The 466,619-nt window shown below is 41.9% G+C and overlaps 7 protein-coding genes across 23 annotated transcripts; 4 read left to right on the top strand and 3 right to left on the bottom strand.

The window, feature by feature from the left end:
* Positions 1–3,901: 3,901 nt before the first annotated feature.
* PASK (PAS domain containing serine/threonine kinase) lies at positions 3,902–70,020 on the bottom strand. Of its 5 annotated transcripts, none has more exons than XM_061636672.1 (19): positions 69,622–70,020; positions 53,746–53,940; positions 52,792–53,027; positions 48,570–48,734; positions 46,401–46,541; positions 44,814–44,948; positions 43,949–44,260; positions 43,414–43,588; positions 41,557–41,725; positions 41,017–41,430; positions 25,844–27,021; positions 24,913–25,094; positions 19,203–19,370; positions 14,160–14,285; positions 13,546–13,680; positions 11,282–11,481; positions 10,759–10,892; positions 8,996–9,142; positions 3,902–6,026 (listed from the first exon to the last, which is right to left on the bottom strand). In XM_061636672.1, exons 2-19 carry the CDS (start codon positions 53,900–53,902, stop codon positions 5,815–5,817), a joined length of 4,386 nt encoding a protein of 1,461 aa, XP_061492656.1. In that variant the 5' UTR covers positions 53,903–53,940; positions 69,622–70,020; the 3' UTR covers positions 3,902–5,814. The 5 variants fall into 5 exon arrangements, with proteins under 5 accessions (XP_061492656.1, XP_061492657.1, XP_061492655.1 ...); XM_061636673.1 differs by lacking the exon at positions 69,622–70,020 and adding an exon at positions 69,000–69,063; XM_061636671.1 differs by lacking the exon at positions 69,622–70,020 and adding an exon at positions 68,743–68,991.
* Positions 70,021–70,507: 487 nt separating this feature from the next.
* PPP1R7 (protein phosphatase 1 regulatory subunit 7) lies at positions 70,508–99,613 on the top strand. 3 transcript variants are annotated; one of them, XM_061636679.1, is made up of 10 exons: positions 70,508–70,610; positions 79,259–79,381; positions 86,066–86,121; positions 89,669–89,734; positions 90,593–90,723; positions 92,717–92,879; positions 94,656–94,772; positions 96,155–96,259; positions 97,522–97,608; positions 99,209–99,613. In XM_061636679.1, the coding sequence occupies exons 3-10, from the start codon at positions 86,089–86,091 to the stop codon at positions 99,383–99,385; spliced, it is 879 nt and encodes a 292-aa protein (XP_061492663.1). In that variant the 5' UTR covers positions 70,508–70,610; positions 79,259–79,381; positions 86,066–86,088; the 3' UTR covers positions 99,386–99,613. The 3 variants fall into 3 exon arrangements, with proteins under 3 accessions (XP_061492663.1, XP_061492662.1, XP_061492660.1); XM_061636678.1 differs by lacking the exon at positions 70,508–70,610 and adding an exon at positions 75,672–75,773; XM_061636676.1 differs by lacking the exon at positions 70,508–70,610 and adding an exon at positions 75,809–75,915 and having other exon boundaries at positions 79,259–79,366.
* A 9,420-nt stretch (positions 99,614–109,033) lies between these two features.
* Positions 109,034–159,958, top strand: ANO7 (anoctamin 7). Its single transcript, XM_061636665.1, has 23 exons — positions 109,034–109,285; positions 113,606–113,681; positions 116,923–117,083; positions 118,466–118,573; positions 119,431–119,570; positions 122,597–122,654; positions 124,422–124,532; positions 127,422–127,587; positions 133,390–133,480; positions 134,017–134,113; positions 134,693–134,836; positions 134,916–135,053; positions 140,052–140,150; positions 140,244–140,346; positions 141,875–141,986; positions 149,064–149,118; positions 149,870–149,967; positions 151,123–151,262; positions 151,840–152,045; positions 154,577–154,719; positions 155,583–155,673; positions 157,056–157,175; positions 158,820–159,958. Exons 1-23 carry the CDS (start codon positions 109,034–109,036, stop codon positions 158,877–158,879), a joined length of 2,769 nt encoding a protein of 922 aa, XP_061492649.1. The 3' UTR covers positions 158,880–159,958.
* HDLBP (high density lipoprotein binding protein) lies at positions 159,837–229,550 on the bottom strand. Of its 4 annotated transcripts, none has more exons than XM_061636663.1 (28): positions 229,468–229,550; positions 199,498–199,562; positions 195,913–196,025; positions 193,950–194,104; positions 193,195–193,410; positions 189,334–189,540; positions 186,767–186,982; positions 186,053–186,259; positions 185,064–185,171; positions 181,018–181,122; positions 180,420–180,498; positions 179,752–179,891; positions 179,385–179,489; positions 178,397–178,510; positions 176,590–176,676; positions 176,329–176,460; positions 174,484–174,702; positions 170,958–171,179; positions 170,618–170,836; positions 169,136–169,274; positions 168,390–168,544; positions 167,831–167,935; positions 167,184–167,318; positions 165,930–166,073; positions 165,514–165,699; positions 164,597–164,713; positions 164,234–164,362; positions 159,837–161,911 (listed from the first exon to the last, which is right to left on the bottom strand). In XM_061636663.1, the coding sequence occupies exons 3-28, from the start codon at positions 195,986–195,988 to the stop codon at positions 161,825–161,827; spliced, it is 3,804 nt and encodes a 1,267-aa protein (XP_061492647.1). In that variant the 5' UTR covers positions 195,989–196,025; positions 199,498–199,562; positions 229,468–229,550; the 3' UTR covers positions 159,837–161,824. The 4 variants fall into 4 exon arrangements, with proteins under 4 accessions (XP_061492647.1, XP_061492645.1, XP_061492646.1 ...); XM_061636661.1 differs by lacking the exon at positions 229,468–229,550 and adding an exon at positions 215,797–215,904; XM_061636662.1 differs by lacking the exon at positions 229,468–229,550 and adding an exon at positions 215,797–215,902 and having other exon boundaries at positions 199,498–199,565.
* An 81-nt stretch (positions 229,551–229,631) lies between these two features.
* On the top strand, positions 229,632–270,911 carry SEPTIN2 (septin 2). 4 transcript variants are annotated; one of them, XM_061636669.1, is made up of 14 exons: positions 229,632–229,841; positions 231,622–231,736; positions 235,653–235,680; positions 238,377–238,500; positions 240,817–240,903; positions 242,471–242,594; positions 244,292–244,426; positions 245,044–245,161; positions 246,833–246,934; positions 252,841–252,986; positions 254,091–254,174; positions 258,043–258,100; positions 260,466–260,578; positions 263,347–270,911. In XM_061636669.1, the coding sequence occupies exons 3-13, from the start codon at positions 235,672–235,674 to the stop codon at positions 260,568–260,570; spliced, it is 1,092 nt and encodes a 363-aa protein (XP_061492653.1). In that variant the 5' UTR covers positions 229,632–229,841; positions 231,622–231,736; positions 235,653–235,671; the 3' UTR covers positions 260,571–260,578; positions 263,347–270,911. The 4 variants fall into 4 exon arrangements, with proteins under 4 accessions (XP_061492653.1, XP_061492652.1, XP_061492654.1 ...); XM_061636668.1 differs by lacking the exon at positions 231,622–231,736; XM_061636670.1 differs by lacking the exons at positions 229,632–229,841; positions 231,622–231,736 and adding an exon at positions 229,872–230,079.
* A 35,532-nt stretch (positions 270,912–306,443) lies between these two features.
* On the top strand, positions 306,444–431,679 carry FARP2 (FERM, ARH/RhoGEF and pleckstrin domain protein 2). 3 transcript variants are annotated; one of them, XM_061636655.1, is made up of 27 exons: positions 306,447–306,829; positions 316,173–316,405; positions 345,963–346,067; positions 353,403–353,445; positions 362,685–362,763; positions 364,290–364,387; positions 365,978–366,092; positions 371,171–371,318; positions 372,463–372,558; positions 383,915–384,078; positions 384,245–384,313; positions 385,735–385,792; positions 388,218–388,470; positions 404,494–404,657; positions 406,591–406,680; positions 408,185–408,318; positions 409,566–409,647; positions 411,709–411,946; positions 418,140–418,270; positions 418,483–418,551; positions 422,406–422,495; positions 423,109–423,191; positions 423,755–423,873; positions 424,551–424,714; positions 427,649–427,756; positions 429,022–429,173; positions 430,019–431,679. In XM_061636655.1, the coding sequence occupies exons 2-27, from the start codon at positions 316,202–316,204 to the stop codon at positions 430,107–430,109; spliced, it is 3,147 nt and encodes a 1,048-aa protein (XP_061492639.1). In that variant the 5' UTR covers positions 306,447–306,829; positions 316,173–316,201; the 3' UTR covers positions 430,110–431,679. The 3 variants fall into 3 exon arrangements, with proteins under 3 accessions (XP_061492641.1, XP_061492639.1, XP_061492640.1); XM_061636656.1 differs by lacking the exon at positions 306,447–306,829 and adding an exon at positions 306,960–307,113; XM_061636657.1 differs by lacking the exons at positions 429,022–429,173; positions 430,019–431,679 and adding an exon at positions 426,136–426,248 and having other exon boundaries at positions 306,444–306,829; positions 427,649–427,686.
* Positions 431,680–432,591: 912 nt separating this feature from the next.
* STK25 (serine/threonine kinase 25) lies at positions 432,592–465,834 on the bottom strand. 3 transcript variants are annotated; one of them, XM_061636658.1, is made up of 12 exons: positions 465,670–465,830; positions 464,565–464,675; positions 453,910–454,140; positions 450,027–450,083; positions 449,479–449,587; positions 446,863–447,020; positions 441,056–441,241; positions 440,660–440,805; positions 439,964–440,078; positions 438,915–438,986; positions 435,200–435,336; positions 432,592–434,248 (listed from the first exon to the last, which is right to left on the bottom strand). In XM_061636658.1, exons 2-12 carry the CDS (start codon positions 464,592–464,594, stop codon positions 434,209–434,211), a joined length of 1,281 nt encoding a protein of 426 aa, XP_061492642.1. In that variant the 5' UTR covers positions 464,595–464,675; positions 465,670–465,830; the 3' UTR covers positions 432,592–434,208. The 3 variants fall into 3 exon arrangements, with proteins under 3 accessions (XP_061492642.1, XP_061492643.1, XP_061492644.1); XM_061636659.1 differs by lacking the exon at positions 465,670–465,830 and adding an exon at positions 465,422–465,520; XM_061636660.1 differs by lacking the exon at positions 441,056–441,241 and having other exon boundaries at positions 465,670–465,834.
* Between the last annotated feature and the right edge of the window lie 785 nt (positions 465,835–466,619).

The raw sequence follows: 466,619 nt of genomic DNA, 5'->3' as shown, positions 1-466,619 counted from the left end.
ATCTAGTGCTTATGTGCTTTGTTCTTTTCGTGTGACTCTCCGCCTGTGCCAAATGTATACAGGCTTGGTTATCCTCAAACAATACATATGGTTTGGATGCAGCCACAGCTATGTCCTTAAATAGCAATTCATACCAAAGCAAGTCTATACAAGCACTGGAGAGGCTGATGTATTCGGCCTCTGTACTCGAGATAGCAACCATTGTTTGCTTTCTACTATGCCAGTCTATTAGTGCCCCGTTATATATTATTGCTGTGCCAGAAATCGACTTTCGGGTTGTGCTATCTGCTGCATGGTCTGCGTCTGCGTAGCAGACTAAACCTCCCTCTCGTGCGGTCGAAAGGAACAGTCGGTGACTTGCTGTACCTTTTAAATACCTCAACACTCTTTTTAACCCATTCCAGTCCCGTAATGTGGGGTGTTCCACTGTTCTGCTAAGTATGTGTACGGCTGTACATATATCTGGTCTGGTTACCTTGGCGATATACAACATCTTTTCCAATAATACATCGATATTGCTGGGGATTTGCATATGCATCATCACATTGTTCACTCTGGAAACCCACGACCATTGGGGTCTTCACTGGGTTACATTCCTGCATACCGTGATCTGCTAACAGCTGTAATATTTTCTGTTCTTGGTGCATTGATACGCTACCATCCTTGTGCCTGCATATCTCTGTACCTAAATAGTGCGCCACATGTCCTAGACATTTGATGTCAACATGGTTAGCCAGCTGTTCTGCGAATAAATCATCCTCTCCTATTGTCTCACATACATGTAGAATATCATCTACAAAAAACAGACAATATGCTATTTTACTTTTCTGTTCATTTATGTAAAGACATGGGTCTGCAGCACTTTTTTTTAAAACCCATGGATTCTAGTACTGTAGTCAGCTTTTCATACCAGCATTTTGCACTTTGTTTTAAACCATATATAGATCTTTGCAGCTTGCACACGCGCTTCGTGCCGTCTTCAAACCCTGGTGGCTGTACCATATATATATCCTCTCTTAATTCACCATAAAGGAAGGCTGTATTAACATCGTAATGAAACACGTTCATATTACCCATGGCTGCCACTTTGAGAATCAGCCGGATGGTTTCATGACGTATGACCGGTGCAAACACTGTCATAGTCTTCCCCCATATGTTGGTGGAACCCCTTTGCCACCAGTCTTGCCCTATACCTTTGCACTTCGCCTTTACTATCTAGTTTTATTTTATAAATCCACCTGCACCCAATTGCTCTTTTGTCAGGTGGTAGCGTTGCCAGAGTCCACGTTTTGTTACTCCTCATTGCTTCCATTTCTTCCCCCATGGCTTTTAGCCGCATGTTATTTTCTGTGCTTGACAATTCATGTATTTCATGATATGTAGCGGGTTCTACCTGTTCAGACCTGGCTACATTTACCTGGAACCTAACAGGTGGGATTCCGAGGTTCCTTCTTTGGGACCTCCGGGGTTGTATGGATTCCGTTTGCGAAGTAGCTTGTGCAATATCAGAGCCTTTGTCTTGTTTGACTACAGGCTGGCCCTTCTCTGTGGAAGCAAGGGAATCTTCAAGATCCCATGTCTTACTAGTGCTTATACTGCTACTAATGATCACATGTTGCCTCGTAGGAAGCCATACACGATGTGCTGAGGGTATGCCTGCGTATCCAAGAAAAAACCCTTTTTCTGCTCTTTGGACTAACTTTCCTACTCTACGCGCTTTGGGTACATGTGCCCAACATACAGCACCAAAAGGTTGCAAAAAATGCAAAAAGTTGAACTGCCTCAGACTTGACGGGCATGACCCAGTACAGTAAAGCTGACCGCTTCCAATGAGAGAGAGCGATCAATGTAGCGGCCACTTTAGTTTAGGAAGTAGTTGCTTGTTCTCCCCAACTCTTAAAGGACAGTTCACAGCTGACACCTTCTAAAGCGATATCCTTAAAAAGGTTTGAGCACTTATAAAAAAATGTAATGCACGCCTGGCCAACTCAAAATAATATTCACTAATAGGCCAAAAAAACCCTTACGCTTTAAGAACGTACCTGTAGCCAAGATATATTTCTATCAAACTTTAAACAGGAGGGAAATTGGGCAGCTATAGTGAACGCACCAGGGGATCAAGAGACCTGACGTCCTCTGAAATAGTTTTGTGGTGTGTGTGTATACAGTATAGTGGTTTACCATTGCCTTCCTCTAAGCCTACAGCACCCGGTATTCCCAGGCTGTCTCCCATCCAAGTACTAACCAGGCCACATCCACAACAGACCTTTATTTCACTTTAAACAGCCATAGCTTCCCCCAAAGAATCCTGGGAAGTGTAGTTTGTGAAGGGTGCTGAGAGATGCTGTTCCCCTCACAGAGCTGGAGCTCTGTCAGGGGAGTAAGCATCTCCTAACTCTCAACCAGAGCTTGGAAAAGTTACTTTTTTGAACTACAACTCCCATCAGCCCCAGCCAGCATGGCCATTGGATTGGGCTGATGGGAGTTGTAGTTCAAAAAAGTAACTTTTCCAGGCTCTGCTCTCAACACCCTTCACAAACTACACTTCCCAGGATTTTTTGGGGGGGGGAAATCCATGACAAAGTGAAATAAAGGTCTGGCATGGGTGTGGCCACCTGATTAGCCAAACCAAACAGCTGTGAGTCTGGCTTTTAGAACACAGTTGGTTCTTACTGAGCATGCCCAATGCTATAATAGATGCCAATGTTAAATTTCTTAAATTAAAACTGAGCCATGCATTTTTTTTAACTTAAACTGCAGAAGATGAAGGTCAGAGTATGTGGGAAGGTAAGTAATAGGATTACAGGTACTCTGTGAACATGGCTGATGTTTAATTAATTTCAACAAATTATGAGACCACTGACAGATAAAAATTCAACATGGGTCCTTTCCCCCCCGTTTTACACTTTGAACTCTTGATTCAAGTGTTTTGTGTATCACCAGAAAACTTAAGAGGGATTGTTAAGCAAGCGTTTCTGAATTCAGGACTGGAAGTTTTGTAAGGTTTTGTTTTGAAATGTGCTTATGGAAAGCAGCAGAATGGCATGGGGGTATTTTCAATTTAACATTGTGGAATGCGAAAAATCCATGCTGGCTATAGTATAAAGACACTCTTGTGGCTGTGTAATACGTATGCCCATCAAGGAACTGGGATTTGACCTCCACCCTTGTTTCCAAAAAATGTTCGCTTGGAGATAAAATGGCAGAAATTGCTGCCATGCAGTGTCTGAAGCAATCTTTATCACCCAATTTGAAGAGCAATAGGAATAGGAACAAAGGCTGTTAGTGATAGTAGAGGCAATCTAATAAATCGATTAGCTGTAAGGAAGGTTTGAATTGTTTCAAAGTTAGTGGGAGTTTTATGGGTGGGGCACATCCATCCATGAAACTCCCAGTAACATTAAAGATACTTTTCACATGAAAAGAATGAGCTACTTCTTTTTACATGCAGAATTGATAAACTCCCAACTATGGACCTGTCTAAATGGAAACCCTGATGGAGTCTGCCGGTGTGTAATGAAGGAGACTACCTTCCCAGCTCCTCATGCAAGCTATCCCCTTCCATTGAGGGCTGCCAATTGTTTAATAATGGCAATAACAAAATGACCTCCTCTCCAATTACATTGCTGTAATGAAGAAGGTGGGGGGCTGGGGGAGAACTAGGAATTTTAGTATGGAAAGGCCGTACACTCAGTTCAGTTCTAGTGTTCAAGGGTTTTCTGTTGTTTCAGGGATTGGGGGAAGGAGGCAGGGCAGCAGGAAGAGAAGAACACACACACACACACATATTGACAGGAGGAATCAAAGTATTATAAAGGTCTGTTCTCTTCCTGTTGGAGAGGGACATTAGATTGTTATGCCAAGTATGCAGAGCAAAAAGGGAACAAGACTGGACCATTGCTGTTAATGACAAGAGCCTTTAGTAAACACACACAAAATACATACTAACATTCTGTTCACTTTGTCAAAGTGATTCAGCACAATTAAGATGGAAATTCTTAGCATTCAATAAGATACTTTATATTCTAAAGTTGTATGTTTTAAGAAACAGCCTACAGTAAAATTTGACACATCACTTGCTAGATTGTTTAAAGATACCTCACAATCACACTGTCAAAATTGTTTTGCTCCAAGGTGACAGCATTCAGTAAGGTTTTCTTGGGTTACTCTTTAATTGCATCAGTTTTCTAGAACACATCTCTTTAGTGTTTGGGACACTTAGTAGAGTTTGCCCAGAAAACACTGCCCTCCAGGAACAAGTACCAAGATACAGCTATGAGTATGTATCTTTTAGGGGCAGAATATAATACTCTGTTAGAGGTACCTACACAACATCCATTATACACACACACACACACACACGCACGCACACACACACAGAGCTAACATGACTTTTAAGTACTTCTCTACTATACAGACTGATTTGATAAATTCCTTCAAGATGAAGGAAATGAAGGCTAACATGGGAAGTGTGCTCCACAGAATCAACTTCTAAGCTGGAGTCCACTAAAATTAAAAGCAGTAAGGCCTATTCTGTAAAAAATAATTTGAATATAGTTATATTATTGAAGTACCTAGTTCTGGGTGCATTAGGGCCAAATACAACTTATACCAACTCTTTTCAAGAGTGTTCAATTCTCAGGTCATCCAGAAATGGAGCTAGGACAGAGAAATAATCTTGAGTTGTGCTAGAGTACAGCTCACTTGAAAAAAACAATGAACTGTTCCAAAAAGAGTTCAAAAGAGATCTATAAAATGCAGGTTGCTGTTTTGTTCTTAGAATATATAAAATATCTAATACTTCCAAGAAAATTAACATTTTGCAAATCATCTGCAGACTGTATGTAAAATTTCTTTTTTTTAAAAAAGAGGATGTACTAAGCCTACTGAATATGAACTATCCAATGCCTGATTCTTTAAGCAGAGTCAGGATATTTAGGTAATTAAAATCACAGTCAGAAATAGGGTTCTTTTCTGGACAAAGAGGAAGACTCTAATTTTGAATGCAGTAACTGAATAAAACATTAGAAAAGTTTATTTTCTCTTGATGGGCAAGGAGTATTTGAACTCCCATTTATGTCTACCAGCTACAAAACGTCAGCACTAATATGTGGTCCTCAGAAGCAGGGTCATCCAAGAAACCAAGAACTGAGTGTTATATTAATTCACATTATCAGTCATCTCAAGCAGAATGCATGCCCAAATGACACCGCTTGTGGCCTCCCTCCCCTAAACTCCAAAGATGTCTAGAGTGTAGGACACCTACATTTAAGAGTTTAGCACTCTAAGCCACTTTTGAAATAAAGGTTCTGTTGTGATTAACTTAATAGAGGATGGGCCAACTCCCATGAATGTACTGGCTATGCATGGCAGAGAAGTGGGATTGTGGTTACCTGTCTGCCCCACCCTTTACTGTGAGCCTCTGCTGTCTCTTCTCCAGGACTGCCTAATCTCCAAGTGTAGGTATTACTTACATAATGCCTGCACACATACAAAATCCAGTGGATAGGCTTGAATCACATGGTAGATTCCCAGATTCTATGCAGCATATTTGTCATGCTATTCGAGTCTATGAGCACTTTTTGCATATAGGCATTGTGAAAAAGAGATGCCCACATATATATGTCGAAGGAGCCAGCAGGTGTGACAGGTGCTCACAGTGGGCAGTGAACTGCTGCTGTGACTCCATTATTCTGCCTCAAAACATAGCCAGTAAGTTTGTCAGAATTTCATGTCCTCATGGCATCTTTTTAAGCACTTAAGTATAAGGAGATATTATTCAACAAGAGAGAAATGTCCAGCGTACAATTTTCACTACTCCTGACAACAGAGAGAGGTTGATGGGTCTTGCGCCGCAGAGGTTGATGGCTCTTGGTCCGTTGCACTGGTAGTTCTTGTCAGCTGGGGATCCATCAGCTCATAATTACTGGCATCATCACTAAAGCTCTGCTCACTGTCCAGACTTGGAACGGCCCAGATGGCACCATGACTACAGCCTATAGAATGACTTTTGAAATTGTTGCTTCCTGAGGCGTTAAAAAAAGATATAAATATATTAAATATGAATGAACATTAAGACTGGTATTCAACTAAACAGTGCCAATGCAAGGATTAGCCCTAGTGCAGCAGGACTCCCCCCCCTAAATTTATTCTGGGGTTTTCCCCAACCTCTGGAGCAGATTTAAGGGGAGGAGAGGGAGGTAAGTCCTGTTGCACTAATGCTAATCTTTGCGCAAGTCCTATTATTTAGTTGAATACTGCCCTAAGCCACAAATATTGTTGAACAGCCATTACATACTGTTACTGAAGCGCTTGGACCAGCTGGCACTTTGTACATGCCCCAGAACTACTTGATTCCCTTGCTCTACAGGTGAATGTGCAATGAGTACAGGACTCTGCAAACACAACAGAGGAAGCAAACACTGGCTTTAGGGTATCCTCCCTAAGACAATATCTATAGGGTTGACAGGAGTGTAAGCTCTGGATGTATATTAATCCCCAATTATCCACCGAGATAATTTGACACTGCTAACATATGCATTAAAGATCAAAGGCCCTCCTCCGGGTGCCTACTCCAAGGGAAGCTTGGAGGGTGGCAACAAGGGAGAGGGCCTTCTCAGCGGTGGCCCCAAATTATGGAATGATCTCCCTGACGAGGTGCGCCTGGCACCAACACTGTTATCTTTTCGGCGCCAGGTCAAGATCTTCCTCTTCTCCCAGGCATTTTAGCATGTGTTTTAAATTGTTTTTATACTGTTTTAAATTTTAAAATTGTGTTTTACATTGTTTTTAAAATATGTGTTTTAAATTGTATATTTGTTTTAATGTTTTTGATTGCTGTAAACCACCCAGAGAGCTTTGGCTATGGGGCGGTATACAAGTGCAATGAATGAATGAATGAATGAATTAAATAAATAAATAAAGCCTCCATTTGGTCCTTGATTAGCCCTACAAGACAGAAGCCTACTTCTGACTGGGAATGTCCAACTGGTAATCTAATTGATAGCTATCTGCATTTATTAACAGTTAATTGGTCACCTCTGCTTTCCATGTAGGACATCCTTGAAACAGGATGCTCAGGTGACAATTGGCTCAGGGAAGTCTCAAAACCACCCAATCAGTATGAGGCAGGAAGCTTATACTACTGTACCTGCTGTGACTCAGTATACATACTTATTGTTCTGTAATGGCTATTTGGTTTAGTTTCATCTTCAGTTTAATAATCTTTTGTCTCAAATGTCCCCTCCCCTCAAAATGTCCTGTATTTCACTATGTGCATACAAAACCCTATTTTGTCGCACAGTTCAGTCTTTTCTGCCCTGGCTGTTACAAAGGAACAACTTTCTCCAGCCTTAGCTAGACCCCTGCTTGCCTCATCTTTCTCATCTCCTTGCCTCCTGTCAGTGTTTCTTATTTTCTTTGAGTTAGCTAGAGTCCCTCAAAGGGAACATGAGCCTTGTGTTCTCCCGTAGGAAAAGCCTTTCTATTTTTGAACCATTATTAGGAAGGTTCTCAGGAACCAAGGTTGCTGACTTGTAAATTGCACAAGAGCAACATATAAAGGTGTAACTACCTTTGGCCATCCCATCATAGCCTTTTTCTTGGATGTTCATCAGTAGCCAAAACCTTGCTATCTAGGACTTAAGGGTAACATAAGATCAGGCTAGTGGCTCATCTAGTCCAGCATCCTGTTCTCACAGTGGCCATCCAGATGCCTAAGGGAAGCTCACAAGCAGGATCTGAGCATAACAGAACTCCCCCACACACACAGTTTCCAGCAACTGGTATTTAGAAACATAGTCCTTCCAACTGTGGAGGTAGAACATATCCCTCGGGGTTAGTATCCACTGAGGGCCTTATCCTCCATGAATTTGTCTAATCCTCTTTTAAAGCCAAAATGTCTGCCTAGCTGCTGCTAAAACCCTAGTATACAGCTACAAACTCAGACCCTCAGGTCACAGTGAAACTCTAGGAGCCAATTCCTCCTCTTCTCCTCTCACTGGAACAGTGTATTATTTATCTTCCTTCAATCTCATCCATTTCCTAAATCTTGCTATTCTTCTGCCCTCCAGTCATCCAAGCCCAAGTCATTTGCATTCAAGCTCTCCTCTTGTGGGTCTAGGCCTCCATCATAACCTTGCTGGATTCCTAGCAACCATCCATTCCTTATATGACAACTATTAGACTTTCCGTTTCTGTTTGCTTCTCTGTTATAGAAACAGATGAAGTAGAAGAAACATGAGTAGCCTGCGTATAATCTGGAAATAACTAACCAACTTATTCTGCAACACAGCATTTGGTTCTTCTAGCAGCCAATGTTCCAGCCATTTTTTCTGTTAAAACCTAAAGTAGGACAGTTGTTTGCTAATTCCTCAATAGTGGCAATAACCACTATGGCATACAATAATCCCCAAAGTTCACCAATACTGCACCTCCATGTGTACATGTGTAACTTGCGGGTACACACACACAGGGACATGAGCAGGCTTGGTAATGATATTTCAAGCAGCAGTGGCTCCAAATTAAGGCTGCAGTCCTATACAAGCACATCTGGGAGTAAGCCCCATTGAACTCAATAGAGCTGAGTAGACACATACAGGATTGTAATACAAAATTGTAATTCTGACTATACTTATCTAGGAGTAAGCCCATTGAACACAATGAATTTTATTGATCAGTAAGCATACACACAGCAGCCACACAGATGTTCAAATAATCAAACCCGGTGCCCAGGGTCCTTGAACCAACTGCACTGAATGGGAAATTATTCCATTATAGCTGGAGTAGGGAACCTTTGGCCCTCCAGATGTTGCTGAACTACAACTCCCATCATCCCAGGCCACTGTCCATGCTTGCTAGGGCTAATGGCAGTTGTGTGGGCAATAACTGGAGAGCCAAAGGTTCCCCACACTTGCTTTATAGTGTTCACTATAGGCCTTGCTCATTTGGAAATTCAATACAAATTTGGAAATACTTATACAACCCTGCCTCCTACCTGGCTTGGCAGAGGCATACACTTTCTCCCATGTGTAATTAGTGATGTTCACGGGTTGCGTCACCCAAGGATCCTCCACTATCATTTCTAGAGTTGTGCGATCCTCTGGAAAAGGCTGCAAGAGCCCAGTCAGCAGATTCATCAGGTCTGAAGACAACATGGAGGAGAAATAACATCAGTAGCTTCTATATTGGTCTTCAGCTTGCCAGTCAATTGTGCTAGTTACATTAAGCACAGCTAATGCAAGTTCTATAATTTGAGCAAATTGAAACGAAGCATCCACTCCACACAGTTTAGAAATATTGTACCTCTCCGCCCCCCAGCTTCTTCCTTACTTAGAGTTATGTTCAACATAGTGCTAAGGTGAACATTCCATCCATGGGCTGCTGTTGGGAGGAAGGGCGGGATATAAATCAAATAATAATAATAATCAACGCAAGGATTTCTCATCGCACGACGGAATGTTCTTCCTCTCCTCTCTGGGGATGGTGCAGAGTGCACGGGGGGGGGGAGAGGAGAAGTCCTGCTGCAGTAGTAATCCTTGCGCTTGCACTATTATTTAGTTGAATACCACCCTTAATTAGTTTCTTCTCTCTTTGCTTGGCTATGAAATAGAGCCAAGCTTTAGTCCTGGTTGACAAATACAACCCTAAAAAGGTAAATGTGTCCCCGCACTTATAGCGCGAGTCGTTTCCGACTCTTAGGGTGACATCTTGCGACGTTTACTAGGCAGACCGTATATATGGGGTGGGATTGCCAGTTCCTTCCCCAGCCTTTCTTTACCCCCCAGCATATGCCGGGTACTCGTTTTACCGACCACGGATGGATGGAAGGCTGAGTGGACCTTGACCCCTTTTATCGGAGATTGTACCCTAGATGGTGCAAAATAGACCTATACAAATGTAATGCCCAAGTGGCCACCTAGTTCAAAAACAAGTCCTTCAGGGCTATTCTCCTGAAATACAAAAAAGTGGTTTAAGATGCTGACAGTCATTATTTAGCCCACAAATCACATGAGAATAACCCAAGAACTGTTGAATTCCACTATCTCCCTGGCATGCCGTATGTGTATAAGAAAAGTCCAATGGCTGTTTTTCCTAGGGAAAAGTAGCTTCTGGATGGGAATCTGGGACTGAGAGGGGGGGCAGGGAGAAGAGAGTGAGTTAAGTCCCCTCTCTTCTAGAGGAATCTAGCAATATGGAAGTCTTGATTAACGTTTAAGACACATGGATACCCACTGCAGCCCAGAAATGCTTCTTCTCATATTTTTAAAATAATTATTGTATTGCCCAACAACAGTTAAGCTGCTATTTATGTCACACCAATCACCACAGATCAAAGCATATGGACATAAACTGGCAAATAGCACCTGTTTGCCATCTCACCTCTGACAAGGCCCCAAGATGATGCCTAAAGTCACAAACTAACCCGCCATCTTTTCAGGTTCACTGGAGGCCTGAGATCTGGGGTATGAAAGATTTACTCTCCTATCATCTCTAGAGCATTCAAACAGAGCAAGGAATTATTTCAGGATTTACTAGACATTCAGTAATGTGCTTCCATAGTCTCATTCTCATTGTGATATCAGACCAGTCAGGAGGCATCAGAAAGGGAAACCACACATAACTTTTTTGGGACACGTAGAATGTGTGCCCCTCCACCAAGAAACCCAATGCAATTGACTTGCGTAGAAAAGCTAGCACAGGTTCTATTTCCCTTCCCCTCAGTTTGTAACTCCTTTAATATATTAGTGAAATACCCACTATCAGACACACTGTAAGGAGGTCTTAGTACAGCATCCATGGTTTCTTCCAGCTCACAAAAAGGATTTTCTCCAAAGACTATGGTATAAAGAGTTATACCAAGTGACCACATCTCCAGTTCTGGTCCCAAGTACCTAGAAAGCAATGCACAGTTCAAGTCTATAATGTTCACACATTATAATAAAGCAAAAGGGGAATACAATCAAAATAAAATATAATTAGCTATCATGAGATCCAGGCACAAAATTAAACCAAAAACAATTTCTTACCAACACCCAAGACACCTTTCCACCCCCACCCTCAGATCTGGTTGAAGGAATGGCCTATGTGTCTCTCTGCCGATGGACAGGGAGACCTACTGAAGCAAAACAAGAGCAAGGAGGATAAAACCACGCTGATGATCACTAAAGAGATACTATCTTTTTCTTGCTTCATTCTTAGGTTTGTTCTACAGGCCCTCCCATCAACCCAATCAAGGTACTGCTAGTAAGGTCTACAGGTTTTCCTTCAAACTCATACATACGGATTTCCTGAGAGCACTTCTGGTGAGCAGTACTCAATTGTCCCACAAAAGGTATAGAACAGCTTGTTAGGTTCCAGGTATGCGGCTGAGCCAAAGTCTATTAGCTTGATAGTGAATTCTTCAGCAATTATGATGTTCTCATCTTTGATATCTCTGTGAAGGATATTCCTACAGCGCAGATAGTTCACGGCAGACACCAGCTAACAGACAGACAAGACCAGGGGTCAGAATAGGCACTACTGCAAATAATATTAACTGTAGCCTAGAAATTTTATTTCTGCTTTTTGCTCTGAAAAGACATTAAGCTACTAAAAAGAGGATATACAAAATTGTTTTAGTACTGCAGTCCTTTTTTTTTTTTTTTTAGCAATTGGGCACAATATTTATTACATAGTTTTATCCCATCAGAGATCAGAATGGCTTACATCATTCCCCCATTTTATCCTGACAACAATCCTTTGAAGTTGGGCTGATTAAGAAGTGATGGTGTATATCAAAGAGAAAGTGATGCATTCAAGTCCCTCGGAAATAAAATGAGGTTCAGGCATATCAAGTTTTTCTGGATTATGATCAGTGTCATTAGCCTTTGTCAAGAAGCCAACAGTCAGTCTCTGTTTTCAATTAGGCATGAATTCCCTTCTAAAGAATTCTGTGGTGCAAACTGAATGCAAGTCAGTTTCGTGAGCAGTGGCATTTGTATATTATGAGAAGCACTATTTCCAAAACTTGAGTAAAAATAATAGCCCATCAAAGCGTAAGGTTTTGGCTACTAGCATGTTCATATAAACATTTCTATGAAGAAAAAGTGAGTGCTAAAGTATGTCCCTATTTATCTAGCACCATTAAATCTTTTTTTAAAAAAAATCTCATTTGCCAAAGAGATCTCATTATTTATTTAAATTTATTTTCCAGTTTTTCTGTCATGTGACTCTTGCAGCAGTTTATTCTCCAAACAAGGTTCTGTGACAATGGTCATACTCCCATCTGTTTATTCACCAACATTCTTAATTCAGTGAAAAGTAAAGCCTGCAAATGCAGGCCTCCCTACATTTCATTCTGCCTGCAGGCAAAGAAATACTCACAGAGAGCAATTACCACCTCTGCTTTTAGCCTGGAAGCCCTTAGGAATAAAGTAGGTGGGAACTGGGGCAGACAATTTTCTAAGCTCAGAAGCTCACAAAGGAATCAGTTCCCTGCCCCAGAGACAGGGTTACTGGCTCCTAGGTAAAGTGGCTGAAGAGGGCAGAGACAGAGGGCAGCTACGGAAACCATTCTTTCATGCAGCATTCGCAAGACAGCTGGAAGGGGGGAAATGTGTCTTCTCCTTCCCGAGGCTTCTGAGCTCCTAATTAGATAAATCTCTTGCTCTCAAAGCCATCTTCTCACTCAGTCTCTCCATCTGCTTTACCAATACAACACCTAGCTCCTTGTCTGTCTGCCCGCACCATTATAAATTGCTCAAGTGTGAGTGTCATAGAAATAAGTTCCTTCCTAAATGCTGCCACTTCTTCCATCATTCATTCTATAATGCTGTAATTTAATATATCACCTCAAGAACACCTGATTCCAACAAAAAATATTTGTCTTATATATTCAGTCGATCAAGCTATTACAGTAAAAAGATATGGGAGAAACTATTCTTTCCCCCCAAAGCTTAATGTGCACTGCAAGTAAATAAAAACAGATGGCCATCTAAAGTATGATGAAGTAGCATTCATGCTATAGTTTTTTCCTCTAATAAGGCTATGAGGCTGTCATCAGAGCTGACTAAACAGTCATCTAGGCAGCTGCAATATAAAGGACAACACAGCAGCACAGGCTGGTTCACTGCTTGCCAGAGTTACTTCCTTTGCATTCCTGTAAACCAGCGGTGGGAAACCTGGGGTCCTCCAGATGTGCAGCATCCTCAGCCAGCATGGCCAATGGTCAGGGACAATGGGAACTAGAGTCCAGTAACATCTGGAGGGTTTCCAATCCCGTATTAAACATTATCAAGTGTCACCAAACAAGGAGACTAAAGGTCAAAATGGATGTAACATTCACACAATTACCAAAAGCAACATCTGCAGAGGTCCCCAATCCAGGCTAGGATTGTGATGTGGGGAGAAGGAAGAGTTAGTTCTTCGCCCTTCCCATAATCTCAGTCCAGATTACTGTACAACCCTAGCTGCCATTTGCATCAGGACAGCTTTTCCCACCATCTTATGAACTAACAGCTTGCAGATCCATATCTTTCTGCACATTTCAGTTCAACCAAATCTCACCTGTCTGAATATGTAACTTGCTAAAGCCTCATCCAGATCAGGCTGGTTATCAATGAATGTGAAGAGATCCAGGCCTGACCCATGCTTCTCCATCACTAGCTGAAAAAACTGCCGATTCTCAAAGACATCTAGCACCTGGTGACAAAGAGAACCACTTGACTTCACAAACTTTATATCCTACTCCCCATAAATAAGAAATGATCCAAATATATTATAGGCCTTAGAGAATTATATTCAGGTTTATTTTAATCTTACATTATAGGAAAACTAATGTATATTGCATCCCTTAATATTCCACTGACGCAAAGGCTAATAACATAATGCAAATTAGGAATAAGCAATAAAAAACCAAAGAGAATTTCAACATACAAGGTTTTCCAAAGGAATATTAACTAGACACCTTGTACAGGATAACTAACTAAGCCACGTGGGCCTTATTGTATGGACACATAATTTACATATGACAAATAGCTGTCTTCTAGTTATACTTTCCTGTACAAACACACACAAAAAAGTTTGTGCCACAACATCCAAACATAAAAGGAATCTGCTTTATGAATTTAGCAGAAAGTACACCTTAATAGCTATGCATTTACATACTGGATGCACTGTACCTTAATAATATTGGGGTGCTGAAGCTTCCTCAGAATTGTAATCTCTTGAGTAACTCTCCCCAGCTCAGGATCATCTACCCAGCAGTAGTCCAATACCCTCCCCTTCCAAATGAATTTCACTACAGCCTGTGAGTAAAGCAAAGCAAATGGATACAAATATGAAATAGGTAACAACTGGGTCTGATAAAGGGGGTGGGGGAGAAGTAAGCTACAATCAACAAACATAGATTGCTATTAACCTCTCAGCAGTGGATTTTAAAATATGGTATGCTTACAAAGAAATCCTACTGGAGGGGGGAGGGGGAAGAGAGAGATTCCATAGCAGAGCTACTGTCACTTTGAAAGCCTTGCTAGTTCATTGCAGCCAGGTGAGAGGTTGGGATGGCATTTTCTATTTTTTGTTTGCTGCTTGTCTTTTTTCATTCCAATTACAGTCAATGAGAGGAAATTAACTATGCCACCTCCAGGGCTGGCACAGCTGAGGACTGCTTATGCATGTTTGTCAGGAGACTTGGGATCCTGCAGAACTTCTGCTCCCCAAAGATGTCCAGGTTTCTCCCCTGCCGTCGGGACATCTTTACCTGCTGAGCATTCCAGGGGGGGGGGGAGCAGCATGAGTACTGTGCCACCAGTGGGCTTCCTTTTCTGCCAGCACAGCATCACTTGCACCACAACCAGCCCTTCACCAGGTTTAGGATTGTACCCTTGAACTTCATATTTCAAAGCTCAAATACATGTGTACTTTCTTTTGTGATTTTGTTTAAATATTATGGGGCTAAATAAACAGTTTTGATCTCTTTTACATGCTGAAGGATTGCTCTATGCATTTCTTCCTCCTCTTCACAGTTTAGTAGCCTAAATTAGAAAAGTTTTGGCAAAGGGGGGGGTAGCGTTAAAACTATATCAATACCCATTTTACAGGTTTTAGGTTTCTACTTCGCAATTTCGCTAAATCAGAACATCACGGATTAAACTAATGCACATCTTGATCCTATGAGCTATTACACAAACACAGCTGCTTATAGGATTTTGTATAAGAGTCCCAGCATAGGATAGATTTCATGAAACACCCTAGACCAAACAGTGGTGTAGCAGCTGCCAATGTCCATGCTTTCTCTTCAGCCTAAATGTAGTCAGTGTGCATCAGCACACACAATAGATACATATTTTGTAGTCAGTTTTTTTCAGCAAATACAGGAAGGGTGAGCAGTTATGCTCCATTTCCTGTGCATATGAAGTTACTGGAAATGCTTATGAAGTTCTGTCCATCTTAATTTCTCTAATAGCTTTGGGTTTCCAAATTGCCTGATCTTGTTTTGCAATTGGCATCAGCTGCATAGATTGTTACATGTGCAGTTTGCTGCAGATTTCACTTTGTTTTTGGTCTTGATCTTACTGGTTAACAATGCACATGAGTGCATTGATTCAATAACAAGACTAGAGATGTGAAGGCCCAGAAAAAAAATTCAGGGAGGGAAATGGTTTTTTCCATTTTTCCAAAGCCTTTTATTTTGTTTTGTTTTCCCCCCAAAACATTGGAAAAACTGAAATTTTTTGATTATAATTTTCTTTTAGAATGATGAACAAAATGTCTCAGACAAGATGTTCATATATTTACTCCTCAAAAATGATTTCAGAAACCAAGTAACAGGAGAACTTTTAAGTAAGAATATATATAGTAAGATCATTACAATTCCTGTACACTGAGGACAAGCAAGTCTTGAGTTGTACACTGAGAGTACAACTCCCAAATGCATGATCAAGATGCATTTCTGCATCTAGGAGGCACTGCCATTGACAAAAGAGAAGGATTCAGTGCCTTCTTTGCTTGTGGACTTCCTCTAGCTGGCATAGTTGGTGGATCTGTTTCTGTCCCCTTGACTAGGCCTCAAAGGACTGGGAGAAGTTCTGAGCAACAGAAAAAGCAAAAACTGATAGTAGAGAAAATGAGATTGATTGAATTTCATGTAGTATTCACTGAGTCTTGGTAACAAAGTGACTTTCAACCTCTAAAGGGTGCTAAAAAAAGTACTGCATATTTTTCTATTTCCCTCCCAAATCCTCTTTTTTTCCAGAAAAAAAAAGGGGGGGATCCCCTCCGGCTTCAATATTTTCAGAAATTTTACGTCTCTAAAATAACATAAATCATTACATCAAGAGTCATTCATTCATTCCTTTCTTCCTTGGATGACATTTAAGAGCATAGAGCTCACAAGGAAACTTATAGAAAAACCACGCATCATATTTCAGTTAAAATAACAATTTAAAACAACTCACAGATTAGGAACACATCCATATAAAACTAAATAAAAACAATTTATATTTTTTCAATTTATGCAGCTATATACATTCTCTAAGAGAAACCAACTCAAAATGTGAATTTTCAAGACTCCACTTAAAGCTTGTACTGATAGGATAATAAGCATAACACTTGAGAGGGAATTTCCTAACTGGGGCCACCAACAAGAAAGTCCTGTCACTTTTGCCCACCAATCTGATCGATCTTGCCTAAGAGCAAAGCCTCTGCAGTGGATCTTAGCTCCAGCAGAGCTCTTCAGAATTGTCCGGGTGCTATTACACTCAGGCCCCAGGGACATGGTAGAACCATCTGAGGCCCGCTGTAATGAATTTGCTAGGCACTTCCAGCATAAAATCTTTAGCATCCGCCAGGACTTAGACTCCAGTGTTATAGCAGGTGAATCAAGTGGGGTATCCAGAGCACAGCCTTGTCCCGATTTCTTGGATGAGTTTCAGTTGGTGCAGCTTGAGGACGCTGACAAGGTGCTTGGACATGTTCATGCAACCGCTTCTGTGCTGGATCCTTGCCCTTCTTGGCTAATGAAAGCTAGCAGGGATGGAACAGCTGGCTGGGCCAGGAAAGTGATCAATGCCTCTCTGCAAGAGGGGGTGGTCCCTGGCTGCCTGAAAGAGGCAGTAGTGAGACCACTCCTGAAGAGGCCCTCCCTGGACCCAGAAAATCTTAATAACTATAGGCCGGTAGCAAATGTTCCATTCCTGGGCAAGGTCCTGGAATGAGTGGTTGCAGGCCAGCTCCAGACGCTCTTGGATGAGACCAATTATCTGGATCCATTTCAGTCGGGTTTCAGGCCTGGTTTTGGCACAGAAACAGCCTTGGTCGCCCTGTATGATGACCTTTGTCGGGAGAGAGACAGGGGCAGTGTGACTGAGTTGATTCTCCTTGATCTCTCAGCGGCTTTCGATACCATCAACCATGGTATCCTTCTGGGGAGACTAGCTGAGTTGGGAGTGTGAGGTACTGCATTGTGGTGGTTCCACTCCTACTTGGCAGGTCGCCTCCAGAAGGTGGTGCTTGGGGAACATTGCTCGGCACCCTGGACTCCCCAGTATGGGGTTCCGCAGGGTTCAGTTCTGTCCCCCATGCTGTTCAACATCTACATGAAACCATTGGGTGCGGTCATCCAGAGCTTTGGAGTGCGTTGCCATCAGTATGCTGATGACACGCAGCTCTAGTTCTCCTTTTCATCTTCTTCAGGTGAGGCTGTCAATGTGCTGAACAGGTGCCTGGCTGCGACAATGGACTGGATGAGGGCTAATAAACTGAGACTCAATCCAGACAAGACTGAGATGCTGTTAGTGGGTGGTTCTTCTGACCAGATGGTGGATGTCCAACCTGTTCTGGATGGGGTTGCACTCCCCCTGAAGTAGCAGGTTCGTAGCTTGGGGGTTCTCCTAGAACCATCTCTGTCACTTGAGGCTCAGGTAGCCTCGGTGGCATGGAGTGCCTTCTACCAACTTCGGTTGGTGGCCCAACTACGTCCCTATCTGGACAGGGATAACCTGGCTTCAGTTGTCTGTGCTCTGGTAACCTCCAAATTAGATTACTGCAATGCACTCTACGTGGGGCTGCCTTTGAAGATGGTTCGGAAATTGCAGCTTGTGCAAAATGCAGCGGCCAGATTGGTAACAGGGATCAGATGGTCCGAACATATAAAACCAATTCTGGCCCACTTGCATTGGCTGCCTGTATGTTTCCGAGCTTGATTCAAGGTGCTGGTTTTGACCTATAAAGCCTTACACGGCTTAGGACCACAATAACTGATGGAACGCCTCTCCCAATACGAACCCACCTGTACACTACGTTCAAGATCAAAGGCCCTCCTCCGGATGCCTACTCCGAGGGAAGCTTGGAGGGTGGCAACAAGGGAGAGGTCCTTCTCAGTGGTGGCCCCCAAATTATGGTACAATTTTGCTGACGAGGTGCACCTGGTGCCAACACTGTTATCTTTTTGGCACCAGGTCAAGACTTTCCTCTTCTCCCAGGCATTTTAGCATGTGTTTTTAAATTGTTTTTATATTGTTTTGAATTTTAAAACTGTGTTTTAAATTGTTTTTAAAATATGTTTTTAAATTGTGTATTTGTTTTAATGTTTTTGATTGCTGTAAACCGCCCAGAGAGCTTCGCCTATGGGGCGGTATACAAGTGCAATAAATAAATAAATAAATATAGGCAGGATTGTACTCTATACGTGAAGGTAATATTTGGGGGCTGTGTTTTAACCAATGTGTGGATATGCTCACAAACATTTATAACTAGCAAGGAAAAAAAAAACACGAACTAAAACTACAACAAGGGCCAGTTTGGCTGACACTTCTAAAATGCCGTTTATATCAGTGCTGGGAAAAAGTACATCCACCCAGAGTTTAAAATGTTAACAAGTTATCAAGAACATAATCTCTTAACAGCAAACAGAAGAACTGAAGAAAAGCCCTGCTGATTCAGACTAAAGGCCTATCTAGTTCTCACAGTAACCAACTAGGTATCTTAACCAGACGCCACCAGTAGGGCATGAGTAAAATAGCAGAATATACCAATCACTGACAAAAAAGATAATGTGAAGCAGCTTACTTTGATAGGAACATAAAATAGTACACATCAGTAATTATGTATCTGAACTTTGACATGAAGAAACATGAAGGTTTTCGGAAACTACAAATAAGCATTTTATAGGTCTATCAATAAAAAGTTCTGCTAACACTTTGGAACTAGTTTTAATCTTTTACCTCCTGGCGATCATTTTTGCACCTGGCTGTCCAAACAAATCCAAAAGCTCCTCTGCCAATGAGTGTCAGTGTATCATACTTCTTTCCATAGTCTCCTTCAGAAGCATTCAGTCTTTCTAATTCTTCAGCTCTTCGTGAATTCTCAAACAAGGGTGTTGCTTTGATCAACTGCGGCAGAAAGGAACAGACAGACAGAACAAAATCTGAGTTATTTAATGTATGCCTAATCTAAAGAGGCAGAAAAACAAGGGAAGACACTTGGTAGATATTATAAGAGGAAGATATAATAGCTTGAAGGCGTCCCACGTTAGGTGTGGGTAGCCTAAGCAAGTCACAGATGAACAATAGTTCTGTCTGTGGACTATTTACAGATTTGCAGCCACTAGCAATTTTAGAATACATTCAAAATAATTCTTACAAAGCCCACTTAATCCAACAGAATGCTTGTTAGAACCTGGGGGGGGGGACCCTCTCAGTAATCTAATTCCCTGTACTGGACAACCTTTCTACAATCCTACTAAACATGCCAGTCCCAGCAACTTCGCAGTACTGGTCAAACCTCTTAGGCAGGCCTCACCACATCTTCCTTTGGTCAGGAAGACAGTTGGCTGATTACCTAGAATAGCCAACAAATAACTGGAATGTTCTGCATGCAGGGAAATCATTGGAGTAGGGGGCATTTCTTTTCCTTCCCCAGCTAGGATTATAGTGTTTGTGTATATAAAGGAACAAAGAGACAGAGAGAGGGAGAGGGAAACAGCAAACCTTGACCTCTGGACAGCACCTTTGGGGTATCTCGCTGAGTAATCTGATGTAGAGTAGTGTATTCGTTGCTTGGTAACAATGCTAGGCTGTCTGCTTCCACCTATTTTCACCTTATATACTTGCAAATGACCACAAATATTACAGAAATGCCTTAAGTCTCCCATGATCTCTCCTTTCAAAGGTAAGCACTGCCCTTGAAACTCCTCACTACACAGGAAAGTGGGGAGTGCATAGTGACATTTCTTGGAGCAAAGTACTTTCTAAAAGAGAAAGCACTTTGAGCAAAACAGATCCTCCTCATGTGCTCTAGGGCAGTTTAAGCTAAAAGGGTCTACATTTGCCCCTGCCAACATTAGTAAGGGTAAAGTGACCTCCGCTTCTCTTCAGGGTCACTCATTCCACAATGAAAAAAATCCCATAGTGTACAAAATGGAAATGTAATCATGTATAGTGTGAAAATTGTTCTTCCCTAGGACACTGGTGAGCATGTCTGCACCAGCAGCCCTATTCCTCACTATGGATGAATGCTCAAGTAAATAAAGACCTCAATTTTCAATCAGCTGGAATTCCTCTCCTATTTCCAACAAGCTCTTACTCAGAGACTCGGTTAGTACAAGAGTGCTAGCACCGAAGGAACTATATGAAATTGAATATAGAAATAATTTGCAAATTAAGAAATTAGACAATAAGAAAAAATCTAGTACAAAAATATGGGAAAACAGGTTCCCATCAGATTAATAAACAAATAGAAATGAAGCGTAAAGAATTAGACCTACTGGAAGTTAATAAAACCATGGTTAACATTCTATACACCAAACAAAGGTTTCATGAGTTTGGTAGCAGAGGCTCATGGTTACTAGCAAACAGAATTAAACAAAAACACAAAAAACATACTATAACTACAATACAAAAGAAAGATGGTTGAATAACATGTGCTCCAATGGAAAGTAGGTAGACATTTGCTACTTTTTAAAAAAACCTATACCAAAATACTGTGGATCCAGAAAATATTGAGACATTTAAGATACAGATAAAAGAGCACTAATGAAAAATATTAGTAGAGGAAACTGAACCAGTAATTAAATCCTTTAAAACAAATAAAACACTAGGACCAGGTGGTTTGACCAATGAATTTTACAAATGATATAGATCAATCTTGATTCCACAATTATCAAACTTTTTAGGGTATACTTCAAGGTGACCCTTTCCCACAGTCGTGGACTCAATCTAAAATTGTAGTCCTTTTACAACCTCATCATGATCCCCGACTGACAGATTCCTATAGACCCATAGCACAACTTAATACAGATTATAAAATATTTACTTCAATTATAGCCAATTGATTAAAACATATAATTCCAAAATTAATTCGTTCTGATCAATCTGGTTTTGTGCCATACATAGACAAATTGCTGACCCCATAAGAATTTTAAATCTTATTATTGTAAAATTAATCTATTGCCCCTAGCCTTTTTATCTTTAGATATTTTTAAAGCATTTGTATACATTGGCTTTCTTTAATATCAGTAACACAAAAAATGAATTTTGGTAATGAATTTATAGCACTTTTTAAAAAAAATTATTCCCCAACAATAGCATCTGTAAAAATTAATGGGATTGACTCAGCTTTGTATTGACATATGCCGTGGCACCAAACAATGATGCATTGTCACCTCTCCTATTCCTCTTAGCAATAGAACCATTAGCACAACATTTGAGAAACAATAAAATAAAAAGGAATTGAAACTGGGAATGAAAAGCATTTGGTTAGTATGTACGCAGATGATACAGCCCTACTTATTACAAACTCAGTAGAAGCTACACCTCATATCAAAAATATACTGGAAACTTTGGCAAATGTCTCTGGGCTTCAGGTGAAGCTTAAAAAATCTGAAGCATTTTGTTTCTATATTCCCCCCGCAATTCTCATCTCCCCTGGGGGTTAGTTTATGCCCAAGGCAGTTGGGATATTTAGATATACAGATACATAGAAATATGAATAAACTGTTTTTGGCTTATTATAAGCCCTTGTGGTATAACATAAAGGCAGATATGAACAGGTAGACCAAATTAAAACTTTCTCTACCTGCTTGAATAGCCACAGTAAAAATGAACGTTTTACCTAAATTAACATTTCTTTTTCATGCACTCCCAGTATATATGTAGCTGAAAAACAACTCAAAATTTGGCAAAAGGTATTAAATCATTTTATTTTTGAGAAAACATCTCCTAGAATTAAAAAAACATTATTTTGAAAATCCAATAAAGGGGGATGGGGAGTCCCACACATAAATTTTATTATGATGCCAATCAGTTATACCACCCACTGCAACTGATAATAGGTGACGAATAAAAAAAAATTGATTCAATCAGAAAACACCAAAATACAAGGTGTTCCGCTGGAAATATGGCTCCTTAGACTAAAAGCATATAAAACAATAAGGCAAGTCAACAAAACCCATTTACAACTGCTTTGCTTACGATCTGGGGACAATGGTCACGACGACTCGTATCTAACCTTCTCCTTTAGCCCCTTTATTCTTTCACAAGGACTTTTTCAATAAAAATAGATATTTATCATGGCTACAGTGGCAGGAACAAGGATTATTTCATTTAAGAGATTTTTACCCAAATAAAGTTTTAATAAGAGAAAGAAACTTTAAACAAATAGTAGGCCAATCAGGATTTCAATGGCATTTTTGGAGACAAATTCATTATTTTCTTTCCCACCCAAAAATCAAAGCACAAGCAATATCAAACCTATCATCTTTCAAAAATATAATTTTGGCAGCACAAAATGGAGACTATATAACCTACTTTCAGATATGGGGTCAGAACAGCTAATAGGACTCAAACATCAAAGGGAAGGAGATTGGTTGACAGAACTAGATGAGAGAGACTGGGAACAATTATGGAATAACTGTTTGATACCCACTTCCTCCCATCAAGTTCGGGAGGTAATGTTAAAAATTGCCCATCGCTGGTATGCTACTCCAGTATACCTATCAAGGGTGAACCACACCCTCTCCCCTAAATGGATGTGGTTCAATTGGTACGTACCACCATATGTGGTGGACATCTGAAAAAGTTAAAACCTTTTGGAATGCCATTTTCAAAGAAATTAATCAAATAACATCACTCAAACACCACAACTTGCTATTTTAATCTATTTATTGATTCCAATAAGAACTTACAATGTAAGAACTTGGTAAGTCAACTACTTATGGCAGCGCATCTTACAATTACCAAGCACTGGAAAGACCTAAAGGGTGGTTCAATAAAATATTGGTTGCAGAAAGTATGGCATATAGGGCTCATGGAAAAATTAACATCTAAGCTCCAAATAGCAAGGGAAGAGTTGAAGAAAGAAACCTTTGTGGACTCTTGGTACCCTTTCATAATGTATGTAAGCCAAACAACACACGGATGGACCCCACCAATAAAATGTGGCTAGTTGGAATGCCTAAACCATAAAATACTTTAAATTAGATAAGGTTTCATATACCTATTTATTTTCTAGTGTTGTTAACATATTAAATACTACAATAAAATACTTAAGTGTACATAAAATGTACCATTGCCTGGGACGGGGGAGGGATATAGTTTAGGAGGATACAGTACATATAAGATAGTGTAGTAAGTTCTATTTTTTACGTGTAGATTGTATTTTGATTGATGTGTTAAAGATTTGTAATATTCTAAAATTTAATAAAAAGTATTAATAGTTATTTAATATATATATAAAATAAAGATTGCTGGTACCAGCATACAAAGCCCTTACAACTTGGGACCAGGATATCTAAAATATCATCTCACTCCATATGTGCCCAACTGATCATTGCGCTCTGAAGGAGGTAGCCACTTGCATATACCATCCGATCAGGAGGCCTGTTCTGCAAGATGTAGGAATCAGGCTTCAAGTGTGGTGGCATCTACTCTTTGGAACTTCTTCCCATTACATATCAGACAGAACTATCTCTATTATCTTTTCTGTGACTATTGAAGACCTTTCTTTTTCATCAAGCTTTCTAAATGGAGATTTTTTTATCCCAGTCAGTATTTGTATTGGATTTGAAATAGTTTTAATTGTTTTTAATATATGAAATTCTTTTATATATGTTTTATTGAGAATGTTTTTAATTGCCCTTATTCTTTATTGCTTCATAGGAAGGAACGTGTTAAATAAATAAAAGTTTTGGCTAGAAACAGCCACTACTGCATATATTTTCCAGTCAAAAGTACCATCTGCCTGCCAAGAAGTACCTGGGCAGAAGATTTAGGAAATGGGATTGCTCCTGTGTCTTAGGATGTAGCCAAACTATTACATTTCATTTCATTTTTAACCTTCATTAACCCAGCACTAATCTTGGCACCCTCTTTTTTAAAAAAAACAACTTAGCTGACTATTCTTTTTTCTAAGCAAAATTGAATTTGTGAAATTGCACCGGGCACCCATGGTTTGCAAAATGACAAGAAGATAGCAACAGGGAGAAGTCGGCTTAAAGACCGTATTTGGAGTTGAAGTAGCTCAAATTAGTTTCTGCCAGAAGAAACTGACTCATGAAACTAAACAAGGTATGTATAGGAATGTGTGTGTGTGGATATGATCATGCAACTTATCTCTTTTTAAAAAGGGAGGGAAGGAGCACAGTAGTTGTAAAAAAGGACAGCATTAAAATTCCTTATGTAAATTGTGCAAAACACTGAGCCTTTTGAGAGATATAAATGTTACATTAAAGAAAAATCAGGAAATGGAGTATAAAGAGTGACAGATAATAGATCACATCCTATCCACATATGAATATCAGCAACAGGCTGTTTGTGTAAAAACAACAAACCCACTGATGCCAACCTGCCAGGTTGGCTGTGCTTTTATCTGCCCACTGTTTTTATTTCATCCTCAAAAGCTATTGTTTAAAATAGGCAGAAGATCCAATATACTTACTTCTGCCAAGCTAAGTACAGAAACATCACCTAGGGTTTGGGAGGAACTGGCCAAACTGGAAAGCAACAATTGTGTTTTTGCTGCTGCTTGTTTTCGGCTCTGAAAGAGATCTCTCATAACCCAAATACAGAAGAGAGCAGCAGGGTTGTGCAGTTCCACACGTTTTACTTCAAACAATATACCTGCAAAAATATAAAAGCTCATCAATAAGGCACTCTGATACCCTAAATAGATGCAGAATGAGATTCTGAAATCCACAAATATTTTTCTCTGGAAGGTTGCTCTGTAAACAGCTAAAAACTTTGACATGTAAATTCCTAAACATGACCAACATGTCATACTAAGAGCGAATTGAACAAATGAAAACTGAAAGATAAAATTTCATCACTGGATCTGTTCCAACACAACACTCAACATCTTAAGTGGCAACTTGATGAAAACCACACACACACATAGTATAATTCTAAAGTAACCCATGTAGGAATCCCATAGCTCAACCTTCAAAACATCCTGCTCTTCACTTTAGAGAGACTGTCAAGCACTCTGCCAGCTGACCGGCCGGTCTGAAGTATAAATACTTAACCATAAAGTTGCGTGTGGAAAATTAAGGCAAAGGTCAACGAGTTTTGCCTAAACCTTTTGGCACACCAAAAGATCTGTCTTCTAATTTCACTGCCAACCAAGTATACCTTGAATTCAAGATGTTAGTAAAATCAAATTGTTTTGCTGTTCTGTGTATTTGCATTCTGAGCCTGGATGGACAATGCATTAAACCATAAGTGGCCTCTTAACTTTGTGTCAACAATTTTACCTCATCATTCCTTGCCCACTTTGCTCACAGTGAGCACCTGCTTCCTGTAACCTTTTCAAGCAGTTATGCCCAATTAAAAATACTAATGGAAGAAGTAATGCATTACTACTACCAACTTACCTAGTCGGGAACCATCTCTGTGGTAGCAGTTACCCGAATAGCTGCCCTCCAGGATCTCATTGTTCAAAGTAATTGCTGGGGACAATACAGCTTCTTGTTTCACAGGAGTTGATGTTACCTGTGCCACGTTCTGCTGCGTGAATGGCATGAATTCTTCCTGGGACTGTACATCACTGTGTGGTGAATATCTTTCTAGATGATTCCCCATTTTCTCTGCAGTACTTTCACCCTCTGAAGTACAGCATGCAGAGAAATCTGCATCAGCATACCCCGAATGCTCAGTAGACAGTAAGCTCTTCCGATGGCCTACCGGAGAATTACCATACTGCAGGGACTCTACTTGATCGCTTGCAGACCTATTATTTGCCTGGTGAAGATCTTCCTCACTTAACAAGGAAAGCTTTCTTGGTCTAGAGGCAGTAGAGGAGTCTGAATTCGCCTCTCCACTAATCCTCAGAGACAGGTCTGTCAGGCTACAGCAAACAGAATCCACCCCATCACCTGGCTTCTTATTAACCACAATTGCCAATGCAGGGGCATCACAACCTATTAATGATCCTGCTGGAACAGGAGGGCTGCTGCTTCTTTCATCAGACAGGAAAACTAATGAATCTTTTGCTGAATTTTCTAGTGAAATATTTTCAAAGCTGAAGTTTTTTGTGCTACCTGTCAAATTTGCTGGTGGCAGTTGATCTATCACTCCATGGGCTTGTTTGGAACTAGATGCTATTCTGCGCATTGACTCATCCATTGTGGGAGTCCCAAATGACATATGCACGGCATCACTTGTCACCCTTGCCTCAAGTCCTAAATCATCTTCTAATAGACATGTAACAGAAGTCACATCACCCATGACAAAACTCTCTCTTTCTGAAGATGTAATGGCAGATTGGCACTTCATGACTTCACATAGTGAACCAGAACTGTGTAAATCCAAAAGGTCATCATCTTTATGTACTAGATCAGATGTGCACTTTGCAAGATTCTTATCTCGCAGTTTATTTCTCTCTTCTAATATGCATGATTCTGAATGAAACCGTTCTGGAGAATATACTTTGTACTGCAGATAGTTATTAAGTTTTGTAGCCTCTGTCACAGTGCAGCCTCCATCATATGAACTCTTGGAAGGCAACACTTCATTATGGGCCAACACATCACTGCTAGGTGTATAGTCACTTCTGTGAAATAAAACAAGTTACTAGTTAGGTGATACTGAACAAAAGGCCATATTACCCGTTATGTACTCCCCGCCCCCAATGCCATGATGTAAGATCAGGAGATGGCACCATTTCTTCAGGTTCTTCAAGATCACTTTAATCACCAGGATGAACAAAACTGAGATGCCTGTACCTACAAGTGTTAAAACACCTACTGCCTCCCCCATCACCAGATCCATATCAAAGCTCCTTTAAGAAGGGCTGTTGGAACATTTTTATTCCATCAAGACTTCATGCCTTAATATTTTGAGAGAATGCATACTGTCTTCCTATTATGATGTATTTTACTAGTTTTAGTGGGTTTTTTATACTTTTTGGAGGGGGTGATTGAAAGGAGGAATATAAAATTTAAATAAAATTAAGCAGCCCATCTTTCTCAGTGTGCACAGAATGTGACAAGCACTAAGATTTCAACTGAGGACCTCAACCTAGAGAAGAACACATAATCAGTCTTGGTAGGATTATTTTAAGAATGTCATCCAAAATGTTTATTTCCAAGTAAATACTCAGGCAGCTATTTATCTTTTTATCCCATTCTTCAACCAAAAAAGGATTCCAGATACCATAGATCACACCTCAGGCTTACAGTCTAAAAGATAGGGCATACACACAAAAAGGGATCAGAAAGGAAAAGAAAATCCAAGCACTATTTATTAGTTACATAATCCTTGTAATGACCAGCTGGCATAAAAATAATTCAAGGAGGAGCCAAAAGTTTCTGGCCTTTCAGTAGAACTGATAGAGAAGCTCTATAGTCCCAACTCTCTTCCTCTCCTGCAGCATGATGAATGGCTGCTGACAACAGTTGAGGAAGGAGCCTGATAGAGCTGGTCTTTCAGCAGACTGAAGGGACTCTGCAGTCCCAGGAACACTACTTGATGACTCACACATGATTAATGTATCAAGTTATCTCCACTGAAAACTATTGTTTGAGAAGACAGTAGGAGACTAGAAAGCATGCTGTGGCGTTGATTTGCAACAGCTGTTTCTCACATACAAGTCATTACTTGATGTTGCATTAATTGAGTACTGAATATCCATATGGGAACTGACTCCCACCTGGAAGCAATTCCTATTGAAATAAGCGAGATGCAGCACCTTACAAATATATTTATCTGTAAGTCAGAGTGCAACTGTGACCCTAAACATGTAAAAAAAACCCACAGACTCCTAAGCATGCATATGATTTCAGCTTTAAAATAAAGTCAAATTCCATTGCCACTCAAATCAGTCACTCCCCGCTTATTTTACAGATTATACCATTGGTATTATACTATTGGACCAACTCTGCCATGAAGCTCACTAGATGACCCTAGTACAATCACTCTTTCAACCTAACTCACAGGGTTGGTGGGAGGATAAAATGTGTGAGTGAGTGTGAGAGAGAGAATGGACCATTGGTCTCACCTGAAGGGTGATTTTCATAGCAGGACTGCCATCAAGCGGGTTATAGCTCCACCTATCGTCCGAAGGCAAGAATGTTTTGAAGTCAAGACTAGGGGCGTCAGGCCCCTCCCACTCTCCAGTTCATTCGCAGCAAGTCCAAAGAGAGATATCTAAAAATGCAGGAAAAAAGGCCAACGGGCCTACCAGCAAGAACATAACACAATAGCAATATTCATAATAATATGACTCTAACATAGCGATATAACAGTAATAGCAGTCTCGACTTCACTAGTAAATCAAAATATAATAGCGTAACAGGAATATATGAAAAATCCCAAAAAATATCTAGGTATCCTCCAACTGGGAGGGTCATGATGGCAGTCCTCCTATGAAAATCACCCTTCAGGTGAGACCAATGGTCCATTTTCCATAGGAGGACTGCCATCAAGCGGGATGTACCAAAGCAGCCCATAACAGGGAGGGGCCACTGTGACGCCCTTCCCTGGCTCTCCCTGTCAGGTTCCTACCTGCTCGTCGTTACTGCCTGTCACTAGGCACCACCAGGGACTCCACCAGTCCGGACTGTCCTTTTTTATGGTTTCTCTCCCCGCTCTAGCACAGATCTCAACAGATCCCCCTGCTAGGCAGCACCACCAGTCACGTCCTATAACCAGTATTCCCAGAGACTCTGCCTGAGTCTCTCTATCAGGTTACCTCTGTGACTGAGTGCTTAAGCTGTCCCCAATCCCTTTGATCTTTATATATAAAGCATACAATCCTGGTTTGCTCTGAATACTTGCGGTGTTATATTCTTCCCTTCACCGCTGCCACCAATTGTTACAGTTTCCCTTCAGCCTTGGTAAGCACCTTGCCCTCCCTTCTGGTCTGTATAACTCCAGCCAAGGATCAGGCCTTCGGTAAACCAAATATAGTTTTTATTAAATAACAGAGATAACAAGATTACTTTATAAAGGCACATAAGCATATGGTTTCATCTATTTCTGGTACTTGTCTTAGTATTAATCCGAACTCCACACTCTCCTCACATCCACCAACTCTCCACACAATCTCCTCTCAAAAACCCACCAAAACAACCCACTCACGTCCTTCCAGATTTAACTGTCATCCTTCCATTTATACTCTCAGCCATTCTAAACACTCAGCCAATCATCCAGCATTCTACTGCCCATTTACTCCCCCCTCCTCTTTCATTCCACTTACCATGTATCTCCTATACAAACAGCACTTACCATATATACATTAATACAGGAACATCACAACCACCCACATTCTAATCATCATTAAGAACCTGTTGCAACACTTGTCTACCAAAAGAGGCATCGGCAGAGGCGTAATGATCTATTTTGTAATGCCTTATAAACGAGTGTGGGGTAGACCAAACAGCAGCTCTGCAAATATCAGCAACAGGAGCGCTGGTAGCAAAAGCAGCCGTAGTGGCCGCTGACCTAGTGGAATGAGCTGTTATACTAGCTGGAACTGGAAGCTTAAGGGACTCATAAGCTAAGGTAATACATGCACGCAACCAGCGGGATAAGGTGGAATTAGCTACTTTATGCCCCATAGAACGTGGATGAAAGGACACAAACAAAGACTCAGTTCGTCGTATATCCTGGGTCCTAGACAGGTAGGTCTTGAGAGCCCTCCGAACATTCAATGAATGCCAAGCCTTCTCTAGAGGATGGGTAGGATTCGGACAAAATGAAGGAAGAACAATGTCCTGGTTGCAATGGAAAACTGAATTGACCTTGGGACGGAAGGAAGGATCAGTCTTCAGCACAACAGAGTCCTTGTGAAAGACACAGAGATGGCAGGCAGAAGACAATGCGCTCAGTTCCGAAACTCGTCTCGCAGAGGTGATCGCAATCAGGAACAGGACCTTGAATGACAACAGACGTAAAGGCACAGTCCTAAGGGGCTCGAACGGAGGGCGTTGTAAAGCCTGTAGGACCTTCAACAAACTCCATGAGGGAAAACGGTGGAATACAGCCGGTGAGCGTAGCGCGGTTCCCCTCAGAAAACGTTTGATGAATGGGTGCGAGGCAATAGGAGCACCAGTGGAGGACACTGAGAGAATGGACGACAGAGTGGACGCATGTCTACGTAAGGTGTTGGGTCTAAGTCCCATCAGGAGGCCCCTATGAAGGAATTGCAGCACCTGTTGTATCGTGGCCTGGGAAGGATCGAGGTGCTGGGACTGACACCACCTGGAGAATGCCACCCAAGTATGTTGATATATACGGGTGGAGGATGGTCTTCTCGAGGCCAACATAATGTCAATAACAGCATCAGACAGGCCAGCAGACCTTAAATGTCCCCGTTCAAAAGCCACGCTGTTAGTTTGAGCCAATTGGGATCCTGATGCAATATCGGGCCCTGGGATAAGAGGTCTGGCCTGACTGGGCGCGTCCAAGGGTCCGTCACTGACATGGCAAGGAGATCCGAGAACCATGGTCGACGGGGCCAATATGGAGCTATCAGAACCAGTTTGGCCCTCTCGCGTCGCGCCTTCCTCAAGGTTCTGGCTAACAGTGGTATTGGAGGGAAGGCGTACAATAGGCCATCCGGCCACGGTAGCGACAGGGCATCCACCGCTTCCGCTGTCGTGTCCAGGTATCGAGCGAAGTACCTGGGTAGCTGGCAATTGCGACTGGAGGCAAATAGATCGACTGAGAAGACGCCGAACCGACACTGGAGAAGATGAAAAATGGTCGGATGAAGTTTCCATTATCCCGGAAAGACCTGTCGTCTGCTGAGCCAGTCTGCTGTCACATTCCAAATTCCTCTGAGATGTTCTGCTTTTAAGGATTGCAGATGTTGCTCTGTCCACTCGAATATGAGGGAAGCTAGGTTCTGCAGAGGACGGGACCTGGTCCCCCTTGTCTGTTTAAATGAGATTTGGCACACGTGTTGTCCGTTCAAATGAGAACATGGTCCAAGTGGAACAGAGACTGAAAATGGAACAGAGCTAAGTGGACAGCCTTCAGTTCCAGCCAATTAATGCTCTGAGTCTGCTCTGCTGTGGTCCAAACCCCTTGAACGAACTGGGAGTTGCAGTGGGCTCCCCAGCCGAGGAGACTGGCATCTGTGGTGATAACAGTCCTGCGGGGTTCTCTGAACAGAGCGCCCTGGGTGAGATGTTGGACCCTCGTCCACCAGCGGAATGAAAGACGCAGTGCGGGGCTCAAGGGAATTGCTCGATGATTTGACCTGGCAATGTCCTGCCGAAACGGCAACAAGGCCCACTGGAGTTGGCGAGTATGACCTCGAGCCCCTGGCACAATATGGATGTGGCAGAATGTACAGACCCAAACAGGCTCAGTACACAGCCACGGATGGGGCAGAATGCACCAGCTCAGATGGCTAAGTACACGGCCACGGATGGGGCAGAATGTACAGATTCAACAGCGTTGGTACACGGCCACGGATGGGGCAGAATGTACAGTATCAACAGCCTTGGTACACGGTCACGGATGGGGCAGAATGTACAGTTCAAACAGCCTTTGTACAGTATGAACAGCCTTGGTACACGGCCACAGATGGGGCAGAATGTACAGTATCAACAGCCTTGGTACACGGCCACGGATGGGGCAGAATGTACAGGTTCAAATAGTTTCAGTAGTCAGCATCAGTAGTGGATTGAGTAGAGGAACCTGTGTAGGATTATAGGTATCCTATCTTGCAGCACACACACAAAAAAGTAGATCTCGTTGTGGGAGCTGACTTGCAGCCTTTGGCTCTGTTATCCACAGCCCTTGTCAGTTAGACCCCTTTTCAGTATAGAACAGGCTAAACAGAAAGAGCGGGAAAAGAGGGACTAACAAAATGGCGCCTGTTAAAAGAGCGGGAAAAAATTCAATCAAAAAGGGCATAGGGACGAAGAAGAAGCAATGGCGGACACTGAGGAGCACCAGCAAGCTGAAATGGGGCTGGCCAGAAAAAAGTATGTGCAACAGAACGGCCTCAAAAACGGCCGCAAATACGCTCTACAGCCGCGGGGCTGAGAGACGCAATCGCGGCTTAAAAGGCCATATAAAAATTCTCCACCAAGGAGGCCGAACGGCCAGCGAAATCCCAGCAGCCGCTGGAACCGTCGCAGAGGGGAGAAGCCGCAGCTGCAGGCTCCTGAAGACCGTTGCGGCGAGATTTTTTTTTTAATGCCGCGGAATGAGTTGGGGGAGGCAGAGCAGCCCAACTAATAAGAGCCGCTGAGAGGAAAAGAGAGAGCCGCAGCCGCAGGCTCCTGGAGGGGAAAATTTAAAGGAACCGCCGCGAAGTCAAATGCCGCGGCAGGAGACAGGAAGGCAGCAACCCAACAGACAAAGGGACGTTGAAAACAAAAGGAGCCGCAGCAGCAGGCTCCTGGGGTAGGCGGCAAGCCGTAAAGGCACAAAAAAAGCAGCGACACAGACCAGGAAGCTGCAGCCGCAAGCTCCTGGTTTAAGGCTGCGTCCACTGCCTGAGGAAGGGAGAACCGCAGCCTATTTCCTATTGAAATCAGCGAGATGCAGCACCTTACAAATATATTTATCTGTAAGTCACAGAGTGCAACTGTGACCCTAAACATGTAAAAAAACCCCACAGACTCCTAAGCATGCGTATGATTTCAGCTTTAAAATAAAGTCAAATTCCATTGCCACTCAAATCAGTCACTCCCCGCTTATTTTACAGATTATACCATTGGTATTATACTATTGGACCAACTCTGCCATGAAGCTCACTAGATGACCCTAGTACAATCACTGTTTCAACTTAACTCACAGGGTTGGTGGGAGCATAAAATGTGTGAGCGTGAGAGAGAGAACAAACCCACATGCACTACCTTGAGCTCCTTGGAGGAAAAGTGGGATATAATATACAAACATCTGGCCTCACAGCTACCTTATACAATAAGAAAAGACTGGCATTTGTTCTGGCTGTAACTTAAGTATTTATTTCTGTAGAACAGACCTGGGACAAATTATCTCCCCTCCCAAGAACCCTCAAAATTTGTTATTAAAAATTATAATTGACTGCTCCTTTGAGTGATGCCATGATGCCAAAAGCTTTTCTGTGGCCTCCCCAGAGCTTGGAAGTAACTAGTTACAAGTGACAAATTACTTGTAATTCATTACTTTTTTGAGTAACAAGTGGGTAATTCCTTTACATTTTGATTGTAATAGAACTAGGAGTAATTTTACTAGTTTTGTGGAGTAATTGTAACGTTTCCAGCATTACTTCTGGGCATTACTTGGGGAGCAGGGGAAGTCTTCTGCTCCTCTGATTTGTGGATGAAAATCATGTGCCTCAAACTGGGCTTCTGTGCAGTGTCGTTCTTTCCTCATGCTCTGTGGATGGGTAGGAGGTGACGAGGGAGGAGGCGGAGAGTGAGACGGGGTGGAGTGGAGAAAACAATTACCGTATATTCCGGCGTATAAGGTGACTTTTTAACCCTGGAAAATCTTCTCCAAAGTCGGGGGTCGTCTTATACGCCGGGTGTCGTCTTATTAGGGTTGCCATATTGCCCGGATAGCTGGGTTTTACCCGGATTCTAAGCATGCCACCCGGCGCCCGGCTAGCCCCTTAGGTGGCCCGGATTCTCAGCTTTTATTTTAAAAAAAAATTAAGTTTCTAGGTGGTGCGGTTCTCGAGATATATATAAAAATGTCAGGCACCCCCCCCCCGTTAAATCTTTTTTTAAACTACTGTATAGCACTTCGTAGCTTTAACCCCGCCCGTTCAGGATTTCAGCCAATCAGTGACGTGTTTGTTTGGTGGCAGTGTCTGCAAAACTTCATTGCGAGGCCAGAAAATGGTGTTTTCTCCTCCTGTTTATCTGAAAATCTCATAAATTGGATAGGTATATACATTTCAGTTTTTCGCCCTGCAGGAGTCAGATCCTGGGCAGTGTTTTGAAAACCTTCCCAATAGTTGCTTTTGGGGGTAAAAACAGTGCTAATCCCATATGTCCAGAGTAAATCCCATTGAATTCAGTAGGAATTACTTTTGAGTAGACATGATTATGAATGTGCTGAAAATCAATGGGACTTTGGAGTGAATGTAAAAAAGAATTGTGTTTGTGTTCTCTTTCTGCCCCCCCCCCCAGTCCTATTTTAAAGCAAGTAGGCAGGGCTTACTTAGGTATTGCAGTTTTTATTCTGTAGGAAACTAATACTGATTTTTAAAAAACTAATACTGATTTTTCTGCAATGACCAATTGGTTTGACAATAAACTATTATATGGGTTGTATGTATTTATACATCTGCAGTGTGTGCGTGTGTGTATGGAGTCTTTCCAACACCCCTGTGAGGTACGGTTGGAAACCAAGGCAGCTCACAACAAGAAATAAAGCCATTTAAAATCCAATAACCATAAAAACAAGTATAAACAGTTGCAAAACAGTGTAAAGTGGCATGATTCGGAATTTTGGGTTGTGTGAATGAAGTTGCTTATCACTTGAGGTTGCAGTTCTGTCCCTGTTTGAGTAAGCCCCATTGGATACGCTGGGACTTGCTTCTGAATAAATAAATTTAGGATTGCACTATAAATATCTTTACAGTTTGTGTAAATAATAAATATATTTGATAGTTATGCTTATATAAATATTTCTTCATTTATCATATTTTTGGTTTTTGGTTAGGAATCCTGACTGGTTGTGAGATGCTTAGTTTTTTGCCTTATAGGAATCTTGTTGTGGTTGGTATGGTATTACATTTAGGAAAGTGTTACTGCCTTCTGTATTTTTTTTTCCTATTTGCATTTCACTTATCTTTAACCTCACTCCGTTACAGCCATAGAAGCAACAGCAGCATATGCAAGATAACTAACTCCCATTAGTGATAAGAACAAGAATTTATAATTATTATTTCAATTAAAACAAGAGGCTTATCAATACTTTGAAGAGGACCAGATATTTATTTTCTTTCTGAGCCCAGGACTGGGTCTTTCATGATGCCCGGGGTGTGTGGGGGGGGGGAGCAGGAGAGTAGTCGATAAGACAGACATCCTGGCATTGGTAATCGAATTAGCAAGGTATGTGTGGGGTTGTTGTACACTTCCAGGCTCAGTTTCATTTTGAGTATGGAGGTGGAACCTGTGTAGATGTGGTTATCAAAGGGAGAAGAAATTTTGAGTTAAGCAAAGCTCTGCTTTTATAAAACCGAAGAAACATACAGTACTTTGAATGTCTGAGTGCCTGCACCAGTGGAATACTGGAGGAACTTGTAAAACTTGCTGCAACAGTATTTAGAACTGAGCATGTGGTGTGAAAGACTCCTTTTCCTAACATTTTGGCTTGTTTTTCTCTGATTGTGTATTTTAATTGTTTTTACTATATTTGTAAGCTGTGCTGAGCTCTGTTTTTAACAGCAAAAGGGCAGGATATAAATTCTCTGAATCAATCAATAAATACTCCATAGTGTTGGAAACTAGAGTCTAGGCATTTAATGTTGCTTTTAAAAAAAAGATTTCTCACATCTTTCCCCAGTTTTTGGTGGTAATTCCTAGGCACAAAAACAAAACAACTGGACAATCCAAATATTAATATTTATAAGTTTATAAGTGACAGTTTTCCTGCTAAGTACCTGCATGTCATAAGCAGGGGTAGTCTTATACGGCGAGTATATCCCAAACTCTATATTTTAACTGGAAAAGTTGGGGGTCGTCTTATACGCCCAGTCGTCTTATACGCCGGAATATACGGTATTAAAAACATGGATAGTGGTGGTGAAGAATGGAGCCGGAGGTCAAGAACATGGATAAAGGAGGAGAAGGAGGCATCAGCAGAATGGAGATAAAGAACTGTGGAGGTGAAAGATGACAAAGCGTGTGTCTGTGTGAATACTGTGTTTGCACTTGACACACAAAGTGGCCTCCACCACCCTCTCTGGCTACTGTGCTGCATTTGCAGTATTTTAACTTTTTTGCATCTCAGGGGAAAATGTTTGCTTGAGTGAGTGTCCCTGAATTGGTGGCAGGGCAGGGTCTGGGTGGTGGTGAAGTGAGAGAGATTATGCTGGCTGGCTGAGGGGGGGGGTTGCACTTGGTTTGACGTGCAAAGATCTGAGTAGTGGCCTCAGCCTCCCTCCCCACCTCCCTTACCAGTGGAGAGACCACCATTGCTATCTTATGAATAAAAATAATTATTCTACTACCTCTGTATGTGTTTGTTTATTTTTAATGTTGTTTTAGGCTACTTAGATGTGCAGCAGCCAAGGCCAGCACCTTGCAGGCGTTTTTTTTAAGTAACTGAAATGTAATTGTAGTGACTACTGTGGAGGAAAAGTAAAGTAATCAGTTACTTTCAGTTTACTTTTGTACTGACTGCTCCCATAGATAAAAACCCATTATCAAAGAGTTTTTGTGGCCCTTCAAAAAGTTGTCGTTTAAAAAAAACCACCCTTCTTTAAAAAAATTTGGAGACACCCACTTTTGCACTTTGGCCACACTTTCGACATGCAACCCCAGAGGGTTGACCATAGATTACTGCAGCCCCTGGCTCCAGAAAGGTTAGCCATTCCTTCTATATTATACAGGCATGAGAGTGGCTGTATACTATAGCCAGGGTGGGTTTTTCACATTCCGCAATGTTAAATTGAAAATACCCCCCATGCCATTCTGATGCTTCCCATAAGCTCATTTGAAAACAAAACCTTATAAAACTTAGTCCTGAACTCAGAAATGCTTGCTTAACAACCCTCTCAATGTTCATGGCGATACACAAAACAGAGAGAATAGAGAGTTCAAAGTCTAAAAAGAGAAAAAAACACCTTTTGGACTTTTTTCTCTGAGTTCTCATAATCTGTTGAAATTCATTAAAAATCAGCCATATTCACAGAGTACCTGTAATCCTAATACTGACCTTGCCCCATACTCTGACCTTCATCTTCTGCAGTTTAAAAGTTTTAAAAAATGATAACATGGGGCATGCTCAGTAAGAACCAACTGTCAGAATTCTAAACACCAGACTCAAGGGGCCACATCAGACTTTGATTTCACTTGAGACAGTCATGGCTTCCCTCAGAGAATCCTGGGAAGTGTAGTTTGTGAAGGGTGCTGAGAGGAAACTCCTGTTCCACTGAGAGAGCTCCTGTGGCCAGACTGGTTTAACAGTCAGCCACTCTGATTGAAGGTCTGTGAGGGGAACAGGGCGTCTCCTAGCAACTCTCAGCACCCTTCACTAACTACATTTCCCAGGATTCTTTGAGAGAAGCCATGACAGTCCAAAGTGAAATAAAGGCCTGGTGTAGATGTGGCCAGGGACAGCTTTGGTTTAAATATGGGTGGGAGGCTACATGTGCCTGCTGTAGAATAACAAGGTGGGGGAAAGGCTGAAAAAGAATGATACTGTTCACAATGTTTTCCTTTTGGAATCTTCTGCCCACTGCTCACCCACCCAATCTCCTCCGCCTCCCCTCCCCTCTCCTCCCCCAGGTCAGTGTTCAACAACGACCTGGGAGACCAGGATTGGAATCCCCACACAGCCATGAAGGTGACTGGGTGACCTTGGGCCAGTCACTGCCTCTCAGCCTCAGAAGGAGGGCAATGGTGAAACCACCTCTGAATTCCATTTACCATGAAAACTCTATTTAAAAGGTTGCCATAGGTGGGGATCGACTTGAAGCAGTCCATTTCCATTTTCAAACATGATTGCATAGAAATAAATCCCATTGAACTCAAAAAGTATGCAAATGATCAAACCCTTCCTCCCTTCTCCTCCCTCCTGCCCCTTCCCTCCCTCTTCCTTTGCCCCTCCCTCCCCATCCCCATCCCCTTCCAATCCCCTCCTTCCCCTTCCCTTTTCCCATCCTCTTCCTCCTCCCCGTGGTCAGTTTTACCTATCTTAAGCATGATTGCACGGAAGTAAATCCCATTGAACTCTATAAGCATGCAAATAATCAAACCTGCCCTCCCCTCCCCCTCACTTTGCCCCCTTCCAATATGCTCCTTCCCCTTCCCACTCCTCCTCCCCCGTGGTCAGTTTTTCCTATCATAGGACTGCATAGGAGTAAATCCCACTGAACTCAATAAGCATGCAGATTATCAGACCCACTTTTCCCTCTCCCTTCCTCCTCCCCTCCCCTCTTCCTTCTTCCTCCTCCCCTGCCCACTCTAGCCCTCCCTCCCTCCCCCCCCAGTCAGTTTTACCTATCCTAAGCATGATTGCACGGGAATAAATTGCACTGAATTCAATAAACATGCAAATGATCAAACCTGTCTTCCACCCCTCCCCCTCCTGCCTGCTCCCCTCCCAGTCCTCCCCTCTGCGTTTCCTCCTCTCCCTCCTCTGTGGTCAGTTTCACCTATCCTAAGCATGATTGCAGGGGAGTAAATCCCATTGAACTCAATAAACATGCAAATGATCAATCCATTCTCAGCAAACTTGCACAGGATCCTATTTCTTACCTCCCAGATTAAAAAGCAGGGAAATTCACTAATAGGCAAAAAACCTTGCGGTTTAAGAACGTGCCTATAGCCCACAGCTATTTCTATCAAACTTTAAAAACAGGGAAATTGGGCAGCTATAGTGAATGCGGAGACCTGACCTCCTCTTTGAGATTTGTACTGCCCTACAAATTGGTCAAAATGCAAACACAATTTGGGTTGGTCTTTCACAGTCCAATCCACTTCCTGTGTAGCTTGGAAGAATTTGGTAACATGTGCCTCTGAGCATATAGTGAGTGGTGGCAACTATTATGCTCGATAGTGTTTTCCCTGTGCTGTTGGACCAGTGAGATACCATAGGAGGCATTTGGTTCCTCAGGCACCTGTAAGGATCCTGGTTCTGTCTCTACAGGCCCTCGTGCTATGGCAGTTGTTCAGTGGACACTTGTCTGTCCACTTCAGGTAGATTGGTCTCCCAATTTCCAGCTGCAGAGTCCTCAACCTGGTCCGGTTCCACAGCTGGAGACCCTGCAGCCTCCAGCTCTATGTCTTCATTGCTGCTGGGTACAGGACATTAATGACATTAATAAAGGGATTGCGAAGAGCTCCAAAAAGATCTCTCCAAACTGAGTGAATGGGCGGAAAAATGGCAAATGCAATTCAATATAAACAAGTGTAAAATTATGCATATTGGAGCAAAAAATCTTAATTTCACATATACGCTCATGGGGTCTGAACTGGCGGTGACCGACCAGGAGAGAGACCTCGGGGTTGTAGTGGACAGCACGATGAAAATGTCGACCCAGTGTGCGGCAGCTGTGAAAAAGGCAAATTCCATGCTAGCAATAATTAGGAAAGGTATTGAAAATAAAACAGCCGATATCATAATGCCGTTGTATAAATCTATGGTGCGGCCGCATTTGGAATACTGTGTACAGTTCTGGTCGCCTCATCTCAAAAAGGATATTATAGAGTTGGAAAAGGTTCAGAAGAGGGCAACCAGAATGATCAAGGGGATGGAGCGACTCCCTTACGAGGAAAGGTTGCAGCATTTGGGGCTTTTTAGTTTAGAGAAAAGGCGGGTAAGAGGAGACATGATAGAAGTGTATAAAATTATGCATGGCATTGAGAAAGTGGATAGAGAAAAGTTCTTCTCCCTCTCTAATACTAGAACTCGTGGACATTCAAAGAAGCTGAATGTTGGAAGATTCAGGACAGACAAAAGGAAGTACTTCTTTACTCAGCGCATAATTAAACTATGGAATTTGCTCCCACAAGATGCAGTAATGGCCACCAGCTTGGATGGCTTTAAAAGAAGATTAGACAAATTCATGGAGGACAGGGCTATCAATGGCTACTAGCCATGATGGCTGTGCTCTGCCACCCTAGTCAGAGGCAGCATGCTTCTGAAAACCAGTTGCCGGAAGCCTCAGGAGGGGAGAGTGTTCTTGCACTCAGGTCCTGCTTGCGGGCTTCCCCCAGGCACCTGGTTGGCCACTGTGAGAACAGGATGCTGGACTAGATGGGCCACTGGCCTGATCCAGCAGGCTCTTCTTATGTTCTTAATGAGATCTAGCAAAGAATTGAAGTGTAGGAGCTAATTATACATCAAGTGCAAATAAGTTATGGAATTCTCTCCCCTCAGAGGATTTTTCACTGTACAGTTTTCAGTGAATGCTGAAGACGCACCACTTTAACCTGGCCTTTTGACACCCAAGATGTGTGCTTTCAGGACCCATCCTATTCCTGTCACTGTAATTGCTTTTGTTGAATTTTAAACTATTATAACCCACTATGGGACCTACTGGTGAAAGCGAAGAAGAAGAAGAATACACATTAGAGGCCCGATGCCATTATTTTTCCAAAACACAGCCTGACACACATGCATTAGAAAACCTTGTGTGAGGAAATGGGTGGAAAGGAGGCAATCTGTAGTAGGAAAACAGTCATGGGGAAAGGTCAAGAGCCTCCTCTCTATCCTCTTGGCTCATTTCCTTCCAAAGCAGTTTTTCTTAGTGCAAATATTTTCACATAACATGTAGTTAGGCCCTCAAAATAAGTTTTTAGCTCTGGATGCCCAACTTATCAGAGGTTTTTCACAGCTGCCCAATTCTGATTATCAGTGACAGCTAGATGTCCAATATACTTTTGTAGCCGTCAAAGCCTCTGCTCATGCATACAACACCTACCCATTCAATGGTGTAGATGACTCTGGAAGAGACGACACAAAAGAAGGCAGGCTACCCCCTCTGTCCAGCTGGGTTTCCTTCCTAGTGTGGAACTCTGATCCATCACTCCTTGATGTAGTGGCAGACTGACACTTCATTATTTCAGGTGGTGAACCAGAGTCACGTATATCCAAAGGATCATCATCTTCCCCAATGAGGTCAGATGCATATCTGGCAGGATTCCTGCCTTGCAGTTTATTTCTGTCTTCTAATATGCATGGTTCTGAATGAAACTGTTTTGGAGAACACACTTCATATTGCTGGCAATTAGTAGATTTTGTCATTTCTGTCTCAGCACAGGCTCCATCATGTGGACTCTCAGGAGGCAGCACATCACGATGGGCTAACACATTGCTGCTAGGTGTATCGTCTTTGCTGTGAAAGAGAACAGTTACTGATTAGTTGAATGAGGCAGCATCTTACCCAATAGGTTTCCCACCCTGTGACACAACATCAGTGGCAGCTGGGTGCCTAATGTACTTTTATAAATGTCAAACCAACCCTTTCAGTGATGTGGCTACTTCTGGGGGAAATGACAGAACAGAGTACAAACTATTCCCACTCTCTGGCCGGGTTTCCTTCCTAGTATAGTGCTCTACTCCATCACTCCTTGTTAATTCGTGTTGCTCTTGCAGCAAAGAGACATCTCCTGCAAGGAATGGGATAGTGCCTGGAACAAAGAAACAAAACAGTGGTATGCAGCAATCTTTTCAGCACTGAAAAGACCCTAAGGGTCAGTGCTCATGTTAAACATTTGTAATGACTAAAGGGCTCCCACCTGGGAGACCAGGGTTCGAATCCCCACATAGCCATGAAGTCACTGGGTGACCTTGGGCCAGTCACTGCCTCTCAGCCTCATGAAAACCCTATTCATAGGGTTGCCATAAGTCGGAATTGACCTGAAGGCAGTACATTTACATTTTAAATGGCTCCCCACAACATTTTTTCTGCTAAATACGCAAAGTTAAGAGAAATGTAAATATTATAAATTGAGTAAGTATGTCTTGTTACAGTTATATATCGATATTGCAACATCTCTGGTATCCCTTCTCTGGTATAGCACCTGAGATGTGGAACTCCCTCCCTGGAGAGATTAGATTGTCCATTAATTACTTTTTGTGTCAGCTCAAGATGTACCTGCTTTCTCAGGCCTATCGTACTGGTTGAGAGGCTGCTGGACTGTTTATAATTTCTGGGTTTTGTTATTTTAATGTTTCTGGGTTTTTAAAAAATATTTGGCTTATATTGTTGTTTTATGGTCTTTATATAGGTATGTATTTTACATTTTGTAATGTACCGCCCTGGGCACCTTCAGGTTTAAGAGCAAAATATAAATGTAATAAATACTAATAGTACGAAAATACCTCTCCTGATAAGCTAAAGTTATGATCTGAAGTTTAACACAAGCCATCCTAAGGCAATACGGGCAGTTGCTACGGGACGGATCAGAACATTACTTACTGTGAACAGCCTTTCTAGGGGGTGTGCAGGAGTCAGCAATTCAACAACGGTTAACACTCTATCTCCACTCAGGACAGGCAGGACCAACAGAAAAGAAACCCTGCCTTTAAGTCCACAGATTCTGTGGCTCCATTTCCTTCCCATAAAGTGCCATCAGACACATTTCTTTTTCTTTTTTTCCCCAGAAGACTAGCACAGCTTTCATATTATATTAATAATGAACGTATGTATTCAGTTTTGTTACAAAAGTTAGTCTTGAGACTACATTTTTAGAAGCTTTTTTATTATAATACGGCATAAGGTTTAACTAACGATTCCCTAATTAGACAAAAGGTTTTGAATGCACACATTGTATTTAAAAACTCATCCACCCCAAAAAAAGATGGATGAAAAAAGTCTAGGAGTTTTTTTCTCAGAGACACTGTAGCTATGTGGGGTGGAGTGGAAAAGCTATTTTTATACTTATTTACAAGCAGCTAAAAGTCCAGGAAAGGCAGAACCTGTGTGCAGAGGCCCCAACATTTATGACAACTCTAGATGTTGACAGAAAACGTGTCCATAGTGGTCCGCATTTCCATGTTACCATCATGATGCCAATGAAGAACAGTTTCAGGAAGGGCAGGATACAAATGAAATAAATAAATAATAAATCAAGCCAAATCATTGTGGTATAACAATATCAAGGTAATACATTAAATAAATAATAATAAATAAATTACCATCCTTTTATTGTTCCACATGGGCATCCCAGAGAAAAGTGAAAACAAAAACCAAAGTTTCTATCAAAAGGAGAAAAGCGTGACTATGACTTTCCATCATAAAGTCAAATCCATTCCACAACCCATTAAAAATATGTAGCTTTTTGTTGTGCTTCTCTGCCCACTCCAATAAATTTACCTTCACTACCTTCCACTATACCAAAGCCATCTACCTCGATTGCTTTAAAGTCACCGGAGGAGCTCACATTTTCTGTCTCCACATCATAACTTTCTTTAGATTGTGGTAGTTGCAAAGAAGAGTCATCCACTCTATCCATGTACTTGTAAAAACCAGGAATCAAGAATGTGATGTTCTGAAATACAAAATGAAACATTATAAAACCATCTCTTTACCCTCATTCCCAGTATTATTTATGATTGAATAAAAAGATCATGTAGAAGAGTAATTTATGTCCAATATGCACACAAGCCACTGTTGTAGTTTGCGGCTAAAGCCTTGAAAGTGAGCTTCTCTGATCCTTGACAGATGTAAGGTAATTTCTGACAACTTAGTTAAAATGCACCAATTTCTATGTGACGCCCCTGCTGAATGACTGCTCTAACTCCTCAGCAATGAGAAGTGGAGTGGATATTCTTTTCTAGTAAAACAAAACAGTAATAGTCATGACTACACACAGATCTTTCTCTAGAGAAAAAACAATAAAAAGTGTTACCTTCCCTAGCAGCTCCTTTTTCTCATAACCAAAGAGCATTAGAGAAAATGTGTTATTGATTCCATAAATTGTACCATCCGCCTGAACAGTTATCAATCCACTGATGGTGGTGAACACCCAGATGGAAGCACAGAAAGAACAATCTACAGGCAAGGATGTTGTACCATCTTCTAAAATTTCGGCATCAACTACTGGTGTCAGGTTATTTAGTGCTGGGATGTCTTCAACAGGTAAATTCCGTTTCAGTTTCAGGCTGAGAGGAAATGTTGTCCCTTCCCTTGCTCGGCCAACAGATCTCTGAATCTTGATATTCTGAAATAAAAGGCCCCTGGTCACATAACAGTGCAAATCTAAGCAAATAAAATGCTCGGTGACAATGGCCAGGAAATCCATTAGATAAACTTTGACTAAAGCTTCAAATTACTATCATGGAGTTATGAAAAAGAATCAGCCTAAGCAGAAAAGTATACAGTATTCTTGTGATGAGGGGACTAACAGATGGACAACAAAGTGGATCCTGCAAGCCCTTATGGTTGCAAAGAGACTTTAAAGTTGAAATGATGAAAACCCACCATCTATTACTCAGTGATCTGAAGATCTTACTGCCCTTTCCATATTTGAATGTATATCTTATAATCAACTATCTTATTTGGGTACCTCTTTGGACTTATGGATGCCTTATATTAATGTATATGTTTAAATTAGGGTTGATGAATTATTCTTATGTTTTTTGATGGATTATTCTTATTAACAGTAGCGGACGTTGCCCTCCCTTTTTTTCTTCTGTTATATTTGCAATTTTTAAAATATATATAATCCAAATGCCATTTAAGAGAATAGCTGTATGTAATTCACATAATTGTACCTTTGGTATTTTCTTGCCAGGTTCAGGAATCTGAATAGATGGGATCATATCTGTTATGTACTGTCCAACCACATCTTCTGATGATGAATAGCCATAGAGATGAGCAAAAAGGGGGTCACAGGAAGTAATCTCTCCCTTAATATGAGAGTTCCGCAGAATTAGGCTCGTGTTAAAACTACAGGTACTATTCCAAAACAGCAATTCTTGAGAGTATTAAAAGGTAAAATGACTAAAATATATACAAAGGGTAAAACAGTACTGGACCACTTATTCAGCAGACGTGGCTTAACGAAATGCCACTTTAAGATGAATGATGAATTTCCCCAGAGATGCCTTATCCCTCAAAGTCTAGTTAATTTACATACATGTATTTTATTTAAAATACTTATACAATGGTTACAATAGGGCTCCAAGGTGACCAACAATGCAACACAATAAATATTATTATATTATAATTTTTAAAATAATTCACTTTCATCAGCACCTCACAAAGCCTAGCAATCCCTTCATACCAACAAAAGCTCCATAGGTATCTCAGGGAGCAACAAGAGGCCAGCTCCCTGGTATGACAATTATAACTGCTATAAAATCATTTATCTAAACAATTCCAGTTCCCAGTATGTTGTTTTAAGACATCAGTGGGGATCCTCCAGCTCACAGGCCTAACTAGGCCTGGCAGGGATCTTAATTTGACTCATGAGGCCATTTCCCCCAAACCATGTCCACCTGCTGTACCCCTGACATATCTGACATCAGATAAGGGGCAGGTAAAGACAAGGCAGCAAAAAAAATTGGGTGCTTAAAGTGCCCTCCTAATTGTTCGAGAGACAGGGTTCACTTAGAGTGCCAATCAGCTGGTTGGTCTGCCAGCACACCCCACTGGGATTGGCTTCACTAGGGAGTTCTCCATCAGAAATTCTCTAGTGCAGAGGATTGCTCTCACCACCTATCAACTCATTGCTGCTGAGAGCGTGCCTTCAAAGGGACTTGCTATCACCACAAATCAGTTGATCAGTGACAGCGAGCCCCATTGAAGTTTTTCATTTGCAGGCACGATGTGAATTCAAACCATGGACCTTAAAAGTTGTCCTCTGATATCTTAACGACTTAAGGCAACTGACAAGTGGGTAATCCTACCCATCTATCAAAGTTTGCCCATGGGGGTGGGGGGGAGAAGTAAGGTTTAGCCCACCAGCCAGATCCAGTTTGCCACTCGTTTTAAGCAAAAAGCTGTTCAAGGGAAACAGTTCATATAATCACCAGCAGAAAACAACTAATCAACATGCATGTTTTTTTTTAATTTGACAAAGTTGATTGGTATATTGCTTAATGCATGTATTGACAACCAAAATTGTTTAGCTAGTTCCTGGTACACCCGTAACTGTACTTTCTGCTTAGCTTAAATTACAACAGGGGTAAGGAACCATTGGATCTCTCCGAATGTTGCTGAACTACAACTCTCATCAGACCTAGCGAGCGTGGCCAATTGACAGGGATGATGGGAGTTATAGTTCAACAATAATTGGTGGGCCTAAGGTTCCCACTCCTGAATTACAGCATCATTTCTTCAACTAACTGGAAACTCACTTTGCTTGTGAAGAAAACAGAGGCAGAAAATCTTTCCACAGGCTCCATAACAACTACACAATACTGACTGCAATGGGTTTTCATTCTTTTCATCCATATAGAGACTGGCATCTTTTCATTATTATGGGAAATAACATCTACCTGTTGATAAAATACATGGTTAAATTTCTAATCTGTAGATCTCAGAATTTGATCAGTCAAGTGACTGACTTTCAGTGCTAATTTCTATCTAATCCTTTTGTGTTTCATTCATGGAATTCTGCAGCATGAGAAGTTATCACACTCCTTAAGAATATGTATTCAGATACATGAATGAATGGTTCTGATCATGGATTTGCATTAATCTCCATCATATCAAGACTACTTCAGCAACGTTTATCCAAGTATTTAAATCCCCAGATCAGAATCACAATCATGCCAAATTCCATTTAGGTGTCAAATACATACGGATGATTCTCAGACACATTATATTAAAGGTATCACATATAATGATAAAAATGATGCATAAATGCAAGGTTGAATGTTCAGACTGCTTTATAAATACACACATTATCTCAGGAATTATTACTGCCACCCTGAAAAGGTAGTTTTGTAAGTTAGATCAGTTATCATTATCTTCCCCGTTATTGCAGGTATGAAGCTGAGGATGAAAGAACAATTGCTTGCCAAACACCACTCAGTGACTTCATGGCAAAAGGTGAAATTTTATTTTCTTGCCTCATGTTTTTAGCCATATTACATTATACCAGCTTTCTAGAGAATGCATTACATTAGGCACCCTAAAAATAAAATTCTCACCATTTCAAATTTGTTGGAAGAAAAAAGGCTTATTAAAAAAGTGTGAATTTTTAAAACAGAAGAGTGCCAAAATATTAAAAATTGGTAATAATCTGCAATCCTCAGTACACTTACGCAGGAGTCAGACTGAATTCAGATGTGTTTGCTTCTCAATAAATATACATAGGGCTGCACTGCATTATATGGCATAATATAGAGCAGAGATTCCCAAATTAACCAATAAGTCTTATGGGTCTCTGTGTGTGGTAAAATTATGCCTCCCAAAACATACAGCACTCATCACAACTGAGGCACTTTATGCATCTGGCAAAAAGGGCTCTATTTAGTCTGTGAAAGCTTACACAACAAAATGGGTTCATCTTTAAGATGCTTCGTTGTTTTGTTAAAAGCAAAGACAAGCAATTTGCACCCTAGTTTCATGGTTAAGTATATCAAAGCAAAAAGCAGCAGTGTACATGACATGAAGCTTGCTTTAAGGTTCCATGGAGAAGAGCCAATTTTTGAATAGCTTCATAGCTGTGCCTTTAACAGTTCAGTCTGCTAAAGGCCACCTAGTGAATTTATTTCCATGCTGTGAAAAGCTTCGTACACGGATTTCTGCAGATCAAGCTGCTATTAAATGCACAACAGCAAGCTAGGCCACTTTTATTTACTCTGTTGACAACTTTAGTCACCAGAAAGACATCCCTAGTTAAGAAGTTAACTCCTGCTATGGATATCTGGGAGACGGTGCCCCACTGAGATGTAGATCTGCCAATCCCTAATGCACAACATACAATGCTATCCAAATTGCACTAAGTGGAGGGTTAAGGAAAGCTGGCATTCCAGGTCCAAACAAGGCTGCAAAAAAGACAAGAACTCCATTTCTCCAGCTACTCATGCTCCAACTACATTTATTTGAGAACAAAAATGCACAAAACCCAAATCTAAAACTACTACGCTAAAAGCCTTGGTGAGCACGCAGCCAGTCCATTTATCACAAATGAAAACTTCAATTCCTGAATTTGTCTGTCTGTGCTCTGACTGTAATACCCAACTTACACACGTGCAAAATAAACACATGCAGATCCATTTTGCCATGGCTAAAAATAGTAAACTATAGTATAATATATTTACTATATGGGTTATGCAAGCGTGTAAGCAAACAAACATGCTTTACTTCTGAAATTATAACTTTAAGTGTTAAAAAACCAAGCACATTTTAAAATACTTCCTCATTGAATTAGAGCAACAGCAGCTTTATGTTTACATGTCGGACTCCTATAAGTGCTCATTCAGGCCCTTTCATGGCTATTAACACCTACATGAGGAGGAGTATAAAATTCAGAAATAGTAATACATATATTGCTGCTAGTATTCTGTCTTACACACCACAGTTCCAGGAACTACTGCTTCATATTCTTCAGCATGTTCCTCCTTTAGTGCTTCCATAATATCCCAATTCGATTTTGAAATCATCTGAGATAATTTCTGGCCAATCACTTCCTGAGTACTGTAACCAAGAAGCCTGCAGGCTTTGTCATTTACAACTAGAATCTAAAACAGAAAAACAAGAAAAGTAACTCAAGTTTCTATAGTTGGCAAGGAGAACAAAGTATGCAGTGTCCTGTCCATTTCAATGGGCAGTGAGATCTTACATTCACATTCTGTACAGAAGTGTTCTTATGCATTTTCACTCAAATATAACTCACAAGGTTGAATGGGGCAACCTTAACTTTATCCAGATAGTGGCCAAAGTGTATTACCAGAATAAAGCCTGCTAATTACTGTTCCACCATTTACCCTGTAAAAGTGATAGCCTTCTTTTCAGCCTGCTCTGTGTATTGCTTAAACAGTTTATCTTATAAATATCCCATTAACAGAGTATTATAGCTTTGTTTACTAACATGCCTTCAATAGATGCCTCAAGCTAAAACACCAACAAATCAAATAACCAGTAAACTACAATATTATGGGTTCTCAAATACAGGCAATAATCTCTAGTTAAAGAGCCAATTAAGTAATTGTTCTTTTAACAATAAAAGTGGCATACCAAATACAGTCATTACCAAGTCACATCCAGACCCATTTTGGTCTACACTTTTACAGACATAGCCTGCTGCAGCTGCTGTCAATGAAAGAGCTTGTTTGTAGCTCCAGCCACACACAACAGTGTAAAAGCTGAAAGAGAAATTATCAGCGTGGATCCCATTCCATTGTCAAGACGACTTGGGGTAGACACACTTTTCCAAAGTTAAGAATGAGCATAGGCAGTCCAAACTTATTCTATAGCTATGCTTCTCCAGGAAGGTCTGTTTGCTGTTTGGTCCCATGTTTGCGATGAGGAAATCTGTTCACACGTACCGGCATAGGGAAATTGTTCTTTAGATGCACACAGGCATGCCGTTTTACTTGGGGTGAAGGCTTGGTTTAAAGGAGTTATTTGGGTTCTAAAGCTGTGTCTGGAGGGTGTTCTGGAGGGAGGCATCTGGGGGGAGATGGTCTATCAGGCATCTTTGGGGAAATATTTTGGCTGCAGAAGGTATCAATGCTAGATTATGCAGGAAGTATTGTGGAATTTCATGATTGAATTCTATGTTTTAGCATTTTCTGGATTTGTGGCATTTGCAAGTATAGCGGGGAGTGTATATGCTGTTTGCCCTCTGGGCTGTGTCCGATAATTAGTCTTGTGTTTTCAATTATCACTCATATTTTTGGAGCACAATCTTGTATGGATACAAAGCAAAGTTCCATCCCTGACACACTGGAGAGGACACCATCTAAAGCCGCACAAAGACATGCGTTAAAATCAGAAACTGCTGTTCTGTTTTCCTTCTGCAGCTTGAGCCAGCTTCTCCCTCCCATCTTTGCAATCCATTTCACAAATGAAGTGGCTAGCAAATTCAACATTGACTCAGGAATCTGTCTTGTCTCTCTTCTGTCTGCCTTTCCCCCCCTTAATTTTTTTACAGCACAGCATGAATGTTCATTCATTTGAATACTAGTCTGGTGCATTATCATTAATATTTTTAAAGTATTAAAAAGCTATAATCAGCTTTTTACACGTAGAAAATTGCTCTTGGAAGGAAAGGAACTTGTCAAACAATCTGCATTCTGAATGTCTGGCTGCCCTGCCCGATTGCCCCCATGGAATCAGACTAGGGACCACCAACTTGGTTATTGCTGAAGGCTTTAATCCAGAACTTGGCACATGACTGGTACATGGATCAGACCACAGGTCTCTACAAGGCACTGCTAGGAATGGCTCCTTACACAAATATGTTGTCACAACATCTGACACACACACCCCGAAACCCCCTTATGATGGGACGGGGAGGGCACTCTACTTGCATGGGAACTGTCTCCCAGATCAGGACAAGGCAAGCAAGCAGGCACTCCTACAGGTAGATTGGTGAGCAGGCTTGGTTTGTTCATGTCCACACAGGTGACAGCGCTTCCTTGGCTATGGAGAAGCCTCGGCCAGTTCATCCCCATCCTCTACCTCCAACCGCTCCTCCTGCTCTGAGGGTCAACTGCAGGAGGTGGTAGCGGGATCAGATCAGGGTGCTGGAGACCCTCTGGAGGTGAAGAAAGGGGACAGACTACTATTGACTCTTCTACCTGTGGCAGCCAGCACCTCAGGGGAGGGGCTGTTGGATGCCAGATCACTAGGCTCCTCCTCAACTTTGAAGGTCATTCAGTTCAACCCGTTGGGCCCCTCCCTTGGATCCCAGTCCTCCCCTTCTTTAGACCAGCTCTGCCAAGAGTTTTCCACAGGATTCATGTCACTGGCTGGCTTCTGATGCAAACAAAAATATATAAAACTCCCACCACAAAGTCAATCCTGAAGGGAAGACTGTACATCTGCACAAACTGCAGGCAATGCAATTTCCCAGTGATTGTTCAAGTTACATGCATCTGCATTAGGGATGAGTGAGAATTGCAATTCAGTTCATAATTTCAAGCTGAATTTATCAAATTTGCGCTTTTTTTAAAAATGTGAGAACCGAAACATTGTCATCTTTCAAAACTCGCAGTTATTTGAATTTCGCAATGCAGTTTGCCAACAAAACAATGTTTTTAAAATGCACATATTAGTGGAAAGTGTGCATAAAATGAATATATAACATGCAAAAATGTATTACATGATGAGAAATGGCTTGCAAAAATGTATACATTAGGCAGAACTCCCTACAAAAATGTTTTTATTAGAAATTCACACTAAAATACTGGAGAATGTTCATGAAGATTTAAAAAAACACAGATTGCTGCAGAAATGTGAATTGAATTTAAGATTGGAAAAATGAGAAACTGAGAGAACTGAAATGGAGAGATCTTTCCATCCCTAATCTTCATGCAGCCTAGTACTACCATTCCTGTGTTTCTCCCAAACTGTGCTCTGCCTCTGACCACTTGAGATCTGTCCAAAACCTTGCTGCATCTATATAAGTTGCACAGCTGCAGCTAGATCATCTAGCTTCATTACAATGATGTAGGGCCAGGACTCCTAATTACACTTGCACAATGTGAAGATGAACAATACTGTACAAGTTTAAACTAGCTTAACCTTTCCTTGACATTAGGCAGGATTGCAATTTAACAGCCTAATCCTTCTAATCATAACTGGGAAATCTCATGGATTTATCTCCTAGTACACATGTACGACTGGCAAGTTACAATCAAATTCTAAGCATGTTTACTGAGAAAAAACCTTACTTGGGGCTTTCAGTCATTCAAAAATGATTGCATTCAGAAGGTGAAATGCTAGGTTTCAACCTCATTTATCAGTCATATTTCTTAGAAGCTCTTTCTGTTCAAAAGCAATCAGCTACTTAAAAACTATTGGTGTTAAGCAGTATATACACTGATGGTCAAAAAATAATAATCAAGGTATGACAAAAAGCAAAAAAGTTAAGCACAAAATAATCCCAAATATATTACAAAGAAGTATTTTATAAGGAAACTGAGTTATATAGAATTTGATTCCAATAAAGGATAAGTGGAAAGGCTACAGCTCAGTGGCAAGCACATGCCTTACATGGAAGATGTCCCAGGTTCAATCCTTGGCATCTCCGTGTACAGCTGGAAACGACTCTAGTGTGAATCCTAGGAAAGCCACTTCTAATAAATGAAGAAAATACTGAGGTAGATAGACCAATGCTTTGACTCAATATAAGGAAGCTTCCTGTGTTCCGATATTCAGGATTCCATTGTTAATCTAACTGATATCAATGGATGCATGCAGTGTTGACAATTTTTATCAAGTTATACCATAGGTTTTTTTACACATCACTAAATAGAGTATTTCATACTAATAAAAACAAAACATGTACACATAGGTCTTTAGGGAAATGGAGACAAATGTTTTCTGCATCTGAACAGTACAATTATCTTAAATAAGTACTGGACTAGACTATAAAATGATATTAGTTTGATGTTTGATCTTTTCTCACACAATCTAACCCAACCAAAGACTACTCTTTGTACGATACAAATTAATGATTGCAATATATGGTGCAACTACAACAGGATTCCATGCCTAGTGGCCCTCTAAATACGCATTCATAGTGTGCAGTTGGGAGTAAGTTAACACTGTGCAAAAGTTAATTAGTACCTCAGTTGTTCTGACATCCACAGTGAGAACAGCTTTGTTTGGGTTGCGCACAGCAGTTGCCAGGGCCTGGATGGATTCTCCCAAAGCCAGGGCATTTGAGAGAGAACAAGAAGAGTTACTGCATATTGAACAAGAAAGGGAAGTAGTTTCCAAATGAGTCCAAGAGTTATGAAGTTTGCTAGCACAAATGTTCTGGGCAGCTAATGAAGATAAGCAATAGGAATTCCATCCATTTTCTGAGAAGAAAACAAAGAGCTCTATAAATATCTGAACTGTAATTTAAATATTTGTGAGATTTCAGGACAACCGCTTATAAATAGTTAAAAACAAATACAGTTACAGTTAATAAAAAAGGGAAAAGTTACAATTATTAAAGTTACATGAATGGACTAAGCACTTCCTGTTTAAGCATAGACTAACTAGAAAAGATCAAAAAGAAAATTGCGCTTATTAACCTAAAGAGACAAAAATAGGCCTGCACTCATTCTTTAGAGTACTTCCTCAAAAAGCACAGGCCATCTGTAATGGATATCAACGATTACATGCAGAGATTCCATCTGTAGCAGAGAAAAAAGCTATAATGGAAGATGTCAAAAATCTAGCCAGCAAGGCTCGGCATATAACAAAAGATCACAAAGACATTCACAATTCAAAGATTATTATTATTACTGTTATTACTATTACTAAATTTATTACCTACCCTTCACCAGTAGGTCCCAGGGCAGGTCACAACAATATAAAATACATTGTTAAAAACAGTTTAAAACAAAATTATACTCCCTTCCCTTTTTCCAATACTCCTCTTTAGCGCCTATTCCATTCCTTTAGTTTTTCTTTCTCCAAGCTCTTTTTCAAAAACACAAGCATGGCAACATGCTGAAAAAGTTGAAAACTACACCACTGTCTTTGACTAACAAATTTATTTTGTATCATCTCAACCTGCCAAGTAATCACCTGACAAAAATGTTTTCTTCCTGCAGAGCCTGGAAAGGCCACTCTTCCTTTTCTTGTTTGTCCAGGGAAAGGACTTGCTTAGTTCTTCAGAGACTCCAGGAAGAGTCAAGGTTACTGAAGAGCCCACAACGACCTCTTTGGATCCTGCCATGATCATGCTTGGACTAGAGTACTTCCTCCTAGGAAATCCAGCCTCTGTAATGGAATCAGAAGTTGATTTCACAATCTAAGATCGAACATTTCATTCAGTCTGGCTCAGTAAGACTCTATGTTGGTAAGAAAAACACAGGGCAAGAACAGCTAGGGGGGTTAGCAAAAAGATGTTTGGTGACCAGGAGACCTTCTTAGAGCCACACTGACACCATACATTTATTCCACTTTAAACAGTCTTTGCTTCCCCCAAACAATCCTGGGAAGAGTAGTTTGTGAAGGGTGCTGAGAGGTGTTCAGAGACTCCAATTCCCCTCATGGAGCAATGATTGCCGTCTGGTGTAGTGGTTAAAGTGTTGGACTACGACCTGGGAGACCAGGGTTTGAATCTCCACACAACCATGAAGCTCACTGGGTGACTTTGGGCCAGTCACTGCCTCTCAGCCTCAGAGGAAGGCAACGGTAAACCTCCTCTGAATACGCTTACCATGAAAAACCCTATTCATAGGGTTGCCATAAGTCTAGGGTTGCCATATTCCAGTTCCACAAATCCGGGCAGGTTAATTTGCATATTATGTAAAGTATTTGCATATTATGCAAATATTTGCATATTAATACTTGGATTGTCCAGTTCTTTTGTTTTTGTGCCTAGGAATTACCACCAAAAACTGGGGAAAGATGTGAGAAATCTTTTTTTTAAAAGCAACGTTTTTAGCCTTAAATGCCTAGACTCTAGTTTCCAACACTATGGAGTATTTATTGATTGATTAAGAGAATTTATATCCTGCCCTTTTGCTGTTAAAAACAGAGCTCAGCATAGCTTACAAATATAATAAAAACAATAAAAATACACAATCAATATAAAAACATAATAAAAACACAAAATAGCAACAAACAAAGTAAGTCAGGGCAGCAGTACGGTTAACCATATACGATATATTTCAAAGATGTGGCGGGTGGAGAAAAACAAGAAGCCAAAATGTTAGGAAAAGGAGTCTTTCACACCACACGCTCAGTTGTAAATACTGTTGCAGCAAGCTTTACAAGTTCCTCCTGTATTCCACTGGTGCAGGCACTCAGACATTCAAAGTATCTGTATGTTTCTTAGGTTTTATAAAAGCAGAGCTTTGCTTAACTCAAAATTTCTTCTCCCTTTGATCAACCACATCTACACAGGTTCCACCTCCATACTCAAAATGAAACTGGGCCTGGAAGTGTGCAACAACCCCACACATACCTTGCTAATTAGATTACCAATGCCAGGATGTCTGTCTTATGGACTACTCTCCTGCTCCCCCCCCCCGGGCATCATGAAAGACCCAGTCCTGGGCTCAGAAAGAAAATAAATATCTGGTCCTCTTCAAAGTACTCATAAGCCTCTTGTTTTAATTGAAATAATAATTATAAATTCTTGTTCTTATCACTAATGGGAGTTAATTATCTTGCATATGCTGCTGTTGCTTCTATGGCTGTAACGGAGTGAGGTTAAAGATAAGTGAAATGCAAATAGGAAAAAAACAACACAAAAGGCAGTAACACTTTCCTAAGTGTAATACCATACCAACCACAACAAGATTCCTATGAGTAAGGCAGAAAACTAAGCATCTCACAACCAAAAATATGATAAATGAAGAAATATTTATATAAAAGCATGACTATCAAATATATTTATTATTTACACAAACTGTAAAGATATTTATAGTGGAATCCTAGGTTTATTTATTCAGAAGCAAGTCCCAGCGTATTCAGTGGGGCTTACTCAAACAGGGACAGAAATGCAACTTCAAGTGATAAGCAACTTCATTCACACAACCCAAAATTCCGAATCATGCCACTTTACGCTGTTTTGCAACTGTTTATAGTTGTTTTTATGGTTATTGGATTTTAAATGGCTTTATTTCTTGTTGTGAGCTGCCTTGGTTTCCAACCCTACCTCACAGGGGTGTCGGAAAGATTCCATACACGCACACGCACACGCAGACACTGCAGATGTACAAATACATACAGCCCATATAATAGTTTATTGTCAAACCAGTTGGTCATTGCAGAAAAATCAGTATTAGTTTTTAAAAAATCAGTATTACTTTCCTACAGAATAAAAACTGTAATATCTAAGTAAGCCCTGCCTACTTGCTTTAAAATAGGACTGGAGGGCACAAACACAATTCTTTTCTACATTCACTCCAAAGTCCCATTGATTTTCAGCACATTCATAACCATGTCTACTCAAAAGTAAGTCCTATTGAATTCAATGGGATTTACTCTGGGCATATGGGATTAGCATTGTTTTTACAAAAAGCAAGCATTGGGAAAGTTTTCAAAACACTGCCCAAGATCTGACTCCTGCACACAAGAGGAAAAAAAACTGAAATGTATATACTTACCCAATTTATGAGATTTTCAGATAAACAGGGGGTGAAACCACCATTTTGTTTTCTAGACACTGCCTAAGGTCAATGAAACTGAAACACAATCCCTGATTGGCTGCAATCCTGAACGGGCGGGGTTAAAGCTACGAAGTGCTATACAGTACTGTTTAAAGAAAGATTTAACAGTCGGGGGGGCGGCTGACGTTTTTATGTATATCTCGTGAACCAGACCACCTAGAAACTTAATTTTTTTTTTTAATTAAAGCTGAGAATCCGGGCCACGTAAGGGGCTAGCTGGGTGCCGGGTGGCATGCATAGAATCCGGGTAAAACCCGGCTAACCGGGCAATATGGCAACCCTACATAAGTCGGAATCGACTGGAAGACAGTCCATTTCCATTTCCCTCTGCCCAGAGAACTCTGGGAATTGTAGCTTTTTGAGGGGAATAAGGGTCTTCTGACAACTCTCAGCACCCTTCACAAACTACACATCACAGGCTTCCTTGGAGGAAGCCATCTAAAGTGGAATAAATGTATGATGTGAATGTGGCCTAGTGTCGTGAAGTGGTTAGAGTGTTGGACTACAACCTGGGAGACCAGGGTTCAAATCCCCACACAGCCATGAAGCTCACTGGGTGACCTTGGGCCAGTCACTGCCTCTCAGTCTCAGAGGAAGGCAATGGTAAACCGCCTCTGAATATCGCTTACCATGAAAGCCCTATTATTGTTGTTATGTGCCTTCAAGTCGATTACGACTTATGGTGACCCTATGAATCAGCAACCTCCAAGAGCATCTGTCATGAACCACCCTGTTCAGATCTTATAAGTTCAAGTCTGTGGCTTCCTTTATGGAATCAATCCATCTCTTGTTTGGCCTTCCCCTTGTTCTACTCCCTTCTGTTTTTCCCAGCATTATCTTTTCTAATGACTCATGTTTTCTCATTATGCGTCCAAAGTATGAAACCTCAGTTTCATCATTTTAGCTTCTAGTGATAGTATTCAGAGGGTCGCTATAAGTCGGAATCAACTTGAAGGCAGTCCATTCCCACAAGGATAAACAGGATGTGGAAAGGATGGATCGGAACTGAGGCACTGCAACACGGGACAGAGCTAGGGAAGAAGCCAGGAGAAACGGAGATGCCATTAATTTTTTAACAAAAATTAAAGTGGGGATGCAAAGTGAGCGTGTAAGCAAACAGCAGCCTAATTTTTTTTAAACTCAAGGCGAGTTAAGCAGCAGAGCGAAAAGAGGGTAAGTAGCTCCCATTTATTCCATTATTTAATTGAAGTAAAACAGCTCAGAGCAATAAGTAATAAGGGCAACCCAAGGTCACCCTGAGCTAGGAGCCAAATCCTGAAAGAACCTATATCTTAGGAGACAGATCCTAGGAGAAGGAAGCCCATAGAAAGCTAGTTTTCAACACCACCCTAGCAGGAAAGCTTCAGGGGACACTGTAATCAAGGCTAAATTCCAGTCGGAGAGAAGGGGAAAAGGAAACTCCACCGACACATACAGGGAGAGAGGCAGCTCAGTCCTTGCTAAAACGGGCAGCTTCAGCCTTCCTGAAACACAACCACAAGCTCTGTTTCCCTAGGTTAAAGAAAGGTCAGGCTGTTCTAGGTGGGAAAACAACAAATACAAAAGACTTGCCTGGAAGGCGCAGCCCCTTGATTAGATTAAAAGCAGCCAAAAGCTTAAACAGCCCCGCCCCTCAGGAAGGAAGGAAGGAAGCCTGAGAGAATACTAAAGAGTTAAGCCCCAGCTGATAGCCATCAGCCTCAAGTAACACATCATTGGCTGGCAGCAGTAGCTGGGAGGAACCAGCCACACATATAAAGTCAGAGCACCCTAGCGAGGGAGCCTGCTCTACGAGCTAGAGGGAGCCCCAGCTGACGAAGCATCAAGGCGAGTTAAGCAGCAGAGCGAGTTCGGCAGCAGGGCGAGGCGGCCAGGGCCCCCCACTCTGCCCGTCTGTTCCCTGACCTCAACTAAACCGCAGTCTCCAACCCACTGACGTAATAAACCTTAAACAAAACTATGCAGGTAAGAAGCCAGCAGGGGTGTGGGGGCTTTCCAGTGTTTTGCACCGCCTGCAGCATGTACGACTATCTGCCTGTTGGACAGAAGTCGTGGGTGTGCTCTCGGTGCAATGAGCTCCTGGCTCTCCGGGAACGACTTCATTTCCTTGAGGCCAAGGTGGCGGACCTGGAAAAGCTGAGAGAGGCAGAGAGGTGTGTGGAGGAGGCCTTCAGAGACGTTATAGCTGTGTCCCACTCCAACGATGATAGCTCTCCTGCTATCATGGAGAACGATGGTCTCGGGGAAGGACAGCATCCAGCTGAGGAAGAGGGAAACGATCCCTTAGAAGGGACCCATTCCTTGGGGGATGAGCAGCTATCCTCTCGTGCCGAGGATATATCTCCAGGGGGTGGAGGGATCCTTGTAGTGGGTGATTCGATCATTAGGAACATAGACAGTGGGGTGTGTGATGGGCGTGTAGACCGCAAGGTGTTTTGCCTGCCTGGTGCGAAGGTTGCGGATATCGCCTGTCGTTTAGATAGTTTGGTAGACAGTGCTGGGAAGGAGTCAGTGGTCGTGGTGCACGTTGGCACCAACGACATGGGGAAATGCAGCCGTGAGGTCCTGGAAGCAAAATTTAGGTTGCTAGGTAGGATGCTGAAAGCCAGGACCTCCAAGGTGGCTTTCTCTGAAATGCTACCGGTTCCACGCGCAGGACCAGCCAGACAGGCCCAGCTTCGCAGTCTCAATGCGTGGATGAGACGATGGTGTCGGGTGGAAGGGTTCGGATTTGTTAGGCACTGGGGAACATTTTGGGACAAGCCGGGCCTGTACAAAAGGGACGGGCTCCACTTGAACCAGAATGGAACCAGACTGCTGGCACTTAAAATTAAAAAGGTAGCAGAGCAGCTTTTAAACTGACTGAGGGGGGAAACCCGACAGGAGCTGAGAAAGGTCCGGTTCGGAATAAACCTCCCCCCTGGGATAAAAACCAAAGAAATGATGAAATTTTAAAAGGGGTAGGCCTAGAAGTAGGCATTGTGAGAGCAGGGGCACAGGATATAAATTCAGAAGAGCAAAATTACCACAGGCCTAACCACAAGTGCCAAAGACACTTGAAGAGAGACACTGCTTACAAGTGCCTGTACGCTAATGCTAGGAGCCTCCGAACCAAGATGGGAGAACTGGAGTGCTTGGTCTTAGAGGAGAGCATTGATATACTGAGCATAACCGAGACCTGGTGGAATGGAGAAAACCAGTGGGATACGTTTATCCCTGGATATAAACTATATCGGAAGGACAGGGAAGGACGTATTGGTGGCGGAGTTGCTCTATACGTGAAAGAAGGCATTGAATCCAGCAAGCTCGAAACCCCAAAAGAGGCAGACTCCTCCACAGAATCGTTGTGGGTGGTGATACCGTGCCCCAGGAGGGACTTAATACTGGGAACGATCTATCGTCCCCCTGATCAAAATGCTCAGGGAGACCTTGAGATGAGATATGAAATTGAGGAAGCATCCAAACTAGAAAAGGTGGTAGTAATGGGTGACTTCAACTACCCAGACATAGACTGGCTGCATATGTGTTCCAGTCATGACAAAGAAGCAAAGTTTCTAGATATTCTAAATGACTATTCCCTAGACCAGTTGGTCATGGAACCGACCAGAGGGACGGCAACCCTGGACTTAATCCTCAGTGGGGACCGGGACCTGGTGCGAGATGTAAGTGTTGTTGAACCGATTGGGAGCAGTGACCACAGTGCTATTAAATTAAACATACATGTAACTGGCCAATTGCCAAGAAAATCCAACACGGTCACATTTGACTTCAAAAGAGGAAACTTCACAAAAATGAGGGGATTGGTAAAAAGAAAGCTGAAAAACAAAGTCCAGAGGGTCACATCACTCGAAAATGCTTGGAAGTTGTTTAAAAACACTGTATTAGAAGCTCAACTGGAGTGCATACTGCAGATCAGAAAAGGTACCGCCAGGGCCAAGAAGATGCCAGCATGGTTAACAAGCAAAGTCAAGGAAGCTCTTAGAGGCAAAAAGTCTTCCTTCAGAAAATGGAAGTCTTGTCCGAATGAAGAAAATAAAAAAGAACACAAACTCTGGCAAAAGAAATGCAAGAAGACAATAAGGGATGCTAAAAAGAATTTGAGGAGCACATTGCTAAGAACATAAAAACCAACAACAAAAAATTCTATAAATACATTCAAAGCAGGAGACCATCTAGGGAGACAATTGGACCCTTGGATGATAAGGGAGTCAAAGGTGTACTAAAGAACAATAAGGAGATTGCAGAGAAGCTAAATGAATTCTTTGCATCTGTCTTCACAGTGGAAGATATAGGGCAGATCCCTGAACCTGAACTAACATTTGCAGGAAGGGATTCTGAGGAACTGAGACAAATAGTGGTAACGAGAGAGGAAGTTCTAGGCTTAATGGACAATATAAAAACTGACAAATCACCGGGCCCGGATGGCATCCACCCGAGAGTTCTCAAAGAACTCAAAGGTGAAATTGCTGATCTGCTAACTAAAATATGTAACTTGTCCCTCGGGTCCTCCTCCGTGCCTGAGGACTGGAAAGTGGCAAATGTAACGCCAATCTTCAAAAAGGGATCCAGAGGGGATCCTGGAAATTACAGGCCAGTTAGCTTAACTTCTGTCCCTGGAAAACTGGTAGAAAGTATTATTAAAGCTAGATTAACTAAGCACATAGAAGAGCAAGCCTTGCTGAAGCAGAGCCAGCATGGCTTCTGCAAGGGAAAGTCCTGTCTCAGTAACCTACTAGAATTCTTTGAGAGTGTCAACAAGCATATAGATAGAGGTGATCCAGTGGACATAGTGTACTTAGACTTTCAAAAAGCGTTTGACAAGGTACCTCACCAAAGGCTTCTGAGGAAGCTTAGCAGTCATGGAATAAGAGGAGAGGTCCTCTTGTGGATAAGGAATTGGTTAAGAAGCAGAAAGCAGAGAGTAGGAATCAACGGACAGTTCTCCCAATGGAGGGCTGTAGAAAGTGGAGTCCCTCAAGGATCGGTATTGGGACCTGTACTTTTCAACTTGTTCATTAATGACCTAGAATTAGGAGTGAGCAGTGAAGTGGCCAAGTTTGCTGACGACACTAAATTGTTCAGGGTTGTTAAAACAAAAAGGGATTGCGAAGAGCTCCAAAAAGACCTCTCCAAACTGAGTGAATGGGTGGAAAAATGGCAAATGCAATTCAATATAAACAAGTGTAAAATTATGCATATTGGAGCAAAAAATCTTAATTTCACATATACGCTCATGGGGTCTGAACTGGCGGTGACCGACCAGGAGAGAGACCTCGGGGTTGTAGTGGACAGCACGATGAAAATGTCGACCCAGTGTGCGGCAGCTGTGAAAAAGGCAAATTCCATGCTAGCAATAATTAGGAAAGGTATTGAAAATAAAACAGCCGATATCATAATGCCGTTGTATAAATCTATGGTGCGGCCGCATTTGGAATACTGTGTACAGTTCTGGTCGCCTCATCTCAAAAAGGATATTATAGAGTTGGAAAAGGTTCAGAGGAGGGCAACCAGAATGATCAAGGGGATGGAGCGACTCCCTTACGAGGAAAGGTTGCAGCATTTGGGGCTTTTTCGTTTAGAGAAAAGGCGGGTCAGAGGAGACATGATAGAAGTGTATAAAATTATGCATGGCATTGAGAAAGTGGATAGAGAAAAGTTCTTCTCCCTCTCTCATAATACTAGAACTCGTGGACATTCAAAGAAGCTGAATGTTGGAAGATTCAGGACAGACAAAAGGAAGTACTTCTTTACTCAGCGCATAGTTAAACTATGGAATTTGCTCCCACAAGATGCAGTAATGGCCACCAGCTTGGATGGCTTTAAAAGAAGATTAGACAAATTCATGGAGGACAGGGCTATCAATGGCTACTAGCCATGATGGCTGTGCTCTGCCACCCTAGTCAGAGGCAGCATGCTTCTGAAAACCAGTTGCCGGAAGCCTCAGGAGGGGAGAGTGTTCTTGCACTCGGGTCCTGCTTGCGGGCTTGCCCCAGGCGAGACTTCCGGTCAGCCATCTAAAATGACGGGTGAGTTTTTTGGCAGCTCCTACCAACAAAGCCCCAGTTAATTGAATTCTAACTAAATTGCATTGCCTGAAGCTATATTTTTATCAGCTATTTGACCTTGAGCCAGTATAAACATCATAATTTGCCGAGTAAAGCTGACCGGCAGCTTACCAAGGCTTTTTGGAAGATTGAAAGTTCCACCGGAGGCTTATCAAGACTGGAGAAAGATAGTATTCATTATACTCTCCTAAATAATTACAACGTACTGAAGGACTAAATAACCATAAACTAAGAAACTAATCTGTCATATTTGGCCACACTTTTACAAATTATATCTCAAATATTTTATGCTCTGAATTTAGACGAAGAAAGAAGTCTGCGGCTGACAGAGTTGTTAAAGGGGTATTTACCCTTTTTAAATCCCATGTAACAGTCCCTGTGTTAGTAACTCTTTACGAAATCTTATTTAACAAAGACGCTGAAGGAACTAAGTAACCTACAACCGTTATTACAAGTTGCAACTTTCCATACTAATTCAGAACTTTGTAAAAATGGTCTATACCAGGAAAAATTATAAAGAACTAGGGCTCACGCCGAGCGAGGTCCCTACATGTCCCCCTGTTAGACCAAAACAATCCAAAATTACCAATTACTATCAGCATGAGAAAAAGTCTGATCAAATGGAATATAATCAGACTACTAAAGTTACTGATGATGATGGAATTAATTTCGATGTAAATGAATGGAATATAAATAAGCTCCCTGTGGAGGGATTGCCAATGCCACAGGAGCTTCAACCCAATTTAGCACAAGAACTGGCTGGTGTAATGGGTGAAGATGCCTTATTCCAATTACTCTATCCTGACAATGATCTAGAACTTTCATCTTTAAGCAATCACAGCTCGATGCCACCTCTTGAAACTTCATCCTGTTATCTTAAGGATAGTAGCTGGCAGAAGAAATTGAGGCCCTCCCAGGAAGATTTAAAGGATCTAAGCTTTTTAAGCACTCGATCGATCAAGATAAACGACAACTGGTGCCAAGCGATGACGCAGTCCATGAACCAAATCTCCAAGTTTGTGGCAGAGTCCAATTCCTTATTAACAACCCTTACAACCCTCATTCTCAACCTAGTGGGGCAACTCAACCCAGACCAAAAAAATAAACAATATACTTCTACCCAAATACCTCCGTGTGAAAAACAACAGATACAAGTTGAATCCCATCCACCTATGGCCAAATCGAAGTGTACTAAAAAATCAACTTCTAAGCAAAAGCAAAAGAGCAAAAATTATAAAACTGTGTGATCTCATAAGAGAAGCCATATGAACTTTGGCAAATTATTTAGGCTGTTGGAACCCCCCAAAAGTACATCAAATAAGAGCAAGAGAAAAAGGAAAAGAAAACCAAAGAAACGCAAATTGAAAGTAACTACCTGTGCAAATTTGGAACAAATTACTGTACCAATGACTATTTCTGCTCAGACTCATCAAGAGTTAGACCAAAACTCTGAAGAGACAACCAATACTTGCCTTATTCACGATAACAATCGATATTGGTCTTCAATAGCAGAGGGGGATAACAAACATTGTATCTCCCCCAAGACCAAACCTAATACATGGAATTTGATCTTAAATCAAAATAAATTGGCCATATTAAATTATCCCAAACCCAGAGGATGGATCCCTCAACAAGAGAGAAGACGCCATCTATTAAAGACCTTATTTAAATCAACATCGGGTTTTTTATACAGTATGGACATAGCTAACATTGATTATTTATACTACAACCATATCAACGCTACAGCTATAATAACCTTCTATGAGTCTGAGAAAGCGAAACTCCTTCTCGCCTATACAGCATCTTTAGTGGCTCAGAACCTCATAGTCAAGAGGGTTTTTGACAACGCAGTGGAGCCATGGAATTTATTGACCTACCATAACAGTCTCTCGAATTCTATCTTTCCCTTAAAACTGGGGCCCCTGAAGGAACCTGAAGGTGTCGTTCAACATTCAAGACTTCGTCCTCCAGGTGACTTGAAACCTCTCCCTGTAACATCGAAGGAACCACGTGATACCCAAGTCTCCCCTAATGAGGCAACCGCTCCTGGAAGACAATTCCTACGTGAAGAGCTTATCCTGCTTGAAACTTATACTAAGCTTTCGGAGAAGGATCAAGAGAAAATTGAAGATAAAATAGCCATGCTGGGTGCTGCTCTAAAAGATTTAAGAGCGAAAAATGAGAAGGAGCTAAGAACTCTACCTAGTGCCTCCGGGGCGATGAAAGGTGTTTCATCTGGGATACCTATTAGATCCCCTATTTCGAGTAACACCGAGAATCAAACAAATGAAATAATTCCGCCGCCCAAACCTCATAGCACGACTCTCCAACAACCTCTCTGTATTAAACCGCTAGATCATGGTCCTGTGCAACTTAGAACTTTGACCTCCTCACAAGTTTCTAAATCCAATACAAATCTGGAGCAACCCTCACCTGGAAATATTTGACAAAGAACGAATACACCCATTACCATCCTGAAGCTCCTTTCATGGAATATTGCGGGATGGAGAAATATTAACACTGACCCTGCATGTATTTCCTTTCTTAAACAATATCACACTTTATTTCTGTAAGAAACCTGGATGACGGCTGACTTCGGACTGGATGGCTTTTCGGCCTATCAACTGTTGGCGATTCATAGCACGAAAGTTGGCCGTCCTAAGGGAGGAATTTCTTTATTCATCTCAACAGCACTGCAGGTCCGTATTACAGCAGTGGATCCATTGTCTGATTTGGCATCAGCAGTAGTTATAAAATCGTTGTATCGTTCCCTACTTTTGGTTAATGTTTATCTGCCCCCCTCGAAAGATAAAACAAATGCAGCTGCTAAGATTGCTAACTTAGAAAAGTATCTACTAAATTTAATTCTACTCTATCCTGAGGCGATGTTAGTTGTATTAGGGGACTTCAATGCTAGAATGGGCCCCTCAGATGAGGCCCTTTTTGCCAAATTTCATCAAGTCCCCCCTCTATAGAAAATTTAATCGATTTCCCCATTAGACAATCTAAAGATCTAGGCATAACCCATGCAGGTTTCTGCCTTATAAATATTATTAGATTGAATCTAATTCTACTTAATGGGAGAACCAATGGCGATACAGAAGGAGAATTTACCTTCCTTTCAACTAGAGGTGCCTCAGGGATTGTTTCCCAAGAACTATACCATTCAATCAGCTCTTTTAAATGCACCGAAAGACCAGAAAGTGATCACTCGCCGATTGCGTTGGACATTGTCTGGGACTCTTCTTTACATATTACCCCCCAGACTTTTGATAATACAGCTTACGAATTTCATCCTAAAAGGGTAAAGTGGATACCTATCCTTGAGAAGGACCTTAATGCCAGACTTTCTGCCCCGGATATCCTTGAATTAAAACACCAGATAATTACATCTTCTAATCCCTTAACTTCTTACCAATATTTTCAACAGCTACTAACTATGCTACATTCATTATTATTAACCACTTCAAAAACTAAGAGACACGGAAAAACTCTTAACTCTAAATCATGGTTTGACAAGGAATGCGTAGAAGGGAAAAAGTCATTAATAATTAAATTTAAGACCTATAAGCTGACTCGCAACCCAGATACGCTCCAAGCATATTGTAAGGAGAAGAAATTATATAAACATTTGTTAAAACAAAAAAAGATAACAAGCCTTCACGAAATTTGGCACCGCCTCTCAAACGCGTCACGATTGAAGAATTCTAAACTGTTCTGGGAAATCATTGCAAATAATTGGCCAAAACCTTATTTTAGTATGGGCTGCTATGTGCAACCGAGAGCCTGGGAGGAACATTTCCTTAAGCTATTTGGACAGGAGGTAAATTCTGTAGCCCCTAAAGATCTACCAACTGATATCCCCGAATGGGATCCGGTTGGCCCCAATGAAATCATTGAACTTATAGCCAAATTGAAATCTAATAAGGCTCCGACAGTATCCCAGCTGAAGTGTTCAAATCGAATGTTCAATGGTGGGCCCCTTTATTGGCGACATTATTTTCACACATTGACCATTCAATGCTAATACCTAGAGATTGGGGAACAGCTATAATTATCCCAATTCATAAAAAGGGCCCGCTTAATGATCCTGCCAACTTTAGACCCATCAGTTTACTGAATATTGTCAGTAAACTTTACTCTGCACACCTTTATCAGAAATTGAGTGCTTGGGTCGAATTAAACGATATCTTAGCCCCTGAACAAGCAGGCTTCCGTGCGGGTCGTTCAACCCTGGACCACACATTAATCCTCCAACATTTCGTGAATAAATACAAGGGTAGAAATGGAAATTCTTTGTATACTGCATTCATTGATTTAAAAACAGCTTTCGATACCATCTCGAGGGAAAGACTGGCATAAACTTGCTAGCCTTAATATTGACATCCGTTTATTGACGCTAATTCGGGGCCTTTACGACAATACTTACTTGCGTGTTCGTTGCAACCATATGGATCAGTTGAGCAATCCCATTCCTACCTATAAGAGGGTAAAACAGGGTTGCATCTTGGCCCCTTTATTGTTTAATATCTACATTAATTCTGTCGTCCATCAGATGTATCCGATTGTTTCACACTCCCCTAAATTGGCAGAAATCTCAAGACCTATTCTGCTATATGCCGATGACATTCTGCTTATGTCTAGAACTTCGGTAGGATTGAGACGCTTGTTGGCTGGGGTGGCTACTTTCTGTTCTGCTGAATCTTTAACGATCAACCATGGGAAAACTAAGATAATGATATTTACTAACAAAAGAGTTAACCATGCTTGGAGAATCAATGGCTACTCCATTGACCAGGTTAAAGCATTCAAATATTTAGGAATGACTTTTCAGTCCAGCGGCTCATGGTCTCTACACATGAAGTCTGCCATTCTAAACGCAAAAAGAACCACGAAAGCATTATTATCTTTTTACTATACTAATGGGGGACAGCTCCCTATACCAGCTATCAATATCTTTAGAGTTAAAATAATACCTCAATTACTGTATGGTTCTCAAGTCACAACCTCTACAAACTTTGAACAATTGGAAGCTGTTCAAAATTCTTTTCTCAGATCAATATTTGCAGTTCCTACCTGTGTCCCTAGCTTCATTCTGCGAACGGAAGCGGGACTATCGTCACTAGAAGCCCGAATCTGGTGTTTGAGAATTAGTACTTGGCTTAAACTGCTATTCAACCCCATAGGACTTACATCCTATATCCTGCAGGACCATTTCCCCTCATCATGGCAATCGATGATTATAAAAAAGATAACAGCCTTGGGATATTCTGTTCCTGCTATTTTAGCCATGGGCTTTGTAAAAGCCAAAGAACAAATTCTCCAGACAGTCAAAGATGTGGATCTCCAACAGCATTTTGCTTTGATTAGAAAACAGATATTTAACACCAATCCCCAACAACCAATGTCGTATCTTTCTAATTTATCCATACCTAAATATCGGAAGGCATTTGTGTGGGCAAGGTTAAATTGCCTACCAAATGCGGTATTGATAGGCAGATATAATAAACACCCTATAGTGAACGAACATGCCCTTGCAATGCTGGAGAGGTTGAATCACTAATCCATGTCTTCTTGTACTGTCCTTTATATCATGACTCTAGACACCGTCTGATTAAGCCTCTAATTACTTCCTTCCCAGGAAGAAGTGAGGACTTTTATGTCAAATATCTCCTTGCTGACCATTCTGTTCATATTACGCAATCAGTAGCAAAATTCTGTACTACAAGTATTTCCATTAGGAGAAATTTAACCATGTCCATTTAAGTGGAAAGAAATCTGAATGTCCTCTCTCTGTACCTAACGTTATTAAAATTAAATACCTCTGACCCTCATCTAAATGGCTAATGCATAAGGTAACTAAATTTGTGATGTATTACTTTTATATTAAGTCTTTCTCTTCCATTTTATTGACACAAATGTTTTAACTTTTCTATGTATGTATGTTTTATACCTGTTTTATTGGTCTATGACCGTAATAAATATATCCATCCATCCATCCTTCCCCCAGGCACCTGGTTGGCCACTGTGAGAACAGGATGCTGGACTAGATGGGCCACTGGCCTGATCCAGCAGGCTCTTCTTATGTTCTTAAAAGGGGGAATAGAATATTAGTATTTAGGGAAACAGCAGTCAAGTACAGAACAAAAGACACTAGTTTTGCCACCCTGATTCGCAGTTTCCTTTCTTGGCTGAGAACCAGCTAGGAACGAGCAACGGGCCAAGACGTAAGGGGCAGTGGCAGAGGGAGGGTACTGACGCTAGCGAAGGGTTAACATCGCAGCTATTACTCTTCTAACCCGACAGCAAACAACCCCCGAGTGATGGATAGTTACCTTCTGTTGCTGCAAAAAGCCAACACGCCCTGGTGAGGATGTAGTCGTTAATTAATAACAACAAGCGGTTCCCAGAGTTTATTAGTGGGGGTAAATTATGGTTACCCAACCAAAATGGAAGCGCCGTACATGCTCAGAAATACCCTTTCTATTAAGTCCTATGTACCGGAGCTAGTCCCTGATCCTGAAGAGATGCTCCAGAACCGAGCCGTAGTGGTACTTTCCTTTCCGCTCATCCAAATTTCTCCACCCCTTACCAGATCTCAGACCCAACTGTCAGCCCGCCCGCTGGTTTCCACTGATCGACCCGAGTAGGCTGAGAACGGCATCGAGACCCAAAGAAGCAACTGGTAACTGACAATTCAGCAATCCAATCAATTTCGAAGCGGGGTGGAGCCACTCCCAACGCTCGAAGACAAAAAAATCCCGCGCAAACGGTTGCTAGGGACGCGCCAATCCCGTTCGACAGAGCAAGAGGGGTGGTGGGGGAGAGAAATCCGGAAAGCCAAATACTTGTCCTATGTGATTAATCTTCAAAGCGGGAGGGAAGGAGAGATATGGCGAGTGTCTGTTTCATCCATTCCCCAATGGATATTTAAGGAGATATATTTAGGCCGAGTATATACTTTACATTGAAAGCACACACACCCTCCCAAGAATCCTGGAAACTGTGATTTAATAAGGGTGCTAGGAACTGTAGCTCTATGAGGTATAAACTCTTTGCACGTTTGTAGTCCTCGTGTAGATTGTGGTTGCTTTCAGGGTTTAAAATGTTGAGAATAGTTCCTGCCTCCCATCGCTGTGAAACAGGCAATGGTGTGCTTTAGGGCCAAGCTAATACATCCCCTTCCCATACTGTACGCGGCTTCTGCTACTCACCCCTTGCTCTCCTTTTCCTTCTCTCCCCGCGCCGCCGCCGCTGCCCTTTTACTGCTCGTTATCTTCGGCCCGAATGTTCTTTTTCGGCCTTTTTGTCTTCCGGGTGTGCTGGATGCCAGTAGTCCCAACCACTCACGCTTATCCTACATCCTCCTCCTCAGTATGGTGCCGCCGCCGCCGCGTTTCGCCCTCTTCATTGTCTGTGCAACGCCAACAAGTATAAAGTCTGGGCTTGCAAAACTTCATCGGGCACCTGTTATGTTCTGCTTAACTCGGACGGATCAAACTGGAGGCAGCCTTCTCACACTGAAAGTGTTTTTGTTCAAGTGTAAATCGTCTGGTGTGAACCAGCTTAGCTTTCTCTGTGCAACAAGAGTCCGATCATGCCCCGCCCGACTGCCCGAGGTCCCAGCCTTCCTATCGCGCCACTGGTTTTCTTGCAGCTGCTGTCCGTGGAGGACAGAGCTCAAAAAGCTGCATGTGGCCACATGAATGCTGCTTACACAGCACATTGAAAAGAACATTTTCCTCCCCAAAGAATCCTGGGGACTGTATTTTGTTAAGGCAGCTGGAAATGGTAGCTCTGAGGGTAGGGATGGGTAGATTATAGTTCCCGGGATTTAGTTTGGGGGAAGCCATATCCTTTCAATGTAGTCTGTGAAGTGCCAGCATGTGAATGAGGTTGCTTGCTTTTCAGCAGAGCTTGGAAAAGTTACTTTTTTGAACTACAACTCCCATCAGCCCCAGCCAGCATGGCCACTGGATTGGGCTGATGGGAGTTGTAGTTCAAAAAAGTAACTGTTCGAAGCTCTGCTTTTCAGTTCTTGCCGCCTCTGACTTCTGCCTTGGTGTGCACCACTTGATTCCCTAGCTCCTTCATAGCAAAGTGGGAGGACGTGCCAGATCAGTTGCAGTGAGTGTTGGTTAAAACTGTTGCCTGCGGCAGCTACCCATTACCTATTTCATCAACTGCAGCCTGAAGAACTGAGGTACGTGCCTCTCCAGTAGTGTTGTTATCTTGCATATAATTAAAATTAAAAGTAAATTTTAAGGCTCATTGCTATAAAAAAAATCATTTCCACGAATCTGGATTGTTTTCTTTTTCTGCTCTTTGCCCCCTCTCTCACATTTCCTGCTCTTTTTAATGGGCGGGGACTGGAAAGATGTGGTCAAACAGGAAATAAATCATATAATTGCTATGGGGTTAAATATTTTTCACTTGAAAAATGGAAATGGACTTCCTTCAAGTCAATCCTGATTTATGGTGACCCTATGAATAGGGTTTTCATGGTAAGCGGTATTCAGGTGGTTTACCATTGCCTTCCTCTGAGGCTGAGAGGCAGTGACTGGCCCAAGGTCATCCTGTGAACTTCATGGCTAGGTGGGGATTTGAACCCTGGCCTCGCAGGTCGTAGTCAAACTCTCAAACCACTATGCCACACTGGCTCTCATTTTTTTCACTTAATTATGTATAAATAATAATAACCTAATAATTCACTTGTAGACTCTCAGGGGGGGAGGACTGATGATAGACACATTCTTTTAAAAATGAACAATATTTTCTTTTCAAAGGCAGCAATATTAAAAGGTTTGCTGAAGTGCATGGACAATGCAGTTAAAATTGTGAATTTTATATAGATATAGCCACTGAATTCTAGAATATTCCCTGGAGTTTGTGACAGTGGGAAGCAAACCCAAGCAACTACTCCTATATTTAGGTTTGTGTTGGCTCTCTTGTTGATGAACTCCTCACCTGGCTGACCTTCACCAAAACATTTTGCTGTTCTTTAATGACCAGTAAACAAAATATGTTGCTTAGCTCACTTGTGAAACTGTGATTGGCTACACCAACTTATCTTGCAGACACCTCCTGGGCTTCTGCTGGGAGGAAAGGTGGGATATAAATCAAATAATAAATAAATAAGCAAACTCTTCTTTTATTGAAACTCGAGGGTGGGGTATCTGTCCAAACAGCACAATCTTATGCATGTTTAGTCCCCAAGGTGTGAGCCAGAGGAAGGGAAGGAAACCAAAGTTGCCATGTAGTGAGGGGAGCCGAGACTGACCCCCAACAGCAGAGTAGGTGAGAGAATCACCAAAGAAGGGCTCAACCTGGTATGCACAATACCTCAGATAAAGGAAGAGGTCATTGAATGGGCGTGTCTGACTAACCCATGTGGTAGTCAGGAAGAGAGAATCAATGTGTCAAATGATTCATAATGTTCAATTCATTGTATGCAAGGAGATTTATTTCCTGGTAAGTGTGTTTAGGATTGTAGTCAAATAAATTAATCAAACAAACATTCCCATTATACATTTGCAAATACAAGGTTGAAGAGTGTAAAGGTAATGGTCCTTGGATATCTTCAATTTACTTTGTCTCAAATATATTTGCAAGTGCTGCTCTATCATACACTGTTTACACTGCTATGGTTTCAAATGTTTGATTTATTTTTATTGTCTTAATTTTTTGTAACCCTGTCTTGTAAACTAAACTAAATAATTATAGCTTCCAGTTAACTTCTGACTTTGCAAACAAGAAGTTATGATATTATGAGAGCCAGTCAAATGATAAAGCCATCATTTTCATTGCAAAATCCATAGGTGATCATATTCATAATAGCAAACAGCACTCTAGATATAGATCTGATTTGATAACCATTCCCACTTGAAAATGTTGTTATGCTCAGTCACTTCCCATCTAATAATTTTTGAAACTTGAATTAGAATTTGTGCATCTTTATTGTAATTTTGTCTACAACCTTGCCTCATTGTATTGCCGTTTTCTTGTAGATCAATATGTCATCTCTTCTTGAAGTTTTCATCTTCATTGGTGGCAAAAGAATCTGCTCATGTAGCCAGAGGCTAAACTCTATTTGTCTTTACTGGTGTTCCCTGGTGGTTGTCTGATCTGTGCTTTTTATATTTCAGTACAATTAACTTTTTTGTGCCACTTAGCTTTTCTTCAGGAATTTCCCTGCCCCCCCTCTTTTCACTGCGATTTTCCTTCAAACTCTTGCAAATCGACAAGAGTAGCACACCAGCATATTTGAATTATCTGAGATGGTTGGCCAAGGTAGCATAATCTGCATTGAAATGGACTGCCTTCAAGTTGATTCCGACTTATGGCGACCCTATGAATAGGGTTTTCATGGTACTCTGAGGCTGAGAGGCAGTGACTGGCCCAAGGTCACCCAGTGAGCTTCATGGCAGTGTGGTGATTCAAACCCTGGTCTCCCAGGTCGTAGTCCAACACCTTAACCGCTACGCCACACTGGCTCTATAATCTGCATTACCTGATGTTTTATTAGTGTTATATGCAAGGTAGCGCAAATCATCTATTGGATCTTGACACAGGATATAGAATTACCAGACTCAGAGAGGTCATTAGAAATGGGCCCTGGGAGCCCATGCCCAAATAATTTGCAACTTGCCCCAGGACTCAGAGCATCTCATACTGCAGAGGTGGGGAAGAGTTGATGTGCTAAGCGGCAGTACAGGGACATGACTGACTGCAGGAGGATGCAGAGCATCACACATCAGTTGTATGGTGGCAGATGATCTTTATTGAGAGCAGGACACAGGGAGTGTGACTGTTCTTGATCCCTTTTGATACCATTGACCATGGTATCATCCTGGACCACTCTGTGAGATGGGCACTGGAGGCACTGGACCGCAGGGGTACTGGTCTTATTTGCAGGGTTGAGTCCTGAGAGCAGCACTGGGAGAAGCTCATCAGCCCCATGGTGTTTATGCTATGGTGTACCACGCAGGGCACCATTTTATCACCAGTGCTTATTAAAGTATATATGAAGCTGTTGGGAGCACTCAGAAGTTTTGGAGCAAGATGTCATCAGTTGATGACATTCAGCTCTTCTTCTCTATTATATCTTAGATGAGGCTGTGCAAGCCCTAGACCAATGCCTGGATGCAATGAGGGGTTGGATGAAGGCCAATAAACTGAGCTTGAATCCCAGTAAGACAATGGCATGTCAGGGAGATAGGCAAATTGCCTGTTCTGGATGGAGTCATATTTGCTCTGAGGGAGCAAGTTTGCAACCTGGGGTGCTTTTGGATCCATCTTTATCACTAGAGGCTCAAGTGATCTTGGTAACTGAGAGCTCCTTCTATAAACTTTGTCTGGTAAGACAGCTGCAGCCATTTCTGGATCTGTGATTCAGGTTGCAACTTGCCCCAGGACTCTGAGCATCTCATACTGCAGAGGTGGGAACCACAGATTAGACTACCGCCATTTCCCTTGTGTTTGATCCAGAAACTGAAACTAGTGCAGAATGTATTGGCCTGGCTGCTGATGGGGGCTTTGCATCAACAGTATATAACACCTCTGCATAAGAATCTGTGCTGGCTGTTAAATTCAAGGCCTTGCTGTTAGTATATAAAGGCTTGACCAGTATATAAAGCCTGAACGTGAGGGACAATCTTGCCCCATATATACCTGCCTGATCTTTATGTTCATCAGGAGAAGCACTAATAAAGGTGCCACATGATGTTCGCCTTGCTTCTACAAGAAATAGGGTGTTTCGTGTGTCTGCAGCTAGGTTATGGAACTCCTTGCTTATTAAGCAAGCACTAGTGGTGCTTTGTTTCAAATGCCTGCTTAAAACTCTTCTGTTTACATGGATCTGTTCTGATGTATATATAGCTCAACCATCAGTTATTGTGTATCACTGTCCAGATGTTAAATACTTTAATGCTGTTGTATGGATGTGTTATGTTCATACTTTGTTTATTATGCAATAAATAAGCCTATTTAAAAAATCACTAATGTTCTACCCTCTGGAAACCATTTTCAGTCCAATGGGCAGTATGTTACTAATGTCAGTGAAAAGAACACCAGTATTGAAACTTTATACTCATTATCCATACACTTCTGATCAATTAGAAAAAAAATTATAATTACTACACTAGAGAAAGGGGTTAATCTGCCAATCACCTATAGCACACAGGAATAGGGAGAAAGGCTTAGCGACAAACTTAAGAACAAAAGAACAACAGCCAACAGCCCATCTAGTCTAGCATCCTGTTCTTATAGTGGCCAACCAGATGCCTATAGGGAGTCTGAAAGCAAGACACTTTCCCCACTTGTGATTCTCAGGAACTGGCATTCAGAGGCACGCTGCCTCTAACATAGCTATTTTGAGCCCTTAGTTGCCCTTGATAGCCTCTATGGATTTGTCCTCCATGAATTTGTCAAATCTTTTAAAGCCATCCAAGTTGGTGGCCACCACTATTTATGTGGGATGGCTTTTAAAGGATTAGACAACTTCATGGAGGATTAAGTATCTCAACATGGACGTTTGGATGTCATACCTAAAGAATCTCAATATTCAAAGGCAATATGGTACTGAATTCCAGTTGCCAGAAGCCAACAACAAGGAACGGCTACTGTCTTGACTGCATTTATACCTTTCTGCCAACACACTCAAGGCAGTTTAGTTTTAAAATAATAAAACAAGTGGAACAAACTATTGAACAACAGAGATCTAGATGCCTTCCTGTGGACTTCTTGAAAGCAGAATGTTGACATGCATATAATTCTTTGATCCAGCGGGGCTTTTCTTGTGTATGTTTATCCATAATTATATGCATTTGATATTTTGGCAAGCATCTACATGCGTGTGGGGGACAGCACGACATGACAATGCAAGCTAAAGAAAAACAGATGAGCCCATAGACTGCACACTTAGATCACCCACCAAAACCCAATTATCTGGCACAGGAAGAACAAGCAGTATCTTTCCTCCAAAGCACTCCAACGATAGGCGAATGGCAGATAACATGTTAGCTCTTATTTTTTCCACCACCCTGTTTTATTTCTTCTAATGCTTTCATTCTTTTCTCTCTCTTTTTGGTAAACCAGACTTTTGAATTGGAGACAGCTAAGGCTTTCCATTCCATATCCAGGGGCGACAATGACAATGCGCCTGTGGCGTTGCTACAACTGACCAGCAAGCATTGCTGGAGACGTCCACAAACCGCCCAGCTCTTCTGAGATTGTTCTGTCTGTATTTCTCTGGCTAGCGGCCGAGGTTCCTAAGGGGAACTACATTTCCCAGGAGACCACGGGGCTAAGCGCAGGCGCAAGAACTCCCCTGGGAACATCTGCGGCGAAGATGGCTCTATGATTGGATGTAAGCAGTTCCAATGGTGTTATTCATTGGCTGTTGCGGTGCTGCGTCCGATGCCGGAAGGGGGAGGGGGCGCAAAGCGTTATGGCGACGACGGCGGCAGCTGAGACGGAGAGTGGGGAGGGCGTGCAGGAGATGATGGAGGGTGAGAGGCCGGATGGTAGCGCGCGGTGTCCGAATCTGGGTTAGGGCTCGGCCAGGCTTGTTACAGCCATTGTGGGACGGTTGTGGTTCAGAAGCTGAGGGCGTTGGCATTATGTGGGAGGTGGGCGCTGTGGAGGAGGGTCTGGATGTATTGGCGAGTAATCTACCTATGAGGTGGTGGGTGTAGGGGGGGCGCAGGAGGAAGCGCAGCGTATGAATTATGGATGACTGGGATGCGGTGGGGGACAGGGTGCATCCCAAGCAAAGGGGGAGGGCAGATGTAGAACCTCCTTGAATCCATCTGCCCAATGCGCGTTCGCTCAGTTTTCCTTCCTGCAGGTTGCTGGCTCTCATCTCTTCCCCCACCCTCAATTTTTCAAAGGACGCTTCGGTGCCTGGCTTCTGTTGTCTTAGCATGACACACAGAAAGAAGCAATATTGCCATCCTTATCTGTGGGATTGTGATGTTTTGGAATGAGATGTCATTTTAATTAATTTAATTAAGGGATATCTTTTGGAAGAAGAGACATCTAATTGCCCTTCCTTTTGGCAATTAAAGTGGCACCATTAAATGATCACTGGAATCCGTGTTGTTGGCAGTTTAAGCTGCTAAATGTAAATGTACTGCCTTCAAGTCGATTCCGACTTATGGCGATATAGGGTTTTCATGGTAAGCGGTATTCAGAGGTGGTTTACCATTGCCTTCCTCTGAGGCTGAGAGTCACTGACTGCCCTCAGGTCATCCAGTGAGCTTTATGGCTGTGTGTGGATTTGAACCCTGGTCTCCCAGGTCATAGTCCAATGCTCTAACCACTACACCACACTGGCTACTGCTCCTGATTCATAAAACTGCATTCTCTCTCTCTCTCTCTCTCTCTCTCTCTCTCTCTCTCTCTCTCTCTCTCTCTCTCTCTCACACACACACACACACACACACACACACAACACACACACACAACACACACACACACACCCCTACCTTTTGTTTTCCTTGGTATCCACTTAGTTGCTTCTCATATTGAAAAGAGTACAGTGAGTGGCTTTTAGTGATGATAGCATAGGAATAGTAATTTGTATGACTCAATTGAACTGTAAACAGTAATATCTCACTGCTTTTTGTGGGGACAGAAAGAAGCGTTTGGAGAAATGTGCTCTTGGCTCATCTATGGCGATGGGTTTTATTTGTACCATTGAGGAGAAATTTCTGACTTTGTTAGTATTTAAGAATGACAGGTCATGAATTATGGAAAAATATGCTTGGCCTTTTAATCCTAGAGGTCAGTAGTCACTTGATGGTGTGAGGCCAAGGATACAAGGTATCATAGGTGCACCATCAAATAGTGCCATGGAGCACTGGCTACGCATGGAGAACCTGCTGTTGATCCTCTCTGCATTCTGTTGTGGAATGAGAGCAATAGTCATGCTGCACATAATGTGGTCTGCAGTTCCTTGTGGGTACAAATAGTATAAATACTGTGCTTTGATTGTGTTGCAGATGTTACCTTGGTAATTGCCACTTGCAGCTTCATTTCAATCCCAGGCAATGTGAAGAAAGATATCAGATAAAATTTGTGTTGGGTTTTTTTGCTGAAGTAAAACTATCCCCTAGCATCCTAATACTTTTTCCAGACATTGCTAATTGCTTCACATTCACATACACTATTTCCGCAATCCTTACAGCAGATCTATAAGGTAGATAATAATTATCACCATATTATTTGTGGAGAGTTAAGACTGAGAATAGTGTGCCTAAAAAAAGTGGGGGGAGGATACCCATTAAATTTGTGACTGGGGCTAAACTGAGATTTCAGTCAAGGGCATCCTATTTGATGCTCTAATCTGGGGTGGGCAAGGTTCAGGCTTGGTAGATCTACCATGGTGGGGTTTTTTTTTTACTTGAGCCCCAAAATCTGCCAACAAGAGCCAGGTGCAAAAGACATAGAATGAAAGAACAGGGTGCCTCTGAGCACATTTTGAGCCTAGGAATTTGTTTTCAGTACCAGAACTGAAGTGAGCTCACAGTTCTTTCACATGAAAAGGCCACTCCTGTTATCTATCTTTATTTCAGCAGCCCAGTTTAGGAAGGAAATTTATTTTATTGTTGCTGTGGTTAAACAATTGTAACTTAGAAACCCTTCCTGATCTACTGCAAATCAACTTGAGATGTACTAGTAGATTTCAGGCTGCCTTCTTCCCACCCCTAGTACTAGCTCCTTGATATAGAATAAATATAGAAATTTTAAAAATGAGTCATTTTGTCACACAACCTGGTCCCTAAACTGAGGGATTTAAAATACATTACATGAAGGTTGATGTACATCTGTTGGGTCTTTCTGATGTTGAGTGCATATGGCAAATTAGGTGTGTGTGCAGTTGTTGCACATGGTGATCTGCATGTGATTTGTACTCTTTTCTCACACATTTCTTGTGCAGGAAATCACAGTCCTGAAGTCTTTAGGTCTGTGTCCTGAGGTTTCTATGCCATGCATTAGTGAAGTAATTCTAATTTCTCCAGCCAGATTGCAGGTATAAAAATGTACCTGAATTGTTGTAGGGTACTCTTTCCTTGTCACTGAGTTGCCACAAATCGGCCCTCGGGCATCTGGTGATAGAGTTTCTTTCAGGAAGGTTTAAGACCAAGAATCCGTGTTTGGGCCAGTTTGTAGCAATTTATAAAAACAAAGCTCGGGTAAGCTAAATATACTATGTAATTCTATGCCTCCCTTGCCCCCAACGTGGGTCATAGAGACTAGTTACAAGACATGTATTACTTTTAGCTTGGCCTCGGTGCAGATGCAAGTTAGCTAGTAGCTTGGTAATCTCCAACTCGTTCTATTGTTCTTTGGATCCTGTCCTTACACTAATAATCTGTGGATGATTACCTGGGAGTGAATCCTGTTGAACTCAAGAAGACTTCTAACACATTTTAGTGTAAGATAATCAACTTTTGTGAACAAGAGTCCCCTTCATCAGATGTGTGTAGCCAACAGAAGTTTATGTGCCATAATAGAATACCAGCAAGTACTTCTCTGGAAACAGTTGAGGGGGGGGGGGCTTTCTTCTAAGTAAGCATGAACAGAATTAGGTTGCCCTCTTTCTTTGCAAATTAGACTTTCTAATACAGGGGTGGGTTACTTGTGCCCCTCCCGCTGTTGTACTACAAATCCCATCATCCCTAACCTTTGGCCATGCAGGTGGGGCTGATGGGAGTTGGAGTACAACAACAGCGAGAGGGCCACAGGTTCCCTACACTTCCTCTAATGCCAATAGCAGTTTGTCTCATTGTGTGCTCCCATCCTTTTTCTTTCAGAAACAAACTTAATTGCAGTGTGTTTCTCTCTCAGTTGACAGGAGGATTGAGTCTGAAGAGTCAGGAGATGATGAAGGGAAGAAGCAAGTGGTTCGCATAGTAACAGATCTCAGCCAACAGAGTTTGAAGGATGAACAGAATGGTGAGAATTCGACAGGTAAACTGTTATTCAGAGAGGGATATCACATGCTGGCATACAATTGAAGACACAGCATAACCTATTTGTCCAAAATTTTTGGAGATGAGTTAAAGCAGGGGCAGCTAATATGGTCCTCTCTAGATATTGTTGGATTCCCATCGTACCTAACCAGGGCCATGCTGGCTGGGCCTAATGGGTGTTTGAGTCCAACAACATCTGGAGGGCACAGATTAGCCACCCCTGATTAAAGTGTTCTATACCATCAGGCTTTGAGGTCTCATTTTTATGCTGCACTAGATTCTACTCCCTCCCCAATATTAGCAAAGCATTTGTATGTTTTGGATTTATAACTATTGACTGCATTGTTTTTAGTTCCAGAAAGTGTTCTTCTTTAGTTCCTGGATATTTTGAGAACTTAATGCATTTTCTAATGGGTATAAATTAATTAAAATGTTCTAGGCAATTGTAGGATGTAAAACCATTTAGCTTCTGTGAGCAAGATTTTTTTTGTTTCTGTCTTTCTCACTTCATATAGTATCTTCATGAGTCTCTTTGCAATGTGAGGCGGCTAATTCTAGTTCCTTACCTAACATGACTCTCCGTGGTGCAGAATAGTAAGCGGCGGTAACGCAGCCGAAGCTCTGCTCACGGCCGGAGTTCGATTCCTATGGAAGGAGGAAGTCAAATCTCCAGTAAAAGGGGTCGAGGTCCACTCAGCCTTGCATCCATCCATGGTCAGTAAAATGAGTACCCGGCATATGCTGGGGGGTAAAGAAAGGCCAGGGAAGGAACTGGCAATCCCACCCCATATATACGGTCTGCCTAGTAAACGTCACAAGACGTCACCCTAAGAGTCGGAAACGACTTGCACTATAAGTGCGGGGACACCTTTACCTTTACCTAACAGAGGGTGTACAGGGTTGAAAAGAGCTGAATACAGAGGAACCGCCGTGATTGAAGGTGAAATTCAAGCTTATGACCTCTGATGGTTCTCTTCAGTTGTGTGTGTGTGTGTGTGTGTGTGTGTGTGTACATTTACAGGGATACATGTTTTAGCATGTGTCTTTTAGAAGCAAACAGCACTGTTTGGGTGTTCTAGTGTTAAATGAACAGCAATTAAGTGTCCCTTCATTTTAATTTTTTTTAACATGTTATAAATGAGAGTTGCAATTGCAATGCAAAAGAAAAGATGTTTATGGTGAACATGAAAAAAATAACTTTTTCTTGTCTTTAGGTCACTGTATTATTTTTACTGTGAAATCTTATATTGGCCAGCAGTCATTTTTGATAAAATTCTTACTTTGTACTAAAATTGCTCATATCTGACATGACTTGAGGGCTCTACTTTAATGCAGGGTTGGAGTTCAAGCTGTTGGAGAGTCTGTCTTAGTTGTCTTACTCATCCAAGCAGTGTAGGTGCTTAGGACTCTGTGCGCTGCTCCTTGCAAGTTGGACTCATAAAATGTTTCCGGATTTTCTGCTGGCATTCTCTTTTAGCTTAGGAAGTCCAAGAATAAACTGCTCAGGGGTAAGAATCTGCTCCTTTTTTCAGTCAAGTGTAATTTGGGGCAAAATCAGATTGGAGCATTTATTACCAGTCAGTTGTTATCTAAGACAGGAATGGCATCATCCCTACTTGCAGCAGCTTCTGAAGGATATTTGGGTGGGCTGCAGATACAAGTTAGGAACAAAAGAAACTAAACCCACAGTGGTCTTTCTGAGTCCAAAGCACAAGACTGGTTTAAGAATATCTATATGCTGTATGTTCCATGTGTATATGAGCACATGTGTGATCCACTGTTGAAGGGATCACCAACCTACCGATGCCATGGCTTTTGCAGACACCAGGTTGGTGGCCCCTGTGTATTTTTTTATTTTTTTAATGGTAGGTATTTCCTTCACCTGTAGAGGGGCTTTTCTGAATGGGGGGGTTTGCTCAAGTATGCTCTGTGTGTGATTGAGAGAGATACGCTTGAGCGGGGGGGATATGTATGTGTGGTCTGTGTGGGAGGGAGGTATGCAGCAATGTGTGGTATGCATGGTCTGAAAAAGGGAGAGAGATACTTGGGCAGAGAGATGTATGTGTTGAGAGAGACAGGGAACGGTCTATGTGTGGTCTGTGTGAGAGAGGGAGAGATACATGTGTGGCTGTATATATGTGAAGTGGGGGGGTAGCGTGGCCACCTTGTATATTTTTGCTGGTGCTGGGGAATGCTCTCTGTTGTTATTAGACAGCAACACATTGTGGGCGAGTGGCAAATCATATTGCATGATCTCCACAATCAGGACCAGCAGGACATAGCTGCCTTCTCACAGTAACCATGAAGTTGGGGGGATGTTGAGCAGCAAAGACTGTATTCTCTAATTTTGTGTTACGTCATGCCCCCATGACAGATTCAAAAAAAGGTTGGCGACCCCTGAACTATTGCATGGGAAGCAAAATATTATTGTCCCATCGCAAGGAAGTTGCTGCGATGTCCTGTGCCTTCTTGCCAAATTCCACTATCATTTTTCCTAGTTAGGATATATGTGCATATCCACAGAGATAAAGTGGTTATTCTATATGACTATACAGTTTTCAGTATGCATTTTCCTGCAGTGGCCTCATGTAATACCAAATTATAGTTACCCATCTTCAGTTTTTTTACGACGCTGGATCGGTTGGGCTCCACTACTTAAGAAGTCCAGGTATGCAATATTGCAATGGTCTCCAAAGTTTTTTTCCCCCGTGGACCACTTGAAAATTGCAGAGGGTCTTGGTGGACTACTTAATGATTTTTCTGCCTGTTGTAGCAATTGTACTGTGCTGTGCTAGGTGCTGTATGAATTTTTTTACAGATGTGCTGCAGACTACTTGAATGACTCTTGTAGACCTCTGTTTGGAAGGCAATATTGGTTTCCAACATATTGCATATGAAACATCTATTGTTCCTGGGACATATTTCAGATGGCTTATCTTGGGTGGGGAACCTTTGCCCTTCCAGTGGTTGCTGAACTACATCTCCCATCAACCCCAGCTAGTATGGCCAATAATCAAGGCTGATGGAAGTTGTAGTCCTGTAACATCTGGAGGGCCAAAGGATCCCCGCTTCTGGCTTATGTGTCGTGTGAGTTGTGAAACAGGTGAGCAAAAGTCTTCATGTCAATGCTATGGCAGATACAACAATTACATATTCGAGGTAGAATTATGTTGATGGTGTTGATCTGGTGCTCTGCAGATGTTGGACTCCGTTTCCCATCAGTCCTGCCGGCATGTCCAGTAGTCAGGGATGATGGGAATTGTAGTCTTAACAACATCTGAAGGGCATCTGAAGAGGGCTACATTAAGCACTGCTCTGGATGCACCATTAGGCTTATTGGAGCAGACTCCTAATTGGGATGCGAAGCCCTGTGAGTCGGATTCAGTTTCAGAACTTATGTAACTTTGTATGTATGTTCAGGATTCTTTGAAAGAAAAATAATTTCCAGACCTTAATCTGCCACTTTGAGGCACTCTATCTTCTCAAGCCTCTTTCAAACTGCATGACCATTCTCTGGAAGGAGAGCAAGCACTCTCCGTTTGGGCATAATGGGAGCACTTGTCTGGCTGCAACTCTGGCAGGAGCTTCATGAACAATTTGCTTTGCCAGAATGGATGAGACTGGGAGTAATGGAGACAAACTGGAACAAGCTCTAATATTGTGTTCTTAATGTTGAGGTAGCCTACTATTACACAGAGAACTAGTTCTGTATTAATTGTCAAGATCTCTCTTGGTTTTCTAATCCTGGCCAGAGGGTTTATAATCTGGCATGTACACTTCACACAGCTGCCGGCTTCTTTGAGCACAGTTTATTTGGGCTGAAGATTTGCAGCCTGTGTTTCATCTCCTACACGTGCAATTTTGGCATTCTGACAATTTTGGGCCTCCGTAATTGTACTTTGCCTATGTGCCTGCAGTGCTCACAGAGGGAATTCTCTTCTAGCCTCTTCCATGTGGTAGGAAAATTGACAACTGACTTCCCAACAGATTGTGACAATAGTTTTGATCATGAATGTATGCTAAATTCATAATTAGCGAGGTGGGTGTGTGGCTCCTTTGTACGTCTTCCCAATACTAACTGGATGGTGAAATGCTCACAGTGAATATCTCCTCTGCTGGCTTCTAGTTGGTATTCCATCCTGTTCACCCCTAAAATACCAGAAGACTTGCTTTTGTCAGATATCAGAAGATCGATAGCTTGGGCAAATGAAACTTCTGATCATTTGAATGGTTATTTAATTGGACCATTATCTGTATTTATATGTGAATGGACTATATTATCAGCAGTCAAATGCTTATCAAGTTGTGGGATTGTGTGTGTGGAATCTGGGGGCATAAAAGTTGTCTACAGCCTCTTTCATGATTGTTCTGCCTGTTGTAGCAATTGTAATACACTGTGGAATATAATGTATGATTTTTGCTGGATCAAGATTAAACTTCTTAATTCTAGCCTCCCATTAACTTTGTTGCTAATCCTCTCTTCTGCTTTCAAGTGCCTCCTTCCCCCATCACTTCCAGTCTGTCCCACTAACCTTTTCGGGAGGATCGCGGGGTTCTAAAAACAATGGAGCAGATGCTGTGCCTGTTGTTCATAACTGCTGTGCCCACTGCTCATCCAAGACCTGCCAAGGACCACCTGAATGAAGCTCGCAGGCCACAGTTTGGGAACCTCTGAGACAGAGCAAGGGAGAACAGGCACAGTTGTTTATGAGAGCAGGAGAATTGCTCAAGAGGAGGACAATACATTGTTTAGTGGACATCAGCAAATCCTGAGACTGGAATATGTGGCTTCTATAGCCCTCCTCAGTTGTTCTCTGTCCACAACTTTACCATTGCGTGAGGAAGAAATGGGATGAGCCTGTTAGCCCTGCCCCCTCCATCACCTCATCTGCCACATGTTGGGAAACTACCATGTGCAGTAGGGAGCCTACTCTACTTGTGTGGGCTTCCTGCACAGTTTAGAACCCAGAATTTCCAGGGTTCAAAATTGCTTGGGGAGCCCACACAAATACAGCAGGCTCCCCATTACAGATGTTCGCCCTCCAGTACATGGAAGCTGCTGAAGCTGGGGGTTCAACAGAGGGGACGAGGACCAATGGGCTTGTCCCTGTTCTCCCAAAGCAAAAACAGACCACAAAATCAAGAAAAGCACCACTGGCAGTTGAGAGAGAGAGACTCCAGGTGCTTGGATAAAGATTTATTTGAGGCCCAATACATTTTGGAAACATCCATCTTTGAGGACATGTTTTGTGTAGCAATTTCCATCAGGTACATGAACCATAGTAGCAACTCCTGTTTACTATAGTGGTTCATGCACTTGATGCAAATTGCAATACATCTGCAGGTCCTTTTATTCCCCTTGTTCTTGCTCTCCTCCTCACTGTGTGAAGTTTGAACGCCTGAAGAGAGCTTTTATGTTGCTCAGCCCTGGGTGAAGGACAGAATCCACCCACCTGCCAAATGGAAAATATGTATGAATTATTCAGTGCAAATCTCTGAGGTCCACCTCCACTCACGCATGCAGAGTGAGAACTGTATTTCGGAACAATGTTCCGTTGTTTTTTATACATTTCAAAGCAGTTTCTTCAAACGGCTGGCTCCCAGCATATTCTAATTAAAAAGTGAGATCTAGCAGTTTGCTTTGCAAGTGTATCTGGCTGCCTTTCATTTCTCCCTGTGTCATAACACTAAAAGCCATGGGCATCCAATGAAGCTAAATGTTGGAACATTCAGGACAGACAAAAGAAAGTATTTCTTCACACAGCGCTTAGTTAAACTATGGAATTCACTCCCAGAGGTGGCAGTGATGGCCACCAACTTGGATGCCTTTAAAAGAGGATTAGACAAATATATAGAGGATAAAGCTATCAACGGCTACTACCCATGATGACTATGCTCTCCCTCCACGGTATGCTTCTGAATACCAATTTCTGGAAGCCTCAGGAGGAGAAAGTGCTCTTGCACTCACATCCTGCTTGTGGCTTCCCATAGGCATCTGGTTGGCCACTCTGAGAACAGATGCTGCACTAGATGGACCGTTGACCTGATCCAGCAGAGCTCTTCTTGTGTTCTTAGGACGAATGGGTGTCATTCTTTAGGTGGCTAGACAAACACGTCAGTGTGTTGCCTCCAGATAAACCTTATGCTTTTTGTTTCGTCCATTCCAACAACTTTGCCATGTTACCCAAAGGGAATCGTCTGTTTCTCCTCTGTGTAAGACTGAAAAGATTGGCAGTAGTGCATGAATAATGTAACATTTCTGGTCACTATTACATTGTGCTGTTAGCAATTTGTCAGCCATAGCTTGCCTCCTTTAGCCGCTGAAGCACAAGGTCTGTTAATGTAACGTTGCTGATGTACATTTTTTCAAGAGTGTATCAGTATTGTATGGACTCGGTATGGGCTCCTACTGGGAGGAAGGGTGGGATATAAATCAAATAATTAATTAATCAATATTGCCTTTTTATACTGTATATCACACTATAGCCGCTTCATGTTGGCAACATGACCACTAGCTTAGAAGGACTAATACAAGGTTTGCATAGCAGCAGCAAAGTCTGAACACAGTAGATGCTCCCCCTCTCCTTAAGGCATGCTTTCTCCAGTGGGAGAGCTGACATTGCAGACTTGCTTTCAGATGATGAGCAGCATGGGCTTATGCAGTGTGCTTGTTCTGTTGCAGCTGAAGCAGAGACACCCGTGGATATGGAGACGATTAGCCTGGATCCAGAAGCAGAGGTAATATCAGTTTTGCTTACCTTTATAACAATAAATGGGAAGAACCCACAGATGAAAACTCTAGGTCTCTGAATCCTGGGTGCAGGGCTGTGGAGTCGGAGTCGGGAGCAATTTTGAGTGGAGTTGGAGTCGGGAGCAATTTTGGGTGGAGTCGGAGTCGGTAGAAATGTACCGACTCTGACTTCCAAATAAATTTTGATTGACTAGAAGCAATTTTGGGTGGCGTCGGAGTCGGACAGTAGAAAAATAGAGGAGTCAGGGTCGGACAGTAGAGAAATAGAGGAGTCGGAGTCGAAGGTTTGGCATACCGACTCCACAGCCCTGCCTGGGTGATCAAGCATTTGTTCCCAAGAGTTATCAGGATTTCTTAAAAAGATGTATAATGGTTCTGTATTGAGATCTAAGGAATTGTGTGGGAAATACTTGGTATAGAAGAACTGGATCACAACAGCAGAGAAATTGGGGAAAGAGAGTGTGAAAGGCAGCAATGCACTTTGCTGATAGAAAGTTGATACCAGATGTAGCTGTCTGCCTTTCTCCTTTTTGCCTTTGAAGATCTGCACCGTCAAACTGTTTCAAAATCAGTTGGTGTGGTGGAAAACCTTTGATTAGACAGCCAGTCAAAGAAGTCCACTTCAGGAGTCTCCTTACAGAAGACCACGAAGAGGGGCTATATTTCCTGCTCTGCATGGCTCCTTCTGAAAAATGGAAAGGCAAGCGCACACACTGGCTGTTCATCTTTAAAAGTGTGTAGTTGCAGAGCTACTGTGCAGCTTGCTACAATTCACACTCTCGCCACAGGATTTTCAAATCCGGCTAAGGTAGCAATGTGATAGGAAGGGGGGTGGGCAGAGCTTGCAGAAGTATATTTATTTATTTACTAGATTTATATAAGCAACGGCACTCAAAGCCAAACTTCGGAAACAGGGAATGATATGTATGAGCCTTACATGTATCCCTGAAAAGTTTTACATGCGTGAATTAAATGATCAAAACCCATGGAAATCTGTGCTAAGGTTGCAGTGACTCCCCCAGTGCTAAAGGTTTATTCAAGTGATCAGTGCAGGCTTCAATAGCATGTTAGCCTTTGTAGGATAATCCTGCAAATCTTAATGCAGCACAGTAACCATTTCCTCCCATAATAGGTATTTATTGTGGCTTCCCTCCACTCTGCCAACAAGAACAACAAAAGTACTGGTTGCTTTATTGGATGACTTGTTTCCATGGATGACATGTGTAAGGAGAGGTGTCATCTCTCAGCCTGTGTAGAGGGCACTTGCACTGGACTTGAAGAAGACCAGCCTCAAATGAATGTTTGAGAAGCCCCTTGAGCAGTGCATCTTAGGCAACAAGTCTAGCAGAAATGTCAAGGCAAAATCTGAAGGTTGTTGGGCATTACCAAGATTCTGGAAATAATATGTCAGACAACACTTGAAATTGGTACAATCCCATTAACTGAAGAAAGATTTTTATTTTCTCAACAACTCTGTGAATCCATATAGGCATACATAATTGGAACAGGAGAGTTGCTGTGGAACTGCACTCATGATATGGTCTTCAAACATACAAACTTCTCCGGAGGATTAGAAAGTTAGTTCTATGAGATCACACTATGTACCGAGCTAATTGGCTTCCCTCTGTGATTGAATGAAAGTTGATTGTGGCTTTTTACATTATGCAAATGTACACATGGCATTTTAAAAATGAGAAGGACGAGCAGGCAACCTGCCTGAAGGATCCATGGGGAGGGGTCAAGCCTGACATCTGGACTGACATTGAAACCACTGTGCATGCATCTGTCTTTTAATAGTGAAGTTGGGCACAAGCTGGGCTTGCCCCACAGGAGAAAAAAGAGTCCAGGTTTTTAAAGGCATATCTATATATCCTGTGTTCCTGTGATGGAAAAAAAAGTGATACCTCCAGTGCAGGTGCCCACTCATTAGGAAAGACTCATAGGTCCTGCACAGTAAATGGGCTTCATGTGCTGATTTCTTTCTCTAAACAGAAGGCCTCTTGGCTTTGGTCATAGGTCAACTTTTCTGCACTCATAGTGCCAGTGTAATCCATTCTTGCAATCTACATACTACATAAAGTGCCTTGCAAAAGTAATGAGACCCCTGACCAATGCTCTCATATTACTGATTACAAATGGTACATTGTAATTTTGTTCTGTATGATATTTAATTTTGAAACACTGAAACTCAAAATCAATTATTGTAAGGTGACATTGGTTTTATATTGGGAAATGTTTGTAAGAAACATAAAAAAACTGAAATATGTTGCTTGCATAAGTATTCAACCCCTGTGCTGTGGAAACTCCCAATTTACACAGATAAAAGAAACTGCCCTATCAAGGACACAGTTACCTTACCATTGGCCTCCACCTGTGAACCATTAAAGTTGCTGTCACATTGTCAGGATAAAACCCCCACTGTTGAAGGATCATTGGTCAGGCTGTGGATCTGAAGGAAAATGAAGACCAAAAAGCATTCTACAGAAGTGAGAGATCATGTAATACAAATGCATAGATTAGGAAAAGGGTACAAAATAATATCCCAAGTGTTTGGATATCCCAGTGAGCACAGAAGGAAGCTATTACTCAAAAAGTACAATCTGAAAGCATGTCTAGAGATTGCCAGAAAGCATGAGAGTGCCCTAGCTGTGATATGGGAAAAGGTTTTGTGGTAAGATGAAACCAAGATACAGCTTTTTGGCCAAAACTCAAAGCGCTATGTGTGGTGCAAACCTAACACTGCCCATGCCTCAAGACATCCCTACAGTGAAGTATGGTGGTGGCAGCATCATGCTGTGGGGATGCTTCTTATCAGCAGGGACTGGGCATCTTGTTAAAATTGAAGGAAGAATGGATGGAGCAAAATATAGGGAAATGCTGCAAGAGAACCTGCTTCAGTCCACTAAAAAACTGAAGCTTGAGAGGAAATTCACTTTTCAGCAGGACAGTGATCCCAAGCACAAGACCAAATCAACACTGGAGCAGCTCAAGAACAAAAAAGTGAATGACCTACAGTGACCCAGTCAAAGTCCTGATCTCAGTCCCATTGAGAATCTGTGGCACTCTTTGAAAATTGTGGTCCACAAGCAACATCCAACCAACCTGAATGACCTGGAGCGAATCTGCCAAGAAGAATGGGCCAAAATCCCTCCGACACTGTGTGCAAAGGTGGTACATACCTACCCAAAAGACTTAAAGCTGTTGTTGCAGTGAAAGGTGGCTCTACCAAATATTAATGTGTGGGTTTGAATACTTATGCAAGCAACGTGTTTCAGTTTTTTATGTTTCTTGCAAACATTTCCCACCATGAACCAATGTCGCCTTACAATAATTGATTTTGAATTTCAGTGTTTCAAAATAAAATATAAAGAACAAAATTACAATGTACCATTTGTAATTCAGTAATATGAGAGCATTGGTCAGGGGTCTGATTACTTTTGCAAGGCACTGTGCTTCTGAACTACCTTCATACAGGTAGTTGAAATAAACCTTTGCATGACTGCTGAGACACTCTTGGCTTTTTTTGCCTTTCAGGATGTTGATCTGAATCACTTCCGAATTGGCAAGATTGAAGGGTTTGAGGTGCTCAAGAAAGTAAAGGTGAGACTCTTAAGAAGCCCTCTCTGGTTGAGCATATATAGCTGTACCACTGCTGCCTGAGTGAGTGTGCATGGTAGCCAAACCACTTTGCTATGTTTCTCTTGCTACGGGGATGCAGCATCGTGCTGCAGTGGCTTCCTTTGTGGCAGAGAGAGGCAGAGGGCACCCAGAAGGACACTAATAACATTCTGCAGTGGGCCACACTACGTATAAAGGGCTCTCCCAACCTCTTTTTTTAAAAAAACAAACTTGAAAGTAGCCTTGGAGAGAATTAGCTTAGCCTTGTAGTGGTGGGAGAGGGCATGTTCAGCACTTCCACACTTCCACAGCATCTTCTCCAATTGAAACTGACAGAGAGAGAGCTACTAACAGATTCCCTGTGGGAAAAGATGGGCACAATAAAGGTACTTGTCATCCTTCCTGAGCGGGGCTAATAGCAACTTCAGGGGCCCATTTTACACAGGAAAGTGGCATGGGAGGAAGCATTGTTGCTCTGAACTCAGTCAAGGGCCCCTATAGCTGCTTTTAAGTTTTAAAAAGAACATGAAGAGATGCAAAAATGTTTGTTACTTGTCGTTAGTTTTGGTCCTCTGTCTCCATAGGTGAGCAGTGCAGCCATGTCATTTTGGAAAGTCATTTTGGATGCTGAAGGAACTGCCTTCTGGTGGGTGGGGAGGGAACTCTTAGGAAAGGTTCTGGGAGCAGGAGGACGACAAATAATTGGAGCCAAGGGTAACATCCACCCACCCAGAACTATTTTCAAAACTGTTATATGTGTGGCATTAAGTGCATCTGTTAGAAGTGAGACTTGTGTATCATCGTTTTCACATTTCTGTTGAACTTCTCTCCACCCATTAGACTCTTTGTCTCCGTCAAAATTTGATTAAGCGCATTGAGAGTCTAGAACAGTTGCAGAGTCTCAGAGAACTGGATCTCTATGACAATCAGATTCGAAAGATTGAGAACTTGGAGGCCCTGACAGAACTTGAGTGAGTACCTAAGTTGCACAGGGCTTTAAAAGTAAGTACCAGCACTCTGGATTATGCTTAGAAATGGACTGGAAGCCAGGGAAGTTCTTTCAATACTGATAAGAGATGTTCCCATATCTCTTTCTCTTTCAGAATTCCTGTCATTATTGTAGTGCATTGGTTTGCTTTTTCTTAAATTATAAAATAGCTCTTACTATAATTTGGTTACCACTGTGCAAAACAGGGTAGTTCATGACAGATGCTATTGGAGGTCACTGATTCATAGGGTTTGCCATAAGTCACAATTGAAGGTACGTAACAACAACCATGATTTGACTTGATAACTGAATCGAGTCAGTCAGGTGTACTTTACCTTCTTCCTGTGTTTTGCAAGGGTGCTTCAGTGGATGTTGTGTCAGACTGTCTAAACAGATTGTGTTCAAATCCCAACTCCATCACAAACCTCCTTGAAACACTAGTTTTCCTTAAGTGACACTAATAGCTACTTTTGCATTCAGTCAAAATCTTTGTCTTTACCCTTTCCAATTGTTTTTACTGAAGTCCAGTTTTGGGTTCCACACCCTACATATGCAACCCTTTTCTCATCCAACGAGCAGTGACCTACCACTCCATCTGCAGAAGATTCATTCCAGCCAATATGTACAAAGTTCACTTTGATTTCCCAACTCTGCTGAGTAGTCAACATGTATTGCTTCACACACATCTTTAGGATCAGGCTGTATCTTGGTATGCTCTACAAGAGACATGTGCAGCGATTTCTGTATTGCCCAGTGGATTCCAGGAAGTTCCCCAGACCAAACGTGTGTCAGAATCTCGGTAACTCAGTTACAATAGGCCTTCACTGGAATTCTCTCCAGCCTGCATCCCTACTCTCATGCATCATCTTCTGTATCAGAGTCCTTAACGGTAATCTTATATCGGGTCCCGATAACAAAAGTTCTCTGGACGGTTTGCAGTGGCACTGGAACAATAAACTATAAAGCAAACAATAAAATCAATACTATAAAAAACTCAACAACTGACTTTTGAAAGCTGTTTATAAGAGGGGTTTGGTTGTTTCCAAACTTTTGAAATGCATGTTTCTGCTTCTACAATCTAAGGACTAGTTCAAATACATCTACCTTGTTCCAACTAAAACCATGGTCTACCAGGCCATGCTATGCATCTTGTGATAAACTTCCTGATGCCCACTCCAGTGACTGTTTACTCAGAGGTAAATCCCACTGTGTTCAGTGGGGCTTACTCCCAGGAATGTGTACTTGGGATTGCTGCCTAAATCAGAGGCTGAAAACAGGCTCTTCTTGTGTTTTATGACATAATTGCAATATGGCAAGAGGTCCCAGTTTGTGTTAAAGCCTCCTGAGTCATTGATGGAGTTTCTTTGCTAGTACAGTTTTCTCAGTAGTCATACTGTAACCTTAGCAGGCTATCAGAATTTTAATATAGTTCATCTCTTTTTAAATGAACGGTGCTGTTCTGTACATGTCTGCTCTGATGTAAGTCCCACTGAGTGCAATGAGGCTACTCCCAAGTAATTAGGCATAGAACTGCATCCTAATTATTCTCTGTGTGTGTGCATGTAGTATGTTGGAATGCAGGGGTGGGGAACCTATGGCCCTCCATATGTTGCTGGGCTTCAAATCCCTTCATGGCCGACCATTGGCCATGCTGGTTGGAGATGATGGGAGTTGGAGTTCAACCATTTCTGGTGGGCCACAGGTTCTCCACCACTGGTGTAGTGAATGCAGTAATAGACTTAGACCAGGGAGACCCAGGTTCAAATCTCCATTGGGCCTGATGCTCACTGAGTAATCTTGGACCAGTTCCATACTCTCTCAGCCTAGCCAACTTCTCATAGCTGTCATGAGGATAAAATATGAAATAACTGCACATATGGCACCATGAGCTCCTTGGAGCAAGATTGGGATACAATGTGATGGAAGATGCCTAAGCCTTGCTTAGTTTTAAGGTGTTTTCCTTTGTTTCCTGTTAGGGTCCTGGATATTTCGTTTAACATTCTACGGCACATTGAAGGGCTGGATCAACTCACTCAGTTAAAAAAACTCTTCCTGGTCAACAATAAAATCAGTAAAATTGAGAACCTAAGCAACTTACAGCAATTACAAATGTTAGAGCTGGGATCTAATCGAATCAGGGTAGGTATCGGATAGTCGGTGAGGATCCTTTCTGGGCGCAACTGAGAAACCAGTCAAACAGGAAGGGGGAGAAGTACTGACCTTCAGGCTACAAATCTGCTGCTGCTGACTGCAACAGTGACATTCAAAGGGGATGCAAAGGAGCACTGAGAGAAAAATGTGTCCAACGTGGCTTTCAAACCCTTTCCTTCGCTACTTCCCTGATTTCTGGGGGAAATGTGTTACTCCACCTTCTGAGAATGACGTAAGAAAACCATTTTCAAACAAAAGAGGGAAATGCATCACAGTTGATTGTGACTAGCATGTGGTTCTTCCAAGCACTTCACAGAGGTTCATCTTCAGTTTATTACATAAGAAGGCTCAAATTTTTAAAAGTACTGGAGGAAAGAAGCCTTGTAACTCTGTACACTGCTGAATTCATAGATCTGAAGGTGGAACAAAGCCAAGTTGTAGATTTAGCAAGGTTAGATAGTCCTTTAAGAAATGGTGATCTCCAGACAAAAAAAAAATAAAGCAAGATAATGAAAATAGGGTAAGCTGATAACCAACAAAAAATGTGATGTTGAGTGGAACTAGTTACCTAAAAGCTCACACAATGAAATAAGATGTTAGAAAAATTCCTGAGAGAATAGTATTTGTACCTGTACTATCCAGCATCAGTGAAATAATATCAGAATTTATATTGAGTAGTCAGCATGCTATCTTTCAGCCCCTTTGTGTGATTGCCTGTTTTGAAAAATACTCTTGAGCCTTAGATAATAATTTCTCTTTTAATGACAGTGCCCACCCTGTCTCCACCCCAAATATTCTGCCAAACAATATCTCATTATTCCAGCTCTGCATGGATTTCCTACGTGCTTAATAATTTACAAGGTACATCCTGTTCAGGGCTACTGCCAGGCGTGACTAAGCCCTTGGGCACCAGTCTGCCCCAGGCGTGTGGCTCCTGCCTGTTCCACCTACCTCTCTCCTGTGTTTTGCTACTGCGTGCACTGTGCACGCAGGAGTGCCATCAACCAAGATGGCAGCGGAGGCTTCTCTAAGGGGCTGATGCCCCTGCCGCCATCTTGGTTGATGGCACACATACACGGTACACTACATGCACGCACATGCCTGCCATCAACCAAGATGGCGGTAGGGGCATCAGCCCCTTAAAGAAGCCTCTGCTGCCATCTTGGTTGATGGCAGTCCTGCATGCACAGCAGCAGGACACAGGAGAGGTAGGTGGAGTGAGTGAATGGGCAGGTGGCCTGGAAGTTCCGTCCCTGTGATCCGTGGCAGGAGAGCGCTACTCTCCCACCCTAATGAGGTGCCCCTCTGGGGCGCCGGGGCCCTTGGTCAGGGCCCAACCTGGCCACCCTTTAGCATCGGCCCTGATCCTGTTAATGAGATTCAGCACACCACTTGTTCTGAATGAGCTGCCCTAGTGATTCTACCTTCATAAGGAGTTTCTTTTCAAAGCTACTTCGGGAGTAAGAATGACAAAGAAGACTTGAAATTGAGAGTTTCTGTTTTCCAGTGCTTCCCATGCTGTGTATCCTATTTAGATTCAGCTTGTTTGGGCAGTGCAAAGTAGAAATAGTCTGACATATAGCATGGGACTTCTGATCTGAATAATCATGAGCATCTTCAGTACACAAGTTCGTGGTAAAGGAGTGGGTGAGGCAACTTTGATTAGCTGGCTGTGCTACAGTCTTGATACTGGTGAATGTGTTGCAAGAAGTTCGCTTATCAGCATCAAGGATTGTAATGCTATTTGCTATGCTCATTTTGCAGGCAATTCAGAATATTGATACTTTGACTAACCTGGACAGCCTGTTTCTGGGAAAGAACAAAATCACCAAGCTTCAGAACCTGGATGCATTGACAAACTTGACAGTGCTTAGTATACAGGTACCAGCCCTGGACTTCCCTTATTTATCATGTCTGCTATCCCCCATCATATAGACTTTGCAGCAATCGCCATTTAGACCTTTTGAAACTAGAATTACAAATACACTGGAAACTTATGTGAATGAAAGGAGGCAATTATAGTTCAGATTAATATTCTGTGATCTTCTTTCCCCTCCCATCCCCATTACCATAGCTATTGATGTGTAGTAGAGGGTGTTCCAATAATCAGGTGTTGCGTTTCTACACTATAATCAAAATAAAATGTAAATGTACTGCCTTCAAGTCGATTCCGACTTATGGCGACCCTATGAATAGGGTTTTCATGAGGCTAAGAGGCAGTGACTGGCCCAAGGTCACCCAGCGAGCTTCATGGCTATGGGGGGATTCGAACCCTGGACTCCCAGGTCGTAGTCCAACTCCTTAGCCACTACACCACACTGGCTGTATAATCAAAATTCTAGTCGAAAATAAGAACCCTCTAAGTTATAAAGGCAATTTGAAAATTCTACTTCATAAATTGCAAAAATTTTACATAACATGTTTTGCTTCAACACAAACCTTCCAGTAAGTACTGCTTAACTATCACATCTTTTCTACTAAGTCACAGTATAAGGAAACTCGTGTCTGATATTTCATAAAACTGACCAGGGAAGACCTGTACAGGTTTAATTTTGTGCCACAAATGTACGAAATGATGCACTACTGTTTTAAAAAATGGCTTTTTTGTTCTTTGTCTGTTACATAGTTTTTACAAAAGGATATTGCTACAGAAATTATTCATATGCCTGTTAAATCAAGTGTTAAATGCCTGTCAAGTATCTATTTAGTGCAGGGGCGTGGAGCCTGTGCCCCTCCGCCTATTCCCCTAATCCATAATCATTGGCCATGCCACTTGCAGCTCCTGGAGGTTGGGAGTCCAGCAGCATCTGGGGGCCCATGCCTGATTTAGAGTTTGAAATGGAATACATGCCATCAAATACATTTTAATGCTTTCTTGCTATAAATATGCTTCTTGGTTTTGGAAGCTATTTAATTAGGTGATTGTATTTAGGATTGTTCATTTCCATTATCCAAAGGGCACCTTCACTTTTAAAACAAGCAAGCAAAAAACTTGGTGCCACTTCACATGCTCCTTTTGAACAGCATAGATGCAGACCAGAGTTGTGCCACTATATGAAAGATTAATGAAAACCTCAAGTCTGCTGTAATGTACCTAAGCCGAAGTGTCTTATGTGCCTTCCCAACATGATATTGTGCAGCTGTTTGGTGTCTGTCAGAGTGATTTTCTCAGGGTAAAATGTATTATGCAAATGTAGTTTGTTCAGCAGAGAGGTATGTAAAGCTGTTACCTGATTCTATCACTTTTCTCATGACCTCTCTAGAGCAATCGATTGACCAAGATTGAAGGGCTGCAGAATCTGGTGAACCTGCGGGAGCTGTACCTCAGCCACAATGGCATAGAAGTCATTGAAGGGCTGGAAAACAATGTGAGCTTCTATTTCTTTGTATCTCTTTATTCGACGCTACTCATGTAAGTGGCATTTGACAAAGAATTGAGCAGACAGCTTCCTACCCCAAGAGGCTTATCATCTTGAAACAGATGCAAGGGAGACAACAGCGAAAGTGAACAGAAATGGAGGTGATATTAAATAGGGAAATAATATGCATTTACTTTAGGTATGCATATGTAGGCTTACAGTAGGGAATTGAGACTAGAAGGTTGTCCCAGAGTCTTCATGGGAAAAGGTGAATTTTGAAGGAAGGATCTGCAAGAAGTAAGAGGTGTCATTCTGAGAGGCAGTTCAGGGATAACGTGCAGCAAGGAAGAGAGTGCAGTGTCATTTGAGGGAGCAGGAGACCTTTGCCCTATTGAGGGTGGTGGTGTTAGATGAGCGAAGGCCACAGGCAGGGATGTGTCTGGATGTAAGTGTGGAGATAAAATGGGGGGGAGACCATGGGGGGTTTGAAGGGAAGAATGAGAAGCTTATGCAGGATCCAGTAGTGGGGAAGAAACTTGCATAAAGATTTAAGGAAGGGTCTTAATTTAGTCAGTTACAAGAAAGGTGAGTAATTTTGGCAACAGTACAGATGCTCTTGGAGGTCACTGATTCATAGGGTCGCCATAAGTCATAATCGACTTGAAAGCACATAACAACAACAACACTGGAATAGAGGTGAGTCGACCAATGTAAGACAAGACCAGAGAGAATGATAACCAGCATATGAAATTGAGTTTTTGCCGGGGAGGGCAGACAAAAGGACTATATTTTTCTGTTGGAGAGGGAGAAGCAGAGCTTTTAGCCATGCTTGGCCATATAAAGCAATATTGAGGGAATTCCAGGTAGTATTTGGGGAGACAAGTTGTGCTTTCGTATCAGTGGTTGCACCTCTCCAGAGAATAGGGTGTATGACCTTTAATCTTGTTGTTTTGTCCAAAACTGACCTTGCGGTTAAGTTAGTTGCCAGTTAGTTCAATAAATTTGCCCGGCCTCTCTGTTCAAATGCCAAAAGTCATTTCTGTGCTAGGGAGGACAGCTGGCAGTACCGTACGTATGGTTGCTGAACACCAGATATTTTGCTATGTACCACATCCCTTAAATTCTTTTAATGCAGGTGTGGGAAACCTAAGCTATCCAGATGTTGTAGTTCAGTAACATCTGGAGGGCCATAGGTTCTCCACACCTGCACTAATTGCTTGGTCTAAGGATGCAGAGTGAAAATCTTTACATTTTCTTTATGCTTATTTTAGAATAAATTGACAATGCTGGACATTGCGGCCAACAGGATCAAAAAGATTGAAAATATCACCCATCTAACAGAGCTCCAAGAATTTTGGGTAAGTCTGAGACTAAAGGGGAGAGAGAATTGCTTGTGGATTAGTAGAATGGCAAATTAAGACCCTGACCTAGTAGATCTGAACTAGTAGCTGCCGATGGGCAAGATAGTTTCCAACTCTCTGGACAAAACTTTAAATCCAAGTTGTCCTTTGAAGTGGTCAGAAATTGGGAATTCAGAAAATGCACATTTGGAAAAACTCAGTCTACCAGGTGCTTTTCAGTCCAGTCAAGGAGGGGGAAGAATGCATACTCTCATCCCATCCTTGCTACTGGGTGGGCCTTAGGACTCCTCCTTAGATTATGGTAACAATGTGGAAGCAGTTGCTTCCTGTGGATTCCTCCTGTGGTATCAGACTAACAGGAGAAGCCCCAGCCCATACAGGAAAAGTCCATGCTGCGGTCCCTAACCATCCCAGCATTTTTCTTCCAGAGAACTGTGGTAGTGTTGGTGTGGTTAGGTGCCACAGTCTGGGCTCCCCCCACCTGGCCCAGGGTTTCTGGCATCATCTTGCTGGTGCAGTAAGGAGCTGCCGTAGGGTGGCTTGCATGCAGCCTATATAACCTAAAAACAGGGTATTTGTTTTCATAAAGTGACAAACAGTGCAATTGACTAGTTATTTCCTGGGGCCTTCATTTTGTGCAAGCCTGACATATAAATGTCAAGAAATTGCCTTTGGAAAGGAAAACTTCAAAACTGTCTGGGTCAGCACATAGGAAGCTCCCTTATGCCAAGTTAGGCAATTGATCCATCTAGCTCAATATTGTTCACACTGACTGGCAGCAGCTCTCCAGGGTTTCACACAGGGGAAATTCCCAGGCCTGTAGAGTTGCCGGGGATTGAACCTAGGACCTTCTGCATGCAGAGCAGATGCTCTGCTACTGAGGTATGGCCCATCCCCATTAACTAACGCTGAACTGAAACCTCAGGTGTGATATCCTCCTTGCTCCTTTTGAGGCTTCCTAATTTCTCCACTCCTTGTCTCTACATTACTTTTTTATGCTGGCTTATAAGATAAGTTGACTTCCCAAATGGGTATTACTTTTGAAATGCACTCATCCATACTGAATCTCCTGTTCTGTCATGTCAGCATTATGAGGTTCTGGCAAATACTGGCTCATTCTGAGAAACAGTTCATTCTCACTAGCTCACATCCTATGTAGCATGAGAAGCATGAATAAGCTCTCATTATTAAGTTAAAAGCTAATGCACACAACCCTATTTTCTCATGGAAGAGTTGGTGCTAAAACAGAGCTCATTTTATGCTGCTGATAGGTCCTAAGCCAGGAATGTGGGATCTGTGGCCCTCCAGATGTTGTTGCACTATAACTCCCATCATCCCTGACTATTGGCCATATTTGCTGGCGATGATGGGAGTTGGAGTCCAACTGCATCTGGAGGGCCACAGGTCTCCCTTCCCTGTCCTAAACCTATGGGATATCAGGAAGGCTGAACAACATTTTCACTCTCATTCTCTTATGTCTTACAGTGGAATGAGCATGAATTAAATGCCACCAGGCTGGCAGCTATGGATAATTACATATCCATATCTCAAAAATTGCTGACAGTTCTCTTTTATGCGTGTTCCCTCCTCCCCGCAGATGAACGATAACCTCATTGAGTGTTGGAGTGACCTGGATGAGCTGAAAGGAGCCAAGAACTTGGAAACAGTCTACCTAGAGCGAAACCCGCTGCAGAAAGATCCCCAGTACCGACGCAAAATCATGCTGGCCCTTCCATCTGTCCGGCAGATTGATGCCACCTTTGTCCGGTTCTGAACCATCTCCAATCCATCCCCCTTGCCTTCCTTCCTTCCTTCCTTCCTGCCAGAGTGTCACAGCTGGGATTTTTATCCACACTGCACCCTCAGTCTTCAGCCCTCTGACACTTACAGAGCAAACCGCTAACCAAGAGCACTGAATTCAGACCTTGCATATAATGCACACTCTTGTTGTTTTTTGAATATTATTATTATTATTATTATTAAATCTTGAATGTGTGAGGTCTCCTGTTTGTGACAGTGTTTGTTCCTGTTAGGCAATCTAGCACCGAGTCCAGAGGTGCACTCTTAAACCTGAGCATCTTCTGTTTGTAAAGCATCAGGTACCTCTGGTCTTTAAGATTTGCAAGCCCACCCATTGGTCCTCTAAGCTTTTTCATAGTCAGTGACACCTAGTAATAGTAGCCTCTGAAACAACTGTTCTGAGTTGTGGCATCAGAGGTATTTTATACATCAAAATAAGCCCACAGAATGGGAATGGGGAGAGACTTGCACAGCAGAAAGTCTTCTTTAATTCTATACCTTTTCTTAAACTGGGGGGGGGACTATTCATCATTACTTGTCCAATGAACATAGAGGCATCTAGATGTAAGCCAGTCTGAACTGCCTAGTTTAGCAGCTTCCATCAGTCTGCACTATTCCACAGTGTATGAGCTGGGCTATTACACCTGTCAATATTTGCACTGGAAATGATAGTTAATCACATCCTGGTTCTTCGCACTGAAGAAGCATGGCTATGTTCCATATGCTTCTGTTTACCATCCTAGCCATCTGATCTGCATGCAAACTTATTCTGGGATGCTGTTTAGCAATATGTGTTAACATGTTGTGTACTTCGTGCTGATTCATAAATGCACCCTGCATTCTGTAAAACATGGTAGAATAAGCTGCACCGCTTGTGGGTGAAATTCTTCTTGGGACAATATGTAGGGGGTGAGAGAAGAATTAGCAGTCCTTTTGATGATTGAACTAAGACTAATATTGCCAGCTTGTTTTTTTATTTACTGTATTCATTACAATTATTTACAGTCCCCCTTTTAGGATATAAATTCTACCAAGGCAACTTACAAGTAACATTAAATTACATACTTTAAAAACACAAAGGACAATATTAACATATTAAAACACATCAAGATCTTTCCGAGAGGGCAATAGATCACCCTGTGGAAGCAAGACTGGGGGTGCCTTCATCTCTCCCATAGGATCATTCCCGCAGGAAAGTTGCTGGCAGATTGTCCTAGGGGATGGAAATTTGGGGAGAGGGGAAGGGATGAGTAGGGTGGGATGGCGCACACAACTTTATAACAAAGTTGTTTAGGTAGGCAGAAAATTATTTATTTATTTATTACATTTGTATACTGCCCCATAGCCAAAGCTCTCTGGGCAGTTTACAGCAATATGCTATATTATAGGCTGGTTATAGGAGTAACTGACAAAATGTATGCATGAATTAGAAACCAGCGTTAGTTTGCATGGAGGCTATTGGCCATAAATATAACTATACCTCTTGAATTTGCTGGCAGTGGAGGTGAATGGTCTTCTATTTTTACCAAACATCCTGGAAGGCATTGCATTGTAAAGTTACATTGCAACAACTCTGAAAGGGGCCCCAGCAAATAGTTAGAAGATACTGTTTTTTAAAAACATTTTGGCACAAGGAAATAATGGCAGCATATAGTGAGTGTCATAGCTGAACAGAGATTTAAACCAGGGTTTCCTTGGTCCAAGTCCCATACTATTTTCAGTATACCACATGGTCAAATTTCTACAACAAAGGCTCTTACCATATATGGAGTGAGAAATGCCAGATGTCCAAGCTGGATTTAGAAAGGGAAGAGGCACTAGAGATCATATCACAAACATACGTTGGATAATGAAACGGACCAAGAAAGTTCAGAAGAAAATCACCCTGTGCTTTATAGATTACACCAAAGCCTTTGACTGTGTAGATCATGAAGAACTATGCAATGCTTTAGAAGAAATGGGGGTGCCACAGCATCTGGTTGTCCTGATGTGCAACCTATACTCTGGACAAGAGGCTACTGTAAGGACAGAATATGGAGAAAGCGTTTGGTTCCCCATCGGAAAGGGTGTGAGACGGGTGTATTTTATCACCCTATTTATTTAATCTGTACGCAGAACATATCATACGGAAAGCGGAATTGGACCAAGATGAAGGAGGTGTGAAAATTGGAGGGAGAAAATCAATAATTTAAGATATGCAGACGATACCATACTCTTAGCAGAAACCAGTAATGATTTGAAATGAATGCTGATGAAAGTTAAAGAGGAAAGCACAAAAGCAGGACTACAGGTGAACATCAAAAAGAATAAAGTAATGACAACAGAAGATTTATGAAACTTTAAAGTTGACAGTGAGGACATTGAACTTGTCAAGGATTATCAATACCTCGGCACAGTCATTAACCAAAATGGAGACAATAGTCAAGAAATCAGAAGAAGGCTAGGACTGGGGAGGGCAGCTAAGAGAACTAGAAAAGGTCCTCAAATGCAAAGATGTATCACTGAACACTAAAGTCAGGATAATTCAGACCATGGTGTTCCCCATCTCTATGTATGGATGTGAAAGTTGGACAGTGAAAAAAGCGGATAAGAGAAAAATCCTCTCATTTGAAATGTGGGTGTCGGGAGAGCTTTGCGGATACCATGGACAGCGCAAAAGAAAATAAGTGAGTGTCAGAACAAATTAAACCAGAACTATCCCTAGAAGCTAAAATGATGAAACAGGTTATCATACTTTGGACACATCATGAGAAGAAATGATTCACTAGAAAAAACAATAATGCTGGGAAAAACAGCAGGGAGTAGAAAAAGAGGAAGACCAAACGAGATGGATTAATTCCATAAAGGAAGCTAAAGACCTGAACTTACAAGATCTGAACGGGGTGGCTCATGACAGCTGCTACTGGAGGTCACTGATTCATAGGGTCACCTTAAGTCATAATGGACTTGAAGGCACATAACAAACATGGCTTGCATGGAGAGTGCCAGTGTTTTCTTTAGGAAAACAATTCACTGATCAAGCTGAACAGAGTTATTGATCATGCTTACTGGCCTTGAGTGAAAACGTTTCACTCCTGTCCACCTGGCCCTAATGGGCATTGCAGTATTTATTGATCAGCTACCTAACTGAAGTTGAGAGTTTTCACCACAGGTTGGAGTGGATGGACATAGTGATCTCCAATTTGTTCTCTCTGTTGCATCCCTGCACCAGCGTACACTAGTCACCTTATGCTGAAAAGAAGGGACAAGAAAACTGGAGAAAAACTAGTGGGAAAAAACAGTATTAAGAAGAAATAAGGGAGGGTATCCTAACGACAACTTTCAAATCTATTTTGAAAATCAAAGGGTGGTTCAGTTGACACAGTGAGAAAGAATTACAGAAATGTAGGTTTTTAGGTTAGACATGGAAAAAAATTGAGACCGCACTGTGACCTGTGCCTTAAACATGCAGTTCCATGTAGACTTGTGGAATGCCTATCCTGTAAAAGTAAACACTCCAACTTTCCCAGCCATGTCCTGCCTGAATCTTGTTTTTAAACAACCTGGAAAACCAGGGTTCGAATCCCCACACAGCCACGAAGCTCACTGGGTGACCTTGGGCCAGTCACTGCCTCTCAGCCTCAGAGGAAGGCAATGGTAAACCACCTCTGAATACCACTTACCATAAAAACCCTATTTGTAGGGTCACTATAAGTCAGGATTGACTTGAAGGCAGCCCATGGACTTCAGAGCCCCGTGGTGCTTTTCTAGTTAAAATCTACTGCAATACCTTTCACTTAAACAGGTTGGTATAGAAGGTTTTCCAGTTGTCTGAATGATGAGCTTTGAACTTGGTTTGTTGGTTTTAGTGCTGATGAATAACCCTAATGCCAGGCTTTCCTTCGATCTTCAATTATGATCTCATAGATGATGGTGTCAGAACTCTCAAGTCAGCAGCAGAAGGTGAGGTTTTAACAATTTTTTGTAGGACAGATAACTGTCTTGGTCAGCTTTCCCCAACCTGGAGCCCCTCTGGAAGTTTTGGACTACAACTCCCATCAGACCTGGCTGATGGAGGATAAGGCTATCAATTACTATTAGTCAAAATAGCTGTGTTCTACATCTTGTATCCAAAATGGTATGCCTCTGAATACCACTCACTAGGGAATGACACCAGGAGAGGGCTATTTCACTCATGTCCTGCTTGTGGCTTTCTCATAGATAACTGGTTGACCACTGGGAGATAGGATGCTGGACTAGAGAGGCCTTTGGTCTGATCTAGCATGGCGCCTCTTAGGGGAAGGGGAAGGCATCCAATAGATCCAGAGAATAATCAGTAGTTCCTCCTCTCTCTGCCCCCATTTCTTCGCAATGGTCAAAGCTGGGAGGAGGCGGAGAAGCTCACTTGAACTTCTAAGGTTATTCTCTTCATATATGCCTTTTTCTTTATATATGTGCCTTAAGGAAAGCTTTGATAAAATGTGGCTGCTTACGTTCATGCACAGATCTACAAATCCACACCCTCTTATCAAACAAAGGCAAGTTACTAAACAGGAACAGTCTTGGGAACCTGCTTACAAGTTTCAGATTCCTCCACCTTATGCATACACCCCACATATTTACCAAAGCAGGAATCTCCTGGAGCAGATGGTGAAGATCGTTGGAGTAGAAGAGCAGAGCAGTGACATTTTGTAGCTTTTGAGAGTGAAGAGAAGAAAGACACAGGGAAGCGGAGGAGAATAACAGTACGTTTAGCATCCTTTGTTATTTCCTCAGAATTTCTGTGCAATGGAGCTGCTATCTGAGAACTACTCAACAGGCTGGGAGAGAGTATGGATGCAATAACCTCAGCACCTTCATCAGGTAATTTAAAAGCAAGCCCTTCTGCATATAAATTGGAATAGGACAATGTAAAGTTGTGTGTGTGTAGGGGTGTTTGGCATCATACAACATTTACAGATCGTTGAACTTTGATTGCCTCCCCTTACTCCCGCCTCCACTTTCAAAGTTTCTACACCGCCCTTCCACATCACTCCAGCTGAACTGGAAACCACCAAGTCGAACTCCTGGCTGGATTCCTTGCCTTATATAGCTATTTTTGGCACTATTGAATTGGACTCCATCCACACAGCAGCACTCTGCGATCAAGGCCTCAGTGTGCTGCAAGTGGCAAGTAGGTGCTGCTGGACAGCAAGTGTCTACAACACAGGAGATGCATCTAACAAATGGTTCCTCTCCATCCACTAAAATGAATAGTCAATGTGGTACCTTCCAGATGTTGCTCGACCACAACTCCCATCATCCCTGACCATTCGTAATTGTGGCCTGGGGCTGATGGGAAATGTAGTCCAACTTCATCTGGAGGGCACCACATTGGTTATGCCTGCTATAGGGAGAGCTTCTTGAAGACACGCATAATTGTGGGCTCAGAATAGAGGGGAGGAAAACATTAAAAGCAGAAGCAGCAGGGGCCAACTTCTGTGAAGATAGACCCTGGTTTGGGCCACGAACTGTAGAGGAGAACTTAAAACTCCCTCAGCTAATCTCCCTAGGGTGGAGGAAGAAATCCTTCCAGAATCCAAATCACAAGTCAATCCAATCCTGAATGTGTGGCCACCACCGCTGTTATACTGATCAGTAAGTCCATCCAGTGTCTTAGCTGTGAAACAGCAAGCTCTTTTATATATGCACTATGGTAGTATGTTGCTTTATTTCTTTCTCAGGTCCCCTTGGTTTTAGGTTGGGGGCATTGCTGAGAGGGGGAACGACCTGCTGTAAAATATCTTCCCCCATTTCTCTGGATTGCATCTGTACTGCAAACTTTTTATCAGTTTTATACTGGTTTAACTGTCGTCGTTCCCTCTCCCCTCTGCAAAATAAAAGATGGGAATTGTAGTCTAGTGTGAATTCTGTTCCAAACCACACCCTTCCCTTACAGAAATAGGATTCAGAGAGTTCCACAGGAAGGAGGATGACTATTGGGAATGTAGGAAGCTGCCCTATACTGAGTCAAACCATTGGTCCATCTAGCTCAGGATTGTCTGCACGGACTGGCATAGCGTAGCAGCAAATTCAGAAGTGCAGGATCCCTTCATGATAGCCACAGACATGCCCCCTTCTAAGATTATACAACCTTCTAAAATTACAGAATAAACTAGCCAAGCTTGAATACTGCTTTCTGTTTCTCTATCACTATCACCAGTTGATTGTCCTTTCTCACTGTCAGAGATATTGGTTGCATTACTGAATTAATAGTTTCCACATATATCTCCCGCTGCTACCAAACTGCTTGATGATGTAGATGGGATGCTATCATCAGGATTCACTCTCTCTACAGCATTCTCACTCTCCACAATTTGTCTTGGCTTTTTGAAGTAGGAACTAATAAAGGCTGGCTTGCGGTTGACACTCATTGGGACTCTTCTCAGCGGCTAACACCCTCCCCTTTCATACTGATTGGCTCATAGGATATTGGAGACATAGAGACCCTGCTGGAACCTGGCCCCCCAAAAAGACCCCCCAGGAGCCCAGATGACCGCTCGCCTGCTGACTGGCAGCAGCTTTCCAGGGTTTCAGATGGAGTTTTTCCCAGCTGTACCTGGAGATGCTGGGGATTGAACCTGGAACCTTCTTCATATAAAGCAGATGCTCTTCCCTTGCTCACACCATCTGATGTCTACATCAAATATATGCTTTCTGTCTCTAGTTGCTAGGCAGCGCAATCTTATGTCTACCCTGAAGAAAATCCTACTGAGTTCTGTAGGACTTAACTCTGTGTATAGCAGGGCCTGTTGCCCTCCAGATGCTGTTGGACAACAACTCCCATAGTCCCTGACAATGCTGGTCGGGGGTGATGAAGTCCAGAAGCATCTGGAGGACTACAGGTTCCCCACCCCTCGTGTATAGGATTGTAGTCCTATCCTGTAGTGCTCCAGAGAAGTGAGAAGAAATATTTATTTTATTTATATGGAGTATTTATAAATGGCTAAACATTACCAAATACTATAGCGTTGTACAACAGGTAAAAACAGTTATCCAAAGAGAAATTGGATGCTACCCATCAGTTAATCCTCTATGTTAAAATAGTTTGTTATCAGTTGTGAAGGTGTAAACGTTGGTGTGGGGGTTCCATCATTATGGACCCTACTATAGGAGGTTTTCCAAATGGTTGAAGAACATTCGTTCAGGTTTGTCGTCAATTCACCCAAGAGGCCTGCTCTTAAGAACTTCAGAATGTGGCATTTCTTTAAAAAAAATATTTTTGGAGACAAACATTTTGCTTCTAATTTCTTCCTCCAGTAAACACGGAAATTTAATATTTGAAGTAATGGAGCCAATTGCCACGACTAGCAGAGTATACTTTTCCTGGCTCATTTCTGGTCAGACAGGTTTATTCTGCTAATTCACCATAGTTACCTAGCCCCAACTGTGCTGCCAAATGGTGAATTCAGGAAGCTGTCTCTATGGATGAAGTTTGCTTTTGTTTCCTTAGTTTCTAATTCAGGCTCTCAATTTGAATTTCAAAGCCACAGTGTAAAAGAGCTGGAAACATAAAAATATGGATGCTTTTTAAAAAGTGTCCTAGCATACACCCTACATTTTGTTTATGTAGGAATAGGCTGGCAAAATGTTGCTGCTGTAGATCACTTACTGGATATGCATCAGGGCAGTTCAGGAAGGCAGTTGCTCCAGCAATTGTACACAACTAGTAAAGGTCCTGAATTCTTGTCCCCCTTTACATCTAGCCACCCTATTGTGCTGCCATGTTACAAAATGAAATAGCTTTCTTCAAAGGAAGAGAGTTCTGTTGTTGGGTTTGTTGTTACTTATTTTAAGGACTTTTGCCAGTTTTGGGCAAAGGTGGTTGTTCTTCCATGCTCTTAGTTGCTAGTATGTTTTATAGTAGTGGGGATCAATGGAGGGATTGGAAAGTGCCATGCATTGTGGATTGTAGTTGACAGGTATGCATATTACTGGCAAAAGTCCCGGAGAACACTGGCAACTGGGAATGTTTTTCTAGAACAAGCTCACTTTGTAGTTTTAGATCTTTGCAAAGTAACTGCAAACATATTGAATTTAGGTTTCTTCGAGTTTTTGTTTGGAGGGGCCATTTTAACCCCACCATTATATAAGAAAATATAGGTGGGGACTTTGTAGCATGACTTCCCCCTCCTTCGAAGAATCTTGGGGGAACTGTAGCTTGGTGAGGATATAAAGGATACTTCCCCGCATTAGACTTCCCTAGGGATAGGGGATGACTATTAAAATCAATTTGGAGACAGCGTAGATACAAGTGGCCCCTGCAACAAAATTTTGCAGGGCATTCCTACGTCTCCTAAGTGGGGAAGGGGCAATGAATGGACACCCCTTCTCCCCGTCCCCACAGACAGGGAAAACAACACCATGGAAATGGTTAGGCCTTTAGGTTTACTTTGCTGCAAAAGCCTTAGAGATATTTCAAAAATATTTCAAAGCGCCAGATATTTCAAAGGTGCAGTTTCTCCCTCTATTGTGCGGCTACTAGGGTAGAGGAAATGGCACCTATCCAGTGATATCCTGCTTCAGAGTTCATAAAGCAAGCTGTCAGATTAATTTGCAATTTATGGTTCAATCATGGTCGCAGCTGTGCTTTTTCTGTGGTCAATATGTCAAGTTATTAGTCTAATTATTTATTTAGCTCATGCACCTTTACATGTTAACATTAAGTTGCCAAAATATCCTACGTTTGGCATTTTCCCAATACATGCGTTGCTCCTGGAATTTACAAAAATGACATGGCTGGGATCCTAAGAGGAGGTTAACATAAGGAAATTAATGGAAAGGTTTCATGTCCCTTTCCCCCCTCCCCCCCTGCAGCCACCTGTGCCCCTTTAAAAGCCTCTCTGGACAGTTGTGGAACTCTCTGAATAATGTGGGGTGATATGTGGGGGGCTATTGGGGTGGGGAGGGGTTAGGAAACTCCTTCTATTAACTTCCTTAAGGCAACTTCCCTTAGGATCCAAGTCTGTGTGTTTAAACTGTGCTCATATTATGATGCGAGTGTCAGTGACTGCATTCAAGGGTTAAAGTACCATCTGGGAAAAGCCCTCAAACAAGTGTTGAACCTACTCCACAATATTTGAAAGTCAAATCCATATGTAGCTCCACTGTTTGCCTACCAAAAGGAAATTTCACTTTTGAGTGTCAGCAAGCTGCTTTAGTACTTCTGGTGTGCTGTCGGCTATTCTGGCAGTAACTGCACTGGGCCATTTCTAGCTAAGAAAATTACAATCCTAAAAAGTGATGCTTTAAGCAAGTGGGTGGGTATCTCAAGCTAATTCTGACAACACCGGCTGTTTTCAGATGCAGCTCAAGGAAGCTATGCCTTCAGGCTTTCCTTGCAGAACAGGCCTCAAATTGTGACTACTCGTGCTTGCAATACACTCTCCTCACTTTTCTTGTATGACTTTACAGGGATGTTCTGCTGCCTTCATAAGCAGTGGGACTGGTTAGACAGGGAGCAGATTGCCAGCAGTAGTCATTGTGTTCGAGTTGCCCATCCAAGGGGAGGGAGGTGGCTCACACATTGCTTGGACTTCTCAGCACTTTTCTGCAAATTCTGTTGTGGCTGACTTCCTCCTAGATGGTGGCATGAAAAATAAAGATGCAACGGAGAAAGACCAAAGAAGATGACAACTTGATCACAGATGAGCAGAATGTTAAGGAGGCCGGTTATGGGAGCTTAAAGAAGAACTCGGAGGAGAAAACAAAGGAGTACATTTATGAAACTGTTGCTCTGGGCTCTGAGAAGATAATAAAATTGTCCAGTTATGAAAGTCTAGCTGATGATTTAGAGCAGAATGTGGAGGATGCCAAAGGTGGGAGGCTACCCATGAGCTCTCTTGAGGTTCCGCAGGTAAGCAAAAATCACTTTTTTTTCTAGGGTTGAGGAAGAACTGGCTATCAGATAGGGATGGGTGAGAATTTCAATTCCGCATTTCAAGCTGAATCTATCAAATTTGCACTTTTTGAAACAATATGAGAACTGAAACACAGCCATCCTTCGAAATTTGCATTCATTAGAGTTTTGAGATGCAGTTCGCCAACTAAACAATATTTATGAAAATGCATGTATTAGGGGAAAGTGTGCATAAAATGAATACATCAGTGAAAATAACATGCAAAAAGGCATGAAATGATGAGAAATGGCATGCAAAAATGTGTATCTTTGTCAAAACTGCCTGCAAAAACGTGTTTATTTGGAGAAATTCACCATAAAATGGTGGAGAATTTTCATGAGGATTAAAAAAAAAATTGCAGATCACTGTAGAAATGTAGAGAACTGAATTCAACATTGGAAAAATGAGAAACTGAGAGAACTGAAACAGACAGATCTTTCCATACCTACCTCAGGCCCAGAACCAAAACCTGCTCTCCAGGCTTCTCTGTCTGGCCCTCAAGATTCTGCATGGGGCACACACCCCTCTTCAGCTACACCTCTTCTTCCCAGGTCATGCCCTTCACTGGTCCTACTTTGCACCCTCGAGAGCTTGTACCTGGCAGAAATGTGCCCTTGAACTCTGATAATCCCTCTTGGATGACTGGACAGAGGATAGAAAGGTGTGTAGGAGTGGGTGTAAAAACTAGTCCACTGTACAAAGGTGAAATTTACATTTACATCCTCTTCTGACTTTCAGGCACCTGCTTGAAGACTTTTCTATGCTGACAGGCCTATGCAGTTGTTTTAATGTTTTCTTGAGTCACTAGCCGTTTTAATGATTGATCTGTGCTGCTTTTTAATGGGTTCATGGTTTTATATTGCCATGCACCACTTTGATATTTTGTGGGAGGGTGGTATATACTTTTATAATTAAAAAGAATGTGTGGCTCCACTTACTTTTGCCTTCAGCCCCACCCACCACTAGGAAGTGATCCTCCACTGGAGGGTTGCACAGAAGGGAATGTGGACCTTGGGCTCAAAAAGGTTCCCTACCTGTGCTTTAGGAAGATAAGTGTACTGGTTTCAGACAATAACAATCTGGTGTATGCGAGCTTAACAATGGAAAGTACTTCTTCAGGTAGCGCATACTTAAACTATGGAATTCACTCTCACGGGCAGCAATGATGGCCACCAAGCTAGATGGCTTTGAAAGAGGTTTAGAGAAATTCATAGAGGACGGCACCATCAGTAGCTACCAGCTGCGGTGGCTATTCTCTCTGTTTTCACTATTGGAGTCAATATGCCTCTGAATACCAGTTGCTGGAGACCGCAGGAGGGGAGAGAGCTCTCGCACCCAAGGTCCTGCTTGCACCCTTCCCACAGACATCTGGTTGGCCACTGTGAGAACAGGATGCTGCACCAGAGGGGCCACTGGCCTGATCCAGCAGCTTCTTCTTATGACAGTGGGTGCCATTTATTTGTGCTTTTATTATTTCTAAACAGCCTCTACTGGCCTTGCAGACAGAAAGGCAGAATAGAAATCTTTTTAAAAGTAGTCATTGCTTTGGACATTTGTCTCCAGCCTTTTGCCATTTTCACTGTTTTGTCCCTGTAGCAGCTGGAGAATTGCAGTGTGGTACTATGATGGGTGAACTCTTTTGTTAGAAAGAGAGGGAGAAAGCTTGCACAGTGCAATAGCAAAGAGTGGGCAACCAGCTGCTACAACTTTATTTCCAGGACTAGGCTATAGTATTGTCAGGACTGGCCCTGACATTTTGCTGCCTGAGGTGAAGGACAAGATGGCCCCCTCACCCCCACCATTCTATGTGCTGAAGCCAACCAGACTGGCAGGTTAACACTGACAGTGGGATAGTGTTTGCCACCTCACCTAAAAATAACATTTTAGATAGGTGGGCAGAGCAGGTAGTGTACACAGCTTTGTCCCCCACACTTCACCACCAGCACCCATCTCTGCCCACCCCCCAGCATCTGCCACCTGAGGCAGCCACATCATCCGGCCTAATAGCACCTCTTCACCCTAGTTTTTGACACTTGAAAAATACACACACACACTGGGCTGCCGTCCCTGCTCACTTCTTTTGCTAATGCCGCCTACACCCCACCCTACAGCACCCCCAAGGCCTCCCCCCAGCCTCTCTGCCAGGCCCCCCTAGCCGTCTCTCCATCCCCTCTGCCATGCCACCCCCTCACCACTCCCACCCCAACCCCACCACACACAGGTCACTGAAGCCCCCTCCCCCTCCCCGGGTTACCGAAGCTTTCCTCCCACCCCCACTTATCTTATGACCTTGCTACTGCTGCTCACTCACGCCACCCGTCCTCTAGGCCCTGCCCACTAGCCCCCCGCCACACCTTGTCATTGATGCTGCCTCCTCCTCCTCACTGTGCCACCACAGCCTCGCCTTACCCTCCTCATCTGTAAGTTTCATGCTACCTGTGAATGCTTCAGCACAGGCATGCACCTGTTCATGGGTAGCATGATGCTTACAAAAATATCATATAGTAAGATATTTAGGGCCCTCTCTAGCTGTGAGTATAATTTGTTTTAAACTATCTTTAATAATGTATTTTATATTGTTGTGACCTGCCCTGGGACCTACGAAGGGTGGGTGGTGTAGTAGTAGCAGTAATAATAATAATAATGAATAATGGTAGGGTCAAACCTAAGAGTTGTCTCTCTATTAATCACACAGAAACACAGCTTTATTCAACACGCACCATTCAGAGTTTCTAATGTACATTTTATCATGGCAAAGCTAATGTGTACAAATAGTGATCAACTGCAGCTTTATATCTGGGATTATTATTTATATTTCAGTAGTACACAAATGCTTCACAAAATCTCTTATCTTCCTACAGCTACAACCTGCACTTTTACACAAATTGCTTGTGTGTGTATTTCCTGATGTGCATTTCCTGGGAAAGGTTCATGTCTTTAAAGCAGAAGGAACATTTTTTAGCCTGAAGGCCCTATTACCTTGTCGGCAACCTTCTGGAGGCTGCATACTAGTGGTGGGCAGGGCCAGAGGCAAAAAGTGGTTAGGCAACAGATGTAACTCTTACCTTTGTACAGTAGGCTACATTCCAGCCACACAAAAACCAGTAGTTCTTCCTGACTACACACACCTCTCTCTCTCTCTCCCCCCCCTCCATATAGGTAAGCCTGCAGGCAGCATTATCACAGGTCAAGGTACTTAAAGAGGGTGCAGAGCAGGGCTGGTGAGAGGTGTTGCCTGAGAAGGAGAAGACACCTGAAGAAAGTCCAAGGTCCAGATAGGAAGACATAGAGCGACCACATTTGGTCTCCAGGTCTAAGGTTGCCCATCCCTGCTTTAAAGTGACAAGCACATCTTCCATAGAGCATCAGTCTATACTCCATTGTGGGGAGGAGGTGAGCAGGGGTTTGGAGGAAGCTATCTTGGCCCCTACATTTGAGCTCTGGTTTGACATTCAGTCCCTCTTTCCAGAGAACTCTGGAAACTGTAGCTCTGTGAGAATAGGAGTCTCCTAACAATTCTCAGCACGCTTCACAAACTATACTTCCCAGGATTCTTTGAGGGATCCATGACTGTTTAAAGTAGAATAACAGTGGAATAAATGTATGGTGTGAATGTGGTCTTTTCAGTTATGGGGCCCTCTTTGTGAGTATGTTATTAGTTGTCAAGGGCTGATTAGAGCAACTGATCACATTCACATAAGCCAAGAACCTTGTCTTAATGAACCATACTGTACTGCATGCAGCCCAATTACTCCTGCTGTGTGTGAGTGAATAAACAGCCCATGAGGGGGATAGTTTAGGTTTATGTCCACATCCAGGGTTGTGGTTTGTTTCTCTCTAGCAAACCAGGATTCATAAGCAAATGATAAACCTTGGTTTAAGACTGGCTAGCGATTCTGGCTTGTTAGAGAGAACTAACTATGATTCCGGAGTTCAAATGTAACACTAAGCTATTCCCTTCCCAGTTTGTTCCCTCCATGCAAGCGGATAAAGAAGAGAAGGACTTATCAGTCTGTATGCACCAGCATGAAGCCAATGCACAGTATGGTTTATTAAGTCAAGGTTCTTAGTTTAGCATTACAGATGAACACAGCCATTCTGAGAGATACAACAGAGACAGAGCAGCAAATTCCCCCTTGATGTATTCTGGAGGGAGAAGACAAGATAGTCTGACTAGTTAAGATGCTAGTCTAGTCTTCTTTTGCCAGTCACAGCTGCTAGGGTGAGTAATATGAGCCTATCTAACTTTACATGCATTACTAACATTTTGTTTTCAGTGGAATAAACAGCCATCACCAGGCCTTATTGTGAGGAGCACTGCAAACTTCTTCAGTGATGAGACAGCCAGGATAGGTAAGAGGACATAGTTCATCACCGAATGAACAAGCTGGGGTAAGGGTTTCTGAGATTAGTAGGACTTTCCTTTTGAAAAGATATTGTTGAAGAGATACTGCTTCCATTCCTTTCCATTACCCTGACAGCTCAGCACTTGCCTTATGGATATTGAGCAAACCTGCAAGTCTTACGCATGTCCTGACTTTTGCAGAATTTAACATTTATGTTCAGGTTTTGGGTTTTTTTCTTCACCAAATCATGAAAAAAGGAAAAGTTCAGTAATTACTTGTTGTTGTTATGTGCCTTCAAGTCGGTTATGACTTATGGCGACCCTATGAATCAGCCACCTCCAGTAGCATCTGTCATGAACCACCCTGTTCAGATCTTGTAAGTTCAGGTCTGTGGCTTCCTTTATGGAATCAGTCCATCTCTTGTTTGGTCTTCCTCTTTTTCTACTCCCTTCTGTTTATCCCAGCATTATTGTCTTTTCTAATGAATCCTGTCTTCTCATTATGTGTCCAAAGTATGATAACATCTGTTTCGTCATTTTAGCTTCTAGTGATAGCTCTGGTTTAATTTGTTCTAACACTCAATTTTTTGTCATTTTTGCAGTCCATGGTGTGTGCAAACTCTCCTCCAACACCACATTTCAAAATTAGTTGATTTTGCTCGTGGGATTCTTAACAATTTCTTAATCCATAGATTCTCTTTTGCAAAGCCCCCATTGCCCTAGCTAGTTTAAAAATCCCCCACTCAGCCAGGCCCCCAAACCAAAGGTGAGTTGTTTGGGGGAGGGAATAGCTATATGAGATGACATTTTCAGGAGAGAATCAGCTTGGTAGGGAAGGGGTTAAAACATACCTCCCTTTTAAGGTTGCCAGGTCAGAAGCATCCCAAAACCTGAGATTTTAGGGCCGGGCCCGAGTGATGTCATGGGGCGGGCCCGAGTGATGTCATTAAGCATGATACATTAAGCATCAACCACAGTTGCTTGGAGCATACAATTAAAAAAAAATCTGACTGGAAATTAAGCTAGACATCTTAGCTAAAAGATGGAGCCTGGGTAGGGAACATTTAATCTAGCCTACTTGCTTTCAGCAAGAAGGGTTTAAGTGCCTTCAGGCCAGGCCAATCACCAGAAGGTTACTCAAGGAAGAAAGGAGCCTAGTATTGTGAAGATGTTAGATGGGAGCGTTCAGGAGTAAAGATGGATGCCCCTGAAGGCTGCAATTCTAAACACATGTACTAAGGGACTAAGCCCCCATAGAACTCAACAGGACTTACTTCTGAGTAGATATAGTTTGGATTGTGCTGTTGGTAAAACTTGACTAGGGATCCTGTGCAAGGACATCCATATCCAAGCAGGGTTGACAACCCCCTGCCTGGAATGCCCTGCCCTTATCTTTTAATGTGGCTGTTCCAAACTTCTTTACATATTTGACCCTTCACTTCAGAAAGAGGTCTGAGAAATGAGTAATAAGAGTAAGAAGATTCTCTACCCTTTCTGTCTGCATAGATGCCCTCATCCTTCCCCTGCACCCAGCAGAAGCTCTGGGTTGGATGGGATGCACTGGCATCTCGTAGAGGACACCCCCCCCCCTTTCCTGGGGTATATGATTTGTCCTGGTCCACAGCAGATTTTGGGGTGGGCACCCCCAGTTACTTATTTTTTCCTGTATGTTTTGGTCTGCTTTGATTTTGCATAGATGCTCTCATCCTTCCCCTGCGCCCAGCAGAAGCTCTGGGCCAGGCGGGACGCAGTGGCATCTCGTAGAGGACACCCTCCCCTTTCCTGGGGTATATGATTTGTCCTGTCCCAGAGCAGAGTTTGGGGTGGGCACCACCGGTTACTTATTTTTTATGATTTTATGACATTATGTATTTATGATAATATCAGAAGCCTGATGATTTTGATTGCATAAATGTATTGTTATTCTTGACTGGGAGAGTCCCCCGATCACAGTGATATATCATACAGGATACCCCAACATATATATTGCGGTTCAGAGACATGTTAAGTTTGGTTTGAAGTTGCTGTAGTTGTCAACTCTTCTTTTTTAGTGTTTTGAACTTTCAAGCAAATAAGGAACTGGGAACTAGGAACCAACTTCAGCGTCGTATCAGTTACATAGATTAAACAGTCGTGGGGGGCGGTTGACGTTTTTGTGTATATCTCGGGAACCAGACCACCTAGAAACTTTTTTTTTTAAATTGAAGCTGAGAGTCTGGAGATTAAGGGGTGCTAGCCGGAGAGCTGGAGGGCCCCCCAAAACCAGAGACTCCAGCTGAAAAATGGAGACCTGGTAACTCTACTCCCTTTATCCAACCCACAGATCCTCTGTAGTAATTGACCTCCCCCCCTTTCCTGTTTTCTCCTAGAGCTGTGATCACAAAAATGCAAGATATTTAGACTAGCCCTGTGTCTGCAGCTGAAAATGCCCATGAATCTTCGACGATTGTTTCTATAATGGGGCTATAATGGGACTAGAACCTTGCTCTGTTTGGTATTCATAGGTTATTTCAGAATCTCAACATTTAATGAGAGCAACTATATACTTCCTGTGTGAAGAGAGCTTCAGCTATGGGGCAGTATACAAGTACAATAAATAAATAAATAAATAAATAAATAAATAAATAAAGAGGAGGTTAGAAGAATGTCTACTGTCCCTCCCCAACACCAACACCCAATACACTCAAGTGACTTGATAGGATTTATGATGACTGTATTCAGGCAGAATCCAAATATACTACAGCTGGTGTGAAATAGTTGTAGTTTATATTGCAGTACATTTTTGGAAGCAGTGACCTGACTGCTTGGTTTCTTTTCCATTTGTCCTTGTGTGGAAAACTAATTTTCCTGGGCATTTTATGTGTTCCAATTGGGAAAAGGTGCAGGAAGTGCCCTGTACATGAGGCTGTGTACATGCATTTAAAGCACATTCCCCCCCCCACTAAGAATCCTGGGAGCTGTAGTCAAAGGGGTCCTGGGAATGGTAACTCTATGAGGGGTAAATGACCGTTCCCAGGATTCTTGGTGGGTGGTGCTTTAAATGTGTGGTGTGTTTGCAGCCTGAGCTCCTGGTCAGTTTTTTTAGCACCCTACAGTCTTTTTGGATTCCCCTTTGTCTGCTCCATGCCGTTCTCCATTCTTATGATTGAACAGATGTTTTTGATGACTAACTTGCCTTCCTACTTGGTTTACTGCTGAGAAGAATGCTAAAGTAACATTTGCCCTCTGTGTGTGTGCACTTGATCTCAGACTTTATCCTTGCATGGGAATCGGATTGCCAGAGTTTGGAAGGACAAAGTGATGAAGGTGAGAATTCAAAGCGAAGGCAAAAGAGATTGCTTGAAATGCACAAGCTGTGGCGAGAGAGGTTTCTGAACAGACTCCAGATGGCAGGGATCAGGATGGAAAAGGTAATCCAACTGTTTGGTTCTAGTATTTGTTTGGTTGTTATTTAAGACACTTCTTGCTTTAGCTTTTCCTTGTATGCCAGCCTTGGGCTTACAGGTGTCACCTTCCTCAGTAGGAGAGAAAGATGAAGTTATAATGAACCTGCCCTCCAATTCTTGGATCCTTTTGAAGTTTCACTGCTCAAAATTGTACCTAATGGGGAGGGGGCAAAACAAATTCAACTGCACATATCCTCAGGAGGCTCCACTCTGGTCCTCCCCACCAATCAAGTCCTGCTGCTCAAAACTGTGGATGTTTTTGGTGACTCACAAGGCTAAAAATTAAGGCACTGCAACAGGGTGGTTGGATGGGTGGCAACACACGATATCTCAGCAAATAAGAGTACCCAAACCCACATTTTATGAAAATATTTATGCCCTAACTTTTGTTGTAGTCCAAACCAACAGGCAGGCATCATTGTACCAACGCAATGCTGTAACTTCACACTTTTTTCCCCAGGGCATTGCCAGCACCCATGTGTCTCCCAGTAATGTGGACCTGGCTACACGTTTATGGGGCCAGAACTAGTATATTTACTCTGAGGAATGGTTGGCACCTGGTTGGCCACTGTGAGAACAGGATGCTGGACTAGATGGGCCACTGGCCTGATCCAGCAGGCTCTTCTTATGTTCTTATGTTCTTAGGAGAGAAAAAGCTGAGATGAATTTCAACACAGTATAACTCTCTAAAACAACTGATGCATAAATGAGGCCAATAACAGCAGAAGCGTCATACAGATAGGGATGGGGGAGAAATTCAATTTGGTTCACATTTAAAGCTGAATTTATAAAATTTGCACTTTCTGAAACAATATGAGAACTGAAGAACGGCCATCCTTCAAAATTTGCACTTACCTGAATTTTGTGATGCACTTCTCCAACCAAAAATGTTTACAAAAATGCATATATTAGGGGAAAGTGTGCATAAAAATGAGGAGAGTGAAAATAACATACAAACATGTATTAAGTTAGGATACATTGCTTGCAAAAATGTGTACATTAGTCAAAACTCTGCACACAAATGTGTTTAGCAGGAGAAATGATATTGAAATGAATTTCCATGAGAATTTTTTTTAACGGCAAACTGCTGAAGAACTGAATTTAAGACTGGATAAATGAGAAACCAAGAGAACCAAAATTATAAGATCTTTCCATCCCTACATGCAGAGGAACTGCCACGTGGTCTAGTGTGACCATGAGGACATATCTGTCCTCAACGGCAGGAGATTGCTGTGAGTGCCTCAGTAAAAGTACTATTGTCTTGCCTCTGGGAGTTTCTCAGTTTCTGCTAGGGAATTCCGTGCAACTGGATTGATCCTAATGCTTTCCATCTCCTTTCTTTCTAGCATGTAGCCCAGAATGCAAAGAAGCTAGTGCACTTTATACTGCTAAGTGCTCCTTGGAGTGTGCTCTGTTATTATGCTGAAGATCTCAGGCTGAGGGTTCCCATGCAGGTGAGAATGTTATGGTGCCTATGGGGTCACACTTTGCTCTCTGTTTAGGTTATACACTTACCCTATGCAAACAGTGGGCAGTGTGACAAAAATGTTCCTGGATTGTGTCATATTAGACCACCCCTCTTCAACCAGTGTGCCTCCAGATGTTGTTGGACCACAACTCCCATCTTTCCTGACCATTGGCAATGCTGGCTGAGGCTGGTGGGAGTTGTGGTTCAACAACATCTGGAGGCACACTGGTTGAAAAAGGCTGTATTAGACTGTAGGTGGTAGTGGAAAAGGGTGCATATTTAATTGCTACTCCTCCCTCTCTCTCCTTTTCTCCCCATCATCCATGGAGGAGATAAAGTAACTGTACTCAGGTGCTGATGCACATGGGGAGAAAATGAATGAATTATCCCATTACAGTCCAACTGTATTTATTTATATGAGAAATTGCCCTGTCTTTTATAGCTATCTATGCTTCTCTTCTTGGCCTTAACAGTTAATGCAGGGGTTGCCAACATGGCACCATTAGGTGCACATGTGCCTACAGTGGCCTTCCCTGGTGCCCACAGGGTCCTCTCCTCCCCCCCAAACAAATTGGGCATGAAAGAAGTGCTCTGTTGTAGTCAATAGAATAGGTTGTGGGGATGAAGATGGGGGGTGCCCATAATGGTTTATCCAGTTTGCAAATGGGTCTAAAATGGTTGATGCCTCCTACCTTAACCGATCGACAGGTTTTGCCACCTTTTGCTTGATCTTTTGTGCATTATTCTCTTTCTTTCCTCACTTGTATGCAGATTGTTAACAGTGTTGTTCCCCCACCCCACCAGCACTTGCTTAGCATATAGCTCTGTTGCTTATTCCCCCAGGCGGTGCCCAATCAGGCTGTAACTAACTGGTCTCAACGGATTCTGATGAAACTGGGCATCCCCAATATGCTCTATGATGAGGTTCCTGACATTCCCTTGGATTATTACACATGTCATTTTAAGGCAAATAAATTACCCTGGTAAGATTTTGGAATTCATTTCTTCTCCTTTGAGCTACATTCCAAATTGGTGCAGATATTTAGCCATATATAAAGATCCCTATTCTGCTTTTTTTTTGCTGCTTTCATTTTCTGCTATCTGCTGCTTTTGTTTTTTATTTGTAATATGTCATGGCTTTTATTGATGCTTCCCCTGTGGTACTGCTTTTTATTGTGTGATAGATATTTTTTTGAAAGATGTCTCAAGGGCTTTTTAAGTGGAAAAACTGGGTAAAATTTCCAGAAATATAACTATATGCAAACTTTAAGGCTGCAGTCCTATACCTACTTATCTAGAAATAAGCACCAAAGAATTCAGTTGGTCTTACTTCTGAGTAGGCATGGTTAAGATTGCAGGTTTTTTATAGAAAAAAATACTACACAAATCATATATCAGGGTCAAATGAACCCCAATAAACCCATACAAATAAAATACCTGATGGAAGTTATTAAGCATTACTACATTTGCAAGTTTAAAATGCCTTTACTGAGAACTTTCCTTTTCCAGTAAGACAATATAGTTATAGATAAGTATTATTTATTCATCCATTTATTACAAATACTGATATCTTGCCTTTCAGGATGCAAATCCTTCCAAGGCTGCTTACAAGAAAATATATATATACATATTAAAAAGACACAACAAACAATAAACATATAAAAAGTAATCAGGATTAGTCAGGCCAGTTGGTGATAGAATGGCTCTGTAGGGTAGGGTGAGGGAAGACCAGCTGAAGCAGGCCTCAATGTTTTCTTCACCTCTTTCTAAAATATTATGTATATTGATGTGTTTTAATGCTTGTTTTATATTGCTTAGAGTCTCATGGCATGAGGCAACTGATAAATATATAAATAAGTTATTGGGGCCAACAGTACCCCACAATGATAAGCATGGAACTCAATACAAAAACTGTGAGAGTCTGTCTCCACAGGTTTTTAACACGCACCATATATTACCAATACCTTTCCTTTTTTCTTGGTGTTGGCAATGGTAAGTGCACCAGTTTGGAGGCTTCCACTCTTGAGATCCCAGATGAGCTGGATATAGGTCTAGACCTTTGATCAATGTTATTTTTATTCATTAAATTTATATCCTGCCCTGCCTGCCAGAAGGAGCCTAAGGTGACAAACAAAAACATTAAAAACCACTCTAAAACATCTTAAAAACAAGACTTTAAAACATTTTAAAACAAAGCATCTTTAAAAACATATTAAAACAAAACATCTTTTTTTAAAAAAAGCTTTAAAAAATCTAAAAAAGCAATTCCAATACAGATGCAGACAGGGATTAGGTCTCTACTTAAAAGGCTTGTTGAAAGAGGAAGGTCTTCAAAAGTAGGTGCCAAAAGGATTACAGGCATGGTGCCTGCCTAATATTTAAGGGGAGGGAATTCCAAAGGGTAGGTGCCACTACACGAAAGGGCTGCTTCCTATGTTGTGCGGAACGGATCTCCTGATAAGATGATATCTGCAGGAGGCCCTCACCTGCTGCAGAATGCAGTGTGACTGGATATAAAGGGGTAAGAATTTTTCAGGTATCCTGATCCCAAGCTGCATAGGCCATGCTCTGGGGCCATTCTCCCCATCCCACCCCATCCCACAACCAGTGGTATCCATCCTCTTCCTCATTACTAGGGTTTCACAACTGCAGTGTTATAACTGACCTTCCTTGCAAGAAAGCTCATACAGTTATAAACATGTAAAGCATCTGTTCAGGAAAATCTGTCTCTTGCAAATTTGGATTACCATTTTGACTGGCTGTCAGATGCTGCTGTGCTTCCTGCTTAATGTTTTCCTAGGTCTTAGCAGCATTATGCTGAAAAAGCAAGGTGTCTTAAAATATTCCATAGTGCAAAAAAAAACCCAACCCCCCCACAACTCTATTTTCTTCTTACTATAGTCCAAATTAGAGTGTGTTGCATCTAGCACCCCATGCTGTTGTGCTATATTTCTGAATCCAGAACTACAATTATGTTAAAGTAGTAGTTCTCATTTGGTAAAGTCACTTGTGAAATTACAGCGGTCACATCTGGGTCAACTGCCAAACCCATCAGCTATCATTCACCCCAGTTACTATAGTTTCACTCTACCTGAAGGTATAGTAACTGTAAATATTGCAAGGAAGATTGGTTCATGGGTTCCCACTAGAATAATAGTGGTGCCCGTTACCCTTTCAACAGGCTCCAGATTTCACTTGAGAAGTCCAGAATTTCCCCAGTACGATGCTTCTTCCTGCCTTCAAGGAGGCAGAGCTCCCCTTGGCTATGCTAGTGAGGGATAGACAAACCTTCGGCTTCTGGCATTTTGTTTTTTGTTTTTTTACTAGGTCTACCAACCAGAGCAGAGAGCTGAAGCTCAGGAGTTTGTTTTGAGTACCAGAACTGAACAGAACTAACTGTCCTTTTATACAAAAATCTAATCTTGGTTGCCCCAAGCTTTCTTTATCTCAGCAGTACAATGTGGGATGGGATGGGGGAGTCATTTTGTTGCTGCTATGCAGGGGATGCTGGTTCCTTTGGGTGAAAGGGGCACTGCCCTCAGCCAGCCCCCACCAGCCTGCCTTCTTATTTACAACCAGCCCCGGGGAGGGGGTGGCACAACCTGTCAGCTTCCTCTTCCTTTTTCTCAGCAGGGAAGAGGATGGGGGACAAAACTAAAATGAGCTGGCTCTCCTTCCCATTGGCTCTGGCTCCACCTAGTGTTTGAGCTCCCTGTCTTCCACCCCACCAGTCCCAATGGATACCAGCCACCACTGCTGCTAAGGTTAAACAATTGGAAATGAGAAATCCTTGCCAATCTACCGCAAATCATCCAGAGACCTACCATGAGATCCAGATCCATCTTCTGCCCAGCCCAATATTCATAGTGAATGGGTGTGGGAGAGTCGTGTCTAAGAGAAATCACTAGCGAAGGCAGCCTGGAAAGCCTTCCCTCTCCTTATGTCACAAGCTCTAGGTTTCATTTCTAGTAGGTTCTCAGTAAAAAAAATACATTTTTTTCTTCCCAAGGTTTCTTGGGAGTGATCGCCATGAGACTTTCTTCAGCAGTACACAACGGCACAGAATAGTAAGTCACAAGCACACAGGGAGAGGTGACTGCAAGCCTGGAAGTGGTATGCAGTGGGAGTCTGGGAGGTTTGCTCACTGCTTCAAAACTCTTGATGGGTTTTGCCATCCGCCTAACGTAGTGCCTGAAGGAACACAGGGGCATAAGGCTTGATGGACCTCATCATATGGTGAATATGTGGGTGGGCATAGCTCTATTGCTATTAGAAGAAAGATAAAGAAGATTGGTTTCTTGTGTGTTTTGCGGCTGAAAGTGGTGGTGGTAGGGAGTGTCCTCTTAGACATTGCGTACTACAGTGATCTATAAAGTTTCCCCAAGACTGAGCTCGAGAAGGAAGGACACTTGTTAGCTAAACATAGTGTTGCATGCACCCCAATCTCTGAGAAGTGAGAGACTTGCAGAAGTTCCTGTGCTTACCCAGGGTTTGGTTCCCTTGGAATGAAGGTCAGCAGAGACTGTGATGTCATTATGGTTTATTTACACATATATGCAACCTGAGTATAAGGTGGAGGGGTTCTCAGCATTGTCCAACAGACCTTGCTTCCCCATCAGGCTTCCAGGGAGCCCCCCCCAGAGCCATACCTTGGGATTCGGCTCAAAGAGAGCAGGCTTCTCTGTCTTTCTCATCCCCATGGAGACTCTCTTAAAATCTACATCCTCCCCCAGCCAGGTGAGAGCAGCAAAGGGATACCCTCGTTCCTATGGCAACATATTGCTCTCCTGGCAGAGTTCCTATAGCATCCTTTGGCATGTAGATCAGCCCATCAAGCAAACAAAGTTTGACTAGTTCGGTAGACGTCTTCCATTTCAGATCCCAACATCCAGATACAGGATTACGAGCTTGAAGGGGACCCATAGACACATCCATCCCACCCACCCCTAATCTTACAACAATAGTTATAACTCCTCTTACTTGCTTCACAGGCAGGGTCATGTAAACTGATAAAAGCTTCCAGTAGAATAGATCCACCCAGTTCCAGTCCTGTCTCCTTCACAGCAAGAGTCTCTGCCTCTTTGTTGTGCCTATTAATGAGATGTAGAGATATTAGCACTGCTAATACTTTCCCCAAATTAAACCTCGTAAAACAGGGGCTACTTTGTGGCAGTGTTCCTTTGTGCTATGGATGATTTTATTAGAACAAACATTTCACTCTGTCCTCCATCCTGGCCTGTGTTATGGCCCTCCTTATTCAGTTTCTATTTTTGTTTTTTGAAAAACGTTGTTAAGAAACAAATTAAATTGTACAACATAAGAAGCAAATTAAAATAAAACAGAGAAACAACTTGTGTGTGTCTTTACACATAGATGCAAATATATCTCATAGAAAACAATAAAGAGAAGTTGAAATGGATCTCAATCTTACTCAGTTTTTATCTGGGATTTTCTTCTTTCATTTTTGTAGTCTACCTAGATGGACGTTGCCACTTTTTCTCTCCTTGAAGAACCCCTGGCCTATTTTGCCATTTTATTAGTCTCAAGATTCCCTTTCTTACTTCTTCACTGAGGATAGGCCATAGAGGGCATGGGTTTGTTTGTGATAGTTTGGCATTATTTTAAAAAAGGAAAAGAATTAAAAATTAAAATTAAATAACAGCCAGACTGGGTAGCCAATTGGAGTATTGCACTTTTATGGGGAAATTAGGACAGTTAATAAGAATGACAGTGGAGGGGTGCTATTTCAGACTTGCCTATTTATATGTGGGAGATGGCTGCTAACAATGGAAGTCAGAAGAACAGCTCTCTAACTTCTCTGTGCTTCCCTTCAGCTGTATGAGATCCTGGCTACCACGTCCTATGGAAACCCCAAAGCAGGGCAGGTTGGAATAGAAAGGCTGCTGAGTGAGGAAGTCTTCACAGCTGCATTCCCACTGCACGATGTAAGTTGGCAAGCGCTCTTCCCATTCAACTTTTCCCCTGGGTTAGTTAGTCCATAGTAACACTGAAATAGTTGCCAGAGAGATTTGAACGTATGAACAGGCGGTATTTAGCAGACATGCTGCAAGTTCACATGTGCGTGTGTACATGCACAGCTGCTCTATACTGAAATTATTCATCCATCTAGCACAGGGCTGAACAGAGGTCTTTGCATCCCCTGCTGACCTGTCCCTTTAGCTGGGGATGGCAGGGATTGAACCTGGGTCTTTCTGTATGCTACAGACTCTGTCACTGAAATTTGTGGAAATGTGTGTCTCCAAGGCATCACAAAATTAGTCACTCCCAACTTGTGTACAATCTTCCTGAAATAGCAGAATACAAGATGCGCTAATTATGCATGTAGATAACAGGATCTACCTCTTAAGTGGCTATAGAATAGGAGCTGCATACTGTGAGCTCTGTCCTTCCTTGCTGCAGATGGCTGCTTGTGTTGGCTCAAAAGCAGTGCCTACATACTACCATGGGGGGCAAGAAATCAAATCCACTCTTTTAAATCTTCATTTTTTTATGTCTAGACCAGAGATGTTTGGCTCGAGGCGGGGGGCGAAATGGGGTCCTCCAGGCTTCTGTAACTGGCCCTCGGGACTCTCCCCAGGCCACTCACCACTCCTCAGCCAACCCCCTTCTCGCCAGTCCTACTTCATACACACCTTGAGTGTTTTTGCCTGGCATGCTCCTTAAACTTGATAATGCCTCTTAGATGCCTGGATGGCAGATAAAGAGGGGAGTGTGCCTAGAGACCAGCCTATTAAACAAAAGGAAAATTACTTTGGATGGTTCACCCACTTTTGCCTCTGGGCCCACCCACCCCTGGCATGTGGCCCTTGGTCTGAAGAAAAGGTCTAGACCAGCCTTTCCCAACTAGTGGGCCACCACATGTTGCTGGACCACAACTCCCATCAGACTTAGCCAGCATTGGCAATGATCAGGAAAGATGGGGATTGTGGTCCAACAACATCTGGTGGCCCACTAGTTGGGAAAGGCTGGTCTAGACCAAATAGGTGTGCATCAATGTGCCTGGCGGAGCTGCAAATCCAAGTCTGCAGGCATGAGATCTCTTTCACAATTGATTTGAAATGAAAAGGGGATTCAGAGATGGTTGAGAGAGCATATGGGCTCACTCATATAAATGTTTTTAGGAGCGATCCTGCAGATTTTCCTGTTAGCACTACCTTGATCCTGCAGGTTACATAGCAGCTGTTCAAACTTAACTGGGGAAAGGGGGCTCACAGAGTGAGCAGGCCCTCCTTTTCAAGGGAGAGATGCATGAAGCTCTCCCTACACAGTGTTTGTCGGTCTCTATATTTAGGTAGGGAGGGGAGAGATGACTTGCCTCATTCCAGTTGTATACCAACATGACCATCTTTTGGATGGACAGCAAAAGCCCATCTGCATTGATGCTCAGTACTAAGGATCAATACGCTAAGGTTTTTCTTCTTTATAACTCTATAATAATTTCACAAACAGGGTTGAGAACTTAATTAGATTGAAAGCTAGGTTTCTTCTGGTGTCTGTCTTCTTGGCATAGCTGTCACCTATATAAAAACGGAAAGTGAAACTAAAATAAACTAACTTTTGCCCCTAGACAAACCTCAGAAATACTGAAGTTAGGCAACATGACCAAATGCAAACAAATATATATATCAAAATATACTAGATCCTTTCTTTATAGACTTAAAAAACCAGCCCTGTTTGTCTTGCATTTTCCTTTGATCTATCTGCATTTGGAATGAGATCAAGATTCACAGGACTCACCGAGCTTTCAAAATTTGAGTTATGGCCTACTTTGGCAGTTAAATAGCTATTTGCTTTATTTTTTTTTTAAAAGCAGATTTGATGTAGCACATTTTGATTGAGAACCCCGATTTTACAGTTTGTGCACAATTTTGACTGTACTGTAGATAGGGATGGGGGAGAAATTTGGTTCAGTTCACATTTTAGAGTGAAGTTACCCAATTTGCTGTTTCCAAAACAATACATGAACCCAAATGCAGCTGTCCTATAAAAAATTACAATTTTGCAATACAGTTCTCTAACTAAATGTGTATATTAGGAGAAAGTATGCATAAAAATACATTTATTAGTGAAAATCATACAAAAATGCATTATATTAGGGAAAATGTCTTATAAAGTGTGTAAAAATAAATGTACACTAAAATGCTGACAGACTTCCATGAAGACATTTTTAAAAAACCGCAAACTGATGCAGAAATCTGGCAAACTGAATTTAAGATTGGACAGATAAGAAACAGAAAAACCAAAATTGACAGATTCATCCATTCCTAGCTGTAGAGCATCGGACTGGATTTATGCAAGCAGAATCCCCTCCTTTCAGTCATCATCCAAATATCTACTTGATTGTGCAGAAGACAAACAATATACTTGTTTGTCTCAAGAAAGGGTTGGAGCATCTGCCTTGCATGCAGAAGGTCCCAGATTCAATCCCTGGCATCTCCAGGTAGGGCTGGGAGAGATTTGCTGCCTGAAACCCTGGAGAGCTGCTGCTGCCAGTCAGTGTAGACAAACCTGAGCAAATGGACCAATGGTCTGACTCTGTATAAGGCAGCTTCCTGTGTACTGATAGTTTTCGTTTTGGATTCTGTGGATATGAATCTGAATATTTAGTAACCCATTTTCTCTGTTATGAATGAGGAAGTATTTTTATTATACATTTTAACATTGATCTATTCATGAAGGCTACAATAAAGTATTCTATTTTTGAAAGGTATGCCCAAGTCTTAAAAGGGAACTTCCGCATGTTAATATAAAATGCAGCACGTTTTAAACAAATTAGTGCTTGATGCAGATAATAACACTCTTTTTGCCAAAAGGGTCCCTACAAGTTGCCATTGGAGGAGAATCCCCCCATTCAGCTGAATCAGAGGCAGATTCTTTTCCGTTACTGGGCCCGGTGGAGTAAGTGGAAGAAGTACCAGCCTTTGGATCACATCCGCAGGTACTTTGGGGAGAAGACTGCTCTCTACTTTGCCTGGCTTGGTGAGTACAAGGCCTCTTGTGTACGTTCCCCTAGCATCTTGTTCTAGTACCCAATGGAACTCTGAGTCCATATTCTGAAATGAATCCCTTCTCCTACTTGCTCTATAGGCTTGGCCATGTCAGTCAGGGCAGAGTAGTCTACAGATTGACAAAAATGTGCATTAGCAAACCAGGTAAATCTGGACTGGAGCATATCAACACTACAGGTTTTAACTTGTTTTGCAGTCATTCCTGGGAATTCTGTTTCTGTGGAGAGGTAGATTTGGAATCTCTAACAACAGAGTTTCCAGGAGCTTCCTGAACTACAATTCTCAGTATTCTTCGGGGAGGGAGCCATGACTTATATTGGTATAAAACCAATATAAGGTTTTGGTGTAGAATGAGGCCTTAGAAAAGTGATTTGTCTAAGCCTTTTTTGCTGTATGCAACTCAGAAAGATTGCATGGCAAGGAAAGAGATCGGTGATTCTTTACAGTACTCATGTGTGGTAAAAACCCCTCTACCCCAATTCTGAAAATTTTCTTTTATTTTTTGTACTCCGTCTTCAGTAGATAAGTTGTGGGTTAAAAGGCAGATTTGCAGTGTACATATAAAACATTCCAGAATTGTAATGCTGTTCAAAGCACCTTTTTTCTCCACTTGCTCTCATTATATGCCCTTTTCTATCAAACGTCTGTATAGCAGAAGCGGAATAAAAAAACCCTGGCAGAACTGTTTGACTTAAGAGTGAATGTATGGCTGTGGAAGGGCCATAGCTCACCGGCAGAGTACTGGGCATGTTGAACATCCTGGTTTCAATCCCATGCATCTCCCAATTAAGTGATTTCAGGTGGTAGGCTCTCTCTGAAGCCTTGAGGAAACTGCTGCCAGTCAGAGTAAACAGGATTGATCTAGATTAGGGACAGGCGAATCTGTCAATTTCAGTTTCTCACTTTTCCAATCCTAAATTAATGTAATGGTATGTGTGAGATTTATGGTTTGAAGCTTTATTTTAATTACAGGTAAACCTTTGCCCAGGTGAACGCAAGGGTTTATGTAGAAAAACTGGTATAAAGAAAATATCTGTGCCTAAATAAAATATGTTCCAGTTAGCACTGCTGCTGCCACTAAGACAGCTGCTGCTTGCTTGCGTGCTTGGGAGTTTTCCTACTGAGATGTGGAATAGCCCTGCTGCTGGTGAAGGGAAAAGGCACTACTTTTTTTCATAAATACGCTTGAGCCTCAATTTTAGTAAAGCATGATGATGTTAGTAAAACACGGTGAATAATATATTAATCCAGCCCTTACTATCTGTCAATTGAAATGTTTAATGCTAGTGTTCGTATTGCTGAAGACTTAGGATATGTTGGCACTGCAGGCATACACCATTCAAATTTTGTACATCGCCCAGAGTGACTGGTTAGCCAGCCAGATGGGCGACTAAGAAATCCAATAAATAAATAAATAAATAAATAAATAAATTCAGTTCTCCATATTTCTGCATCAGTTTGTGGAGTTTTTAAAAAAGGGTTGTCATAAAGATTTGTCAGCGTTATGGTGTGAATTTCTCTCTGCACACATTTTTGTATGTAATTTTACCTAATTACACAGTGACAAGAGTGGCTGTATACTACCGTCAGTATGGATTTTTTGCATTCCGCAATGTTAAATTGAAAATATCCTCCCATGCCATTCTGATGCTTCCCATAAGCTCATTTCAAAACAAAACCTTACAAAACTTATAGATCTGAACTCAGAAACTCTTGCTTAACAAACCTCTAAATTTTCATGGTGATACACAAAACAGTTAGAGAGAATCAAGAGTTCAAAGTGTAAAAAGAGAGAAAAAACAGGCCCCTTTTGGACTTTTTTCCATCAGAGTTCTCATAATCTGTTGAAATTAATTAAAAATCAGCATGTTCACAGCGTACCTGTAATCCTATTACTGACCTTGTCCCGTACTCTGACCTTCAACTTCTACAGTTTAAAAGTTAAAAAAAAATGCCTGGCTGATTTTTAATTAATTTAAGAAATGTTGGCTTGAACTCAATGATAATGTTGGGCATGCTCAGCAAGAACCAACTGTCAGTGTTCTAAAAGCTGGACTCACAGCTGCTGGGTTTGCCTAATCAGGGGGCCACACCCACACCAGACTTTAATTTCATGTGAGACAGTCATGGCTTCCCCCAGAGAATCCTGGGAAGTGTAGTTTGTGAAGGGTGCTGACAGGAGACTCCTGTTCTGCTGACAGAGCTCCAGTGGCCAGAGTGGTTTAACAGTCAGCCACTCTGACTGAAGCTCTGTAAGTGGAACAGACCATCTCCTAGCAACTCTCAGCACTTTTCACTAACTACACTTCCCAGGATTCTTTAGGAGAAGCCATGACTGCCTAAAGTGAAATAACAGTCTGGTGTAGATGTGGCCAGTGACAGCTTTGGTTTAAATTTGGGTGGGAGGCTACATGTGCCTGTTGCAGAATAAAAAAGGGGGGGGAACCCTGAAAAAGAATGATACTGTTCACAAAGTTTTCCTTTTGGAGAGGAAAGGGGCTTTCCCTCTGCCCAGTGCCTACCCACCCAATCTCCTCCCCTACCCCCCCAATCTCCTCCCCTACCCCCTACCCCAGCATGATTGCACAGGAGTAAATCCCACTGAACTCAAAAAGCATGCAAATGATCAAACCTGCCCTCCCCTTCTCCTCTCTCCTCTCCCCTCCCTCTTGCCCCTTCCTTCTCCCTTCCTTCACCCCTCCCCCATCCCCTTCCAATCCCCTCCTTCCCCTCCCCTCCTCCTCCTTCCCCTTCCCTCTGCCCTCCCCTATGGTCAGTTTTACCTATCCTAGGACTACAACCTGGGAGACCAGGGTTCAAATCCCCACACAGCCATGTAGCTCATTGGGTGACCTTGGGCCAGTCACTCCCTCTCAGCCTCAGAGGAAGGCAGTGGTAAACCCCTTCTGAATACTGCTTACCATGAAAAACCCTATTCATAGGGTGGCATCACTAGGCGGGTGCAGGGGGTGCGGACTGCACCGGGTGACACCATCTGAGGGGGTGACACCCAGAGCCGCCCTGCCCCTAGGCACCGGGAAGCAGGGCAGTTGCAGGAACTCAGGGAAGCAGCAGCAGCAACAACGAGGGGCGCGCCAGAGAGAGGGAGAGAGAGAGAGAGATAAGCGACCCCCAGCCAATAAGCCGCGAGGGCCTGCCCCCAGAGGAGAGGCAGTCTGCGGGGCCAATCAGCTGCACCCTCCCATTTTACCTTTGGCCTCCCTTCCCTCCCCCTTTAAACTTTAAAAAGCAGGGGAATTGGGCAGCTATAGTGAATGCACTAGGGAAGCAGGAGACCTGACCTCATCTCTGAAATATTGTACTGCCCTACAAAATGCAAACACAATTTGTTTGCAATACAGTCCAATTCCTGTGTAGCTTGGAAGAATTTGGTAACATGTGCCTCTGAGAATATGGTGAATGGTGGCAACACCTGCCATCTCCAAAGATGGAGAATTACATTTTCATATGTTTGTTGGTGTCCTTCTTACTTTGCTCCTTTTTTCTGTTACTACTGTCTCTACAGAGAATCTAACCTAGAAAATTATATTTTTCTCATGATTCATCCTAGAAATCTGTGTCAAATTTATTTTTATTAATTTCAAAGCCTTTTTATTGGTCAGTGTCATATGATGGTGAAGATAGACTTTTGTGTTTCAGACTGGGGGTTATGCTCTATTTCTATTTTGGGCGTATTAACAGTTGAATCTGAAACTGCAGTTTGATGTAAAATCAGACTGATTACAATATGTTGCTACTTAAGCTATGACTCTAGCTGTTGGAAAAAACAAAGTTGGCCTGCCCAAGATGCATGTTTCCAGCCTGCTATACTTAAACTACTCCATTTAAGGAAAGGTGGGCATGGTCCATTAAAAACATAGAACATATCTAGAATTTTGCTAGAATATATTTCACCTCCCACTGTTTTATCTTGTGCAAACTGAGACACTCCTCATGTCCATTGGAAACTATTCTGTAGAACAGTCAGTGCCATTATTCCACAATTGATTTTGGACCTTTTTTTGAGTGTTGCAAAGTGTTGCTGTACTTCACATATTCACAGAAACAGAAGCAAAAGAGAATGATTTACTACAGGAAACTTCACTAAAATTGCAAAGTAAATCAAATATTTAAAGTGACTATCTGAACGATATCATCTTTTAATATAGTTGCTTCCTCCCTGCTAAAACAAGATCAGCACAGCACATGTCTTGTTTGTGTTCTTTGGGCTGACTGCAGGTGTTGCCACCACTCTCCATATGCTCAGAGGCACATGTTACCAAATTCTTCCAAACTACACAGGAAGTGGATTGGACTGTGAAAGACCAACCAAAATTGTGTTTGCATTTTGACAGATTTGTAGGGCAGTACAATATCTCAGAGAGGAGGTCAGGTCTTCTGCTGCCCTGGTGCATTCACTATAGCTGTCTAATTTCCCTGTTTTTTAAAGTTTGATAGAAATATCTGTTGGCTATAGGTACATTCTTAAACCGTAAGGTTTTTTGCTTATTAGTGAATATACATATATTTTGCAAGCAATTTTCTCCACTGTAATGCATCTATGTATGTTGTTTTCACTAATATATGCATTTTAAAGTACACTTTTCGCCAATACATGCATTTTTGTACAAATTATTCGATTGGAGAACTGCACTGCAAAATTTGGAGAAGTGTGAATTTCAGAGGATAGCTGTATTTTGGTTTGTGTGTTGTTTTGGGAAGTGCCAAGTAGGTAGATTTGCATTAAATGTGAACCAAATCAAACTTCTTTCCCATCCCTAATCTTGATAGACCAACGGTCTGACAATATATACTGGCTTCATATGTTCAGTGCTATGTTCAGTATTCTATTTGTGATACATTTTAATGTTGTTGAAGGCTGAATCTTGCCTGTTGAAGATGTTGCACATGACCAGCTCACTAGGGCCCTGGGTTAACACATGTATTTTTTCCCCTATGTTCCTGTAGCCACAATGTATCTCTTCACGCAATGACTGTGTGAATATATGGTGTTCCTATGTTTTCCTTTCCTCAGTCATTGGAAATCAAGTGTGAATGCCACATTTAAAGGCTCCCCATTGGACTTCATACAGGTCTCATACAGATCATATGGCTCATTAGTGGGGGGCATCAAGGAAAGGGGTAATCTTCTGCCATGTATGACCTACATGGACACAGTCTGTATTTTAATTGAAGGAGAGAGTTTACAACAGTATATATAGCATTACAGTTGGTTGAACCTTTGAGAAATCTTCCTTGCTAGTTATGCATACAGGCCCTCAAAAGGTATTCTCTCAATTTAGCATCCTGTTGACTTGCGAGAATGCAAAATTCTTTTGGCATGGTCCTCTTTGTTGTGGGGGAGAATTACTACCTTTGGAGGCCGGTTTCCAGCAACAGGGATTAGCCAGTGACATTTCAAGGTAGATTTTCTAACCTGTTGGGTTAGGTTCCAGGTAGGATGCTATGAAAACATGATGAGCATGTGATGGATACTATTTCCCTCAATATTACAATGTATACATTCTTGGAGCCATCCTGTGTTGTAGGAACTTTGCCCATTAACTTACTCATAGTCATAGCATCCTGTTACACATTGTTCACTTTCCTGGAAATACAAGCAATTTCCATAAGATGGCTCCTTTCCACAAAATGAATGAAGTTTGGTCCAGGCTTTTTGTGGCAAGCAAGCTGAGGATGGGCAACAGCTAGAGGTGAGTCGGTGGGGCTCTGCTTCTGCAGTCCTAATATGCTTTTACTTCTCTTCCTTTAGGTTTCTACACTGGGTGGCTTTTCCCAGCAGCTTTAGTGGGGACGCTAGTCTTCATAATAGGCATCTTTGTGATGTTTGATGACATCCCTACGTAAGTTCCGACTTCCCGCAACACCATGGACAAGCCATATGGCTTTGTAACCCCTGACTTTTCCACAGTCCTTGAGTAGAGCATGGCTTTTCAGGCTTTCCCATCAGCCAACATGGAATACCTGACTGATCAGATGTCTGCTGTTTAGATTCACAAAGCTCACTGGAAATAGCATTCCTTGGAGATACAGACAGAATGTGACTGGTGGCTTTGCTGCTCAGCAGATGTCGGTGCAGCCAGTGTTGAGTAGCACCTAATGCAGTCACGTTTATCCTTGCAAGCAGTGGCAGCTGGTGGCTCCATGTCAGTGGGGCAGTGGAACCTGGTTCAGGTTTTAGCCCGAACTTTTAAAGAGCTGAACCTTGAAAGTTCAGATTAAATCCTGGACTAGATTTCACTGCCCCACTGACATGGAGCTACTAGCCACCACTGCTTGCAAGAGTTCAGAAGAGAAGCTAAGAGTCAATAATGATAATGTGGTGGTTTAATTGTTTTCTTTTCCCCACTTTTATTTCTGCTCCCCATATGAACTACAGGCAGGAGATCTGTACCAGTGGTGGTACATACCAAATGTGCCCACTCTGCAAAGTTTGCCCTTATTGGAACCTCTCCACCGTATGCCCAATGTTTCAGGTACAGTTCATAGCTCTGATTCAAGCGTAACTTAGAATGTGGCAAGGAATTTAATTCCTTTTTATTGAAGTCGTAATAATGTTAGAGTGGGAGTACAATGTATGTTCGCAGATTAAAGTGCCCCACAGAAAAAAATATCAGATGTATTGTGATCCATTCATTTTCTACAGTGGGTGGAGTAGGTGCAGCCTCTCACTTGCTCCAGTAAGGAGGAGATATGCAAAACAGACTTTACATCCTCCTCTGGGAGCATAACCCTCCCAGGTTCAGGACATAATGTAGCTAAAGGGGATGGGAGACCCAAAACCAAAGAATCACCTAGCTAAAATTTATTGAACCGTAACAACACAGATCTTTAAAACCCCTAAAAATACAGAGGAAGAAGACAAGAGAGAAGCCATCCCCAGGATGTAAATTATTCTAACTATAAGCCCAGAGTTCTTTCCTTCCAGCCATTCTTAGTGAGAATACCACCTCACAGCAAGAACTCTAAAGCCTGTGCTCGTTGCCCCTCAATCCCAGCCTAAAGTCTGTTGCAGCTTGCTCCTCTCTCTCTCTCTCTTTCTTTTTTCTTTTCAGGCTGGTCGTCTCTTTGATCACGGTGGGACTGTCTTCTTCAGTATCTTCATGTCTTTATGGGCAGTCACGTTCCTTGAATACTGGAAGCGCATGAACGCTACCCTGACACACCGCTGGGACTGTTCAGACTTTGAAGATATTGAGGTACTGGCTTTGGGGGACCTCTAATACCACTAAAACCCAACACTGACACACAGTACACTTCAGGTTTCCTCTGTTGCAGGAACGTCCGCGGCCCCAATTCACTGCCATGGCGCCCATGACAACCATAAATCCAATCACTGGCGAGGAGGAGCCCTATTTCCCTAAGCGGAATCGTTTCAATAGAATCATCGCTGGATCAATGGTCATCATCATGATGGTGAGGGAGCTCCTGTTTGGGGACAGAGGTGTCAAATAGGCCATTTGAGGCATAACAGCTCCTTGTGGCTGTGCCCATTTAGGCCCCATCTGCAGAATACATTTAAAGCAGTATTATACCATTTAAACAGTCATAGCTTTCCTCAAAGAATCCTGAGAACTGTTAAGGGTGCTGAGAGTAGTTAGGGGGAGCTCTGTTCCCCTCACAGAACTATAATTCCCAGAGTTCCTTGGGAAAAATGATTAATTCTCAACCCACTCTGGGAATTGTAGCTCTGCAAGGGTAACAGGGGGCTCTTAACATCTCTCAGCATCCTTAACAAACCTCATTTCCCAGGATTCTTTGAGGAAGCCACGACTGTTTAAAGTGGTAGCATACTGTTTTAAATGCATAGTGCAGATGGGGCCTAAATGGGGTTGCCAGGTCTCTGGTTTTTGCCTGGAGACTCCAGATTTTTGGGGTCCTCTCTGGGTGTCTGAGTGAGTCACCTTAATCTCCAGACTCTCTGCTTTCATTTAAAAAAAAAGTTTCTATGTGGTCTGGTTCAAGAGATATACACCAAAATGTCAGCCCCCGCCCAACTTCTGTTAAATGAGCTCATAGGTGGCTGCTGTAACCCCTCCCTTTCAGGTTTGTAGCCAATAAGTGAAGTCAGGGTTGTGATTGACAAGGCAGTAGCTAGACCCCATCGCAAGGCCAGAAAACTGTTGTTTTTTCCTGCTTATCTGAAAATCTCATAAACTGAGTAAGTATATAATGTAACTTTCAGTCTTTTTCTCTCTTGTGTGCAGGAGTCAACCAAGTTTAAATTTTCCTGGGTTGTTGAAGCATGCAGTGTTTTGAAAACCTTCCTTTAATCCAATACTCTCTTTTCTGGGAGTAAAGCTGCCATGCTAATCCCACATACCCGGAGTAAAACCCATTGAATTCAATAGGACTTACTTTTGAGTAGACATGGTTAGGATTGTGCTGTAAATTAATGGGACTTTTGAGTGAACATAGCAAAGAATTGTGTTTGTGTTCTAAATCTTTCTCCAATCCTATTTTTAAAGCAGTTAGGCAGGGCTTACTTAAGTACCACTGCTTTTATTATGAGGAAACGAATACTGATTTTATTTTATTTTTTATGTTCTGCAATGGCCAACTGGTTTTGACAATAAACTATTATATGGGATCTATGTATTTTTACATCTTTAGTGTGTGTGTATATATGGAGTCTTTCCAACAAACCTGTGAGGTAGGATTGCCGTCTGGAAATCAAGGCAGCTCACAATAAGAAATAAATCCTTTTAAAACCAATAACCATGAAAACAGGTATAAACAGTTGCAAAACAGCTTAAAGTGGCATGATTCTGAATTTGGGGTTGGGTGAGTGTTCCTTATCACTTGAGGTTGCAGTTCTGTGCATGCTTCCCTGTTTGAGTAAGCTCCATCAAATACATTGGGACTTGCTTCTGAGTAAACAAGCACAGGATTGCACTATAAATATGTTTACAGCTTGTGTAAATAATAAACATCTTTGACAGTCATGCTTATATAAATATTTGTTCATACTATGTCCCGATAAGTATCTGATTTCAAATTATGGTTGTACATGATTATTTCCTCTACATTTTAAGTGTGCCCTTCTTCCTGTGGGTGGTCATGGTTCCACTCTGTTGTTTTCATCCTGAGGGGTAGATTAGGCTGCGAGATGATGTGCAGCCCATGGTCACCCAGTAAACTTTATAGTTTGTTTCCATTTTTTAAAAATAATTAAAATTATTTACATGCAGGCAAAGTTTATGAAGTAGATCCATACAATACGGTTAAAGCACATCTAACTTGAATTTAAAGTACATGATTTTCCCTAAGGAATCCTGGGAAATGTAATTTCCCCCTCACAGTTATAGTTCCCACCACCCTTAACAAACTACAGTTCCCATGATTCTGTGGCGTGATTCATGTGCTTCAAATGTGTGTTGAATGTGCTTTAAATGAATGGTGTGGATCTGCCCTAGGTATGATGTGCATTCATTAGTGAATTGAAAATAACAATTTAAAAATATACTTTTTGAAACAGTGGAAGGGTTGTAGCTCAGTGGTAGGGCATATGCTTTGCATGCAAAGGTCCAAAATTCAGTTTCTGGAAAAGACTATTGCCTGGAATCTTGGAGAGCCAATGCTAGTCCATGTCATCAGTACTGAGCTAGATAGTACCAAATGGCCTGAGTCAGTATAAGGCAGATTCCTTTGTTCTGAAAAATGGAAAGAGACCCAAGGGCCACAGTGACTCTAAAATATGAACTCTATTTACAACATTTATACATTTATTGTAAAAAAATCTCAAAGCAGTTTACAGAAGGAATTAAAACAATAAAATTATTGCAAAAACAGTTTAAAAACATTCAAAATAATAAAACCAACAATGAGTTAAAAACAGATAAAAAACACAATAGTTTCTACATGCCTAAGCTTGCCTAAACCAAAATGTTTTTAGCAGGTGCTGAAAAGAGTAGAATGAAGGTGTCTGCCTACTGTCAATAGGCAGGGAGTTCCAAAACGTAGATGCTGCCACACTAAAAGACTGATTTCTTACAAGAGCAGAACAAGTACTTTGTAGTATCCGTATCATGGAAAGCACACCTTGAACTTGGCCTGGTAGCAAATCAGCAACCAGTGCAAATTTCAGAGCAGAGGTATTATGTGCTGATAGGGTCTCACTCATGTCAGCAATCGTGCTGCAGCATTTTGCACTAACTGCAGCCCCTAGGTCAGGTTGTGCTGCATGGGGATTTCTATGACCTTGGCTGACTGGCTGCCAGGATTATTTTAGTTTTGGTTTTTGGTTAGGAATCCTGACTGATTGTGGGATGCTGAGTTACTCATATCATGTTGTGGTTGGTATGGTATTGCATTTAGGAAAATCATCACTGTTTTTTGTTTTTCTTTTTCTATTTGCATTTCATTTATCTTTAACCTCACTCCCTTACATCCATAGAAGCAACAACAGTGGTTTCATGCACTCAGTTCAACCCCCTTAAACCCACTGATGATGCACCTTGTTGGTTGCATGATGGTTTTGTTTCTTGCCCAGTAGTGGTAAAAGAGAATTCACATACTGGGAAGTGTGGCTGCAATTGTTGTCCCCAAGCTGGTGCCTGTGAAGGTAGACCAAACCATGTGTGTTTTCTCTCTGTCAGTTATTATTCACTGGAGTTGGGTTGTGGGTCACAGTGAGTTTATAGCAGCCCACAGGGGAGACAAAAAAGAGCAGAGAATCTTCTTGCTTTTACTCATTTCTCAGACCTCTTTCTGAAGTGAAGGGTCAAATCTGTAAAGAAATTTGGAACAGCCATGTTAAAAGGTAGGGGCAGGGCATTGCAAGCAGGGGGTTGCCAACCCTGCTTGGATATGGGTATCTTTGCAGAGGATCCCTAGCCAAGCTTTACCAACAGCACAATCCAAATAATATCTACACAGAAGTAAGTCCTATTGAGTTCTATGGGGCTTAGTCCATTAGTAAGTGTGTTTAGAATTGCAGCTTTCAGGGGCATCCATCTTTACTCCTGAGTGCTCCCATCTAACATCTCCACAACACTAGGCTGTTTTCTTCCTGCAACAGTCTTCTGGTGACTGGCCTGGCCTGAGGGCACTTAAAACTCTTCTTGCTAGCAGCAAGTAGGCTAGATTAAATGTTCCCTACCAAGGCTCCATCTTTTAGCTAAGATTTCTATCTTAATTTCCAACCAGATAAATGTTTTTGTTTGAATTGTATGCACCACGCAACTGTGATTGACTCAGTCTGATGGGAGTTTGTTGTTATGTGCCTTCAAGTCCATTATGACCTATGGCGACCCTATGAATCAGCGACCTCCAATAGCATCTGTTGTTAACCACCCTGTTCACATCTTGTAAGTTCAGGTCTTTGGCTTCCTTTATGGAATCAATCCATCTCTTGTTTGGCCTTCCTCTTTTTCTGCTCCCTTCTGTTTTTGCCAGCATTATTGTCTCTTCTAGTGAATCATGTCTTCTCCTTATGTGTGGTGGTTCCCCATCCCTGCTATAGATATTGTTGACACCCACTGCCATCAGTTCCAGCAGCGAGACCAATGGTCAGGAATTATGACAGTTGTAGTCCAACAATATTTGGAGGGGCACAGGTTCCCTATTCCTGGCGTGTAAGAGTATTGGAAGATGCAGAAAAAGCAATATATGTTACCTTTGTTTACATTCTCTCTCTCTCTCTCTCTCTCTCTCTCTCTCCCTCCCTCCCTCCCTCCCTCCCTCCCTCTCTCTCCCTCTCTCTCCCTCTCCCTCTCTCTCCCTCTCCCTCTCTCTCCCTCTCCCTCTCTCTCTCCCTCCCTCTCTCTCTCTCTCTCTCTCTCTCTCTCTCTGTGCTACTATTATTGCTTTTGGCTTCTTGTCCTGATTTAAAAGGATGTCATGGTTCTATGTCTGCTGTGACTTCTGTATTCAAATGACTCTTCAATGACAGTCCTCTGTCTCACTAAAAGTGAAGCTGTGTCCTCTTCCTCCTCAGGCAATGAGGATAACTACAGCTAGAAACGAGATGTTATGTTTGGTTAACTCCTCCTAGAGTGGTGCTTTCCATGCAGAGGATCCAGGTTATTTCCCAGTGGCTCCCTTTTAAAAGGGTATTGTATAGAGGGACTTTGAAAGACTCATGCTTTAGACTTCCGAGAGCTGCTGTCAATCAGAGTAGACAGCACTGTGCCAGGTGGGCAAACAAACTGACTCAGTATAAGGCAACTGTGATGATCAGAATCTATTGTAGATTCTGATATCTGAGTTTCAGATTATGTAGGATTGTGCTATGCAGTGGCCACAGTTCACTTTATAGTAGGATAATCTGAATCCTCCTCATTCAGGATAAAACCAAATGAGCAGATGTGAAGTGGTAGCTGGATTAGCATAGTCACTATGAGTATGAGGTGGGAAAACGCAGGTTCAAATCTTGCTTCATGTGCTCACAAAAGCAAGTCACTATTTCTACAGATTGCTGTGGTGGTGATGTTCCTGATTTCCATCATCCTTTACCGAGCCATCATTGCCGTAGTCGTATCCCGGTCTGGGAACTTCCTTATCGTGGCTTCGGTAAGACAACCTCTTTGACTCCCTACCACTCTGACTTTGATGTGGCATTTCTATTTGGGCTTCATGTTCTCTCCTGTTGCCTCTCTTACTTAGGCTTCTCGTATTGCTAGCCTCACAGGCTCGGTGGTGAACCTCATCTTCATCCTCATCCTATCAAAAATTTACATTGCACTGGCACATTTTCTTACGAAGTGGGGTAAGTGGGCAGTATTCGGAAGCACTGAAGCAGGTTCTCAGCTCCAGCTTCTTGAAGCCAGGACATAAAACCAGTGCCTTAATTGTGGGGGTGGGATAGGGGCCTTTAATTAAATCCACAAGCTCTATCTCCTAATTTAAATCAAATTATACCCTGCTGTAGCCTTCTAAAAGCACTAGCCAAAGAAGGACGACGCAAATAGAAAGCAGGCCAGGTTCCCTTTCATCCCTGGATTTGAGAATTACATTAAAGATTTGGTATTAAATGCAAGTAGTGTTCTCCCAGCGGCTTTAAGACAAAAAAAAAAGTTTGATTTCTCCCCACAGTCTTGACCCCCAGGATTCTAAATATACAGCTATGAGAGCCTTGACAAAAGTTCCCTCTCTGTCCATGTCTTAAGATCCTTTATAGAAGCCCTGCTCCAAGTACCTTCTTTAGCAGAGGTAAAGGAAAGGGTCTTTTCTGCAGTGGCACCCAGACCCTGGAATACCCTCCCCAAAGAGATATATCTGACACTTCAGTCTTTACTGTCTTCTCAGGAACTGGTTAAGACCTTTGCCATGCATTTTGTATGGCATTTTGCCTTACTCTGCTCTTCAGTTTTATTTTTTATGTCTGCCTCTTATTTTTCCTGTATATTACCATGCTTCTTTGTTGGGTTCTCGATTGCAGGAGCAGCTGCTCAGTAGTAGGCATCCCACTGCAGACATCTTTACCCAGTGCATGGGCATCTGGGGAGGAGTTTAAGTTAGGCCAGAAGGCACAGCCCCACTCTCCTTCCATGCATTACTGCTACATGTGTAAGGTTTAGGCAAATAGGGTTTAAATCAGAATTTAAATCCATTCTGAGATATATTTTTTTTGTCTACCTCAATGACAGTGTTCAATTAAACTAAAAGTACTTTTAACTAGGGATGGGGGAGAAATTTGATTCAGTTTGCATTTAAAAGCAAATCTACCAAATTTGCACTTTCTGAAACAGTACACTAACTTAAATGCAGCCATCCTTTGGAATTCACACTTTTCCAAATGTTGCAATGCAGTTCTCCAACCAATGTTTACAAAAATGTAAATATTAGAGAAAAGGGTGCATAGAAATGAATGTATTAGTAAAAATAACATTCAAAATGCATTATATTAATGGAAATTCCTTGCAAAAATGTGTACATTAGCCAAAACTGCATACAAAATTGTGTGTGTTAGGAGAAATTCACACTAAAATGCTGATGACTTTTCATGAGGATTTGGAAAAAAATTGCAAGTTGCTGCAGATGCGTGAAGAACTGGATTTAAGGTTGGAAAAATAAAGAACAGAGAGAACCCAAACTGACAGATCCATCCTTCCATCGCTACTTATAATCCATAGCACACTTCAGAAGTCTGTGACATGGGGGTGGAGTGGAGTTTGAGTCATCCAGCACCTTTGTTCAGATAAACAATTAAGGATGCTCTTCTTACCACTGAGCATTACCACTGGTGGAGGATGTCCACCATTCTCATGGTATTTATTTATGTTTCTTTGCCATAGAGATGCACCGCACCCAGACCATGTTTGAAGACGCCTTCACTTTTAAGGTGTTTGTCTTTGAGTTCATCAATTTCTACTCCTCTCCCATCTACATTGCCTTCTTTAAGGGCAGGTAAGCTGTTTTTGGGATGGGCAACTTCTATTAAGTGGAAGCAGCTTTCCTTTGTGACATAGACATACTTGAAAGGCTGATATGTACTCCTGAAATATTTATTTATTTATTTATTACATTTATATACCGCTCCATAGTTGAAGCTCTCTGGGCGGTTTACATACAACTTATGGCAACCATATGAATCAGTGACCTCCAATAGCATCTGTTATACAGGAATACCCGATTTACATACCTTCGTTTAACGGACCCTCGTGATTACGGACAAGCTCCATACTCCACCATATCCCACTTAACATATGCTCGCTTCGCAATTATGGACACTGACGGATCGCCCGAACTTGCATTCCATGTGCCACGTGCGTTACAAAGCGTTGTCTCCCATAGAGATCAGAGCGATCTGAGCAACTCCTGATCTAGCAATCAGAGCTATCTGAGAGACTCCTGACCTGAAGGTTCTCATTTAAGTACAGTACTCTTTACAGTACATTTAAGTTCTTTACTACTGTACTTAACAGCGATCGGAGCTCTGCCTGCCCTGGCCTAGGTTGGTGGCGGCAGTGTGTGTGTGTGTGTGTGGGGGGCACCTCATGCTCTTTACAGTACTGTAGATCCCCTGATTTCATTTTATACCTCTCCATTGTCCCATTTTATACCTCTCCATTGTCCCCCATTGTCCCATTGTCCAATCTTCCTTTCCTGCTTTAATTGATTGTGATAAAAAAAATAAAAATAAAAAAATTCTTTAGATCAGTTTCCAACTACAAACGTTTTCTTAAAATAAGGCCTACTGTGTTTATTTTAGTTATAAATGCGTTATTTACATCAGTTATGCCCGTATATGCCGATTGCAGTGCAGTACATGCATCGATAAGTGGAAAAAAAGTAGTGCTTCAATTTAAGTACATTTTCACTTTACGTACACGCTCCGGTCCCATTGCGTATGTTAATGCGGGGTATTCCTGTAAACCACCCTGTTCAGATCTTCTAAGTTCAGGTCTGTGGCTTCCTTTATGGAATCAATCCATCTCTTGTTTGGTCTTCTTCTTTTTCTACTCCCTTCTGTCTTCCCCAGAATTATTGTCTTTTCTAGTGAATCATTATATGTCCAAAGTATGATAACCTCAGCTTCATCATTTTAAGTTCCTGGCTTGTTCACTTGTGCAAAAGGAGTAGCAAAATGGCTGCATAGAGGTGCCTGAAGCTTGTGTGTATCTCAGATTATTAAGCTGAGATTTGATCGTCGGGTTAATACTGTTTTATAAAAGCTGAAAACCCAATAAAAGCAACACCAGTTACACAGAAATATTAAAGTTTGCTTACTTAATTCTCTGTTCCCCTTCCCATTCTTTACTTCTTGCTTTTCACCTTAGTACCTCCCATTCATTCCCCTGTAAGTGCCCCAGTCCTTCCTATCAATAGGTCTTCAGAAATTCAAACACTGAATCATCACAAAATGAGCAAATTAAAACTATACTGAGTGCAGATTACCTAGGTTTGCTTAGGGTAGTATTTGTCAATTTTAAGGCATTTTTCTTTTGGGCTTCGACACCAAAAGATAAGGAAAAACATGCAAGACTGAAGTTGGCTCCCTGTTCCTTGTCCCCGTTCCTCATTCCCTATTTGATTCAAAGCTGCAGAGGCAGTCTGAATTAAGCACTCCAAAATAATTCACAGGCATTCCAAATATGTCTATGCTATTTGGCAAACTGTATCCAACACACTGCCCTAACAGCTCATTTGAGCACAAAATGAGCTCAAGTGGGCTGCCCCCCTAGAAAGAGAATACATGACAATGCAAAAATTCCATCAAATACAGAACTGGCTTCTGGTCCCCAAAGTAAGACACTGCAGAGCTTCATTGTGCCCACTGGCACCACTACCAAGGAATGTTATGTGCATACATTCATGTCCACAAAAGAAAATGAGGTATGCCTGGGCGTGCAAAGAGCTCTGTGTGAACTCAGGAGCTACTTGACTGGAGCCATTATGTAGCAAGTTCTTCTTCCACAAAGGTAAGCATTCTAGAAACTGCTGCTGTCTTGAGTCAAACAGCGAAGCTTTAAAAAACCACGTGCAAACCCACTGAAGGGATGGGAAACAAAGTACATTTTTATAATTCTATGACTGCCATATACGAATAAATGGAACCCTTCAGCTTCCGTTTTAGTGCCCTTCACTAGGGCCTGCTTTGCATTTCCTACGTAATGAATCTTTTTTGGTTTCTCCGTTTCTAATCTTGGAGTGTCTCATTACGGATCTCAAGACTTCAGCAAAATAGAGGACAGGAGAACTTTCATGAGTGTGGGAAGCATATGGGCATACAACTGTCTGCACAAACATAGAAAATGTGAACCATTGCTGAATTAGGAGGAGATTCCCACCTCTTGGTCAGCAGTGTTTGGCTGTACTATACTTTCTCACGTGGCCTTTTTGCTGTAGCATGAACCTTTGATGCTATCAGTCTGCATTGGAAATAAAAAGCTCTGTGCTGCTGATGAAACATGGCTTGATCATTGTCCAGGTTAGTGTTCTTAACCTTGGGTCTTCAGGTGTTTGTTTAGAAAATGCTTAACCAATATAAATACATATAAGTGGTGTACATAGATGTTGGACTCCAGCTCCCAACATCTCCAGCTAGCTTAGCCAATGGGCAGGGGTGATGGGGGTTATAGCGCAGCAATATCTGGGGACCCAAGGTTGAAGCACACTGATCTAGGCCACATAGAAAGAGGGTGGAGCCCAATAAGGTGAGGGCTTCTATGCATTTCTTTGCAGGTGACCTTGCTCCACCACTCCTATCCTCATCACTAGTTACGTTCAGTGGAAAATAAAGCCTGCTTCTAATCTGGCTAGCAGTTTCAGATTAAATAACATCCCAGAAGAATATAAAGATCAAATAAGAAACAGATTTGAGGCTTTAAACCTAGTTGACAATGAACCAGAAGAACTATGGATTGAAGTCAGAGACACTATAAGGGAAGAATGGAAAAAGAATACCTCTAGTTAAAAAGAGAGAAAAACCTCAATGGACGACTGAAGAAACTCTTAAAATGGTTAAAGATAAAAGGAAAGCAAAAGCAAAAGGAGATAGAAAATCGGTCAAAACCCTAAATGCAATAATATAGTGACTAGTAAGTAGGGACAAAGAACTATTATGATAGTTATTGTGTAGAAATAGAAGAGAACAACAAAAAAGGTAGAACAAGAGCCCTATTCCAAAAGATTAGAGAAATTACAGGGAAATTTAAACCAACAGTAGGAATGTTGAATAATCAACAGGAGAACACACTGACTGACCAAGATAAAATAAAAGGAAGATGGAAGCAATACACTGAAGAACTGTATAAAAGAGATACAAGGATGACAGATTCATTCATGGATGAACTGTATGATGAAGAACCAGAAATTTTAGAATGTGTGGTGAAAGCTGCTCTTAAAATACTTGAAAGAAACAAATCACCAGGAACAGGTGGCATACCAATGGAGTTGCTACAAGTTACTGAGACTGAATCTGTCCAAATTTTGACAAAAATTTGTCAACAAATATGGAATATAAAACAATGGCCCACAGCCTGGAAGTGTTCGATATACATCCCAATTCCAAAGAAAGGAGATCCCAGGGAATGCAGTAAGTATTGAACTATTGCCTTAATATCCCATGCAAGTAAAGTAATGCTCAAGATCCTACAACAAAGGCTCTTACCATATATGGAGCGAAAAATGCCAGAGGAAGAGGCACAAGAGATCATATAGCAAACATATGTTGGATAATGGAACAGACCAAGGAATTTCAGAAGAAAATCACCCTGTGCTTTATAGATTACAGCAAAGCCTTTGATTGTCTAGATCATGGAAAAACTATGGAATGCTTTAAAAGAAATGGGGGTGCCACAGCATTTGATTGTCCTGATGAGCAACCTATACTCTGGACAAGAGGCTACTGTAAGGACAGAATGTGGAGAAACCAATTGGTTCCCAGTTGAAAAGGGTGTGAGACCTTTCACCTATATGCAGAACATATCATACGGAAAGCAGGATTGGACCAAGATGAAGGAGGTGTGAAAACTGGAGGGAGAAATATCAATAATTTAAGATATGCAGACGATACCATACTACTAGCAGAAACCAGTAATGATTTGAAACGAATCCTGATGAAAGTTAAAGAGGAAAGCACAAAAGCAGGACTACAGCTGAACGTCAAGACTAAAGTAATGACAACAGAAGATTTATGTAACTTTAAAGTTGACAATGAGGACATTGAACTTGTCAAGGATTATCAATTCCTCGGCACAATCATTAACCAATATGGAGACAATAGTCAAGAAATTAGAAGAAGGCTAGGACTGGTGAAGGCAGCTATGAGAGAACTAGAAAAGGTCCTCAAATGCAAAGATGTATCACTGAACACTCATCATCATCATCATCTTTATTGTTACGATCATAGACCAGAACAATCACTGAACACTAAGTCAGGATCATTCAGACCATGGTATTCCCGATCTCTATGTATGGATGTGAAAGCCGGATAGTGAAAAAAGTAGATAAGAGAAAAATCAACTAATTTGAAATGAGGTGTTAGAGAAGAGCTTTGCAGGTACCATGGACTGCAAAAAAGACAAATAATTGGGTGTTAGAACAAATTAAACCAGAACTATCAGTAGAAGTTAAAATGATTTAACTGAGGTTATCATACTTTGGACGCATCATGAGAAGACATGATTCACTAGAAAAGACAGTAATGCTGGGAGAAGCAGAAGGGAGTAGAAAAAGAGGAAGGCTAAACAAGAGATGGATTGATTCCATAAAGGAAGCCACAGACCTGAACTTACAAGATCTGAACAGGGTGGTTTATGACATGCTATTGGAGGTCGCTGATTCATAGGGTCGCCATAAGTCGAAATCGACTTGAAGGCACATAACAACAAAGGACACACTCAACAGTATTTCTACCTGCAATTAGCGATGTTAGAGTGATTGAGGAAAAAGTGAACTCCTGTGGCCATCTACTTCCCAGAAGCAGTACAGTAGGGCCCCACTAGGGTTGCCAGGTCCATGGCCTGAGACTGATCCTGTATCTTTAGGAGAAGAGAAAGTCAGCCAAGTGCAGGTGTTCTTGCAACTCTGTAATGGGAAAAATCACAAGGTGGAATTCTCCCTCCCCCCTCCACAACTTTTAAAGATACAGAAGACCTCTTGGTTGCCAGGCCCGGCCTCCAAGAGGTCTTCTGTATCTTTAAAAGTTGTGCAGGGGGAAGGGAGAATTCCACCTTGTGGTTTTACCCATTACAGCATTGCAAGAACACCTGCACTTGGCTGACTTTCTCTTCTCCTAAAGATACAGGATCAGTCTCAGGCCAAGAACCTGGCAACCGTAGGCCCCACTCATATGGCAGGTTACGTTCCAGACCCCCGCCTAAAAGTGAAACCCACCAAAAAGCGGAACTCCTTCAATAAAGTGGCACCTGACGCTTCAAAAACGCAGTGACAGCAGAACAAGTGCCGTATGAGTGGGGCCTTACTCTAATTTTAGACGCCATATTAGCAGAACGCCGAAAAGCTGGCCGCCGAAAAGCAGGGCCCTTCTGTATAGCAATGTACATCCTAGGTAAATGGAAATGGACTGCTTTCAAGTTGATCCTGACTTATGGCAACCCTATAAATAGGGTTTTCATGGTAAGCAGTATTCAGAGGGGTTCCCATTGCCTCCCTCTGAGGCTAGTCCTCCCCAGCTGGCTAGGGCCTGCTCAGCTTGCCACAGCTGCACCAGCCAGCCCCTTCCTTGTCCGCAACTGCCAGCTGGGGGGCAACTGGGCTGTTTGGGACTGTGCAGCTTGCCCATGGCTGCACAGGTGGCAGGGCACGTAACCTCTGAGCCACTCACTGTGGGGGTGATCTTTAGTTGGCCCTTGACACCCAGGACACATGAGCGGGGATTTAAACTCACAGACTCTGGACTCCCTGCCAGTCTCTCCTCCCCACTGTGCTAGGTGAGGAGTATTAAAAGTCTAACTGGATATATATGAACTGTGCTTGCATGTGCCAAATGTTAGCTTGTAATGCTTGCAGTGATCTTGGTATATTGAACGCTAAAAAGCTGTGGACCTCAGTGACTGCTGGGTGCAATAGGCACAGCTGGTAGATTGCAGACTTTGGAATAGGTTCTGCCTTTAGGGCTAACTAAATAGTGTGTATAAATAGCAAAACTCCAGTGGCCTTAAAAAAAAAAGAAGCTAATTCAGGATGTAGTGCTTTGAAGTAGAGAAGCCCTGGGTCTGCCTGCCTGTCTACCTGTGAGGGTGTGAGCTGATAGGCAGGAGAAAGGTTAAGCAAACCTGAAGGCTTATCTGCTTCAAATTGCCCCTTCCCAAAGTGGCTTATCTTTAAATGACAAGGCCCTCCTAGTTGTACTGCAACCTCTAGAGATCTGTTTGGTGCCAACCAGAGGGAAGGCCTTCTTGGCAGTGGGGCTTACTCATTGAATTAAGGCAGGTGCTGACACTGACAGCATTTCGGGGTCTGCCACAAAATTATTATCTCATTTGCTTGACAATTGATGCCAGTTGATTGCAGTAACATAAATCTGTTTTGGCCTAAGGTTGGCTTCTTTGTTGTTCGCTCCGTAAGTTTTAATGTAATTTTAATGTATTTTTGCAATTGCAATTACAACCTTGTAATTGTTACATAAAAGGTAGCAGAGAAATAGTTCAAATAAAAATAAAGGGACCATTGGGACTTGTTATGTACTTTATATGTGTATGTACCATTTTGTTAAGCCTTGGAGAGATGTAGGAGAGAGTTTTTTCCCCTTCCCTGCAGTGTCTGGTTTTACCTCCTTGAAGCACCTGAAGCCATTGGTGTTCAGCATTCTTTCTACAGTCCTCTTTTCTATGACATTTGGAGGTTGGATGATTCTGCCACGCATAGCAGGGGGTGTTGGTTGGTTACAGTAGATAGCATTCTGGTTGCCACCAGCTTGTTTCTGTGGCATCTCTTTATGCAGAGAGTAGGATGTTTATACCATCAGTGCTCTTGCAGCTGACTGCTTTGGCCTTTTCCTTTCTTCTTCACCTTCAGATTTGTAGGTTATCCAGGACACTACAGCAAATTGCTGGGCATCCGCAATGAGGATGTGAGTATCTCAAAGATAGAAGGATAGGGGATGGGATCTTGAAATAAGAGCTGAATAGGGGTCTTCCAGAATAGCAGGCACCCTTAGTAGCCCATAAGGGACCTGGCTGAAGAATTAAGCTATGTATGATAAATGCACCAATAAATAAAATAAAATAAGCAAGGCACTCTCTTTGCTAAGGAAATGTTTCTTTATAGAGGAGTGTTCTGTCATGTAAGTTCTCATCTGCAGTGACACAGTCCAGAGACAGGTTTACTACTTCATCTGCTGCTGCTGGTGAGAACTAGGCCTTTGTTCCCTACTCCTACAGGAAACTCCACACCATGCATTTGGGTCTCACGGCAGACTATACCTACATTAAAGATTTCCATCAGAGGAAAATATTGGGGAGGAATAGATGGAATCTGGTTAAGAGCACTGGCCATTGAATGCATGGAGTTAGAAGAGGAATTGTTTGGCTTTTGAGAAACGTCAGCCTCAAGCTCAGTGCTGGAAACAAGTACAGCCTCCCCTCTTTATCTGGCTTCTGCCTTTGGAATGGCTGACCCTATTTCCTGCCTATAGAAAACCTAGATTTCAGGGGAAATGGTTCCAGTTTTCTGTGTGAAATAACATTCCATAATGTGAGTCTTCATTTGCAGTCTCCCACAATATGGCATGACCTTTGGGTCTGAGGTTTGAGTGACTTACTTGTGTCTCTGCTGCATACGACATACATCATCCTTCTAAAGCCTCTCTCTGTTTTGTCCAGTGTGGTCCAGGTGGCTGCCTCATTGAACTTGCCCAAGAACTGCTAGTCATCATGGTGGGAAAGCAAATAATTAATAATGTGCAGGAGATCCTCATCCCGTGAGTCTTTGTGATCTTGTGCTTTGCTGCAGTGATGTAAATCTTCCTCAGTACATGGAACCATCTCTGGGATATTATGGTTCTATGCAATGATTTAGTTACATATAAAGAGTTTGTGAAGGAGGTCATCTTTGATTTTGTTATGCAAATAACAGGAAATAGTCCAAGATACCTATAGATCTGGCGTCAGAAGGGAATAGTAGCATTAATATTTCATAGCTCCAGGGTCTTAGTTCCCAAAATGTTCTTCTCAGAGTGTCCAGCCCCCAGATATGAGGTGGAGAAATGAATTGAGGGCAGGGAAGATGTAAAACAAACACAAAGGGATGGGAGCATAGGAAGGATTTTCACTGGAGGATAACACACCTACAGGCCAAACTTCTTGAAGTGTAGGAGATCTGTGAATAGCATCTCTTAAAAAAAAAAAGTTAATATCAGGTGCATTGCTTAGGGGGTGGTCATTTATGTCATGTTTGATCTCAATGCATTGTACAAAGGTTCCCTAGCAGTCTCTCATCCAAGCATTGAGCAGACTCAGAGCTGTTTAGCTTCATCAAGATTGCTACATCAGTACCCTCAGGTTGCCTTGGGTCAAACTTCCCTCCCAATCCCACTTTGTGTCAGGGCTAGCCTGCGGCAGACTCAATACTACAATGGGACAATTAGAGTCCTGTTGCAGAGCCATCATTTCGAGGATGCACCAGGCGTGATACTGTTGCCATCTCACAATAAAAGAGTACATAGAAACCACCAAGACAAAATGTAGGTGGAAGAGGAAGCCAAAACAAGTGTCTGTCTTCACAGAAACAGGCCCCTGCTGCTTCTACCCTTAATGTTTTCCTTCCCTCTATTCTCTGTCTACAATCATATATACAGGAGTAACCAATGTGGTGCCTTCCAGATGTTGTTAGACTGCAGCCCTCATCAGCCCCAGCCAGCATGGCCAATGGTCAGGGCTGATGGGAGTTGTTGTCCGGCAACATCTGGAGGGCACTACTGTGGTTAACTCTATTATACAGGTTCAGTTGTGGAGCTAGATAAAAACCATGTCTTTGCCTGGATACAGCCAAGCATCCACTAACTGATCAAGCCTCACTGAACGAAAAAAGGTGGAAACCTGGACGCTGTAATAACCATGTCCTCTACTCTCCACAGGAAGTTGAAATCATGGTGGCATAAGCGAGAGTGTCTCTCTAACAGAAATGAGGGCCAGGAAAGATGCATGAAGCAGCTCTGGGAAAGTGATTATCAACTGCTGCCCTATGATGGGCTCTTTGATGAATACCTGGAAATGGGTACGAGACATTTCAGGAAGGAAAGAGATGAGTAACTGAGAACAATTTGCTGGAAGTCTGTTTGGTGCATTACAGCAGTAAAAAAAGCAGAAAAAAGAGTGATTATCAAAGAAAGCTTCAGTGTTCTATTTGGGTGATTAAACGGTTGCGACATGTGGAAGTTACCACAAAGTGTTGAAAGCCTTTTCTCTTAAATCAGGGTGGTGAACATTCAGCCCATGGGCCAAGCTTAGTGTGAGGCTGTTTGGGGGAAGCCACGTCCACCCACCCTACAGCTGATGTCATATACGATATCAGGTGTAGGGCAGGGTTTCAAAGGCTCCTGACCGTTCCTTTGCTGGAGCAAGGTGTGTTCCCGACTGCTGATGGGCGGTAGGAATGTGCCTTGCTCGAGGAGCGGGGAAGCACTTTCCATTCAATGGAAACTCCTTCTTCCTCCCAGCGCTGCTCTTTGAAGCTGCCACCCACTGCTCCTTTCCACCTCCGGCATCTTGTGTGGGCCCACCTGTGTGATCTCCTGCGTGGGATTTCTCTACGATTGCCTTCCCTTAAGATGTAACCTTTCTTCCTCCTTCAGTCCTGCAGTTTGGCTTCATTACCATCTTTGTGGCTGCCTGCCCCTTGGCACCTCTCTTTGCCTTGCTTAACAACTGGGTGGAAATTCGCTTGGATGCCCAGAAGTTTGTTTGTGAATATAGGCGGCCGGTTGCTGAGCGAGCCCAAGGCATTGGCATCTGGTTTCCTATCCTGGAGGTCATCACACACCTGGCAGTCATTAGCAATGTGAGTAGTACTGGGGCAAAGGGTAAGGAATTGAGCACAACTTTCCAATGAAGCTGCTGGATTGCTTGTAGACCCTTACTAGAACCTCTGTTCCATCACATAGACTTTGTAGCTAGATCATGCAGTTTTTGCCTCTGAGGATGCTTATATTGTGTTTTAAATTGTGTTTGGAAGATGTGTTTTAAATTTGTATATTTGTTTTTAATGTTTTTAGTTACTGTAAACCGCCCAGAGAGCTTTGGCTACGGGGCGGTGTATAAATACAATAAATAAATAAATAAAATATAGTCTGTATGCTAACTCACTTTGAGGCTTTCTTTTCTAAGGTATGTTTGGGTTTAGGATGAATTCATGGGTGGTTAAAACAAACTAGTTCCATTTGAATGGACAGTGATTCATCTAAGAACAAGTTCTCGAATTGCTGCATAATTTGGGGTGAGGTGTCATCAGTATGCTGATGATACCCAGCTCTGTTTCTCTGTAACATCTGAATTAGGAGAGGCCATGCAAGCCTAGAATGGTATCTGGAAGTGTGGTGGGCTGGATGAGGGCCAATAAACTGACACTGAACCTTGGCACGATGGAGGTGCTATGGGTGAATCGTTCCCGAGTCCAGATAATTGGTCAATTTCCTACTTTAGATGGGGTTGTATTCCCTTCAAGGAGCAGATTCATAATCCAGGGGCACTCCTGGTTCCACCTCTGTTGCTAGAGGCCCAGGTGACTTCAGTGGCTGGGAGTGCCTTTTACCAGTTTCGGTTGGGTAAGACAGCCTCAGCCATTTTTGGATCGGGATAGCCTGATCGCTGTTGTCTATGCACTGCTAACCTCCAGATTAGATTACTGCAATGCATTCTCTATGGGGCTGCCCTAGAAGCTACAGCTAGTGCAAAATGTGGAAGCTCGACTGGTCATTGCAGCAGAATATTGATATCATATTACACCACACTGAAAGAATTGCATTGGTTGCCAATTAGCTACCGGGCTAGGTTTTAGGGGCTGATAACAGTGTACAAAGTCTTATACAGCTTGGGACCAGGATACCTGAAAGATTGTCTCATGCCCTGCATGCCCAACCAATCACTGCATTCTGTAGGAGAGGGCATCCTGCAGATACAATCCCATCGCATCAAAAGGTCTGTTCTCCACTATGCAGGAATCAGACCTTTGGTGTGCCAGCACCTACCCTTCAGAACTGCTTTCTGTTACATATCAGACAGATACCTTCTCTATTGTCCTTTTGGTGCCTGTTGAAGATGTTCCTCTTTCAGCAGGCCTTCTGTGTTTGCCTGTATTATGTTGTAAATTGCTTTGGGATACCTCATAAACAATTATCAGTAGAGAGTTGGCTGAAGTAACTGCTCACTCATTGTTACTTGCATGGGGAAAGGTTGAAGCCCCTTTTATTTCCCTTCCGCCTACTGAAGACTCATCTCTTCACTCTGGCTTTTGACACTTGAGAGAGAGATTTTTAGGACCCTCTCTAGTTGTGAATGTCATTTGTTTTAAAACTGTTTTTAATAATCTATTTATATTGTTGTGGCCCACCCTGGGACTTACTGGTGAAGAATGGGTAATAAATTTAGTCGTCATCATCATCATCATCATCATCATCTAATTGTTGTATTTATTTTTAATAATTATTATTCCAAAGTGACTTGCAATAAAATCAAAATACAATAAAAGTTTGAAAAGCATAACTAATCAGGATCTTTCCCCTAGGCTAATTGATGCCAGTTGAACTTCTCTTAGTTGGGAGGGGTACAGTCCAGCTAGAGTAGGTGTCTGGTGTTATCTTGGCCAGTCGGCCTCACACTCCTGTTCTTTCTGCAGAGCAGTTGGCCCTGAGGTAATGAAGGGGACAATCCAGCAGAAACAGGCTGTGATGCTGCCTTTGCCTCTCTCTCTCCACTGTATTTATTGCTCACTGAAGAGTGTGAAGAAGCTGTAATTCAGTAGTACAGCATGTGCTTTGTATACAAAATGCCCCAGGTTCAATCTCTGGCATTGCCAGGTGGACTAGGAAACCCTGGGGGGAGGGTCTCTGCTAGTAAGTGAAGGCCAGGAATGGAAAATCTGTGGCCCGCCAGATGTTACTGGATTAAAAGTCCCATCATTTTTGAACATCGGCCATGCTGGCTGGGGCTGATGGGAGTTGCAGTTCATCAAAATATGGAGGGCAGAAGATTCCCCACGCATGGTGTGGGCCAGCCTTTCCCAACCATTGGGTCCCCAGATGTTGCTGGACTACAATTCTTATAATTCCTAACTATTGGTCATGCTGGCAGAGGCTGATGGGAGTGGAAGTCCAACAACATCTGGGGATCCAAAGGTTGGGAAAGGCTGGTGTAGGCAATACAGGGTTAGATTGACCGTATAAGACAGCTTCGTGTGTTCCTATGACTTTTATAGAAACAATATGCATACCATGTCAAGAGTTGAAATAAGACAGCAAGGGGAGTATGTGAGTGTGGCTTAACAACTGGAACAGAAACAGTTCTATTGATAATTTTGCTCCTACCTTCTTCCAGGCCTTCCTGATTGCCTTCACCTCTGACTTCCTCCCTCGGCTATATTACCAGTACACGCGCTCCAGCAATCTACAGGGCTACATTGACTTCACCCTGGCCTATGCCCCTAAATCTTTTGTCCTGGAGCACAATGTCACATGCAGGTAGGATTACCCCACTCTTTGTTTTGTCCACATCAGTTGTGAGACATGTTGGACAGTCTCCATTGCTTCAAATATTAATCACTGAGGGCAGGGTCTCCAAAAATACCTTGCCTGTTTGGAGACAAAGTATGTTCCCTCAGAACAGTAGACAAAGTGGGAATTTGGGTTTTGGGGAGGGAAGGATCTTGGTTTACTGCACATGGAATGACACACCAAATACTGAATGTATCTGTCTTAATATCTACATCTGGTATGGTGACCAACACGTATGAGCAAAGTGGTTTAATGTATCATTTGAGACTCACCAAGAAACATTAGCCAAAGACAGTGATATGTTTACTCCAGTAAGTCTCAGTATATTCAGTGGGAAATACAGGAAGTTGCCTTACACAGAGTTAGACCATTGGTCTACTTAGCTCAGTATTGTTTACATTGACTGGCAGCATCTCTCTGGGGCTTCAGACTGGGGACATTCCCAGTCCTATCTAGAGATCCCAGGAGCTGAACCTGGGATCTTTTGCATGCTGGGCAGATGCTCTACCACTGAGCTGCAGACCTTCCTCTTGGCTTGCTCCCAGAAAAGCATGCAAAGGGTTGCAGCCTTGAAAATTAGTATCTTTGTCTTTTTCTTGCCTTGCTCATAACCAAGTGGACAGCAGACATTATATTAACCCATAGAATGGCAACCAGAACCTAACTGCGACAGATCTGCTAGTTCAGTTCAAGGGAATTTAGTGGCACCTTACAGAAATGCATGCAGCAATGAACACTTAATTTTTCCTGGAAATGTGTGGAGCAGTACTATGCTGACCACTTCAGGGCTATGTCGCATACCTCTTAAACTTGTAGCTCTATCTCCACAGGTACCGAGCATACCGAGAACAAAGTGGCAGGTATTCACTAGCCTATTGGAATCTACTGGCAATCCGTCTCGGCTTCATAATTGTATTTGAGGTATGCCCCCTCCTGCAAGTGTCCTCAGGATGCTACTCTACAAACAGTTGTATCCTAGCTCCTATTACAGTGCTTACTATATTTGGTAGTCCTACTGCTATACCACATGGTTGGGTTGGGGATGTTTTTGGTGTGAAAAGGTGTTGGGAGAGATGAAATGTTTCCTGGAGGATCCCCCAAAACATACCTTTTGCACAGGCTCTGTTGCTGTTACTGTTTGTTATGAAGAGCCCAACTTTCTAGATTAAGTGACATTGTATGTAGTCAATCACATTTGGCTAGGATCTGGGAGACCAGGGCTCAAATCCCCACTTGGCCATGAAGCTCATTGGGTGACCTTGGGCCAATCAGGTTTCTTAGCCTAACCTACCTCATAGGGTTGTTGTGAGGATAAATTAGGAAGGGGGAGTACACCGCCTTGCACTCTTCAGAGAACAGATGGGATATAAATGTAATAAATAAATAATCCCCTCATTCTGAATTAGCTTCAGACATTAGTATGTAGACAAATCTTTTGTTGTTACTATGAAGTCGGGCTGTTAAAAGAAAAGGCAGCCGGTTGTGGTTGCAAAGAGGTCATTTTGCAACACGACTACCAGGAACGTACAGATATCTGTGTGTGTGCAGGTGCACATACCATGAGATGGCATTGATGGGGCTAATGCTTCTGCAGAATTTAGCAGCACTTGCAGAACTGGTTCAGACAAATAAGTACTGGATGAGGTCATTGCTACATTAAGGTCAAGGTTCTGCTGACAGTCTGACAGTGCCACCAGCACGTGCCTTGGTCTGTAAAGAATTTCCAAATGCTACTTCTAATGCATTTCCAGTTAGAGCTGCAGTAGTAAATGGTTTCATTCTGCAACTACCAATGCACCTTCTCAGTTGCTAGTGGAAATTCTGTCCCAGCTTATTTAAGGGGAAATGGAATTCATATAGCTCAACATTCTATATTCTATGGGTAGTTTGCTCTGTGCTTATCTGTAAGTAGTACAATGTAACCTTTTTGTCTTTGAGCTTTGACTATTACATGTAAAAGTGTCACATTTCAGGCCATCCTAGTAAGCAGCAGAATCTTAAACTACACGTGTACCAATTCCTGCTTCCTGGGACACAAGGAGTCCCCTGCTATCTTTGGTAAAACATCCCTGAATTGGTGAGAGAGGCCCAACCATCTTTCTACTAGATATTAAGTATAATTGGAAGTGGGCAAGGGGGAGAGAATAGAAACATTAAGGTCATACATACAACAGGTTTCCTCGTTCCTGTTTACTTCCTGACCTTTGGGTCATATCACTGCTGCATGGACCTGACATGCCTACTCCCATGCACAGCAAAGTGAGCCGCTGGTCACCTGCAACTTCTTTTCACCTTTTTCCCAGCACGTGGTCTTCTTCATTGCACGCATGATAGATATGATGGTGCCTGATATCCCAGAAGTGGTGGAGATAAAAGTGAAGAGAGAACAGTACCTAGCTAAACAAGCTCTGGCTGAGAACAAGGTAAATCTTTAGTTTTTTTTGAAATTATTTTGAATTGGTATCCTGCTTTTTTCTTCCAAAGATGACCCCAACCATATCCTACACTGGTCACACTGTTCCTTATGCTGCATATCCTCCTTCATAAGGCTAGGTGAAGCAGCAAGCTTTACTTGCAGTCAAGAGATGTAGGAACACAAGTTCAGTAGTCTGAATTTTCCTCTCCCCGCCCCACTCAGTAAATAGCCTTGAAGCTTGTGAATGGAAAATCATGCTCCGTTCTTTGTTGTATGACTATCCTACCATTGGCTTTAGCATGGAATCCTAAGTCACTGTACCTACCCTGTGAATTGTGGAAGACAATGGAGAGAACAAGAGGGTTCAGATGTACACATGGAGCTCTACCCTGCCTACACTTTCCCCCTTAAATGGCCTTCTTTTACCGTGATGCTGTATTATAGTAATTATTAATATTAACAGCATAGTAATTTTCTTGTAATAGATTATTAATGACTACTATCAATTGCAGAGGGTGCACCTTAGTTTTGGAAGCTGCTGTCCTGGACTCCTACTGGGAGAAAGGGCTGATATAAATAAATAAAAAATAAATGTGAACAACTGGCAATTTTAGGTGAAGAGGTTTTAGACTGGCCCTTTTTTGGTATAGAGGAAGTGGGATTAATTTCTGGAAAATCTTTGAAATGATAACTGAAATTTTCCTCTGGTGAGATGTGTCGAACACATTCGCCCCCGTTTCCACATTTTGCAAAAGACGCAATCATTAAACAATTTGTGCAATAAAGCAGCATGCATAATCTGCCTGGCTTGCTATAATCAATTTGTTTTCTGTTCACAGAATTGGGATGTATTTGTTAGTACTCCAAATTTCAAATAGTGATCAGTTGACTGAAGTTTAACTTAATTGCAGTAACTTCAAGTTAAGGGCATACTTTTTTCTTTAACGTTGCTGTTTACAGTTTTGTATTGTAAATTACCATGGCATCTTTTCCCTTATTAACTACATGATGAACGGAAAATTATAATGCTGCCCCCATAAACACTAACCTATATGTTAACCCCACTGTTCACATTTTCTGTTTGTGACCTTGCCAGCTATTAATTTTTACAAACTGGAATGCATCTTTTAGGGGAGGGTATCGTATTGTTCATAGTATGTCATTTGACAGCAAAATTATTCTCATTTTGTTGGCCCTGTGATGACATACATTTGATGGGTAAGCTTCTGTTATCTTCCATGGCTTACTGTACCAACAGTCTATGGACAACTATATAGTTTTTTCTTCCTAATTTGGTGTAATAAGTCTGGCTGCAGCCAGCATAAAGACTCTGAAAACAACACACAGGTGACATCCAAACACTTCTAAGACAGTATTAGTTTGGGACATACTTTCTTGAAGCAGTTTTGGTGCCAATGTGTTACAGTTGAGTGAGTTTTGTTTAAATTTTAAGTTTCAATTACTCTTCTATATCTCAAGTGCAGCTGTATAGAAATTTGGGTAGTAAGCAAATTTAAATGTAAGCTGGTTGAAAGGAAGGTGATCAACTGAATTCTAGTCAGTATACAACTGTCACATATCAAAGTGCCATAAATGATGAAAGCCTTACTCTTCTCTAAGCGTCTAATCTTTAACCACTTCTCTATGACAGGCCCTCATTGAAGTGATAGACGTAAGAAAGCCAACTCCTCTGGTAGAGAAGGCACCATGACAGGAGGCTCAAGACCCTGAAGAAATGCTGTGTTTGGTCCATTAAACCTTCTGGAAGAGCAAATGTCATGGGAAGGGAAAAAGCAGTCTGTCAGAACTTCTACAATATGGCACTTGAAAAACTGACACTACAGCAGTGCTTGGACCCTTAAAAAGGGCCTCTGGAATTTCATCTACCCAGCTGCTTCAAGGACTTTGTGGAGGGTGAAGAATAAAGTGTTATACTGGTGAAGTACAAGACATACATTGACAATGGACAGCCCACTTCCCAGTTCTGCAATCATTCTCATAGTTGATGAGCTTGATCTGCTTTTCCCCGCACTCTATAAAAAAGTGACTTCCAGAGAGAGTGCTGAAGTCAAGCAATGAACATAGATAAATTCCATGTTCCAGTCTTGTTTAGGGGGAGGAATGGCCACCTTTTAACTTAGCTACAAAAAATTTCCCAGAGGTAGAAGCTGCAAAATTTGAATGCCTTAAAGAAGTCATGAGCTGCTCCCTTACCCCTTGTACTCTGAAGATGAGCTAAGGGCATATTATGGGAGAGTAGCTCTGTACTCTGCTTAACATGCAATGGTCATCTTAAAATATATTACTGCCTGAAAGGAAGACAGTTTGAGAGAGCTTGTTCCCAGCTACACATGCTGCTAGTTTTTCTTTTTCCCCCACAAAAGCAGTTCAGGACTGTAATTATCTTCATCCATTTGGATCTGCTTTAGCATTGTGACATATGCTAAATACTTGTGCTCTTAATCATGACTAAATAGTACCCCGCTGACCTGTCCAAAATTCAGTATGAACGGCTGAAGACTAAGTTCTTTTACTACTGTTTGGCAGAAGCTAGAAAGGTTAGGAGTTAACAGCTGTTCAATAGTTCATTAGAAAGGCAGGTAGGTATCCTGAATTAGTGGCCCACTTTTTAAAAAACTATACAAAAAAAATAAATGCAACCACTCAAAGCTGTTTCAGGTTTTATTTTTTAGAATTTATAAAATTCCAGTGTCATCCATAGTCATGAGCCTTTATACATGTTTTGCATATAATCTCCAAATTCCAAAGTTAAGGCCAAGGGATCATTGCCATGGAAACATAATATGGAAGACATTAAGAGGACATGGAGCACACCTCCACAGAGCATCTGCTGCAGACTACATGGGACAGAAGGGGTGGGGAGTACTCTCAACAGTTTGAACAAATGGCAGGATTGGGGGCCATGCTCAATGGCAGTTCAAGCCTAAAACATGTGCAAGTGATGTGACTGACATTCAGACACCAGGTACCACTGGCAAGACATTAAAACACTACTACCCTGTTTGCCTCTGCTCAGATGGTAATAGGGCTTGTCCTGCCCCATGTGGAATTAGCATAAGAGAAAATATTGTTGCTCCTTCAGTTTGGCTTACTGAAAGAAAGAGGCTTTCCTTCCTGTTAGGCTAGTGGTCTAGAAAGACGAGAGCTTTGCAGACCTTTTCCCAGTAGGTATTATGGGGGTGTAAGTGATCCTGGGGTTTGGATCTTAGCTAATGGCTCAGAAAAGCTCTTAGGAGGGGAGGGGAGGTGGTAGGCAGAGAGCAGCGTTGGCACCAGAACAGATATATACCATGTAATGGCTGGAAGAGCAGCTTTACATACAAGCAGCCTTGTATCAGGTTACGGCAGCAGCTAGAATGCAGCAACTACTGGCGTGTGAGGACAAAAGGACAGAACATTTGCTGCCAGACTACTGAAGGCTTTTGCTGAATGTAGTCCACGAGAGGCTTAATTTGAGACTGAAGGCAATCAGCTACTTCAATTTAAGTGAGAGCCACTCCTTACCTGCCTCCCTCCAAGGCCTAACCTTCGTCACAAAGACAAGAGCCCAAATTATGTGACCTGGGTTAAGACCATTGTTGTTGGAGGGGAAATTTGAAGCCATGCAGCCTGGCTGAAGCTGCTCATACAGGAACAGTAATGATAACAGGAAGCAAAAGGGGCTTGACTGAAGAAGCAGGCCACTGTCATACTGGCTTGAGGTAGAAAGAAGGCAATAGTAAAAAGCAAAAAAGACACTCTTAACCCTGGTATTTAAGTGCCATCACTATCAAGCCTGGGGGCAAAAAGGGCAACGTACTCCACCGCCTTCTAGGGCATGCTACCATGGCACTTTTGGTTGAACCAAGTTCCGTTAGACCCAATAATACTGTCAGTTTTCTGGCTCCACTTGGCCATACTACTGCTGGGAAGGGACAACAAAAAAAGGGGAAACAATGGTGATGAGCTGCAATTCAATACTCACACCAACAAAAGGAGAGTTTTGGTACACTCAGCGCTGCAGACCAGCACAGGAAAGGTCACAGCCTTGTTAGTGCTTTCTGGGGCTTTAACGCCAGGCTGGACCTCCTTCTCCACCCATCTATTCTAGCCAATTTCCTCTCACAGCAGTATTAGATGGGTGCCTGTTTGTTTGTTTGGCAGTTGAAAGGGGAAGCTGATTGCACTCTATAAAGGTAAGGCCTTGGAAAAACAGAGCAGGAGGGGAAAGAGCAAATATTTTGGCTTTGTAGAAAGTCAAGGAAATGTGTTTCCTGAGGTTGAGAGACAGGAAGTAGATTCCTAGCTGCAGTAAGGAGATCTCCTAATGGAGGCTAGAGTGCTTTGTAAGATGTACCAGGGAGGTTTGGTTACTACACCATGGCCCATGTAAAAGTGAGTGAAAGATGAAAGAAAAAAATGTATTTTAGGGTGGAATCAACATGAAAAGTTTCTTCCAGGGCAAGGAGAAAGGAAAGAGTCAAACCGAAGCATAGTGAGGCCTAAGCAGAGGGACAACAGAGAACCTCAAAAGGGGTAGCACTCTAGTTTCATTAAGAGACCCCAATGGGCAATCTGCATTGAATCCAGCCACTAGGTCACAATTCAGAAAGGAAACAATGTGGCAGGTGGCTGGACAAGATCGCTGCTTCCATGTTATCGCTTGGGACCCCAAGGTAGAGTTTTGGGGGCCACCTGAGCTCCAAAACTTGGGAAATCTTCAGAACTGCTCATATCAGGGGCCTGCAGGGAAACAAAAGAAAAAGGCACAATTAGTACAAGTGCACTAAACATCATCAATAACTGTATAGGAAGAGGAATGTAACTTCTCTAGAAATCAATCCACTACCAGCCCTGAAAATGCAACAACGACAAACTTTTGGGGAAGTGGCTCACTGACTGTGTTGCTACTACAGATGGAATGGGATTAAGCAGAGACGTTCCTCCACTGAACAATTCCAGCAGAAAGCTCTGAACAAGGCATTCCAAGGACACTGCTGAGCCAGCCAGGACTCTTGCTGGATCCTGACTGGCCTAATTGCTATAATGTGACAGCATTGGACTTGATCGTCTTTCCACCACAGCTGCCCTGCCTGTGGGGGGGGGGTTGGGTTGCAACTTAAATCAGTATTGTGTGCCCCACTTAAAGCATTTTATACCCTGCTCTTTATCTGAAAAGGCTCGCAGAGCAGCTTACAATAATCAGTAGTAAGACTGTCTTCAGGCTTACAATTCAAAGACTTGACACATAAAGGAAAAAGGGATGCGGAGGAGGGGGGGAAAAGCAAGTTCAGGCACCAGGCCTTAAAGTTAGTTCTTATAAATGACCAGCTGGAATGGAAACTGTTTAGGTAGCCTAACAGAATGACTGCTGCTAGGTCACGGCTGAGGGACGGCGAAAACAACTAGTGTCTCAGGAGGGAGGATAGAATAGCCTGCTTCTCTTCTCTCCCTTTGCTCTACAAATTGAATGTGAACACCTCTAAGGCCAGGGATCAGACTAGAATCCATAGTTCTACAACAGTAACAGGCAAATGCAAGCTTATGGATCTAGCAATAATTCACCCCAGTCTCCCCAACAGTTCCTGGTGCTCATAAATGGAGGGAGGAGAAATTGGCTAGGGAGAGTATATCTGGCCTTTTGTCTCATGTAGTAGTGCAAAAACTCAAGTTACAAGGGGACACCTGTTGAAGAGAGGGGTAGGGGAAGAGAGAGAAAAAGGACAACAAATACAGGATAACTGTTCTTCCAGAGGTGCACAAGTGTAATGTTTCTCAGGGGACAGGTGTGTAACACAGTCCTACAGTCAATCATGCACTCACGGTGAACCTGTACTGGCTCTCACACAAGAAATGAAATCTACATTATGATAAGGGAAGTGGTATAAGTGGTTGTTAAAACAAAAAGGGATTGCGAAGAGCACCAAAAAGATCTCTCCAAACTGAGTGAATGGGCGGAAAAATGGCAAATGCAATTCAATATAAACAAGTGTAAAATTATGCATATTGGAGCAAAAAATCTTAATTTCACATATACGCTCATGGGGTCTGAACTGGCAGTGACCGACCAGGAGAGAGACCTCGGGGTTGTGGTGGACAGCACGATGAAAATGTCGACCCAGTGTGCGGCAGCTGTGAAAAAGGCAAATTCCATGCTAGCAATAATTAGGAAAGGTATTGAAAATAAAACAGCCGATATCATAATGCCGTTGTATAAATCTATGGTGCGGCCGCATTTGGAATACTGTGTACAGTTCTGGTCGCCTCATCTCAGAAAGGATATTATAGAGTTGGAAAAGGTTCAGAAGAGGGCAACCAGAATGATCAAGGGGATGGAGCGACTCCCTTACGAGGAAAGGTTGCAGCATTTGGGGCTTTTTAGTTTAGAGAAAAGGCGGGTCAGAGGAGACATGATAGAAGTGTATAAAATTATGCATGGCATTGAGAAAGTGGATAGAGAAAAGTTCTTCTCCCTCTCTCATAATACTAGAACTCGTGGACATTCAAAGAAGCTGAATGTTGGAAGATTCAGGACAGACAAAAGGAAGTACTTCTTTACTCAGCGCATAGTTAAACTATGGAATTTGCTCCCACAAGATGCAGTAATGGCCACCAGCTTGGATGGCTTTAAAAGAAGATTAGACAAATTCATGGAGGACAGGGCTATCAATGGCTACTAGCCATGATGGCTGTGCTCTGCCACCCTAGTCAGAGGCAGCATGCTTCTGAAAACCAGTTGCCGGAAGCCTCAGGAGGGGAGAGTGTTCTTGCACTCAGGTCCTGCTTGCGGGCTTCCCCAAGGCACCTGGTTGGCCACTGTGAGAACAGGATGCTGGACTAGATGGGCCACTGGCCTGATCCAGCAGGCTCTTCTTATGTTCTTATTCTCTCACACCACCATGCCATTCTGCGTCTTTCTTACTTCTGTGTTTACTCAGCTTTCACATAGGATCGATTCTTAAGTTCATAAGTGGAGGGTTGATCCCTCAGGGCCTATTTCAGCCCAGCAGAAGCCCCACCCATACTTATAGTACAAAGGGTCACTAATCAAGAAGCAGCATCTACCTTCTCAGTGTTTCCTGGTGTCCAAGGGGCATCTCTCACCACAAATCCCTTTGATGCAGCCTTAGCTTCTTCATGACCAGGTGGTTTCATGTAGACTTGCATTGCCTCATTGTCTACTACATCAGCCAGCTGCAACACCATTCAAACAAGTGCAGTCCAAGTTAACAGACACATAATGCAGTACAAATGGTTGCTTGTTCCCTCCCTCCACCTCATGCAATAGGAGCAATAGTTTCTTTATGATACCCATATGTAGCATACACAAAAGACTCAAGGTGAGGAGCTGAAGGCCCACAGACCAGCTCTCTCATCTCTGTAAGTACTAAGCCAGGGAAAACTGGCTTTAAAAACGTTGACGCTCACATATTCCTCCTCCAGGTTCAGGATATGATCAATGGCTTCCTCCACATTATCAGGGAGTCCAGTCACAGTCACACAGTTTGGATCAGCAGCTCCACTCTGGGGGAAACGGATGTCCACCTGGAATGACAAAGTCCCTGCATGCTATATACTCAATGGCTAAAAGAAGCAGAGCGATACCAGAATATAGGGAGCCCTGGCTGAATTTGTTTGTGTTCCTATATAACAGGGAGGGGGGCTTATAGGTCAACAACATCTTGAGAGCTAAACTCCCATCAATCCGAGACACCACAGCCAATGCTCAAGGCTGATGGGGTTGCAGGTCATCAGGATTGGGGGGGGGAGGGCACAGGTTCCCCATCCGTGCCATATAGATGAAGTACTATTCACGCTTTCAGCTGCACAAGTCAACAATTAACCCTCCCTATTTTCTGTGCAGCGATCAAGTGGAAACCCTGTCCTGTGGTGGGTGATTCAGCTGAATCAGATATTTAGTATTTTTACATTTATATCCTGCCTTTCTTTCATTAAAGAACCCAAGGCAGCATACTTGTGGTTCCCAGATGGTCTCCCATCCAGGCACTGACCAGACCCAGACCTACTTAGCTTCAGCCATGTGGCAGCCTCATGTGCCTTCAGACCATACCAAGGGCCTCCTCCAGGCTCCATTTTATCTGAGCTGCTGCTAGGCATTCAAACACCATCTACAGGTACTCCTCAAAAGCAAGGGTGGAAGGACAGCACGCTTCCCTTCCTTTTAAAATCATAGGTGTGCAGTCAGTCAATTATCTCGCTCCTCTTTGCACAACCAACCTAGTGCCAGGGTTCTGGCCTGCAAACATTACACACAGCAAAATGAACATCTTGGTTGCCGCTGACAACAACATCTACTTACCCAACCCCACGTGCACTTAACTTACCTTGAACTCATCCATGATCTTGCGGATGGCTTTCCCACGTGCTCCAATAATGCGGGCATGAACACGATGGTCCAGAGTGATGTCCTCAGACACCATCTGCTCCAGTTCACCAACAATCTTCATGATGGCATCTCGGGCAGATTCAGTATTCTTCTCATAGCCAGTGATGGTGATCTGATCCTGGGACTGAGGGAGACATTTGGATAGTTAGAAGCAGGACCCTCAAGCCAGCAACATACAGCACAGGCCTCTATGACAAGCAATGGCCAATAGCCTGACAAGGCAGCTGAAGAGGCAGCAATGGTATTTGAGCAAGCGGTGCTAATTTGAGTTCTCCTCAAAGAAAATTCCCCTCCATCCTGTGGCCGAGGGTAAACATCCTCGCCCTGCCCCCTCTCACACAGAGAATTCCTCACCTGAGACTCATCATCCTTGTCTGGAAATTGTATGATCACATCATGCTCTGTGCGGATTTGAGTGATCACGGCCCCTTTCCTTCCAATGATTTTAGGGTGGTATCTGGGGTCCACAGAAACGGTCAACTTAAAGTTTCGTAAGGCCTAGAACAACCAAGAGGGATATTTTTAAGGATCTGCATAGCTGCTGCACCTAATTAAGCTAATTATCTTTAGCCAATTTGGAAAATACGAAATTTAGCTATATAAGAGGGGAGCCCTCAGATGATAGTCAAAAGTATGTGAACTTTAAACTTCCATCACCTACCCAGCAGGTACCATCACGCAATTTGGCTTCTTCCGATTAGAGTCCTTTCTAAGATAGTCTCCAGCTTTGGTAACAAAAGGATTATGTGCCTCTTCTGTTCCAACCAGCACTCAAGACAACCACGGCTTACAAAACTGGTTCCATTACTCTTTTGCCCCAGCCTGCCTCTGTTTAACTTGAGATACCAACCCATAGCAAAGTTCCATCATAATTAAGTCTGCAAGAACTCCATTCACTACAATCATTTTTAAAAAATAATGAAAAATGTTGATGGGTTTTCCTTTTTAGAAAATGTCTTGGAACATCGGACTTGAATAAAAAATGTGCACACTGCATTGTAAACACTAATGAAAAGTGTTATTTCACTAACTCAAAGAGCATCTCTATCTCCTCCTGTCTTTCCCATACTGGAGAACAGTTTTTTGCCTCAACCTTTTCCTGGGATGTGAAACAAACTCCTTTGATTTAAATCTTATTGCTCCTAATTCTCTTAATGCAAGATGCTCCAAATTATTAAATTCCCCACCCACTTCTTTTTCCTTCATACCATCTCTTCAAACTTACACCAAACCTTTCCTTGCAGCCAGACCCAAATGTTTGTGCGTCAGAAATTTCATTTTGATCCAGTGTCTGGTATTTCAATCTAGGGTGCAATTTCATGTTCTGCCAGTAAAGACAGTGCTAAGACAACAAGGACAACATAGCAAGGAATACTTACCTGTCTAGAGCTACACCCACCCACACCCCTAACTCTCCAACATCAGGCATTAACACACTGTCTGCAGTGACTCATCCTGCTTAAGGCTGCTACCAAGATCCCAGAGCCAATTCCTAGAGCAGCATCCTTAATTAAAGTTATGTTTTATTCTTGATTTTTTTGTTGCTCCAATAAGGCAAGGCAGCTTGGAGAAACTGACAAAGCAAAGTGGCTCCAGCACATCACATACCCTATCTTCTTGCTCAGCTTGCAGCTCCTTCACCCTCTCAAGAAGTCTGGACTTGGCACGGTCAAGGTTAGCAGCAAGCCCACTTATAGAGATGATATCAGACTGAAGCTCTGGGGCAGGGACTTGGATGTTTACCTAAAATAAAATAAAATAAAATAATGGCAGTTATCATTATGTTAAGACTGGGCATCTGCTGTATGAAGATAAACTTTACAGCCACCCACAACCTTCACAATCATTACTTCAAAGTGGAATCTCATGTACTTAAGATAGTTTCCACCACCACCACCACCCATCCCAAAAAAACCCTTAATGTATCATTGCTGGGTTTAGATAGATTACTTTAGTTCTCCACAGAACAAAATGAAGACCACAATGAACTACAGGAATGGCACTATTGTGCATCTTAGATGGATGTATAAGCACATGGAAGGAAATTCATGTTTGAACTCTTCAATGATCTTGCAGAGAGTTTCAACATTAGGAAAACTAGTAAGAATAGCATTCTTATTTTGGTTCCCATATAATACATAAACTGGAAATATAGTAGCAAATTTGATTTTCCTAGGAGAAGAGAAAATATCAAATGCAATTTAATCAGTTCTCCAAAACTCGAAGGCAAGAGAAGCAACTGTCCGCCTGCTCACCTCAAACTCATCCATCATTTTCCGGATTCCAACACCCTTCTGACCAATGATGAAACGATGAAGGTCAAAAGGAACTTCCACTTCAATGGTAACTGGAACCAGAGCCTGAAGAGGAAATGTTGGAAGTTACACCAGCTATACAGCTTATAAACAAAAGAATTAATATGCAAACAAGTCCTGGTTTCGCTCAATCTAGAATCCACCAAGTAAATTCTCAACCTAGCAACACAGGAAACTATCAACCAAAAACCCTAGGGAAAATATACTGGCAAGATACTAAGTGCAGATGCTGAAAATGCACCACAGCTCATCATCTCAAAGAGGTCACCGTTTTACCACACCCACTCAGCCTGACATCCTGCTTTTCCAGTGGTCATTACTTAACACAGCCAATGAAGCTGTGTCCCTAGAGCCATATACAAGTAAGACCTCCGTATGATCAAAAGATCACTGGATCGTTTTACAGCATCTAGTAAGCAAAACTAGCAGGCTTTCATTTTTCAGGACATGGCAGACCCCCTAGGATTCCTACAGATAAGTCAGCAGCAAACTAACACACCTGCAGGGCCTCTTTTGCAGCCTCGCATTTCTCTCGACGACCGGAGATTATAATAGTGTCACATTTCTTTGGAGAGCCAGGATCTGTTTCTTTGCCCTCTTTCCCTTCGCTGCTCTCTTTGCCATTCTCCTGTGCTGCCAATTCTGCAGAGGGAGCTATGATGACAGAAGTAAGAACAGTGACTACATTTTCAATAGGCTAGCCTAAAGTTGCCAGCTATCATGTAACTTGCTGTCCACACATTACCCAAAAGTATGGATTGTTCACACTGTAAAATTCCAGCCTAGGGCAGACCATAGAAAAACCGTATGTCTGAAGTGCCACCTATCATTATTCTCCATTAAAAATGCAACAGACAACTTCCACGCTAAGGCAAAGCCTCTTTGCTTTCCCCATATTGATGTCTGGATGACTGATTTATACCTCATTTATGAGCAGTTGATTATATCTGAGAACTACAAAAAACTATCCTCAAATAGTCATGAACAAATTCTGTAAGTATGTTGCCCTTAAGAAAAGTCTGTAGTAAATGAAGGCTATATTTAGCCCACTCCCAAGGTTCACGCATCTGGGTTTAAAGAAATCATATTGCTAAAAAAAAACCCTATGAAGAATAGTCACTTCCCTTCTCAAGCAGTGTTACAGAATTCATAGCTCTAAAAGCACCTCAGCAAATATGGGGCACTTTCATTTTGCTCCAAGGGTTCCTGCTCTTACTGGCAGGATTCTGAGATCTCATCTCATACCCACGTTCTCCTCCCGGTCTGGGAATTTGATCTGAACGCCATGGTCACGGGTGATCTGTTGGATCCTGGAACCTTTGGGGCCCATAATGGAGCGGTGATACTTCTGAGGAATTGTGCATTCTATTGTCACCTGTGCTTCCTACAAGTATGAGAGAAACATTTGTTTATATTTTCAATTCCACTTTTCAGACAGATAATGACTGTCTCCCAAAGTAGCTCACATCAATAAAAAAAACAGTGAGAGAAAAAGAGATCAGTGAAGGGGGGGCAGCCACAAGGATTGCAAACTAAAAAGACAAGACACACAAAAAAGGAGAGTGAGAGGTGGGGGGAGGCATAGGTGGGGGGAGGCATCAGTTTTTCCAAGGCCAGAATGAACTATGTGTGGGCATTTATATTCAGTTTGGGCCAGGCTAATCTCCCGTTGGTTTTCGCTTGAATTTACATATATGATCACAAAAATAGTATTTATCTCCTGAAAATATAATTGGAGAAGCAGCTGGATCTGTTGGAATATCCATTTATTCTGCCTGACAAGCACATTGTGTTTTGGAATAAAAACCTGTGCAGTCCAGTACATACAAGAAAGTGCATTAAACCCCACCCCTCCTTCTACATGCTTTAAAGCAGTGTTCTTCAACCTTAAGTCCCCAGATGTTATTAGACTACAATTCCCATCATCCCTGGCCATAGGCCAAACTGGCTGGGGATGATGGGAGTTGTAGTTCAACAACATCTGGGGATCCAAGGTTGAAAAACACTGCTTTAAAGGGAGCAGTCGTGAAGTTTCCCTAGGAAAGTTCAATACAATTTTCAACAAGGTGAGACAACATCAAACTTAAAGAGGTGTTTGTTTTTTAAACAAAACTACTTGGTTTCCAAGACCTGTAATTACATACACAGAACAGCACTGGGAGTGAATCATCAGGCTATGAAAATCAAAAGCCACAGGAGGAGCCTGAACCTCAATTCAATCTTAGAAAAAATACATACTTCTCCAATTTGAGAAGGTGGTGAGGGAAGCTTAATCATAAGGACACCACTCTCCATCCCTTCTGGTCATTCTCAACAAGACATACAAAATTAAGGGTTACCCTTCTGGCAATAACAATAACATTAATAATGACAACAATAATTACAAATTAAGGCTATAATGTGTGCAATAATGGAAGAAAGGCAGACTACTAGGACATAAAGGCCACGATTGCTTGAAATCAACCCACGCAGAACAGGCTCTTGCACTCCATGGTCAGACTGTTCTAGCAAGCGCTTTCTTGTTTTGCTGTAATTACACAGCTATAATTAGAAATTAAGAATTCCTACCTAAAGCTCAGAATCTAAGAAATACACAAAGAGGCTTATTTCTCAGGCTTTTGAGACTTTATAATTGGATACTCCCTGTGTTTTTAATAGATACTAGACAAGAAAAAACAAACAAACAGAGACCATGGAGAAGAGAGCCCATCTAAAATGGACACCCACCAAGTCATCAATGATCTCCAAGATGCGTTTCTTTGCTGCTTCAACACAGTCTTTTGCTCCTTTAAGGGTGACCTTGTCACTTTGTGTGCCAGGGCGTGGAAAGCTGACCATCACACCTCCGTATTCCTCTGCAATGGTCCGTAATACCTGCCCCTTCCGGATGACAAAGTGCCGGTGATGCTTGGGGTCCACGGTCATGGAATCTTCAACTACATTGTCCTGAAACACACAAGGCATTATTACTGATTGGACTTTTCCAGAGCAATGACATCCATTAAACCTACGTCAATGTCAAAAGGCTACTCCTATACAACAAGTAAGTAAAAGATCCTTTCCTCACCAGGTTCTTGATGAGCACCTCCAGTTCCTTCTGGGCCTCTTTGACAGCTTCCTCTGTTCCCATGATAGTAATCAGTTCCTGATCTTTGTCCTCAGAGGTGGGGAAGATAATCCGAGCACCAGTATTATCACGCACCTTGCGAATGTTACCACCTCCTTTGCCAATCAGAAACTTGTGATACTCTGGTTTGGCACGCAAGTCTACAGTGTAACTCTTTGTTTGCTAAAGAGAAGGAATAAATAGAAATAAATACAGCAGGATCTTTAAATTCTTATTGTTTTTACTAGAGGAAACTAAAGTAAAGGTAAAGGTGTCCCCGCACTTGTAGTGCAAGTCGTTTCCGACTCTTAGGGTGATGTCTTGCGACATTTACTAGGCAGACCGTATATATGGGGTGGGATTGCCAGTTCCTTCCCCGGCCTTTCTTTACCCCCCAGCGTATGCCAGGTACTCATTTCACCAACCACGGATGGATGGAAGGCTGAGTGGACCTCGAGCCCTTTTACCGGAGATTCGACTTCCTCCTTCCGTTGGAATCGAACTCCGGCCGTGAGCAGAGCTTTCGGCTGCGTTACCGCCGCTTACCACTCTGCGCCACGGAGGATCAAGGAGGAAACTACCATAACGCTTATGCAAATACATTTTTTGTGGAGATTAACAGCTTTGAGATCCAGATGTTCAGAATAAATCAGGTCAAAAGCCGTTTTTAGGGCATTCAAGGTAAGAGTAAGCAATGCTCACACATAAAAAGCAGAACTGTGTATATGTTTCTTGTTAAACATTCTACTCCAGCAAAAATGAATTTATCTGCAGAAATCATGCTAAATTAAATAAGTTTGCCTATATCTATTTTGCTTGTCACAGGGAGGGACACTTTGGTTCTGTAGCAATCTCTCTATGTAAGTGCACCTGTGCTCACATTAGAAGGGATCGTGTCTTAAATATATGTGCAATGAATAAAGGTAGAATAATGAAACCTATGAAGCTGCCTGATTCAGACTCAGACCATCAGACTACCTAGCTCAGTATAATTTACAATGAGTGGCAGTGGCTCTCCAGGGTTTCAGAAAAGAGCCTTTCCCTGCCCTACTTGGAGATGCCAAGGATCGAAGCTGGGACCTTTTGCATGCAAAGCAAGCACTCTACTACCGAAGTACAACACTTCCTCCAAAAGGATGGTATGGAGGAGAGCATGATGGACTTGGATCACTCTCTGCTTATCCATGGCACTCATTCTGACCTTGGTCAAGGTACTTTCTCTCAACCTGACCACCCCTCAGATTTCCTGCCTTGAACTCCATAGAGGAATGAACAAAGAGACAGAAATGTAATAAAATAAAAGTGACATGTTTTAGTCTGCTAGAAGCTAAATGCCAGGAAAGTATATCATTAGCATGGCAAAGCAAGCGCTTTGAGATCTTGTACTGCATCTGAATTTGCCTCCAGTGGAGAGCAGGCTCTCAGGACTACATGGACAAATGGACCACACAGTACAGCTAGAAAGAGGAACCAAACCACAGCTTGCTGTTAAGTAACTTGACAGGGCCAAATTTCCCACCATTAAAAGCAGTGTAGTCAGATCCTCCCATTCTCTAGATTTAGGACAAGCTGTTTTTAAAACAGCTTCTAAGAACCTGAACATAAAAGGGTGTTTATTTGGTCAGTAAACAGACAGAGTCAGTTCTGAGTAACTCAGGATAAAGCTTAGGCCTGTCAGGTTCCAGGAAGTTACTGTGAAGACTCCAAGAGAAGCCAAAATTCCAAATAAATGGCATATTCTTTCAGATATAGATGAAACTCCAATGGAAGTAAGGAGCAAGCTCAAGGTGCTTCCCTTTCAAGTTTAAATATAATTAGCTGCCAGTTATTAAAACATCGATCCCTGTCCTAGGGGAACCAACAACAATGGCATTATGATGGGTTGATGCACAAGGTAGAGCAGCCATTATGAACCAAGATAGATGAAACTTTTGCTCAATTTGTGTCCATTCTGGGTGAAGTTACACCCCCATCCAAACTGATGTCCAGTAGCCTCCTTCCTTTCAACTTTGAGTTTGCATGTAGCTACCATGACAAGGGGAGAGTGCTCTTGATCCTGCTTGTGGGTTTCCTTGGGCATCTGGCTGGCGACTGTGTGAACAGGATGCTAGATTACACAGGCCACTGGCTTGATCCAACAGGCTCATATTATGTTCTTATGTAGATGTGAAAAAGAACCCCTGAGCATTAACCAAATTACTTTTGGTTCCTTTATATGCTCCATGCTGGTTACTGCTGCCAGTGCTTTAAACATTTTTGTTGTGTCCTCTGATCTACTGTTATTGGCATTTTTGTTGATGGTATAGTCATTTCTGAAACATGTTTTATTCTATTTATTGTGATTAGTTAGCTGATGAAAGACAGAAAAAAACCATTCTAATGAAACATTAAAATATTTATAACTCACCCGTCTATTAACAGTTTCCATGGTGTACAGTTTTAAAACTCCCAATAAAACCTAACGAGCCACAGTTATCAGAGCAACAGAGACAGAGGCAGGGAGAAGGAAGAGAAAGTAACCATAATAGCCTAAGCCTTCTGGAAGACAGAAGCCTTGGCCTGATATGAAAAATATCATATAAAAATGGAAACAAGCTTCCTGCAGGGGGAGTCCCACTGCTTTGGTCCCACTGCAGAGAAGGGCCTGTTTACTGCCAACCAATATACTTCAAGTGATAGGGGCATAAAAAGCAGAACCTCAAGAGGTAAATATTATGAACAGCTTCGCAAGGAAGAAGATACACTCTGGACACATTTGGAATTTTCAAAATGCATTGTGGGAACCACCACAAAATTGCTGCCAATCCCCAAAAATGGCTGCTATGAAAGGCATTCCCAGTCACAATTCATTGGGAGTGCCTGTTGATTGCTCGAGTAGGGTGTCTTGTGTTTTCCTTGGGTGCCAAGAGGGAGGGAGGCAGACAGGCCTTCGGTCCAAATGCCTTCCTCCTTTCCTATCACTCACTCTGTTTTCTTCTCAGATACAGGTAACAACCTGGAAAACTATAGCGGTGAGACAGGAAGAGGGAATGAGACATTCCCTCCACTTTCGCTTTGCAGTTTTTCCAGGTAGAAATAAGCTTGGGGAGGGGGGAGGTTAACCCCTGGTGACAGGGGCATGAGGGAGGAAGAGAAAGAATAAAGAGGAGGGCAGAGACTTTATGGGTGCCAGGGAAGATTTCCACACCACTGGGCACACCAATTTTAAGATATTATGGTCCCAGACCACAAAATAAACTGCATGCCGTATGATCCCAGGTGACTGACAGATAAGCACAGCTGAAGAAAACCGGCCTTACAGGCCAAATTAAGAACCCTGGTCAAGATCAAGCCACATTCCACCATAGTTAATACATATCAACTCCTTCCTCGCTAGTAATAGGTATACCATGACGCTTTCTACTTACACCCCAATAAAAAAAAAATGCTCTGGACACAAATTCAAAGCTATTCATAGCCTCTATTTTTCCACATTCACGTGTCTCACCTTCTCTTCCGCCAGTTGCAGAAGCTGTTTCTTGGCCTTTTCAACATCTTGGGCAGGACCTCTTATGGTGACTGTATCACTGCCTGAGCCTTCCGTGGGGAAGTGGATGTGAACCCCACCGCACTCCTCCATGATGGAGCGGATGAAACGACCTTTGGCACCAATGAGTGAATTGTGTAGCTTGGAAGGGATGGAGACCTCCATTTCTGCAATGTTAGCCTGGGGGGCAGTGGGAGGGAGAGGGGGAAAGGGAAAGAGAGAGGGAGAGGAAGAGGGAGGGAGAGAGAGGAAGAGGGAGGGAGAGAGAGAGAAGCGCTTAAGCTTTTATCTTCTCCCTTCATATGGAGAAATTGTAGGTCAATGCAAAGAGCTCCCTCTCCCCAACCATGAGCTCAGGAAGTCCCCCATTAATTCTCATTCAAAACTAAGACTGACAGAGGGGATCTGGGACTCCTGCCAAGAACCAGTGGGATGTGTCAGCAAATAACAGCCATAGACTGCATCAGGCAGCACTATCCCTATAAAAGCCCACCTACTGGCTTCAAGGCAGAGTTCTAGTGGATTGTTCTCCTTACAGTAAAAGGAATAACAGTAATTGTTCAGAGAGATAATTTGATCTGAAATTTAACAGGAAGGTTAAAAAATCCCACCCTTGCATCTCTGTTTTTGTTCTTGGAGACCTTTGGGTAACAAGCAATCAATAATAATAACAGCTTTTATTATTATTATTATGGGCCTCCAATTCATTGCCTAATAAATACTCAAAATGGTCTGTTTGGGTTTCTCTTTTCTCAGCTGTTTGTGAAAGTGGCAGAAGGGTGGGGAGAGAAAATAACTGATGCATCGAACAACACATCCTTAAGACACATACCTAAAAAATCGGCCACAAAATTTTCCCTGTTAGAGAAATGCCTCCACTTTTACATGCCAACGATGAGAGAATTCATTTTGCTTCAGAGGCTTTTATTTAAAGTTAAATGATTTCTTATCCAATAGAAGGGGGAAAGTAGACAATGTCTCATACTGATAAAGCAGGGATGGGGAACTTGTGGTCCTCCAGACATCTTTGGACTACAGGTCCCACCATCCCTGACCATTGGGTCATGCTGGATGGGGCTTGTAGTCAAACAAAAAACATCAGGAGGGCCACAGGTTTCTCATCCTTGTGATAAAGCAACATGTTTCAGATACACGTTGCTGTCTTCAGCATAGAGCTTAGAGGGGTTATTGAAACACGTTTGTTTTATGGTCAGTCAACAAGGGATTCTAAGGTAAATGTTGTTTAGCTTTTTAAAAAAATATAGCACACACTGTATTAGATGAAACAAAATTCCTTGAGAGAAAGCTTCCACAGAAACTAAAATGTTATGATTCAAGGACTTAAACGCAGCTCTACATCAATAGTTGACAGAAGTCTCCCACAAAGCCATTGCCACAAAATCTCTTGCAAATAAACAGAACTGCTACCTTTTCAAACAGGCTTTTTGGGAGTTTACTCACCAACTATGGAATTCCTTCCCACTTGAGGGTTATCTGAACGTAAGTGTAAACATCTTCTCAATGTAGCATATGACCTTTTGATTACATGGCTCTTGCCAACTGTGATTTAGCAGTTGCAGCTGAAGGGCAACAGAGAATTTCTGGATGGCAATTCACATGGAATCTTTGGGGAGCGGTGCCACAGAAAGCCAAAAGTGACACCATCACACTCCCATAAAACCAAAAAACTGAATCAAACTGCGTTTTTTTAAAAAAGAAAAACACTTACTGAAACTGGTAATGTCCATTACACTGGATTCTAGGTGAAACACCTAAAAATGAACTCAGAAGGGCTGTTTCTCTTACCAACTCTTTTTGGATGGAGAGAATCCGATTGCGAGCAGCTTCACAGTTTGCTCTTTTCCCAGTGATGACAATAGTCTCCGAATTGCTGTTCTCCGCTGGGAGATCAATCTTGGTGTTGCACTCTTCACGGATCTACAACAAGTACACAAAAGTTAAAGAAACAAGAATGGCTGCCTCCTGGGCCAAACATCTGTAACAAGAGGTGGCAATAATGCTCTGGAAGAGTGAAAAACAGTGGTAAAAAGAATCAAGTAAATCCACCTTTTTGATATTTGCTCCTCCTTTCCCAATAATGTTCTTGTGGAATTGCTTGAAGATGGGAACAGAAATAGAATAGCTGTTTTCAACCTTACAAGAAAGAAAGAAAGAAAAAGAATGAATGAATGGAATGAACCGTGGATACAAAGTCATATCAGCAAAAGGAACTTCACCTATGGTTTATTCATTTCTCTCAACTACCACAATTAACCCCTCTACAATATCAACTGGGCACAGTTCTGGCACTGCCCGTACCAAAGAGGACATAATTGAATTGGAAGAAGTGCAGAGAAGTGCAAGCCATCAGGTGCTGGAACATCGTCTTACAAGAGAAGTCTGAAGCGTTTGGGCCTTTTTAGTTTAGAGGAGGAGGAGGAGATGATGAAGAAAGAATTACGGGAGGACATGTTCAATAGCTGTTCTGTGGCTTATAAAGTTAACTGGGATTCAGACTGAGAGCCAGTGTGAGGTAGTGGTTATAGAATGTTGGACTACAACCTGGGAGACCAGAATTCAAATCGCCACTCAGCCATGAAGCTCACTGGATGACACTGGGCCAGTCAGCATCTCACAGCCTAACCTACATCACAGAGTTGTTGTGAGGATAAAATCAATCATATGTGCTGCCTTGAGCTCCTTGGGAGAAAATCATGATATAAAAACAGAAAATGACTAAATAAACAAAGTTTACATGATGTAGAGAATGCCGGTAGAGAGAAAAAGTTCTCTTTCTCATAAACATAGAACTTGGGGTCACACAGAGATTTGACTAGCATTAGATTCAGGATGGATAACAGAAAGCTCTTCACACAATGCATAATAAATGTAAGGAATTTACTGCTACAAGATTTGGGGATGGTCACTAACTTAAAATATGATTAGACCAGGTGTGGAGAATCTGTGAACCTCTGATGTTGCTGGACTACAACCCCCATCATCCTTAACCATTGGCCATGCTGGCTGGGGCTGAAGGGACTTGCAGTCAAACAACATCTGGAGGGCCACAGTCCCCAGCCTCTGAATTAGACAAATTCCTGGAGGCTAGGTCTATCAATTGATATTAGCTATTATAGCTAAATGGAACCTTCAGGTTCAGTAACATTTTGTCTCTGAATACCAGTTGCTGGGCTGGAGTGGAGTGCAAAACCAGGTGTTTTTGCTATTGCTTCATATCCTAACTCCTAGGCTTCCTGGAATTATCTAGTTGGCCTCTGTGAGAAACAGGATGCTGGATCAGGTGTCTTCTTCATCTGATCCAGCAGGGCTCTACTAATGTTCTCATCTTTACCCAGAGTACTTCCAATAAAGAAAATTTCCTGTAAGTGACCAAAGAGCAGAAATCCTTCTTTATATTTAGTGCAGGGCTGGGGAACCTTTTCCAGTTGGTGCGCTGGATCCTCACCTTCTCCAATTCCCACAGGCCATTTTGATAAGTGGGCTAGATCCACCTGTCAATCAATCAGGACATCTGGTGAAGTGTTTTCCTTTGGTTGTGTGGTCTGAAATCAAATCACACAGGCAAAGGCACAGGAGTCAGCAGGCGTCACCAATCAGCTGATTGGTGGTGCTTGTAAACCTCTCTTTTGGCAGGGAGTGGTGTTTTTTCCTGTCCCACATCCAGTGTAGGGCAGGTGGGTGTGGCTTGGGAAAAACGGCCTTGTGAGCAAAATTAACATCTCTGGTGGGTCTAAATGAGGCTTACAGGTAGAAGATTCCCCAGTCCTGAATTAGTGAAATGCTTAGGGCTAATGAAGCCCCTGCACTTGCAAACCAAAGGGTGAACACCAAAGACAAAGAAATGGCATCCTACCAGATCTGCCACCATCTTCTGCATGTACTTTGTGCATTTTTCCACCTCATTCTTGGGTCCTCTAAGTTGGACAATGTCACTCTTGTGTGATGGATCTGGGAAGTTGATAATAACCTGCAAGAAGTATTAATCCAAGGCAATGTTAAATAGGTTGCTGAGTCTCAGAAGGCTATTTCTACACTGTGGAATCCACAGCTCGTGGAGTTTTCCGCTGTGCTCCAAGACAAGGCCCTATACTGATATATTACTATATGACACCATCTTGTTAGGGGTGGATTAGCACAGTGCAACATGGTGGGGTGGGGAACAGAATGAAAGAGAAAAAGAAAACGAACACACAGCACCCTAACAGTTTGACTAAGACTCACACCTTTTTTTTGTCTAAAACAGCATCTCCAAAAAGTCGCTAGAGGGTATTTCTTAGGGGTGCGCACAGAAAAAAAAATGTTTCAGAACTTGCTTCGGTGATTTAGATATGAAGCTGCTTCACTTTGGTTCATTTTGGGCAAGACCCAGCTTGCTTTGAACCCAAGACACAGCCTAACACATTTGCGACAGCCTTACAAATTCATTGCAACATGCTCGACTACGATTTTGTCTTTGTAACCAAATCCAAGTGACAGTACATAATCCACCCATTGTTGTATCTTGACCTTATTTACAAGGCAGCAGCAGCAGCAAATGACAGAGGGATTTCCTTGGATTTTAACCATCAGTTATGGCCAACCATCTGTAAGCACGAAGAATGCTCTAATCCAAATTATAATATTTTTAGGCTGTACCAAGAGGGGATGATCCCACTAACTGGAAGCCTAGTTTTTTTAAAAATGAAGAAATCTTGGGCAAAGTGAGTGGACGGGGGCATCTGAATGGCTGTAGGATGTGAACCATCAGTAAATTGGATAGGAAGCCACTAGCAGCCCCATTTAAGAGCAGTACAGTCAATACAATATAAAAATATTGTGTGTGTTTTAAAGCCTTTTGTTACCTCTGGAAATTTATCCCGGGTATCCCGAATCCGTTCACCCTTCTGCCCAATGATAGTTCTGTGGAATTTCTGGTCAATGATCAGGTCCTTAGTACGTTCATTTTCCTGAAAAAATATGGGAGAAAAGTCTCTATGATGTATGCTACAGGTTGAAAGGTACGCTGTTCTTTATTCACTCTCACTCAATAGGCAGCAGCTTACTAACCAGTCAAATGTTTGGCATCCCACAAACATCACCACAACAAAGTGTCATCCAGGTAAAAAGAGAACAGGAGAGTTTCCCTGGCACGTGGGAAAGTTTAGCAGGAAGCCTTGCTAATGGTTAACCCTTGTCTGCCTGGATGCAGTCCAGTTCTCCACGGCTCACCATACGTGACGCGAGTTCCAGCAGCTCTCTCTTGGCCTCTTGAACTCCCTGAGGATCTCCTTCAATTCTGATGAGGTTGCTCTTCTCATTGTCTGGAGGGATTCGCACAGACACTTTGTACTGATCCTTAATCCTGTTGACTGGGAACAAAAAGATTCTGCTAAGAACACTAATCCATTGCACATTTTCTACAATCAAGACTTCAGAGTTTCAGAACAATCCTCTACAATCAGAGTTCAGAACAAGAGACTTTTTCCTTTAATGATTACTTGTGCTTTAGGCAACACTAACCTATTCACAAAGAAGTGGGATTTTAATGTTTAGTCAACATGAAGTTTCAAAAGAAAGACATACAAATACCTATAGGAAACTGAGTACAATATAATCATCAAGATTTGGGGGGGGAGTGATGTCTCCAGAGATTACTTTCTGACTCCCACACACATGCCCCACACTCTCTACATCTAACCATTCTAACTAAGAATAAGAAAGTTTCTCAATAAGGAGCTCTCATCTTTGCAGAGAATACATGATTAGTTCTCCAGAACACTTCAATTCTAGAGACCCTCAGAGACTCTAGGCACCTTATCTCTAACGAGAACAAAGGGGGAGACAACAATAATGTATATTACACACGTGCTGAGCCACCAAACATGCATTTAACTCACTGTTGGCTCCACTCTTTCCAATGAGATGCCTGTGGAATTTATGGTCGATATTGATTTCTGCATAATCCATCCGGTTGATCTGCAAAGAGTGTCCATAGTTAGCCAAAATCAGGAGCAAACACATACTCCTCTAGACAAGGAACGAAGAACAAAAACAGGACAGCAAGATCAGCCATGACACAATAGATAACTAGCCACTATTACATCCAGATGTTCAGTTGAGCTAAGTAGCTCAAGTCTGAACAAAAAGCACACAGCTTGGGGACATACCGCTGTTTCACCATCACTTTACCCAGAATGTCTTTCTAACACAGCTCTTTGTTCACTTCCACTGAAAAAAATTAACAGCCCTCTTTTGTCTCCAGGATTGCAGTCCTAAGCACACATACCAGATGTAAGCTCCACTGAGCTCACTGAATGCGCTTTGCTACAAAACATAACTTGCATATTTATTCTAAATAGAAGGCAGCAATATTAGGCTTGACAGTTTAGAGTAATGACTGACAAGACAGAGCTATGCTGCACTTGCAGTTTTCGACATCATCTTCCATTTGATAAAATGACTATACAAGTCAGAAACTGTGGCTTGTCAACTCACCAGGTCCTTGACCATGCTCTCAATTTGGTCTTGAGCCATGTTGACATCCTCAGTGGGTCCCTCCAGAGTGATTTTATCTTCTCCTTCAGTGAATTCTATGTGAACCTTTCAATAAGGAAGACAATTCAGCATCAGCATGAAACTATTAAAGAGGGATCGATGTAATGGCAGGGGAATGTATGTGGCTTTCTCTTGCAAGCAGAGTTGTTACAAAGCACCACTGGTATTTACATTTTCTAAAGACAGGAGTGAGGAGTCAGATCTAGGCAATTGCTTGATGGTTGAAAACCTCTACAGAAGCCCTGCTCTGGTTAACTATAGCTTCAGATGCGAGATAGATGGCTAGCAGAACAGAGTTTTCTTTGTGGTAGCACCCCATCTACAGAATGCCATCCCTAGCCCTACTCAACAAGCATCTACTTGACTAAAACTTAAGTATTAGTTGAAAATTATATGCGAACTTTGAGCAGCATTTAACATAGAGGCTTTTAATTTGCTGTGTTTTAGCTGCCATATTTGGTCTTATTTGTGGTGAAATGGTTTCATTGGTGGAGAGACGGCTTGAGTGCAGATGGAGGCGAACTCCTAGTGCAGTGGTTCCCAATCTTTATGAGCACGGGACCCCCTTTATAAGCTGAAAATGTTTTGTGACCCCCTCCCCCCAGGGAGGGAGGCTGGCTGCCAGGAAGGAAGGGGGAAAGCAGCCTTTCTTTGCAGGCTTGCTTCTTTTTGCTTCACAAAAAGCCCTCTCCTCTCATTCTAAGTAAGGCTGTTGCCAGTAGCGGCAGTGCAAGGAGATGGGAATCAGTGATAGTAATCCCCTCTTCTTCCTGGTAGCCCCACCCTCAGCCTCCTTTGGCATCTGCCATGTATTTTATAGGCAGATGCCTGCCCTTAGTGCGCCTGAAAGACGCTCTGGCGCTTCAGCAACAGGACTCCCCTCTTGTTTGGAACAAGGGGGAGGTGTCAGCGGCAGTGGAAAGCAGACAGTGTTGAGGGAGTGAAGACTTTTTTAAAAAAATTAATAAATAATTCATTTCTTTACTGTTCACGGCCCCCTCTGGATTACTTTGCGGCCCCCCTGGGGGTCCTAGCCCCCAGGTTGGGAACCACTGTCCTAGTGGATGCAATTATAAACTGGTAAGTGCCTATGGTAAGCTGTATTTAGGGGCAGTGAGGGCAGCAAAAAAACAATATTTTGCTGCCACTATCAAATCATCACTCTGCCGCCCAGCGGAGCTCTTCAGAATTGTCTGGGAGCTATTACACTCAGTCCCCAGGGACATGGTAGAACCATCTGAGCCCCGCTGTAATAAATTTGCTAGGCACTTCCAGGATAAAATCTTTAGCATCTGCTAGGACTTAGACTCCAGTGTTATAGCAGGTGAATCAAGCAAGGTGTCCAGAGCACAGCCTTGTCCCAATTTCTTGGATGAGTTTCAGTTGGTACAGCTTGAGGACGTTGACAAGGTGCTTGGACAGGTTCATGCAACCACTTCTGTGCTGGATCCTTGCCTTTCTTGGCTAATAAAAGCTAGCAGGGATGGAACAGCTGGCTGGGCCAGGGAAGTGATTAATGCCTCTCTGCGAGAGGGGGTGGTCCCTGGCTGCCCGAAAGAGGCAGTAGTGAGACCACTCCTGAAGAGACCCTCCCTGGACCCAGAAAATCTTAATAACTATAGGCTGGTAGCAAATGTTCCATTCCTGGGCAAGGTCCTGGAATGAGTGGTGGCAGGCCAGCTCCAGACGCTCTTGGATGAGACAGATTCTCTGGATCCATTTCAGTCGGGTTTCAGGCATGGTTCTGGCACAGAAACAGCCTTGGTCGCCCTGTATGATGACCTTTGTCGGAAGAGATACAGGGGGAGTGTGACTCTGTTGACTCTCCTTGATCTCTCAGCGGCTTTCGATACCATCGACCACGGTAACCTTCTGGGGAGACTAGCTGAGTTGGGAGTGGGAGGTACTGCACTGCAGTGGTTCTGCTCCTACTTGGCAGGTCGCCTCCAGAAGGTGGTGCTTGGGGAGCATTGCTCGGCACCCTGGACTCTCCAGTATGGGGTTCCGCAGGGGTCAGTTGTCCCCCATGGTGTTCAACATCTACATGAAACAGTTGGGTGCGGTCATCCGGAGCTTTGGAGTGCGTTGCCATCAGCATGCTGATGACACGCAACTCTATTTCTCCTTTTCATCTTCATCAGGTGAGGGTGTCAATGTGCTGAACCGGTGCCTGGCTGTGACAATGGACTGGATGAGGGCTAATAAACTGAGGCTCAATCCAGACAAGACTGAGATGCTGCTAGTGGGTGGTTCTTCTGACCGGATGGTGGATGTCCAACCTGTTCTGGATGGGGTTGCACTCCCCCTGAAGGAGCAGGTTCATAGTTTGGGGGTTCTCCTAGAACCATCTCTGTCACTTGAGGCTCAGGTAGCCTCGGTGGCATGGAGTGCCTTCTACCAACTTCGGTTGGTGGCCCAACTACGTCCCTATCTGGACAGGGATAACCTGGCTTCAGTCGTCCATGCTCTGGTAACCTCCAAATTAGATTACTGCAATGCACTCTACGTGGGGCTGCCTTTGAAGACGGTTCAGAAACTGCAGCTTGTGCAAAATGCAGCAGCCAGATTGGTAACAGGGACCAGACGGTCTGAACATATAAAACCGATTCTGGCCCGCTTGCATTGGCTGCCTCCATGTTTTCGAGCTCGATTCAAGGTGCTGGTTTTGACCTATAAAGCCTTACATGGCTTAGGACCACAATACCTGATGGAACACTTCTTCCGATACGAACCACCCATACACTACAGTTAAGATCAAAGGCCCTCCTCCGGGTGCCTACTCCATGGGAAGCTCGGAGGGTGGCAACAAGGGAGAGGGCCTTCTCAGTGGTGGCCCCCAAATTATGGAATGATCCGTGTGATGAGGTGTGCCTGGCACCAACACTGTTATCATTTTGGCGCCAGGCCAAGACTTTCCTCTTCTCCCAGGCATTTTAGCATGTGTTTTAAATTGTTTTTATATTATTTTGAATTTTAAAATATGTGTTTTAAATTGTTTTTAAAGTATGTGTTTTAAATTGTATATTTGTTTTAATGTTTTTGATTGCTGTAAACCGCCCAGAGAGCTTTGGCTATGGGGTGGTATACAAGTGCAATGAACAAACAAATAAACAAACAAACAAACGTTTTTGATTTTTAAAATAAACAAAAAACCATCACCACAAACTGAAGTGCCTTCAAAAATCTGCCCGTATCTAAAATGCGAGATGGTAACAAGCAGGGCTGTGGAGTCGGTACGCCAAACCTTTGACTCTGACTCCTCTATTTTTCTACTCTCTGACTCCGACTCCACCCAAAATTGCTTCCAACTCCACAGCCCTGAAAAGGGCTGTAAATGTCTTTTTAAATTGGAAGCTCTCATAGGAGCATTTTTATTGCTGCCTGAATATGCGCTGATCTTGGCATCACAGCATTTGTCTTCATCTGGGTCCTGTGTCAAACACTGACACACAAAATGTTTTCCATCTTCAGTTATGGTGAAATGCTCAACTACAGCTGACTTCATGGGAAGCTTCTTTGACATTTTGAATTTATATTTTTAAAAACTTGTCAATCAAAATTTATTTTGAAGCCGGAGCCGGAACATTCCTACCAACACCGACTCCACCCAAAATTGCTTCCGACTCCGACTGCACGACTCTGACTCCATAGCCCTGGTGACAACAGGATCATGTTTTTCATTTTGTGTCTTGCGGCCAACTTACTCTCTCTCAGCAGGAACAGAAGTTCCTTGGAATCTCTGACATGTATCAGAACACCCTGAAGGTGTTTGTAAAAAGCCACAAACAATTCCTTCAAGATTTCTATTCAACTTCTCTGTTCCTTCTAGGGGAACCTAGATGAGGCTCTTTGTAAACTACATCCCTCAAATCACAAGCCCACTTACAGATACAAGGAATTTATATGCATACACATTTTGAGCCACTGCATGCCAGCAACTCCTCAAATCCAATGTTATCTGAGAATGAATTTTCAGGAGCTCATACCTTTGGCATTTGTTGGGTGATTTTGGCCAGGTTTTGCCCTTTCTTGCCAATGATGAAACGATGAAGCCAAGAGGGGGCAGAGACAGAGGAGACTGTGAAACTGTTGGCCTAAAAAGGACAGTGTTGGTATGAAGAGGTACAAAATTTGATTAGCAATATACATTACCCCAAACCACACAGACATGGACTACTCTAGCTCCCATCCCAATCTAATAGCCTTGCTGCAGAATTCTCAAGCCAGCTATCAGATAAGAAGTTGCAGCCTTCAGCAAGAGACAATAGTATAATATTATTGTATCATTGATTACAGCAACCTATTATAAATATTTTATGCAGGAATTTGTGAAAGTTTATACTGCACATGGGCTGCCTGAGGCCCACATCTGACTTCCATGAGGCCCACAGGCCCACTCTCCACCTGAACCCCTCATCTCTGGTCCCAAGCTATGGTCTGAAGGCACAGGAGGCCAGCACCCTGCTGAAGCTAAGCAGGGTCAGGTCTAGTCAGTGCCTGGATGGGAGACCACCTGGGAACCATATGTAAGCCGCCTTGGGTTTCCATCATGAAAAGAAAGGTGGGGTATACATGTAATAAATAAAATAAATAATAATAATAATCTATGCTGCCCAGCTAATGAGCCCTACCAGTAACTGAGAACCACTTCAATGGCAGCACTTCTCAGCTGTTCCTAGCACTAACTACCTGGGTAAGCAGGGAGTAGGCCATCCCTGCAGGGAAAAAGGGGGAAATGCCTTGAGTGTGAGGGAGGAAATCCATGTCCTGCTTATGCCCACCACCACTGGCCTCATCCACTGACCACCACTGCATGCAGCAAAAAGGTTGCCCGGCATGGTTTATATTTTAGCTGAATGCGCTGTATGAGTTCTGGGCCATTGTGTTCGAGCAACTTAGCAATCCTAACAAATTTATGAACAACTATTTAAATTTTAAAAAGGGAAGCACCACAAAGGCCTAGCTGAGTTGCTACCTTGGCATAGACTTCAGTCAGTGCCTGCCCAAGCTTTTCAGGTTCGCCACGCAGTATTACAGTCTCCGAGCTGCTGTCAGTGGGTGGGATCTCGACCGAGACTCCAGTTTTCTCCATGATCTCCTGCAGGGAATTCCCCTTGGGGCCGATGACATACTTGTGCTGGGACTTTTTCACCTCCACAGCAATGGTGGTAGTCTTCTTCTTCTGTGGAGAGAAAGGAGCTAGGGCATCAATCACAAGGGCTAGGGAAAAAGAAAGGGGTTGGGTTGGGGGAAGTGATCAGACATGGAAAAATTCTAGGAGCAGGGATGGGACAGACAGGCACGCATAGGAAACTCTGATCTGTGCGTGCTCTACAAAAGCTATATCATCTTGATTAGTTAGCTAATCAAATCATCAGTGGGTCTATGCTTGTGTTTAAGTGCCAGTGTCAGGTCTCATGAACTGATGATCCTGTAGGTAGGATGTTCAAGGTAAGCGTCTGTCACAAGCTGCAAAGATGCTAAAAGAGTGAGAACTCTCTCAGGTTTCTCTTCACATCTGCAGAAGAGAAGAAAAAACTAGACAGGGAGGAACACCCCACAAGTCAGAGGAAAAAGATAAACAAACATATCTACAAAGGGGATGAGGAGAACACCTCACAGGGCTCAGGGCTGTTTTGCAGCTGGCCTGTACAATGTGGCACTGCACAGAGACCATAAAGACCCATACCTTCTCCTCGTAGATCTTCTTAACACGAGCAACTGCTTGGGCCAGCTGCTCCTTTTCTCCAGTGAAGACTATCTCTGTTCTATTAATGCTGGGAGGTGGGATGTTTATGCGTGTCCCTGTCTCCTGCATGATCTCGCTCACCAGCTTGTTGAAAGGGCCAGCAATGAAAGGATGATATACCTTCTCCAGCTCAAGCCTTTCTACTGCACGCTTATCCTGGGGAATAAAGCAATATGCACATATATCATTTTTCATATAGCAATGCCCAAGACAGCAAGAAAAAAAAGTGTTCCAAGCAGCTATTTCCAAGGGATATTGAGTCAACAGGAATTTTACTGAAATTCCTATACTCTTAGCGTGAAGCTCTTCAGACGGATAGTCAATATCCCTCCAGCTTTTGCACATCAAAATTCTGAAATATTATTCCTTCCCTCCCCTCCCCAAAAGAGGCATCTTGTATAACATGACTGGACTGCAGATATGTGGCCTGTTAAACCAGAGGCTGGATAAGCAGGGTTGTTAGAAGCTGTATACCCTGGACCAGTTTGATATTTCCAGCAAGCAAGTAGAGGCTCATAGCAAGAAGAAGCCTATAGCAAGATATTATAGTCTTAAGTTAATCAATAGAGATTCAATATGTATTTGTTAGCTAGAGGTTTGTATTCCCCATTTCAGGCCCCTGCATTCATAAACACCTGAAAGCCTAAGATGGTTAAGGGCATGATGACCTGCTCAGTATGATGCTGGGAATGTACCTTGTTAGTAAGAGAGGCATCAAAGGGGCCCCATTTGGCATATATTCAAGGATAAGGTGTTTCATAGTCAGCTTAAGATTCTTAAAGGTGGGCAATAAATTAAGGAACGGCTAATGAGCAATGGCTTGACAGTATAGCCAGGTGGAATGAGTCAAAGTACGGTCAATGATGATAGTTGCTTGTTAAAAGAGATATATGGCCAACATATAGCTTGCCAAAGAGTGCCAGGGAGTTTTCCTATAGTTTTTAGCAATTAATTGGCTTTTGAAGGTTAGTGCTATACTGTAATGTTTGATGTATGAAAAATATTACATTTGTATGTAACCATGCCAATATTGTATGTAATCATGCTTGTATGTCACGTGCTAGCTCCAATATTATAAAAGTGTTGCGTGTGCCCAATGGGGTGCTCAGTCTGACACGAGCTACTGCAGAGCTGTGTGGCTGTTCCACTTTTATTGGGCTACTTGGCTGAATGCTGTAAGTTACTCAATAAATTTTAACTCTTTGTAAGCAAACCTCTTGTCTGCATCTCATCTCTGGTAACCCAAAACAACCTGGAGGTACACAGAAGCGCTGAGGAGTGTGGGGTAAAAAGACAACCTTGAAGACAAAGGGAATTCAGGACAAGAGTACAGAAGCATTAGGAAAGCATGGCAGGAGGGAACAGAATAGTACATGATATAGTCCCCAGAGATTGGTGCAGCAGTGTTTATGCTCAATAGTCCAATATGGAAATGGAATAGGGAATTTGGTTTGCTTTAGGACATTCTGTAGACCACACTGCATCAGGAAAAACAACTGAAATAACCATAAAGGCTTCATCGGAACAATTTAAGATTAGGAGGTAAAGGATGAACTCTCTATTCCAGACAACCCGATTCAAGAGCAACCTGTTCCCCATAAACCCTCCAATTGTCTGACGGGCCTCATGCTTTGGGGCAGCTATACATAATGATGACTGTTGTAGGAAACATGGGTATGTTTTACCTGCATTTCCTGGAGTAGTCATCAAAAGGTGGTGCTACCTACAGTTTAACCCGCAAACTACTGGAGACAGGCAGCTTCTCAGCGTGACTGGACTGCAGCCAAAGGGGAAGCAGGACGATTGGACGGGATCCCTACACCAGCTCCAGAGCAGCACAGTGATCAGGCCCAGAGCGAGCCCAACGCTGGCCAGCAATGGCTGAAACCAGATTAGGATCCAGAGGATCCCAGGGTGACTCAGCTCTACCCCCACTTTTGGAACATCCCATTTTGAGGCTTTCTGCTGTGCTCTGCTGGCAGGGATACTGCCTACAAAGGGGGATGTCAGCACTGACAGAAGACCAACTCAGCTGCTGAGTTCAAACACCCCATAGCCCAACGTAAGGGGGGGGTTGGATTGCTCTGCCTAGTTCTATGTAACTTTGTATGCAAACCATCTAGGTGTCCTGATCCTCGACTTGTTAACTCAGAAGTCCAACTGATGTTAATAGAGTATATTTTCAGATATAAGTTTAGAATTATAGACTTTAACTGAGTGGAAGAGCAGAAGAGCAGTGCCTACAGTACTGTTCTTTAACTGCATAATCCAACAATATCTGGGGACCCAACTCGCATCAATCCCAGCCAATGGCCAAGGATGACGGGAGTTGCAGTCCAACAACATCTGAGGACCCAAGGTTGAAGAACAGTGACCTACAGTGTCTTATTTGCTCAATATAGTTGCTCATACTATAATTGGGGAGTGCTGTTCTAGCCACATAACACTCTTCAGAGGCCAACATTAATGTTCCCCAGAGGCAATAAAGGTGAAAAGTGCTTGTTTACCTGCTCAGCAGAGATCAGCAGGATCTCATGTCGAGCCTTCTCAATCCCTTCCTTGGTGCCAGTGATCTTGATCTGGTTGCTGGGGTCATCCGGGCGAGGGATCTGAATCTTGGTGGCAGTTTTGAGCTCAAGGTCCTGCAGCTTATCTCCATTTTTGCCAATGACAAAGCGGTGATGCTCCTTGGGAATAGCCACCGTTGCTGAAGCCTGCGGCAGAGATTGAGAAGTAGGATGAAACAGAAAGCCAGTTCCATAACATAGATGTATCTTTATCACCTTAAACCAGGGATGGAAAAACCTGTGGCCCCCTGCTGAATTTTATGCAGATGGGACAGAGACTGAGAAGGATGGAGAAGGGAAAGAGGAAATAGATGGCGTGGCTCTCACAAGAACTATCTGCCCCTCTCCTGGAAGCCCATTGGGCGAGGAAGAAGAGGTGAGAGAGAAAGGGGTAGGTCTGCCCATTTTTTTATATGATCACACCCACCAGCAGCACCCAACAAATTACCACCCTGCCCCCTGGGAATGACACTTTGCCTTGACACATACAGAAAGTTTCCCATCCCTGCCCTAAAAGCTGACCCATCCAACAGAGGACAGTGCTGTTATGCCTTTAAAGCCATCGCAGAGGAGAGAATTTCAACAGATGCATCTTCTCCCACCATATAATGGAGCAGCAATGGAAAAAATTGTATGTGCCAAAATTCACCACTGTATCCACCTATCAAAAATAGGAGAAGTATTCAGAATAGGAGAAATATCAGAAGTATTCAGCAGAATCAAATAGAGAATTTTCTGAACTGCACTACTTGAGGTTTCAGATGGCATAACTGCATGAATGATTGCTCCTCCATGTTAAAACAAAAGTCCCTGCCTAGTTCTCCCAGGCACACATTCTGTTCACTCAGGTTTTATTAGATTCAGCCTAGCCTTCTTCCTCCTCAACACAGTATTTCATTCAGGGATGTTATATGGGGTGGGCTAAAGGGGGAAGGAAGCACTCAACCATGCAAACTCCCAACTTCATATAAATTTTTGAATTATTAAAAAACCACCTTCCAACTTCAGTGAGAAGTGAAACAGCTCAGAAGAAGCTCTACCACTTGAACTAGACTAATCATATGGTCTCTAGACTAATATTATACAGTAGGGCCCTGCTTCCCGGTGCTCCACTTCCCGGCGTTCCGCTAATGCAGTGGCTTTCCTCCCCTCTTTAAAAGCCGCTTTTGTGGCATTTTTGCGCGATGCGCCCCATTAAAATCAAAGGGGTTCCACCTTACAGCAATTTCCACTTTACAGCGGGGGTCCGTAATGGAACCCGCCGTATAAGCGGGGCCCTACTGCAACACAGATTAACCAAAATTATTTTGAACAAACCCTTAAAGCTATTTGCTACATCCTTTCTGAACTTATTAAATTTCATACAGAGTGGCCTATTAATTAATTCAACACTCTCTTGATGGAGGGGATAATGAGTTTTCCCGCTAGAGGGGCTTATAGGATGAATCAAGATGCTATAAAGCTCTAATCAAGTCCCACCTCAGAAACATCTTTACACTTGTCACAAATACAGAGGCTCTGGCTTCTTCTGACATAGAGTTTCCTAACTGTTATCTGCAACCTCAATTCAGGTGGTTTGCAGAGAGGTTACAGAACAGTTGAGAATATATATACGTGTCCATTTCCTGCCAATGGATATAAGCAGCCAGTTTGACAAGGGCTGGATAACCAAACAGGCCAACATGATCTTGGCCTACGGCCCATGATTTTCAGAGTTCAGCACTGCTGCAATCTATTAATTTTCCCCTAAAATGTATCAGTTAAATGATAAATTTAAGTGGCCTTTCTCAGCATCCAGCACATTAGAAAGGCAAGACTATGGTTATTAAAATACAAGTTATGTGCTTTGACTTCTAGAAAAAAATATTTATTAATTGGTCCATGGAGAATCCCAAAATTTTCAAGAACGCTTCACAGGAAAAAAATATTGTGTTGCTTCAGGCCACCACTCCTTGTCTCTTTTACAGCATTTGTCTATGAGAACACATGCCTGTCTGGCCTTCTCAAAGGGAAGCCAGACAAGTGACGCTATCCATCTGGATTTTCCAGTAGGCTCTCTTCTGCAACTTGCACTTTGCAGTAAATTCCCCCTGGTTATGATTTTGACACCTGGGTGAAGCACTGAAAATAAACCTATACATTAGGACAGGATTTTGTTTCAGGTTAAGAACATTTTCACAAGAGCGCGTTAAGAAAAATCTGATAAAGAGTTCTTGTCTTCAGACTATAAGCTAATACAATTAACCAGTGAGGATGTGGCAGAAGAATTGCAGTATGTTTCAAACATCTTGCATTGTACCTGTCCATTACTCTAAGAATTCCTGATTGAGAAGAATAGTAACAGGAGCTAAACTGCTGAGCAACAGTCTGCTCTCTTTTTCCCTCCAACCCTTTCCTTTTTCCCCAGCTATCATCCTGAAGAAAGCTCCCCCCTGCTCTGCATCGTAATTAGACTCTGTTGAAAACTCTCTTGGCCCTAAAGATAGTTTTCCCCCACCCCAAGCCTAACTGCTGGGGGGAATAGGAGGAGAGACCATGGGCTAGATCCATGGGTGCCACAGACCAGGCCAGCAGTTCTCCATCCTAGAGGTGGGGAACCTCTGGCACATGGGCCTAATTAGGCCAGCCAGGCCTCACCATTTGCCCCACGAGGTAGTTTTGGCCAAGCCACGCCCAACTGCCCTACATCTGATGTCATATATAGTGTCAGGTACGGGACAGGTAAAGGTGGGGCTTGGGCAAAAGAGGCTTTGCAAAGCCTCTTGTGCAGAGCTTCCCATGCACTGACTATCACTCAGCGCTTGGAAAGTGCTGTGTATTTTTTTTGCATGCACGGCTTGATTTCAAACTGTGTGGGCAAAAAACAGGTCACCTGACATCAGATGATTTGACAGGTCAGCAGCTTCACCCACCCATCAAACTCGGCACACAAGTGTACAGAGATAAGTGGGCCAGAACCAGTTCCCTACCCCTGCTTTAACCAGTTACTAATTCATAAGACAACCCATCCTCTAATCCCATAATTGCTATGTTCTCTCAGACACCTTTGAAGTGGAACTTCATACACTTAACAAAAGCTTTTGACACTGTCTATATGATCACCCCTATCTACATCCTTATCAACATCCCACTTAGAATAAATGCAGACCATTCTAACCAAGTTCACAGAATTGTCTGGGATCTAGTCCAAGCCTGTCTTGATATTGGATTATCTGCAAAACCCCAGCACAAAATGATATGGGGAACTCAGTCTACCTTCTCTCTTGCCAAGTGAGGAAAATGACTGGATGCATCTCTGCGTATCGCTCATGCTTGCCTCTCTTAATGTGGCTGTAGCAACATGTCATTCCCAGCAGCATCTCTGCTCTACTGTTGCCAAGGAAGCTGGAAGCCATCCCAGTTTCAATATATTTCCCTCCCTCTGGGAGTGCTGCACTTTTGGAGGAAAAACCTTTGGGGAGTACATAATGTCACCCTTCACTATAAAAAGTGAGCCTATAAACATTGAGTCCTAAAATAGCCAGCCATGGATGCATCACCTATAACCATCATCAGGTTCGTGCTTTCGGAAGGACATTATTTGCTTACGATTCATGTCCAGCAAAGCATATGGGGAGGCCATGGTAAATTAAACTGTAATTAGTTTTTGAAGCTCAGTTTGATATATCTGGCATAATTTCAGCCTACCTGTTGTACACTTAAGATGCAGTGCAAAGGTGAGTTAGTCCACCTTTGACTTTATGAACTCCACACCTTGAGGAAGATCCTACAAGGAGAGGAGAGAAGAACTGAGTCACTCACCTGTGTCTGAAGCCGAGCTACGATCTCCTTCCGAGCCTTCATCACTGCTTCTAGCTTGCCAGAGACCATGATTGAGAGTCCCTGATCCTTTGCGAGAGAAAGCTCCAGGTGAGCCCCCGTCTTCTGCATGATCTCTAAGCAGATTTTGGCCTGCTCCCCTTCCCCAAACTGGTTCATGTCCTTGTATTTCCGCTCTTCCAATGGCACATGGAACACCTGCTCAAATAAAACAATGCTTTGTTCAACCTGGAACAATGGTAAACTTACCCCCCTTTAGCTGTGGAGCAGAGACAATTCTATTATAATAAGACACTTAAGCACTCAACTGGTCAATGCATACCGGACACAACTTCCATGGTGCGATTAAGGGAGCCCTTAGATTTAATCACAAAAAGATATTTAGCTTCTCCGGTTGGAAGTTCCTGTCAGAGGTCAGCTACTCTGAACACACTTCTAGTTTAGCATAGGATTAATGCTATAGTATTTCAGGCTTATGATGTTGCTAGTTGAATGAGGTCAGTACATGATGCCTCAGTCTACATCCACAGAATTCTCCAAAAACTGAGAGGTCAAGCATATGCTGCAATGCTCCAAAGAAGGTTTAGGATAGCTCTGATCCATTTCGTTATCTTTCTTACAGTGCTTCCTTCCATGCAAGAACACACTGGGGGGTTATGGAAAACATCTGCCTTCAATACTTATAGTGGAAAAACAAGTGTTGGGTAGAAGAGAAGGGAAATCCTCTTCGTACTGACCTGAGTGATGACAGAAGCCTTGATTGGTCGGATTTTGCTCCAAGCACCAGCAGGTTCCTGGGCTGGCTCCAAACATGCTGCTTTCTCAGGGAGAGGAGGGAAGGCATCCTTGTAAGTTGGAGGGTCATTCTCTTCTTCAGCATTTAAAGCTGCAACTAGAGTTGAGCAAGCAAAGAAACAAAGAAGGATTTTATGCAAAGATAGTCCTCACCAGAGTACCCTCAGCACCTTCTTCCTTATTGTAGCCAACAGAATTACAGGGTGCAGGTCTGACATAAAGAACAAGCAGATTATCAGTTCAGTTACCTCTAATGTCAGAATGACCCCACCTGAGACTTAATTACAAACTATTTATTGACACTGGCTGCTGTGTAGCAGACCTCTAACTACTTGCTGAATTGGCAGATTATTTTCTTACTGAGAAACAGAAGACCAGCAGCTAATTGATTTTCCTTTGCTTGTTTCGTTAATGTTTTATTGGGAAGTAGGGCATATGGAACACCTCCACTTTTGCTTGCAATCTGACCCACCAGTACTGCTAGACTGCACCATAAACTTCAAAGTTAAACTGGGCTCCTGGGAGGAAGGGCAAGATATGAATGAATGAATGAATGAATGAATGGAAGGAAGGAAGGAAGGAAGGAAGGAAGGAAGGAAGAGTCCTTGGCAATCTAATGCAACTCATTTATGCGGCTTTCACATGTTTTCATCCAGCCTCTATCTAGAACCATTGAGACTTGAGACTCCCTAGATAAACTGCCCTGCTACTGGATCACACTTAGCAAATTCCATTTACTATTCAATTTACATCTGCCCATAACTTATATCTTGTGGCAAAATGATAGGATTTTATTCTCTGGATTGTGTGGAAGAATGATTAAACACAGTAAAAAGTGTATGCAGTGGAAGCTGCTGCCCATATATTGTACGTTGCCCAACCCTGTACTATGAAGGGCAGAGAACAACAAATATTTAATCATTTATGATAAGACTGCAGATATAGAAAAACAGAATTAAGAAAGACCCAAAGATTATGTAGCTTATTCCTTTGTCATGATCTTCTACCCATTAACCTAGCCCTACATTAACTCACGTGATCAAGAGTATATAAATATGCCAAAGGGAGAAAGGATGAATAAAGAGGGTGCAGTACACAGAGATGTGTGTTAAAGAATAGCTTGGCAAAATTAAAAAAGCTAGAAGAGGGATTCTGTAGATCAGACAATTTGTATTCTGAACCTCCCTTACCCTTGTATTTTGTGTTAACCCTATGCCACGTGAGTATCAGTTTTACTATCCCATTCAAGCACTGGAGGACAAGCCCTCAGAAAAACTGGCTTGGACTTCCTCCTACAACAGGAGCCGGGAACCTTTTTCAGCCTGCTAACCTCACTCCTTCCTGGTCAAACCTCCAGGGACTGCATGCCAACAAGGGGCCTGGCCAAGAAAATTAGGTGTGGCCACATGCGTATACAACATCCACTCAGCATGTGCGCACACACTTAACTCTTCCCTCCACCCCACCCCTGCCAGCAATTAGGCTTGAAAAAAGCTAGAATGCTTTCCCTCCCCAGCTGAACTCTCAAAGATCCACCTACTACAATTAGGCTTTAAAAAAGCCTTGTTAGAAAACTTTTCCAAGTCTAATAGGGGTGCAAGGAGCATTTCCAGATATAGGTCAACCATTCCCTGTCCAGCTGCAATCCTTCCTCAAAAAACAGCCTCTGTGCTTTTTATGGCTCCAAGAGAAGGCTTCTTTCAAGCTTAATTGTAGCAGGAGAGAGGAGTGTGGCAAGAATGCTGCTGGCTGGGTGGAGACGCTTCTGGGTTGCATCTAGCCCACAGGCTGGTGGTTCCCCAGCAAAGCAATATTTGAGTATTAAAGTAGCAGCAGCAAAAGATACCCCTTTTGTGCAGAAGATATCCAAAGAGATTTTACAGTAGCCCTGTCTGGCAATCTTACCTTTCACTTGCTGCTGAGCAAGGCCACTGCGATGTTCAGCAAAACTCTCCTGAGTCAAAACTGCCACGGAGCTCATGGTCGATTTCCCACCCACACACAATCCGGGTATGCCACTTGTAGTGAGAAAGAAGAAAGACAGTCATGATAGTTGCTAGTATAGTGCATTTAAAAAAGAAACAAAAATAGAGAAGAAAAAGAAGTGGCACAATTTATCACTTGGCTGGCACAAGTTGCAACTGTCCCTAGTTGAGCAGTCAAGTGGGAGCACCTCTGCCTAGCCACAACTTTTTTTCCCCAGGACTGCAAACTGTGTTACTCTTCCCAGCCAGCCTGGAAAAATACCACTCTACTGCTCTCACTGTTGCACATTATTACTTCAACACGTCCTTCAGGGCCAGGAAAGGTGGCTGTAAAAGCATGAAGGCGCTTAGGCAGCAATCCAAACCCAAGTTCTGCCAGGATGAGCAGAATTTGAAATAGACAGATCTCTGCCTCAGCTAGCTGAAGTCCCTCATCCCCACTCAGCCAGAGATATGATGGCGCAAGTCCACCATCCTGGCTCAGCCAACTCCCCAAAAGGGACGTTCTGGGGCAGGGGTGTGTGACGGGGCAGGGCAGAGGGAGACTTACCACTATCCCAAATTCTATACAGCTCGGTAGCATGACCTAGCAACCCAGAGGAACTTACACTGGCAAAAAGAGTGGTCTAAGTCAAACGCTATTTTACAGGCTTCTTTTCCCTATGCCAGGCTTGGGCTGGCTCAGCCAGCAGCAGCCCCGCTCCTTAACCGAGTTTGGAATAGGGGTACGTTACACTGGAGTAAATTATGCCAGTGTATTAAACTGGCTTAGTATAATTTTGATTGCTCTGTTATTCTCCCCCTAGACCCAACAGCAAAGGGCCATCACTACCTCCTTAATGAGCCTTAATGGCCAACGACAGAAAGCTACCCTAATATTTGCAACAGGCTCTATATTAAAAGCTATTGCTGGAGTTTTTAACATTACAAAATATAAAATGAAAGTATGTTATCTAGGGAAATTGTTGACTAAATCAGTGGTCTTTTGCTATATCTGCCATAAAGTGTGCTATTATGGCTGTAACTCTAGTCCTGTTCATATGCAACCTCAGCATGTAGCATGTATTTTAACATGCAGTAGCGCAAACAAGTGAACATGGACCTTATATGTTCCCCCCAATACACAGAACTATGACCAGGACTCCAAACTTTCAGGGACTTATGTGCATAAGCCTTTCTTCACATGCAGGTGTTTTTTTTGGGGGGGGGGGAGGGCACAGAATGTAGGATCTAGTTGTGGGAATGAGTCTTTCAGCCAAAGACTCATACCCACAACTAGATCCTACATGCCAGGTTGTGTGCAAAACCAGCCCTATTCATTGGCTTACAGACTTGGGTTCTGCCACAAAGATACAGCCTCTACCATGGACACTTTAATGATCAACATTATGTGAACCAATAATTTGACTTAATAGCCACCTCAGCCATGAAATGCGATACTATTAATTTAATATATTTATATCCTGCCTTTGAGAAAGATCTTCCTTCCAAGATGGCTCACAAAAGTTAATAATACACACACCAGAGGTGGGGAACTTTTGCAGCCCCAAGGTCACATTCCCTCATGGGCAACCTCCAGAGCCTACATGCCAACAGTGGGTGGGGGCCAGTAACGTAGTGGCAAATTCAGAAGAGCAGGGTCCATTCGTGATAGTCACAGCCACACCCCCTTCCCCTTTTTTCCTTTTGCTGCTGGGTTGAGAATGAGATCCTTGTTAATGCCTTCTCCCACAACAACAGACATCCCTAGGAGCCAATCAGCATGAAAGGGGAGAATGTTAGCTACTGAAAAGATTCTTCTCAGTGGCTGACTCACCTTCTTTCACTCTGGCTCCAGTCAGCAGGAAAGGACAAGGAAGCATGTTGGAAGACTCTTCTCAGTGTCTAACACATTCTCATTTCAGCTCCTAGGATGCTGGAACCCTGCTCCCCAAAAGGTAAAGGGTCTAATACCCCCCAAGACCCTGGACGACTACACCCCTGGTGGGGATAGAGGCAAAAGTGAGCAGAGCAATGGATTTGACTCTTGTACAGTAGGATACTTTCTAACCACAGACAATAAAGTCAGAGGTTTTTATAAACACACATCTCTCTATCCAGGCAAGAAAGAAGTGGCACCACAGTGCAAGGACACATTCTACCCAGGCAAAGCATGGCCAAAAAGGGGTATTGCCTGAGAAGAGTGACAAGAACCAAATAAAGAAGCTTGGAGGGTTGCACTGGAGTCTAGGGCCTGAGGTTCCCCACTCCTGATATATTATTGTGTATATATTACAATTTTTAAAAAAGGAAAAAAGATCCTTCTATCTGCAAGCCAGCCAATAATCACTTCCTGTTTCTGACAAGAGGAAGTAAAGCATACCTGGAGATGGGGACACATACCCACAACCATTTTGGTTAATAGGCATGTATAAAGTTCTCCAGCACTACTTTGAACCAGTTAGACAAAATTAGCCTTCAACTAACCCAGAAAACAGGTTAATTGTGTACCATATGAAAGGTACTTACTTTTTAACCCTGATGTCATAATTAATCTTATAATTAAGAATTAGGAAATAAATTGTGAGAAAGGAAACATAATCCCCTTTCACTTTCTCTACACTTCTGAGAGGAAGAGGGGAATATACATTTAATAATAATAAAAAATGAAATGGACTGCCTTCAAGTCTATCCCAACTTATGGCGACCCTATGAATAGGGTTTTCATGGTAAGCGGTATTCAGAGGTGGTTTACCATTGCCTCCCTCTGAGGCTAGTCCTCCCCAGCTGGCTAGGACCTGCTCAGCTTGCCACAGCTGCACAAGCCAGCCCCTTCCTTGTCCGCAACTGCAGCTGGGGGGCAACTGGACTCCTTGGAAATATGCTGCTTGCCCACAGCTGCACAGGTGGCAGGGCACGTAACCCCTGAGCCACTCACCTTGGCACCCAGGAGACACGAGTGGGGATTTGAACTCCCAGCCAGGCTCTTCTCCCCACTGTGCTATACCAGCCTTCCTAATAATAAAATGAACCTCTTTTCTGCTCCCCTTAATTATCTTCTTTCTGAGCTAATCCAGGTATTTTAAGAGTCTACACAGAATTTCTCCCCTTTATCATTCTACCACTTTCTCTTCTACTTTTAACTTTGGGGATTGTTTTTAGAAGGGGACTAGAATATACAAAGTATGAGCTAGCAAGAAGGAATATTCTGTTTTCCTTCTTACCAGAACGTGAGGAATAATTCACAATTCTTAAAAGATAAAGAAGCAGCTGAAATCTACATTCAGTGTTGGGAGGGACCTTAGCCAACTATGTGGACTATAGTCCTTTTAAAAATACCAGATTTGAAACAAACAAACAAACACACGAAAAATCACTCTTTGGTCAGGTAACTGGGAGAATATTTTATGTAAGATTTGTGAAGTCCACAAATGATTGATGGTCACTACAAAACCAAGTGTGCAAAAGGACCATGGACTAGAAGTCCAACATACAAGCTTTTTACCACACAGTTCTGTAAACTTACCAGCTAAATGGTCAGTAGCCAGAAAGTCCGTCCTGTGAGCTGCCTGTTTGTCAGCCTGCCAGCTTCTGCTTTTGGGAATGAAAGAAAAAAGTTACTCTGCTCTAAGAGTACTAAAATTCAATTATCAAAGTACTGTTTCACTGGCCAGAAGTCACTCGGGAGGCTTGAATCAGGATCAGAATTAGTATTTAAAAAACAGTAATTTGTAACCTGTGTTTCAACAAGTTCCTCCCCACAAAATCAAAATACAGGGGGAAAACCTCCAAGTAAACATTAATTTAAAATCAACACATAAAATAGGAAACATCCTAGTTCATCTACAAAGTCCATCTAAATGGGTCAATAGTGTAGAATCAGAGCTTTCCTTTTTTGCCACCGCAGTTCAGTCAGCTGAAGAGGCAAACCTCAGTTTAGTAAAAAAAAAAAAAAAGGATTGTCTTCTCTGCTTTCAGAAAAAGCTCCAGCTGTGGGCAGACTCCCAATCTACTCTCCCACATATAATGTCTCCGGAAAGCAGCCAAAATTTGGAGAAACAGGCTTGCTATTTACAAGGTATTATACAAATGCAAGACAACATATAATGAATCTAATACCATCAGTCCTTAATATTTTGTTTCTGAACAAATCAAACTTTGTGCTTGTGTTTTGGATGCACTACTACAGCAAAGAGTTCCGCATCATCTCATCAATACCAACTGCAAACAGAAACCACGAACTTCAGATATCCTATGGACTTTAGCTTGGCTGCTTGTCCATTCTCTAACACAAAACTACACTAAGAAATTTTAGGCTAAGAAACAGTATATTAATAGCAGATGTAAGAAATGCGTTTGAAATTTCAAGGCTGTAGAAGCATCTCCAACTGTGTGACACACAGTCAGAGAAACTCACAGATTAAAAACATGCAAAGAAAACTGACATCAGTCAGAAGATAGGAATGCAGTTTAGTGGAGTCTGGGTGAATCAGGCACTTTCTTACAATCAGAGGCTGAGGAAAAGCACAGAGCTTTATTAAGTCAGCCCTGCCTGGCAATTCTAGGCTCAGGAGCACATGAGCACATGAGCGCGCGCACACGCGCACGCGCACACACACACACACACACACACACAATGCCCAACTTGTGCACATATGTATTTGCTTGGCATTTTGAAAACTATGTGCACCCAGCTTGATCAGAGATCTTTGAAAACAAATGAGTAATCTATAGATTCTCAACATCCTGACTGCAGTTCAGTGAGAGTTAGACATTTAATTGCAAATACCTGTGCCACTGGGAAAAACCCACTCAAACCAGTTTAAAAAACAGCAACAAGGGAAAGAGACAGCATTTAAGGGTAGAGCAAACATTTACTTTGAACATTTATTGGAGCAAGTGGCATCGCTGCAAATTCAGCTTGAAAGAGGCTAGACTCCACAGCATCCAGGTATTTCCTTACTTTTTAAACTAAATTTGGAATCAACAATTGTCATCACCTAAGAAGTGTATACTTAGCACTCCAGAAGAAAAGGATATGACCCAGAAGGAAAAGGGTTGAGGGTTTAATCCAAATCCATACATTCCGGCTGGGCCAACATGCTTGCCACTCAGAGGACCCACAGCACTAACACAGAGCATGGACAGGATCAGGTATGAGTGGTTCTATGAAACACATCTGGGCCTGGTATTGGTAAATAAAACTGAATAAATTTTAAATAGTAATCAAGTAGGCATATACTTTATCATGCTAATTCGCTTAATATGAACAAAATTAAAGTATACAGTGTTTTTTGCATAATTCAATTTCAGTTCAATTCAATTTATTGTACTAGCCAAAGGCCATGACATATACATTAAAAACATACAGAGGTATGTAAAAGTATACAGAGTCTTAAACTGAGCTCGCTGATGGTAACTCTGAAATTCTTTTATATTATTGGTTGCAACAACAATTTGTTCTCTGTATACTTTTACATACCTCTGTATGTTTTTGTTTTTTGCATAAAAGTGAAGCCAGGATAGACTAAAAGAGTATGTGCTCTCCAACTGCCAACAATGAATATTCATGTCACTATTCAAGACCTGTCACTGCCTTAGACAAGGTTTGGTAGGAAACCAGTGTGGCTTCTGCACTGTCGTGGAATAAAAAAGTCCTTCTGTCAGCACTTGTGGCCTGCTCAGATCTGCAGAACAAACAATCTGTCCTACAAGTCCGAGTGGGATAACATAGTCAGGAAGTTGTTAACTATGCTTTCCATCTATTATCATCAAAGCCCTTAGAGCTGCAGGAAAAAGAAACTGGCACTTCAGGCTTAACCATGACAGTCCTGCCCAACCCTGTCAGATTCAAGACATGGACTCACTGGTGCGTTGGTCTCCATTATGTTAAATGCAAAATTTACGCTTAGAGCATTTCATAGATCAGCTTTCAGACTACACAAGACTCTGCACTATACAAGATGTGACTAGGCATGGCTTTGCGGCAACAACTCGACATGCTCCCTGAGATCCCTTAAGTAGGCCTGAGGCGGGCTCTCTAGTGTGAGAACTGTCTCCTCCAGTGGGCAAGCAAACTGGCACTCCTTTTCAAGGGCTGAGGAGATGGCTCAGTTTGTTTGCGCCTGCTCATCTGCCTGCATGTCCTTGATGATGGGATGGAGACAGCTTAGCCAAGTCTTCTCCAGACTCCTCCTCTGGGGTTTCATCTCCAACCTCTCCCCTCCTGGAAGCTGTGATGGAGGAGGCTTGGGAGAGTGGATGGGGTCAGGAGGTGCGGTAGGAGAATTGCCTCAGCCGGCTCAAACTTTTCAGTGGCAAAAGGTGCCTCTGGGGCAGGGCTGTTGCTGGCCAGACTGCTGAAGCCCTCCCTGGTCTCAGCTCTCTCCCTCTGCAGACCGTTAGTACCCTCCCCCTCCTCGCTTTGCCATGAGTTCTCGGTAGGGCCCATGATAATGACCATCATGCTCAGCAAGCTGCAAAACAGGAACAGTGGTGCAGTGCTCTCCTTACTATTACAGTCACCAGCACAGAGGTATGATCTATTATGTATGTTCCACCAATTCTGGCCAATTCTCAAGGTAGCAGGTTTTTCTAGCCTCAACACTTTTTCTGGCTGCAGCACCTTTTCTTAGAACGTCCTGCTAGCAGGGTATGAGTTTTGTTACCTAACTTTGCTCAGGAAGGCCAAGCTCAAGTTGAGACGTTTGGGTGCTGTAATCTGATTTTAATGCTCACCTGGCAGGAATGGGACCTTGCAGCACAGCAGCTGGTTTCATCATGCCTCCAGAAGCTGCACAGATTTGCATGGCAGAGACTCGAGAAAACGTTAATGATGGGGGGGGAATAAATATCCCCAGCAGTTAATGAAGGTGCCATCATTCACAAGGAAATTTATTATTTTATTTATTACATTTATATACCACCTTTCCCTCAAAGGAGCTCAAGGTGGTGTACGTGGTTCTCCTCTCCCCATTTTATCCTCACAACAACCCTGTGAGGTAGATTAGGCTGAGAGACACGACTGGCCCAAAGTCATACAGTGAGCTTCACCGCTGAACGGCAATTCAAACTCTGGTCTCCTAGGTCATGGTCCAACACTAACCATTATACCACACTGGCTCTCACTGGAGTATTTCATGCTAGATCAAAAGTGGACAATGCTAGCAGACTATGTTTCTAGTTTACTAACATTTTCTCAAGCAATAAATCCAAGGAAACACTTATTAGGTCAGCACATCAAGGTTTAACATGCAAGTGCTTCCAATAAGACAAGAACAGAGACCAGCCAGTTGGTCTTGGACAAAAAAACCTGCTTCTCATACTCCACACTCAAGCTTAGACTGGGCTGGGCAAAAGCTATGCAGTAGTCCTACTCTTTTAGACCTCAAAATGCTCCAAAAGAATGATACTATAACTGAAAATGGAAATATGACTGGGCTCTGATGGAAGCTTCATTGTACCTCTCCATTTCAGACATTAAATATCACTGAATATTTGCTGAAATGCAAAACAAATCTCTGAAGAATTGCCTGATGATATAGGCAAACATTCATCTTTATAAGCAAAAATGAGATGGAAAAAGGAAAGAAAGCCCAATTAGTGAGATTCCCTACCAATCATGAAATAAATTAATAATCAGGTTGTTCACTAGTAAGGGCAAATTTTAAAAGACGCATGTACTAAAGGTACTATGATGCATTCAAATTATAGATACAAATTATGGGGGGTGTGTGTATTTCATGAGTATCCAGACTATATAACTTCCTTCACAATACAGGAATACGTATGTAGCTAGGTTTAAAAAAACCCAGCTATTCAGCATCAAGAGAAAGTACTCCAGCTTAAAAGTTTGCTACTGCTCCCACTACCACCACCAGTCCTGGACTATGTCAAGGGGTAGGAAGAAGAGTACATAGCACTTGGTGGACAGTGAACCACACTCGGCAGGAAGAAAATGGCTAACAGGAAAGCAGAGAGCAATAGCTATAACACAGGCACTATGATGACAGGAAACTAGTTTTCTGCCAGAATTTTTTTTTAAAAAGGATTAGAAACTCAAGATGTAAGGAGGAGAAAGAAGTTCATGACTCTATACCCAGACAGTTGGTCAAAGTGAAGAAGCAGCACTTTGAACGTTTACTGAGTGAGAAATGCTATGATCTCAAATGCTGCTGTATGTTGTAGAAAACAGACAAAGCACTGCTCCAGCAGAGTTTAATAAAATATTATTAGGCAAGGTGAAGAATGGCAAGAGAGGATGACAGATCACTGGAGTGAAATAGCTGCAAATATTACCTGGGAATGTCAGAATTTTGGAACAGCTGGGGATAGTCCTGATGTCAGTTTTTGCTACTCATGTATAAAAAGCATAGGGAAACTGAGATAATGAACAAAGGCACAAATGTTAAAGCAGGGAAAAAAGACAATTTGCAAAGCTCTTGGAAGCTGAACATCTATGTGTGTCAGACTTATGCTTGACAATTCCAGTCCTCTTTATCTATTATCTCCTTGCTTCCTTGCCTACATCTTAAAGACATGAACGGGGAAAGTAATGTTATTTTCAAACAAAAACAAGAAGGGGAAACCATGACGTGCTAAGTCTGTCTGAAGCATCTTAAGAAAACGTTAGAGAATTAGTTAAGAAACAAACGATCTGGCTTAATTGAGGGCCAGTCATCACCTATTTCATGTATGATCTGCCAGGAATTGAAAACATGGCACTCCTGGCTGGGAGCAGGAAAGAGAGCAGTAATGGAATATTTGCGTGTCTGAAAAAGCAGACAGTTGGCTTCCTGAGAAGTAACATTTGGAATGGCTGGCCAGTTTATACAAGTCCTGGTGCCACAATGAAAATATAATACTGTACCGGCTCACGTATATATTCTAATCAAACTACTAATAAATCTGCATTAACATAAAGGATGTCAGTCCACAATTAGTGAAAATATTGGTCTTCAGTTATGTTACTTCCTGTGGTACACTGCCAAATACAGATGAGTGTTTAAGACTGTGTTTAAGATTACGTTCACTTCATTGATCAATTTGTTATTAAGATTTTACCAAAGAAAACCTCTGCTCTCAAAAGTATGGAAGTACTGCCAAAAAAGCAAAGTTTTACATGGTGGATTTATTTACATTAAAGTGACATGAAAGACCATTTTCAATTAATCCACTGAAAATCCTGCATGTCGTTATGAAATTCGTGTATAACAAGCCGGCATTCTCATGGGTTACTATAAAAATAAAGAAAGACGTATTGGTTTGCACATAAACAGAGCCTTTATACACAACCTAGGAGCATAATTCAAAACCTTTTGTGCATATGTCCAACAGACACTGCAGAATTACCTCTGCATACAAATGCAAGAATAATAATTTGCTTTAAGGCTAAGGCTGCAATGCTATAAACACTTATTTGGAAACAGTCCCAGTGAATAAAGTGAAGTTCCGAGAGGAACTTCTGAGTAAAGAGTCAAAAGACTGCACTGTATTTTCCATAAGCAAGAGATTAAAAGTTACTGGGCAACAGTCTTTCACAATTAGATGAAAAAATAAGGGTCCATGCTATTTGTTTAGTAGAATAAATATGCATAATTTAAAACTGAACTTGCCACGCTCAAATAGTTAGAGGACACAAAACAGGAGTAGAAAATCAACCATATTAAGATAGCAAATTAATCTGTCCCCACAATCAGAGATGTAAAATTTCCAGAAATTTTGAAGCCATGGGAAAAAACTGTAAAAACAGAAAGTACAGACATATTTGGAAAAATTAAAAAATGCAATATTAGCACTTTTTACAGATTGAAAATCACTTCAGGAACATAAAATGTAATTATGTACAAGTTGGTTTGGCATAAAATTATCACATTTGGTATATTAAAAGTACATTTTATTCAAACAATTATTACAAATTGAATTTACTTTTTTTTGTAACAAATGGATCTACAAGATCCTGAACTGTAAGGAACACCTGAACCGTAAGGAAACTCTTTCGTTCTGCCAGTTTATTAGGAGCAGGCAAAAAACAAATTTAAAAAATGGAAGAAACCATCAACATTAATAATAAAGAAAATTATGTATGTCTCGGCTAGTCCTTCACAGTGTCAAGCGGACATAAAGCATCCATTCCTATAGAAAGAACTAAGAAAGGGGGGGGGACCAAGATTCAATGAAACATTTTATTCATCATGCTAAAATAAACCATCCCATAATTCATTTTTTCTTCATTTTCTCCAATTTTATCAGGAAAAAACAAAACAAAAAAGGCTTTGGAAAAAACCCGTTTCCCCCCTAATTTTTTAGGGTTTTTTCCGGGCCTTCACATCTCTACCCACAATTGATGTTATTGAACCTGTTCCTGAATGAAGATTCGTAATTACAAAATAAGAAATTAATTATTGTTTTTGGCAACACAACGCACCATAGTTTGATTTTGGAAGGATCTGATAGGTCCTAGTATAGAGTACTGATATTGTATGATATGGGATATAGCATTGTTGGGAAAGCTGATAAATTAAAGATGGCTCGAGACATAAGGAAGAGAGAGAACTTCACAGCTGTCTGGTTTGATTTTATTAGATTCATTAGAGAACAGGATGGGGACCCAATAATGTCTACAACATACTCCCAGATATGGAATAGTTGAACAAAGCGTCAATAATGATTTGTAAAACATTCCCTGGAATGATCCAGTGAAAGCAAATAGGAAAATATTAGAATTTAATAAATAAATATGTAATTGATTTAAAGTACAGTAAAAATGGAAGGCCCAATTTAACACTCAAATGTATGCAAGTGTGGAAATATGAAAATGTAATGTTGAAATTTGATAATTTATTTATTTTAATCTAATATTTCTGTTGTTTTTATGAGTTTATTATATTTAAAGAAATTAATTTTTAAAATTTAAAAAAAATTTAAAAAGAAAATCAACCATATAGGCCTCCATGGATAATCCTAATTATAGAGTCTGGCATCTCCTGCATTCTTGCTAGTCCATGGTTGCACTAGGAAGTTCATAAGGATACATGACTTGTGGCTTTCTCTCCCTCGCACACACAACCCCCTCCCCAAACAGGAATATGCATTCTTTTATGCATATTAAAACAGCTTGTTTCTCAATATATTTAATAGGGGATCATAATACAGTTTAAACCATTACACGAGTAGGCTTTTAACATGATTCAAAATTTACTTTAAAACCAGTTGTGTGTATGTTTTTAATGTATTTTTTTTAAAGGGGGTATCAATTTTTTTTTATTGGGCGACATCTGTCAAAGCAGATGTATTAAAAATCCATCCATTTCCAACAGCTCTAGGTATGACTAATGTTGATATCACCTTATGTATTTTATCCTCCAAGACTGGCAGACTTCAGACACTGGAGATGTTGAGTTTTGCCACTTTATTCTGACCAGAGACAGGTCAAATAACTCTCCAGTTCAAAATCCTCAGGTATTTTGCTATCTAAATAATAGACAGCATTACTTAACTGAGACAGCCATCTAGCTCTACTTTTGCAACACAATCATGTTACTTGTCAGTCTATGCCTTGCCTATTTATTTATTTATGGGAGCAGGACACCCTGCTCCGAGTGCAACAAGCCTTTGCTCCCACAATTTCTTTTCAGGCAGTACAGACAACCAAATGTCCTGGATACTGCTAATGCTAGGTACTAAAAACTGTCAGGCACAGTAACAAAATCCTGACATTTCACAGTCATACATTTGTTATGTCTAATCCTGATTACACACATCCTACTTTCTAACTTTCCTTTAGAATTATAAATGCTAGAAGCTTTTCTTGCTTAAAAGTCGATCTCTTAAAAATTTGTAATAAAAAAATAGAACATCAACATGGCTTGATTTATAATGAAGAACTGCAAGAAAAAACCCCTCCCCCAAGTCTTGTACTGTATGAGCTAGAGGCTATCTACCCACAGAAACTGGGCTACGGAGACATCTGGAATGGGGATTTTTTAAAATTAGCCAGCTGAAAGAGAAATGCTTCAAGGATCAAAAGCTGAGGTGTCAGCAGGTAGAGGGTCAGATTTTGATGTTAGAGAGACCTAACAAGAGATGGTACCAAGCTCACTTGTTTTTCATTTTGGCCAAAGAACTTGTCAGCAGGAAGAATTAAGACTGGCCTAGAGAGAAATTCAGGTTATCCAGTATACAATTCTCCTGGTGCAACCCTCAATGAAACTGACGGTAGTTGTCTTGGATTGCCTCCATCACTTTTAATGAAGTTTATGGCAGAAAACATACTGATGGAATACAGCCCTTGTTTCATTCACAGCAAGTAGGAAAATACACATGTTAAGTTTATGACTGTCCTTCCTCTGGCACAATCTGAAGAGGCTCCCAGAAGCAGAGGAAACTGGTGATGGATATTGAGCTAAGGATAGGTATCAAACCAGAGAGAGGAAATGTGAAAGAGGACAGTGAATTTGGAGCATTCATCACTGGCAGCAAGCTGAAGAGCAAGGATACAGTAGAACAAAGGACAGCTTAAAGGACCACTGCACTGGATATCAAACTGCAAACGCTTCATACAGGAAGCTGGAAAGAGTAGGACATTTCCGCTTATGTCCGGCCTAATGTAAAAAAGGGGGGGGGGCTAAGAGAGACTACCATAAATGCAAATTCTTAAGGGGACAAAAATGAATAAGCCACAGAAGCTTTAAAAAATGATGTCTACAAAGTGGCTAACTCCTGTTATTTTCATGGAAATGACTTCTGTTCAAAACACGTAGTATGCAGGTACACTAAATATCTAGCTATAATTTAGATTTTCAATAAGATCAGCATTTTCGGAGTGCAACAGCAAATCATATAACATTTTAATCTATTTTAATTTAAACGGTTAGTGTTTTGTTAATAGAAGCCATTATATATAATTAAATGCAGTACAAAAAAAGGGCTCAGACGGTACAGTTCGAAGTCCTGTTGATTACCACAAGGTCAAACAGAACAAGCATTCCAAATCAACTGTTTGTTCTCCACAAACCAAAAAGATCCAAGAATGTGTAACACATTTCTCTGCCCGCTCCTCTATAATATTAAAGTTTATTCTCAGCTTTTTAGAGACAACCACAGCTAAAAAGCAAGGACAAAGGTTTTAAAGGTGTATTAAAAGCCTTATTTGATCAAATTTGGACTTGCCTTTCAATTAAGCCTTACGCAGTTTTCAACATTCACTTTGAAGTCAACATTTTAAAAAAACAAGCAGAGCCAGAAGTCATGCTCATTTATGCAACCTCACAAGTATGGCCATTTCACTTATCAGGTTTCCTCTTAAAGCCCAGTATTTCATTATTTATTACAGTAATAAAAGGATTGAACTCCAAAACTAGACAAGACAACACCAGTGCTTCAATTGCAAAGTAACTGATCTTGCAGAAAAAAAGTCTGTTTCCATAAAAAGTTCAGTGAAGGTGGATGGTATCTGATTCGTCAGAGGAAGAAAAACGAGGGAAAACCCCCAAGACGCCAAAAAGTGTATTTATGAAAATAATTCCAAAGCAGTTTATTAAAAAGACAAGCCCAACGCGTTTCGGCCACCTTATATTTTGGCCTTCGTCAGGGGCGAAGATGGAAAGTAACTTTTGCTGAAGAGATTTCAAACAGTATAGCTAAGTATGGTTAAAAAAAAACATACTTGCCTGACTTGTGGGTATATTTAGATCCCACTGAGATTTCCAATGGAAGGATGGGGTCACTTTGTACCCCAGATACCTTTTTTGAGGATGTGTCACCACAAATGTGCTTGACGATACCAAAGCAACTTGAGCCAAAAAACACTTATTCAGAGGAGGTAGAATTTTTCTGAGCAGTATACACTGGCTCCTTCTCCATGAATATATAATAAACTGGGTATTTTTGGACCTCAGTGGGGGTGGGTTTGTTTCAAAAAGGAAAACGGTAAGTAGTAACTGGTTGAAATTTGGAGACGTTGTACAGGTGACAGTGTCCTAGGATGACAACCCAGTAGGTCTATTCATGTGTAAATTACAGAATAAAAGGCAGACATTTGCCCCCATGCTTTTTGCTGGGATATTTTTGGACCCTAGTGGTTTTTGTTTCCAAAAGGAAAATGGTAAGTGGTAACTGGATGAAATTTGGGGACATTGTACAGGTGACAGTTTGTGACAATGTCCTAGAAGGACAACCCAGCAGGTCTACTTATGTGTTAAGTACACAATGGAAGTGCAACTCAGGTCCAAATAGACCCCAGAAGTCAGGATGAAGGTCTGGGGCTCAATACCTTTTAAGTCATCATCCCTCAATTACAGGATCCTAAGCCTTTCAGTTTCCTCTCATAAAACCATATTATAAAAAAGAGAAAGCTTATCAGGTGCTATGAGGGTAAACGCTTCCATGGTCAGAAGTATGGACCAGTTCTCCTGCAAGATCATCAGAGTGCTAATCTAACAACAAAGTTGCATAACAGTGAAATCCTGTGTTCCTACTTAGAAGTAAATCTCACTGCGTTCAATGGAGCTTACTCTCAGCTAATATGTATATATTTGCTGTCCATCTTATCTATTTTCTGGTATCTTACTCCAAAAAAGGTACGATATATCTGTAGATAAAGTTTTAAATGCTGGAAGCAGAGTGGAGAACTAAAAGCATACTTGCACTTCTGAAGACATGTTCTGCAACCCAGAATGTCTGAGCACAGGGTCATCAATAAATAAGAGACAGACTGCCTGCAGGAATTTCATTCTCTCAAAATGCTGTTGGGTTATACTCAGACTGATGAAGTAAATGCTTCATGCAACTGAACATTCTTTCACTATAAATAAGAGTCAAAACTCAAGACACTCAATGAAAAATGGATTTTAACAAAATTTTATATTGACCAAATATTCTGTTACAGGCCAATCATATTCAACCACATATCTACAAGATATTATGAATGGAAACGTGCCATTTATCTTTATTATTACAGCAAAAATATTAATATGAAATTAACAGTAAGGCTAAGAGCTAGGATTTTTTTAATATTAAAAATGTAAAAACTGTAATAACCTTGGGGAAAATGTATTTCTTAAAACTCTGGTTAATCCCCCCAAAAGCTCATTTTTAAAAATAATACATATTTACACCCAAAAGAGTGTGTGCATATCATCCAACCATTCTGTTCTTTAGAGGGAGAAAAACTTCAGAAGTGTCCTGCAGAGATCAGTGTCAGCACAGAGCCAAGTGTAATTTTCACAAATGCCACCTCAGCACTGCCTGTACCAGCGACCATTCACAGCTTTAGAGGGGGAAGGGAAAGGATCATCTTAAAGGGCTAGTAACTCGCTGAGAAGAATTATGAAGCGCCCTGTATGCTGAAGAGTACTACAGAACTGATGCAAGGACAGTAATCCTCATTTGTGAGTTGCAGCTACAAGCTTAAATCCTTGAAAAAGCCATGTTTTAGACTGGCTTGCCAGGAATTTGCTTTTTGTTGACTGGCTAATAAAAGCTGTCTGTCAGCCTCAACAAGGCCCAAACAGAATGCCATCTCCTGATCCAGAGTACCCTACTGAAAAAATAAACGATATTGAAGTGTACCCAGGTATTCGTTCTAAATCACACACCATAGACACAAAGGTATTTGGCTCCAAAACAAGCATAATTTGTGTTATAAGTCATACTAAACGCGGGCTGGGCAAGAATAGCAATATTACACTTTGTAAAAAATTGTAATTTAATTCAGGGGGGAAAAGGAAGATGTAGCAGCTAGGCAAAACAAAAGCAGCACTACACAGATACACACAAGGGGCAGACTGATTAGTCAGTAATTTACAGTGTAATATAGCAGAAAGTTTGGCACAGGTTAATTCTACAGGAGACCAATACTCTACCCTTGCATCCATTTGGCAAACATTATCCAGAATAAAGAGTTCTGAGTATCATTATCCACAGAAACACTTTAAAACAGTCTTTTTGTTATTTATTCTTGACATATTGTATGATGTGTCTATTTTCTATGAATTTTAATTTTCATACACTGTTTTAACACATTTTGTGAAAAGCAGTACAGAAATATTTTACTAAATAAAATGAAAAAAATCATTTAAGAATTCTATAGACAAGAAAATGAATAATGTTTTGAGTTTGTTTACACAGCTCTTTCAGACAGAAATGCTGGTATTCATTGTGAGCAGCTGCTACGTAAGAATGAATGTGCACCCCAAATTCAAAAGAAATCCACAGAAGAGTAATCCTAAGGATTGATGTTAAAGTAACTTCTTTTAAATTTAGACTTGTATAAAATCGGTACAAAACAATTACTAATCTATATACAGTTTACTGTAATCAAGATTATATAGAACAAGACTTGTACCAAGAATGTAAACCTTCAAAAATTATTTGGCTTGAAAAACAAACTAAGATTCAGGTAAAAAGCTTTGAATAGTTTAAAATATACTGAAATACTGGATTACAAGCATTTTTGCAAAACACAAAATGTTTGGCACATGCGCATGAGCTAAAAGATCCAACGTTTTCTATCACAAATCCTTAGGACATCTTCCACTACTTCAATACAGTATTTGAAACCCTAGCATTAGCTCCATGATGGAAGGACTGGAGTAGGAGAACATTCATAAAAAATCAGGAGAAAAACTTGAGAAGTTCCCATCCCCAGATCAAATCCATGGTGACATTCAAGAAGCTGAGACCTACCTATCCTGCAAAAGCTTCAAAAACCCTTAAACAGTGTAATTAGTCTATTGACATCAAAGCACTTCCAAGTTGTGGATGGCCACAAATACATGCCAGACTTTGGAAGATCAGGATCAAGACTTCTTCCCCTACATCCAAATCTTTCACTGTGCCACACTAAGTCTTTATTACCACATACACACACACTTGCTAGACAACACCCAGCCCAGTAACTTCAAAAGCACAGCAAGGCCTCTACAAGACAGACTTCAACACCACCTTCGCACACGAACCAATCCTAAATGATAAGACTTGCTCTGTGAGTCAACCATCCTCATTCTCATGCAACTGAAGAGTAGACTACTATAGATTTTGAAACTTGCCTCCTCCATTTTCTTGGGCCTTGCTTTTATTCATGGCCATTACTTCACTATTTCTTACATGTGCTGAGAAACAAGGTCAAGGCATGTAATTAAAGCCTGCCCTACCCTACAGGCCTGCCCTCCCACCCACCCACCCAGGAAACCATAGTCTCACTAGGAAGGCACCAGTGTACTGCCAGACTATCAAAGAATTGCAGACAAAGCCAAACTCAAAGATACTGGTGTGATTAACAAAGAAAAGAGGAAAAACAGAGTGAGGTCTTTATGAATTCTACCGGCATGTGTGCTATGAATGATTCAAAATTCCTGGCTCCAGTACAGCAACTTGCAATAATCTCTGGAAAAGTGCCCATATAAACCTAAGAACAGCAAGGAGCATACAAAAAAATTAGTCTTTTACAGGGCAGTTCTGTTTGGATGGTATTTGGAGTTTGTCAGTAGGTGCTGAGCTCACATAATGGGGGCAAGAAGATACAACTGATGCTATCCAAATTCCCTGTAGCCTCAGCCAGCACTTCAGGAGGCCAGCTGCTGCAGAGTTGCAGCAGCCCTATTCTCAGCTGTGTACAGCCACAGCACTACCACCTTCTCCCCACCTCCTCCCACTTAGACTCAGAGAGCATGTGGCACAGGACAATTGCTACTAGTATGCCGCCCCAAACAGGTGAGTGAGCCGTGGATGCAAGGAACAGCTGCCACTGTCTCCAATCAATCACTCTGCCTCTCACACAAGGAAGTGCAAGAGTAAGGATTGGGTCTACTATGTTACCCAGAGAGCACAGGTGAGTGACAGGAGGTGGCATCTGCCTATTCACCCTCTGTCTCTGGGTGGCACAGTGGAAAATCTGGGCTGCCCAAGGAGAGAGAACCATTAGAGGCTTGCTCATCTTTCTACCTAGACAGCAGCATGAATTGGGCCCTGTGGCCCTGCTCAGAGACAGCACACACAAACAAGGGCATTTGCCACTTACTTGCCCCCTCTCTCACTACATAGCACTGCAGAGGGTTTCATCTGCTGGGTCCAATCTCTACCACTATACTGCCCAAAGGGACAGCACAGGAGCCAGCTGCTCACCCAATGAGCAGTCACCTCATCCTCTTGCTTGCTTATCTATGCTTTCCCCTCTAAGTGATGCAATGGTGGTGACTGGACAGCGACCTGACCTTTTCAGTGAAGCCAGTGAAGAACACATCAGGTTGAGTGCTGTGGTTGTTTGGGGCGAGTCATACACCTTCAAGTAGCAGCTGACCTAACGACAGTGGGCAAGGGTCAATGGGGAGAGCGGTCAGGTGGACGCTGCTGCTAGAAGGTGCTCCAAGCAACTTCAAGAGGCAGTGCCCAGCATGCACAATCAGTGACCTTTCCATCGGGAACAGCTAGCGGGAAACTGGCTGATTGGGCGCCACTGCTTGAAGGCATCCTAAGCTGGACAGCTGCTAAGACAATTGGGAGGAAAGCTGGCTGCCCATCATGCTTGCCATTGGACAGCACCACACTCACTGTGGCAAGGCTGTCAAGTGGAACTGCTGAAACCTGGCACTAGGCCCAGCAGGGCTGCTCGGATTCAGAAGCAACCACCTCCGGCTGTTTATCCTCCCACTCTCTTTCAGGATCACACGGTAGGGCGGATTAGGTTCACTTGAAGTGCTGCTCAGAGGAAAAGGGTGCAAGCAAATAGAAGATGAGGTGGCTATTTCTTCCACAACCTACACTTTATTTATTATTTGATTTATATCCCATCCTTCCTCTCAGCAGGAGCACAAGGCGACACTTTCCCTCTGGGGACCACAGTGGTAGAGACAGAGCTCAGACTGAGACAATTAACAAGATGCAGTGGCTACTCCCAGACTATATCTCTCCCCCCCCCAAGCAATACGAGGGCCCACTCCTTTCCCCCATGCTACCCACGGTGTGTGTATGTGCAATCCAGCACTTCTGCCCACTAGCCTTCGCTTATGCAGCAGAAAGCGGCCTTGGGGGGAGAAGAGGAGGGAACCCTCCCACAAAAATTAACGTAGCAGAGGGACCTCCATAATTTGCAACCAGTCCGCGGGGGGGGGGGCGCTAGCAGGCTTTAGAGTTGCAGCTCCCCCTTTTTGCCCTCTGCAATGTCCATATCAGCCACAAGATTAAGAATGTTGCCTGGAGCCCTACTGGAAACTGGATGGTGGGGAGAAAGCGAGAGAGCACAATACCTTTTTTCATTCCCACCCTTCCCGGCTTTTTCTTCTGGCTCCTTAAGGTTAGAAGCCCAGAACGTGCTAGCCCGAAGAGGGGTTTTTCTCCTCCTCCTCCTCCTGCCGCCGCTGCTCCTCGGAGCAGGAAGAACCTGGCCAGGAAAGTTGGTGCAAAGTTTTGCGGCTGAGTTGGGAGGAGGGCGAGGAGGAGATCCGGCTGGTGCGCGCCTGTGACACGTAGCCCGATCTGTTCCCCCGCCCCCTCTCCTCTTCTCCCTGGCGAGGGGCAGAGCCCGGTCACTAACCGTGCACCCCGCTCAGATCAGCCTCCGGTATGAGTAAAGAAAGACTCTAGCGAAGGGGGCAGCGCTGCGAGGGAGGCCACCGGAGGGCAGCCAGTGCCGGTGCCTCCTCTCTGTCTCCACGTCGGCAAGCAGTTCCCTCCCTCCTCGCCAACCTCCTTCCTTTCTCTCTCAGGCACCTATCAAGCTCTGCTCCCCCTCTCTGTATTCCCCATTCCCGCGTCGATCGCCTCCCTGTTTACTCTCCCCCGTCCCCGGCACGCTCGCCCGCCATGTTGCCCCGTACGTGGCACTCACTCCGGCCCGTGCCTGCTTAGCTCGCTCTGTGGAGAAGCCCCGAAACGCTCCCGGGAAAGCGGCGAGGCACCTTCCCGTCTGCTATATGGGGTAGAGGCTGCCAATCCCGGGCTCCCACGTCAGAAGAGCCGGGCCCCTTCCCTTTCCCTTCCTGGGAAGGCCCGGCCCAGCTGCCAGCAACAGGGGCGGTTCGCAGAGTGGAAGAAGCGCTTCGTAACGCGACGCCACCGTCGGAGCGAGTCCCGCTAGCCGCAAAGAGGAGTGCGCCGAAGGAGCAGCCTCCTCAGTCCCTTGTGTCAGCCAAGGCAAATTCTCTCATTTTGACTTAAGCGACGGCTGGCAACGAACTCTCCTCACTCACCCACTCACCCCTCTATAGCAAAACGTTCCGACCATGTGCATTTTTTACTCGGAAGTAAACCTGGAGAATGTATCCCTAATAGACACGTAAAGTATTGGGCTGCACACCTACAATCCTAAACACACGACCACTACCGAATAACTTGCCACGGAGTAAATATATTCAGAAAAATAAAAATGTTCAGTTTAATGGCGGACCTCGGATGTTCTCTCTAAATTAAAAAACTTGCCTGCACAGTCACAGCAGGCAGAAACCTAGGTAGCTATCCTGGAATGCCTTGTCAGCACATCCCAGCCTGTAGTGTGGAGCCCATTTACAAGTGGAGCTAGAGAAAAGGGGGTTCTTGAGAAGAAGTAAGGGACGGTATGGAACAGTGGTAGGCCATACTGCACCAAACTCTGGGGAACGATGTAAACAGTTGTTTAATTTTCAACCATAAACTTTATTCTCTCAGTAATTAAATAAGGAAACGGCAGTAATAGAAGAGCCACATTCCGTATATAGTAATTACCTAAATCCACCCTTGATTTTTAAAACCACTGTTCTATCTTCAGAAGATAGCAATTATATAAGTAATTTAAATGTAAGTATTTACATTATTTAAAATATCTGGGACCTGTTAGCATATCTGGTCCCACTGCGTCATCTTTTCCTGTAAGTTTCAAGTTAAACTTCCTAAGTTCTTCAGCGTTTTTCCCTCTAAAAGTGCTTCCCGGAACAGCTATTTGTGTATCTCATCAGATTTTTTAAAAAATTTAATTTGACACCATCCTACTTGCACTGGGATACGGAGAACTGAAAATAACTTCAGATGGCTTTACAAGGCCTAAGCAGAGCAGTGCTATTGTTCTTGGTCAGCAGGACATGATGTTCCTGTTGATACAACTTAGATCAGCTTTGGTCTTATGTGCTGTTGCATCATATGGTAGGCTTGTCTTTAGTTGGTCATCCACTATGCTTCAGGTCTTATATTTTTATCTGAAATGCTATTTAGCCAGTTCTGCCCTGCTTATATTTGTGCATCTTGTTATTGCCTACATGTAATACTTTATAGTAGAACCTATCTGTTCTCCTATTCTCAGTAGTGTCTTCTGCAGATTTCATGCTATCCACTGTAAGGCCACGTTTTGCAGAATATACTGGACTACCACCAGGCCCAACCCAGAACATTGGATCTTTCTTTCTAGTTTGATGTTGATCCACTAATTGCTAACATTTGCAATCACTTGCTAATCAAATATATGCCCAATTCTTTCTCTATAATACAAAGTCTATGGCATGGTTCACATGACATAGTTAGCCATACGAATATTTTTTCTTGGCTATTCCTCATTGTCAGCAAGGGAAGAGCTTAACCATGAGCCTGGCTTAGCACAGCATGGCACAGGAGTAACGAACAGTCAGGGAAGAACAAACTGGCTGCAAGCTCCTCTTCAGGAGCACGGTCCCAGTAAGCTATCGTTTGGCTTAGCGTCTGCTTAGCTACCTAGACAACATTTCTTCAGGTTTCTTGGAGAATATAATGAGAAACTAGGGCTGCAGTTTTAAGCACACTTAGGAAATAAGTCCCACAATTGACTAAGATTTGCCTAGAATTGCTCATGCTTAGGATCATACTACATGTCAAAAGTTACACTGAACAAGTTCAGATATGTATCAGCCACATTTTTCTTTGTTCAGCAACTATGGTGTTACTAAGCATACTGGGAAAAATCAGAACAAAATTATATTCAGACAAGTAAGATGGTCAAATACTACTGTGCTGGAGGGGGTGTGGGAAAAACCCAACCGAATACCAACCTTTTATTGCTGTCAGCCTTCCCCGTTCACTCAGGTTCACAGCTTTGATTCACTCAAGAATCCAGCATCAAGAAGAATCAAAAGGTTAGGAATGAGTGACTCTATCATCTTTCATGTAGTTTGGTCCACAATACACATTTTAGTTCTCCTTAATAGCATATTTCCCCCTTCTGTTCCAGCTGGGAAAGTCCTCAGCAAAATTCTCAAGTCCAGAAAACACTCGAATTTCAATTTCAGGTAAGTTTTAAGGTACATCCAAAGTTTAAGGTACAGCCGTATTCTTCAGAACCTGAATTCTATTAATTGATTCATATAGTATAATCATTTTCAACTGGCAAAGTGTTTCACAGTCCTTCCCATCCAGTATCAATGACAGCGGTCGCTGTTTCATTAATGTCAAAATATATATGAGGAGGGAGGGAAAATATCATCAACATACAGCACCATTCTGATTCCAGTCAATGTTGCATCTCCATTTTTAATTTTTAAAAAAGATAGCAGTAATCATAATTAATATATTACTTTCACATTTTCAAAGTGCTAAACATGCATTACTCCTTTTTTTTAATGTGCAGAGCATTGGATGCACAACCATATTGTCAGGGTTTTGAGGGCATGCTGGTCCTTTTCTGATCTACACGCAAACAGAACATTATTGGGACTCATGTTCTCACAGTGAGGGACTCTGCCATGCTACTTCACAGGAAGTGCCTTCTCCACTTTGGCTTTTAATGATCTGAATGTGAAAAGTCAAAGCAGGATATGACCACCTTTCCACAACAGCAATTCATAATATATTCTGACTGGAGAACACTTGGATGCTGTCTCCCATTCTTGAACCTTTTCTAGCATTTCACTGCCAGATCTCCATTTCACTTGTAATGTCATCCCTAAATATGCTTAAACATTCTCAGGAAAAAATCACACAACCCATCACACTGCACTCTATTGATTCTCTGTAGCAAGTTTAAATCCATCACAGTATAACAGCCTACTAGATCTCACTCTGTGACTACAAAAAATACCCCGACATTTAACAAGGTATTTTACATCCTTCAAAATGTATGATTGCAATATGAGATGTGATTAAACATGCCACCAAGTCCATGCTAGAGAGAAAATATCTCGAAGTGCTCTATCACGTCCCATTGTTTCTACTCCTAAAGTAAGAATTTCTGGTTGTGTTAACATGTCACAGCATGATTTCAACAGGAATTAAAGTTTGCAAAAGGGGGAGGACAGCTTGTCATAATTTGCGCCTCCCGCACACATCAAGATCAGACACATCCTGTAGGAGGATAAAGAGAAGAAATTTCAGGGGAGGCAAGAGGACTGTTTACCCTCCATTTCAATGCAACAAGTTCAGTAAGAATGATTTGCCATAGTTCACTCAAATTTTCTCCTTACAGCAAAAGTTGTTTATATCATGCTCTCACCATTCTCAGGTTATCAAGATGACACAAAACATGTGAAAGCAACAGGATGTCTTGTCTGTGAGGTACAACAGGACTCAAGAAACTGGGCTTAGAAGGGGCATGGATGCTTTTTAATAGGGAGTACGTAAAGTGAAAGCAGGTCTGGATTGTGGATTTACAAAAAGCAAAATTTCACAATGGGAAGTTCTGTGGAAGTTAGTCACATTACACTTAGCTGATGTAAAAATATTTGTTTTTTTAAATGGCCATTTTAAAGAACATAAAAACAATTTTATTAAATATCCCAAATAGAAGCCAATTTTTGTTACTAATTTTTTGGAGGGAGGATTAATCCCAGGCTATCCATGTAGAAGGATGTCTAACCTAATACAACTATTCCCAGAAACAAAAATTGCCAGAAAGAGTTCATAAGGTATCCTAGTACATGATATATTGACTCAAAAATTGTAGACAGGATATTCCACCATGCCACATTCAGAAAATCACTATCCCAACTTCCATTAATCATAACACATTGAGCCTTTTGTCCATAATTTCTTATTGCAATGATTATAGCTTTAGATTGAAAATGTTGCATTTCTCAGTGTACTGATTGTCTACATGTAGGACACATTCAGTCCCGCAACTCCAGCCATGTAGTTACCAAATCCTGTAAAACCTTTTCCTGACAGTCTCAATTTAGATTGTGGACATCAACATGAACCAAATCCAACTGAAAGAACAGTTATATCATTCATTCCAGGTCTTTGTGAATATAAATTTGACCAGCAGTTTGAAGGCGATATCCATTATCATATATTGCCATACACAATGTCTGTGGAAATAATACCATCACTGACTGCAACTGTCCTCCAAATATTTTGGACGATAACTCCCATCAACCCTGTTCACTAGTGATACTGGCTTGGACTAATGAGAGTTGAAAGTCTACCAGGTCACCAGGTTGGGAAAGGCTGGTCTAGCTTGTGCAGCAAGATAGGTTTGATGAATACCTCAGGCTTCAGGCTCACACAAATCCACTTACACACTCACTAGGGTGAGTTTAATTGGCCCTTGGCAGACATAACACCCAGGAGCACAAGATTCCCACACCATAGCTTTAACTTGTGTTGCAGTTTGGAGTTTCTTCAAAGAAGTGGAAGAAATTCCTCCCATATACATTCTCCATGTGACAGCAAATGAAAGAAGACCCCACTTTTCTCTTTGGTGAAAGCCAGAGGCCTTAGGAGAAGAGAGGGATTGGACCAGACATAACAGCTGCTTCATAAGCCTAGTCAACATTTATTGGCCTCTACCAAGTTTGATGGTTCTTTCACCATAAACTTGCAATCCTATCCAATTTATCTGTAATTTGGACCCACTGACTTGCTTGTGCTCAGTAGAATTTAACTGCTCCATCTGGGCTGTGCAAGTGGTGTGAAAGCTTCCATATATGTACAACTTTCACTCAGAATATTCACAAGTAGCTGGAAGTTAAATATTTTGGTCCTACATGGCTAAAGACTCCTGCAGTGATGAGATCTCCAAGTAAAGGTATGTTTCACCCAGGCCATGAAGACCAAACCTACGCCAAGAAGTATATCAAGGGCAAGGAAGTTTTCCAAATGGGGAAGTTAAAAATTGCTTCAGTCATTAAACTGACTAAAGGGTGTATCTTGCCTTTGGTCCATACGAAACATCCTTCACTCCTCCCTTTATGGCTTGAACAATCAAATCAGGAAATCTCTGATTAACTACTCTATGGTTTCTCATTTCAAGCAAGTCAGGCAATTATGGTTCCCAGGTTCAGAATAAGCCAGGCTAGTAAACCAGCTTCAAACCCTGGGTTACTAACCTGACTTGTTCAGAATCCAGTAACCATCGTTTCCTAATTCAGTTAAAATGGGAAACCATGGTTAATTAGAGAGACTTCCTCAAGCTTCAAGATTGCTCAAGCTTGTGTGTGAAGGAGCTGTGTGTGCACAAAGAAAAACCTTGTTCATATCTTGGCTTATTTATTTGTTTTATTTATATCTCACCTTTCCTCCCAGCAGGAGCCCAAGGCAGCAAACAAAAGCAGTAAAAACACTTTAAAACATCATAAAAACTGACCTTAAAATACATTAAAACAAAACAACTTTTAAAACATTCTTTAAAAAAGCTTTAAATACATCTTAAATAAAAAGGGTTAAAACATATTGTTTAGAAAAAAAAGTTTAAAAAACATATTAACATTAAAAAACATATTGGCTTATTAAACTGAGATAAATAATGGCCCATATGGGATGATTGTAAGCAATTTTAATATTAGAGTGTTTCCTTCAACTGAAGTGTATGTTTACTGATATATGCTTAAGCTATATGCATTGCCTAGGAGTAGGAGAGAACTACAAGTGACAAAACCAGTATTTAAGAAAAAAATCGGTTCTCTCTCCGTTTTCTGCAAAACGTTGTAAGAAACAAGATAGCTGAACTCATGCTATCTGATTAAGAAGAATACTGAATTATTCAGGAAGCCATAGTTCTCTATGAGGTAGACCATACTAGATAAAGGGTTTTTTTATATATAAATATAAAATATTGTCAAATAGGCATCAGTTGCATGTTGAATGCATTGGTTTATATGTAAACAGCCCAGTTCCTTGCACGTTTACTCAGGAACTCCACCAACCTCAGCAGAACAAATTCCCAATTAATGTGCATTAGACTACAGCACAGTAAGAAGGTAATACCCTATCAATGAAAGATCAATGAGATCAAACATATCTTGAGGTCAATTGAGCTCTTCATCAAGGGAAATGTTAGTCTAGAGAAAGTACAGAGAACTATTTGCAGGAGCTATAAAACCCTGTTTATAAGGCGCTTCTTTTGAACCAAATCCTTGTGATGGAGAGCTTATCGCTCATATACTGGATTTTATAAAATCCTTGTGATGAAGAGCTTATTCTAGCTCATAACACATTGGATTTTATTAGTATGTCAGAGGGAAGCATGGCAGCCGATTGGAAAAACAGCAAATTGCAAGGTAACATGTGCTCCCCTCCCCACACATCCATCCCATGTACCAGCCAGATAGTAAAGGAGGAGGAACTGGCATAGTTTATATTCTCATCATGTGAAGACCAGGTCCAAAAAAGAATTTACAATCTACATACCGATGCTGGGGATACAGCAAAGGGACAGGGAGAATGGGAACAAGTTACAAGAGTGACATGTATGTATGTAAATGCAGTTACACATTTAGGCTTCATTTAGGCTGAGGAAGGATACAAATAGACAATATGACTGCAGCGTAATCTTTAGCGCTGTATGTTTACCTGGGATTAGGAATGCAATCCAAAATACATTTATTCAGACGAAAGCATTGTTGAACCCAGAAGATCTTACTTTTGAGTAAGCATGCATAGGATTGGGGTCACACTAAACAAGAACCACTTTCAAGTAAATATGCAAAGGATTAATTAATTAATTAATAATTAATAATAGGATTTGCCTTTTTCTCTGTCACATATAGAACTTTTCTTTTCACAGGTCTTTCTGCTATGCCCCCCAAATTTCTTCCGTGGTAGTTACAGCCAATCTCATTAGGATATAATAAACTATTTTTAAATCCCTATGTCGAATTTAACCTGCCTTTCTGTTGGTCAGTAACCTCATTGGAGAGTTCCATTTTGAGTTCTTCATATTTTGCTTATGATCACATCATCTTGACTAATAAGTCAGTAAACTGCTATCTTGCAGTCTACACTATTTCCTAATCATTTATGAGTAAGCTAAACAACTCCTGTCTAATTGCAGAACCTTGATAGTTTCTATTATTAATACCTCTTTTGTTATGAAAACGACCTACTTCTACTCCTTTGTTTCTGCAAGCCACCAATTCATAATCTACAATCCATGTTCTGCTAAGACTGATAATATTGTCTTGTTTATAGTGCAATCCTATGCATGTCGGAATGGACAATGGAATATTGGTGGACAGCAAAAGAGGTTTAAAGATGTTCTTAAAGCTAATGTACAAAACTGTAACATGAGCATTGAGACCTGGGAAGCTTTGGCCCAGGAGTGTCCCAACTGGAGGTCGGCTATTATCAAAGGTGCTATGGACTTTGAAGAAGCACGAATACAGGGCGAAAGGGACAAACAAGCTAAGCAGAAGGCAAGTCAAGCAAATCCTCATCGCGACTGTCTTCCATCTGGAAACCTATGTCCTCATTGTGGGAGGCTGTGTGGATCTAGGACTGGCCTCTGCCGTCACTTATGGACCCACCATTAAAGACCTTATCTTTGAAGACAATCTTACTTGGCCACGAGTGATCACCATTGAATGAATGATGCATGTCTATTCAGAAGTCCTATCGAATTCAACGGAGCATTTTCAAATACATATGTTTTAGTAACAATCTTCAATAAATATTTGCTATAAACAGGCAAGATAAAACATGTAACGTGGCAAGCTGGGAATCTGTAACACTGCTTCCAATCGGCCTGTGCCAATATCAGCTAATCAACTCATTTGAATTGTGGTGTTGGAGGAGAGCTTTGCGGATACCATGGACTGCGAAAAAGACAAATAATTGGGTGTTAGAACAAATTAAACCAGAACTGTCACTAGAAGTTAAAATGATGAAACTGAGGTTATCATACTTTGGACACATCATGAGAAGACACGATTCATTGGAAAAGATAATAATGCTGGGAAAAACAGAAGGGAGTAGAAAAAGAAGAAGACCAAAGAAGAGATGGATTGATTCCATACAGGAAGCCACAGACCTGAACTTACAAGATCTGAAACAGGGTGGTTCATGACAGATGCTCTTGGAAGTCGCTGATTCATAGGGTCGCCATAAGTCAAGTTCAAGTTTATTATAAATTGCAGGGCCGTAGGCCAACACAATGTTAAAAGGGTACAGCAATTTTTACTATAGTTACTATACAGTTTAAAACATAATATCAGTTATAAAACACCTATTTCATTTAGCACTCTAGAACATAATTAACTCGTAATTTCCTAGATTCTATCACAAACAAAGATACCTTGTGGGTCACCTCTGGATTTAAATCAGACATTAGGAAGAGTATTTTGTCATCTTCCGTAAACAACCCGTGATCATCAAACCACTTTTAAAAAAATCTAGTTCTCGGGGTCTGGTATATTGGGCAATGTAGTAATATATGAGGAAGATCCTCTGTTTGGGCTCCACAGATGCATTTTCTTAGATCCTTCGGGATGCCAGCAATCCGTCCCTCTCTATCAGCGTTAGGCAAAGATAGAAAGCGTATTGCTGTAAATGCATGTCTGAAGTTAATTGGAAAAGCCTGCGTAAGGTATGGGGCGCAGTGATGGTCAGTTTTAAACCTCCCATACCATGGGGCTACTCTAGAATTATTTAAAGTTAAATTGTCTAGATATTTGCAGTGTTGAAAAATGGCTTCACGTAGTTTTTTGTTTGTTGATAGGGAGATATAATCCTGTGTAGTAAGATGGTAACTATGCAATATTTCGTTTAATTTACTATCCCATAGATTAGAAGCAAATGGATGTTCAAGGCAGAGTTTTAATATTTCCTTGCCCTGGAGTGTATTGACTGATCTCCTGAACTTCAAAAGAGTCAGGTGGATATGCGCACTCAGTGGGGGGGAGGCCAGTTTCGGCTCGTACCATAGCTGCTGAGGTTCCTGGGGGAAGGGACAATAGACTTCTAAGAAAATTATTTTGTATTTTTCAGCAACTTATTCAGAATGGATGGCAAGAAAATATTTGGGATAGAGGAAATTCCCATCAGACTCTTATTATATGACTATGGTTACAACAGCAAGATTATTATGGAATACTGATAATGGAAGATTGGACACTGAAATTACTGGACTTAACAGGACTATTGAAGATGGAAGATGGAACTAATAGGGATAATGGAATAATGGCTATTGAAATTATTGGACCTAACAGATTCTGATGAGATGGATTAATCGAAATGTTTATTTGGACTATGGTTATGACAATAAGATTATTATAATTATTAACGAGATGGATTAATTGACATGTTTATTTGGAGAAAAATTGATAGATATATTTCTTAAAGAATTGAAACCTCTCTTTGACTTTTTGTGGAAAGAATAAAGTAATGTTTATGAGATTTGATGATTAATTAAGATAACTACTGGAGGAAAGTGATTTTATAATATGATTTAAGAGACAGGATTGTTATATATTGTAGACCTATAACTGATTTGATCTGCGACAAATGGGAAGTCAACATTTTATTTTTTTGTTTAATCATTTTTGTTTTGTTTTGTTTTTTGTCTTTGAATGTTTTATGATTTTGTTTTCTATGTCTTATGAAAATTTGAATAAAAATTATTGTAAAAAAAAGAAAAGAAAATTATTTTGTATTATCTCTAAGGACGAAGAAATTTCCTTATCCCAGCCCCAGACAGAAGCACCGTACAGGACCTGAAGTATTACTTTAGTTTGAAAATTTTTTAAAGCTGGTGAAATCAAATTGCCACCAGCCGTACGGTAAAACTTCAGGATTGCTCCCACTGTTTTTGCCGCTGTTAATTTTGTAATTTGCAAGTGCTTTTTCCAAGAAAGAGTGTCTGAGAAACATATTCCCAAGTATTTATACTCACAGCATTGTTCCAACTGGTGGCCAGCTAGTGACCATCGATGCCCTTCATACCTTTTCCCGAAGACTAAGACTTTCGTTTTCCCATAATTTATCTTTAACCCTTCATTTATGCAGAGGACCTGAAGTCTCCTCAGCAACCTTTTTAGACCAATGGGCACCAATGAAAGAAGGGCCATATCGTCAGCATAACAGAGGATAGACACCTTCTTATGTCCTATAGAAGGTGGAAAGTATTGAGGACCAGATAGGTCAGAGATGATGTTGTTTAGAAACAATTTGAAAAGCAAGGGAGCTAAAAGGCAGCCTTGTTTGACACCCCTCTCTACCGCTATCGGATTTGTTAATTCCCCATTTTGGCTTACTCTTACCAGGGCATTTGTATTAGTGTATAAAGCCCTCATAAGATGTAACAAACGGCGGTCTATATTCAGATTGTATAATTTAGACCAGAGAGCATTCCTATCCACTGAGTCAAAGGCTGCGGCCAGATCAACAAATGCGACATACAGGTGTCTTGTAGGGCCGATCATATTTTGTTTTACCAAAAAAGAAAGAGTTAGGCAGTGGTCAATCGGAGAGCAGCCTTTTCTAAAACCTACCTGTTCAGGGTGGATAAGCTGATATGTATCTACCCATTGTTCTAACTTTTGGAGGAAATATTTGCTATAAAGTTTAGAAGCTATATTTAGTAAGCTTATTGGGCGGTAGTTAGAGGGGTCGGAGGGGTCACTTTTTTTGTATACTGGGACGATGATGTTACGTTTCCACCCTTCAGGTACAATACCTGAGTCATTAATTCTGGAAAATAGGCGGGCCAAAAGGGGGGCCCACCAATCTGGGAATTGCTTAAAAATTTCAGGGGGAAGAAAATCTTCGCCCGGAGATTTATCATTTTTCAGGGATTGAATGAGTGATCTCACTTCATCAACAGTGACTGGAGGCCAAACTGGCACATTTAAGATATCATAGTCCGGTAAATTACCTTGTGAGACTATTACTGAGGAATAGAGCCTATGAAAATGGGTATACCAAGTTGCGGACGAGATTCGTTTCACGTTTAGAGATTTAAACAAATTCATCCCAGAGTTAACTATATTCCAAAATTGGCGCTCTTGTCTTTCCGAAACCGCACTGGCTAGCCGCTGCCAACGGAGTTCTGCAAAATCAGCTTTTTTTTGTCTTAAAAGATTTCTATAGGAAGCCTTCATTAGTTTCAGAAGGCTGTGAGATTGTTCAGATGGATGCTTAAGGATCGAACAAAGGAAGGACTTAATCTTTCTTTTTGCCAAGATGTGGATGTGGAGGGTGTATCCTAGAACTGCCGTAGTTCTTTTGGGTCAGGCATGGTCTGAGCAGGGAAAGAATTGTTTCGAAGGCCAGAATAGGGTCCAGGTTATCATCTAAAATACCTTGACGAAGTGATTGACATGTATTACTCCCCAGCTGGATAGCCAGGGAATCTCTCAACTTCCCTGACCAATGGACTTTTCTCTCTATCCCTGCTTGTCTCAATGGTGAGGTATTAAGAGTGTTATTCTTGGAGAGTTTAAATCTTAATTGGAGAGGGAAATGATCGCTCTCTATCCTGGGTTTAACCTGAAAATCAATAATATCCGAAAGTAGTGCTTGGGAAACTAGTATATAATCAATTAAACTTAATCCAGAGGATGACCAATATGTAAAGGAGCCCTGAGAGGAGTCCAATATGGTCCCGTTTAAAATTTCGAGTGAATGCACTAGGGCTAATTCCAACAAAAGAGGGCCCCTTTTGTTTGTCTTTTTGTCTTGCAAAATCCTGTACTGCTTACCATCCTGATGTAAAGGTTCCCAATTAGAAGATTCAGTATTATCTGACCAGAGATGGCCTATTCTGGCGTTAAAATCTCCACTTAATAGAAATCTATCGTTCGGAAATTGTGTCTCAAATTGAGTGAGAGTTTCTTCTAACTTATCCCAGATGTTAGTATTAGTCGTAGTCGACTTGGAGGCACATAACAAGAACAACTCATCTTTGTAATTTCAACACAGCATAAAACCAAAGTGAAGGGCTCTTCAAAGCCAAAGATCGGTCAGTCTGACAGAAAATAGTACAAAAAGGCACCAAAATCTTCGTTGTATGGGTTTCAGGACTGTATTCCATGAACACAATAGGGTGACTATATACAAAGTACAACAGGGCTTCCATACCTTAACAGTTTTGTTACGTTTAGCACTTTTGTTTGCCGCCCTGGGCTCCTGCTGGGAGGAAGGGCAGGATATAAATCAAATAATAAATAAATAAATAGCATGGTTTTTTAAATTGTTTTAAATTTTTTAAAGTGTGTTTTAAATTGTTTTTAAAAGATGTGTTTTAAACTTGTATATTTGTTTTTAATGTTTTTAGTTACTGTAAACCGCCCAGAGAGCTTCGGCTATGGGGCGGTATACAAATGGAATAAATAAATAAAATAATAAATAAAATAATGTTGTTGTTGTTATGTTCCTTCAAGTCGATTACGACTTATGGTGACCCTATGAATCAGCGACCTCCAAGAGCATCTGTCATAAACCACCCTGTTCAGATCTTGTAAGTTCAGGTCTGTGGCTTCCTTTATGGAATCAATCCATCTCTTGTTTGGCCTTCCTCTTTTTCTACTCCCTGCTGTTTTCCCCAGCATTATTGTCTTTTCTAGTGAATCATGTCTTCTCATGATGAGTCCAAAGTATGATAACCTTAGTTTCATCATTTTAGCTTCTAGTGCCAGTTCTGGTTAAATTTGTTCTAACACCCAATTATTTGCCTTTTTCGCAGTCCATGGTATCCGCAAAGCTCTCCTCCAGCACCACATTTCAAATGAGTTGATTTTTCTCTTATCCGCCTTTAAATAAAATAAACAGTAGTATACTATATACTTTTGCTAGGTGGCTGGCATACAGGGACGAGAAAAGCTGTAGCTCTTTCTTTTAGATAGCCATAAAAGGTACCCTAGCCCTCTCTTCTTTTGTATCTAGCCACCCAAAATATAGCGCGACATATCACACAGATGATTTGGCTTCTATGGGACTGAAAAAGGCAGGTTCGAAATGATATGCAATTTTCACAGCTTGCAATGAGTTGCTGGACACGAGGACAAGATGCAATATAAGGAACCTAATACGAGGCACTACAAAGTTACGCTCACGACTGATATCTTCTAGTACATCTCCCTGCCTCTCACTCCCGCACTCTCTATGATATCAGGCGAAAATCCCACAAAGGATGTCACGTGCTCATCGGAAGCCAATTGAAATTGAAGACACCATAGAGTTACTAATAAGGATTACTTAGCGTTCCCGCGCTTGCGGCCCTGTTCCATTAATGTGGACTCGCAATAGTCACAAAGCTTTCGTAAAATATCGGGTCAAAATAACAAATTATTTCATGTATAACCTTCTGATGCACTCCTTATGTTCTGGCCAGACGGCGAGAGGTATACGATCTTACCTCGCATGGGTTCGCACAATACAGCTATGCCAAATACGAAAGCCCTGCCGCCATCTTGGAAAAGGAAAAGGGTTATGCGCGACCCCCCGAGATAAGGGGGAAACTCCTCCCCCATCATTGACCTCTAGTATCACTATAGCAACCGTAGGTGGGGGGGCTGAGTAAGACTTGGTTGAGTTGCGCACGCGCCTTTGTTACTAACACCCTTGATACTTTTGTCGCGTGAGAAGAGCCAGAGGGCTTTTCGCTGGGAGGGTGTCTTTGCCTCAAGCAGCGGACGGATACTAGTGATGAGAAGCGCCAACGCGCATGCGCCGCGCAACTCTGTGAAGCGGTTGGGCGGGTTCGTAGATTGCGGCGGCGGCGGCTATCAGGTGAGGCGTTGCCCGTGAGGTGTTCCTTTGGGGCAGGGCAATCCACGGGTGATGGTGGTTACGTTTTTTTCCTAGGCGTATGTGGCCCGCTTGCAGCCGCTGCCCATTTTTCTGTAGGAAAACCTCGTTTGAGGCAGGAGGGGCCCCGCCCCTCGCCATCCCTAGTTCTTGCTTAGCTCCTCCGCTGACTTCTCTCCACTCGCCCAGCCACTTACGCCACTTGTTCGCCAGAGCCGGGGTAGGGATGTTGACCTTAGTTTGGACACGAAATACAGGACAGCAGATTGAGGGTGAAAGAGTGAGCTGATGTTAGCTCTGGCAGGAGCGGGGCAAAGGGGTGATACCCGAAGCTGTTTCAGCCACCAAAGCCGAGACTGCTTGCAAGTTACTGACTGCGAACGTATCGGGAAGCGGACCCCCCCCCCCAAAAAAAAAGTCAGGCGCAGAAAGCTGAGGGAGGGTGGAAATAGCTAATAAATTGGGAACGGAGGGTCCCGTGGAACATCTTCCTCAGCGACGAAGATACAAATGTGGAGTCTCGTGAGTCTTAAAAATGGGGGTTGAGGAGGGAACATTGCTTAAAAGGAAATGTTTCTGCGACACGTGAATCTGCAGATGAGGATCCCCTCCTGTGTAATCTGGCCTCGGAAGGTCTGAAGTGGGGTTCCGTAAATGTTTATAACATTGGTGGGTGTGCCCCCGCTCTCTCGGGAAAGAGAGATGGAGGCCTTATTACACTCGCCAGCGGAGAACTTGAAAACACCATTACTGAGAAGAACGAAACAGCTGTACAGTACTCGCTCTGTATAGTGACAGATTTCCGGTTGGAGGCTGGGAATGTGTGTGCTGAAAGAGGAGTGACATGTTGCACCTTTGGGGGGAGAGAGCCAGAGCCAGAGCGCAGAGCATATGCAATGTTCACTTGTGGAAGAGGGCTTTATTTATATTGATTTATTTATTACATTTATATACCACCCCATAGCCGAAGCTCTCTGAGTGGTTTACAGTAATTAAAAACATTAAATCAAATATACAAATTTAAAAACACATGCTAAAATGCCTGGGAGAAGAGGAAAGTCTTGACCTGGCGCAGTGTTGGTGCCAAGCGCATCTCGTCAGGGAGATCATTCCATAATTTGCTTTGATGACATTGCTCCAACTACTGCATTAGTTTGGAAAATGAAATTTCATTTTCTCCTAAACTGCAAAGTTGAGCTCCTGAAGAAGCAAAAGTTCTCCCTCAGCAATAACAGCACTGCTTGTATAACACTCTACAATAAGTGTATAGTACTTCACCTAAGGCAGGGGTGATGAACCCTTAATGGGACGTTCTCATGGGCCACATACTAGTAGTGGACAAGTCCAGCCCCAAATAAAAGCTCTCATGCACAAAACACACAAGGCTAAATAAATAAAATAATAAATACATAAATAATAAAAATTTCCTATGAAAATAATAATTTTATTAATTTTTTGTAACTCCATTCAAGTTTCACCTTCTATCTTCTCTGTAGACTTTTTTTTACAAAGAAAGAAAAAAGGAATACCCTTTACCTGTCTTGGCTCTCCAAAGTAGTAATCCTGGGGAAGAATGAAATAATGCCTGTGCACAGCTGAACTACAAGCCCTGCCTCACAGCTCTTCAGTCCCTCAAATTTCAAAATGCAGTTGCATCTCAAATATTGCATGCAAGCAATTGCATAATGATTGGATGCTGTTTTACATGTTTGCAAGGGACACAAGTTTGCCTGTCTGCTAAGACATTTTCCACTCTTCCTAGATCTTCTTGCAGCACATCTTCCTGCAGAGGAAGGAGCTGCAAGCGTACAGCCTTAAAACGTTTCCAACTCACCTGTTCCCTGCTGAACAGCTAATGGGTGGGAGGGTATTCAGAGGTAAGTAGGCATTGGTTCTGGGAGAGACTGCTCTGTCGTGCAGCAATGAAGAAAAAACTGGGTCTACTTGCTTTGGAAAGCCCACCAAACTGATAATTTTAGGAGGGATCAGTGTGGGTGGGCTTTCCAAGTCCCCCTCCCTGCCCCTTTCTTTCAAGTCCTGATTGCACAGCTTGAAAGGAGGGATGTGGGGCAGGCTTTGCAAGTGCAAAGGATTTTCATAGAATCATAGAATAGTAGAATTGGAAGGGGCCTTTAAGGCCATCAAGTCCAACCCCCTGCTTAATGCAGGAATCCAAATCAAAGCATTCCCGACAGATGGCTGTCCAGCTGCCTCTTGAATGCCTCCAGTGTTGGAGAGCCCACTACCGCTCTAGGGAACTGGTTCCATTGTTGTATGGCTCTAACCGTTGGGATGTTTTTTCTGATGTTCAGTTAAAATCTGGCTTCCTGCTACTTGAGCCCATTATTCCGTGTCCTGCACTCTGGGACGATCAAGAAGAGATCCTGGCCCTTCTCTGTGTGACAACCTTTCATGTACTTGAAGAGTGCTATCATATCTCCCCTCAGTGTTTTCCAGGCTAAACATGCCCAGTTCTTTCAGTCTCTCCTCATAGGGCATTGTTTCCAGTCCCCTGATCATCTTTGTTGCCCTCCTCTGAACCTGTTCCAGTTTGTCTGCATCCTTCTTGAAGTGTGGAGACCAGAACTGGACTCATTACTCAAGATGAGGCCTAACCAGTGCTGAATAGAGGGGAACTAATACTTCACGCGATTTGGAAACTATACTTCTGTTAATGCAGCCTAATACAGCATTTGCCCTTTTTTGCAGCCACATCACATTGTTGGCTCTTATTCAGCTTGTGATCAATAACAATTCCAAGATCCTTCTCACATGTCGTATTGTTGAGCCAAGTATCCCCCATCCTATAACTGCATTTGGTTTTTTTTCCCTAAGTGTAGAACTTTGCATTTATCCCTGTTGAATTTCATTCTGTTGTTTTCAGCCCAGTGCTCCCTCCTATCAAGGTCCCTTTGAATTTTGTTTTAGTCTTCCATAGTATTAGCTATGCCCCCCAATTTTGTATCATCTGCAGATTTGATAAGCATGCTCTGTACCTCCTCATCAAAGTTGTTAACAAAAATGTTGAAGAGCACTGGGCCCAGGACCGAGCCCTGTGGTACCTCACTCATTACTTCCGCCCAGTTTGAGAAGGAACCATTGATAAGCATGCTTTGAGTATGATTCTGGAGCCAGTTGTTCAATCCAGCCCACATTAAGCTAGTTTGCTAATCAGAATATCATGGGGCACTTTGTCAAAAGCTTTGCTGAAGTCAAGGTATATTATGTCCACAGTATTCCCACAGTCTACAAGGGAGGTTACCCAATCAAAAAACGAGATAAGATTAGTTTGACAGGATTTGTTCTTCATAAATCCATGTTGGCTCCTAGTAATCACTGCATTGTTTTCAAGGTGCTTACAGACTGACTGTTTTATAATCTGCAGAATTTTTCCAGGGATTGATGTTAGGCTGACTGGTCTGTAGTTCCCCAGTTCCTCCTTTTTGCCCATTTTGAAGATAGGGACAACATTAGCTCTCCTCCAGTCATCCGGCACTTCACCAGTCCTCTATGATTTCGCAAAGACAATAGACAGCAGTTCTGAGAGTTCTTCTGCCAGTTCCTTCAATACTCTCAGATGCAGTTTATCGGGCCCTGCCAATTTGAACTCGTTCAAAGTGATTAGGTGTTCCTTGACCATTTGTCTATCAATCTCAAGCTCCAATCCTGCCCCTTCTACTTCATGTTTCCCAGGAGGGTCATAGACTCTTTTTTGGGAGAAGACTGAGCCAAAGTAGGAATTGAGCACTTCTGCCTTTTCTTTGTCATCTGTTACCATTTTGCCATCCTCATTGAGTAGCTGTGCCACCATTTCTTTTCTCTATCTTTTTCTATGGACGTACCTGAAGAAAGCTTTTTTGTTGCTTTTAGTATCTCTTAACCTCAGCTCATCCTCAGCTTTAGCCTCCCTGACGCCATCCCCGCAATTCCGTGATACTGCCTGTACTATTCCTTTGTGGGCTGGCCTTTCCACTTCCTGTATGTGTCTTTTTTTGTGTTCAGGTCATCTCTAAGCTTTTTGTGAAACCACATTGGCTTCTTCTGCTGTTTCCCCCCTTTTCTCCTTGTGGGAATTGCTTGCCACTAAGCTTTTAGAATTTCCCTCCGTGGCACAGAGTGGTAAGCGGTGGTAACTTAGCTGAAGCTCTGCTCACGGCCAGAGTTCAATTCCAACGGAAGGAGGAAGTCAAATCTCCAGTAAAAGAGGTCGAGGTCCACTCAGCCTTCCATCCATCTGTGGTCGGTAAAATGAGTACCCGGCATATGCTGGGGGGTAAAGAAAGACCAGGGAAGGAACTGGCAATCCCACCCCATATATATGGTCTGCCTAGTAAACGTCGCAAGACGTCACCCTCAGAGTCAGAAATGACTCGCACTCTAAGTGCGGGGACACCTTTACCTTTTAGAAATTCTCACCCATCTTGGACTCCTTTTCTCATTAGGGTTTTTTGCCATGGAACTGTACTTACAATTGTTCTGAGTTTATTAAAATCAGTTTTCCTGAAGTCCAGGATGCGCATATGCCTACTCTCAGCTTTTGCTTGCTTCTGTTAAAATCAAGAATTCAAGTATGGTATGGTCACTTTCCCCCAGGGTTCCCGTAACTGCCACTTCACCCACCAAATCATCTCTATTGGTTAGAATCAAGTCCAGGATAGCTGATCCTCTGGTGGTTTCCTGCACTTTCTGTAGGAGAAAGTTCTCTCCAACACATGTCAGAAATTTCTTGGAGGAGCCGTGTTTGGGAGAATTTGTCTCCCATAGATACCAGGATAATTGAAGTCCCCCATTACTACTACTATTTTGACATCTGTCAGTCACGTGACATGTGATTGACAAGTGTATTAATCCACCCACCTGTTAAGTTGGCCTTCGGGTTGGGTGCACATAAGATCTGGCTCCCGGAACCAAAAGATTCCCCACCCGTTTTACACAGAATATATATAGGATATAACTAACACTTTTACTTAAGCCTCAACTTCATAATATGTTCCCTAAATTATTCCGCATAAACACAAGTGTGGATTAAGTTTTTTCAAAAAGATGCCCACTTATTCCCGAACTCATCCCATTTGATGGTTCTTTTATATTATAAAAGATGTCAGTTTCACTATTGCTGCAAAATCTTGTGATTTATCTATTTATATATATTTGGTATTTTAGGCAATTTACAGCATATATTAGATTTTGTCCTAGTGGCTACTGTCATGTAGATAGTCAATTCTTGATGTTCTTTTCATATAGATCTTTTGTGGAGGTTAAAAGAGAGAGAGGAGGATCTTGCCTAATAGTATGGTAGGGCCCCACTCATACGGCAGGTTACTTTCCGGACCCCTGCTGTAAAGCAAAAACCGCTGTAAAGCGGAAGTCATTGAATAGAATGGTGCGCAGTACCCAAAAACCGCTGTAAAAGTGGAGCAAGCACCGTATGAGTGGGGCTTTAGTCTAATTGCGTCTAATTGAGACCACTGTATTAGTGAATCACTGTAAAGCGAAGCGCCATAAAGCGGGGCCCTACTGTATAGCCTCTCATTTTCTCTATGAAGGTCTTTATTTTCCTCCAGGACTGTTTTAGAATGGAGGCGTGCCCACCACATGGTAGAGGTCTCTTCGGTCTTGTGACCATTTTATTATATTGTCTTTTACTTGCTCTTTTTCACACTCAAAATTTAATAAGATTCTATCAATTCTAAACAATTTTCTGCCTTCATGATGTTTTCAAATTTTGTATAATCTCTCAAATGCCTATTTTTAAATACGTCAGATAAAAAAAGTTTGATTTTTTTTTTACAGATTCTGAACCTCCACAAACATGTCCAAGGTAAGATGTGCTTTTCTCATAACTATTGTTATGATTGTTCTTTTCTTTGCAGGCAACAAATAGTTAAAGGATATTTGATACTGTTTTTAACTTATGAAGTAATTTAATCATATAGTTAGTGATTTCTTATAGAGAGCAGAGCAATGATTGAGCCTAATCAATATTAGTGGATTGATCTGATAGTTTTTTAAAACCACTTCCACCTCTATGATCTTATACACATCCTACAAAAATTAAATGGGCATTTTGTCCTGTAACTTGTGTTCAAATAAAAATTTGGCGCATTCTCCCCGCTCTGGTTTTTATCATGTTGCTCAGTACATATTTTTATTTTATTATTGTTGTTGTTTCAAATGTTTATATACCACTTTTCACCATAAATGGTCTCAAAACGGTTTACAGAACAATCAGTAAAGCAATGCATTAGTCAAATAATATGGTGTTTAACATGATAAAAGTCACAGGTAAAAACATAAAGTAGGCCTAACACAACTTAGTTAAAATGCCTGCTGGAATAGAAAAGTCTTCGTCAAGCAAGTTAAATGCAGAGGGGGCCTGTCTGATCTCCAAGTTCAAAGGAGTTGGACCTACAGTACTGAATTCATGGCTTCTGGTGAATACGAGCTGTGCATCTGAGCCCCTGGAGAACTTGGTGATTGAGGTGAGATTTAAGGAATCATAGACTCGAGTTGTTAAGGACATTGTAAACTAATACCTAAACCTTGAACTTGGCATGGTAACATATGGGCAGCTGGTGCAAGCTTTTAAGCATTGGAGTTATGTGCTGGTGGTAGTCTGTCTCTACCAATAGTCTGTCTGCAGACTATTTTGCACCTGTTGAAGCTTACAAAGTCCATGTGGTCCTGTCCACATCATCAGGCTAAGTAACCTGAAATCTGCAATAATTGAGTCTTGAGGTTACCATTGCATGAATCACCATGGCCAGGCCATCCTTGTCCAACAACAGCCATAGTTGGTAAACTAATGCCTGGTAAAAGAAATTCCTAGCTACTGAGGCTACCTGAACCTCAAGTGACAGAGATGGATCAAGGTTCACCCCCAAACTACAAACCTTTTAGAGGAAACAAGCTACAGACCAATTTTCTGGATAGAGGAAACACCCACCCACACAGTGCCTCTATCTTCCCAAAGTTCAGGCTTGATTTATTGGCCTTCATTGAGTTTACCACTCTAGCCAGATCATGCTCAGTCTCTCCTGACTCAGATGTTATGGAGAAATAGAGCTGCATGTCATCAGTGCACTAATGACGCTTTGCCTCAAGACTCCTAATGACTGCTCCCAACGACTTAATATAGATGCTGAACAGCATTGCCGATAAGATCATGCCCTGGGGCACACTATAGGCTATGGGTCTGAAACACAATCCCACACCACTGTTCTCTGGGCGCAACCCTGCAGGTAGTAGTAGAAACACTGTAAAGAGTGCCCCTAGTATCCATCCCACAGAGCCAGTCCAGGACGATACTGGACTGCTAGATGGCTCCATCAAGGTTGCAATGAAAGTGGTAAAGTAGTTCTTCACCACCACCACTTGGTAGGCAGAATTGTGTAACTTAGCAAGCACTTGGTGAGCTATGGAGAGAATTTTCCATTCCCTGTGCTCTATTGATATTGAAACCACTTTTGCATGGATTCCATACTGTGAAACTTGAATCATAAGAACAGTTAAATATTTATGTCCCGTCCTCTTCTAGTTACTCTTCAATATTGTTTATAGCTTTTGGAGAATAGTTTAAAAAAATCTAGTCAAATCCCATATCATTATAAAGCAATGTGGACATGTTACTTTTCAATGCAATACATGTCAAAAGAATATCCTCCCTTAGTGAGAAAAATACCTAGTGAATATTCAGTGTTATTATTTGCTTCTTTGAGAAACAAATAATTGTTTCTTTATATTCTTCAGCTGAAACTATTCTAAATGTATGTTTCAGTTCAACACAAAGTTAAACTGCTTTAAATCAGTTATTAGTAATATAAGAACTACCAGTTTAAGCTGCAATCTAATGTCTACTCAGACATTAGAAATATGCCTGAGTAGGTTCAATGGGACTTACTCCCAGGTAGGTGTGTATTGGATTGCAGCCTTAGAGGCTGAAGAGACCAAGAAGGCCAGTTCAGATTACATTTTAAACTTCATCATATAACCACTGAGGAAGTGCCGTAGCTTGGTGGTAGAGCATCTGCTTTGTATGCAGACGGTTCCTGGCATTTCTGGGAGGGACTTCTACCTGAAACCCTGAAGAGCCACTGCCAGTCAGCATGAACAATCAGTGGTCTGATTCAGTGTAAGACAACTTCATATGTTCCTTCCTATAAACCTGGGAGCAAATGTCAGGGCCAAGCACTTTCCCCTTCTTTTGGCCTGAAAATCCTGGCTATGTCAGGATTGGGAAATTCTGGCTTAATGCAAACCATGATTGTGCATTAAAAAGGGGGTGTGTGTTCAGGTCCGTTACTCATTTCTGGCTTAAACCATGGTGTATGAAGCCTGGAGTGATTGTTCAAGGCCAGACTCCACATGTGGAGCCAAGAGGAAGGAGCAGTTGAAGGCAGTGTAGAGAACAGAGTAGGTGGCTATTCCTTGAGCAATTTTCCCATCTCTGGTTAGAAAAATGTAATATTATATAGACTAATAATCTTAATTTAAATACAATCTTCTGTTTCTTTTCAGCAACAACCTGCTGAAAAATTTACAAATCCAGAAACTCCTGGTTATGTTGGATTTGCAAACCTTCCAAACCAGGTTCATCGGAAGTCTGTGAAAAAAGGCTTTGAGTTCACCCTTATGGTGGTTGGTAAGATCAGTTTTTATTTAAAAATAGAAGTTAAGAATTCCTTGTGTTCTTGAAGGTGCTATATAGATACTATATCTGAACTTCATTATTCACAATTATTCACGAGAACTAGCAGGCATATGTCTGAACCTGTTGGAACGGTTGCCACTCATTTGTAGAATATTGTGCCAGCTTTCCTGAAATCTCCTGTTGAAGGATCTCAGTGTTGGGAAAGATTGTTTCAGAAGTCACTGCCAGTCAAGAGTACAGTACTGGATAAACAGTCTCATTATAAGGCAACTTCATATGCTAAAAAACTGAAAAAAATAATTTTGAAAGCTTATTATAAGATTCTTGTAATGTATGGGCCCCAAAATCTATAGTGGCAGAAACTGTAGTAGCACTTGTAGGCCCTGTCCCCTAAAAGGTCATGGACTTCAGGAATCCTTAACTTAAAGCTTTGGCCCTTATCTCCATCTGAGTGCACTGCTATGGCCAGATTTCAAAGGGGCTGCAAAATGGCTTAAGTGCCGCTACTCCATACAACTCCTTTTCTGTCTATATTCACTGTGAGCACCTGCCATTATTCTGACAGCACAATTTTAGATATATGCTCAGACGTCAGTTCCACTATTTTTAATGTACCATCATTTACTATTTGGTGATGGCACAATAGGCAGGAGGTAATATTTTCTTTACACCTGTTGTTTGTATTATGTATATACCTTCTTTGAAATTACTGTGTAATCATCTTGCTGCCAAACTTGCATTAAAGCAGGCATTTCAGTCTAATTAGGGAAATGGGAAAGTGATAATGCAAAGTCTGGATAACCCATCCAGTGTTCTAAATACACATGAGAGAACAAATATGTGGGATCTTGGATGAAACTGTTAAATGCTTATCAAATGCATAATACCATAATAAAGATTTTCCTTTTAATATCTGAATTGCCCAAAAGCTTGTAAAGATTATTATAGTAATGCTAACCTGCAGTACAAATTAGGCATGTGTAGGCATCTGAAGTCAGCTCCAGTAAAACAATGCTGCCTTCCATTACAAGGACCTCCCCTGTTAATATTTATTTATTTAAAAGATTTGTAGCCCACCTTTCATTGGTATTGATAACAGGACAGGGCACAACATAAAATTACACAAAAAAAAGGAAAATAAAGAACAATTCTTAAAAACACATTTTATTTATTTATTATCAAACTTATATTCCACCCCTCTCCCAGAAGGAGCTTAGGGCGGAAAACAGGAACACGAAAAGCACTCTAAAACATCTTAAAAACAAAATATCTTTAATAAGATCCCTACTTAAAAGGCTTGTTGAAAGAGGAAGGTCTTCAGTAGGTGCCAAAAAGATAGCAGAGTTGATGCCTGTCTAGTATTTAAGGGGAGGGAATTCCAAAGTGTTGGTGCAACACTAAAAGTGCACTTCCTGTGTTGTCCGGAACGGACCTCCTAGTACAGCCTTTCCCAACTAGTGGGACACCAGATGTTGTTGGACCACAACTCCCATCACCCTCGGCCAGCATTGCCAATGGTCAGGAAAGATGGGAATTGTGGTCCAACAACATCTGGTGGCCCACTAGTTGGGAAAGGCTGTCCTAGTAAGATGGTGTCTGCAGGAGGCCCACACCTGCAGAGTGCAGTGATCAGCTGGGTATATCAGGGATAAGACAATATTTCAGATATCCTCTGAATATTTCAGATATACCATAACCTTGAACTTTGCCTGATAGCTAATGGGCAGCCTCTTTCATCTTATATTTAACTACCAACATGACATTTTAATTTCCTGACAATAACTTTGTTGTTGGTAGAGATAAATATAATCCAGAATTAGTGGTGCCAAAAGGATTTTCTGGACTAGTACACTATATGTGAATTGGGCCATCCACTCTACTCACAAAAAAGAACACAAATCTTGCATACTCTTTGTCATATGTAAATTTGTGTCCTCTGTGGGTATTTTGGAGATCGCAAAAATAAATTTGCAACCACAAATAATAAGATGTCTGACAGGCAGAATGTCAAGACATAAAGTTTTTCCTATAGTTGTATTTCCATACTAGAAAAGGTTTAACTTGTTGAGGGTTTAGACATTCAGGATATACTAAAAAAAAAAAATCATTATCCTAACTCATTTAGAAGATATACTGTATAAGCCTGGAGAATATTAACTGTTAGTTACCTGCTTCATTCCAAACTTGGCAGTAGACAATAATGTACAGTAGTGAAAGCTACAACTTTCTTTTGACCCATGAATTGTCATATTAAAAATATGTGTGTGTAACACTCTCTTGTGATTATATTTTCATATTAATTCATAGGTGAATCTGGCTTGGGAAAATCTACTCTAATAAACAGTCTGTTCTTAACAGATCTCTATCCAGAAAGAATAATCCCAGGAGCAGCTGGTAAACATACATTTTTTATATCTTCTGTTTTTGGCTCTATATGGATCTTAATGAGCACTAATTTGTGTAAGCCATGATAGCCATGACTGCTTCATACAGTTTTGTTCTGATTAAATGTCTTGTTCCTTCCTCCATGGTCACAAAAATACACAAGGCTTTTTGTGGACTTATTTGAAAACTGTTTCATGGATGCCATTGGGCCAGCTTGTACATAATATTAAGCTGTAGTTCAGTGTTAATGAGAATGAGATAAGGCAGGTCCTGGACTCATGTCCTGTCCCCTCTCCTTCTGGTGTGGCAACAGGTTGCTCAGAATATTTTACATCCATTTTAGATTAACTGCAGTTTGCCATGTCATTTGAATGCAACCAACTGTGGTTGACTATGATTTGTTGAGATAAGCCAACTTCAGATCATAGTTTAAGAAGCTGTTGGTGTTCACACATCACATTAACCCCTCCAACCCCTCCAAAAACAGGCAAAAGCATTCCTAGGTTGCTTCCCAGGACGTGGTAGGGTCCCTTTTTTCTTTTTCTTTCCCTTCTTTTTCCCTTTGTTAAAAGTTTTAATGGGTGACTAGAAAGCGAAGCATCAGCCTTCAGCTGCTCCTGTTCCTTTCCTTTCCAAAGATGAATGCCTCCAGACCCAATTGGGGACCAGAGGCATTTTAGAAAAGGGACCAGGAGAGGGTAGGGTGGGTGGAGGCCTGCTCTTCACTTTCTAGCAAATGCAGCCACCGTCCAGGGTAAAACAAAACTATTTTTTAAAATTGGAGAGGACCTTAGCAGGTGCCAGTAAAATGTCTAGAGGGTGCCATGGTGCGTGTGGGCATCACACGGGGAACCCCATGCTTCTTTCAGCAAGCCATATCAGGCTCACCACAGTTTAAAGTTGACATAGCACTAAATTTTGCTTAATCTTAAAAAAGCACATGCTTCCAGTCCCTTCACAACTATGCTAGAGGAAATAGGATGTAAACCCAACGCTCACTGTGGCTTGGGCTCATAATCTCATGGTGTAGCAATAGTACAAACCGGGCCACTCTTTCCGGACACAGTACTTCTAGATGAGGCTTTGAAAAGTTTTATAGTAAATCCTTTATAATTGTTTCCTTTGATCTCTCCCCCTTTGTTGTTTTAAAAATCTTGATAAAATTTGGAAGTCAGAATACAGTGCAGTATTCCTAGTGAGGGTGGGCGGTTATTCCACATTTATTAATTATTTCAGCCTTGATGACATAAGCCTTGTTGTTTTTGCCCTTCCCTGTAGCTTGAGTCTCGTTTTTGTTACCCTGATATTGGGCTCATAACATGCTATGATCAAGATCATGTAGATCTGTTGTGGGATGAGGAAATGCATGTCCTTCCCTTTGCACTAGAAGGCCTTGGAGACTCAGCTTTGTAATTCTACAATATAACAAATACACAACATATTATGCTGCTGTATAATTGGTTTGTGGTTTACCTGTATTTAACCAGATATGTAGAGTTAATTCTTGATCTTGTTTCAAAGGCTCTTGATCTTGCTTTCAGCCATCTTCTGAGATCAATTTTTGTTGCCTTTCCAGAGAAAATTGAAAGGACTGTACAGATTGAAGCTTCAACAGTTGAAATTGAGGAAAGGGGTGTAAAGCTCCGTCTAACCGTGGTAGATACACCAGGTTATGGTGATGCCATCAATTGTCGAGATTGGTACATAGTCATTATACATATTAATTGTTTATAAGTACTTGTTCATGGGCCAAAAAAATACATACTCAGTTTCTAGAATTCTTAACACTAAAAAGTTCAGTTCTTAAAATTGAACTCATTAATTGGCTTGTTGTTAACTTAATTTTCTTTGATATATGAATTGTTAATTGGTGAACTGTCATTGCAATTTGTGTTATGGTTATTGTATTTATTTCTTGTCAACTGCTTTGAGTTTGAATCTGGAAAATGCAATATATAAACAGACTGGCTCTGACTATATGTAATAGGTCTGTTTTGGGCAGGGATTGAAAAACATCTCATGATCAGGACCTCCATTTCCCCACTCCACCCCACCAGTTCTCTTTCAAAACCTGAATTCCCTGTTCATTCTGGAAGTAATGTCTTGCTACTTTCCACTGCAGCATGCTTTGTTCAAACAACTTATTATTTGTGTTCTGTTCTGTGGCATCTGTTGGCTAGAAATACTGCTTTCTGTGTTTGTTTGTGCTCATTGCCACTTCCACAGGTGAATGTGCACCTCTTCATCATTCCCTAACTCTCTCGGACATAGAAGCATAGGGTTGCATTTAAGAGTGTTGCTCGGCTTCCATCAGCAGAACAGGGCGAGGATCAGTTTTCAGTGATTTTCTTCTTCCCCTCCTCTTAAAAAATGTGCTTAGAAAGATTGCTCAACCGTCCCTCATCGTTACCGTCAACTGAGTAGATACAACCCATAGTCTTATGCACTCAGATACATATGTGCTACCACAATTTTTGTTCTTGTTCAGCCACTGCCCTTGAGAAGGCTTCAACCTTTGGTGGATATATAGGAGCATTGTTTGTTAAAGTTTATTTTGCCCAGTGGCTGAAATCCATCTCATACTCTATGCTTTGGCAACTGGCAGCCCAGAGACCAAATCCAGCCCAATCAGGGGTGCATCTGTCCTGCAGTGCCTGCCGCTGTTGGCACCCACCCCCACAAGGGGTAATGGGGCCATGAAAGAGGGAAATGAGCGGGTTAGATAGAGGTTGGCTTTTTAAGTTGCATTCTCGTATCTCGCACAGCAGCTGGATGGTTTGGAGACGGTGCGTAACTTCTCATGCATTGCCTTTTATCTGGTTGGTATAGCTGTCCCACACAAAGTGTAAATGAATGGTATCAAAGATGATGAATTGTGGGTGAGAAATGATACTTAGATAGTCCTTCCATTTGTTCCATGGTGTGGTGTGAAAGTTGTTCGTTATTCTGTAGGGTTGCTGTGGGGTAGTTAGATCTTTCCTTAGGCGGGAGTAGACCTAGAAAGTTTTCTAGGTCCTTTCCTGCCCAGCAGTTCCATGAACCTGAATCAGCAGGCTTTTGTGTTACTGTGAGCCAGAGTAGAGGCTGAGAATTATCATTGACATTAGAAATGTAACCATGTTGAAAGCAGTGGCTGCAATAGTTCTTCCCAACACTCTCAGCCCCTGCCAGCATGGCCAATGATCAGGATGGATTGTAATTGTAATTCAAGGAACATCAGTTTCCCAACCCTGAGTTAGAAGGACATGTCTACTTCTTGGAGTGGCTTTAATGTGCCAATAGCTTTATTCAGTTTTGAAATTGCTCTCTAAAGAAGTGTTTTTTTAATTGGCATAAGCAACTGTTACTACGTGTTGCAGAAAAGGGATATTTAAATAAGTATAATATTTGACTTAAGTTTCAGGACCATTATATCCTATATTGATGAGCAGTTTGAGCGCTATCTTCATGATGAGAGTGGTTTGAACAGACGGCATATTATAGATAATAGAGTTCACTGCTGCTTCTATTTCATTTCACCGTTTGGCCATGGGTATGTATTGTAGGATTTATGGCAAACACTTGTTTTATACAGCCACCTAAGCTTTGTGCATGCTATTGGGTTTTTTTATTTTTAAAAAACTATGTAAACTGCCTATTTGTTTCCAGGCCCGGTTCAAAGTGCTGGTTTTGACCTATAAAGCCTTACATGACATAGGACCACAATACCTATTGGAACGCGCCTCCCCCGTTATGAACCTGCCCGTACACTACGTTCATCATCAAAGACCCTCCTCCGAGTTCCTACTCATAGGGAAGCTCGGAGGATGGCAACGCGGAAAAGGGCCTTTTCTGTGGTGGCCCCCGAACTGTGGAATGATCTCCCAGAGGAAATACGCCTGGCGCCATCGTTAATATCTTTTCGGCGCCAGGTTAAAACTTTTCTTTTCACCCAGGCTTTTTAATTAATTATGTTTAGTATACGCTGACATTGTTTTAATTTTTAATAATTTTTAACTTTTTTATATGTTTTATATTGATACATGTCTTGTACTTTGCTATTTCTTGTCTTGTGAACCGCCCAGAGAGCTTCGGCTATGGGGCGGTCTATAAGCTTAATGAAATAAATAAATAAATAAACAATAACTGAAAATACTAAGTTATTTTTAGACTCAAGCCGTTGGATGTTGAGTTCATGAAAGCGATACACAACAAAGTGAATATTGTGCCTGTAATTGCAAAAGCTGATACTCTTACTCTGAAGGAACGGGAAAGACTGAAGAAAAGGGTGAGTTTTTAATGCAAGTGTGGGATGCATGTAAAATATTTCATATAATACAGTAATCAGGGCCGGCTCCAGGAATGCCGAGGCCCTTGGGCATCAGCTTGCCCTGGGCCTCTGTGTGTGCGTGTGTGCGTGCCCATGCCCACAGCCCCCCCACGCCCCCCACCTACCTGTCTACTGTCTTTTACCATTGCCCTTAACAAAGAGGGCCGCCGCAGTTTCCCTAAGGGGATGATGCCTCCGCCACCATCTTTGTTGATGGCACATGTGTGCATCTCTGCCATCAACTAAGATGGCGGCAGGGGCTTCAGTACCTTAAGGAAACTGCGGCCGCCATCTTCGTTAAGGGCAATGGTAAAAGACAGCAGACAGGTAAGGGGGGGGGCGTGGATCACTGAAGGGGAGCGGAGGGGTGGCTGAAGGGCCCCCTGTAGCTCCAGGGGCCGTCGGGCCAGTGCCCCACCTGGCCTCCCTTTAGAACCAGCCCTGACAGTAAGAAGAGATACAAATGAAACAATCCTGTTATGTCTTAAGGTTCTCTGGGCCTGGTCAGGCATTACTTTGTGAACCTGGCAAGAGCATTGGGTTGATGTGCGTGTTTTCATCTTGCCTACTTTATCTTTTTCAGTTTGAAAACAAAGTTGGCATCAAATTGCTACAGGACACTTTATTTGCGTAAAACAATACATACATCGAATAAATTAAATCTAATCTAATACTGGCTTTCGGATCAAAACAATCTGCACATTTTACCAGGGGAGGGGTTGGTAACCTTTCCAAATGTAGCTCTTTGTGTCATGTTGAATCGTATTCCAAGAAGTCCTGTGACTTTCAGGAGCTGCTTGGAGAACATGAAAGGATGCAGTAGATGGAAAATCCTGTTGGATCACTATCTTACTGTAACAGGTGTACTCTATGGGTAGACTACCTATAGAGTTCATGAAGGCTAAAGTCTCACACATAAGATTACCAACAATAGTAAGAGAAGTTGAGCATGCCAAGTCAAAGACAAGCAAGGGTCAAGCATGAGTAATCAGTCAGAGTCCATACCCTGATCCAGGGTCAGTATCAGGAGATAATAATCCAGGGGTCAGCAACAGATGCAATCCAATCTGAGCAAGGTAAGTCAGGGACTCTAGTACAAGGGAGCTAGAGATACGTGAAGCTCAAAGAAAGGGTTTATATTGACTGAAGGCCACGCCTAAACCTAACTGCCAATCTTCAGGGGTGTTCTGAGAGCCTTCCCCTTGAGGAGTATCCTTATTCATAAGGAGTGCTTTTCTCTCAAGTTGCAAGGTGACTTTGGGCTCTTAGGTGTGCACTTCATCATGGGTCTGTGGCCCAGGCTTGCATCTTTAGGCACCTGGGCCTTTGAGAGCAGGGGGTGATCCGGCCTCTCCCTTGGACTCCACGAATGACTAATCTACTGGCCTTTGAATTGGAACCCACCCCGAGGGGCCCTGAAGAGGATCCTCTGGAAGTAGCTCTGGAGAGGCTCCCTTCACACTTTGAGGAGATGGGAGGGACCTTTCTGCTCCCCCAAGTCTTTGGTCAGTGGGAGATCCAGTTTGCTCTCAGAGGAATCTGTGTCTGGTTCCAGGTCAGGGCTAGTCATGATAGCCTGTAGCCTTTGAATCTTGGTCCATATTCCTCTGTATTATTTTTTTCGCTCAGATTCTGGATGAAATTGAAGAGCATAGCATCAAGATATATCACTTGCCTGATGCTGAATCAGATGAGGATGAGGACTTTAAAGAACAGACCAGGCTTCTGAAGGTAAAGCATACCAATGGGGGAGAACAGTGATGGATTGCATGAATCTGTTGCGCTATGTAGTCCTTTCTCTCATGAATGACAGAGGTCTCCACGTGGGTTCTATAGCTCCCCCTACAGCTCGAAGACAGGAACACCGCAAGAAACATTTTTTGCTCCTCCCTCCTTGCTGAGGCTCAGTTTTCTTTCCTGTCTCAGCTCGGAGCACACCCTTTTTGGCTGTCTCCCTTATACCGTAGCCTTCTTCTCCCTCTGTAGATCTTTCAAACTTTTGACTGCCTACTTTCTAGTCCTTTCAGTCATTTTATTATTAAAAAAAAAATACTAACCTATTTACTTACCTTGGTAGTTCTCTTTCTACCACCTTTCTGTGCTTTCACTTTCATTTTTCCTGCTCTGCTCCCTGCAAGACATGGAAAGAGCAGCGTCTCACTCTTCAAAGAAGAAGTAGTACTCCAAAAAAGCAGGGCAGTACTCAGCCTCAGCTGTAGTCAGCTCCCTTGTGCCTAAGATTCCCGCCAATGCTCAGCAGCAGCTACTTATTGGCGAGGACGACCCTCTTGAAGGGACTTCGCATTGGATGGACTCCGTGGCTCCCCGCATGCTTTCCGGAGACAGTGAGTCGCCCCAACTTACCTCCTTAGTAAAAAGGCCTCTTGTGGACCCATCTTTGGCCGCTTGCGATATGGCGCCCGCCATGTTGTTGGAGGACCACGCGGCGGCCGCCATTTTGGATTGCCATTTGCCCTCCGTTTTTCAGGCCACTCCTGCACAAAAATTGCAAAAGGCACTTACTAAAGCAGGTGCTTCACCCAATACGCCCTTACTCCTGCCTGAAATTAGCGCTGTGACCACATCAGCGATTCAGCCTCCGCGATCCCCCCTACGCCGGGCCAAGGGAACTGGAGCGTTTGTCATCCGAAGATGAGGAGCAGAGAAGGTATGTTCCTCCTAGTCAGGGTATGCATACCCCCCCTCCCAACATGCCTCAAACGTAATACCTCAACAGCAGCAATTGTCTTTATCGGACCTGCCATACTGCAGCAACTGAAAGAGGCCATGATTGGAGAACTGGCTGCAGAGCTGGCTAGCGGCAGGCCGTCTAAGCGGCCTTTTTCAATGCAGGAAAATGCTGATGCTCTCCCCCCAGCAAACAAGAGACCCGCTCCTGAGCCTCTTCACCCTGATAGGTCGCCCTCTCCTTCCCCTTATGATGTGGCCAGAGGCCACAGCACTCTGCAAGGCCTCCCCCTAGACGCAGGTCACTCTGACGAGGACAGAGAGCCTAATATAGAGGAAGGGGAATTGAGCGAAGGCTCAGTTTTAGATGACATTGGTTCTGCCAGACTGTTTGCGGAGGCTCACTTCGCCCCCCTTTTCCATAAAGTGGTGGCAGCCCTGGATTTAAATGTCACACAGAAACAACAGGAGCCCCTACCTAAGAGCTCCATGGTTCTGCCCGCCCCTAAACCTTTCACTAGGTCCATGCCTTTACCCACATATTTCCAAAATATTATGAAGTTAGAGTGGACTTGCCCCTCCAGTGCAGAAAGGGTATTACTATGCCAATAAGTTTTATGTTCTAGATGCTGAAGTGATGAACCAACTCGGCATTCCGGCTGTGGATGGGCCTATTTCTGCTCTACTATCCCATGCCCTTTTGCCGCGAGATAAGGATGCCCAGTTAAAGGACCCCGTAGAACATAAGTCTGACGCGGCCCTGAAGCGCTCCCACGAAGCTAATGCGCTATCAATTAGAGCATCCACTTCAGCTTTTGTATTTGCAAGAGCAGCACTGTTATGGACTGAAGACCTTCTGGATGATGTGAATAGAGATCCAGCTAGAGTCAGGAAAACCCTTCTCAAAGTTTCTAGATCACTGCCATTCATAGCGGATGCCACCATGGATTCTTCCCAATTCTCCCACAGGGCAATGGCAGCAGCAGTAGTCGCTAGAAAGCATCTTTGGCTCAACCACTGGGATGTGGATGCAGCTTCCCGGGCTAACCTAGCTTCTGTCCCCTTCTCCGGTGCCAAGCTCTTTGGCAGTGAGGCATTGAATGAAGTTCTGGTAGAGACCAGAGATAAGAAGAAAGTGATGCCATCCCAAAAGCGAGATGACAAGCGCATATTTAAACACACTGCCACCCCCTCCTACTCTTTTCAGTCCTTTCGGGGATCCAGATTCAACAATAGAGCCCGTGACTTCAAAAGCAGACGCTCCTACTGGACCAGGCAGAGGTTTACACAGAAGCCTCAAAACCCTTCCTCCAGAACCTCCACTAGCCAGTCCAGATAGGGACGTCAGAACCAACATTTCTGACTCACCGCCGCCTCTGCAAGTAGGAGGCCGTCTAGCCCACTTTGCCTCCCGCTTGCAAGACACGACCCAAGACAAGTGGGTAATCTCCATTGTCAAAGACAGATACAGGATAGAACTCACAGAATACCCACCCACCAGATTCCTTCCTTCTCCCGTAGCCAAGTCCATAAAAAAGCACCAAGCAGTATCAGACGAGATCCTTCACCTGTTGGATATCTCAGCCATAGAAGAAGTTCCCTCAGGAGAGCTGTTCTCAGAGCTTTATTCCATCTTCTTGGTCGGGAAAAAGGACGGATCCTGGCGCGGGGTACTCGACCTCAAATTCCTAAACCAATTTGTGACCCACAGATCCTTCCGGATGGAGACACTGATGTCCATAAGAGAAGCCCTCCTACCACAGGATTTTCTAGCGTCAATAGACCTAAAGGAGGCCTAACTCCACATCCCCATATTTCCGTCCCACAGGCGACTGCTCCGCTTCTGCTACAACGGTCACCATTTCAGTACAAGTTCCTACCATTCGGCCTGGTGTCAGCCCCACGCCTATTTACTAAAGTCATGGTGACGCTAGTTGCGGGTCTTTGCATGCGAGGACTTCACATCTACACTTATTTAGACGACCTCCTGATCCGGTCCAACTCCTTTCGTAAAGCCCAACAAGACGTCCACTTTGCACTGGAACTCCTCCACAAGCATGGCTTCCTCATAAATTATCAGAAGAGCCACCTAACACCCTCTCAGCAACTGCTTCATCTTGGGGCAATCATAGACACGGCTCAGCAATTTATTTGCCTGTAGCCACAGAGGGTTCAGAACATTACAGCACTAGCAACAACCCTCTCACGGATTCGATCTCCAGGTGTGATGTTGCTTGCCAAACTACTAGGCATGATGTCGTCAGCAATAGGGATTATTCCTTGGGTGCGCCTGCACTCCTGCCCACTCCAAACCTTCCTACTTCAGTTTCAATCAGACATTGCATTACGCACCCATCATCACGTTTCCCTTCCAGCTCCAGTCAAACGCTCCCTCATCTCGTGGACGGCTATTCGAAATCTATCCAGAGGGGTTCCACTGCAAGACCCTCCCAGGACAGTCATCACCACCGATGCCAGTCTCCAGGGTTGGGGAGTGCACTGCCAGGGACAACACATTCAAGACCGTTGGTCGACAACAGAGGCAACCAGGAACATCAACTGGTTGGAATTGAGGGCAGCACATCTGGCCCTCCGATAATTTGCGCCAACCCTTCCCTTTCCAGACGTCCTCATACGTACCGACAACACATCGACACGGGCTTACCTGATCAAACAGGGAGGTACCCGCTCCAAAGCTCTGAATCTCAAGGCCACCTCAGTGCTTCTATGGGCAAAAAAACACCTCTCATCGGTCTCAGCAGAATACATTCAAGGCCTTCTCAACATAGCGGCAGATTGGTTGAGCAGACAACAGCTCTTCCCAGGCGAGTGGGCTCTGAATGCGGAGGTATTTCAGTCTCTCCAAACGAAGTTCAGAAACTTCCAAGTAGACCTATTTGCGTCAGAAGACAATCACCAGACGGAGAGGTTCTTCTCTCTCTTCAGTAGTCAAACAGCAGAAGGACTGGACGCCCTAGCACTAACCTGGGCAGCAGGCCTACTCTGTGCATTTCCACCGACCCCGTTACTGTCCAGAGTACTGAAGAAAATCAGGTCAGAAGCGGCTCATGTAGTCCTAGTGGCACCATATTGGCCCAGACATCCGTGGTTCTCGGACATAGTGCACCTGGAACAAGACCCGCCGTTTCACCTACTGGTATGCCACGATTTGCTTCATCAGGGTCCTTTCCTGCACCTGAACCCACAATGGCTCAGATTAGCCACATGGAGATTGAGCGCAACCGGCTGCTAGCATCAGGATTCTCCCCTGAGGTAGTGTCTACCATCCTGTCTGCAAGGCACCCTTCTACCATTAAAAGCTACCAATCTACATGGAAAGCTTTTTCTCATGGTGCGCCAAACAAAATATCCATCCAGAAACAGCTGCGGTAGCTCACGTTCTGCAATTTCTACAAGATGGCCTCCAGGCTGGCATGCAGCCAAATACTCTAAAACGACAAACATCGGCTCTGTCAGGTATCCTGCTTCCTGACGACAACACCTCACTAGCAGCACATCCTTTTCTTAAACGGTTCCTTCGAGGGGCTATCGCGTTAAGTCCTCCAGTATGGCATAGATTTCCATCTTGGAGTCTGCACACCGTCCTCACAGCTCTTCAGAAGCCTCCTTTCGAGCCGCTGTCTTCAGTCCCTCTCAGGATCTTGTCATTCAAACTGATATTCCTGATTGCTATCACATCAGCTCACAAAGTGCCTGAGTTACAGGCCCTCTCAGTGCAAAAACATCTGTGCATATTTCACAAAGATAAAGTGGTGCTGAGAGTTGATCCAGCCTTCGTTCCCAAGGTGAACTCTCCATTCCATAGGCAGCAAGAAGTAATATTACCTTCATTTTGCCCTAATCTCTCTCATCCCAAGGAAAAAGCGTGGCATTCCCTCGATGTCAGACGCACTCTGAAAGTCTACCTCTCTAGAACCAAGACACTACGTAAATCTGATTCCTTGTTCGTCTCTTTCCATCCACCTTCCTTAGGAAATAAGGTATCAAAGAACACTCTAGCTAGGTGGATCAAGGCCTGTATTTCTCTAGCATACAAGGCTTCACACCGGCCCTCTCCATTACATCTTACTGCTCATTCAGCAGCTACTACGGCAGCTTTTTCCACCAATGCCTCCATAGATGAGATCTGCAGGGCAGCTACATGGTCCTCCCCTTCTACCTTTACACGGCATTATAAAATTGACCTCTATGCATCAGCGGAGGCTTCCTTTGGTCGCAGAGTTCTCCAACAGGTTTTGCCTCCAGCTGACCCACCCTAGGTCGTAGCTTTAGTACATCCCACGTGGAGACCTCTGTCATTCATGAGAGAAGGTACAGTTTGTACTTACCGTAAACGCTAGTTCTTCATGAATGACATGAAGTCTCCACGGCCCTCCCTAAAATGAGTGGCTATATAGGATTATAGTTACAGTGCCACACCTGAGCACATTTCTGACTTCCTTTGTTACTGTTGCATGTTTGCATGTTTGCATGTTCTTAACACCTGTTGTGTTTTTTCACTATATTGTTCTCAAAATAATGAGCTGAGGCTGTTGGCAGAGCTTTGCAAGAACGAAAATAGCCTCAGCAAGGAGGGAGGAGCAAAAAAGGTTTCCTGCAGTGTTCCCGTCTTTGAGCTGTAGGGTGAGCTATAGAGCCCACGTGGAGACCTCTTGTCATTCATGAAGAACTAGCGTTTACGGTAAGTACAAACTGTACCATCTGTAGGTTCTTCCTAGCTGTCTTCAGATTGCAAATGAAACATCTTCAGTTTTGTTCTGTCCTCTGTTGCTGTTTGATTAATCGCTCATGCTCCTAATCTCCCACTTCTAATAAAGTAACTAATTCCTTCCTCTGACTACTTAAGGTTGTGAAGTATGGAACTTCTCGCTACTTCAGGAAAGTACCATGCGGTTAGAACTTACTTGTTTTATTCTCTTCAATTTCAGACCAGCATTCCATTTTGTGTAGTGGGATCCAATCAGCTTATTGAGGCTAAAGGCAAAAAGGTTAGAGGCCGCCTCTATCCTTGGGGAGTTGTTGAAGTGGAGAACCCGGAGCATAATGACTTCTTGAAACTCAGAACCATGCTAATGTAAGCATATTACCTTTACCTTACTACTTTATCAAATGTTAGTTCATCCCACATTCTTTCTCACAGAACACATTCCACATCTTGAACTTTTAAGGAGGATGAGTATCTCTTCCTGATTATTAACATGACCGTTGGAAACTGCTTAGTCCTCCTCTGGTGTTTTGACCCTTCTCCAGATATTCTCCACAATTTTTCATTACTTTACTCCATGAATTCAAACATTACAAATGGGAGCGGGAGGATGAAAGAAGGGACTTCCCTGGAAAACATCCCAAATTGCATGGAAGGATATATGCACAAAGTAGACTTAGGCCACATCCACACTATACATTTAAAGCGTGTGGCACTTTATTAGATACACAAGCACACAACAAAATGCCAGACCTCCGCCCACATGATAGGTCCACCTGTTGCTAAGAATGTTATTCGCATCTATAGAAATAAGAAACTGGTAAACTTTTAGTTATGGGTATGTTTACATTGAAACACGGTCCCGTCACTGTTCGCTCTTTATTGTTACGGATATGAAAAGGTAGAGTGCTCAGTATTCGTACAAAATTGTGCTGACAATTATTATCCTTAGTTTTATTTTATAGCAAAATTTTCTATAAAGAATTACTTCTTTTATTGAACTGTATAGACATAGAGCCTTGGGAGAATTGTTTGTATTTCATTTTGATAGCATGTATTTTTGTTGCTCTTTTTGAAATATAATTAACAGGGTTTTTTTAAAAGCACATGGCTTACCCTAAAGAATCTTCTGGATTATAGTTTACCCCCCACAGATCTACAACTCCCAGCTGTTCCCAGGATTCTCTGGGGGAAGCCATGAGCTTTAAATGTATGGTTTGGATGTGATGTTGGCTTTGATCATTTGCATAAACTATGTTCAGAATTGTGTGTGAAAAGATAGGATTGGGGATCCACAGCTAAATGTCTTGTTCAAGTCTCTCATTCTTCCAGGATTATCTTCCCCTTTCAGAAAATTTGCAGTCCTGAGACTTCCATCCTTTCACTGTCACGGCGTATTTTTGTCAAAATTCTTTGACATTGTAGCTCTTGGTTACAAATTATGTATAGCATTATGCTTTTTTGTCTTTCCAGCACTCACATGCAGGATCTCCAGGAAGTGACTCAAGACCTTCACTATGAAAATTTCCGTTCTGAAAGACTTAAAAAAGGTGGCAGGTTGGTATCTTTTATTTGTGTCTACAGTTCCACTGAATTACATGGGAGGTAGTTTACCTTGTTTACTTGTTTTTCATAATGTTGTTTGAAGCGAAGCATATATGTGTATTAAATTTGTATGTCATGCCACTAGGGACCTTGGTGGGTTACCATGTAAAAATAATCCATCCAAAAATAACCTATACCATTGGACTTCCGCATATATTAAATCCTGAACAGTTTAAAGTATAGCCATAGCTATCAAAATCTATTTAAAAAGTGTTGTAACATGTCTTTAAAATTCCCAGGGTTAAATTTAGGTACATCGTCATTATGAGATGGACAGTTCTGTGGCAATTATAGCAAATGCCTTTACATGCCTTTGTTTTCCAAAGCTAGCTCACATTGATAGAATAAAAGAGATGTTTTCAGCTGATTTAATAGGTCAGTGAGACATTAGGAGATGAGGCAGTTTCTATGGTAGACAGCTCTAAAACCAGTTAAGGCTTTACAGGTGAACCAGCATCTTTTTATACCTAGTTCAGGCTTTTATCATATACAGTGCCTTGCAAAAGTGATCAGACTCCTGACCAATGCTCTCATATTACTGAAAAACAAATGGTACATTGTAATTTCATTCTGTATGATATTTTATTCTGAAACACTGAAACTCAAAATCAATTATTGTAAGGTGACATTGGTTTTATGTTGGGAAATGTTTGTAAGAAACATAAAAAACTGAAACATGTTGCTTGCATAAGTATTCAGCCCCTGTGCTGTGGAAGCTTCCAGTTTACATAGATGAAAGAAATTGCCCTATGGAGGACACAGTTACCTTACCATCGGCTTCCACCTGTGAACCATTAAAGTTGCTGTCACATTGTCAGGATAAAAACCCCACTGTTGAAGGATCATTGGTCGGGCTGTGGATCTGAAGGAAAATGAAGACCAAAGAGCATTTACAGAAGTGAGAAATAATGAAATACAAATGCATAGATTAGGAAAACAGTATAAAATAATATCCAAGAGTTTGGATATCCTAGTGAGCACAGTTGGATCAATAATCAGGAAGTGGAAGCTGCATCACACCACCCAGGCACTGCCAAGAAAAGGCTGTCCCTCAAAACTCAGAGCTCGAACAAGGAGGAGACTTGTGAGAGAAGCCACAGAGAGGCCAACAATCACTTTGAAGGAGCTACAGAGTTCAGTGGCTGGGAGTAGAGTAATGGTACACCAGTCAACCATATTAAGAGCTCTGCATAAGACTGGTCTATATGGGAGGGTGGCAAGAAAGAAGCCGTTACTCAAAAAGTACCATCTGAAAGCATGTCTGGAGTTTGCCAGAAAGCATGAGAGTGCCCCAGCTGCGATGAGGAAGAAGGGTTTGTGGTAAGATGAGACCAAGATAGAGCTTTTGGGCCAAAGTGCTATGTGTGGTGAAAACCTAACACTGCCCCATACCTCAAGACACACCATCCCTACAGTGAAGTATGGTGGTGGCAGCATCATGCTGTGGGGATGCTTCTCATCAGCAGGGGCTGGGCATCTTGTTAAAATTGAAGGAAGAATGGATGGAGCAATATACAGGGAAATACTGCAAGAGAACTTGCTTCAGTCCACTAAAAAACTGAAGGCTTGGGAGGAAATTCGCTTTTCAGCAGGACAATGATCCCAAGCAAAAGGCCAAAGTAACATTGGAGCGGCTCAAGGACAAAAAGGTGAATGTCCTACAGTGGCCCAGTCAAAGTCCTGATCTCAATCCCATGGAGAAGCTGAGGTTTTCTTTGAAAATTGGGGTCCATAAGTGACATTCAGCCAACCTGAATGACTTGGAGTGAATCTGCCAAGAAGAATGGGCCAAAATCCCTCTGACACTGTGTGCAAACCTGGTACATACCTACCCCAAAAGACTTAAAGCTCCTACTGCAGCGAAAGGTGGCTCTACCAAATATTAATGTGTGGGGGTTGAATACTTACGCAAGCAACATGTTTCAGTTTTTTTATGTTTCTTACAAACGTTTCCCAACATAAAACTAGTGTCACCTTAAAATAATTGATTTTGAGTTTCAGTGTTTCAAATAAAATATCATACAGAACAAAATTACAATGTACCATTTGTAATTCAGTAATATGAGAGCATTGGTCAGGGGTCTGAATACTTTTGCAAGGCACTATATATAATGGTTTTGTTCTTAATTTCTCGCATCCTTAAATTTATTTATTTATTTATTTATTTTATTTATATCCCGCCCTTTCTCCCAGTAGGAGCCCAGGGCGGCCAACAAAAGCACTAAAAACACTTTAAAACATCATAAAAACAGACTTTAAAATACATTAAAACACAACAACCATTAAAAACAAAGCAAAAACGTCTTTAAAAACATTTTTAAAAGGAAGGTTTAAAAATATATTTGAAAGCAATTCCAACACAAATGAAGACTGGGATAAGGTCTCTACTTAAAAGGCTTGTTGAAAGAGGAAGGTCTTCAAAAGTAGGTGCCAAAAAGATAACAGAGATGCGGTCTGCCTAATATTTAAGGGGAGGGAATTCCAAAGTATAGGTGCCACTACACTAAAGGTCCATTTCTTATGTTGTGCAGAACAGACCTCCTGATAAGATGGTATCTATCAGGTATCTGGAGGAGACCCTCACCTGCAGAGTGCAGTTGATCTACTGGGTATATAAGGGGTAAGACGGTCTTTTAGGTATCCTGGTCCCAAGCTGTTTGGGGCTTTGTAGAACCTTGAACTTAGCCCGTTAGCTAATAGGTAGCCAGTGCAATTCCTTCAGTAGCGGAGTGACATGTTGGCAATAACCTGCTCCAGTGAGCAGTTTCTCTGCCGCATTTTGCACCAGCTGCAGCTTCCAGACCAATCTCAAGGTTTGCCTCTCGTAGAGGGCATTATAGTAATCCAGCCTGGAGGTTACCTAATGCATGGACAACAGTGGTCAGGCTATTGCTATCCAGAAACGGACACAGCTGTCTTACCATCCAAAGCTGGTGAAAGGCTCCCTAGCCACGGAGGTCACCTGGGCCTCTAGCAACAAAGATGGATACAGGAGCACCCCCAGACTATGCACCTTCTCTTTCAGAGGGAGTACAACTCCATTCAAAGCAGGCAACTGACCAATTATCCGAACTCGGGAACCACCATCCCACAGTGTCTCTGTCTTGCTAGGATTGAGACTCAGTTTATTGGCCCTCAAAAAGCATGCCACAGAGTCCAGGCACCAATCCAATTTCACCTTCTCTCCTCAATTACACTATTCTGTATGAAAATGTGGCATGGGCCTGAACTGTTCTGTATACATGGAAATGTCTTTCATTACTGAAAGCGCCCTGGAAACGTTTTGTATCTACTCCAAGTGTCCTATGTAAAGGCATTCAGTACTTAATAAGATACTTCGATGTACATCTCAAGCCTTACTGAGATGGAGCTGAACAATATTTTTTGTGTTCTGTTTTTGGTCTTTTACTCTACTGATTTTTAAAATATGGCTGGTCAACAGTGAAATACTCTTAAATCGCAAGTCCGGGCAGGGAGGGGAGTTCATCTGCTGATGGAAATAGAAATATATGGACTGTATCCAGTGATGTCCTGTTTGCCCAAGGACTTCCACCTGTGCAACTGGACTGTCCTACTCCCCAAATCTGTTCTGAGGGTTCTCTCACCCTCTGGAGCAGATGGGGGGGGGAGGAGGAGGAAGTCGCATTGCGTGCGCGGAAGTCCTTGTGCTAATGGGACAACTTTTTTAGTTACTATATATAAATATAAACATAAGTGTGGCTTTTTCAAAATTAAATTCTTGTGTTGTGAACAGATTCTGTTCCTTCAAAAAGCTATTTCTGTGTCTAATTATCCCTTCCTCTTGCTCCCCTGTGTGTAGGAAGGTAGAAGATGAGGAAGTTAATAAAGACCAAATCTTGCTGGAAAAGGAAGCCGAAGTAAGCATTTCATTTTTACTTAAAATACATTTAATATCTCACAGCAGATATTTTTCTTTTATTTCCTTGTTCTCTTGAAGGGACAAAGACAGCCACTCTTGCCTCGAGGACAAGATATTTAGTATCCATAAGACCTATCTGGATTCCCTGCCCAAGATACAGAAGATGAATGTCTTGCCAGAGGGATGGGAGAAATGATCCCCTAGAGAAATGGGTTCACTGGTGCCTCAAACGCCAGTTAACCTTGCATTTTTCTCTGTGGTTACTATTCCCTACACTTCCAGTGTAGTGGCAAAACAAGCAAAAAGGAAATCTGCATGCAGATGTATACTTACCATCAAGTATCATATTTTAGAGAAGGTTGATAGACTTTTAGTAGCCCTGCTGCTTTAGGGAAAAAAGTTTAATTTTAAATTGGAAGCTGACCAACTAAAACAGTTGCAGTAATTGCAGTTAATGTGTAGTAACTTTCAGCCTGTTTTAATCATAAACTGATTTCACCTGTTTATCTACATCCAGTTTCTAATGACCCAGTTTTGTCAGTTCTAGAATAAAGAATTAAGGCAGATGATCTTTATTTATTTATTCAATTTATTAGTCGCCCATCTGGCTGGATGTCCAGCCACTCTGGGCGACGTACAAGATAAAAACAATACATTAAAACGTTAACATTTAAAACCATAACAATAAAAACCTAACCCACCCCAAAAGCCTGCCTGAAGAGCCAGGTCTTCAAGGCCCGGCGGAAGCTCATCATAGAAGGGGCATGAGGATCTTTAGATTGCAAATGTAGTTGCAAAAGGGCTTGTTGAAGTTAGGATTCACAAAATGTACCAATGTAAATTAAAGTGAGAATAATTATTGGGAAGGACCACTCTGATAATTAAAAAACCTGCATGCTTGTGTATTTTGTGTAGTTTTTCTTTTTTATAGTATATCTTACCGAAATAAGCAAATATTTTCCATATAGGAGTTTTAAGTTGCTCAACAAATGGCCTCATTGGGATGTAACACTAAACCATAGTTTTGTGTTAGGAGAATGAGCCACAGCAAGCCTTGGGCTCAGATGCTTTCCCCCTCCTCCCATACAGCTTTGAGGAAGAAATTGGAAACATTATTTAGTTCAGATTGTAATGACATCTGAACCCAAACAAACTGGCTAATCTTAACTCCGGTTTGTTGAAAAAAGCCAACTTCAGCTTCAGTTGATGAAGCTAGCTTAGTTCAAATCAGATGCTCAACGATAGTTAATTTTAAAACAGAAAAAGCAGCTTCCAGTCTCCTTGTGGCCATGCCAGAGGCGAAATGGGGCGAGAGTTAGCCTGAGGCTCCCCACAGCTCATTCTCATTAAATAGCGATCTAGAGTTCAGTTTGAACATAGCTCATGTGTTTAGCAATTTTCATTTTAGAATATCCATGGCTGAATATTGCAAGTTTCCCATCTTGCTCTTTTAAAGCTAAATTAAATTTTCATTCTCCTTTGTGCAGACACACACATTAGAAATTGTGCCTCCACAGAACATAAACGAGGCCTTTATTATTGCAGTTTTAATAGCAATTGGGGCTGCAAGCATTCATTGGTAGATTTTAAATTATTTATTTATTTATTGTATTTATATACCGCCCCAAAGCCGAATGGGCTGTTTACAGTAACTAAAAACATTAAAACAAATATACAAATTTAAAAACACATCTTTTAAAAACAATTTAAAACACAGTTTAAAAATTTAAAACACATGCTAAAATGAAAATGCCTGGGAGAAGAGGAAAGTCTTGACCTGGCGCCGAAAGATAACAGTGTTGGCGCCAGGTGCACCTCGTCAGTAAGGTTATTCCATAATTTGGGGGCCACCACTGGGAAGGCCCTCTCCCTTGTTGCCATCCTCCAAGCTTCCCTCGGAGTAGGCACCCAAAGGAGGGGCTTTGATCTTGAACGTAGTGTATGGGTGGGTTTGTATTGGGAGAGGTGTTCCATCAGGTATTGTGGTCCCAAGCTGTAGTCAGGAGAGGCATTCTCCATCAGGTATTGTGGTCCCAAGCTGTAGTCCTAGGTACACATAACTGTGAGTAAATCCCACTGAGTTCAGTGGATTTACTTGAACTTCACAGAAAATACATTTAAGATTGCACTGTAGAGAATTAGTGGGGGCCAATTTTAATAATTTGGCTATACGGTAATGGCACACTTGTTATATTTTTTTAGGCTATTTTGGTCCTAACATGCTATTTTAATGAGAAATGAAGAAGAAAGTTTGTCATATCCACTATTGTAAAATACTACGGAAGATCTATATTTTCAGAAGAAAAATATAGTAAAGATGGTAACTGGTAGAGTGAGAGACATTGTATCTTTTTTTTTTCTAGCTCCGTCGTATGCAAGAGATGATTGCAAGAATGCAAGCGCAGATGCAGATGCAGAGGCATGGTGGAGAAGGAGACAGTGATGTGGTCCATGGGCACAAAGTTTAAATTATTTGGTAAGATAACGTTTTATAAAAAAGCCAGAATATGTAAAATACTGCTGTGCAAGAAAACCAGTGCTACAAACTTCTTAAATGCACATTTTGATTTCTAGATTGATGTTTATATAGAAATTCTTACATGCTTCTGTTGGAGTGCACATGAATCTCACTGAAACATAAGTTTTAATAGGCTTTGTCTAGAACAGGAATAACCCATGTGGTGCCTTCCAGATGTCCAACATCTGGACTGCAACTCCAATCATCCCTGACCATTGGCCATGCTGATTGGTGGTGGTTGGAGTCCAACAAGATCTGGAGGCACCATGTTGGCTTTCCATGGTCTAGATCAGCCTTTCCCAACCAGTTTGCCTCCAGATCTTGTTGGACCACAACTCCCATCAGCCTCAGCCAGCATTGCCAATGGTCAGGAAAGATGGGAGTTGTGGTCCAACAACATCTGTAGGCACACTGGTTGGGAAAGGCTGGTCTAGAGTGTCAGAAATATGCTAATTCTTAGACTTGTGAATTTGCAGGGCTACACATGGTGCTTCCTGTTGTGCCCTACGTTTTCCTCCTTCTCGGGAATCTAGCCTTTAAGGCCAGGGGAAAGCAAACGTTGAGCCATCTTTGTACTGTGCCCCTGTTTCCCCAACTGTAAATGATAGCATAGAGCTGAGGGCCACATTCCTTTGTGGGGAACCTTCTGGAGATTGCATTCCAGTGATGGGTGGGGCAATGGATTGACTCTCTTACTTTTGAACAGTAGACTACATTCCAAAATTCATTTATAAAAAAGGTAGAGGTTTATCGATACACACCTCCATCTAGGTATGCAAGAGGCATTTTCACAGTTCTAGGTCACATTCCAACCAGGCAAAAGTACTCAAGGAGGGCATGGATCAGGGCTGCTGTGTGGGGTGTGGCCTGGGAAGAGTCCCAAGGGCTGGATAGAGAGGCCTGGAGATCTGCGTTTGCCTCCATGCCTGAGGTTCCTGCCCCCTGACATAGAAGACTGAATTGGCTTCCTTTCCCAGCTCTGAAGGACTGAGATATACAAGCAGCATGATGGAGGAAAGAGCCTGGTGCTGCTTGGTACTTGGTACTTGGGTATTTGCCCAGGGTGATCATTCAAGCCCTTGAAGACTGTTCGGAAACTTCAGCTAGTGCAAAATGCGGCAGCCTGGCTGTTGACGAGGACCAATCGGTCCGCGCATATAACACCTGTCCTGTCCTGGCTCGCTTGCACTGGCTACCTATTTGTTTCTGAGCCAGATTCAAGGTGCTGGTGTTGACCTATAAAGCCTTACACGGTGTGGGACCGCAATACCTTGTGGAACGCCACTCCCGCTATGAACCTACCCGTTCACTTCGTTCAGTATCTAAGGCCCTCCTCCGGGTACCAACTCACCAGGATGCCCGGAGGACTGTTACTAGATCTAGGGCCTTTTCTGTGGTGGCCCCCGAATTGTGGAACAGCTTACCGGAGGAAATACGCCTGGCGCCTACGGTTCTTTCTTTTAGGCGCCAGGTTAAGACCTGGCTATACTCCCAGGCATTTTAATGTTTTATGTTTAATGTTTTAGTTTAATATGTTCCTCTTTGTTACTGATTTTATTATATATTGTATTTTAATCTCGTTTTGTACACCGCCCAGAGAGCTATTAGCTATGGGCGGTCTAGCAATGAAAATAAATAAATAAATAAATAAATAATACATGGCCCCTCTAAATTCTGCACAATGCACAAGCTGCATACTGTATATCAGTGGCTCTGAAACATGGGCAGGTTCTGCATTTAACATTGCGCTCCTACTGGGAGAAAGGGCGGGATATAAATCTAATAAATAATAATAATAATTTAACAGAAGTGGAGATAGTCTTTAGCTGTAAGGTAAGGAAGACATGCTGCACTGTATGTAGCAGTGGGACATCCCATACTCCTTTTCTTTTACAACACATTACAGGGAGAAGGGGATTAAAAAAAACCCCACAGATTTCCATATTGCTTACTAAGAAGGGCCAAATTATTTTTCTGTCTCCATTTAGGAAACATGGGAAGAAGCTCATGCTTCTACCTGAGAGATGGTCATGAAGCAACTGGAATTTGAGAGGAGGGAGAAGAATCAAATAGTTAATAAATGGAATGCGGGGTCTATAGAACAAAGGCTGAAATATATTGGATAGCAGCAGTTTTAGGCTACTAACAATTGGTTCACTCAAGCAGGAGTAGTGAATGTGGACGAAGAAATCTTGATAGGAATTTCTGTAGTAAAGGTGGACAGTACTGTAGCTTACCACTTTTAAGTGAAGAACACTTGGATGCCATAAGGCACCTATATACGGTAGGGGCCCGCTTTACGGCAATTCACTTTACAGCGATTCGCTAATGCGGCAGCTTTCAATTAGGGAAAGTCCCCGCATTAAGGCGCTTGTTCCGTTTTTACGGCTTTTTATTCCGTTGCGCTCCATTTTGATGTCATTTTCGCGTGATGCGTCCCATTATCGTCAGTGGGTTTCGCTTTACGGCGATTTCCGCTTTACGGCGGGAGTCCGGAACGGAACCCGCTGTATGAGCAGGGCCCTACTGTAACATACATATGAGATCATGCCATATTTTTTTTAAATCTGGACTGAGTGAGTGAGAATCTTACTTTGGGCATTACTACTTCATAGATCTATGGCTCAGAAGTTGTGTCATCAACTCATTTGCACTACAACAATTTCAAAATTTAAGGGTAAATTACATTACAGTTGAGCCTTTCAATAATCTTTTCATTTTGGCAGATAACTTCATGAATTGGAGCCATTTGAGACTTGTGATGCAGTGGTGTATTTTGTGGGAGATGCTTCTTATTCTGCTGCAACTTGGAAGGTCCATTCACATTCAACGTGCAACTACATTGTGGTCTTTTTTGTAATACCTCCTTTGTAAACAACTTAAGACTTGGTCAATATTTTACTGTTATGATGTAATGTGATAGTTTATTAACTTTGATAGTTACTATTTTACTGAGCTGATTTTATTACACTGGCTACAAACATATACAGACTTTCTAATTAATATTATTAATCTGATGGTATGGATTACTACCACTATTTTGAGTTTCTTTTTTTGCACTGAAGGGATCAGCTGATCATGATCACAGTCCCAAGGTCTGCCTGTTTGCTTTGAATTTCCTCTACAGCCTTACCTGATAGCCTAGTGTGACTGGTGTGTACACAGTTTTAAGACTACTTTAAACCACCATCCCCATAAGTATTATATGCTGTTGTTTGCTCACAAGCAAGGTCAATGCTAGGAGCTTTTGCTTGGGACGAAAGCCTTGAGTGAACATTTGGGCCTTGGTATAAAGTTCTTTAGCCTGTCAGGTAACAATGAAAGTGACAAAATAGAGAATTCTTCAGTGCCATTTTTTCTTGTTTAATAGCATATAGAACTGTGTGCCTGTAATGCTTTTGAACTGCCCTTCCTTTCTAAGGGTTTGTAGTCATTTTATCAAGGAATTACTATATGTGTACTTCTTTGTGTTTTAAGTAAGAAAACTCTGTACAGTAGGGCCCCGCTCATACAGCGGGTTACGTTCCGGACCCCCACTGTAAAGCGAAAACCGCTGTAAAGCGGATCCCATTGACTTACATTGACCAAAATGGCGCCCGGCGGCAAAAAACCGCCATAAAAGCAGAACAAACGCTGTAAAGCAGGGCCTTTCTACAATTCACAACTGCTGTATTGGCGGAACGCTGTAAAGTGAAGCGCTGTAAAGCGGGGCCCTACTGTATACTTTTTAAAAGGTTTAATGCAGTTTAGAAAGCAAATCTATCACATTTCAGGGATTTTTTAAAAAAAATATTATAAAGTAGGATGAAAAAGCACTCTTACGTCTTCTGTGGTAAAGGGACAGCAGGAGTGTCATAGTCAGAATAATGGCTGCTGATAGAGTCCCAAAGTGCCCAAATATGGGCATTTGCACTGTACTTGAAAACACACATGTCCTTGTCTTCGGCTTAAGGAACATTAGTAACACCTGGGAACTGGTAGGCTGTGTTCTGACATCCTTCTCTTGGTAGCTATCACATACAGAATGGCAAATCAATTTAAAAATGTATATATACAGAATAAGCCTAACTTACTGGTTTCAGCAAGTAACAATAATTTTGATTCTTACAGGATAGCAAGAATGGTGCCCGTTTGAACTTGGTAACGTCTTTTGAAAATACTGTAATATATTGGCAGTAAAAAAACTGTGAAGGGATTAAATTAGTCATTAGTCATTAAATTGTTTTTATCCTTTATCTTATGGGGAAGATAATTGCCCTAAGAACACAGATGCTTGTTCATCCTTTTTAAGCCGGGCTTCTTGGGGGGGGAGGTTTGGTAGTGGTAACAAGAACTTACTCTGGGCTTAGTTTTTATTGCCACAAGCGAAGGAACATTCAAATTGAAAAGTATAGCCTGTAGTAGAGTGCAACAAGGGAAAAACTGATAATATGCTACTAGTTTTCTTTCTTTTAATATTGGCCTGTTTTTTGTCTCTATTTGACAATGTGCTCAATTCAACCATTGCTATTGCTAAAACAGTTTACATCCCAGTGCCAAAAGGCTGAATGTGGATGTTGTCACATAATTCTGACACCATCATTATTTATACTTCTTCCTTATCATAATCTTTGGTGTAATCTTTTAAACTGTTACCTTGGTCTCTAAATTATTGTTACTTAAAACTCAACATAAAAAAGTCAAAAGCCCAGATAATAACTGCTGATTTTATACATGTTCCTGGGCTTGCCTCAAAAGCAGACAAAATTGGTATTGAATAGTATGAAAAAAGCAAAACAATGCTTACTTGTGTGTTTTATTAGAGAAAAATAAAATATTTATGAAAATACAGAATTCTTAAGAAAGGTGATAGAAACGCAAAAACATAGGGCTGGATGCAAAGCAGCTCTTCATGCAAGCTATGATGTGGCAAAAGACTCCAGATGGGAGAGGAGAATTTATGCTGATTTTTCCCCTTCCTGCAAACTTCCATGCCATCTATGTTGTTTTAGAGCTCCCTCCCCCCATCAGTCCTGCAGAGTAGATACTCTGATGAGGGAAGGAGGAATTGGCAGGAATTGCCACCATCTCTTTCCATGAGCAGGAGCAATTTGTGAGCAGAGTGTTAGATCTCTGGATCTAACCCAAAATGTTCATGTCCTAAATAGAAGCAGCAGAGAGGTTTTAAAACATCTTCCAGGAAGCTGTTTAACATGTGATATCAAACCAGACTTTGTTCTATTATTACCTATTTTCTTTATCCTCCTTTCCTCCTCTAAAATATCAGCTAAAATCTTTTTCTCGTATAGAGAGTTTTTGTATTAGATCTATTTACATAAATATTCTTGGGGTTAAATTATTATTATTGTTGGAACACAGTTTGGGGAACTTTCTATTTTGCCAAAAACATGTTCACACGATGTCAGTGTTTTATATAAGAGGTTATTACTATAATAAATCATACAGCACTGGGATAATTTTCCAGTATTAGAAAACTGTGGAAATGTAGTGCGTGCCAAATAACAAGTATAAATTTAACCTTTTTGATACGTACCTTGGATTTCATTAAATGATATAAGAAACTCTTCCATATATTCATCTGCATGTGTATGTTGGTTGCCATGATTAGAACTTGCATAGTAAGGTCTTTACCTGTGGAATTGTATCTTGAAGTGTCTTGGTGTTTTATCATAGCTTGTAACCATCCAAACTGCTACATTTTAGTTACTAAGTTATAAAACACTCTTTTGAATATTTTTGATTAAAATTTGAGTATTTTTTAAGAAAATAAATCTTAAATTCTATGGGACTGAACAGCACTTCCCTGCTCTTTGCTTCACATAATTCTAAAACCTATTTGTACCTCTTTCTCTGCAGTAAGATCCATTCTAGTATTTAGCATTGAAGGTATGCATGGAAATAAGTAATTTGCTTAGGTATCCTTTGATCTTGATAAATGGTTGGTTGGCTTCAAAATGGTCTCTGTCCTCCTTTACATTGTCACCAATCTACAAAAATGTCAAAACTTATTTCTTTAACAGAAGTCACATAGTTACAATCTTAGGAGTATATTATTTCACTTTTTATTGTTTTTTTAAATATTTGGATGCTCAAAGGGCTAATTTTTATATCAATATTAACATATAATTGGTTTTTTGTATTCTTAACACTAGCTAAGACTATTAATAAATATAATGAATTATAATGTGTGTGACTGTTAATTTAGCAATGGACAATGCTTGTAGGAAACATGTAAAAATTGTTTTGCCACTTAGGATAAAGATGCCTTCTTGCAAATAACCCTGATGACAATGTGAGTTAAAATAACTTTAAAGCATTTCACACAAATACATCTAAAAGTTGAGAGAGACAGTCTTATTATTTAAAATGCTGGCTCACTTATTGATATTGCACCATCAGGGCTTGCCGGATTCCAAGGTCCATTTATATTCAGTCTAACATGAACAGTATTGGTAGTGATGCCAACAGGATTTTGTGGGCCTAGCACACTGTTGATTGGGCTCTGCTGCACTTGCAAAAGATATACATTTGCATATACTTTATGCCATATGCAAATTTGATCCCTTTTGCAGGTGTGGGTAGAGGACTCAAAAACAAATCTGGCTATACACAAGTAAAAAGATATCTCACAAACAGAATGTCAACAGGTAAAGTTATCCCCATAATTGTACTTCCACACTAAAAAAAAAAGGCTTATTTGATTTCTGTCTACCTTGCAGCTGTTAAAGGCATAAGAGCCCTGCTCTCCCCCAGTGACAACTCTGTTTTTTTTTAATATAATTTTTTATTCAGATTTCTAAAACAAAAGAAAAAGAAAAAGAACAAATTAATAACTAATACAATAAAAATATTGACTTCCGATTTGTCTTAAATCAGCTATAGGTCTATAGTATATAACAAACCTGTCCCTTAATATATTACAAAATCACTTTCCTCCAGTGGTTATCTTGGTTAATCATTAAATCTCATTAACATCATATCATTTTATTCTTTCCACAAAAAGTCAAAGAGAGGTTTCCAGTTCTTGAGAAATATTTCTATCGGTTTTTCTCCAAATAGACATGTCAATTAATCCATCTATTCAAGTCTAATAAATCCAGTAGTTTCAACAGCTATTCTTCCATTATCAGTGTTAGTTCCATCTTCCATCGTCCATCCTTGCACACATAATTCTGCTGTCATAGTCATATAGTAAGAGTCTAATAGGAATTCCCTTCATCACAAATATTTTCTTGCCATCAATTCTGACTGTGTTACTGAAATATTGTTGTAAAGTCATATCTCTGTTCTTTTTTACGGGGTGCACTAGCACATCTCTTGAGAGTTTTGCCATTGTCACATATCTGGAATTAATTCTATAAACTTTATCTCAGGTTCCATCAGATCATTCCAGTCCAGAATTTTTTTTGAAACATTGATAAATTTATCTCTGATATCTTCACCAATTCCTTCAGAGACAGCGCTGAATTCCAAGCAATAATCTTTGTCACTAGGATCCATCACAGCTATAAAGTCCAAATCTTTTTCAAATTCCACATTTGATATACCGTATATTCCGGCGTATAACACGACTTTTTAACCCAGGAAAATCTTCTCAAAAGTTGGGGGTCGTCTTATACGCCCAGTCGTCTTATACACCGGAATATACGGTATTTCTCCTGCTCGCAGCCTGGCCCGGTGTCCCCTCCCCTGAGGGGAATCCCCATTGCTCCTCCGTCCCGCCATCTCCGCCTCCTCCACCGCGGCGAAGGCGGCGCCCTGCACGGCCTCCTCCACCTCCTCCTCCGTCGCAAAATGGCGGCCGGGGTGGGGAGCAGCAGCAGCCTCCCCGTGTTCTCCTCCGTGGCGGCCTCGCCTGCGCCGCCTCCCGCCGCTGCTGCTGCTCCTCCGCCTGCGGCTGCTCAGGCAAGCGACGGGGCCGCGGTGGCGGCGGCTGCTCCTCCTCAGGCAGCCAACGGCGGGCCGCTTTCGCTGCTCTCGCCGCTGCAGGCCGCGCCGGCACCTCCGCTGACGCACAACCACCGGGCGGCAGCAGCAGCAGCGGGAGGCGGCGGAGGCGGGAACCCGCTGCCGACAGCTGCCCCTGCGGCCTCCTCCTCGGCACCCTCCGCCGCCGCCGCCGCCTCCGGCCCGCTGGCACTGCGGGAGCCGGCCTACAACTGGCAGGCAACGAAGCCGACGGTGCAGGAGCGCTTCGCCTTCCTCTTCAACGAGGTGCTCAGCGACGTCCACTTCTTGGTGGGCAAAGGCCGCGCCGGCGCAGTGCATCCCCGCCCACAGGTCGGTGCGGGCTATGGGGCGAGGGGGCGCTGGCCACGCAGGGAAGAAAGGGGAGAGGGATGCTGGCTTTTTAAACGGGGATCAGGGTCAAAAGTTGGGGGGTCGTCTTATACGCCCAGTCGTCTTATACGCCGGAATATACGGTATCTATTCCAATCTCCAGGACTTGCACCTTCCCTTTAATTTTTCTTTCATTTCCTGTTGCTTGTCCAATTATATCTTATTTTCTCATAGAATCCTTTATTTCTTTCAGCTCCTGTTTCATTTTGCCAAATTCAATTTTCATCTCTTTTCTGCTCTGTCTCAATTCTTGTTTCGTTATCTTAATCTCATCCATTATTTTCTGAAACATGTTTAAAGAGAGAACCCCTTCCTGTACATCCAGGGTCTCGGCCGCTTTCTTGATCGTCATTCTTAAGACCAAAAAAAACACCCCTTCAATTTCCAATATAGCCACTATTCTCAAGCAAAGAGCAATTTATTTCTTTTTCCAGCAACAAAGGAGTTAATATTCCAAGCCTGTTGACATCATCTTCTAGACAGACTGCCTTATCTCTTATGTTACCAAGAGTGCAAAACAAACTTAGTTCCCAGCATCAAAATAATTAGTGGCATAAAGAATAAGCTGATTCGTCAAAATAAAGTAGACCAGAAAAAATAGTCCCAAACAAATAGTACTCAAATGTTCATATTAATCAGATATTTCTCTTCAAATTAGATGCCCCTCATCCGTTTATATCTTTATAATGCTCAATTCCATGCCAGCTTTTTGCAATAAAAACAAAGATAAGCTATTTCGATTTTCTTCTTCCTTAATTCCGTGTGTAAAAGAGAAAGGTATAACTCACCCAGGGATTCTTTGTTGCTGATTCTATAACAAATCTCTTTTACTGTAACAATGATAAGAGTGATAGTAGATAGTAGTAGACAGAAGGATGCTTGCCTGTTAAAATCCGTTTTTCTTTAAAGAAAAAAAAAGTCTCGCTTAGTCAGTTTGAGCATGCTTGAATTCCCTGACTCCGTCAGACGCTGCTGGCTACACCTTCGTTCATAGGCGATCCTGATGAATTCCAGTCCCCAACAAACACAACGAAGCTTCTGTGGGTGATCTCTTCGTTTCTCCCTTGCCTAGGAGAAAGTTTTTACCAGTCAAAAAATTCTTCTGACTGGTTTTAAAACTGAAAAAGCTTCCTCTGAGACGGGAGCTCGTCTCAGAGGCAGTCACAGGCGGAGCAATCCTCCTGGGAAGTTCCCCCAGTGACAACTCTAAACTATTAAAAGAACTCGTTAAAACAAAGAATTTCGGCAACTTGATTTATTAATTAATAACTTTAAAAATGAAATATAACATCACCTCTTTTTGCCTGTGAAAGTTATGAGACATTAGAAATGGAAACAAAAAGCCAGGAAAGCAGGCATCCTTCAACCCTGTATACTTTGATTGCTGCAACAACAAAATACTCTTGAGCATGTGGTTTCACATTTTAAAACTCGCTGTTTTTGCTCACTTTCTGCCTTGGACCAGTCGCCCTTCTCAGTCTAAGTTACTCACATGGCAATTGTGAAAATACACAAGGAGGTTTAAAATGGCTGCAAAAGGGGACATAGTGCCTGCATCATAGCCATCAAATTTTGGTTCCTTTAGTGATGCACCTTTGTAAAATAAAGGGATATGTTTTTTCTTCCCCCAACCCCCTAACAAATTAATAAACGCCAAGACTTCAATCTTAATCGGGCATGATTATTGCATTTTTATGTCTGTTTCAAGATGAAGGTTTCATTCATGTTTATGTTTATGGATATTGTTTATGTATTTTGCTTTGCAAATTAATTTGTTAAGTTTTTTATTGTACCTTGTGTATTCTATTGTAAACCGCTTTGAGATCTTTTAGATAGTAAGCAGTCTATAATAATAATAATAATAGTAATGTAGATCAGGGGTTCTTGACCTGTGGTCTATGAACTGGGCACAAAAAAATAAATTTCCAATGCAATAAAATGATTTTTTTTATTTATGAGGGTCCATAGCTTTCATCAAATTCTCAAAAAGGGTCCATGACCCCAAAAAGGCTAAGAACCACTGGTACAAGTCCCAGTGGTGCTCCCTTGAACATACTCTCAAGATAGCGTGCATAGGACATTGATTCCTAAAAGAAGTTATCTTAGGCCTATAGTCACTGGGGATGGTGGATTATGGAAACCAGAGTGCTCAGCTTTTATTTTTAAAATTATTTTATATCTATTTTACTTACACAGGTAAAACACTATAGAAAAGCATACAGTCAGTAGAAAAGCATATAGTCAGTATTTTTCCTAATTGCTCCAGAAGGTTGGGAGAAATCCCAGAATATATGTAGGGAGCACGCAGGAGGAGGTAATGAGGAGGAGAAGTCCCTTTGTGCTAGTACTATTAATTGAATCCCACCCCAAACCTCCCACTTGCCATTGTTCTGCCCCAGTAGCAAAACCACTGAGAATAACTTAAGGATTTTGAAATGTTATAGAATAATTTTTATTATTAGTAATTCAATAGTGTTGTCATTATTACTTGATGTTATACCCCTCTTTTGTAAATGACCTTTTCACTTTTTCTGTTTTGCATTGATACCTCCTCTTCCTCATAAGAATGCCAAGGCTGTGATCTTCTACCCACTTACCTGAAAGAAAGCCCCATTGCACAAAAAAGAGCCTTGCTTCCAAGTAGACATGTATACCATTGTACTATAAATGAAATATACAGTGAATTCTTAATGAGTGCGGCAGGTGGGCAGGCCTGCATGGAGTATGGAAGAGAAGGATCTGGCCCATTGACCAGATCAGATTCCTCATCCCTGCTTTACTGCAGCCAAGCCCTCTCCATGTCTTGTATAGGCAGTAAATAAAGGGGGGAGCTTTCTGTTGAGGTACCAAGGACAAATGTAAAATGGAAATTAACGGGTGGGTTTCCCAACTACCTTGCCTTGGCCTAGGGATTTGTCCAAGCAGGCTGGTTTTTCCTCCTTAGGGAACAAAAAAGGATGTGTGTGGTATTGTGCTTGAGACTAAAGGGACACAATTAGTGCATTTGAAGAGTAGCTGATCTGGTCACATGTTTCTGATCCTAGAGATGGTTCACCAATCAGTTTTCCTTAATATCTTCCTGTCTCCAAAGATGTGGTCTTGTTCAAACACTCTTGATTGTGAAAATTATGTGGATTTATAGGGTTGTATCTGACAAAACCACCCTGGGAGCACAAGCACTTCTGCCTGTGCAACGGGACTGCCTACGTGCCCTCTGCACCCCTCCAAATCTGTTCCAGAGGGCTGGGAGGAAACCCAGAACAGATCTGGGTTGGGCATTAGGAGAGGAAGAGGAAGCCCCATTGTGCAGGAGGAAGTCCTTGCACTAATGGAACAGCTTCATTGAATACAATGCACAATCTTTAGTATCTCATCTGTAATGCCATTCCTAATTTAATTTTTTCATGAATTTCATCAAACATTGAGGAAACTAAAAACCACTTGTTATATATCAGTGAACTCAAATTGACTAAACAGGTAAAACAAAAACTACAGAACTATTTCTATAACTATTTGCTTACTGAGAAGTATGTCCCACTATACTTTGTGGAGTTTATTCCCAAATAAAGATACATTAAATTGCAGCTTGAATTAGTTGAACAGATTATATATAAGAAACATGATTTTTGCACAGAAATTCAAGAGACACCTATAAATTTGAGTACAACAATTATATTTCCACATACAAGTGCTCTTAGCTGTTCATAGATTATGCTGTATCAAATAGCAGAAAATGCTGATCATTGTAGAAATATAGACAATATCCAAACTAAACCACAGTAATAGCTCTGTGTAGTCTGCATTATGATTTTAAACATGTTAATTGTTTAGAAGAATTTTAAGCCTCATAATTAGATGTTGGAAATCCTACCTACATTTTGTAGCATCATGCTCTTTCTTTCCCCTAATCCTTATAACAAATGAGTTAAAAGAGAATATTTAGGGAGTCTCCTTGCTTAAACATGATTCTTTTTAGTTGATTACAAGTTTGGTTTAATCTTTCCTGCTGTTAAGATTTATTTATCATTTGATTTATATCCCGCCCTTCCTCCCAGCAGAAGCCCAGGGCGGCAAACAGAAGCGCTAAAAACACTTTAAAACATCATAAAAACAGACCTTAAAATACATTAAAATAAAACAATGTTAAAAATATTTTTTTTAAAAAGCTTTAGAAACATCTTTTTAAAGGGGTTAAAAACATTTTAAAAAAACTTTAACAAGCAGTTCTAACAGAGACACAGACTGGGATAGGTCTCAACATAAAAGGCTTGTTGAAAGAGGAAAGTCTTCAAAAGGCGCCGAAAAGATAGTAGAGATGGCGCCTGCCTAATATCAAACATCATCTTTATTGCAGGGCCACAGGCCAACACAAGGTATACAGTCCATAGCAAAATACAAGTTAAAACAAGATAAAACATTAGCAAGTAGCAAATTATTAAAACGATATAAAATCAATGTGTTCGTCTTAAGGCCATGTGTCTAGTTCCTAAATAAACTTTAGTTACTGAGATGGCAAAATTAAATTTAAATACTGTCGGCATCAATAGAGCCTTTTAGAAATTTCATTTCGGGTTGAGCTCTAAAGGTAAACCGGCTCTTAGTTTTCTAGCTGCAGATGCGAATATAGCTACGTGGTGTGTCACCTCATAGTTCTGATCAGACATTAGGAATAATACTTTGTCGGCAATTGTGGTCGACTCGTAAAGGTCTGGCCACCTCAATGTAAGATTCATTCTGAGATTATGATAAATTGGGCAATCCAGTAAGATATGTGGAAGGTCCTCCACCCCTTGGTACCCACAGATGCAGTATCTTTGTTCCTTAGGAACCTTAGCAATTCTCCCTTCCCGTTCCGCATTAGGCAAGGAGAAAAATCTAAGTGAGGTAAATGCGAATCTAAGGTTACTGGGCATATATGTGGTAAGGTATGGGGAGAGACTGTGATCGAATTTGAATCTCCAATACCATGGGGCGGACCTGCTATTAAGTAGATATAGATGATCTAGATATTGGCTGTGGTGGATGACAGCTTCCCGAAGTTTCATGTCTGAACCAATGGTATTGAATTGATGGGTAGTAAGATGGTACCTATGTAATAGATTTTCTAGTCTAGCTCCCCAGGTTTTCTGAGTAGAAGGGTGGGTTAAACATAAGTTTAACAGGTCCTTATTTTGTAAGTGTACAGTGGATCTCATGAACCTCAGGAGAGCTAGATGGATGTGGGCGGTCAGCGGGGGGAGGCCTGTTTCTGCTCGGAGCATTGCAGATGAGGTTCCTGGGGGTAAGTTCAGTAAGCGCCTGAGAAAGTCCGTTTGAATTGTCTCCAAAGATGAAATTGCTTCATTATCCCACCCCCATATCAAAGCGCCATAAAGGACCTGAGGAATTACTTTAGCCTCAAAAATTTTTAGGGCTGGGGTGATCAAAGTGCCCCCAGTTGAGCGATGAAATTTTAAGACGGCTCCCACTGTTTTTATCGCTGTTTGTTTGGTATATTGCAAATGGGTTTTCCAGGAAAGGGTATCTGAAAAAATCACTCCCAGGTACTTAAATACCCGGCACTGTTCTAATTGGTGATTATCCATTGACCAGCAATGATTCACGTATCTCCTCCCAAATACTAGAACTTTAGTTTTTTTATAGTTTATTTTTAGCCCCTCAATTACACAGAGCTCATGAAGACGTCTCATTAATTTTTTCAAGCCTACTGGGGCTAACGAAAGAAGGGCCATGTCGTCTGCGTAAAATAGTGTGGATGTCTTTCTATTTCCAATAGAGGGAGGAAAAAATTGTGGATCAGACAGGTCCGATATTATGGCTGTTAAAAAATAAGTTAAATAATAGGGGTGCAAGAGGAGGGAATTCCACAGGGTAGGTGCTGCCACACTAAAGGTCTGTTTCCTATATTGTGCAGAATGAACCTCCTGATAAGATGGTATCTGCAGGAGGCCATCACCTGCTGAGCACAGTGATCGACTGAGTATATAAGGGATAAGACAGTCTTTCAGGTATCCTGGTCCCGAGCTGTATAGGGCTTTGTACACCAAGACGAGAACCTTGAACTTGGCCCGGTAGCAAATGGGCAGCCACTGCAATTCTTTCAGCAGCGGGGTGACATGTTGGTGATACCCTGCCCTGGTGAGCAGTCTCGCTGCTGCATTTTGCACCAGCTGCAGCTTCCGGACCAACCTCAAGGGCAGCCCCACATACAGCAGTAATCCAGCCTGGAGTTTACCAGTGCATGGACAACAGTGGTCAGGCTATCTCGGTCCAGAAGCAGCCTCAGCTATCTTACCAGCCAAAGCTGGTAAAAGGCACTCCTAGCCACAGAGGTCACTTGGGCCTCTAGCGACAAAGATGGATCCAGTAGCACCCCCAGACTACGGACCTGCTCTTTCAGAGGGAGTATGACCCCATCCAAAGCAGGCAACTGACATATTATCTGAAATTGGGAACCACCAACCCACAGTGCCTCCGTCTTGCTAGGATTAGTTTACAGTAGGGCCCCACTTATATGGTGGGTTAGGGACCAGGCCCCCGCCGTAAAGAGGAAATTGCCGTAAAGCAGAATCCATTGACAATAATGGGTCACGTTGCATGAAAATGCCGAAAAATGCCGAAAAACCGCAAAATCAGCTTTAAAACGGGGAATTTCCCCTAATTGAAAGCCGTCGCATCAGCGGAATGCCATAAAGCAGAACGCCGTAAAGTGGGGCCCTACTATATTGTCCCTCATCCAGCTCACCACTGAGTCCAGGCAGCAGTCCAGGGCTTGCACAGCCTCTCCTGATTCAGATGTTATGGAGAAATAGAGCTGGGTATCATCAGCATACTGCTGACACCTTGCCCCAAAGCTCTTGATGACTTGTCCCAAGGGCTTCTGTGAGGCGTCCTTCCCTGGCTCTCCCTGTCAGGTTCCTACCTGCTCGTGGTTACTGCCTGTCTCTAGGCACCACCAGGGACTCCACCAGTCCGGACCGCTCTCTCTTATGGTTTCTCTCCCCGCTCTAGCACAGATCTCAACAGATCCCCCTGCTAGGCAACCACCAGCAACGTCCCAATACTAGTATTCCCAGAGACTCTGAATACTGGTATTGTTATTCTCTTCACCCCTGCCACCATTTGTTACAGTTCCCCTTCAGCCTTGGTCATTACCTTACCCTCCCTTCTGGTCTGTGAAACCCCAGCCAAGGATCAGGCCTTTGGTAAACCAAATTAAGTATTTATTAAAGATAACAAAGCTAACAAGATTAACAAGATTTCTTCTTAAGGCACATAAGCATATGGTTTTACTCAATACTAATCCGAACTCCACCTCCCTCCTTCTCCACTCTCTCCTGTCAAACAACTCTCTAAACCCCACCAAGCAACCCACTCAGTTCTCTTCTCCCCCCCCTGATTCCACTCTCACTCTTCCTTTTATACATTCAGCCATTTTAAACACTCAGCCAATCATCTCGCATTCTACTGCCCATTCACTCCCCCTCTTTCACTCCACTTACCATGTATCTTCTAAACAACCAACACTTACCATATATACATTAATATAGGAACATCACATTTCCCCCCCCTTAAACAACGGCAGAGTATTATTCCTGTTCCAGGATTTATACGTTGCGTTAACAAATAAAAGTCTCTATGGGGAAAATGTCTTTCTTTGTTCCTCTGTCTGGTCACGTCACTGCAGTCCCAGCCACTTGCCTGGAAAGTCCATCGGCCAGTACATTGTCCTTGCCTTTTATGAACTGGAAGTCCACTTGATAGTCCTGTAGGGCCCAGGACCACCTCTGCAGCATAGTGTTATGGTTTTTCATAGTCTGCAACCATAACAAGGCCCGATGATCCGTAATCACTGTGAATCTTCGTCCCCACACATATGGGCACAACTTGTTCAGTCCCCACACGACCGCTAGGCACTCCTTCTGGACCGATGAATAGTTTTTCTCCCTCGGCATCAGCTTGCGACTCAGGTACGCCACTGGATGTCTGGTGCCTTCTCTCTCCTGCAGCAAGACAACTCCCAGCACCAGGTCCGACGCATCTGTAGCCACGATGAATGGTTTCTCATAGTCTGGTGCTATTAATATGGGTCCTTGGCACAAGGCTTGCTTCAGTAGATCAAAAGCCTTCTGACATTCATCCGTCCATACCACACGCTCAGAACACTTCTTCTTTGTTAATTCATGCAAGGGGGTTGCTATTTCCCCAAAATTTCTCACAAACTTCCTATAAAATCCAGCCATACCCAGAAATGCCCTTACTTGTTTTTTGGTTAAGGGGATCGGCCACGCTTGTATTGCCTCCACCTTGCTCCATAAGGCGGTGATTTTCCCACTCCCCACCTTATGTCCTAAATAAATTACTTCCTTTAGTCCAAACTGGCATTTCTTAGCTTTTATTGTGAGGCCTGCTTTTCTTAAGGCCTCCAATACTGTTGTCAGGTGTTGGACATGCTCAGGCACCGACTTGCTAAAAATGGCCACGTCATCGATATAGGCCACTGCAAAATCTGACATGCCTCGCAACACAGTATTGATTAGCCTCTGAAATGAACTTGGTGAGTTCCTTAGTCCCATGGGTAAGGTCACAAACTCATATAACCCATCTGGTGTACTGAAGGCAGTTTTGGCTCTGGATTGCTCGTCTAGTTCCATTTGCCAAAATCCTTTACAGAGATCTAGTGTAGAGATAATGGTTGCTGCCCCCAATAACTCTAACATTGCGTCTACCCTAGGCATAGGATACGCATCTGGGACAGTAATTTTATTGATTATCCGATAATCAATGCAAAACCTGGTCGTTCCATCTTTTTTCAGAACCAGGACAATACTTGAGGCCCAGGGACTGATGGATTCCCTGATCACTCCTAATTCCAGCATATCTTCCACCTCCTTTTTGATCTCATTCAAAACTTTCCCATTCACACGGTACGGAACAGATCTGATTGGGGCATGATCTCCAGTATCAATGGAATGTATAACTATACTGGTTCGGCCAGGTTTGTTGCTAAAGAGATTCCAATAGGTTTTCAAAACTCTCAGAATCTCTTCTTTTACTTCCTCCTTCACCTCCTCTGACCATTCCACTTGATCTACCCCTCCTTTGTCTTTGCTTTCCTGTACCAAATCTGGAAGTTCAGGCCCACTTCCCTCAGGGAATAAGGTAACTTGCAACACCTGTGCATCCCTGGTATGGTAAGGCTTCAACATATTTACATGAACCACTTTGCTTTTGTTTAATTGGTCTGTGGTGATTACATACGTCACTGTATCAAGCCTTTCTCTGATGGTATATGGTCCTTCCCAGTTAGCCTGTAATTTGTCATGTTTCCTGGGTATGAACGCCATAACCATATCTCCCACATCATACACACGTTCCCTGGCTGTTCTGTCATACCAGTAACGTTGCTTCTCCTGTGCTTGACTCAAATTCTTTTTCACCATCTCCATCATTGATGTTAATTTATTGCGGAATTCGAATACAAAATCTACTACAGATGTTTTGTACTCTCCTAGGGTTCCTTCCCATGAATTTTTTAATAGTTCCAAAGGTCCCCTCACTTTTCTAGTGAACATGAGTTCAAAGGGTGAGAAGCCTGTTGACTCCTGAGGGACTTCTCTGTATGCAAACAAGAAGCATCCCAACCGTTCATCCCAGTCTTGTGGGTGATCTTGAACATAGCTTCTGATCATGCCCTTCAAAACTCCATTGAATCTCTCTGTTAACCCATTAGTGGCGGGATGGTAAGTAGTGGTCTTTAGATGTTTTAGACCACAACATTTCCACATACATTGCATCACTTCTCCCATGAATACACTGCCTTGATCCGTCAGCACTTCATGAGGGAAACCCAGCCTCATAAGGATTTTTAATAAAGCCTCTGCCACTACAGGGGCTTCCATGGATCTTAGTGCTTCTGCGTCTGGGTAGCTGGTGGCAAAATCCACCACCACCACTAGATATTTCTTGCCATGCCTTGTGGGTTTGGAAAAAGGGCCCACCAAATCTATCCCCACTCTATAAAAGGGTTGTCCAATTATAGGAAGGGGCTTTAAGGGTGCCTTAGTCTTTACTCCACTTTTTCCCACCTTTTGGCATATTCCACAAGATAGACAATGTTGTTTTACATCTTTGGAGATGTTTGGCCAATAATAGTGTGCTGCCAATCTCCTCTTGGTCTTTTTTATTCCCAGATGTCCTGCACATGGGACATCGTGGGCTACCTCTAGCAATCTGGTTCTGTATTTGCTAGGTACTATCAATTGCTTCACTGGTTCACATTCATCCTTTCTCTCAGCAGGCATCCACAGTCTATATAAAATCCCATTCTCACACACAACTTGATTCCTCAGTTTGTCAGTGAAAGGAATCTGTTGGGTCAGAGCTTGTTGCTTTATCTGCTTCAAACTTATATCTTTTTGCAGCTCTTCCCTGAATTGATCTGCCTCATCATTATCAGAGACCACTTGATACAGTTTGTCTCCTTCAGCAGGCCTGCTAGTGGTTGCTATGGTGACCTGAGGCTGGTTAACAGATTCCACCCTGTTTGTTTCAGCCCCCCTTAATATGGCTTCTTTTTCTCTGCCAATTTGCTGTCTGGTCACTACATAGATCTTTCCTTGGGCGCCCATTACATCTCTTCCCAGTATTACTGGTTCTTGTTGCTGGGCATTAATGCCTACTTTATATCGGCCCTCTCGGCCTCTCCAAGTCATTTCCACCAGGGCCACAGGCAAACTTTCTGGTTGACCCCTCACTCCTTGGATAGTCACAGTTTCCTGAGGTAATATTACCTCAGATTTTATTAAATCTGGCCTCAGTAATGTCTGAGCGGCACCAGTATCAAGCAATGCCCAATAATTTGCCCCTTGTACACTCACTTCCTCTCTCAGACTTGAATCAAGGTCTGTTACTTCTGTCCAGTTTATCTGGCAGAACTGAACCTTTTTCGCTGTTTCTAAAGCCTTGGGCTCTGTTTTCACTGTCCTTGTCTGAGCAGGATTACTAATGGGGTTGGCAACCTCACATTGAAAACGTAGGTGCCCCGGTCTACCACATTTGTAGCATAATTTCTCCTCACTTTTAGGGTACACAGATCCACTCTGGGGTGTCCTGTGCCCTTCAGATTTTACTGGAGGACTCACTCTCTGTGGTACCACATCCCTTCTGCCAGCGTTATATGGTCTGGGTTTAAAATCTCTTGATGTTTTCCCCACCCAGTCAGTTCTGTTGGAGGCGAAGTGATCCGCCATCTCTGCGGCCTCCTGCACCGATGTAGGGGAACGGTCTTTGACCAGGAGCCTTATTTCTGGTGGTAACTGATGGTATAATTGATCCAATATCATGAGGTTTTTCACCTCCTCCACAGACTGAGCTTTTGCACTTATCAGCCATTTCCCAAATATGTCCATCAGTTTTGCCCCCAGCTCCACAAAAGACCTCCCTGTCTGTATCTGGCAATTTCTGAAAAGCTTTCTAAAATAATCAGGCCCCAGTCTGAATCTTTTAAACACTGCTTCTTTGAATTCAGCATAGGTGACGGGCATGTCTGAGGGGAAATATTGGTATACCTCAGCCAATTCCCCTTTAATCAGGTTTGATAAATACTGCATGTATTTATCTTCAGGTAGCCCCCACAACTGAGCTGCTTTTTCAAAGGTGCTGAGGTAAATTTGAGGATCTTGACCAGGCTCATAGACAGCAAAATCCTTTGGAGTAATTTTTATTTTTGCTCCATCTCTGTCCTTTCTTGTTTCATCAGAATGAAACTTCTCTCTTTCAAATTTTAACTTTTCTACTTGTAATTCGGCATCCACTGCTCGTTGCTTCTCCCTCTCCTCAAACCCCATTCTCAACTTCTCAGTTTCCAACTCCCTCTGTTTGTCTTTTTCCTCAGCCTCCATCCTCATTCTCTCAGTTTCCATCCTCAACTTCTCTCTCAAGTACTCTGTATAAGCGGGATTGCTTAAATATCCTTCTGGGGTCTCTTCTCTGACAGGTTGTTTTTGCTGGGCAGTTGCAAATCCTATAAGTGCTACCCTCAATTCATCTACCCCTTTACCCTCATGAGGTAAATTGAATGTTATGCACTTCTCCACCAGCTCCTCTCTTTTCATTTTTATGTATTCAGCCATGGTGTTTGAGTTCACTCACTCTTTGCCACACACTCTTTGCCAGTCACTCTCACAAGTAATCTTGTTTTGTTATTTCTGTTTGCCACACCACTGTATCTGGATTCTGTTGTTCGTATCCCACCGCTACCACCACATGTGAGGCGTCCTTCCCTGGCTCTCCCTGTCAGGTTCCTACCTGCTCGTGGTTACTGCCTGTCTCTAGGCACCACCAGGGACTCCACCAGTCCGGACCGCTGTCTCTTATGGTTTCTCTCCCCGCTCTAGCACAGATCTCAACAGATCCCCCTGCTAGGCAACCACCAGTAACGTCCCAATACTAGTATTCCCAGAGACTCTGAATACTGGTATTGTTATTCTCTTCACCGCTGCCACCATTTGTTACAGTTCCCCTTCAGCCTTGGTCATTACCTTACCCTCCCTTCTGGTCTGTGAAACCCCAGCCAAGGATCAGGCCTTTGGTAAACCAAATTAAGTATTTATTAAAGATAACAAAGCTAACAAGATTAACAAGATTTCTTCTTAAGGCACATAAGCATATGGTTTTACTCAATACTAATCCGAACTCCACCTCCCTCCTTCTCCACTCTCTCCTGTCAAACAACTCTCTAAACCCCACCAAGCAACCCACTCAGTTCTCTTCTCCCCCCCTGATTCCACTCTCACTCTTCCTTTTATACATTCAGCCATTTTAAACACTCAGCCAATCATCTCGCATTCTACTGCCCATTCACTCCCCCTTTCACTCCACTTACCATGTATCTTCTAAACAACCAACACTTACCATATATACATTAATATAGGAACATCACAGCTTCATATATATGTTAAACAGCATGAGGGACAAGATGGTACCCTGCAGCACCCCACAGCACAATTGCCAGGGGGCCGAAAGACAGTCACCCAATGCTATTCCCTGAGAACGACCCTGCAGATAGGATCGGAACCACTGTAAAACAGTGCCTCCAATACCCATCTCACCAAGTCAACCCAGAAGGATACCATGGTCAATGGTATCAAAAGCCGCTGAGAGATCAAGTAAGAATAACAGGGTTGCTCTCCCCCTGTCCTTCTCCCGATAAAGGCTATCCATCAGGGCGACCAAGGTCGAATCAGTCCCATAACCAGGCCTGAACCTATACTGGAATGGGTGAAGATATTCTGTTTCATCCAAGAGTACTTGCAATTACTGTGCCACAACCCTCTCAATCACCTTCCCTAAAATGGGGGCATTTGCAATTGATCAGTAGTTGTCACAAACCAATGGATCCAGGGTGGCCTTTTTCAGGAGTGGTCGAATCACCACCTCTTTCAAGCTGGCTGGAACCACTCCCTCCCGCAATGATGCGTTGACCACTTCCTGGATCCACTCGGTCAGACCCCTTCAGCAAGCTTTAATAAGCCAAGAATGGCAAGGGTCAAGAGGACATGTTACCGGCCGCATCATCGCAAGTACCTTGTCCATGCCATCAGGCCGCATCAACTGAAACCGTTCCCAAAACGTTGCAGCAGATGTTACACTGGACACCTCATTGGGGACTACAGTAGATGTGGATGGGGCATCAAGACTGCTACGGAGGCGAGCAACTTTACCCTCTAAGTGCCTTGCAAACAATTCACAGTGGGCCTCCGAAGGTCTAAAACTCCATTTGCTGGAGTTGATGTCAACAGACCCCTGACAATACAGAAAAGCTCCACCGGACAGCTACTTGAGGATGTGATGGAGGCAGAGAAGTGAGCCTACTTCGCCGCCCTCACCACCACACAGTAGGCACGGTTATGATGTTTTACTCGTGCCCGATCAGCCTCACAGCACGTCTTTCGCCACTTGCACTCTAGCTGTCATCCAGCCTGTTTCATTGCCCTTAGATCACTGGTGTTCCAAGATGAGGTAACCTATGAATTTACCAGCCCCTAATAGAAAAACTCTGTTTAAAAGAAATGGGGGTACCACAGCATCTGATTGTCCTGATGCACAACCTATACTCTGCACAAGAGGCTACTGTAAGGACAGAATATGGAGAAACTGATTGGTTCCCAGTCAAAAAGGGTGTGAGACGGGTGTATTTTATCACCCTATTTATTTAATCTATATGCAGAACATCATACGGAAAGCAGGATTGGACCAAAATGAAGGAGATGTGAAAATTGGAGGGAGAAATATGAATAATTTAAGATATGCAGACAATACCATACTACTAGCAGAAACCAGTAATGATTTGAAATGAATGCTGATGAAAGTTAAAGAGGAAAGCACAAAAGCAGGACTACAGCTGAACGTCAAAAAGACTAAAGTAATGACAACAGAAGATTTATGTAACTTTACAGTTGACAATGAGGACACTGAACTTCTCAAGGATTATCAATAGCTTGGCACAGTCATTAACCAAAATGGAGACCACAGTCAAGAAATCAGAAGAAGGCTAGGACTGGGGAGGGCAGCTGTGAGAGAACTAGAAAAGGTCCTCAAATGTAAAGATGTATCACTGAACACTAAAGTCAGGATCATTCAGACCATGGTATTTCCAATCTCTATGTATGGATGTGAAAATTGGACAGTGAAAAAAGCGGATAAGAGAAAAATCAACTCATTTGAAATGTGGTGTTGGAGGAGAGCTTTGCAGATACCATGGACTGCGAAAAAGACAAATAATTGGGTGTTAGAACAAATTAAACCAGAACTATCAGCAGAAGCTAAAATGATGAAACTGAGGTTATCATACTTTGGACACATCATGAGAAGACATGATTCATTAGAAAAGATGATAATGCTGGGAAAAACAGAAGGGAGTTGAAAAAGAGGAAAGCCAAACAAGAGATGGATTGATTCCATACAGGAAGCCACAGACCTGAACTTACAAGATCTGAATAGGGTGGTTCATGACAGATGCTCTTGGAGGTTGATGATTCATAGGGTCGCCATAAGTCGTAGTCGACTTGGAGGCACATAACAACAATAGAAAAACTCATTCCAGTTTTTTCTTTAGGGCTAGAACAATAGTCAAAGAGGGATGCAATTTACCAGTGGGATTTTTTTGCCTGTCAAAAGGTAAATAATTGCTTAAAGCTACAACCCTATACTTTACTGAGATAAGTCTAATTGAAAGTGAGACTTAATTCTGAATAGCATAATTAGGATTACCCTGTAAAAAATGTTGGGAGTTTGTGGACATGACCTTTTTACCAGTAGCATATATGTTTTGGAAATCTATTGTCTCATGTAGGTTCATGGAGAACTGGCATCTCTTAATGAAAAGTGATTGCTGCATTTTGTACACCATCTAAAGGGCCTATCTATACAGTAAATATCAGAAGCATGTTTCTGGTGTTATATGATCTTTCCTCTTTTGTAAATGCATTCCACTGGAGTAGTGGACTACATACAGTCGATAGCAATGTGTACATCTCTTATATTTGTGTAAGAAAGTTATCGTGCTGGAGGAGCAGGCCTGATCTCCATGGAAACATGGATGGGAAGGAGCAAAGCAGGGATGTGGCCTTGGAACTATGTTTGTGTGTATTCTAACAACGCTGAGATTCTCTCCAGCCCTGGGAAAGCAATGGGGACAGCAAGAGGGGGAAATGTTTTTTAACAGCAGGAAAGGTCTAAATAGATTGGAAAGAGAGGAACACTGAGAGTTGGTTTTTTTTAAAAAAGGTCAACAAGGAGAAATATTAGAGATGGATACAATCAGCCTTTTCCGACTCCCTTCTTGCTGTATTTAAACCACTCCTGTTGTTTAAAATATACACTTTTTGCTAGCCAAGACAATTTTAATTTCTTGCAGCTATTAAGTTTGATCTTAACAACCCAAGCAACTTTATCATAATTTAACTTAGCATATATATTTTTTGCATCTTCCACCAGTTTAACCCCTAAATACTTTACTGGTCTGTCCATGATATTAAACCTGAAATGATGTGCAATATAATGTTTCTCTTGTGCATCCAGGTTGATAGCTAAGAATTCTGGGTTTTTTTGTTAACATAAGAACATAAGAACATAAGAAGAGCCTGCTGGATCAGGCCAGTGGCCCATCTAGTCCAGCATCCTGTTCTCACAGTGGCCAACCAGGTGCCTTGGGGAAGCCCGCAAGCAGGACCCGAGTGCAAGAACACTCTCCCCTCCTGAGGCTTCCGGCAACTGGTTTTCAGAAGCATGCTGCCTCTGCCTAGGGTGGCACAGCACAGCCATCACGGCTAGTAGCCATTGATAGCCCTGTCCTCCATGAATTGGTCTAATCTTCTTTTAAAGCCGTCCAAGCTGGTGGCCATTACTGCATCTTGTGGGAGCAAATTCCATAGTTTAACTATGCGCTGAGTAAAGAAGTACTTCCTTTTGTCTGTCCTGAATCTTCCAACATTCAGCTTCTTTGAATGTCCATGAGTTCTAGTATTATCAGAGAGGGAGAAGAACTTTTCTCTATCCACTTTCTCAATGCCATGCATAATTTTATACACTTCTATCATGTCTCCTCTGACCCGCCTTTTCTCTAAACTAAAAAGCCCCAAATGCTGCAACCTTTCCTCGTAAGGGAGTCGCTCCATCCCCTTGATCATTCTGGTTGCCCTCTTCTGAACCTTTTCCAACTCTATAATATCCTTTTTGAGATGAGGCGACCAGAACTGTACACAGTATTCCAAATGCGGCCGCACCATAGATTTATACAACGGCATTATGATATCGGCTGTTTTATTTTCAATACCTTTCCTAATTATCGCTAGCATGGAATTTGCCTTTTTCACAGCTGCCGCGCACTGGGTCGACATTTTCATCATGCTGTCCACTACAACCCCGGGGTCTCTCTCCTGGTCGGTCACCGCCAGTTCAGACCCCATGAGCGTATATGTGAAATTCAGATTTTTTGCTCCAATATGCATAATTTTACACTTGTTTATATTGAATTGCATTTGCCATTTTTCCGCCCATTCACTCAGTTTGGAGATATCTTTTTGGAGCTCTTCACAATCCCCTTTTGTTTTAACAACCCTGAACAATTTAGTGTCGTCAGCAAACTTGGCCACTTCACTGCTCACTCCTAATTCTAGGTCATTAATGAACAAGTTGAAAAGTACAGGTCCCAATACCGATCCTTGAGGGACTCCACTTTCTACAGCCCTCCATTGGGAGAACTGTCCGTTGATTCCTACTCTCTGCTTTCTGTTTCTTAACCAATTTCTTATCCACAAGAGGACCTCTCCTCTTATTCCATGACTGCTAAGCTTCCTCAGAAGTCTTTGGTGAGGTACCTTGTCAAACGCTTTTTGAAAGTCTAAGTACACTATGTCCACTGGATCACCTCTATCTATATGCTTGTTGACACTCTCAAAGAATTCTAGTAGGTTACTGAGACAGGACTTTCCCTTGCAGAAGCCATGCTGGCTCTGCTTCAGCAAGGCTTGTTCTTCTATGTGCTTAGTTAATCTAGCTTTAATAATACTTTCTACCAGTTTTCCAGGGACAGAAGTTAAGCTAACTGGCCTGTAATTTCCTGGATCCCCTCTGGATCCCTTTTTGAATATTGGTGTTACATTTGCCACTTTCCAGTCCTCAGGCACGGAGGAGGACCCGAGGGACAAGTTACATATTTTAGTTAGCAGATCAGCAATTTCACCTTTGAGTTCTTTGAGAACTCTCGGGTGGATGCCATCCGGGCCCGGTGATTTGTCAGTTTTTATATTGTCCATTAAGCCTAGAACTTCCTCTCTCGTTACCACTATTTGTCTCAGTTCCTCAGAATCCCTTCCTGCAAATGTTAGTTCAGGTTCAGGGATCTGCCCTATATCTTCCACTGTGAAGACAGATGCAAAGAATTCATTTAGCTTCTCTGCAATCTCCTTATCGTTCTTTAGTACACCTTTGACTCCCTTATCATCCAAGGGTCCAATCGCCTCCCTAGATGGTCTCCTGCTTTGAATGTATTTATAGAATTTGTTGTTGTTGGTTTTTATGTTCTTAGCAATGTGCTCCTCAAATTCTTTTTTAGCATCCCTTATTGTCTTCTTGCATTTCTTTTGCCAGAGTTTGTGTTCTTTTTTATTTTCTTCATTCGGACAAGACTTCCATTTTCTGAAGGAAGACTTTTTGCCTCTAAGAGCTTCCTTGACTTTGCTCGTTAACCATGCTGGCATCTTCTTTGCCCTGGCGGTACCTTTTCTGATCTGCGGTATGCACTCCAGTTGAGCTTCTAATATAGTGTTTTTAAACAACTTCCAAGCATTTTCGAGTGATGTGACCCTCTGGACTTTGTTTTTCAGCTTTCTTTTTACCAATCCCCTCATTTTTGTGAAGTTTCCTCTTTTGAAGTCAAATGTGACCGTGTTGGATTTTCTTGGCAATTGGCCATTTACATGTATGTTTAATTTAATAGCACTGTGGTCACTGCTCCCAATCGGTTCAACAACACTTACATCTCGTACCAGGTCCCAGTCCCCACTGAGGATTAAGTCCAGGGTTGCCGTCCCTCTGGTCGGTTCCATGACCAACTGGTCTAGGGAATAGTCATTTAGAATATCTAGAAACTTTGCTTCTTTGTCATGACTGGAACACATATGCGGCCAGTCTATGTCCGGGTAGTTGAAGTCACCCATTACTACCACATTTCCTAGTTTGGATGCTTCCTCAATTTCATATCTCATCTCAAGGTCTCCCTGAGCATTTTGATCAGGGGGACGATAGATCGTTCCCAGTATTAAGTCCCTCCTGGGGCATGGTATCACCACCCACAACGATTCTGTGGAGGAGTCTGCCTCTTTTGGGGTTTCGAGCTTGCTGGATTCAATGCCTTCTTTCACGTATAGAGCAACTCCGCCACCAATACGTCCTTCCTTGTCCTTCCGATATAGTTTATATCCAGGGATAACCGTATCCCACTGGTTTTCTCCATTCCACCAGGTCTCCGTTATGCTCACTATATCAATGCTCTCCTCTAAGACCAAGCACTCCAGTTCTCCCATCTTGGTTCGGAGGCTCCTAGCATTAGCGTACAGGCACTTGTAAGCAGTGTCTCTCTTCAAGTGTCTTTGGCACTTGTGGTTTGGCCTGTGGTAATTTTGCTCTTCTGAATTTATATGCTGTGCCCCTGCTCTCACAATGCCTACTTCTAGGCCTACCCCTTTTAAAATTTCATCATTTCTTTGGTTTTTATCCCAGGGGGGAGGTTTATTCCGAACCGGACCTTTCTCAGCTCCTGTCGGGTTTCCCCCCTCAGTCAGTTTAAAAGCTGCTCTGCTACCTTTTTAATTTTAAGTGCCAGCAGTCTGGTTCCATTCTGGTTCAAGTGGAGCCCGTCCCTTTTGTACAGGCCCGGCTTGTCCCAAAATGTTCCCCAGTGCCTAACAAATCTAAACCCTTCCACCTGACACCATCGTCTCATCCACGCATTGAGACTGCGAAGCTGGGCCTGTCTGGCTGGTCCTGCGCGTGGAACCGGTAGCATTTCAGAGAAAGCCACCTTGGAGGTCCTGGCTTTCAGCATCCTACCTAGCAACCTAAATTTTGCTTCCAGGACCTCACGGCTGCATTTCCCCATGTCGTTGGTGCCAACGTGCACCACGACCACTGACTCCTCCCCAGCACTGTCTACCAAACTATCTAAACGACAGGCGATATCCGCAACCTTCGCACCAGGCAGGCAAAACACCTTGCGGTCTACACGCCCATCACACACCCCACTGTCTATGTTCCTAATGATCGAATCACCCACTACAAGGATCCCTCCACCCCCTGGAGATATATCCTCGGCATGAGAGGATAGCTGCTCATCCCCCAAGGAATGGGTCCCTTCTAAGGGATCGTTTCCCTCTTCCTCAGCTGGATGCTCTCCTTCCCCGAGACCATCGTTCTCCATGATAGCAGGAGAGCTATCATCGCTGGAGTGGGACACAGCTATAACGTCCCTGAAGGCCTCCTCCACACACCTCTCTGCCTCTCTCAGCTTTTCCAGGTCTGCCATCTGGCCTCAAGGAAATGAAGTCGTTCCCGGAGAGCCAGGAGCTCATTGCACCGAGAGCACACCCACGACTGCTGTCCAACAGGCAGATAGTCGTACATGCTTCAGGCTGTGCAAAACACTGGAAAGCCCCCACACCCCTGCTGGCTTCTTACCTGCATAGTTTTGTTTGAGGTTTATTACGTCAATAGGTTGGAGACTATGGTTTAGTTGAGGTCAGGGAACAGACGGGCAGAGTGGGGGGCCCTGGCCTCCTCGCCCTGCTGCCGAACTCGCTCTGCTGCTTAACTCGCCTTGACGCTTTGTCAGCTGGGGCCTTGACGCTTCGTCAGCTGGGGCTCCCTCTAGGTTGTGGAGCAGGCTCCCTCGCTAGGTGTTACTGACTTTGTAGCCCAAAATCCTGCCAAACTTCAATTATACTTAGTGTAAAGGGCAAAGAAGTACATTGATCAACTATAGATATCACCTCATCTGCATACAAAGTAGTTTTGACTTGGCTCAAACCCACATTAATCCTTGGATTTGTCCTAATTGCATACACTAAGGGTTCTACTGTAAGGGCAAAAAGTAGAGGGGAAATGGGGCAGCCCCACCTTGTCCCCCTCTGTAGCTTAAGCTGTTTGGTAAGGATTTTATTAACAATAATCTTAGTGATAGGACTCAAATATACCACTTTCATGTAACTGATAAATTTATGGGACATGTTAAATTCTTGGATTACTTCAAATAAATAATGCCACTTCACCCTGTCAAATGCTTTAGTGGCATCCAAATACAGTAACAGTGTTGGAACCTCACTGTGTTGGGCCTTATCTATAATATTAATAGCTTTTCTGATGTTATTACAGAGTTGCCTGCCCTTTATAAAATATGAAACAATGTGGGAGCTTGGCAATGTCTAGTCTTGAAGTTTACTATGAGGCCACCCAACTTTCATGCTTATCCTTATGGTTATTACTGGGTGAAAACCAATTATTATATGAGTTGGAACAACAATTTGTGAGCATATCTCTGTCTTCCTCTCTGTGGTGCACAAAAAGGGAAGGAGATGTCTCTTTTTCTCAATCTCTTGTCCCATCACAGGCGCTGAAGATGCAATATAGAGCTAGTCTGAGCCCAGGAATATCAAGCTGGATGTCTGTCAGTAGACATCCTTCATTCTTAAGGAATGTTCAGCTAGTCCAATTAATGAATTGGGAAGTAAGAGGCATCTCAAAATTTGGAGAATTGATTCAGCAAGGAAATATGCTAACAAGACGGGGTTATAAATAGAACAAGATGCTTACTACTTTGGTTGCAGTACCTCCACATCAGAAACCTTCTGGTGGAATTATTGGGACCAAGGTTAGCTTTGAGGGATAACACCACTTGGGAGAAAGCAGAGGAAAGAGGCACAGGACTGTTGTCATCTAATTATACAATATTAATTGACTTTAAGTTAAAATAACCTATTTTGAGGAAAATATGGCAGAATGACACTAGTAGGCCAATTTCTGATACAATGTGGACTAGGATATGGAGCTCCTGTTCGATTTGGGAATCCCAGTATAAATTAATACTAAGGTAGTATATGACCCCTAAAAGATTAAATAAAATGTATGTGGTAAGTCACTTTAAATGTTGGAAGTGTCAGTTGCCAAATACTACTCTTGCCCAGCAGCTACATTGTATTGGTCAAAAAACTTGCAATTTAAAGCAAATATAATTGGCTGTCCCTTAAAATTTGATGAAATGTTGGTTTTATTTAAAATTATCCCCAGTGAGTTACCAGAAGTTGCTAAATCATTAGTAATGATCATTATACAGTAATACCTCAGTTAACAAAGTAGATGCATTCCTGGACATTACTTTTTTAACAGAAACTTTGGTACCAGAGGTAGGAATAACATAGAAAGAATAGGGATAGGTTCCTACATCCACTCATAGATGGTAGGGGCAGCTTCAACAGGGGCTTTAAAGGGTGCACCCACCCACTCCCCTCAAATCGTACTGGATCCTTCCCTCCCCAGCCCTGGGAAAAAGCAAGATATCTCTTTAATGCAAAGCAGACACAAGCTTGTCAGTTTCACCCTAGCAAAGCAAAGCACAGGGTTATCAGTTTATTGATAGCAAAGGAAAGACACAGTCTGGTCAGTTTCACCTTAAAGCAAAGACAGAGGCTTGAAAGTTTATCCATAGCAAAGCAAAGCTGGTCAGTTTTACCTTTTTAAAAAGCCTTCATTAAAAGGAGCTTCCTTCCTTGAGGATTCCTTAACTGAGGTATTACTGTAGTGGCAGCTAATATGGCTTGGGCTCGAAGGTGGAAATCACCTCAACCACTCACAGAAAATGAATGCCTAGACCAGCCTTTCCCAACCAGTGTGCCTCCAGATGTTGTTGGACCACAACTCCCATCTTTCCTGACCGTTGGCAATGCTGGCTGAGGCCGATGGGAGTTGTGGTCCAACAACATCTGGAGGCACACTGGTTGGGAAAGGCTGGCCTAGACAATTGCCTAGAATTAGCAGTTAATGGAGCAAGATATCTGGTCACACTTTAAAACATCATAAAAAGACCCCAAAATACATTAAAACAAAACGTTAAAAACATTTTTTAAAAAAAGCTTTAAAAACATATTTAGAGGAGAGAGGGGAGAGCAAGCAGGTCAGATTTCCTGGAGAGATCATTCTTCATTACTGGAATAATAGGCACAGAAACATAAGACTAAGGCTGCAATCCAATACACACTTACCTGGGAGTAAATCCCATTGAACCCAATGGAGCTCACTTCTGAGCAGACATGTATTCGATTGCAGCCTATAAATATTTTAATTTCAATAATTAATTTTATTTGGATCACCTTAAGTTGAAATGTCAAGCATTATATCTGTTTTTTTTGTATTTTGTATTACATTTTGTCTTTTCCTTTTCTAATATTCAGTGTACTGTTTGTATTTAATGAATTTGTAAAAATAGAAAAAATAATAAAACCAACATTTTTTCCTCTCATGCTCCTCCATCCCTGCTTTACCCAGACCTCTCCCATTATTTGAAATGGGGTGTATATGCAAAGGGGGCTGCAGAATAGGAGGGGGAAAGAGGCATGGAAATGGGGGTGAAGGTGAAAATGAGTACAAAAGGGGGTAAAGAATAATGGCTTCATAATTGGACAGAAGGGGGAAAGGGTGCTTGGTAGTTGCAATGTGTGGGAGGAAGAAAATGCAGGTGGTTACCACATGGGTGGTTTGTGTGCAAGGGGGGGTGCAGAATAGGAGGGGAAGGAGGCATGGTCATGGAGGAAGGTGGAAACAGGTGCAGGTAGGGCTGCAGAACAGGAGAAAGAAGTGGCTTCAGAAATGGGGTTGGGAAGGTAAAAAGACAGCTAAGCAGTTGCATGGGGTGGAATGGAAAGCTGTAAGAGGTTACCATGGTGGGAGTGGCGGAGTTTGGTGAGCAGAGGAAGCAGGGAGGCAGACCCTAGTATTTAATCAATTTATACTCCAACCTTACATGAAAAAATATTCCTAGGGTAGCTTAAAGCATAAATCTAAAAACCAATCCCAAACATGAAAAATCAGCAGTAATTATAAACAATTACATTATAGTTCAAAAGCTTGAGAAAATAAAAAGGTCATTTTTTAGCTACGGAAATAGAACAGTGTGGTCTCCAGGTAAGCTTCTTTCAGGAGAGGATTCTACAAATATGCTGCAATTCCAAAGGCCTCCTTCACAGTCACCGTCCTCCTCACTTCAGATGGCGAGGGCTTCCAAGGATGATGTGTGTGGCCAAGCTCATATTTAGGTACATGTACAGTAGTAGAAACTCCCTCAGGATAGATTTTAGTGTTATTGTTGGAATTTTAAGGCTCTAATGTGAACTATATGTTTTTATGTTGTGCGTCTGCCAGAGTGGCTGGACAACCAGCCAAATGGGTGACTAATAAATTTAATAAATAAATAAATAAAATAAAATAAATCCCTGAATCATACTGGTAAACAAATCTCCAAAGGCCTTGGAACCAAGACTTAACTGTCTTATGTGTTCACAGCATGTTGGCATAATCTTAGACACTGCTTGATCCCTTATATCCCAGCTCAGTCACTGAGATCATCTGCAGGAGTGGCTTTGGTCATCCCCCTACTTGGCAAGGCTCATTAAACACCAACACAAAATCGAGTCTTTAGTGTCATCTGTCCAGTTCTCTGGAATGCTCTGCCAACAGAGATTCAGCAGGCACCTTCTGTTTTAACTTTTAAATGCCTGCTGAAAACCTTTCCATTCTGCGAGGCTTATGTAGGCAATTAAGATGTCTTTCTGCAATAGTTGACCTTTATTTTTATTGGATTTTTAATGCTTTTACTATACTTTTTAAAAAACACTGTAAACTGCTTTGATGTTTTTATATGAAATAGTGGCATACAAATATATTTATAAATAAATAAAAATAATGTACGACACCTAGGTCCTTGTCACCAATGAGGTAACTTGTCCAACTACAATAGCAAGTGCTGCAGTGGAGCTGGATTGCTGAAGTTTGTTGCTCTGCCCAGCAGTACCCATAATTTCTGCTTTAAGGTACTAATTTTCTCACATTGCCCACTTTTCTCATCATCTCCCTAATTGGGCCCTACTGTGAAGGAACAATGAACCAGGAGAGAACCTATTGAGATATTTGTACTTTTAACATTAATCAGAAAGGTAAATTCCTCCTCTGGAATGTTTTATATCTGTATGCTGAACAGAGTCCTGTGTACAATCCCATTATGCAGTAATATTTGAACTTTTTGGAAGCTTGTACTTTGAACAATGGATATAAAGAATTCAGATTCCAACTGAAGGATCTGCCTACCTCCCCAGTCTGGTGGTACAAGTTTGTTTCACTACACTAATAGCATGCAAGGTTATGTGAAAAACAAGTTGCATGAGCCCTGCACAGTGGGCTTATGTTATCTGTTCTTAATATTATTGACATAATGGGACTATCCTTCCCATACATTCTAATAAAACTTGTATAATCTTATGCCAATTAAATATCTTTGAACTTGAAGCCAGTGTGTTGTACACAGATAAGAATGTAAGGAAGAAAATGAAATGAAGGAGAAAGATGGGCGTTTTGAAATAAAACAAGAACCAAAATCTGCTTTTATTTACTGCTTCAAGTTTGGGAGCCCAAGTAAAGTGATGAAGCTAATATCTAAATATATATGGCTAACATATGACAATTTGGTTTAAAATGGGAAGTTTCCACTTTGGATTTGTTCTTCAAAATCACAGTGCAAATTCACAGTATGAAGAGGGGGAAAGAGCTGAAACAACTATGGTGAATTTCCATTGATGCCCCAACTCATATTTAGCTGTGCACATGTATATGGGACTGAGGAGTAAATTGCATTGAGAATTTATTTATTTTATATTTATTTATTATTTTGATTTATATCCCACCCTTCCAGTAGGAGGAGAATTGTGTGACTTACTCCAAGTAAACGTGTAGGATTGCTTTGCTACTTTGGTATAATGCAATCAAGAATCCTTCCCACAAGAGGGCGATGTATCATTGCATTTCTTGGATTTGGTTTGCAACATGTCCCCATTCACAGGAGTAACAGCTTTTCTGTCCTTGGATTGTACCTCAGCACAAGAGCTGTCTGCATTATCAGCTGGCTTTGTTTTGAGCAGTTCAGTGGCTTTTTTGCATTGTTTACTAAGGTTCATCTGCTGTAAGCTGATCCTTTAGGGAATAACAACTTGTTTGAACTTGCAAACTGATGAAAGAAAAGTGGAAGAGCATGTATGTGTGTGAACATGTACCAAAATATGCTTAATGCAGTATGTTTGAAGAATGACTTTTTTTGGTAAGACCTAGCTGAAACCGTAAACCTGTTTTATAATCAGTCAAGAAGTATGATTAAAATCAATTAGCTTGCAAGAATCCAGTTTTTAAATCAACAATGTAACAGTAATATGCTCCCAATATTTAAATGAATTTTTGAAGTACTGAGTAAAAGTAGGTGGCAGTTTTGGTAGCTTCACAATGCCATTCCAAATAACTTCTTACACAGGTCCTTTGCACAGTGATAATTTAAATAATAAGCGACATTTATAGTTAATTATAATATAATGTAATATAGGAGGTATTCCTGTCTCTTACATCTTTACAAATTAAATTCTGTTCCTTCATTTTCCATATTGTTTTTTTCCCAGCCCCTTCACCTTTTCATACAGTGTGAGTTTTCTTATTTTTGCATTTACATCTTTTTCTCACCGAATCTTTCAACAGCTCCCATCCTAATCCGTTTTTGGCTTGTGAAACATAAATACTTCTTGTAGCTTTTGCTTTTGGTTATGTTTTTGGTCTAGTATAAAACTAGTTGCAGAAGTTGTAATAATGGATTTCAGGTAATTGGGATTCCTTCTGGCAGGGGTGGGGAAAGTTTGGGGTCAGGCTGGCCAAATTTGCGAGCCTCCCCCTTCCTCTCTGAGCTCCCTATACTTCCCCCATGGCCCTCTCACCAAGACTTCACCATGTAACAGTCCCAACCTTCAGCCAACTCAGCTCTCATCTCACTCTGGGAAGACTGTTGAGCAACACTGCTGAAAGGGGCACCTAATCCATCATATGCCCTGCTGGCCCTTCCCTTGGGAAAGACTGCCAGGGTGGGGGACATGTGTGCTGATGCTGGAAGTTCCTTGGAGTACCTACAGCAGTGTACCCAACCAATTACTCTCCTTGTCTTTCCAAGGATTGCCTCCTCAGTTAGAAGACTGCTCGGTGCTGAGAAGCCTCCCACCTGAGAACAGCTTTGAAGGTACAGATCTGGCACATTCTGTGCTTTTAAAAGTTTCCCAATGTTCTGTCTCCCTCTGTCCAGTATTTCCAAAGGACATACCACATTGGGGGGGGGGATATGCCCAAATGCATGTTGGAGTTGGTCAGTACCAACTACAGGCTAGATTAAATTAAGCAGCGTGGGTCAGATTTGGACTGCAGACCATAGATCAGGGATAGGGAACCTTTGTAACCCTCCAGATACTGGACTTCCTTCTCCCATCCTCCCTGACCCCTGATCATGCTGGCTGATAGGACTGCAGGTTCCCCAATCCTGCAGTGGCTTCTCTCCACTTCTTTGTTAAGGATACTAGAATGCAGCCATTGATCTTATTGCCCTTTGCCATCAAAGAGCTCCAAGAGCAGTTAAAGCCCTTGGAGGCATGGAGAGGGGATTATGGGCAAAGGACCATTCGTCCACAAACTCTGATATTTATAGGACTCTGTGGCAACAGAGCCATACCAGTAGTGGGACCAGTTGCGTGTGCCATTCTGCTCAAAGCATTGATTTTGCCCTACCTCAGAAGATTTTAGAAAAGAGGCGTTAACAGAAGAGAAGCGGGGGGGGGGTTCTTCACCACCACAGCACTGCAATGGGGTGAAAAAGGGAGACGGAAGCTCTTGCCTTTTAAAGGGAGTCTCTCTTATCTCTAGGATGCCATCACTGCAAGAAGATCTTAAGAGCTCAGGAAATGGGAAGGAACTCTCCTTCCCATTTCCTGAGCTCTAAAGCCTTCTTGCAGTAGTGGCACCTCAGAAGAAGGGCCCTTTTTAAAGGTAAGAGGTATGTAATTTGGGGACCAAATGCATTTTGGTGTGTCCAAAACAGTGAGCAAGGACTGTGTGGATGAGGAGCAGGCAGGAAATAGATTTAAATGTTTTTTTTAAATAAAAAAAATCCCCAAATTTCTTTCAAGCCCCATCTGAAATGTGATAGCCTAACCCAGTGAGTAAGACTGGCAGCAACCACATATACGAGAGAAAGAGGGCATGCTCTAGATTCCACAGGAGTGTGCAGGTATTGATTCTGCTATCTATCACTGATGTGCCACCTGAGCATTCTTCCATTTGAGCTATTTTCCTTCATCCACCAGTCATGGTAGTGAGGGTCATATAAAGCCAGCCCTGGTCCCTCTCCTGTAAGCTCTTGCCCAGGAGTTCCAGTGATCTTCCATATACAATCAGGCACACAGCAAGCCCTCCCTTACTCTGTCGGTCTGTAGATAGTGGTAGCAATACCAAAACTGGTCCTTAGCTTGTTCTTATAGAACCTTGTGGTTCTTGAGGACTTACAAAGACCTCAGCTGGATCAGACCAAAGCCTGTCTAGTCCACCAGCCTGTTTCCCACAGTGGCCAACCAGATGCCTATGGAAAGCCCAGAAACATGACATGAATATACTAGCCCTCTCTCACTCTTGTGGCATACTGCCTCCAATCTCAAAGACAGCATATAGCCTTCCTGATCAGTAGCCATTGATAGCCTTATTCTCTATTTATTTGTCTAAAGGCATCTAAGTGAGTTACCATTACTGTATTACATCTTGTGGTACAGAATTCCATTATTTTAAAAATACACTGTGCAGAGAAATACTTCATCTTGTCTATCCTGAATCTCCCAACATTCAGCTTAATTGAATGACCCCAGTTTCTAGTATTTCTTTTTGCCTCAAAGTAAACTGAAAAGGAAAGGGACAGAAGACATCCCAACATCTAGTTAGGAGTACAGGCATCAAACTCTTGCCTCTCACATGAAAAAGTGGCACAACTGCTTGTTAAGCAGATTCTTCATATGCTGGCAAGCATTCCCCCATACCATCTTGAGTACTATAGAAAGCTGCTGCAGGCACTGATACCTATTTTATACAGAGTGAACACTTCCTACTGTCCTTACAGTAGCCTCTTGTCAAGAGTATAGGTTGCATATTAGGACAGTCAGATGCCGTAGCCCATTTTTTTTAAAGCATTCCATAGTTTTTTATGATCTACACAATCAAATGCTGTGCTGTAATCTATAAAACACAGGATGATTTTCTTCTGAAATTCCGTGGTCTGTTCCATTATCCAACATATGTTTGCAATGTGATCTCTGGTGCTTCATCCCTTTCTAAATCCAGTTTGGACATCTGGCATGTCTCGCTCCATATATGGTAAGAGCCTTTGTTGTAGAATCTTGAGCATTACTTTACTTGCATGGGATATTAAGGCAATAGTTCGATAATTACTGCATTCCCTGGGGTTCTCTTTCTTTGGAATTGGGATGTATATTGAAAGCTTCCAGGCTGTGGGCCATTGTTTTATTTTCCATGTTTGTTGACAAATCTTTGTCAAAATTTGGACAGATTCCGTCTCAGTAACTTATAGCAACTCAATTGGTACGCCATCTATTCCTGGTGATTTGTTTCTTCCAAGTATTTTAAGAGTAGCTTTCACCTCACATTCTAACCTTTCTGGTTCTTCTTCATACGGTTCCTCCGTGAATTAATCTGTCATCCTTCATCTTTTTTATATAATAATTCAGTGTATTGCTTCCATCTTCCCTTTATTTTATCTCAGTCAGTCAGTGGATTCTCCTTTTGATTATTCAACATCCCTACTCTTGGTTTGAATTTCCCTTTGGTTTCTCTAATCTTTTGGAATAGGGCTCTTGTTCTACCTTTTTTATTTTCCTCTTTTATTTCTGTACAGTAATTATTGTAATAGTTCTCTTTGTCCCTACGTACTAGTCACTGTATTGTTACATTTAGGGTTCTAACCGTGTTGCTGTCTCCTTTTGCTTTTGCTTTCCTTCTCTCTTTAACCATTTTAAGAGTTTCATCAGTCATCCACTGAGGTCTTTCTCTCTTTTTAATTAGAGGTATTATCTTTTTGCATTATTCCCTGATAACGTCTCCAACTTCAGTCCATAGTTCTTCTGGTTCTCCATCAGTTGGGTTTAAAGCCTCAAATCTGTTCCTTATTTGATCTTTATATTCTTCTGGGATGTTATTTAAATTGTATTTTGGCATCATGATTGCTTTGTTGTTCTTCTTTAGCTTTACTCTGATTTTCAATATTACCAGTTCATGATCTGTTCTATGACCAGCTACTAATTCATAGGAGGGCATGTCCTCTTTTCGCACAATTGCTAAGTGTGCTCAGATGAAGGACTTTAATTCCTTCCTGTGTGACTCAATAGAAGGGACAAAGTGTGTAGAAAGGAGTACAGGACCCCACTTGTAGCCCTACTCCAATAATGCACAGCTTCACCTACCCACACCATCCACATGTTAACATAGACATCTGAGCCAGAGAAGATTCCATCTGCAGAGGTATATGCACAAAGGTTTACCCAGCATTGAGACATCCACAGTGATGCCTCAATGCTGGGAAGGGAGGGAGTTGCACATCATCAGAAGCGGGTGGTTCCAGTTTTCTGGCACGGAGATAGAACTTTGGAACAAGTTACAGATTTTTGTTAGGAAAAAACAGTATTTTCATATTTTAGTTTATTAAGAACCCGCGGGGGAATTTCATCCAGTTATTAGAATTAATTCAAGGACTATAGGGGTTAGGTGGTTGGTTCTGTCTAAACTTTTAACTTACCATAGTGTAAGGAACAAATCCAAGCTCTATTCTGCCCAATTGCTGAGTCAGAAGGAAATCTGTCCTTAGCTTCCAGTGTCGTGGCTAATTAATGTTAAAACTCTTAAGAGATTAACAAGTATTTGGAATTTATTTATTATTTATCTTGATCAGATTGAATTATAATTCCAATACTAACTTAAATGCTTGCTCTAACCTCTCTCCTTAAATAATTGGTATCTAGAATCTCCTGGTTGGCTTTGTGCCTTTGTTTCCTGGCTGATACAGCAACTAATGTAATAACCTTCTTAAGTGCTACTAGATACAATGGCTATGTTCTGCTTCCACTGCACTGTCAGAGTCAGTATGCTGCTGAATGCCAATTGCTAGGACTCACAAGTGGGGAGAATGCTGCTGCTCTCAGGTCCTGCTTTCAGGCTTCCCATAGCCATCTGGTTGGCAGTGGAGGCTGGTGCCCACAGGAACTGGCAGGGGGGAGGCAGGTAGGGAGGCCAAGAGTAGGTGGAGTCATTGCCAATGAATGAGGAGCAGAGCCAGAGCCAACGACACACAGACCAATTAATCCTAGTTTTTGTCCTCATCCTCTTCCCAGCTACAAAGATGACACTGAGATTGAGGAGGAAGCTGACAGCCAGTGCTCATCTTTGGACTGGATACCAGTAAGAAAGAAAGCAGGTGGGGGGTTGCCGAGGGCAGACTGAGCTTGGTGGGGCAGTGCCTCACTTGCCCTAATGTGTCACCCCTTGCTGTTGGTTGGCCACTGCAACAACAGAATACTAGACTAGATGGGCCTTTGGCCTCATCTAGCAGGCTCTTCTTATGTTCTTATGCTGAGTCCACTCTCTAGGGCAGGCCTGCATAAAGTGGAACGCGCCAAGCCAAATGCAGACTATTTGCTATGTATTGTGGCCTGCCAGTTTTGATAATGTCCCCATCTCTGTTTTTGCAGTACTGTGTAGGGAATGAAATGCAGGGCTTTATGATACCCCTGGTGGGCCACAGTACATACGTTTATGAACTGCATTCAGCTTGGTCAGTCAACAAATCATATAGCTCCATTTTAAACTGACCATTTGTAATTTTACTTCATTTTGCTTCATGATTTGGATATTGTTCCTTTTAAAGCTTCAGTTTAGAACCTAAAGTGTATTAGTGGGTGGAAAGGATGATAGTAGCCACTGGAAAGGGAGGGAGGGAGGAACACAAACATTACAGAAAGGCAGAAACCCTTAGAAGTGTGAACACCCTGTCATTTGTGCTGTTTGAGAGACCGCCCTTGGGCATTTTGCCCACATCAACCAATGTAATTTTCTGAACTCAAAAGAGTATAATAAAAAATTACTAAAGTTCATGTTCTCATGCCCAAAATGTCCAATTTAGCATTTTCTAAGGATCCATGTGCAGTTGTCCTACTTGTGGTGAGAGCTTCCTCTCCCCATCATGGTAGCTCTGCATTCTTGATAAAAGGCCAAGAACAGAAGTCTAAATTTTGCACACCACCACTCAGTCCACACTGACTGGATGATTGTGGTGGCATTTAAAGCAAAAGCTATGTGTATGTATACATATGTCTAGCATAAGAGAGAGGGTAGGATTCATACTTGAATTTGCAGTCTGTGACTTGATGACTCTTAGTTTCACAGTGCAGAAAGTGAACAGAGCAGCTATGGCATTGCCCAAACCATTCGCAGAAGTGTGGTGCTAATTGCAACAGCCTTCGGTGGCAAAAGTTCAGGTCTGTGGCTTCCTTTATGGAATCAATCCATCTCTTGTTTGCCCTTCCTCTTTTTCTACTCTCTTCTGTTTTTCCCAGCATTATTGTCTTTTCTAGTGAATCATGTCTTCTCATGATGTGTCCAAAGTATGATAACCTCAGTTTCAGCATTTTAACTTCTAGTGGTAGTTCTGGTTTAATTTGTTCTAACACCCAATTATTTGTCTTTTTCACAGTCCATGGTATCCGCAAAGCTCTTCTCCAACACCACATTTCAAATGAGTTTTTTCTCTTATCAGCTTTTTTCACTGTCCAACTTCCACATCCATACATAGAGATCGGAAATACCATGGTCTGAATGATCCTGACGTTAGTGTTCAGTGATACATATTTACATTTAAGGACCTTTTCTAGTTCTCTCACAGCTGCCCTCCCCAGTCCTAGCCTTCTGATTTCTTGACTATTGTCTTCATTTTGGTTAATGATTGTACCAAGATATATAATCCTTGACAAGTTCAGTGTCCTCATTGTCAACTGTAAAGTTGCATAAATCTTCTGTTGTCATTACTTTAGTCTTTTTGACGTTCAGCTGTAGTCCCGCTTTTGTGCTTTCCTCTTTAACCTTTATCGGCATTCATTTCAAATCATTACTGGTTTCTGCTAGTGGTATGGTATCGTCTGCATATCTTAAATTATTGATATTTCCCCCAGCAATTTTCACATCTCCTTCTTCTTGGTCCAATCCTGCTTTCCGTATGATATGTTCTGCATATAGATTAAATAAATAGGGTCATAAAATACACCTGTCTCACACCCTTTCCGATGGAGAACCCATCGGTTTCTCTATATTCTGTCCTTGTGCAGAGTATAGGTTGCACATCAGGACAATCAGATGCTGTGGCACCCCCATTTCATTTAAAGCATTCCATAGTTTTTCATGATCTACACAGTTAAAGGCTTTGCTGTAATCTATAGAGCACAGGGTGAGTATATAGATTGAGTGGTCAACAATTAAAGTGAGATACACCTGTAAGAATAATTTGAATTGTAAACTCATTTTGGGCTGGATGTAATTGTGTTTTTAATAAAATATGTGAAAGACAGTGATCCTGCCAACATATTTGAGTTGTGTTGCTAAAATCTGATTGCTTCAATTTGTATATGCATATAAAAGTGTAGGTCACCAAGGTTCTTCTCTGATTTAAAAAACTCCAACCTTTTCCTGAATAATAATCATATGGGTAGGATGTTCATCATTGTACCTCTTCAAAACAGGAATAATAGTCATACAATGTACACTTGTTTCTGGGATTTCTGCCTATCCTCCCCAAACACACATTGAGCAATGCCCTTCACAGCATGCTCATGGCTTTTTAGCACTATCAGGAACACATAGAGCATGCTTAAAAAAAATATCAAGCCACCACCCTGGAAAAGTACATATTATGCAATAGGATTACGGAAACATGTTGTTAGAGACACTTAGGGGAAAGAGATAGTCAACCACAACAGAAAGAATGTTCCACATTATTGTTAATTATAAGCATTGTTTTCCCTTCCTTATCAGTCAGATATGGACTGATACATGACCTAGGATCAATCTCTAAAGCTAGGCTCCTAGAAACCCACTTCTTCCATGAGCTCTTCCCCTTAATCTTCATCCACAACTGGAAGACTAGGGATATGTATCGCCACTTGCTTGTATTCATCCCTTGTTAAGTCTTACCTTTCCTGTCCCTTCCCTTGACATTTACATTGTCAAAATTTTAATAAACTCATAACAATGATAAATAAGGTTCCATAGCAAGCAACGCCAATGAGAAAAGAAGTCCAAGAGGGACTGGAGTTTCTAAATAAGGAAATTATAAAGGCACAATTGCAAACAATTCTGGCAAGGAAAAAAGGTGGAAGATGACAGATGACAAAGAAAAGGCAGAACTGCTCAATTGCCACTTTGGTTCAATCTTCTTCCAAAAGAGGGTCTATAACCCTCCTGGGAAATGTGAAGTTGAAGGGGCAGTACTGTGGCTGGAGATTGATAGACAAATAATCTAGGAACCACTGTCTTTTACTTTTGTGAAATAATGGAGAATGGGTACAGTGCTGGATGACTGGAGGAGGGCTAATGTTGTCCCTATCTTCAAAAAGGGCAAAAAGGAGGAACTGGGGAACTGCAGACCAGTCAGCCTGACATTGATCCCTGAGAAAATTCTAGAGCAGATTATAAAGCGGTCAGTCTGTAAACATCTTGAAAACAATGCAGTGATTACTAGAAGCCAACATGGATTTGTCAAGAACAAATCCTGCCAGACTAATCTCATTCTTTTATTGGGTAACCTCCCTGGTAGACTGTGGGAATGCTGTGGACATAATATATGTCAACTTCAGCAAAGCTTTTGATAATGTGCCCCATGATATTCTAATTAGCAAATTAGCTAAATGTGGCCTGGATGGAACAACTATCAGGTGGCTCCACAGTTGGCTACAGAATTGTACTCAAAGAGTGCTTATCAATAGTTCCTTCTCAAACTGGGGGGAGGTAATGAGTGGGGTACCATAGCGCTTGGGCCTGGGCCCAGTGCTCTTCAACATTTTTATTAATGACTTGGATTAGGAGGTGCAGGGAATGCTTATCAAATTTGCAGATGATACAAAATTGGGAGGGTAGCTAATACCTTGGAGGACAGAAATAAAATTCAAAGTGATCTTGATAGGCTGGAGCATTGGGCTGAAAACAACAGAATGACATTTAATAGGGATATGTGCAAAGTTCCACACCTAGGAAAAAGAAACCAAATGCACAGTTATAATATGGGTGATACTCGGCTCAGCAATACTACATACGAGAAGGATCTTGGAATTGTTGTTTATCACAAGCTGAATGTGAGCCAACGGTGTAATTGGGCTACAAAAAAGGCAAATGCTATTTTAGGCTGCATTAACAGAAGTATAGTTTCGAAATTACATGAAGTACTAGTTCTCCTCTGTTCAGCACTGGTTAGGCTGCCTCTGGAGCACTGCATTCAATTCTGGACACTGCACTTGAAGAAGGATGAAGGGAAACTGGAACAGGTTCAGGAGGGCAACAAGGATGATCAGGGGACTGGAAACAAAGCCCTATGAGGAGAGACTGAAAGAACTGGGCATGTTTAGGCTTGAGAAGAGAAGACTGAAAGGCTGGCACAGAGGAGGGCCAGCATCTCTTCTTGATAATCCCAGAGTGCAAGACATGGAATAACGGGCTCAAGTTACAGGAAGCCAAAGTCTGACTGAACATCAGGAAAAAATTCCTAACTGTTAAGAGTGGTACAACAGTGGAACCAATTACCTAAGAATGTGATGGGCTCCCCAACACTGGAGGCATTCAAGAGGCAGCTAGAGAGCCACCTGTTGGGTATGCTTTAATTTGGATTGCTGCATTGAGCAGGGAGTTTGACTTGATGGCCTTGAAGGCCCATTCCAACTCTACTATCCTATGATTCTATAACAATCCTGGTGAGCAATGTGGCAGGGTCAGGGCAGAGGCCAACAATATGCACAGGAACTTATGCCTAAGGCAAATTGCCCCAGTTGCTCCCCCCTTCGGGCAGCCCCGCAGCTTTGCAGTGTTACCAAGTTGTATGGCTTTTGCAGGATTGCAAAACATAGCAGTGTAACAGACCCTGCTACTCCCAGGCTTTTCCATAGCAATGCCTATGAAAAGAGCCCAGAGTGAGCTACCTCTTACTTGCTGCTCTGCTTTCAGTGCACTACTGCTCCAGTTCTAGGATCCCAATGAAGACTCTGTCGTGTGATGTGGGTGGCTGTCAAAGGGTGACGCTCATGGAGTTGTAGGCCTATATTCTTTGTTATGTTCAACAAACACACAAGATGGTTTCTGCTGCAAGTTCTCCTCCCTGAGCTCCACTCCCTTCTCAGCTATCACAGGTTTGATTTTTTGTAGTGGCTCCTATCCTTTGGTAAGTGGTCTTTAATTTAGAATATCCATTATTTTTGTATTTAAAAGTAATAAAGAAAAGTTCTGAATAAAAAGATATCCAGTCAACCTCTTACAGCTTATGGCTTTATCATATTATTATTATTTGAAGTGCTAAGTGCTCGGTAACATTGTCTCAAAGTAAACCTGTGTTCCACTGATTTTATCTACTGCAAATGATATCAAAGTGGAAATTGAAAAACAAACATACTTTAAAGCTAATTGAAGGAAGATCATTTCTGTAGTTTGTACCAAACAATCTATAGAACCTTGAAAAAACTTTTTACTACCCTAGCTCACTGCATACAGTACATGCAAAACACAAAGCCACTGAGCTGATCTTGGCACCCCCTTCAGCTCAGCTTGGTGCCCTGGGCAACCGCCCAGCTGACCCACCCCTAAGTCTGGCCCTGTGACCACCACCATCTGTTATACTGTTTGATCTAATCCAGGAAGGCAATTTTTGTATTTTTCCAGTGAGAATGTAAACTCCATTGACGCTATTTAATCACTACCACTTAGTTATTAAACTGCTTTTGAACTTCTCTCCTGCTTTTGGTGTCCATGTATGAAAGACAAAAGTACAGCTTTCGGTAGGTGTGTAGTATCAGGTTTTTAAACGGATTGATAGGCCATGCATTACAACAAATGCATCTGAGACTTCCTTCCTTTTTGTTGCATCAGCTGTGAACAGAGGAGTCTCATCTGAAGCTAATTTTTAGTCCACACCCCATTTTTTCCATAGAGTTGCTTACATTTGGGAGTGGCTGCTGTAACATTTCCAAGGAAAATCTTGTCACTTTCACCAGTTCAGCTTCCCTTCATTATCCCCTTCCCTCTCCTCTCCACGACAAAAAGAAAAACTTAATTCAATCAAGTTTCACTCCGGTAGGGTGATGACAGAAATAGCAGAATAGTGGGTTGGGCAAGATTAGGATAATCGTGGGATTACATAGGAGTCTAATAGCAAGGCGATATGGGACAGCATCTAACGCAGTAAGCAGCTAGGAGAGTGTCCCCTCTCTCCCTAACAAGAGTGGGCGTGGTGATATTTAAAATGAGAAGAGTGTATTTTGTGAAAACACTGTTTACTTATTATTCCTTATGATAAGTAAAGCTTTTTAAATACCATGTGAATTTTTTTGGGGGGGTGTCGTTGACTATCATGTTCATTTGCTTCAGGGGTCTCTTCCGCCTTCTCTGCATTAATCCCGCAAAAACAGTATTCTAAGTAACGCATACTACGCCGGGCAAAAGCGTTCCTAGAAACATTCGGAGAAAGGCCTTTAGCTTGTCTTCAGTGCCCGTACGGCGCTGTTGTTGCTGTGGCGCTGGGAGTGCTCTAGCGTAAAAGTTGTAACTTCGGCGTCACCTTTTCTCCGAGCTACCCGTCGCCTTGCTGGAACTCCTCGCCCGGTTTATTACTCCCAAACTGTTGTTAGGTCCTGCCCACCGCCGAAGCTGCCGACTTGGGGTTCGTGGAAAAGGGCAGTTGAAGCCCTGCCTCGGGAAGTTCGCGGCATCCAATGAGAGAAGCGTTTCTGGCAAGAGCGGCGGCGGCGATGGGAATGGCCTCCTGAGGCGGGCAAAGGGGAAGGAAAAAAGCAGAGTAGGCGCGAGTGCGAGGAAGTGGGCGCGCGGCTAACTCGGCTGTGTCGCCGCGGCGACAGGGTTCATAATTGTCGTCGATTGAGGTGTTGGTCTGAGGTGAGAGCGGGACGGAGGAGGGGAGGCAGCGACCTAGGGACTGAGAGAGGTGCGGTCTATCCTTAGGTGGGGACCTGTAGAAGTCAGGGCTGACGCCCACAATTCCTCCAAGCAGTATTGGGGGCCTACCCACGTAGCCCTTTCGCTTCGGCTGTTGCCACCATCCTATCGGGAGGTTCATAAGATTCATGGCCCAGGAGGACTCGGAAGAAGTAGGGTTGGCCAGTCGGGTGTGAATTCCACAGCTGAAAACCGGATCCTTTGCTCGGGATAAAAACACGGCCGTATGTGATATGTATAGCTTATTTCTATGCCATCTCCGCTGCTCCCTTAAGCGGGGCGGGGCAGGACAAGCAGCATCGAGTCCCCTCCTGATAGGTATTGAAAGGGTTTTCGGTGGGTGCTGTCCAGGTGCCTCGCCAGACTCACAACTTGGTATTGGAAAAGTGTGCTGTGCAATTCGGAGGTTTGTAGGGGCGTTTTGAATAGCGTTTCCCAGGACTAATATTTCTGCCTTTAAAAAAAAAAGATAACTTCTCGTTGGCTTTCCCATTCGAGCTTTTTGAATTGTGTAAGTTAAAGTTATGTTCCTAAATAAGTATGTCAGATACATGACTTTCCCCCGATCTCGATTTTTAACACCTGGCGCATGCAGCTCTTATTATGTTAGATCTGGTGCAAATATGTCAGTTTTTCCAAGACGTTGGTTTTAAAGGCTATACTTGAGGGGTTTTTCCTCTTCCAGAAGGCTTGTACAGTACTTGCAGGCTATTTTTAAGGACCATAATTAGGTAGCCATATGCTCAGATCATTATTCCTAATGATTTGTGCAATCCAGCTATCCTTTGATAGCATTTAGCTATATAATGAGGAGCCTGAGTGCTTGCAGTTGTGCATTTATGCTCAGTTATAGCCTGAGGTTCACAACCCACCTTACTAGCGAAGTACATAGGAAACACTTCCACATAACCTCCTGGTACATTGTTGTGTGTGTGTGTGTGTGTGTGTGTGTTTACCAAAAAAACCAAAGAAATGATGAAATTTTAAAAGGGGTAAGCCTAGAAGTAGGCATTGTGAGAGCAGGGGCACAGGATATAAATTCAGAAGAGCAAAATTACCACAGGCCTAACCACAAGTGCCAAAGACACTTGAAGAGAGACACTGCTTACAAGTGCCTGTATGCTAATGCTAGGAGCCTGCGAACCAAGATGGGAGAACTGGAGTGCTTGGTCTTAGAGGAGAACATTGATATAGTGAGCATAACGGAGACCTGGTGGAATGGAGAAAACCAGTGGGATATGGTTATCCCTGGATATAAACTATATCGGAAGGACAGGGAAGGACGTATTGGTGGCGGAGTCGCTCTATACGTGAAAGAAGGCATTGAATCCAGCAAGCTCGAAACCCCAAAAGAGGCAGACTCCTCCACAGAATCGTTGTGGGTGGTGATACCATGCCCCAGGAGGGACTTAATACTGGGAACGATCTATCGTCCCCCTGATCAAAATGCTCAGGGAGACCTTGAGATGAGATATGAAATTGAGGAAGCATCCAAACTAGGAAATGTGGTAGTAATGGGTGACTTCAACTACCCGGACATAGACTAGCTGCATATGTGTTCCAGTCATGACAAAGAAGCAAAGTTTCTAGATATTCTAAATGACTATTCCCTAGACCAGTTGGTCATGGAACCGACCAGAGGGACGGCAACCGTGGACTTAATCCTCAGTGGGGACCGGGACCTGGTGCAAGATGTAAGTGTTGTTGAACCGATTGGGAGCAGTGACCACAGTGCTATTAAATTAAACATACATGTAACTGGCCACTTGCCAAGAAAATCCAACACGGTCACATTTGACTTCAAAAGAGGAAACTTCACAAAAATGAGGGGATTGGTAAAAAGAAAGCTGAAAAACAAAGTCCAGAGGGTCACATCACTCGAAAATGCTTGGAAGTTGTATAAAAACACTATATTAGAAGCTCAACTGGAGTGCATACCGCAGATCAGAAAAGGTACCGCCAGGGCCAAGAAGATGCCAGCATGGTTAATGAGCAAAGTCAAGGAAGCTCTTAGAGGCAAAAAGCCTTCAGAAAATGGAAGTCTTGTCCAAATGAAGAAAATAAAAAAGAACACAAACTCTGGCAAAAGAAATGCAAGAAGACAATAAGGGATACTAAAAAAGAATTTGAGGAGCACATTGCCAAGAACATAAAAACCAACAACAACAAATTCTATAAATACATTCAAAGCAGGAGACCATCTAGGGAGACGATTGGACCCTTGGATGATAAGGGAGTCAAAGGTGTACTAAAGAACGATAAGGAGATTGCAGAGAAGCTAAATGAATTCTTTGCATCTGTCTTCACAGTGGAAGATATAGGGCAGATCCCTGAACCTGAACTAACATTTGCAGGAAGGGATTCTGAGGAACTGAGACAAATAGTGGTAACGAGAGAGGAAGTTCTAGGCTTAATGGACAATATAAAAACTGACAAAACACCGGGCCCGGATGGCATCCACCCGAGAGTTCTCAAAGAACTCAAAGGTGAAATTGCTGATCTGCTAACTAAAATATGTAACTTGTCCCTCGGGTCCTCCTCCGTGCCTGAGGACTGGAAAGTGGCAAATGTAACGCCAATCTTCAAAAAGGGATCCAGAGGGGATCCTGGAAATTACAGGCCAGTTAGCTTAACTTCTGTCCCTGGAAAACTGGTAGAAAGTATGATTAAAGCTAGATTAACTAAGCACATAGAAGAGCAAGCCTTGCTGAAGCAGAGCCAGCATGGCTTCTGCAAGGGAAAGTCCTGTCTCAGTAACCTATTAGAATTCTTTGAGAGTGTCAACAAGCATATAGATAGAGGTGATCCAGTGGACATAGTGTACTTAGACTTTCAAAAAGCGTTTGACAAGGTACCTCACCAAAGGCTTCTGAGGAAGCTTAGCAGTCATGGAATAAGAGGAGAGGTCCTCTTGTGGATAAGGAATTGGTTAAGAAGCAGAAAGCAGAGAGTAGGAATCAACGGACAGTTCTCCCAATGGAGGGCTGTAGAAAGTGGAGTCCCTCAAGGATCGGTATTGGGACCTGTACTTTTCAACTTGTTCATTAATGACCTAGAATTAGGAGTGAGCAGTGAAGTGGCCAAGTTTGCTGACGACACTAAATTGTTCAGGGTTGTTAAAACAAAAAGGGATTGCGAAGAGCTCCAAAAAGACCTCTCCAAACTGAGTGAATGGGCGGGAAAATCGCAAATGGAATTCAATATAAACAAGTGTAAAATTATGCATATTGGAGCAAAAAATCTTAATTTCACATATACGCTCATGGGGTCTGAACTGGCGGTGACCGACCAGGAGAGAGACCCCGGGGTTGTAGTGGACAGCACGATGAAAACGTCGACCCAGTGTGCGGCAGCTGTGAAAAAGGCAAATTCCATGCTAGCGATAATTAGGAAAGGTATTGAAAATAAAACAGCCGATATCATAATGCCGTTGTATAAATCTATGGTGCAGCCGCATTTGGAATACTGTGTACAGTTCTGGTCGCCTCATCTCAAAAAGGATATTATAGAGTTGGAAAAGGTTCAGAAGAGGGCAACCAGAATGATCAAGGGGATGGAGCGACTCCCTACGAGGAAAGGTTGCAGCATTTGGGGCTTTTTAGTTTAGAGAAAAGGCGGGTCAGAGGAGACATGATAGAAGTGTATAAAATTATGCATGGCATTGAGAAAGTGGATAGAGAAAAGTTCTTCTCCCTCTCTCATAATACTAGAACTCGTGGACATTCAAAGAAGCTGAATGTTGGAAGATTCAGGACAGACAAAAGGAAGTACTTCTTTACTCAGCGCATAATTAAACTATGGAATTTGCTCCCACAAGATGCAGTAATGGCCACCAGCTTGGACGGCTTTAAAAGAAGATTAGACCAATTCATGGAGGACAGGGCTATCAATGGCTACTAGCCATGATGGCTGTGCTGTGCCACCCTAGTCAGAGGCAGCATGCTTCTGAAAACCATTTGCCGGAAGCCTCAGGAGGGGAGAGTGTTCTTGCACTCGGGTCCTGCTTGCGGGCTTCCCCAAGGCACCTGGTTGGCCACTGTGAGAACAGGATGCTGGACTAGATGGGCCACTGGCCTGATCCAGCAGGCTCTTCTTATGTGTGAATATGTGTGAATGTATTTATGCAGTGATGCTATGGCCACAGTGTGTACACACTGTAATATACCTGTCTGTGCAATCATTATATATGATAATCTACATGTGAATTTCACAGTTGAGTCTTTCCTATATGGGGATGTCTTCCTTATTGAAAATCTGCAAAATGGAAAACATCCTAGAGGGATTGTCCAGGCCCTACCTTCCCTCACATGTTGTTTCACACTGTAGTGCCAAACTGGAAATAAAGGGAAAAATTACAAAACATAAATACCTAGTAGAATTGGTTAATAGTGTACCAATCTCTTTTGTACTGTTCTTCTGCACCGATCTTGTCAATCAGTATTCTGCTTGGACTAGTGAGGATCAGTACCATGATTGACCCATTCTTTCTCTGTGTGGCTTACAAGTGTCTTGTACTATGTCATTATGTCTGATACTTGAAACACTCTTTCTATCAAATTATTCTAGTCTACTAAACAGTACATTTACTTATATTGTAGTAGACTTCATGCAGCGGATTCAAGGCCACCTCTGCCCCATTTTAGGGTCCTATTGCCAGCTACTGCCAGCAGGAACACTGCCAGTGATAGAACTACACCCATAATGCTTTTTGCAGGTACAACAAAAGCTTCCATGTGGGAAGTGCCTGCCCTGCTTGTGGAGCTCTTTGCAGGTAGGGAGGCACCTCTGTGCAATCCTAACTCCTCCACTCTATGGATCAGGGGACTTGTATTCTGTCAGTTGAGTGGGTTTTTTTTACACTGGAGTCTTTTATTGTTTATTCCTTATCCTTGCTCAGAGATCTCTGCTTAGAGTAGTATATGAAATGAATAGTAAATTTTTTTAAAAAATCAGTGGAACCTCAGTTAGCTACCATTGCTATGAGGATGTAAATGTGTGTCCAGATTTGCATTTGCATCTGTATCGGTGGCACACATGGATTTTTCTTGTAGGCTTGGGAGTACAGTATAGTAGAGATTCTGTATAGCTATTTGTGATAGTTCCTTTGACAACCTATTGTGTTGGAGAATGTTCTGCAATAAAAAAAGTGATTGTTAGGAATGGAAATAAATTTCTTATTACAACTGTTTTCCAGAATGGAGATTGAGGAAATACTTTTCTTAACCTTTTCTGGGCTTTCTCTTGTTGATTTGCATTTTCATTTACAACTTGCCAGATATTCCTGTTGATGTAATGCCTGACACGTAACCTTCCATTTACCTTGCACTTCTTCTCTTCCTCCACTCCCCAAGTCTCATGCAAGGGAGGCACAAAAATACATACATCAATTATTGCTGAGGTTTGGTCTGCAGCAGTTACACGTACTTTGCTGAGGACTGCAACACTGGAATTTGCAAGCATATCATGCTATTTATATCCAGTTGTTTATTTTAGCAGAAGTACTTTGATTCTATCCAAACTATTGATTTGAAATCTTTCATTAGCCTACTCTTTGTCAGGAGGCTTAGGGCAGGCAGTAGTTAAACAAACTTGCTAAAAATACGTTTGTTTGTACTAAAGCTCACTCATCACATCTCCATTTGCAAGCCCCTTGTCCAGATAAGTATGTTTCTGTTGTTTCCAGATGGTAGACCTGGATTCAGTGGATTGCATCCAGTGATGCTTACCTGATTCCATAATAGATTTCTGCTTGCACAACAAGGGTTCCCCTACATCTCCACCCCATCCCCTGCAGATCTCTGCCCACCTGCTCCAGAGTATTCCCAGAAGATAGACTTGGAGTTAATGGTTGACATCCAGTGATGTCTGCCTGATTGCACTGTAGATTTCTGCATGTACAGCAGGACTTCAGTTTCTTCTTTTCCCCTTGTAGCCCCCAGTATATCCCCAGAAACTACTTCAGAGGGTTCTCTAACTGGAACAGATTTTGGGGTCACATTGGGAAATGTAGGGGGAGAGAGGAGAAAGGGAAACATAGGGCAGGTGACCCTGTTGAAGCCCTTGTCACACTGGAGCAACGAGGCGTGTTGGGCTCTTGACACAGTAGCTCCTGGGCACCCTTTACAGTATTGTGGAGTCCAGTTTGCACCTTACTATACCAGTGAGCTAAGGGCAATGAAACAGGCTGGATGATAGCTAGAGCACAAGTGGCGGAAGTTGTGCTGTGAGGCTAATCAGGCACGAGTAAGACTTCATAACCATGCCTACTGTGTGGTTGTGAGGGCAGAGAAGAAGGCCCACTTCTGTGCCACAATCGCATCCTCAAGTAGCCATCCAGTGGAGCTTTTTCGTATTTTCAGGGGTCTGTTGACATCAACTCCAGGAAATGGAGTTTTAGACCCTTTGGAGGTCCACTTTGAATTGTTTGCAAGGCACTTTGAGGGTAAGTTGCTTGCCTCTGTAGCAATCTTGATGCCCTATCCACATCTACTGTAGTCCCCAATGAGGTGTCCAGTGTAACATCTGCTGCAACTTCTTGGGAACGGTTTCAGTTGATGTGGCCTGATGATGTGCTTGCAACGACAAGTGCTTGCAACGATGTGGCCAGCAAAGTGTCCTCTTGACCCTTGCCCTCCTTGGCTTATTAAAGCTTGCCGAAGGGGTTTGACCGAGTGGATCCAGGGTGTGGTCAATGCATCACTGAGGGAGGGAGTGGTTCCAGCCTCCCTTAAAGAGGCGGTGATCCAACCACTCCTGAAAAAGCCCACCCTGGATCCATTGGTTTGCGACAATTACCGCCCATGCGCAAATACCCCCTTTTTAGGGAAGGTGATTGAGAGGGTTGTGCTGCAGCAATTGCAAGTACTCTTGGATGAAACAGAATATCTTGACCCATTCCAATCTGGGTTCAGGCCTGGTTATGGGACTGAATCGGCGTTGATCACCCTGATGGATGACCTTTATAGGGAGAAGGACCGGGAGAGTGCAGTTCTGTTATTCTTACTTGATCTCTTAGCAGCTTTTGATACTATTGACCATGGGATCCTTCTGAGCTGACTTGGTGAGATGGGTATTGGAGGCACTGTTTTACAGTGGTTCCAATCCTACCTCCAGGATTGTTTTGAGATAATAGCATTGGGTGATTGTCTTTTGGCCCCCTGTCAGTTGTGCCGTGGGGTGCCGCAGGGTACCATCTTGTCCCCAATACTGCTTAACATCTATATGAAGACCTAGGGAGCGGTCATCAGGAGATTTGGGGCAAGGTGTCAGCAATACACTGATGATACCCAGATCTATTTCTTTGTAACGTCTCAATTGGGAATGGCCGTGCAAGCCCTGAACCGCTGCCTGGACTTGGTGGTGGGTTGGATGGGGGCCAATAAACGTGAGTATGAATCCTAGCTTGCATACCCAGTCGATCACTACACTCCTGCAGATACCATCTTATCAGAAGGTCCATTCCGTACAACATGTAAGCGAACCTTTAGTGTAGTGGCACCTACCCTTTGGAATTCCCTCTGCTTAAATATTAGACAGGCGCCATCTCTGTTATCTTTTTTGTGCTTATTGAAGACCTTCCTCTTTCAACAACCTTATCCCAGTCTGCATCTGTGTTAGAATTGCTTTTTAAGGTGTATTTAAAGCTTTTTAAAAAAGATGTTCTTAAAAGATTAAAAAAAAAAAATAATGGCTGTTTTTATGATGTTTTAGCATGTTTTAGCGTGTTTACCACCCTGGGCTCCTACTGGGAGGAAGGGTAGGATATAAATTTAAATAATAATAATAGTAATGAACAAAGAAGTCATGAAAGGACAAACTTCAATATCTGAATCAACCTTATTTATATTACTGTTCATTTCAGAACTTGCATTGTATGAATCAGTTATAAAATGCTCACTGTGCTATAATCTCAGTGCTCTGTTAGTGATAAACCTTATCAGCAACTGAAACTGGTGTTTTATTTATTTTATTCCATTTATATCCTGCCTTTCCATTCATGATAGAAACCCAAGGCAGCTTACATATGGTTCCCAGGTGGTCTCCCATCCAGGCATTGACCAGACCTGACCCTGCTTAGCTTCCATAGGGAGCTGGCCTTATGTGCCTTCAGACCATAGCTTGGGGAATGTTATGGGCCATGGTGTTGATTGACTAAGTCCAGAAGGTAGGAGAGTTATCAGGAAGGGAGGTTTGGAAGTACTCATGGTCTCCATATTGATGAGTTCTTAGCTAGTTTTTTATACTTGTTAACGTGATACACTATGATATAGAGTAATCTAAAACAAAATGCAATGTGCTGTAATGCGTATGTTTGAGTTTTGATGGTTCCATATACTGACTTATTCTGGTTGTTGTGCATCCTCACTAAAACTGGAGGTTTTATCTGTTTATTTATTTATTATTTATTAAACTTGTATACCGCCCCATAGCCGAAGCTCTCTGGGCGGTTTACAATAACTACAAACAAATACAATTTAAAATACTTCTTTTAAAAACAATTTAAAACACAATTTAAAAATTTAAAACAATATAGAACACATGCTAAAATGTTGCAGAATTCGTGCTATTTCTGTCTTTTCCTGTCTTGCTGCATCAATCTGCAACCAATATTGATCAGGATTGTGGGCATGTTGGACTTCTCAACCCCAAATTTTGCCCCTACTTCAATCCAGGAACAGACTGCAGGATTAGGAAGGGAAAGGTTTCACACTCAGATCAATCTAGTACAGTCCACTTATTTATATTTTCATCCAAGGCATAGGAGCAAGAGGGGGATGACAGAGTGAGCTCTTGCAGAGATAAGATTTCTCCTCAACAAGTAATTAGTAAAGCAACAATCTTAAGTCTCCTTGTTGCAAAAAGTGAATTTCAATATGTTTTACATCTTTCTTGGAAAACAGGTGTGGTGTTTGCCCACAATATAAAATTGTGTCCTGATTGTGCATACCAAGAAGAACATGCACTTAAACCAGGTCTTTCTTGGCCCCCTTAAGCTGGTGTTTATACTTAGAATTCTATCCTGAATGTGTGTACCAGCTTCATTTTGATATCTCAGTGTTCAGAATACAATGTTATGTTACAAACTACAAACAATTGCATGCTGAACAAATGGAATTACGCCAAAAGCCTCACTGGGTGTGGGCAGTGAGTGAACAGAGCTGTAAAATGGCTTCCAACAGCTAGCAGAATCTTGTTTTTGCAAAAATGAATGGTGACTTTACAAGTGTCATATTAAGTTATTTTAAAGCTCTTAAAAACACTCCTTTGTATTTTTCCCTCTTAGTTCGTTGCATTGTTGCTTGATGACGAAAAATGGGGGAGATAGAAGGCACTTACAGAGTACTGCAGACTCCAGGATCTCGTTTGGGAGCCCAGAAAAATTCTGGAGTGAGCACCCTGGAACCTGGACAGAACCTCTCCTCTGCCATAGCTGCAACATCTTCTAAAACACATGAGAGGTCTCTACAGATCAAGATAAAACTTCTGGACAACGCTGTGGAGATACTTGATATTGAGGTAAAGCTTTCAGTATAGCTTGGGATATTTGTCTGTGTGCAACAGAAGTCTAAAGTACCTTTGGAAAAGGGATTCATTTGAGAAGGTGGGATGAATTACTGAAAATGCACGTGAAACCAAGTTAAAAGGTCTTTAGCTATTCTGGTGAGGCCGGAACTACATGTGAAGTTACTAATATAAGAATCGCTAGATCAAATCAAATGCCATATTTAATTTAATTAATTATCTCCTTAACAATAATGGATTACCATCTTGTTTAAAATGCATTTACCTTGCCATATATTCTGTATGTGGCCATGCAAGCAGGTGGTCCTGTGGACTAGTGTATTCTCAGGTGTCCCTGTTTTTGAAAGGGGGTGGAATCTAAGGCAAATGGGGAGAGACCCTCCCCCCTCCATTTTCTCTGTGTTTAACTAATGGTAAGGAAGATGTGAGAAAGAGGCAACAAATTGGTCTCCTCCCTGACTGTCTGCTAGTAGATCTCTACATGTTGTGAAGGCTGGAAGAGGGAAGGCACTGTCCCTCTTGAGGATAGAGGCAGTGTACTCCTTAGCTAGGGCCAGTTGACTCTCTCTTTTTCTCCCTCTCCCCATGCTTGTGTTTATATTGATAAAAGACAGGAATACTGTAGCACCTGTGTAGTATTAAGAATGGTCTAATTGAATCTGTTCTGTTGTTTCACTTTGAGAACTTGGAGAAGAGAGAGAACACTAGATTATCATTAAAAAAAAGCCCTATGCCTCTTCCCCCCATGTTTATCGGTAACATGTCCTACGTGTCTGAAGAAATAAGTCTCCATTACAAGTGGGTGTATAGTTCCTTTTGTCATAAAGGCCTCAAAACATTGCTAGGTGAAATTCTCTTACATAATTCACCTCAGAAGAGCTTGCTTAAAGTTCCTGATAGAAGATCTAATGTAACTTCATATTTAGTTTTGTAACTGAAGAAGTACAGATTTTATCTTGAATGTGTGTCTCTTGTAAACATTTTCCCCACAACATGAGCTTCCCAAATGTGTCATTTGGTGTAGGCAGTTTGAGTTGGTTATCGTACTAAAGGACACCTTCACTTCTTGATGCAGATCAGTTACCTACATTTTCAGATGCACTGTAGTAGAGAAAGACCTCCACTTCATTTTCAGTAACTGTGTTTTGTATGAATTCTCCCCCTACCCTATCTTTTCTCTTTGTGATCTCAGTGCTAAATGGTGGTTCAGTGTGTGGGACCATCACCAGTATTGATTAAAAGAAAACTGAGTATGTTCTTTTGAGTATCTCAGTGTTATCCACCTTCTGAGTAGTGATTTGCAGGACTAGAGGAGGGCTTTTTCTAGAGGTGACTCTACTGTCCTGTGGCTCCATGATGAAATACATTGGCATGCCATTGGGGTGCAAATGCTTCATGCATATACAGAGTATATCTTGCAATCACATGAAGAGAGTGGAAAAATAATTCTTAAATTCTTTTAGAAGGTCTTGGGTATTAAAACTATTATCTTTGGCCAACATATTTTTTTCATAATTGCAAGATAATTTTTCTTTAGATTTGTTAAATTGACTATTCTATATATGAGGTGTTGCAAGTTGTTTTTAGTTTTCCTGGCTTGTTGCCAGAAATTATTGATGTAGGCTGATTTCTACAAATGAAAATGGCTTGCTGTCAAATATCTATTAAAGTTGGATTATAATACTCAATATTTTATTACTGTGTAGTGTCATGTGTGGTTTGTGTGCAACTTCAACAGACAAATGTATAAAAACTACATACAGTACTGCTGATGTCATCATCATCATCATCACTTTATTACGGTCACAAGACCAACCATAGATAAACACATTTAAGTTACATGGGATTGGATATGGTTAAATACATTTAAAACTGCAAACATCGTAATAAATATATATCGTGATCACAAAAAAGGGCTTAAAATTATGATTATAATTAAGTTCGAGGGGACATCAGTATGAGTCATAAGTATTTAAAATCACCAAACTGCCATGTATAAGTCTCAAGCAAGGGTGAGTTAAACTATTACTAAAATTAGTAGTGAGAGTTTAGTTCACTTCGAGATTCGGGTAGAGTTTATAAGGACATTTTTTGCTTATTTTTCTTAGAATTTATAACAATCAAACTGAACTTGGCAACTGCTAAAGTTACCTCTGGATGGTGGTCAGATAGTAAGTAGTCCATCCAAAAGGATTCTGATTGATACAGATGGGGGTCTAAAATAGGGAAAATTAGGTGAGATCTAATAGAGTGATAATTCGGACAGCGAAATAGGACATGAGCGTTAGTCTCAATTTCACCAATTCCGCACTGACATAGACGATCTTTATATGGGATTTTATTGTATCTTCCTTCAAGTACCGCTGAGGGGAGAGCATTTAGCCTCAACTGCTGATGTCTTAGGTTTGCTATTTATATATCTTGATTTACTTGAAATCAAATCTGTATGTGGTTGACCATGAGTCACCATATTCTTGAGGTCTAAAATCAAGACCTGTTTTTGGAACGTAAAAGGTTTATTGAGCTATACAGGAAGTAATCTGGAAGTTTTTATATGAGCCTGTGATTTCCTGTGGTTATACAGAAAAAAATCAGCTGCTAACTAGAGGGAGATGTAAAAACATAAATACACAAACAAAACTGTGCAGTTAGGCTAAAGCAGAAACAAGTTTGATGATTTGGACTGATGGGAAGAAAAATATGTGAAAATAATTTCATCAATTGACTGCTTGGAAACATTTTGTAGGAGTTAGTGCTGTGAAGTTACTATTTCACAATATTTGCATTCTACTTGTCATAGTTTTTGGGATAGCATTTAACAAATGGCCAGTATTTTACACTGCTCCCGAAGAAGAAAAAAGACATCACTTAAAGGGAGAAGCTATTTCTTATTCTGATTCTTCTTCTGGTCATTCTTCCATAACGTATTGGTTTTATTGCATGAAGCTCTATGATATGAAAGCATCAACAGCTTTAAATATGCAAAATGTAGGAGGATGAAGTCTTTAAAAACCTATTAAATGCCATGCTACAATAATCAAAGTGCTGCAGTCAGTATAGTCAGTGTCCTGTTGCTTGAGTAGGAAAAAATAGACAAAATTCCAGAAAGAATCGTTGCCAGATGTTTGTCATGATTCTGAATAGTCTAAATATGGCCAATAAACTGTCTTGAGCTTATTTTTATCTGCCCTTAGAAGAGAGTTGTAATTCATGGCTGTAGATATTACAGGTTCTTTTTTTAAAAAATTGGTTTTCCTTTCTCCCTCTTATTTGGCCTGCTATATTGTTAAGCCTGTTATTTTGTTAACGGTTTGACTTTCTTTTGAAACTGTTTTTGAGAACAACTGTTTTACTTCCCATGAACTCCTAGTTAGTAGCAAAATTTGGGCTTTAGCTAGTACTTGGCATTTCCTTAGAACTGACTTTCAAGTGAAATAATATTTGAGAGGTGTTTTTAGTAATTGAAAATGTTTTCCCTAGCAGTGCCCTAATCAGCAACTGCATTGGCGAGTGGCTTGGCTGTTCTTTGGCTTAGTTCACACGTCATGTTAAACCATTTTTGAACCCTGTTAGATTTGAACAGTGGTTTATTGAACACACTATGTCCAAGTCAAATGATGTTCTGCAGACAATCAAAGTAACTTTGGTTGGTTTCATCATACTTTGCCCTCCTACCCCACCGACTTCCTTCCATGTCTCTTCATTCAATATCCCTTAAACCGTTGTGGTGCCCAACTGCTGGCATTGTCCTACTGCATTACCATTTCCCTTTCCATTGGGTGGCTGCAAGAGTGTTGCTGTGTATGTCTTGGCAAACAACCACTTTCTCCTTCTGTTCTTCTAAGAAAGAAATACCTATACTTCTTTGCAGCTTGAAGTTTAACCCTTTTCTTTCATTCTACAACTGCACTTTTTATTCTTTCCATAACTGGCTGTTAATTGTTACTGTGAATTCATGCTTTGCATTTAGTAAGCATGACCTATGTTGGAACCACTACTTAACTCTCCCCTACTCTTTTGTTGGTGTGAGGTTGAACTACTGCTTTTACATTTAAGTAGTTTCATCTTTTAGTTGTAATGAATGTCCAGACCTCATAAGAAAATAGCAAAAGCCCTGATGGATCAGGCATCCTCACAATGCCAGATGCCTATGGGAACCCTGCAAGCAGGATTGAGCACAAGAGTACTCTCTGTACTTATGATTCCCGGCAATTGGTACTCAGAGGCACAGCACCTCCAACAGCAGAGGCAGAATTTAGTCATTGTGGCTAGTAACCGCCACCACCCTTACTCAATACCTGCTCTCCTGTTTCTGTATTTTATTTTTGTGCTTTGTTATCAAAGCATAAATTTACTGCTAATGTGAGGTCTATTTACGTGGAGAAAGTGCATTTGTTTGAAAACAGCACTTCACCACCCCCTCTGTGCCTTTACTCCACAACCCATACATGCAACCCGTAATGTTTCTGTGAGTTAAAATGCAAACCTTTTTCAACTGCAGAAATCTGTCTAGTAAAATCCCAGCCTTTTAGAGTTGCTCTGTCCTGCAGTGGTATGAACATTCACCTGCTTGAACCATCCACCGTAACAGCGCAAATATAGTACACTGAGAAGTCTTTTTGCAAGAACTTTATTTGAAAATCACATGAGACAGATGCAGCTTAAAAACCTGTCAGCAGCAGAAGTTGCATCGGATATAAGCAAGGGTTGAAGTGTGTGTGTGTTTTTCAAGCAGATATTCTGTAGAGTTAGCAGTGATGTCAGCTTTGGGAAAAGCATCAGCTAGATGAGCTGACTACAATGACTTGCTTCTTTTTTCCAGCCACTCTTTCCTAGTGGCTTGCTTGCTTAACAAGTGATTTGGGTGAGGAGACAAAACAAACAGCACTTAAAGAGGTGCCTGGATATGTACATAATGATAAGCCATAATTAAAGTCATTAAGCCAACAACAAACCATGCCTTTTTTTGCTAACAAACCATACTCAAGACCCTGTACTGGGTTCAAATGTGGCACTAAACTATGCTTTATTAACTAAACTTTATATAAACAATAGTTTAATGTGACATGCAAAAAGGTCATTGGGAGTCGGCAGGAGGGATCTGCTGCTGTGCATCCCGCTCTTGTCATTTAAGTGTCAATTGCACCATAACGTTCTAGCTAGCTTCATACTGGCTGGGAGCAAGAAAGAGTTAATCTTAATTGCACAGAAGATAAACAGAATCATGTGGTTGGTCATCACTATCCCTTTTCCTTTAGCAATCTTAGTGAGAATACTTTTGGGAAAGTCGGAGCATTGTGTGTGCATAGGCTTAGTATCAAATACAGTAGAACATAACTATAACACAGGAGATGAGGGACAAAGGACGTGCCTTTGTTTTAGGGCTTCTGCATCACAATTTGTATTGTGTTCTGTAAACACTATTTTACTCGGGGGACATCGTCATAACATGCAGTATATATGAATCCGCAACTCATCAAACCGTGTTATTGGGAGGTTCAACTGTATGCAAAATGGTTTCACACATTCTTCACCCTTTTGGAGTTCTGTACTTCCCAATTTGTTAAATACAGATATAATTTTTGTAGTTGTTTAATTCTCTTCCTTATAATAAATTACAGTGCTACCAAAATAGTCTCCACATTGCTAAAAATTGTAAAGAGCTGTATGGGTTTGTTATAGCACTAAAAATAAAGTTGCAAAGGATTATATAAATCTTAAAATTGTAGGATTATTTTGCCCTTGATATTATCTTTATCCTGTAGTTGAATATACTAATAGCCACACAGTGACTTACAACAGAACAATAAAACATGACAGCGTTATAAAAATGGGAGCAATGTTGTTGGAGACCACTAGTTTACTCTGTGTGTGTGTTTGTGAACAGGGCTGAAATTTAAAGTTGATAGTTTTAATTTAATGAGTTGATTGTGAGAAGGGAAGAGAAAAATAAGCGATTGCTTTTAAAGCTGAACAATATTGTAATTTTTAACTTAATAGCTGTTGGAACTGTAAATGGAAATGTCATCTGTAGCCATCTTTATTATGTGAGTACTAAAGTTAGAAATTGTCGATCAAGAAATGGAACACATCAACATTACAATACTTGGTGTGAGCGAACTAAAATGGACAGGAATGGGATATTTTCAATTAGGTAACTACAAAATATTTTATGCAGGAAATGCGAAATTAAGAAGAAATGGGGTTGCTTTAATAGTGAGAAGTGATATAGCAAGAGCAATTAAGAGCTACAACGCATGTTCTGAGTTATATCAATGAGATTAAATGGGAAACCTATCAACATAACCATCATCCAAGTCTATGCTCCAACGGCAAACACAGAAGAAGAGGAACTGGAGAGATTTTACGCAGAAGTACAGGAAGAAATTGATCACACACCAAAACAAGATGTGCTGATAATCATGGGGGATTGGAATGCAAAAGTAGGGAACAGAGAAGAATTAGGAATTGTGGGGAAATGGGGCCTCGGAGACAGAAATGAAGCAGGAGAAAGACTAATTGAATTCTGTGAAGCCAATAATTTGTTTCTTGGGAACACATTTTTTGGGCAACTGAAAAGACGACTGTACACATGGACATCACCAAATGGTCAATATAGGAATCAAATTGATTATATAACTGGTAGCAGAAGATGGAGAAGTTCCATACTTCCTGCGAAAACACAACCAGGAGCAGACTGTGGTACAGATCATGAACTGGTCATATCGAAAATCAGAGTAAAGCTAAAGAAGACCAACAAAGCAATCATAATGCCAAAATACAATTTAAATAACATCTCAGAAGCATATAAAGATCAAATAAGAAATAGGTTTGAGGCTTTAAAATTAGTTGACAGAGAACCAGAAGAACTATGGAATGAAGTCGGAGACATTATCGGGGAAGAATGCAAAAAGACAATACCTCTAGTTAAAAAGAGAGAAAGACCTCAATGGATGACTGAAGAAACTCTTAAAATAGTTAAAGAGAGAAGGAAAGCAAAAGCAAAAGGAGATAGAAACACCGTCAGAACCCTAAATGCAACAATACAGCGACTAGTACGTAGGGACAAAGAACTATTACAATAGTTACTGTATAGAAATAGAAGAGGACAACAAAAAGGGTAGAACAAGAGCCCTATTCCAAAAGATTAGAGAAATGAAAGGAAATTTAAACCAAGAGTAGGGATGTTGAATAATCAACAGGGGAACAAACTGACTGACCAAGATGAAATAAAAGGAAGATGGAAGCAAGATGGAAGCAATACATTGAAGAACTCTATAAAAGAGATGCCAGCATAGCTGATTCATTCATGGAGGAACCGTATGATGAAGAACCAGAAATTTTAGAATGTGAGGTGAAAGCTGCTCTTAAAATACTTGGAAGAAACAAATCACCAGGAATTGATGGCATACCAATAGAGTTGCTACAAGCTACTGAGATTGAATCTGTCCAAATGTTGACAAAAATCTGTCAAGAAATATGGAAAACTAAACTGGCCCACAGACTGGAAGCATTCCATATACATCCCAATTCCAAAGAAAGGGGATCCCAAGGAATGCAGTAATTATCGAACTATTGCCTTAATATCCCATGCAAGTAAAGTAATGCTCAAGATTCTACAACAAAGGCTGTTACCATATATGGAGTGAGAAATGCCAGATGTCCAAGCTGGATTTAGAAACGGAAGAGGCACCAGCGATCATATTGCAAACCTACGTTGGATAATGGAATGGAGCAAGGAATTTCAGAAGAAAATCACCCTGTACTTTATAGATTACAGCAAAGCCTTTGACTGTGTAGATCATGAAAAACTATGGAATGCTTTAAAAGAAATGGAGGTGCCAGAGCATCTAATTGTCCTGATGCGCAACCTGTACTCTTGACAAGAGGCTACTGTAAGGACAGAATATAGAGAAACCAATTGGTTCCCCTTCGGAAAGGGTGTGAGACAGGGGTGTATTTTATCACCCTATTTGTTTAATCTATACGCAGAGCATATCATATGGAAAGCGGGATTGGACCAAGATGAAGGAGGTGTGAAAATTTGAGGGTGAAATATGAATAATTTAAGATACGCAGACGATATCATAGTACTAGCAGAAACCAGTAATGATTTGAAACGAATGCTGATGAAAGGTAAAGAGGAAAGTACAAAAGCAGGGCTACAGCTGAACATCAAAAAGACTAAAGTAATGACAACAGAAGATTTATGTAACGTTACAGTTGACAATGAGGACATTGAACTTCTCAAGGATTATCAGTACCTTGGCACAGTCATTAACCAAAATGGAGACAATAGTGAAGAAATCAGAAGAAGGCTAGGACTGGGGAGGGCAGCTGTGAGAGAACTAGAAAAGGTCCTCAAATGTAAAGATGTATCACTGAACACTAAAATCAGGATCATTCAGACCATGGTATTTCCGATCTCTATGTATGGATGTGAAAGTTGGACAGTGAAAAAAGCGGATAAGAGAAAAATCAACTCATTTGAAATGTGGTGTTGGAGGAGAGCTTTGCGGATACCATGGACTGCGAAAAAGACAAATAATTGGGTGTTAGAACAAATTAAACCAGAACTATCACTAGAAGCTAAGATGATGAAACTGAGGTTATCATACTTTGGAGACATAATGGGAAGACATGATTCATTAGAAAAGATAATAATGCTGGGAAAAGCAGAAGGGAGTAGAAAAAGAGGAAGGCCAAACAAGAGATGGATTGATTCCATAAAGGAAGCCACAGACCTGAACTTGCAAGATCTGAACAGGGTGGTTCATGACAGATGCTGTTGGAGGTCACTGATTCATAGGGTCGCCATAAGTCGTAGTCGACTTGGAGGCACATAACAACAACAACATCATGTAGCTTCCTTACTTGACATGAATTCCTGAGAAACCTATAATATTTTTTATGTATAAGTACTGCATGCTAACCGATTGCGCCATTGGAGCCCCTACAATAATATTTCTTATGTATTTAGTAATCTAAATTTAATTTTATAGTAAGCTCATGCGTCTGTAGCATGTTTTTGGATTATAAGTGTATACATGACACTGTCCTCAGGTTTTTTCAGAAAAAATTGGAAAAACTGGGGCAGTAAAAGCACTTGGCATTACAATTTATATGCTGGTCCTAGTTTAAAGTTTTTCTTAGTGTTTCTAGGCCAAGATGGATGTTTGGAATACATCTGCAGCCTTATCCAATTTTTCTGTGGACATGTGCTAACCTGCTAAATAACATGGTATCAAACTACAGAATTGTTTCATCAGTGACCTCTTGAGTGTCTGCAAAAAGCAAGGAATAGTCAAATCAAGCCTATATTGTTGTATCTAGTGTTATAATTGTTCAGAAGTTGAAATTGAGAGAAGTTATTGAGGCTTACCTGATGGTTTGTGAAAGTCCAGTAGAATTCCTGACCTTTTTTCCTTTGCCCTGAACCCAAAGTCCTATCATCACTCTCTCGAATAGCAGAGTGCCCCTGTGCTGACAGAAATGAATTCAAAATGGCATCACCGAGGAACAAGAGGAACACATCTGCATGCTCAGAAAAACCCTGAGGTTTGCAGAAGTACAAAATTTTGAAGAAGAAAAAATTCCCCAAAGGAGTCAATCCCTCAACAGCCCAATTAGGACTAAGCATGCTTGGTGGACCAAATGCCATGGGAAGTTGTGTCAATTGGAAAACAAAGATAGGAAACTGAGGGGTGAGAGTGAATTGGCTTGCTAGAGTCCCTAACAGCACATAGTATACTGGAGGAAATTTTGTTCCAGATCTTGCTTGTCTGATGCTATTCTTGGAAGTTCTCAGCTTAAAGGCATGAAACAAGGTGGGAAGGGGGTGTTGATGTTTGAGAAGCACGTTTATATTTCTCTTGGGGTCGTGGAACCAGTTACAGTCCTCTGAATGTCTCCCTGACACCAGAAACATTACAGCCATTGAAAACAGGAGACAGAGTGGGAAAAAGAAGAGCCTGCATGCGACCCTCTTCCCGCTTCTTACGTCACCTGTATGGACTTTTCTAGGCTGAGGATCTGCAGGAAATGAAATCTGTTGACAGAGCAAATTAGACATGTTGAAAGCTGAACAAGCAAGCACTTGTCAGTTGCCTGCTTGTGTCATCAGAACAGAAGAGAGTAAGGTAGGACTAGGGGAGGCTGGTCAGGGATGAGTGGAGAATAGGAGAAAGGAAGGCTGGCAGAAATGAAAGGGGGGATGAAGTATGAGTGAATGAGAAGGGAAAAGACATAGTGAGTGGTGGTGCCCGCTTTGGCATGGCCCTACAACCACCTTCCCCTGAGGGAATCAGGTCCCCAACTCCAGAAAGGTTGCCCACCCCATTTTAGATCTTGACCAAAAAGTTTAATTTTGGCATTTTCTTATGTTAATTCTGTAGAGATTTTTGCTGTGATCCATAGGAGTGGCACAAATCTGTGTCCATCCTTCTCTACACAGGCATGCATGAGCTTATGCACATACTTTCATAAGTAGATGTGTGCATGGAACAGAGGGTAATGCTTGGGGTTATACATGCATTATTGAATTCTCAGTATGGCCTCACCCTTGTGCACTTCCCCAAATCAAAATTCTCTTCCAAGAGAACTTACCTGCGGAAACTTGCACATTTATTTGCATATTTCTTATTCTGCTAGTTACTGGTAGACCTTAATTGTCCCCCTCTATTATTATGTTGAAATGTATCCAAGGGAACTAATTTGCATTACTTCAGACTGCTTAGCAAGAATCCCTTTTTCATTCTGAGCGTGTGTGCCCTTTTGTGGTACATGTGCAAAAGGATGGCATAGAAAAGCATGGAGACATCCATGTTTAGGTTGGCTCATCCATGTAGGTGCTTTTTTTTAGTGTTTTGTGATGGAAACACTGTTTGCTGCCCTTCTTGTTTGCTGTTCATGTCAGTAATCGCTCTAAAACAATAAAGTTCCTGTTGTCAACCTCAGCAAACTTACGAAGGAGGGAGCTGCCATGATCTGACAATCAACAGGATCTTTTAAATATTATCATTTGTGTGCTTATTTGGTACTATTCATAAGAGTATGTTTTCAGGTTTTTAAAAATAAATTCTTAAAGGGAATGCCTATAGGGGGCCCATCTTCTTATTTTTAAGGATTACAAGTGCAGTTTACAAATAAATAACTATTGTGTAAACAGTTCTTCCATGTTTGCAGCTAAGATGTTCCATAGAGTTTAAAATCAGAAGGTTTCTCCCTTCTTTTTACCAAGTCCTTACACAAGAGGTAAACAAGATAGATCAGGGCAGACATTAGACAAGTTATTTTCACATTTGTTTCCATGTTGCTCTGAACTAAGACATACTTAAAAAAGATTTCAGCAAGAATCTTTAAAATCAGAAGGCTTTTTCTTTAAAAGTGTTATGTGATTACATAATTCTTTTTTAAGTCATGAAGAAAACTAATTTGTAACAGTTTGAATACACTAACAGATTCATACCTAAGGCCTAGTTTTCAAGGTCTTAAAGACTTCATGATTTTGAAAGGTGTTCTGGTCCATGAAAATGTCTGCTGTAAAGACACTTGTTTAGTCCTTTAACTTAAGTGCTACAATATTTTTGTTGTGTTTAGCCTATAGCAGCACTCCACCTCTGGGAGTTCTCAAGTAATAGCCAAATCATAGCATAATTTTCTCCTGCACTTCCTAGTTCGTTATGCCTGAATATGGCAAACTATAGTTTGCTTCTAAACCAAGATGAGAAACCATGGATTGGAGTGGAACTGTGACTTATCTGAATCCAGAAATGAAGGAAGGAGAGAATCTCAGCATGCAGGGTAGGCAAGGAGCATGTGAGCTGGAGGCACAGTCCCAAAGGCCAAACCACAGTTTGGTTGTAAAGTGTGAATCAAGCTTGCTTTAAGTATATATGTATTTTTAATAGAAGTTGATTACATAAAAAGTGTGCTTTTAAAAAGATTTGCACAGTTCTTTCAAGTATTTGACATAAAATGAGGAACATGGTGACAAGATATTTCTGATTTACCTAAATGTGAAGAAAAGAATTGCGATGCATCCAACTACATTTTAATTTAAGCAAGTGCCACATCAGCCAGGACTCCTTCCATCAAATAAAGATATGCATGGATCCTAAGGTAAGTTTACTTAAGAAAGTCCATGGATGAAAAGATTCCCATTCCTTCTTCACCCCTGGAAAGCCTCTCCAGGTGGTTGGGGAGGGTGTCTTCCTGAACAATGTGGGATGGAGCACAGGTGACTCTTAGGGGGGAGAAGGGGACAAGAAACTTTACTGAATGAATTCCTTTAAATTAATTTAGCATTTAAGCAATACTAATACAGACTACCTTATTCCTTTTCCATTTTAGGAATCCTGTGCCATGAGTTTACTAACTTGGATTTTATGTCTCAGCCTTGGTATCTACAAGCTGTAAAATAAAGCTAATGGAAATCAATGAGAGGAGTTGTAGTTTGTGCTTCAGATTCTTTGCTAAGAAATTTATTAATGATCTTATGACTTATCTCTCAGTTTCAGTGTTCCCAATTAGACTGTAATTCTTTCTCTGCCAGTGAGTCATTGTGTGATCTAGGATAAAAGCCATGCTGTCTCAGAGTCACTCTCCTCTTGTAAAATGGGGCCTCTGATGCAAGGGAGATTGTAGAGCTAACACGACCTGGAAATGTAGCAATTTCCTTGTTGTGTTTACTAGGAGTGCAATGTTTCCATCTGGTATGGGTAAGCTGTGTGTATCTTGAGCACTGACATCTTTTGACAAATTAAATCCTAAGTCACACATAGGGAGATATGAACTCTTCAACCTATATCAAATTTTGCACTTTTGGCATACAAGAAATATGTGTTTCAGAGTGAATTACTTCAATTTAAGTGGTTTATGGCAGCTGCCTTTTTATGGATAGTGATGTCAAGGCTGTCAAGCTGTATATACAATTTTAAACTATATATAAAAATATTTATTTCTTCAAATGATAGTGGCCATCAGGGTGGATAGATTTAAATCAAGGTAGCTTAAAGCAATTATTTAAATAATTTGTTTATTTTATTTAATACAATTTGTATATTCTTAACTGTAAATAAAACATTTTCAAAGAAAATGTACATTAAAATTGTCAATAAAATATGTGAGAAAAACAAGTTTATAAAAAAGCAAAATTAGTAAAAGCTAAAAATATACATTCTAAGCTAAAATTACATATTAAAATATATATCAGTTTTACATGCCTTGGTAGGCTTGTCTAAACAGAAACATTTTAGCAAGCACTAAAAAGAATACATTGAAGGCACCTGCCTATTTCCAATGGACAGGGAGTTTCAGATTGCAGGAGCTGCTACGCTAAAAGATTGGTTCCTTACTGGTGCAGAACAAACACTTCACACCTGTGCTCCATCCTACATTCTTCAGGAAGACACCCTCCCCAACCACCTGGAGAGGCTTTCCAGGGGTGAAGAAAGAATGGGAATCTTTTCATCCATGGACTTTCTTAAGTAAACTTACCTTAGGATCCATGCATATCTTTATTTGATGGAAGGAGTCCTGGCTGATGTGGCACTTGCTTAAATTAAAATGTAGTTGGATGCATCACAATTCTTTTCTTCACATTTAGGTAAATCAGAAATATCTTGTCACCATGTTCCTCATTTTATGTCAAATACTTGAAAGAACTGTGCAAATCTTTTTAAAAGCACACTTTTTATGTAATCAACTTCTATTAAAAATACATATATACTTAAAGCAAGCTTGATTCACACTTTACAACCAAACTGTGGTTTGGCCTTTGGGACTGTGCCTCCAGCTCACATGCTCCTTGCCTACCCTGCATGCTCAGATTCTCTCCTTCCTTCATTTCTTGATTCAGATAAGTCCTAGCCTTCCTAAATGAACGCCATTATATAATGGCTTGCATACTTCAACAGACAGATCAGAATTTGGATCAGATTATGGCATATCTGAAAGATCAGAACTATAAAGAGAGACAGGAACAAGCTCTGTCTGAAAAAGCAAACGTTACTGTGGTCAGAAACAGCAACCAAAGGCAGGATAGAGAGATAAATTATGCCCCAAAGCCACAGCAGGGTACAGACAAGCAAAGGAAGAATTGCTTCAAATGCAAATCTAATCATGTTCAAAGAGATTGTCCTAGAAGGGAGACAGGAGAAGCTGATTTTAAACAGAAGCAAGCTGAAGGAAAATCAAATAGCCAAACTAAAGTGAAGCATTCCAGTTACTATGTATCTGATGGAAAGAATGATGATTATAAAACCAGATTTTTAATCGACACTGGTTGTACCGCACATTTAATAAATAATAAAAAATTGTTTAAGTACTTTAGCCCCCATACACTTAATGCAATTACAGCATCAGGAGACATTTTCTGTTACTAAAGAATAGGTATGGTGGAGCTGCTTTGCAAAATGCCAGAGGGCACAAGGGAGCTGAACTGAAAAATTGCCTATTTGTTCCAGCATTTAAAGATAATTTAATAAGTGCCATTAAAATAATGCAGCCTGGAGGTGAACTGCATTTATATGACAAAATTTGCCAAGTTTTAGATGAAGGAGAAGTATGTTGTACTGCAAAATTGAAAAATGGACTTTTGCATTTGGAATATTTTGAAACTATGCATGCAAATACCAGAGCTTGGAAAAGTTACTTTTTTGAACTACAACTCCCATCAGCCCCAGCCAGCATGGCCACTGGATTGGGCTAATGGGAGTTGTAGTTCAAAAAGTAACTTTTCCAAGCTCTGGCAAATACAGCCAAAGAAACCTGTGATTCTGCATGTTTACATGTTTGGCATTGAATAATGGGACATGCCAGCTTAGCCAGAATTGATGCTCTAGAGAAGGAAAATTTGGGTAGAGGCTTTAAAGTTGGACAATATAAATCCACAGAAAAATGTGAATGTTGTATAAAGACAAAAAGTGTGAAACCAAAATTTGCAAAGAAAAGTGAAAGGAAAACTACAAAACCTCTAGAATTAATTCACACAGACCTTTGTGGACCCATTAGAACGCCATTACGGGGCAGAAATTTATACATGCTTACTCTCATAGATTATTACTCGAAGTATAGTACAATGTACCTACTGAGAGAGAAAGGTCAAGTCCTTCAAAAATTGAAGGACTATATCAGAATTGTGTCCAACAAATTTGGCAGAATGCCAGATTATAAGGTCTGACAAAGGAGGAGAATGTGTCCAGAGCTATGTAAGAATTTATACATCAGGAAGACATAGAGCACCAGATTACTGTTGTTTATACTCCAGAACAATATGGGGTCGTGGAGAGCATGAACCAGACTCTTGGACAGATGATTTGTTCCTTATTAGAAGATGCACAGTTACCACAGATGTACTGGGGGGAAGCAGTGGTTACTGCTACCTATTTGCAGAACTGACTTCTGGCAGCTGCAACCAACAAAACACCTTTTGAGCTACAGCATGATTGAACACCAAGCGTGTCTCACCTTCATGTACTCAGCTGCAAGTGATATTCCTGTAGTATGGGGATTGATGGCAGCACAACAAAAATGGATTTTGTGAGCCCTTATGGTCACTAAGAGACTTGTATTGTGAACCTTGGATGATAATTACCTATGATCTATTACACAATGATCTGAAGACCTTAACACCCTTGCTACAGTTGACCATACTTTTTATAAACACCAACTTTGCTTGGATACCTGTTTGTACAGTCGGATGGCATATATCGATCTGCATGCGTAAACTAAGATGGATGTACTGAAGCTTATTTTAGTGTGAGCTGTCAGTTGTTGGGTTTTTCTTTTTTCCCCTTTGTTTTTTCTTTAATAAATTTACATTAAAAATCATTTAAAATAAATCTCAACCTTATAATAAAGGGGAATGTTGGAAGAGTAATCAAATGCAAAGGCCAACTTCTAACCCTTTGAGATCATAGGAAGGCCCTGTGCAACTCAGCTTTTGTTTAAATGTACTTGTTCTGGTATGATTGTAATTGGTGCAAAATACGTTGTCTACATCCATATCAGTAGAAGTTGCTGATAATCGTTTATAAATGGAAATGTATTTTAAAACGTGTAGGTTACTGTTCTTCAACCGTGGGTCTCCAGATGTTGGACTACAACTCACATCGTCCCCAGCCAGCTTAGCAACTGGTCAAAGGATCATGGGAGTAGTAGTCCAACAACATCTGGAGACCCCAAAATTGAAGAACAATGGTGTAGGTCAGCCTTTCCCAACTAGTGGGCCACCAGATGTTGTTGGACCACAACTCCCATCAGTCTCAGCCAGCATTGCCAATGGTCAGGAAAGATGGGAATTGTGGTCCAACAACATTTGGTGGCCCACTAGTTGGGAAAGGCTGGTGTAGGTAGTATGACAGAAACAGTATAATTACACAATTAACTAAAAGGGCAAGCAGCTGAAGATAAATTGATCAAAAGGTTCAAAGTTTGGATTGAATGGGGTCAGACAGTTCATATTGAGTTTTTATTTGCAAACTCTAGGCTGCATTCCTATGGTATTAAAGCAATAACAGATAGCAGTTTTAAAGATATTTGGGTCAATGCTTAAGAATGCAAACTGTGCTTGGAATGCATTTAGAAAAGTCTTAAAAGATCTTCATATGTTCCGTGAACTAGATACCTATTACTGAACATGATTATGTCATGGTTCTAGAAATAAAATTACACATGTGTCTATTCTTCTGTATTACTTAACAGTTAAACCCTTGCATCATTCCTTCAGAGAGCACCTCATAATGGATACATTGCTTGCCTGTTGCTTGGATCCCATCCAACCCTTGTTCTGACTAAAGGCTGAACTGCTGGGTGAAATTGACTACAGTAAAAAGATGAAAATAATGTAGCTTCTGAAAACTTGGGTCACACAGGACCTAAAGGCAGAAAGTGGTGTGTGGGAAGCTGGGAAGTCTGTGGTCTAGAATGCATACTGGGAAGAGCCCCCAAAGTTAAGAGAGTTAGGGGAAAGGTGCCCCTGTTAGCTGAGACATAACAGATTAAGAAGTCGGGATCTGAGTGAAGGATAAATTGAGTCTGTAGTAGCTTGCAATAAAAAAGGTAAAGACAGAATGAAGGAGAAGCCGAGGAGAAATAGGCTATTGAGAGAACTTGGGACTTTTTATGTAAGAGGGGATTTAGGTGCTACTGACTGGAAGAAAGTCAGCTATCAACAGCTTTGGAGCCTGTATGCTTGTGTTCTGGGGGCCCAAAGCAGTAACATAACCAAAGAGGCAGTGTTTGAACTCATAGATTTCAATAAATTAATTTTACATCATTAACAGCATACCTAACAACTCTGCGTTAATTATTTGTTATCTGAAAGATGAAAGCTGCTTTTGTCTGTACCATAGTTTGTCTGTACCATAGCATAGTTAAGGTTAAGATCCTAAGTATAATAATGTTGTTTTTTCATTCAACAAGTGTGAATGCCATTATAAAAAAGTTTTAAATCTTGGTTCTGTATAAGAGTGTCTTCAAGTAAAAATTAAACTTGCAAGTGGAAGAGAAAACGTGCCCTAGAAAACTTGCATTCTAATGGTTTTGGGGAGTCTGACATTTAAATGAATATTTTCTAGTTACTCCTCAGTTTACCCACTTTAAAGTAGAATCTGTGGAATTTTAGTGGTACTACTATAATAATGTTGTAACTCTAACCTTATAATTGTGGCAGAGTATGAAGAATCCCTGGCAACATACAACTGGGAAATTCTGGTTAAAATATTTGCGACCTTCCAATAAACTTTATGGGATTTTACATTGTCAAGACTGCATAGAGGAATTTACAGGATTTTGCTTTGTGTACTTTGGATGCAAGTAAATGTAACATTAAACCAGGAGTAGCTAACCCACAGATTTTATCTGGCCTCCCAAACTCCCCAAATTTTTTCTTTCCCCCTCCCTTTTTTTTAAATCAAAGAAAAAATCTGACTGCTTCTGTGGTTCCCCCTCTGCGATTCCGTGATGTTTGTTTTTTCAATGTGTTTTTTGGAGCATCAGTGCTGCAGTGAGTGAACTGCCTGTCACTTCTTTATCAAACAGCGCTTCCACAGGGCCCGGAAACCTTCATTTGAAGTACCTTGTGTTCCTTTGCGCTTTAGCTGTTTCCGAGAATAGTTGGGAGAGATTGTATCTTTTCAGAGCAGTGAGCAACAGCTGAGATGTTTCTCATGAAGTCAAAGCAACAGAATTCAAAGCAGAGAAGTTATAAATAACTTAAGCAGCTATATATGCACACGCATATAGATATGTAGTTTGTATGTAACACACGGAGTCATACATATACAGATCATTTGTGTGGGGGTGATGTGTGCCTGCATATGTGTGAATGTGAAAGAAGAGAGTGTGTGCTATGTGGGTGGGTGGTCTGCATGGGAGAGCATGCAGCCCACAGACAATTGACCAACCTTGGATGTGCTCCTTGGACCAAAAAAGATTAGCTATCCTCGCATTAAATTGAGAGTATGAATGCATTTCCCAAATTTGGGAAAGACCAGATGCCCTTTACATGACATGGTTGTACATGTGTTTATTTCAAAGTATTTATAAGCTGCTTTTCAAAGTGGTGCCCTCACAAAGCAACCTACTTCAGAGAGATTATACCAGTACAGTATAATAGATACATAGACATACACTCCTCTTGTGTCTAAAGAAAGCTGCTTTGGTTAAGTCATTTACAGCTTTAGTTAAAGGCAGATGTGAAAAGAGAGGTCTTCAAGGCTCACTTAAATGCTTGCTTATCAAAGTGGTCAGGCATACGTTCATAAGAAGGGAATTCTATATCTGTGGGGCCACCATCAAGAAGGTTCTGTCTGTAGGGCTCACCAGCCTCTGCAGCAGATCATAATGAACAAAAAGGATTGCATGACTGAAGGTGGTCCCTTAGATCTAGTCCCAAACCATTTAGGGCAGTGGTTCCCAACCCTCTTCCTTTCTTTTTCTAAGAATGCCTCTGCACCCCACAATCCAAAGTCCATGAAGTAGAACAGAAGTCACTATTTTCTGGTTCCTATTGTCCAGAGGTATTGTAACAAAGAGGTATTGCAAGGACTGGGACCCCCTGCCTGACCCTGGCTCCAGAGAGAGGCTGCAGTTAATCTTGCAGCCTCTTGCATCAGCTCCTGACTGGGTCAGGAGGCATAAAAGCCCAGCTGCCCTTTGGTTCCTTGTGGACAGTTGCAGCACTCAGGCGACTGAAGACCACCTTCCCTGGGAGTGAGTATCTGGGTGCTTGCTGCTCGCTCCTCTGAGTTGCTGTGTCTTGAGACAGCTGAAGTCCCTGGTAAATGCTGCAAGGACTGGGACCCTCTGCCTGACCCTGGCTCCAGAGAGAGGCTGCAGTTAATCTTGCAGCAGCTCTTGGCTGGGTCAGGAGGCATAAAAGCCCAGCTACCCTTGGGCGGCAGGTCTGCTGCTGGCAGGGTCACCCCTTGGGGAGTCCTGAGGGTGAGGGTGTTACCCCCTTTTCTTTTTTTTAAAACCAATCTAGAGGAGATTGGTAGTGGGGAGAACATATGACGTATGTGTAGTTTCTGTGCAGGGTGAGAGCATGTGCAGTGAACTGAATGATAGGAGAAAGTCGCCAGATGCCTTCAGAGTGAGAGTGCAACTGGCAGAAGGCTGGCCCTCCCTGGGTGTGAGATGGGGAGAGTAGATGTGCGCCGTGTGAAAGACATTGAGTGGGTCTGACTGTTCCCAATTCTCTCAGAGGTCTACTGGGATAACTGGTTCAGGTAGGTTTTGTTGGTGGGCTTTTATTGGGTCCATATTAGGCATTTAGGAGGAGTCTTAGTAAGGAGGAACATGGGTGATGCCACCCCAATTTCAGTGATCATGTGTAGAGGAAAGTATAGCCATGGGGATGTGGTGAATTACCATAGAAGATGAGGGCAAGGTTATCTATGCCTTGTTCCTCACTCCCACTCCTCTCACGGATGGGTTCCTTGTTGCTCATCTGCTGTGCCCACTGGCCCGTGTGTGTTGTTGTTTAACGCCAGATCGGTACACAGTAAGACCACACTTGTCCATGATTGATTGTGGGTGAAGGTGCCAATTTGGTGTGCATTACCGAGACCTGGATGAGTGAGCTGGGAAGAGTTGATGTGACCCAGCTTAGTCCACCTGGATACTCGGTACAACACCAGCACAGGCTGCAGGGACGGGGGGCAGGAGTTGCTGTGGTCTACAGAACTTCCATCTCCGTCACCAGGAAACCACTTTGTCTTGGAACTGGCTGTGAGGGCCTGCACCTGGTGTCGGGCCAAGGAGACAGGAACTAGGGTTGCTGCTGGTGTACCATCCACCCTGCTGCATGGCAGCTTCTCTGACTGAGGTGGCGGAGGTCATCTTGGCTGTGGTATTGGAGGAGCCCAGAACAATAGTCCTGGGTGATTTCAATGTCCACGCTGAGGCTGCCTCTAGTGTTCTGGCTCCGGGACTTCATGGCCTCCATGACGACCATGGGGCTGTCTCAAGTTGTCACCGACCCAACGCATAAGGCAGGGCATACCCTTGACTTGGATTTTGCTCCAGTTGGAGGAAGGAGTGGTGTGGAGATGGGGGGTGGATGTCACCCCATTGTCATGGTCAGACCACTTTCTGGTGAAGTTTAGACTTACGGCTCATCCTCCCCTGCAGGGGTGGTGGACAGATTAAGATGGTCCACTCCCAGATACTAATGGAATCCACCAGATTCCTGAATGCCCTGAGGGAGTTCCCAGTAGATAGAGCAGGTGACCCTGTTGAAGGCCTTGTCATGCTGTGGAACAGTGAAGCACGTTGGGCTCTTGACACAGTTGCCCCCGAGCACCCTCTCCAGCATTGTGGAGCCCTGTTTGCACCTTGGTACACCAGTAAGCCAAGCACAGTGAAACAGGCTGGATGACCGCTAGAGTGCAAGTGGCGAAAGATGTGCTGTGAGGCTGATCGGGCACGAGTAAAACATAACTGTGTCTACCCTCCCTTTGAATATTAGGCAGGCACCATCTCTGCTATCTTTTCGGCGCCTTTTGAAGACTTTCCTCTTTCAACAAGCCTTTTAAGTTGAGACCTATCCCAGTCTGCCTCTGTGTCAGAATTGTTTAATATGTTTTTTTAATGTTTTAACCCTTTTTTAAAGTTGTTTTTTTAATGTTTTTAATGCTGTTTTGTTTTAATGTATTTTAAGATCTGTTTTTATGATGTTTTAAAGTGTTTTAGTGCTTTGTTTGCCGCCCTGGGCTCCTGCTGGGAGGAAGGGCGGGATACTAAATAAATAAACAAACAAACAAACAAACAAATAAATAAATAAATACCGTGCGGCAGTGAGGGTGGCGAAGAAGGCCCACTTCTCTGCTGCCATCGCATCCTCAAGTAGCTGTCCAGTGGAGCTTTTCCGTATTGTCAGGGGTCTGTTGACATCAACTCCAGGAATGAAGTTTTAGACCCCCAGAGGCCCACTATGAATTGTTTGCAATGCATTTTGAGGGTAAAGCTGCTTGCCTCCGTAGCAATCTTGATGCCCTATCCACATCTACTGTAGTCTCCACTGAGGTGTCCAGTGCAGCGTCTGCTGCAACTTCTTGGCAATTATTTCAGTTGATGCGGCCTGGTGACATAGACATGGTGCTTGCGATGATGCGGCCAGCAAAGTGTCCTCTCAACCCTTGCCCTTCTTGGCTTATTAAAGCTTGCCGGGGGGGTTGACAGAGTGGATCCAGGGTATGGTCAACATATCATTGCGGGAGGGAGTGTTTTCAGCCTCCCTGAAAGAGGCAGTGATCCAACCACTCCTGAAATAGCCCACCATGGACGCACTGGTTTGTGACAATTACGAACTGGTCACAAATACCCCCCTTGTGATTGAGAGGGTTGTGGTGCAGCAATTGCAAGTACTCTTGGATGAAACGGATTATCTTGACCCATTCCAATCTGGGTTCAGGCCTAGTTATGGGACTGAATCGGCATTGGTCGTCCTCATGGATGACCTTTATCGGGAGAAGGACAGGGGGAGTGTAACCTTGTTACTCTTACTTAATCTCTCAGGGGCTTTTGATACTATTGACCATGGTATCCTTCTGGGCCAGTATGTTGAGATGGGTATTGGAGGCACTGTTTACAGTAGTTCTGTTCCTATCTCCAAGGTCATTTTCATAGAATAGCAGTGGGTGATTGTCTTTTGGCCCCCTGGCAGTTGTGCTGTGGGGTGCTGCAGGGTACTATCTTGTCCCCAATACTGTTTAACATCTATATCAGCCTTTCCCAACCAGTGTGCCTCCAGATGTTGTTGGACCACAATTCCTATCTTTCCTGACCATTGGCAATGCTGGCTGAGGCTGATGGGAGTTGTGGTCCAACAAAATCTGGAGGCACACTGGTTGGCAAAGGCTGATCTATATGAAGTCCTGGGAGTGGTCAGCAGCAGATTTGGGACAAGGTGTCAGCAGTACACTGACGATACCCAGCTCTGTTTCTCTGTAACATCTGAATCGGAAGAGGCCGTGCAAACCCTTGACCGCTGCCTGGACTCGGTGGTGGGCTGGATGAGGGCCAGTAAACTGAGTCTGAATCCTAGCAAGATGGAGACGCTGTGGGTTGGTGGTTCCCAAGTTCAGCTAATTGGTCAGTTGCCTGCTTTGGATGGGTCAGTATTCCCTCTGAAAGAGCCGGTCCGTAGTCTGGGGGTGCTCCTGCATCCATCTTTGTCATTAGAGGCCCAGGTGACCTCTGTAGCTAGGAGTGCCTTTTACCAGCTTTGGCTAGTAAGACAGCTGTGGCTGTTTCTGCATTGGGATAGCCTGATCCCTGTTGTCCATGCACTGGTAATCTCCAGGCTGGATTACTGTAATGCTCTCTATGTAGGGCTACCCTTGAGGTTGGTCTGGAAGCTGCAGCTGGTACAAAATACGGTGGCAAGACTGCTCACTGGGGCAGGGTATTACCAATATGTCACCCTGCTGCTGAAAGAATTGCAGTGGCTGCCCATTTGCTCCCGGGCCAAGTTCAAGGTTCTAGTTTTGGTGTACAAAGTCCTATATAGCTCGGGACCAGGATACCTGAAAGACCATCTTATCCCTTATATAGCCAGCCGATCACTGCTCTCTCCAGGTGAGGGCCTCCTGCAGATACCATCTTATCAGGAGAACTGTTCTGCACAGCATAGAAAACACACCTTTAGTGTGGCAGCACCTACCCTTTGGAATTCCCTCCCCTTAAATATTAGACAGGTGCTATCCCTGTTATCTTTTCAGCGCCTACTGAAGACCTTCCTCTTTCAACAAGCCTTTTAAGTTGAGATCTTATCCCATTCTGCCTCTGTGTTGGAATTGCTTTTTAGCATGTTCTTAAACCTTTTTTAAAAAAATATGTTTTTAAATATTTTTTAAAGATGTTTTTAAACTTTTTAAAAAAAATGTTTTTAAAGCTTTTTAAAAAAGTTTTTAAAGATGTTTTGTTTTAATATATTTTAAAGTCTGTTTTTATGATGTTTTAAAGTATTTTTTTTGTGTTTTTGTTTGCCACCCAGGGCTCCTACTGGGAGGAAGGGCGGGATATAAATCAAACAATAAATAAATAAATAACACTGTGCATCCTAAGCCCAGGATCAACAGGCAGGACAAAAGGATACCATGGTCAGTGATATCAAAAATTGCTAAAAGGTCCAGCAAAACCAAGAAGATTGCACTCCTACCATCCAGTCTTTTCCTTCATGGTTCCTTCATGGTCTGCATGGCTGCCATTCAAGTTCATAGGGTCAAGATTAGTAAGGGCCTCACTACTGCTTCTTTAAAGGCAACAGAGACCACACCCTCCCTCAAGGAGGTATTCCCTATCTCTGAAGTCTTCAAACTGCCCCTGACTGACAAGAATTGAGATGGTGGGTCTCAAACTTCTTCAGGTTTTGCAAGAAGGTGTTTTAGATACAGCCATCTCTGACCCTGTTATATCTATGACATTCAGTTCAGTGTGAATATGAGTGATTTCCCCCACAAAATGCATTATTAATTGGTCACAGTAAGCTTTCAAAGGTTCCACTGGATTTTTGTAGAGAACATATTTCACCATCTGCAGCAGCTCTGCTGGCTGGCACCCCACAGATGCAATGGTTCATCTCCTGAGGTTCCTACCATTCAAACTAAGACATGCAGAGTCCTGCAGCTTTCAGAACCCCAAGTCCCACCAGAAAAGGCAGAAGAAAAAAGGTGGGAGCTGAGTTGATGTTCCCCACAGGGCTGCTTAAACCTATCACTTCTGTTCCCAGAATCCTTTCATGAGGTCTTGAAGGCAGAATGAACAATTCAGGTTTCGCTAATGTTCATAGGTGGAATAGCTAACAAACTTTACAAAGCAGCATCCAACTTAGGATACCAGTGTTAGATGTTCCAGTGGCAGCCTTGACCTCCGCTGCAGACCAGATGCTCACTTGGGCAGAGACAGATCCCTCCATCAGAGCAGAGCACCTAGCTGGAAAGTTCAACTGGGTAATAGATTGGCTCAACATGATGATGATACAAGAATTGTTGTGGATCCTCAGTCTGCTCATCTTCCAACAGATCATTTTCAGGTTCAGACACCTGATCACAGACTTATTTGTGATCAAGGAGAGCTTGCAAGTTCCCAGTTCATGTTGAGGTTTCTTTTCTCTGAGGTACAAGCAACCAGTACCACACATGTAAACTGCTCAGAGGGGTTGCTTTGCTCCCATTCCAGTTCTTCTGCAAATCATCTGAAAGATTCAGAGGGAAGGTCAGAAGTGATCCTGATTGTGCCACACTGGTCTAGAAGACTGTGGTTTATGGATCTGAAGTATAGTGTGGGACGCTACTACTGGATACTTCTGGCCACAGGGATCTTGCTGACTCAAGGCCCGCTACTGCACCTTTAGCCAGTAGTGTCTGAGCTAGATGGGATACAAAAGGGAAGTCTTGAAGGCTCTAGACAGGGGCTTCACAGCCAGATTAAAACCCTAGGATAGAAGACAAACGCTCCCTCTCCTGACATCCATGTTACAGACTTTTTTTGAAAGGGCTGGCACAGCTAACACTTCTGCAGTTCATACTTTTCCCACCTGAAACCTGAGTTGGGTTGTGATAGCTCTTCTAGGTCCATCCCTTGAGCCCATGGCCACTTGTTCTGTGAAGCGTGTTGCCTTGAAAACTCTGTTCTTGGTGGCTGTTACTTTAGCCAGGTGGGTCTTGGAGCTATGGGCTTGTCCTCTGACCCTCAGCATGTTACATCTGGATGAGATAATCCTTAGACCTGATCTGTCCTTTACACCTAAGATTAATTCTTTTTTCTACAGAGTTGAAGAGATTTCTTTTCCATTTTTTTCCCCAGAGTCATCCCTCTATTTCAGACAGAACCTCAGCCTAAATAGGATTGTTCACTAAGACTGCAGGGTAATCCCCCAAAGACTTCAGAAAACCTTTGGATTTATCAGCATTTGGGGGCAAACCATTGAAATAGGTGCTCCCTCCCTGCATAGGTTTTAAGTTATCTGAAAGTCCAACCTGAGTGCTCTAGTGGACTGGATGAGGGCCAGTAAACTGTGCTTGAATCCTGGGAAGATGGAGGATCTTTGGGTAGGTAGTTCCCACGTCCAGGAGATGGGCAGTTTACCTGTTCTGGATGGGGTCACACTCCCTCTGAAGGACCAAACCAATAGCCTTGGAGTACTCCTGGATTCATCTTTGTCACTAAAGGCCCAAGTATCCTCTGTGGCTAGGAGTTCCTTTTGTCTGGTTTGTCAGCTACAGCAGTTCCTGGACAGGGATAGCCTGAGCTCTGTAATCCATGAGTTGGGAACCTCGAGGGCCCTTGGCCCTGGTGTGGAAGCTCCGGCTGGTGCAATATACGGTGGCCAGATTGCTGATGGGAGCACATTGCCAACAACATGTGACACCACGTTTAAAACATCTGCTTTGGCTGCCATCTACTACTGAGCCAGGTTCAGGGTCCTTGTATTAATTTACAAAGCCCTAAACAGCTTAGGTCCAGGGTATCTTAGGTACTGCCTGAACCCTTGTATCACAGGCTCGATCACTGAGATCTTCTGCAGGAGTGGCTTTGGTCATCCCCCGAGTTGGTGAGGCTCATTTAATATCAACATGAAATTGACCCTTAATTGTCATTGTCCCAATTCTCTGGAATACTCTGCCAACAGAGATTCAGCAGGCACTTTCTGTTTTAACTTTTAAGCACCTGCTAAAAGCCTTTCTGTTTTGCCAGGCTTATGCAGGCAATTAAGAACATGCTTTTTTCGCAACAATTGACCTTTTTATTCTATTTTAATATTTTTTAATTCTACGGTTGTTGTTTTAAATGTGTTGTAAATCGCTTTGATGTTTTTGTTGAAAATGGCGGTATACAAATATTTTTATATACAAATAATAAATTGATTTTTTAAAATCCAGCAATTTGAGGAGCTAGATGAAATTACTAAAGAGAATATTATCTCAGTACTCTAGAGACTCTCAAAACAAACATGTTTGAAAAGAAACATTTTCACCTATACATTTATTTTTATTGCTCACAAATACATCAATCTTGAATGCATAGTATTTTAAAAATTATGCTTCATATTTTAAAAATATAAAATATATATTAGGTGATTAAATGTGTAAGTAGATATATGCATTTGACATTCCTAGTAACAGCACATATACCAAAGTTCTGTAGGATATGTGATGTTAGTCACTTCTAGCTTACATTTATGAAATCTATTTAAAAATATATATTCTATACTGTAACAAGTGGTCTGTAGAGGAAATTTCTGACAGGCTCTTAGCACTTTAAAAATAAAATTGCATGGCTACTTATATTTGAAGGCAGTATTTTTCCTCTAAATACTGAAGATACTTTAAATAGTGCAAATGTGAAAATGAATGTTGACAGCTCTCTGGATTATCATTTTTTATTTACTTGGAGAGTTGCAAATTTTACCAATTTTTTTTTTAGTACGGGTAAGATATTTCTTGCTGGCTATGAAGCTATTGATCAAGTCATAAAGGCAAGAACTAGGGAAAGTAATTGGAATTTATGTTGTATATAAGTTGCTGTTAGATGCCCTGCCTAGGAGTCCAGAGTGAGGAGGAGGGAGTAGACTATCAGACACATCATGCTGGTGCAGGTAAAGGTAGAGTTCTTGCTCCCTTCTTGTCAAAATATACTGTCTTTTGCCCAGGCTCTCATACTCCTTTTCCCAGCTATCAGGGCTCAGTTTTCTTTCTTACACTTTGTTATTGTGACCACAGGCTATCAGCCCATGATCAGAGAAAAGTTAGTCATTGATGATCGAATATGCGCTGATCTTGGGGGTGCTGTTCTGGACAGAGTTCACACTTATAGGAGTCTGTGGATGCTGTTCCTGGGTGATTAGTCATTGAAGTACATCTTTGGCCAGTTTTGTTTTTGCAGTATTGAAATGCTGAGCTTTGTGATGAAGGTATTGTTCCTCAGCAGAGTGTTCTTTTCAAAGCTATACATTAATTCCTCACTCACACTGTTTACAATTGATTCATTTTCCATTGAGACTGATATACTTGAGGAAATTAAAGACACAATATTGTAGAAATATATTTTATTTATAAACTGCCTTTAGATATATAATTTATACTTAGAACAGCCATGTTGGCTGGAGTTGATGGGCGTTCTAATCCACAACAACTGGAGGGCATCACATTGGCTACCCCTAACTTAGAAGCTTGACTGGAGACATTAAAGGTCTCTTATAAAGGAATGAGTGCATACATCATAACATACCTAACTCATTTAAAAAGAGTAACATTTAGCTCGGAAGGTTACAGATTATTAAAGTCCAGTTTCTGAAAACAATGGATAATACATTCTTTGTTGCTGTCATTCTTTTACCTTTTGTAAGAAGACAAACTCTCAGAATTTATGTTTCCATAAGGGACCGATATTTGCTTGGCTTACGGTACACAAGAAGCAGATCACTTAAATGAAGATTTAAGCTGCTCAGTTGTTTCTAAAACCAAAGGTTATGTGGAACAGTGTCTTCATGATATGAAAAATGTCTAGGCTGAGTATTCGTAATTGATACTAGTAAATACAGTACATGAACTGCTGTGTGATTTTGAATGTTTTGCCTCCAAAATCACATATTTCTGCTCTAGGTTCATTCTTACATATAGAAAAACAGCCTTTAACACATTGGCCTTGTTCAAATAAACGTTAAACTATGGTTTAGTATTATGTGAATGAGCCTAGGCAAGACTTTGACTAATATACATTCCCCTTCCTCTGGTCTTCCAGCTTGGCTCAAAGGAGGAGTTTCAGGCTTTTGCTGTAGTGTTAGATTAACCACAGTTTGTAGTGATATCTAAACCCAGACAAACAGGGTAATCTTACTGAACCAAGCCAACTTCAAAGACTAATTTTTGAAGTGGGTTTATTTTCACTAACTGAAAATTAACTATGGTCTTGAATTTGTACAACACACTAAACTGGTTAAGTGGAAACTGAAGCAAAATCTCCTTCTAATCTCCTTGAGGCTATGCTAGAAGAGTAGAGGGGCATGAGGAATGTGCAATCCTGCTTGTTCAGGTGAAGTTTGGTAAACCATTGTTTAATATTGTGTCCAAGCAAGGTCATTGAATGTGTTAGAGGATTATGGAATGAGTTTTAATCGTATGTAGTTTAGATTACTTTGTGCTCATCTTTCAAAAGACATCCATCCACCTTTAAGAGAGAAAGTTACCAAGATCTTCATGTGTTTCTTAATTTAACTGACTTTTTACAGGGTCTTCACTCCATTTAACAGCTATTGAAAGTTTGAAGATAACCACTGCTCTATAACACTCAGAAACATCTTCAAAAGGGATCACTGGCTTTAACTGACATTTAGCTTGTTTCAAAACAAAGCTTTGAACTCAAAGAGTAACTGGAAGGAGGTGGGCGATAGCCCAATATCTCATTAAGCCTTTGGTCATGCAAAATATGTGTCTTCTCTGTACAGTCATAATTTGTATACATCTCCAAGACTGATCTAAAATGTAAAATAGCATGAGATGAGAGACCTGATTTTACAGGTCGTCCTGGAATTGGATAATGGGTGATACCTGCTTTCAGTTTTCAGTGGATCTACTCTGATGATGACTAACATTGGATATCACCCAATCTGTTTGATATGTATTAATGTTTTTCACGTGTTTCTGAGCTTGCTTTTAAGACTTTGCAAAATAGTACAGCCATTAATATTTTGGGTACATTATGGTATGGCACGAAAATTAAGTGCTTCTGGTTCATTTTGTTGGAATGCAGGCTACATGGAAGTGGCAAGCAATGCAGATAAGGATAGCCGCTAATGGATTATGTTTGTGGATATGTCTCCAGAAGTAGCTTTAATTGCATGAACTATCTTGACCTTTTTATTTGTTTCTAGGTGAAGCTTTGAACTACCTTCAGCTAATTCTTTTCAAGATTTAATAGATTATTTATTATTTATGTATTAGTTTTATATCCCGCTTTCCTCCCAGTAGGAGCCCAGTAGGATATTGTTCTTGAGTTGTGGCAAACTGAACTTCATGATTTTATTTGGTTTTTATTTTCCCAGTCAAAATGTTATGGCCAGAAACTGCTGACAGAGGTATTTAATCGGTTGAATTTGGTTGAATCGGACTACTTTGGAATTGAGTTCCAGAACATGCAGTCATATTGGGTATGTAAGATGTTTTTATCTGAATGTAAACACTTTTAAATAGATTTCCTTTCAGCTTTGTGTTTGTAATGGAAGACCTTTTGTGGCTCTACTTTGGTTAAAATTGCATCAAAATTTCCTTTAATGTGTTGGAACGAGGTATTAGAAGTAAATATTAGAAGTAAGCAAAGCTGCACCATAGTGACACAGCTGTAGTTCTTCCAAATCACAGCCAGCTCTATCGAATGCTCTTTTTGGCGGGAGTGGGGGGGGATGTCTTCCATTTTTGGAACAAGCACCACCTACTTTGCATAACATGGTGATCCCTAATTTGAGCTTTTGAATGAGTTTTCTTAGTTTCAAGAATAATTATGTTTAAAGAAAATACATCAAACTACATGATTAGCATTTTTGAGATGAAACAAGAGTATTCATAAATTGGAATCTCACTCATACTAAGTAGTATTGTATTTTTCCCTATAGAATTAAGACATTATACTACAAGTGACAGTAGTATGATGTAGATTAGACAAAACATTTTATCAGTTCCATGGCTGGGATCAAGTAATATCACTTTGAGCTATGAAACAGGTCTGATAATGGGTAGATTCTAGAACATAAGTAGTGTAAAAATCTATGTGAAGCTAACTGGACACACGCTAGATTGCACAGTTGCACCTATTGTGCGTTGATGAAGGCGGTGAAGAAGGCTTATTTTGCCACCTCCATCATGTCCTCAAGTAGCCATCCAGCAGAGCTATCCTGGGTGGTGAGAGGACAGTTTACATCTGTCCTGGAGAGTGGAGTGTTGAAACCCTCAGAGGCCTGCTGTGATAAGTTTGCCATGCACTTTGAGGATAAAATCATTCTCATGAGAGTTGAACACTGCTTATATTACAGTCAGGTGAGGTGTCCAGTGCAACATTTTATCTGATTTTTGTGGGACAAGTTTCAGTTGATGAGGCCTCAAGACATGAACAAGGTGCTTGCAGTGGTTTGGCCCACAACATGGTGTCTCAACCCTTGCCTCATGGTTTATTTGAGCTAGCTGAGGAAGTGAGGGCCGACTGGATGGGTCCAGAGAGTGTCTAACACATCTTTAAACAATGGATTGTTCCTGCTGCCTTGAAGGAGGCAGTAATGCTGCTCCTCCTATAAAAGTCCTCCCTGAAGCCTAAGGTTCTTGACAATTAATGTCTAGTCACAAATGCCCCTTTTTTGGCCAAGGTGCTCAAGGGTGTAGTGACAGTTTAGCTGCAGACACTCTTGGAGGAAACTGATTATCTTCACCCATTTCAGTCTGGCTTCAGACCCAGTTTTGGGACAGAATTGGTCTTGATCATCCCAATGGATGACCTCCTTCAGGAAAGGGATAGCACGACCCTGTTGCTCTTGCTTGATCTCTCAGTAGCTTTTTATATTGTTGACCACAATATTCTCCTGGACTATTTCTGTGAGTTCAGTGCTGGTGGCACTGTTTTCCACTCATACTTACAGGGTTGGGTTCAGAGAATAGGATTGTGGATTATGTGTCCACCCCTTGGGAGTTGTGCTTTGGGGTTCTGCAGGACATTTTTTTGTCCCCAATTCAATTTAATATCTATATAAAGCCAGTGACAGCAGTCATTAGGAGATTTGGAGCATGGTATCAGTATGCTGATGATACCCAGCTTTATTTCTCTGAATCGGGAGAGGCTGTGACAGTTCTGAACCAGTTCCTGCATGAGTCCAACAAACTGTGACTCAATCCTGGTAAGGCAGACTTATTTATTTATTTATTTATTATTTGATTTATATCCCGCCCTTCCTCCCAGCAGGAGCCCACTGCAGGAGCAAGCTTTGTGAGTGAGTGGTTCCTAGGTCGGGAAGCTGGGGAGTTTATCAGTTCTGGGCATGTTTTCACTCCCTTTGAGGGAGCAGCTATATAGTTTGGGGCACTCCTAGATCCATCTCTGTCATTAGAGGCTCAATGGTGAGGAGCACCTATTATTACCTTAGGTTGGTATGTCAACCATGCCCTTTCCTAGACAGGGATAGCTTGACTCACCAGTTCATGCATTGGTAACCTCATGACTGAACTACTGTAACACACTGTTTCTGGGGCTTCCCTTGAGACTGGTCCAGATGCTGTAGCTGGTGCAGAATGCTGCAACAAGCATGTTAAGTGGGGCATCTGGATGCACGTGTATCACAGCTCAGCTGAGGGAACTACATTGGCTGACAATTAGTTACTGGATTATGTTGAAGGTCTTGTTATTGACATATAAAGCCCTGAACAACTTGGGACCAGGAGCACAGTCCCCTCCGGAACAGACAATTGGCCGGTCTTCCAGACACAGGAACCACCTACCCACACAGCCTCCATCTTCAAACCCAGTTTTTGGTCTTCATCCAGTCCACCATTGCATTCAGGCTCTTTTCTAGGGCTTGCACAATCTCTCCTGACTCAGACATTGTGGAGAGATAGAGCTGTCAATGGCTTCATGTAGCATTGGGGATTGAATTGTGCTCTTTGGAACCCCATAGCACTAGTGCCAGGGGGCCAAAAAATACTCTCCCAATTACTTTATGGAATTGACTGGGCAAGTAGGACAGAACTTCTGTAATACAGTACCTCTTATACCCATCCTGAACAATAGGTCCAGGAGGATACCATAGTAAATGGTATCAAAAGCCACTGATAAATCAGTTAAGAGTAACAGGGTTGTAGTCTCTTGATAAAGGTCGTCCATCAGGGTGACAAGGCTGATTCAAACATGAAACCAGGCCTGAACCCAGATTAAAATCCCTGGGGGGGATACATAAACTGGCTGACTGTGGTGACTTGGGAGACCCAGTACCTGCAGGAGGAAGGGGACCACCATCACCCAGGGAAGAAAGAGAGCCGTTTGCTGCTGCTGCTGCTGCTGCTGCTGCTGCTGCTGCTGCTGCTGCTGCTGCTGCTGCTGCTGCTGCTGCTGCTGCTGCTGCTGCTGCTGCTGCTGCTGCTGCTGCTGCTGCTGCTGCTGCTGCTGCTGCTGCTGCTGCTGCTGCTGCTGCTGCTGCTGCTGCTGCTGCTGCTGCTGCTGCTGCTGCTGCTGCTGCTGCTGCTGCTGCTGCTGCTGCTGCTGCTGCTGCTGCTGCTGCTGCTGCTGCTGCTGCTGCTGCTGCTGCTGCTGCTGCTGCTGCTGCTGCTGCTGCTGCTGCTGCTGCTGCTGCTGCTGCTGCTGCTGCTGCTGCTGCTGCTGCTGCTGCTGCTGCTGCTGCTGCTGCTGCTGCTGCTCGGCTACCACCACTTCCCTCTCCCTGTTGGACTTCTTATCTGCAGGTGTCACGCCTTGCAGGACCAGGCCCCCAGGTACTCAGCCAGCTGTTGCTGATATCATCCACCTGTCCCTTCCCTGGAGGGGATACATAAGCTGGCTGGCTGAGGTGGCTCCTGCTTTGCAGATTGCCTGGCATTTTGTGGGTCTTGAGTCATGTGCCTGGGAGAGAGGACTCAGAGCCAAGTGGGGAGACTTGAGGGCCCCCCAATTAGTGTAGTGACAGGTAGAGGGAGATATAGCATTGTGAGGAGGACTTGCCAGGTAAGGGGAATGCGGCCCAGGCAGTTAACGACTGTGCCTTGTTCCAGTCCTCCACACATCCGCAGGTTTGTTGGTTGCCCTGTCAGCCAGCTCTCAGACCTCCGGATGCTGCTTCTAAATGCCAGATTGGTGCATAATAAGATCTCCTTCATTCATGATTTAATTGTGGATGAGGCAGGTAATCTGGCATGTATAACCAAGACCTGGGTGGGTAAGCAGGGAGGAGTCAGTCTCTCCCAGCTGTGTGTGCCAGGGTACCTGTTTCAGCATTGGTAGACCTGAGGGTCGGGGAGGGGGGGTTGCTGTGGTCTGTAGCAGCTCCATCTCCCTCTGCAAGCACCCTGTCCATGTGACTACTGGTTTGGAGTGTTTGTACGTTATGTTGGGTCAGCGGGACTGACTGGGGATTCTGTTGGTGTAGCGCCCACCCCGTTGCCCAACAGACTCCCTAGCTGAGCTGATGGAGGTGGTCTCAGGTGTACTGTTGAGATCCCCCAGACTGTTGGTTCTGGGGGATGTCAACATCCATGCCGAGGCCACCTTATCCGGGGCAGCTCAGGATTTCATGGTTTCCATGACAACCATGGAAGTCCCAATATGCCTTGGCCCAACACATGTAGCAGGGCATACTCTAGACTTGGTTTTTGCAACTAGACATGGAGATGGTGATCTGAATGTGGGGGGGCCTTACATCAGTCCCTCTGTCATGGACAGATCACTGCTTGCTGAAGTTTAGACTTACAGCGGCCTTTCCCCTCTGCAAGGGTGGGGGACCTATTAAGTTGGTTCGCCCCCAGAGACTAATGGATCCAGATGGTTTCCAAAGGGTTCTGGGGAGTTTTCCGGCTGATAGGGCTGGTGCTGCTATCGAAACCCTGGTTGAACTGTGGAATACAGAAATGACCCAGGCAGTTGACATGATTACTCCTGAGCGCCCTCTCCTGTGTGGAGTTTGTACGGCTCCATGGTATACCGCAGAGCTGAGAGCGATGAAACAATATAGGAGACGACTTGAGTGCAGATGGAGACGAACTCCTAGTAGATGCAATTACAAACTGGTAAGTACCTATAGTAAACTGTATTTAGGGGCAGTGAGGGCAGCAAAAAAACAATATTTTGCTACCACTATCAAATCATCAATCTGCCACCCAGGGGAGCTCTTCAGAACTGTCCAGGGGCTATTACACGCTGGCCCCAAGGACATGGTAGAACCATTTGAGCCCCGCTGTAATGAATTTGCTAGGCACTTCCAGGATAAAATCTTTAGCATCCGCCAGGACTTAGACTCCAGTGTTATAGCAGGTGAATCAAGCGGGGTATCCAGAGCACAGCCTTGTCCCGATTTCTTGGATGAGTTTCAGTTGGTGCAGCTTGAGGACGTTGACAAGGTGCTTGGACATGTTCATGCAACCGCTTCTGTGCTGGATCCTTGCCCTTCTTGGCTAATGAAAGCTAGCAGGGATGGAACAGCTGGCTGGGCCAGGGAAGTGATCAATGCCTCTCTGCAAGAGGGGGTGGTCCCTGGCTGCCTGAAAGAGGCAGTAGTGAGACCACTCCTGAAGAGACCCTCCCTCTACCCAGAAAATATTAATAACTATAGGCCGGTAGCAAATGTTCCATTCCTGCGCAAGGTCCTTGAACGAGTGGTGGCAGGCCAGCTCCGGAGACTCTTGGATGAGACCAATTATCTGCATCCATTTCAGTTGGGTTTCAGGCCTGGTTTTGGAATGGAAACAGCCTTGGTCGCCCTGTATGATGACCTCTGTCAGGAGAGAGACAGGGGGAGTGTGACTCTGTTGATTCTCCTTGATCTCTCAGTGGCTTTCAATACCATCGACCATGATATCCTTCTGGGAAGACTGGCTAAGTTGGGAGTGGGAGGGACTGCATAGCAGTGGTTCTGCTCCTACTTGGCAGGTCGCCTCCAGAAGGTGGTGCTTGGGGAACATTGCTAGGCACCCTGGACTCTCCAGTATGGGGTTCCACAGGGGTCAGTTCTGTCCCCCATGGTGTTCAACATTTACATGAAACCGTTGAGTGCAGTCATCCGGAGCTTTGGAGTGCGTTGCCATCAGTATGCTGATGACACGCAGCTCTATTTCTCCTTTTCATCTTCTTCAGGCTGTCAATGTGCTGAACCTGGCTGCGACAATGGACTGTATGAGGGCTAATAAACTGAGGCTCAATCCAGACAAGACTGAGATGCTGCTAGTGGGTGGTTCTTCTGACCGGATGGTGGATGTCCAATCTGTCCTGGATGGGGTTGCAGTCCCCCTGAAGGAGCAGGTTTATAGCTTGGGGGTTCTCCTAGAACCATCTCTGTCGCTTGAGGCTCAGGTAGCCTCAGTGGCTCGGAGTGCCTTCTACCAACTTTGGTTGGTAGCCCAGCTACGCCCCTTTCTGGACAGGGATAACCTGGCTTCAGTTGTCCATGCTCTGGTAACCTCCAAGTTAGATTACTGCAATGTGCTCTACGTGGGGCTGCCTTTGAAGATGGTTCGGAAGCTGTAGCTTGTGCAAAATGCAGCGGCCAGATTGGTAACAGGGACCAGACAGTTCGAACACATAAAACCGATTCTGGCCTGCTTACATTGGCTGCCAGTATATATCCAAGCTCGATTCAAGGTGCTGGTTTTGACCTATAAAGCCTTACACGGCTTGGGACCACAATACCTGATGGAACGCCTCTCCCAACACAAACCCACCCGTACACTATGCTCAACATCAAAGGCTCTCCTCCAGGTGCCTACTCCGAGGGAAGCTGGGAGGATAGCAACAAGGGAGAGGGCCTTCTCAGTGGTGGCCCCCAAATTATGGCATGATTTTCCTGACGAGGTGTGCCTGGCGCCAACACTGTTATCTTTTCGGCACCAGGTCAAGACTTTCCTCTTCTCCCAGACATTTTAACATGTGTTTTTAAATTGCTTTTTAAAAAATGTGTTTTTAAATTTGTATATTTGTTTCTAATGTTTTTAATTGTTGTAAACCACCCAGAGAGCTTCAGCTATGGGGCGATATACAAATGCAATCAATCAATCAATCAATAAAATGGATCCAGATAATCAATATCATTCAGGAACACCTGCCTGATGTACCTAATTTGATGGTAAAGTTTACATATTTAGGTGCAGAGTTCTAGGCTTTTTACAAAATGCATAGCTTCACAATCATTTAAAAATGCTTTGTTTGTTAGAGCAAAGATTCATGTAAGTGGCTCTGTTATCATGCTGGTTACTTTCTCCATGGCTGAAAAAGTCTTTGAAGTTTTTTCTGAAGCTTGTATGGATATGTGCATTCATACAGCTGAAATGAATCCTGAGTCATTCATTCTAATCTTTGCCACTATCAGATTTCCCTGTATCTTTACTATTCTGGACATATTTCATTCAGTCTCCCCAATTGAAGCCTCCAGAAAAAGAGTTGTCCTAATTTCCTTGGGCCAGGGTCTCTGTTGTACAAGCATCAGTATATGTAGATTTTTCCATCTATGAATGGAATCCATCTGATCCATCTAAAATGTACAGTGCTATAATTAGAACCCATTGCTCTTCTTCCATTGGCTTGAGGAAATTTCTTTCCCCTTCTATTACTCCTTTTACTATGTTTTTTCAGTGTCTGTGTATAGACATATTTTGAGGCTTACTGTTTACCTACATTATCTGTTTAAATGAAATGGGAGATTTAGGGAGGTATTGCTTTACAGGTGCTAGAATTATTTTGCTGTTTGGTTTTCTTTATTCCTGCAGTGTTTGCTTAATTATTTATCTAACCCCTTTTTTTTCTTATTCAGATTTGGCTTGAGCCTTTGAAACCTATCATTAAACAAATACGAAGTAAGTATTTATACTTTTTTTCAATCTGTATTTCTTTCCAGAATTAAAAGAAGGTGGAGAATACAGCTTCTTTGGTAGTGCTGTTATCAGAGACTTTGTCTGTGCTTTTGAATATCAAATATTGGCTTAATAAGCCAGGATGTGTACAGGCTGTGTGCACCCACATATAGCGCCCTTGTTGACTCTTTGAGTGAGTTGTAAAACAAATTAGGAAGCCACAGGATAGTATTGGTACACTCCAAGGCTAGTAACTTTAATTTTAAAAAGCGGTAGTTGAAATTTTCATGACCCTAGCTCCTTGTCTTAATTTTCCCTTTTAAAGTCCAACAAGCAAGGATTTGAAAGCCTACTTTTAACTGTGGTAAGGTGCACACAGCTCATGCCTATCGTGGCTTAAGCCAGGCTTTAATTGTCTGAACATAGGTTGTGTTCTAGAGCAGCTTTCCTCATCCTGGTGCTCTCCAAATGTTTTGAACATCATCCCCAACAATCATAGCCAATGATCAGGGATGTTGTCCAAGACTTCTGGAGGGCACTAGGTTTGGGAAGACTGTTCTAGAGGTTTGAAACAAATGAAGATAACCCAGCGTGCATGCCACACGGGCTCATTGTGAGCAATTTAATCAATGGGCTTGGACATCACTCATATGGAAAAGACAAAAAAGAGTGAAGCTATTTTAAAGCAGCTTTACAAAATGACACTCCCACTAGCTCATTCAACAAATCAAAACCTTTAGTTTTTTGTGATTTTTTGTTAATTAATTGTATCCTATTTTTGTGTTTCAGTAATAAAATGACTTATATTGAAAATAAAAATACAACAAAACTAAGCAAAACATTTAAAATGCTAATTAATAAAAATACACCTATTCTACATATCAACTTCTGTTGTTGTTGTTTTGCTGTAATTATAACTTAGATCTACTCATGAGCTTCATGCAGTCCCATTTCAATTTATGATTATGCCAAACTTCCCACACTCAGCCAGCCTATTTTACTGTTCTTTGATGTTCTTGTATTATTTTGGCTCCCAAGTTTTGACATAATTAATCCCATTAATCTCTTTTCTCCTACATGTAGTAGTTTTCAGCAGCTATATACCGACACTTTAGATAGTATAGGTTCTTTTCCTGTGTTTCAGTTTAGGGTTTATAATGCAACCATGTTTCAGGATAGTATTGGTACACTCCAAGGCTAGTAACTTTAATTTTAAAAAGCGGTAGTTGAAATTTTCATGACCCTAGCTCCTTGTCTTAATTTTCCCTTTTAAATTCTTATAATCACTTAATATTGAGGCAGTTTGATCTTTTTATATTTGATTTACCAGTTTAAAGATTTTTATTATTAAGCTGTTCAGATTCGCTTACTACCATCTTACAATACCTTTACCATTATTTATTGTTGTTGTTGTTATTAAATACACAATGTTTTTCTTTTTTTTTTTACTGAGAAGATAGGTGCTTTCTCATGGATTATTTCTTTATTGTAAGGGATTAATTGTGTGATGTTCTAAGAAAGCTCAGTTTCAGTGGCCCAAGTGAGAGCTGCAGCTACTTAGATTTACAGTAATATCTGTGTTTTAAATGCTTCTACAAGTTTAATTGTAGCATGCAATTGTTTTGACTCAGTAATATATAACAACTCTGATTATACAGTTATAGATGTCCCAAGTACATATGTTGTAACATAAGAACATAAGAAGTGCCTGCTGGATCAGGCCAGTGGCCCATCTAGTCCAGCATCCTGTTCTCACAGTGGCCAACCAGATGCCTGTGGGGAGCCCGCAAGCAGGACCCAAGTGCAAGAACACACTCCCCTCCTGAGGCTTCTGGCAACTGGTTTTCAGAAGCATGCTGCCTCTGAGTAGGGTGGCACAGCACAGCCATCATGGCTAGTAGCCATTGATAGCCCTGTTCTCCATGAATTTGTCTAATCTTCTTTTAAAGCCATCCAAGCTGGTGGCCATTACTGCGCTGAGTAAAGAAGTACTTCCTTTTGTCTGTCCTGAATCTTCCAACATTCAGCTTCTTTGAATGTCCATGAGTTCTAGTATTATGAGAGAGGGAGAAAAACTTTTCTCTATCCACTTTCTCAGTGCCATGCATAATTTTATACACTTCTATCATGTCTCCTCTGACCCACCTTTTCTCTAAACTAAAAAGCCCCAAATGCTGCAGGAGTCCACAGCAACTAAATTTACATGCTGCTATCTCATCTGTAAAAAGAATTTATTGTGGTACTTTAGGATTTCTTTTTAAAAAGTGATGATTCTTGAATGTAACAACAGGCAATATTACTCAAGTACAGAAAATATACTCCTGCAGATAGCATGAAGTTGCACATACAGTCTTGATACAGCGTAGAAAAATGCCAGAATTTTTTTTCATAGCCTACCAGAGTTGTGTGGTCTGATAAGATCTGTTCCAGATGGGAGCCTTTCCTATGAGACAAAAAGATACCTGAACTTGTTAAAAAAAAAAAACACCCCGGACTTCCGGGAAGGGTGACTTAGCCTGTGCCTGCTTTTGAGACGGGCTCCTGCCTCAAAAGAAGCTTATTCAGATATATCAGTCAGATTTTTTTTTTTTTTGACTGATTAAACTTCTCCCGGGTAGGGAGAAACGAAGAGATTAACCTCAAAGCCTATTTTTGTTGGGACGACCAGATCTCATTAATTTATGGGACGAGGTCCAGCCGACGAAGGTGGGACGGATTTTCAACAACAAGCTCTATCTGATAAAGCGAACGTTCATCTTATCTTCTAAGAGAGAACGCACTAACAGGCAAGCACCCTTCTTTCTATATTTTTCTTTTACTTGACTTAAATTGTTGCTGTTTAAAAGAGATTTGCCAGATTGATCGGTTTTTGACATCTCACTGGGGAGCCATAACTTCTCTCTGCTACTCACTAATTAATAGCTTATCTCTGTTTTTGTTGCAAAAAGCTGTCCTGGATTTGCATTCTAAAGATATACACAGAAGAGGGATTTCTATTCCAGATTTTTATTTTGAAGAATATTATATTGTCTGAGACTACTCTCTTTTTGGTCAATTTTATTTTGACGAATCTGTTTCCTGACGACCGCCATTAATTGTTTCGATCCTGGGAACTGCATTTTGTTTACTTAAGCATGGAGAGATAAGGCTGTCTGCTCTGTGTATACTGTGATGTCACCAAGTTTGGAGTATTAACCCAATTGTTGCTGAAATAAGAAGTGGTTTTCCTATATTTTTCTTTTAAAATGGCAATTAAGAAAGTGGCTGAGAATCTGGAAATAACTATGTTTCAGAAAATAATGGATGAGATTGAGATAACGAAACAAAACCTGCGACAGGGTTGTAAGGAGCTGAAAATTGAATTGAGTAAAATGAAGCAGGAGATTAAAGATATAGGGGTCCCTGTGAGAGAGGTGACCCTGGAAGGGGTCCCTGTGAGAGAGGAGACCCCGGAGATTGGAACAAACGGGGAACAGGAAAAAGATTTGGAGTCTATGGACTTTAGAAACAAAATCTATTGTTTGGAGACACAGGAGATTAAAGACATAGGGGTCCTTGTGAGAGAGGAGACCCTGGAGACTGGAACAGGGGTCCCTGTGAGAGAGGAGACCCTGGAGACTGGAACAGGGGTCCCTGTGAGAGAGGAGATCCCGGAGATTGGAACAAACGTGGAACAGGAACAAGATTTGGAGTCTATGGACTTTAGAAATAAAATCTATTGTTTGGAACTCAATGTTATCTCTGAAGAAATTAATGAAGATTCTAGAGATAAAGTTATCAATGGCATGGATAATCTTCTGGACTGGAATGATGTGATGGAGCCCAATATAGAGAAAATCTATGGAATTAACTGCAGCCATGTGACAATGGAAAAACTTTCAAGAGATGACCCAGTGTATTTTGAAAAAAAGAACAGAGATATGATTTTACAGCAGTATTTCAGCAACCTATTCAGAATGGATGGCAAGAAAATATTTGGGATAGAGGTAATTCCCATCAGACTCTTACTATATGACTATGGCTTTGACAGCATGATTATTATGGAATACTGATAATGGAAGATTGGATACTGAAATTACTGGACTTAACAAGACTACTGAAGATGGAAGATGGAAAATGGAACTAATAGGGATAATAGAATAATGGCTACTGAAATTACTGAACCTAACAGATTCTGATGTGATGGATTAATTGAAATGTTTATTTTGACTATGGTTATGACAATAAGATTATCATAATTAGTAATGAGATGGATTAATCGATATGCTTATCTGGAAAAAAAAATTGATAGATATATTTCTTAAAGAATTGAAACCTCTCTTTGACTTTTTGTGGAAAGAATAAAGTAATGTTTATGAGATTTGATGATTAAGTAAGATAACTACTGGAGGAAAGTGATTTTATAATATGACTTAAGAGACAGGATTGTTATATATTATAGACTTATAACTGATTTGATTTTTGACAAATGGGAAGTCAATATTTTACTCTTTATTTTTTATTTTTGTTTTTTTTTTCTTTTTTTTTTTGTTTAACTATTTTTGATTTTGTTTTTTGTCTTTGAATGTTTTATGATTTCGTCTTGTATGTTTTATGAAAATCTGAATAAAAATTATTGAAAAAAAAAAAAAAAAAACAAACACCCCGATATTCTATAGATTTCACATGGCAGACTCATTCTTGTACTGCAGGCAGAAAACAACACATGAGTAAATAGATTATTCCCAGATATAGTACTACATAATATTATGATAATAGAATTAATTAATGAGGTCTATTATTTGGGTTGTATGGGAATGGTATTCTGGCAGCAGTTGTTAAGCTTTTGCTCTTGCGCTTTTTGTAATAAGTTTCAGGGTGATTGCATTTGCAGGAGGGGATTATTACAAATAATAGCAAATTCATTCGAGTCCCATATAATTTCAAAATCTAGAAGAACACTAAGTCTTTCTCAAGATAATTCAAATGCTGGTATTCATTCATGGCACAGTAAGCAATTGTGATCTGTTCCCAGCATATCTTGATTTAATACGTTGTGGTTACTGATATCTGTATATTGTTAAACTTTGATAGTATATACAGATAGTACATTCTGTTGCTCAGAATTATTTTGTCTCTAATGTCTTAGAAAACCTTCATTCATTTAGCGTTCTTAGCCAGAGCAGGCATATATATCCATTATGGTGGTATATCCAGATTCCTAGTCTTCCCCCACCTCCAAGCACAGTATAGACTGTTACTGATCCAAGGAGTTAAGGGTGCAGGTGGTGAATTGTCCTGAAAATTTGGGTTGGAGCCTGCACTTCGGATGCCGGTAGCCCCACATGTCTAGTTGGCATAGACCATACATGATTGTTGCTGACATGATAGGGCATATTTTCTCTTCATATTTGCACGATTCATAGCTCAGTGATAAAGCAATCCCACTACTCATTCTAGGGCTTTGGCTACTTCTAATGCTTCCTGTGTAATGATATTTTCATGTAAAGGGTTTGGCTGTACCCTAAAGGAGGAGTGGGAAGCTAATCTGATAGCGGGATGCCAGTCTGATAGTGGGCATGGGATACCTTAAAATGCTGTGTGCTAGTCCTGTTGCTCACAATGAGTAAGTGGGATGCAAAGACCTAGGCTTGAAGTGTAGAGCACTGTTCTTCAACCTTGGGTACCCAGATGTTGGACTACAGCTCCCATCATTCTTGGCCATTGGCTAAGTTGGCTGGGGTTGACGGAAGTTGTAGTCTGACAACATCTGGGTACCCAAGGTTGAAGAACAATGGTGCAGAGGTCTCCCAAACTGTGGCAATCCCCTGGAGAATGCTGTAACAAAAGTAGTGGGGCACTGGGCCAGCAGCAACCCATTGACCAACTGGTGAAGACCAGCAGATTTTCATTTACTGACAATGTGGAAGCATCCATGCCCTTCAAGATCCTATTAAGCGAGCTTGCTTTCAAACAACTCTCAAAAAGCATCTACCTACAGAACTCCCTGTAAACGTCAAGGAACACTGGATTAAACTGAAGACTTCCATTATTGCAGTATGTGAACAAACTATTGGATACCAAACTAAGAAACATCAGGATTGGTTTGATGAGAATGATAGAGATTGAACATATCGACAAGAAAAGGAAAGCCTTCCAGATATGACAGAAAGACATTAACTGTGATTCTAAGAAAAATATTATGCCAGTACCAGGGCCGGCTCCAGGAATGCCGGGGCCCTTGGGCATCAGCCTGCCCCAGGCCCCTCTGCTCCCCTTCCGCGATCCACAGCACGAGCCGCACTGCGGATCGCAAGACAGGAGCTTCCAAGCCACCCACCATCCCCCCGCTTCACCTACCTTTCTCTGCTGTTCGCGCAGGGTTGCCATCAATAAAGATGGCGGCCGAGGTTTCCGTAAGGGACTGAAGCCTCTGCCGCCATCTTGGTTGATGGCACACAGCTTGCACATTGCTGCCATCAACCAAGATGGCAGCAGAGGCTTCAGTCCCTTACAGAAACCTCGGCCGCCATCTTTATTGATGGCAACCCTGCGTGCGCAGTACGCGCAGCCACAAAGAACAGTAGAGAAAGGTAGGTGAAGTGGGGGGATGGCGGGCGGCTCAGAAGCTCCTCCTGTCCTGCAATCCGCGGCTCCTGCCGCGGATTGCGGAAGGGGAGCAAAGGACCCTTCAGGGGCTCCTGTAGCTGCGGGGCCCTCGGGCCAGTGCCCCACCTGGCCGCCCTTTAGAACTGGCCCTGGCCAGTGCAAAGGCTGAGGTCCAAAGAAGAACTAAAGAACGTCTGGTGGATAAAGAAAGCACAAGAAATCTAGCATTTTGCAGATGCTCATGATGCACGGGGCTTTTTTAATGCCACAAAGGCCATCTACGGACCAACAAATTATGGTACAAATTCCTTACATTCAATGGATGGTACCAAACTTTTTAAGGATAAAGAATCTCTTGCACTGCATTGGAAAGAGCATTACCACGACCTCCTTAATTGTAACTCTATTGTGGCTAATGAGGTCTTCTTGCAAATTCCACAACAACAAACTAGAGATGAGCTTGCAGTATTCCCTAATTTGGATGAAGTCAGTAAAGCCGTTCATCAAATGAAGAATAACAAAGCTAGTGGTATTCCTGCTGAAGTCTTTAAAGAAGGTGGGCCTGAACTTACACAACAACTTCATAAGCTCATCGAAAAAATCTGGATGAGGGAGGAGATCCCAGAAGACTTAAGGGATGCCATAATTATCACTCTTTTTAAGAAGGGTGGTAGAACAGATTGTGGGAACAGTCGAGGCATCTGTCTTCTTGCTACCGCAGGTAAAATCCTTGCAAGGATTCTTGCAAATCGCCTCCTATCTATCTCAGAAGATACCCTCCCCAAATCTCAAAATGGTTTCCGCCCTTCCAGGGGGACAGTGAACATGATCTTCACTGCACGACAGCTTCAAGAAAAATGCCGGGAGCAGAATCAACCTTTATATATGCCGTTTATTGATCTGACTAAGGCCTTTGATACTGTGAATCGAACTGCTCTCTGGACCATCCTTCTGAAAACTGGATCCCCTGATAAATTTGTGAATATTTTGTGACTCCTTCATGACATGACAGCAACAATTTTGGATAACAATGGCTTTCAGAGCGATCCATTCAGAGTCGGATCAGGCGTAAAACAGGGATGTGTCATTGCTCCAACCTTATTTGCTATCTTCATTGCTGTGATTCTACACCTTAGAAGGGAAATTTCCTATTGGTGTGGAGATCATATATTGAACAGATGGAAAGCTTTTTAATCTCAGTAGACTGAAAGCAAAAAGTAAGTTAATTACAACCTCTGTTGTAGAACTTCAATATGCCTATGATAATGTAGTCTCCACACATTCAGAGAAAGTTCTTCAAACTATCCTAAACATCTTTGCAGAAGCATATGGAAAGAGCTCTCGCTTAATATCAAAAAAACCAAGGTGCGTCATCAACAGGTGTGAACTAGTCCCTCTGTAGCACCATCAGTCCAGCTTAATGGTGCGACGCTGGATAATGTTGATCACTTTTCCTGTCTTGGCAGCCATCTCTCTGTAAAAGCTGACATCGATGCTGAAATTCAACATTGTCTGAGCTGTGTGAGTGCCGCATTCTCCCGAATGAAGTGTAGAGTGTTCAAGGATAGGGATATTCGCATGGAGAGCAAAATGCTTATTTACAAAGCCATTGTACTACCGACCTTACTGTACGCCTGTGAAACATGGACCATTTATAATCGCTATTCCCATCTTTTTGAAAGATTCCACCAACACTGCCTCTGGAAAATTCTGCAAATTACTTGGGAAGACAGACGAACTAATATTAGCATTTTGGAAGAAACAAAGACTACCAGTGTTGAAACAATGATCCTTCAACATTAACTTTGCTGGACTGGCCATGTTGTTCGAATGCCTGATCACCATCTTCGAAAGCAGCTACTTTACTCCCAACTTAAGGATGGAAAACGGAATATCGGTGGACAGCAAAAAAGGTTTAAAGGTGTTCTTAAAGCTAATCTACAAAAATGCAACATGAGCATCGAGACCTGGGAAGCTTTGGCCCAGGAGTGTCCCAACTGGAGATTGGCTGTTATCAAAGGTGCTATGGACTTTGAAGAAGCACGAGTACAGGGCGAAAGGGACAAAGGAGCTAAGCGGAAGGCACATCAAGGAAATCCTTATTGTGACTGTCTTCCATCTGGAAACCTATGTTCTTACTGTGGGAGGCTGTGTAGATCTAGAATTGGTCTCTACAGTCACTTACGGACCCACCGTTAAAGACCTTATCTTGGAAGACAATCTTACTTGGCTACGAGTGATCGCCAATGAATGAAAATGAATGGAAGCAGGCTTTCTTGGTGCTAGCATCCATGCTCTGGAATGCCCTCTCTTGAGTAGTTTATGAGGCAGACACAGTAAATGCCTCTTAAAAACTTATGTTTACCCAAGCTTTCCTAGACTATGAGTTTTATTTTGTTTTTTTGTAGACTGCTCATATGTATTTATTATATACAATTGCAGTTTGTTTTTCTAGGAAATCTTTATTAACCTTGTTTTCGTTTTGTTTTTATGTAAACTACAAGGAGATTTTCATTATATTAAGTGGCATTAAAATAAGCAAACATAAACGCTTTTTTCCATAACCTCACTTTTGTGAGTTGGCAGTCACTATTCAGTTTGAGTGTTTAAAATATAAAGGTAAAAGTTAATAGAATTTATTTGTTTTCTTTTAGGACCAAAGAATGCAATGCTTCGTCTAGCAGTAAAGTTCTTTCCGCCTGATCCTGGTCAATTGCAAGAGGAGTATACCAGGTAAACAATGTGTCTCTATTAATTTCTTAATAATTTACAATGGAAACAGAAATTGGAAAGGTTAATGAAAAACCTTTAAAATCTGCAAAGTCACTGCCAGAGCTTTTTTTTGCATTTGTATGTGTGCATAGCCTTGAATTGACTGCAAGTTTTACATAATCTAATCATGGGGCAATGATGCTGTGTGCAAAGAGGATATATTTGCCAAGAATATGGTCAAAATGTCCATGTTTACAAATTCTTACAAGAGAAAAAGCACTTGTTTGATGGCTTTGTGCAATAGTTTTAGGCTGTCATCCTGTGCATACTTAACATGGGAGCAAATCCCATTAAACACAATGGGACTACTTTCATAAGATTGCATTGATGGTTTACAAATCCTAGGGCTGGCTCTTCCGGTTAGCAAGGCATGGTTCTGTACATTGGCTTTGTATGTCATCAATTTCAGGACTGTTTGTCTGATTTCTCTCTCCCCTCTTCCAGTAGCTATGCCAGTCTGTTTGGTCATGTTCCCTTCTGTGCATGTTTTGGAAGTGACTAGGAGATGCTTTCTCTAATGTTCTTCCTAAGACTCACTGCAGTCTTGCGTATCTACTCTCCTCCAGGCCTTTCAAACCTGTTTTTCTGCTAAGTTATGCTGCTTTGTGTTTGTAGTATTGTCTGCCTCAACCCACCTTACATACCTTTCCCTCAGTGATTTGATCCTTGTCAGATTTTTTTATTCAGCTGTGCTTATTGCCTTTCTGTTACTAGTGCTCCCTGACTTTCTCCTTTTACTTGCATGCCTCCTTTCCTAAATGACTGCTGTTGATGGCTGCACGTTGTATTGGATATGTACATATATTCACAAAGAGTACCTCTTTCATAGTTTCTCTTCAGATAAAAGAAATGGGTGCGGATGCATGTTCTATCATGCTCTGTTGAGGAGTTGAGCTATCCATGTAGGATGGTGCCTGAAGAAATACAGCATTGCAAATTATTAAAACAGATTTTTAAAAACTTAAATATAGAAAGCTTTTTGTTGTTGTTCCTATAAAAAGGCATGAGGCAGTCATAGGGAAGCAAGTAGGTTGAAAGAGTTGTGACAGGAGCAAGAGCCACAGCTGAACCTCACTTACATTGATAATGGATTATGCAGTGTGGGAAAGGCCCTCATTAGGTAAAGCTTTAGCTACATTTGGTACAAAACCTACCAGTCTTAGAGATAGTGCAGTTGTACAAGTTGATATGGGTTACGTTTACCCCAGCCTGTGCTGGTAACACCATACGCCTTGGTGTGCAACAGCTGGTGAAGTGATGTGGAAATAGTAAATGACTGTCACTAAGCAGACTTGGGCGGAGAGGGGGTGTTACACCCCTACTGTTGGTTGTCTCATAAGAGACACTGGAGGCACAGTTAGAATTGTGTATGTATGTAGCTGCTAACTAGCCTGTAGCATCCTGCATAGGATACTACTCACTCACTAATGCTAAACAGCTACTAGTTAAACTGAGAAAACATGATACTACTTACTTTTGCATTTTAGGTATCTATTTGCCTTGCAAATCAAGAGAGATCTGGCAGAGGAACGCCTTACCTGTAGTGACAACACAGCAGCACTCCTCATCTCTCATCTTCTGCAGTGTTAGTATCTAATGTTGCTTATGTGCTGGGCTCACAGATTGAAAGTACTCATTCAACTTCACTCCAGTCTCCTTGTCATCAGTAATTATTTCATTCCTTTGTCATTTAGAAGTTCCATCAGCCTCCTTGGCTAGTTTCCTGCTTCTAATATAGTTGCCCTCAAAGCCTTTTTTGCTTGCCTTAATATTGATTTTTGTTTAGCTAGAATTTGTACTTTATTATTCTACTTTGGGCAGATCTTCTACTTGTTAAAGGAAGACCTTGCCCATTATGGCTTCCTTGACTCTACTCATTGATCATGCTAGAATGTACTTGGGCTTCTTTGTGCCTTTCTGATATTTTCTATTTTTTTAGAAATGTCATTTACAAAAAGAAGTAAATAATATTAGGTATATATTCTACTTGAATTTCTGCTATCATTGTTTCCAATAGCCTTCATACATTCTGAAGAGGTCTTTTCTCTCTTATCAGCTTGCTTTTAACTAATCTTTATCTTTTAGAGGTTTTCTTTTTTTAAAAAAAAAATAAATGTGACCATGCTGAATCTTCTTGGGAACTTCATTCACACATAAGTTTAAGTTTGATAGCATTGTGGTCACTGTTCCTATGCTGTTCAGCAACGTGTAAGGTAGCTTGGTTACTGAGCCTTATTATACCACTCCTAAATGAGCTGCAGTGGTTGCCAGTTAGCTGCTGGGCCAGGTTTAAGGTTTTGGTGTTGACCTACAAAGCCCTAAACAACTTGGGACAAGGTTATCTGAAGGATCACCTTCCATGTTGCCCTTCTTTATGATTTGCTGAGAAGAAAGACCCTTTTGGTTTTGTCACATTTTGAAGAAGTACTTTTGGTAGCAACCAGGAAGATGACCTTCTTTCTGGTGGCCCCCTCTATATGAAATTGCCAGGTGCTGACACTATTGGTGTTTGGGCATCTCTTTAAAACATATCTGTGCTCCCGGGCTTTTACTGGTGTTTAATTCCAGAGTTTGGTGGGTTTTTTTTAATTACCCTAGATCACCCTAGATTCTGTAGATTTTCATTGATATTTTAAAGGTGTTTAAATTGATATTGCATCTTTTGTTGTACTGTTCATGCTATATGAAAGGCTTAACTAAGTAAGTTCCACAATAGATCCTGGTCACCACTCACAATTAAGTTGAGGGTCACTTCCTCTAGTTGGTTCCATGGCTGTATCCTAGAAAAGTCAATCACATCTAGAAATGTTATCTGCCTGTAACAATTTGAACTTATATTGAAAAATCTTTAAAGCTAAATTAGTGAGAGTGGCTAAGAAAATTAACAGGCAAATGTAGGCTTGAGGATTTTAGCAAACTAGAGTCACATTGGAACACTGATCATATCGTAGCATAAAACCTAAAAATGTGTCAGAAAATTGTTCTAGATTTTGAGAACATCATAAACTACAAGATAGTAACTTTCCCATCCCTAAAGAAAAGCCAGTAAATGAGAAGTTGTCTAGGGAATCAATAGTACTTGTAAAATGAAAGTACTTCCAAGGATTCATTTGCCAACTCTATGGAACCATGAAGTAATATTTTCTTGTAAATATATTTTCGTCTTGTATCACAGCGGAGATAGGAGATTTTGATGAATCTGGAGACCAAGAGCACCTTAAAAACAACCGGTACTTTCCAAACCAAGAAAGACTGCAAGAAAAAATACTTGAATTTCACAGAAAGCACATGTAAGTGTAAACAGGAGACTTCCAACCCCATGTTTCTCTTATAGTGCTAATGCAGTGGTTGAGAAATCAGCAGGTGTGTCAGGGGTACGTAACCATATGTTGATGCTTTCCTCCAAACTGGATTTTAAATCGCCTCTAAGACCAGGTTTCAAAACCGGAAGTGAGCTCTAACTAGGGAAAAGTAACTCAAGGGGAGGCATTTGCAACAGCATGTGGGGGGTTAACTACCCTTCTCACCCACCAATCCTCTTCTAAAAGCTTTCCCTACTCCAGCACTTTTCGCCCTGTCATTGGCAAGCATAGGGTTGGGACTGTGTTTTTGAAGACACATTCTTGCTTGGACCTTATGAATGCCTATGTAGCAATTGTGCCTTGCTCACTTTATATGGTTTACAACAGGAGTTCCCAAACTGTGGTCCTTGAGCTTTATTTAGGTGGCCTGTGGCATGTCCATATTAAATATTCATATTGACTTTTAATTGTATTTTTATTGCTTCTTTTATTTCTTATATTATATTTTATTATACAGCCACAAGAGTGGCTGTATACTATAGCCAGTGTGGATTTTTCACATTCCGCAGTGTTAAATTGAAAATACTCCCACATGCCATTCTGATGCTTCCCATAAGCTCATTTCAAAACAAAACCTTACAAAACTTATAGTCCTGAACTCAGAAACACTTGCTTAACAACAGGCTGAATTTTCATGGCGATACACAAAACAGTCAGAGAGAATAGAGTGTTCAAAGTCAAAAAACAGCGGAAAACCCCCCAGAGCCCTTTTGGACTTTTTTCTGTCAGAGTTCTCATAATCTGTTGAAATTCATTAAAAATCAGCCATGTTCGCAGAGTACATGTAATCATGTTAATGACCTTGCCCCATACTCTGACCTTCATCTCCTGCAGTTTAAAAGTTTAAAAAAATGTCTGGCTGATTTTTAATTAATTTAAGAAATTTTGGCTTGAACCCAATTATAATGTTGGGCATGCAGTAAGAACCAACTGTCAGTGTTCTAAACTCCAAGCTGCTTGGCTTGCCTAATCAGGGGGCCACACCCACACCAGACTGATTTCAATGAGACAGTCATGGCTTCCCTTAAAGAATCCTGGGAAGTGTAGTTTGTGAAGGGTGCTGAGAGGAGACCCCTATTCTGCTGACAGAGCTCCAGTGGCCATACTGGTTTAACAGTCACCCACCCTGATTGAAGGTCTGTGAGGGGAACAGGGCATCTCCTAGCAACTCACAGCACCCTTCACTAACTACACTTCCCAGGATTCTTTGAGAGAAGCCATGACTGTCCAAAGTGAACTAAAGGCCTGGTGTGGATGTGGCCAGGGACAACTTTAGTTTAAATTTGTGTGGGAGGCTACATGTGCCTGCTGTAGAATAAAATGGTGGGGGAAATGCTGAAAAGTAATGATACTGTTCACAATATTTTCCTTTTGGAAAGGAAAGGGACTTCCCTTCTGCCCAGCGCCCACCCACCCAATCTCCTCCCCCTTCCCTCCCCCAGGTCAGTGTTGAACTATGACCTGGGAGACCAGGGTTGGAATCCCCACACAGCCATAAAGCTCACTGGGTGGCCTTGGGCCAGTCACTGCCTCTCAGCCTCAGAGAAAGACAATGGTAAAACCACCTCTGAATACCATTTACCATGAAAACCCTATTCAAAAGTATACAAATGATCAAACCCACCCTCCCTTCACCTCCCTCCTATCCCCTCCCTCTTGCCCCTTCCCTCCCCCTTCCTTTGCCCCTCTCTCCCCCTCCCCTCCCTCCCCCTCCCCTCCCCTTCCTCCCCCTCCCCTCCCCCTCCCCTCCCCTTCCTCCCCCTCCCCTTCCCTTCCTCCCCCTCCCCTCCCCTTCCCTTCCTCCCCCTCCCCTCCCCCTTCCTCCCCCTCCCCTTCCTCCCCCTCCCGAACATGATTGCATGGTAGTAAATCGCACTGAACTCAATAAACATGCAAATGATCAAACCTGTCCTTCTCCCCTCCTCCTCCTGCCTGCTCCCATCCCAGTCTTCCCCTTTGCCTTTCCTCCTCCCTCCTCCTCCCTTCCCTCCTCCTCCTCCTCCTCCTCCTCCCTTCCCCATTCCCTGTGGTCAGTTTCACCTATCCTAAGCATGATTGCAGGGGAGTAAATCCCACTGAACTCAATAAGCATGCAAATGATCAATCCATTCTCAGCAAACTTGGACAGGATCCCATTTCTTACCTCCCGGATTAAAAAGCAGGGAAATTCACTAATAGGCAAAAAACCTTGCGGTTTAAGAATGTAGCTATAGCCCACAGATATTTCTATCAAACTTTAAAACGCAGGGAAATTGGGTAGCTATAGTGAATGCACCAGGGGAGCAGGAGACCTGACCTCTCTGAGATATTGTACTGCCCTGCAAATTGGTCAAAATGCAAATACCATTTGGGTTGGTCTTTCACAGTCCAATCCACTTCCTGTGTAGCTTGGAAGAATTTGGTAACGTGCCTCTGAGCATATGGTGAGTGGTGGCAACACCTGCCATGTCCAAAGATGGAGAATTATATTTTTGTATGTTTGTTGGTCTTCTTCTTACTTTGCCTCTTTCCTGTGTTACTAATGTTTCTACAGAGAATCTAAAGTTGAAAATTTTATTTCCCTCATTATTCATTCTAGAAATCTGCATCAAATTTATTTTTATTAATTTCAAAGCCTTTTTATTGGTCAATGTCATATGATGGTAAAGACAGCCCTTTGTGTTTCAAATTGAAGGTAATGTTCTATTTCTGTTTTGGGTGCATTAACAGTTGAATCTGAAACTGCAGTTTGATGTAAAATGAGACTGATTACAATATGTTGCTACTTCAGCAATGACTCTAGCTGTTGGAAAAAAGAGGATGCATGTTTTCAGCCTGCTATGTTTAAACCACTTTATTTAAGGCAAGGTGGGCACAGTCAATTAAAAAACATAGAGCACACCTAGCATTTTGCTAGAATATATTTCACCTCCCATCGTTTTATCTTGTGCAAATCGAGACACTCCTGAGGTCCACTGGAGACTGTTCTGCAGAAGTGCCATTATTCCACAATTATGTTTGGAGTTTTTTTAATGTAAATTTTGCAAAGTGTTGCTGTACTTCACATCTTCACAGAAACAGAATCAAAAGAAAATGATTTCCTATAGGAAACTTCACTAAAATTGCGAAGTAAATCAGACATATTTAAAGTGACCATCTGAACTATATCAACTGTCTTAATAATGTTGCTTCCTCCCTGCTAAAACAAGATCAGCACAGCACATGCCTTCTTTCTATTATTTGGGCTGATTGCAGGTGTTGCCACCACTCACCATATGCTCAGAGGCATGTTACCAAATTCTTAGTGAATTGTATTACAATTTGAATTCTATGGAATTCAAATTGTAATACAATATAAGACATGAAGCAGCAATAAAAATACGATTAAATACAGCATCTAGCACAACACATTACAATTGCTACAACAGGCAGAAATATCATATAATGGTCTGTCAAGATCCTCAATAGTTTTCAAGTGGTCCTTTGGGGAAAAAAGTTTGGGAACCACTGATTACAGTACATTGTGTTGTAAAATTCTCCAAATTAAAAGTAGCAGAATGGGCCAATTAACAATACCCAAGAGCAATCTCTGGGTGTCTGTTACATTGTCAGGTTGATCTTCATTATTGGGTAAATATTGCAATAATGTTAAAATACTTATTTTCTATTTAAGGTCAGAACTCATTACAAAAACACATGGGATATATTTCTTGTTGAGAAAATTCTGTAAATTGGCAGTCCACTGGCTGTAGGATGGCTAACCTTAACATACTGATCTGCTTAACAGATAACAAAATTAGACCAGATTGTTTTCAGGTCAGTCTGTGGAGATTAGTCAGCTGCTCATACTGCTTTATCCTTGTAAACGTTGCTTGGTTAGAGTAGACCACTTGGCATAATTCCTGTTTTTTCTCACTTCAGAAATCTGTAGATGGCAGGAAAGGTTATTTAAAAATACTGATTAGTTTTTAGGCAAGCATTTATCCAGTGAATTCTTCTGTTCACCAGAATAGAATAAAAATGTTGACCATTTAAATCTGTAATAAATATTTATATAACTTAATCTTAAGTGCATGAGTCTGTGGCTTTCATGATCCCTTTCCTTTTGTATGTCAAAAGAGGAGATGGAAAGCTTCTGTTTCCAATTCTAAACTAACCATGGTCAACATGATGTGGAATGAAACAGGAGACCTGAGAAGAGATTGGAATCCTCTTCACGTCATAATAGGGAGAGTAGAAGGCAACAAGGGATCTGTAACAGCTTTGACTATTGATCCAAGACAGGCAGAAGACTGAGGGGAACCACAGCTTGCAGGGACTCCATGCATCCTCAGGACCATATACCCAAGGTGTTCGTGAATTGACCTGGCATGTGGTAGAGCATCCTAACACATGCACACAACTAGGACTAAGATAGTACAATAAGTGTCATTCAGAAGGCAGACATGAGTGCAGCTGTTAAGGATTGGCACCTATCAACTGTAAATGATGAGTGAGTGTGAGAACCACCAGAAGGCAATTGTCTATATATGAGAACACAGTCAACTGATACTATCATATTATATTTGTCTGAGCTATAGGACTACTTTGCCTTGTCTGTTTATTGACTTACTCTCATGTTTTCAAACAAAAAGAGAGAATAGATATTGGCATATCCACTTTCACAAAATTCTGGAACCTTTGCTTTTTAAATTATTAAATGACGTTTATAGTTTAAATAACACTAGGTAAACTAAGGATACACTTGATTTAAAGAATAATTACTAGTATCTGTGAGCCTAATTATTACTTCAACTAGATTGGCATGTGCTTTTCCATTTGCATAATATTTTTCTGTCAGATCGTTTCTCTTTTTTGGTCTGGCACAGTGATCTTGAGTAACTCTGTAGTTCAGTGAATGCTTCCTTACATGGATATAATCTCATTATACTTGTTGGACTATAACTGTATTTGAGACTTTTTACTATTTCATAGCTTTTAATAGTGCTGCAATTAATAGCTTCTGTATTTTAATGTTGATAACACAGGGAGCAAACTCCAGCTGAATCAGATTTCCAGGTGCTTGAAATAGCTCGGAAATTGGAGATGTATGGCATGAGATTTCACCTGGCATCTGACCGCGAGGGGACAAAAATTAATCTGGCTGTTTCACACATGGGCGTACTGGTATTCCAGGTAGGAAAGTAGTATTTAATGTGATAATCTTTTTGTAGTTATGCTGACAGAAGACTCACTTTAACCTAGAGGCTGGAATAGCCATATGCCTTCTCTAGTGCATGTAGCAATTGCTTCTGAGTAAATGACAGCACCACCTCCTTGCTACCACAGTCTTTGCAGGCCAGAGACGCAATAGTGTAATACTTACAAATGCCATAAGCAGCTGCACTTTTCCTCCAAACCAGATGGAGGGCTAGGACGCTATTGCAGCAGCTTCTCCTGGCTCTTTGAGGCTAGGAGGAAACCATGCAATGTTGCCATGGTTGTCATTCTGGGCTGTAGAAAGTGCTATGGGGAAGTTATATTCTCCAGTGGGCACCAGGACACTCCCAAGCAACAGGAGAAGGAGACCGTACCCTTGGCTACTGTACCTCACGTATCTGGTGAGTAAAACAGTTCCGTCTCCTTTGCCAGCCTTGAAGGGAAAAGGAGAAATGTACTTGTAACAGAATCGCTGAATTGAAACCCTCCAGCAGAATCCTAGCCACATCTCTCTGACTTAAATACTCAATATTGCTTTAGAACCTTAATCAAAATCCAACAGGTTTTCTGTTTGTCACTCTAGCTGTAAATGGAGGCTAGGAAAACAATACAATCTCATTGTATTGACAGCACTGTCTTCACTTGTTCCCGCATCATTTGGCAGCAGCAACATCACTTTTGTTTGTTTGCAGTCAAAATGTATTACAATCTGGGATGTAACAGAATTGTCAGTACTGGAGATGCTTCTTGTCTATTTAGATGAGTAAAGGCAAGAAGAACATTTCCACAACTTGGCGCTCTCCTGATATTTTGGACTACAACTCCCATTAGCCCCAGCCAGCAATGGCTATCGCTATGGCTATGCTGGCTTGGGCTGATGTGAGTTGTAGTCCAAAGCAGCAGGAGGGCACTAGTTTGGAGGTGGCTGCTTTAGGTTTAACATGTTTAACTGTCTTGTTGTACCAAATGATCAAGAAGTTAAGAATTGTTGTAACTCTGATCTAAACAGTATGATTTAGATAGAAAGAGTTGATAGTGTAAGTCTGTAAATATGTTTTTCTATTTAAATCCTGTGCATTATGTACATTTCCCCAATTATTTTATATTGCATTTAATATAGGGTAATACAAAAATCAATACTTTCAACTGGTCCAAAGTCCGAAAAATAAGCTTTAAGAGAAAACGATTCCTTATCAAGCTTCACCCAGAGGTTCATGTAAGTACTGCCATGACAATGCCCCTTCTGCAGTTTCAAACTTGATCTCACTATGAACTGAAATTCATACAGTATTCATTATTGTTAATGTGTGAATACAGGATCCATCGTTAGTAAACCGATTGAGTTAAGCATGACTATTCCACCTAATTCTTTTCACCAGTTATCTAAAGCTATTCAAATCCCTGGAATTTCCAGAAATATCAACTGTGCTGAGAAGGTTTCGGTAGATAGTGTTAGTGCTTTCCCTGGGAAGTTTTTGCTAAAAGAACAAATGTTTATTGAAAGTTTTGGTGTCCTCCCAATGCACGAACAGTATGAGATTCTATTGAGACTCTCTTCCCCAAAAAACCTGTTACTGAATGTGTGCCATCAGAGTGTTGGGACTAAACCAATTAACACCTGTTTGTTTGTTTGTTTGTGACTCCCAAAATGGAAGGAGAGGAACTTCAGCTGGGAAAAGGTATGAACAGGTCCTCCTGGGCTCTCCAAAGGCCTCCAACTAGATGCCTGTCTGCAGTACTGTTGGGGGAATGCCACCAACACACAGTTTGCAAAATTCCTATTTAAATGGAAGCCTGGCTCTAAGCCCTGAAACTGTGGTATTGCAATTGCCCAAATTATGCGGGGAGACTTGAGGGGGCCCCAATTGCCGTAGTGACGGGCAGAGGGAGGTATGGTGTTATGAGAAGGACGTGCCAGGTAAGGGGAACGCGGCCCAGACATGTAGTGGCTGTACCTCGTTCCGGTCCTTCTCATATCCGCAGGGTTGTTGGTTGTCCTCTCAGCCAACTCTCAGATCTCCAGTTGCTGCTTTTTAATGCCAGATCGGTACATAATAAAACCTCCCTCGTCCATGATTTGATTATGGACGAGGCAGCCGATCTGGCATGCATCACCGAGACCTGGGTGGGCGAACAGGGAGGAGTTAGTCTCTCCCAGCTCTGCCCACCGGGGTATTTGGTTCAGCATCATGGTAGATCTAAGGGTCGGGGAGGCGGGGTTGCTGTGGTCTATAAGAGTTCCATCTCACTCACCAAGCACCATGTCCATGCAGTTACCGGTCTGGAGTGTTTGCACCTTGTGTTGGGCCAGAGGGACAGACTGGGAATCCTTTTGGTGTACCGCCCACCTTGCTGCCCAATGGCTTCCCTAACTGAGCTGACGGAAGTGGTCTCGGAGGTATTGTTGAGATCCCCCAGACTATTAGTATTGGGGGATGTCAACATCCACGGTGAGGCTACTTTGTCCGGGGCGGCTCAGGACTTCATGGACGCCATGACAACCATGGGGCTGTCCCAATATGTTAGTGGCCCAACACATACATCGGGGCATACTCTCAACCTTATCTTTGCTACTGGACATGGGGATAGTAATCTGGATGTGGGGAGTTTTACATCTCTCCCTTTGTCATGGACAGATCACTGCTTGCTGAAGTTTAGACTTTCAGTGGCCTTTTCCCTCTGCAAGGGTGGGGGACCTATTAAATTGGTCCGCCCCTGGAGACTAATGAATCCTGAAGGTTTTCAAAGGGCTCTGGGGGATTTTCTGGCTGATAGGACTGGCGCTCCTGTCAAAGCCCTGGCTAATCTGTGGAATACGGAGATGACCCGGGCTGTGGACACGATCGCTCCTGCGCGTCCTCTCCTCTGTAGAGCCCATTCAGCTCCTTGGTATACTCCAGAGCTGAGAGCGATGAAACAAGATAGGAGGCGGCTTGAGCGGAGATGGAGACAAACTCCCGACGAATGCAATTATGCGCTGGTTCGTGCTTCCACTAAGCTGTATGTAGGAGCGGTGAGGGCGGCGAAAAAACAACATTTTGCCGCCACTATTAAGTCATCTCTCTCCCCCCCAGCAGAGCTTTTTAGAGTCGTCCGAGGGCTACTCCATCTAGGCCTACAGGACACGGTAGATACATCGGTGGCCCGCTGTAATGAGTTCGCTGAGCACTTCCAGCATAAGATCTTATGCATTTGCCGGGACCTAGACTCCCATTTTATAGCAGTTAACCCTAGCGAGGTGTCTGGAGCACAGTCTTGTCATGTTTTGTTGGATGAGTTTCAGTCGGTTCAGTTCGAGGACGTGGACAAGGTGCTTGGACAGGTACGTGCAACCACTTCGGTACTAGATCCTTGCCCCTCTTGGCTAATAAAAACTAGCAAGGAGGGAACAGTTGGCTGGGCCAAGGAAGTGATAAATGCCTCCTTGCGAGAGGGAGTGGTCCCCGGCTGTCTGAAAGAGGCAGCTGTGAGACCACTTCTGAAAAAACCTTCCTTGGACCCAGAAGATTTCAGCAGCTACAGACCAGTAGCGAACGTTCCATTCCTGGGCAAGATCTTGGAACGAGTGGTTGCCGACCAGTTCCAGACGCTTTTGGATGAAACCGATTATCTAGATCCATTTCAATCGGGCTTCAGGCCTGGTTTTGGCACTGAGACAGCCTTGGTCGCCCTGTTTGATGACCTATGTCGGGAGAGAGACAGAGGGAGTGTAACTCTGTTGATTCTCCTTGATCTCTCAGCGGCTTTTGATACCATCGACCATGGTATCCTTCTGGAGAGGCTTGCGGAGTTGGGAGTTGGAGGAACTGCTTTGCAGTGGTTCCGCTCCTACTTGGCGGGCCGTCTCCAGAAGATAGTGCTCGGGGAACATTGCTCGACACCGTGGGTTCTCCAATGTGGGGTCCCGCAGGGTTCGGTTTTGTCTCCCATGCTCTTTAACATCTATATGAAGCCATTGGGTGCGGTCATCAGGAGTTTTGGAGTGCGTTGTCATCAGTACGCTGATGACACGCAGCTCTACTTCTCCTTTTCATCTTCTTCAGGTGAGGCGGTCGATGTGCTGAACCGTTGCCTGGCCGCGACAATGGACTGGATGAGAACTAACAAGCTGAGACTCAATCCTGATAAGACTGAGATGCTGTTGGTGGATGGTTTCTCCGATCAGATAGTGGATATATACCCTGTCCTGGACGGGGTTACACTCCCCCTAAAGGAACAGGTTCGTAGTCTGGGAGTTGTTTTAGACTCTTCCCTGTCACTTGAGGCTCATGTAGCCTCGGTGGCACGGAATGCATTCTACCAACTTCGGTTGGTAGCCCAGCTACGTCCCTACCTGAGTAAGGAGGACCTTACATCAGTAGTACATGCTCTGGTAACCTCGCGTTTGGACTACTGCAACGCACTTTATGTAGGGCTACCTTTGAAGACGGTTCGGAAGCTACAGCTAGTGCAAAATGCGGCGGCCAGACTGCTAACAAGAACTAAGCGGTCTGAGCATATAACACCTGTGCTGGCTCGCCTGCACTGGCTTCCAATACACTTCCAGGCCAGATTCAAAGTGTTGGTGTTAACCTATAAAGCCTTATACGGCGCGGGACCACGATATCTGTCGGAACGCCTCTCCCGATACGAACCGGCTCGTACACTACGGTCTACTACGAAGGCCCTCCTCTGGGTCCCGATGCATAGGGAGGCCCGGAGGGTGGTGACGAGATCTAGGGCCTTCTCAGTGGCGGCCCCCGAATTGTGGAACAGTCTCCCCGAGGAGGTACGCTTGGCACCGACACTATCATCTTTTCGGCGCCAAGTTAAAACCTTTCTCTTTGAGGCATTTTAATCTTAGTTAAATGTTTGTAACTTGGTTTTAGATTGTGTAGTTTTTATATGCTTGTTGTATCCGATTCTGTAATTTTATTGTATTTTATGTTAACCGCCCAGAGAGCTATTGCTAGTCGGGCGGTATATAAGTTTAAGAAATATAATAATAAATAAATAAATGTCAAAATACTGTTTCTTCAAACTATGGAGAGCTGAAGTCTATTCCTGATCCAATTGGTTCCACTAAATGTGATCCCGAATTAACAAAAATTTCCCCTGCAAATTACAAAACTCCAAGCCTTAAAAGCATTGATTGGATAGCTTTGTAACATCTGGAATCATATGAGATTAGATCACTAATAATTTTCACATGCCAAGGAATACCCAGTCCCCAAGTATCATTGTCCAACTGTTACATCTTGGGGAATTTGGGGGGCTGTCTGGATACAATTGTACAGTTAGACTGAGCCAGACAGGAGAATGGTAATATTCCTTTAAAACTTCGTTCTTGGAATATTGCTGGGTGGAACCCTAAATGCAGCAACCAAGATTTTTGTGCTTACATGAATGGTGACCATATCTGTGTTTGTTTATTTATTTATTTATTGCACTTGTATACCGCCCCATAGCCGAAGCTCTCTGGGCGGTTTACAGCAATCAAAAACATTAAAACAAATATACAATTTAAAACACATATTTTAAAAACAATTTAAAACACAATTTTAAAACCTAAAACAATATAAAAACAATCCAAAACACATGCTAAAATGCCTGGGAGAAGAGGAAAGTCTTGACCTGGCGCCGAAAAGATAACAGTGTTGGCGCCAGGCGCACCTCATCAGAAAGATCATTCCATAATTTGGGGGCCACCACTGAGAAGGCCCTCTCCCTTGTTGCCACCCTCCGAGCTTCCCTTGGAGTAGGCACCCGGAGGAGGGCCTTTGATTTTGACCGTAGTGTACGGGTGGGTTCGTATCAGTAGAGGCTTTCCATCAGGTATTGTGGTCCCAAGCCGTGTAAGGCTTTATAGGTCAAAACCAGCACCTTGAATTGAGCTCGGAAACATACAGGCAGCCAATGCAAGTGGGCCAGAATCGGTTTTATATGTTCGGACCGTCTGGTCCCTGTTACCAATCTGGCTGCTGCATTTTGCACAAGCTGCAGTTTCCGAACCGTCTTCAAAGGCAGCCCCACGTAGAGTGCATTGCAGTAATCTAAATCTAATGTTAATGGGTTTGTGTCCTTCTGTCAACCTGCGTTCCCCAATAGAGGTAAGGGTAGGACTAGCCAGGGACTGAGGGTTTCTTCCTCTCTTGAGATCGATAATAGAGTTGCCTAAATGCGACTGTGTCAGCTTGGCCCTGGATATGAGAACTCCTAAATGTTTATTTTGCCCCTATGACCCATAGGGAGGAAGCTGTCAAATTGGCTTAAAGCTGAATATTATTATATGGAACAGACTGCTAGATTTCCCCATGCTTTTCCTATTATTGCAGGTGACTTCAGTGCAAGCTAGTAATTAGTCCAATGGCAAAAGTATGTTAGTAAAGCCTGTATTTCTCTTGTAATTCTAAAATTAAACTTATTTATTTATCTATATTTATTAAAAGAAGTGCAGGACAGAAAATGTGTATCTGTTAAAAACAGAACAAAATTAAAAGTATCTAAAAACATTAAAAAACAATAAGCACAGTAAAACATTAAAATAATAAAATTTAAAAACAGTTGTAACCAAATAGTGTGTCTGGCCCACATAGGCCTACTGAAACAGAAAAGGCTTCACCAGGTGTCTAGAACAACGCAGCAAAGGTGCCTGCCTAATGTCGATAGGCAGGGAGTTCCCGAGCCCAGGTACTGCTACACTAAAGGTACTGCTACACTCCTTGCAAATGCGAAACTAACATTTTGTGGCACTTATAAATAGTTCTAGTTCTGCAGATTGAAGTGACAGAATAGGTGTGAATAGGGTAAGGTGATTCCCCCAAGTAAACTGCTCCCAAGCTGTTAAGGACTTTTTGCACCAATAGTAATGGCTTGAACTTGGCTTGGTAGCAGACTGGCAGCCAGTGCAGATCTTTGAGCACAGGTGTAATATGCTGACAGACTCTTAACTCCTATCAGCAATTGTGCTGCAGCTTTCTGCATTAACTGCAGTTTCTGCAACAAGCGCAAGGGAAGCCCCACATAGAATGCATTGTAGTAAATGTCCTATTTTACAGCCCTGTAGGATGGAGCAGCATGTTAGGATCCCTTCAGAATCCCAAGCCTACTCAGATTTACAGAAGAGGCTTAGTGTTACTTCTTCATTAGAAGAGATCCCAAGTCTTTTCTCATCATGCAGATTCCTATGAGGTCCAATGGTACAGCAGTTTTAATTACTGTACTATACATATACAATTCCCTGCAGCCAGGGTCCTTCCAAAGTCACTTCACATTCAGCCCCACCTTAAGTCTACCAAATCTGGCCTTTCTCTGCTGCCTCGGAGGAGGAGGAGGTAGTGGTAGTGGTGATGCTAGTTTCCAAATGCCTTTTGGTTGTGCTGCTATCTTTGCTGCTCCCTTTTCCCCCATCCCAGTCCTCTTCTTATATGCAGTAAGAAGCTGAATCAGCATCTTCAGGCTACTACGGCAGCCATGCCTCACCCTCTCTGGCACAACTGTACACACCTATATCAGATCTAGTGAAGCATGGGAGTTGGAGCTATTTCCAGCTACCTTTCCACACCAATCTTGAGGTTACCATGGCTCAACCACTGTGGTCAAGCTGTCTCAGTCCAAGAATTATCACAGCTATCTTACCAGTCAACATCTGAAAGGCACTCTTAGCCACTTAGGTCTCTAGTGATAAAGTGGGATCCAGGAGCACCCCAAGGCTGAGTACCTTCTCCTTCAGAAGGAGTGCAACCCCATCCAGAGCAGGCAGTCAATCAGTGTTTTGGACAAGAGAGCCACTCACTCACTTACAAAGCCTCTGTCTCGCCAGGATTCAAGCTCAGTTTGATGCTTCCAGTGTTTTGGCTTATTTCAGAAATGATCTTCCTTACTTTTCCAATGTTTTTAGCATTCTTGTTAACATTAAGGGCCTAGCTTACTTCCACTTGCCTTTCCCCACCCCTCAGGAAGGAACTGCTTCAAGAGAAAACTGCTTTTGAAAGGAACTGCAGTGGGAGGGAGATATTTTGGCTGCCATCAAACAGATGGTGAAGATGCCATCCCATTTAGTCCTGGGAAGGGAGGACCAATTAAGTAATACTTTGATGTGAGGAGGTGTTCAGGGTATGTAATACTATCCAGGTGAACAATGGGAGGAAGGAAGCAACCAGGGGGAAGGGCCATAGTTCAATGGAAGAGCATCTGCCTTGCATGCAGAAGGTCCCAGGTTCAATCCCTGGCATCTTCAGGTAGGGCTGGGAGAGAGTCCTGCCTGAAACTCTGGAGAGCCACTGCTAGTCAGTGCAGACAATACTGAGCTAGATGGACCAATGATCTGAGTCAGTATACGGCAGCTTCCTATGTGTGTGAGGTGGGCTGCCAAAACAGTTTAGGTTTCTGTCAATTCCCATTATTTGACTAATTGTTGATGGTACTTCTTATATTTTAATATCTATGCAGATATTTTAATTTGTTTTTAAAGCATTTTTATTAATTGTAATTGAGACATTGAAATGTTCATATGTTAGAAATATATTACTATTGGCATGCTTATTGATTATTTTGATGTACTGATTATTTTGATATCCTGATTATTTTGATTTCCTAATGTTTGTTTACCTTTTATATTGAGAGCTGCTTTGAACACAAAATTATTTTGTAGAAAGGCAGCTTATAAATTAAACTCTGGTTTTAACTCTCTACCCTTAAAGATTAGACAGGCGCCATCTCTGTTACCTTTTCGGCGCTTGTTGAAGACCTTCCTCTTTCTACAAGCCTTTTAAGTTGAGACCTTACCCCAGTCTGCTTCTGTGTTGGAATTGCTTTTTAATATGTTTTTAAACATTTTTTTAAAACAATAGGTTTCTTTTTTTTAAAGATGTCCAAAGCTTTTTAACAAAACGTTTTTAAAGTTGTTTTGTTTTAATGTATTTTAAAATCTGTTTTTATGATGTTTTAAAGTGTTTTTAATTCTTTTGTTTGCCGCCCTGGGCTGCTGCTGAAAGGAAGGGTGGGATATAAATCAAATAATAAATAAATAAATAAATTTTATCTTTCCTATGCGTTTCTAAGCCCAGGTTCAAGCTCACAGCTGAAACTAGAGTTTAAGGATTGAGATTGGGAGCAACCCATATGATTGCAGGCTCCCATTTCTTGCCTCTCCCATCTTGCTTTTAGGTTTCCTACCACCCCTTCTAAATATGTTTGAACGTTATTTTTAATCCCAGGTTAAAAGGAAGACAAGTATGCTCTTAAATTCTCTGGGAATTTAGTTTCATTCAGATTCTCAAAGTGAGTTTAGGAGTGTCTCAATTTCCATAAGTCTTGAATTGAAAATGATCACATTCACTGCTGAAACCAGGTGAGGGAGAGATAGAGTACATACAATCTTGTGGCCCACTCCTAATTCCAAAACTCCTCTTTCACATGTTCAGTTTGTATTTCCTGTGATCAGCTTCAGAGATTCTAAAAAAATTATTTTATTTATTTATTAAATTTTTAACCCACCCTTTCTCTCAGTACGAGCCTACGTCGGCAAACAAAAACATTAAAAACTCTAAAAGATCATAAAACCAGACTTTAAAATATATTAAAACAAAACATCTTTAAAAACATGTTAAAACAAAACATCTTCAAAAACATCTTTTTTTTTAAAAAAAGCTTTAAAAACATCTTGAAATGCAATTTCAACACAGATGCAGACTGGGATAAGGTCTCTACTTAAAAGGCTTGTTGAAAGAGGAAGGTCTTCAGTAGGTGCCGAAAAGATAACAGATGGCGCCTGTCTAATATTTAAGGAGAGGGAATTTCAAAGGGTAGGTGCCACTACAGTAAAGGTCCACTTCCATTGTTGTGCAGAACGAATCTCCTAATAAGATGGCATCTGCAGGAGGTCCTCACCTGCAGACCAAAGTGATCGATTAGGTATTTAAGGGGTAAGACGATCTTTTAGGTATCGTGGTCCCAAGCTATATAGGGCTTTGTACACCAAAACCAGAACCTTGAACTTAGCCCGGTAGCTAATGGGCAGCCAGTGCAGTTCTTTCCGCAGCAGGTTGACATGTAAGTGATACCTTGCCCCAGTGAGCAGTTGCACCGCCGCATTTTGCACCATTTGCAGCTTCTGGACCAACCTTAAGGCCAGCCCCACATAGAGTGCATTACAGTAATCCAACCTGAATTACCAGTGCATGGACAACACTGGTCAGGCTATCCCTTTCCAGAAACGGCCACAGCTGTCTTACCAGCCAAAGGTGGTAAAAGGCACTCCTAGCCACTGGGGTCACCTGGGCCTCTAGCGACAAAGAAGGATCCAGGAGCACCCCAAGGCTACGAACCTGCTCTTTCAGAGGAAGTACAACCCCATTCAAAGTGGGCAATTGACCAGTTATCTGAACTTGGGAACCACCAACCCACAGTGCCTCTGTCTTGCTAGGATTCAGACTCAGTTTATTGGCCCTCATCCAGCTGCCCACCAAATTCAGGCACTGGTCCAGGGCTTCCATGGCCTGATTCAGATGTTAAAGAGAAATATTGTTAATCTATTATTAATATGTAATTCAGTACATAAGAACAAATTGTTCCTAATACTAAAACCTCCTGCCATGTCTGAATTGAACATTTCCATGTGAGCAACTTTTGCGTTTTTTATGCATTTTTTCCAGACACTGTGTGATGGAGAAGGAGGCAGGTTCCTGAGGTTGGCTTCTATAGATGGGAATTAGTGGATAACAAAACAGGATAATTGATATGTATGATTCTGACTGTTTACAGACCCGAATCTGTAAAATATGTGAGATTAGAGGGGGATATTGGAATAAGATAAATAATGCAGAATCATCAGCACAATCAATTAAGTGAATTTACCTTCTTTATTGTACAAAGTGCTGTTCTCAGATTTGGCTGGGATGCCCTGCCATTCTGTTGCTAACTACACATGACAGAAAATGTTTATATACCATTAGTTCCTTCTTTACCTTTATGTATGGGTGTTAACTCATATTTAACTTTGATGCTTAGTTTTTAATAACTTGTTAGTATTTTAGGACTTGTAATAGAGTTTCCTTCAAAAGTTGGTTTAAAATTTATACGACTGTTGAGGCTCTTCAAGTGCAGCTTGGAAAGAAAAGTAACAGTACTAGAACAGTCTGATTGGTCTAAGATTCTGTCACTGATTGTCATGAATACACTGAGTGGTATTCAACTAACTTCAACTAGAACAAGGGGATTTTCCCCTTACCCATGCACACCCCCTAAATCTGTTCTGGGGGCTTCCCCCAATTCTCTGAAGCTGATTTGGGGGTGACATGGGGCGTGCATGAGGAGAGGAGAGGGGGAATCCCCTTGTGCTGGCTGAAGTGATTCTGCTAGCGCAAAAGGTTAGTTGAACACTGCTGTGTTTCGAATGCTGTCCTGGTCACTGCAAGCCAGGCTTGTAAAAAGCCACGAATGTGGCTATCTGAGACAAGTAAGAATCATCTCCAAGTAATCAAGTAACACAGCAATCCAAACTATAGGGAACCAGGATAAATTACTCTGGGGTAAATTATGTTGGTGTAATTTAACCCTATTCCAAACTTTGTTCAGGACTGCAGCAACTGCTAGCTGAGCCAGCCTGAGCCTGGCAGAGGGAAAACAAGCCTTTAAGATAAAGTGTGATATACACCACCCAGTGTAACTTCTTCTGGGTTGCTAGGTCATGTGACTGAGATGAATGGAGTTCGGAATAGGGGTAAGTTTCCCACCTGCCCGTCCCTCTCCCGCCACTCCCCTGGAACTTTTCAGGACTTACTTTGGCCTTGGTTGAGCTGGCTGGGCCCTGGCTTATTGACAATGGAAGACTTCTACCAATGTCTCTGCAACTGAACTGGGATAAGGGGCGCAGCTGGAGATCCATCATTTCCAAACTCTGCTCATCCTAGTGGATCTTCAGGTTGGCCTGCTTCCTGTATAAAAGAAAGCTTTTATACACTAGAAGAGTGTTGTGTTTTCCCACAAAACTGAAGCATATGCCACAAATGACTAATCTAAATATGCTAAGACATGCGATCTAGTTAAAATGAATAAGAACATAAGAAGAGCCTGGTGGATGAGGCCAGTGGCCCACCTAGTCCAGCATCCTGTTCTCACAGTAGCCAACCAGTGCCCATGGGAAGCCTGCAGGCAGGACCTGAATGCAAGAGCACTGTCCTCTCCTTCAGCTTCCGGCACCTGATATTTGGAAGCATACAGCCTGCAACTAATTGAGGGTCAGAAACTATTTGCAATGCTGATAGTTCCCTTCCCTTCATTCTTACTGATGTACCGATGTATAATTGTCTCCTTGTAAATGTTGGCTTAATTTTTTGTTCAGTAATACTTTCTAAGTCATACAACCTCTCCAGCTGTGTCTAAACTATGACAGCAAGAAATGGTTGGAAATGTTGTTCAATAGTGTGCCCCTAGTGAAAACGGTCTTAGTGTTCAGTTCCCTTTCTTTACGATCAATTAATGAATGCCCCAGAGAAATTCTCTAGACCTGCATTGCACCATGATAGTTACTCTTTTCTAACCTTATGTGAGTACAGGTAGCGTATTTGAGCCCCATTGTGTTTCATTTCTAGGGACCGTATCAGGATACTCTGGAGTTTCTTTTGGGAAGTAGAGATGAGTGCAAGAACTTCTGGAAAATATGTGTTGAATATCACACTTTTTTCAGGCTATTTGATCAGCCAAAACCAAAGTCAAAAGCAGTCTTCTTCAGCAGAGGGTCATCTTTCAGATATAGGTATGATATAACCCAGTTCATTTTGATCCAGGAAAATGGAACCAAGAAAAACATTTCAAGTAATTCTTTTTAAATTAAAGATTTAGGATCTTGTTCCTTGAGTACAAAAAGCCCAGAATTTTATGTCTGAAGATTTTTTGTAACATTTATACTTATTGCTTTGCAGTGGACGTACACAGAAACAATTGGTGGATTATGTTAAAGAAAGTGGGTTGAAAAAAATTCCATATGAAAGGTAACAACCTGATTGATATGCAAAGAGTTTTTAATGTTCCTTTAGTGGCTATTTTGTGTCTTCCTTAGTCTAGTCTACAATAATGAACATCCTTTCTTTCCCTTGTAAACCATTAAAGTATTCTTGCCTAGTTAACAGGAGGGGTTTTTTAGCTTTAGAAGTAGATATTTTTGTATTCCAGATTAACAGAATTTAATGTAAATACCTAGATACCCGACACTGGGAATTTTGTTGAGTAAGAAGGAACTGTACTTTGTTGCCAAGCCATTTTACGTGTTTTAAACTAGTAAAAGTGGTTGAATGACATGAAAAGAAGTTTGGTTGCTTCAGGTAGTGCCAGGTGGAGACATGTAGTCTTTTTTGGTTCCGCTGTTGTGAACTATCTTGTATTTATTCACTGTTATGGCACCCAAATCCTTCCCCTATACTGACAGAAGGCATCCATCAGAGGAACACAGAAGGAAGGCAATTTTTAGTCATTTTTCTTCAATACTGTAGCCTGCTGCCCACCTCAGAATTTGCTCTTCAGGGTTTCGAGAGGTATACCAGGTCTTGAGTATCTTGGCCATCAGATTAAATATTTTAAGCAATTTTTGCAAATTAAAAATTCAGCTTGTTCTCTAGAGATAACATGCGATTGTAACCATAGCTCTTTTTCTCTGGATGGTTGGTGGAGTAAGATGTGGAACTTTGCACCGCAGGGAAAACTTGCTCAACTTAGCAAACTTAGTAGAGGATTAATAAGATCAGACAAATTTGAAAATACTTGGTGGCCCTTTCTCTTTCTTTGCCTACCCTTGGCTTGCTCAAAGGCTTTCAAACAACTATCTTCCCTTTTGGTCTGACCATCTCCTGAGATACTGACTTGTTCCATCTTGTACTTTTTCCCATGGGTTTGATTTGAAGTACTCATTCTGGAAGTTTGTTTTTCTAAATTTCATGTATTTTGTAACTCATAGTTGTCACCTGGAATTTTCTACTGATTCCTCCATTTGTATTGTTTTGAGGGTGCTTCCTGCTCTCTTGGTTTACTGTAGTGTTTATTTCAGAAATTTTAATTAAAATTTTTAAAATAAAAAAATTCAGCCTGTTTTCCATTTGCCTGTTCAAATTATAGTCAGTAAGATATTGGTATGAAGAATTATATTGCTATATTCCATATTTTGAGCAGCTTTCCTCTCTCTAGTTAAAATTATAATTTGTAATCATTGTTTCTAACAGATATAATCATTGATGTATGACAAAGTTCTGAGACTCCCTGATTTGTTACTATTAATTTTTATAGCACTTAACAGCCTTGTGAGATACGTTATAACTCAGCAACAGCTTCATCCCAAAGGGCCCCTGTTTACTGTTTGTATGTAGCTGATGAAGTGTTTGGGTTATTAATTGGGTTCTCACAGCATATTCTTTGTTTACAGGAGGCATAGTAAAACTAGAATGTCTATTCACACCTTGCATGCTGATGCACCCAAACAGGTTAGTCTTGAAAATAACCTGTTCTGAATGATCAGAAGGATTATGAAATTCAACCTTTTAGTTGTAAAGTATAAATGACATTGTCTGCATGTTTTTTTTAAAAATGTCATTTTCAATAATTTCTTCTGTTCAGCTTTTTCCACTTCTGGTACTAATGTTAAGTGTGTGTGTACTATTCCAATTAAAGGACTTACAGTTTTTTCAGTTTGTGCATGAAAATGGGTTTGCCTTGGGTGTATGCCCAGGGGAATTTTTTAAGTTTTTGCCTTTGAATGGCAGTCCTCTATATCCTATCACAAAGTGCCTATGAAGCTGAATTTCAAAGGAAATTTGCTACATGAAATGTGTGTGTGCACAAGCTGAAACTTCCCTTGGGCTCACATGGAATAGTGCAATTCTTTAGATTCAGACGAAGATTTAGTCTTAAATATCTCACAGTATCTCTTATCAGTGAGGAGTTTTGGTTTATTATGAGCATGACTTATCAGTATATATATCAAATAAAGCTCTTCTCTGTTTTATAATTAACACAGCCATATAATGAATGAGTGTTCTCAGCTCCCAAGTCCAGAATTCTAAACTAGCATAGTTTTCTCATATAAGCCTTAAGAGGAAGACTTACCTTTGCTAACCTGAAACGGCTGCTCGCTAGCAGTGAGTGGACCTCTCAGCCAAGACGCAGACCAAGCTCTGTAACAAACCCAGTTCGTGCTCTCTTAATTCATCTACTCTGAACGTTATTTCTGGAGGATCATCATCATCATCATTAACATTTATTACCTACCCGTCACCCAAAGGCCCCAGGGTGGCTTACAACAATTTTAAAATACAACATTAAAAGAATTAAAAGCAGCCTACAATCACAAAATAGGGTGGGTCCTCAAAATATACATCTCAGATATGTTATTATTAGCATTAGCCATGCTACGAAGAGTTCAGTCACCCTCCATATAATCTAATAAACAAATCACCTCATAATAGTGATTTTGCTCCTGCCATTTTATATAGACCAAACAGAGCTTCTTCTACATAAAAGAATGAATGAACAGAAATCAGACATTAAAAATCTACAGAAACCAGTGGGTGATCAATACAATCTGCCTGCTTTTGTCTAATGTAATATTTTATTTCACGATTTAAGTAAGGATTATGGATGCTCCTCACTTGAATGACTGTCCCTAACTTGGAGATACAGTTGTTTGCATTTATATTTTGCTGTGCTAGGAAATTCATGTCACGTGTAGGATCCACACCTTGCAAGTCAGCTGTCAGAATCCATTGTATTTACTATCTTTGCCTCACCTTAATTTTGTTTTTCCACTGCTGTATTTTAGTTGATATGTGTGTGTTTACATAATATACACCTACTACATTATCTATACACCATACATCAGAAGAAATAGGGAGTTGCCCCCCAGAGCTCAAGACTCAATGAAATGGTTACCTTGAAAAAGGTGGCACAGGCTTCTTTGTCTAAAATGAATACAAATGATGGATCACGTGATTTTTACAAATTCAGGAAGTAACTGAGGACTTCAGCCAGATTTATTGTTAGACTGTAAAATGCCACAGAGCAGAGGGCACGGCTTCTTCACTTTCTTAATTAAAACAAGAAAAAGGGAAACTGATGGTGGACGTGTTTTTTAAAAAGAGGACTCCATGCTTTATCAACAGAGAAATGATGATGATAGTTTAGTCATAATCAATATTACTAACTTGGGATAATAAGGCAACAATCCCAAGGAAAATTTAGACGACCTGTTGGCTTTTCCAGAGTACACTTTCAGAATTAAATAATTCAAATGATAAAATGCAGTAGGATTCACAACATTCGCTTACTCAGAGTTGATTTTTCAGTTAAAGGATAAAGTGTGTGTGTGGAGTATTATGTGAGAACCAGGCTATGGTCTGAAGGCACATGAGGCCAGAACCCAGGGTCAGGTCTGGCCAGTGCCTGGATGGGAGACTGCCTGGGAACCATATGTAAGCTGCCTTGGGTTTCTATCATGAAAAAAAGGTGGGGTATAAATGTAATAAATAAATAAACTACATAACTTAAGTTTTTCTTAAAACTTCTTTCCTATCTGCTTAAATGCAATACCAAATAATCTTAACCACATGAATCAAAATTTAGAGGTGACTGCTTAAAATGCAGTCTGGCACTTGGTATAAAATTATGTAGGTGCTGCTGCATCATAAACTCGTAACTCACTCACCTTGGCCATTTGCTGGTGTCTCTTCTACACTGGAAACAGGGCAAATATGAGTTTTGCTATCTTCTCTGTCAAGTCATCTTGACCTGTAAACATGTTTCATATAAAATATCTGAATTATATACATGTTTATCTGCCAGTTTAAGTAGACATACATAGATGTATGCTAAAATAGTTTATCTAATAGCATCCTCTCTTATTTTTCTCCCTAGAGTGTCTCATTTACAGAAGGATTAAGAACCCCTGGGCCTAATGCATGTACATATGCCTCCTTCCATTCGGATAATGTGTTATCCACAAACATTGCCAGCTTGCCCACTTTCACAGACAGCAATCCTTTCTTCTTGGAGCCCAGAATATCACATACAAGGAACTTGACGGCAGAAGCAAATAGTGGGACATCAGAAGAAATTGGGAAGAAAGTGGTACAGCCGCATGGATCACCAGTACTCCAGTCTTTCCAAGGTGTTGGGTTTTGTAAAGCTGCAGAAAACTGCAGCCCCACTTGTACTGGTGTTGAGAGTAGCTGTGGTTTAGATGTAGCAGTAGAAAAATGTGATGAAGAAGGTAGGATTACTTGTAAAAATGACAATGATGAGGATGACTTTACCACAGGTATGGCCATTGCTGCTAAACTGCATCAGCCTCAAGGTAGGGGTGCCCCGCTTGTAAAACTGGTTAGCTCCCAGCTTCAGGTTTCAGAAGAGTTCATTGATGATGATCCAGCAGAAATTTCCTTCTTTGCTGGAGGAAGGGAAGCATTTTCTTATTTGTATGGTGGTTTAGGTTTGCAGGAGTCAGGTCTAACTAGTTGTCTCTCAGATTCACCTGCTTTAACTAAAGAAATTCTGCAACAAAATATTGTGTCTTCCCAGTCTAGCCCTGATAGATATTCCATAGAAGCAGTAGATATGAACATGGACAATGAGTTTGAATTTGAAGGAGAGAGTGATTTTAATGGGAATGAACAGCCATCAGATACCTCGGAATTATTTGAAGTTAAAGCTCAGGCAAGCAGAATGCAAAGTCTTCTGAGTCCTTCTGAAACTAGTTCACTAATTAACAACCGTTCCGAAAGTAGTTCTCTCAACAATTTAACATTAAACGGTACACCATTTTTGCACACTTATAGCTCTGCTAATCACTCTGAAGCTAGTTCTATGGTGAACTTTCCAGCATATTCTGTTCGCTCTGAGTCAAGCTCAGCTTTTCAGTTCACTGACATTATTGACCAGTTGGAACAGCTGAGCTATCCTCCTACCACTACAGACGACTCTAGTAGCACTGATGACTCATGGGATTCAGAAACTGCAGCCCCATTGGACATAAACCTCTTTTTCAGCAATCCTTTTGCTCAAGCTACTGGAGAGAATTTCACTGTTGAGTTTCAGAATAATCTGAAAAATCTCACACAAGAAGATAAAACAGAAAACACACACACAAACCATTAATATTTTGGTTGATATGGCACACTAATTTGTGCTGTCTAGAATCTTAAAAAAGAGATAAGATGTAGATTGTTTCTGACCTGATTCATTCTAGTGATTGGATTTCAAATTCACATACTTTTTTTTAATCCTCATCCTGATTTTTCTCAAGGTATCATTAATAAGTTGTTATTGTAAAGTGTAGATGTCAGTGATACATACAAGGCATTATAATTTTACTAATGTACTGTACTATTATACTATGTACCAGAAGATTGTTAGACAATCTGTAGTTAAAGACAATGCACCATAGCGCTCTCAGTCCTTGTACCTGGCTTTTTTGAGCTCAGTCTGGCATAATAATAATAATAATAATTTAATTTTTGTGTCGCCTATCTGGCCAAGGCCACTCTAGGCGACGTACACAATTAAATTCCAGTAAAATACAATTTAAAATACGATTTAAAATACATAGCAATACAATACAGTCGACAATAAAGGATTAAATTACAGCATAAAACAGTATGTAAACAACGGGCATTCAGTAATAGTGATAAAAGCTTAGCCCGTCTCAGAGGTCCCGAAGGCCTGTCCAAAGAGCCAGGTTTTTAATGCACGGCGGAATGCATCCAGGAAAGGGGCATGTCGAAGATCGAACGGGAGGGAGTTCCAGAGAGTGGGGGCCGCCACTGAAAATGCCCTCTCCCTAGTTCCCACCAACCTAGCTGTTTTCATTGGTGGTACTGAGAGAAGGCCCTGCGTGGCTGATCTAGTCAGGCGGCTAAGTTGGTGGTACTGGAGGTGCTCCTTCAGGTAAACTGAGCCGAGACCGTATAGGGCTTTAAAGGTTAATACCAACACCTTGAATTGGGCCCGGAAAGCAACTGGAAGCCAGTGTAGATGAACTAACACCGGCGTAATGTGATCACGGCGGCGGCTATTTGTAAGTAAACGGGCCGCCGCATTTTGTACCAGCTGTAGTTTCTGGGTCGTTTTCAAGGGTAGCCCCACGTAGAGCGCATTGCAGTAGTCCAGTCGAGAGGTGACCAGTGCATGCACTACCAGTGGGAGCTGATGAGCAGGGAGGTAAGGTTGCAGCCTCCGTATCAGGTGTAACTGATACCAAGCTGCCTGGCTCACTGCCAAAATCTGAGCCTCCATGGACAGCTTGGAGTCAAGAATAACCCCGAGGCTGCGGACCTGATCCTTCAGGGGCAATCTTACCCCATTGAGTTCCAGGTCAACAATACCCAACTTTCCCCTGTCACCCACAAGCAGTACCTCGGTTTTATCAGGATTGAGCTTCATCCTGTTTCTTCCCATCCATCCACTCACGGATTTCAGGCACTTGGACAAGGTCTCTACAGCCAACTCCGGTGAAGATTTAAACGAGAGATAGAGCTGCGTGTCATCAGCATATTGGTGACACCGCAGCCCAAATCTCCTGATGATACCACCCAGCGGTTTTAAATAGATGTTAAATAGCATGGGAGAGAGAATAGAACCCTGTGGCACTCCACAAGTGAGAGGCCAAGGGTCTGAAATCTCATCCCCCAATGCTACCTGTTGATGCCTGTCAGAGAGAAAGGAACGGAACCACTGTAAAACAGTGCCTCCTATTCCCAACCCTCCCAGGCGATCTAACAGGATACCGTGGTCAATGGTATCAAAAGCCGCTGAGAGATCCAGGAGGACAAGGAAGGTGAATTCTCCCCTATCCATAGCCCTCCTCATATCATCAACCAAAGCGACCAAGGCTGTTTCAGTACCATGTCCAGTCCTGAAACCCGATTGGTATGGATCCAAATAATCCGTTTCCTCCAAGTGTGCTGACAGCTGATTTGCCACCACTCGCTCAATGATCTTGCCCAAGAATGGTAAATTCGAAATAGGGCGAAAGTTGTTCAAAACTTGGGGATCCAAGGAGGACTTTTTCAAGATAGGTCTTACAATTGCCTCCTTGAGGGCCGGTGGCATTACACCCTCCTTCAAGGATGCATTTACCACCGCCCTAATCCCTTCGCCCAATCTTTCTTTACAGTTCACAAGGAACCATGATGGGCCAGGATCAGTCAGACAGGTGGTAGGCTTTACAGTTGAAAGTACCTTGTCCACATCCTCAGAAGGAAGAGGCCGAAACAGATCCCATGAAACCGGATTGCAACTGGCCAACTCAGGATCATCTACCTCATCCACGGCATACGGAATCAAGTTCTTTAGGTGTTCGACTTTATCCGCAAAGTGCTTTGCCAATTTGTCACAGGAAGCCTTAGAATGTTCCAGGGGTTCCTGAGCGACTGGACCGACCAGGCTTCGGACCACCTGGAACAGCTTCCTGGGACAGCACTCTGCGGATGCAATAGAGGCAGCAAAGAAATCCTTCTTTGTTGCCTTTATTGCCTCCTGGTAGGCAGCTATTGCTGCTCTAACCTGTGTTCGGACATCTTCAGAACGGGATTTCCGCCACTGGCGTTCTAGTCGTCTCACCTCCTGTCTCAGACTATGCAACCGGGGTGTGTACCACGGTGCTGTCTGAGTTCTATTCAGGGGGAGAGGACGTTTCGGAGCCACCTGGTCTAATGCACTGGTGATTCCCTCATTCCATTCCGTCACCAGTGTTTCGACCAGGCAACCTTCAGCAGGTTCCCATTCCCCAAGGGCAGTCAGGAATCCATCAGGATCCATCAGGCGCCTGGGGCGGACCATTTTAATAGGTCCTTTGCCCCTGCGGAGGGTGTGTGGCATTGAGAGAACAAAGTTCACCAGATAGTGGTCTGACCATGACATGGGGGTCGAAGAAATAGCCCCCAACTTCAGACCACTCCCCTCCACTCCCAGGACAAATACAAGGTTGAGAGCATGACCGGCTACATGGGTGGGCTCAGTATTACTAAGGCACAGTTCCCAAGAAGCCATGGTTTCTAGGAAATCCCGAGGGGCTCCAATGAGAGTGGTCTCGGCATGCACATTGAAGTCTCCCAGTACTAACAATTCTGGGGACAGCGTTCGTACATCTGAGACCACCTCAAGCACCTCGGTCAGGGAGTCTGCCGTGCAGCGGGGCGGGCGGTACACAAGCAGGATCCCTAAACTGCCCTTCGGGCCCAACCTCCAGTACATGCAGTCAACAAACTTGGTCCTTGGGAGTGGAGGCCTGGTGAAGACCAGAGACTCCTGGTAGATGACTGCCACACCCCCTCCCTGCCTTCCGACCCTCAGTTGCTGCGCATAATGGAAACCTGGTGGACACATGGCCCCAAGAATGGGTGCTGAGGCCTCGTCCAACCAGGTTTCCGTAATACACACCAGGTCTGCACACTCATCCAGACTCATATCATGGATGATAGATGTTTTTTGCGTTACAGACCTGGCATTACACAGCAGCAGTCGAAGGTCGGTAGGAACCCTGCGTCTCCCAGTTGACTTCTGGGTTTGGGCAGACCCGGAACAGGGGATGGATATTACGCATCTATCCCTTGTTCCTCTAACCTGACGTGGTCTGCCCCTAGCATCAATCCAGTGCCTGCCGCCCAACCTTGGTATGACTTGGTCCCCATCCTTCTCTGACACCTCCCCCCTTGGTTTACACATGCCTCTGTATGCCAACAATTGCCTCTGACATAATATAACAGTGTCCTAAGGACTGGTTTTCATCTGGCAACAAACACAAAAGGTTTTCTTGTAAAGTAGCAGTGTTTAGAATTAAAATTGATACAGGTTGATTAAAAGGTACTGACAATGAAATATGTTGAGTCTATGCAAAGTAGTAGTAGTAGTAGTAGTAGTAGCAAGAATAAAAATGGGGTTTTTGCATGCACACATGTAGGGCTTCACTGTGAATTCTGAACTTTGGCACACTTTGTGAATAGCCAACCATTTACTGTTTTGCACCTGATGGGCAGTAAATGTCTTCAAAGGCCATTTGGCTTATTTCATGTTTTCTTTTGCTGTTTTATTATAATTTTAATCCATTACACTACAGAAACAAGTCTAACTCAGGGATAGGGAACCTGTGGTCCTCCAGATATTGTTGGACTACATCTTCTATCATCCCTGACTATTAGCCATGCTGACTTAGACTGATAAGAGTTGGAGATGTTATTGAACATCTGGAGGACCACAGGTTCCCCACCCCTCCTATAATTTAACTGAATAAGTATGAAAGGTTTGCATTTGATGCTGAAGAAATGCTGCAGGAAAAATGCTTGCTGGAACTTTTATTTTAAAATTGTGCTGCTTCAAGAAAGTAATCTTATAGAATGTTCGAGTGTGAATACACAACTCTGAAGATGGCACATAACATGATTTGTTTTTAAAGTGGACATTGGAAGATTACATTATGGAGGTAGAGAGTTGTCTCCTGTTCTTGCACTCGGGTCCTGCTTGCGGGCTTCCCCCAGGCACCTGGTTGGCCACTGTGAGAACAGGATGCTGGACTAGATGGGCCACTGGCCTGATCCAGCAGGCTCTTCTTATGTTCTTATGATAGACTCAGGAGAATGGATTCAAAGCATGAATGCAAACCCTTGTACAAGAAATAAACTAAAATACTGGAAGGGTTGAATCTGAAAGGATTGTATCTTGGGAAAATTAAGTAGGCTTATGTATCTTTGTGGTCTAATTTCCTAACTATGCCTGTGTGAAAGGGAAAATAGTGCAATATATGAATATATCAGATTTGGGGGTAGGGAGACACTTCTGGTTTGTATACTCTGTGATAATTGTACAGTATTAATTTTCACTCTAGATTTTCTATTATACTTTTTAAAACCACTTTCATAAGCCTCCTGACCAAAATTTTATTAGATTAATTCTGTCAGTGTGCAGTTCAGAGTAATCAAGTGATTACTTCTGGGCTACCAATTAGTTTGCTTTTTATTTTGAGTCTTTCCACATGATTTGCCTTCGCTAGTAGTAGTTCTAATAGTTGTGGTGATATGCTCCATGTACTTGAAATACTTAAATCAGCAAGAATTTATATTAGTTGGGGTAATGGCACTTTAATAATAAATACCATGAAATGCAATATTTGGATGTTGTTGTTGTTCAAAATCTAACATCTGCCCCTCTAATTTTCCAAAGTGCCTGGGGTCTGTAGGGCTAGGTTGTGCTTCATTTGGCTATGGGAGAATATGCTCTGCACCATGGTTTTTCATAGTCTGTATTGACCTTGGATTTAATTATTGTATTCTTCTAAGCATATGATGGCAATGCCATAAAAGTGCCATATATTTTGTTATAAGAGGAAGCTATTTAAAAAGTTACATTACTGGACTGGATTTGGTATTTTTTTATTTTTTTGGCCAACCATAATTTGCAAAGGACTTTGCTTAAGTAAGTGTTTTTAAGAATGTGTGCACCTTTGGTGATATAGGCTAGGAGTTCTTAAAATAGATATTAGACGTGATCACTGACTCTGGTACATGCCTAGATTGTACTAACAGCTTTTGTTAGTAAAAGGTAATCTGAGATTATTGTATTTCTTCTCAGAAGCAACACATCTATGGCAATCCACTTCTGAATTCTTGGCATAACACAGCTACTTGCCTGTTAAAACTTCGTACTGAATAGCTTAGTTCAGTGAGTAGCCTCTTCCTTTCCATTTTGGGACATTCACGGCATCCATATTTTATTTAAGACCTGTATAATTAAATATGAAATTGTTCGAATGCAGGTCCTAGGATGCATTTTCTAGTCAGGCGTGTTCTTACCTTTCCCAAAGGCTTTTCTAATGGCTGCTTATGTTTAATTATGTTATACCTTTTAAAATGAAGTATAATTTTCAGGATTGGTTTGGAAGCTGTACCCTTCCCAATTTTTTTTTTAAAAACCCAATAAGTACTTCTAAGATCCTTCCCTATGAACGCCTAACATTTTAAATTTAAGTGCCATTTTTGAACAAAAATATTCTCAGTATGAGATAGCTTCTGACCTCTCAAGTTTTTTAGGTGTGAAATTATTTATTTTTAGTGATACATGATTAAAAATACTCTTTTTCACAATCCCTTATCCAGCTTCTGTTTATCTCCAATCTGTGAAGTTATGTATTGACAGTGTTATGTTGATCAAAGCTGGGACTGATATGCATAGCTTAAAGGAAATAAGTTGGACAAACCCACTAGTTTTCTATAGTTTTTTTTAAAAAAAGAATTCAGAATGTGGACAATGAAATGCTGATCTGGAAGTCTCTTGTCAGGAGACCTCATGGAACTCTTTGGACATGTATGTAGAAAGATGTTCTTATTATATTCCATGGGGAAGCTTGCCTAGAATTCCAGTTTTTTAAATAAATGTGCATGCGAATTTCAGGTTATAGTAAGTAACAGCTGATTGTCTCAGGGTCAACAATCACAAAGGAATTCACAAAGTGAATGTTCCTCTGACATGAAGACACATGAGGGGAAATGAAAGATCTACATAATAGGCAGCTTTTTTCATAGTTGCAGAAACATCCATGCAAATGAGCTGAACATTGATAAAGTATTTGACTGCACTTTATGGTACATGGGAAGGTAATATTAAATACTTCAGATTTTAATCAGATATAGTCAAAACATTCTTTACTTGTATTATTATTGGACTATATTCATTTTCCATTTAAACCTATTTATTTTGACCCAATTAAAAGTATAGAACGAGTTGATCCATGGAATGTGGATGAGTGTTGTGTAGCTTGACAACGATATACAGTTAAGCTTGGTAGAACTGCTTACACGTAATTTATGGTGGCGTATACTTTATAGAATTAAGTATATAATTTGCCATTAAAGCAGTTTCATTTTCTAGTAATTATTTACTTGAATTGGGTAATGAGATTCTTTGCATTCCTGATCACTTTTAAATTCAGTTTACTGACCTTAAAACACTAATAAAATTCATATCAGATATATTCTTATGGATGGTGTGTGTGTGTGTTAATCCTTTAGGAGGGCATTAATTAAAACCTGTTGGTAATTCATTCCCATTATTGTCATTTTGCCAAGTCTTAAGATTTCATGTATTACATGCAGTAGTTAGGCTTCCATAGCAAATGTCTTAATACTGATTCTCAAAATGGCTGCTTATCTTTAATATTAAACCTCCCTCCCAGTTAATGCATCGTATATACTTTTATGCACTTGCTGAATAAATAATATTGTGAGCTTTTTGCAGTTCTTCATGCTTAATTTCAGCTCTAGCTAAGTCTCTCACTCCTTAGGGATTTTAGAGGGTTCATCCACTTAATGAAAAATTAAAATTTCGATTGTTCATCAGTAAATAAAATCAATATGAGTGACACCATAATGAACATTTTGCAAAATTGCCATATTTAGAGTTGGATCATAGCTTCAGTATATGGGGCACATAAAAATACAGATTCTCTGTGTTGGTAACCAACTGCAAAGGTTCAGAACATACTGGACATACATATATTAAGCTTAATGCGCCAAATTATTTGTGCCTTGGTATGAGCAATTGATAGTGTACATATTCAGGAAAGAACTACATTTGTTGGAATGGATTTTCTTAATACAAGTTTTTGATCATGATAATTTTTATACCATAAATGTTTGTTTTATACATCTTTCGTTTTCTGTTGAAATTATTGATATCTAGAAATTTGTACTAATAGTTTTGAAATTGTTTATGCAATAAAATGAGGAAGTATTTTATATGAATGGCAAGATTTGCTTTTACCTTTTTTGTTGTAATACAGTTTTTTTTTTAAAGGCTTACTATTTATTCTGTTAGGCTGTCTTTTCCTGATTCTCTGTGTGAGCTTTAGAAGAATAGTAGTCGTTTTTAATCCAACAACTTTTTATGGAATATCACGGAGAGAATTTATCTTGAACCATTTTGCTCTGTGAGCTTTCTTTAAAACATGTCAGCTATGACCATAAATTGCTGCTTTGCTCTAACATATTCTATTGAAATCTATAGTGTAAATTCTATACACATACAGAAGTAAAAATTACCTGATTTAATTCATGCAGATTAGTCTGTGACGCTGACACACATTTAGCTTACATGAAAGGCCACAAAAATCTAGCCTCTGCAGATTATTACACTAGTAAAGGAGTTCTACGTATCCAATTATTTTATGGTCTCTCTTGTTTAATGGTGATCCTTTGTTCTCCATTTTTTGTGAAAAGGTTGGTTTAATTTGCACAGCGAACTACATACAATTTGATTCCCTTTCTTACCACAAAAACCCGTGGGATTTGGGATCAAAAATCCTTGAAACTGGCTATGAAAAAAGCAAGTGTTTCTTCAACTATATTGACTTTGCGTACTGTTTTCTTTATTTCACAGTGCAGATTATAACACTGGAATACAGTGCTGCAGATAGAAAGTTTCCCTAACACATATTCAGGTTTCATGTGCCCCCTACCTGATACTTTGCATTCAAGCATTGTTGTGATCTCTGCAGAGCCTCAGTTGGCTGAAGCTTTGACACCACGTTAAAATAATCCTCCTTCCTAGCAATATTGATGTTAACACATAGCCAATCAGATTTGTCATGTGATGCAGCTATTGAGGGTAAATTGTACTAATTCAGCGTAAGGATGGGAACTGGTGGTTCTCCAGATGATGTTGCACTTGGAACTCCCGTCCGCCCCAGCCATCATGGTCAGTGGTCAAGGATGATGGAACTTTTATTCCAACAATAACTGGAGGACTGGAGGCTCCCTGTTGCTGGCCTCTGTTGAAGCATCGGCCCTCAGTTTGAATTAGCTTGATTTCTCCTCAGTGACCTCTTCACCAAGCTAAATCTGGCTACCAGTTTTGTAGTTAAAGAGTATTGTTGTCTTGACAGTTTAAACTTCATTAAAATTCATCCGGGTGTAAGGAATAGTATATTGGCACAGTGGTAAAACTACTGATTTAAAGAGCATTTAGTATGCTACCAGGCAATATGACGACTCCTCACAAGATTAATCCTTAGGAGTAATGCTGATGTCACTAGAGTCAACTATAGTAAATAGAGAATCATATTATCAAGAGCTTTTTATTTTTTTTCCAGACATTTATGTAATTTTGCAAATTAAAAAATAGATTCATCAGTTTTAGGGAAATGAAATATACCCTATGTTCTCTTTATAATAGGAAATTCCATTTTTAAAATGCTGTTTTGTAGTCTTAATATTCTCTTAGTGAGAGTGTCTATGCATTCTTTTGATGTCATGCTGTGGAACCATACAGAGAGCTGTGTTCTGTGAATATGAATGCACAGAACCAGTTATGGAGGAACTAATCATTGCAGGTAAGTAAAATATGTATCTTGGAACACATAGTGTCTGCAAACATGTTCTTTCAGTTTACTAGTGTGTGAACATATACTACTTTGTGAACATAAACTAGTTAGGTGACAGAACAAAAGATTATATTGCAATTCCTTTTTTCTCCTTTCTTTTTTGTTAGAGATAGCAAGATAACGGGTTTCTTACTTCCCTTCAGCTTTATAGTATATGTGTGGTACTTGGAGATACGCTATTTACTTTTGTCTCTCTGAAACAACAGATACCTTTTTTTTTTACTTCTCCATGCCTATATTAATCATAGAGAAGAAACATCTGAGGACAGGCATGATTTTCCTTTCTTGGTAAAAGCCATAGGAAGGAGTTATGTCGTCAACAGAAGATAGTGAGTTCTGATTTAGCTCTTTATAATAGGGTTGTGGAGAGGGAGAATAATGGCAATGAATGTTTTTCAGTGGGGTAAAGATTGTATATATCTTAAGTGTACCATAATATTAGAGATAAATAATTTTGGACTTTTCACATTTTGAAATAGTTTTTGCAAGTCACTGAACCTGAGAATTTGAAATTTCATAAATTTCTAAGTTTGGTGCTACATCAAAGCTTTAGTTGAAAAGTTAAGAAAATTATATGCAGATATAGATCAGACTTTACAACTGAAATGATAAAGCCGCTTTTGAGGTTTGACAGTTTTAACTGGCAAGTCACTGAATTTAATTGCCTGTTTTCAGTCAGGTAAACATACCAAAAAAGTAGCAATTTAGGATTTATAGAATTCTTCTATCTGGTCTCCATGCATGTTGTATAATATCTCGGTTAAAATATCCTGTAACTAGGGCAGTATTATTCCTGTCTTATAGTTGAGGGCTGAGACAGAGATAAAGTGTCTTGCATAAGGCCAGAAAGTAAAGTTCATGGCTGAGCAAGACCTTGTGACTCACAGTTACCCACTGTACTACGTCACTACTTGATTTACTTCTATAGTTAAGATCCAGACAAAAATGTTAGTATGCATTATGAAACTCAAGATTATCAAAATAGCACGTTTGAATTCATATGATTTTCTGTTCCTTACTGTTGAGCAAAAAATACATCTCATAAAGAACTAGTTCAGAGTAACTGGGTGTTTCAGGAGAGGGTGACTTAATGTTCTTGCATTAGGAGACATGAACTACTTCTGTTCAGTTGTTCAAGGTGTCTTTAGAAAGAAGTAATATACATCTGCGTAACAAATGTGCACTACGCATTTGTTTCTTGCACTAGAAGTACTACAGTTTTTAAAAAACACTGTTCAAGGCAAATCTAAAGGGGTGAAACCCATATTGGTTATAGTAAACAACCTTCAAAGCAAATCTTGAGATAACACATCTACACTGAGATTTTCTGATAGAATCCTATTACCCCTCTTAAACTTATTTTGATTACTCATGCCAAAAGAAGGGGGGGGTGAACACCTTTTACAAAACAGATTCTTGTTCAAAATAGAGTGCAACAAACATGTCCTACAAACCAGACTCTTGAGCTGTTCAGGAGACAGTTCATATCTGCAACTTTGGATTTTTTAAAAAAATTAAATTGGTATTAAGACTTGTGTGGGTCTGGAATGCTGCTGTTTGTATTTTTTGAGAAGCTATCACATTTATTTTTGAAAGAAGAGATTGTACGTATACAATAGACAGCCACCCAGCCCTTCTCAGAGGCGAGAAGTAACTGTGGGTGCATCATTTATGGAACTATAGTGGAGGCACACTGAGGGCTTATTCAGTTTGTCATTTTGAATAAATCACAAATGTACTGCTTTTGCTGAGCTGTGCACCCTTTGAAGTTTCTGGCCACCATTCGTTAACTAAAGAGATCAGAGCTGAAGCTATTGTGAAATCTTACCCATAATGTCTGCCTGCATGTTGTTGCTTATATACTAATGACAGCTCTTAAGCGTGTAATATTCATTTTTAAGACATCCTGGCTTTCTGCAACTTGTAATGCACTTATACATCTTGTCAGTGCATCAGTTTCTAATAGAAAGACAAATGGCTACAAACCTTTTGGAGAATTCATACTTTGCATGTACATAAATCAGAATTTGAGGAGTTTGTGAACATCAAATTGTTTTAGAATTACGGTGGAAGTACAAAACAAATTTTGATACATTATTGTGACCTGGACGAATGTATTTATTTTCTAAATTAATCAGTAAATAAATGTAGAATATACGTTGCCAGTGGTACTACTGAAACTCACCTGCTTTAAAGAAAATCAGTTTACTTAGAAGTAATGAGTTCTCCCAGTTTTTTAAATAAGGAAATTCTTGTTGGATGTAGATTTTCCAAGAAGTAAAACACTTGATTATCTTTCCCCCCACTTAACTGCTGACAGACATCGGTTAAATTGAAGGTGTTATACTTTGTATCAGCTTTTGTACAGTTTTATTCCCACTTCTGTAATATGATTTGTGTTTTAAAAACAAATAAATCTGCAGCTGAAAAACTACATGAAACTCCTGCTTCAAAGTGCAATCCTCCCTGGAAGCACAGAAGTTGGACTCAGTAGCAAAAAAAAAGTGGTTTTTCACATGTTCAGACAGTCTCATCTTCAGATACAAAAAAGGCACAGCAAATCGTCCAGCAAAATACTTGTTTCTAAAATCCCTACTATGCCTTTGTATGAATGGTTTCTACTCAGATTTTAAACATATATTCCTCCATTCCTTTTCTCTGAAAAGATGCTTGTGATAGTAAAGCTAGAGGTGGTGCCCCTTCTAAATAATCTCACAATCAGCATTTGTCAGGGGGGCTGCAAAAGACTTCTGTCAATTGACTCCCCTATAACAGGAGGCCTTTACAGTCACTGATCAACTGTAACACATGCTAATTTGAATTGTTTCAAAACCACTCCATCTTTAATCACTCCCCACTGCCATGTTTCTCTATTACTCTTCTACTTTCTGCAGAGGATGAGCAGTAAGGTAAAAGCAATTAATCTGAACAAAAAAAGTATAGCAGTATCCCATTATCATACATCTGAAAACATAATATTGCTAATGCGTAATGTGTGACATCGTGGCAGAACTTGCTTTACTTAGGACATCTTAAGGATGAAAGGAGTTCCCCACCATTGCTTCCTACAATTGTGGTAATAACATACTGGACACCATTTGCTCACAATCTGCTTATATATATATATATACACACACACACACACACACACACACACAAAGAATGTTAGCCTTAAGGCTAAACAGTATGTTCAAATTGTGTTTTTTTTAAAAAACACTGTAAAGAGGAGCATTTTCTATTGGAAAGGAAACTAAATACAAAAGATTTTGGGGAAGGACCAAAATGGTGCTCATTTTAATAACGCTGCCTCCTTTTCTTTGTATTTAATGTGCAAGTTCAAGCAAATTTCCTGAAAACTGCTTTCTCAGCAAGGAACAAATGCCAACAAATACACTGTGGAGGTTACAGATCAAGTCAGGAGGAGTGAGGGCTGGGGTGGGGGGAACTGCATGAACTGATAAAATGCACTTAGATTGGCCAAAGACTGTTAATAGTTAACTTTTACTTCCCTGATAGTCTGAATCTCTTCCAGGTGACTATGACATTGTTTAGCTTCCTGAGTTAGCTAGTGTGAACGCATGCACTTAAACTTCCTCTGTTTTTCATGATGCCTCCCCCTTTTGTCTGCATTCATTACTTTTACAAGGCTTTGCTTCCCGAGTCAAAAGACAAAGCAGTCAGTTCCTTTTGATAGTATAGCACTGTAGCTGAAGACTTGCAACTGGCTCTCCTCCAGTTTCTTAATCATGATTTCAAATAAGCGTTGAAAAGTATTATGTGCCTGTTTATTACTGTACCATAAGATCAGTTTGAGTGGACAATTTTGCGCAGTTTGGAGTAACTTTTTTTAGTGTTTACAGTGGAATCAAGAGGAAATGTTGGCCAGAGCACAAAGATTCTTGCTAAAGCTGCACAGAATGGAATTTGGAGTGGGAGTGGCAACATATCTGTGAGAGCATTTACTGGTGTCAACATAGCAGTCTTTGGCATTACCCACTCCAAACAGCTTTAGTATGAGAATAAAATTTTCTTAATTATAACATGAAAAATGTCAGTCATAATGTAAATTCAAGATTTCAAAATTCATAAGCAGTGAAGCTGTTTGTTTTGAAAGTGAGTGACAATGAGATGAACAGCCTGATTCAGATTTTTGTGCTCTAAGTAACAAATGGTGCAATGTTTAGGGCACCAGAATTCTTAACATTATATTTTGATCTGTGCAATTGATTTCCTTTTTTGTGCAAAACTCCAGTATCCAGGTCCTGCTTGTGGTCTTCTCTGGTTGGCCACAGGGAGAACATGCTGGACCAGATCCATCAAGACTCTTCTTACGTTATTCCAATACTGAGCATGGAATTTGCTTGCCAAAGTAGGGATTCAGGAATTGTTAGTTGTTCAAAACTTTAAAGTTAAGAGATCTTCATTGTGTAGAGAAACAGCTATTTTGTATTTTGTTCAATAGATTGATAACTTATTCCAAATAAAAGCTAAAATGAAAAACGAAGAAAATGACATTTCTTCTGCCTTGGAAATCATAATCATGCTAAAATGTTGTCTTGAAAATCTCCTTTTTCTTTCCTTGCCACGTGATAATTAAGTTGTTGCTGTGGCTGCCCAGATGCACCTTTAGATACTACTTGACCGATAAAAGAGCTGTCTTTCAATTAGGGTAGAAACACACTCACCGTTCTGCTGGTTCCAATGCATCTCCACCTCTCTGTTCTGAAAATGGGGGCACATGACACTGGTGAAACCATGACCCTTTTCCCTGTAAAACCTGGTGGGATCAGCTTGATTCCTTTTTTTATTATTCAGCTTCAAAGAGATTTCACAACTGATTGGCAGATCAACCCATTACCCCTCCAGCTGTGGCTAATGGAAGTGCTTTGCTGTAGGGCGACCAGTGTGTTTACAGCCTTAGTAATGCAATGTGGTTTGAAGCCTGTAGAGGAAACTGTATATAGCATGGGTAGTTATTTAAAACTTCTACCTGCCTTGCTCCACCCCTCTGCCTGGGCCTTATCAGGAGGAGCTGCAGGCTGAGTCATGTTGCTGCAGGGATGAGACTGTGCTGGGACCATCAAGGGGCAAGCATTTCCACCTGCCTTGCCCCCCACCCCTGCTCTTAGTGACATTTTTCTGGGGACTGCCCTTTACCAGGAAGATGAATGCTTTTGGTTTGCTGTTCCTGTTTTTTTAGAGATGTTAGGACTTCGTTAGTTTGATTTTTTTTTTTTGTAAATTGTATTGTTTTTATTTGTATTTTGTATTTGTATTTTTTGTGTGTGTAAGCCGCCTTGGGGGCCTATTTGGCCGAAAGGCAGTCTAGAAATAAAACATTACATTACATTACATTCTGAATGGTTATGGAGTCAGGAAGGGAATGCAGTCTGTGGTCTCCATATTTCTAGAAGTGTATTCCTATCTACACATACACAGCTTCTGAAATCAGCTGTACACTGAACTCTGAAAATATTAAACTTTCCCCATTTTTGCCCTCTTGCTTTCCGTTCCCTTTTTTGAAGGCATATAACAATGAATCTCTTCTATCCATTTGCAGAAGGTAGAACTGTTAACACTCCAGGAAATCATAATTCTCATTTTCAAAGATTGCTTAAAACCATTTGAAGGCCCATTTCATAATTTTTAATTGAAACGAGGGAGCTTGCGTGATGTGGATTTGGTGATGTGCCTGGTATTTTGTTGAAACAAAACCCGTCTTTAACCTCTTTCTCCTCCCCGCTTCCCTCCTAATGTGATACTTAGGTCCTCAACTGTCTTCCTTTCCAATGAAGAGTCCAGTGACCCCGAACCCCCCATTTCATGTGAATATGAACACACCTGGCCAGGGCTCATCCCCTCTTTTGAGTCCTGTCCTGAGTGACGTTGGTGCTGCCAGGATAGAAGAAGAGGATGACGCAAGACGTAAGGTAAGGGAGGGAGAAGGTCTGTCATTAACAAGGAGTGTGACTTCTATTTCTGTCCATTGCATGATACCCTGCTTCAATTCCTAGGTTCTGTGTGTATCAGTACTGTGCAAACTTTGCTGTGCTATACCAGTGTACTAACTAGTGTACTGTTGCACTTCACATGCAGTGTGTTTTCCTGACCTACATTTTGAAGATAAAATGAATACACCATGCTTTGCATACAACATGCTTAGCTGTTTCAAAGCAAGATATGGATTAAATGGTTCCTTTACCCAAAGAACATAATCTTTGTTCTTTTTATTTTGTGGAGAATAGGTGTAATGTAAAACATTAAAGATAATTTTAAAAATACTTTAATTTTAAATTTGAGGGCTCTGCTGGAATCTAATAATCCACAATTCCTTTTCAAAAACAGATTCTTCTCTTACACCTTTTTCAGGTGGGAGTGACCACAGGAGCTTGTTGAACAAGCGCAGCCCAACCCAGAGGCAATTTATCTTATTTAACAACAGTATTGATTACTGCTGGTGATTCAACCATGGTGAATGTGAAACTGTCTAGAACAAAAGGCAAAGTCTTGAGTTTGCATATCTAAGCAAGCGGTACATTAGCCTTACAATTAGGACTCATTTTTCCCCACTGCAAAAACTAGGAAAAGTTTACAATTTGGTATTTTAAGAGAATATGGGAAAAATTCGAGCTGGATTTCTTCTGTTTGGAGCATGTTCCATAATCTTAATCCAGGATGTTAACAATGTTTGGATTTCTGCAAAAGTGTTTTTTATATTGAAAGTCATATAGTAAGATGTAAAGCTGTGGTCTGATGCCTTATCTGAGGTTAGATTACATCGATTAAAAGGATTTTTCGTGGCCTCCTGTACCCATGTTTCTGTTTCCATCAAGCTCAAAGAAGTGACAAAGAAATGAAAGCTGTTCAATGCAGTATGACTCTGTGCAGACTAGGGATGGGATCTGTTGCCAATTCAAAAACATTCCATTGACCTAATATGCTGGCATCAATTTGAATTCATTCTGTATCTGCTAGCCACTGCTTTTACCAATCCATTTTTTTTGCTTGGAAAAAATATTGATATGAATATCAATATGCTTAAAGGAAATATCAATATTTTGAAGAAAATATCAGTAAGTTATTCTAACAATCAATGTTATAGAGGTGGATTTTTTAAAAGTCTGTTTTCAAAAATAGCCGTGGAAATTTGCTGCATTAAACCCTGATCCTTGGCAATTCTGAATAAGCAAATTAATGGAAAATTCAGTACCAAACCTGAATTGGGTGGAATTCTAGCACATCCCTAGCACCTAGAGAATCTTTTTAGGAACAGTGCTACCACTGCTGCATGGGCCAAACAGAGGGGAGGGAGAAAATGCTTCTTCCATCACCACCCTATCCCATACAGAAGTAGCAGCATTACCCCTAAAGTCCCCCATCCTCCTGCGCATGCAGCAGAGGGAAAGGAATCTTTCATGCAAGTACCAAATGGATTGGTCTCATCTTGGCACAGTACAGATGAGAATGCCCATTACCATCAATGTTAGGAATGTGCAGTACCAGCTGTATCCCATCTATGAATTTGGGCCACTGTGGGCAGTTCTTATCATGCCTACTTGGTCACAGGTAACAGTGTATTGCAAGCAGCTAGCTCTGGATCAGGGTCAAGGCATGGTTTAATGAAACCCATGTTCACATCTCAGGTTCAGGGTTTTGTTTCCCAAAGAATACATTTGGCATAGTTGATCCAATTTTTTTTAAAACACTTAAAAAACCGCTCACAGCAGGAGGCCATGCTTTTGGCTATCATACTGACACATCTGGATGGTTCAAGGAGTCTCATTTATAGAGCTGAACCAAGTTTATGGTTAATAAGAAGCATTTTCTGTTTCATTTAATTTGGGATTTGCTTGTTTCTTTCAGAGATACCCAGCAGACAAAGCATATTTCATTGCAAAAGAAATTCTTGCTACTGAACGAACATATTTAAAAGACCTAGAAGTCTTAACTGTAGTAAGTGATTTAAACCTACTTTCACTCAAAAAAGAGTTATTCTAATAATTGTATGAGTAAGGCTGTGTCTGAAATAACGATGTTTTCATGTAATCTGAAACTCTTGCAAGGAGAGGATCAAAATCTTCTGTTCTGCACTTTCATTTTCAGTTTGATCTTTGTTTCCATGAATGTCTATTGTTGCCCCTGTGTACCCATTTACCTAGAAAGCTTACAAGTTTTGCTAGCCTGCATTCAGTTATGTGTGTTTATTTTATTTATTTATTTATTTATTTAACAGAATTTGTGTGCCACTTTAATTGTAAAAAAACTTCAAGGGGTTTATATAAAATGTACATTAAAATTCAGAGTTAAAAACAAGTTAACCTAACAAAAAAACAGGTTGTGGAGGGGAGTGTGGGTGGCTGGAGGGTTGGTGGGGGCCACTGGCTGCAGAGGAACAGGTGAGGCAAGTAGGGTAATTGGCAGAGCAAGTGGAAGGCTGGCGAGCAGTGAGCAGGGGCGCAGCCTCTTGTGTGTGTGTGTAATAAAACAAAATTATATATTAAAATGCATGTCAGCCTTACTCTATACCTGTGTGTGTCTTCACTTGCTGGCTAATAGAAGCCTTGAGGGAGAATTTAAACTGGGGAAATGGTGCTGGGGGAGAAAGATAAATTTCTCCTCCCATAACACTGCTGTTCTGATCCAAACAGTAGTGTACTGGCAAATTTAGAAGTGCAGGGTCCCCTCATGATAGTCACAGCCATGTCTCTTCCTCTCCCCCCCCCTTTTTTTTGCTGCTGGGTTGACAATGAGATCCTTGTTAATGCCTTCTCCCACACTAACAGACATTGCTAGGAGCCAATAAGCATGAAAGGGGAGAATCTTCTCAGTGGCTGACTCACCTTTCACTCTGATTGGCTTCAATCAACAGGAAAGGACAAGGAAGCATGTTGGAAGACTCTTCTCAGTGGCTAACACACTCTGCTTTCATGCTGATTGTCTTGTAGGATACTGGAGACATAGGGACCCAACTGGGACTCTGCTCCCAAAAAAGTAAGGGGTTTAAGACACACACACCCAGACCCGGCCGACTACATCCCTGGATCTAAATCATGGCTGCCACTGGTTGCTTTGAAACAAATATTTTCAGAGATTTCCTGCACCATGTCTAGATTCAACCTTATTTCTCAGGTCACATTTTGATGCTAGAAGAACTTAGCGGAGTGTCTTATTTGATCTGCAAAAAAATAAGAGGGATGTTTTTAGTGAGAGTTGGAGGTGCATGTTCTTGCATTCCTTTGGCCTTAGGGTAAAATTGGCTATAAACTAGAATTTGCAGGCTGGAATATTTGAAGAACATCTCTTGTGCACCTTGTTTAGAAAATGTCTGCTGCCAAAGACTTAATATTTTTAAATTTTTGTTTGCATGTTTTTTTCTGGGTTCTTTGATGCTTTTCACATTGCTCATACTGGGGGAAAGAAGCCAAACATCCATTCCTTATATATCTTTCCTCCACAGTGGTTTCGCAGTGCAGTTGTCAAGGAGAATGCCATGCCTGAAGGTCTCATGACTTTGCTGTTCTCTAATATAGACCCTATCTATGAATTTCACAGAGGTTTTCTGAAAGAGCTTGAGCAGCGGCTAGCACTCTGGTAAGCATTAACAGCATTGTGAAGGTAAAAATTTGTAAAAATTCCCTGTTGTCTGATGAAACTCCTTTCCTCTGATACTGTGAAAGCTTCCAAACTCCTCATGGCTGTACCAGAGAAGGGAGCATGCAAGTCCAGGGCTTACTGTGGCTCATTCTTGTAATGCTAAACTATGGCTTAGTGTTACATCCATTAAGCCCAATTGCTGGGATAACCCACATACAGTAGGCCCCCACTTCTCAGCGTCCCGCTTTTCGGCGTTCCGCTAATACAGCGTCAGCGGGGTGATGAGCTGGAGGGGGGGCTGGAGCTTCCTGCACTCCAGCTGATCGCGGAGGAGGAGGAGAAGATCAGCTGTAGCACTCTACAGGTGATCTCCTCTTCTGGCACAATCAGACACCCCCGCTCAAGCTGATCGCGCCAGAGGAGGGGAAGATCAGCTGTAGCGTGCTACAGCTGATCTCTTTTTCTGGCATGATCAGACTCCTGCTCGAGCTGATTCTGCCCGAGGAGGGGGAGATCTGATCTTTTCCTCCTCTGGTGCGATCAGTGGGGGTTAGGTTCCAGACCCTCGCACTACAGCTGATCCGCTTTTCAGCGGTTTTCACTTTTCGGTGGGTGTCTGGAACCTAACCTGCCATATGAGTGGGGCCCTACTGTACTAGTATTTTTATGTTATTCAAGGTAATCATCAAGTATTTGATGTTTAGGGTTTTTCTGCAGGTACATAGCATCATGTGAGAGAATTAGCATAAGAGAATTAAAAATGGGCATTGCCTGCTACATAGAATCTCTAGTAAACTCTAATTCAATTCTAGGCTGGATTGTCTTCCCTTCCTTCAGTGGCTGGTATTCTGCTTTTTGAATTAGTGCTGAATAGTCAAAAAGAGTAAAAATATGGGGGGGGGAGGGTGTTTGTTTTTAATTTTGCAGATCCCTAATATGCCCATCTTTGCAAAATACTGAACAATTAGACAAGTTTAGTTGATATTATACCAAATAAATCTCTTGCTCTTTTAAAAAATGATTATTACATGTTCTGCATCTTGAGACTTCAATTTGAGCTACAAAACAGGAAGCATGGTTAGTTGCTGAGGAATGAATGGAAAGTTTTGATGCTCTTTACTTTCATAGTTATTATTAGCATGCTTTAGATTCTAGGAAAAATTCTTCCTGGAAAATAATTTTAAGATTCAGTTTTCCTAGAGCAGTAGCACAATCTTAAATATCTCATTCTCTCATCATTGTAGGGAGGGTCGTTCCAATGCTCCCACAAAAGGAGATTATCAACGGATTGGGGATGTCATGCTAAGAAATATGAATACACTAAAGGTAGAGAAATAACTCTCAATAATTTGTGTGTTCCTCCATTTTCAGTGAGCTGATTAATATATAACACTAAGGGCACAATCCGGCTGACATTTATGCCAGGCTGAGAAGAGCTGAATGCAGTGGTCTCCAGCTGAGCTAGCTGGGCCCTGGCTCAGCCAGGCTACGCTGGCGTAAGTCCCTCAACCCAGCTCAGCCAAGGCTGGCATAAGTCCCAAAAGGGGGGCATGTCACGTGTCAGGGGAGGGGCCAAAGTGAGGGGACTTAGGCCACATCCAACTTGTGTTTGAAACACTCCTGCAGGTCCCAATTCAGGCAAAAATTATGCAAGGAAATAGGTCAGCCTGATAAAATAAATACAATAGAAGTCAATGGAGAGGGCTTGCTCCCCAGTAGGGGTATTTGGGAGAGCAGGCTTTTACTTTCTGGTCTCTGCATGCACCTCCCAGCTGAGCCGGCATTCAGCCAACCCAGAGGCTCCTGAACGGCAATTGGATACCGCAGAACTTTACACCGGCTTCTCTTGCGCTGGCACCACTTACACCAGCTTCCCCTGAGTTGGGATGCTCTGCCCACCATTGTTTAGCCTTATGTTCATAAACAGGAAGGAGCCCAAGCAAAGCCTCTTGCATGCTCCTCCCACCCTGCTGCTCCTTCTACATGGTTGGGCAGAGGACTTCTGCCATACTTGTTTTTAGTTTCATAGGATTCTGATTTGTTGTGTATGAGCCAGATATTGTGATTTAAACCAAATTCTGGTCAGTTTCCACAAACAACCCAGATTCAAATTATGGGCCATGAAGCTGGCTTGTTTAAGCAGCAGAATTTGCCTTAAATCACAATATCTGGTTCATTTATAATGACAAGCTGTGAAACTGAACATAAATGCAGCCAGAGTCCTCCTTCCAACTATGTGGGGGAGTATGTGAGAGGCTTCACTTGGTTGCCTTTCTGCTCATTTGTGCAGTGCTAAACCAGGAGTAGGGAACGTCAGTCCCGGAATCTGAAGGTGGCCCTCTTGCCCTCTCTGTCTTGCCCTCAGGACCCTCGCCAAACCATGCCTCCTCTCCCAAGGTTACACTTTCACTGGCCTGCTCTGTGACTGCCTCAAGTGGTTTTGCATAGCTGGAATGTTTCCTTGAACTGTTATAACGCTGCTAGCTTCCCTGCATGGTAGCTGGAAAGATTTCTGTGTGGAATGTGTGCATAGAAATGTAACCAACTATATAGTTATATGTGTTGCTCCACCCGCTGACCCTGCCTCCCATTGGCAAGTGCCTGAAAGGCTGCCCATGAGGGAATGCAGCCCTCAGGCTGAAAAATGTTCCCCACCCTTGCGTTAAACCATGGTTTCATGTGAACCAGCCCATTATTTCTAATTAGCAGGGGACTATTTCTATTTCTTTCTTTGTTACATAGTCTAATGGTAAAGGTGGTACACAGACTACATATGGTTGGCAACGTCTGCCTAAAGACGTTCAGATTGGTAAAATTCTACCAATTGATAAATAGGCCTTATCTAAAAAACCAGTCCGTATGCTGCCATGTGCAAAGCAACATATCTTGCCTTGTCATGAAGTGTTTGTTTCTGTTCTCCTGCCCCCTCAAAGAAAGTAAATGTATGTCACAGTGAAAGTTTAAGATGAATATTCTCAATGCTGCCAATGCCGGGTGAATTTTGTGATGCTCCCAAATTGATATATTCCCTTTTTTTCAGACATGCACAAGTGAATGTTGACAATCAATAGAAGTGGTGGTCAACATTCATCAGTCTCTCTCTCTCTCTCTCTCTGAAATTTTCAGATATTCACAAAATTTGTCTAGGATTGTTAATTTATGTGTAAAAGTTACATTGACAGTCAACAAATTTTGAGTGTAGGCTGGTTAAAATTGACACAGTTTTAAAAAACCAAGAAAGGCATTTCTTGATTTCCTTATTAACTGATTCATTATTGCAAGTAACTGTGAGACTTGATCAGTAGTTTCATCTCACAAATAGGATCAAGGATGTGTGTGAAATATTTTTTGCTTGTACTCATGGTTGCATCTTTTGTGATCCCATAGGAGTATACCAGCTACCTTCAGCAACATGATGAAGTCCTGTCAGAACTAGAGAAAGCAACTAAGCGCATTAAGAAACTGGAAATTGTTTATAAGGAGTTTGAACTCCAGAAGGTTTGTTACTTGCCTCTCAACACTTTTCTGCTCAAACCCATCCAGAGGTTAATTCACTACAAGCTGATCCTGGGGAGACTTTGCAAACACTATACGGCAGATCATCGGGACTACCTTGACTGCAGAAGTGAGTGACAGATCAGACAAACATCTGCTAAGCCCCTAGTTGACATGTTCTGTATTCTCATTTTATGTTGCTGGTTGATAGAAATTGAGCTGTTTGGTGGAAACAGTATTGCTACAAAACTAGTTCAACTCATTTCAGTTTTTTTAAATCTCTAGCTCAGTAGTGGGGAACCTCCAGATGCCAATCATTTGTAATCTATGTACCACCTTTACCATTAGTCTATTTTATAAACAAAGAAATATAAATATTTCAAGTAAAAACTTTAGGCCCCTCTTACTGAGAAATAATGGGCTGGTTCACATGAAACACTTAAGCCAGCCAGGCTGTTCTGGGCAAACCATGCCCACATTTCCTGGGCATATATGATGTCAGATGTGGGAAAGTTCAAGTCACTGCTTGAAACTTCAAGACAGCTAAAAGGAAGAATTGAGAGTGCATTCAAAAATGCACTCCCAATTCTTCCTTTGCAGCCAAAAGTTGGCATTTTAAAAATTTGGTAGTTTTTTTTATTACCCTGCATGTCAACAAAAAAAGCACCAAATTTAAAAAGTACATATTTTTTGGTTGCAAAGCAAGAATTGGGAATATGTTTAGAGTGCACTCCCAGTTCTTCCTTTGCATTTCAGCTTGAATTCATGCCAGGGATGTAAAGAAAGAATTGGGGTCAAAACTCTTTCCTTTGGAAGTTTCCTTTGGAAGTTGAATCACTTGATAGTATGGTAACACCAGGTGATTGACAGGTGGATATCCCGGCCCACCTGTCAGAGTGGCACATGGAGGTGGGTAGTTCAGAATCTGGCCTGTCAGCTGAATCCTATTCCCCATCCTTGCTCTAGCCTCTCTCCCCCCCCCCCAGAAAAAAGGATGAAGTCTGTCTGCAAACTCTTAGAGTGCTGGTGCTATTCCCCTGTGCACATTAAAACTGTGACTAAACATCACCTATAGAGCTGCTTGGGCTTATTACTCTTATTACTCCATGCTACTTTCTGTGAGCAGTGTGTCATTGAGTGGAGGACTGAGTCATGCATGTACATCGCTGATCGTGTGAACTGTCTCCATTGGAAAATACTGAGTTGGAAGGCATGCAAAACGCTAGGAAATCTGCAGTCATTAAGTTGTGAACATACAAGTGTGAACTCAACCTGATTGGCATTCCACCTTATGTCCCCATTTAAAAAACAAAATCAGAAGAATATATTGCAGTTCAGCCATTGCCAGAGGCACTTTACTCCCAGACAATGCACCATGAGAAAATATAAGAGCTTTCATTCCTGTATGCTTGTACTGTGTGATGATGGGAATCTACCATAGTACTTATAGATAAGGTTGTGTATATGTGCAGGTGTATTATGCAGTGCAAAATCAGATATCATCAGTGATAATGGCCTAGCTCAATGGTGTTGAACATGGATCTCTTCCTTTTCCCATGTGTAAAATGTAAATGATATGTCTTTTACTTCCTGGGATTGCTGTGAGGATGGAACAAGATGAAGATTGTGAAATCAAGTACTGTGGCAGTTTAGAATATTCCTTATAATCTCAGCCTGAAATTTTAAAGGGTTTTTCTGTTGCTGGTGGTTAAGTGAGAGTTGTAACCAAAGAAATGTGCACAAAAATCCCACCACAATTCCCTGTCCCCCTCCCATGAGTAAAACTGCCCGCCCTGAGGATCTCTGTAACCATTTAAAAAAAATATCAAGGACAGTTGACAAATATGGTTTACAGTCTCAAAAGCCAGAATAGGGTTGTGGAGGATATTAAATAGATGCAGAATTGAGCTTCAGTATACTGCACAGTTCCCTGTTTATTTCCCTGAGCTTGTATTCTCTCCTAGCTTCCAAACTCTCTGCCTTCAGTTCCTTGCTTCCCAATACTTTCTGCAAAATAGATTACAGCATTTTGAAAACCTAATTCTTGGATGCAAGGTTTAATAATTATGCAAGTGCAAACCTGCTGGATTTTTGCAGATTTGTTGTTGTTGTTGTTATGTGCTTTCAAGTTGATTGCAACTTATGGCAACCCTATGAATCAGTGACCTCCAGGAGCATCTGTCATGAACCACCATGTTCAGATCTTATAACTTCAGGTCTGTGGCTTTCTTTATGGAATCAATCCATCTCTTGTTTGGTCTTCCTCTTTTTCTACTCCCTGCTGTATTTCCCAGCATTATTGTCTTTTCTACTGAATCATGTCTTCTCATGATGTGTCCGAAGTATGATAAGGTTTCATCATTTTAGCTTCTACTGATAGTTCTGGTTTAATTTGTTCTGACACCCAATTACTTGTCTTTTTCGCAGTCCATGGTATGCGCAAAGCTCTCCTCCAACACCACATTTCAAATGAGTTGATTTTTCTCTTATCCTCTTTTTTCACTGTCCAACTTTCACATCCATACATAAATATTTCGGCCCAGAGTATGAATGGCTTCTTATGGCTGTTGCTTGAGAAGAACATAATAGCCCTGTTAGATAAGATCAAAGATGTATCTAGTCCAATCTTCTTTTTCCACAGAGGCCAACCAGATGCTTATGGAGTGCCTGTTTAATGAGATCCCTTTTCTGCCCAGGGTGGGGGTGGGGAGAGAATGTTCTTTTAAACAGATCCAGGTAAGCTATGAAAATTAACACCAGTTGTGCCAATCAGCTTGGTTTATTAGTTACTTAGCAGAATAATCAAAGCAATTCCACATTACAGCAGTACTTTACAACCAACAGAGAAGATAATACATTACTTCATGCAGCTACCAGGAGACTCCCTTCTCTAGCTTTTCACAGTAGTGATGGCTGGGTCACACACTCCTCCTGCTTCTGGTTTCTTAATGTTGGTATGTGGAGTTTCTCCCAACATTAGTACATGGAGTCTCTCCCTCAAACGATGGGTTGTCAGACCTTATATGCCCAGTGGGTTGTCCCCACTTCCCAGGGGCTGGCCTCTGGTGCAGCCAATCAGGATCAATCATGTGCCATCCTCCTGACAACCAGTTCCTGCATGAGTCCCCCCATCCCACGCATCTATAGTTGAGCTTCCTGCCTGGCACTGCCCAGCAAGACCTCATTCTTCTCTCTCTCTCTCTCTCTCTCTCTCTCTCATTTATTTATTTATTTATTTATTTATTTATTAAACTTGTATACCGCCCCATAGCCAAAGCTCTCTGTGGCCTGGAGCCTCCACTCCCTCCCATTACATCCTGTAGCATTATCCATTCTTATAGGGAATTAACTATTTACAGGATACAGCTCTAAAGCTTCTGCTTATTGCCATGGCATATTATTAAACAGTTTCAGATCCTTATTTAGGCTTCAGATAGGGCATTAAAGGGACAATTGCTGAATTCCACAATATCTTCAGAAAATACGATTTCATGGACTTCCGGGAAGGGTGACTTAGCCTGTGCCTGCTTTTGAGACGGGCTCCTGCCTCAAAAGAAGCTTATTCAGATATATCAGTCAGTTTTTTCTTTTTTTTTGACTGATTAAACTTCTCCCGGGTAGGGAGAAACGAAGAGATTAACCTCAAAGCCTATTTTTGTTGGGACGACCAGATCTCATTAATTTATGGGACGAGGTCCAGCCGACGAAGGTGGGACGGATTTTTAACAGCAAGCTCTATCTGATAAAGCGAACGTTCACCTTATCTTCTAAGAGAGAACGCACTAACAGGCAAGCACCCTTCTTTCTATATTTTTCTTTTACTTGACTTAAATTGTTGCTGTTTAAAAGAGATTTGCCAGATTGATCAGTTTTTGACATCTCACTGGGGAGCCATAACTTCTCTCTGCTACGTACTAATTAATAGCTTATCTCTGTTTTTGTTGCAAAAAGCTGTCCTGGATTTGCATTCTAAAGATATACACAGAAGAGGGATTTCTATTCCAGATTTTTATTTTGAAAAATATTATACTGTTTTGAGACTACTCTCTTTTTGGTCTATTTTATTTTGACGAATCTGTTTCTTGACGATTGCCATTAATTGTTTCGATCCTGGGAACTGCATTTTGTTTACTTAACTATTGGAGAGATAAGGCTGTCTGCTCTGTTTATACTGTGATGTCACCAAGTTTGGAGTATTAACCCAATTGTTGCTGAAATAAGAAGTGGTTTTCCTATATTTTTCTTTTAAAATGGCAATTAAGAAAGTGGCTGAAAATCTGGAAATAACTATGTTTCAGAAAATAATGGATGAAATTGAGATAATGAAAATTGAATTGAGTAAAATGAAGCAGGAGATTAAAGATATAAGGGTCCCTGTGAGAGAGGTGACCCTGGAAGGGGTCCCTGTGAGAGAGGAGACCCCGGAGATTGGAACAGGGGTCCCTGTGAGAGAGGCGACCCTGGAGACTGGAATAGGGGTCCCTGTGAGAGAGGAGATCCCGGAGATTGGAACCAACGTGGAACAGGAACAAGATTTGGAGTCTATGGACTTTAGAAATAAAATCTATTGTTTGGAACTCAATGTTATCTCTGAAGAAATGAATGAAGATTCTAGAGATAAAGTTATCAATGGCATGGATAATCTTCTGGATTGGAATGATGTGATGGAGCCCAATATAGAGAAAATCTATGGAATTATCTGCAGCCATGTGACAATGGAAAAACTTTTAAGAGATGACCCAGTGTATTTTGAAAAAAAGAACAGAGATATGATTTTACAGCAGTATTTCAGCAACTTATTCAGAATGGATGGCAAGAAAATATTTGGGATAGAGGTAATCCCCATCAGACTCTTACTATATGACTATGGCTTTGACAGCAAGATTATTATGGAATACTGATAATGGAAGATTGGATATTGAAATTACTGGACTTAACAAGATTACTGAAGATGGAAGATGGAAAATGGAACTAATAGAGATAATAGAACAATGGCTACTGAAATTATTGAACCTAACAGATTCTGATGTGATGGATTAATTGAAATGTTTATTTTGACTATGGTTATGACAATAAGATTATCATAATTAGTAATGAGATGGATTAATCGATATGCTTATCTGGAAAAAAAAAATTGATAGATATATTTCTTAAAGAATTGAAACCTCTCTTTGACTTTTTGTGGAAAGAATAAAGTAATGTTTATGAGATTTGATGATTAAGTAAGATAACTACTGGAGGAAAGTGATTTTATAATATGACTTAAGAGACAGGATTGTTATATATTATAGACTTATAACTGATTTGATCTTTGACAAATGGGAAGTCAATATTTTACTCTTTATTTTTTATTTTTGTTTTTTTTTTCTTTTTTTCTTTTTGTTTAACTATTTTTGATTTTGTTTTTTGTCTTTGAATGTTTTATGATTTTGTCTTGTATGTTTTATGAAAATCTGAATAAAAATTATTGAAAAAAAAAAAAAGAAAATACGATTTCATTTGACAATATAGCCCACAAGAGGATATGAATGCATCAGAACTCTCCTGCTCCTTTTCCCCAGTCACCCTGGGCTCTTTGGGGAGAAAGGGTGGGATATAAATTTAATAAATAAATAAATATAATAATTAATAACATAAACTGGTATTTTGCAGCATACTGCCTTGGACACTGGTAATAATATTGCCATCATGACTAGTAGTCATTGATAGCTATAGCAAGGTTTTTGGTAGTTCTGAAGTATTTAGATTAATTAAAATTGCATGGTCATGTAAATTTAGGTTCACCTGTCTTGTCCACTTACCAATCAATTGCAGATTTCCATGATGGTGTCTTCTCTTAAATAGGCCTTACTTTAGGAAAAAGTAACATTTATGCACTGCTTCAGGTGGGAGTCCACTCCCATTATGACCAGTGAACGTTGTGCTCCTTGAAAGTTATTGTAACATAGATTATTATGCATAGAATGCAGAAGTGCATGTTTCCATTCAAGTCAGTTCTTAAGCAGCATCAGTGCCAAACGAGCAACCGCAAAGCTGGCAAGAAAGTATTTAGTTTTTGAATGTGCCTGCACTACTGGTTTGTGGTATTGAAACTTTCCTGGGTTTTATCCAGAAGAGGCTTATTTTGAGCTTAATTCATCTCCTAGTACAGTGCTGTCCACGTTCAATGTGATTTAACAATAGTAACTTGCCAAAAACATCTCCACCAGAAATTGAGAGCCATTTCAAGAGTTGTGAGCACAAACTCACTGAAGAGTGCAGCACTTAGATCAGGATCTTTAAACCCACTTCATCTGTGTTTTGTTTTTAATTCTCTTCTGCAGATGCACTGAAGGAAATCACAGAAATGACATCACAGCTTCAAAACAGCCTGATCCGTTTGGAGAATTTCCAGAAGCTAACAGAGTTACAGCATGATCTGCTTGGCATTGATAACCTTGTAGCAGCTGGCAGAGTAAGTAGTTCCTTTTAGATTTTAAGACCTGTGTGCTTTAAACAACATTTCTAAACTTTCCTCTTGCTTGGTTACTATATGGGATGATGGCATATGGGAGACGGCTATCAGTGCAGCCCTTGGCCCAAACAAAGTTAATGACCCCTGGCTGCTGTGTTTTACAGAAGACTAAGAGCCATCAGAGGTAAAGCCTTGTGTAATTTTTGTCACAGGAATTTATCCGGGAAGGCTGCTTATACAAGCTTACCAAAAAAGGTTTACAACAAAGAATGTTCTTCCTGGTGAGTTGATGCTTTTTCCTCAAGATTGTGACTCTCTGTAAGGTTTCCAGAGGTTACTCTGTTATAGTAGAATGAGGGTTGGCATGGGTAAAGACTGAGTTTTCTGTGGAGTGCGAGATTATTATTAAACAACCTTTTGTTGTTTTACCGCCAAAATATAAAGAAGCTTTTGCATGCAATGTGAACCTCTTTCAGGAAATATGGCGCATTTGCATGGACAGGTCAGAAAACACTGACTTCTCTAAGCCTGGATTCTGTGTCTCCTGATGGGGCCCAGAGATGGATGGCAGGATGGCACTTAATAACTACTAATCATGATGCCTGTGCACTGGAGGCAAGAGGCCTCTTTGAATACCAGTTGTGGGGAACACAATCAGGAGAATGCTGTTGTCCTCATGTTCTGCTTGTCGTTTCCCATAGGCATCAGGTTGGCCACTGTGAGAACAGGGTGCTGGACTAGGTGGGCTTTTGATCAGATCCAGCAGAGTGGTTCTTATATTCTCAATTTGCCATGTGGACAACTATTTATTTTTATTTATTTATTAAATTTATTAGTCGCCCATCTGGCTGGTTGTCCAGCCACTGTGGGTGACGTACAAGATAAAAAACAATACATTAAAACGTTAAAATTTAAAACCATAACAGTAAAAACCTAACCCACCCCAAAAGCCTGCCTGAAGAGCCAGGTCTTCAAGGCCCGGCGGAAGCTCATCATAGAAGGGGCATGGCGGAGATCATTTGGGAGAGAGTTCCACAGGGTGGGGGCCACTATTGAAAAAGCCCTCTCTCTAGTCCTCACCAGTCTAGCTGTTTTAACCGGTGGGATCGAGAGAAGGTCTTCTGAGGCTGATCTTGTTGAGCGGCATCCCTGACAATGCTGGAGGCGCTCCTTCAGATAGACTGGGCTAAAACCGTATAGGGTTTTAAAGGTCAAAACCAACACCTTGAATTGGGCCCGGTAAACAACCGGTAGCCAGTGCAACTCCTTCAGCACTGGAGTGATGTGATCTTGCTGGCAGCTGCCTTTAATCAGACGAGCCGTCGCATTCTGTACCAGTTGCAGCTTCCGGACCGTTTTCACGGGTAACCCCACGTAGAGCGCATTACAGTAGTCTAGGCGAGAGGTGACCAGGGCATGTACTACCGGTGGGAGCAGATGGTTGGGAAGGTAGGGGCGCAGCCTCCGTATCAGATGGAGTTGATACAGCGCCGCCCAGCTCACAGCCGAGACTTGAACCTCCATGGACAGCTGGGAGTCAAGAATGACCCCCAGGCTGCGGACCTGGTCTTTCAGGGGCAATCGTACCCCATTGAGCACCAGGTCCACATCCCCCAGCCTTCCCTTGTCTCCCACAAACAGTACCTCGGTTTTGTCAGGGTTCAGCTTCAGCTTATTCCTTCCCATCCAGCCACTCACCGACTCCAGGCACTTGGACAGGGTTTCTACAGCCAACCTTGGTGAAGATTTAAATGAGAGATAGAGCTGCGTGTCATCCGCATACTGATGACATTGCAGCCCAAATCTCCTGATGATTGCCCCCAGCGGCTTTATATAGATGTTGAACAGCATCGGGGAGAGGATGGAACCCTGTGGCACCCCACAAGTGAGAGGCCAAGGATCCGAAACCTCATCCTCCAATGCCACTCTTTGGTACCTACCAGAGAGGAAGGAATGGAACCACTGCAATACAGTGCCCCCCATGCCTAACCTCTTCAGGCGGTCCAGGAGGATAACATGGTCAACGGTATCGAAAGCCGATGAGAGATCAAGGAGGACAAGGAAGGTGCATTCGCCCCTATCCCACGCCCTCCTCATATCATCTACCAAGGCGACCAAGGCTGTTTCAGTCCCATGTCCAGGCCTGAAGCCCGATTGAAATGGATCCAGATAATCCGCTTCCTCCAAGTGTGCTTGCAACTGCTTTGCCACCACCCGCTCAACCGCCTTGCCTAAGAATGGCAAATTTGAGACTGGGCGAAAGTTGTTCAGATCTTGGGGATCCAAGGAGGGCTTCTTTAAGATTGGTTTTATTACTGCCTCCTTGAGCGCTGATGGCATTACTCCCTCTTCGAGAGATGTATTTACCACCATCTTGATCCCCTCACCCAGTCTATCTTTGCAGCTCATAATGAGCCACGATGGGCAAGGATCGAGTAAGCAAGTGGTTGGCTTTAAGGTTGAAAGCACGTTGTCCACTTCATCAGATGGAAGAAGCTGGAACCGATCCCACACCACCAGAGCACCACTGGTCACCTCTGGCTCGCTCACTGTGTCCACAGCACACGGAATAGCACTCTTAATATGATCGATTTTCTCCGCAAAGTGTTTAGCAAACTTGTCACAGGAGGCCTTAGCATGTTCCATTGGTTCCGGAGCAACTGGACCGACCAGGCTCTGGACCACTTGGAACAGTCTCCTGGGACAGCACTCTGCAGATGCAATAGAGGCAGCATAAAAATCTTTTTTTGCTGCCCTTATTGCCACATGATAGGCTGCCACAGCCGCTCTAACATGTGTCCGATCGTCGTCAGAGCGAGATTTCCGCCACCGGCGCTCTAGCCGTCTCACCTCCCGCCTCAGAATTCGCAACCGTGGGGTGAACCATGGTGCCGTCTGAGCTCTATTCAGGGGGAGAGGGCGTTTCGGAGCCACCCGGTCTAATGCCCTGGCAATTGCGGCATTCCACCCCTCCACCAGGGTCTCAGCCGAGTGGCTGTGTGCATGCTCCAGAGAGTCCCCAAGCGCATTCAGGAATCCTTCAGGATCCATCAGTTTGTATGCCCTCTTGTTTTCCATCCATTGTTGGTGTCGTTAGAATTCATTCCTTAAAGGAATTCCAAAAAAACTTTCTCAGAGCATTTCAAAAAAGTGGCTTCTGTCAGCTGGACAGTCTCCTTGTTTGATCCTAATTATGCACAGATAAATTCAAGGTTTCTTTTCATGGTTTTGAAGGGCTCTGTAATCACATATAAATTAAATACTGGCTGGTGGTAACTGTACATTATAAAAAGGGCTATTGCAATGAGAAATCAATTGCTTAATGCATATGGTTTGAGTGGAATTAAGTGAAACATTTTTATACAGAGATGTTACAGATAGTAATAGCTGATTTTGCTGTTGCGTTTGTCATATTTTATTGTGAACCACTTTTGAGCACAATGGGTTGTGTTCAGTGTAGTGCTAAGGTGAACGTTCCATCAGTGCAAGGATTTCTGCTTGTGGAATGGAATATTCTCCCCTTCTCCACCCCACGCACCCCCGCTAAATCTGATCTGGGGTTCCCCCAGCTCTCCAGAACAGATTTGGGGGCAGCATGGGTTATAGAGGGGAAAGGGAAATTCTATTGCGCTAGCACAAGAATTTCATTGAATACCATCCAATGTTGTTTGCAACTCAAACTACAGAGGGTTGTATCTGATGGTTGTGTGAGTGGAAGTGCCAGCCAATCTTTCTCTTCTCCTCCTCTCCCTCTGCAGCTTTCCCTCCAAACAAGCATCTCCAGAGGGTTGAGGGCCCCTCCTGAACAGTGTGGGATGTTTTGTTTGGGGCTGTAGGAGAAGGAGAAAATTGCCTGTGCAAGGTTCCGCTGTCTGATTTCAGGCAATTCCTCGCTCCGACTGCAGCCCCAAACAACACAGCCCACACTGTTCAGAAGGATCCCCAACCCCCTGGGAAGGATTTTCATAGGAGTGCAGGAGCTGCAGATGGGGAAGAGAGGAAAAGAGAGCCTTCTGCTTGCACAGTCACTGGATACAATCCTATGACTGTGACAAAAAAGAGACTTGAATTTTTTCTTAGTACCTAAAGGATGTAGCAAACTTTAATTTGACCAAAGAACCTTTCTGCGCCTCAGTTTTCAGATATGTTGCTCTACACAAGCAAAGGAGTCACGGGTACCAATCAGTTCAAAATTCACGGTCATCTTTCTCTGCAAGGGATGCTGGTAAGTGATTCTTCACACAGAAGCCAAACATCCAAATAATAAACATGTCATGTTCACCTGGGCTGCTTCTTCTTTATATTGAACTTTTAAGTGACTGTTGCGAATCAGGCACTCCTGATGACTCTATAGTTTTTCTTCAGACATCTGTATACACAAATGTCTGTGTTAAACTTAAATAGTCAGAAGAACAAGCACTACCAGTTTTTTGGCATCAGAGTAATTGAGAAAACAAGACAACTCTTGTGTTGTTGCTATTTTCAAGGGTAGCTGGATGTGCTAACTGGTGTTACTTCCACTCCAAAGCATTGCATTCCCTCCCACTCCTTAATGGAACTTTTTTGTGTGTCTGTGTTTGATTTTCAGCTAATAGTCCTGGATCCTCCTGTGAGTAATACACTAGTGATCACATCAGCTACTATGTTTAGCAACTCCTGAAGTGACAATGTAATAGTGGCTGATAGTTTTCCCATTAGAAACAAAATAGAAGTGGAATAGTGCTTTTAAAGTGGCTAATGTGCAATTTGCCACTGTTGTCAGGTCATTTCTTCTAGTTCATAGTGAATATGTGTGGCCATTGTACACTGATTGATGGAGCAAGTTTCTTTTGTTGCAGGTGGAAGAGAGTGAAAATGAATGGTCTGTCCCTCATTGCTTCACAATTTATTCAGCTCAAAAAACCATAGTAGCAGCAGCAAGGTAAGCATTTTCTCAGTACTCAGTTGTGAAAAGGTAAGGGTGCAAAAGTGATGATAAAAATAGGCCTCTTTCAGTGTTTACATATCACCGCACCTCTGTTCCATGCTACACAATGGAGTGTAGGAGACCATGCTCTTTCCAAGTCATTACACAGTAATCTGGTGAGGCAAAGCCTGGTTTCCCCATATTGTCTGGAATGGTGCTGCAAGCCAAGAATGGTCAGTGAAAGGAGATTGCATCTTGCACCCTTGACTGTTGAGATACATTTGTGTGCAATAGTATATTGCTTCCTTTCATTCTTATTTACTTCAGATTTCAGGAGGAATAGAAAAAGATCCTGAAATGTGCTGTGGTTTTCTCAAATCTGAAATGTTAAGACAACCTTCTGTGGTTGCCACATTGTAACATTGACTGCAAACTTTGTTATTCCATTAGGAATTTATGGAAACATGAAATTACTTTAAGTATTGGTCAAGCGGTGCTTTCTTGAACCATAAATCATACACTGCAACTGAGCTCTGAAAACATTATGCTTAGCCATCAGTCCTGTCTCTGTTTTTCAGCACTCGTCTGGAAATGGGGAAGTGGATGGAAGATCTAAACATGGCAATTGAAATGGCTAAGAAATGCACTGAGAAATCAGACATGTTTCTAGAAAATTCTGTGTGCAATCGTTCTAACAGTGAGTAGCATCATGCCACGTGTGATTTGTGACACTTGGTTAGTTGTGCACTCTGCATGCTTTCATGGGATGAAAGTAGTATAGATTACACAGCCTACACTATTTTTCACTAAACAAAATTCCATACCTTCTTGATGCTCCAGACATATCCAATCTTGCAAATGAGAACTGCCAGCTGTTAAAGCAATAATAATGAATTTTATATTGTGTATACATTGGAAAGTATTCATTCTTTTAAACTGCAGTTCACTTTCCAATCTAGGGAAGTAGTTGAATAGATATTAATCTCGTGTATTCCTGGCTGGCTCTCCTTATCTTTTGGTCCATCTCTTCTCCTGTCCCCCCAAATGATCACTGAAGTACCCTATGGCATTCCTCAAGTTGTAATTATTTATTTCCTAGGAGCCCCCGCCTTTGCTACAAATCAGATCCATGTGGGATGCTTCTAAGCAAACATTTTAATTTTTTTATATAATAGCATGTAGCTTTTTTCTGTGTAATGACTGTGAAGTGTCCTATCCTCCAAGACAGTCTGGACTGTGAAGGTCATGGATGCCAGAAGAATAACCCATGCATGCTGATTCCTTTTATGAGAGGAAGGTCCCAATGTACTTGAGTGATCCTTGCCGCTGTGTGCCCACACTCTGATAAACGTTTGCTCCCTTCTCCCCCCTCAGGATCCTCAGATGAGGTTTCTCTAGAGCAGGAGTCCGAAGAGGACATACATTCTTCTCGTAGCTCCCTGGACAGGCAAAGCCACCACCGTGCCAATACTACCATGCATGTGTGCTGGTATCGCAACACCAGTGTCTCCATGACTGATCACAGTGTGGCCGTCGAGGTACCCAGCAGCAGACCAATCACTCTCACTTATCACTCTGTCTGTCTTGGTTGCTGGTTTCTCTGCACTGTGTACATGTGTGAGGTTTTAACCCCCAGCCTCCTCATTGCCTTCAATAATTTCAGTGGCCATGCGAGAGAGAGCAAATGAATGAGTAACTACAAGATGTTTGAAGATATTCTTTGTGTGACTGCATGTTTCTATCATGTTCTCAACAAAGGGGTGCTTTGTGGAAAGATTAAAAGGGGGGACGACACTAAAATGATGGCCTGAAATCTCAGATTTGTTCTATGGGTTTTTTGTTCTTTCTGCAAATTGTTCTTCCAACTTATGACTTGTGCTTGGATTATCAAAGACTGTATTTGCATAGTGTTCTGCTCTATTATGCTGTCCCTAAACTTTTATTTTAGAAGAGGTGATCTATTTTATAACCTGACACTGCTGCCTTTTAAAGAAATAGCACATGTCTAAGACTGGGCCAACTATGATGTTATAGAGTAGGTATATTTCAGATAAGATAATTATTGTTTGGCTGTGTTCACTCTGGAAGGATTGAACCTACATGCAGCCTCCTAGCCACCGTTGAATCTGTATCTCTGCAATGTTGTTCTGTAGACCACAGGATTTACCACATAAGCGTTTATCAGGATTGACTGCACAGCATGTGAAAGTGTAATCCACAAGAGTAGAACAGTGTTATAGCACACTTTGACAGAGAATTCTGCATTCCTATATTCTGGGACTCTAGAGTGCCTCAATGAGTTGATTTAACATCAAGGCTTGGTCCTTAAATCTTGTTCAGCTAAATGAGAGAGGAATTGTAAGGCATCCACAACACTGAAAAATAATATAGATGTAGTGCCTCTCTTTGCCTTAATTCTTGTGTCTTGCACTTCTGAGTATGATCTTGTAAGTCAGAATATGGAGAAAACCACCCCAAAACACTGCTGAAACTTCCCCGCTTGCCTGAACTTTGCACATAGAGAAGTTTGAAGAATGTTTTTCATGCATGAACACTCAGCAAAATGAATTAAAACTGTGCAGTTAAATGGATGGCATTGATATCCATTGCTGCCATTTCACACCAAAAAGCTAATGGAGGAAGTCAGGTTTGGGGTTATGAAACCAAATGTTTTGTGATCTTGTCCACTGAGATTCTTCCTCGGAGAACCTTGCCTTTGGTAAATTTGTTAAATCTTCCTGCTTTTTCCCGAAAGCACTATGACTTCTTGCACTGCTGATCTTTCTACTTACAAATATGAACTTCATGGCATTTTCATTTTTTTGGCTTTTTTTCATACTATTCCTTTTAACAGACCTTTTCCATGTACTGCTCTTTCTTGTTCTAAATCTCCTTTCTCTTTTTGTCTTTGCCCTGCACCCTCTCTGCTCAGTTTTCTGCTCTCTTGCTGTTTCTCCAGAGCTTCCTCCTTGCTATTTGCTGGGCCAGACTCAACGGCCCAACACAATCACCCATGTTTGCTGGTACCGGAACCAAAGCCTATCCCTGTCTGATTATTTGTGTATGATTCAGGTAAAGCTGCTTCAATCGCGCTCAGTATTGATAGGAATTGTGCAGATCACGATTGTCTACTTATACGCATTATAGCTCTCTTAAATACTGTTCTAATGTGCAGAAACAAGGATCTAATATATTGAATGAATAGAAATACTTTTTAAGTCTCTTGCAAAAATCAGCCAAATTAAGCCTTCTGTGTTATCATACCAAAAAACCTGAATACACATGCCACTGTTTAACTGCATTTCATTTATCCTGTAGATTTTATCACAACCAGTTAGATCCCCCCCTTCCCAGTAGTGCTTAGTCTTCAGTTTACCAATATGTTAACTTAAATGTGGCATTGCTGTTCTACACTCTGCAGAGTTTTGCCTTCTCCTAGAATTTTTACTGTGTGCTTTTTTCTCACATTGTCTTTCTTTCCTTTGCATTGTTTCATTAACCAAGAATGCAGGCTCTGTGTGTTGCTTATTGGTTCTTAGCATGTTGTAGAGACTAGATGGCAAATAAGGGGGGACTTAACTTTCCAATGTATTTAAGTTCATACTCTTAGAGTAATGCAATAGATTGTAGTTAGAACAGCATGGTCAGTAATCAGTTCCATCCACAATTGTTCTACCTTATCTAAAGAGGAAATGCAGAATGCATGTAGTTACAAGACAGTTGATTGCTCTGTGAAAAAGATGTGTGTGTGTGTGTGTGTGTGTGTGGTGTGTGTGTGTGGTGTGTGTGTGTGGGGTGTGTGTGTGTGTGTGTGTGTGTGTGTGTGTAAAGTCAAGAAAAGCATGACTCAAACCACCCTTTATCCTTTGTGTGATATCCTACAAGTCCCAATACAATGGCAATCCTAACCGGACTTAGTGGATCTGAATGGAGAATAGATAGCCTTGTTATAGAGTGAAGAAAAAATGGCTGCTGGTTCACTCCCCACCTCCATTTTTAAAAACCTGGATGGATGTGGATTCTGCATCCAGGAGACATGGAGGGCAAATGCTCAAAAACCTTTTAATAATGTTAAGAGAGTGGAGCCATTTTGCTGATGTATGTCAGTAAAAAAATATAAATACAAACAATGCTTGATGAGCACTCCAGTTTTGTAGTTTCATGGCAGAAAGCACAGAGACCTAAATAATTTGGGGGGGGGGAGGGGAGGTTGCTGGGGAAATGAAATATTAGCACTTTTTGCACAAAATATCTAATCATTTATTAAATTTATATCCTGCCCTTCCTCCCAGTAGGACTCCAAAAGGCTCTGAAGCAACACTGTATAGTGTTTTTCAAATTCTATCAACCATCTAGGAATGCATTTATTTGTTCTAAATCCACAATGTCAATTAAATAGCAGATTTTTGTAAAGCTGTTGGAGAGAATGGCTACTAGTCTCTTAACACCGTATTTCTGTCTCTTCCATGTAGAACCAGTTATCAGGATACCTACTGAGGAAATTCAAAAACAGTAATGGCTGGCAGAAGCTATGGGTTGTTTTTACAAACTTCTGCCTGTTCTTCTACAAAACACACCAGGTAAAATGGGTGTGACACAATTTCAAGATGGGGTTAGGCATATATAGGAATGAGAGACAATATTTGCATATGTCTTGTGAATGCCTTTATACTGTCTTGGCAGAGTGGAAGTGACAAGTGTAATTCTCACAGTTAACAGGGTTTTTCCAGCACCATACCACAGCCAACTAAAATTGATCATTCACTAATAGGCAAAAAACCTTGTGGTTTAAGTTAAGGTGCTGGACTACGACCTGGGAGACCAGGGTTCAAATCCCCACACAGCCGTGAAGCTCACTGGTTGACCTTGGGCCAGTTACTGCCTCTCAGCCTCAGAGGACGGCAATGGTAAACCCCCTCTGAATACCGCTTACCATAAAAACCCTGTTCATAGGGTTGCCATAAGTCAGAATCGACTTGAAGGCAGTCCATCCATCAAGAACGTACCTATAGCCCACAGATATTTCTATCAAACTAAAGCAGGGAAATTGGGCAGCTATAGTGAATGCACCAGGGGAGCAGGAGACCTGACCTCCTCTCTGAGATATTGTACTGCCCTACAAATTGGTCAAAATGCAAACACAATTTGAGTTGGTCTTTCACAGTCCAATCCACTTGCTGTGTAGCTTGGAAGAATTTAGTAACAAACTACACTTCCCAGGATTCTCTGAGGGAAGCCACGACTATTTCAAGTGAAATCAAAGTCTGGTGTGGGTGTGGCCCCGATTAGCCAAGCCAAGCAGCTGTGAGTCTGGAGTTCAGAACACTGACAGTTGGTTCTTACTGAGCATGCCTCGCATTATCATTGGCTTCAAGCCAAAATTTCTTAAATTAATTAAAAATCAGCCAGGCATTTTTTTAACGTTTAAACTGCAGGAGATGAAGGTCAGAGTATGGGGAAAGGTCATTAACAGGATTACAGGTACTCTGTGAACATGGATGATTTTTAATGAATTTCAACAGATTATCAGAACTCTTGACAGAAAAAAGTCCAAAAGGGCTCTGGGTTTTTTCCGCTCTGTTTAGACTTTGAACTCTCTATTCTCTCTGTTTTGTGTATCACCATGAAAATTGAGAGGGTTGTTAAGCAAGCGTTTCTGAGTTCAGAACTATAAGTTTTGTCAGGTTTTGTTTTGAAATGAGCTTAGGGGAAGCATCAGAATGGCATGGGGGTATTTTCAATTTAACATTGTGGAATGTGAAAAATCCACATTGGCTATAGTATCTCTGGTTGAAAAGTGATGTAAACGTCTACGAAATAAATAATAAACTTGCCTATTTGTTAGGATGATTATCCACTGGCCAGTTTACCACTTCTTGGTTACACAGTCAGCACACCGGTAGAGGCCGATGGCATTCAGAAGGATTATGTCTTCAAACTGCAGTTTAAGTCCCATGTATATTTCTTCAGGGCTGAGAGCAAGTACACCTTTGAGAGGTAAATATGTTTCTTAGACATAATTTGCAAAATGAATTGGTTGTCCCTAGTTAATGTTTTTACTCACTGTCCTGGAAATCAGTTGAGGAAGCTGTGGGAATTTCAGAGAGGAGTCGTCATGCTTCTTGTGGCCACACCTACATTAATTCACGATATTCACTTACCTGCCTCCCATGTTGTTGCTACTGCTCGCTCCTCTCCTGCCATCCTTGCTCCCCTCACTGTCATCTCACTTGTCTGCCATTCTGCCCCCCCCGTGTGACAGCTTACAAAATTATTATATAGTTAAATCGATATCCCAAACTTGATGGTCTTTCATCATAAAGACACAACTATGCAAATTCACTGAGAAACCTCACTGATTTCACTGAATCTTTACCTTTTCCATCTGGGCTGTGGGACAATGCTCACTGGCAACAGGAAAACCAAGAGGAATTTAAAAAAATTACCTTGGTGAGGCACCTTCCTCTTGAGTTTGTATCCTTTGTAAGAGTGATCTTGTATGTGCTTTACTCATCTTGGCAGTGGGGTATTCACTTCCAGCCCCCTTGCTTGTGGATAAAGATGTTGCCTACTTTAACTCTCCTTTTGCACAGTAGTAATGAGACTAGCATAATTGTACAGAACTCTGTCCAAGTTACGAGGTGGCTGTTGGAATAATGTAGCTGCTCTTTATAGTAAAGTAAGTTTTAAGAGTTAGTATGAGTGTTGAATTGCTGAAATACTCATTAAAAAGGAATGGGAAGTATTCATATTCCTACTAAAACTATTATGTACTACATTCAAAGAAGGATGAGAAGGTAACTAAGGCAGTGAGTGCTGATGTTCTCTTTTTCTTTTGTCAGGTGGATGGAAGTGATAAGGAGAGCCACAAGTTCTCCTGGGAGATCCAGCCTCTGCATTCCTAAGGATGAAAAGGAAAAGATCACAAACTGATAGAAGCAGAGCTGGGTCTCTGTTGTAAGTTAATTATTTGCAGTAATGGGAAAAGGGCCCCAAGCATGATAGTAGTAAAAAGAGAACCCACCTGCTCCCTGCTGTGGCCATGTTAGCTTCCTCATGGAAGATGGTGAATTTTGCTTACTGTCTCATCCAAAGGGACTGCAAAGACTCTGGAGTTCATGGAAAAAATTTGGCTGCTGAATTTATATGACACACATTTTTTACTTGGGTGAATAGCAGCTTTTGGTGGGGCTTGGCTGATCATAAGTCCTTTGGCTTTCAGATAGTTTTCTATAATTTCTTAATGCTCAGTCTGATTAAATAATTTGTGTGAAACTTGCTCTTTCAGCCTACCAGCCTCACATGCTGCACACTATGTTCACACTAGTGTTCAGATGGAGCTTCTGCTCACTGTGGAATAGAGTGCTTCAGAAAATTCCCAGGAAGCTACTTGACAAATTTTCTTTCTTTCCCAGGGCAAACAAAGCTAATGTGATTATTTTTTGTTTGGGTAGTGGGGATGGGAGAAGAAGATGCCAGAGTCAGTTTCAGCAGGGTAGAAATTTTGTTGAGTGTACACAGACAATACTGATGCATGCGAAGTGTGTCTGCATCACTGCAGATGATGTTCCGAGTTCTCTTTCTGTCCTGGGCTTGTGAGTGGCACCTGTTCTCTTTTGGCGAACGTATTTGGTATGCTTACAGAAAGCTTGATATGAAAGGTAGTTTCGGAAACAACCGCTCCCTCTTTCTTACACCAATAGAAATGCTGCATGCGTGTACAGTTAAACATGCACTTGCAGCAATAAAAGCCTTCATGTTTGTGGGTGATTATCTGTGGGTCATTCATTCATTCATGATGCTTGTGACATTAAATATACTATTTCTTGGTTCCTTTAATTGTGACAGGCCTGAGGGTATACTCAGGGACTTTGTATGAGAACTGGTGCAAACATATACAAGCATATATATTGGCATATGGATTTGATTATACAAGAGCTACACAACTTCAAGATGGCTGAAATCCCGTGCTCTCTTATAAGTTAGTGCTATTGGCCTGAGATCATGGAGGCAGAGCCCTTTTTTAAAAAAATGTTCATGTGAAACCTGTCCTGGCTAGAAGGCTCTGTGTTTCTTTCACAGCACAGATAATATGGTTTATCATGTTGCCCTTGGATAGAAGTGGGAAGTAGACTGCTGGATTGAAGATAGTCTTAAAGTTAACTTGTCATGCTATACAACAATGTGGTGAGGGGTAGTGTGCTGTAAAGGAAACCGAGGTGGAAAAAAATTATAAACATTGCATTCTGAAGTATGGAATATTAAAGGAGCTAAGATGTAGGGAAAATACAGATGTCTTCATTACTCTTGATATTGATCCTTAAAAGTTGTATAGCTCAGTATTCTAGGTAGAAGATTGGGGTTGGATTCTGACTTAAAAGGACAAAGGGAAGATTTTTGGGGGGGGTGTTGTTTGACAGTCATAAATAAGCAAGCTACAAAATGTTAAAAGATTTCTTATTATAAGTTAATGTATTTTTATTTATTAGTATCTGTTTTTGGAAATAAACTATTGTAGATCTCTAGCTGGTTCACAAATAGTTTGTTTAATCTAATTCTTACTCTTTTGGAAATTTTCAATATAAAAAGCACTGCAATACAGAAGCACCCACATTTTCATTTTAGATGCATAGTCTGCCTTAGCCTCGTAGTTCTATTAGGTAACTTTTCCTGTTCCTGATTTATTAATTTAAGACCCCTAGTGAGTCATGGCTGGCTTACAAACTGAATCCAGATCCTATCCTGAGCAAAACGGGGGGAACTTTGTTGGAGGGGGCCTTTGTAGGCCATCTGTTTCAAGCCCTTGCTTGATGTAGGAAATCCTAGAGCCTCCCAAACAGATGGCTGTCCAGCATCTGCCTGAAGAGCTCCAGGGAGGGGAGAACCTACTATGAGATAAATAGTTCTACTGTTGAACTGCTGTAACCTTCTGGTAGTTTTGCTTAATGATCGATTTGAAAGCTCCCCTCTGATGAAATCTAGTCCTGCCCTTTGAGGTAACAGAGAACAAGTCTTTCCCCTCCTTTCTGACAGTCTTCAGGTATTTGAAAAGTGCTATCATGACATAGTGCAATCTTTTCTAGGCTACACATACCCAGTTACTTCAATCTTTCTTCATAGGACTTTTCCGCATACTATTGATTACCTTCATTTCCCTTCTCTAAACCTGTTCTGGTTTATTTATAACCTCCTTAATGTAGTGCCCCCAAACTGACACAGTGTTCCAGCTGATGTGTGTGTGCATATATATATGTATACACACACACAGAAGCCAAACAACACTGGGCCTTAATTAGTGTAACTGGAATCCCACACTGCATTACATGAGATCAAGAATAGTTCCCTCTCCCTTGGAGTACACCAGTCCTGTTTCAGTACTTCTAACATTACTGCATAAATAAGCATATACACACCCTTTACTTGACAAGTCAGTTTTATTGAAAGTGGCAGATCCCTCTCACTGCTGCTTATTTGAAAAACTAAGACATTCTTGTTTTGAATAGTAGAGACACTGTGAGAGCTTTACTGGTGACATACTGTGAATTAAATGCAAGGTACCTTTTATGAATAGCACAAAGTAGCAGCTTCATAGCTTCCTGTTTTCCTTTCTATAACACTTCCATCTGTTGCATAAGCAGTCCTGGAGGATAATGGTAAAGGAAAATGGATTCTTCATCTTCCTGCCCATGTTCTCTACTGACCTCTCCACAAATAAGACTGAGATGCAGCAAATGCAGCTCTGAAGACACTGTCCCGGCATAACTGATGAACACCAAGAATAGAGCATTCCCGTTACATTTCCTCTAGCAGTACATGGAGGAAATGTAGTACAAGCAATCCTATCTCCACCCACAATTGTATATATTAGACAGCCAGAGATGCCTCTATCAAAGGAAGACATCCACATCACTGTCAACGACTAAAATGTTTTACGCATTTAGGAAGTGGCTCAAAATGACTACCTTCAATTTGTATTAATACTGGAGATTAACACCTTACTTCTTGAAGAAGTAGTTGGGAGTCTCAAATGCTTAAGATATTTATAGGATACTTCTCAGCCAGAACCAAAGGCAGTGGTCATTAGCAACTTGGGCATCAGTACTGTTCAAGTCCAAAATGGAGAGAGAGACAGGATAAGCTTCAGAAACATCACCTAGAACTTTCTCCAGTAGTTGGCACCACACATGTATTTTACTGAATCTTGGTCAAATTTCAAAGAACAGCAGACCTCTACAAAGTTTGAAGACTGTGGGCAGACCCCAATCCTTTTAAGCTGTAGGTGTAATTAAGCATTTAGCTTGCCTCCCTCTTTAGCAAGTTCATAATACTCTTGATAAACTATCTGAATTGGGTATGAATGTATCCATGACACTGAATGTTCACACTCAAGATACTACGTAGCAGCAAAAGGTGTTAAGAGCAGATATGCTCTGAACTGTTGCCAGTGAAATATGGGCTAGTGCAGAGTACAAACAGCAGTCAAACCTACCTCACAAAAGGGGCAAGTAACAGATCGGAGGAGGCAAGCTTCACCTGTCTCAGCAACTCTTAGGCCAATCTTCTTGTTCTAATAGTTGAGAAGGAATTCCAAACAAAACTCCCTTGAGTAGCACCACCATATGCCCTCCTTACTGATCAATATGTTCGCACATACCTCTGGCCACAGCAGGGAGCTACACAGAACCACTTCCATTTTGGAATGTTTGTCTAAGTTTCCATTTTCCAGCAGTCAGGATTTTGCTTTGAAACAAAGTCTGACCTGAGAGAAATTGGATATAATTAAAAACCTCCATGAAGTATACTGTAGAAATTACCCTTCTAGGACTCTGCAAAGTAGTCCATGATCATTTGTGTTGTAAATCCCATCCAGGGTGGTCATGAAATGCATACACACAAAGGCTCTGAAATGTCTGGGAATCCACAGCACAATGCTAACATCCAACAGCAGATGGCGATGGATTCAAGATGCAGTTCTTATGAAGCTGGGATGGGAAAAGTCACCCTTCTTTCAATGAGTAACAAAGACAACTCCTCAGCGTGCTGAAGTCAGGTGGTTCCTCCTGTGTGAGAATCTGAGGGGGAGAGAAAGTGCAAAGAATATGTGTCAGGCTTCTTTATAGTGAACTTTCGTTGTCAGCTTCACAGAAAATTCAAATTTCTTCAAATTCTATCAAAAAAAGGGAATAGAAATACTGGCAAAACTCATCTGACCTAGGAAGGTGATGCAACATTTGCCTCAGGCCAAGTACAAAAAAATTAATTGGACCAGACTAATAGCCACCACTTGATCCTGTGTTCACCTGCCAATTTGGATACAAGGTGCTCACCTTTGCGTTTAAAGCCCTAAACAACTTGGGTCCCAAATACCTGCAAGAGTGCCTCCTCCCCTATGTGTCTGTCAGGACATTACAATCTGCAGGAGAGGCACTTCTTATGGTGCCATCTCCCTCAGAGGTGTGGGGGGGGGGATGGCCCATGAAGTACCTTCTCCGTAAAGGCTCCAAAACTGTGGAACTCACTCCTGAAAGAGGTGAATCATGCGCCAAATCTTTACTGCTTTAGGCAATTATTGAAGATGCACCTCTTTTCCTTGGCCTTTGACAATTGAACCATTGTTGTTAGTGTCCTCCTGTATATCATTTGTTTTTGTTGATATGTATCCTATGGTATTTTGGGGTTGGGTTGTTTTTATTTGTTTTACTATATTGTATTATCCTTCTCTAGATGTAACCCACTCCAGGGCCATATGGTAAAGGGCAGTAGCAAATATAATAATTAATGATAATAATTTAGATTTCATAGTTCCAGCCAAACAGCAGTTAAAGGATTGGAATTACAGACAGCGGAACAGGAGAGTGTGTGATCCAAAGCATATAGCTATATCTTGGCCCCAAGCTAAGAACAGTGGCACAAGAGAAAGATGTATGTGGGGGGGGGAGGAAAGGGTTAGTTTCACCTATGCCTCCTAGCCCATATCCTCACTATAAATAAATTGTCCCATTAACAGCTCTCAGCACTTTTACCTTTGCACTCGCTCCACCATGTGTGCAATTAATTTGTCAGAGATTCCCGGACAAGACTCCTCAGCTAAGCTAAAGGCATTTTCCAGTTCCTCCATGGCTCCTACATGGCCTCCAGTTTGCTTGTGCTTGTCTTTGAGCTGCCAAAATGTTAAAGAGTTAAGCAAATGGTTTGGAACAAGAGAAAGCTCTAAGCAGTAGCACAGCATGACTAAAGTTCATTTTTGTTGGAGGCAAAAACATTTATTGGCATAGTTAAAAAGTAGTACATCTTTGTAAACAGGCATCTCTAAAATATGGGCCAGTCCAACAGCCTAACAGGCCACAGTAATACAGGGGTGGAGAACCTCTCTTGTCCTGAGGGCTGGACTTAAGTATGGTCAAACTTTGGGGGCTTCATTCCAATGGTTTGTAGGGCCAGAGGTGGACATGCGCAGGCATGAAATGGATATCTTACATTTGGTACAAAGCAGCAGTGAAATTGGAATGAACAGAAATAATCTAGCATATAAACAGCATTCCCATCATGGTACAGGTCTGATCCCCAAAACAGATGCAGCCCACATCACAGAAATGGCTGAATGGACACACAAAGTTGTGATTTTGCTCCCAGTTTCCAAAAGCAGCTATGAGCACAGCACCTGTCAGAGGGATACTCAGAAAGGTCCCAATTAGCGCCAAAGGCAGTTTCCATTGCCAAATTCAAATAGTGCTTTGAACCAGCCATTGGGAACAGGCAGAATACAGCATTAATCTGCTGCACCAATTGCATTATAATGTTGCTAAGGTTTGAAAATTGCCTAAAGTTGTCACAGTGATAAATGTTTTAAATGACATAATGATTGGGAGCTGGGCAGTGCTCATTGGGGCCCACCTGGCAGGTCAGAGGTTCACCACTACTGCTATAGTACTAAGGCTCAGATTTCGGCAGTGAGCCGGGCAGCCTAGTACCAACTACACCTCATACGCAGGCTGCAACCCTACCTCCCTGTTCATCAGCTCCCACTGGTAGTACATGCCCTGGTCACCTCTCGATTAGACTACTGCAATGCGCTCTACGTGGGGTTACCCTTGAAAACGGTCCGGAAACTTCAACTGGTACAGAATGCGGCGGCTCGTTTACTTACAAACAGCCGTCGCCGTGATCATATTACACCAGTATTATTTAATCTACACTGGCTTCCAGTAGTTTTCCTGGCTCAATTCAAGGTGTTGGTGTTAACCTTTAAATCCCTATATGGTTTCGGCCCGGTTTATCTGAAGGAGCACCTCCAGCGTTACCAACTATGCCGCCCGACAAGATCCGCCACGCAGGGCCTTCTCTCAATCCCACCAACAAAAGTAGTTAGGTTGGTGGGGACTAGAGAGAGGGCTTTTTCGGTGGCAGCCCCCACTCTCTGGAATTCCCTCCCGTTCGATCTTCGACATGCCCCTTCCCTGGATACCTTCCGCCGAGCATTAAAAACTTGGCTGTTTGATCAGGCCTTTGAGACTATCGGGATGGGCTAATTATATACTCAATCCCCGCTGCTATGTATTACAATTGCTGCTATTCTGTCACTGATGATTATTTGTATTTTATTGTATTTATTGTATTTATTGTATTTACTGTATTTTGTATTTTATTGAATTTAATATGTACGCCGCCTAGAGTGGCTTCGGCCAGATAGGCGGCCTAAAAATTAAATTATTATTATTATTATTATTATTATTATTATTATTATTATTATTAAGTACACTTGACATCAAGGAGATGACTTACTTCCCTATATATGACTTCAGGAACAGGTTGTGAGTTTTCGTTTCTCTTGAATGGTCTTGCGCATGTTGGCAACATTTAGAGTATTCAGTCAACCACCCATCCTGCACTATATTGTACCTAGTTGTTGTTTGCTTCACTCAAGAGCTTATCCAATGGTCAGTGCCCCTAGCAACCTTGCAACTCCAACCAAACAATACATTGCTTTCTTAAAATATTCAGCTAAGTGATTGCTGACTCTAGATTAGCAAATGTACAGCAACAGCTATCGAGGGCAACCATATACATTGTAGATATAGCAAGGTGTGTCTCTTTTGCAGTCAATGTCCTCCTTTATTGTATGTGGGCTCTGCACACATATTACTCCCTGTCTTACCCCTAGCCACTTTGCCATATATTGTTGTTCTCTATAGGCTAAAACCATTTTGTAACAAAGAAAATTCAGCAAAATTTAGAGAGCAAGTATTGCTTGCAACATTCGGAGTTTTAGTGCAGAAGTCAACCTGTGTACAGAAGTGCAAAGACTACACACTGGTTAATACAAAGCTAAGCATCCTTGTTCCATTCAAATACACTGCTCAGCCACCCAGTAAAAGCTCATAATAGCATGGATTTACCAATCATGAAGTAACACATATAATCTCCTGCTCTTGGAGTCTGAACTGGGGGGAAAAAAGCCTTTGCTCCAGTAAGACTGCACTGTAAGAATTTCTCCAGAGATTGCCAGCTAGGTGAAAAGCTGAAAGCAAAATCCATCATTGATAAGAGCCATTGTTATATCACCTCAAGCATGTCTGGTTCAATAGCGCTCCCCTTCATTAGCTGTGGAAATTAAGGGGCTTTGAGCTGTCCTCACAGATCCTAGTTTGTAACCGAGGGATCAACCTAGTTGCCTTTTGCAGAGTTCAAGCTACCTCCCACATCATCAGGATGCAGAACAGTGCAAAAGCTTAATGCTAATAATCTGGGAAAGTAATGGCTATGTATTCCTAGTTCCTCTGATGGAAGGGAATGACTTTTTTTTTTTAGAAGAACAGCACATGGTATGAAGCAAAACACAACATCTTCACATATATACCTTCACATATTATGTGCGTTAGATTAGACACTACCAACTCCTTAATTTGGTTTTGAGCATTTTTCTTCTGAAGGGAAAAATTTGTATTGTACTAAAGCCCTAAATGTATCACCATCCAGAAGGACCATGGGACAAAAAGCCAAAGCCTTGTGAGCATGAGGTAATTCTTTTTTCCACAACAGAGGATGGGAATGCTGTGGTGGATAAAAGATTCAGTGTTCTGCTGGATTGTAGTCATTACATACAAACATGTCACAAGCACACGTGGGTAGATCCAAAAGCAGGATATGAAAGAACCAAACCAGATGCGATATAGCAGCCACATGCCTTCATGTTTCTGTCCACACATGGTGAGTGATGGTGGGGAGGGGGAGTTACATGAATTAGAGTACATGGGTGAATGGAGCAAAACCTTGCCTCCTTCCCTTTGCTCCAAGCAAACAGGCTGAGAACAGTCTGAACAGAGTGAGGCAAGGAAGAGGCAAAATTCTTTCCCTTTGTCTGCATACTCACTTTCATATGAAAAGAAACACACATGCCCCACTCTATCCCCACATCCTGTGTGAATGCAGCGGACGTATATCTACAGTTGTCCCACCATATCTAGCTTGGCCCTAACTTGTTTATAATCTCAAGAACTATAGCCATTATTTGTTTATCTGCAGAAATGGGGACAACGAAGCTACAGCATCACTAAACATGACTAGATAGAGGACTATGAGAACACAATTTGAAAGGCCTCATTTCTCACTATGAAATCACTCCCCCCTCGTTCTTCAGCTTCTACACCTTGCTATTCTCACCCAACATCCTCAGTGAAATATTTCATACATTACAGATTTTTTTTTTAAAAAAAGAGTCAGACCCTGCCACCATCTCACCTCTCCAAAGACAGGGCGTACAAGAGTTGAAAGACATTGAGACCGAGGCTGCCGCTTGATAGGCTCAGCTGGCTAGTAAGAGGAGGAAAAAAGGAGATGCTATTAAATATTACTCTGAACAGTCCTTTCAACCTATCCATTAAAAAGCTTTGCTTTGGCAAGTAACATTCCCTCATCAGGAACAGAAAAAAGTGGCTATATCATCCATTAAGAAGCTTCCAGTTTCCTGGACCCTAGGAGAAGATAAGACAGATATATGGCACTAGCAGGAACAGCAACCTGCATACCGAGAGCGCAGTATCCAGCACCAACCAACAGCAGGATTACCATTTGCAGCAAACATACTATATTGGGTGGGAACCTCCATCTCATGGGCCAAATTTGACCCAACACAGGTCCCAATTTGGCTGTTTTCCCCAAACCATGTCCACTCGACCCACAGCTGACAGCATATGTTACATCAGGTGTGGGACAGGTGGACACACAGCTGGATCAGATGAGGAACTTTATCGCTCAGCCAATCCCTGCAGAAAGTAGGATTGAAGGCACCGCCCATCAGGTGATAGGCAGTGTTCAAGCCTGCCGGATTGGGTGGGGAACTCAATCAAGCAGCCATTCTCTACAGAAAGCAGCTTTGCCAGCCCAATGCTTGATGTTTCCCAAGCGCCGAACACAGGGCTGACAAAGCTCCTTGCAATGTGGTTCCCAAGAAACACTACACAAGGGACTTTTGACAGGTGGGACAATATACCTGTCAATCTGATGGCCCATGGGGGTGGGGACAGATAATGATGGCCCACCAAGCCAAAATGATTCCCTGCCCCTGTCCCATAGTACAGCTGTACTGTATTAAAGGGAATCTTCAATGAGTCAACAAAAACCAGGACAGAGTAAGCACAAACCCCAAAATCTAAAGTAAGCCATTGTCTTATGCTATATCATCAGGGTAATGAGACTACAATTCTCACACACAGATGGAGCAGCTCAGTCCCTCAGCCTGGCCACCACTGGCTTGGGTCCCTGCTCAGCACAATGGACACCACACTGACCTTTTGAGCCCCATGATGAGGCATCCCTTTGTGCAGCTTGTTCAAGGAATTTGGACGAATGGTGGGTGGGAAAGTCCAGATGGGTCCCTGATCTCTGTCATCTGCATCTCCATCCCTAGAAATAAAGAGACATGGAGGTATTCAGACTGTGTTGGACAGAGGAGGGCCAACATTTGCTGGGGGACAGGGGCAGGGCTTTTACAATTGCAGGAGTGTCTAGCTTGATCTCACGCCATCACAAACTCGGCGTCTGCTGTTTCCCAACCAGTATATCAAGGGGCTAGAACATATTTGGTACCAAGTACAGAGAGCTCCCACTTTCCCCAGCAGAAAACCAACACAAAAGCCCAGAACTGGGCACTCTTATTTCATGCCACCATTCAGTTATTATATTTTTAAAAATGGAAGCAACAGTGTATTTGTAGCAATAAAGGATGTAAGGTGAACCAGTAAGTTTTTATGTGGCTTGCTGAGAAGCAGAGACAGGAGCAAAAACAAAGTCTGCCCTGTAAAGAAACTTTTCTGTAAAGAAACAAGTGAGCAATTGATTGATCTGATTATTCAGATCTGAACTATCTTGGTGGGGAGAGAGGGAAGAAGAGAAAAGGAGGACAGATTTTCAAGGCAGGATAACTGCTTAGAGATTTTAAAAATATTAAGTGGTTTGCCAATGCTTTTAAATAAATAAATACATACATGTCAGAGTCATCTGAGCTTGAATCCTCACCATGCCCTTCTGACTTCCAACGTTTGTACCGGTCAATGAGCTCCATGAGAAATGATGTTTTCTTGGTGTAACGTGTGATAAACTTGTGCTTTAGCAATTCTTTTGCAGTGGGTCTCTGTGCAAAGAGAAGGGATATGGTGTTTTAGCTGGCAGAAGCCCGAACAGAAAAATAGCCACCACTGCTGATTTTTGAGGAGTCTTTTCATTTTAAAAATTTCTCAGGCCTGCTCTGCCCTTTCCTACTGCCTCACCTCCAAAGGACAAGCCTTTCAGAGCTCTTCTAGCTAGCAGTTTCCTGACTCTCAGGAGATCTCTGACCCAGCACTCAGACTCTGCTTATGAGAAGAGACAGCAACACCACTTACAAATCTGGGGTCCTTGTTGAGGCAGGCTTCCACAAATTCCTTAAAGGGCTTACTGTGGTGCCCCTCCAGGGTCGGGGGGTTATTTTTGGGAATCAGGAAGAGAACTCTCATGGGATGCAGGTCAGAATTTGGAGGCTCTCCCTTTGCCAGTTCAATAGCAGTAATTCCAAGGGACCAAATATCTGCCTAGAAGAAAAATGAGAATGAACTGGGAACACTCAGCATTACCCTGGCACATGGAGACAAACACTGCATTGACATAAGCTTTGATCCCAATTCAAAGGAAAAGAGGACTCCTCTGCAGACTCTGATCATTCAACTTGCCTCCCAGAATTACTCAGCTTTTGTATCCCGTATGCAAGTGTGTGCTTATCACGTGGGTGTCTCCTTAATCTACGTCTAAGTAAAATGACATCCAAGGTTGTTATTTCTGACTGACACAAATTCGTAAGTTTTTGAACAGGGGCAGCTGAGCAAAAAGTTTTTACTAAGCCATGATTTACTAAAAGTGAAAATAATCTGGCCTGCTGTATATTGGACAGGAATAAGAAACGGCAAGTTACCATGTATGTAAAATCTCCCCTTTTATTTATTTTATTAAGTAGTCCTGCAATTAACCTATATATTAGATGTGAAATCTTGTAACCTGCAGGCAGCTTTTTGTGCTCTCCAGTTTCAAAACATGGACACAGCAGTGAAAGCTAGGTGGTATAGCAATATTGCAATGGAGAAAATGCTATGTTCTGCAGGGTGGAAAAAGTAGGTCTTGCTCACTCTACAAGAGTGAGGGACACAAAGAAAGCCCCCTAAGAGCCACTATCGGGTGCATACTTATTTATTATTTATTCATTCATTTCATTTATACCCCAACTTTCTTTTCATGATTGAAACCCAAGGCGGCTTATATTTGGTTCCCAGGCGGTCTCCCTTCCAGGCACTAACCAGACCTGACCCTGCTTAGCTTCAGCAGGGAGCTGGCCTCATGTGCCTTCAGACCATAGCCTGGGACCATTTGAACAAAATGGCTAGGTGGCCAGCAAAATTTAAACTGAATTGTTTTACCGAACAACACGAATAAGATAGTGGCCCTCTTTGCAGTGGATGCAGGTAAGATTTGATAATGTTGTGAATAACAAACAAATATATAGGGGATGATGATTATACTATCTTGTTCTGGCTGGAACAGTTTTACTTGTTTTTATCATTGTAACTATTGTATCTGTATTTATAATGGCATATTATGTTGTTGTTACCCACTCTGGGACCTTATTGTGAAAAGCAGGTAGGAAATCTTATAAATACATATTACTGACTCTTTTTAATTATACAGCCACAAAAGTGGCTGTATACCAAAACCAGCATGGTTTTTTCACATTCCGCCATGTTAAATTGAAAATACCCCCCATGCCATTCTGCTGCGTCCCATAAGCTCTTTAACAAAATCTTACAAAACTTGTAGTCCTGAACTCAGAAATGCTTGCTTAACAACCCTCTTAAGTTTTCGTGGCGATACACAAAACACTCAGAGAGAATTGAGAGTTCAAAGTGTAAAACAAGAAAAAAATCCAGGCCTTTGTTGGACTTTTTTCTGTCACTGGTCTCATAATTAGTTAAAATTAATTAAAAATCAGCCATATTCACAGAGTACCTGTATTCCTATTACTGACCTTGCTCCATACTCTGACCTTCATTTTCTGCAGCTTAAAAGTTAAAAAAAATGCATGGCTGACTTTTAATTAATTTAAGAAATTTAACACTGGAGTCTCCTCAGTAAGAACCAACTGTCAATGTCCTAAAAGCCAGACTAACAGCTGTTTGGCTTGCCTAATCAGGGGGCCACTGTGATGTCCCTGTATTTTAATATCTGCAAATATGGTAAGTGCGGGTATATGGTAAGTGACTGAGTGAGAGGGGGGAGTACATGGGCTAGAATGCTGGAGAATGTTGGATGATGATTGGCTGAGTGTTTGAATGGCTGAAGGTATAAATGAGAGGATGACAGTTGAGTCGGGGGGAGTTGTGAGAGTCGTGAGAGTCATTTGGATGAGTTGGTTGGCAGAGTTCTGAGGGACGGTTGGATTGTATTTGGCTGGTATTTAGGCAGAATATATAAGACTGGAAACAAAGAGTGACACTATATGAAACCATACGCTTGTTGAACATTCCTAAAGTAATCTTGTTATTACCTGGTGTTATCAAATAAATACTTTTATTGGTTTACCAAAAGCCTGATCCTTGGCTGGGGATACACAGACCAGAAGGGAGGGCAGGGTAATTACCAAGGCTGGAGGGAAACAGTATCGAATAAATGGTGGCAGCGGTGAAGAGATATTGTAACATCGTCAAGTATCCAGAGCAACCCAGGATTGTATACTTTATAGACAAAGATACAAGGGGGTTGTGGACAGCAAGGGCACCCAGACACAAAGTAACAAGCCATAGGGAGACTAAGGCGAAGTCTCTAGCAGTATTGTTTACAGGGAGTGACTGGTGGTGCTGCCTAGCTGTGGGAACTTGTGAGATCTGTGCTAGAGCGTGTGAGAGAACAAATAAAAAATGAGATCCTGACAGGTGGTGGCCCTGGTGGGAGTATCACAGGTAGAGCCAGCTGGTGGGATCGTCACAGCCACACCAGATATCTCTTCCACTTTAAACAGTCATGGCTTCTTCAAAAGAATCCTTGGAAGTGTAGTTTGTGAAGGGTACTGAGAGTTGTTAGGAGACTCCCATTTCCCTCACAAAGCTCCAGTGGCCAGAGTGGTTTAACAGTCAGCCCCTCTTCTGGGGATTGTAGCTCTGTGAGGGGAATAGGGCATCTCTTAACAATTCTCAGCACCCTTCACAAACTACACTTCCCAGGGTTCTTTGGGGAAAGCCATGACTGTTTAAAGTGGAATAAATGTTCTGGTGCGGATGTAACCAGGGACAGCTTTGGTTTAAATTTGGGTGGGGGATTACACTTGTCTGCTGTAGAATAAAAAGGTGGAGGAAATGCTGAAAAGCAAAGATACTGTTCACAAAGTTTTCCTTTTGGAAAAGAAAGGAGCTTTCCCTTTGCCCACCCAATCTCCTCCCATTCCGCCCTCAGCTTCCCCTCCCCCTCGCCTTCTTCCCCTCCCCCTCCCTCAGGTCAGTTTTACTTATCCTAAGCATGACTACACAGGAGTAAATCCCACTGAACTCAACAAGCATGCAAATGATCAAACCTCCCCTCCCTCTTATCCCCTCTCCTCCCTTCCTCCTCCTTCCCCCCTTCTCCTCCTCCCCCACAGTCAGTTTCACCTAACCTAAGCATGATTGCAGGGGAGTAAATCCCACTGAACTCAATAAGCATGAAAAACATCAGAACTGCCTTTCTCCTCCACTCCCCATCTCTCCCCTCCTCCTTCCTCTTCTCCCCCCTTTCTTCTTTCTCCTCTCCTGTCCACTCCAGCCCTCCCCTCTCCTCCTCCCCCATGGCAAGGTTCACCTATCCTAAGCATGACTGCAGGGGAGTAAATCCCATTGAACTCAATAAGCATGCAAATGATCAATCCATTCTCAGCAATCTTGCACAGGATCCCATTTCTTGCCTCCCAGTTAAACAGCAGAGAAATTCACCAATAGGCAAAAAACCCTTAGGGTTTAAGAACGCACCTATAGCCCACAGATATTTCTTCCAAACTTTAAAAAGCAGGGAAATTGGGCAGCTATAGCAAATGCACCAGGGGAGCAGGAGACCTGACCTCCTCTCTACTGCCCTACAAATTTGTCAAAATGCAAACACAATTTGGATTGGTCTTTTTCAGTCCAATCCACTTCCTGTGTAGCTTGGAAGAATTTGGTAACATGCCTCTATGGTGAGTGGTGGCAACACCTGCAATCACGACTGCATCTCCAAAGATGAAGAATTACATTTTTATATGTTTGTTGGTGTTCTTACTTTGCTTCTTTCCTGTGTTACTATGTCTAGAAACTAATCTAGAAAATTATATTTCTCTCATTATTCATCCTAGAAATCTGTGTCAAATTTATTTTTATTAATTTCAAAGCCTTTTTATTGGTCAATGTCATATAATGTTGAAGACAGCCTTTTCTGTTTCAAACTGGAGATTATATTCTATTTCTATTTTTGGGTGTATTAACAGCTGAACCTGAAACTGCAGTTTGATGTAAAATTAGACTACAATATGTTGCTACAAATTACAAAAAATACAAATTGTGTTTGCATTTTTACAAATTTGTAGGGCAGTCCAATATCTCAGAGAGGAGGTCAGGTCTGCTGTTCTCCTGGTGCATTCACTATAGGTGCCCAATTTCCCTGCTATTTAAAGTTTGGTAGAAATGTCTGTTGCCTGCAGGTACATTCTTAACCCGTAAGGGATTTTTGCCTATCAGTGAGTATGTGCTTAAAGTTAGCAGACTATACCATAGATCTGGATATTTTGGATACCTGACACACTGTAAGGCTATAAACATTTGTTAATAGCATTTTCATCTGATATAGTAGCCTGCACTTCTAGCTGTGAATGTGACTTTTCAGTTTTGTTTTGTTAAGCTGTGCAAGTGTGTGTGCAGACATGCATGTATCTCTGAAAAGCACCTTCTCTGCAAGAAAACTAAAGAGGGCACTGTGTGTCCACTGGTGAGTATAGCATTACTTGGAAACACATATGGATATAGTTCTCAATGGTTTGCCTATTTACAATTGTTAGAAAGATACAAAATGGATAAGAAAATGTATGGGTTTGAAATAAATAAATCTGATTTTGAAATAGGTTTGTGTACAAATGATGAATGTATAATTGCAAAAATGTATAAATTTTTATTGAAAATGGACATGGAAGAAGAACAAGTAAAAGAGTGTATGGTCAAGTGGGCAAAAAATTTTGGTTATAATATACAAATGGTTCAATGGGAAAATATGTGGAAAAAAGGTTTGAAATTTACATTATGCTATAATCTTAAAGAAATTTTTTATAAAATGATGTATCGCTGGTACATGACTCCAGAAAAGTTGTCAAAAATGTATAGTAATGTTTCTAATGTATGTTGGAAATGTAAACAACAAGAAGGATCTTTTTATCATATGTGGTGGTCGTGTAAACAGGCAAAATTATTTTGGGCACAGATAGGTAGGATGATGCAAAAAATCTTAAAGATAAATATTCAGTCAAAGCCAGAATTTCTTTTATTGGCTTTTATGGATAAACAAAAGGAAAAGAAATATGGAAGAATAATATTATATATGATTACGGCAGCAAGATTATTATATGCACAAAAGTGGAAAATGGAATCAATACCAACAACGGAAGAATGGCTATTGAAATTAATGGACTTAGTAGAGATGGACAAATTGACATGCCTTCTCAGAGAAAAAACGACAGATACATTTCTTAAGGAATGGAAGCCTCTTTTGGACTTTTTGTTGAAAGAAAAAAATGAAATGATGATAATGGGATTTGACAATTAATTAAGATAGACTATGGAAAAAAGTGAATTTCGTATGTTTTAGGGGACAGGTTTGATATATATTATATACTTATAGCTGATCTGTGACAAATCGGAAGTCAAGTTTTTCTTTTTATTTTTGTTGTATTGTTTTTGTTGTTTGATTTTGTTGTGTTTCTTTTATGAAAATTTGAATAATAAAAATTATTATTAAAAAAAAGGAAACACATATGGCTCTAGGGCTGCAGATTGCCCATCCTTCACCCTTGTGCCTCGTTTGTTCTTCCTGGCCTAAGGCCATCACCTGATAGGATAACATGCATTCCAACTGATGAGCTGATGGACATGTACACTCTCCCCTGCTCCTCTCAGCTCACCTTGAAGTCATAGGCTGACTGCTTGATGACTTCAGGCGCCATCCAAAAAGGAGTCCCAACAAAGGTGTTCCTCTTGATTTGAGTGTCTGTCAGTTGGCCAGCCACACCAAAGTCAGCTAGTTTCACATCCCCTTGCTCTGAAAGTAGCACGTTGGCAGCTGTTCGTACAAAAAACAACAACAATCATAAAGGCACCTGAATCAAAGGGGTTTTCAAAGAGAGAAATATGTTCTTTTGCAGTAGGAAATGATCCCTTTCCGAAGGCCTGGCAAACTGTTTTGTGTTAATTCCCAAGTTGGCAGAGTGGAACACAGGAAGAGTGCCTTAAGCAACTGCACAAATGAAGGCACAACATTCTGAAAACTGGCTCAATCTTCTACCTTTCATGCCTTCACAAACTGGGCAACTGGGTTATCAGGGTTATGTTCTCACCCTGCATGAACTACCAAGTCTTGTTTATACTACCACCCCACCTTGCTCTCCATTCTCAGTCTCCTCTCCTCCTTTACTTCTCTTTTCTATATCATAATGATGCAGCCACTCCTCCAGAAGTCCACCCCTGGACCCACTGTTACAGAGCAACTACCAAACAGCTGTACATAGCGCGAGCACACGCACGCACACACATTTTTTAGTCAAGCTACTGGAGAAAGCAATGGTGGAGCGGCTGCAGGCAGTCCTGGACAAAAACAATTACCCTCTGTAAAACTAACTGAAAGGGGGGTAAGGTCTTGCCCTCATTGCAACCTGAAGAAGCAACCCAACCAGGCAATGCCCTTTGGTGTCTCCCCCACTGGCGTTTGCCCAGTCAACAGTGCAACCCCCTGCACCCAGGAGGTCTGGCTTTTATTCTTCCTTTCCCAGCAACAATAAAAAGTTCCCGTTTGGGGAGCTGCAGCCACTCAGACTGATGCAAAGAAGCCTCACGGGGTCTAGTCCTAATGTTAAGTCCTCTCCCAGATAGCCCAGCAACAGAAGCCTCCTGGCAGACAGCTGCTTCTGCAAGGGAGTACAGGACTTGGTTTTAAGCTCTGTGCCTCTCCCTGCTGCCTCCAATTCACCACTTGCTGCTACCTAGACACTTCGTTGTGCGGTATGCAAGCCTATATATAAATAAATTAACAAAGATTTTGCAGGTTGTGACCCCATGTATTTTACATCAAGGCCTTTATAAAAATCACTTGACAAAAAACCTATACTGAAGATAATTTGGGAATTGTTGAACATACACACACATATGATGTACACCAGGGTTGGAGAACTGGCAGCCCATGGGCCTGATCCAGGCTCCTCCCAACTTCCTTTTTTGGCCCATCAGGCTCCCCTGGAATTTAGTGTTAGCACTGGTGGTGGCAAAAAGGGGGGGGATTGTTGAGGCAACCATAGCAGCATTGACAATATTGGTGCTGGCACTGCTGCAATTTTTTTTTTTAAAAGAACCACATGAACTGCAGTTTCCTTTTGGGTACAGCTATTCTGTAGCCACTTTTGTCTTCCACCCCAATTCCCTTCAGCTTTACGCCCTGATCATTGCTGTATGATGTGCTTCTGGAGTGCTGCACAGAGATTGTTTCCATTGGGTGATGAGCAGGAAGTTTTTTTCCAGCTGAGGGGACTAGGGGAAAGAGATCAAGGGGAGACCTTGGGACAAATGCAGACTGCTTTATTTTCTTCTCATCCACTAGATATTCCTTTTGCTAGAGCGGGCAGTTGGGAAACCACCGGCCTCATGATGTTCTACTCCAGTAGCGGTAGCTTTCAGCATTGCATGATAATCGAGGCTGCATTTTCCATCCTGGAACCACAGTATTCTACATCTGTGCATATGACATACAATGGTGACCGTATGTGTTGTGTATGTGTGTGTGTTCTGTGTGTGTGACAGAGACAAAGTCAGTGCGGGGAGGCAATGCCCACTTTTCCTTTGGGCTCACCTACTGCTGGCAACCCCTTTGAGAGTTGGCCAGCAGCAAATGTGGCCCTCAGGCTGAAACAGATTAGTTACCCCTGATGCGTTCACACATACTCTACAAATCCCAGCTAAACCTGTGACAAATGTTAAGGCTCTTAACGCCAAGAACCCTCATCAAGTCCTAGCTTCAGTAGGACTTTAAGAGAATTCAGAACTAAAACAAGTGTTGTCATGCTGATTGAGTAAGAAACTTATATAATTTATTTTACTAGTGGCTCAAATGTTTCTACAATTTCCCAATTCAAGCATCCATATTCACAGCAGAGTCTTAGATTTCTGAAGAATGATTAAATCCTTTAAAAATGTTATCTGACAAATGGAAGCTAGACTACTTCTAGCTTCTGCTCCATAGCAGATACTGCTCTCGTTTCAGCTTTTCCCCCCACAACCACAACACTTGTACTTTGGGGAGGGCAGAGCTGGTATTCTTCAGAAGTATTCTGCACACATGTGCAGACTAGGTGCACACATGCATGTCAGAATTCATACTCCTTGATTTAAGGGATGATCATAGAAATGTAAATTAAAAAAATCTGGCCTAGATACCTGAGAATGTCAGTGCAAGCAAATCACAATTGTGATTTCAATGGCCTCAGGAAAGAACTGCCAAGAAAGAACAGAGATGTATGTTTTGAGAGCCTGACCTTTGATATCTCTGTGGATTTTCCTCTCAGAGTGAAGATAGTCCAAACCCTTTAGAATTTCTCGGAGAATGGTGGCAATATAGGTCTCTTCCAAAGGGCCAGGCTTGAGCTACAAGAGAAAGGTAGGAAAGATGGCCAGGGAATGAGTGAGGTACATTGGACAATTAAAGACATTCTAATCTAAACTGCTTAGTCTCCTATGCTTGACAAAACTTTTAATTTGGGTGTCTGTAATGGTCATTTACAGGGAGAATGGAGAAAAAGAGAAAAGAAGAATGCTGTTGTGTGCACATGTACTTATACATGAACTGAAGCAGGATCAGAGATCCCCAAGCTGAGCTCCAATTACTTATTAAGTATTGAGATATTCATAACCACCTGGCACAAATGTATTTTGTTGAATGATATGAGGAGTCTATAGGATGTGGCAGTTCTAAATGAAGATTTGAGATTGTACTTCCTGGACCCAATGTTGAATTCACTTAAAATCTATGTTTCAGGACGAATCTTGGTAAGGTATTAGAACTGAATAATAAAAAGGTACTTACTAGATCCAATGCTGAGCCACCCCCCAAATACTCCATAATTATCCACAGCTTAGTGCCCTGTGAATTAGAGAAGGTGGTCTGTGAAAGCAATACCAGCCATTTCAAGATTAAATCCATCTGGTTTATTTTATTTATTTATTTATTTGATTCAACTTTTATACCGCCCATAGCAAAGCTCTCTGGGCGGTGTGCATCAAATAAAAACACTTCACATATAATTTAAAAACCAACTGGTCATCAAGTTACAAAAGGATGTATCATATCACTGTCTGTTAAAACATCAAATACAAATACTAAAATATTAATATATTGAGTGTTAAAAATATTAAACATTAAAACATTAAAATGCCTGGGCAAAGAGGAAGGTTTTCACCTGGCGCCGAAAGGATAATAATGTAGGCGCCAGGCAAACCTCGTCAGGAAGGGTGTTCCATAGTTCGGGGGCCACCACCAAGAAGGCCCTCTTTCTTGTAGTCGCCTTCCAGGCGTCTCTCTGAGTAGGCACCCGGAGGAGGGCCTTCGATGTTGAGCGCAGTGTACGGGTAGGTTCATATCGGGAGAGACGTTTCATCAGGTATTGCGGGCCCGTGCCATGTAAGGCTTTATAGGTTAAAACCAGCACCTTGAATTGGGCCCGGAAACATATAGGCAGCCAGTGCAAGCGGGCCAGAATCGGTGTTATATGCTCCGACCGCTTGGTTCCAGTTATTAATCTGGCCGCTGCATTCTGCACGAGCTGCAGCTTCTGAACCGTTTTCAAGGGCAGCCCCACGTATAGTGCATTGCAGTAGTCCAATTTGTCTTAAAAACAGTGGGAAAAGCACACATCTGATGCCCTCTGCAGCCCTATATCCCTGGTACAGCTGCAACGTACCAGAATGAGGCCTGAAAGGCACAGTAGCATCATGAACCACATTTCTGGTAACAATTTTTGCTGTTTTTAGAGATGAATTACACAAGTAATTGCATGGTACAACTCTTGATGGATTGTTCCATTTCAGACTGCAGGTGATTGTGGTGGAAGGACAAGTCTAAATACTTCACTATATATTAAAAAAAAAACACCCTCATATTCAGAGAGAAGTGGCATGTCAGGATGAATGTTTCCAGTCTAGCTTTCTCCCTTACACACCTATGCATCTGTAGGGAAACATTGTATGGGAAAAGAATTCTAACATGTGATCAATAGCTACTAGCCACAATAGCTCTATATTACCATCCAGTATCAGAGACAGTATGCCTCAAAGTTACTGGGGAACAGGAGCAGGAGAGTGACATTACACTCATGATCCGCTTGTGGGCTTCCCATAAACATCTAGTTGGCATTGTGAGAACACAATGCTGGACTAGATGGGCTTTTGATTTGATCCAACAGGGCTCTTCTTATTTTCTTATGTCCCAACTATAAGTCTAGCAAGAACTGAGAATGTCCTGTGAAATACCTTGATTATACCTGTCAGGTCTTGCTATAGCAATTACTAAGACACTCTGGCATCTTCAAACTCTTGACAACACTGTAAAGAGCCAGCCACCTCCAAAAATGTGATTCTTGTGTCAAGGTGCTCCGAGGTAGTACAAGGATGACCTTAAGCATGACGTGGTGGTTTGAGTTGCAGCAGCCATTGTGAATGGCCCCACTGGTATGCAACAACTACCACCCAGTCACAAATACCCCCTTTTTAGGGAAGGTGATCAAGAGAGCTGTGGTGCAGCAATTCCAAGTATTTTTGGATAAAACAGATTATCTTGACCCATTCCAATCTGGGTTCAGGCCTGGTTATGGGACTGAATCAGTCGCCTTAATGGATGACTGTTATCAGGAGAAGGACGGGGGAGTGCAATCCTGTTATTCTCACTTGATCTCTCAGCAACTTTTCATACCATTGACCATGGTATCCTTCTGCACCGACTTGGTGAGATGGCTATTGGACGCACTGTTTTACAGTGGTTCCGATCCTACCCCCAGGGTCATTCTCAGAGAACAGCACTGGGCGATTGTCTTTTGCCCCCCTGGCAGTTGTGCTGTGGGGTGCCGCAGAGTACATCTTGTCCCCAATGGGAGGGGTCATCAAAAGATTTGGGGCAAGGTGTCTGCAGTATGCTGATGATACCCAGCTCTATTTCTCTATAACATCTGAATTGGGAGAGGACGTGCAAGCCCTGGACAGGTACCTGGATTTGGTCATGGGCTAGATAAGGGCCAATAAACTGAGTGTGAATCCTAGCAAGGCGGGGGCACTGTGGATTGGTGGTTCTCAAGTATGGATAATTGGTCAGTTGCCTGCTTTGGATGGGGTCGTACTCCCTCTGAAAGAGCAAGTTCATAGTCTGGGGTGCTCCTGGATCCATCTTTATCGCTAGAGGCCCAGGTGACCTCAGTGGCTAGGAGTGCCTGTTACCAACTTTGGCTGGTAAGACAGCTGCGGCCATTTCTGGACCAAGATAGTCTGACCATTATTGTCCATGCACTGGTAACCTCCAGTCTGGATTACTGTAATGTGCTCTATGTGGGGCTACCCTTGAGGTTGGTCTGGAAGCTGCAGCTGGTGCAAAATGCGGCGGCGTGACTGCTCACTGGGACAGGGTTATCGGCAACATGTCACCCCACTGCTGAAAGAATTGCACTGGCTGACCATTAGCTATCGGGCCAAGCTCAAGGTTCTGGTGTGCTCTGCAGGCGAGGGCCTCCTGCAGATACCATCTTATTAACACAACATAGAAAGTGGACCTTTAGTGTTGTGTCACCTACTCTTTGGAATTCCCTCTCCTTAAATATGAGACAGGCTCCATCTCTGTTATCTTTTCAGTGCCTACTGAAGACCTTCTTTCAACAAGCAGTTATCCCAGTCTGTGTCTGTGTTGGAATTGCTTTTTAAGACGCTTTTAAAGGTTTTTTTTAAAAAAGATGTTTTTAAAGCTGTTTTGTTTTAATATATTTTAAAGTCTGTTTTTAAGATGTTTTACAGTGTTTTTAGTGTTCTGTTTACCACCGTGGGCTCTTTCTGGGAGGAAGAGCGAGACATAAATTTAATAAATAAATAAAATTGTAAAATTCCTTTCCAACTGAGCTCCGACTATGTCAGCCATGACAAGCCAGCAATGCATCATAGTGTCATGCAAAAGTTTCAAGGTAAGAAAACAAAAGGGCAGTCCTACCTCTGCTATGTAAAATGACAGCCTCCCTCATTGCAACCCCTCTTATGGAAAAAAGATGAATTTTGTATTGTGGAAACAAAGTTCATTCTCCACTATCATGCACCTTCAGGTGAGATGGTGCTGGATCATATCAGGAATAAAGTTTTGGGTTATACACCTATCAACTACAGATTCAGGAAAAGGGGGAAAGCTTCAGGAAGTCCATGCTGTAATTAATACACGAATCCTTCACATGTGCTTCTGATTTTCCATGTTAATTCTTGATAGATAAGTAGAATTTCCAAGGCACTTGATAACAAAAACCTAGGACATTCCTGGTAAGAATGGAGAACTTCTCTCTAAAGTGGGAACTTTTGGCCCTGCAGTTGTTGCCGAACTACAACTCCTATCAGCCCCAGCAAGCATGGCCACGGATGATGGGAGTTGTATTTCAGCAACACGTAGAGGGCCAAAGGCTCTCTGCACCTGTTCTAAAGGAGCCTTCTCACTGTGCTTGGAGACCACTGAGTGATTTAATATATGTCTTCTGTTCCATTTCCCTTCCTCCAGAGGTTTTCCTGCAAAACTCCACATGTTATTATAGCAAAGACAAAACAACCACCATGTCCTACAACAAAGTTCACCACTAAACACATTCCTCCTGTTTCAGTGCATAAATTGCAATACTGTTCAGGAATAACTATGCCACAAGTACTGTGATGCAGCTTGCCCTGGTAACTTCAGTTACCTTCAAGTAGGAGCCATAGTAACGGGTGATGTAGGGACTGTCACACTGACTGAGCACTGTTATCTCCTGCTGGATGTCTTCAATCTCATCCTCTGCCTCCTCTAGGTCAATTATCTTGATAGCTACCACCTCCTTGGTACGGTTGTCAATTCCTTTGTACACTTCCCCGAATGACCCTTTACCAATCCTCTCCAGCTTTGTGAACAGTTCCTCTGGATCAACCCTAGAGTGCTGAGTCAATAGGAATAAATGGTGTGGGGGAGGAGAAGAAGTAAAAAAAAATCTGTTAACACTCTAAATAGCAGGGGCGCATTTTTCTGATTCATCTGTTAACACCATCCTATCATCTAGCATAGGACTCGCTTCTAACGATAAAGGCGCTAACAGCTCAAAAAGCATGCATGGAGTTAGAGAACTTTCTTTCTCCCATACTATGACAACGGAGGATTATCAAATAAAAGTGATAAGCATGAGGGGAAGGGCCATAGCTCAATGCAGAAGATCCCAGGTTCAACCCCTAACATCTCCAGGTAGGGCTGAGAGCGCCTCCTGCCTGAAACCCTGGAGGAGCTGCTGCCAGTCAGTGTAAATGGTACTGAGCTAGATGGAACAATGGTCTGATTCAGTATAAGGCAGATTCCTATCTTCCACTCAAGAAAACAGAATTTCTTCACACAGTACATAATTAACTTATGGAATTCACTACCACAAGGTTTAGAGATAACCACCAGCTTTGATGATTTCAAAAGGAGATTAGATTTGTTCATGGATCAGTATTCTATCAACAGCCATTAGCCATGATAGCTGAACAGAACTTTCATGTTCAAGGGGCAATGTGACCGGGAGGTGGTGGCAACAGTGAGATAGGGTCACTCCCTATATTTTTTTTGTTTGTGGGCTTCCAGGAAGCAGCTGGTTGGCCACTTCTTGTACAGGATACCAGTCTAGACAGTCTGGTCATTTTATCTGATCCTTCAGATATTTTCTTCATTCCTAAACATGCTCTATCATAAGTCCTACTGAGTTCAGTGGAAATTGCTTCCTAGTAAACTTGCTGCTCTAGTGTACCAGAGAGGCCAACATCAGTCATCCCTTTACCAGCACGGACACAAGGTTTATTAAAGATGGAATCACCCAAATGGCTTGTCATTTAATTCATGTTTGTGCAACAACTTGTACTTGGCTCCATTTTCAAGGTGTTGAACCTTTTGAGTGGAAACACATTTACTAGGGATGTTTCTGGCTTCTAGGAAAGCCCAGAACTCAGTAGCAAATTTACAATTCCACCTATATCACTGGAATATACTTAAGATTTGCTGAAATCTGATGGGTTTCTGCAACACAAACAAGGCTTTAGGGATGTAGTAGACTTCATCACACATGCATAAAGGTCTCCTGTGCCAGTACAGCATGTTGATATCATTCTTGTAACACGAGCTTGAGCCCTACAGTACCCAAAGTTTCCAAAACCACTGGAATACAACCAACTTTCAGGATCTGAAACTTCAAGCGCAGGCACTGGAAACTGGGCAGTCAATGAGGTAGAAAATCCAGCTCGATCAAACTTTGATGGAGTGTACCTGCCAATCTCTATCTAGTGTGTCAAAGGGATCCAAGAACGAACCAGAAGCCAGGAAGATACTGCTTCAAATCTTTCCTTGTCCATACTCAATTGGCAACTTTAGGCAAGCTACTATATCTCAGCCACTCATCTGCATTGTGAAGATAACACTGACCCACATTACCATGGTTTCTGTAAAGGTTACAAGCACTGTGAACAGAAGCGCTTAAAAATAACTTAGCATTCATACCTTCTAGAGGGGTAGCTGTGTTAGTCTGCTACAGCAAAAACAAGTTTTGTACAGCCTAAACATCTCATGCATTTATGACAGCACAAGCATGGACTAGGGTCTGCTTCATCAGATGAAAGTGGTCTGATGAAGTAGACTCTAATCCCAAAACAACGTATGCCATAATAAGGTCACCTGATATGGATGACAGCAGCAGGGTCACTTGAAAGTTGGGGAGATGATGTAATATTACCCCCACCCATACACACCTCATAGCTGCCCTATAACTAAGAGAACAGGCAGGAGCCACATCCCATTTGACCTGTGAGAAAAGAAGACCAACACTATAGCAACAGTAACATTCAACAGCATACTTCAGGGGACGGGTTACATCTAGAAGGGTTGCTGTTTCTCCTGGGTTTGACACAGACCGCACAAGAACAGCAACAGCAGGCACACCAGAGAAGTTAGGAGAGGCTTTAATAACATCATGTCCATGTTACTGCCACTCAATCAAGACACGCTGTTGTAAACAGTACTTACATTTGATTGACAGAGTATAAACCTTCTAAAAATAACAGTTTTACTCTGAAATATGCTAATTAGCTTAATATTGATTGATTGATTTTATTTACGGTCATAGACCAAACTGAACCTATACAAATACACTAATGCACAACAATACTTAAAGGAAGCATTAAACATAATCACTCTTGTGAGATACCCTCTTACTGCATATTAAAACAATAAAATTAAAAAATTAAAAAGAATTGTTTAATTATTACTTTTCGACAATCGATAGCTGCTGCAAAAAATCTGGCTACTTTTATTGTGACCTGGGGGTTCCGGTCAGATAACAAATACTCCAAGTAAAATAAATCCGATCTACCTGGGATTTTTATTAAAATCGGAGTAATAACAATAACTCTAAAATCACGGTAAAAGGAACAATAAAACAACACGTAACAAATTGTTTCCACCTCCCCGACCCACAAGGGCACTGACGCTTGCAGAAGGGGACGCTCTTAAATCTCCCTTCAGGGAGGGCAGAAGACAGGACATTAAGCTTGGCTAACGTAAAAGCCTTCCTATATTTTGGGACTGATTAATTAAGTAATTTGCCTGTGCAAATGTCACCAACTTGTCCCTGAAATCTGGATAAGCTGTGGCTGAGCCTACATGTTCTTAAAGTTCAATGTCCTAGATACGTTGCTTAATAGCTGCTTTGGCCTTAGGGTATCCTAGGGCCAATAATGCATCGGGGGCAAAGCCCAGCCTCTGTAATTTTGCTATTAACGTTTTTTCCCGCTTGGACTGGAAGGCATCTGTAAGCATCAAAGGGGCCAATCCCACGGGAAAAATAGCTTCAGCCAATAATTTAACTTAAGCAGCCATGCTCGGGCCTCTATGGAAATTTGTCCTGCCTCTAAACGAAGAATTATGTTAGGTGTACAGCTTGGCACTCTCAGGATAGCTCTCAGAAATTTGGTTTGGATCTTTTCAAATGGCACAAAATTGCTATAATGCATAACTGAGAGCCATATAACATTTGTGCTATGATCTTGGCTACAAATACCTGAATAGCTGATGGTACGTGTTGGCCCCCTGTGGTAAAAAAGAAAAAAAGGAGAGCCTTTGTATTCCTCTGGACGTTCGTAACTGCATTGTTAATTTGGGCATTCCAGAAACCTGAAGATTGAAATGTTATTCCAAGATATCTATATGATGTAACCTGTTCAATTATATGATCATTGATCTGCCATTTATGCCTTATTCTTTTCTTAGTGAAAATCAATAACTTGGTCTTAGTGTAATTGATATGCATCAGTTCCCTTTTACAATGTGAATCCAAAGCCCTTAAGAGGCGCCTCAAACCTATTGATGTTAGAGATAAAAGAACAGCATCATCTGCATAAAGCAGAATTGACACTGGTCTAAAGGCCAATTTGGGAGGGTGGAAATTAGTGCCTACTAGATTTTCAGCCAGGGAATTGATGTAGAAGTTAAACAGGGTTGGGGCCAAAATACAGCCCTGTTTGACTCCATTAAAAGTAGCTACAGGGCCAGACATATGCCCCAGTCGGTCACATTCTACCTGCAAGCGAGTGTTTTCATAAGAGTCTGTGGATTAGTATTAGTAAGCGCCTGTCGACTGTAGAGGCCTCAAATTTTTCCCATAGTCTATCCCATGGGATCAGGTCAAAAGCCAACTTAAAATCTATAAAAGCTGCATATAGGGTACCTCCTGGTGATGATATATATTCTTCAGTCAGGTGTTGGGAGTATGAGAGCCTGATCAATTGTAGAGCACCCTGCCCTAATCCCAGCCTGTTTTCCTGTTCCATCCAATCTGAAAGCCTCTCCTGTAGGTGTCTGCCATACAGCTTACTTACAATACTCAATAGACTAATTGGTCTATAGTTATCTGGGTTTGATCTATTTCCTTTTTTACATATTGGGATAATTATAGCCAGCCCCCAATCTTTGGGGATACATGCTGAGTGGTCAATACACGTAAATAACATCGCTAACACTGGGGCCCACCAATCAACATTTGTCTTCAGCATCTGAGCACAGATGTTGTCAGCCTCAGGGGCTTTACCTGATTTAAGTTTGGCAATATAACTGGTAATTTCAGAGATAGAGACAGGAGGCCACTCTGGGACGTTTTTTATATAATCCCTTGTTAATTGTTGGAAGGGCTGTGATGATGCATACATCTTACTGAAATGTAATTCCCAGGTAGATGCAAATATGTGGTAATCTATATTAGCAATTGAATTTGGCCAGCCCCTGGTGACCAATCTCCAGAAAGTTACAGAGTCATTTGCCCTCGAAGCCTTGATCAGGCTTTGCCATAACTCTCTCTGAGCCTGCTTCTTTTTCTCTTTTATTAAGCCTTTGTAACTCCTCTTTAGAGCAAACCATTCTGCAGGGAGCATTGGCAAATTCAGTTCCCTGTATGATCTGTTTTTTGCTATTAGAGAACTTTTCATAGCGACACACTCATGATCGTACCAATATTTGGATCAAGAAGGGGGGCGCCTAGTAGCAATTTTATTTTTCATTGCGCTAACTAAGACACCCTTCTGAGTTCAGTAGTTCATTGAGAGTTTCCACCAACTTAGGTGACCACCTCACATGACGTTCTAGTTTCACACTCTGTATTTAACACTGGTGCATACTCTGCATAACTAATCTGATTACTAAGGCTTAGTTATTGTAAACTGCCCAGAGAGCTTTGGCTATGAGGCGGTATATAAATACAATCAATCAATCAATCAATCAATCAATCAATCAATCAAGAGAGCGCTAGTGGAAGATGGTCGCTCTCAATACGTTAGCCCACCGTGTATCTAGTCACCAGATTTAACAGACTGTATGAGACCAAACAATAGTCTATTGTAGAGGCCTCCAAAGCAGATACATATGTGAATTCACCATCCATGTCGCCTTGTGTACCTCCATTCAGGATGACGAAGCCTAGTCTGCATATCATTTGAGATAGATAGAGGCCTGTAAAATTGCAGCCTTTGTCTTTAGACTGTCTGACAGGTAATACCTGGGTTTCCTCCAATTCAGGCATGCAACCGTGGAAATTATAGAGTATAAAGCAGCATCATTCTGTCCTATTCTGGCATTAAAATCTCCTGCTATATCACATGCACACTTAGGTACAGCTCTGTCATATTATTTAAATATTTTTCTAATTTAGCCCAGGTTTCTTTAATCTGTTGTTTTTGTAGCTGTGGGGGCAAATAAATGTTAATTATCAACATATAGATAAAAGATACTAGATTCTTTTGGTAACTTACCCTTACAAGCACAAAATGAGATTTTAATAAGACTTGAGCGCCTAAAGACCTCCTTAGTTAACATTCAGGAAGAATCAAAAGGTTCTATGAATAACAAAGGTGTGATTGCTGAGCCAGTGGCTCCTAACCCAGTTCAGCCCAACAATAAGCAAACCAGACCTATAACTAATACAGAGGATTATCTGGATTCACAGCCACTTGCTCCTTCTCAGATGATAACCAGTCCAAAAAAGGGAGAGTTCATAGGACAACCCTTTACTGCAGCACAGAGCAGCCCTTCAGTTCACCTGGTTACAGCAGAAATTAATTTATTAGCACCTAATAATAAACCCAGATCCCCTACGACAGCCTTTCCCAACTAGTGGGCCACCAGATGTTGTTGGACCACAATTCCCATCTTTCCTGACCATTGGCAATGCTGGCTGAGGCTGATGGGAGTTGTGGTCCAACAACATCTGGTGGCCCACTAGTTGGGAAAGGTTGCCCTAAGAAGAAATAAACCCATGATATAATTACTGAAACCTGCATTCCTTCGTGGTCCAATCACTGGCTGAACATGATACTTAGATGAAGAGGAACTTGGACCTGGGGAGAGGACAACTGCTCTGTGAACTTTACAACAAACTCTCTTCAAATGTCAGCAGATTAAGCCCCACGATGGAAGCAATCGTAAGTCTAGAGAAAGATCCACTTGACCCAAGGAAAGCTATATGGAGAAGTCACAAGCTTATACGTCACGTTGATACTATGTCAGCCAACCAAGATAATCGGAGCCTACCACACAAGGATCACCCAAGCGTAGCCCTGTCACTGACTTGTGAGAAGGAATTGATTAGCCCTGAAATCGCTGACATAGGAGGGGCTCCTACCAACTTAAGTTGACAAAAAAACATTCAACCAAGCAGGCAGCTAACACTTCTATCGTGGAATATAGCTGGTTGGTCCAATAAAACCCTTGATCATCATTTCGGGGATTTTATTAGCAAATTCAACATCATTATGGTACAAGAGATATGGGGCGGGGAGGCTTTGGTTTTGAATAAGTTCCTTGCATACTCCCTAGATGCAGTTCCGGGCCTTAAGGGAGGCTGTCCTAAAGGAGGATTGGGTATATTGATTTCTACCAGCATTCGTGCCACTGTGTTGAGACTAGAACCCTTACTCCAGATTGCCTCCTCTTTGGTCAGCAAGTTTAAAACAATCTATATGTTGATAATTAGCTTAATATATACCAATTTCACTTTTTTTAGTGCAGAACTGATTTATTTTTTTTGGAGCAGATTCAAACTGTCCCTTTTTATGGGTTTTCCACACCAGAGGGTGTGTGTGTGCGCGTGTGCGCGTGTGTGTGTGTGTGTGCGTGCTTACAGAATAGCACAACCTGCTTATAAATATGTACTCAAAAAGGATCACACCTGTTTCAGTTCCAGCTCTACCCAAGATCTTAATCTGAGGCAAAGGCAACTGCTTCTTATCTTTACCAATTAAACTGATGCCACTAAGAAACCTTTGATCAGGGTACAAGAAGTAAACAGCCTCTCCTACAAGAACTGCACATGCCCACAAACAGGAGGCCTCATACATGGATTTCAAGATTTCTCTAAGAGGGTTTTCTGACAGCAGGGCAGAAGTGGGCAACCAAACATCCTCCTATCTCCATAGCAACACCCAAACAGGACAGGCCTATGAAAAAATACATGCTGGAAATATAGGAAAGTGAAATGTAAGTGACAGGAGGGGAGAAAGACTGGTAGAGCACAAGAAACTGAGGAGAGGAAGTAAACCAAACTCCCCCAACCTGGTGCCCTCCAGATGTCTTGGGACTACTCCTGTGCTGGCTGGAGCTGATGGGAGTTGTATTACAAAACATCTGGAGGGCACCAAGTTAGGAAAGTCTGAAGTAAGCCATAAGCCAACATCTCATAAGCTAGAGAAAAGATGTCAGAGGAGGAATCCAAGGAAAATATTATGATTTATTATGAAAAAACAGCAGGACAATAAAAACTCACCTAAGAGAAGGTCATACATGAAGATGAAGCGTGATGCATCCTAGCCAACTGACTAGATGAATAACCCAAGGAACCTAGCTTGATCACTGAAGAATAAAAACAAGAGCACAGAAAAATCCTGCCTTCAACAGTGACCTCAATGGTTCTGCCTGTCTCTTGGGCCCTGATGCTGCTCGACTGCCTTCCCTCAGATATGCTCCTTGGCTCCTGACTTCTCATCCTTACCTCGCACATTGTGGTGGTAAAAAAGAAAGCGTGTGTCTGGGGAAGGGTGGGGAGCAGAGATTGTATGGTGAAGTGGTTAAAACTGAAACAGTATTTCTCAGCTTCAAATTCCACCTTTTATTAGTCAACCACCCTCAGGAATAAAAAGAGACCTTTAATATTTACATAATGTACCAGGAAGCAGGCCCAAATGAACCCATCCACCACTTTGAAGATAATTTTTTGCTACCCAGTCCTTTCTGAGAGGCTGCCCAGTGTTGCTGTGCCGGTTGAATGAGATGTATAGTTCAAGCATATAGTTTGCAGAAAGACAATGCTTTGTTCTCCCAAGATTCATTTGGTTGCTTAAAATCAGGATATGATAGGTGTGAAGAACTGACAACAAAATGTTTGATACAAAGCACAAAACAAAGTAACACATAAATGTTGGACCTAGGCAGAATAACTTTTCATGTTTTAAAGTGACCAAATCCAGGTGCTTCGGAGGAGGAGTCAGCATTACACAAATGCTTATGAACACAGGCAGCTGCCTTATACAGCGTTTGACTAATGTAGCTCCGTTTTGTCTACACTGACTGGCAATAGCTCTCCAGAGACTCAGGCAGACGTTTTCCCTAGCTCTACCTGGAGATGTCAGGATTAAACCTGGTACCGCCCGCATGCCAAGGATGAGCTTTATCATAGAGCCACAATCCTTCTCCCTTCAAATACTGCATTCAAAGGAGATGTTTTTGGGAACTCAGATATTTGCAACTGCTGTTAAGCTATAAACATCTGCTATAGCAATAGGACTTGCTGGAGTGCTAGCTGTTGAAAAAGCTGCTGTTGTTCCTGGGCTGGCACCCTCTGTAGGCCTGAGAGCCAACATAACCTGTCTTCAAAACCAGGAGGGGGGCACTCTCTGGGACTGTGCCAGCATTCTCCATCACTGTGACATCCTCTGCTGATTGAGGCATGTCACAACTGTTTGTGTCCATATCAAATAATCAAAAAGACACTGGTAGGCAATAGTGGTTACCTTGAAGGATTTACAGGATTTAGCTTCACTGGCTTGTTCAGGTCACAAAGAATTGAACAGCACCCCTTTAAGGCAAGAACTTTCTTCAGCTGCACAGCCCTTTGCCAGAAACCAGTGGGTAACATGATGCTTTAGCATGGACTGGCTTGACAGGTAAGGACATATAAATGGTGAGTTCTCTCACCCATAGTCCCCAAGGTCACTGAGACAGCAACTCCCTCCTCTTCCTGTCTTCCCTCAGTCTCAAAGGAAATTTCCTAGCCCAGCCTCTGAGGCAGGCCCTTTTCACTGCCTCATCTCCATTCTCCTTTGCCCCATTGCTCCCTTCTGCCCTGGGCTTGGCTCATCTGTCTGCTCTCATAGAATCATAGAATAGTAGAGTTGGAAGGGGCCTATAAGGCCATCAAGTCCATCCCCCTGCTCAATGCAGGAATCCAAATCAAAGCATTCCTGACAGATGGTTGTCCAGCTGCCTCCTGAATGCCTCCAGTGTCGGAGAGCCCACTACCTTTCTAGGTAATTGGTTCCATTGTCTTATGGCTCTAACAGTTAGAAAGTTTTTCCTGATGCCCAGTCAAAATCTGGCTTCCTGCAACTTGAGCCCATTGTTCCGTGTCCTGCACTCTGGGACGACTGAGAAGAGATCCCGGCCCTCCCCTATGTGACAACCTTTCATGTACTTCAAGAGTGCTATCATATCTCCCCTCAGTCTTCTTGCTCTTTCTGAGTTGGGTTACTGCACCCCAAGTCCCCTCTCTTTTCTACTTGCTGGGTCTGTGCTGCCATCCTTTGTCTCCAGGCCTTTCCACTACTCTTGCTTTCTATGTCTCACTCCTTCCTGGTCTCCCTCCCAGCAGCTATAACTCTGCATTCTTGAGCTTCCTGGCTAAGGAGCTGCTATACCCCACTCACTCCTCCAGTCACAGCTGTGCCACGTTCTAAAACTCTAGCTCAGTAGTAGGACCTTGGTGTTGGCTACATAATCCTACTGTACTGTCTGGCACATGTGCTTGAGCCCTCCATTCTGATGGAGAAGGAGGAGGACGATGCTGTGCCAGACCTGAAGTTAGGTGATGTAGTCATTGGAAAAAGTAAAGAGAAATCCTGCTCCCTTCTTCAAGCTTCTAAAGATCTGCAGAGCTACCAAGCCATAAATACCAGAAATGCAACAAAAGCTATGATTCTAAGAATACAAAGTTTTGTGCCTTACATTGAATTCCACACTTGAGCACAAGTAGCTAGCACACAAAGCTGTGCTCATGTTTGTCTTAAATACAGAAGGAACTGGCTTCTGCAGATTCCCATCATTCCATTATCTTTAACAAGAAAACAAGCTGTATTTAGCATGTGAGAAAGAGATGCAATACATCTTTGCAATTTTCGTTTAAAAAGAGCCAACCTTGCATTATCAAGCAAGATGCTATCAGGAAGCAGATTTTTATAGAATATCCTTTCGGCTGCATTGTATTGGAAAAAGTGTCACAGGCAGGACACTAAGATATTGCCTCAACAGGAAAACTGTTAAGTGGCCAAAAATAAGGTTTTACCAAGACATGTTGTGCATTTTACTATTTTATAAAAATCAAATTTACAGTATTATTTTGAGGCATTGTCTTTTTTGTTTGTTTTTCTGTCAGGAACCTGAACAGTCCTTAAACATGATGGTTTAAGTAGGAAATGTACTCAGGCTATACGCACCTTGATCAGTTTCTCATATAGTATGCAAGTTTTGTTGGATTCCTTAGATGCTTTAGTTTCATTTAGTTTGGTTCAAGAATAGCCTTCAATTCTCACTTACCTGGTTGGTAAATTCCCTCAGGTGGGCCATGGCTGCAGATCAGCACAACACCCATGCACCAATCTTCTTACACAGTAATTAAAATGTGCTCTCTTCTATGGATCACTTAAACTATAAAAAATACAAAAATGCAGCCAATTATTATTGTAAGGCTCCTGTGAACTGACTCCACTGCACCACAGAAGCTAAATAACTGTTTAAACATGCAACCCTACTCTTGCCAGGAAAGAGATTTAGGCTGCAATCCAATACACACTTCCCTGGGAATAAGTCCTACTAAACCCAATAAAGCTTACTTCTGAGTAGACATGTATTGGATTGCAGCCTTAGCCTATTTATCTCCTGGACAACACATTAAATGCAACGGGTAACCCGGGACCAATTGAGCTCTCCCTCAGCCTGTCTTCACAGGTTGTAGTGAGGATGAGATGGGGAAACCCATATCCAGGTTTATCACCCTGAACTGGAGAAAAGGGGAGGTTAAAACACATGAAATTATTATTTATTATCATTAACACAAACTGAATGTACAGATTCCTGAGTGGAGACAACTTTGCCACTTGGGAGCGGAGCCCAAGCAAAGCCCAATGAGGAGTTTACTGCTCAGTGTGACCAAGCCGCTAAACCTTTAAAAGAATAAAACCAAAACAGATGATCGAAACCAATTCTCTGGTGCAGGAGAGGCCATCCACTTCTATCCGCATCCGGAATAAATTTTTGTATCCAGCATGACACGGGTTGCAACTCACAAAGCAGTCCCTCCCCATATTTTCTAACCTTGAGAAGCATAGGGCACACGGAACAGCAAAGAAAAGAAAAACAAAGCCTCTTTCCTACAAATTTACTCAAGCTCTTACAAAGTCATGGGAACCTAATCCGAACTAAGTGGATTGTGGATTGCAGGAACAGTCAAGGTGTGCATCCAATAGGAGATGCACAGGGGGCAAGTTGCCCTCCTGCCTTGCTGCCCCCAGCCATAAGAGCTCCACCCAGCCGCCAGACACAACTGCCATGGCAACAGGGGTTGCCGCTGCCGCCAGCCTTGCTCCAAGCAACCCGCCCTCCCCCAGACGCCAGAGCAGCTCCGATGTCCTTCGTGCCTCACCTGCACTCCGGGGGTCCGTCCCACCCAGTCGTCCCATTATAATAGCTCCGCGCGCAGCACCTCAGGACGCTGAACTCGTATCAGTAACTGCAGGAGAGGTAGGGAGAACAAGAACGGCCATGCGCCGGAATCTACCTTACCGCCTGGTATGCTGGGAAATGTAGTTTTTGCTGGCAGCGTCTCACTACAGAATGGTCGAGGCAGGACTGTAATAACCAGCATGCATCTCGAGAAGGCGGAGCAGGCAAGCTGGGAAAGCTAGGGCTTCTGGGAAAGGTAGTTTGTTAGGCTTAGTTCTGAGGGCCCAGGAGGAAGGTTACCGTTCTCACAGTTTGCGCGCTTAGTTTTCTTTCCTACCTTCTGTTGGCGGCGTTGAGTAATGCAGCTTTTGCCTACAGCGAAATGTCACACAACGGTCTCTTATACTTAATGACGGGCGTTAGGAGATGACGACTTTATTGCTGTTTTTGTGGCTATGGTGTTTCCCTGGTTCTCTCAGCTCAGTTACCTATCCTGGATCAACTGTGAATCTATTTCATTGACTGGTCCGTTCATTCCTTACAAATATTGCCTGTATATCAAAGAAGCAACATCTGGTGGTTGTTAGAGATCCTGAATGACTGACATCTCTAATGGATCTAGAATAAGGAGCAAATATTGTTTCCTTTGACCGTCATAGACAGTTTAGAATTGGTAGAATGTTCACTATGCAGTCATACTGACATGTGATTTTAGTAGGTATTAGTGTATTAAAATTACTTTTGTTCTAAGCAGTATATAAATTTTGTCATTTTTTAAATTAAAAAAAATTAAATTAGCTGTTTCCTCACTTCCAAGATGAAGCTAAATTTCCCATCATTTTTGTGAGAAACTATACCTGGTTATTTGCGTTTTAAATATTTTGGCATTTATATCTCACCTTTCAGACAAATGCTTGAGGCAGCTTACAT

This window comes from Rhineura floridana, chromosome 7 (genome assembly GCF_030035675.1).
Source record: "Rhineura floridana isolate rRhiFlo1 chromosome 7, rRhiFlo1.hap2, whole genome shotgun sequence".
Classification (NCBI taxonomy): domain Eukaryota; kingdom Metazoa; phylum Chordata; class Lepidosauria; order Squamata; family Rhineuridae; genus Rhineura; species Rhineura floridana.
Note: the sequence above shows the minus strand (reverse complement) of the source record. Positions and strands in the feature narration are given on the sequence as shown.

Coding starts and splice junctions, on each gene's coding strand:
- SEPTIN2 (XM_061636668.1), top strand. Junction 246,935..252,840: donor AACAGACCAGGCTTCTGAAG/GTAAAGCATACC, acceptor CTTCAATTTCAG/ACCAGCATTCCATTTTGTGT. Junction 258,101..260,465: donor TGCTGGAAAAGGAAGCCGAA/GTAAGCATTTCA, acceptor TTTTTTTTCTAG/CTCCGTCGTATGCAAGAGAT.
- FARP2 (XM_061636655.1), top strand. CDS start 316,202: ATGGGGGAGATAGAAGGCACTTACAGAGTACTGCAGACTCCAGGATCT. Junction 385,793..388,217: donor ATGCTGATGCACCCAAACAG/GTTAGTCTTGAA, acceptor TTTTCTCCCTAG/AGTGTCTCATTTACAGAAGG. Junction 404,658..406,590: donor AGGATGACGCAAGACGTAAG/GTAAGGGAGGGA, acceptor TGTTTCTTTCAG/AGATACCCAGCAGACAAAGC.
- PPP1R7 (XM_061636676.1), top strand. CDS start 75,855: ATGGCGACGACGGCGGCAGCTGAGACGGAGAGTGGGGAGGGCGTGCAG. Junction 79,367..86,065: donor TTTGAAGGATGAACAGAATG/GTGAGAATTCGA, acceptor GTTCTGTTGCAG/CTGAAGCAGAGACACCCGTG. Junction 96,260..97,521: donor TTGAAGGGCTGGAAAACAAT/GTGAGCTTCTAT, acceptor TGCTTATTTTAG/AATAAATTGACAATGCTGGA.
- PASK (XM_061636672.1), bottom strand. CDS start 53,902: ATGATCATGGCAGGATCCAAAGAGGTCGTTGTGGGCTCTTCAGTAACC. Junction 44,261..44,813: donor CTGGCAAGAAAATACCAAAG/GTACAATTATGT, acceptor CTTTTATTTCAG/AATATCAAGATTCAGAGATC. Junction 41,431..41,556: donor GTAGCCACATCACTGAAAGG/GTTGGTTTGACA, acceptor TCTCTTTCACAG/CAAAGACGATACACCTAGCA.
- STK25 (XM_061636658.1), bottom strand. CDS start 464,594: ATGGCCCACCTGAGGGAATTTACCAACCAG. Junction 441,242..446,862: donor AGTCAGCCTATGACTTCAAG/GTGAGCTGAGAG, acceptor TTTTTCTTCTAG/GCAGATATTTGGTCCCTTGG. Junction 440,079..440,659: donor AGCTCAGATGACTCTGACAT/GTATGTATTTAT, acceptor CTTTATTTCTAG/GGATGGAGATGCAGATGACA.
- HDLBP (XM_061636663.1), bottom strand. CDS start 195,988: ATGAGCTCCGTGGCAGTTTTGACTCAGGAGAGTTTTGCTGAACATCGC. Junction 171,180..174,483: donor TGCAACTGGCGGAAGAGAAG/GTGAGACACGTG, acceptor CCTTCTCTTTAG/CAAACAAAGAGTTACACTGT. Junction 165,700..165,929: donor ACAAGGATGATGAGTCTCAG/GTGAGGAATTCT, acceptor TGTCTCCCTCAG/TCCCAGGATCAGATCACCAT.
- ANO7 (XM_061636665.1), top strand. CDS start 109,034: ATGCAACGGAGAAAGACCAAAGAAGATGACAACTTGATCACAGATGAG. Junction 109,286..113,605: donor GCTCTCTTGAGGTTCCGCAG/GTAAGCAAAAAT, acceptor TTTTGTTTTCAG/TGGAATAAACAGCCATCACC. Junction 141,987..149,063: donor ATTGCCTTCTTTAAGGGCAG/GTAAGCTGTTTT, acceptor CTTCACCTTCAG/ATTTGTAGGTTATCCAGGAC.